The sequence below is a fragment of the Schistocerca cancellata genome, chromosome 8 (genome assembly GCF_023864275.1).
Source record: "Schistocerca cancellata isolate TAMUIC-IGC-003103 chromosome 8, iqSchCanc2.1, whole genome shotgun sequence".
Taxonomy (NCBI): Eukaryota; Metazoa; Arthropoda; class Insecta; order Orthoptera; family Acrididae; genus Schistocerca; species Schistocerca cancellata.
In genome coordinates this window covers 352004790-352581505 of record NC_064633.1, presented here as the reverse complement: position 1 = coordinate 352581505, position 576716 = coordinate 352004790, and the positions used below count along the sequence as shown (strand labels likewise).

Sequence of the window (576716 nt, the reverse complement as noted above, 5' to 3'; positions counted from 1 at the left end):
CTGTCTTTCCATGGTTTCCGGGGTCTCACCGTCTACGCCACCGACCGGTCGGCCAGTGTCTCCTGGTCGTGTCCGGTTCCGGTTACTATAAATGAAATAATATATATTTTAAGGCTGAGCTGTTGTCATTTTTTCAAGGCTAAAGTCCAGACGGGAACTCATCAAGTGAGACAGAAGTGAGGTCAGGGGTTTCCCAAGGAACTGTTGTAAGCGTTTGCTGTTCTTAATCCAAATAAACCATATATTAGTAAAACGAAGGCAGAGGTGAGGAGAAAGGAAAGAAAAGGGAAGGGAAGGAATTAGTGATGTCAGCTGCGTCGGGACATTACGCAGCATCATTTGCGGCGGGCAAAAATGTGTACGAAACCGGGATTCGAACCCGTGATCTCCTGTTTATAGGCAGGTGCGTTAACTACTGCGCCACTGAGTGCAAACAACTTTTAAACATAATTAGTTTCAGAATGAAAATCAATTTGAGCCTTGTAGAACTTCTTAAGACTGTTAAAACCGCCAGGTCCAGTGATTAGATTACGTCATATGGTTATCGACATTGATAATGACGTAAAGAAGTACTCCCGTACAAGACTGGTACAATAAAACAAATTTAAGTACGTCTCGTAATTTTGCTTCAACTTCGAATACTAACGTAGCAGTGGCTCCTTGCTAAAGGCCGTAAGAACGCGAACTCTTGGAGCTGTATACCGTCAACTAATATGTAACGCATTCTTCAATGATCTGACGTTTAACTTCTGGTAGTTTCGCCTCACCTTTCGTAAAACGTTTCATGGGCTGAACTGATCCAAATTCTTGACGAAGGCTTAATCACGTGTGGTATCAACCACTGAAGCTAACTATAAATCATTTTCTGGGCTACGCGTTTTGCACTCGGTGTTGACGGGTTTCTCTTAAGTGCCTTTGCTATGTAATCATTCAGTAGGTAGCTCTTAAATGTATGCAATAATCGTGCACACAGCCCAATAAAATACACTACTGCTCATTAAAATTGCTACACCAAGAAGAAATGCAAATGATAAACGGGTATTCATTGTAGAAATATATTATACTAGAACTGACATGTGATTACATTTTCACGCAATTTGGGTGTATAGATCCTGAGAAATCAGTACCCAGAACAACCACCTCTGGCCGTGATAGTGGCCTTAACACGCCTGGGCATTGAATCGAACAGAGCTTGGATGGCGTGTACAGTTGCAACTGCCCATGCAGCTTCAAAACGATACTGCCGTATTGCGACAAGCCAGTTGCTCGGCCACCATTGACCAGACGTTTTCAATTGGAGAGTGACGTGGAGAATGTGCTGGCCAGGGCAGCAGTCGAACATTTTCTGTATCCAGAAAGGCCCGTACAGGACCTGCAACATGCGTTCCTGCATTATCCTGCTGAAATGTAGGGTTTCGCAGGGATCGAATGAAGGGTAAAGCCATGGGTCGTAACACATCAGAAATGTAACGTCCACTGTTCAAAGCGCCGTCAATGCGAACAAGAGGTAACCGAGACGTGTAACCAATGGCACTTCATACCATCACACCGGGTGATACGCCAGTATGGCGATGACGAATACACGCTTCCAATGTGCGTTCACCGCGATGTCGCCAAACACGGATGCGACCATCATGATGCTGTAAACAGAACCTGGATTCATCCGAAAAAATAACGTTTTGCCATTCGTCCACCCAGGTTCGTCGTTGAGCAGCGTCAAGGGTAATCGCAACCATGGTCTCTGAGCTGATAGTTCATGCTGCTGCAAACGTCGTCGAACTGTTAGTGCAGATGATTGTTGTCTTGCAAACGTCCTCATCTGTTGACTCAGTGATCGAGACGTGGATGCACGATCCGCTACAACCATGCGCATAAGATGCCTGTCATCTCGACTGCTAGTGATACGAGGCCGTTGGGATCCAGCACGGCATTCCGTATTACCCTCCTGAACCCACCGATTCCATATTCTGCTAACAGTCATTGGATCTCGACCAACGAGAGCAGCAATGTCGCGATACGATAAACCGCAATCGTGATATGCTATAATCCGACCTTTATCAAAGTCGGAAACGTGATGGTACACATTTCTCCTCCTTACACGAGGCATGACAACGACGTTTCACCACGTAACGCCGATCAACTGCTGTTTGTGTATGAGATATCGGTTGGAAACTTTCCTCATATGAGCACGCTGTAGGTGTCGCCACCGGCGCCAACCTTGTTTGACTGCTCTGAAAAGCTAATAATTTGCATATCACAGCATCTTCTTCCTGTCGGTTAAATTTCGCGTCTGTAGCACGTCATCTTCGTGGTTTGGCAATTTTAATGGCCAGTAGTGTATGAAAGACCAGTTATTACATTTGCTATCACTGCATAGGAGGGTCAGTGTATATGGTAGCCTAGGAAGATAGTATAACGTTTATGTATTAATTACACCAATAACAGGTCAGTTATAAGAAATGTCAGCTGCAAACAATGCAAGCATATGAAATCACGGCTATTGTTTTTCAGTTTACGCTGGATGTAATTAAACTTTTATGCGAGTGCTGTAAAACAGTTTATCTGTTTATGTACTTAACTCAAGCTCTGATCCAAATATGTAAAACTTGCATAATTGTTTATATACTGAGACATGTCTGAGCACAGTACTGAAAGAAAAAACTGTTAGGAGTTCGTGGTCCTATGTGGAATTAGATTCTGTACTTTGTGTGCATGTGTGCGTGCGTGTGTGTGCGTGCGTGCGTGCGTGTGTGTGCGTGTGTGTGTGTGTGTGCGTGCGAGAGAGAGAGAGAGAGAGAGAGAGAGAGACGAGCTATGTTCGCTTAAAGTAGCAAATTTACAAGGAAAAATAAAATTTTATTCATTGGTTTGGCTCAATAACATACATGGTGAGTCACCTAACGTTACCGCTGGATATATTTCGTAAACCACATCAAATACTGACGAACCGATTCCACAGACCGAACTTGAGGAGAGGGGCTAGTGTAATTGTTTAATAAAAACTTTACAAAAATGCACGGAAGTATGTTTTTTAACACAAACCTACGTTTTTTTAAATGGAACCACGTTGGTTTTGTTAGCACATCTAAACATATAAACAAATACGTAATCAGTGCCGTTTGTTGCGTTGTTAAATGTTAATTATATCCGGAGATATTGTAACCTAAAGTTGACGCTTGAAACCTCCGACGTTCAGTTGCGTGTTGTTACAAACATAGGCCACGGTCGGCGAGCAGCGTCTGCAGGGACATCTTTACGATGAAGACCGTGTTTACGAGTGTGGCTGTAGTGCACTGTTGTGGTCTGGTCTAGCTGTCGCAGTGTCCGCATGTAGCGCTTGCTGCTATTGTTATTCTGCATTCGTCTCCCCACGCAGACCAACTGTAGTACACCGTGTTACCAGACGTCTGTGATAGCGTACCCACACATGAAAACACGGTACATTGCGAGAGCCGGTGGACTGAGTCAAAGTAGTGTCATGCTCATACTGCATCGTCACCGCTTTCACCCGTTTCATGTGTCGCTACATCAGCAATTACATGGTGATGACTTTAATCATCGAGTGCAATTCTGTCAATGGACATTAACAGAGAATGCGTTGCAGCTCTACCTGTTTACCGATGAAGCGGGTTTCACAAACCACGGGGCAGTGAATCTACGGAACGCATTACTGGTCCGTGGACAATCCTCGCTGGCTCAGACTGGTAGAGCGACAGCGACCGTGGACTGTGCGGAATCATTGGCGACCACCTCGTTGGTCCTCACTTCATTGCAGGGGCCCAAACAGCTGCAACATACATCGCGTTTCTACAGAATGATCTGCCAACGTTGCTCTAAAATGTCCCACTGGAAACGCGTTCACGTATGTGGTATCAGCATGATGGTGCACCTGCACATTCCGCAATTAATACTAGGCTAACCCTTGACAGGATGTTCGACGGGCGTTTCATAGGACGTGGAGGACGCATAAATTGGCCAGCCCGTTCTCCTGATCTTACACCTCTGGACTTCTTTCTGTGGGGTACGTTAAAGGAGAATGTGTACCGTGATGTGCCTACAACCCCAGAGGATATGAAACAACGTATTGTGGCAGCCTGCGGCAACATTACACCAGATGTACTGCGGCGTGTACGACATTCATTACGCCAGAGATTGCAATTGTGTGCAGCAAATGATGGCACCTCATTGAACATCTATTGGCCTGAAATGTCGGGACACACTATTCCACTCCGTAAATGAAAACGGAAACCACGTGTGTACGTGTACCTCACCCCTCATAGTAATGTACATGTGCGTCAGTGAAAAAGACCAATAAAAAGGTGTTAGCATGTGGACGTAATGTGCTGTTCCAGTCTCTTCTGTACCTAAGGTCCATCCCTACGTAATTCGGTGCTCTCCGATACACACGATCGAACAGCGGAGGAGTGGTATTCAAGCGTCAACTTTAGGTTACAATATCTCCGGATGTAATTAACATTTTACAATGCAACAAACGGCACTGATTACGTATTTGTTTATATGTTCAGATGTGCTAACAAAACTAACGGGGTTACATTTAAAAGAAACGTAGGTTTATGTTAAAAAACACACTTCCGTGCATTGTTGTATGGTTTGTATTAACCCATTACACTAGCCCCTCTCCTCACGTTCGGTCTGTGGAATCAATTCGTCAGTATTTGATGTGGTTTACGAAATATATCCAGCGGTAATGTTAGGTGACTCACCCTGTATAGTATCTACTGAAGACCCTCACTCTAGAAGTCAGAATTTAATCACAGCCATTAATTTGATTATTAATAGCTACTGCTGAATAGTTTCTTTTCTATTCCCTAACTTTTTTCTTTTATCGAGATTGTTTTTTTTCTTCATTTTTTTTCATTGATTCGACCATGCTATAGCTTGAAATGCTATGTTACGGGGCTGAACAAATATTCTGACTGTAAAATTAGTTGATGCGTTATTCAGCAAAGATACTGTAATAGTTTTGAACAGAAAAGATAGTGCAAGCCTTTATCGATTAGCAGTATTGTGTCGGACTCGTCTGTGTTGCCGTAAGCGCGTTATTTGAGTAACACTGATCATAGTACAAATTGTGCTACTAACTTTTAAAAAATTAGCAGGGACGGTTTTTATTTAAAATGGAGTAATTCCATTTTAAGCAGAACTGCGGAATTTTACGGTCATTACTAGCAACTAATTAATGTAATTTTGAACGCTTATGTACGTCTAAATTATGAGAACAAATGTTGAAATAATTAATTCGTTACTAATTGGAGTTGTCCATTGTAAGCAGGCAACCCTATCGATTTTTAAGAATTAGTTTTTTTTTTTTTTTCTGCACCGAGAGCACTCGTGTTTCAGACGCGTAGTGGTTTGCATTACATATCAAAATTTCCACCTACTTTTATTTAGAGAGGACTAGGAAAGGAGATACAGATGAACTTCGGTTATTATGTAATAGGAGTAAGGAGTACAGTGATTTCCCTAATACGAGTGATGTTCCCAACCGAGAGTCGCACGAATTACTTCAGAATATCCGCGTGAGGCTGTGTACCAAGTGCAGTTTCCAGAATGAAATTTTCACTCTACAGCGGAGTGTGCGCTGATATGAAACTTCCTGGCAGATTAAAACTGTGCGCCAGACCGTGACTCGAGCTCGGGACCTTTTCCTTTCGCGGGCAAGTGCTACCCAAGCACGATTCCCGCCCCGTCCTCACAACTTTAATTCCGCCAGTACCTCGCCTCCTATCTTCATTCTAGAAACATCCCCCAGGCTGTGGCTAAGCCATGTCTCCACAATATCCTTTCTTCCAGGAGTGCTAGTTGTGCAAGTTTCGCAGGAGAGCTTCTGTGAAGTTTAGGTAGGAGACGAGGTACTGGTGGAATTAAAACTGTGAGGACTTGGCGTGAGTTGTGCGTGGGTAGCTCAGTCGGTAGAGCACTTGACCGCGAAAGGCAAAGGTCCCGGGTTCGAGTCTCGGTCCGGCACACAGTTTTAATCTGCCAGGAAGTTTCACGTCTAGTTTGTCTCCAGGCATTGCATGAGTCACAACAGAGAAAAGCTGTTTTCGCAGTTTTAGTAAATTTTGCTGTTAAATAATACACAGATCAGCCAGAACATTATAACCACCTACCTAATAACCGGTGTGTCCACCTTTGGCATGGATAACAGCTGACATAAGTCACCTAATTTCCATAAATTCCGTGCGGGGGGGGGGGGGGGGCGGGGCGATGAGCTCTGACGCCACGTTCATTCACGTCTCAGTTGAGTTCGATCAGGTTCAGATCTGGCGAGTTGGGGGGCAGGACATCAAATGGAAACGCCAGTGTGTTTCTCGAACCACTTTGTGACACTCGTGGCCTTGTGGCATTATCTTGATGAAAAATACCACTGCCTTCTGGATACATTATCGAAATGAAAGTGTGTTAGTGGACGGCAACCAGTGTATAATCCTCCTTGGCTGTCTTTGGGCCTTGCACGAGCTCCACTGGACCCATGTATGTACCCGTGAATATTCCCCAGAGTATAATGGGCCGCCAGTTTGTCTCTGTCCCGAAGTACAGGTGCCAGGGTGCTGTCCACCTGGAAGACAATTGATTCGCGCCCGTCCATCGGCATGATGAAGAAGGAAGGTATTGGGATTCATCAAACCATGCAATGCTCTGATACTGCGCCAACGTCCAGTGTCGATGGTCACATGCCCATTTCAGTCGTAGTTGCCGACGTCGTGGTGGCACATGCATGGGTCGTCGCTTGCGGAGCCGCAACGTCAGGCGTGTTCGGCGCCCAGCATTAAAGTTGGTTGCGCCACAGTTCTGTCCTGTTTTACCAGTTTGCCCAGCCTACGACCTCGTACATCTGTAATGAAGGGTAGCCTCCCAACCCCACGACGTATGGGCGTGGTTTCACCCTGGTTTCGGCACGTGTTGAAGACACTCACCACAGCACTCCTCGAATACCCGACAAGTCGTGCAGTTTCCGAAACGCTCGTGCCGAGCCTCCAGGCCATCACAATCTGCCATCGGTCAAACTGGCCCATTTTGCACACAGACAAAGCTGACTGATAATACATGTACCGTGTATGTGTATGACGCAGTTATCCCTCGCCAGGTGATTCTTCTATCGCCTGGACAGGTTTATTTCGATAGTAGGTCGATGGTCATTATATTCTTGGTGCTCATTGTATACAGTAACTGTTTAAAATGTACTCCAACGATTAATTTATTGAGAAAAGGAGTAGTAGGTAGTTATGTATTGTTCGATTTTTGGCTATGGATATAGTTGGTTCTGTTGAAGTGCCTCGATACTCTTGATGGCATAACGGGCAACGTGGAATACTTGCTGTTCCTTAACTGAGCAGCAGCTGAGAACGAAGGTTATATTTGTGACGCTTCTAAATAGGTGAATGTAAAACGTATCATCTGCACTGCATGAACAAATAATTGATTCAGAACTTCGTTTTGAAGTTAACAAATCTGTTATCAAATCAAATTATTTCTTCTGTTACTGGTAAGTAGTTATTGTAATTCAAAGAATGGAAACTTCCATACTCAGTATACGAGCTTACGGGAGCGCTTGCATGGACCCTGCAGGGCCCCTCATGGCAAGGTCATGGTGGAGGTTTTTTTTTTGTTGTGGTTTTAGGGCGCAAAACTGCTATGGTCATTAGCGCCCGGTCTGTGACTTAGGAAGCAGTAAAAAACCGAAAACGGAAACCAGCAGCAATGGGAACGAAAGTCATAAAATTGGAGAAACTAAAAGCAGAAGGAAGGCTTAAAAATTCACTACAGAAGGGGGTAGGTTGTCCCAAAAAAAAAAAAACTTCAAATGACTGACTTCATTTCACTGGCACGAATGAACTCTAGAACGCGATCGGCCGATCGCGTGTCATCTGCTAAAATTGACGATATATCAGGCGACAGGTGTACACGGGCGCGTAACGGAGTAAAATAGGGGCACTCAATTAAAAGGTGTCTCACCGTCCACAACTGAGAGCAGTGGGGACAGAGTGGGGGAGGATCGCCGCTTAAAAGATGTCGATGGCTAAAAAGACAGTGCCCTATCCGAAGTCTAGTTAAAATTACCTCCTCCCGACGACGCGGTCGGGAGGAAGAGGTCCAAGCACAAGGAAGAGTTTTTACGTCCCGCAATTTATTGTGGGGAAGTGTCGACCAGTGCGTGCGCCATAAATGAACAACACGACGACATAAAACGCTCCGGAGATCGACGACGGGAATCGATGGAATAGCTGGCCGAAGAAGAGAGACTGCAGCCTTGGCTGCAATATCGGCCGCCTCATTTCCGCAGATACCAACGTGTCCCGGGAGCGAGAGGAACGCCACCGAGACGCCCCCCAGGTGGAGCAAGCGCAGACAGTCCTGAATCCGGTGGACCAGAGGGTGCACAGGGTAAAGAGCTTGGAGACTGAGGAGAGAGCTGAGAGAATCGGAGCAGATAACGTACTGTATCCGCTGATGGCGGCGGATGTGGTGGACAGCCTGGAGAACAGCGTAAAGCTCCGCAGTATAGACCGAACACTGGTCGGGAAGCCGAAAGTGATTTGGGGTGTCGCCAACGACATAGGCACTCCCTACACCTAACGATGTTTTCGAGCCATCGGAGTAAATAAATGTGGCTTCCATCATTTGTGCACATAAAGCAGCAAATTCCCGACGATAAACAAGTGAAGGGGTACCATCCTTGGGAAATCGACAAAGGTCACGGATCAGGCAGATCCGGGGACGGAGCCAAGGCGGTGCTGTACCCCAAGTTGTCAAGAAGGTTTTAGGAAAGCGGAAGGAAAGAGAATGGAGCAGTTGACGGAAGCAGACTCCCGGTAGTAGTAGGGAGGAGGGGCGGCCTGCATACCCTACATCAATGGAGGCGTCGATAAATATGTCATGGGCTGGATTAGCAGGCATGGAAGACAGATGGCTGGCATAACGACTCAGAAGGACTGCTCGCCGATTGGACAGCGGAGGTTCAGCAGTCTCAGCATAAAGGCTTTCCACAGGACTGGTGTAAAAAGCTCCACACACTAAACGTAATCCACGGTGGTGGATAGAGTCGGGACGCCGAAGAATAGACGGCCGAGCAGAGGAGTAGACTATGCTTCCATAGTCCAATTTCGAGCGCACTAAGGCGCGATAGAGGCGGAGAAGGACCACTCGGTCCGCTCCCCACGAGGTACCATTCAGGACACGGAGGGTGTTGAGGGATCGCAGACAGCGAGCCGAAAGATACGAAATGTGGGAGGACCAGCATTGTTTTCTGTCAAACATAAGACCCAAGAATTTAGCGACGTCTGAAAACAGAAGGTTGACAGGCCCTAGATGTAAGGAGGGTGGAAGAAACTCCTTACGTCGCCAAAAATTAACACAAACGGTCTTACTGGGAGAAAAACGGAAGCCGGTTTCGATGCTCCAAGAGTGGAGGCGATCGAGACATCCTTGAAGACGTCGTTCAAGAAGGCTGGTCCGTTGAGAGCTGTAGTAGATCGCAAAATCGTCCACAAAGAGGGAGCCCGAGACATCAGGAAGGAGACATTCCATAACTGGATTTATGGCAATGGCAAACAGTACAACGCTCAGCACGGAGCCCTGGGGTACTCCGTTTTCTTGGGAGAAAGTACGGGAGAGAGTAGTGTTCACCCGCACTCTAAATGTGCGCTCTGCCACAAATTTGCGAAGAAAAAGGGGCAGCCGACCTCGAAAGCCCCAAGAGAACAGTGTGTGGAGGATGCCTGTCCTCCAACAGGTATCGTATGCTCTCTCCAGATCAAAAAATATTGCTACTATTTGGTATTTCCGGAGAAAATTGTTCATGATATAAGTGGAGAGAGCAACAAGATGGTCAACTGCAGTACGATGCTTTCGGAATCCGCATTGGGCAGGTGTTAAAAGACTGCGGGATTCCAGCCACCAAGCTAAACGGTAATTCACCATACGCTCCAAAACCTTACAGACACTACTCGTGAGAGAAATGGGGCGATAGCTAGAGGGGAGATGTTTGTCCTTTCCAGGTTTCGGAATAGGAACGACGACAGCTTCCCGCCATCGTCGGGGAAAAGTACTGTCGGTCCAAATTCGATTATAAAGGCGAAGGAGGTAACGCAGACTATGGGTTGATAAATGCAGCAACATTTGGACGTGGATACCATCCGGTCCTGGGGCGGAGGAGCGAGAAGAAGAGAGTGCATGTTGGAGTTCCCGCATGGAGAAAACAGTATTGTAGCTTTCGCGATTTGGAGAGGAGAAAGCAAGAGGTCGCGCTTCCGCTGCACGTTTCTTCGGGAGAAACGCTGGAGGGTAATTGGAAGAGTTCGAAATCTCAGCAAAGTGCTGACCCAATGAGTTAGAAATTGCGACGGGGTCCACTAATGTATCATGCGCAATAGTGAGCCCAGAGACCGGGGAGAAACTAGGCGCGCCTGAGAACCGTCTAAGCCGACTCCAAACTTCCGAGGAGGGAGTGAAGGTGTTAAATGAGCTAATAAAGAATTTCCAACTAGCCTTCTTGCTATCGCGGATGACGCGACGGCATCGCGCACGGAGCTGCTTATAGCGGATACAGTTGGGCAAAGTAGGATGGTGACGGAAAATGCGAAGAGCACGTCGCCGCTCACGTATTGCGTCACGGCATGCCTCGTTCCACCAAGGAACTGGGGAGGCGCCGTGGCAATTCGGAGGTGCGTGGTAATGAACGTTCCGCAGCTGTAAGAATAACGTCGGTAATATGTGTGACCTCATCGTCGACGCTGGGAAAGCGACGGTCATCGAATGTCGCTAGAGACGAAAAAAGTGTCCAATCGGCTTGGGCAAACTTCCAGCGTCGCGGGCGCATATATGGCAGTTGAGGCTGCAGTCTAAGGACACATGGAGAGTGGTCACTCGAGTGTGTATCATCAAGGGCGAACCATTCGAAGCGCCGAGCTAGCGGAATAGTACCGACCGCAAGGTCCAAATGAGATAAATTTGTCGTGGAGGCAGACAAAAATGTGGGGACCCCAGTGTTGAGGCAAACTAGATCCGCATGGTGGAAGACGTCTAGCAATAGGGAGCCAAGTGGACAAGGATGTGGAGATCCCCAAAGCGGGTGGTGGGCATTGAAGTCACCAACCAGCAAATAGGGGGGTGGAAGCTGACCAAGAAGATGAAGGAGATCAGCTCGTGCCATTGGTGTGGACGATGGAATGTATACAGTACAAAGAGAGAACGTGTATCCAGAGAGGGAAAGGCGGACGGCGACAGCTTGGAAGGAACTGTTTAAGGGGATTGGGTGATAATGGAGAGTATCATGGAGAAGAATCATGAGTCCTCCATGGGCGGGAGTGCCTTCAACAGAGGGGAGGTCATATCGGACGGACTGAAAATGAGGGAGAACAAAGCGGTCATGGGGACGCAGTTTTGTTTCCTGAAGACAGAAGATGACTGGCGAGTAGGATCGTAAGAGGATCGACAATTCAGCCCGATTGGCTCGAATGCCGCGGATATTCCAGTGGATAATGGACATAAGGTGAACAGAAAATGAAGGAATGTGACCAAGGGTGTTGTCAACTCAACGACTGCACAGAGCTTGCGACCGACAGCATGGAGTGGCATTCAGCCGTAGGCAGAAGATCCTGATCCATTGGTTGGTCAGGAGCAGCTCCTGCCACCAGCGATTGGCCGGTTGACCGGCCACCAGCAGTGCGCCTCGGCGACACAGAAGACGGCCGAGGGCGAAGTCCGCCAGGTGGTGATGTAGATGGGACACGCCTTGGCGGAGAAGGAGAGGAACTGGGTTTCTTTGTAGCCTTCTTTGAAGTATGATGTTTAGATGAAGGAGGAACCGATGGTTGTGAAGTTGCGGTATGTAAAAACTCTTCACGAGTATGCTCTTTTTTCGAAGACTTGGTGTCTGACTTTTTTAACCGATCGGGGTGTGATTTTTTTTTTCACAGTGTTTGCGTCACTTCCGGTGTAAGACGTTTTTGAGGGGGAGGTGGAGAAAGAAGACTTCGGAAGTGGACCCGGTTGGCTCGCACCTCTTTTGTGCCCGGTTCATGTCCCACCTGGGGAATTCGCGCACTTCAAAGCGGCAGAAAGAAATAGGCCCGCCTGCGAGCAACCTAGCCGTAATCAAAGATTCATGCTGCGAGTCGCGCACTCAAAGGAATGTATAACAAAGTAACGCCGCCGGATTAGAGTCCCGGAGACGGCGTCCTGTGAATTATTGAAGAGGCCTCCCACGGGTCGGAAACACTTTGCGAGGAATGTACTCCGGCGCCTCGCGTGGCCCCTGACATAGTTGGCAGCACAGTGCAGTGCATTCTCTAGCGTCTTAGAAACACAAGGAAAGACGTCTCCCTCTTCGAGTGCTTAGAACTGCGTCTGACCCACTGTTTGCTTCATATAGTTACATGGCTGTCCAGTGAGCAAAGAGAGGCTTGCAGATTGTCTATTTCCGAGAAGGTACTCTGCCTGAACTAGAGTATTGTTCTGAAGCGTACTTATCTCGTGTCATGATTGCTGCGGTACTGTTAATGGGATCAGATGTCTATCGTTATTTACTTAGAGATGACTGCAGTAACGCACATAATATAAACGTTCCTAATCACATTAAGAAAACACAAAAAAATATGTACATTAAAGTCATGAGAGGAAGGGTGGACACGAAGGGTATCTTGCAACCTGAAGATTCAACTTTGCCCCAGAAATCCAGGAACTATAATGGTAAACTTAGTCAGTGGCTCATTAAATTACTGAAAGATCATTTACTAAGCACTCGTTTAGCGGCAACGTCTTTTACTAGTAATCTTAACATTCCGGGTTCCGGAAAAACTTCCGTACCAACTGAAATTCTGAACGAAAATCTTTAACAATGTTCAGAGCATCCTCTTGCCCTTCGGGTAGGAAGTTGCCCTATAGGATGATAAACGGCATGAGTATGGGAAAGGAAATAGACACCCTGTGTTAAAGACACACAATTTGTATGAGCAGGAAATGTGGTCCGTAATTGAAAATAATGTCATGATGATCTCTCCATTGGCTAAAGATTCCGGATTAGTCCCCCATTCGAATTTCCTACAGGGGGCTCCAAAAGGGGAGGTGACCATAACAAAAAGATTGAATAACCAACGGAAGGCTAGTATTGTTCGTGTTGGAGAGTGGAGTTTACAAATTTGAAGGTGGTAGGTATGGGTGAAAATATGAAGAGGGAAAGGGAAACGCTAAGCCCAGAAATAGTGAGAGTTAGTGAAACGAAATGGAAAAAAGACACAGATTTCTGGTCAAACGAATATAGGGTAATATCAATAGCAGCAGAAACAGTTATAAAGGGAGTAGTATTCATTATGAATATGAAGATGAGCTGCGGTGAATCGTTCGGTGATGTTGTCCTTATCAGAAACGGCCAACAACAGTAGTTTCGCTACACAAGGCGACGCCACAAGCAGAAGATGAAGAGGTGGGTACAGTATGTCATTGTATTCAACAGACAGATGTCTAAAGAGTGACGATAATCTAGTAATATAGAGGACTGGAACGTTGTACAAGAAGGAAGCAAAGGCGAAGGAGTTACAGGAGAACACGGTCTTGGTAGTATGAATGAGAGAGGAGGAAGACTGAATGAGCTTTGTAACAAGTTGCACGATATTGATAGTGAGTACACTACTAAAAATCGCAACTGGAGGAGGTATACATGGAGAAGGTCTCGAGACACCGGAAAATTCTGGCTGGGCTACATAATGGCATAATGGCGAGACAGAGATTCCTAAGTCAGGTATTGGCTTGTAAAGCATACTCAGGAGCTTGTATAGACACTTATCCCAGTTCAATAACAACGAAGAGTGTGCTGAAGTTCATGAGGGTGGTTTGAAATGTGGGAGAGCGTGGATACTGAATTACTGAACAAGGATGAGATGTATGAAATTCTCTGAGGTTGCAGAAGCTGTATTAATGAATACCGTTGTAGGTAATTCAGCTACAGATTAATGGTCATCTCCAAAAAGGGGAAGCATAGAAGCTGGAGAGACAAACATAGATGAAAGGAATGTAACGATGATGAAATCTTTGGCAACTAGAGAAATACTTCAGTTTACCTACGAAAGAAGGATGTACACCACTGTTCCGGGAAACCGAAGATGTCCTGTGTGGTTAGTTAGTTAACCGCCAATCCCTGAACCAAACTTCGATCCTCTGCATGTCTCCCAGCACTCCGCTACAATTCTGTAAAATTGTGACTTCTGTGTTTACAACAGGATCCACAAAAGCCTCATAGAAGTTCCGATGTTATCCACTAAGTCAAAAATACTGCAAAAAGTAAAGGTCCCATAACATTCCGTCGGTTATGCCCAAAGTTCCTTTTACGTCTGAGAATTTCTCTCCGTTGAGTATGAAGTACTGTGTTTTGTTTGCTAGGAACTCCCCTATTCAGTAACACTGCAGATGAGCACGGGACGGCAAACTGCAGACATCAAACTAGACTGAAGGTTGACTAGAAAAATATTTCACTTATGTAATAGCCTTCTCTATGTTGCCCTCGCGAATAACAGCTCCCGCTGCTGTAGCAATTTCCGCGAAGATTTATTGCGTAATTCACCATTTATGTAGTCCCCACAGTTGTTGAAAAAATGGCCTAGAGATACTTCCGTAAGTACTGACTGCGAGCTACCTATGACGCTTAACTGCACCCAGATTATTTAATATTCGGAATCTACTATAAACCTCACTCGACGTTAAAAGAGTTCCTGAAGGCATGGAATAGGTATCCGCCGTTTTTCCATCTATCCTATCCATGCGGTTTAAATTGATCAAAACAGTTATGCACGACCATCATGGCTTTCTTTGCTCTTGACTGTCGAACGTTAACTCTCTTTCTCAACACTCCTTTGTCTACAGGATATCGCTACATATTTTTCAAATGTGGTTACGGGACTGATTTCCTGAAAGTGTAGGCTTCCTGAATATATAGGAACTCAAGCGTAGTCCGCCTCAAAAGCAGGTGGGCAACAGTCGACATTCTGCTATAATAATACAGATCAGCTTTCGTCTCAGTCCACAACAAGAAAGATGTCGTATTACTCCTGAGGCACTGCGGTATTTTCTGTTTGAATTGAAATCACATATTGCAGTGAAGTTTATCATTAATTTCTCGCAACCTTTCCCATGCAAATTGAAAGCCATAGCTCGTTCCCGCGGGGCAGCGTACGTGTAGCTATTAACGAGAGCGCAAAGGACGCCTGCGTGGTTGTTTACCTGTTGGCGCCGAGGGCAACCCTCGGGGACCAAAAGCCACTCTGTGTCAACATTATCGGCAAACAGTCAGCAACGACGCTTTTGTTTGAGCTGCCAGTATTTCACCACACAGCCAGTGATTGCTAACTACATCGGCAACATGATACGCCAATAGAAAATTCATTGGTGTTTTAATATCTCTGCAGTTGAAAGCTGCCCAAAGTCAACGGGAGACGTAGTAAATGTTGTATAGTCAGATGTTTCTCACCAGAGGATGAGGTACAACGAGCAAGTCTGTCACGGATGAAAACTCACACGGTGTACAGCGACAGCGAATCAGACGAAAGTGCAGGCAAGGATGAAGCCGTATCTCAGGCCGTTCCCAAGAGTATCAGGACCTGCCGCTTTTCTTAGGAACCTATATCCTGGAACGCGTTGAGAAAAGAGTACATCTAGAAGTTCGTCGACTTTAATGAAGAAACAATACTGGTCGTAAAAAAATCAAGGATTTACAAGGATCATCGTCTGTGACTCCGAATAGAGAGCACAACATTACTCTAGCCTGATATCAATATATACTTCGGATACTTTATAATAGTAAACTACTTTTTCCTCGAATTGTTTGACGGCCAATTCTACGCTATTGTTGCACAATATTACTACATTTTTTCCTTCTCCTGAATTATATAAACTACTATTATATGTGAATTAAGTGTGGATATTTTTGAAGACAAAATAAAACATATAGTGAGAAGAGAAAAGAAATCGTAAAGACATGTTTCTACAGTTCTAAGTGGTAAACGTTTCATCAGTTTGTAACAAACTGGAATCTTCTTAACCTTCGCTCCTAATACAGACATACTGTGCCCCAGCAAGAACAGTGGCAAAACTCAAAAATGTAATTGTTGAGAAAAATTGACTAAGATAATTCCTTAAAATTTAGGCTGAAATAGTATTTTTGGCAATATGTTCCATTATTCCATGCAACAGTAATCTATATATGTAGTTCTATTCTCGTCGAGTGTGAGGTGTTATCAGGTGATTATTACTTTGTTCTATGAAGTGTAACTTTTCCTGCTTTTATAAAAGTATTTTTAGTTTTGTTACGACCAGTCATGTAATACATTTACCACTTTTCCACCGAAAATTATACATTTGCTTTACTCACTCTGATACAATACCACGTTGGAGAGTCCGTCAGCCAAAATTGGTACTTAATTTAGACTAAAAAACAAAAAACAAGTTGGAACATCTATCATAAACAATTTTTCGCGGAGAAAAAGGATTCAATATCAACTTTCTTTATAGCAGAAATTGCTATTTTTTCCGTGTACGCTCTAAATTTCGTAATATTTGTATCAGCAGTAATCGTCAAAACAATGACTGTTCCTCTAGACACGCACGAGTTCTGTTTTTCCGAAAATCAATTGGAACTGAAATATACAATTATGCATAAAGGGATGTAAGGGGAAAGGTTTGGGCCCAAGTACCATCTCGTATCATCTCGTGGTACTATGTTACTGACATAAATAGCTCTGAAACAGGTAAGCCTTTGGCAATCATAATTTTAGTTAATTGCAACACAGTTTGAAAAAAAATGTTTCAAATGGCTCTGAGCACTATGGGACTTAACAGCTGAGGTCATCAGTCCCCTAGAACTTAGAACTAATTAAACCTAACTAACCTAAGGACATCACACAAATCCATGCTCGAGGTAGGATTCGAACCTACGACCGCAGCAGTGGCGCGGTTCCAGACTGAAGCGCCTAGAACCGCTCGGCCACAATGGCCGGGAAACACTGAGTAAGATATCAGATCTTAATAGTAGGGCAATAGGAACAAGTAGGCCTTGACTAATAGGAGTTACGGCTAACCCAAACTATGAAGTAGCTCTTAATTTAACTGAAAAGGAACAGATGGTCCTTGACAGTTTCAGTTAAGCAAAATTACCAAATGAAAAACAGGCAGACGTTCGATAATAGCAGCTTAAATTAAATAAAATTACCAAATAGAAAACAGGCAGGCCTTCTTTAATAACAGCTTCAGTTAAGTAAGGCCACCACATAGGAAACTGGTAGGCCTCGTGAATAGCTGCTTCAGTTAAGTAACCACGAGCTTGAAATGCCTCCTCACAAGGGGTGCACCAGAAGGATTATACGCAAGGAGCGCAAGACTACACCAAATAAGAAGGCCGAGAAAGGTTACAACGAAAGGACCGGCCCTCCAAGGCCTTTCTCTTTGGGTACAGACCGGCAAAAGTAATATTAACACAGCAAGGTTAATTACGTGAAAGCAACAATAACTAGCCACACGGTACACTCGCGTCACTGCATTACAAGAGAAAGGTACTTAACTGCTGTTGGAAGACGTTTAGCAGGGAGGTCGGATAAAACCCAACCATCCAGGTACTGCGTCACGACGGGGCATCCTGCCACAAAATAGAAGAAACACGTTACCGCTTCACCTCAGGGAACACCATCGGCTCACACAGTTTAAGATATCCTGTTAACAAACAACCAAGGCCAGTATCGACTCAGGAAAAGCAAACAACAGCCACAATTCAAGGAACCAATTCGTGGTGAAATAGATCAGCTAAGAAATCTAATTGATCGCAACACACCTATAGGTACCAATAAGACCTATAGGTATCAATAAGACTTCAAAATCCCAAACTTAACTGAAGTTCACTGAAGCCTGTCGATTCCAAAGGGGGCCCAGAACTCAGTGTAGGCTAAACTGACATCGGCGTGCCACGTCCCACACATGGCTGGTCAGGCTTCGCACGAAGACGGCATTCGAAGTCAGTCATGGATTCGAATCGGCCCACAAATACGGCCAACAGTCGCTGGTCGGACCCCTCACACCGCACTCCTTTCTCGGTTACGGCTCCTCAACTCGCCACGTCACAGCACACCCCGTCCCCCATCAACAACCTCGAGCAAATGTCTTAGTGGTCTTCAACCGAAGGACGTCACACGACAGATCGAGTTAGTGGCAGCAGGAATTCGAAAGGCGACCCCAGCAACCCCGCCAGGGCTCAGACACAGCACCTCACTGCTGGCTGTTAACAAAGGAACGACCATATGGAATCGATTCCCAGATATGTGAGTGGCTTGAAGGCTTAAGTAATAGAACCCAATATGGGTTGCGCTCGGCGTTGTTCGTCAGAGAGTTGTTCATCAGAGACAAGGTGATCGTCAGGAGTGTCCCAGAGAAGTCTGACAGTGTAAGTAGCCTGTTCGTATGTTGGACGCGCTATGGACTGTGTTAATATCGCTGACAGCGCTTTGTAACCTCGACAAGAGATTGTGGTTGGACGGACTAGCAGTTAGCGAGTGGATAGAGTAGTGTATGGACATTTTTTTTCTAGTGGAGACTCTGTGTTGGTAGGACAAGCAATGTAAAGTCAGATGAAATTTCTTATAAGAAAAGATGCAAGGAAAAGAATGATAATGGATGTGTGGTTGATAGTGTTTGGGTAGTGGAATCATTGAAGACCCGCCAGGTTAGCCGAGGGCGCTAATGCGCTGCTTCCTGGACGGGTAGGCGCGCCGGCCCCGCATCGAATCCGCCTGGCGGATTGTCGACGAGGGCCGGTGTACAAGGCAGCTTGGATGTGGATTTTAGGCGGTTTTCCACATCCCAATAGGTGAATACTGGGCTGGTCCCCATGTTCCGCCTCAGTTACAGGACTCGCAGACATTTGAAAACGTTCGCACTATTCGATGGCTTACACTACATGCAGACAGCTGGGATACGCTAATTCCGTCCCAAGGGTACGGGGTGGCGACTGGAAGGTATCCGGCCACTCTCTGAAACTAACATCGGAAAATCCATAGTAACTCGGCCGACCCCGCGTTCACGTGGGACAAATGCCTGAAGGGAGTGGAGGGGAATTATTAACAACTATATAATTTTTGGAACTTTATGTCACACGAATAAGGTAAAATTTTGTAAATACATTGTCTGCTCTTCAACAAAATCTTTGTTTTGCCAACTATTTGCGTCCTCGTACTTAAGGTCAATAGTAGAATCCTTTTATTTAGCTGGCTATTGCTGCTACTTGCTGTAATTGCTGTATTTCGAGTTCTGAAGATTTTCTGTAAGGTAAGTGACTTATGAGAAAGAATGGTGTTTCCACTATCGAGGTTCATGATTGACGTGACTTTAGGCAATTAATAGAGTTGGAGGTAGTTTCATATTTCTTTAATTTTATATTTTTTGGACTTTTATTATTGTTAGGATTTCTTGCAATTCAAGACCATTCTTTAGTTTTAATTATTGGAAGTCATGTTGTCAATGTACAGCAGTCAGATTCCTTTAGTCTTGTAAATTGTGGGTAATAAATGAATAGGTTAAATTTGAGTTGTCTTTGTTAGGGAAAGTTCTGTTGGTCAGTGTTTGATAAAAAAGTAATTAAAGAGTTACTTTCAATAGGACCGTATTATTTTCTATATACAGAAATGATCTGGCGAACAGGGTGAGCAGCGGTCTGTCGTGTATGGGAATATGTCGAAGTTCAGTGACTGTAGGATGAAACAAGATGACTTCGTAAAAATTCCTAGTTTGTGTGATCAATGTCAGCTGGCTCTAAACGTAGAAAAAGTAAGTTAATGGGGGTGAGTAAGAAAAACAGGCTCGTAATGTTCGGATACAGCTTTAGTAGTGTCCTGATTGACACAGTCACATCGTTTAAATATCTGAGGGTAACGCTGCGAAGCGATATGAAAACCTGTTCTTGAGAAATGCTCGAGCACTTTGATCCCCACCAGGTCCAAACAAAGGAACACATCGAAGCAATCCAGAGGTGAGCTCCTAAATTTGTTACCAATAAGCTCGAACAATAAGCAAGTTTTACGGAGATGTTTCGGGAACGCAAATGGGAGATCCTTCAGAACTATTGACAAAATTTACAGAATAGGAATTTGAAGCTCAATTCAGAACATTCCTACTGGCTTCAACATACATTTAGCTCGAGAACCACGAAGACATGAGAAAATAGGGCTCTTATGGAGGCGTATAGAAAGTGGTTTCTTCCTCGCTCCATCTGTGAACGGAACAGGCAAGGAAACAACAAAATGGTTCAAATGGCTCTGAGCACTATGGGACTTGACTTCTGAGGTCATCAGTCCCCTAGAACTTAGAACTACTTAAACCTAACTAACCTAAGGACATCACACACATCCATGCTCGAGGCAGGATTCGAACCTGCGACCGTAGCGGTCGCGCGGTTCCCGACTGTAGCGTCTAGAACCGCTCGGTAACTCCGGCCGACAAGGAAACAACTGCAGCGGTACAGTTTACTCTCAGAGACGCACCGTTCGTTGGTTTACGGAGTATGTACGCGGTTGTTTTGTATATTCAAGGAGGTTTTAATGTAAGATACAGACCCTATTTGAACACTGATGCTGTAGTAATCAGTGAAATTAAAAATTATATTCAAAAATGGCTCAAATGGCTCTGAGCACTATGGGACTTAACAGCTGTGGTCATCAGTCCCCTAGAACTTAGAACTACTTAAACCTAACTAACCTAAGGACATCACACACATCTATGCCCGAGGCAGGATTCGAACCTGCGACCGTAGCAGTCGCGCGGTTCCGGACTGCGCGCCTAGAACCGCGAGACCACCGCGGCCCCAATTATATTCACAGGTGATAATTTTCCACTCTTCTTATATGTCTCATCCACACATGGCAGTAGCAACATTGAAGCGACAATGTACAAGCCGTGGTGAATCATAAAGTTGCCAGGACTGAAGTGACGCAACTACCCTGAATTGAACAAATGGCGAGAAGAGATATGACGCTTTTTGTGCACGCTGCGGCTCCTCACATGTATTTTTCAGCGTTATAAACTGAAAATTGCCAGTTTTTTTTTACTTGTGTCACTTTTTTTGCCGAAGTGTGATGTAGACAGGTGTCTGGCAGTCGAAACAAGCCATTGCCCTAATCCATGAACCGTGTGTTATAACTGGTTCTGTAGTCTTTTCAGATTTATCTTCAGATGAGGAACGCAGAAGTTTACATATTCATGTTTTTAGCATGAAGATGGTGGTAGTAAAGCAACCTTCAACACCCAGAGTAACCCGGATAACATGGTAATGTCGACTTGTACATATCTCATCTGCAGATAGGCGGCAAAGGCAAGGAAATTATATCATGCCATTAGATAAACATAGTACTTGGTAACATCAACAAAGGCAAACCGAGGATAATGAAATGTACACGAATTATATCAGGTGATACTGAAGGAATTAGATTAGGAAATGAGACGCTTAAAGTAGGAGACGAGTATTGCTATTCGGGAGCAAAATAGCTGGTGATGGTAGAAGTAGAATGTAGACTGGCGATGGCAAGTAAAGTGTTTCCGAAAAAAAGAAATTTTTTAGCTTCCAGTATAGATTTAAGAGTCAGGAAGTCTTTTCTCATAGTGTTTGTAAAGAGTGTAGCCATGTATGGAAGTGAACATAGACGATAAATAGTTTAGACAAAGATAGAACAGAAGCTTTCGAAATGTGGTACTAGAAATGCTTAAGATTAGATGGGTAGATCATGTAACTAATGAGGAGGTACAGAATAGAATTGGGGAGAGGATGAATTTGTGGCACAATACTTCTGAGGCATCAAGAGATCACCAATTTAGTATTGGAGGGCAGCGTGGAGGGTAAAAATCGTAGAGGGAGACCAAGAGATGAATACACTAAGTTGATTTAGAAGGATGTAGGGTGCAATAGTTACTTGGAAATGAAAAAGCTTGCACAGGGTAGAGTAGCATGGAGAGCTGCATCAAACCTTAGCAGTAGCCCAAACTCTTTTAAGTCTAAATTGAAGAGTTTCCTCATGGCTCACTCCTTCTATTCTGTTGAGGAGCTCCTGAAAGAACTAAAAAATTAAGCAAATTTCAGTGTTACATTGTTGATTGTCTTCATTTAAACTTACGACTTGTCACCTGAATATGTTTTTTTTTTATATTTCATTTTATCTGTTTCTAATATCATGTTATAATTTCATGTATTGACTCGTTCCATGACCATGGAGACTTCTCCTTAATTTGGTCCCACGGAACAATAAATAAATAAATAAATAAAATAAAACCAGTCTCTGGACTGAAGACCACAACAGCAAGTACCTGGAAGCAGTATTCAGTATATATAATTACACTGAGAAGTAAATTCCTTCTTTTTGTCTATTTTATCCAAAGTTACAGAAAATATTTACATAAATAGCGGTTTTGCCCGTATATTGACGGTCTTGAAAATAATTACATCATAGCAGCACATATCAAACAAGACCACCACGGTTATGGTACGTAATTTTAGCGAAAATATTCAGCGATTCTGTTTAGAAAACATATAAAAGTGCTTGTTATTTCCGTCTCTTTTCTTCGTGAATAGAATGTATGTTTTTTTCCAAAAAGTGACATTTTCTACTCAAAATGACATTTTGTACTCAAAAAGCTCTCACTATTTAGGTAACGCACAATTTCTACAGCCTCATTGACTGGAGTTACAGATTGTCATCACATGATATATTAAATATTAGGCTGCTGTATCATTTCAGTTTTCTTATTTATTTGTCTCAGAGGCACACGCACACGTTGTAAATGAAAAATAGAGTTTAATATAAAATAAAAGCTGTACAAAATGAATATACATGAAAAAAGAGGAAAAAATCAGAAGTCTACTCAGCTATATCACATTGTGGGTTCTCACTGCAAATTCAGTGTAGACCGCTACATCACTACTTGGAAACACCAACTGAATAACTACTTTCCGGAGAGTAACAGCTGTTCCTTTTGGTAAAGCTGCCTGTCGGACTCGATTGTAGTAAACTGCACAACAAAATCAAAGGATATTTTTTTCGATCCCATAACTGCCGCCCGTTGCGACGCAGAAGTTTGAAATTGGGCTCAAAACTGCCTACAGCCCACCTCCGTAACGGCGCAAAAGCGTAGGGACCGCGACGCCACTTTCGGGATCGACGACGGTTCAAACAGCAAGATTTCGACACCTGTGAAATAAAGGCCACAGCTCCGAAGTTTATGTGGCGTGTAGGGTCAGTTACTGATGACACATTGCCACTATTCGGCCAAACGCCACGGTGGGTGTGTTACCTTGTGGGACGATTTTCAAACATGCTCTTCCCCACATTTCACCCCTTCTTTTGGCGCATCTACAATGGAGGTCTCAACTGCGACACCCAGAGTGGCAATCACTCGATTTTCTTATGAGTTGCCGAAGAAAAAGACACACTGCCGCTCAGAATCGACACTGAAAGACCTCTGTAAAGATACATTTCTTAAAATTCAAAGTGCATTTGTGTGAGTGATACCCAGGGGTCTTAGAGAGACCCTTTGTCGTTGTACTCATGCATGATCACATCACAGGAGGGAATGAAGGACGGCGAATGAAAAACATAAGCACCCTATGATGCTTCAGATCACGTTCAGATCTAGACTAATTGTTTCCGATGGTCTCCAGTGGTTGCTGCTTGTACACAAGAGTAAAAATTGCCGCGGTGCACTCAAAATGGGTTGGATCCCGTTCAATGAGTATGTAGCCCACACTGGAGCCTTACAGGGCGGCTGAAATGTGCGGGCGTATCCGCAGCGTGTCCTGTTGCTCATCGCGTTGAGAACTGTCGTTTCCGACAGTGACAAAATCACAGATCCAACGAAAGAAGTGGTTTCATTGAGGCTCTCTGTTCAGCTCTCTGAGGCCTTCTCGTGTCAGTTCTGAGGTGCGGTGTGCTCAAAATCTTTTCCTCACCCGCCCGTTAGAAAACCACTTGGTTTCAACCCTCGGTATCCACCAGACGCGTCAAAAGAAGCGATGAAATGTGTCATTATGTGACACAACGACAGTCGCGTTGGGCAGAATTATAGTACCCACCTTACACATCACATGAACATCTGAGCTGTGCTTTTTTTTTTTTTTTTTTTTCACATGTCTTGACATCTCGCTGTCTGAAGCCAAGCCCGAGGCAGACGTGGCAAGGCACCTGTTTTCGCACCGTTACAGAGGAAAATTGTTGACATATTTTAGTCGAGCTTCAGAATTGAGAGTCACAATTGGTAGCAATTACGGGGTTTCGAAAGCCTGATCCTTCAATTGTGTTGGGTAGTGTAGTTTACCCGACGCGCGGGAAATAATTTTGGTCAGCAACGTAAGTTGGGTCGCGATTGACACTAACCGGGAGAAAACGGAGAGCGTTCGCGCAGTCTCATCCCTCCTCCACAAAGGCGTGCCTCCTTTCTTCACCTTCCTAATTCGCAGTAACTTCGATTCTGCCTAATGCCACTGGCAACCAAATAATCACAATGCAGTTTTAAGGATAGACTGTGGTAAACCAGTGTCACCCAAACCTTTTCTTCCAGCTTACGTTCACTAATGAAATTTTTCCTACTATGTATGCCCATCATAAATGGCTGGAGACCAGTCGGATGTCCGCATCATCAAGGACTCAGACTTATCTGGGCGCGGTGAAGTGACGCACTCCTTTCGGCGCCCGTCCCATTAAGGAGCACCCGACATGTTGAGTGGCCGTCAACGATGTCGGTTGCACACACGAAGGGAAAACTGTCTCTTCAGAAAGAGTATACGGCCATCTCCCGGGTGCTAATAAAACTCTTTCGTTATCTATAGTTTCTAATGACAAAACAAACCACTTAAAATGGTTCTACAAACAAGGATTTTTATACCGTTAAAATTAAACCGGGAAACCGTAAATATCGTATTTATACTTCTAAGGAATATAAAATATTCCCTCTGTTATTACTTTTATGTCCAATCACCTGCATTCATTGTTTTCAAGTACCTGCACTTGATTTCAAAGCGGAAAGGCTCGACTGAAAGTCAAATACTGTTTTCTATTACACAACCGGAAATGTAATACTTAACAGCAAGGCAGCCTTTACTCGTCATCGGGTGTAGCTGCACCGAAACTTCCATGTTCCAGTAAAATGGCGTTTCATTCAACGTAGAAATAGATTGCAATTACTTGGTTACTGAGTTGGAGATAAAAGCAAGAAGAAAAGTATACGTAGCTTTCACTCTCGGCTCTAAGAAAAGTAGCATTTCACGTCTCCTCTCTTACATTGTTACGGATATAACCACTTCATTTAAATTTATTCTATATTTATGGGTGCTGATACTTAGTATCGGCCTTTTACTCAATTCCATAAATAAAAGTATAAACGTGCATAGCATTTTTAGTATTATAGCTCCCTATTGTACCACCTGTCTAATTTCAAATCACTTGCACTTTCGTGCACAGTGATGGGTTCCCGAGCATATGCGATTTTTGTCTTAAGTGTGACATTTAATATTGTGATAAGTATTTGAGCTGACGGTGTCCTAGAAATTCTGTTGATTATGACCAGAGAGTGAAACCAATCTCGGCACATTGTTTACTCCATTCTAGTAACTTCTTACCGAATGAATCGTAGCGAGAGTGACCCATATACACCGAAGAGCCATAGAAACTGGTACAGCGGAAGTGTTTAAACTCAGAAGAGTATTCCTGAAGCAACTCTGCAGCAATTCTGGACGTGCGCGTTGTCGCATTGTCCTGCTGGAACTGCCAATGTCCGTTGGAATGCATGACGGACATGAAGGTATAGAGGTGACCAGACAGGATGCCTACGTACGTGTCACCTGTCAGAGTCGTATCTGGACGTATCGTAACACTCCAACTCCACACGCCCCACACCATTACAGAGCCTACTCCAGCTTGAACAGGCCCCTGCTGACATGCGGGGTCCTTGGACTCATGAGGTTGTCTCCATAACCGTACACGTCCTTCCGCTCGACGCAATTTGAAACGAGACTCGTCCGACCATGCAACATGTTTCCAGTCATCAGCAGTCCAGTGTCGGTGTTGACGGGTCTAGGTGGGGCGTAAAACTTTGTGTCGGCAGTCATTAAAGTTACACGAACGGGTCTTCGGCTACGAAAGCCCATATCGATGATGTTTCGTTGAATGGTTCGCATGCTGACAATTGTTGATGGCCCAGCACTGGAATCTGCAGCAATAAATGGTCATTCTGGAAAATCCCCACTTCATCGCTACCTCGGAGATGCTGTGTCCCATCGCTCGTGCGCCAACTATAGCACCACTTTCAAACTCACTTAAATCTTGATAACCTGCCATTGTAGCAGCAGTAACCGATCTAACAACTGCGCCAGACCCTTGTTGTCTTACATAGGCGTTGCCAACCTCAGTGCAGTATTCCGCATTTTTACATAACTCTGTATTTGAATACGTATGCCTATATCAGTTTCTTTGGCGCTTCAGTGTTTCTTTTCTCAACGAAACACAGCGGAAAGAATCTAGAGTTAACTGGTTTTCAGTAACTGTGCTTCAGAATCTCTGTTCATTTGTCGGCGGTAACTGAGGATTTATATTCATTTCAGCATCAGAACTGAAACCAGTTAGCTCCGGCTACAACGCCAACAAACTAGCTTCCTTCAGCTGCCTCACTACGGAGGCGCTTGTTTGTATTAATGCTTTCAGAACGTTTCATACGTACGTATTTTGATTTCTCAACAGTAAGAGTGTGAAAGGAATTCCGGTATTAAAAAGAAATGTAGATAGATGAAAAGAATGAAGACCTCTTCGAGGGGAGGAATTTTTTGATGACGTCTTATAAGAGGACTTGGAATCGATAAGAGTGACATAGCGGATGTATTACCCCAGTTATGGTGTGGCACAGCTTCGGAAAACTTATGATGAAATAAAACGGAAAAAATAGACTGCATTATTTCCGAATTTCTAAAATCAATAATGGAAGTGACGACCAAGAAGCTATTAAAGTTAATTTGCAAAATTTGTGAATCTGGCGAGATAGCAAAGATAGGGGTGAAGAATACACCAGAGAGACAGTTCTGACGTTGCCCTTGATAACGGAAACAAGACACAAGTAAATTCAAGACACGTACATAGACTAGGTCGAGTTAGAAATAGCGCTCGACAATATAAAATGATGCAAGCTGTTCGAAATTCTCAGTGAAATATGTAGGAAACGATAGTTATTATAGAATATGTGCATTAACCAAGATGGAAAAATAAATCGTTACATCCTGATGTTCAGTTTACATATCGAAGAAATAATGCTGGATGCAAACTTAAGTTTTAAAAATGGGCTTAAAATTCAAGGTTAAAATGCATCGAAGAAGAGATTCACATGTGACATTACCATCATCAGCGAATGCGAGAAAGAGCTGTGCAATGTCGAGTACAATGAACAGTCTAATGAACACATCCCGCAGGTGATTAGAGGGATATGTGGAAAACATTGGCAAGGAGAGGTACATGTAACAAGACATCAGAAATAACTTGCTTGGTTCCTGTGAGTTAGGAAGGGTAGAAGTTATACCTGACAATCAAAATAAATTAATAAGTGGTTCCTTTACCGACCGCTGACTCAGACGATACAGTTGATGAACTGTTCAAAGAAAACTCTAGTCTTATTTCAAATAGGTACGGCCTTCATTTAGTTGTAGCTGGTAGTTACTTCAGTATACTCTAGATATGTTGGCAAAAATACAAAGTACATGTTTAAGGCCGGAGGCAGGCAGAAAACGTCGTCCTAAATTGTACTTATTGCTTTCTCAGAAAATTATTTTGAACAATTAGTTCAGGAACCCACTCGAAGTATAAATAGTTGCGAAAGTGTACTTGACCTTTCAGGAACAAATAATCCTGAGCAAATAGGGTGCACCATGCGGATACAGGGATTAGTGATCACTAGGCTGTTGTAGCAATACCGTAATATCTAAACACACCAAAAATAAACGCTAAATACATCACCTGACTTCCTTCTAAGCCACACTCTCCATACTCTTCCGATGTAACTGTGTAAGAGTAGACCAAATGTGGTTTGAATTCAAATAAATAGTGTCGACAGTAGTTAAGATACATATTAAATAAATTAGTAAGAAATGGTACTGATACCCCCTGGTACACTGTTTAGGAAGCAACGAAAAAGGCATCCCAAGTTTTAAAGAATGTAATATCCCCAAGTTCGGCGAATATTTACAGAAGATCAAAATTTATCGGGAGCTCAAATGCAAGATACTTTAATAGTTTCTACAATGAAATTCTCTCTCTCGAAATCTATAAGAAACCCCCAAGACATGTGTAAAGTACATCTGAGGCTAGAACTAATCAATACGTTCACTGCACAATAGCAATTTTGATGCTTTTAATGACAGATCCACTACAGCAGAGTTACTAAACAGTGATTTCCGAAATTCCTTCACAAAAAAAGACGAAGTACAGATTTCGAATCAAGAACAATTGCCAACATGAGTAACTTAGCAGTAGACATCCATGTTGTAGCACATCAGGTTAAAACTCTTAAGAAAGGCAACACTTTTTTTATATCAATCAAGTTTCTTTCAGAGTAAGCTGATGCGAAAGGTCCGTACATACAACCACTAAATCGTAGAAAGCTTCGTACCTAAAGACTGGAAAGTTGCACAAGTCACACTAATACCCAAGAAAGGAAATAGTAGTAATACGCTGAATTGCGGAACCATATCACAAACGTCGATTTTCAGGGGAAAATATACTGTGTTCGAACAATATGATGTATCTCGAAGAAAGAGATTTATTGAAAAGTAGCCAAGTGGATCCAGAGAGTATCGTTCTCGTGAAACACAAGAAGTAATTAATGCTGTCGATAGATGACGTTAAATCGATTCAGTATTTTTAGATCCCCCCACGAACCATGGACCTTGCCGTTGGTGAGGAGGCTTGCGTGCCTCAGCGGAGGGGTATCTGTTGAGAGGCCTGACAAACTTGTGGTTTCTGAAAAGGGCCGCAGCCTTTTCAGTAATTTCAGGGGCAACAGTCTGGATGCTTGACTGATTTGGCCTTGCAACGATAACCAAAACTGCCCTGCTGCGCTGGTAGTGCGAACGGCTGAAGGCAAAGGGAAACTACAGCCGCAATATTTTCCGAGAGCTTGCAGCTTTACTGTATGGTTAATTGATGATGGCGTCTTCTTGGGTAAAATATTCCGGAGGTAAAATAGTCCCCCATTCGGATCTCCGGAAGGGAACTACTCAGGAGGACGTCGTTTTCAGGAGAAAGAAAACTGGCGTTCTGCGATTCGGAGCGTGGAATGTCAGATCCCTTAAACGAACAGGTAGATTAGAAAATTTAAAAAGAAAATGGATAGGTTAAAGTTAGATATAGTGGGAATTATTGAAGTTCGGTGGCAGGAGAACAAGACTTCTGATCAGGTGAATACAGGGTTACCAATACAAAATCAAATAGGGGTAATGCAGGAGTAGTTTTAGTAATGAGTAAAAAAATAGGAGCGCGGGTAAGCTACTACCAACAGCATAGTGAACGCATTGTTATAGTAGCCAAGATATACACGAAGCCCACGAATACCACAACAGTGCAGGTTTATATGCCAAGTAGCTCCGTAGACGACGAAGAGATTGAAGAAATTTATGATGAGGTATAAGACATTATTCATATAGTGAAGGGAGACGAAAATTTAATAGTGATGGGGGACTGGAATTCGATAGTAGGAAAAGGAAGACAAGGAAAAGAAGTAGATGAATATGGAATGGGGGTAAGGAATGAAAGAGGAAGCCGCGTGGTAGAATTCTACACAGAGCATAGCTTAACCACGACTAACACATGGTTTAAGAACTATGAAAGAAGGCTGTATACATGAAAGAGGTCCGGAGACACTGGAAGGTTTCAGAAAGACTATACAGGGTGTCCCAGCTATCTTGTCCACCCAAAATATCTCTGGAACAATAACAGCTATTGGAAAACGACTTTCGCTGGTATCAATGTAGGGCTGGGGCCCATGAATATGCATATTTGGAAACATTCTAAAACGAAAGCATATGTGTTTTTAACACGAACTTATGTTTTTTTTAAATGGACCTCCTATATTTTTTCTACAGCAATCCACAGCATGACAAAGCACATACACAATGGCGTTGATATCATCGCAATATTCCCATTACAGCCCGAGATATTAAGACGCGAAGTAGACGCTTGAAACGCCCGACATGCGCTGCTAGCGCAAGTCCTGAGGCTCAGGCGCGAACCCCATGCTGCCCGTAATCGCGATGTGATTGACATGCGTAATCACACTTCCATACTTATCAAGAGGTCCGAAACGAATAATACAGTCTGCTGCCATCCTGCATTAACGTCGTACATTCCAGCAGGTATTTATCCCATAAGCTAGGGGAGATGCGGTTCTGTAACATATCTGTGTACCGCAACGTTAGTCACAAAGTTAACTTCGCTTATTGTTAATGCGTTACTAAAAAGGTAATGCCCTTCAACGTTAAAACTTTACTTTACTGTAGATCTAGCGCAAGTGACAGTTAATCATTCACTCGTAATAGTAAAATTCGTGTTGATGGTTATAGTGAAACGAGCAAGTGGACTAAAAGTTTTACCGTTGTTTAGGTAAAAATGTTTTGATTTGGGAAGTTCAGGTAGGACATAGAAGATGAATCTAAACATGTTTAACCAATTAGTTTTATTATCACATAATTATCAATGTTATATTTATCTAGTGCGTTAAATGACAAATTGTTGCAAACAAATGTTTCTTAACATCACTGGGTAAAATGGCCCTTTGTAGAAACTTCCACTGTGATACCAGCACTACATACTAAACATAGCGTTCACATCTCATGCTCAAAGTGATGCCCATTGGCTTGCATACATAGGGTCACTCCGCGGATGAAGGATGCCCTACTTCGTGCTACTGTTTCCTCTTTGATGGCTGTACAAGCATCAATAATGCGTTGCTTCATGTCCTCTGGTGTTGTTGGTTCATGTTGGTAAACTGCATCCTTCCCTGCTCCCCAAAGAAAATAATCCAGCGGTGTAAGGTCCGGAGATTGGGCAGGCCACCTAATCGGGCCACCTCGTCCAATCCACCTACCAGGGAACTTACGGTTCAGAAGTCGTCGTGCTCGTAAGGCGTTATGTGCAGGGCATCCGTCATGCTGATACCACATGACCATTCTCCGGTTCAGAGGTACGGTGTCCAAGAGAACAGGAAGATTGTGTCGTATAAATCTGGAGTATTGTCTGCCATTTTGGATGCCATTTATAAAGGAAGGTCCCATAATGGTATCTCCAATAATCCCACACCAAACATTAACTTTCCACGGACGTTGACGCTCTACCTGACGAAGCCATTTTGGATTGTCTGCGGACCAATAATGCATATTCCTCATATTGACAATTCCTTTGTTGGAGAATGATGCCTCGTCGGTAAAGAGAACATCTGCAAAAAAATTTGGATTAGTCAGAAGTTTTTGCTGAGCCCTCCGACAAAATGTTACCCTATTGCGGAAGTTATTTCCATGAAGATCCTGGTGTAAATGAACATGGTAAGGATGCAATTTATGAAGTTTAAGAATACGCTGCGCACTTTATTTCGACACACCAACTTCACGTTCAATTTGACGTGTGCTGATTTGAGGATTCACAGCTATGGTAGCAAGCACAGCAACTTCAGCACGTTCATCTGTGCGTGTTCTAGGACGATGTCGAGGTCTTGGATTTAAGCTTCCCGTTTCACGTAGACGAGATGTGAGACGACCAAACATCCGGCGCGAAGGCGATGGCTTGTCAGGGAGTCGTCTTCTGTACAGTCGTTCTGCCTGAACAGCATTTCGTCCACCTACAACAGGGTACAGTACAGTTATGTAGAGTAGGGTAGAAAACAGACATATTACCTTAATAATCATAATGTTCGCTAACAGTACTATCAACAAACAAGCAATCTCATAACGTATTTCCCGTCAACGTACATTCTCCATAAATCAGCAGCATTTCTACCATATCTTCATGTGTGTACATTATACTGTACAGTATAAGTTCCACAACACAACGTTTATTCACAATGTGTACTACCTCCGTGCCGTCACTAGATTACTCTGATGCACGACTACACTGGCAAGTGGTGTACTGTACGCCAAAGCAACAACAAATGGGATGCTCGGAGGGTGGTGGAGTACAGGAGTTTGCATGGGTCGCAAACCATAAACAAGGCGAAGTGGTAACTGTGGCAGTAGTGGGAACTACGTTGGACACTTGACTAGGTAGAGCCAGGCCCTGCGCGACAGGCACAATGGGTCATATAACGCATTAGATAAACCTTATTTTGGGTGTGCAGGATAAATAAGACAACCTGACGGGTGTACACCGATCGGTACTGGTTCATATTGTGCACGTAGATACGTAAAAACGTGCAAGAGGGAAACCATTATGTGCTTATGAGAGTTGATGGCAGCAGACCGTATTATTCGTTTTAGACCTCTTGATAAGTATGGAGGTGTGATTACACATGTCAGTCACATCGCGATTACGGGCAGCATGGGGTTAACGCCTGAGCCTCAGAACGTGCGCTAGCAGCGCATGTAGGGTGTTTCAAGCGTCAACTTCGCGTCTTAATATCTCGGGCTGTAATGGGAATATTGCGATGCAATCAACGTCATTGTGTATGTGCGTTGTCATGCTATGGATTGCTGAAGAAAAAATATAGGAGGTCCATTTAAAAAAACACAAGTTTGTGTTAAAAAACACATATGCTTTCCAAAAACAGACATAATGTCTTATGGGATAACAGCAATCAGTGATTTTATAATGTTGCTTAAAATCCGTCTTGATTGCAAAATTTTTTTTTATTATTCATATGACCGGTTTCGGTTCATTCAGAACCATCTTCAGATCTGATATTTCAGTTACAGGAGTAACCAGTCCAAATCCAGCAACTTTCACATACTACGTCACATGTCTTATGTGACGTAGCATGTGAAAGTTGCTGGATTTGGACGGGTTACTCCTGTATTTGAAATATCAGTTCTGAAGATGGTTCTGAATGAACCGAAACCGGTCATATGAATAATAAAAAAAATTTTTGCAATCAAGACGGATTTTAAGCAACATATGCTTTCGTTTTAGAATGTTTCCAAATATGTACATTCATGGGCCCCAGCCCTACATTGATACCGGTGAAAGTCAATAGCTGTTATTGTTCCAGAGATATTTTGGGTGTACAAGATAGCTGGAACACCCTGTATAATGGTAAAGCAGAGATTTAGGAAGCAGGTTTTGAATTGTAACACATTTCCAGGGGCAGATGTGGATTCCAACCACATTCTGTTGGTTATGAACTGTAGATTAAAACTGAAGAAACTGCAAAAAAGTGGGAATTTAAGGAGATAGGACCTGGGTAAACTGAAAGAGCTAGAGATTGTAGAGAATTTCAGAGAGAGCATTAGGGAACGATTGACAAGAAAAGGGGAAATAAATACAGTAGAAGAAGAATGGGAAGATTTGAGAGATGAAATAGTGAAGTTAGCGGAGGATCCAATAGGTAAAAAGACGAGGGCTAGTAGAAATGCTTGGGTAACAGGATCGATATTAAATTTAATTGATGAAAGGAGAAAATATAAAAATGCAGTAAATGAAGCAGCCAAAGAGGAATAGAAACGTCTAAAAAATGAGATCGACAGAAAGTGCAAAATGGCTAAGCAGGGATGGCTAGAGGACAAATGTAAGGATATAGAGGCATATCCCACTACGGATAAGATAGATACTGCCTGCAGGATAATTAGAGGCCTTTGGAGAAAAGAGAACCACTTGAATGAACATCAAGACCTCAGATGAGAAACCAGTTTTAAGCAAAGAAGGGAAAGCAGAAAGGTGGAAGGAGTATATAGAGGATCTATACAAGGGCGATGTACTTGAGGGCAAATTATGGAAATGGAAGAGGACGTAGGTGGAGATGAAATGGGAGATATGATACTGCGTGAAGAATTTGACAGAGCACTGAGAGATACAAGTCAAAAAAAAGGCCCTGAGAGTAGACAACATTCCACTAGAAGTACTGATAGCCTTGGGAGAGCCAGCCCTGACAAAACTCTACCATATGGTGAGCAAGATGTGTAGGACAGGTGAAATACATTCAGACTTCAAGAAGAATATAATAATTCCAATCCCAAAGAAAGCAGGCGTTGACAGATGTGAAAATTACTGAACTATCAGTTTAATAAGTCACGGCAGCAAAATACTGACACGAATTCTTTACAGACGAATGGAAAAACTGGTAGAAGCCGATCTCGTGGAAGATCTGTTTGTATTCCGTAGAAATGTTGGAACACGTGAGGCAATACTGACACTACGACTTATCTTAGAAGATAGATTAAGGGAAGGCAGACCTACGTTTCTTCCATTTGTAGTCTTAGAGAAATCTTATGACAATATTGCCTGGAACACTCTCTTTAAAATTCTGAAGATGGTAGGGGTCAAATACGGGGAGTAGGTATTAAAATCCGTGGAGTAGAAATAAAAACTTTGAGGTTTGCCCATGACGCTGTAATTCTGTCAGAGACAGCAAGGGACCTGGAGCAGTTGAACGGAATGGGCAGTGTCTTGAAAGGAGGTTATAAGATGAACATCTACAAAATCAAAACGAGGATAATGGAATGTAATATAACTAAATCGAGTGATGCTAAGGGAATTAGATTAGGAAATGAGGACACTTAAGTAGTAGACGAGTTTTGGTATCTGGGTAGCAAAACTGCGATGTGCCGGGGTGGAGAAGAGTTTGTACCTCTTTAATTAAGACGAATTTTGCATGAGAACTGGACATGCACTCGACGCCCTCCTTACACACCACCTAATTGATTATGTGCGCAACGGTAACGGAAGAAAATGATGGTGGGCCCTGCTGGTTGGTAAAATAAGGAGTAAACAAAATAATTTAATAAAAATCGTAGTATACTCAGAAAAAAAGAGAACTTTATCATAATAAACAACAGGAAAAGGGATTCTGCATGTAGCTACGAAATGATATGCGGATTAAATATTACAATGAGATTTATTATACATCAGAACATAAATGTACATGATTATCGACACAAACAGTGGGTTAAAGGATAGGGTATACAGAAAGATTTTGAGAATAAGAGCTGGCTCGAGAACAAGGGGCTCCTACTCTCTGTGCTGCAATAGATTGACGATAATGACTGGAGGTCCTAATGAATCAAATATTAATGTCCCGACTAAATAGCAGTATCACAATTAGTAGTGAGAGCTCAAATGGGATCACATGGAGAAACAAGCAAGGTGGACTTGTAGCAAAGCGAGCACGCATGCTGCTGAGGGATTCAGTATAAGACTGATAACGTCCTACAAAGCCGCAGCCGCAAAATACTGAACCAGTACTGAAATCTGCAGCACGTCGTCGGCAGGCAGCGTCCTGATGATGTAGGCGCCGACCTCTGCCGTGCAGCAACTCTGTGTCAGCCCCTGGCCATGAAGGCTGTCCGAGAATTCTAAGTTCTTCCGAAAAAGAGCGACCAAGTCGCAAGACCGTCCGACTCTAACAAAGATCAGATCCCGAATCCCCCTGTGTGATGCGATGCAAGCAGCGAAGCCAGCATTGCTCAACTCCCTACTCTTCTCGAAAACCACGAATCAGCATTCAGTTCTGATTCCAAAATTCCCCCGCACTGTCTCAGAACATCATTCGCGCTAATAGCTACCGTTCCCTCCAATTTCGAGCAGGGCTTTATGATGTCAACTATCCACAGTTTAAGTTGACCAATCATGCCTCTGCAGTTCAGCTGAGGGCACTACACTTGCCATTTGACCGGCTACGAAAACAACCTGCCTAGACCACCGGCCATCCAGTGCCAGACAGTCACACCCAGCAGGGCACAGTCCACAAGTATTCTCAGAATCATAAGGATAATGCAGTCAGTCGGTGCCAGGAATCTTCGTTCCAGACGCGCCGGAACGGTAAAGACATAAACTGCGGCGACACTCAGAGGTCTCGCAGGTCGTTTCGCTCTGCATACAATAGGCGAAACTCGACCGACGTCAGTCGTTCCGCCAGGTGCTTAAGCCTAGTGTACGAACCCCTCAGAATTCAGGGAAGTGCACCCCCTACCGGAAACGCAGTGTGCCGCGTCCTGCGATGCTCGTCTCACCCAAGCCACCCACAGAAGTAAAACAACATGTTTAGGAATCAAGTGAAAAGTATTTTTTGAGCTCTCAGTACAAATACTCTCACTACAATAACCTTATTCACTATGTTACTACCGTACAGTGACATAGAACATTAATAAAATTGATAAAAATGAGAGGAGACATGTAAAAGAGGGCATGGAACCTCTCAAAATAACTGATGATGGCCGAAGTAAGAAGGATATAAAATGCAGACTGGTAATGGCAAGAAGAGCGTTTTTGAATAATAGAATTTTGTTAACATAGTTTTAAGTGACAGGAAGTCTTTTTTCAAAGTATTTGTATGGAGTGTAGCCATGTATGGATGTGAAACGTGGACAATAAATAGTTTAGACAAGAAGAGAATAGAAGCTTTCTAAATAGCTACAGAAGAATGTTGTAGATTAGATGGGTAGATCATGTAACTAATGAGGAGGTACAGAATAGAATTGAGGAAAAGATGAATTTGTGGCACGGTACTTCTGAGGCATCAAGAGATCACCAATTTAGTATAGGAGGGCAGCATGGAGGGTAAAAATCGTAGAGGGAGACCAAGAGATGAATACACTGAGCAGATTTAGAAGGATGTAGGGTGCAATAGTTACTTGGAAATGAAGGAGCTCGCACAGGATAGAGTAGCATAGAGAGCTGCATCAAACCAGTCTCTGAAGACCACAATATCAACATTTTTAGATTTCCAGAAGCCTTTTGCCACAGTCCCATATAAGCGATTTGTAATCACATTGCTTGCCTATGGACTGTCGCCTCAGTTGTTCGACTGGACTGGTGTGTTGCTGTCAGAAACGTAACAATTCGTAGTAAGTGACGGAAAGTAATCAAGTAAAACAGAAGTAATATGTGATGTTCCTCGAGGAAGTGGTATAAGACCTCTGGTATTCCTGATCTACATAAACGACAAAGGACACGATCTGAGGAGCCTCTTACCTTATTTACAGTCGGTGCTGTCATTTACCATCTTGTAAAGACATCTGATAATCAGAACCAATTGTAAAATGGTTTAAATAAGGTATCGTGCGAAAAATGGTAATTTATTCTAAATATGTAAAAATATTAAGTCATCCTTAGGAATACAAAAGAAATCCGCTAAGTTTCGGTTTTACGATAATTAGCACAAATGTAAATGGTGTAAATTCAATAAATACTTAGGGATTACAATTACGAATAACTTTAACTGAAATAATCACATACATAACGCTGTTTATTTGCGGAATATGTAGAAAGTGCAGCAAGTGTTGTGAATAGACTGCTTACACCTCGCTTGTCCTACCTCACCTAGAGTACTGCTTTGCGCTGTAGAACCCACAGCAGGCGGAGCTTACGGAGCACATGGGAAAAGTTCAACGACGGACAGCTCGATTTGTATAATCACGGAATAGGGGAGAGAGTGCCACGAACATGATACCTGAACTGCCTTGTCAGTCACTAAACCAAAGGCGTTTTTCGTTGGGGCAGGATCTTCTCGTGAAATGTTGATCACTAACTTCCTCCTGTGACTGCAAAAATATTTTATTAGCTCGCGCCTGCATTGGAAGAAATGATCATCATAATAAAATAAGAGAAATCAGAGCTCGAGCAGAATGATTTAAGTTCTCGGTTTTCTTGCGAGCAGCTCCATAGTGGAACGGTAGATGAACGGCTTAAAGGTTGTTCGATAAACCCTCTGCCAGGCACTTAATTGTGAATTACAGCGTAATCATGCAGCTGTAGACGGTATCTGATAGAGTTGTAAAGGGTAAACTCTCCAGGAGAAGACAGACTGGATAAATCACATATAATTCACTAGGTACGATGCAAGTGCTACACTCGGGTGAAGAGTTTGTCACAGAAGTGGAATTCGATGATGAAGGTGTGGGGGAAAGGTGAGTGGTTTGGGGCGGGGGGGGGGGGGCAACGGTGTGGGGGGGGGGGGGCAGGTGGAGACGCAGGATCGGGTGGAGAGGTGGGTGAAAGCAGCATGAAGACTGGTGACAAAAAAATATACCAGACGTCTTAGATTGTTGACTGAATAGCGCACGTAGTGGTGGCTCAACAAGAATCTCTCAAGAGTTGCAAAATTAATTCAGTAAGAAGAGCAACTATTTAAACTGTAATGGAGGATTAATTGGCAAGCAAAGTATTTTTACTCCCAGTGTAAACTTGAGAGGAACGGAGCTTAACTACAACAGTGTTTTTGAGGGAAAATGTTTGGTAACGAAGTTACGCTTCAACGAAACAGTGAGCAACAAGGCAATGATTAACAGACACTGTATCGCGTTTATGGGAGGAAATCCGCGTCGGTACACTCACGATTACGAAAGTAGATGAGAAAGTTTACATGGCGAGTTCATTAAATTTTAGCTTCATCTGAGATTAACTCAGAAAGTTTGAAGGAAGTAACTTCAGAAAACAATCTCTAATCCCCAGCGAATTTTCGCGTTAGTCTTCTCCATACAATCCTTTCATTTATGAACAAGGCCCGAACCAAGTCTTAATTAGCACACGTCAAAGTAATGGCTGAAAAGAATTTGAATATTTTATTCGAGAGATTTTACTTTCAAACTGTTTCCTATGATTTACTTGTGTCTATTTCGAAATGGCAGTACAGAAACTCTGATTTAAACAGCCGTAACGCTTGTTGTTCTCTTTCCGCTGTGAGAGGGTATATGGTAAGACGTAAAATGAAAGTGATTTTTAAATTAGTGTTCGTATGATATTTAGAACAACAAACCGATGTTTATTAAATTGACATCAAGGGTAAAGCAATTATATATCCGAATATTGTTTGGATCATCGTAATTTATATATTTTTTTCTTAATTATTTTGATGAAATGATGCAACAAATGATGTACCCTCACCCTCATGCAACAAGTAATCGATTCAACTAGCCAGCGGGAGAATTTACGTTTTAATGTAATTTGAACAGAGCTTTATAGACGTGGTGAAATATATGGCAAATAGAGTAAGGGCAGTTAGATACCCTTCAAGCAAGTGGGCATCATGCAAACTATTCCTTAAATTTGTGACTGATAACCAAATAAGTTCCAAGGCAACTATCTTTTACGGACACTCTAATGAAAAATGTTCTCAATTATAAATAGCTGCTAGATATTTGTTACGACATTTATCGCTGTGTGGGACATACTGATTCGTCTTTAGTTTTTCAGAAACACCTGCTGTTTAGTCATCCTAGGTATTACAAGATCGAAGTGACGCCTTTGAAGTATTAGAGCGATATGGTTATGCGTTCTGCATGATGCAGTCACATAGTGGACAAACGTATTAGACCCAAGTGTATCAGATAACAGTAGTAATGCTGATTCAAAGCGTGACGTCAAATGTTTTGTCCTCTGCCCGAATGATTTCCTCTGACGCTGTAACAGTACACTTGTCTCTGTCCAATAAATCACTGCGCTGTTATGTGCTAGTGTTTCTACACTCGTCACGGGCTGTTGACGATTTGCTTCTGCACGGAAGAGTGGCCGAGCGGTTCTAGGCGCTACAGTCTGGAACCGCGCGACCGCTACGGTCACAGGTTCGAATCCTGCCTCTGGCATGGATGTGTGTGATGTCCTTAGGTTAGTTAGGTTTAAGTAGTTCTACGTTCTAGGGGACTGATGACCTCAGAAGTTTAGTTCCATAGTGCTCAGAGCCATTCGAACCATTTTTTGCACGGAAGACTCCTCTGATCTATACCGTAAGTTAAGGTCGATTCACGATAAACGTCAACGAATCGTAACGGAATGGAAGTCAATGTTACCGTCGTATGGAGGGGATTCCACTGTGAATGGAACACGAATATAACGTTAATTCGCTTACCCCAGTACTTAATCATGATAGTGGGATAATGACTACTTGTGACACAAGAAGTCGGAATATGATGTCAGAATTACTAAGCTAGCATTGACATAGGTCTAATGCTCACTCGGAAACTTTCTTGGTCCTCTCACGTGTCTTGCCTGGTCACACGCTGTACACGGTCCTTCAGTGTCCTAAATGTCCTCAGCGTTACTTCCTGGGGAGCAGATCGGACCAACCTCCTCCGTTTTTACCGATCCCTTGTCCGACACTAGACTATGAGTGTACCGTTTAAACATCGGTATCTCTTACGCCGTCTCATACTATCCACGATCGTGGCATCCGTTTTGTCACTGGCGCCTTTTACACCAGCCCAGTTGAAGAATTGAGGGGCATCAAAGGGAAGCAGTGGTTGGGAAGGGAGTAAGACTAGGTTGTATCCTATCCCCGATGTTGTTCAATCTATACATTGAACAAGCAGTAAAGGAACCAAAAAAAATGGGAGTAGGAATTAAAATCCTTGGAGGAGAAATAAAAACTTTGAAGTTTGCCGATAACGTTGTAATTCAGTCTGAGACAGCAATAGACCTGGAAGAGAAGTTGAACGGAGGTTATAAGACGAACAACTACAAAATCAAAACGAGGATAATGGAATATAGAGTAACTAAATGAAGCGGTGGTGAGGGAATTAGATTAGGAAATGAAACACTTAAGTAGTAGTTGAGTTTTGCTACTTGGGGAACAAAATAAGCGATTATGGCCGAAGTAGGAAGGATATAAAATGTAGACTGGCAACGACAAGAAAAGCGTTTTTGAAGAAGAGAAATTTGTTAACATACATTTAAATGTCAGGAAGTCTTTTCTTAAAGTATTTCTATGGAGTGTAGCCATGTATGGATGTGAAACGTGGACAATAAATAGTTTAGACAAGAAGAGAATAGAAGCTTTCGAAATGTGGTGCTACACAGGATTGTTGAAGATTAGATGGGCAGATCAAGTAACTAATGAGGAGGTACTGAATAGAACTGGGGAGGAGAGGAATTTGTGGCGCAACTTGCCTAGAAAAAGGGATCGGTTGGTAGGACATGTCCTGAGGCATCAGAGGATCACCAATTTAGTATTGGAGGGCAGCGTGGAGGGTAAAAATCGTAGAGGGAGACCAAGACATGAATACACTAAGCAGATTCAGAAGGATGTAGTGTGCGGTAGTTTCTTGGAAATGTAGAAGCTCGCACAGGATAGAGTAGCATGGAGAGCTGCATCAAACCAGTCTCTGGACTGAAGACCACGACAACAACATTTTAGATTTCCAGAAGGCTTTTGACACTGCTCCGTATACGCGATTTGTAGTCACATTGCTTGCCTATGAACTGTCACCTCAGTCGTGCCACTGGATTCGTGTCTTGCTGTCAGAAATGTAACAATTCGTAGTAAGCGACGGAAAGTAACCCAGTAAAACAGAAGTAATATCTGGTGTTCCTCAAGGAAGTGGTATAGCGCCTCTGGTATTCCTGATCTACATAAACGACAAAGGACACGATCTGAGGAGCCTCTTACATTATAAATGTAAATTGTGTAAATTCAACTAAATACTTAGGGATTGCAATTACGAATAACTTTAACTGAAATAATCACATACATAACGCTGTTTATTTGCGGAACATTTAGAAAGTGCAGCAAGGGAACTGAATAGACTGCTTACACCTCGCTTGTCCTACCTCTTCTAGAGTACTGCTTTGCGCTGTTGGATCCGCATCAGGCCCAGTTGAGACTCTGTATGCAGAAGCTGGCGAACTACCCCTGTCATACTGCCATGACTTTCTCCTCGGCAGATACGTATGTCGTTTGTCTGCCTTGCCTGGCCATCCAACCTATGCCTCCTTCTTCGATCACTCCTTTGATCGCCAATGTGGGACCTGGAGATCGCTTTCGTCTCTTGCTCGAGCAGCTTATCTTCACGCTACCTGCCTCTTTTCCGATGGACGTGAACCCTTCATCACCCTTACTTGTGCAGCGGCCTTTATTTGCACCCTAGGGACAATACTCCAGCCTCGCTCTGTCACAGTAAGTTTCACGATCTTCGTACGGCACTTTGTGGTAGTACCTTTGTGTACTCTGAAGACTTTCAGACTGACTATGGCGTCGGGTGTGCCTTCGTCATTGGCACCGATGTTTTTCGGTACGGCTTCAGAAACACTCCTCCACTATTTACAGCAGAGCTCTTCGCCCTGTATCTGGCCACGTAGTACATCCGGAGACGATCTTTTCAATTCCATCATCTGCTCCGACTCTCTCAGTGACGTTCTTAGCCTCTGTGTGCTGTACAGCATCCATCACTTAGTGCATTTTTTCCAGGAAAGCTGTTACTTGTTCAGCCGGCCGGTGTGGTCGCGTGGTTCTAGGCGCTTCAGTCTGGAACAGTGTACCGCTACGATCGCAGGTTCGAATCCTGCCTCGGGCATGGATGTGTGTGATGTCCTTAGATTAGTTAGGTTTAATTAGTTCTAGGTGACTGATGACCTCAGAAGTTAAGTCGGATAGTGCTCAGAGTCATTTGAACCATTTGTTACTTGCTCACTCTTGATGGAGCCACTGTGATGTTTATGTGGGTTCCTGGTCACGTCAGTCTGACAGGAAACGAGGTCGCTGACGCTGTTGCCAAGGTTGCATACCGCTAGTTCTTCCATTCACCCCGATGATGTCCGTGTTGCCGCGTGTCAGCAGGTGGTGTCACTTTGGCATCACGACTGGTCCTCCCGTCATGTGAACAAGCTCCGGCTTATTAAGCCTCCCCCCTCACGGCCCTCTCGTCGTGAGAAGATTATTTTAGCTAGGTTGCGTATTGGGCACTGTCGTTTTTTATTCATCGCCATTTGTAAAATGGTGCCCCCCCCCCCCCCCCGCCACCATTTTGTGCTTATTGCCGTCAGACTGGGTCGGTTCGCCATTTCCTCACGGAACGACCTTTTTTTAACCATTTCCGTCCTCATTTATTTTTTCATTCTAAGTTATCGGTCGTTTTAACGACGAAGGACGCGCGGACTGTGTACCGCCTTTTACTTTTTATCCGTCGTAGCAAAACCTTCGAAAGACATTTAACCCAAGGTTCAGGACCTCCGTGTCTCTGTGGGGTATTTTATTTTCTCCCAGTTCCTGTTTTAGCTGCCTTTTCTTTGGTCGATTGGGCTTAACGTGTTGTCATTTTTAACCCCTTTCTCTGTCTTCGCGTTCCACGGTTCTGGCATGGGCGCTTATGACTAATTGTTCTTCCGCCCTGAAAGAAAAGAAAACAAAGGTACGGCCATTTATGTCGCATATGTTGCTGCTCGAAGACTCACTCGTAGATAAACTGTCTACACACATACTGTAATGTTGATGCATTAAGTTGTTCTGAAAGCGGTGCTGATATTCAAGATAATAAAAGCGGGTTAAAAGCTGTGAGCTATCTGGGGAAGTTATCCTTGCATTACAGAGCAACTGTTTCACCAGGTATCCAGTCTAGTTTACCAAATTGCCAACCAAACTAACATTAATTACAATCTTTTAATAGTCACCTTACGACAACCGGTGATATATATATAAAAATAGAATTTAAATAAAATGAAATAAATCAGTTTATATTTAGACATTTCTTTTAACATTGATCATTGTACCGTTAAAATTTCAGCACATTAAACTTGATTCAAAACTAAACTGTTGCCTTATTTGGGTTTGTGAAAACGTGAGTTTGTAATCTTATGGAACACATCAAATAAGGAGCCAAGATTGGGAGACTCCATAAGCACTGCATTCATAAAATAACACACAAAGAACGTTGAAACATATGCAAGAGGAAATTAACCACAACCAACCGATTCAATTTTCACCCAAAGAAGTTACTGTCGTAGCGCAATCCTGTCCATCATGAAATTACCACACACTGGTATACTAAATTCATACTAATTGTCTGTGAAATCTTCTCGAAAAGAATAGCTGAGGGCTACTTTGATGATTACACCACATGCTTCACGTAGTCAACTTGGTTTGCACAAAGAGTGTAACTCCACAATAATTGAGAATTAAAATAAATTACATCGAAAGGAAAAATCTCGAACTGGTTACAATCGTCATACTATTACCCTGATGGGTCAAACAATTATATAAGCACGTGGTACTGCTCTCACAAAGTACACTCCACGTGGGTTGAACATAAAGAGAAGTTGCTATATTGAAAAACATTGTCAGGATGAAACATTATAATCTCACGCAAATTCACAGTTAAGATTGATGATCTTAGTTAGAGTTACACATCATCAACACGTGGTTCCAATTCGCTTACAAAGTAGTGACTAAGCAACTACTGGTAGATATTCTGAACTTCACACTCGAATTACACTGCGTTGCAATTTAAGATAACATAAGATATTTTAGATCTAAACCTGAAACAAGGGTGATTAAATTTCCAATTAGGCTGAACTTAAGTAATCCATTGTCCTACCTCACAGGCACAAACGGAAGTGACCAGAGAGGCAGCTTCCTATACCAACATGACAAGGGATGGACAGGACCATACCAAGAGTAGAAACCTCTTTGCTTTTAGGAAGCGTAGCTACCTGTTCCGACGTTGGTCCTACTGTTCTCTAGCAGACCGGCTTGTCTGCTACCATCAAGCATGCAACTAGAAATACATTTGCTCATTCATCCTTTCACACAGAAGGGAAGGGGTATGACAGTATCTTATCATATACACTTTATAAACGAAAGCACATGTAGGTTCTATGTGAGACCGTGTGACATGAATTACATATAAACTGTGTTTTAAAGTGTAGTAGTGTGACATACTTGTTTATGTGTAAAAGTGACACGTTCCACTGCTCAGTCTCCTCCCAGATAGAGTCAGAAACACCACAGTAAATTTAGAATTGGAATTTATGCCGTAAATGACAACAGATTTAAGAAATTAACATGAAAGGAATCCAACAGAGACCTTTCAATACTTACATGGTGGGGCGGCGAGGGAGGGTGAGAAGAACAGAAAGTAAATGTGAAGTGTAGGCGTCAGTTACTGTCTGGTAGTGCTCCAGCTCTGAGAAAGCGTTGATACTCGAAACGTTAATCAGGGTATGAATGAGTTTGCAGCTTCGGAAGGAAATACATTATTGGCCTGTACGAGTATTTCACTTGTGTGATTTGAGCAGCGTAATTACAGGGACGTAAAGTTGCAGTAAGTGAAGCGGAGCGCCAGCAGACGCGGCGTAGCGCCGACGCCGGCGCCGGCGTAGCACCTGCTGCAGGCTGCTGGCGCTGCAGCCGCCCCCTCCTCAGACCCCCCCCCCCCCCCGGCCCACGAGAGCCAGCACTTTGTCGACCGGGCTGACCGCAGCATTTGTCCGGGCTGCCCCGGGGTCGGTCGTTTACGGCAGACAAATGCCCGCCCCGTGGAATGGATTCACCCGCACAGTTTTCCGGCCCATTTCCCTGTGAAGCACCAACTTAAGCCACGCATCCGATGCTTTCGCGAGAACTCTTTGAATCTCGCATTTACAAACGACTGTAGTCGTGAGAGCTTTAGCCAGAGTGCCCTACATTCGGCACACCGTTCCTCCATTTTACATCAGGTGCCAACGGGGCCAATTTTAGCTATTTTTAGAGTGGATTTAGAAGCTGTGTAATTAGTACTGAGCAGTACCATTTTTGAAACCTTTTGGTTAAGTGAAGGCAGGATTCGGTTACGATTGTGGTGGGGGCCGTAATCAGCTACTATTGGTTGCCTTTTATAGTTACACACATTTACTTTTAAAACAGTAATTTCAGATTGGTCTAAATGGCTCTGAGCACTAAGGGACTTAACATCTGAGGTCATCAGTCCCCTAGAACTTAGAACTACTTAAACCTAACTAAGCTAAGGACGTCGCACACATCCATGCCCGAGGCAGGATTCGAACCTGCGACCGTAGCAGCAGCACGGTTCCGGACTGAAGCGCCTAGAACCGCATGGCCACCGCGGCCGGCAGTAATTTCAAACTCAACAATAAATAAAAAAATACGACACATTATTAATCAAGGAATAAACGACTATGTAGACAGTAGTGTTGTCAGAAAATCACCATAAAATACAGATACAGATAACGTTAAAAAAAAAAGAACAAGCCACTGTGATCACGGCTGAAGGCCTTACACGCCAAAGATGGCAATAAAGTAAGAATGTTTGAGAACTCGCTTCTATTACAACTTACAGGTATCGAAATATTAAAAAGTGAATGGCCACAAACACAGCAAAAGGTATCAGACGCCAGGAATGGCAGTAAATATGATTTTAAGGCTTACTGCTTAAGTACAAATATCGAATTATTTTTTTCAAAGCCAATTACCACCATCACCGCTGAACGCCTTGCACGCCAGCAACGGCAATAATGCAAGAAATTTAGAAACCAGCTGTAAAACAGCAGATACAAGCAAAGGGCAATTAAAAGAAACAAGCAACTGACCACCAAACAGGTGAAATAAGATGATGGTAACCTTGTAAAAACTCTTACACTACTAGATTTATTTCAGAAGGCGACCAGAACTATTAACTAGACATACATAACCTTTAATGTAGGCATTACAAGGTATGGTAATAAACAATACAATAATAAAACACAAGAACCAGTCACAGACAGTGCTCCAGGAATCGACCTCTAAGAAGGTCTAGCAACAAACACTTTCGCGAGCGATGAGACGGGCAGCCAAGAGTTACAGTCACTTCACACTATGGTAACTCAGACTAGTGGCAGTCTAACGAATGACTGATGATAATCTTGCTGAAGCTCTCTGACGTCCGATAAAACAAATGCAAGAATGCAACAACACGCCAAAGCCGGAACCGGCGGACTACACTACGCCCCCCAGAATACTGTGCTTAGAGCGCCCGGAACGAGAAAGGAAATACTACCACCACAGTAGAAGAATCACCAACCACCTACAATCAAGAAATCTGTCAAAACTTCACGCCTTACCGGACAGCAGCGGCAAGGCGAGGAAACGTACACTGCCGTTACATACACTAACCACCAGCGCAGGTAACTAGGGTGTTAGCGGCCACCAGGCAGGAAAAATGCCGCTGGTTGAACTTAATAAACTGTAACAAGCTGAACACAGTACATACTGATAAGAAGTCGAGGAAAGCTACCCAGATCCGCTTTCACCAAGCACTCCACTCCCTGCTCTTCGCCTCGGCGACACTACGAGCAGCAACACGAACCCAAGTGACTGGAGAATCGCGAGATGTCACAATGGTGGAGGTTTCTCTACTTGAATTGAAATGCACTCATCTTAAAGCCTGCAGGATCTGGTTTACGACGAGGACGTGCACCCTCGTGACCATAGCCCTTCCATCCGGCAGTCCATGCGCGCCGCCATTGGTCCCGGCGTGTTCCCGCACTGCGCGGACCTGGCTCCTCCTGAGTCCCCAACCGAACTGCCACACTCACACGACACTGAAAAACAACGACGTCGCCACAAAGATGGGGCAACAGTTACTACATATCGATAACTGCCGCTGCTGCCTCTAGCGGACAGGCAACGCTTGCTAAACGAGTGGCGCCAGTCAAGACGAGAAGAAGACAAACAACCGCAACGATGCCAACTAAAGGATACGGTCTGGCCTCCTACAGAGGGTGGAAATCTACAAACAGCACCAGTGCGAGCCGCAGCACGTTTCAATTTTACCATCATTTCTTGAACAACAAATCCTTCAATGAATTTTACCCTTATGAACATTACCGTATTTATTTGAAGAAGTCCTTACAGCTGCAAGAGAGTTCAGACCGCTATCAATCGTTTTGATACGGTGGCGGCTGTTGCAGTAGAGTTGTAGGTGTTGATCATACGAGTTTGTCTAATGTATTACTATAAAAGAAACATAGTATCCAACCCATCTGCATTGCTCCATCAAAATAGCGTACTTGAATTCCTCTTCGAAATCTATTATACGTGCCTCAATAAGAAGATTAATTTTCCTTGTGACATCACAGTCGTAGACCACTCCAGTTCTCATCCAGGCTGTTACGTTCCAAAAAAACATAGACATCGCGTTGGGCTAGATATTTGTGTGTCACCACAACCTACGTGTAAAGTAATAATAATAATAATAGTAATGATAATAATAATCTGAATGTAAAATATAAACAGTTTCTGTATTCTGTTTCCGTATATGCACTTAAGAGTACCCACAACATGACAACAATATAAACAGTTTCTATATTCTGTTTCCGTATATACACTTATGAGAACCCACAACATGTCAACCAGGATCACAGCCGACGTCCGGTATGAGCTGGGTTAAGCATCCCCAGTCAAAAGTGTTATAAATCGAAGATAACGAGCTCCTAGAGAGCTGCACCCTTAATATCTTGTTGTTATAGTCTTCAGTCTGAAGACTGGTTTGATACCTTTCCCACCATTACCAGACTGAGGATTCTTTCACGCCTCAAGATGTGTTCTATGTAAATTTTTCACCCATTCGGTTCAGTGCCTCCTTATTAGTTATTCGATCTACTCATCTAATTTCCGACTTTCTTCTGTAGCAACATATTTCAGAAGCTTCTATCATTCTCTTGAATGAACCGCTAAACGTCAGTGTTTCACTTCAGTACAAGACTATACTCCATACAAACGCCTTCAGAAGTGGTTTCCCAACGCCAAAATTCATGTTCAGTGTTAACAAATTTCTCATTTCAAGAAACACTTTCCTTGCTGCTGCCTTTCTGCATTTTATATCCCCCTCTAATTCGGCCATAGCTAGTAGTTTTTATGCTCAGATAGAGAAAAAACTCATCTCATATTTGTAACCTAACTCCATTATTATCACCTAAATTTAATCCGACAACGTTCCAATATCCTTGGTTTACTATTGCTAATGTTAATCTTAAAATTCTTTTTATACGACACTATTCATTCCTTTCAAGGGCTCTTCCAATTCCTCAGTTGGTTCAGTTAGAATTCAAATGTCGAAAGCGTTATATAAACAATTAACATATAGGGTACACTTATTATGAACCATTCCCCTTTCGGCATACTCTTCGGGATTTGCTGCGTTGTAAATGATAGTTGCAACGTGTGTGACCTCAGGCGAAACACTTGGAACTTTTCTGTTGTTATAACGTTGAATAATTTCGCTATGTAATGAGGAAGTATTGAATAGGATTGGGGAGAAGAGAAGTTTGTGGCACAACTTGACCAGAAGAAGGGATCGGTTGGTAGGACATGTTCTGAGGCATCAAGGGATCACGAATTTAGTATTGGAGGGCAGCGTGGAGGGTAAAAATCGTAGGGGGAAACCAAGAGATGAATACACTAAGCAGATTCAGAAGGATGTAGGTTGCAGTTGGTACTGGGAGATGAAGAAGCTTGCACAGGATAGAGTAGCATGGAGAGCTGCATCAAACCAGTCTCAGGACTGAAGACCACAACAACAACAACAACAGCAACAAGGAATGATAAAGGCTACAGTATAATTACATATTAATACTAATACATAAACGCATGTAAGTGCGTAGTTTTACGCTGAATGACAAGTACAGATATTATTAGCGAGTTTTTGGGCATGGCCATCCTCTGCAGCAAGCATAGAAATATTTGTTTCGTAAGTAAAAAACGCCTGCTATTGCTCCACTTACATTCTCCCAGACGCATTTCGCCATTTTTCACTTTAAGGTGGTGGTGGTGGTTAGTGTTTAACGTCCCGTCGACAACGAGGTCATTAGAGACGGAGCGCAAGCTCGGGTTAGGGAAGGATTGGGAAGGAAATCGGCCTTGCCCATTCAAAGGAGCCATCCCGACATTTGCCTGAAACGATTTAGGGAAATCACGGAAAACCTAAAGCAGGATGGCTGGAGACGGGATTGAACCGTCGTCCTCCCGAATGCGAGTCCAGTGTGTCACTTTAAGGCACGTCAGTGATATCTATAAGGGTACAGTTATCACTTTTGTTTTTAAATGTTTTATTCGAAGATTATGAAACAGTTCCCTTCCCTAAAGCAAAATTCAAATAAAATCCTTGGATGAATTCTCTCTCTCTCTCTTTCTCTCTCTCTCGCTCACTTTCTAGCGCGCGCTGGCGCACGCACACACGCACTTGGAAACATAACAGAAATGAACAGATGTTATTCTCCAGCATATACTTCGTTACGTTGCCAATAAAACAAACCAAACAGGATAAGATACACAGTGAACTCAAAGTAGTTATGTCTACATTGCTGTTACGTCTATATTAGTGATAGAGGACTGATAATACAGTACAACAAGAAGGGCAAACAAAATGAGAACTGGAAAGAAAAATGTTTGAAACACAGAAACATCCTTATGTTTCACAAATAGAGCGGTAGTGCAAACTCCAAGTTCCCAGACAACAGGAAACGCAGATGCCAACTAAAAACGTGAAGAACTGTAAGTAATCACTTATTTACATAAACAGAGAGCAGTGAACTGTTTTCTTAGCTACAAATAACACACATAAAAACAAAAGTGTATCATAACTGTATCATTATAGAGCCCACTGAAAATGCATTAAAGTGAAAAAAAGGCGAAACACGTCTGGGATAATTAAATTCAGTGCAGCAAGAGAAGGCATTTTTTATTTACAATAGAAATGTAAATATTATTGCATAAAAATACTTAAGTGTGAATCAGAAATTGAAAATTTCGTATATACGGTACACTGATTTATTTACATCTGCACAACACGTTCTTAGATTAAGTCGTACTGAAATTAGTTGAATCGATAGAGGACTTGCGTATCAAACTGATTTAATTGTTAAAAACTTAACATTAACAAACTGATAAAAAGTTATAAAAATATCAATAATAACTCAGCGAATACGTAGCCTCGCCTGAACTCAGTCCAATGTTTTGGTGGTCTATGCTCTTTACAGAAATCTTCAGTCTAAGACATTGGCTCGTAACAACAAAGAAAGATAAGTTTCCGGAAGTCGTCAAAAAAATTAACAGTCGTCTTATAAACCTCAAATCCCATTCTTGAATGGATACTTGAGCTATATAAACGCATTGTTTGTAGTTGTAGTTGCTTCATGTAGATATTCTTCTATTCCTTCTGAACTTAGCCTGCAGCCGTTTGTAGAAGTACTCGTTCATCTGAAGTGGCGGAAACATTATTAGCATAATTTCATTTGTAAGTCACAACGTTTGTCGAATTTTAAAAAAAGGCTAAATTACTAATTAGTAGTTCTGTTTCGGTAGTGTGATAGTCGTATCTCTGTAGAATAAGACACCATCACACGACTATTCAGTAAGATGTACCGCAGCCACCAGTGGACGCACGAGAAGGCAACTTGCTGGTCACTTCAGCCCAGGCAGACCTCACTAAATTATTATATACATATAAAGTGGAAACTTCAAGCTTGTTTCGCCTGCGACAACAGACAATGGGTGAGCCTGAATAAGGTTTCTCGTAGTTGCCTTCCTTCTACCTATATTTATCTGTCCAAAATCTGTGACCTCTCGTTGTAGGAAGATCATTCCTGTTTTTTTCGAACTGACCATCAGGGTAATTATTATCACAATATATACATTTACTGAGAACTTCAAATGCACGTCATCATTCTCTAGTGTTTCAGTATCCCACATCTTTACACATCAGTTCTTCCTGGCAATTCTCTTAATCTTCAGGCTACTCCTCATCTAGGTCTATGTCTGCTCTTGTTTATGTCTTACAATCCAGTATCCGGTTTCGGAATCTCCAACCATGACGCAATACGGATGGTTCAAATGGCACTGAGCACAATGGGACTTAACATCTGAGTTCGTCAGTCCCCTAGACTTCTACACTTAGAACTACTTAAACCTAAGTAACCTAAGGACATCACACATATCCATGCCCGAGGCAGGATTCGAAGCTGCGACTGTAGCAGCAGCGCGGTTCCGGACTGAAGCGCCTAGAACATCACCGCTACAACGACTGTGTCGCCAGGCCTTTTCGATGTAAGCCTCCTCCTTCTGTGATTTCTGAACAGTATATTCATATCATCTTCATTATTGCTAGCTGAAACTTGTTACAGAACACAATTTGCCTTTCTCTTCCCTCACACTTTCTACCGAACCCATTCTATCGATTGCGCCTTGTCCCGCGGTAACGTAGGGTCGGCCCTGGTAACCGGATTTGGCATGTTAATTGTAAGGGGTGGCTGGATGCCCTTCCTACCGCTACCCCGTACCCCCCCACCCCCCTGGATGAAATTAGGTACCCCAGCTGTCTGCGTCTAGTGTAAATCGTGAAATAGTGTGAATGTGTTTCAAATGTCTGTGAGTCGTATAACTGAGGCGGGACGTGGGTACCAGCCCGGTATTCACCTAGAGGGATGTGGAAAACTGCCTAAAAACCACATCCAGGCTGACCAGCATACCGGTCGTTGTCATTAATCCGCCGGGTGGATTCGATCTGCGGCCGGGGCGCCTACCCGAGACCAGGAAGCAGCGCGTTAGCGCTCTCGGCTATCCTGGTGGGTCTACTTTCTACCGAACCCATATTCTCACGTAACTCTGTTTCCTTTGCCTTCGCCTACTATAGCGTCACAATTCCAAATGATTATTAGAGACTTATCTCCCTCAAACATGGCGGATTTAGCTGCATGTACGATACTAACTGCAGCGGACAGTGGAAAACTGTATCAATTTAACGTTCAACAATCTGCTAGAAACACTTCAGCCTTCAGCAGACGGAACGTGCTTGACAAAGATACACTCCTGGAAATTGAAATAAGAACACCGTGAATTCATTGTCCCAGGAAGGGGAAACTTTATTGACACATTCCTGGGGTCAGATACATCACATGATCACACTGACAGAACCACAGGCACATAGACACAGGCAACAGAGCATGCACAATGTCGACACTAGTACAGTGTATATCCACCTTTCGCAGCAATGCAGGCTGCTATTCTCCCATGGAGACGATCGTAGAGATGCTGGATGTAGTCCTGTGGAACGGCTTGCCATGCCATTTCCACCTGGCGCCTCAGTTGGACCAGCGTTCGTGCTGGACGTGCAGACCGCGTGAGACGACGCTTCATCCAGTCCCAAACATGCTCAATGGGGGACAGACCCGGAGAGCTTGCTGGCCAGGGTAGTTGACTTACACCTTCTAGAGCACGTTGGGTGGCACGGGATGCATGCGGACGTGCATTGTCCTGTTGGAACAGCAAGTTCCCTTGCCGGTCTAGGAATGGTAGAACGATGGGTTCGATGACGGTTTGGATGTACCGTGCACTATTCAGTGTCCCCTCGACGATCACCAGTGGTGTACGGCCAGTGTAGGAGGAGATCGCTCCCCACACCATGATGCCGGGTGTTGGCCCTGTGTGCCTCGGTCGTATGCAGTCCTGATTGTGGCGCTCACCTGCACGGCGCCAAACACGCATACGACCATCATTGGCACCAAGGCAGAAGCGACTCTCATCGCTGAAGACGACACGTCTCCATTCGTCCCTCCATTCACGCCTGTCGCGACACCACTGGAGGCGGGCTGCACGATGTTGGGGCGTGAGCGGAAGACGGCCTAACGGTGTGCGGGACCGTAGCCCAGCTTCATGGAGACGGTTGCGAATGGTCCTCGCTGATACCCCAGGAGCAACAGTGTCCCTAATTTGCTGGGAAGTGGCGGTGCGGTCCCCTACGGCACTGCGTAGGATCCTACGGTCTTGGCGTGCATCCGTGCGTCGCTGCGGTCCGGTCCCAGGTCGACGGGCACGTGCACCTTCCGCCGACCACTGGCGACAACATCGATGTACTGTGGAGACCTCACGCCCCACGTGTTGAGCAATTCGGCGGTACGTCCACCCGGCCTCCCGCATGCCCACTATACGCCCTCGCTCAAAGTCCGTCAACTGCACATACGGTTCACGTCCAGGCTGTCGCGGCATGCTACCAGTGTTAAAGAGTGCGATGGAGCTCCGTATGCCACGGCAAACTGGCTGACACTGACGGCGGCGGTACACAAATGCTGCGCAGCTAGCGCCATTCGACGGCCAACACCGCGGTTCCTGGTGTGTCCGCTGTGCCGTGCGTGTGATCATTGCTTGTACAGCCCTCTCGCAGTGTCCGGAGCAAGTATGGTGGGTCGGACACACCGGTGTCAATGTGTTCTTTTTTCCATTTCCAGGAGTGTATATTACTTATATACTTGAAGTAGGAAAATCTTCTGGTCGGGCCATGCATGCATTACTTTTGTTTTTCTCAGTGATGTTGGTCGTGGATATGACGTAGTATGACGTAGACTTCCGTTCCCGGAACTGACGCGCAAACGAAATGTGTGCGCGACCACTCGGTTACTTACAGTAGGAAAAAGAATACCTTTACCAAGCTCGTCAAGTTGACGGCACTTCGATCTACGGAGTAATTAGTTTCTTCTTTGCACACGTTTCATAAGGCATTCGGCTTACCTGTCGTTTGATAGGAGTGGTAAAACATCGAGTTTTCTGATAACACAAACTTACTATTGGTATAGACTTCCAGAAAATCGCTTCACGGCCACCACTTAATGCTATGTGGGGAAACCACTTGGTTTCCGCAAGCCTCATCATCCCTCCTACTTATATTACTATCAGTCAAGTATGATAGCACTATTTGGCCTATTACGGATTTGGAATTTCGGTTAGTATTTTTTTGGGTCAGCACTTGAACCGGAACCCGTATGACGGCCAGTTAATTCTCTCTCTTTCTTTCCCAGTTCTTTATTTATACCACCTACTTTCAATAGCTTTTCTCAGTACCTTTTGCAAATTATTTTTAATAAATAAGTTTGTTAGGTTTTTATCTTCAGTTACATGTTGTGACTCATTCTGTGTATTTACCTATTGGACAAACCTTCTTTGTCTAACATTTATAATTTTATTCTCCGTTGTTTTCCCTCTTTTTATCTCAATACACGCTCATGACACAATCTTACGATAAATCCTCGGGCTTTTTGTCCTACTGTCACAATCAGACTCCAAAATGTCTCATGTTAGAGGCTTATTTCAGTCCGTAGTTCACATCAATAATGAAATAAATTTTTTCGAGGAAAAAGCTTAGCGAGTTCAGATGCATTTATTTCAAGACAGGTTAAGATCTAAATTACAAATTACAAACTTTGGAATAATTTTTCAGAATCATTTTAGTGCACTTCATCGTTACAACCATTTCCATAAGCAATAGTACCATCAGTTATGCTCACTTTCAACCTTTGCACACTGTATTACCCTTTCAACGTCCTCATGACTTGGGCACGTATGCCTCACCTACTGTTGTTGGTAACAGTTTGCTCTCGAGTTCTGATGATGATAATCGTTGCAAAGAATAGTTTACACTTACTAACTCTGTGCCTTATCTATGTATTCATAACAAATCCTTCTTCCGATGCATTGTATCTGCTGCTGTTGATATTACCCTCCATTCGTCTGACCAGTAACCCTTACCCTCTTTCTATTTCACTGACCTGTACTACATCTAGAGTCAGTCTTTAGGTTTCTCATTTATAATTTTTTAGCTCCCCTATTACATTCAGATTTAAGACATTCAAAAGCCCAAATCGAACAATGTTACTCCTTCGTTGATTGCTGAAATTTTTTAACGGCTACTTACCCATTGACAGTCGCATCTAGGAAATCGGAATATTCTGTAAATGGAGTGGTAAGCAAAATTTGTGTAAAGTAGTCGACCCATAGAAAACGTTGTTCCCCTGACAATTAGCCATAGATAAGCGTGTGAGGTATACCTATATAAAATGATTGGTTTCTGTGACTATAAAAGAACTGGATTATTATTCAAACCCGGCTTTTGTAGGAGAACAGTGAGCTTCAGCGAAATTCTGCCAAATGGCCACTTTGCATAGTAGATATTTATTTAGCAATTGTATACAACCACTCATTCACAGGTAGATCCGTACCTAAAGACTGGAAAATAGCTCAAGTCACAGCAATACCCAAAGAGAAGTAGAAGTAATCCGATGAATTACAGGCGAATATCACTAACGTCGATTTGCAGTAGGGTTTTGGAACATGTACTGTGTTCGAACATTATGAAGTACTCGAAGAAAACGATTTATTGGCACATAATCAGCACGGATTCAGAAGATATCGTTTTGTGAAACACAACTAGCTCTTTATACTCATGAAGTAATGAGTGCTGTCAACAGGGGATGCCTTGATTCTATAGTTTTAGATTTCCTGAAGGATTTCGACACCGTTCCTCACAAGCGTCTTCTACGCAAACTGTGTGCCCATGGAATATCATGATACTAAAATGTAGACTTTCACGGCCGGAAATATTATGTCCATTATAATTATCCGGGCTGTTATGCCGAGGTCGGTTGATGAATTCTGTGGTGATTCCCAACGTTTCGTCTCCGACTGCGGGAGACATCTTCAAGGGGGTCCGTAGCTCGATGGAAGGTCCAACACACACACAGGCTCGTTACTGACTGCCGCTAAATTCCGTGTCCGCGCGCTCCCGCGCCGCGGCGTGACGTCACGTGTTTTGAAAACGTCAGTGCAATTGGCCGCTGTCCGTCGCCGTCGATCGCCGTTGCTATCACCCAGTATTGGACGGGTGTTACACATCTTCCTTAACACCGGCATCCATATACCGTTTAATTTGACGCCCTCCTCCTTTCGGTTGAAATTATTTGGGTGTTTAGCGATTTCGATTGCCTCCCTGTAGAGCCTTTCGTAATATCCGCTCGTGGCCGCTAGTACTTGTGTCTCCTCGAAACGAATATTGTGGTTCCCTGGCTGGAAAGCATGCTCCGCAACAGCTGATCGTTCCGTTTCTCCTCTTCTACAATTTCCCTTGTGCTCTTCCAAACGTTTAGAAACAGTTCTTTTAGTAGTACCCACATACACATCACCACAGCTGCATGGGATCCTATACACTCCAGATTTTTCCACTAGTTTGCGAGCGTCCTTGGCAGTTTAAGGTATTCCTGTGTCTTCCTGGTGGGCTTGTAAATTACGGTAATATTCCGCTTCGTCAAGATCCTCCCTATTCTTTCCGTTACATTTTTAACAAACGGCAGGAAAACCTTAGATTTTGCAGTAGCCTGTACGTCAGTATGATTTCTGCGTAGCTGCCTCAACGCACGTTTTATTTCGGCGGACGAATATCCGTTCTTCATTAGTGCATTGTGGAGATGTTCCATCTCAGCGTCGAGCAACTCAGGTTCACAAATATTTCTAGCTCTGTCCGCTAACGTCTTGATAACACCCCGCTTCTGTTGTGGGTGATGGTTCGAATCCCGGTGCAAATAACGGTCCGTGTGCGTGGGTTTGCGGTACACTGAGTGGCCCAAACTACCATTTTCGTTTCTTAAAACAAGCACATCGAGGAAATGTAATTTGCCGTCAACCTCCTCCTCCATTGTAAACTGAATTCTCAAGTTTGTACTGTTCAGATGTTCGTGGAACCGGCTTAGTTCCTCCCTACCATGTCTCCACATCACAAACGTGTCATCCACGTATCGGAACCATACATTTGGTTTCTTGCTGGCAGTACCTAAGGCCTGTTCTTCGAATTTCTCTATAAAGAAGTTTGCAATTACGGGACTTAGGGGGCTTCCCATAGCCACGCCATCCGTTTGCTCATAAAACTGTTCATTCCACTTGAAGTATGTGGTCGTCAAACAACACTTAAACAGTTCTAAAAAATCGGCAGGAAAAATTCGATCCAGCTGTTCCAATACATCATTAAGTGGAACCATGGTAAACAGCGATACCTCATCGAAGCTGACCAATATGTCCTCCGGCTGGACCACTATGCCATTCAATCTGCTGATGATATGTATCGAATTCTTTATATAAGAGTCCGAACGGCCTACATGTGGTTTTAACAGCGTAGTCAAAAACTTGGCTAACGAGTAGGTGGGCGAACCAATGGCACTTAGTATCGGTCTTAACGGCACATTTTCTTTATGAATTTTGGGCAATCCATAAAGCCTCGGTGGTTGCGCAACCGAATTGCAGAGACCTTTCTGTACACTCTCTTCAATGGAGGACTTTTTTATTAACCGCGACACAGTTCTGAGAACGTTGTTAGTGGGCTCCTTATACAGCTTCCTATATGCTTGCGGATCCAGTAGATCAGTAATTTTTCTCTGATAGTCGGCCACGTCCATAAGCACCGTTGCGCTTCCTTTGTCAGCTGGGAGAACCAAAATACTATCGTCGTCATTCAGGAGTTTTAAAGCTCTTCTCTCACCCACAGTTATATTACTTTTCGGCGGTTTCGCATTGGCTAATATTCTCACTGTTTCTATACGGATTTCTTCAGCTGTTACAGAATCCACATTGCGAATTCCTGCTTCTACACTGGCTATAATTTCTTCCGTGGGCGGACTAACAGCAAAATTTCCTCCCTTGGCAAGCACAGATGTCTCCTCGTCAAATAACGAATTAATTGAAAACCATAAAAAGGAAGCGATGCCTTGGACAACGAGACAGCCATAGCAATACAAGTAACATTTATCTGTTAATATAACGTTTCTGTCCTTATGAAATTGTGTAAGCGTTGACAACACTAGAATAGGTAGTTCAACAAAGGATATTTAATTTCTGCATATGTATAAACCTTTCGATAGTAAGGGATATGCAATATTATATCATGCAGTTACCAAATAAGTTGGTTTTTGATCCAAGTTGGTATTGTGGTCCATGTTGGCCATTTATTTGACATGTAAATGAACATTATTCGCAAGTTAAAAACTTCAAAACAGGACGACTGTTCTAGAATCGGTTACATGGTTTTTCTGAATTATTTTCAATTACACTGAAAATGTAACGATCGTTACCTCGAACATGTATTCGTCATCGCCATACTGGCGTATCACCCAGCGCGATGGTATGGGGTGCCATTGGTTACACGTCTCGGTCACCTCTTGTTCGCATTGACGGCACTTTGAAAAGTGGACGTTACATTTCAGATGTGTTACGACCCGTGGCTCTACCGTTCATTCGATCCCTGCGAAACCCTATATTTCAGCAGGATAATGCACGACCGCATATTGCAGGTCCTGTACGGGCCTTTCTGGATACAGAAAATGTTCGACTGCTGCCCTGGCCAGCATATTCTCCAGATCTGTCACCAATTGAAAAGTCTGGTCAATGGTGGACGAGCAACTGGCTCTTCACAATACACCAGTCACTACTCTTGATGGACTGTGGTATCGTATTGAAGCTGCATGGACAGCTGTACCTGTACACGCTATCCAAACTCTGTTTGACTCAAGCCCAGGCATATCAAGGCCTTATTACGGCCAGAGGAGATTGTTCTGGGTACTGATTTCTCAGGATCTATGCACCCAAATTGCGTAAAAATGTAATCACATGTCAGTTCTAGTATGATATATTTGTCAAATGAATACCCGTTTATCATCTGCATTTCTTCTCGGTGTAGCAATTGTAATGGCCAGTAGTGTACATACAATGTCAGCCTTCCTCAGCCCGCTTCGGCCTCTGCACACAGGCCACTAGGTGCTGTAACTACATCCTATTGGTTTTTCTCATTACGTCAGTGCTCTGTGCTCCCGTAATTACTTCACACTTGTATACAGTGCCTAATGAGCCATGCCTTCTCATCTTCGAGTGGTGTCACAAACCTGCCTCGCAGATTCGTTTTCTGAGTATCAACATTGCTCGCACCTACCATCCGATGTAACAATCGGTCACTTAACTACCACCTTCCAGCCATAGCTGCACGATATTTACTAGAATTCCCTAAACCCACACTTGTACCTCAGTCGTGACGCAGCATTGTTTTATGAAATACTCGTGTCGTATCATCAATTGCGTTGTCTTGAAATAAGCTAAGTACATTACAAAATATATGGTCAGGCAAAGAGGACATTTGGCCACTTTGTCCCATTAGGCGGTTGGCTATTATGTCCAAGAGCAAATCATTATGCCACATGTTGTTTGAATACAGAATTACAAAACCTAGGCAATTCGAAAAGCTAAAGTATAACGTTTTCCCAGAATTGTAAAAATTAGGTGTTACCACTTAACCTGAAAGGTCACCGTGGCCGTCATGACATTTTTTCAAAAGCAAGCCCATGTCCTGTGGATACACATAATGTATCTCCATCCTCCTCCCGTTGATCATTTCTGATTCTTCCACTCGATAAGAATAATTATCCGTCCTAAGAACAAGAAGATATTCCGAACCTCTGTCCGCTCTTTTACAAAACTGTTGGCCTTGGGAACGAGGGCGCCTTCTTAACCAGAGGCCTGGAGCAGCCACTGCTGATTATTTTTATTCAGATTTAAAAAGTAGCTGGGATCGAACCTAGGAATTAGGATGTCTCGATTCGTAGTCAGACAACACTCCTAAACGGCGGTAATTTCACAGAGGTGATAAGATACTGGTCGTTGCTCACGTTGAAGGAATATCTAACAGGTCTGAGACCAACAAGTTCTGCTATCAGTGAATGAAGGTAACGTGTGTAGCCCGTTGGAAGACAACAGGGGATTTTAATTCAGTTAATTGGTACGAATCACCTCTTAAACGTTTGAAAAATCAGTGGTCAGATTTTCATTGTTCTTCAGGAGCTGTGTGTTGTGTTTGTATGAAAGTGTTTTGGGACTAGGGAGAAGACAACTAGGCAGCCAGTGTGAAGTTGTATCGCCTGCAGGGTAAGCAATAATATACTGTGGTCAAGCTACTGATAAAATATGATAGTATGACTCACAGGATATAGAGATGTAGGCAAACTGAGGATGCGGGTGGTTTTTTATGGTTGGAAGCGGCCAGTGAGAAAGTGCAACTAGATCTCTTCGCAGAATACTTGATCGGTGGGATAAACAACACAGAGTAGCGAATCAAGTGCCGGTAGAAGTTTATCGAGGTTTCCAGGATGGCCTTTAAAAAAAAATTAAGAAGGAAGACTTTGCTGCTAGGCCAGATGTAAAGCGCTTGTACTTCTAATCGAAATTGGCCCAGATTTTTGTTCTGTTCGATAGCAGGGACTACAAATGAGTTATTTCTTTCTTTCCTTCAATTTTTTTTCTGTTTAGTTTTTCCGTTTCTCTTTGTGGTAAATCTGCAACACAGGGAAACGTTGCAGTGCCATCCACAAAATGAATATAATTTAGAGATGCGTGATCCCATAACACACTTATGTCTTCAGTTACCCAATGTCTGTAAATTCCCCTAGAACTTCTGAGAAAAATTTTGGTGGTATGTTATCCCCTTGGTTAACTCTTCTTTTTGTCCTGAATTTCTCAATTTCCTAATGAAGACCGACTGGGGCTGTGGGACTGACATTAACATCCTTCAGGATAGTACTGTATGTTGATATGTCTCTCAAGGGCTGTAAGTAGAAGTCTTGCTGAATCTGGATAAGAAGTTCTGCATTGTCAGAAACGATTCTTAGACACAGGGGTGATTCGTACTCACTGCAACTTACATAGATGTCTCGTGGACTTCGAAGGATCGATTTAGCTACATCGAGTTCAAACGTCAGCCCAGTTCTTGGCTTGAATAAAATCTGTTTTCTTTACATGCTGCTGGTGAAATTTTTGTGTAAGGAAATAAAATTTTCACTATTTAATGAAGCTTGCTTCTCAGAACATCCTTACTTCAATTGATGTGTTCGATTCGGTATAAATGTCAGCATGACTTGAGGTAATTTTTACACTTAAATTTTAGGCCTGACACACTGCATAATAGTTTCAGTTGTTGTAGAGATTGTTCAATGTAGCTATCGCAGTAATTTCTGAATAATGCTGATGATGTCAAAAACCAATAGTATTCAAGTGGCTCTTAGTGAAACAAAATACTTTGGGCCTGTTAATTGAAAACCATAAAAAGGAAGCGATGCCTTGGACAACGAGACAGCCATAGCAATACAAGTAACATTTATCTGTTAATATAAGGTTTCTGTCCTTATGAAACTGTATAAGCGTTGACAACACTAGAATAGGTAGTTCAACAAAGAATATTTAATATCTGTATACACTCCTGGAAATGGAAAAAAGAACACATTGACACCGGTGTGTCAGACCCACCATACTTGCTCCGGACACTGTGACAGGGCTGTACAAGCAATGATCACACGCACGGCACAGCGGACACACCAGGAACCGCGGTGTTGGCCGTCGAATGGCGCTAGCTGCGCAGCATTTGTGCACCGCCGCCGTCAGTGTCAGCCAGTTTGCCGTGGCATACGGAGCTCCATCGCAGTCTTTAACACTGGTAGCATGCCGCGACAGCGTGGACGTGAACCGTATGTGCAGTTGACGGACTTTGAGCGAGGGCGTATAGTGGGCATGCGGGAGGCCGGGTGGACGTACCGCCGAATTGCTCAACACGTGGGGCGTGAGGTCTCCACAGTACATCGATGTTGTCGCCAGTGGTCGGCGGAAGGTGCACGTGCCCGTCGACCTGGGACCGGACCGCAGCGACGCACGGATGCACGCCAAGACCGTAGGATACTACGCAGTGCAGTAGGGGACCGCACCGCCACTTCCCAGAAAACTAGGGACACTGTTGCTCCTGGAGTATCGGCGAGGACCATTCGCAACCGTCTCCATGAAGCTGGGCTACGGTCCCGCACACCGTTAGGCCGTCTTCCGCTCACGCCCCAACATCGTGCAGCCCGCCTCCAGTGGTGTCGCGACAGGCGTGAATGGAGGGACGAATGGAGACGTGTCGTCTTCAGCGATGAGAGTCGCTTCTGCCTTGGTGCCAATGATGGTCGTATGCGTGTTTGGCGCCGTGCAGGTGAGCGCCACAATCAGGACTGCATACGACCGAGGCACACAGGGCCAACACCCGGCATCATGGTGTGGGGAGCGATCTCCTCCTACACTGGCCGTACACCACTGGTGATCGTCGAGGGGACACTGAATAGTGCACGGTACATCCAAATCGTCATCGAACCCATCGTTCTACCATTCCTAGACCGGCAAGGGAACTTGCTGTTCCAACAGGACAATGCACGTCCGCATGTATCCCGTGCCACCCAACGTGCTCTAGAAGGTGTAAGTCAACTACCCTGGCCAGCAAGATCTCCGGATCTGTCCCCCATTGAGCATGTTTGGGACTGGATGAAGCGTCGTCTCACGCGGTCTGCACGTCCAGCACGAACGCTGGTCCTACTGAGGCGCCAGGTGAAAATGGCATGGCAAGCCGTTCCACAGGACTACATCCAGCATCTCTACGATCGTCTCCATGGGAGAATAGCAGCCTGCATTGCTGCGAAAGGTGGATATACACTGTACTAGTGCCGACATTGTGCATGCTCTGTTGCCTGTGTCTATGTACCTGTGGTTCTGTCAGTGTGATCATGTGATGTATCTGACCCCAGGAATGTGTCAATAAAGTTTCCCCTTTCTAGGACAATGAATTCACGGTGTTCTTATTTCAATTTCCAGGAGTGTATGTATAAACCTTTCGATAGTAAGGGATATGCAATATTATATCATGCGGTTACCAAATAAGTTGATTTTTGATCAAGTTCGAGGTAATGATTGTTACATTTTCAGTGTAATTGAAAATAATTCAGAAAAACCATTTAACTGATTGTAGAACAGTCGTCCTGTTTTGAAGTTTTTAACTTGTAAATAATGTTCATTTAAATGTCAGCAAAAGATGCACATTCATCTGAGGACAAGGACAAAGAGAAAATTCATGACATGTTGTATGGTTGTATAAAGAACATCTGGAGACTAAGAACTGTATAGAACACGACTCACTAATTTTGTCGAAAATGTTTGGGTAATACACACATAAAAAAATATTTTGCATCACCCCGGTTGCCAGAACTCCGTAAGATACACGGTGACTGTGGGTAGTGTATCACAGACACACTCCCTTTGACTGTTCAGAGATGTCACTAAAACCGCCAAAAGACGTAAACAACAATACATGTGCAGCGCCTAGTAGACGGAGGGGATCCGACAGCCGATCCGTTCCAGCCATTCCACCAGGAAGAAGGTACACAGCTCGTGCTGTCTGTAGTTCAACCATGCCTAAACGGTCAATAACGCTGTTCGATCGCGTCCGCATTGCTAATTTGTGCCACGAAGGGCTCTCAACAAGGGAAGTGTCCAGGCGTCTCTGACTGAAACAAAGCGATGTTGTTCGGGCATGGACGAGATACAGAGAGACAGGAACTGTCGATGACACGCCTCACTCCGGCTGCCCAAGGGCTACTACTGCAGTGCATGACCGCTACCTACGGATTATGGCTCGGAGGAATCCTGACAGTACCGCCACCATGTTGAATAATGCTTTTCGTACACAGCCGCAGGAAGTCGTATTACGGCTCAAACTGCGCGCTATAGGCTGCATGATGCACAACTTCTATCCCGACGTTCATGGCAAGGTCCATCTTTGTAACCACGACAGCATACAGCGGGGTACAGATGGGCCCAATATCAAGCCGATTTGACTGCTCAGGATTGGCATCACGTTCTCTTCACCAATGAGTGTCGCACATGCCTTCAACCAGACAATCGTCGAAGACGTGTTTGGAGGCAACCCGGTCAGGCTGAACGCATTAGACACACGGTCCAGCGAGTGCGAGTGCAGCAAGGCGGAGATTCCCTGATGTTTTGGGGTGGCATTATGTGGGGCCGACGTAGGCCGCTGGTGGTAATGGAAGGCACCATAACGACTGTACGATACGTGAATACCATCCTTCGACTGATAGTGCAACTATATCGGCAGCGTATTGGAGAGGCACTCGTCTTCATTGACAACAATTCTCGACCCCGTCGTGCGCATCTTGTGAATGACTTCCTTCAGGATAACGACATCGCTCGATTAGAGTGGCCAGCATGTTCTCCAGGCATGAACCCTATCGAACATGCCTGTGATAGATTGAAAAGGTCTGTTTATGGACGACGTGACCCACCAACCACTCTGAGGGATTTACGCCGAATCGAAGTTGAGGGCTGGGACAATCTAGACAAACAGTGCCCTGATGAACTTGTGGATAGTATATCACGACGAATACAGGCATGCATCAATGCAAGAGGACGTGCCACTGGGTATTAGAGGTACCGGTGTGTACAGCAATTTGGGCTATCACTTTTGAAGGTCTCCCTGTATGGGGGTACAACATGCAATGTGTGGTTTTCGTTAGCAATAAAAAGGGCGGAAACGATGTTTATGTTGATCTCTATTCCAAATTTCTGTACAGGTTCCGGAACTCTCGAAACCGATGTGATGCAAAACTTTTTTTGATGCGTGTAAGAAGATTTTATTGCTGGTATAATCGGGCGAGATTCAGTTCTTAAGAGTCATTAAAGCAATATCTGTGTTGTTGCAAATTGTTGTCAACTAGTGTATAGTGATGGAAATACGGTTCTGCCTTGAGAACACATAATTTTATTATTTAACATCCAAACAAGTTAATGTAAAGTTTTACCATCGTTAGAGGTTCATTTATTTTCTGTCAACACGCATTTTCGGTTGAAAACGTATACATTATTGAGATTACGGTGTTTATTTTTATAAAATTAACATAGAAGGTTTATTGTCATGACATAATGAAGTTGGTGTAGCTGTCTAACATCTTGCAGTAGAAGTGATATTTGGTTAAGTTTGTCATCTGCAGTTAATCAGTATATTTTTTAATTTTTATCTATGTATATTTACAAAATATTATGCCATAAACGAAATTATTTTTCCCCGTTTAGATAATGTTAGGTTGTAGTATTGTCACTACCTTATATTCTGCCGTCAACAATAATTTGTTATTTGTTCTTTAACTATAGTTGGTTACAAATTAATAACAGAAAGAAATTACAATATATAAAAATGATTTGGAGAAGGAAGGGAAGTAATGCATGAATACAGAGCACTTTGAGATGGAATGCTAAGGTCTTTAAAGAACTACCTGAAGATCCAAGTAAAGCACACACACACAAAGACCCCTTCACCACCCTCCACTACCCAAGAAAGACTGCTCTGATTGCAAAATTTGAAATTCGCACGAAGAAAGGAGCAGGTGAATGTCTGATAAACAATAACAATGTGTGTGTGTTAGAAATTATAATTTATATAGTCTATTGCCCCCCACCCCCACCCTCCCCCATGAAACATGGATCTTGCCGTTGGTGGAGAGGCTTGCGTGCCTCAGCGATACATATAGGCTGATATAGCCGTACCGTAGGTGCAACCACAACCGAGGGCGATCTGTTGAGAGGCCAGACAAACGTGTGGTTCCTAAAGAGGGGCAGCAGCCTTTTCAGTAGTTGCAGGGGCAACAGTCTCGATGATTGACTGATCTGGCCTTCTAACACTAACCCAAACGGCCTTGCTGTGCTGGTACTGCTAACTGCTGATAGCAAGGGGAAACTACGACCGTAATTTTTACCCAGGGCATGCAGTTTTATTGTATGGTTAAATGCTGATGGCGGCCTCTTGGGTAAAATATTCCGGAGGTAAAATAGTCACCCATTCGAATCTCCGGGAGGGGACTATTCAGGAGGACATTGTTATGAGGAGAAATAAAACTGTCGTTCTACGAATCGGACCGTGGAACGTCAGATCCCTTAACGGGCAGGTAGGTTAGAAAATTTAAAAAGGGGAATAGATAGGTTGAAGTCAGATATAGTGGGAATTAGTGAAGTTCGGTGGCAGGCGGAACAAGACTTCTGGTCAGGTGAATACAGGGTTATAAATACAAAATCAAATTGGGATAAAGCAGGAGTGGCCTTAATAATGAATAGGAAAATAGGAATGCGGGTAAGCTACTACAAACAGCATAGTGAACGCATTATTGTGGCCAAGATAGATATGAAGCCCACGACTCCCACACTAGTACAAGTTTATATGCCAACTAGCTCTGCAGATGGCGAAGAGATTGATGAAATGTATGATGAGATAAAAGAAATTATTCAGATAGTGAAGGGAGACGAAAATTTGATAGTCATGGGTGACTGGAACTCGATAGTAGGAAAAGGAAGAGAAGGAAACCTAGTAGGTGAATATGGAATGGGAGTAAGGAATGAAAGAGAAAGCCGCCTGGTGAATTTTGCACAGATCATAACTCAATCATAGCTAACGCTTGGTTCAAGAATCATAGAAGAAGGTTGTATACATGGAAGAAGCCTGGAGATACTGGAAGGTCTCACATTATATAATGGCAAGACAGAGATTCAGGAACCAGGTTTATATTGTAAGACATTTCCAGGGGCAGATGTGGACTCTGACCACAAACTATTGCTTATGAACTGTAGATTAAAACTGAAGTAACAGCAAAAACTTGGGAATTTGAGTAGATGGGACCTGGATAAACTGAAAGAACCAGAGGTTGTAGAGAGCTTCAGGAAAAGCATTAGGGAACGATTGAGAAGAATGGGGCAAAGAAATGCAGTAGAAAAAGAATGAGTTGCTTTGAGAGATGAAATAGTGAAGGTAGCAGAGAATCCATTAGGTAAAAAGACGAGGGCTAATAGAAATCCTTGAGTAACAGAAAAATTTAATTGATAAAAGGAGAAAATATAAAAATGCAGTAAATGAAGCAGGCAAAAAGGAATATAAACATCTCTAAAATGAGATCGACAGGAACTGCAAAAGGGCTAAGCAGGGATGACTAGAGGACAAATGTAAGGATGTAGAGGCTTATCTCTCTAGGGGTAATATAGATACTGCCTACAGGAAAATTAAAGAGAACTTTGGAGGAAAGAGAACCACTTGCGTGACTATCAAGAGCTCAGATGGAAACCCAGTTCTAAGCAAAGAAGGGAAAGCAGAATGGTGGAAGGAGTATGTAGAGGGTCTGTACAAGGGCGATGTACTTGAGGGCAAATTATGGAAATGGAAGAGAATAGAGATGAAGATGAAATAGGAGATATGATACTGCGTGAAGAGTTTGACAGAGCACTGAAGTACCTGAGTCGAAACAAGGCCCCAGCAGTAGACAACACTCCATTAGAACTACTGACAGCCTTGGGAAAACCAGGCCTAACAAAACTCTACCATCTAGTGAGCAAAATGTATGAGACAGGCGCAATACCCTCACACTTCGAGAAGAATATAATAATTCCAGTCCCAAAGGAAGCAGGTGTTGACAGATGTGAAAATTACCGAACCGTCAGTGTAATAAGCCACGGCTGCAAACTACTAACACGAGTTCTTTACACACGAATGGAAAAACTGGTAGAAGCCGACCTCGGGGAAGATCAGTTTGGATTCCGTGGAAATGTTGGAACACGCGAGGCAATACTGACCCTACGACTTATCTTAGAAAATAGATTATGAAAAGGCAAGCCTACGTTTCTAGCATTTGTAGACATAGAGAAAGATTTTGACAATGTTGACTGGAATACTCTCTTTCAAATTCTGAAGGTGCCAGGGATAAAATACAAGGAGCAAAAGGCTATTTACAATTTGTACAGAAACCAGATGGCACTTACAAGAGTCGAGGGGCATGAAAGGGAATCAGTGTTTGGGAAGGGAGTGAGACAGGATTTTAGCATATCCCCGAAGTTATTCAATCTGTATATTGAGCAAGCAGTAAAAGAAACAAACAAAAATTCGGAGAAGGAATTAAAATCCGTGGAGAAGGAATAAAAAGTTTCGCTGATGACATTGTAATTCTGTCAGAGACAGCAAAGGACCTGGAAGAGCAGCTGAACGGAATGGACAGTGTCTTAAAAGGAGGACACAAGATGAACATCAACAAAAGCAAAACGAGACTAATGGAATGTAGTCGAATTAAATCGGGGGATGCTGCGGGAATCAGATTAGGAAATGAGACGCTTAAAGTAATAAATGGTTTTTGCTATTCGGGGATAGTCGAAGTAGAGAGGGTATAAAATGTAGATGTGCAATGGCAAGGAAAGCGTTTCTGAAGAAGAGACATTTGTTAACATCGAGTATTTGTATGGATTGTAGCCATGTATGGAAGTGAAACGTGGACGATAAATAGTTTGGACAACAAGAGAATTGCTTTCGAAATGTGGTGCTTCAGAAGAATTCCGAAGATTAGATGGGTAGATCACATAAGTAATGAGGAGGTACTGAATGGAATTGGAGAGAAGAGGAATTTGTGGCACAACCTGACTAGAAGAAGGGATCCGTTGTTACGTGTTTCCTGAGGCATCAAGGGATCACCAATTTACTATTGGAGGGCCGCGTGGAGGGTAAAAATCATAGAGGGAGACCAAGAGATGAATACACTAAACAGATTCAGAAGGATGTAGGTTGCAGTAGGTACTGGGAGATGAAGAAGTTTGCATAGGATAAAGTACCATGGAGAGCTGCATCATACCAGTCTCTGGACGGAAGACCACAACAACAACAACATAGTCTTTTGGGACTTAAAAAAGCAGAGTAAACAAAAAATATGTGTACTAAATCTACATCCAATATCAAACAATAGTTAAAGGATAAAATGATTAATCAGTGCTGATAGACTAAGACACGGTAATGACAATATTGAATTCTAAAATTAACAAAGCTGGAAAAAAAATGTGGCCGACTCGCACATGATGAATATTATCGACCCAGACTTTTTTCTGCATTCCCACATTTGTTAACATCGTCTGTGAAAGTAAATGATACAGGGTGGTCCCAAAAACAAGATAGAAAGTATGTTAAGCCCTTGATTTCACATGTATTGATATAAGTGTAATTCTTCCATATTGTAATATCACGTATATTGACACTTCAGGTGGATGCCTGATTATCGGAAATAAAGAGGAAACAATTTGTAATCAGTGACCTTGTAAAAATGATTATACATCGTAAGAAAATATTATGAAGATAGCCGCAGTAAGACACTGTTCGACGGGCTTGTCTGTCCCTACAACATCCAAATGTGGCAGCGACAAGGCGGGAGAAAGATTTCGCAAACCTCATGATCGAGGAGTTATAAATGGTGCCATTACTGAACATAAGATCTGGTACAGTATTGAGAAGCATTTTCAGATGAATGGTTACGTGAACAAACAAAACTGTCGCCACTGGGGTACGGAAAATCCTCATCTCAGGGTCGTCTCGCCTCTGCAACCAGATAGTGTCACGTTGTGTTGTGCTGTATCGTCGAAGAGCGGGATCATTCGTTCGATATTCGTTTACAGTATGGTTACAGGAGTGAAGTACTGAGAGTTGCTGGAGCGGGTTCTCTCAATATGACCCTCTGGTACCCGTTCATGCAGGATGGGGCTGGTCCCAATGAACTGTTACCTCTTCACGGGGCTTGAAACGACGTTTGGTAAGCGTCTGATTTCATTGGCTGCAAAGAAATTTACGGGGTACAGGTTAGAGTCTTGATCTCAGTCCGTGTGACTTTTACATCTACATCTACATACATACTCCGCAATCCACCATACGGTGCGTGGCGGAGGGTACCTCGTACCACAACTAGCATCTTCTCTCCCTGTTCCACTCCCAAACAGAACGAGGGAAAAATGACTGCCTACATCTACATCTACATCTACATCCATACTCCGCAAGCCACCTGACGGTGTCTGGCGGAGGGTACCTTGAGTACCTCTATCGGTTCTCCCTTCTATTCCAGTCTCGTATGCCTCCGTACGAGCCCTAATCTGTCTTATCTGATTTTTGTGGTCTTTCCGCGAAATGTAAGTTGGCGGCACTAAAATTGTATTGCAGTCAGCCTCAAATGTTGGTTCTCTAAATTTCCTCAGTAGCGATTCACGAAAAGAACGCCTCCTTTCCTCTAGAGACTCCCACCCGAGTTCCTGAAGCATTTCTGTAACACTCGCGTGATGATCAAACCTACCAGTAACAATACTAGCAGCCCGCCTCTGAATTGCTTCCATGTCGTCCCTCAATCCGACCTGATATGGATCCCAAAAGCTCGAGCAGTACTCAAGAATAGGTTGTATTAGTGTTAAATAAGCGGTCTCCTTTACAGATGAACCACATCTTCCCAAAATTCTACCAATGAACTGAAGACGACTATCCGCCTTCCGCACAACTGCCATTACATGTTTGTCGCACTACATATCGCTCTGCAATGTTACGCCCAAATATTTAATCGATGTGACTGTGTCAAGCGCTACACTACTAATGGAGTATTCAAACATTACAGGATTCTTTTTCCTATTCATCTGCATTAATTTACATTTATCTATATTTAGAGTTAGCTGCCATTCTTTACACCAATCATAAATCCTGTCCAAGTCATATTGTATCCTCCTACAGTCAGTGAACGACGACACCTTCCCGTACACCACAGCATCATCAGCAAACAGCCGCACATTGCTATCCACCCTATCCAAAAGATCATTTATGTAGATAGAAAACAACAGCGGACTTACCACACTTCCCTGGGGCACTCCAGATGATACCCTCACCTTCTTATGGAGCTATCAAGGACAGAATCTATAGGACCTCCCCCCCGATCAAGTCACTGGAGGATCAGAAATCGGCCATCGGAAGTGAGACTGAAGCACTTGAGTCCGTCACGCTCCAGCGTGTCATAACAGAGTATACCACTCTAGCCGGGGACAGCAGATGTTTCCAGCATCTTGTACATTAAATATCATTCATATATGTATTTAGTACAGTAGTGTTCATGTTCTTGCATGTTGTCTTTTTTTTTCACAACGATCGCTTACTTTCTATCACCTTTCTTGGAACACACTATATGATAACTGGTGTTCTCGCGTCTCCGTCTCCAGTTCAACAACGCTCAGTTCCAGGAGATGGTTTAAACAGAAGTTTCCCCCGTGTTGCCCGCAGGTCCAAGCAGCGGGTGCGGCTGGGGGTCTGGGTCTGGGTCAGCACGCGGGGAATGCCGCCCGCTGGGCCACCCCGTGTCTCGGGATGCGCGGCAGCTGAGGAATCTCAGGTCCGGTCAGCCAGCGCAGACCCGGCACAGATTGCAGGGGGCGCCCCACACGCAGACGTTCCCACGAGGCGCGCCCACCGCCGTCCGCCTAACGGGGAGGTGAGGCACGCTTCACGCTATCTTAAGTCCAAACAGCAGCCGCCAACAAAAGTGCTCAGTTGACAGCGCTATTTTGTACCCAATGCCTACTGTGCTTTATTTGACGTTTTACATTAATTACTGAACGCTTCTCGTATGTATATATTTCTCTGTCGTTACGCAGTATTGTGTGGTGTGTGTACTGTAAGACCTTCAGTACACACACCATCAGATTATTTGACTTGTCGCCCTAGCAAAGTAGGCGAGTGTCAGTAATATGTCTCTTGGTCTTATCGTGGCGTGTTTATCTTCTGACGTTACGTCAGATGATAGAAATGCCACTTGCACGCTTAGAGTAGCAGATTGGCAGTGACTATCTTTAAACCGAACTTGATTAATTTTCACGCACATTTATTAAAATAATAACAAGCATACAAAATACTTAACTTGGTTCTGGAGGCTATTTACAATTGACAATCTGAAGTTCCTTTGGTATTGGTACGTTAATCTTACTCTCACATATATATCTGATACTTGACAAAAGTGTCTATACATTTATCTTCATAGCTATGTACAGGAATATGGTAGGTGCAGGCTGAAACTTGACTATAGACTGGTACAGACAAAGGTAGAACTCGTACAGACTGGTACAGACTAATGCAGACTGGTACAGACTGGTGCAGACAAATGCAGACTGGCTAATCGATGGTCTGTACACTTGTTATAATACCTCGCGCGTTCATGTATCACTGCGCGAGTGTGATCCGCGAGGAAAAAAGGTTCTACGTTAGCAGCAATCTCATTGGCTGCGTTACATATTAATACGCGGATCTGCGGAAGCAGAATTTGGTCCGTGTCTATGGCAGCGCCATCTCGTAGTGCGGAGACGGACGAGTGCTGCGCCTGCGCTGTTGTGCTTAGCGGGGCGCGCTCTAGTGGGAAAGTTGTGTACGCGCTGACTACGCGGAACTATGTACACAACATATTGCGTTGTTCTTCCTGTACGATACACCCTCCTCTATTTATGTAACACATTTAATTTAAAAGAAAATCATATTAAATGACTGTTATTATATTTTATTATGCTTTTCTAGAAACGGTGTGTTGCAGAGTACATGAGGCCCTCAGGCAGTTAACTTGCTCCATGCCCATGCTACACTCTGCTCGCTGTGTCAATAGATCTTACTGATTATTTACTTTAGTCTTTTGTTTTATCCTTTCTGCAGCTTTCTCTAACTATTCTATCAAATGTATAATACTTCTTTAGCTTCCTTTAGATGTTTTTTGTTTATGATACTATTTTTATTTAAAACGGAAGTTTTAAATTTAGCTCTATCCTTGTCTTTATCTATTACATTTTGTCACTGTAGTAACTTACACAGTTGGCGAGCCCATTCCAAACTTTACCTCTTCATTTATTGAATTCTGAACAGTTTTACAATTGACGAATATATGTAGACGTACAGTAGCGACATCTAATGACCTTGTGGCTACTGCGCTGCAATGTATTATAAACAGTAGCCCTATTAACAGTATGACTCCGCCGGTACCGTGGCCTAGTTTACACCATATTTTAGCTATGTGATACGATGCTAAGCTGACTTTGTACATTTTTGTGACGATGCCAGTATGGCTTTATTATATTAGGGCATTTCTATAATACAGATATGTCTCATCACATTTGAAGCGCATGTTTTCACATCTATTAAAGTAATAATTTTTCGTTATGTCATATATTATTGTTTTAAGATGTGATTTGTTCATTGGTTGTATCTCAAAAATGGTTCAAATGGCTCTGAGCACTATGCGTCTTAACTTCTGAGGTCATCAGGAGACAGGATTCGAACCTGCGACCGTAGTGGTAGCGCGGTTCCAGACTGAAGCGCCTAGAACCGCTCGGCCACGACGACCGGCGGTTGTATGTCACTTCGCATGTTTTGCTGCAGATCTGAAGACGGTATTTCCTGACCAAAACCGGTAGAGTAAGGACCAAAAGTTTTGTGATCATAGATGCAAATAGAGGAAAATTATTCCAAATGCCACCGTTCCCGCGAGAAAAAAGTAAAAAAAAAAAGATACAGGGGGTGTCTTTCTATACATGACTTATTTACCCAAAAATCTGAGAATTCCTTCTGATACCATAGAGTAATGCTACCCACCTCATCACTGCAAAAAGTAACAACACAAATTAAAAAATGATTTTATTAACAACGTTCTAAGTGCCATACAAACGTACTTACAGATTCTAAGTGCCAATAAGTTACGTTTCGTTCCAACTGCCATTAATACACGGACACTACTTTTTTTTATAATTCAGGCTAGTTATCATTAAACTCTGACTACTTGAGAGGGCTCCCAAGAGAAACGAGTAATCGTAAGACAACGGTATTTCGTGGAAACATTTTTCAGTATATGTGGGAAAGAAATATTGAAAAAACTACTGAAAGAATTTTTTTAATTTCACATGAGACGGTAACGTTTGTTAATTCCATATCATGAAACTTTCTGGTAGATTAAAACTGTGTGCCGGATCGACACTCTAACTCAGGACATTTACCTTTCGCGACGTTTGCCTTTCGCGAGCAAATGTTCTACCGACAGAGGTATCGAAGCACGACTCATGACCCATTCTCACAGCTTTACTTCGGCCAGTATCTCGCCAGCTGTGACGAAGGGTTATGAGTCGTGCTGGGGTAGCTCAGCGGGTAGAGCACTTCCCCGTGAAAGACAAAGGCCTCATGTTCGAGCGCCGGCACCAGCACACAGTTTCATATCAGGAGCCATTCCGCTGCAGAGTGAAAATTTCATTCACTGATTGCATACCATGTTTACGTTCTACCATGTTTACGTCGCGTTTGCAACGTCAGGCTGGAACGGCACTAGGAACTGCTCTACTGCTGCCCCAAACAATGATGGTCAGTGGAATATTCAGCTGTCGTGACACGTCTCGTGTATTGCTTGAAGATCACAAGTAGCGTCCAGCATTCTCAGCCATGAGAACAGTAACTTATTCACAGTGTCCGCCACTCGTGGTCTCGCGGTAGCGTTCTCGCTTCCCGAGCACGGGGTCCCGGGTTCGATTCCCGGCGGGGTCAGGGATTTTCACCTGTCTCGAGATGACTGGGTGTTTGTGTTGTCCTCATCATTTCATCATCATCCAGGAAAGTGGCGAAATTGGACTGAGCAAAGGTTGGGAAATTGTACGGGCGCTGATAACCACGCAGTTGAGCGCCCCACTAACCAAACATCATCATCATCATCACATTATTCACAGTGTTTGGCGCCATCGGCAGTCGGCCCCTCCCAGGGGTAATTCCCGAATCGTCAGTTCATTGGAACTTCTGAATCATGTTCTTAAAACCCGAATGCGCAGAGAGAACCGCTCCGTGTTCTTTTTACCCCTCGACAGTCGCGAAGAGCAGCACCAGCATTGCTGCTGTTTTGATAAAACACCTTCACGACAAAACCCCTGATCACCTTGACCATACCCGTGTAGACTGTCTGCAGCTATAATGCACACTGATGCTTGTGTTTCAGTCCTACGTCGTCATGTCAGTACCAGCTGTAACGGCAAGTGTTTGTATTGTCATCAAAAATGGTTCAAATGGCTCTGAGCACTATGGGACTCAACTGCTGTGGTCATCAGTCCCCTAGAACTTAGAACTACTTAAACCTAACTAACCTAAGGACATCACACACCCATGCCCGAGGCAGGATTCGAACCTGCGACCGTAGCAGCAGCGCGGCTCCGGACTCGAGTGCCTACAACCGCACGGCCACCGCGGCCGGCTGTATTGTCATCATTTCATCATGACCATCATCATCCGCTACAGTGGCTAGATTAGTCTGTGTACAAAAATTGGTCTGTGTAAAACTTTGGAATACGTACGGGCGCTGATGACAGCGTAGTTGAGCGCCCCACAAACCAAACATCATCATTATCATCATCATCTTCATATAACGGCAAGTAACGGCACTAACACTACCCCACAGATCACAGTCTGAACACCTTACGTCAAATAGTTTTCCGTCTACACCAGCTCAAAAACGAAAGTTCAGCTATGACCACCTTAAAGAGAACACTGCAATAATACGAGGTTTGGAACTTTAATGGTGGCAATTATTTATTTACAGCTCGTACAAAAGAGATAGGTGTTTCAAAGTTTTTCTGAACTTCAAAGTAGTCGCCAGCATTGTGTATAGCCCGTTGGCAGCGATGTGGAAGTCGTAGGATACTCTTAGCAAAAAATGTTCAAATGTGTTTGAAATCTTATGGTACTTCAGACTCTTAGCAGTGTCAGTTGTACTGACAGTTCGAGCGGCGCGGTCTATTGCCCGACACATTTGTAGCAGTTCTGAAGTGAATGCCGTGAAGTGTTTCCTTCTGTTTAGAAATCGAGTTGAAGTTACGAGGGCTTAAGAAAGGGAAGTGCAATAGGTGTTATAGCACCTGGCAACCGCATCAGTCAAACAAATCAGTAGCAGCTTGCGCTATACGTGCTTGAGCATTGTCCTGCAAAATTATGGTCAGGTGCTGCAGAGAGTGTCATTACTTCCGTCTTTAAGTTGGTCGTAGGTTATGTTCAAAAAATGAACAGCATAGAGACAGAAGTGATGACACTTTCTGCAGAACCTGACCATCAATTTGCAGGACAGTGCTCAAGCACGTACAGTGCAAGCTGTTACTGATTTGTTCGACTGATGGGGCTGCTAAGTGATATACCACCTACTGCACTTCCCTGACTTAAGCCCTCGTAGGCTCAACTCGATTTCTAAACTGAAGGAAACACTTCACGGCATTCGCTTCAGAACTGCTACAAATTCGTCGGGCAGAAGACCGGGCCGCTCGAACGGTCAACACAACTGGCACTGCTAAGAGTATCATACGACTTCCACATCGCTGACAACGGGTTATACACAATGCTGGTGACTACTTTGAAGATCAGTAAAACTTTGAAACACGTATGTATTTTGTACGAGCTGTAAATAAATAGATGCCACTATTAAGGTTCCAACCCTCGTATTTTACTAGTAGATCTGCGGTAAACAAAAACCTTTTCTCTTTCTTTTGCATTTTTCTTTATTTTCACAATATAAAAACAAAACACATTCATGAATAGGAAAACCTTCATTATTGACTTCTCAATCTTATACAACTAAATTATTAAGAACAGATATTGTAGAGTTCACTGTAAAAGTCCCAGTGCTCTTGAGACAAAAATGGTTACATCTTTTGCATGTCCTTCTGTTCCACAACTGATAAACATGCCTGAATTAAGACATGACACACACCAGCCACGGACTTTCTTATTTTGAGTACACGGACATTTGTCCATTCTTCTCTTTCAAGGTAACAATTTTTTCTACCAGTTGAGATGGTCGAGTATGAAGTTCTATCATAAAGCTGGTGGTGATCTTACACGCCTGCATTGACTACAATAGTTTACCAGCATCTTTAAAATCCATGAAGTAATCCGCAATGAAATTAGATGGAGTGAGTTCATAGTTCCAGCTGACCCAACGATCTTGAGTAAATATTAGGGAAAAAGGATGTTGACTCATGGCCCTTGGAACTAAGGGGAGCGCTGCTTTTTATAAAAACATTGCTACTTGTAGCAATGAAGCTATGAAATATTTTCTACGTGATTTGACACATGTAAGAAGTCTGGAAACAGTCAACAGAGCACCGAGAACATAGCAGCACTGGAAACGTTTTTTTCAACAAAATGGAACACGTCATCCATTTCCGCTCTGCATTCGACTTCAAATATAGTTTCCAGTTAGCCATTATACAGGGTGTTAATGATTACTCTGTCTACTCGATCCAGTGTAGACGGAAAACTCTTTGCTGTACGGATACCTAACCTTATACGAATGATGTTCCAGGATTTTCATTGTTAGTAGTGTTAATGTAGAGACTTGTTAGTTGTCGGTACTGGTATGGTGGCGTAGAATTGAAACACAAGCATCAGTGTGTATTACAGTTGGAGACAGTCAGTATTGGTCTGAAAAAGGTGAGCTAGGCCTTAAATGTAAAGGTGTTTTTTGAAAGAACACCAACAGTGCTGCTACTCTTCGCCACTACCGAAGCATTAAAGGAATGAAGAGAAGTCCTCTTTCCCCACAGTGTTTAAGAACATTATTCGGATCTTGGAATTTACTGGCTATTTGGGAATTGCTCCAGGGAGGGGCCGACTACCAATTGCACCACAATTTGTTTAAGAAGTTACTGTTCTCATCGCTGAAACTGCTGGACGCAATGTGCGATCTTCAAGCAATGTAAGGGGTGTGTCACGACAGCTTAACATTCCATGGTCCATCGTTGTTTTAGCCGGCCGAAGTGGCCGTGCGGTTAAAGGCGCTGCCGTCTGGAACCGCAAGACCGCTACGGTCGCAGGTTCGAATCCTGCCTCGGGCATGGATGTTTGTGATGTCCTTAGGTTAGTTAGGTTTAACTAGTTCTAAGTTCTAGGGGACTAATGACCTCAGAAGTTGAGTCCCATAGTGCTCAGAGCCATTTGAACCATCGTTGTTTTGGATAGCAGTAGAGGAATCACTAGTGCAGTTCCAGCCTATGGTAGATGCAGATGGTCGTCACGCTCAGAACGTTTGTAACCTGGAACATGAACGTACACAGCTAATAAATGCTGTCTCTCACGTGGAAATTAATGTGTTTCTTTGGGTTTGTCAATTATTTATCATCCGCATATCCTTACAAATGTTTCCACAAAGTTTTCTTGTGCTACGATTACGTCTGTTGTAAGTACCGTCTCAAGTAGCGAAAGTTTAGTTATAATGATCCCTTATTTATTTATGAAAGTTATCCTGTGTCTGTATCAAGGCTACCTTTTTGTGTTTGATTTTTCTTCTCCTAGACTTTTCAATCACTTTTACTGTGGCCTACCTTCTTCACTGTTCACACTTTTCATTAGTTATTTCTTTCCATGCTCAAGTTAATTACTCAGCTTTGTAAACAAGGTTTCCTGGAGATGTTGACAATGGCCTCTTCTGAAGTACACACAGGGCATTTCTGTGTTGCAGACAGATGCAATCGTGAAGGAAGGGGTTGAATGTTTCATTTACGACGATATGCGACGCCGTGCAAACTCATATTAGGCAAGGATGATGGAGGAATTCGGTCATTTACTGTCCCCCCCCCCCCCCTTTTTCCAGGAAACACAGGGAAAATAAAATTTAGACAGCCAGATGGGAATTTGAAACATCGTTCGCTCGAAGGCAAGTCTACAGTCATAATTACTGGATAGCCGCACTTCAAACGAACTTTCACGGATGATAGAGAAGCATGGATGAATCAGCTTGAGATGAGGACCAGTGGAAGAAAAAGAAAATGAAGTTTATGAAGTCGAACGGGTTGTGGAATACGTGGTTTTACGAATCGTTTGCAGTTTGAATCACTCAGCAGCAGACTGCACGCTGCTTTGCAACTCTGTGGCACGTTGAAACGATGTATCAGGAAGTTTCACACGAGCGCACACACTGCTAAACAGTGAAAGTTTCGTCCTAGATAAATTCCCTATCTTATACGTATCTTTGCTATATTTTTTTCAGTCGTTATTTCCAGCAAGGTCTATAGGCGAACTTCTGCAAACTTAGTAAGACGAGAGGTAGAGGCAAGACGGCTCGGAAGAAGGATCGTCAGTGATACGGGGATTGCTGTCGGGAAGATGTTTGCCCGCGAGAGGCAAACCCCTGTGTCCGACGCTGTGCGGCACACGATTTCAATCCGGCGGAAAGTTACAATACGTTGTCTGCCCCGCTAAGATATTGATTTACTAACTGACAAACCCAGTACTGGCCGGGTAATCATATTGCCAGTTTTCTATTAGAAATAAAAATCAAACTGAATTTGTAGCGCAATAATGAAAAAAAATCATTTCTATTAATTCTTGAAAACCCGTCTGAAATTATGAAATAGTCGTTGAAAAAAATACGCATACAGTACAAATGTTTTAGAACTGTACCCAGCTCACGAAACATAGTAAGAGAAACACCAATTCTCTGTAATGTTTATTTAACTTGGCACTTGACAGTAACAATATTTGTAGTTACATACCCAGAAGCTACGATGAATAAATTCTTGGGTGAGCACGCCTTGGAGTAAAACATGGAGAGGCCAACTCCACTCCCCAGTATTTAATACACTGCCCCACAACTCCTTAATTGTAATGACAAATGCGTCTTACTGGAAACTGCAGCGAATTGAAGTGAAAGGGTCACAGTTGCTTAGCATTTCCGTGAAGTTATTTTGTAAACTTTATTATGGCAAAGCCTCCTCATAGCTCTATAGACGGCTATAGTTTACCCTACAGCCGACTGCGCTTCGCAGTCGATAGCTGTCAAAAGCGCTGCCCTTTTTCAGAGACTTCCTTCAACTAAGTCGGCTGTGAGAGTGCCTTAGTAGTAAAGAATAAATGTATTAAATCTTTAAGCGTGGGGTGGCATTTTTTCACGTATCTCAGTGTTTATTATGTCGTATCTATTGATATGTGTGATGTAAAATGATATATTTGTGTAGTTATATTCAGCGACATATGTGGATACTGAAACTTCCTTGCCTTTGCCTTTGCAAAGGTCCCGAGTACAAGTCTCGCTCCGGCATACAGTTTTAATCTGCCAGGAAGTTTCACATCAGCGCACACTCCGCTGCAGAGTGAAAATCTCATTATATGGATACTGTTTGAGAAATATGTTGCAAATACAATTAGTAAGAGAGAAGTAGGAAATTTAAACGTAATGCCGGATGCGGGATTTTTTCAGACATGTCAGTGTTTATGGCGTCATATGTCCTGATCTTTGTGTCATGCAATGACATAATTTTGTAGATACATTCACCTTCACATGTGGATAGTGTCTGAAAAATGTGTTACGAATAGAGTTAGTAGAGAAGTAGTAATAAATTGAAACGTAATGCACAACGCGGCAGTTATTCACTATCTCAGTGTTCATGACGCCATATCTCCTGAACGATGTGTGGAACCATGATATAAATTTGTTGGTGTATTTAATCGTACATGTGTGTCTGTGAAATTTATTGCGAATAAAGTTAGTATGAGAGAAGTAATTAATTTAAACGCCATGCATGATGCGGCATCGTATTAAGCATGTCAATGTTTATGACGTCATATCTTAGGAACAATGAAAGGTAGGTGATTCTTACCCCATAGCGATGGTTCGTTGACAGTAAGGGATATATGTATCAAATTTGGTTAATATCGGTCCAGTGGTCTTGGAGGAGATGTGGAACATCCACACATATACACATATATACATCCATTTTAGATTCGCAACCCTTACACAAATAAGAAGTCACCAAACGAACAAACAGATTTACGACAGAAATAGTTCACCTTTCTCTGAAGTTAAATCAGCAGTTTTTGCTGTTTCACAGAAATCAGCCAAAAAAATATGAAAACTACAAAATAAGAAGGTTGCAACGTGAAAGCTGTGCCAGTGTCTCATAAGCGAAGTGACCGTCCGACTTGAGACAGAGAGATAGGGAGGGGGGGAGGGGGGGAAGGTTGGTAGGGGTGGGTATCACCTATAGGTTTAAATGACTGGGCTGTGAATATAAAGGTATGTGACACAGATGGCCGTATCTCCCAATTTTAGTGACTTAGAATCTTAAATATCTTACACCGCCGAGAAAAGTTGACCTCACTATTTCCCACAAATATCAGCTTTATACCAGTACCAGTTCCTGAGTAAAAGAGGTCGTAACAGACGGCTGTACCTTTGGACTTCATTGACGCACAAGCTTAAATTTTTTACACTGTCAGGGGACCGTAGACCTCAGTATGTGTCATAGATTTCAGCTTGATATCTCTACCCGTTCTTGAGAAAAGTGGGCTTAACTGACCGACAGACAGACAGTCAGACAGCAACAAAGTATTTTTTAGTTTATATTATTATAGATTACCAATTTTCGGATTTTTTCTATTACCTGTGCAGCGACCTTGACAAATTTCATGATTGTACGTCAGTGGGAAGTATCCTATAGGTTTTGATGAGTGAATCTGAAGGTACCGAATTATGTGACATAAAAAGCCGTACATATTGAATGCATTGATTTAGAAGCTTAAATTTTATACACCGTGAAGGAATCTTAAACCTTAGAATTTTATATAAATTTTAACTTGACACCTCTACCCGTTCACGAGAAAATGGCTCTCAACAGACGGATAAATAGTCGGACAACGAAGTGATCCAATAAGGGTTCCGTTTTTACCGAGGGAGGTATGGAATCCTGAGAATGAAAGAAAACACCCGCACGATAGTAAAACATCACCGAAGCCTCTACAAGATGTAGTTATCGATACTGACTATGATGTGCAGAAAGGAAAGTTACGTAGTAATTTTTTGATAAAATGGGATGTCATACGGCAATTAATTTTTTGCATTCGAAAGTCGCCACACTACACGTTCCGCGACTGCTCACATCTATTCACAAAACCTGCCGAACCGAGACAGAACGGGTGAAATTTTGGAACTGTCTCAGGCCAGTCCCACTTGACTTCCTTACCCACTGAAATGTTCAAATGTGTGTGAATTCCTAAGGGACCAAACTGCTGAGGTCATCGGTCCCTAGACTTACACACTACTTAAACTAACTTATGCTAAGAACAACACATACACCCATGGCCGAGGGAGGACTCGAACCTCCGGCGGGAGGGGCCGCACAATCCGTGACGTGGCGACTCAAACCACGCGGCCACTCCGTGCGGCTATCCTTACCCGTCAAATCACCATGGACAAGTGTTGGATGTATTGCAAGATGGCTTTATTTTGAAACTCCAAGGTAAGCATAACAAGTGTCACAATAATATCGGGATGCCCTCCAAAATAATGACTGGGGAAACCTATGACTACTTAATGAGAAACGAATCGCAGTTACTTTAATTTATTCTGATGAAATTATTGCAAAAAAAGACAAACTGTATCACGTTAACAGAAGGAGGTCTTGGAATATCTGTCATATTGGTCGGGATTCTAATGATCGCACAACTGAATTAATTGTAATCGCATAGTGCCCTGTAATAGTCCTGAATGGTCGTAGTTCAAAGCAGACTGTTCACTCAGGTTAAAATACAAGTCTCCGGAGTGAAGCTTGAAGTAGCCGAATTACTATGACTTTAGTGTTCCTACAAATCCTCTCAAGTTTGCAGCTCGATCTCATAGTACTGTACTGGAGGCTGGAGGCTAAAATGGCTATAGGGTCAGTGGCGGAACCAACGACTCTCACCAACGACTAAGTGCATATCAGCCCGAAATATACGTTCCCATTGCATCAGACCAGGCGGCACGGCACGTCAGCGGAGTCGACGTCGGCTCTCAGCCCGAAAGTCTAGCGGCTACCGAAGGCTACCGAGGCTACCGAAAATCGAATGATTTCTGATCGAATGTTGATTAAAAGAAACTAGTATTGCCGAGGTTTGCACATCTCACCAAATTCAGATTTGTTGGAATCCGGGTTTTCCGAAGGCCGACTAACACAAATGCTCCTTAGGAAACCCTATTCCGCTTTTTCTAGGTGGTTACCCAAAAACTTTCGTCCTATCACCTTCCACAGAAGAAAGTCGCTTCAGACTGTTTCCAGCTGTCGCTGTCGCCACTGAGGCGGTCTTTCTCTCCCTCACCTGTAATTTACCTACACTATGTAATCAAAAGCATCCGGACACCTAGCTGAAAATGACTTAAAAGTTCGTGGCGCCCTCCGTCGGTAATGCTGGAATTATGTATGGTGTTGGCCCATCCTTAGCCTTGATGACAGCTTCCACTCTCGCAGGCATATGTTCAGTCGGGTGCTGGAAAATTTCTTGGGGAGTGGTAGCCCATTTTTCACGGAGTGCTGCACTGAGGAGAGGTATCGATATTTGGCGGTGCGGTTTGGCACGTTCCAAAACATCCCAAGGGTGTTCTATAGGCTTCAGGTCAGGACTCTGTGCAGGCCAGTACATTACAGGGATGTTATTGTCGTGTAACCACCACACCATAGGCCGTGCATTATGAACAGGTGCTCGATCGTGTTGAAAGATGCAGTCCCCATCCCCGAATTGCTCTTCAACAAAGGGAATCAAGAAGGTGCTTAAATCTTCAACAAAGGGAAACAAGAAGGTGCTTAAAACATCAATGTAGGCCAGTGCTGTGATAGTGCCAAGCAAAACAACAATGGGTGCAAGACACCTTCATGAAAAATACGGCCGCACCATAACACCACCGCCTCCGAACTTTACTGTTGGCGCTACACAAGCTGGCGAATGATGTTCACCTGGCATTCGCCATACCCACACTCTGCCATCGAATAGCCACATTGTGTTCCGTGATACGTAACTCCACACAACGATTTTCCACTGTTGAATCGTCCAACGTTTACGCTTCTTGCACCAGGCGAGGCGTCGTTTGGCATTTACCGGCGTGATGTGTGGCTTACGAGCAGCCGCTCAACAATGAAATCCCAGTTTCTCACCTCCCACCTAACTCTCATAGTACTTGCAGTGGATCCTTATGCAGTGTGGAATTCCCTGTGTGATGGTCTGGATAGATGTCTGGTGTACATTTCCCTTCACGTTTACACTTCACTATCACATCATAAACAGTGGACATAGGGATGTTTATGAGTGTGGAAATCTCGCGTACAAACGTATGACATGAGTGACACCCAATCACCTGATGACGTTCAAAGTCCATCAGTTCCGCGGAGCGCCTCATTCTGCTCTCTCACGATGTCTAATGACTACCGAGGTCGCTGATATATAGGTGGCAGCACAATGTACCTAATATGAAAAAGGTAGTTTTTGAGGGTGTCTGGACACTTTTTATCACATAGTGTATGTCAACCAATGCTGGTGGTTCTTACATTGCGTAAACATTAGTGTTTTGCACAGTCAGTACTTTCAGCGGTGTCACGTTTTCAAAGGCCCCAAACTGTCGGCCCCTAACACGTCTTCTAGAAAACAGTCATCCGGTACTTTCTGGAGGAGTCAGATTTCTACTTTTGAGCACAACAGTGCATTCTGCTAAAAAGCGAATCTTCTCACTCCACTCTCAGGTTGTAAGATATTTTCGCAATGGACTTGTGCCTCGGGAGGTCGTATCTGTGTAGGTTCAGAAGAAAGCTTGACGTTTTGGCATAGCACTACAAAAGCATGACCGATGACTGGTGAATTAGTGACTACCGCCCCCCACCTCCCCCCTTGGCAGGCCTTCAGTAAGTTGGCGCTAGGGCAAGCGGCCGACTATGGCGACCTATATGCTTTTTCCACTGTTTAGAAGGCTTTTAATCTTTTATCATTTCTACAAGGCATGCAAATTCGAATCAAGAATAGAAGAAGTTCGCATCAATCACTTACTGACTGCCACTAGCGCTGGTGTTTACCATATTCCTCGGTGTCAGTTAAATATTCTTATTAAATGGGTACTTTTGGAAAAACAGTTACATAACATTATCGCTATGACTCCAAGACAAGAGAGCTAACTCAGCTGTGGAAACATGTGCATTCACCACCTTTTAAAAGAGCGAACCCCCAATCATCAACAAGCGAGGTGGTGTTGAATGTCGTTTGACTGGCACAGTAAGGTGCTAACAAATTATGCTCATATGTAAAGATCGTCACATTATCCTGGCGAAGCTACGGAATGCTGTCAACATGAGACACAAGAAAACTGTGTCCTGTTATATCTGCGCTCATACGAAAATTTGAGAAATATGTAGTCAGCAATCGTGGAAACTACATGTTCATTAAGTCGCTATCTACATGCATCCTGGGAGTCCTAGTCCACCGGAAGTTCTTCCAGAAAGTCAGAGTCATATTCTACCAGAACTCCGAATGTCCACGTTCATCGCAGTGGATAACCGCTTGAAGAATCACGTCGTTGATCAATGCTGTTTCTTCCGTCTTCTGAAGGATATATTCCTACCCCCAGGCCACGAGGCTGCTTAGAAATTCTGTCCGCTCCTCCACCCTCTTTGACAACACCGTTGGCAGAACGAGGATGAATCCTTATTACCGGGTGTTTTTGATAGGTGTTTTTGCTGATAACTTTTACTCAAGATTAAGCAGTGGCTGATTTTGAACCCAGGATGTAAGAGTTTATAATTGCTAGTCAGAAGTCGCTACCCTTAGATGAAGGATGAAATGATGCAAAGTAGACGTCACTGTCATTTCGAGCAGTTCGAAACAGAAATTAACGTACTGCCTAGAAATACTTGAAACCAAATATCTTAAGGTGTTTATTTCAGGCGAACATCACTGTAGGGGCTTCGGATGACGTTCTCTTCGGAGTACATAAGACTCTGAATCAGACCTACACGAGGGCACAAAAGGAAGAGAAATCGATTTTTAAAATATACTCCGATGGTATGATTTCCTTACTGAAATGCCAGAATAGCAACGAAGTGGACGTTATTTAACAGCCGAGCCCAATTATACTGCAATCAGAAAGAACCGGAATCACGGCAGCAATTCATCTTCCAGCAATGGTACTAAGTGTCAATGCGATAGCAGTTTAATGACAACGGTTTTGGATATAGTATCATACTTTTTAGAATAAAAACAGGTGGGAGGTTCTAATGGGAAATCCAGACCTTTTTTTATAGATACCATCTTCATACTGTAGCAATCAATTTTCTCAAATACTACTTTTCATGCAGACTTTGGAAGTTCAGAGAATGAAGTAAAAATGTATCCGATGGGCTTTGCACTCTTACCAAACAAAATGTGGTCGATGATATACCCAAATGAAATCCTAAACATATCAGTGTCGGTTTCGGATCAGCAGCCAACTTTCCGCTATAATTTGTGTTGCAACCAGTTTAATGCATGATTAGGAGAAAAGAACAAGATCTGGGACTGACTCTCGAAAACAGAGCAAATTAAGCAGTAAGCCTGCAATTTCTCATGTGTACTGCGCTCGCGTTCCTTCGACCAGAAAAATGTCTGTCACCTCGTAAGACTCCCCGACTCATATATAAAGAGAAATCTTCGTAGTTTGGATAAGGGAGTTATTGGATATTTCCCCGAACTTTTCGGGAATGTTTGGAGAGCTTACGTGACACTGTCATGACGAAGCCACGCAGGAACCTGGGCAAGTTGGTGTTTTTGCTCCACGATAGCGCCACAGCTGAACTAGGAGAAATAAACGCGTTTTGCCGATGACACTAAATTCTGCCAAAGACGGGCAAGGACCTGCAAAAGGAGTTGAATGGAATCGACAGTGTCTGGAAAAGAAGATATGATGAGCATCAACTAAAGCAAAACAAGTGTAACGGAAAGTAGTCGAATTAAAACGGGCGATGCTGGTGGAATTACATTAGGGAATTAGGCGCTAAAAGTCGGTGATGAGTTTCGCTGTATGGCCAGCAACATAACTAATGTTGGCCGAAGTAGAGAGGACATAAACTGGTGACAGCAATAAAACGCTGTATATAAGCTGAATTGAACATGGAACATAAATTAAGACTTCTGGAAGTCTTTTCTCACGATATTTGCTGAGAGAATAGCCTTCTACGGAAGTGAAGCGTGGACGTTTAGCAGTTCAGACACGAGGATAATAGAAGCTTCTGAAATTTGGTGCTTGAAGAGAACTTTGAAAATTAGATGGGTAGATCAAGTCACTAATGACAAGGTACTGACTCAAATTTGGAAAAAAATTGTGGCACAACTAGGAAGAGGTTGCTTGATAGGACACATGATGAGGCATCAAGGAGTCGGGAGTTTTGTAATGAAAGTTTTCGTAAAAATTGTGGAGGGAGACCAGGGCTTGCATTTACCAGGTTTAAGTGGATGTACAGTAATTACGCTGAGATGAAGAGCTTTGCACATGTCAGACATGTGTGGAGAGTTGCGTAACACCAGTCTGAGCTGAGTCACAACATTTAAAACACCGTGAATACCCCTCGTTTGTGTGAAAAACGAAAATTGTGTTTCCTCAAGGCAGAATCGTGTTTAAGTCGTGATTTGAAAACTGACACGCTTATAAAAAGAAAGCTCTAACAGGGAGAAAGTTGGACTGCACGTTTATACTGCACAGATTAAAACTATATGAGCCTGAAGATGATCTTATGTGTTTGCGACTGGCTGCAAGTGAGTGAGTTAGTTACATGTCCCATCAGTTGAACGATTCTTTCATTTTTACTTACGCAACTACACTTTTTTCCCTTTATACCAATGTTTAAGTAGAGATTCGTCAATGGAAAGAGGGAGACGTCCGGGAGAAATAATTTGAAATTAGATTTGAAACTTCCTTCGCTACCTGTCAGACATTTTAAGTTGCTGCATATTGAGCTCCTTCTGTGTCACTGACAGCTTTAATAATTCGTAAAAATGGCATTTCCCTCTCTAGTTTTGTAGGTGTGGACATAACTGTTCTTCCAAGACAGTGATGGATTATTTATGACGAATTTCATTGGCGAAAAGCTATATTGTGATGGCGCAGTTAAATCTCCTTGCTCTTGAAGAAGTACATTTATGACGCAGTGCATGAGCACGAAATATTATTCTTACTGCTCGCTTTTGTGTAATCAATACTTTATTTCTATGTGCTGAGTTCCCATAGGAAATTATTCCTTACGTGGAAGTAAGCAAAATATGTCAGGAGGTTGATACGTTTGTTTCTGAGATTAGCTATTATACGAAGAGTAAAAGTAGCTGAACTTAATTGTTTGAGAACTCGGTAATGTTCTTCTTCCAGTTCAAGATTTAATCAATACGTACAACCACAAATTTGCCGTTTCTACCTTATTTACTGGCTCCTTCTCACGTGCCACATCAATTCTTGGTATGACACTGTTTGTTGCACAGAACCTGAACGTATTGTGTTTCTTCAAAATTTAAAGAGAGTCCTTTTCAGAGTACTGAATAATTCAGTGAAAAATATCATTTACCAATTTGTCTGTTGCTTTGTTTCTAAATGGATTAATTGTAACTCTGGTATTGCCAGCAAAGAGAACCAATTTTGCTTGTTAAATACAAAGTGGGAGGTCTGTCACATATACCAGGAGTAGGAGTGGGCTAAAAATTGAACCTTGTGGGACTCCACTTGAGATTTTGTTTTTCAGTCACTAAAATTTTCCAGGCTGAATCATTCACCACGACCTTGAGATGTCTGACACCAGCTCCTGTTGTCACAATGACGTTCTGTAGGGACAGCGATACGAGTTTAGGGTGAATGTAATTGTCATGAATGACAGGGACGGCTCGGACGGCACGGATGACCTGAAACGCATTGCTGGCCCACGCAGAATGGGCCGCGGCCTGTACGGCGGCACATGTCTGTCACTGCCGACACGTGCGGGCCTTTCAGAGGACGAGGTCAAATTCAGAGAAGTTCAAGATCCCGGTGTCTTCCCGCTTCAAAGGAGTGCCCTCCGTCTGGGCACGTGTATGCTGGCTGCTACCTGCACTCACACACACACACACACACACACACACACACACACACAAACGCGAGGGATGGAGCCCCGGGCCACCAGCGCAGAGCCGGCGGCGCCGACTACTGGAAACATGAGAATGCCGCTCGCTAGCTCGCTGCTCGCGTAAAAAGAACCGCCCGTCTGAAATGCCGACAAATAATTTGTTAAAGGGAAGAGACCTGTGGCGCGACACGGAGGGTTTCTTTCACTGAAAGAGGGTGGAAGAACACTAGCTTCTCATTTCCACTTCCTCATACCGTTCCCTCCATCTGTGCAGCGTTTCGATAATTACTGCGGTGGACTACAGAATGAAGAAAGAGAGAAAGCGCCCAATAGTATTGTGGAATGCGGGAGCCCGCGAAATAGGTTCGGCCACTTAATGTGTGAAGGAATTTCTTTCTTCGCGCAAAATGAATCCTTTCCTTGCTGTGTGTGTGTGTGTGTGTGTGTGTGTGTGTGTGTGTGTGTGTGTTTTGATGTGTGTGTTGGTGTGTGTGTGTTAGCGGAGGGGGGGGGGTTTGAATGAGAGAGAGAGACAGAGAGAGAGAAAGAAAGAGAGAATGAGAGAGAGGAGGAGGGAGAAAGTGAGTGTGTAGCGTGTTTTGTGTATGCGTTGAGCGTAAGCAGTGGTGTAAGTAGCAGGAGGGTCGCGTTCCCTGAGCGCCATTTCCATGGAGATGAAATTCTGAGATGGAAATCGAAGGGGAAGAGGAACTGCCAAATAGGAGGGGGAATAAGAATATTTAGAGAGAGATTACAGTAAAGAGGAGGGATTTTGCGGCACTAAAAATAGGGAGTAGGTGGGCATGTATGAAAAGAAATAATGAGGATATTTGGACTGGTCTCTGCTGAGCAACAGTTCCGCGGGACCAACCCCTAACTGGTACAGAGACACATGTTTCTTTTTTTCGGCTGTTAGACGGATCTACTCATGTTAATAGCAAGTGAGCCAAGGCACCGAAAAGTTAAACAGCCTAATTTGTATTTTTTGTTTCCACAGCTTTGGACTGATCAAAAATAAAGCAGTGAAAATGTGATCACGGTATTGCTGCAAGTAATGCTACGTTGAATTGTACGTTGGTCCAGGTTACTGAGTGCAACGTTCAATTGATTGAACAGTCTTGTTGATCTCTGTAAAAGGATAAACTAGCTAAGCAGCGATCATAATTAAACAAAAAATGGAAGATATCAGCAAGGGAGGAACTGTCCAAAGTCGAGGCTTTCACTGGGTGCCAGTTACCCTGGCTGCAATAGTGATAGTAGGTGACTGTAGTGGATGTACGTATAGTATGTCTCTGTAGTACTGTTATTGAAACTCAGTTCTGCTCCTTTTTAACAGCACCAGGTGACCGCCGAGCGTAATGTTTAGAGTCTGACGGACGGATCATCATCTACTTGTCACCTGCGCTCACTGCATGAGACACAGCGAAGAGGTTTGCAGTTTACTTCAAGACATTGGGGCAAAGTAGAGTAACGAGGAAATTTACACCTCTGCCTCTACTCCTAGACAGCCGTCCGAAGAGGCTAACTTCTAATCGAACACTACATAAAATTCAACATCATTGCTGATTATTTGCAAAATATGGCATGAGAGAGTAGTTAGTAGCTTTGCGTAATGGGCATTTATGTTTACGACTGTAGAGTCTAGTTATATTGCCTGTTTCCATAACTGCTGACGAAAGAAGTGACGCAAAGAATTCGTTACTACTTTGATCTTTATTAGTAGTACGAGAAGCGCCACTAAACTTTACGTCTTCAATGAGTCAACATATCACCAAGGCATGGTCCGGTGTGCTTGCTCCTCAACTACGGTTTAGCCAATAACATTGCCATACAACTAAGTGCTCTAGATTTACTCGTCATCTCTTCCTGTGACCGAACGTTTACTGATTATTAATATTCAATTCTTCTTCGGTAATCGAACTGACTACCTCAAATTCGAGCGTAGCTACACTTGAGTGCGATAAACATCTTGGGTATAGATATGAATCAAGGAAATCAATTTGCAAAACTTGTATATAGACATCAACGATATCCGTTTAGTGAGAAGTTTGTTAAATGACACAGAGATTTGTCATGATTTCATTTAAGCCTTTTACAAAACAAATGTGCTTGATTTTCCAATCATAAATATTTGCATTCATTATAAGTAAGTGCTACTGCAGAAGCAACCTTCTGAGTAACACAAAACCTGAAAAAGTTCAGGAATGAGGTGGTACAATGTTTTTGTAACACAGGGAGACATGACAAAAACCGTGTAGACCAGAAAAACAAGAAACAAAAAAATGTCCAAGGGCTATTTTCCTACCACAAGATGTATAAAGTGATTCTACTGACCACTTGTCTTATTGGAATTCCATAAGAAATCGATCTGGTGGGTTTATATTCGTTACTTGCACCACGTGTGGTGCATAGCTTTGTTTCTAAAAAGGCAATTAATCAACATTTCAACAAAGACAAGGACTGCAATTAAGGTATTAATATATGAAGAATAAAAATGAAAGAGCTGATTTCTTTAAAGTCAGTACCACCATTAGACTGTTTTTTATTTGCAGTGTTACATTTATACGATCATGATTTCGACTTCAAAGTGCCATTAGCAAGTGCTTTAAGTGTTATACAGCGCCTATCTTGGAGATGGTATACTCACTGATAAAACAAAGCAGTCGAGTTTAGCAGAAGTATCGACACTTAGACAATGTGTCTAATAGTGTATTTTAAATACGACAGTATGCTGTGTTAGGCATTCTATAACACTTAAAACACTTGATAATGACACTTTGAAGCCGAAATCATGATCGTATAAATGTAACACTGCAAACAAGAAGCAGTCTAATGGTGGTACTGACTTTAAAGAAATATTATGACTGTGGCCCCGCATTATGAAAAATTATTGATAGAGCTGATGTTTTTCCTTATTGCTTCACAGAATACCTCGTTTATGATTCTTGTGACTCGGCTGGTCGTAATTGTATTGCTTACTGCTGAAAGGCAAATAATCAAAAATTTACAAATTTTAGTTTTTTGACGATTATAGTTGTGAGAGGACAGGGATCTAAATTGGAGCGTGTTGGTGGAAAGAGAAAAGATACTATAGCGTCTATGACGTTGTTGAACTCATAAACATTCGTCATAAAAGGTAACTGGTTTTCCACTCTTCAAATTAAGATGGATTCCTTTGTCAATAACAATTCTTGGTTGCCTATTTTCTATCAAAAACCTACCCTGCGATGATCCGTATGGTGAACTGGTTCCTAGACAATTGAAAAAGGGTCTGATTATTTCAAGATACCATCATATTACATTTTCAACTAGATGTCGGTATAGTGTTACGTCCAACATGAATATTGCTGGCTTGATGATGGTCACTTTTAGGATGAGAGAAGCGGTACATTCCTAGGAACGCCTTTCAAAGAAAGCCTACACATGCGTTCTGGCTACAAATAACAATAAAGTCCATGGCATCAAAAAAATTTGGTCTATATCCCTCAAGAAAGGATAGAGTTTTGGTATTCAGTCCCGTCATGGCTGACAACAACGGCATCTCGTGATGCAGATGAAGAAATCTAAGTATTGCTACCACGCAAATACCATTCAAGTAGCAAAATTCTTGTAGAACGTAAATACTTCACGATTAAAGGAGAGAGCAGAAGCGTTGAGTTGTCGATAGACAAACACAAATGGAAGAAAAGTTGCTAGTTTTCGGAGCTATCTGTTGACGAGATGGAGCAAAACACACACACACTCGCAAGCGCCCGCGCGCCCGCACACTTACACATATCTATGCTCATAAGCTAACAGTGCCAATGTTAAGCGTCAGTGCTTAAGCGCGGAAACGAGTACGCGCGTTTATGCATGCGCGCGCGCGCGCGCGCGCGCGTTCGTGTGTGTGTGTGTATTTCACTCGAGCTCGTCAAAGGATAACTCTGAAAGTTACCAAGTTTCAAATGTTCAAATGTGTGTGAAATCTTATGGGACTTAACTGTATGGGTCATCAGTCCCTAAGCTTACACACTACTAATTTCCTCTTGCATATGTTGCAAGAGGAAATTTTCCTCTTGCCTAAATTATCCTAAATACAAACACACACACACCCATGCCCGAGGGAGGACTCGAACCTCCGCCGGGACCAGCCGCACAGTCCATGACTGCAGCGCCTTAGACTGTAGCAAGTTTCCTTTCTTTCCTTTGTTTGTACTTATCGACAGCTCAACGCTTCAAATATTATTCCGATATGTGAAACAAACAAAGTTCATTAGAATAAAAAACGTTTATTTACACTACTCCACTTTAAAATAAGTTGTTTGACCCTGAAACTAATGTGAAAATGTAGTGTACTGGAAAAAGGGACATGTCCCCCACCAGCAATGTCCTTCCCTCTTTCCCCCTGCGCCACACTTGACTTCTAAATGTAGATAATAAGCAAGGACACCTACATCAAGAAACCAGAAATACATATCAGAAAATAAATTTCACTAAACCGATGTTATTCATTTTTTATCTCTATGGCAAAAATATAAATGTGGACACGTTGCCTTTCTGCACTAACCATTTCAGTTGCTTGTTAGATTGAATTATTTCTTCATTGAGTTGTGCTTCTGAGATCATCACTTTCGTTAAACTGAAGTCATTGATATTACACAGGTGCAGAGTTGTACAGGTAAATGACCTTGGTAGGTAGTATTCTTCGTATTTTGATATTTGTTTATGCTTTCAGGCGTTCGAATTGGGATACTCGCTTTGTAGGTGCCTAGCACGTGACGGTGGTCAGCCCGTCCCTCGTGTTAGCTTCCTCTGCACAGCTGTGAGACAGTTGCAGTCCTGAGTTGGGGGTGTGCTGCAGCCGGCCGACAGACGGATGGAGGCTCTCTGGTGCGGGCTCCTGCGCAGATGGCGTTGTCTGCAGGTAGAAGAAACCCTCAGGGGTCCCATTTTGTCAGAGATACGGAGATAATGGGAATTGCCTCCTTTCTGAAATATCTTTTCCGCTCGCTGGCACTCTAAAAGTCTTCAGCCGCGCTCGATAAGGCTTTACACGTCCTCTTTGACTCACGAAACCGCTAGAATTCCCGAGATCGCTCCGCAGATGGGCGTAAAAAGTTTATGCGCTCGAACAGCTGCCGCGACGTGACCGTATCCTGTTGCGTAATGACGGCGATTAAGTGTGCAGAAAACGGTCGCAACAACGCGTTTCAAAATCTTATGTAATATGGCGAATGAAAACACACACGACACTAGTGGAATATTCTACAATACTTATTATTTTACAGACGAATTTTCAGTCGTTTCGTCATCAGGTACAACGATAAATGTGTGACTGTGAAATTTAGTAGGATCAAAAATTTAAACAGATGCCTTACGGAGTATCTCAGCTGGTTTAAAAGGTGGTGGTTGTAAATGTTTGGCTTAAAAGTAAAGCGAGAGGAACTATTTTAGCGAAAATTTCATGAACAATTATTGAACTATGTAACAATTTACAATAATTGTTCTGAGAAGTAAGTAAACTGGAATGTAAAACGATTTTGTCAAATGAAGACATGGTTGGAAACCATCGCTGCTATATGTAATAAACTTTTGATGCTGTACAGCAATCAGCCACAAATTTATTTTAGGCTACTTTACTCACAGATTACCGTTACCGGTTTCGAATTTGTCATATTTTCTCATCAGACACTTTTCTCGTGCATACATCGAAACAAATGCTCCGTTGGTTTCCTGTGAGATGCTATAGGATAAATAATTCACAGTTACAATCGTGTGACAAAAATAATTGTGCTGCAGATTAGAATTACAATGAAACTTACTTGAAATTCCATCGGCATTTATTTTCAGAAATATTTGCATTTGCAGAATCACATACGTTCGTTTGCATTGTATAACCCTTTCGTTTGGTCGCAAAACGAATTTTCAATGTGTACCACATGTTTTGATTCACAACATGCGAAAACAAATGCAGGGTTTATATGCATATAAGTTCAGAGATTCTGCGATACAGTGACACAAAGACATGGTATTTTTGCAAAAGGAAGCGTAAATTACTGATGTGTTAAACTGAAAAAAAAATTTTTACGTTAGATCAAGGGCATCAAATGCAAACAGATAACGATAAATACATGGGATATTCTGAATTATAGTGTTACAGACTAATTTTATAAAACGATAGACAAACAAATGTGGACAAGTAAGTGTATGACATTATTATGTCCTATCTGTACATTGATGATGACAATACAGTAAACTGTATTAGTATTTAGTGCCATGAATAATATTGACTATTGTAGGTATATACAATATTATTAGTTACTTCATTTGAAGAAAGGTGTACGAACTTCTGATAGTGTCCTTAATGAGCCTTTCCTGAAAAACTTGCGGAAAGTACTTTCCATAATCCAATGCAAATAAATATTCGTACACTTTTCTGCAGACAAAAAGAAGAAAAAGAAATTGAAGATCTCTTAGATGACGATAAATTTAGCTTTAGGAAAGTTAAAGACACCAGAGAAGCGGTTGTTAATGGAAACAAGACTAAAGATAAATCGAGACACGTTCATTGGATCTGCTGTTGATGACGTAAGACGGAAGAAACATCGAGACACGTTCATTGAAGTTTTCGACCTGGAAAATACATTTCAAAATGTAAAATGGTCCAAGATATTCGACATTCTGAGAGAAATAGGCCTAAGCTACATGGAAAGAAGGCTGTTACACAATGTGTACATAAACCAAGACGGCGTAACAAGACTGGAAGAGCAACAACGGAGCGCTCAGATAAAAAAGGCTGTAAGGCAAGGATGTAGTCTTTCGCCCCTACTGACGAAGCAATGAGGAAAATAAAAGAAAAGTTCAACAGCTGGATTAAAATTCAGGGAAAAAGTGTTATCAGTAATAAGATTCGCTGATGACATTGCTACCCTCTGTAACATTAAAGAAGAATTACAGTATGAGGTGAATTAAATAAATGATCTAATGAGTGCAATATATGGATAGTAAATCGAAGAAAGACGACAGCAATGAAAAGTAGCAGAAATGAGAACAGCAAGAAACTTAAAATCAGAACCGGTGATACCGTGATACATGATGTTAAGAAAATCTTCCACCTAGGCGGCGAAATATCTCATGACGGACAGAGCAACGAGAACCTAAAAAGCTGACTAGCACTGGCGAAAAAGGGCATTCGTGGCCAAGAGAAGTGTACTAGTATCATACATAAATTTTAATTAGCGGGAGAAGTTTCTGACAATGTACGTTTAGAGCTCAGCATTGTATGATAATGATGATGATGTTTGGTTTGTGGGGCGCTCAACTGCGCGGTTATCAGCGCCCGTACAAATTCTCAATTGTTACCCAGTCCAATCTCGCCACTTTTATGAATGATGATGAAATAATGAGGACAACACGAACACCCAGTCCTCGGGCGGAGAAAATCCCCAAAAAGGCCGAGAATCGAACCCGGGACCCAGTGATCCAGCGGCAGGAACCCTAACCACTAGCATTGAATGGCAGTGAGACATGCACTGTGGAAAAACCGGAGCAGAGGAGAATCGAGGCCTTTGAGATGTGGTGTTACAGAAGAACGTTGAAAATTCGGTGGACTGCTAGGGAAAAAAGGGGAAGGACATTAGGACATTGTAAGGTTGTTGCATTAATTTGATCCGATTGGGGTGCTGATATTCAAGACCATAAAAGTGGGTTAAAAGCTGTGGGCTATCTGAGAAAGTTAACCTTGCATTACAGAGCAACTGTTTCACCAGGTATCCAGACTAGCTTACCAAATTCCCAACCAGACAAACATTAATTATAATCTTTTAGTACTCATCTTACGATAGCCACTGAAAAATATATAAAAAACGATTTAAAAAAAAAATTAATCGGTTTATATTTGGACATTTATTTTAACATTGATCATTGTTCCGTTAAAATTTCAGCATATCAAACTTGATTCATAACTAAACTGGTGCCTTATTTAGGATTGTGAAAATGTGAGTTTGTAATTTTACGGAACACATGAAATAGGGAGCCAAGATTGGGACACTACATACAACACTGCATTCATAAAATAACCCACGAAGAACGTTGAAACATATGCAAGAGGAAATTAACCACAACCAACCGATTCAATTTTCACCCAAAGAAGTTACGTTCTTGGCGCAATCCTTTCCGTCATGAAATTACCACACACTGGTATACTAAATTTATACTAACTCTCTGTGAAATCTTCCCAAAAAGAATAGCTGAGAGCTACTTTGATGCTTACACCACAAGCTTCACGTGGTCAGCTTGGTTTACACCAAGAGTGTAACTCCACAATAATTTTGATAATTAAAATAAATTACATCGAAACGCAATTTACAAAAGAAAAACCACGAACTGGTTACTATCATCTTGCTATTAACCTGAGGGTCAAACAATTGTATAAACACGTGGTACTGGTCTCACAAAGTACACCGCACATGGGTTGAACATAAAGAAAAGTTGCTATATTGGAAAATATTGTCAAGACGAGACGTTATAATCTCACACACATTCGCATTTAAGATTGATGATCTTAGTTAGAGTTACTGATCAACACGTGGTTCCACTTTACTCACAAAGTAGTGACAAAGCAACTACTGGAAGATATTCTGAACTTCAAACTCGAATTACACTGCGTTGCAATTTAAGATAACATTAGATATTTTAGAGCTAAACCTGAAATAAAGGTGATTAAATTTTCAGTTAGGCTTAACTTAAGAAATCCATTGTCCTACAGACTTAGCAGACACGTGCTTAGCCGGAGGTCTTACCACTTCAGACGCTCGCCGCAGACAGACTGACCTGGGCCCCTACGGAGTGTGCTTAACAGATACAAACGGAAGTGACCAGAGAGGCAGCTTCCTATAGCAATATGACAAGGTATGGACAGGACCATACTAAGAATAGAAACCTCTCTGCTTTTAGAAAGCCTAGCTACCTGTTCTGACGTTGGTCCTACTGTCCTACAGGCTTGTCTGCTACCATCAAGCATGCAACTAGAAATACATTTGCTCATTCATCCTTTCACACAGAAGGGAAGGGGGATGACAGTATCTTATCATATACAGTATATAAAAGAAAGCGGATGTAGGTTCTGTATGAGACTGTGTGACATGAATTACATATAAACTGTGTTTTAAAGTGTAGTAGTGTGACAGATCGTTCTTGTTTATGTGTAAAAGTAACACGTTTCACTGCTCAGTCTCCTCCCAGATAGTCAGAAACACCACAGTAAATTTAGAAGAGGTATTTATGCCGTAAATGAGAACAGATTTAAGAAATTAACATGAAAGGAATCCAACAGAGACCTTTCAACATCTGCTGAGACATCAGGGCATAACTTCCATGGTACTTGAGGGAGAGACAGAGGGTAAAACATGTGGAGGAAGACAGAAATTGGAATAATCCTACAAATAATTGAGGACGTATGTTGCAAGCGTTACGATGAAATGAAAAGGTAGGGACAAGAGAAGAATTCGTGGTCGGCCGCATCACAGTAGTGAGAAGACTGATGACAAAGAAAAAATAATTAGTAGATACAAAACGAATGTAATGTAGAAGACGACATGTGTGCTTTGTCTTTCATAGCAACCTCGAGGTGAGACAATATTGTCTCGATGTCAATTGTGCGCGCGTGGATAAGCACCAAAACGAAATAAAAAATACAGCTGTAAGGGGATTGACTTTCACTGCAATACATAAAGAATATCTGAAAATCCTACGGATATTCGGTATGAAGCTGACCTAAGAAAAAAGAGGAGAATTAGACAAAATGGAATAATGACGTCTAAGAAATGAGACTGACAGAAAGTCCATTCTTTCCAAAGCACAAATGGTTAAAAGAGATATAAAAAATTGAAGAATTCAACTTGATTGTTTGGAAGATTGGTAGAAAAATGGAAGAGACGTTTGGAGAAAAGAGAGACTAAAGTTAACAGATCAGATGGCAAGTAAGTACTAAAACCGAAATTGAAATTTGGAAGGTGGAAGCAATATATAGGATGACTATACAAAGGAAACGAAGGCAGTGGTGTTATACAGAAGGGGAACTAGATGAAGATGATATAGGTGAAGTGTGCGATGTATCACTGGAAGACTCATGTCAAAATAACACCTGGAGCAAACTATTCGTTCAGAATTATTGAGATCCTTAGGAGAACAAGCCATAACAACCATTCCGCCTCTTACACCACTTACTAGCATACACGCATCGGACATATATCGTAATATTAAGTTGGTGCATAAGTTTGTAGCATTTTTGTTTTGCATGTTGCTATTTCGTTTGATATTGATTTATTTGTCGATTGGTATTTTTTATTTGTTGTTCACTGTTGATATTTGACTTTACATATTGTCATTTTGTCATTTGTGGATAGGGAGCGGAGCCGAGAAGCTAGAAAATGGAGTATCCATTGAAGAATTGGAGACATAGTCTTCCGTTTCAGTTGAATATTGGGGTGACTGCGGCGGAGGCAGCCAGAAACATTTGCGCCTTGTTGAGAAGAATCGTTTGGACATTAGTGACTCTCCACGTACACGATGACCTTCGGGATTGGATGAAAATCGTTTAAACGCATTGATCCACCCTTATCCACGCCAGAGTACTCGAGAACTAGCAAATTTGATGAACTGTAATCATTCCACCATCGTGCAACATTTGCATGCAGTGGAGAACGTACCACATGCCAAAATCACAAAAATCATCAGGTAGCCACATGTGCTTCTCTACTTGCTCATCATCAAAAAATGGCTCTGAGCACTATGGGACTCAATTGCTGAGGTCATCAGTCCCCTAGAACTTGGAACTACTTAAATCTAACTAACCTAAGGACATCACACACAGCCATGCTCGAGGCAGGATTCGAACCTGCGACCGTAGCGGTCGCGTGGTTCTTGACTGTAGCGCCTAGAACCGCTCGGCCACTTCGGCCGGCTGCTCATCATCAATTGGCTCGTAAACAACACCGGCCATTCCTATCCCTTCGTTACTGGTGACGATAAATGGAGTCTTTATGTTAATAAAACAAAAGAAAGGAATTATTGAGCCCAAACTAAGCAGCAACTCCTCGTACAGATACCTGAGCGCATACACAAAAGATAAAGTTATGAATCTGGTGTAACAGCGACGGTGTGGTGTGCTACGAATTTCTTCACGAGGTGTAACTATCACTACTGGCATTTATTGCCACCAACTGAGACGTCATGCAGACTCCAACCAAGAAAAACGACCAGAAGACTGTGTGAAGTGATGCTACTCCACAATAACGCCTGCCCGCATTCTGCTGTATTGACAAAAAACACTACAAAGGAGCTGGGTTGGGAAGTGATAAGGAACTTCTTTTCTCGATGAAAATGCGCTGCAAAGATGGCTTGATGAGTTCTTAACCTCAAGTTTCTACAGACGAGGAATGGAAAAGCTACCCTAGCGCTGGTAGACTGTTGTAAATAGTGAAAGAGAATATATTATTGATAACTAACCTTTGTGTTATGTGTACCTGTTGTGTTTATGCAACTAACCAGTATTTACAATTCCACAGAAGACTCGTGCTGCCAGGTATGGATACTGCTGATATCTTAGTTTTAATGAGTAACGGTGGCAAAATACTGATAGGAATTATTTGCAGAAAATTAGGAAGTTTGGTTGACCCTAATGTTGGTGAAGATCAGGTTAGGTTCCGGAGAAACGTAAGAACACACAAGGCAATACCTAATATGTGACTTATCGTGTAAGGCAGGAGGAAGAAAAGGAAACCTATATTTATGAAATTTGTAGGTTTAGAGAAAACGTTTGCCAGAGCTGACAGGAAGACACTTTTTGAAGTTTTGAAGATGACATGAATAAAGAGCAGTAAGAAAATTTGTCTACAGCTTACACCAAAAACCAGCGTGTAATTACACCACTTGAAGCAGTGGTTGAAAAGTGAATTGCAGCCCCAATAAGTATTTATTGTACGTGGAGCATTCTGTTCATCAGTCACACAATGAAATGGCTGTACACCCACTGTGAAAGTCTATGTAAAAGCTTCCTTTGGCCTGAAGACGTTGGCGCAACCGTCGAAAGACGAGTGGTCTAAATAAAGTTTGACACAATGCGGAGAAAATAAAAGTGGTCGGAAAATAGAAAAGGTTAACGTTGAATTAACTCTCATTAATTAACATTACAGCTTTGGCACGAGGCATCAAAAAAAAACTCTGTTAGCCATGAATAGGAAACTGGTTTTTGCGTTAAAGCATCGTAGAGGCTAGACTTAAACGATTGGAAGTGAAAGCGCAAGGAGTTCCGCACTTGTTTACCCCGAATTGTGCTTCACATATCACACGCTAACAAACTAGCGCCTTTTTGTCACCTAAACCCCATTCTGTGTAGCTTCCACCTAACCACTAAACACGTCTGCTCCTTTCACTCTTTCAAACGTAACGATGTAGCAAAATACTCGCAACAAAGCATGTTACGGATAAGTTTGGGCTAACAAGTGACAGTAACGGATCACGGTTTCCGGCATTTTCTATGACGCGCAGTTCATCTGTTCGTCTGTTGCCATTGCCCATTGATGCCAAATTCTGCCGCACTGTCCTAACGGGTACATTCTTCGTATTTTCCACATTAATTTCTCTTGCTATTTCCGGCAACGTTGCTTGTCTGTTAGCAATGATAGCTGTACGCAAACGTCTCTGGTCTGGGTCGTTAAGTGAGGGACGTCGGCTACTGCATTGTCCGTGGTCAGAGGTAATGCCTGGAATTTGTTATTCTCGGCCCTCTCTTGACACTGTGGCGATCGGAATATTATATTCCCTAACGATTTCGGAAACAGAATGACCTATGCGTCTAGCTCCAACTACGAAAATACCGTTCCACGTTCAAAGTCTGAGGCCGTCGTGAGGCCATAATGATGACGGAAACCATTTCACATGAATCACCCGAGTACAAATGACAGTTCCGCCAATGCACTACTCTTTATACCTTGTCCATTCTATTTTTGTAAATCTTTTCCGGCCACTTGTATTTTGTCTGCATTACGTACACAATGGTGTGCTTACCTTACCCCAAGACCACGAGCTGCGGACGTACATAGAATGGACTGCCACAGTACAGTGTAGAAAGTAACTGAAAGAAATACACAATGAGACGAAGAGGTATGACATTTTCATTCCAATACAATAACTACACCGAAATTACCGTGATTTATGATTGTTCCCTGGACAGTAGACGGTCTGCAACTTGCTCCCATGCCGATCGCGGGGTTGGCAGTGAGTTCTTACGGTACGGTGTTCCATTCCTCGACCAGTGCGGTTGACAGCTGCTGGATGGTGTAATGGTCGCCTGGTCGTAGATATTGCTAATTGCTATAATCGCACTATTTCACTCCCATTTACGGAGCTTGTTAGCACTTGATGTTAGGTTGGCGCCATTAAAATGCATTGTGTTGCAGTAATCGCTGCTACTTGCTGGATCGCTGCTGTCTCTCGATGCTGATGCTGGCTCTACATCTGGTTGTCTAGGGTTAAAAACATGAGGTCCCGTGTTTTTATGTGCTTTTGATGATAAAGAACGAGCGAAACCAACAAATATGTAAACTTCAAATATTTATTATTCTGGTGGCCATCTTAATTCCACTGTCCACCAACGACCATGACTCAACACCAAGTAGTACTTCCGTTACATGTTCTTTGCATTGTTTATCCACCTCAAAAAATAACACACAAACACACTTTACCAAAGTGACATTCCGACTGCCTCCCGACCGTTCTTGCTGCTTGTATTTATAACATTGTCAAAGAACTACTAAAAAGAGATATAGTTTACAAGTCACATGTACATCTGTTATCATAAATTGTGCAGAAAAGTTATTAATTTGCATCGAGTGACATAATTTAACATGTTATTAAAATGACAGACAGATTTGTTGACTTGACAGAATAATTCTTTGTTACAAAAAGGCCGTTTTTTAGAAGTTTGTCAATTGACTTCTCTAATTTGCATAAATAAGTAAATAACATGAATTATTAAGAATTACATTGGTTTTCGTCTAAAATAGGATTGATTTCGTGAATACTGAGTGAAAACGCTCCTAGTGAACAAATGGGTTTCACTGGGTGATTTTTATTTAAGGAGATCCAAAATACCTAAGTTGGCCACTATTTGTCGTACTTCATATTAATTATTTAAGGTGAGCTTAGTGTTTTTACATGATGACATTTGCTGTATCAGTGATCAAGTGATGTAAACTTTTGTGTGGGTCAGTTATTCAGTATAATTTAATGGGCTGACTGTTTATGCAGACATGTTATGCAATCATTGTTATCATACACAATAACTTTTCTATAATCGTAAATACTCGTTAAACTGGTTGAATTTGGAAGGTATCGCATACTTCGGTAAAGTAAAGCCTTTAATATGTTCCGTTACAATGGTCAGTGATGTATATGGGGACGTGCTGCGGTACATCTTTCCAACGCATTACCGCATTGGTTCGAAGTGATTTACGTTGGAGGAACTGTCAGGCCAGGTCATTCTCTGAATATCCACTCGTTCCAACAGCTCCTCCGAATACGCTGTTCGATGCGCTGAAGCGTTGTCGTCCATATAAATGAAGTCACGGCCGCGTGCACCCCTGAAAAGGCGCACATGGAGAAGGAGTTCAGTGTACCGTGTTCAAAAATTTGGAGGTCAATGCACCCATGCAGCATTATGGCTCCCCACATCATAATACAAAACAATCATGTTCGACAATGTTCCTCGGTGCATTACGTTTTCTCTCCTCTCGCCATATGGGGGTACGCCCAGTATTGTCGAACATGATCGTTTTGGTGGTTATGTTTTATAGTGGGCAGGCAAAATGTCGCATGGGGGTACCGACCTTCAAATCTCTGGACGTGGCACTCTCACTAATCAATGTTATTGTGACTTTGTACTCCTTCTCCATGTGAGCATTTTAATGGATTTATAACGGAAGAGCACACATTCCCGGATTTTAACAGACAAGAATACTATAAACAGTTTATTACGAAAGATTTCATTAGTACAAATGGCATATGAGGCCATATATAAAATGTCTTTGAGGTTTCTTAGCATGTGACGTACACACTACGATGGCGAAAGTCATGCGATACTTTCTAATATCGTGTGAGACCTCATTTTGCCCGGGGCAGTGCAGCAAATCGAAGTAGCGTAGACTGAACAAATCGCTGGAAATCCCTGTAGAAATACTGAGCCATGCTTACCTCTATAGCTGTGAAAGTGCTGCCGGTGTCGGATTTTGTGCACGAACTGACGTCTTTGTTATGTCTCATAACTGTTCGATGAAGTTCATGTCGGGTGACCAGAGTGACAAAATCATTGTTGTCCAAAATGTTCCTCAATCCAGTCGCGAACAATTATGATTCTGTGACGTAGTGCATTTTCATCCCTAAAAATTCCATCGATGTTACGGTACATGGAGACCATGAATCGGCGCAAATGGTCTCCACGTAGCCGAACATAACCATTTCCATTCAACCAACGGTTCACTTGGACCCACACCATTAAGGAACCGTCACCAGCTTTCATAGTGCCTTGTTGACAACTTAGATCTATGGCCTCGTGGATTGTGCACCACACTAAAACTATTACCAGCTGAAATCGGGACTCATTTCACCAGGCCGGTTTTCCAGTAGTCTAGAGTCCGAGCGATACCATAATGAGACCAGGAAAGGCGCTGCAGACGGTGTCGTGTTGTTAACAAAGGCAATCGCGTCGACCGTCTGTTGCCATCGCCCATTGATGCCAAATTCTGCCGCACTGTCCTAACGGGTACATTCTTCGTATTTTCCACATTAATTTCTCTTGCTATTTCCGGCAACGTTGCTTGTCTGTTAGCAATGATAGCTGTACGCAAACGTCTCTGGTCTGGGTCGTTAAGTGAGGGACATCGGCTACTGCATTGTCCGTGGTCAGAGGTAATGCCTGGAATTTGTTATTCTCGGCCCACTCTTGACACTGTGGCGATCGGAATATTATATTCCCTAACGATTTCGGAAACAGAATGACCTATGCGTCTAGCTCCAACTACGAAAATACCGTTCCACGTTCAAAGTCTGAGGCCGTCGTGAGGCCATAATGATGACGGAAACCATTTCACATGAATCACCCGAGTACAAATGACAGTTCCGCCAATGCACTACTCTTTATACCTTGTGTACGTGACTGTGACCTTGGATCACAGATACAGTCCCTTTGACTGTTAAGAGATGTCACTAAACCCGCCCAAAGATGTAAACAACCATTCATGAGCAGCGCCTATTGGACGGAGGGAATCCGACAGTCTTTCCACCGGGAATTAGGTACATGGCTCGTGTTGTCTGTAGTTAAAGCATGACATCCACCGACTGATACTGGCGAGGAATTTGTCTTCATGGCGATTATTAGCGCCCCCATCGTACACATCTTGTGAATGACTTCCTTTAGGATAACGACATCGCTCGACTAGAGTCGCAAGTATGTTATCCAGACATGAACCGCATCGAACATGCCTGGGATAGATTGGAAAGGGCTGTTTTTGGACGACGTGATCAACCAAGCACTCTGAGGGATCGACACCGAATCGCCATTGAGGAGTGTCTGGACCAACTGTGCCTTGATGAACTTGTGGATAGTACGCCACGACGAATAAAGGCATGCATCAATGCAAGAGGGTGTGCTACTTGGTATTAGAGGTACCTGTGGGGGCCACCACCTCTGAAGGTCTCGCTGTTTGGTGGTGCAACATACAATGTGTGGTTTTCACGAACAATAAAAAGGGCGGAAATGAGGTTTATGTTGATCTCTAATCCCACTTTCTGTAGAGGTTCCGCAACCAAGGTGATGCAAAACTGTTTTTGATGTGTGTATATGAATTTTTAGTAGTTGCATATACGGATTTACTGAAACTGTGAGTAATTACTGCGGACGCGACGGGCACACGGAAGAGAAATTAGATGTTATACGATCGACAGCTTTCGATGGCTTCCTTGACGTCTCATCCTCAGAAGTAAATAAACATGATTTAACAATGTTCGTTGGCCATGTCCGCCTCCGCCCACTGTATGTGTCGATCATCAGGGAGTAAACCGGCGCGGCGCGGCGTGACCCCAGAGGGCGCGGTTCACCCGCCCGTGGCGCCCCGCGGCTAGGGGGCTCGTTTGCGGGGTCTGCGGGGGCGCCAATAACCAACAGCGCGACGCGCGCGGCAGGTGTCTTTTGTTCCCGGCAGGTAACAGCGGCGCCGGTGATTTATCGTCGCGCGGAGCAGATTAAGGCCGCCGGGCCACGCTGCGGTTTCGTGGAACTCGCAGAAGGTCACCAGTCGCCCTATCCTATTTAGTGGCCACAGAGAAACTCGCAGGGCTTTCCAACTTGCCAGTCAGAAGCTTCTCGAATGAAGGCATCAAACCGGTGGATGGGATTGGTATTCCCGCACAGAAAATATTAAATCATGTTAATGTGAAAGCTGATGGCTGGTTTTGCACAAATGGGCTAGCTTTAAACTTCGAAAAATCACTTTGAAAAATCACACCTCCATTCACCTTGTATACCAACAAGAAATGATTAACAGTGCAGAATGTTTTTAGATGTTACGTGCTAAATCTCAGGTGCGCAACGGAGCAACAGCAGGATAGTGATGGACAGAAATGGAGGAGAACAACACTACCACAGAGCAACCGAAGATGCTCTGCATCTCAACCTCGTCACCAGGATTTGAAGAGCATCGCAAGACCTGGCCTGAAATCAATATAATAAGGACAAATAATGGAAGATGTGCTGACTCAGTGTACAAAAGGGGATTAACAACATCGCCAAGCTGTGACCATGGTTCAGAACGAAAAAGTGTTCAGCACATCATACACCAGGTGATCAGAAAGTCAGTATAAATTTGAGAACTTAGTAAACCACGGAATTATGTAGATAGAGAGGTAAAAATTGGCACACATGCTTGGAATGACATAATGACCTGGGGTTTTATTAGAACCAAAAGAAAAACAAAGTTCACAAAATGTCCGACAGATGACGCTGGACAGCAAAACGTCAGTGACTGCACATGACAATCGTGTATAAAAGCAGCTGTAATGAGAGAGAGAATCAGATGCACCAGCAGTCGCAGCATGATGACGTTATCTGAACAAGATCTTTTAGTGAAGCTGTATTATCAGAATGGGGAATGTGCAAGTTCAGCGTTACGATCCTATCGCCATAGGAAGGGGATTCGAACGGGTAAAGGTCCGTTGACAAATGCAGCTGTGGCGAGAATTATTTCGAAATTCGAAGCCGCGAGTTCTTTACACAATAGACCCCGTAGTGGCCGACCGAGCACAAGGCGTAATGCTGCTGAGACAGTTCAGGACGAAATGGAGACTGTAGCGGGTTCCTCTACGCACGGGGCAGTCAGCGCTCGTGCAGTCGCACGTCGCACCGGCATTCCATACACTACTCTTTGGTTGGCACTTAGGCGTACCCTCTAATACTATCCGTACAAAATACATCGGCTTGGCGATTTAGTGAAGCGGAGGGCATTTCCGGTGTGGGCGTTTCAAAAGATGGCGGAAGATGACGATTGGTTGAGTAACGTGTTGTGGACCGACGAAGCTCATTTCACGCTCCGAGGGTCTGTCAACGCCCACAGCTGCAAAATTTGGGCTACCGAAAATGCTAGAACTATCGTGGAAACTCCATTGCACGACGAGAAAGTCACGGTATGGGTTGGATTTACCACATCTACCGTTATCGGGCCTTTTTTCTTCGAGGAAATGCTTCATTCTGGTTTTGAGGCTACCACCGTGACGGGTGAGAGGTACGCCAATATGTTACAGAATCGCATCATCCCCCGGCTGGCTGATAAACACCTGCTGGAACGTACGATGTTTATGCAGGATGGCGCTCCACCCCATATTGCTAGGCGCATGAAAGATCTCTTGCCGGCGTCGTTTGGTGATGATCGTGTGCTCAGCCGCCACTTTCGTCATGCTTGTCCTCCCAGGTCCCCAGACCTCAGTCCGTGTGATTATTTGCTTTGGGGTTACCTGAAGTCGCACGTGTATCGTGAACAACCGACATCTCTAGGAATGCTGAAACACAACATCCGACGCCATTGCCTCACCATAACTTTACAGTGCTGTTCACAACATTATTCCTCGACTACAGCTATTGTTGAGAAATGATGGTGGACATATTTAGCATTTCCTGTAAAGAACACCATCTCTGTTTGTCTTACTTTGATATGCTAATTATTGTTCTTCTGATCAGATGAAGGGCCATCTGTCGTACATGTTTTGAACTTTTGTATTTCTTTGGTTCTAATAAATCCCCATGTCATTCCAAGCATGTGTATCGATTTGTACCTCTCTATCTACATTATTCCGTGATTTATTCAGTTTTAAAATTTATACTGACTTTTTGATCATCCGGTACATGTGCCCAAATTGACCATTTCCTGGAAAACCGGAGGATCTCCTATTAGGAACTAAGGCATCAGTGTTGTATTTTCAACAGTCTATAAGCTTCTCTGCTTTGTAAATGTACACTACTGGCCATTAAAATTGCTACACCACGAAGATGACGTGCTACAGAAGCGAAATTTAACCGACAGGAAGAAGATGCTGTGATATGCCAATGATTAGCTTTTAAAAGCATTCACAAAAGGTTGGCGCCGGTGGCGACACCTACAACGTGCTGACATGAGGAAAGTTTCCAACCGATTTCTCATACACAAACAGCAGTTGACCGGCGTTGCCTGGTGAAACGTTGTTGTGATGCCTCGTGTAAGGAGGAGAAATGCGTACCATCACGTTTCCGATTTTGATAAAGGTCAGATTGTAGCCTATCGCGATTGCGGTTTATCGTATCGCGACATTGCTACTCGCGTTGGTCGAGATCCAATGACTGTTAGCAGAATATGGAATCGGTGGGTTCAGGAGGGTAATACGGAACGCCGTGCTGGGTCCCAACGGCCTCGTATCTCTAGCAGTCGAGATGATAGGCATCTTATCCGCATGGCTGTAAAGGATCGTGCAGCCACGTCTCGATCCCCGAGTCAACAGATGGGGACGTTTGAAAGACAACAGCCATCTGCACGAACAGTTCGACGACGTTTGCAGCAGCATGGACTGTCAGCTCGGAGACCATGGCTGCGGTTACCCTTGACGCTGCGTCACAGACAGGAGCGCCTGCGATGGTGGACACTACGACGAACCTGGCTGCACGAATGGCAAAACGTCATTTTTTCGGATGAATCCAGGTTCTATTTACAGCATCATGATGGTCGCATCCGTGTTTGGCGACATCGCCGTGAACGCACATTGGAAACGTGTATTCGTCATCGCCATACTGGCGTATCACCCGGCATGATGGTATGGGGTGCCATTGGTTACACGTCTCGGTCACTTCTTGTTCGCACTGACGGCACTTTGAACAGTGGACGTTACATTTCAGATGTGTTGCGACTCGTGGCTCTACGCTTCATTCGATCCCTGCGAAACCCTACATTTCAGCAGGATAATGCACGACCACATGTTGCAGGTCCTGTACAGGCCATTCTGGATACAGGAAATGTTCGACTGCTGCCCTGGCCAGCACATTCTTCAGATCTCTCACCAATTGGAAACGTCTGGTCAATGGTGGCCAAATAACTGGCTCGTCACAATACGCCAGTCACTACTCTTGATGAACTGTGGTATCGTGTTGAAGCTGCATGGGCAGCTGTACCTGTACACGCCATCCAATCTCTGTTTGACTCAATGCCCAGGCGTATCAAGGGCGTTATTACTGCCAGAGGTGGTTGATCTGGGTACTGATTTCTCAGGATCTACGCACCCAAATTGCGTGAAGATTTAATCACATGACAGTTCTAGTCTAATATATTTGTCCAATGAATACCCGTTTATCATCTGCATTTCTTCTTCGTGTAGCAATTTCAATGGCCAGTAGTGTAGTAAATTTAACCTCCTTACTATTATAACTTTCTTTTCTGTGTATAAAATATCTGTATACGTATTATTAAAGAAAAAATGTTTCCATGTGTGACGTGATGCTAGCCATACTCTATATAAATAATAATTGACTGAGACTCAAACTCGAGAAACCGTTTAGTACTGCTGATGAAACATTTTGCGTTCGGCCACTTTTGCAGAGAGATTAGCTGCCAACGTTGGGCAGTATATTTTCTTTCACTGCTCTTTTATGGGATAATATTTTTGGACAACTCCTCAACTGGACAAACAGTGTCTATGCACTTCATTTGTTAATTAGAGTTATGTGTGAGGTTCGCAGGAGGACGCGAACAACCAACAGTGTTGATGATTAACATCAATACATCTCTACATAATGGTAAAATTATGAGTGATGATAAGGTTGATACAGTGGTACTGATGATTTACTTCAATAGCCTATCCATCGTAAACCGTGTCTTTTTTGTGACACACCAAATAAAAAATTAGTAAAGGAATCACTGTTATATGATTATGACCGTTTTTTTTTATTTGCGGCGTTACAGGTCAACCAAGGACCAGGTCAAGACAACTATTCAGTTTTCTTCTACTTCCTTCCATTGATTTGCCCACTTCACAAAAGAGGGCACAAAATAGGTATCAATAATGACAGAGGAATTTTATTGCTGCCCTAAGCAAAAAAGTGAAGATGAAATAGTTAATATCAGGACTAAAAAAATGGAAAAAGCATACACGACAGTCGGAGATATGTACAATAAAAAAATGTTTTATAAAGTTGAGGTATTACAAAACAGTTGCAAAACCAAAAGTCGTCTATGGGTCGAAAACATTACTATCATCCGAATGCAAAAGGACATTACATGACTTGAAATAGACAGAAAGAAGACCCCTGCAAAAAATATTAGGTCAAATAAAGAGAAAAGATGGAAGTAATGTTTTGAAACCAAATGAGGAAATGTTCTCATTCTGCCCTAGAACAACAGTCGAGATTAGGAAGAGCTGTGGTACGCTCTGTGGACATAAGAGAGGACAAAGGAGAACAGATTAACCAGGAAGATTTACACTTTCTTCTAACAAGGGGAGGCCGCCAATTGCGAAATTCAGATTCGATTCATACTGTGCATAATAAAAGCTCATGGCCAGAGGTGTAATGTGGCAAAGCACCAAGGTGCACTTCTCAGCCGTTGTCGAGAAAATCGACAGTTAAAAGAAACCGTTGCAGGAAATACTCTCAACGATTAATAATTCACTACAGCGTCGTGGCGCAGCGGTAAGCGCTCTGGTTCGTAATCCGAAGGTCGCCGGATCGAATCTCGCGCTGTGCAACCTTTTTTTTTTAGTATTTGTTTTTTATAATTCAATATATATATCAATATATATAATTCAATATATATATATATATATATATATATATATATATATATATATATATATATATATATATATATATATAATTCCCGGCAATCAGTTGCAACAATTATGCATATAATAAGTTGTTGAAAGTCGTTTGTCGTGGAAAAACTGGCGACTTCGAACATCATTATGTTTTCCGCAAACAAAGTTGTATTTCACAAATGTTATTAATTGCCTTCATAATGTTAACCACGCATAGTTAACGGAAGACGTAGAAACGATATTCCGAAACGAATACGTACAGCGTAAGTCAAACGTTCGAATTAGAATAGAGACCCCACGAACACAAATTTGCTGTGGCGGGTATGAAATACAAACTCCGTTACTCGCTCGTCACACTTGAATGACAGATTTTGAATGGGCCGAAACGAGCCGCCGCATAACAGCGTAGTTGCCTGCTAACTTCGAAAGAAGGTAGATGCGGTCCCTAGCGCAACTTATAACATTGTCGAAAATCAGTGCGGACCGGAGAGCTTTGCTACACCCTCTTAAAAAAAACGGGAAAATGGAGGCGGTACAATTGGAGAGCGATCCGCCTTCACCAACATGCATAAGCAATTCATTAATACTTTATATATATATTTGAATTACAAAAAACTAATAATAAAAAAAAATTGCATGGCCCGAGATTCGATCCGGCGACCTTCGCATTACGATCCCGAGCGCTTACCGCTGCGCCACGACGCTGTAGAAGACAACTAATCGTCGAGAGTATTTCACCGCATCGGTTTCTTCTAACTGTCGATTTTCTCGGCAACGGCTGATAAGTGCATCTTGGTGCTTTGCCACATTACACCTCTGGCCGTGAGCTCTTATTATGCGCAGCATGAATCGAATCTGAATTTCACAATTGGCGGCCTCCCCTTGTAAAGCATAAAAACAGAAAAAATCGAGGCAATACAAAAATGACTCGAAGAAATGCGGATTGAACACGAGATCTTACTCAGCAGATAAATTCACACCAGGAGCCAAGAAATGGAAAGGTTCACAGGAAATTAAAACAAAAAGAAAAATTACTTATTTCTTTTCAGATACGTATTAATTATGAAGGAACAACATGAATCAGTAACACATATGCGTTTCCAAGTGTCAAATTTATCCCCCCTTTATAAAGAAAACTGATGATAAAGTACTCATACTTACAGTATCGTCGTACGAGGATATACTAAAGAGCAAAGCCTAGGAATTTTTCATGTGAAAGCTTTTAAATATTTTTAAATAAAAAAGTTATTGGCATTCTACGTCTTGATTTTCCATGTCTACGTATTTGTTTCTCGGCATAGCCACCCTGGCGACGAAAACATTTCTCCCAACGAGAGACCAATTTGTTGATTCGTTGATACTGTCACTGTAGACTGCATGGCTTTGTTGACGGAGCCACAACCTCAACTCTGCTTGTACCGCTTCGTCATTATCAACGCGAAGTCGTCACAAGTGTTCTTCAAGGTTTGGAGAAAGATCAAAATGTGGATGGGGCAAAGTCGGGACTATGTGAAGGATGATCGATGACAGTGAATCCAAGGCGTAGAACTGTTGCAGATGTCGAGATGCTTGTGTGTGGTCTGGCATTGTCATGCTGAAGAGAGTGTGCTGTACGTGTCGACGAACTCTTCAAATTCGAAATTCGACTACAGCACGCTGTTTAACACTGACTGAAATAGTTACGTTGCACACCGCCATACGTCACGCTACAATTGGGAGCACTTTGGCAGCAGAGGGCTACAATTGCGTAGACATGAAGAACAAAAATGTAGAATGCTAATAACGTTTTTTTATTTTAACCAACTTGAAGAGTTTTCACACACAAAAAATTTGAGGTATTCCCTTTCAGTACGCCTTCGTACATCCTGCATTTCTATCAACAATCTATCTGTGCTCGAGAGTAACACAGATACTGACAAGTACAACATTAGATGGACAAATGGTCTTCATTACTCTTTAATGAATCTAGCTTTGACGCAGAAAAGGAACAAATTTACAGCTATGAAAATATTTGACAGTCTACCCGCTGAAATAAAATGTCTGACATAGAATACACTTGATTTAAAATACAGATTAAAGACTTTCGTCTTAATAACTAAGTAGCAGCTCCTTTCATTCTGTTACGAAATTTATTATCAGAAGGATTTACGTTTAAACGTTTGTTATTGAGAAAAACATAAAAATGTAGGCTACTGGAAACTTCTCTCCCCAGTTGAAATATTTTTTGTGTATCACTGTGTTTTAAAAACTTTAAGAGTTCAAGATTGTCACTTACACGAAGATGATCAACTTTATTTACTGCGGAATTTTGGGGTTTACTTTATCTACATGAAAAGGTAATACGTAATACGTTGCATTTTTAAATACACTCTATTAATTTTAATTGTCAAGAAAGGACAATGAGCTGATATAACTGAAGAGCAGAAAACTTACACAAGTAGTGAAGAGGGATGACGAAACATGTAATTAATGAGTAGCACGTGAGAATCTGAAACTCTTAAGTAATTTATATAAGCTGGACATGTTACTGGCTGCGATCTGATCTTTAGTGACAAATAAGAGTTTATGCAGTCAAAATCGCTTGTTGAAACATTTTTATTCCCTTAGTGATCGCCCTCGACAGGTCTAGATGTTCGAAGATGACAGCTAGAGCTGTCGGCACCGCTCTATGGAGGAAATAAAAATATTTTAACACACGATCTTGTCTATAAAATTTCTTATTTAAAATGGTGTAAATGGCTCTGAGCAGTATGGGACTCAACTTCGATCAGTCCCCTAGAACTTAGAACTACTTAAACCTAACTGACCTAAGGACGTCACACATATCCATGCCCGAGGCAGGATTCGAACCTGCGAACGTAGTGGTCGCGCAGTTCCTGACTGTAGTGCCTAGAACCGCTTATTTATTTGTCACTTTAGGTATTTATGTAGTGGTCGAAGGTAATTCTTTTGTTGAGCTCTCTAATAGACGGCTATATGATCAGCTCACGAAGAAGAATAGGCCAGTAGAGGAAGCAGCCAGGCGAAAAATCCAATACTCTTGTAAAGAAGCGCCAACATTCCCGACGAGAACAAATGGCAAGCACAGCAGTATAAAAAAAAAAAAAACTAAACTCCTCCCGAACAGGCCATGAAGGCCCAACGGTACCGAGCGGCCGCCGTGTCATCTTCAACCCACAGGCATCACCGGATGCGGATGTGGAGGGGCATTTACTGAGCGCACCACTCTACCAGCCGCATGTCAGTTTACGAGACCGGAGCCACTCACTACTTGTCAATCAAGTAGCTCCTCAGTTTACCTCACAAGGGCTGAGTGCACCCCGCTTGCCAACAGCGTTCGGCAGACCGGATGGTCACCCATCCAAGTGATAGCCCAGCCCGGTAGCGCTTAACTTCGGTGATCTGACGGGAACCGGTGTTACCACTGCGGCAAGGTTGTTGGCAAACACAGCCGTAAAGCCCTCCCATATACAAATATCATTTCTCAGAATGGACGAACCGCTATTAGATATCACACTACTAAATTATTATTTCACACAAGCAACTAATAGCACCGCTGGTTTAAGCACGGCACTATAAACGACACGAATAACCTCATACGATAAGGATACGCAGAATATTATGTGAGCAATTATTCAACATTCCATGTAAGTAAGACTTGAAGAGATATATACAAGTGCCAGATGTGCCTTAACTTCTTCCATCTACCATAACTATTAAACTTGTGTTATAAATATATTTTATTGTTTCAATAACAGTACTAAAACAATATTGCACTGTCATTTAAAAATGATGCTTGTTTGGGTGGTTGATTTGGGGGAAGGGCACCAAACCGCGATATCATCTGTCCCATCTTATTGCGGAAGGATGGGGAAGGAAGTCGGTCGTGCCTTTTCAAAGGAACCATTACCTCATTTGCGTGAAGTGAATTAGGGAAATCACAGAAAACCTTAATCAGGGTGGCCAAACACGGATTTCAATCAGCATCCTCCTGTGGCGACTCCTGTGTGCTAACCATTACGCCATCTCTATCGGTTAAAGTGATGTTATTATTAGTCCTTTAGATCATCAGCTGAATTCTCAAGATATCCCACGTCTAGCGTTGACGCTAAATATCTTTCGCGTTAAATGAAACAAGTTTACTGTTGCCAGTCACTGTTTATCTATCTCCACGACGCGTTTCAAAGATTTAAACCTCCATAATCAGATGGACTCATATTTGTTAATATAACATGTGTCTATGTGTTGTGTTACATTTTTTCGGAGGAACTTGTGGCACTCTCTCCAGTGGTCACATGTTCCTTTCACTGCCTTAACACGTCACATATATACTGTCATATTTTGTAAACAAATGTGGCCATATTTGTTTACAAATCCGCTTTAATAAAAACGGGTAGCATCAGAAATGGCGCGATGAACTCATAAATGTGAATGATAATGTCACTGAAGATGTAGTACAATCTAGGAAGACAAGCAGAAGAAACTGTGAAGAATGGGACATGCATCTGCTCACAAACCACCTCTTTGAATAGTGTAAGAAAGAAAGTGACTCCTCTGTGCTCTTTAGTTGATCACTAATAATTTTGAGCAGATACAAGATTGTCAAGTAAATCTAAAAATCTCAATTAACGCACGTCTCGCAATGCGATCATTTCTTCAATATTTCCTGTGTATATTCTACTGCTGCCTCCACAATCAAGGTGTTATCACTGTGCATATGAAACTTTTCGGTTTATTATGGTTTTTACTTACACTATAGGGCAACGGCCTTGCCGCAGTGGATACACTGGTTCCCACGAGATCACCGACATTAACCACTGTCGGGCGTGGTCGGCACTTGGATGGGTGACCATCCAGGCCGCCATGCGCTGTTGCCATTTTTCAGGTTGCACTCAGCCTCGTGATGCCGATTGAGGAGCTACTCGACCGAATAGAAGCGGCTTCCGTCAAGAATACCATCATAACGACCGGGAGAGCGGTGTGCTGACCCCACGCCCGTCCTATCCGCAACCTTCACTGAGGACGACACGGCGGTCGGATGGTCCCGGTAGGCCACTCGTGGCCTGAAGACGGAGTGCTACTTACACTATAAGATCTTAAATGTTATTCTTCAAATATGAAATACTTCTGTTTTGTCGTGTATCTGCTTTGTAGAAACAATACCGATTTATGAGTCAGTGATAAGAATTGTTATTTGATTTATGTCTTTGAAGGAAATCGATTAACATAGGACTTAAAACTTAGAATTTTTATTTACCCTGAATTATATGTAACCAATATGATTTCTATTGAAGTTCAGAACACTTTTTTATTTCTATTTCCATTTCGTCGTTCAAAATGTTATTCGGATTTTTTGACGATGGGTGCCGAATTCTATTTCTTCTAAGACTTTTATGCAGCATCCATCTTCAGCTCTATGAAGAATGGAAAGGTTGGAACTTGTGATTAGAGTCAATTTTTCAACTTCTACTGTTCTGTGATTATTTTTCTTCCGAGTCTATCATCTGTGAAAAAGCTAATTTTTACATTACTATTACGAAATGAGTTACTTACTTTTAAGAAATATTTCCCAGTTCTGAAGAAAAGTCAGTAATACAGTATATTTCGAATATGATGGCAATCAGTCGATGCTCGTCAAAGATATAAATTTAACTACACATCTTATCTCTGACACATAAATCAATATCGTAACAACCAAGTAGAACTGCGACAAATACAATATAAAAAGACAGTTCTGGTGGATATTATTACAACAGTATATGCATTAGATCTTTTCTGTGTTTTGTCGTACAGAAAATTGTACTGAAAGACAAGAAAACTTTTATTTCATTCTTCTCACACTGATATCAGTTGCTATACAAATCCTTTAATATGGCATGATATGCAAACCTTAAAAATCAGTGACAAAAATGGTAACTGATGGCATGATTAGACTTTGCTTTCGTAACTAAAACACAATATTGTAAGTAAAATACCGATCAGTCAGTCGTTTTAGCTCAGACAGAAGTCAGTAGCTAATAACATAGTTTCGTTTTTTAAATCGGTGCGTGATAAAACAACTCGCAGGCAAACCATAAGATATCTTCTGATTTGTGATGTCTCGGTGAACTGTAACTACTATTGGATTTTTTTTCTAGGTTGTGGTTCTGCTATGTTAAAATTGGAATTAGATTTGAGCTATCCATGATGGGCAAGTGTATGTAAAAATGTCATGAATTGTTATGGTGAAGAATGCTCTATTTTTATGTATATATGTACATATAATTTTTGTTTTTCTTTAGTAGCGTTTAGTGGAGATCCAACACATTTCGTCTGCCTCATGAGCCTCCTCTCTGTTGAATTATTGTGTTTCTCCTACATTTCCTGCGAAATTTATTCATGCAGACACATGTCCCCTTCGCAATAGCTCATAAATGTCATTCTTTTTCTATCTGTATTCGTTGACGACACCATAAAATACTGAGCCGTTAGCTGTCGGATCGGATAAATCGCTATTTTTGCATGCATTTCGATTTAGACTCATTCTTTCGAGCTTTCTTTCCGCCGTTATAGTTTTATGACAGTCTAACGATCACTGCGGGCTTCGTTCGCAAGCCATTTGGAGAGTAATAGCAAGTTGGCGCCAAAACAGTCATCTGCAACCCATTTGCGTCCGAAACTGCCCGATATTATGAGCACAACAGGACGCCCGATTTTCCTTCTCTCTTCTTTAGTACCACAGACCAACTCGTTTCTTATTGCTATGTTAATGCATAGGGCGCTGGAGCATTGAGAATCTCTCACTATAGAAGCTGTAAAAATGCTCCGTCTGCTCTGCCACAATAATGTCCCTGGCATGGAAACTTCCTCTGAGGACTGTGATACCCAACCATCAGATTTATTTTCCTACTGGCAGAGTGAAGTTGAAATGTTCCCTCCCTTAAGTGTGCTACTTAATCGGGTCAACTGGTCTCGGCAACTTTTAATATCAACCGTTCCAATACCGATAACCTTGATTATTTTGGGTTGTCAACCTCACTATTGAAAGTTCACCCAGTGAGATAAGGGAGTTATTCTGAACAGAAATCAGTGGTCCCTTAGACAGTCGCGAAACACAGCGTCCGTTCATAAGGACCCTCAAGCCGTACGGAAACCAATACCGATATCCATACACTACATACATGCCTAGCCTATCATTACAGAAATGTAGCCCAGACAAGGAATGACAGCACCTGAATAGGAGAGGGAAAGATGGGTTGGCTGAGCTTCATGCAGATAATATACAGGGGGGGGGGAGGGGGTTGACCCCCACACCATCACACATAACAAGATCCCTGTGGTTACTGGTCTCAGAGGGGCACCTTTTTAATGTTAGGATCAGGGTTCAGGCGCCCTGTTTTAAAACATGTGAAAATAACAGAAGGCACCACAAACGGTTTAATAATGCACAGAAAAGTAAGATTAGCTTATTTAATGAAAAGACAAGAGCTTCTTGTCTGCCTGGAAAATTTAGAGAGCTCTTAAAAGATAGACATCTTGTGCCGTCTGAACGCCACATGGTTCGGCAAGTTGTGTACAGATTACACTGTTGTACGTTACTCAAGCAGAAATAAGATGGGGAAAGGATGAGTTGCTACGTACATTGAGACAGAATTCAAAAACGTTGAGACAATTAGATTCTATAGCGATCAGCACACAGAAGTATGTGCTTGTTAATTAATGTTGAAAAATAATTCACTTTTAATTGTAACTGTGTACAGATTCCCAATCGGAAATTTTTAACTATTTATGAGGAATCTGGATTCCTTACTGTGCTATCTGTCAGAGAGCAGCAAGCAGTTAATAGTCCGACTTCAATGTAAATTTCCTAAGGGATTCTGAGAGGATAAGTGATTTGGAAACAAGCCGTCCGTGGGGTCGAGTGGTTCTAGGCTCTTCAGTCCGGAACCGCGCGACTGTTACTGTCGCAGGTTCGAATCCTGCCTCGGGCATGGATGTGTGTGATGTCCTTAGGTTAGTTAGGTGTAAGTAATCCAAAGTGTAGTGGACCGATGACCTCAGATGTTAAATCCTATAGTGCTTAGAGCCATTTTTTATTTGGAAACATTATTTGTATCCCGCAATTGTATCTCAGTAATTAACTTTCCAAAACAGTAGGTCCACAAATTATAATGTTTACTTCGATGAAACTCAGACCAATAAAATAGCTGTTCATCCAGTAACAAATGCTCTCTCTGATCATGATGCACAATTAGCTAGGCTAATTAACGTGGTTTCTTACAGTATGGATACTCCTCAGTATAAACCACTTAGAATAATTAACGACTCCAGGACTAATGTTCTCAAGAATAGTTTACAGGAAATGACATGGGATGTGATTTATAGTGAACCAAATCTAACATAAAATTTAATCTATTCCATAGTTAATTCGTATCATTATTTGAAAATAGCTTTCCAATCAGCTAATCGGAAAGAAAACTAGGCAGCATGTAAAAAACTGTATTTCTGTAGGGTTTAAAGTATCTCGTGAAAAGAAAGTGGAAATGCATCTTGTGGCCAGAACAAAAACTACTCAGAATTACCAAGAAACGTTATTCACGTCCGAAATCTGTATTTCTGTCAGCAAACTTGAGGCTGTGTGGAATGTAGTGAAACGAGAGACAGGGTAACCAGTGACGGAACAAGACCACGTCTCTACTGAACTGAATGGAGGGGTTATTAAATACATTTAATAATCATTTCTTAAATGTAGGAGAAAGCATAGGGACAAACAGTTCAAGAGAAAAATCACAGCTGAAAATGTCACTTTCACAAAATTCAATCATACAAATGTATCACCAGCTTCTCCTTCTGATATTAAGAAAATTATGCATTCTCTCAAAAATAGCTCATCTGGTTTTGATGGTGTTTCCAACAGAGTACTCAAATTAGTTCCCACATCATAAGTCCAATGTTATCTGAAATACGTACTGCATCACTAACTCGAGGCATTTTTCCAGAGAGAATGAAGTATGATATTGTTAAACCCCTATTTAAGAAAGGTGGTAAAAGAGATATCAATAATTACCGACTTGTTTCACTGCTGACATCATTCTCCAAAATTTTGAGAAGGTGATGTACTCCATAATAGTACCTCAACTTAGCAACAATAGCATTCGTAGCAATTTATAATTTGTGTTTCAGAGAGATTGCTGTACTGTTCACTCATCCGACTATAAAAGCATTAAATAATAAAACAGCACCAGTTGCTATTTTCTGCGACCTCTCCAGGCATTTGGCTGTGTGAATCACAGAATTATCCTAGATAAATTGAAGTTTTATGGATCTGATGGTCAATCCGCCCAATAGATAATGTCATATCTAAGAAAAAGAATGCAGAATGTAGTACTTAGTAATTCAAGCAATATAGTTCGGAGACCTAATTCTGACTGGGAAGTAGTTCAGAGACCTAATTCTGACTGGGGATTAACAAAAGTATGGGGTTCCCCAAGGTTCAGTCTTAGGTACGCTACTGTTCACGATAGACGCAAACGACCGCCCGTCCAGTACATAACAAGCTGAATTAATTCATTTTGCAGATGACACTAGTATTGTAATCAGTTCAACGGTACCTACAGAAACAGAAGGAATGGTAAACAAAGTTCTTAAAAGTACAGTTGACTGGTTTTCTGCAAATGGTATCACCCTCAATTTTAAAAAGATACAACACATTCAGTTTGGCACATCTAGAGGTACTACACCTGTGGTAAATGTAACCCATAGTTAAGAAATAATAAATAAGGTGAGAACTTCCACATTGTTAGGGACGCATACTGATGAGAATTTGAAATGGAAAAAAAAAGAATGAAATTTTCACTTTACAGTGGAGTGTACATTCTAACTTTCCTAGCTGATTAAAACTGTATTCTGGACCGAGAGTCGAACTCAGGACCTTCGCCTTTCACCTGAGCTAGGCAAGTACGACTCACGCCCCGTCCTCACAGCTCCAATTCCGCCAGTACGTTTTGGAACTCCTAAAACAACTTAGTTGAGCCACCTTTGTGTTTAGAGCCATTGCAAATCTTCGGGAAAGACAAATCAGTAAATTTATATATTTCGCATATTTTCATTAAATAATGCTTTGTGGAAAAACGTTCTGTGCTAATTCATATTTAAGAAAGAAAGTGTTTCACTGGACTAAAAAGCACTGTAAGATTAATGTGTAGTCGCTCCTACGATCATCTTGTAGACATGTATTAAAGAACTTCGGCGTTCTGACTACTGCTTTACAGTATGTTTATTCCTTCGTGAAGTTTGTTGTAAACAATCCATTGCGTTTCAAAATAAACAATGAGGTATATAATTACAATGCCAGTAGGAAAAATTACATTCAGTATTCCACATCAAGATTCTCTTTAGCACAAAAAGGAGCCACAATACTGCTACAAAAGTTTTTTGATCACTTACCCAGTGATATAAAATGTCTGACAGGCAGGAAAGTAAAATTAGAAAACGAGCTGAGAAAGTTTCTCCTTGGCAACTTGTTCTGTTCAGGAGAAGAATTTCTCATACTGTAATATTGTAATGCTTAAAAGGCGGTGCATAGAAATTAGTAACTCACATTGTAAGATGTCGTGGTCTCCTGACCTTCATTGCTTACATATTCCGTCCTCACAGTCATATTCCGCACATCAAGACGCTTCATTCGAACCCAAACTCGATAAGATAAAGTCAGTGTTGTATGAATTCATGTAAATGATATGCAGTATGCATCGTGGTTGAAATACTCGAGGCTGGCATACAAACATACATTCCAGACACGACGGTCACAGAAGCTTTTAGTTTGTGAGAGAAACTGCACAACAGGACGCTGGTCCCTTCAGAGGACGACCTAGCCTATGTCGGCCATTGACCGCCGGTGTAGCGGACAGTGCGTGCCGAGTGAAAGGGGCGAACGACCCCATGTTCGGCTTAAAAGCAAATTCCGCTACATTGTGTGGGAGCGGCCAACCTACACATTCTTTACACATAGCACGCAGTTTCAGATATTTTCACAGGGAGACAGGAAACGCCAAACGCCAATGCTACAGGTTTCCGGATTAGTCGCCTTAAACAAAACGTCATTCTCCCATTTTAGAAGAGCAATGCTGATTGGCAGACGGTATTTCTGAAGCCTTGAGCTGAAGGAATAATGGAAGAGACTGAAAGATATACCCCTTCACATCTGGTGTGGAGAGGTGCCGTTCCATTGTCGCTCTTGGAGCGAGGAACAAGTCTCTCCTCAGTACTTCACTGGGAGAGCACCTGTGTCGAGAGCGAATCGAAGTGCTACTCTATATTGAGCACTTGCGATTAAGTGTTGTTCACTGTGTTGGCCGACACACTTATTGTGCGGTGTGAACAGACAGAGTTATAGTTAAACGCCAGCGAACGAATTTTGAGTGGCATCGTGGTGGACTGGTTATCTGACAGGTGTACCACGCCAATAGTTAGACTAGGGGCGAATAGGAATCCTTGACTTCATCAAGGCATAGGGAGAGTTTGATTGGCGAAGGTCAATCCAGATAGAACGAGAGTTATCTTATTTGTCAGCAGCGAGCGGCGCAGACAGCAGTCATCACAGCTTACGGTATTGTGCGCTACAGCTATTGCAAGCCCCATATTCCCTCCACAACAGTACACTTCACTGCATTTCACACACGGCAGCCTCGACCGTACCTAGCAACATTCTAAAGGATAATTATTCAAGTTGAGTAGGTGCGCCTCTCAGCCATTCTGCCAAGTCAACAACCATCTTAAACTTTGTATAGAAATTTCATTAGCGAATCCTATCCTTGAGAGGTAACTTCACATTCCGAAAAGAACCAGGGTATAACTTGTTCAGTTCATAACTAAAAGTGCCATTGTGATATCTCAGAGTTTTTGCAAAGTAAATAATAACTTTCGTTAGTTTTATGTTTTTCTTACACTAACTAGCACTACTCCAGTACCCAAGTTTCCCACTAGTTATGTAAGAAATTTTGTGACTTTTTGTGTCATTTCCTTACAGCGGACGACTCCAGAAGATGTTTACCGCTGAAAGCTTTTCAGGAATTTCTCTTTAGAACGTTAGGAGCGTCTGTCTGACTTCTGTAGTAGTGTGGGGGTGGAAATTGCATCTTGCAGGAGCCACAGTGTAAGGGGTACATCTCATATTAATCCGTTGCGCAGAATAACAGAATAACAGATCAACCCCACACCTCAGAACATCGGTATACTTTTTTTTTCTTTTCGTAAAATAAAGAAAAAACGCTTCGTAATCTTCAGAATGTAACCGTATGTACAAATTAATTTGCGATGTGAATGTAAATTTACTCGTTCCACATCATCATCAATTATGGTTCAAAATCATCTATAGATCACGTAACTAACTAATTAACTTACTAGGACATTTTGCTAAAGGATCGCCTTGCCCTGTCCAAGGGCATTGGTTTGATTTACTAGTGACAGAGGGAACGATACCGCACAATAAACTTTGTTTCGATGCCGCCAGCAGCGGTTTGACCAATGTTGTTTTTGCTTCCCTGATAAAATCAAATCAAATCAACTAGCACATTTAACGCTTACGAGTGGAAAGACTAACTGTTAAAGGCATATGACATTATAAATATAAAACGAAAAAGGTTTCTGCTCACATCCTTTCATATCCTTTTTCAATCTTTTACAATTTGATATGTAAGGCCTCCTGTAGACTTGATATTTATATGGTCCAACAAATACTACTTCTATACAATATGACAAATAAGGTTTAAACTTGCCTCTATTACACGCTTAGACACTTCCAGTCCTTTCTGACACTTCCTAAAATCCACGAACTACGAGTCCTCCAGTCTCCGACAGATCCGAATTATCTGCTTCCACCCTTAAATGAAACTACATAAAGTTATACTACGGTGCCTTACCTTTGACAGGGAGTGGTGCTCCCTTCTCCACTGGTCATTTCTGAACTCCCGTCTCGTCCTCTGAATGGCCTCTAATTCCTTATATTGCTGTCACCATTTCACAATTACACTACCAGCCCCGAATCCGGACCAACAGTCACTGCCTCCACTACTCTTTCCACTCCCGTACCTCGCTACACCACTCTTGGCCTTTGCCATATTATGATTGGCTCTCATAAACAGCCTCATCGACGAGTTCACTCTGTTCCCAGCAATTTGCTCCACCCCACACCCCACACCCTCCCACCCTGCTGCCTGTCTTGCTCCTCCCAGATGAATTTCTCGGTATATCGGTGCCCTGGGAACCACAGCTATTACTGTCCAAGGGAATGCAACACTTTCCATCCAACGACACCCTTTCATTTCAAATCTGCGAAACAGCCTCGGAGTTCCCAGAGGGGGCACGGTTGCATAGCAAACTCCAGGCGTCACAAGGCATCTTGACAAATATTTCCGAGAACGGGACAAATCTCTGCATCGAGCGTTCCTAGGGCTCTCGACAGCGAGCGAGCGGCCAGTCGCCCTTTCTGTTGCTGGTAACCACCATTCCGCCAGCCAGTCTCCTCGCAGCCAAAGCAGCAGGGTTCCCACCCGCTCTCCCTTTAATTAGGGCATAACAGATGTCGAACTTAAGGTTAACTCCAGGACGTAGTTCCACTAAATGATCTGTCACAAAGTTGTGATCAGCTATTCCACTCGATCGCAGCTGACATGATTAGCCACGCATACAAAACTGTAGTACGGTGGACCCACATATAGACAAAAGAGAATAGTACTCTGAGAAATATTTTTAATGCTTCCTTCCCATCACATAACTTTTGCGAAGAACCAGAACTAAACGAACAACTACTAAATCCAGTTTTGGTGCACTTTTGGAAATTTTGAAAGCAATAGAACTGCGATGCTGTGTGCCATGTATTCGACAAGTCCTTAGAAAATTTGTGGAGATATCTGTCACCAGCAGTGTATGAACAGGTGAAACAATTCACGTAAATCATGGGCTGGTAGTTTCTGGGCGCTTTCTACGAGTCCAGTACAGTTCCAGATGTGTCCCATAGGGTTCAGTTCACGCCAAGAAGTCGTCATCAGTTAACTATAATGCTCCTCAAAACATTACAGCACCATTTTCGTCTTGCAAGATGAAGGTTTGTCCTGCTGTAAGAAACCATCATCATCGGGTGTCAGCTGTGTTGGTGCCTTCGATTTCTGCTACAAGTACCACGGAAGTCTAATTGAACGTGCTCCTCAGCAAAATAATACCCGTACTGCATTGTGTCTTTGGTGCAGTGCAGGTTTGGAGAGGTCAGAAAAATAGGATACATAGCTTCTGAACCCTCTAGAGTCTGCCTGGAGCACAGGACACAAGCCTCCAGCACTCAAAGAAACAGGATCCATGCCTCCCAGACCCTTAAGAGTCAACCTGGGGCACTGTATCCAAACCTTCCGTGGTGATGGAAGAAACCCAGTCTCCCATTCAAAGCAAGTACCAAGTAATGTCTAAAAAAATTCTGATTATCCTGCTATAGCTCAAGTATGAATTAATAGTTTCCATACCTGTTTGCTTAGCGTTCACGAATCTGAAATTTGGACATTACCATCTTTTTGTTTTCTCAGGAACTGACTGCACTTTTGAGGTGGAGTTTAATCTGCTTCCGTACCTCATGGAGTATGTATATATCTGATCTGAACGAATAGATGATGATAATGATGATGATGATATTTGCATTGTGCGGCGCTCAATTACGAGGTTATCAGCGTTCATAGAATTTCCCAACCTTGGCTCAGTACAATGTCGCCAGTTGCATGAATGATGATGAAATGATGAGGACAACACAAACATCCAGTCATCTCGAGGCAGGTGAAAATCCCTGACCCCGCCTGGAATCCAACCCGCGACTCCGTGCTCGGGAAGCGAGAAGGCGACAGCAAGACCACGAGCTGCGGACTGGACGAATAGAGCTGATTATTGTACCTGCTGTGGATACTTGAACAAACATTGATAGTTTCGATCTCTTGAGACTCAGTTCGGTTTAATTGGGAGGAAAAATGGCGCATGTATTAACTTTTCACTGTTTGTTGAATTTTATACATTCTGTTGTCTCTAGTAGTTTTATTTTCGTTCGTTGGTAATTCAGCAAAATCCAATGTGTCTGGCTAGGCAAGCAATTAATTAATTTTCCACAACTGGAATTCACCGTCGTGTGAAATTTCTTGAAAGATATCATGTTTATGCCAGTGTCTGTTAAACTTTTTATTTCCACTATTGCAATTTCGGCTTTTATGTCTATCTCCATATCTACTAAGCAGTCGCACAACGTATATCTTTTGTCACACATACGCATCGCTAACATTAAATTCTCAACAAAATAGTTCCCAAACATCTCATAATCCTGCATTGGCAAGTCAAGTACAAAAACTTCTTGATTTCATTTCTGGAGCAGTAGTCGTGAGAAAATCCCAATGTTTGCATCTTTAGCTACCATCTCTGTGTTAGATGAAATTTACAATGTCGGGTTCTTACATTAATTCACACTTCGCATCCAGCTTTCATTACGCTTTCTTCAAAGTCTGAAAACATTGTTGACAGAGATAATTTCAGGCACAGATTATCGCATTCGTCAACAACTCTTCATTCAGCAAACAATAAGGCACTGAAATACAACGTCCATTAACACGCCCGTGGATCGTAAATAGTCACAAAAGACTTTGTGCAATACTTGAAAGGTCCAGCAACACATAATGTGTCACACGGAGTACTTTCAGGTTTCCAGCTTCCAAGAATATCAGTATTACGACGCTCCTGTCTGCATCATTATATAACAACAAATCCGCCCCATCTGTAATTTTCACACCTAATGTACTCAGAACAACATGTACCTCCTGAATACGTGTGGGTGCTTCGGGTAGAATTTTCCGCCTAGCTTCTTAAGGGGAGCCAGAGGTGGTCAAATCCAAAAAATTACGATTTTTTTTTGCAACCGAAAATTAATTGGAACATTCCTCTTTAATGTAAACTTTGAATTATTGTTCTACTCGCCCTAGAAGTGGAGTTATTACCATTTTCCCCCACGCCTGCAGAGGAAATGGGCGGCCACTGAATGCGTCTAACACCCTCTCGTGACTTCCTGGCAAACTGCTTGGGATTCTCGGCCTGTTACGCTTACAGCGCCTTATGTTACGCATACAGCGAGTGTGCAAAGGTTGGCTACATTGTTTTCTGTGACAAATGAAGCGCTAAGAGGGATTTGGTAGTGGCATTAGATGGTTCCTGGCAAAAGAGGGGTCATAAATCCCTGAATGGGGTTGTAACTGCTACTTGTGGTGATAGTGCAAAAGTGATAGATGTTGCAATATTATCAAAACATTGTAGGTGCAAAAATAAAATCAAAGGAGAGCACAGTGGAACCTGTGAGGCAAATTTTAGTGGATCAAGTGGGGCAATGGAAGTGGATGGAGTGAAACAAATTTTTGAACGTTCAGTTCCCAGATACAACGTTAGGTACATATACTACCTTGGGGATGGTGACTCCAAAGGTTTCAAGACTACAGAGGAACTGAAACCACATGGAAATGAATTTGTAGTTGAAAAGTTGGAATGCACTGGGCATGTGCAAAAGCGTATGGGTGCACAGCTTCGAAGGCTCAAACAAGCTTTGGGTTCAAGTAAGCTCAGTGATGGAAAGACAATAGGAGGGAGAGGCAGGCTTACTGACGAGGTGATTGAACGTCTACAGAGATACTATGGGTATGCTATAAGGCAAAATACTAGTAATGTTAGTGACATGCGAAAAGCAGTGTGGGCATTGTTCCTTCATACTGCCTCTTCCAATGTATACCCTCAACACAGCCTGTGCCCAAAAGATTCCTGGTGCAAATATAATGTAAAAAAGGACTATGATCACAAACATGGTTTGCCAGCAGCTGTGATAAATGCAATAAAACCAATTTTTCATGACTTAGCACAACCAGAATTGTTACACAAACGTCTACACGGAAAGACGCAGAATCCTAATGAAAGCGTAAACAATTTGATTTGGAAAGTGATTCCTAAAAGGGTGTTTGTAAGCATAAAGACACTGCACTTTGGCATTTATGATGCAATAGCAACCTACAACCAAGGGAACAGTGTGAAGTGTGACGTTCTGAAGTCATTAGGATTTACAGCTGGGGTGAACACTGCACGAGCACTAAGAAATATTGACAGAGAAAGGATAAGAGGAGCAGAAAGAAGAGAAAGGCATATGAAGTATGATGGAACAACAGGCCAGAAAAGATGGCAGAAAAGGAAGCTTTTGGAGGATGAAGAAAAAGACCCTGATAATCCATCCTATAGTGCAGGAATGTATTGAGAAACTTTGATAGCCATTTCCCGTAAATTAGAATTTTTCGAATATAAGGAACATTTTCTCAAAATCCACTCAAGCTAGAGAGATGAAATTTTTATACAGCACTCCTAGTGGTCAAACTTACATTGTAACACAGCCATTTTGGCAATATGTTCAGTAGTTTATAAAGCAATTATTTGTAAAAAAATTTGGGTCATTAATAAAAAAAATAATTGGAAGGAAACTAGCAAAGATACTCCAAAATCCCTCTGTCATAACTGCAATACTAAACCACTCTATATGTAAAAAAAATTCAAATTTTTCTATTTGGTAGTTTATTCATAAATGTTCCTCAAACTTAGTGATTTTAACATGGGCAGCATAGGCACCTCCGGCTCCCCTTAAATGGATTTACGGGAGGTGTCTACGTCTTTGACGGTTATCTCTGCTATGCGTTCTCCTTTCAGTTGATTATATATAAGTTTCGATGGTGTCTAGTATTCTGTATCTATCCTCTTCACGAACTATTTTCTGCCTCTGAATTTTATCATCTGCTCTGCGTGATTGTTGTCGTCTTGATTCGCGAGTACTTCTGTGTCTTCAATGGAGGTAGTTTTAATAAGACTTTAGTAACTCTTAATGTTGGACATCCTTCACGCTACATTGTATTTTAACCATTTCTGGGATCCGAAGCTCGATGTTTCTGGAGTAGTTTTTTCTTTCCCATTCTACTGAAGTAACTGCTACAGAATCGGACGACGTGTTCTCTGTGAAGCAATCTGCTATAGACAGAAACCTGAGCACACAAACTACTCCCTGAGGAGCACGGAGGACTCAGGGCTATTACCTGTGGTACTTACACTTTTTTGGGAGGCTTGAGGCCTGTGCCCGATTTGAGAAGCCATTTAGTTAGACGATTCCACATCCAGAAAGGAATATCGACCTGATGTAACAAGAAACGTGATTCATCAGACCAGGTTTCAGATGCCCATTAATTCACAACGCAGTCTCCATAATCACGTGTCCACAGTGATGTGGGTGCATATTATGGTACTAAAGATCACAATATCTGCACTTATACCTCTAACTCACTGCATATATCTATATACAGGGTGAATCAGGATTCCACCAACAAACTTTCAGAGGTGGTATATAGACCAAAACAAGAAACAAATGTCTGGTAAACGAGTCTCTGAAACGTATAGCTTAAGAGCTATGAGTACTTGTTGAGCTACTCTGCTGTGAAATACATCTCTTTTGCTGGTCTCCATGTCACTAGTGTCAAACAGAGAATTCTGCCCTAAGTTTAAGATGGTGGGAAATACAAGAATCATGGGTTTTTCCCACTCCTGTGATATCACAATTCACTTGTGTTGAGAGTCCAAATGCCTTAAAATTAAAGCTATGTAATTACCTTAATTCTAGTTTCTGGTGAAAGAATCACACAAGTGTCTGTCTGTGTGTGTGTTTTCATGCATGTATGTATGTGTGTGTGCTGCCTTTTAAATTCAAATTCCTGTTTTGGAGTCTTAAATTATTGCCCTTCAGCCGATTGTAAATTAAAGTTGTTTTGCCCTTAAAGCGTGAGATTGTGTGGGCCTTCTGCTAATTTAGAGAAATGCTTTAGGATAAGGTCTTCTGCCTTTTAAAACTCAAATTCTTGTTGAGTCTTAAGTGATTGGCCTTCAGCCGGTTTTAAATTAGTTTTGCCCTTAAGGCGTGAGATTGAATGGGGCATTTAGCCGTGAATTAAGTTCTAAATTTGATGTTTGGCTTGCTCTCTTTTTAATGTTTTCTTTACTCATATAATGTTTGTCAAATGAATAAAATACACTCCTGGAAATGGAAAAAAGAACACATTGACACCGGTGTGTCAGACCCACCACACTTGCTCCGGACACTGCGAGAGGGCTGTACAAGCAATGATCACACGCACGGCACAGCGGACACACCAGGAACCGCGGTGTTGGCCGTCGAATGGCGCTAGCTGCGCAGCATTTGTGCACCGCCGCCGTCAGTGTCAGCCAGTTTGCCGTGGCATACGGAGCTCCATCGCAGTCTTTAAACACTGGTAGCATGCCGCGACAGCGTGGACGTGAACCGTATGTGCAGTTGACGGACTTTGAGCGAGGGCGTATAGTGGGCATGCGGGAGGCCGGGTGGACGTACCACCGAATTGCTCAACACGTGGGGCGTGAGGTCTCCACAGTACATCGATGTTGTCGCCAGTGGTCGGCGGAAGGTGCACGTGCCCGTCGACCTGGGACCGGACCGCAGCGACGCACGGATGCACGCCAAGACCGTAGGATCCTACGCAGTGCCGTAGGGGACCGCACCGCCACTTCCCAGCAAATTAGGGACACTGTTGCTCCTGGGGTATCGGCGAGGACCATTCGCAACCGTCTCCATGAAGCTGGGCTACGGTCCCGCACACCGTTAGGCCGTCTTCCGCTCACGCCCCAACATCGTGCAGCCCGCCTCCAGTGGTGTCGCGACAGGCGTGAATGGAGGGACGAATGGAGACGTGTCGTCTTCAGCGATGAGAGTCGCTTCTGCCTTGGTGCCAATGATGGTCGTATGCGTGTTTGGCGCCGTGCAGGTGAGCGCCACAATCAGGACTGCATACGACCGAGGCACACAGGGCCAACACCCGGCATCATGGTGTGGGGAGCGATCTCCTACACTGGCCGTACATCACTGTTGATCGTCGAGGGGACACCGAATAGTGCACGGTACATCCAAACCGTCATCGAACCCATCGTTCTACCATTCCTAGACCGGCAAGGAAACTTGCTGTTCCAACAGGACAATGCACGTCCGCATGTATCCCGTGCCACCGAACGTGCTCTAGAAGATGTAAGTCAACTACCCTGGCCAGCAAGATCTCCGGATCTGTCCCCCATTGAGCATGTTTGGGACTGGATGAAGCGTCGTCTCACGCGGTCTGCACGTCCAGCACGAACGCTGGTCCAACTGAGGCGCCAGGTGGAAATGGCATGGCAAGCCGTTCCACAGGACTACATCCAGCATCTCTACGATCGTCTCCATGGGAGAATAGCAGCCTGCATTGCTGCGAAAGGTGGATATACACTGTACTAGTGCCGACATTGTGCATGCTCTGTTGGCTGTGTCTATGTGCCTGTGGTTCTGTCAGTGTGATCATGTGATGTATCTGACCCCAGGAATGTGTCAATAAAGTTTCCCCTTCCTGGGACAATGAATTCACGGTGTTCTTATTTCAATTTCCAGGAGTGTAGTATGTTTGAATGCAACTGACAGCCACTCATTTTCGCCCCATTCCACAAATTAAACTATCTGTCCTGTCCTGCAAGTATATTAAGGGATTACCAATAACTTATATCAGGGTGACAGTGTATGTATTATTAAATCTACGGGGACCTCTCGTCACATAAACGTAGAGAGCGCGGAATACGTATCCGTGGCAACGCTGTTAATTTTATGTTGATTACTAACAATTTTGAATTGCAACAAAGACTAAAATGTCACTTCGAAATAATTAAGTTACATAATCAATTTATTGTTTGAATAATAGATGACATACTTACATGAGAGAAGCGGCAATTTGTATACCAATGGAAGCAATTCCATCGCAAATCGTAAACCCACATTCTCGACGGTGTGTTATTCTGTTGCTATTGAATTCTGAAAAGTATTGGTAGACTTTTTTATTCTTACACGACGCATAGTACGCTCTTCTCTCTTCCAGTCATTATTCCGTTGCTATTTCCTAAGTAGGTTGCTTAACCTTTCCTTCCGAACACAAAATACACTGCATTACTCCGACTTGCTTCGTGCGATTGCGCTGGAATGCTCCTCATTTGGCAATACAAGCATCTGCTAAATTTCGTCGCAGTTTCAAGACTGTTGCATACTGCCTTCATTGTGGCGTAGTTTTAATCTCCAGAAATGTAGGAAGTACTCGTCTGTAACACAGCTACAGTGCATATTACAATGAGGCGACGAAAGTAATGGAATAAGGACGTGCACATACGCAGACGGCGTTAGTATCACTTATATAAAAGAGCACTGTGTTGGCGGAGCTGTCATTTCTTCTCTGGAAATTTATGTGAAAAGGTTCCCGTCATGCTTATGGCCGCACGACGGGAATTAAAAGACTTTGAAGGTGGAGTGATTGCTGGAGCCTGACGCATAGGACATTCCATTTCGGAAATTGCAAGGGAATTCAATGTACCGAGATCCACAGTGCTAAGAGTGTTCCGAGAATACCAAATTCTGGTCATTACCTCTCACCACGGTCAGAGCAATGACCGACGGCCTACAAGTAACGACCGAGAGCAGGGTAGAGCAGTCAGTGCTAACATACGAGCAACGTTGGGTTAAATAACAGCAGAAATGAATGTGAGGCGTGCGACGGACGTATTCTTCAGGGAGATTGGAAAAGCGATGCATCGGTCGTGGTGAAGATCATGATCAGCAATTCATGTCATGGCCTCCACGCTCTCCCGACTTAACCCCATGCGATTTCTTTCTGTGGGGTTATGTGAAAGATACAGTGTTTAAACCTACTCTACCAAGAAACGTGCCAGAACTGCGAGCTTGCATCAACGATGCTTTCGAACTCATTGATGGGGACATGCTGCGCCGAGTGTGGGAGGAACTTGATTATCGGCTTGATGTCTGCCGAATCACTAAAGGGGCACATATCGAACATTTGTGAATGCCTAAAAAAACTTTTTGAGTTTTTGTATGTGTGTGCAAAGCATTTTGAAAATATCTCAAATAATAAAGTTATTGTAGAGCTGTGAAATCGCTTCAATCATTTGTAATAACCCTGTATATACAGTTTACATTCGTAGATGATAAGTACTGCTTCAATTAGACATTATGATAGAGACAGATTTTAGATAGGAGTGCTAGCAGCAGGGGATATGAGGGAGACTGATGGTGAACAGAGGAGAATAGGGACGTGATGAAACATAATTAATTAAATATAAAGTAAAAGAAGATTGCGCGGCTAATAGAGACAGATGAAGAGGAAGAAGAGAAAGGAGCAAATAGGAGACACTAGCTTTGCCATTTGACTGAGGGGAAGATTAGCCTTGTGCATTAATTTTGTGGAAAACGTTCTAGGGATGACAACAGGAAATGCTTCAGCTTCTTCTTTTAAGCAAGAGGGGATTGAGTTTTGCGCTAACTAAGGGGCACTTTGTTCCAGAGGCGGACAGCGGCAACTGAGAAGGAGTGAGTGATGATGATGATGATGTTTGGTTTGTGGGGCGCTCAACTGCGTGGTTATCAGCGCCCGTACAATTACCCAATCTTTGCTCAGTCCAATTTCGCCACTTTCCTGGATGATGATGAAATGATGAGGACAACACAAACACCCAGTCATCTCGAGGCAGGTGAAAATCTCTGACCCCGCCGGGAATCGAACCCGGGACCCCGTGCTCGGGAAGCGAGAACGCTACCGCGAGACCACGAGCGGCGGACAAGAAGGAGTGAGTGGGCACAGTTAGTATGCCAAATAACAGTGACCTTGTGTTTGGATTATGATGGCATGAAACGCGTTTAATCTTTGAAGCAAGGTACTGGGGCGCTTACGCGACGAGGAGCCGGTGAAGCTGACATATAGTGTGGTAGTCACGCAATTTGTGCGGCAGTAGCCACCCATGCTGGGTGTATGAAGCACTAACATGATCGCATGGGAGAATGTTGCAGTTGTAACGCACACAGGCATTCATGGTTAGGTATGCCTTGTTGAATTACATCACCGTAGTAGAGGTTCGGCAGAATGAGTGCTTGCACGAGCTGGCGTTTCACGTTTTTGAGAGCATAGAGACAAGCGGACGTCTTCCGGCACACTGCGACTTTACTCTGCGCAGTTGAGATGTACATCCAAAGTTACACCCAAGCTCTTAACTGTTTTCTGGTATGGTATTGGAATACCATCGAGCAGAATAGAAGGCAGCCGTTCGGGGAAATCTGAACTTATTAATTTCTAATGAGCTATTAAGATTAGTTGTGTCTTTTTTGCATTTAGTTTAATCCCCAGGTTTTTCGCCCGTGTCACCACTGAAGACAGATCATCGTTCATCTGAGCGATTGCAGGGTTTATATCTTCAGATCTTACGCTGAGGTAGAGCGGGAGGTCGTCGGCATAGAAATGATATTTACAGGAGGACAGAACCGACGAAATATCAATGACATATAAGGAAAGCAAAAGTGCTCCTTAGACTGATCCGTGTGGCACTCCTGAGGAGACATGTTTCCAGGAAGATTTTTCATTTTCACAGACAACACACTGCTGTCTGTCTTTTAAGTAGCTTTCAAACCATTTCATTGCACTATCTGATAAATGAAGCTGTTGCATTTTTCTGAGCAATATGTCAAAGTTAACAGTGTCAAAAGCTTTGCTGAAGTCTAGTAGCGTCAATATTGTTGCCTTTCGGCTGTCTATGTCATATTTTAGGTCATCAGTTTAATTAGAGCAGTGTTTGTGCTTTTGTGTTTACGGAAACCGGATTGAAATTTGTCATATATGTTGAATTCATGCAGGTGTTCAGTGATTTGATCATGAACAATATATTCAAGCGCTTTGGGACAGCAGGCAGTATGCTAATTGGTCGGTAATCACGAGGCAGTTGCTGGTTTTCGATCTGCGATGTTTACTGCTTACATGGAATGGACTGAATCCTCTCGCCCATCTGAACCAATCCCTGGTTGGAAGTGCTTATGTTCGGCTACTTGGAGATCAATTGCTTCCCATTCATGGACTTCATGTTCCCAAATAACGATACCATGTCAATGGACTACAATTGTTCGCGATTTGTTTGATGAACATTCCATACAGTTAGAGCAAATAATTTGGCCTACTCAGATTACCCGACATGAATCCCATCGTATATTTACGAGACATTATCGAGAGGTCAGTTCGTGCACAAACTCCTGCACCGGCAACACTTTCGCTATTATAGACGACTATAGAGGCAACACGGCTCAGTATTTCTGAGGGGGACTTCTAAAGACTTTTTCAGTCTAGTTGCTGTACTACTCTGGGTAAAAGAAGAGCCGACACCATATTAGGAGGTGTCCCATGACTTTTGTCTCCTCAGTGTATAATTCAGAGCACTGGGAAAACCGAAAGTTCATATAACATAAATCTCGTTTGCTTAAATGTAATTGTGATGTAAACGTTGGTGACACTCCAAACTGTGTGAAAAGGATTATAGCCAATCCACTGCCATTCATCGTCTCTCACGGAAGTGGCCACAACTCTGAATACATGGGATTTTAAGTCCTTTTGCTATCCGTGCCATGGACGTTATTTTACATCTACATTTCTCTCTAATTCCACTATTCCACTTTGCACAATTTTTTCGCCAATTCGACCTGATAGCCGCTCGCGTTAGCACCCCGCTTCCACTACTCAGTGAGGCGCGCTGGCCTCTGATCGAATCCGCCCTGCAGGTAATCAACAAGTACCGGTATGTTGGCCAGCTCGAAAGTGGTTTTTTGGCTCTTACCCACATCCGATGAGGTGAACGCCGCACTGCTACCAGCTCTTCATTTACACGATTTGAAAACATTTGTAGAACGTTCGCACACTTTCACATGGGACAACACTATACGTAGACAGCTGAGAGGAAGGAAGGGGGGGGGGGGGGGTAGAGGGAGAGATGGACGTCCGGCCCCCATCTACCACAAACATTGCCTAATCCGAAAAATTAGCACGTCGATCCCGTGAAGAAGGCGGGACAGAGACAAGGGAAAAGAAAATTACTGTTTCGTACTAGCGAGGGTATTGAGACGCTGTACATTGAATTTCACTCTGTCATAGCTCTGTCGTTCTCATCTTTCGAAATGATGATCACAAGGCACTATGCAGCAGTGTTATGCTTCTTAACATCTGGAATTTTCATGTTTTGTACAGTTTTCGAGAATCCATAAAATTTAAAAATAGAAACAGACGATTCCCACTCTTGGGCTGTATTTCAGTGATGCTTTTAGACTATAAAAATGGCAGTCAGAAAGCGGTTAACATTTTTAAGAGGTCCATAGATATATTTAATTCCTAGAGTTCTACATGGACTTGGCTATTTGCGGATACATACGTAGATATCGGGAGTAATTATGACTTAGTGGATGAAATCCTACACTGATGAGGGTACCTGCTGTTATAATAGCTAATAATAGTAATATGATTTTTTCTTGTTAAAAATTAAAGGACAATGCCAATATTACCATTTTAATCTATTTTATAATTGCAAACGATTAATGATATTGATTACTATTGTTTAAGTCATTGCTATTATCCATTTAGTATGGAGTGCCGCCGTATTGATTGAATGCTTAGTATCCTAAGTAGGTATATGCACAGTTGACAATGACTAGTGACGTCAACATGACGATCTTCCTTGTTTTCTGTACAATTACACATGAATTCTATTTCCATCGTACCATAAGCTGCCTTACGTTTGGGTCATTCTTGTTTCCCATGCATTGACAGAGGCCGCTTACGTCATTACCGAAAGCTACCAAAAAACGCCATGAAAGCTAATCTGGGAGCCTCCGTTCATTGATATCTTCTCTTCTTTCGTCTGACTGGTTTGTGGATCGTATATGACGTAAATAATTTGCGTTAGGAAAACAATGAATCTCTCGTGATTTCACATGCAATGTTTATTGCACTGACATGCGTGGCATGTTAACATGATGTAACATTATAGTGAGTTAACATACATTTGACCAGTGATCTATATCTTTAACATTTAACAATATCATGACGTAGCGACAACGTGCAGAACCGCGTCGCTTGAGTTCCAAATTCTCCGGAAGAATTCTGCAGAACATTTCACAAAATCCATTTCAGTAAATTTCAGTAATACCACGGAAAAGTTGTAGCTTAGGGAACATATCAAGAATATGACAGGCCACTCTGAATTAAAGTATGGACTCTGTGTTCCACGTCAGTCGAGAATCGATTTCAATAGATAAAATTTCGGATCAGGCCCAAGGCTGCCCTAAGGTCTTCACTCTTACGAACATATTAAAGTGGCTTACAGGATTTTAACATCAGCGCATTCAGATGCGAATGAAAGGCTTGTGGATGTAGATAGTGCATTTGCTAATGCAGACGTTATTTTTCTCTTCCACTCAAAAGTCTCTTACGAACCTTAAAAGAAATAAAACAGTTATTAAATTTACGACACAAATATCTTGCACAGCATTTCTCTTTTAAATATTCACACAATAACAATATCCTAGTTCTTCAACCATCATTTGCTCAGATGGTACGTCCTTGTTTTAAGAATGTATCAGAATGATAGCTATGTTAGCAGTTCCAAATTTTCATCAACAGCGTATGTGTGTCAGGGTTATGTGTGAAAATGGATGATAGTGTGATTTTAAATACTCAAAGCTTCTGTTTCACGCTGTTTTTAATCTTCTGGATGTTTTACCACATTCACCTGTAGCGGCTTTTGGTATGACGCTAACACCCTTAAACCATACACATACACGCTTGACTTGCACAACGATCGACGACAACACGACTATGTATGGGTAGATATTCTTCAGTTGAAATGTTAAAACTTTTATATTCCGTTCTGTGTAGAAGCGAGGGCAAACAAGGTGTACTGAGCCGCACAGAGCATGAAAAACAAGTGAAGAAACAGAATGTGGAGCTGGAGGAACGAACTTCGAGTACGAAGGGAAAAAACTAATCTCTGGACTCCGGGGAAGTGAACGGAAGGGATATGAATAATGCATAAGAGTAAGGAAAAATTGTCTGCGACAACATATTGGCTGCGAGAAATTTCTCCAGAAGTTGGTAGCCACCCAGTCTGAAACTCCAGCTTCCTAACTCTCTTTTGGAAGGGAATCTTGTATATTAGGCAGAATTATTGATGATTTCCTGTTATACACCTTGCAGTTACACTTAAATGAATACTATGATTTAATGTAGTTAATCTCTTGAAGTTTGATTAAGCTGAATATTTCCTTAGCAAACTGCTATCTGCATGTATCAGTGACTTTTCGGCTCTGATTTAATTAATTTTTTCCAGAGAAACTCTAGCTTCAGCGGTACTGTTTTCGAATAGATACCAGAAACGTATATTGATTCAACTTCGATTGTTTTGTGCAGCAAGGCGTTAATTTGTCGTTCTCTTTTATGATACTCGTATATTTTATGATTTAGCGTTGTTAGCCGCACAATGCGGAGGTCGTGCACTGCTGATTCTCCCCACTTTTCGAAATTTTAGCCATATAAGCCGACGCTGGATTTTTCATCTTTGACTCATTGGTGTAGAAAGTATCACAAATTCACTGAAGTATAAAATCCGTGGAAATATTTATTTAAATATTTAAGCCGACTTTCGAATATTCCTTGATGTGAGACCATTTTCATATAATGTCACATAATATTTCGTTGACTGTATCATCACTTGTGAGATATATTATGAAATTTAGAACATCTGCAAGTACCGAGAAACACTTGTACTATATTGTCAATTCTAAACTTAATTCGTGGTTTTTTGGAACATTTTGGCAACAGTATCCTCGTGAAACACAGTCGTTGCCTAATTCAATTTCCTATTTACATGAAAAAACATATATTACTGAGAGTTTTCGATCGCTTGCTAGCGTCCATGTTTTACAGAATTTTTTCAGTGTTATTGTCGCTAATAAGACAAAAAATTAAAAATAGACCAAACACCAATGCACATATAACTGAGTAAATGTATAGTTTTGATAATTTCCGTAAATTAAGAGTGTTAAGCACAACTTGTATGGTGGAAAATCTGCGTTTGTGATTTATCGTTGCTGTAAATAACTTTTATCGTGTCACTTTACCTCCATATTTTAACAGAAATGTTTGTGGTTTGAATTTGTGATACATTAACGCTGTTGTCAGATTTATTAGTGGCAATAACCTCAAAATCTTTAAGAGAAACAGTAAGTATTGTACCAAGTTATTCCGCTGTTATAGTTCATATCTCGTTCTGGCTGTTAATCATTTCAGCTTCTAAAGGCGACAGGTACTTGCTAGACCCATAAATTAAAAGACAATCGACATGCTTAGAGTAAGGTTATATGTTTACTGTTCTGTAAAATATCGTACCAGCCACAATACCAGCAGCTGAGTATACTGGTCTCTGGCACGTGATGAATTACTTGTAGTTAAGGTTGCAAAGCAGTTGGAAATCACCATGACTACTGTCAAGAAATTTGGAGCTGCTGCGAATGGATGTGTTGAGAGCGATACTGAGAGTAATGTACCAGACATAGCAATTGTACCTCAATACTATCTTCTGGTGCAGGGGCTCCCAAACGCTTCCTCTAGTGGAACACTTTGAGAATCCTAATACTTTCATGGAACACCACGTTTATTTTGAAGGTTAATGACATTTTAAAAAAAGAATTTTTTTCAGTAACTAGTAACACAGAAATCATAGTAAAATTCTTAAGAAATAATTAGGATCGTCAAAATGCCACAAAAACGCTGTGTTATTAATAGTTTCTCACAGAGCACTTATCAGTTTCCAATCGGACACCAGTGTTCTGCTGAAAACAGTCTGGGAAATGCTTGCATCTTCTGTTGAAGTAGGGTAGTTCATACTGAACGCATCCAGTAGTACTGGTTTGCTATTTTATCTTTCTACCGCATGATCGCTGAGATGTCTGGCTTCCCATGTGACCATGTTCGACTAGTCCAGTCCGTAAAGGTGTGCCGTTGGGTGTGAACTTTCTGGATCTATACATAAGCCTTACCATTTTGTACTGCGTTTATCTGATGGTCTCATTCTCTTTGTTTTGAAGAACACGGGCGTTCGTATGTGCCTGTGATTGTCCACACTCTGAAGGATACCCGTTCTCATCACAATTACTTCACAACCACGTATTCATATCCAGTACTGCCCTTCTTAAAATAACACCTGCTTACTTTATTGGTAAGATTTAAATTTATTGTTGCTGTATCTAAATAATGCTTATGATACAGACGTTATCTTATGACGAATGGATCTGTCAATTTTCATTCCAAACTTACTTTGTTTACCACATGAGGTAAGTATTCAAGATTCTACGGAAATAAAACGCGATTTATTTCTTGTCAGCTCTTAATCCCCCCATATGGGACTTGTGGGTGCAAGAGTCTGTACTCTTTTAGCTTCCATACTAATAAAATTTAAAGTGAACGTATAGTTATAAGACATACCTGGGTTTCAAGGTTATATGAAATTCTTTATAAACATCTGGAGAGCTATATATGGTTAAAAAAACCTTTGATGTTTACATATAAAGCACATTATTTCAGTTTACATGATTTACCAAGTAACCTATAGTGCACGTATGTATTTTTACAAGGATCAATGCTGACTTTGCCCTTTTTAATAATTGTGCACTGTAATATCATATTTTCTGTGAGTTTGTCCAACGTCATGCCTGCGACCACGTGGGTATACCAAGGGACCTCATCCGATTTCTACCACAAAGAAAACGGAGTAAATAATTTATAAAATGTGCCGTGAGGTGGCTAAAATTGATTTGATTTAGTTTATTTGCTAGCACAAATCGCCCAGTATCATCTGCACTCGCTTTATCAGGAATACAGTGCACACGTGGAGCTCAGGAAATAAGTCCCATGTACCGCAAAGAAACACCTATTAAAATTCGAATTTTTTATCCGGAAATATAGCCATTCGCTAATATTTAACATTTCACACCAGCTTGTGTGGAAATATGATATAGAAATAGGTACAGATATTTTAAAACCTATGAACTCCTTACCACATGGCACGAAACAAAGACAAGCACTTTTACTACATTTTAACTGAATTTCTGGCTAATAAATTGAAAAATGACCCAGTTCCTGCAATAGATTTACTTACTCAACCTAATGCTGCGAAGAAAAATGGATTAGATGACAAATAATACATTTTTATACCTTTTTTCAGCAAACTCGAGACAGACGCACTGAAGGCACGCCCGCTCACGGTCCCTTTGTAAGTAGGCTATTTATATTTTCTTAATGGCAACGTTACGTAGCGCTCTGTATATATTTTCTTATTGGCAACGTTACGTAGCGCTCTGTATGAAAATCACTGTCTGTGCTGTGTGCAGTCTGTGGCTAGTTTGCATTGTTGTCTGCCATTGTAGTGTTGGGCAGCTGGATGTGAGCAGCGCATAGCGTTGCGCAGTTGGAGGTGAGCAGCCAGCAGTGGTGGTTTTATGATCCACATTCTTCGAAAAAGGAGCTCTTGGAATGGAAAGAACAATAAGAAGGGAGTGATAACAACAACTGCTTATATAATTTTCTTTTCAAGTACTTGGTAATTTCTTTTGTAGAATAATTTGTGGTGCACCACTTTAATTACATAGACATTAAGATGTAAATATACATTTCCCTTATCTGCATTGTTGTCTTTAGTCAAATGTTTTTTTCTGCTTGAGCTATGTCATGTTTAGATGTAAGTTATTTCCTTTGCTGCGGCTGTTTGCCAGGCATAGTGTTACTGAATTTGACTTTGTGTTACTCTGCTAAGCCAGTTTATTACTGATTTATTTTTCTTGTTTGCTGCTCATTGCCTTATATTGGTTGTAATATTGTTGCTTACTTTGCCAATTTGAATTTTTTTGTCATTGCTGTTCGTGTTAATTGTTTTGTGCTGCTGCATTGCCTCGTCCCTTAGTTTAGCATCTGAGCTTGGTAGATTTAAGTTAGCTTAAGAGTGGGTAGCCTATAAGAGAATGAGTTGCAACGAATTTGAAGAAATGCACTGAGAAGTTATACGAACAAAGTACAGGTATAGGTAGGATTTTCTTGGAAATAAATAATGAGGCAAGAAATATGTGAAATAAATACAGAAAGCATGTTTGGATAGGATTTTTTTGGTGGAAGCAAAGGTTGAAATACGACGAACGATCTATGGAATGAAGTTTTGGGTTGGACTGCAGTACCAAATGTTACACTGAAAACGAACCCTGTCCTTTCCTTTTGTGTTATCCCACTATGTGTTTGTGTACCCTTGTGTATTTGTTTTCTTCCTGTCTCTGTGTAGTTTCATAGAATTTTTTTCTTCTTTTAATATTAAGCTACATTCACTATGATGAGGAATACTGTTCTCCTCAAATATAATTGGCATTAATAATATGTTATTAACCTTGTAAATATGCATAGACATTATTTATTCTGTTTTGTTTAAATGTTCATGTGTAAGGTTGATGTTTCAAAAGTTATTATGATCTTTTATGTATGTACTCGTGTCATAATTCCTGTAACACTGATGTATATCTTATTTCGATTCTTTTGTAAAGCCTGTATTACTACAAATGTTATCTGTATTGTTATGTTTTTAATGATGTATTTTGTACCTTTGTAATTGTATTCTTATGTTATAAAATTGTAATTGACACCAGTTCATCATATTATTAACTTCTAAGTTACATTTCACTGCACACGTTTCTGTGGTCATAGTATATGGACAATATGTGAGAAGTAGGGACTGTTAGTGTTTGCACGTGTGTTAATAATTCAGCAAGGGACTGGATAACAGCATTGCTGGTTCTAAGGACAATTCCAAAAAGTTTGTGAGTGCACAAGTGGTGATTGTGCACCTGTACAGTCACAACAGATGGCTGCTGGCCATCTCTACAAGGACTACAGTGGGTCTGCAATGACCCAACAATACCATTATTTCTTCAAGGACTACAGTGGGTCTGCATCTTTGATGACCCACCAGTACCATTATTTCGACAAGGACTGCAGTGGGTCGGCACCTCTGGTGGCCCACCAATACCATACTCTCTACAAGGACTACAGTGGGTCTGCTCTGTGATGACCTACCTACCAATATTCTTCAAAACTTCGAATGACTCTGCTGTGGGTTTGCTCTGTTGTGGCCCATTACCTGTCTGCATGTCAAGAGTCAGCACTGTCTTTCCGTTGGAAGGATAACACTACTTCTTCAAGACTGCATGGAAATCCACTACTTCCGTGTGCAATTTCTTTTACTAATGAGACTTTGTGAAAAAAAACTGTAATTACTATTATGATGAATGATCAGGACTATCTTTATGGACTGTGAGAAAATTTTAGCTTTTGACCAACATTATATCAATAAGTGTGTGCATTTGATATCTTTGTTATTGTAATTATGAAAAATTTTATCAAATCATTACTGGCCACTGCCCAAAACAATTTGTAAACTTTTTGTGGGGAGCAAGGGGGCTATGTAAGTAGGCTATTTATATTTTCTTATTGGCAACGTTACGTAGCGCTCTGTATATATTTTCTTATTGGCAACGTTACGTCGCGCTCTGTATAAAAATCACTGGCTGTGCTGTGTGCAGTCTGTGGCTAGTTTGCATTGTTGTCTGCCATTGTAGTGCTGGGCAGCTGGATGTTAACAGCGCATAGCGTTGCGCAGTTGGAGGTGAGCCGCCAGCAGTGGTGGATGTGGGGAGAGAGATGGCGGAGTTTTGAAATTTGTAAGACTGGATGTCAATTATGAATATTAAGGTAAATTCATTGTTTGTTCTCTATTAAAATCTTTCATTTGCTAACTATGCCTACTAGTAGTTAGTGCCTTCCGTAGTTTGAATCTTTTATTTAGCTGGCAGTAGTGGCGCTCGCTGTATTGCAGTAGTTCGAGTAACGAAGATTTTTGTGAGGTAAGGTATAGGTTAATGTTAGTCAGGGCCATTCTTTTGTAGGGATTTTTGAAAGTCAGATTGCGTTGCGCTAAAAATATTGTGTGTCAATTTAAGCACAGTCTTGTATAAATTTTTCAAAGGGGACGTTTCACCTTCTTCTTTTGCTATCTTTGGTCACGAACTACCCGTGTTCATCTCTGCCACTACTCCAGAGAAGTGAAGATGGCACTACTACAGACGATCCACGAACAACATTCGTCTGCTATGTTTCAGCTACAGATGACCCGTTTCAGGAACAGGTGGGAAGAGGGTGTGGGATACATTTCAGGTATGCAGAAACACGCAGACGCCACACAAAAAATAAAAATGATATAAAACATACACTGTTACTCTATAAAATGCATCATGGGTAGGGCTGCGTTGTAAGAGAAATCGGCGGAAGAGCTACCTGATTAACTATTTCCCGATAACGAAATTGAACGAGATGAGAATTTTACTGCATATTATTATGGAACGGATACAATAGTGCCGTTACAAGTGTACACCTTCATTCCTCGTACTGACAAGTGCCATTACATCCAGAATCACAAAAATATACAGTATTAAGTTATTCAGCATACAGTTATCATTTTACTGTGTTACCTGTAGCCTGATTTTGAGTTTTGGTGTCTTTATCTCAGCTCTTGATAGCGTTTTAGCTCCTAGTATAAGTAGGCTGTTTAGGTTTTTGTGTTGGTAACGCCACGTAGCGCTCTGTATGAAAATCACTGACTGTGCTGTGTGAATTCTGTGGCTGGTTTGCATTGTTGGAATATTTGAAATTGTAGTGTTGGACAGTTGGATGTGAACAGCGCGTAGCGTTGCGCAGTTGGAGGTGAGCCGCCAGCAGTGGTGGATGTGGGGAGTGAGATGGCAGAATTTTAAGAGCAGACGATCTGGACGTATGTCCGTCAGAAAGAGTAAATTTTTAAGACTGTATGTCGTGAACTGATATATATATATATATATATATATATATATATATATATATATATACTCCTGGAAATGGAAAAAAGAACACATTGACACCGATGTGTCAGACCCACCATACTTGCTCCGGACACTGCGAGAGGGCTGTACAAGCAATGATCACACGCACGGCACAGCGGACACACCAGGAACCGCGGTGTTGGCCGTCGAATGGCGCTAGCTGCGCAGCATTTGTGCACCGCCGCCGTCAGTGTCAGCCAGTTTGCCGTGGCATACGGAGCTCCATCGCAGTCTTTAACACTGGAAGCATGCCGCGACAGCGTGGACGTGAACCGTATGTGCAGTTGACGGACTTTGAGCGAGGGCGTATAGTGGGCATGCGGGAGGCCGGGTGGACGTACCGCCGAATTGCTCAACACGTGGGGCGTGAGGTCTCCACAGTACATCGATGTTGTCGCCAGTGGTCGGCGGAAGGTGCACGTGCCCGTCGACCTGGGACCGGACCGCAGCGACGCACGGATGCACGCCAAGACCGTAGGATCCTACGCAGTGCCGTAGGGGACCGCACCGCCACTTCCCAGCAAATTAGGGACACTGTTGCTCCTGGGGTATCGGCGAGGACCATTCGCAACCGTCTCCATGAAGCTGGGCTACGGTCCCGCACACCGTTAGGCCGTCTTCCGCTCGCGCCCCAACATCGTGCAGCCCGCCTCCAGTAGTGTCGCGACAGGCGTGAATTGAGGGACGAATGGAGACGTGTCGTCTTCAGCGAAGAGAGTCGCTTCTGCCTTGGTGCCAATGGTGGTCGTATGCGTGTTTGGCGCCGTGCAGGTGAGCGCCACAATCAGGACTGCATACGACTGAGGCACACAGGGCCAACACCAGGCATCATGGTGTGGGGAGCGATCTCCTACACTGGCCGTACACCACTGGTGATCGTCGAGGGGACACTGAATAGTGCACGGTACATCCAAACCGTCATCGAACCCATCGTTCTACCATTCCTAGACCGGCAAGGGAACTTGCTGTTCCAACAGGACAATGCACGTCCGCATGTATCCCGTGCCACCCAACGTGCTCTAGAAGGTGTAAGTCAACTACCCTGGCCAGCAAGATCTCCGGATCTGTCCCCCATTGAGCATGTTTGGGACTGGATGAAGCGTCGTCTCACGCGGTCTGCACGTCCAGCACGAACGCTGGTCCAACTGAGGCGCCAGGTGGAAATGGCATGGCAAGCCGTTCCACAGGACTACATCCAGCATCTCTACGATCGTCTCCATGGGAGAATAGCAGCCTGCATTGCTGTGAAAGGTGGATATACACTGTACTAGTGCCGACATTGTGCATGCTCTGTTGCCTGTGTCTATGTGCCTGTGGTTCTGTCAGTGTGATCATGTGATGTATCTGACCCCAGGAATGTGTCAATAAAGTTTCCCCTTCCTGGGACAATGAATTCACGGTGTTCTTATTTCAATTTCCAGGAGTATATATATATATATATATATATATATATATATATATATATATATATATATATATATATATATATACTTACTTACTTACTTATCGCGAATGGACCCAGAAGGATCACGCAAAGCTTTCTGACGTCGTTTCCATATATATATATATATATATATTCAAAAGTCATTATATATATATATATATATAATGACTTTTGGACACTATTAAGGTAAATACATTGTTTGTTCTCTATCAAAATCATTCATTTCTTAAGTATGCCTATCAGTAGTTAGTGCCTTTTCAGTAGTTAGAATCTTTTATTTAACTGGCTGCATTGGCGCTCACTCTATTGCAGTAGTTCGAGTAACGAAGATTTTTGTGAGGTAAGTGATTCATGAAAGGTATAGGTTATTGTTAGTCAGGGCCATTCTTTTGCAGATTAGTGTCATTCAACAATAGTTTTATTCCAGATCACACTAAGAACGCAGCGCCATTTTTAAGCTTGTTAGAGAAGAATGTTTCCTGGCAATGGACTCCAGAATGTTAACATTCTTGTGTCGGATTAAAAGAGCTTTGGTCAATGCACCACTGTTACTTCACCCCTTTATAAATACAGAATTTAGCTTGGTGACTGATGTATCTTCTTATGGATTACGGTCCTGTCTATTTCAAATTCAGAAAGTAAATGAGATTCCCAAATTCCGAGAGGCAGCATTCAATAGCCGAATCTTGACAGATTGTAGTTGTGCATACATGACAATAGAATTATAAGCCATGGCCGTAATTCTGGTCTTTGCGATTATCAGGTACTCAGTTATCTCAAAATTTGTAAGCTTTCACATTCACAGTTAGCAAGTAGGACATTAATCCTACGACAATACATTTCTGAAATAATGTATGTAGAATGTCAAATTTGACGTTATTCCTTAACTTCTGGAGGTATTGGTGAATATAGAGGAGGACGTAGAACACAGATTATCGTAAATACTATTTAGAAATCTCCGACTTACAGAAGGTACACAATCTTTGGAACCGTGTGACTGTACAGCTTCAAACTCGAGATTATCGGAATATTACTATTTTGCACAAAATTTAGCAAGAAGTGTTGTTCCATAGGAGACATCAGCAGTCCCAGCAGTGTTCTGTATGTATTCCATCTAATTACGAAGAAAAACTAATTTCGCACTCACATGGCGCTTGGGGACGCTGTGGCATTATTTAATGTTCAGAGAAAATCCGACAATATTGCCACGAACCGAATTTACTTGCTACAAAAATGTCGTCTTTGTCACTAGGTACGCTACCGAACCAGTGTTTGGAAGATTTTCTGCCGTCGATCACTACGGAGAAAGAAATTTTTGAAAACATTACTGGAAAAACCAGCGATCTCACTAGACAATTTGAAATAGTAATCAGTCTTGGTCGCAGATATTTTACTAAGATGTTAAGAAAAACACGTCAATGGCAACCGGCCTCGATCTTGCCTAGATCGGAGCACTGACAAGTGTAAGAAGACACCTCCGGCAACTTCGTTCTGCTCTCACACCTCCTAAAATCAAAATGTACTTGAAATCAGATTGTAAAAGAGATATGTTTCTTCATAAGTACTTGGCTCTCCTGAGACCAGTTTCTGATAACCACCTACTGAATCGGCGTTTCCTCACTTGTGTACTTCTGGACGAAACAACCTGAAACCCAAGTTCCAACGCCTATTCATTTTTCACTCGAGCATCCTCGCAGGTCGCCAGATGGTACGGAAACGAGGTCACGATAAATTTTTAAACGCGGCAGCTGTATTTCACGCTGGGCCTCCACTTCTGTGTCCCATTAATAACTCATGCACACCTGTCAGCAGTCCTGCGCGTCCGTCGAGCAGCGGCCAATTAGCGAAGAGCGTCGCGCCAGCCTGCGACTGGCGGAATCAACAAGTGTTAAGCGGCCGGCGGCGTCTACCACGTACTCCCTGACGGAATCACCAGCCGGAAATGCTGCAACTCTCGGTGTGACTAGTGCGTCTGTTCCACCATAAAATCGAATGGCGCAAGAATTTCATGAGTGAAACTATCCCGCATAGATGTGGTGCAGTGTGAACTAGAGCTCTCTTTCAACATAACATTTTTCAAAAAATAGGTACAGGTTAGTAGGTAGATTTTGTCGTCATAAATATTCGACAGGCTTCAGCGATGTACCACACCGTCTGCTACTAACCAAAATACGATCTTACGGAGCATTTTAAAAAAAGTGTGATAGGCTTGAGGAATTTTTGACTAACAGAGCTCGGCAAACGATACACATAAACGAAAGTCACATCGGATGGGTCGCCAGGAAGCGTAGTAGGACCTCTGATGTTTTCATACCCTTGAACGATTTCTCAGTAGCCCTAGAGGACTGTTCGCTGACTATGTGGTTGTGTCGTCGTTGGACAATGGTAAAGAATCGCAGAAAAGCTTCGACAAATTTACGCTCTGCGTAATGAATGTTTTTTTCTTTTTTTTCTTTTTTTTTTTTTTGGGTCATCAGTCTTCTGACTGTTGATGCGGCCCGCCGCGAATTCCTCTTCTCTTGTGCCAACCTCTTCATCTCAGAGTAGCACTTGCAACCTACGTCCTCTGTTATTTGCTGGATATATTCCAATCTCTGTCTTCCTCCAAAGTTTTTACCTTCTACAGCTCCCTCTAGTACCATGGAAGTCATTCCATGATGTCCTAACATATGTCCTATCATCCTGTCCCATCTCCTTATCAGTGTTTTTCACATATTCCTTTCCTCTCCGATTCTGCGTAGGACCTCCTCATTCTTACCTTATCAGTCCACCTAATTTTCAACATTCGTCTGTGGCACCACATTTCAAATGCTACTATTCTCTTCAGTTCCGATTTTACCACAGTCCACGTTTTACTACCATACAATGCTGTATTCCAGATATACATTCTCAGCAATTTCTTCGTCAAATTAGGGCCGATATTTGATATTAGTAGAGTTCTCTTGGCAAGGAATACCCTTTTTCTCATTGCTAGTCTGCCTTTGAAGTCTTCCTTGCTCCGTCCGTCACACGTTATTTTACTGCCTTACCAGAATTCTTTAACTTCCTCTACTTTGTGACCATCGATCCTGGTGTTAAGTTCTCATTTCTACTACTTCTCATTACCTTCGTCTTTCTTCGATTTACTCTCGAACCATACTCTATACTCATTAGTCTGCTCATTCCATTCAGCAGATCATGTAATTATTCTTCTCTTTCACTCAGGATAGCAATGTCATCAGCGAATATTATCATTGATATCGTTTCACCTTGAATTTTAATTCCACTCCTAATCATTTCTTTTGTTGATTGGCGACTCCATGTTGTCTTGTGCACTACGACCAGGTAACAGGTATACTTGAAAAAAGAGACAGCATTGGTCGTATATTTTTCTATTGCAAAATCGATTTTCTGTCACTGAGTGACCATCTTCAGTGCTATATTGTATAACAAATTGGGATGCACTGTTGTTACTAACGGCAATCACATAGACTATGTGATTGCCGTTAGTAACAACAGTGCATCCCAATTTGTTATACAATATAGCACTGAAGAAGGTCACTCAGTGACAGAAAATCGATTTTGCAATAGAAAAATATACGACCAATGCTGTCTCTTTTTTCAAGTATTTCTTTTGTTTCCATCATTGCTTCCTCGATGTACAAATTAAACAGTAGGTGTGAAATACTACATCCTTGTCTTACACCCTTTTTAATAAGAGCACTTCCTTCTTGGTCGTGCACTCTTATTATTCCCTCCCGGCTGTTGTACATATTGAACATGTCCCCTATTTTTCTCAGAATTTCGAACATCTTGCTCCATTTTACATTGTCGAACGCTTTTTCCAGGTCGACTAATCCTATGAACGTGTCTTGTTTTTCTTTGTCTTGCTTCCATTACTAACCGCAACGTCAGAATTGCCTCTCTCGTGCCTTTACCGTCCCTAAGGGCAAACTGATCGTCATCTAGAACATCCTTAATTTTCTTTTCCATTCTTCTGTATATTATTCTTGTCAGCAACTTGGATCATGAGCTGTCAAGCTGACAGTGCGATAATTCTCGCACTTGTCAGCTCTTGCCATTTTCGGAGTTGTGTGGATAATGTTTTTCCGAAGGTCAGATGGGATGTCGCCACTCATACATTCTTCACACCAAGGTGAATAGTCGTTTTGTTGCCACTTCCCCCAACGACTTTAGAAACTCTGATGGAATGTTATCCATCCCTTCTGCCTTATTTGATCTTAAGTCTTCCAAAGCAGTTTTAAATTCTGAGTCTAATACCGGGTTCCCTATGTCTTCAAAATCAACTCCTGTTTCTATCACATCCGACAAATCTTCCCCCTCATAGAGGCTCTCAATGTATTCTTTCCACCTATCCGCTCTCTCGTCTGCATTTAACAGTGGAATTCCCGTAGTCCTCTTAATGTTATCACCCTAGCTTTTAATTTCGCCGAAGGTTGTTCTGACTTTCCTGTATGATGAGTCAGTCCTACCGACAATCATTTCATTCTCGATTTCTTGACATTTTTCATACAGCCATTTCGTCTTAGCTTCCCTGCACGTCCTATTTAGTTCATTCCTAAGCACTGGTATAGCTGCATTTCCGAGTCTCCCGGAACATTTTTGTATTTCGTCCTTTCATCAGTCAATTGAAGTATATTTTCTGTTACCCATGGTTTCTTCCCAGTTACCTTCTTTGTACCTATGTTTTCCTTCCCACCTTCTGTTATCGCCCTTTCTAGGGATGTCCATTCTTCGTCAACTGTACAGCCTACTGAGCTATTCCTTATTGCTGTATCTACAGCGTTAGAGAACTTCAAGCGTAACTCGTAATTTCTTATTACTTCCGTATCCCACTTTTTTACTTATTGATTCTTCCTGACTAACACCTTAAACTTCAGCGTACTCTTCATTACTACTATGTTCTGTTCTGAGCCTATATCTGCTCCTGGGTACGCCTTAGAATCCGGTATCTAATTTCGGAATCCCCGTCTGACCATGATGTTATCTAACTGAAATCTTCCCGTATCACCCGGCCTTTTCCAAGTATACTTCCTCTTCTTCTGATTCCTGGACAGGGTATTCGCTATTGCTAGCCGAAGTTTATTACAGAACTAAAACTTTCTCCTCTCTTATTCCTTGTCTCAAGCCCATATTCTCCTGTAACCTTTTCGTCTACTCCTTCCCCCACAACTGCATTCCAGTCCTCATGACTATTAGATTTTCATCTCCCTTTACATACTGTACTACTTTTTCAATATCCTCATGCACTTTCTCTATATCTTTATCTTCAGCTTGAGACATCGGCGTGTGTACATGAACTATCGTTGTCGTTGTTGGTTTGCTGTCCGTTTTGATAAGAATAACCCTGTCACTGAACTTTTCACAGTAAAACACTCTCTGCCCTACCTTCCTATTCATAAAGAATCCTACTCCCATTATACAATTTTCTGCTGCGGTTGATATTAACCCATACTTATCTGACCAGAAGTCATTGTCTTCATTCCACTTCACTTCACTGACCGGTATTACATCAATATTGAGCCTTTGCATTTCCATTTTCAGATTTTATAGTTTCCTTACCACGTTCAAGCTTCTGGCATCCCACGCCCCAACTCGTAGAATGTTGTTATTTCGTTGAGTATTCAATCATTTTCTCATGGTAACCTTTCCCTTGGCACTCCCCTCCCGGAGATCCAAATAGAGGACTATTCCGGAATATTTAGCTAAAGGAGGGATCTTCATGAGACGTTTTCAATTACAGGCCACATATACTGTGGATACACGTTACGAGTCTCTAAAGCAGTAGCTTCCATTGACTTCTGCATCCTCATACCGTTGATATTTGTTGATTCTTGCGCCTTCAGGGGCAGTTTCCCACCCCTAGAACAAGAGAGTGCCCTGAACCTCTGTCCCTTCCTCCGTCCTCTTTGACAAGCCTGTTGGTAGTATGAGGGTGACTTCTTATGCCGGAAGTCTCTTTAAATGTAGATAAATGTAAGATGATAGTAGAAAGATAATGATAATAATCACTACGTAGTATGTCAACAGTTAGTAGGTAACAGTACGAAACCTAGAGAGAGAGAGAGAGAGAGACAGAGAGAGAGAGAGAGAGGGAGAGAGAGACAGAGAGAGAGGAATAAAAAAGAAATAATACATTAGGCGGGTCCAGTGCTTTCTTATATCGAACTAAAAATAAAATTAAACTACCTCCTTAAAAAAAAGGAAAGAGAAACTATGTACAGTCGTTTCAGTATGGGATTCTGAATGGCAAATTTGGAAATTTGTGGTAAGGTCTTATGGGACCAAACTGCTGAGGTCATCGGTCCCTAAGCCTACACACTACTTACTCTAATTTACACTAACTTACGCTATGGGCGACAAACCCATACCCATCCCCAAGGGAGGACTCGAACCTCTAACGGGTGGAGAGCCGCACGGACCGTGACAATGAGCCGTCGATCGGCCATCCTGATTTAGGTTTTCCGTGATTTCCCTAGATCGCTTCAGGCAAATGCCGGGATGGTTCCTTTGAAAGGGCACGGCCGATTTCCTTCCCCATCCTTCCCTCACCCGAGCTTGCGCTCCGTCTCTAATGACCTCGTTGGGACGTTAAACACTAATCTCCTCCTCCTCCTCCGAGCCGTCGATTTTGAATACCTGGGCTGATGTAGTGCCTCCTTATGTCTTTATTGCCCCATTGCTTAGCTAAATAATTAATTAGGATGAGATATGGAGTGCTCCTGCCTTGAGGCATCACTACCTCAGACAAGCCTTTCTTCTCTGCCGGTCACAGATTCTCTCAAGTATACGTTCAACTGTGAACGATGGAATGGCAAGTGGAAAAGTGTCAATGCTACTAACGCTGCTTCGATAAAAGTCTCCAAATGAAAGGATGAGAGCTGATTTTTACTAACAGTAAAGAAAATAGAGTCTTTAGAGCCATATTAACACTAATGCCTCAGTTACACGTGAAATGTAGCGGTTCCTATCATTCATTACATAATACGTTTTCTCCACCGTAATTTTCACTTGTCGAGCACCAATTCCAGCTCACAAAAACAACCTCACGACTGTATTGAAGAGACGAGGCCGCACACATGTGAAATAACACATAAAGATTTTCCGTGGCCCAATAATGATTTCAGTTCCGTTGAAGAACACAAAATAACCACTCACTGTAAATACAGTCCGTCCGCCTGAATATTGTTCGAAGACCGTTTGTATAGCTAGGCGTCAGGGTCTCGCGCCCGCCTGCACAGGGAGCGTTTCTGAATGGTAGCTGTAGCCGGCCAACGACTGACAACGTTACATAAAATGACAATTAAAATATGAGCACGCTTTTGGAGGTCCTGAAATCATATTTAGGTAACTGTCGGAGTGGATAATGTCGAAAGTCTAGTTGGAGTCGTATATAAACGTTTAAACAGTTAATACAAATGCACAAAATTATACGCTTGCCGCCATCAACGCAGTCCCGGTGGGCTCCCGTACGACGCGGCTCCTCCGCACACCTTCGATCCCATGCTTCGTGACTGTCTGTCGCTTTGGTGGATAGAGCGTGCTACCAATTATAACTGCTTGCTTCCTTAGAGCAGTTTGAACTTTACCACAATGCATGATGGAAACTAATATAAATGTGAGCTGACATAGAGCTTAAATGCCACATCATTTCATGATATGCATTTAATTTTCATTACAGCTATAATTATACATCCACCCGTTCGTTGCGTGACCATTTGTGTGATTCCTGACTTACGTATCACCACTGCTTGCAAACGAATCCTTAATTTTTATCACAGTTTTCGAGTTAATTGTCCATGTTACACTACCTCAAGTAAAAAGTGGTAATTCACATGGGTTGTATACTTTCAGCTGTAATAACTTTGATAACTTGATTTTGAAAGACTATTTAGTTAACTAAAATTACTCTGACTGCCTGAATTTTTTGTTTTTATTTATTTTACTGTCCACTTCCAACTCCATCGCTGATTCTACAAATTCAGTACTTAACAGCACACTCTTATTACGTTGCTTACATATTTTTAGTAAAAGTATAACTGAAACTTCCTGGCAGATTAAAACTGTGTGCCGGACTGAGACTCGAACTCGGGACCTCACCTTACGCGAAAGGCGACGTCCCGAGTTCGAGTCTCGGTCCGGTACACAGTTTTAATCTGCCAGGAAGTTTCATATCATCGCACACTCCACTGCAGAGTGAAAAATCTGATTCTGAAAAATTGTAACTGTTTGTCTGGCATATTTTCAAACTTGCTGGAGTAAGATCCCCCGTTAGTACTACAAAGTATTTATCTGTGCAAGTGGAGAACAGCGCCGTGACAACAGAAAAACTTGTGAGTCTCATTAACTGACAATTCATTCAGTTCTTAATCTCACGCTGTCTTCTTGGTGTCTTGCGATCTTACGGAATCTATGAACGCGATGAATGACGTGTTTTTCAAAGATTTTTAGTAATAATCTCTTAAAATCGCATGAAAGCTATCGCAAATGTGATGAATCCCTGACGAAGCGGTCATTCACACTCATACCGTTCTATGTTTTTGTTCGCACCTCGTCATTGGTTTAAAAAATGGTTCAAATGGCTCTGAGCACTATGGGACTCAACTGCTGTGGTCATAAGTCCCCTAGAACTTAGAACTACTTAAACCTAACTAACCTAAGGACATCACACACATCCATGCCCGAGGCAGGATTCGAACCTGCGACCGTAGCCGTCGTGCGGTTCCAGACTGTAGCGCCTTTAACCGCTCGGCCACTCCGGCCGGCGTCATTGGTTTACATTGCTCCACCCGCTCCTAAGGTAAGCTTGTTTCTTTGCATGATTGTATTTAATTTTTTTTTCTGCAGTTGGCAATGACTATCACGTATATCTCCTAAATCGTACACGCTGTCTATCTCGTTTTTGCTGATGTAGAGCAGTTACAGCGTTGCTACAGCTTTGGAAATTTGTCTTGTCCTGTGACTTTCAAATACCTGTGTATGTTCGTTCTGCATTTCTTTCTTCTTCTTCTAATCATTTATATCATATACACAAGTGCTGCGTCTTCGTGTACTACAAATGTTCATTCCTCTCCTAAACGGATTTCCTCGAACGAAAATCTCTACTCACTGTGAGTCCTCCACTGACTGACCAAGGCTCCACATGCTCCTTGGCGTTATTCGTACATTCTTCAACGCCCGGATTTTTGCGTGTAAGTACGTTCATGCTTATGTGTGTGTTTTAGTGTGTGTGTGTGTGTGTGTGTGTTGTTTTGTGTGTGTGTTTGTGTGTGTGTGTGTGTGTTGTTTTGTGTGTGTGTGTGTGTGTGTGTGTGTGTGTGTGTGTTTGTGTGTGTGTGAAACCTATTACGAAAGCTTCGAACAAAAAATGACTTTAAATTCAATCGAAATACATGAAATCGAGCAATTGAGTCTAACAATTAGGAACGTTAAACAAGAAAACTTTTTTGTAAATCATATTATAGAATTGTTGCGACCAGTAGTTTTGGTGATATCTAAAACGTAGGTAACAGACAACAAGTAGACTTTTAAATGAAGCTACTGAAACAAATACTGTAATATGAAACAGTTACCACAAATTAACGAAAACTTTTTAGAAGATATACTATTTATTACAGTCATACTTTGTAAGTAGGCTGTTTAGATTTTTATATGGGTAATGCCACGTAGCGCTCTATATGAAAATCACTGGCTGTGCTGTGTTCAGTCTGTGGCTAGTTTGCATTGTTGTCTGCCATTGTTGTCATGAACTGCTATAGCTGGATGCGAACAGCGCGTAGCGCTGGGCAGTTGGAGGTGAGCCGCCAGCAGTGGTGGATGTGGGGAGAGAGATGGCGGAGTTTTGAAAAATGTCATGAACTGCTGTATATATTATGAATCTTGAGGTAAATACATTGTTTGTTCTCTATTAGAATCTTTCATCTGCTAACTATCCCTATCAGTATTTAGTGCCTTCTGTAGTTTGAATCTTTTATTTAGCTGGCAGTAGTGGCGCTCGCTGTATTGCAGTAGTTCCAGTAATGAAAATTTTTGTGAGGTAAGTTATTTGTGAAAGGTATAGTGTAATGTTACTCAGGGCCATTCTTTTGCAGGGAGTTTTGATAGTCAGATTGCGTTGCGCTAAAATTATTGTGTGTCAGGTTAAGCACAGTCGTGTACAATTGTTCTAAATGGACGTTTCACATGCAAAATTATTCTAAGGGGACGTTTCATATGTCGACCCTTAGCCTAGGATACCTCACTGGAATCTTCTGATTTTTTCTTGTAGTTTGTGTATTTAGTGTAGCTTTTGTTTATTGCTAGCGCGTAATTGTAGAGAGAATCTCCTTTGTAGTTGCAGTCTTTCATTGTTGCACAGTAAAACAGTTGTGGCATGCATGTAGATTTGCACCAAGTATTTCGCAGCTGCAATTAACTAGATATTATTTTCAGTGCTATGTTAATGTGTTCTCTTATTTTTGCTATTCAAATTGTGCTTTTCTGTGTTATCGTGTGAAATATTGTCACAATAATGGCGTGTGAAAAACGTAACACTCGACTCCAAAGTAAACTGAGAAATGACAGTGAAGACGAAAGCAGTGTGTTGGCCCCACCATGTAATGAATTAACTAATGTTCAAAGTAGTAATTTGGTAACTGTGCATAGGGAAATGGAGCGGGCGTCAAACAATGGCGTAGGCAGTGAAACAGGTAGTGAACAGGGAAGCATTATCGATCGATCGGTCGGCAACAGCTCGCCTCAGGAATCCGAAATGATAGGACACAATTTTGCAAATACTGTAGATTCAGGTTTTGCGTCCTCACCGTTTTCTCAAGTAAGTCAAGACACATTTTCAGCTTGTCAAAATGTGAATGTTGCCGGTGCAAATTCACTGTCGAAAAGCACTGAGGAAAGTGTTTCAGACACCAATGCATTGTTATTACAATTAATGCAACAAATGGGAGAAAAGCTTCAGAAGTTAGACACAATGGAACAACACCAGAGACAAACACAGCAACAGTTAGACGCAGTGGAACAAAATCTTAAAAAGTTAGACACAGTGGAACAAAATCTTAAAAAGTTAGACACAATGGAACAAAATCTTCAAAAGTTAGACTCATTGGAACAAACTCTCGAACAAACACGTGAAGATTTAACTGCTGAGTTACATAACATTGAATCGAAATGTCAAAAAGTCTGTAATGATGTAAAAACACAAATTTGTGAGCATTTTCAACCTATTTTTTCGCGGCATGAAAATGCATTACAGAATCACGAAGCAGCCATAAAAGAGCTGCAAACCATTGTTCATGAAAATCATGAGACCTTGTGGGCTAAAATTGACTCAGTTGCATCTACCGATTCGGTTACGCAACTGGCAAAAACTCAGGAAAACTTAAAGAACACAGTAGATTCGATTTCAACACAAATGGACACTCTGAAACTTGGTTCAGAAAAACACACTGAGGAAATGTGTTCACTATCGGAGAAAGTAGCTGAACTTTCGGATCAGGTCACTAACTTATCTACAAAGGTAGATGATGATCTGAATGACACAAGACCCGTAGCCTTCACTGACACAGAAGAGTATGAACAAATTAGAAAATTCAGACAAAATCAAAATCAAATCAATACACAGTACAAAAGAGAAATCCGGGAAGTACAAGATCAGTTGACACAGGTGATACAAGAATTACATATTTCAGAGGACACTCGCGCTCCAACACGGGAAGAGGAACTTAGAAATACGGAAAAGCCACAAAATAATAACACAGGGCAGTTCGGTAATTATGAAAGAAATTGGCAAGGTACACCGAATTTTGAGATGGAACCGCCGGCACGACGTAGCAATGACCGATATGCTACTCGCCGACACGATGACTTTGACTATAAGCTGTTCATTACTACACGTAAATTCAAAACATTCAAGAATTCTGCCAACGACATTCATCCACAAGCGTGGCTCCATCAATTCTCTCATTGTTTTCCTCCCAACTGGTCATTAGAACACAGATTAGAATTTATGTGTGGCTACTTGGAGAATGAACCAGCTGTAAGAATGCGATCGGTCATTCACGATTGTCACAGTGAAGGAGAATTTTACCATGCGTTCCTCTCAGCATATTGGTCACAAGCTACACAAGATCGCGTAAAACATAGCATCATGATGATGAAACACTTTGAACAATCTGAATTTTCCAGTCTTGTCAAATATTTTGAAGACATGTTGCACAAGAATCAGTACCTATCAAACCCATACAGCCCCTCAGAACTCATCCGCATTTGCTTAATCAAACTGCCTGAACATTTACGACATATTATTTTGGCAGGACGTTGCAAAGACGACATTGAAGCTTTTCAGGGATTGTTACAAGAACTGGAAATTGACACAGACAGTCGCGGGATGCGAAAACAGGAAAACAATCACTACAGGTCACATCCGTCACAATTCCGTGACGACAGAAACAATAAATGGCCACGACAAACCTATTCTTATAACGTAAATCGTGACCAAAACAGACACCACCCATATGATAACCACTGGCAGAGTAATAGTTACAGGGAAAGATCACCTTTCCGCGGTAATGACTATCACAGAGACAATCAGAGAAACAGACAATATGGGAACCAAAATAACTATTATCAAGGGAGACAGAATAACTTTAGACGCAATGGTCCAGCGCGTAGTTACGATTCTGGGAGAAATTCTCCACCACATGACAGACAAGAAAGAAACTATGTAAACTACCGACATGACGACAGACGATATGATCGTAACGACAGACCTGAACTGCATCAGAACTGGCGAGTTTTAAACAGAGCTGGGCCCTCTCGGCAAGGCGAATTTATGGAAGTTAGGCCTCCTAATCCCAGTAACGGCGCGCGCCAACAAAGAAACAGACAATGACTCGCACCGCAGGCAGCTGCGTGCGCCGGCTGGCTCCAAGAAAAATAACATTGACGCTAACCTTGAGCAAAATTCCCGTATTCTTTACGGACGAATACCGCATGATACTTGCATTCAAGTTGAAACTCTGCGTACTGAGAAGAGCAAAGAGTAAAGGTTTACACCACATTTCTCATGTAAAACCATTTATTGACAGATAATCTGCTTTTTAACTTAGTCTTTGCAATTTTCACTTCACACCACTTGTACAATTTGTCACACTGAGAAACTGTTAACATGCAACTATGTTTAAAGCTAACTAACCATCCAGTCAAGAACATAGGTAACTTAGACAAGTAATTGCGAATGCATTGTTATTGCGAACAGACGACACAGTGTTGTTATTTATACATTCCTCCTTGTTAGTTGCACGATTACATAACGAATATACGGCTTACATACTTAGACCATATACCAGCACTGCTAATGAAATTTTCATGCAACATTTTGGTTTGCTTACGAGTGGATTCTGGATTTGAAGTTCTTTTTGTGAGATACTAGATGACACAGTGGTTAGTTTATGTGACAGCTACACGATTTTATCACGACGCTGCTAATGCGTGACAATTTACAATGTTGCTTTTGCGGTGTATTTGTTTTATATCTGCACAGTTTTTTCTGAATTCTTCTATAAAGTGAGACATGTTTTAGTGGTGAATTTTGTGCTATTGCTACAAGGAGACAGCCTTTTCCGTAGGACAACAATACGTTACAGCACAGTACTTTCCTCATCACGGCAATAAGCGTAATAACTAAGTTATCTATACGCAAAGCATTTCACTTTGTTTATCATGAGGTAAGTACATTGACTTCTGCAGAACTTAGCTTTCGGAGGACAATAACTACGACACTTCCCAGAGATTATCTTACAGCAAGACGCACATTTAGCGCTACAGGACACGTATTTGAGTGATTAATTTTGTACTTAAAACATTTATTTTTAAAGATTTTTGAATTACAAAGAAAGTTTTTCGTGATACATTTCATTCCATTGCTGTAATCTGTAACACCTGAGGGTATAATTACAATAAACCTCAGGGGGGTACACGCCTACTTTGTGTACCATGTGTTTGGCAAGCACAAGGAGCCCTAGCTAATATGGTATTTGCTTATACAACTTTACACATCGGTACCATATTTCTCTAACACATAAATTACACAGCTATCTGATCATTTAACAGAGAAACAAACATCTTTTTACTACGTCAGTGACACATGTTTACGCAATTACAGAGTTGGATTACTTCACACTTAAGAAATTGTACTTTGTCTGCACTTTGTGAACTGTTCATAATTTTTTTGGAACCATTGTGATACTATGAGAACTTTGAATGATGTATTTGGTAAGGGAGCATGATTTTAAAGTACGTTTGAGGCAGATGACACTTTTGACATGAGCAGAGAATTTTGTTAGGTTTTGAAATTATTGGAGGAAGCTACGACGATTTTGAGATTTGACTGAGGTGTTATGATGTTATTATTACTATGACGATGTGTATTATGCTGCTGAGGTATGTTTATGATTAATAGGCTGATGCTATATGAGTTATTTGATTATGCTACTTATCTGTTATGATGCAATATTGAAGAAGTGTCGACGAATAAGGTAAGGAGTAATGAATAGTGGTTAGGCACGCTGGTTTGTGAAAAAGGTTGTTGGAAACCAAGAATCGTACTTTAAGAGTTATGAAATGTGTGTAAATGCGTGAATGTATCACAATGCCGGCGAAAATTTTTTTGGACAATGTTATGTTCATAGGATTTTGTTTCTACACATTTGCAACGCAAATTCTCGACCAGTGAAATTTTCATATGAGACTGTCACTGTAGCAGAAACTGCTGTCGTAAATATTTCCGTAAGAAAGTTAAGTGACCACCTGCACGTGCATCGTCGGGACACAGCTGTGTCAAACACCTGGAGAACAAGCCATTAGGGTGTGCCTTTCATCGCTAATGCGACACCCTCGTTACTTGAAAACATATGATTTTTGTAATGCGTTGTGGGCACACAGCTGTGTCAAACACCTGGAGAACAAGCCATTAGGGTGTGCCTTTCATCGCTAATGCGACACCCTCGTTACTTAAAAACATATGATTACTCGCACTTTGTGCTAATTATTGAAATGCTTATGAATTGATGGGAAATATTCGTACATCCGCACACCTGATTATGACAAGTGTCTTTCTCCGAGAGTTGAGTGCTACTGACTTACGAAATGCCACATGACTATTGAATGATATTTTTATGCTTTGCTTTTCATAGTTGCTTATTTCATTTAATATCTGGTTTCCAGCTGTGTTGCAGCATTAGTTTTATAAAATAAACTTCGATGCATTTGCTAATGTGAACTCTTTCTGTCAACAGATCTATTAAATAATTATTTTATGATCCACATTCTTTAAAAAAGGAGCACTTGGAAAGAAAAGAACAATAAGAAGGACCTGTAACAGTAACAGGACACATAATTTTCTTTTCAAGTACATGGTAATATTTTTTTTACAATAAGTTGTTGTGGTGCACCACTTTAATTACATAGATATTAAGATGTGAATAGACATTTCCCTTTTCTGCATTGTTCTCTTTACTGTAATATTTTTTCTGCTTGCGCTATGTCATGTTTAGGTATAAGTGGCTGCTGTTTGCCAGGCATAGTGTTATTGAATTTGACTTTTGCTAATTTCTTAATGCTGCTTGCTTCGCAAATCTGCGTTTTTTTTTTCATTGCTGTTTATATTAACTGTGTTATGTGATGCTGCATTGCCTCGTCCCTTGGTATATATATCTGAGCTCAGTAGATTTAAGTTAGCTTAAGAGGGGGTAGACTATATAAGAAACTAACTATGATGAATTGGACGAAATGCATTAAGAAGCTATAAGAAAATGGTTTGGCCAAAAAAAAAAAAAAAGGATACTGTACAGTGGAGAAAAACTATTTTTGACAGAGGAGGTGAACAGAATACAGAAAGCAGGCTTAGATAGGACTTTTGGGAATAATGATGAACGAAGGGAGATCTCCATGCAAAATACTGCAGTAAAACAAACCCTGTCCTTTCCTTTGGTGTTATCCCACTATGTGTTTGTGTACCCTTGTGTATTTGTTTTCTTCCTGTCTCTGTGTAGTTTCATAGAATTTTTTCTTCTGTTAATATTAAGCTATATTCACTATGATGAGGAATACTGTTATCCTCAAATATACTTTGCATTAATAATATGGTATTTTCTTTGTAAAGATGCTTCGACATTATGTATTCTGTTTTGTTTTAATGCTCATGTGTAAAGTTGACATTTTAAAAGTGATTCTGATCTTTTATTTTTGTACTCATGTCATCATTCCTGTAATACTGATGTATATGTTTATTTCTATTCTGTTGTAAAGCCTGTACTACAAATGTTATCTGTATTGTTATGTTTTTAATGATGTATTTTGTACCTTTGTAATCGTATTCTTATGTTATAAAATTGTAATTGACAGCAGTTCATCAAGTAACTTGTAAGTTCCATTTCACTGCACACGTTTCTGTTGGTCATAGTATATGGACAATATGTGAGAAGTAGGGACTGTTAGTGTTTGCATGTGTGTTAATAATTCAGCAAGGGACTGGATAACAGCATTGCTGGTTCTAAGGACAATTCCAAAAACTTTGTGAGTGCACAAGTGGTGGTTATGGACTTGCTCTATTATCCGCAAGACTCTTCAATGGTGATTGTGCACCTGCACAGTCGCAACAGATGGCTGCTGGCCATCTCTACAAGGACTACAGTGGGTCTGCACCTCTGTTGGCCCACCAATACCATACTCTCTACCAGGACTACAGTGGGCCTGTCCACAATTTCTACAAGGACAACAGTGGGTCTGCACCTCTGGTGGTCCACCAATACCACAATCTCTACCAGGACTACAGTGGGTCTACTCTGTGATGACCTACCTACCAATATTCTTCGAAACGTCGACTGACTCTGCTGTGGGTTTGCTCTGTTGTGGCCCATTACCTGTCAGCATGTCAAGAGTCAGCACTGTCTTACTGTTGGAAGGACAATACTACTTCTTCAAGACTGCATGGAAATCCACTACTTCCGTGTGCATTGTATTTTACTGCTCAGACTTTGAGCAAACAAACTGCAGGTTTACTCTTATGATGAATGATCAGGACTGTCTTTATTGACTGTGAAAAAATTTTAGCTGTTGACCAACATTGTATCAATAAGTGTGTGCATTTGATATCTTTGTTATTGTAATTATGAAAAATTTTATCAAATCTTTATTGGCCACTGCCCAAAAATATTTTGTAAAATTTTTTGTGGGGAGCATGGGGGCTATGTAAGTAGGCTGTTTAGATTTTTATATGGGTAATGCCACGTAGCGCTCTATATGAAAATCACTGGCTGTGCTGTGTTCAGTCTGTGGCTGGTTTGCATTGTTGTCTGCCATTGTTGTCATGAACTGCTATAGCTGGATGCGAACAGCGCGTAGCGCTGGGCAGTTGGAGGTGAGCCGCCAGCAGTGGTGGATGTGGGGAGAGAGATGGCGGAGTTTTGAAAAATGTCATGAACTGCTGTATATATTATGAATCTTGAGGTAAATACATTGTTTGTTCTCTATTAGAATCTTTCATCTGCTAACTATCCCTATCAGTATTTAGTGCCTTCTGTAGTTTGAATCTTTTATTTAGCTGGCAGTAGTGGCGCTCGCTGTATTGCAGTAGTTCCAGTAATGAAAATTTTTGTGAGGTAAGTTATTTGTGAAAGGTATAGTGTAATGTTACTCAGGGCCATTCTTTTGCAGGGAGTTTTGATAGTCAGATTGCGTTGCGCTAAAATTATTGTGTGTCAGGTTAAGCACAGTCGTGTACAATTGTTCTAAATGGACGTTTCACATGCAAAATTATTCTAAGGGGACGTTTCAACTTCTATGAACCAAACTCTCAAGATAACGTTTTCATTTCACTGTAATAACTGCTTTCGGTGTATTTGTGCCATCTTCACATCGAAAACTGGCATACAGAATGACGAGTGCTAGCACTGACTTCAGCTGGTGCGCGTCATAATTCTGTCTACGTAACCGACCGAAATTTAGGTAACCGTCAAAGCTGATAAAAGATGGTGGGATCAACGGCGTCCTAGATAAAGAAGCTGAGATACTGAATTCAACAAAATTTCGAAAAATTCAATTTCGTCCACAATAATGGGGCATTCAGTGCGACAGAGGACCTGGACGTGAGTCATCCTGATTGATTTCCTTACTCCTTGCTAATCATGCTTTCCGCTACCTGCTCGGATAATACACATGCGAAGATGTGGAGGAGTGCGTTAATTACGGAGTGCAACAGGGCACAGGGCGATTAATCACTGTCTACCGAGACCGTACGGAGATAAAAGCGAATCCGCACAGAGGAGGGAGAAACGACCGGCGCGTCGGAGGAGGCGGTGATCAAGCGGCGTCGCTGCCAGGGGATTCCCCCAGGACGGCCGGCGCTCGCACCGCTATCTGGCGGCGGCGTCGACAATTTTGTGCCGCCGCCTCGCCATCTTGAGCGTAACTTAATTACCTGCGCTTCCTCGCGGAAGCTGCTAATTGCGACAGGCCGCGAGATAAATGGTGCGCCGAGCCGCGCCGCTGGCTGGTGGCTGGTACAGCCGCCCCACCTGTCCCCCGTTCTTTACGGAGCGCGCAGTCGCCCCGCGCCTGGGGCCTCGCGGGTTCATTAATCTCGTTAGCTGCTCCCCTTGTACTTGTCGAAGGGTAACGACATGCAGCTCATCCGAAGTTTATACGGTGGTGATGTACAGCCGCGAACAAACAGGCTACTGTGCTCGCTGGAAGGGCCACAAGGCTCATTGTCACCCAAGCACCAAATCATGTATTTAACAAGAACTTTATACACTCATGCTCATAAATTAAGGATAATTGCAGAATGTGGTGCCACACAAGGTGGCACTACACAAAACTGGTGCTAATAGCATATGCACATAGGGAACACAAGTCCACGGTATTGGCGATAAGTTGAGAAAACCGTCACGAAACACTTGTACTGCAAAACGCCACTGTTTCCTGCGCATGTAGCCCGACAGCAATATGGTATATAATCACCATGCTCACGTACACAGGCCGCACAACGGGTTGGCATACTCTGGATCAGGTGGTCGTGTTGGAGTATAGCCTCCGATTCTTGCACCAGTGCCTGTCGGAGCTCCTGAAGTGTCCTAGGGGTTTGAAGACGTGCAGCGATACGTCGGCCAAGCGCATACCAGACGTGCTCGGTGGGGTTTAGGTCTGGAGAACAGGCAGGCCGCTCCATTCGTCTGATGTCTTCTGTTTCAAGGTACTCCTCCACGATGGCAGCTCGGTGGGGCCGTGCGTTATTATCCATCAGGAGGAAGGTGGGACCCACTGCACCCCTGAAAAGCCGGACATACTGGTGCGAAATGACGTACCGATACACCTGACCTGTTACATTTCCTCTGTCAAAGACATGCAGGGCTGTACGTGCACCAATCATAATCCCACCCCACACCATCAAACCACGACCTCCATACAGGTTCATTTCAAGGACATTAATGGTTTGGTAACTGGTTCCTGGTTCACACCAGATGAGATTCCCGGCGGGAATCCCTGTTCAGTGTATACCTGGTCTCGTCCGTGAACATAACCTGGGATCAGTGTTCCAATGATCATGTACTGTGTTCTTGACACCAGGCTTTACTGGCTCCCCTGTGACCAAGGGTCAGTGGAATGCACCTTGCAGGTCTCTGGGCGAATAAACCATATCTGTTCACTCATCTGTAGACTGTGTGTCTGGAGACAACTGTTCCAGTGGCTGCGGTAAAGCCCCGAGCAAGGCTACCTGCAGTATTCCGTGGCTGTCTTCATGCATTGATGTTGAGGTGTCGGTATTCTTGTGGTGTTGTACACTGTGGACGTCCCGTACTGTAGCGCGTGGACACGTTTCCAGTCTGCTGGAATCGTTGCCATAATCCTGAGATCACACTTCGTGGCACACAAAGGGCCCGTGCTACGTCCTGCTGTGTTTGACTGGCCTCCAGTCGCCCTAGTATTCTACCGCTCACAACGTCATCAATATGTGTTCTCTGAGCCATTTCCAACGCACAGTTACCATCAGCACGTCTGAAAACGTCTGCACACTTACTCGCTGCACCGTACTCTGACATTCACCAACACACCATGTTGGCCGCAGGTCAAATACACCGCATGGTCACACCCCGAGGTGATTTAAACCCGCAAACAGCCCACCAGAGCGTTGTTTCACCATGTATCAGCATTACCCTTCATTTATGGGCGTGAATGTGGAATTATGAGCCGAAGTAAATGAGTGGACTTGCCCGTAAAACGGGGATTCGAGTCCGAAACGAATTTCCGTGACAGAGTTGGTGGTCACCCTGGGTCGGTGTAAATGGTGGAGAATTCGTATCAGGGGATGTGACCTTCAGTAGTGACACAAGTCATGGCACTGAGCTGGCGTGAATGTACCAGGCGGTTGCATGGAATCAGCGTAGTACAATGTGGAGATGTGACAGAAAGGATCTATTGTGCCCATGACCGCACCGAGAATGAAGTTGTCCGTTTAGTTGGTGTATCGAATGAAGTGTCTGTGACGCAAGGTGAATCACTCACTTCCATGTAATGTGGCGTAAGGAATAGTGGTCGTAACACGATCCCGTGAAAGAGATCTGCACGCAGTGCCCATTTCGAGACAGGTGTAAATAAGCAGGCCATTGCTCATAGCTGCACTTAAAGCTGCGTGACCATGACAGACGAAGTAACGCAGTAACCGGAGTGTATATTGAATATGTCGTGTTGTCCGACGAGTCGCGGTTTTGCCCTTGCTCAAGTGATGCAAGATGGTGAGTGCACCAGCGAATCTATGAAGTGCTTAACCAGCCGTGTGTTGTCACCTTTGGTGCTTATAGGAGGTATTCGTTTTTTCTTTATTTTTTTCTTGTAGTGATATTGGCCTAGAGCTACCGCGAATAGGGGTTAGGATATTTATACCAACATTTGTAAGCTAGGCTGTTTATGTTTCTTATTGGCAACGTTACGTAGCGCTCTGTATGAAAATCACTGGCTATGCTGTATGCAGTCTGTGGCTAGTTTGCATTGTTGTCTGCCATTGTAGAGGGGCAGCTGGATGTTAACAGCGCGTAGCGTTGGGCAGTTGGAGGTGAGCCGCCAGCAGTGGTGGATGTGGGGAGAGAGATGGCGGAAGTTTTGAAATTGAACTGCTATGTATATTATGATTATTAAGGTAAATACAGTGTTTGTTCTCTATTAAAATCTTTCATTTGCTAACTATCCCTATCAGTAGTTAGTGCCTTCAGTAGTTTGAATCTTTTATTTAGCTGGCAGTAGTGGCGCTCGCCGTATTGCAGTAGTTCGAGTAACGGAGATTTTTGTGAGGTAAGTGATTTGTGAAAGGTATAGCTTAATGTTACTCAGGGCCATTCTTTTGCAGGGATCTTTGATAGTCAGATTGCGTTGCGCTAAATAATATTGTGTGTCAGGTTAAGCACAGTCGTGTATAATTTGTTCAAAGGGGACGTTTCATATGTCGACCCTTAGCCTAGGATACCTCACTGGAATCTTCTGATTTTTTTCTTGTAATTGTGTAATTAGTGTAGATTTTGTTTACTGCTATTGCGTAATTGTAGAGAGAATCTCCTTTGTAGTTGCAGTTTTTCATTGTTGCACAGTAAAACAGTTGTGGCATGCATGTAGATTTGCACCAAGTATTTCACAGCTGCAATTAACTAGATATTATTTTCAGTGCTATGTTAATGTGTTCTCTTATTTTTGCTCTTCAGATTGTGTTTTTCTGTGTTATCGTGTGAAATATTGTCACATTAATGGCGTGTGAAAAACGTAACACTAGGCTCTAAAGTAAACTGAGAAATAATAGTGACGACGAGCGTAGCTTATCAGCACCACTGTGTAGAGAATTAACAAACATTCCAAGTAGTAATTTGGTAACTGTGCATAGGGAAATGGAGCGGGCGTCAAATAATGGTGTAGACAGTGAAACAGGTAGTAAACAGTGAAGCATTATCGATCGATCGGTCGGCAACAGCTCGCCTCAGGAATCCGAAATGACAGAACACAATACTGCAAATACTGTAGACTTCGGTTTTGGGTCCTCACCGTTTTCTCAAATGAGTCAAGACACATTTTCTGCTTGTCAAAATGTGAATGTTGCCGGTGAAAATGCACTGCCAAAAAGCATAGAGAAACAGATTCCAGACACTAATACATTACTATTGCAATTAATGCAACAAATGGAACAAAATCAGAGACAGATGGGACAAAATCTTCAAAAGTTAGACACAATGGAACAAAATCTTAAAAAGTTAGACACAGTGGAACAAAATCTTAAAAAGTTAGACACAATGGAACAAAATCTTCAAAAGTTAGACACCACACTTGAACAAACACGTGAAGATTTAACTACTGAATTACATAACATTGAATCGAAATGTCAAAAGGTCTGTAATGACGTAAAAACACAAATTTGTGAGCATTTTCAACCTATTTTTTCGCGGCATGAAAATGCATTACAGAATCACGAAGCAGCCATAAAAGAACTGCAAACCATTGTTCATGAAAATCATGAGACCTTGTGGGCTAAAATTGACTCAGTTGCATCTACCAATTCGGTTACGCGACTTGCAAAAACTCAGGAAAACTTAAAGGACACAGTAGATACAATTTCAACACAAATGGACACTCTGAAACTTGGTTCAAAAAAACACACTGAGGAAATAAGTACACTATCGGAGAAAGTAGCCGAACTTTCGGATCAGTTCACTAACTTATCTGCAAAGGTAGATGATGATCTGAATGACACAAGACCCGTAGCCTTTACTGACACAGAAGAGTATAAACAAATAAGAAAATTCAAACAAAATCAAAATCAAGTCAATACACAGTACAAAAGAGAAATCCGGGAAGTACAAGATCAGTTGACACAGGTGATACAAGAATTACATATTTCAGAGGACACTCGCGCTCCAACACGGGAACAGGAACTTAGAAATACGGAAAAGCCACAAAATAATAACACAGGGCATTTCGGTAATTATGAAAGGAATTGGCAAGGTGGACCGAATTTTGAGATGGAACCACCGACACGACGTAACAATGACCGATATGCTACTCGCCGACATGATGACTTTGACTATAAGCTGTTCATTACTACACGTAAATTCAAAACATTTAACAATTCTGCCAACGACATTCATCCACAAGCGTGGCTCCATCAATTCTCTCATTGTTTTCCTCCCAACTGATCATTGGAGCACAGATTAGAATTTATGTGTGGCTACTTGGAGAATGAACCAGCTGTAAGAATGCGATCGGTCATTCACGATTGTCACAGTGAAGGAGAATTTTACCATGCGTTCCTCTCAGCATATTGGTCACAAGCTACACAAGACCGAGTAAAACATAGCATCATGATGATGAAGCACTTTGAACAATCTGAATTTTCCAGTCTTCTCAAATATTTTGAAGACATGTTGCACAAGAATCAGTACCTGTCAAACCCATACAGCCCCTCAGAACTCATCCGCATTTCTTTAAACAAATTACCTGAACATTTACGGCATATTATTTTGGCAGGACGTTGCAAAGACGACATAGAAGCTTTTCAGGGACTCTTACAAGAATTAGAAATTGACACAGACAGTCGCGGGATGCGAAAACAGGAAAACAATCATTGCAGGTCACATCCGTCACAATTCCGTGACGACAGAAATAATAACTGGACATGACAAGCCTATTCTTACAAAGTAAATCGTGACCAAAACAGACACCACCCGTATGACAACCACTGGCAGAGTAATAGTTACAGGGAAAGATCACCTTTCCGCGGTAATGACTATCACAGAGACAATCAGAGAAACAGACAATATGGGAACCAAAACAATTATTATCACGGGAGACAGAATAACTTCAGACGCAACGGTCCAGCGCGCAGTTACGATTCAGGGAGAAATTCTCCACCACATGACCGACACGAAAGAAACTGTCTAAACTACCGACAAAACGACAGACCTGAATTCCATCAGAACTGGCGAGCTTTAAACAGAGCTGGGCCCTCTCGGCAAGGCGAATTTGTGGAAGTTAGGCCTCCTAATCCCAGTAATGACGTGCGCCAACAAAGAAACAGACAATGACTCACACCGCTGGCAGCCACAAGACGTACTTATGAAACTGACGACGCAGCTGACGTAGCTAGTAATTACGTAAATATGGAAGACATTAGGGACATCTTACTCCAGGAACACGACGTAAAACATATCAACATTGCATATCCTGTGATTCACATTACTGTAAATGACGTAAAATTTACGGCAGTACTTGACTCTGGCAGTCCCATTTCAGTAATTAGTGAAACAGCTTTTAGCAAATGCAACAAATCGAACGATTGCCCCACACTTCCGTTACGTAAGATTAAATTACAAGGTGCAATCTTTGGAAAAAGTGTAGATGTATGCCAACAAACCAACTTAGAATTCTTTTGTCAAAGCCACAGCTTCTCTATGAACTTTCTTATTGTTCCATTATTGTCGACGGAAATTATACTGGGAGTAGACTTTTTGAATGAATACAAAGCAATCTTAAATTTTCACGATGCTGAAATAAATTTAGAGAAAGAAGGTAAGTCAATAGCTTTGAAATTTGAAGACTGGCTCTCAAACCTTGTTGAGGAAATTAATCGGCTTTACCTTCTGTTAGACAACAGTTCGGAATTTTCTACGGAACTAGACACTAACAATCACTCTGCAAGTACTGACAGGGATGACATCGACGGCATATTTGAAATTAATGAGTTAATTCAGAATAAAATTCAAACAATTGAGAATTGTTATGACACTGATAGGCAGGATCTTTTTGAGATTTTACAAGCACATTCCACAGTTTTTACTCACAAAACAGGAACAATCAAGGGATTTCAATACCAATTTCGTGTTCGTGAGCATACTAAATTTTGTGTTAGACCATACGTAATTCCAGCACATTATAGGGACCGTGTTAGAACAGAAATACAATCTATGCTTGTCGAGGGCATTATTGAGCCTGCAGTAAGCTCATACAACAACCCATTACATGTTGTTGAGAAGAAGAATGGATCGATCAGGCTTGTTTTAGATTCGAGACAAATCAATACTATCATCATTCCTGAAACAGACAGGCCGCAGACGATGGAAGAACTTCTTCAAAATTTTAATGGTGTAAAAGTATTGTCTTCCATTGATCTCAGATCCAGCTTTTATCAGACCGAACTTCATCCAGAATGTAGAAAATACACAGCTTTCCTTTGTTTCGGCGTTTGTTATCAGTTTCGGAAACTTCCTTTTGGTTTGAACATTTCTTCAGCAGCATTCATTCGCGGGCTAAATTCCATATTACCTGAGTTCTTAAAACGTCACATCACCTTATATGTGGACGATATTCTGATAGCAGAAGCTTCATGGGAACAACACAATCGAATCCTCAACAGTTTGTTACGTATTTTTGCAGAATCTGGAATTACAGTTAACTTGGAAAAGTCTGAATTCGGTAGGACAAAGGTGAAGTTTTTGGGACATATTATTTCTTCTGAAGGCATTCAGCCGGATCCTGAAAAGTTAGAAGCAATTAGAGCCATTCCAGTTCCATCCACAAAGAAACAAGTCCGCAGTTTTCTAGGTCTCGTAAATTTTTACCGTCGTTTTCTGAATATGCAAATTCTAGTTACACCAAAACTTTGTTCTCTCACTGGAAAAAATACTATTTGGAACTGGGACGAACAAGCACAGTTGGAATTCAATTCTTTGAAAGAAGCGTTACTTCACGCGCCAATACTAGCTCATCCAGACCTGTCACAAGATTTCTACCTTAGCACTGATTCTTCCAAAGTTGGTCTTGGTGCCCATTTATTTCAAGAAGCCATAGAAGATGACATTACTGTTCAGAAAACCATTGCTTTTGCTAGCCGAGTGCTAACAAAATCTGAAAAAAATTATTCCGTTACTGAATTAGAAGCTTTAGCTATCGTTTGGGCATTTAACAAATTCCGTTTCTTTCTTTCTGGTAAGCACGTAAAAGTATACAGTGATCATCGTGCATTACAATTTCTTATGTCTTCAAAATTAAATCATGATAGGTTAAAACGTTGGGCATTGTTTCTGCAAGAATTCCGCTTCACAATAGTCTACATTCCCGGCAAGGAGAACATTGTTGCGGACGCGCTGTCACGCGCACTGGCTGGGCTTGAGAAAAGTAACACAGAAGGCAACCTTGAGAAAAATTTCAGTATTCTTTACATTCAGAAAGTCGCCTTTGGAAACTTCATCACCACATCTTTAAAGGACATTGCTCATGAACAAGATAAAGATCCGATTTGGAAAGACATCAAAAGTAAATGGCATGAAAAGACACACACTCAGATTCAGCATTATTACCTGGTTAGAAACAACATACTCTTCAAACGCTGCACTGTTGATGACAAGCTATGGGTACTTTGCATTCCAGACGATTTTGTTAATAAGCTCATTTGGTACATTCATCTCAGCTACGCACATTTTGGTCCACGAAAATGTTATCATATTCTTCGAACGACTTGTTATTTTAGCAATATGGAAAAGCGAATTGGAAGAGTCTTGTCTATTTGTAAACTTTGTCAAAAGGCGAAACCATCTACTATCTCACATCGTGCTCCGTTGGTTCCTATTATTCCTTCTAAATTAAAAGAATTTGCTGCTGTTGATCTCTTGGGACCCCTTGTCAGAACATCGAATGGATTTTCGTACGTTCTAGTCGCTGTTGAACTTACTTCAAAATTTGTTTCTTTCACTCCGTTACATAAAGCCACTGGACGGTCTGTATCCAACGACTTTGTTAAAAATTTCTTACGTGAAGTTGGACACGTTAGTAAAGTTATTTCAGATGACGGACCGCAATTCAGATCTGCTGTTTGGTCCCGCATGCTTCGGAATCATAAAATCAAACCTGTTTTTATTTCATTGTATTCAGCACATTGTAACCCCTCCGAACGGATTATGAAAGAAATCAATAAACTTTGCAGACTTTATTGTCACAGAAAGCATCAGCATTGGGACAGATATTTACACTTATTTCAAAATGTGCTGAATGAAATGCCTCATGATTCCACTGCTTTACCACCTACTCTTGTACTGAAGAATGAAGAACCACCGAACAGAATCAGAGAGCTTGTACCTTTCCCGAATACACGTAAACTTCGACACAAAGACATAATTGATTTGGCTCTTAAAAATATAAAATTTGCAGCAGACAAAAGGACAAAACTACACGGTAAAGCAAATGCAAAGAAATTATATATTGGTCAGAAAGTTCTCATTAAAGCTCATTCATTGTCACATAAGAAGAAACACTTGAGTCACAAATTCTTTCTAGTTTACAATGGACCTTACAGAAACCGACGTATACTACATGATAATTGCGTTGAAGTTGAAACTCTGCGTACTAGGAACAGTAAAGGTTTACACCACATTTCACATGTAAAACCGTTTATTGAAAGATAATCTGCCTTTTTAACTTTGTCTTTGCCATATAACTTTTCACTTTACATTACTAGTATGCTTTGTCAGACTTAGAATCTGTTTGCGGTGTTTCTGTTTCATATCTGCACAGTTTTTCTGTATTATTCTGGGAAGTAAAACATGTTTTAGTAGTAACTTTTGTGGTATAGCTACAATGAGACAGCCTCTTTCATAGCACAACAATACGTTACAGCACAGTACGTTCTTCACCACGACAATAAGCGTAATAACTAAGATATCTATACGCAAAGCATTTTACTTTTGTTTATCATGAGGTAAGTACATTGTCTTCTGCAGAACTTAGCTTTCAGAGGACGATAACTACGACACTTCCACAGAGATTATCTTACAGCAAGACGCATATTTAGCGCTACAGGACATGTATTTGAGTGATTAATTTTGTACTTAAAACATTTCTTTTTTAAGATTTTTGAATTACAAAGAAAGTTTTCTGTGATACATTTCATTCCATTGCTGTAATCTGTAATACCTGAGGGTACAATTACATTAAACCTCAGGGGGGTACACGCCTGCTTTCTGTACCATGTGTTTGGCAAGCACAAGGAGCCCTAGCTAATATGGTATTTGCTTATACAACTTTACACATCAGTACCATATTTCTCTAATACATAAATTACACAGCTATCTGATCATTTAACTGAGGGAGACAAACTTTTTTACTACATCAGTGACACATGTTTACGTGATTACACTGTTGGATAACTTCACACTTAAGAAATTGTATTTTGTCTGTACTGTGTGAACTCTTCATATTTTTTCGGAACCATTGTGATACTATGAGAGCTTTGAATGATGTATTTGGTATGAGATCATGATTTTTAAAGTACGTTTGAGGCAGATGACACTATTAAAATGAGCAGAGAATATTTTTTATGGTTTGAAATTATTGCAGAAAGCTACGACTTCTTTGAGATTTGACTGAGGTGTTATGATGTTATTTTTACGACGACGATGTGTATTATGCTGTTGAGGTATGTTTATGTCAATAAGATGATGCTACCATATATGAGGAATGTGATTACGTGTTTATATGTATATGAATAATGAATAGAAGTTAGCGACTCTTGACTTGTGAAAAAGGATGTTGGAAACCAAGAATCGTACTTTAAGAGTTATGAAATGTGTGTAAATGCGTAAATGTATCACAATGGCGGCGAAAATTTTTTGGACACTGTTATATTCATAGGATTTTGTTTCTACACATTTGCAACGCAAATTCTTGACCTGTGAAATATTTTTATATGAGACTGTCACTGTAGCGGAAACTGCTGTCGTAAATATTTCCGTAAGAAAGTTAAGTGACCACCTGCACATAATGCGTCGTGGGCACCCAGGTGTGTCAGACGCCTGGAGAACAAGCCATTAGTGTGAGTGCCTCGTCAGAAGCACAGGTAGAAAAAAAGAAAGGGGAGGCCATTGTCCGCGCTACTGACATTTCCTTGTTGAAAGCATACTGTGGAGCTCGTAATTTATGATATTTACTGAAATGCCTAATGAAATGATGAGAAACATTTCACTGCTATTGTCTTGCTAGTTGAGAATAATGCCATATGGCTTGCTTTATGTATTTATTTACACATTTTGTTTAATATCAAGTTTCTAGCTGCACTGCAGCATTGGTTAAAATAAAATTTAATATATGTACTAATATAGTTATTTTATGCCTACAGATCCAGTCAATAAGAAATTTATGATTTACTTCCAAGAAAACGAGGGCACATAAATAGACATTTCCCTTCACAGGAATTGCATAAATAATTTCTTTACGATTTGGTAACTTATCTGCTAGTGTAAGTTCTCGTGATGCATCACTCTAGTGTTAAGATGTGACATAGGTATTAGACATGGCCATTTTAGTGTAATATTTTTTCTGCTTGAGCTTTGTCATGTATAGATATAAGTTTTATATTTTTTATATTTTTTATATTTGCTGCTGCTGTTTGCCAGGCATAGTGTTACTGAATTTGACTTTGTGTTACTCTTCTAAGCTAGTTTTTCTTGTTTCCTGAACAGTGCCTTATATTAGTTGTAATTTATGCTGCTTGCTTTGCCATTTCTATTTTTTGTCATTGATGTTTGTATTAATTGTTTTATGTGATGCTGCATTGCCTCGTCCCTTAGTTTAGCATCTGAGCTCAGTAGATTTAAGTTAGCTTAAGAGGGGGTAGACTATATAAGAAACTAACTATGATGAATTGGACGAAATGCATTAAGAAACTATAAGATAATGGTTTGGCAAAAAAAAAGTAGTGTACAGTGTAGAAAAACTATTTTGAAATAGGATGTGAACAGAATACAGAAAGCAGGCTTAGATAGTACTTTTGGGAATAATGACGAACAAAGGGAGATCTCCATGCAAAATACTGCAGTAAAACAAACCCTGTCCTTTCCTTTTGTGTCATCCCTCTATATGTTGTGTACCCTGTTGTATTTGTGTTTTTCCTGTCTTTATGTGTTTAGCTGATGAGAGCTATGTTGTAGACATTTTCTAATACTCTGTTATTTACTTTGTAAAGATGTTTAGACATTATTTATACTGTTTGGTTGCTCACATGTGAAGGTGATGTTTCAAACGTTCTTCTGATCTTTTATGTATTTACTCATGTCATAATTCCTGTAACACTGATGTATATGTTATTTCGATTCTTTTGTAAAACCTGTACTACAAATGTTATCTGTATTGTTATGTTCTTTAATGATTATTTTGTACCGTTGTTATTGTATTTTTATGTTATAAAATTGTAATGGACAGCAGTTCATCAAATTAAGTAACTTGTAAGTTACATTTCACTGCACACGTTTCTGTTGGTCATAGTAATGCACAATATGTGAGAAGTAGGGACTGATAGTGTTTGCACGTGTGTTAATAATTCAGGAAGGGACTGGATAACAGCATTGCTGGTTCTAAGGACAATTCCAAAAACTTTGTGAATGCACAAGTGGTGGTTATGGACTTGCTCTATTATCCGCAAGACTCTTCAATGGTGATTGTGCACCTGCACAATTGCAACAGATGGCTGCTGGCCGTCTCTACAAGGACTACAGTGGGTCTGCACCTCTGGTGACCCACCAACACCAATACCACAATCTCTACCAGGACTACAGTGGGTCTGCTCTGTGATGACCTACCTACCAATCCTCTTCAAAACGTCGAATGACTCTGCTGTGGGTTTGCTCTGTTGTGGCCCATTACCTGTCAGCATGTCAAGAGTCAGCACTGTCTTTCCGTTGGAAGGACACCACTACTTCTTCAAGACTGCATGGAAATCCACTACTTCTGTGTGCAATTTTTTTACTAATGAGTCTTTGTGAAAAAAAACTGTAATTACTATTATGATGAATGATCAGGACTGTCTGTATGGACTGTGAGAAAATTTTAGCTTTCGACCAACATTGTATCAATAAGTGTGTGCATTGGATATCTTTGTTAGTGTAATTATAAAAAATTTTATCAAATCATTATTGGCCACTGGCCAAAAAACTTTGTAAAATTTTTTGTGGGGAGCATGGGGGCTATGTAAGCTAGGCTGTTTATGTTTCTTATTGGCAACGTTACGTAGCGCTCTGTATGAAAATCACTGGCTGTGCTGTGTGCAGTCTGTGGCTAGTTTGCATTGTTGTCAGCCATTGTAGAGGGGCAGCTGGATGTTAACAGCGCGTAGCGTTGGGCAGTTGGAGGTGAGCCGCCAGCAGTGGTGGATGTGGGGAGAGAAATGGCGGAAGTTTTGAAATTGAACTGCTGTATATATTATGATTTTTAAGGTAAATACAGTGTTTGTTCTCTATTAAAATCTTTCATTTGCTAACTATCCCTATCAGTAGTTAGTGCCTTCAGTAGTTTGAATCTTTTATTTAGCTGGCAGTAGTGGCGCTCGCCGTATTGCAGTAGTTCGAGTAACGGAGATTTTTGTGAGGTAAGTGATTTGTGAAAGGTATAGTTTAATGTTACTCAGGGCCATTCTTTTGCAGGGATCTTTGATAGTCAGAGTGCGTTGCGCTAAATAATATTGTGTGTTAGGTTAAGCACAGTCGTGTATAATTTGTTCAAAGGGGACGTTTCACATTGTCAGTGACCATGTGTTACCCTTCCCTCTACATCTTCATGACGAGTATCCTCCACTCCCGTCTAGCAAGATGGTACTGCATACAATCCTGACATGACAAATCCTTAGGCACTCCATCGCACTTTGACTGGCCCTTCTAAATCACGCGTATTTCGCCCAAAAAAAACATGTTCTTTGAAAATTTTTTCTCGGGATGTGTTATAGATATCAATGTCAAATTTGGTCTAAATGTTTATTGATATTTCCTCTACAAACTGGAATTTTTTCGACCGGAAATGTCGAAGAGCATAGGCGGAAGTGCCGTCGGAACGAAACATAATTTCGATGTAGACCTCCACGCGCGGTATGTCACAGGTCAGCCGGCTCGTCTGAAATCAAAATTGAGTTGACGTTAGCGAAGTATATAAGATTCATTAGGAGTTGTACAGCGCTTAAGTTATTGGGATCATAGGAAACAAAATGGCGGTCATTTGAAAAAATAGGGTTTTTAAATCGATTTTTCGACTTCGGCGGCCAAGTAAAAATAATTATAGTTGACGGATAGGAATAAAAGTGGTACAACGCATAGACAATTTAGTTAGCTTCGTCGGAAATAAAGTATCATGCCAATCGGTTCAGTAGATTTGACGTTACCATACCGCGCGATAAAAGGAACGTCATTTCGAGAAAAACGCGTTTGAAATTTTGATTACATATAAGTGTAATATTATGCAACGTACTTTCAATATGCTATTCCGGGTCCATAAACTAATCCTTCCTCTTCCTCACAGAGGGCGTTCTGCTCGATCTGGGCCATCCTGTGCTGCTCCAGAGCCGCTCGTACGGCCGGTGACAAGCGGTTTCCGGCCGCTTGAATCCGATACCACTGGCAGGAAAGTCGCAATCTCTACAGTCTTGAAACCAGAATGCAGATTCTTGGGGGCTAACTTCCAAACACAAGCGTTCACACTTTCATTAGAATTTTGTGTGTTTCCTGCCAAGCATCGGTATAATAACTCGTCCTCCGAAGGAAAAAAAACTGGTCAGTGAATAACACCGATTTCACGCAGGTGCATGGGTCATAAATGCATTTTTTTAAAAAAATCAAATTTTTGAACCAAAAGATAGTAAACCTTCCCTTAATCCCACAGAAAATTTGTGGGATGATCTGAATAATTGGGTGGAACACAGTAATAAATATCCAAGTATGTTGATAACTCTACTCGCTCTAATTTCAATGAGTGGCTTCAGATATATATGGAGTCTCTTCTTCGTTGAATTCAGGCCATTTTCAGGACTAACAGCGTGGTATCTCCTGACCGTAACTAATTTTTTGTTCACTATGCTAATGTCATTACGAGCATTCTTTTGGTACATATACGGATTGTCTTCTCCAGGAGATCCGTTATTGTTTGACTACATGATAATCAGTGAAAATAACCAGATGTGTTAGACACCTAGGAGTATATGTTGGAGGCATAAAAAATTACCTTAATTAAAGGAAAAACTATTCGGGACGCGTATTCAAACCAAGGAGAATGTAGTTTACGGAACTCTCGAGAAACCGACATCTCACTATTGATTGTCTGGGGCGCTTACCAAGTGGGATTGTAACAGAAACAAATGAGATCAACAGAAAGTAGTATTTTCATACGTTCGATTAGTAGTCAATAAAGCATCTCGAACATCAAACGCAACAAGTAAGGTATTAGGCATCACTGTGTGTTATGGTGTTGTTATTATGGAAGCTGACTGTACAAGACGTGTGTACCAATACGTTAGTTCCTCGTACAGCTGAAGGAGGTGTCATTATTCTGTGTACAAATTCATACAGTGAAGTAGCGGATGAAGTAGCCAAGGGTGTCTGCATGGAAAATGTACTTTCAAGAATTATTGCCCCTGTGCGTGCTGTTGCCTCTCTGTCGAGGTATAGGATCATGCGTATGTTGGAAGAGGAGAGGTTAGGCTTGGGAAACAACTAACTCATGTCGGTCAAGCCAACCACACGGCCTTGGCGTTCGTGCTTCCATTCGCTGTGGCAGGAGGAAGTAGTCTTAAGGCGCCTCTGGATATGGAGGGCACTGTACACTGATGCACTGGTTCCTCCTCTGGTGAGATGGTCCTCCAGTTCTTATGGTGCACAGATACCTGCACTAAACATTTTAACGGAATACGTTCTGTATCAGCCGACTTAGGTTACAGAAGACCTGTCCTCTACTTTACGAGACAATAAATCGAAGATGATTCGTGCTTTAAGCGAATAGTGTGCTGTCTGTCCTTCTATGTGGTCTGTAGGTAGGAGGATGGGTACTTCATCTATTTTTTCCATTCAAGAACCGGACACGGTTATCAGTTACATTTCTTTAGCTGATGTGTATTTGTAGTCTGTGTATTTCAACAATAAATTATCTTGACTCTTATGTACTTCGGTCTTCTGTGTGAACGTGTGAGTGCGCGGGAGAAAGAGTGTTATTAATAAAATATTTCACTTCTGTATCGGGTCCTGAAGGATTCACATTGCATGTGTGTGAAGACTGTATGCTGGTGTAAAGTTACTCCACATCTTTGTGAAGCTGCTTACGCAAATAAATACTGAATAGCATCGTAATCAGTGGAAATTTCGGCAAAAAATCAGCCTGGCTGTTACTCAGCGCCTGACGGTTAGGAAAAGCCTTTGACACCCCTTTAGTGCGGTTTGTTTACCTACAGATGTTAGAGCTGACGCCAGTCTGAGCTGTTGTTGAAGATTGTAATAGATACTTTTGAAACACGCTCAACAAAGTTGCGTGGGTGGCACCGACGGCGTTGACTACCTGGGAGGGGTGGAGGAGGGGGTTTAGGGAGTCCATTTGCCGTTTTATTAACGCTTATGTTAATGTTGCACTCTTGCGAGATCACGCCACAGGAGAGCGGAAAACAGCAGGGTTGAAGAAGTATGGGTACTCTTTGACGCTCCGGACCATGGTCAAATTTCGAACGGTCCCTAGTGTCCCAGCCTGCAATCGAGAGTGAAAACTGCGGTCTCACAGCACTAAAAGGGGTGCGATACCGTTAAGTGGGGACGGATCCCACAATGTCCTTAGTGAAGAGCTAAAACGTCCAAGGGTGACAGCAGGGTCAAAGTTGCGAATTGTCGTTTTCGTCACCGAAACGTATAGGAATCAACGTTCCAGCGAAAGGAGTGGTTTCATTGATGCCCTCTGTGCTACCGTCTAAGGCTTTTCCGTGTCGATTCCGTCACTCTGTCTGAAATGCTTTCCTCGGTCACCCAAACGAAAACGGCTTGATTTCAGTACTGGACGTGGCGGTTCAGACCTCCATCACAGAAACATCAAAATAAGGAGTGAAATGTTGGTAAGGGAGGGGGCGGGGGTGTGTGACGAGCATGTCATCGTGTGGCACACCCACGGCGGCGTTGGGCATAATTGTGGAGAAATTTGATGCCACTCTGACGTCGTTAACCGACATTGCAGCTCACATGAACTTCCGAGCTTTGCCTTTTTTCGCATGCGTTGACACCTTGCTGAAACATCGCCGAGCCCAAATAAGATGTTGCAGGGTGCCATGCTTTTGCTCCGTTACAGAGGATGATTGTAGGCACCTTTGAGCCAAATTTTAAACTTACGCATCACAATGGGAGACAATTAAGGGGTTTCGAAAAAAATGATCCTTTAATTTTGTTGCGCAGTGTAATTACGATTCACAGTCATATCCCACACGGAAAATACTAGGCAGAAACACCATCTATTCAAGTCCGTAGGCAACCGTAGGTCGGTGATACGTGGAATCTTTTTCACAAGTCTTCGATTAGTTTAATGTGGCTATTCAAGAATTCCGCTCATGCGATAACGTTTTGACAGGATGTTTGCAGTGGCCCTGCTTCCTCCTGTTTCCACTATCAGCGACTTTTCTTTAAAAGGTATATATTTTCAACTTGTTTACAAAACAACCTTATCCCCTTTAAAATACACTCCATTCTAACTAATACATATGTCCCATCGGTGCTTCCACTGTTCGAAACATTTTTTGTAGCCATCTTTAGAAATGGATGACAGTTCCTCCCTCGCTTTTTTCTTGACTTCTTCATTGTTGTGAAATCGGTGTTCATTCATACCCCTTTTCATTCGCGGAAATAAGAAAAGTTTCACAGTCAGATCAGGCGAATAAGATGCGGCACCACGCCATTTTTAGCCAAAAACTAACAGAGCTGGCTGTGTGTCCAGGTGCGTTGTCATGGTGGAAGAACCAGTCTAGACGGGCAGAAAATGTGGATCCGTTTCAAGTTGTTTCAAAGCACGACATGTTTCAACTCGAGGTTCCTTTAGACTTTCGGACAGAACCCGAGAAACAAACTTGGCAGCAACCTTTTTTATTCCCAAAGCTTACGTTAAAATTCACTGAACCGAGCTCCAAGGCGACATACTAATCTCTGAGAGCCGATCAATTCGAGAATGAGATTTTCACTCTGCAGTGGAGTGTGCGCTGATATGAAACTTCCTGGCCGAACTCGGAACCTTTGCCTTTCGTGGGCAACTGCTCTACCAACTGAGCTACCCATGCACGACTCACAACGAGCTACTGGCAGAATTGAAGCTGTGGGAACGGGTCGTGTGGTACTGTCAGAACTGAAGCTTTGAGGACGAGTCGTGATGATATACCACTGCTGAAGGAAGTTTTGGATGCTTTTTGTCGTCTTACGGGAGCGCAGGTTAATGACCAGAAATGTCGCTTACTCAGTTTGCAAGGATTTGACGCTCTTGAAATTCCATGGACTATGAAGGTCACCCGATATCGATCGTTAGGTGTTATAACCGCTAGTTGTCCGCTACAGGTGGCTACGATAAACTGGCAGCCTGTCACGGATAAGATTCAGGGAGCGATCACTGAACACGAACGTCGCTCTCTCTCACTTCTTCACAAGGTCCGGGCCATGGAAACGTATGTGCTAAGTAAGGCTTATTTTATAGCACAAATTTTTCCACTACCTGCGATGACGTACCGAAAGTTGCGATGTTTAACTGGCGGGTTTATCTGGCGTCACTCTAAATTTCACGGCGCGCCCCCGTCTGCTGGAAGGTTTTGGTCCTCCCTGACATTCGAGTTAAGGCTTCTGCCTTATTCATCCGTCGCACCGTTTTAACATGTCTACGCGCTCCCCCGTCACTACAGCTCGCCTTCATGACTGTATCCGACCGGCGGCTTATTAACACATAAAGCAGATATTAGTAGGATTAGTTATAAACTAAGGCACGTTAAGGAATTTTTTCTTGAAGTCAGTTATTTAGGAGCAAATATCCTTTCCCAAGCGAATCTCTCCCTAAAAATACTGTTATGCCGCTGGCCAATTCCTCATAGCATTCCCTCTGTGGAAGCCCTGTCGCCAGAAACGAACTGGAAGACTGTTTGGTCTAACGTTAGCTTCCCGATTTTCCCGACGGAAGTGGCGTCCTCGTGGTACCTAGTTGTTCATGTACCTACCAACGTGCGGCTTTTTCTTATTGGCCTCAGTGTGGCGGATCGCTACAATCGTTGCCACGAAACTGATACATTATCAGTTGATCTCCTGCGGTCATGGCCATTGGAGATGGCTTCGCCGACAACTGTTTTTTCTTCTCAGGACGTCGGAGGCTGCTATCACGGGGGAGATCCTCGTGCGTCCCGATTCAACCATCCACTACGTGATGGCGAGTGAATATGACGCAGATCCGAGTGCCTTTTCCCAATATATGTCCACAGCTCATTGGACGTGGCTCAGGATGCCTCGTTATCGTGACATTTTTTCTAATATGCTGTATCTTGTTTTTCATCGACAAGGAGTTCGATGAGTTGACATATCCCCTTATTTTTGTGGACACTCTTGTTTGGATTTAAATGTTACACGATGTAGAAGTGACGGAGGAAAAAAGGTGTGGGCACGTTAAGATTAAAACCCTATTCCTTAATATACGTTTTTTTGATTTATCTCTTTTGATTTTGTCGAAATGGCTTCTTTTGTTCATTTTTAATTGTTTGCCTTAAATAAGTGCTTTGGAGGGAGAAAAAAAGAAAAGTTTGAGTCTCAATCCGCACTGTTTTAATCTGCCAGGAAGTTTCAGTGTATCAATTTCTGTTGCCGGTCTGTGGGCAGAATCTCCGGAATTTTTTCAATATCTCCGTCGATTCGGGGAGGTTTGCCATCAATCGACATGTCATCATTCTTAAATCAAGCAAACCACTCGTACGCTTGAGTTTTTATCATAGCCTCATCTTGGTAAGTTGTTGTAAACGTTAAATCAGTTTCAGCAGCATTTTTACCAAGTATAAAACAAAATTTCATAGCAGCACGTTGTTCGCTTAAACTTTACATAATAAAAAACGAAACAAGAACAAAACAGCGCTAGCAAAAACAGTCACTGCAGATGAACAGAGCAAGCTAGGTCAACAACAAAGGCACCCTTGAACAGGCAAAGAGTTGCTCTATACACGCCTAGCGGCAGAAATGCGTACTACACGAGCTCCAGCCACGGCAATGTTATTCCTTTGTTTTTATTTTTTTTTTTTTTGGGCGGGGTTACCCTCTCATATCCCTATAATTTGCATTTTAAATTTTGCGGGAATGGAAACTGCTGTTGTGCGGTTTTCACGGTCTGGATTGATACTCAGGGGCTCGTCTTGTTGCCCAACCAACAAATAATAACGATAGCGAGGAAATGTTTTTTAAGTGGAACGGTAATTCCTGACACCAAACTGAAAGTAGGGTAAACAAGAATGTCAGTGGTGTTTGTTGCAGGGTTCTAGTACGAGTCTTTTACGGTACATAGTATCATAAAAAATTTCCACAAATACGCTTGCACAATACGTGTGGTAGCACACACTAAAGAACAACACAAGTGCATACGGTAGTTATGTAGATACTGACCAGTAACGAGACAATTAACCTTCATAAGTTGTGCTAAAAATGACCACTGCCAGCGGCGGTACACGCTTCCAGTCTGGTATGGGACGACTGCTGTATACTAGCATTTCAGCGGATATGTCCGAGCAGGCAGCCGTAATATGTCATTACATATCATCGGATATAGTTGGTATGTCCTTGTAGGTAGCATCTTTGAGTTTTCCCCACAGAAAAAAAAGTCTACAGGCGTCAAATTCGGGGAACGGGCCGGAGAAAGGTACAGATCTTCTGCGTCAAATGCAACGAATGAAATGTTCATGAAGACACGCTGCAATACTTCGTGCACTTTGATCTGGACAGGCATCATGTTGATTCCACAAGTTCCTCCTAATCTGTAGAGGAACGTCTTCTAGCATCCGCGCAAGATTGTCTATTAGGAGGCTGTGATTATTGTGGAGATTCAGTGTTCCGTCTATGAAACACGAGCCTGTGAGCTGATGGTTCACTATCCCACATGACATGTTTACAGTTCATGGTCGCTGTCACTCCACCTGGCGAAGCCAAAGTGGATTGTCATCAGACCAGTAGTGCATCTATCCGTGGTTTGTCTGGCCATGATTGGTAAATGTGGCTTCATCGCTAGATTCATCTGGAGTATCCTGTATTAATGCCCGTGTAGAGAATTTAACACGAGTCTCCATTTCTTAATGGAGAGAGATGAGATAGGTTGGGAACCAATGTGATGCAGTTTGCACAGAACACTTGCCTGACTCATGCTACTTCTTAGTGTTATAGTGCGAGAACTAACGTGCGGATAAACTGCATCAGCAGCGAGAACATTAATTTCCCCCTCTTTTGTCGCCACTTCTTTTCTTCTGTTACGTTGTCTCGGTGTTAAACTACAAATTCCACGTAATTATTTGCTGAGATGGTTCACGTCTATTGAGATACCTTGTCGCATACGACAACGAACTGCATTCTTCCTACCCTATCCATACACAATACTGATAAGCATGTCAGCTTTTTCTGTGTTGGTAAATCCGATCGTCCACTCACGACCTACTGTTTGGACAGTCACACACTAACTGGCTAGCAAGTCACGGTGCACTCGAGGAACCTACAAGCACACTGTAAGCAAACATAGCAACATCGTACCTAAATATTATGGAGGTGGAACGGTAAAACAAGTGTCGACGTGGAAACTTTTCAACATATGATACCTCGTAAACGCACTAGAACCCAGCAACGAACACCACTGACGTTCTAATTTGATCTAATTTTAGTCTGTTAGTGTCAATAGACAGTGTTCCGTATAAAAAAAGTGCATGTTTACACAAAAAATACACTTTATTTGCTGTGTAAGTTTTAGGTGATTCACCCTGTATGTGTGTGTTTGTGTGTGTGTGTGTGTGTGTGTGTGTGTGTGTGTGTCGTATCTGTTCTTTCGGACATGTGATCCAGCGGGTATTGAAATACAGTTCAGCGATTTAAATGATATTAACAGCATTTGGGCTATGAAAGAATCAATGACAACGGCTGAAAATTTGTGCCACACCGACAGTCGAATACGGGTCTCCCTCCTATCGTGAGCGGTTGAGGGGAAAGTTCCGATGGCAGCTGTTTGGCCCCTTAGGAATTCACACACACACACACACACACACCGATGGCTGAGGCAGTTACAGCGACCGCTTGCCGGGTTCAAGTCTCGGTGTGGCACAAATTTTAAGCTCTTGTCGTTGATTCTTTCAAATGCGGATAATATCATTAAAATCCATTGAAATACATTTCAATGGCCACTGTATCGCATATGGTGTCTGTTTTTTTTTGCATATGTCGGAAAGAATAGACACTACATTTATCGTGAGATGACAGAAGATCTAGTCTTTCAGTGGGTGCGGATGCACACTAAAGTTACGTTGTGCAAGACGCGACAGTTGGCTGCGACTGCGACGCTGCCCCCTCCTCTTTTCCCACCCTGGCAGACGGCGACACGGCCGCAACACGACTGGAGTCGTCGCCGTTTCCCAAGCTCCGGTCGGCGGCGGCGGGTTCAAATACATAAGAAAAATAAGAATTCCGATTTTCTTGCTGTAAAAAATACTGTATGTTAATGCAACAAAGTTACATCGGCTCCCAGAGTTAGTTTTTCGATACAGGTTCTCCTTTTACTTTAAAAAATTGAAAAGTATCTCTTCCGGTTTAGCGTGTTTTTTTCGCTGTATATTACTTCTCTATCAATTGTGAGGAAAGTAAAAGGCACAAAAAATTGATGTTTGCGAATCTTACAGTTTCACATCACAGCTTGATAATGAGGTGTCTATTTTTCCGATATTCGTCACAGTTATTCCGATACTTAATTTACAAGTAACCTACTGCATAAAATTTGAATTGTGTACAGTGAAAAATGTGGTCGCTGGCTACTTTACGTATGGTTCACGTTAGGTCATACATCGTTGCCGATGAAAAGAAGCTAACATATCGAAATTATTTGTAAAGTTGAGGTCAGAATGATATCGATCTCCGTTTCCGAGATTTGGGCCTCAACGGGTGCGGGGCAAAGTCAGGACATGCGGGGACCAAGCAGCAATCGGTATTGTAATTGTAAACTGTCGAAGCTGCGTTGGTAAAGTACCGGAACTTCAAGCGCTGATAGAAAGCACCGAAGCTGAAATCGTTATAGGTACAGAAAGCTGGCTGAAGCCAGAGATAAATTCTGCCGAAATTTTTACAAAGGCACAGACGGTGTTTAGAAAGGATAGATTGCATGCAACCGGTGGTGGAGTGTTCGTCGCTGTTAGTAGTAGTTTATCCTGTAGTGAAGTAGAAGTGGATAGTTCCTGTGAATTATTATGGGTGGAGGTTACACTCAACAACCGAGCTAGGTTAATAATTGGCTCCTTTTACCGACCCCCCGACTCAGCAGCATTAGTGGCAGAACAACTGAGAGAAAATTTGGAATACATTTCACATAAATTTTCTCAGCATGTTATGGTCTTAGGTGGAGATTTCAATTTACCAGATATAGACTGGGACACTCAGATGTTTAAGACGGGTGGTAGGGACAGGGCATCGAGTGACATTATACTGAGTGCACTATCCGAAAATTACCTCGAGCAATTAAACAGAGAACCGACTCGTGGAGATAACATCTTGGACCTACTGATAACAAACAGACCCGAACTTTTCGACTCTGTAAGAGCAGAACAGGGAATCAGTGATCATAAGGCCGTTGCAGCATCCCTGAATATGGAAGTTAATAGGAATATAAAAAAAGGGAGGAAGGTTTATCTGTTTAGCAAGAGTAATAGAAGGCAGATTTCAGACTACCTAACAGATCAAAACGAAAATTTCTGTTCAGACACTGACAATGTTGAGTGTTTATGGAAAAAGTTCAAGGCAATCGTAAAATGCGTTTTAGACAGGTACGTGCCGAGCAAAACTGTGAGGGACGGGAAAAACCCTCCGTGGTACAACAACAAAGTTAGGAAACTACTGCGAAAGCAAAGAGAGCTTCACTCTAAGTTTAAACGCAGCCAAAACCTCTCAGACAAACAGAAGCTAAACGATGTCAAAGTTAGCGTAAGGAGGGCTATGCGTGAAGCGTTCAGTAAATTCGAAAGTAAAATACTAGGTACCGACTTGACAGAAAATCCTAGGAAGTTCTGGTCTTACGTTAAATCAGTAAGTGGCTCTAAACATCATGTCCAGACACTCCGGGATGATGATGGCATTGAAACAGAGGATGACAAGCGTAAAGCTGAAATACTAAACACCTTTTTCCAAAGCTGTTTTACAGAGGAAGACCGCACTGCAGTTCCTTCTCTAAATCCTCGCACCAACGAAAAAATGGCTGACATTGAAATAAGTGTCCAAGGAATAGAAAAGCAACTGGAATCACTCAACAGAGGAAAGTCCACTGGACCTGACGGGATACCAATTCGATTCTACACAGAGTACGCGAAAGAACTTGCCCCCCTTCTAACAGCCGTGTACCGCAAGTCTCTAGAGGAACGGAAGGTTCCAAATGATTGGAAAAGAGCACAGGTAGTCCCAGTCTTCAAGAAGGGTCGTCGAGCAGATGCGCAAAACTATAGACCTCTGACGTCGATCTGTTGTAGAATTTTAGAACATGTCTTTTGCTCGAGTATCATGTCGTTTTTGGAAACTCAGAATCTACTATGTAGGAATCAACATGGATTCCGGAAACAGCGATCGTGTGAAACCCAACTCGCTTTATTTGTTCATGAGACCCAGAAAATATTAGATACAGGCTCCCAGGTAGATGCCATTTTCCTTGACTTCCGGAAGGCGTTCGATACAGTTCCGCACTGTCGCCTGATAAACAAAGTAAGAGCCTACGGAATATCAGACCAGCTGTGTGGCTGGATTGAAGAGTTTTTAGCAAACAGAACACAGCATGTTGTTCTCAATGGAGAGACATCTACAGACGTTAAAGTAACCTCTGGCGTGCCACAGGGGAATGTTATGGGACCATTGCTTTTCACAATATATATAAATGACCTAGTAGATAGTGTCGGAAGTTCCATGCGGCTTTTCGCAGATGATGCTGTAGTATACAGAGAAGTTGCAGCATTAGAAAATTGTAGCGAAATGCAGGAAGATCTGCAGCGGATAGGCACTTGGTGCAGGGAGTGGCAACTGACCCTTAACATAGACAAATGTAATGTATTGCGAATACATAGAAAGAAGGATCCTTTATTGTATGATTATATGATAGCGGAACAAACACTGGTAGCAGTTACTTCTGTAAAATATCTGGGAGTATGCGTGCGGAACGATTTGAAGTGGAATGATCATATAAAATTAATTGTTGGTAAGGCGGGTACCAGGTTGAGATTCATTGGGAGAGTCCTTAGAAAATGTAGTCCATCAACAAAGGAGGTGGCTTACAAAACACTCGTTCGACCTATACTTGAGTATTGCTCATCAGTGTGGGATCCGTACCAGATCGGGTTGACGGAGGAGATAGAGAAGATCCAAAGAAGAGCGGCGCGTTTCGTCACAGGGTTATTTGGTAACCGTGATAGCGTTACGGAGATGTTTAACAAACTCAAGTGGCAGACTCTGCAAGAGAGGCGCTCTGCATCGCGGTGTAGCTTGCTCGCCAGGTTTCGAGAGGGTGCGTTTCTGGATGAGGTATCGAATATATTGCTTCCCCCTACTTATACCTCCCGAGGAGATCACGAATGTAAAATTAGAGAGATTAGAGCGCGCACAGAGGCTTTCAGACAGTCGTTCTTCCCGCGAACCATACGCGACTGGAACAGGAAAGGGAGATAATGACAGTGGCACGTAAAGTGCCCTCCGCCACACACCGTTGGGTGGCTTGCGGAGTATAAATGTAAATGTAAATGTAAATGTACATCTCCGGGAGCGTCGCGACTAGCCGCCAGTTCTGCGACGCGCAACGAGAATCGTGTGGTCATCACACGATAGAGAATGCATTTGTTTTGTTTCGCTGACACATTTGGACCCAATGAAACCATTTTATGTCATATATTTCTCCGGTATGAGTTACTAATATTTCTCCATATGCTCTTGAGAATTTCATTTAAAATGCCACGAAATGTAGGTTTGTTAAAGCCAAGTGATCAAGCAGAACCCATTTTCTTGGTTTTGCTGAGGCATCTGAACCTGTTCCAAGCTTTCTTTCTCGTTTATTTCTCTGATACTAGTCCCGAATATTCCTCCATCTGTTTTTTCACATTTCACCTAAAATTCCAATTAAAGATAAGTTTATTAACAATAAGCGCACGCTAGCGTCATTGCATTGTTTCAAGTTCTTGACGACAAGATAGGGTTACACCTTAAACATCTCTAGAATTTTCATTCTGAACGTCTACGGTATACACTGGCAGAAATGTGGAAGAAATAATGTCCGTGCTTGTTCACAAAATTTCTCCAAATTATACTTGTTAGTTTCTCCCATGCGGAAACTTTTGGAACAAGCTAAGGCAACTTTCATAGCCGACTGACTCTTTATTCCCATCCAAACGAACTTCCATATTCTTATATTCTGACAGCATACATCGTTATGGATGACATGAACATTTAATCTTGCCAAGCTGCACTCAGAAGATGACTCCAGGATTTACAAAAGACGAATTTCAATTGTGAACTGTGTCAGACCAGAAGGGCCTTGTAAAATAGTAGTGCACTTTTGGAACAAGTTTTTTGAGCACCATCTTCTACCAATGAATTGAAGTGAATGTGACAAATTACTTATTGCAGCATACTGTTTGCGCAATCTGTTGAGAAACGCCTTCCTCAAAAACGAACATCTATTGATTACAGAAAGCTGTACAACAATCTGGAGGTGGTTTTTCACAACTAGAAGGTATCATCAAGACACCAATCTACCGTTTACTTTCAAAGTGAAGGTATTGTAACATGTAACTTTCTCGTTGTACTTTAGATTGTTCATTTTATAATGTACTTGCCGTTTTCAATTTTTATCGTCACAAAAAAGAGTAATGCGAAAATTGACCTTCAACTTCATTTTCATCATTCTAATTCTACATCTGCATGGATTACACTGATTTTCATAACAGGCCTGAAAAATTTGGATTATTGGAAAAATATTATATATTTCACTCACCTGCCAGTTTCAACTGTGCACCAATTTCTTCCCAAATTCTGTCTCTGAACATAGTGTCTCTATATTTAGGGTTCTTCAAATCTTAAAGGCCAGGATGTTGCGAGACCAGCTCACAGACCATCACATCCTGTGGGTGGCTCATTTCAGTTTTCCTTGACTGGCTCTACATCTTTCTGGCAGCCGCATGTCTTTGTGTCGTCCGACTTCCGTCGCAACACTGCTCACTGGTGCAGTGCTGCGGCAGCTGCCGCGACAGTCGCGCGTCGCATCCCAAACTCGAACTGCGCATGCGCCAGCAGGCAACTTCTGACGTCACGTAGCAACCCATCGCAGTCGCTAGTGTGCGTCGCGTCTTGGACAACGTACCTTAAGCCCGACCTCTTGAGGGAATCCAAAATGGAGAGTGCGGGGTTGATACTGGGCAACAGGCCAGTCGGACTGAAAGGGAACCTGGGTGGCTGTGATGGATGAGGTGCCCGCTCGCGTTAAACTGAACATCCGGGTTCGAGCCCTGGTCCACCACAGACTTTCAGCTGTTGCCATTGATTCGTTTCAATGCGCAAATGCGGCCAAAGTGGGAGAAAACCTCTGAATTGCATACAGATTGGCACTGAAGTCTCGAGATAGTATAATGTAATTGCAAAGCCGCGAGTCGACTAATGTGGTGACACAGGATGGCAGGATTCGAATAATTTCGTGTTCAGGAATCACTCTGACACACACTGCCTATGCTGTTAAGGTTCTGATCAACACAACTGGCGATAATTTGTGCAATAAAAGCCAACTTCTCCCAGAGCCGGGCGTCGTATCTACTGGATCATCAGACTGGGACCAGCTGGGCGAATATATTATAAGATCGTCTCCTCTCATACTGACACCAGAGTTGGCCACAATGCGGCCTGGTGCTGATACGACACACACGTGGTATGTCTCACTGCGTTGCATGGAGAGCCCCCTCTCGTAGAAGGCCGGCCGGAGTGGCCGAGCAGTTCTAGGCACTTCAGTCTGGAACCGCGCGACCGCTCCGGTCGCAGGTTCGAAACATGCCTCGGGAATGGATGTGTGTGATGTCCTTAGGTTAGTTAGGTTTAAGTAGTTCTAAGTTCTAGGGGACTCATGACATCAGATGTTAAGTCCCATAGTGCTCAGAGCCATTGGGCCATCTCGTAGACAGCCGAGACGCTTTAGAAACACATGGCAGTGAGACTACATTATGTGAATTCGGACTTGCCAGTACCAGCCAGTTGAAGTGGAAAAACTGTAGACGATGAAAACAACTAGGCTTATTTCTGAAGCAAAGTATACAAGAAATCATAAAAACCAGTCAGCGTGTACGTAAATTGATTGATTGTTTGCTGTCACTAGATGAGCTAGTAGTAGATACTGAATTATAGGTTTCTTTAAATTTGTTTATGCCTGAAAGGGACGTTACAGCATTATATGACTTTCACGAGCTGACAAATACTTGAGATTAATTTGTATTTTCACTATATTGAATAGAGGTGTTGAAACGTCCCCTTAGAAAAATTATACATGACTGTGCTTAAACTGACACACAATATTTTTTAGCGCAACGCAATCTGACATTCAGAAATCCCTACAAAGGAATGGCCCTGACTAACATTAACCTGTACCTTTCACAAATCACTTACCTCACAAAAATCTTCGTTACTCAAGCTACTGCAATACAGCGAGCCCCACTACTGCCAGCTAAATAAAAGATTCAAACTACAGATGGCACTAACTACTGATAGGCATAGTTAGCAATTGAAAGATGTTAATAGAGAACAAACAATGTATTTACCTTAACAGTCATAATATATATAGTAGTTCATGACATTCAGTGTTACAAATTTCAAAACTCTGCCATCTCTCTCCCCACATCCACCACTGCTGGCGGCTCACCTCCAACTGCGCAACGCTATGCGCTGTTCACATTCAGCTGCCGCTGCCCAACACTACAATGGCAGACAACAATGCTAACTAGCCACAGACTGCACACAGCACAGCCAGTGATTTTCAACAGAGCGCTACGTAACGTTGCCAATAAGAAAATATAAACAGCCTACTTACATAGCCCCCATGCTCCCCACAAAAAATTTTACAAATTATTTTGGGCAGTGGCCAATAATGATTTAATAAAATTTTTCATAATTACAATAACAAAGATATCAAATGCACACACTTATTGATACAATTTTGGTCAAAAGTTAAAATTTTCTCACAGTCCATAAAGACAGTCTTGATCATTCATCACAGTAACATTGCAGTGTTTTTCTCAAAGTCTGAGCAGTAAAAGAAAATGCACACGGAAGTAGTGGATTTCCATGCAATCTTGAATAAGTAGTGTTGTCCTTCCAACGGAAAGACAGTGCTGACTCTTAACATGCAGACAGGCAATGGGCCACAACAGAGCAAACCCACAGCAGAGTCATTCGACGTTTTGAAGAATATTGGTAGGTAGGTCATCACAGAGCAGACCCAGTGTAGTCCTGGTTGAGATTATGGTACTGGTGGGCCACCAGAGCTGCAGACCCACTGCAGTCCTTGTAATGGTAATGGTGGGCCATCAAAGATGCAGACCCACTATAGTCCTTGTAGATACGGCCAGCATCCATCTGTTGCAACTATGCAGGTGCACAATCACCATCGAAGAGTCTTGCGGACAATATAGCATGTCCATAAACCACCACTTGTGCACACAGAAAGTTTTTGAAATTGTCCTTAGAACCAGCAATGCTGTTATCCAGTCCCTTGCTGAATTATTAACACACGTGCAAACACTAACAGTCCCTACTTCTCACATATTGTCTATATACTATGACTAACAGAAACGTGTGCAGTGAAATGTAACTTACAAGTTACTTAATTTGATGAACTGGTGTCAATTACAATTTTATAACATAAGAATACAATAACAAAGGTACAAAATACATCATTAAAAACATAATAATACAGATAACATTTGTAGTAATACAGGCTTTACAAAATAATAGAAATAAACATGTACATCAGTATTACAGGAATTATGACATAAGTAAATATACAAAATAATGAGAATAGTTTTCGAAACATTAATTTCACACTTGAGCATTGAAACAGAACGGAATTAATAATGTCTAAACATCTTTACAAAGAAAATAACATAGTATTTGAAAAATTCTACAACATAGCTCTCATCAGCTAAACACATAAAGACAGGAAAAACACAAATACACAAGGGTACACAAACACATAGAGGGATGACACAAAAGGAAATGACAGGGTTTGTTTTACTGCAGTATTTTGCATGGAGATCTCCCTTCGTTCATCATTATTCCCAAAACTCCTATCCAAGCCTGCTTTCTGTATTCTGTTCACATCCTCTTTCAAAAATAGTTTTTCTCTACCGTACACTACTTTTTTTTTTGGCCAAACCATTTTCGTATAGCTTCTCAATGCATTTCTTCCAATTCATCATAGTTAGTTTCTCATATAGTCTACCCCCTCTTAAGCTAACTTAAATCTACTGATCTCAGATATATATACCAAGGGACAAGGCAATGCAGCAGCACATAACAAATTAACACAAACAGCAATGACAAAAAAATGGAAAATTGCAAAGCAAGCTACAGTAAATCTAAATCACCAAGCAATGCAACATTACAACTAATATTAGCCAATGTGCAGCAACAAGAAAAATAAATCAGTAGATGCAATAACTTATATCTCAACATCACAAAGCTCAAGCAGAAAAAATATTACAGTAAAAGTGGCCAATTTTAATACCTATGTCACATCGTAACACTAGAGTGATGCATCTCTTTAACTTACACTACTAAATAAGTTACCCAGTCATTGACAAAAATTATGTATGCAAATCCTGTGAAGAGAAATGTCTTTTTGTGCTCTCTCGTTTTTTTGAAGTAGATTATAAAATGGTTATTTACTGCATCTCAATAGTGTCCAAAAGTTATAATGTATATAGCAGTTCATGACATCCAGTGTTACAAATTTCAAAACTCCGCTATCTCTCTCCCCACATCCACCACTGCTGGCGGCTCACCTCCAACTGCGCAACGCTATGCGCTGTTCACATCCAGCTGCCGCTGCCCAACACTACAATGGCAGACAACAATGCTAACTAGCCACAGACTGCACACAGCACAGCCAGTGATTTTCATACAGAGCGCTACGTAACGTTGCCAATAAGAAAATATAAACAGCCTACTTACAGTGTCAACCCCTTAGGTTACCTGGGTCACAATAGAAGAAGGCAAGTACTTTTGGACCTCACATTATATACCAAACGCCAAGCAAAAAAAAGTAATTCGCGATTTTTTTTAAGAAGCAAGCTGGAATTAACTGCCATTCTATATATAAATTAACGATATTTTTTTTCAGTCGTGTGACAGATGCTCACTTCTTGGGCCACACTGAGACTAGCTTTGGGCCGCATGCGTCCCACGGTCCGCGTGTTGGACATTTCCAAGGGTTGGACACTCCCTATTTATAGTATTTATCAACAACATTGTCTATTTTAATGCATTACAGATTCATTGCAGAGAAATATCACTCGGGGAAATTTGAAGTGAAAATTTTAAGAATGCTCCAGAAAGTTAACCTCGACAGTGACACAATATTTGACACGTGCCTACACATAGCCATAAAGTTTTCTATCATATGTATTCCCTTTAACGCACCTAATGTGAAAGCAGCTGGTGACGCACAAGATATGCAAATGGAATTCCATCTTACGCCACACATTTTGAAGAATTTGAACACTTTCAACAGTTCAAATGATACGTTCGTGAAATGCGCGCGGCCGGCCGGAGTGACCGAGCGGTTCTAGGTGCTACAATCTGGAACCGCATCTACGGTTGCAGATTCGAATCCCGCCTCCGGCATGGATGTGTGTGATGTCCTTAGGTTAGTTAGGTTTAAGTAGTTCTAAGTTCTAGGGGACTGATGATCTCAGAAGTTAAGTCCCATAGTGCTCAGAGCCATTTGAACCATTTGATATTGAAATGCGCGCGTGTCGGCACTTGGTCTTAAGAAATCGCCATAGAAAAAAAATCAAATAGGGTAGTGTATGTAGATATTGATGAGCATGTGATTGGGCCATCCCTTCCACTCCACCAATAAGGATGTTCTTCATCCAAAGGCTCTTTACCCATTTTGCCCAATATGCTGATACATTACTTGGAGCTGCACCACCATAAAATTCTGTTCTCTTCGGTACACCGTGACAGTTCATTAGCAAACTCTTGTCGATGTCCATTTCGACCTGCTTTGTTCTTTCAAAATCTGGATTTTGTAACTGTATACTTACAACATTTTGCCTAAAACTGTACAACGGTACCTGGAGCAGATGATACGCTTACTCCACTGGTTTGATGGTGATCGTGTAAACATTGTCCGCATGTTTTCGACAGTCTCTGCATGTGTTGAAGGCCTCCTACTGCTTTTCTTCATTTCAGCTGTACCTACATACAAAAAAATGCTTCCATGCCTTAATAAACTTAACAGCTGTTTCAGTCTTTTGTAAGCTGGTCTTAGCTTTCGTTGCATCGCGACAGGGATATCGTCTCTGACAGTCATACAACAGAATGTGCTTTTTCCAGCACTGATGCAGCCATTTTACGCTTTAATCGATAGTGCAGCTTCCAGCGGCAGTCTCAGGAACTGGAACACTCATAGAAACTTAATGAGAAACTTAATGAGTTTGTCAGCACACCGAAAACGGTATCACACAGAAATATGGCATGAGTAAATAATTTCTGTTTAGAATTAGAGGAAACATTCTGGGATAACCCTATTTCAGTTCGCATTGGTGTCTGTTCTTTGACAATAAATGTAACATTCAAAACCGAGAGAGTCTCTTTTAAAGTGCGTTACCTCAAATTAATAATCCCAATTCTTCCAATCATGGATATGTACAGTATAAAATTACTGCTTGCGTGAATCAGTACATACTATACTGAATGTAACCACATCCAGTCATTTATTCTCATCGCTGTAGAAAATCGAGTAATTAAGAATAACGAACACAAAACTGCCATACTACGTTTTAAAAGCCGAAAACCGCGTAGCAATAAAATTCGTATTGCGTAGCATTCACAGACTGCGTCTTATCTTGGCCCTTTGACATGACATTATTCAATCAAGGTGTGACGAAATTTGTAAATTTTTTGTTTGAGATATCGATTTTTTTCGCTCGTTTCCCGATTCAGATTTTTATAACAACGCAAATAGCGCCTAACGATACTTCACACAACCATGGCCCATGGCTCTGCAGTACTATACATACGAAACTTCATTTGAGCCTACTCATAATCAGAGAACTGAAAGTGCCTCATCTCATTGTTTGTGAAGGGAATATAACCGACAACTCCGAGAAAACGATGCCTAGTGACATTTACGTCACCGTGACAAAACTTCAAACGTGTCACAGTTAGGTTTACAATGGCATTATATTACGGGCGGATTGTTGTCGAGCAGTGAGTCACTGAAAAAGTATTTTCTACTGCACACCTCTTTCAGCGTCTCGTGGTATTTGTTAGTATGCTTTACGTCCCACTGTGATGAACAATCTCTGTGTACCAGTCAGTACTGTCAAACGCCGGACTGGGGAAAAATATCCGCACCTAGATTTCCAATGATTCAGAACTCAGGAAGAAATGGACTCCCTCTATACACTCCATCAGAACATTTCGTGGCAAGCTCTATCAATTCACATTAATAGCACGAAAGGAAAGTTAATCTCATTGTATATGTGTGGCAATCACAAACGCTTCATTATCAAATCGCAGTTTCATTTAATGTTGTGGCTCATCATAAGTGTTTGAATGCATGTTAACGCCATATAGCATAAATCAGATAAAGCTGAATGTAATGACGTGACCTGCTTATCTAATTTTAGTTATTTAATTAAAATTGGAAATCTAGCATCTAAAAGATTCAGGTCCAAAAAACATTTTAACTTTTGATGTTTGGCCTTTTCTGAATTATGACTAACAGAACTATTTTAAGCTAGGGAAAGTACTGATCTAGCTTAGCTTTCATTGTATATTAAAGTCGTGTGGCATGCTTTTGGAAATAGATGATGTGTAAATGAAAGTATAAGATTTCAAATATTTTCTGGAACAATTTTATTCTCGTTTCTTTCCCATGGTTGTTGAGAACACTAATAAGAGTGATCTCAGTTGCAAAAAGAGTGCAACTGACTGGAAAACGGGAAGAATACTATTACTGTGTTTGGGGAAACCCAGATTTAAAGAAGAAGTAGTGCACCAGTGCGCCTGTTACTTGAGCCCAATACAAGATCAAGTTCAATGGGAAGCCCGAAGCCTAAGGAGGAAGACGCTGGAAGCAGATGATATGAGAACAGCTACATCTGGAAGCAAGAAACAGTTTCTACACACAAAGGGAAAGACTCAGTTTTCAATGTTAAGATGTTTTTGTTATAAAAGCTGGAAATGTTACAGTGAATTAACAGTGTGGTAAAAAAGTTGTGTAAGAAGATTACGTACTCTTTCACATTAACAAACTTTCCAGTATGTTCTGTTTGTAATATTTTGGAGAAACCTCAGTATTAAATTGTACAAGAGAGATCCTTTCGAACTCACTTCCAAAGACACTGTGTAACTAAAGCTGAAATGTTTCTGAAGGTATGAACAGATTCACTTAGTGGCTGGGACACTAATTTACGTATGCCTGCTACTCACTCCCCTTGCCATTTAAAGAAGGTGAGTGGAAGGCTGTTTCAGTCTGTAAGGCACATTCTACTTCGGCTCTTCAGCTCAAGACTCTCACAAGTTTGATGTGGGGTTTTTGGTTCATTCTTCTATACAACACACTATTTCTCCAGGTGCTTACAAGTTTTTGAGAACATCTGGTATTGAAGTTCTCTAGCATTCAGATTCATTACGAAAATTACCTGCAATATGAGCATGAGCCCAATCAATCCTAATTTCATAAGCAATTTTATGGATAGAGTTTGTCTGGAACCACATGAGCGGTTTCTGAGCTTTACAGCAGATGGAATACATAGCTAACTTCCTATTATAACAGAAGAAATATTGCTGGATACAGATATTATAGCAACCAATACACATGTGCATCCTATCTAGTATCTTATTTCTCCTTTCGAAAAGGCTATACATATGGTATATTACCTGTGTAACAATTAAATGCAGAAAATTTGTTTAATATATTAAGGACATCGGTAATACCGTAAGCGTGGGCAACTTTGTGACTTTGCATTACTTTATGAAAACAACACGTTGTAGTTTTTAATTCTTAAATATTGTAACTGGAATCAACATTGAACATAGAGCTCTCCTACAGTTGTCTATGCATATTATTGCTATTAGGAATGGAAGCTACCAATATACACAATACGCATGAGGTGATCACAAATCCACTTTGTTCGCGTGTGGAAATGCCTGTCTGCAGATTTCTCGCAAACTTCCTGCTACCTGCATGTATGATCAAATAAACAAATTACACGGAAGCGCCATAGAAACTGGTATAGGCACGCGTATTCAAATACAGAGATATGTGAGCAGGCAGAATACGGCGCTGCGGTCGGCAACGCCCTTATAAGACAACAAGTGTCTGCCACACGTGTTACATCGTTTACTGCTCCTGCAATGGTAGGTTATCAAGATTTAAGCGAGTTTCAACGTGGTGTTATAGGCGGTGCATGAGTGGTGGGACACAGCATCTCCGAGGTAGCGATGAAGTGGGGATTTTTCCGTAGGGCCATTTCAGGAGTGTACCGTGAATATCAGGAATCCGGTAAAACATCAAATCTCCGACACTTGTAACGCCGGAAATGCATATCCTCGTATTTCCATCTATTGTACTATAATTTTTTTCCATGCTTTGTTACCTCAAGATATGACATTTCTGTCTTTGTATATTGTAATTGTTTTACTATTTGTATATATATGCATTTATGTCGATGTATAATTGGTTTGTTTTGTGAATATTATTTGTATTTATACGCTGGGTCTGGCCTAGGGAAAACTATACTATCGAACGAATACATCGATAGATCGTGTGGAGAACGAAAGTGTTTAGGATCTTTGGTAGTGTTAACTCGGTCGCGTGGAGCGCGGGCATTGGGGGAGTCTGGCTGGAGGGGTGCAGTGGAGCAGGTGTGTTGTGTGAAGCTCCCACGAGAGGCCGCGCTTTCGGGGTTTGGCAGCATGTAATTGCGCTCGACTTGCGACGATAGTTTCTGACATGGTGTCGCGGACGGGAAGCATTATCTGGCGCACATCAAGGGCCCGTTCCGTCTGGTGACCGTGTCGAGAAGAAGGCGCGCCAACATCCAGCTTCTGCAACAGCGACGGCCGACAATGAGTGGCTGTCGCCACCTCCTCGATCGACGGCTTCAAACCTTCAATCAACCAACAAGGAAGACTGGAAGCACGTAAAGTTGTAGAACTGTATGGCAGACCTCAGCTTTTCAAACTTTTAAAATTGTTGCATCACAAAATTACAGCAACTTAGCACGAATCTTTGTTGTTCATTGTCCCAATTGCATTGCCAAGCAGGGTCCCTTCCTTTTCCGAAATGAACCCGAGTGTCGTTGAAATTCAAACGCCAGCATTAAAGAAATATAATTCGATTTCACTGCTTTAATTTCAAAGTTCAGTTAAGGCATTCATAGCTGGCTACAATATTTAGATTACACAAGCACAAATTAAGAGTGCGAGTTTTGTTACCGTATTTTAGCTTACCTGTGACTGCAGCTCTGCTTGGTACGTACTAAATTTTACTATTGTTAACTGTTCAGAATCATTTAATTCAAGTTCAAAGTTAAATCTCTTATTTCTAAATTGCGTAGATTCAAGTAGCTTTTGAAATGATTGTTGAGGTAGTCCAAGACTAACCGTATTTTACTGAATTTCGATGTGCTTCAGAAAGAAAGCTCACTATTAACTTCAGCCACTAAATTAACTTTCGATATTCCGGTTTTATTAATTCTTTTGCTAAATTAAGTCAGAGTGTAGCGAAATTTATTACTTCTGACAAACTTTCAGTTTTCACACTACACGTGTCAACCTTCAGTTGCCACGCTTCTAGTGCTAATTATATGTGTAATAACCTTTCTTTTTCAGTTACTATAGTAATTGTCCTTAGGACTGGCGACCGTAATTTTCCCCAAATCTAAAATATCTAATTACAGCTAGTTAATTGTTAACGTAACGGCCGCACATTTACTTTCTTTATTAACTTTACCCCTTTTCAAAATTAATTTCCACCAGTTTCATTAGCATTTTTCCTTTCATTTAGATGTAACCCTTTCCTCCCTCTTTACCGACAAATTAACTTCGGTGACGATTGCGTTTCCCAAATTTCCATTAGGTACACACCATTACACACCATTAGGTAATTTTTCACTGTCATTAAGGTCGATAAGTGAGGGGGAGGTTACACACTGTTGCGGCTGGAAAAAGATCCTGCAAGAACGGGACCAATGACGACTGAAGAGAATCGTTCAACGTGGCAGAAGTGCAACCCTTCAGCAAATTGCTGCAGATTTCAATGCTGGGCCATCAACAAATGTCAGCGTGCGAACATCATCGACATGGACTTACGGAGCCGAAGGCTCACTCATGTACCCTTGATGTCTGCACGACACAAAGCCTCACGCGTCGCCTGGACCCGTCAACGCCGACATGGAACTGTTGATGACTGGAAACATGTTGCCTGGTCGGAAGAGTCTCGTTTCAAATTGGATCGAGCGGATGGACCTTTACGGGTATGGACACAACCTCAAGAATCTATAGAGCCTGCATGGCAGCAGTGGGCTGTTCAAGGTGGTGGAGGCTCTTTAATGGTGATGGGCGTGTGCAGTTGGAGTGATGTCGAACCCCTGGTACTACTACTGTACATTCCGACTGACTTGGGCAATTCCAACAGGACAGTGCAACACCTCACACGTCTCCAGAAACTCTCCTCTGAGTTTAAACACTTCCGCTGGCCACCAACCTCCCCAGACATGAACATTATTGAGCATATCTGGGATGCTTTGCAACGTGCTGTTCAGAAGACATCTCCATCCCCTCCTACTCTTATGGATTTACGGACAGCCCTGCAGAATTCATGTCAATTTCCTCCAGCACTACTTCAGGCATTATTCGAGTCCCTGCCACGTCTTATTGCGCCACTTCTGTGTGCTCGCGGGGCTCCTACACGATATTAGGCAAGTTTATCAGTTTCATTGACTCTTCAGTGTATATGTGCAGACCATTCTTTACAAGCATTAACTATTACAAAACATTTCTTAACCGATAAGAAAGCGGCGAACGTTATTTCTGTAGATTATAGGGGTAACTTAGTTACAGCTCACGTATCTGCAGAAACAAGTATGACACCTGAGATTGTGAGAAACAAATCTCATTAATGAAATTAGAGACATTTTTGAATGGTTTAGTAAACAAAATGAAACTTTTATTGCGCATTATAAACTTGTTTCTAAATATAACATACAATTGTTTAGAATATTGTATTCAAAGTGTCACAACTTTGTTGTTTGTCGCTTAAATGGTAAGTAAGTGCCTAACAGTTTGATCTAACGACCTGTCTTAGAGGCATCTGTTTTAAATGAAGGTGCTATGACCTGTTCTTTTCCTTACACTGTTCGCCCAAACAGAGTTATAAAAAAGTGTGAAAAATATTTGTTAAATTACCTGGCTTCATTTGCATTATTTTAATGTCATTCATTCTTATTTTGTTTCAGTGAGGATAGGACTATAATTACCTGAATTTCACGAAAATTAGAAAAATTGACCTCACTAAATTAGCAAACATTGTGTCAAATGTTTTTCTGTGTATTGACAAAAAATGCCAAAATACTGTGCAAATTTATAACATTATTATAACTGTCTGTGTGTCACACAGAAACATTAGATCAGCCCACGTTTTGACGAACTTAATTCCGTTTTCTTTATCTCAGACTTTGGGTTGCAATGTTGTCCTGAGCTGTTGGATGGAGGGATAGCTTTTTGATAATTAATATTCCAAATTCTGAGTATTTCCTCTACATAAAAAAATTATTCCATGAAAAGTAAAGGATAAATTTTGTTAAGTTTCTTACATTTGTAGAAGTTATGTTACTAGCGGTACTAAATGTGGCAGAAATTGGCCCACTTTTACGGTAGTTACAGAAGCAGTTGGCTCTCGGATTGTTTCAGCTGTTGCAAATAATACTGCCATCAACAGAAGTTTGCACTGTTATAGTGTCAATCATTACAGATGTTACGAGGAGTTTTAATAATAGTAGGAAAAAATTTTTGGTTAGTATTAGTGGTAGGAAATAAATCGCAGAACAGGTAAACATCACATTTTCAACTCTGAGTACGCAGATTTGTAGCACAACTGGATATAACTAAGAAGCAGTGGGTAACACATCTTATTTGTGCGAGTCAAGCAAGGATGAGTGATATGGAAAAGGCCTACCGTGGTTCAATAGCCACCTTAGAAAGGTGATGCAAAAGCAAAGAGGTCATCATCTATGGTTTAAGCCAAATCAAAGGTAGTAGATTAACAAAAGCTGAAAGAAGTCAAAACGAACGAGAACAGTGCGAGAAGCATTGAATGACCTTGAAAGTAAACTTTTGCCAAAAGTTTTTACCAAAAATGATAAGATATTTATGTAAAGTCAGCAAGTGGAACTAAATTGTCTCTTCAGTAAGTCAGTGACCATACTGTGAGATAAGCGATCGTTTAGTAGAAAAGCAACTGAAGCTGCTGAACAGCGAAAGACTGCTGCACCGGGAGAGGTGCCTGTGAAGTTCTTCAGTCATAATGCAATAGAACTAGCTCCCTTTCTAGTAGAAATTTATCGTAAGTCGTTGTAAGTCGTTAGAGCAACGAAGGATACCTAGCGACTGGAAAAAAGCGTAAGTCTTCTTGCTTTCCATATAGGTCACCGGACATATGGTCACTCTTGCAGGCCTGTATCAAGGACGTCTGCACAGCATCTTCAATAGTTTTCTTACTAACATACAAAATTGCATATCTACAAGCGAAACCTCTGGTATCATTTTTAATAACTAATCATCGTGGAACAGAAGGTGCGCAATGAACGATAATATGTACTTCATTGTTAATAAAGAATAAAGGCGCAGTTAGTAGTGTCCGAGGGACGAGCATCAGCAAGACTCGCTGTATGCCACTTTACGAGGGATTCTGTGACTGACATCACAAAATTATTATCAAGAATTGTTTTCTCGACGATTTCGGCATTAGAGGAGAGACGGATAGCAACGGAAATGTCAGCTTCTCGAAATGATAATATTTCCTGAGAGTTGTGATGGAACGTTCTTCACACTGCACAACACTCCCACACGTTACATATAATTATTAGACTCAAGTTCATAATACTCTTTTCCACTCTCTGCATTTCGGTAGTTGTTTCCTGACTGTTGTTTCGGACGTGAAACTGTAATGTGTACAGTTGTCATTCTAGTTCCCGAACTGTGTTAAGTGGGTTGTAAAAGGTTACGAACATTCATTTGTCCATCTACTCACCTAGGTTATGAAAGATTCTATCAACTTGTTCCTTGCTGAAAACTGCTGCTTGTTCAAACTCGTGCATTCAGCAGGCTTCAGCCTCAAGTCTCCATGTCCTTTCATGAAATAATTGTGGAACTCCTTACTACCTTCAGGTTTGTTGTATAGAAAAGATTTTTATTTCCAGTAGCTCTATATATTTCTGTACTAGCTTTAAGAATTCATTTTTACTCAAAGTCATAAGCTGGCTGTCTGAATTTTTAAAGTGCTCCTCACTTAACGTCCTCGGAAAAACTTATTCTATCTTAAAACTGGTTTCAGGACCACATCTTTGTTTTCCCGTTATTCCTTTTAAGTCTGTCATCTAACGTACGCACTATTTCACACTCGCTTCCCTGACTGTCATTTCGAAAGGTCTGAGTTTTACTACCATCTTCTTCATGTTATTTTCGTCCCATTGTAAGTAGGCTGTTTATGTTTTCTTTATGTAAGTTTGCTGTTTATGTTTTTTATTGGCAACGTTACGTAGCACTCTGTATGAAAATCACTGGCTGTGCTGTGTGCAGTATGTGGCTAGTTTGCATTGTTGTCTGCCATTGTTGTCATGAACTGCTATAGCTGGATGCGAACAGCGCGTAGCGCTGGGCAGTTGGAGGTGAGCCGCCAGCAGTGGTGGATGTGGGGAGAGAGATGGCGGAGTTTTGAAAAATGTCATGAACTGCTGTATATATTATGAATCTTGAGGTAAATACATTGTTTGTTCTCTATTAGAATCTTTCATTTGCTAAGACTATCAGTAGTTAGTGCCTTCCGTAGTTTGTATCTCTTATTTAGCTGGCAGTAGTGGCACTCGCTGTATTGCAGTAGTTCGAGCAGCGAAGATTTTTGTGAGGTAAGTGATTTGTAAAAGGTATAGGTTAAAGTTAGTCGGGCCATTGTTTTGTAGGGGTTATTGAAAGTCAGATTGCGTTGCGCTAAAAATATTGTGTGTCAGGTTAAGCACAGGCTTGTATAATTGTTCTAAGTGGACGTTTCACATGTAAAATTGTTCTAAGGGGACGTTTCACCATTTACGTCCTGATTTCTCCATCTCTGCCTGTTAAAGAAAAGACTCGATAAAAATTAAGTGCTTATACTATCTATTTTTCCTGTACAACGCGAAATTGTTTTGTCCGATATAATTCAAACGTACCGATGCGGTAGGTTGAAATTCGCATTGTTATTACTAAGGATATACACTGTCACATTCCAAAATACAGAATATAATATCGGTTCTATCTGAAGGTAGAGTAAAAATGTTGCATTGCATTTTAGTAATCAAAACACAATGCTCCAAAGTTAAGTTCTTGCAACGGAAACTCACTAAGAACAGGTATGTTGCCATTCCGAAATGCAGTGTTGTGTTGATTCAGAACAGGGAGAGTGATCGTGTTCCCCTATGTTTCACACTGCAGTGACGTGACAGGTACGTTCACTAGCGCTAGACATTAGAAAAAGCTCTTGCTCGATATAAGTAGCTGTTCAGTACCACCAGACCTTCTCGTATCATAATGAGACCATAAAGTATCAGTTAGCATGTCACCTGCTATATTTCTCTCTTTTACATGATATTCCATATCCTTTGCCTATCTTCTTCATCCACAGATTTCACACGTAGATGTCGAAGATACCCATTTGAGACAGTCAACTACTAAACAAATCTCTGTATGACAGTATTTTACATGGTTTCGAAATTACCAGATATCAGTGGAGTTTGAATTAATTAAAGAATAATGTCTGGCGAAATCTATGATACTGTTAATAATTTGAAGTCAGAAGTATAGGACTGAATCTGTTATAAGGGAAACTAGATTGAAGGACACCTTAATGTTGTGTCCTTCAGTTCGAAAAGGATTGTGGCCTACTTAAGAAAGCGTCGCAATAAGCTCGTGAGCTAATTTACCGACAAATCAAATAGTGCCTTAATAAAAATATATGTGCAAAACAATTACGTAATCCTATTTCACTAGGAACTGCATGAGGATCAAAAAACACACTGTACGCCATTTTCTATTGCACACAAGTCAGGATACAGTAAACGCATCGTTTAGTCACGCTCCGTATATGTTCCTGAACAATCAAGAAATGCATTATTGGGGCGAAGTCGAAATGATATTTTAAGGTTTATCTGGGCGGTGAGAAAGGGTGCTCAGCTTGAAGTGGGTCACGGTGCCGATCCATTACGTCATCTGCCGGAAAGCTAGCCACAGCACGATCCGGCGTTCGATTTGCCAGCGCAATCTGCTGGAAAGTTAATTTCCGGTCCAGAGCGCATCCCGTTAACGTGGGAGTGCCGAGTTTACGACTAACGCGTTGATCTTTCGCTATAGGAAGTCGTGTGGTCGCTGCAGACCTGAAATCAATGAAGCCGATTGCCTTTGAACTGCTCCAACTCTCACTGGTGTTAGGAGCCGGAAAGCCGACGAGAATATCCGAAAGATGGCGCACGTATTTCTTACATTTGAGGGACGCGTATTATCTCGCATTCATCATCTCTTACAACGACCCGAGAACCAAGGAATATTTTCCTTTATACCTAAAAGCATGTTGTAGATTACAATGGTCTCTCATGAACTATGTACAGAAGAAATGCATAGTACAAATCCATATAACGAGATAAGCAGAATTTAGCGGCTTCGCTGAAATATCTAGTGAAATACATCACTGAACACAATGAACTACTGCAGTCACTAGTTCACAAAACTGTTAAATAATGTTCAACATTTCAATATTTTTTTGAGCGAAACTACATCTGTGATGACAGAAATTATTTATAAATCCACTGCCGGTAAAAAAACTGGTAAACCTGTTAAAGCCGGCCGGTGCGGCCGAGCGGTTCTAGCGTTTCAGTCTGGAACCGCGCGACCGCTACGGTCGCAGGTTCGAATCGCACCTCGGGCGTGGATGTGTGTGATGTCCTTAGGTTGGTTAGGTCTAAGTAATTCTAAGTTCTAGTGGACTGATGACCTCACGTGTCAAGTCCCATAATGCTCAGAGCCATTTGAAACCTATTAAAAAGGAGTCGATTTAGAATCGACGACGGCGTATGCTACCTGCGGTTAGTGGACTTACTGATATTGGTTTCAATGTATTCCGCCAAGAGATATCGTAGTAGCATAGCTACTAGAATGCCATTTGTGTCGTCATGTTAATACGTGAAGCCAGATGACTCAGTGTGGTGCAAACAGGTGGAAAACTGCAGACGTGGTTATAATCAAAAAAGGACCTGAAAAAGACCCGGCAGAAGTTAAATCATACAGGCCGATTTGCCTATTGGACCTGTTTACGAAACTACTAGAAAAACTGTTAGCTGACAGATTGACAGCACACCGGGTGCTGTGCGGGATTAGCAACAGGCCGGGGCGGTCGGCATCTGATGCTATCGCTCTGGCGGCTGAGGTCTGTGGCTCAACCCAGCACAAGTACGTAGTTGGCATCATGGTGGATATCAGTGGCGCCTTCGACAACCTGTGGTGGACTTCGCTCTTGTCCTATCTGCGGGAGAAAGAGTGTCCAGGGCCCCTATATGGGTGTCTGAGGATCTATTGTAAGGATCGGGAGGTCTGGCTATCATCCCCTAGCGGGGTAGTTGGGAAAGCAATCACAAAAGGATGTCCCCTAGGCTCCGTTTTGCGACCTCTTTTCTGAGACATCCATATGGAACCGTTATTAGACAGTTTACAGCGAAGTGAAGAAGTGCTAGAGGTCATAACCTACGCGGATGACCTCCTCCTGTTGGTCGGCGGTCGTAGCCGAGAAGATATAGAACCAAAAATTGAAAGGGCCATTGAGAAACGGCACCAATGGTGCCACAATACCAAAATGACAATATCTCCCAGTAAATCTACATACCTGCTATTAAAAGGACAATTAATCAGAAATCCTACTGTTAGAATCGATGGCTCACCAGTTCTTCGGGGATGGGAGACACGCTACTTGGGAGTCATCATTGAAGAGAGATGGAACTTCGGAAAACACATTGACACCGTAACCCAGAGAGCTCTGCAACTATTAAATAATCTCATCTCCATAGGACATAATAGATTTCATCTTCCTCCTCATCTCATAAAACTCTACCATAATAGTATTCTGACTTCAGTAGTGAGTTATGGCTCGGGAGTCTGGGCGCACAGGCTTACGAGGATCGTGCCCGCCATGAGAGTGAGAAGGGTCCAGAGAAGCATGATTCTGAGATCTGTGGGGGCTTACAGAACATCTCTGGGGGGAGCCCTGTTAGTCACAATGGAGCTTTGCCCGTTAGACATCAAGATACGAAAACAAGCGGCGTGGTATTGGGCCAAAAAGAGGAATATGGAGAAAATGATAGAAATTATGGGTGTGAGGATCGATTATAAGACGGAAATAAGAAATAGAGGAGAGGAACTTTGGCAGAGGTCTTGGGAGGATGAAGAAACTGGGAGAAGGACCTTCCAGTTTTTACAAGATGTAAAAGAGCGTGGGGGCCTGAAATACTTTGAAACAACAGGAGGACTCATTCACTTTGGACCCTATACGACATACTTATGTCGGTTGGGAAGAGAGCAACCCCCGCGTGTGACTGTGACGTGGCAGGTGGTACTCCCGACCATGTGGTTTTACGAGTGCCCCGTCTTCAATGATGTCGCGACAACACTTCGGGACAGACTTCCAAATCACGACACATACCACCTATTCAGACAAGAAGACACTTTTCACATTCTGAATGCATTGGCAGATGGGGTATCACGAAAAGTGTTAGTAGAATATCTGAGGAACCTAGATTAGGTATCAACTTGTAGACCAAACCAATTGAGACCAGAGCCCATTCCCATACCACCTGTGCGTGGGCTGGCCGACTTCCATCATAGTTGGAATCCGCCTCGCACAGGACTAGGGGGAGTGAGGTCAACACTACCGATCAAGACGAGCACCGGATATGACGAAGGTTAAGTTAGTTTTGTAGGACTTAGATTAGGACACTAGTTTAGGGAACTGCAGCGATTACTTACCTAGGCCAGCCCAGTGCCAGAGGCCTACTCTTCGGGTTTAGCTTGTTGAGCCTAGCTATCCCAAGTAGGTTTATATACAACTGGCACACCTGTGACGCTGCAGATAATAAGAAATAGTCATAGTAGATAAGTTAAGTAATAAGTAGTTAGATCAAACTGCCCATTCTTGTAGTAAACTGTAACTAACACATTGTAGTAGTTAAACTGTAGCTCACTAACACAATTGTAAAAGCTGCATTGTAGTCTTATCTATGTATAATTATTATGACCCACTAATCATCTTAGGAGGTGGGTTAATATTGTATAATTATTATTGATTATGGAATAAAGAATTTTCTTTAAAAAAAAACAAGCGTGTGAAGCAAGCAGGGAACAATACCACGGAGACACACTCTTACTTCCTATAGCTAACTGAGAGAGTTTGAAAGGCGTCAAATTATTTCCTTCTGACTGGCGGGACAATCCTTTAGGAGAATTACCAAACAAGCTGAACGAGCTGCGTCAGTTGTGCAACGATGCTGGTATGAGTGGTCACGTGAACATTCTCATGCCCGTAGACGAGGTCCTGGACGTCCGCGCAGCACAGACGCCCGCCAGGAGCATCGTATTGCAAGGGCAGCAGTGGCAGATAGTACAGTTACCATGTAAGGTGTCAGGCAAAACCAACACCTTCCATGAAAACACTGACATGATAAGCAAATCCAGTAGTATGTCACATAGCTCAGAATAAATCGTGACATTAAATTAACCAAAGTAATACGAGTAAAGAGTGAGCAAATGGAATACCACAGACTAACACAAGAATGCCTAAAAGCATGTCATACCTTCCCACCGTGAGACAGACGCAGTTCCGAGGGGAGAAACGAGAACAGAAGCTGAGAGCAGAACCGTGTTAAGCTAGAAGGCCCTACTATAAGGGACGGACACCCACGTCGCCAGCTAACCACCAGGACCACCCCCAGCCCATGTTAAAAGCTAGAGCCCTCCAGAAGAACAGTATAGATCTTACGATAACACTAAAAGGGCCACACCAGCTGCAAGTTTTAGTGTGAGACTTTTTCGCGTCTCTGTTACGTTGCAAACTTTAAAAACATTGCCCCACCATGGAAAGTATAACGTTTCTCATTGGATTGACAGAATTTTTGTAGGCAGAGCTTAAGGTTAACATTGAGACCCTGATTGGTCAGATGAAAACACAGCCATATAGTTTTTTTTTTTTTTTGAAACCAACTTTGGTAAATTGTAGTAAGGAGAAATTAGAAAAGAGTTGCTTCCGAGACGGCGAGCTGTATGGAGCTGCGCCAGCCACCGCCCCCTGACGAACACCGACAAGGTAATGAACGCATGTGATGCCACATTTTTGAGCGCATAAGGCTTCACTCAGAACTGCACAAGTCTCATCTGTTACATCCCATTTTTGTGAAATACTAGTGTCGATCGTCAAAAGTGAAAGACACACTAACAACAGCACCGATTTAGTACATCCTGATCTAACACAAAATTTTTGTATGGCCACTGATAGCGCGAAACCAGGTTTAGGAATACGAACAGGCAGGGCTAAGATCATATAGAACAATTGCGTTTGCCAGTCAGGTACTCACAAAAAGCGAGAAAAACTATTCAGCCACGGAGCTGGAAGCATTGACCATTGTATGGGGCTTCTAACGTTTTCCATACTTCCTGTTCGGAAGAAAAAAAAAAGTATACACTGACCACAAAGCATTAGAATTTCTATTATCCGCCAAACTAACTCATGGGAGGTTAACCAGATGGATGTTAATACTACAAGAATTTGACTTCACTATTACACACATACCAGGACCAGCGAATGTATTAGCAGATGCTTTATCACGATGTCCACAGGGTGCATCCAATAACATAGGTTTGGAAGCAGCAGAAGACCAGTTTACAATGTACTATATGAAACGAGTATCTTTCGAAAACTACATTACGACAGCATTGAAAAACATAGGCAAACAACAGGACAAGAATCCCGAAATACTAGGAATCAAACGGAAGTGGAGAAGTAAGGATATTCCAGACATTCGACACCACTATCTCGTAAAAAACAATGTTTTATTTTTTAGACGAAATGTTGCAACGAATGAATGGTAAATTTATATCCCCGATGAACTAATTAATAAGTACATGTGGTATACACATTTAAGTAATGGCCACTTTGGACCAAACAAATGGTTTTTAAAAATAAAACAAACAAGCCATTTTCCTAATATGGAAAGACGAATTAGAACAGTATTAGTCAAATGCAAAAAATATATGAGGGCTAAACACGTCACTTTCCAAACCAAACCACCTGTCTCCAATAATCCCTAAAAAATGAAAACAAATAGCTGTGACAGATTTGATGGGGGCCCTCCCACGCACAAAAAAGGATATATTTTCATATTCGTCATTATGGAACTTACTTCTAAATATATTACCTTGACACCATTAAAACGGGCAACAGGTCTTACTATAAGTAAAGCACTTAGACAAGATTTTCTCAGACAAGTAGGTCGAGTGGAACGAATAATTTTGGATAATGGCCCACAATACAAATCAGTGCACGTTAAAACGACACAAAATAAAACCCATCTACATATCTAAGTTCAAACCTAGCGTAAATCCAGCAGAACGATCTATGAAGGACATAGGCACTTTATGCCTATTACACGCAGGCAAAAGAGACAACATTTGGGATATATACCTTAAAGATCTTCAAGAAGTAATAAATGAAATGCCACATAGCACTACACTACTACCTCCAGTTACTGTACTTAAAAATATTGAATCCCCAAACATAACCAGAGAAAATGGTAGATTTCCTGTTGTACCACATAGACAGCACAAACAAGTCATAGCAACAGCACTCTCCAACATCAGAAAGGCAACCATTAAAAGAAAAGAAAGAGGAGATAGAACAGCAATTAAAAGAACATTCTCAGTAGGCCAGAAAGTATTTGCCAAAACTCACCATCTCTCCAGCAAACAGAAACACAAAATACATAAGTTTTACACTGCATACAAAGGACCTGTCATAATTAGCCGAATTGCTCATGATAATGCTGTGGAACTAATGAACCCAAAAACAGGCAAAACCATAGGACTTCACCATGTGAGCCATATCAAAAAGTTTCAAGATTAATTTTATTACTGGTAAATAATCAGCACAATATTTCAAGATTACATTGCAGATAAGATCGTCAGGAGAAAGAAAAATGAAGAGAGAGGAAGGTGGGAAAAAGAAAGTAGTTTCAATAAAAACAAAAAACAAAAATAACACCAATAGTACTATAGATTAAGGTGAAGGGATAAAGTGTAGATAGTCTAACAGCATGAAATACTAAAATGCTATACACCATTACACTACATAAAAATAAAAAAAACGAATTTGAGGATTCTTGTAGAAGTTAAGACTCAAAATATCTTAGAATTGTAACATGAAAAGGGCACCGAAATTTCTAAAGCTTTTTAAGAAGGTGTAAAACAATGTAGGTACTAGACATATATTAGATGATTATAAGTAAAACTTTTTTGTGAGAACCATTGTAAAAACTCCAGCAAAGACCAGATGCAACGACCCACACGTTGCAACGCGAGAAGTATCAAGAAAGAAAAGGACGTAATCAGCAAGACACGATTCCTACAAGGCAGAAGTGTCAAGAGAAGGGAAAGGACAGCGAGACCAACAGAAGGTCCTTGTAGCAAAGTGGGCAGTAAATCTGCTGAACCACAGGGTGGCGGAACCCTGCTGGGACAGAACACAGAGCCACAGAGTGGCGGAACATGGAACGCCAAGAGGGTCTTGGAATACCCCGACTCAGCGGAGCAAGCAAAAAGCAGCCTGATGAGAACACTGCTTAGGCAAGCCACCACTGGCAAAAAAAAAAAAAAAAAAAAAAAAAAAAAAAAAAAAAAATGCGTAAAACTCACACTATTTCTATTAAACAGCATGCTGATGCACAAAACTGAAGAAAACTTCCACAAAGTAAAAATGACACGCTCAAACAATTTATCAAACTGTTACTAAGAGGAGAACTTCAAAGCGACTAGTTATCAATAAATATTTCCATATCCTGCCCAGAGAAGAACCAAGAATCAAGTAAGAAGCAGAGAAAAAGCAGGAAGAACAGAAGTTGAAGATTCGCAAGATTGAGACCAAGGAAGAAGATGGGTGAAGAATAGACGACATACCTTCCCAAATCCCTATCCTATTGTAAACAAGTCGTCTGAGAAGTATTACAACGAAAAACGACCGCTTGCAGCAACACATAACGATGACTTTCATGCATACAATGCCAGTAAAGCACGAGATTCTGCACTCACAGCTCCATTCCATTATGGGACCTCCACAGCAGCAATACACACTGGCAAAGCCAACAAGGAACGACAAACGAAGCTGTACATCAAATACTTGCCCACATCCATCACCTTCATGCAAAAACATTCGCCAACCTCATGCTTAAACATTCATAGGATTGTGTGAATATGTGAAATCAAATTATGTGATGTAGGAATTGTGCAAAAGAAATGTGTGAAAAACTAAATAATTTAAGCACACCAGACAGCTAATAAACTACAAAATAACAGTCATTTTTTTAAGTAAAAAATACACTATCGATAAAAATAAGTCATTAGTTCTGAAATGGACAGTATATAAAGAACAAAAGTAAGGCATAATAAACACTCAAACTATATGACACATAATTTCTCCTCATAAAAATAAAAGAATAACGATATTTTACTTATTTTCTCCCTATAAAAACAGAGAATAAAAAGTTATCTTGTTGGATGTTTTCCCTTTTTTTAACATTTGTACCATTTGTTAGGATAATATCTCAATACTTGTGTATGTATATTTATTTGTCAAAGCATTTCTTGGAAATAATTCTTATTTGTTAGTGTAACAATGTTGAAATGAGTGTCTAGAAACAAAAACATTTTACTTGTACATGATATTTAGAAAATGTGTTAGGAATAGGTTTTACTTAATTACTACATTTATAAAAAAAAATATTTCTCAGAAAATCGATGTGAAAGACTCCTCACTTTCGGTAACAATCTTCTTAAAAAACAAACTTCACACTTAAATAAAGAAAGAAAATAATTAAAAATTAATAATAATAATAATAGCATAAAAATATTCTTCTCTTGTCAATATAAACAATTTTTGAGAACAATGTGGAAGAGTATAAAAATATAAATTAGTAATACAAACTAGCATAGAACTAGAATAATGTGGCTGAAGAGTAGGCAACAAAATTTAGATAAAGGAATAATTTTTGACTGACTTAGACACCGATTCAATCATTGCCTAACTTCAGTGCAAAAATTAAGTTCGAAGGGTGGTGATATGTAAGGTGTCAGGCATATCCAACACCTACCATGAAAACCCTGATATGATAAGCAAATCCAGTAGCGTGTCACATAGCTCAGAATAAATCGTGACATTAAATTAACCAAAGTAATACGAGTAATGAGTGAGCAAATGGAATACCACAACTAACACAAGAATGCCTCAATGCATGTCATACCTTCCCACCGTGAGACAGACGCAGTTCCGAGGGAAGAAACGAGAACAGAAGCCGAGAGCAGCACCGTGTTAAGCTAGAAGGCCCTACGATAAGGGACAGACACCCACGTCGCCAGCTAACCACCAGGACCACCCCCCCCAGCCCATGTTAAAAGATAGAGCCCTCCAGAAGAACAGTATAGATCTTACGATAACACCAGAAGGGCCACACCAGCTGCAAGTTTTAGTGTGAGACTTTTTCGTGTCTCTGTTACATTGCAAACTTTAAAAACATTGCCCCACCATGGAAAGTATAACGTTTCTCATTGGATTGACAGAATTTTTGTAGGCGGAGCTTAAGGTCAACATTGAGACCCTGATTGGTCAGATGAAAACACAGCCAGATAGTTTTTTTTTAAACCAACTTCGGTAAATTGTAGTAAGGATAAATTAGAAAAGAGTTGCTTCCGAGACGGCGAGCTGTATGGAGCTGCGCCAGCCACCGCCCCCTGACGAACACCGACACGTGATGCCGCATTTTTGAGCGCATAAGGCTTCACTCAGAACTGCAGAAGTCTCATCTGTTACATCCCATTTTTGCGAAATACTAGTGTCGATCGTCAATTAAAGCTCATGGAATTCACATTTGCTACGTAAGTTAAAATCTGAAACACCGTGATTTTTCTGTTATATAATTATTGAGAAGCCACATCAGCCACTGTAATTTGCGACAAGTTAGATAAGTAATTAAAGATAATTGAGGGTCATTGTAGACCATTTTGATAGTTTTCTCTTTTGTGAAACTTAATTTAAACCTAAATTATAGATGTCATCCTTCGATCCATTGTAGAACTTGGAAACCCATTCAGGGAATATTCGTTCACATTTTTGTTGAACGCAGTTGGTTTTTATCATCCTGTATTAAAACATTCCCCTTTATCAATAGTGCAATTTATAAACAATGTTTTGTGAGTAGAATAAAATTTCTAATGGTAAACTTAACTGCTTTTTCGACGTTATTTTACCAGCTAACTAAAAATAGGAAAGCCTTGAACCTCTTCCACTAAATTTAGTTAGTATTAAGATTCTTTTACAGGGAGTGCAGTGGAGCTGGCGCTGAAATCATTAAGTATTTGGTTATATCATCGCTAGTCTCACTGAACTCTTCTGAACTCTACATGCCATGTGTGGTCTGGCGTCTCCTTACCAGCAACTGGTCCCAGGTTCAAACTAGTGAATTCCCTAAAAAACACGCTCAGAGCGTCGTTGCGCGAAAGTGGTAGGGAGACACGACATAGAACAACAGACGCCACGCAGAATGTCAGAACGAGCACAGGTAAGAGGGCTTGTGAGCTTGTAAGTAGGCTGTTTAGGTTTTTATGTTGGTAACGCCACGTAGCGCTCTGTATGAAAATCACTGGCTGTACTGTGTGCAGTCTATGGCTGGTTGGAATTGTTGGATTACTCGCTATTGTAGTGTTGGACAGTTGGATGTGAACAGCGCGTCGCGCTGCGCAGTTGGAGGTGCGCCGCCAGCAGTCGTGGATGTGGGGAGAGAGATGGCAGAATTTTAAGAGCGAACGATGTGGACGTGTGTCCGCCAGAAAGAGTAAATTTGTAATACTGGATATCATGAAGTGATATATATATAATGACTTTTGAACATTATTAAGGTAAATACATTGTTTGATCTCTATCAAAATCTTCCATTTGCTAACTACGCCTATCAGTAGTTAGTACTTTCAGTAGTTAGAATCTTTTATTTAGCTGGCAGTATTGGCGCTCACTGTATTGCAGTATTTCGAGTAACGAAGATTTTTGTGAGGTAAGTGATTCATGAAAGGTACAGGTATTGTTAGTCAGGGCCATTCTTTGGTAGGGATTATCAAAAGTCAGATTTCGTTGCCCTAAAAAAATTATTGTGTGTCAGTTTAGTGTTGATCACAATAAGTAAAGAGAGTAATGTCCGAGTACGTTCAGTTTTGCTCAGCTGTCTGAAAATCAAATAACGTAAGAGGTTTACCAGAACAGTAATTCATAAATTTTTCTAAGGGGACGTTTCAATCTCAATACGAACTGAGGCGAACCGGTTATTAGCAGTGGGACTACGGGTACGCACACCTCTAGCCCGTCTTCCACTCACGTCCCAGCATCGACGTGTACAGCCCGACTGGTGGGGGAAGCCATCATTTGGAACATAGAGAGGCGCGCCCTGGTCTTCGGCGATGAAAGCAGCTTCTGCCTGCACACAAGTCATGATCGTTTGCACATATTGCGTAAGCCTGGTGAGCGCTGTCTGGTGTAGTGCATTCGTCCAAAATACGCTGGCACCGTCCCAGGTTTGGGGTGCCATTAGCACAAATAGCGTTTCCTAACGGGACAATAATCAGCACTCGGTAGGTGCAGAATTCTGTCAGACCTGTTCTTTCGTCGTTCTTGCAACAGGAGGGTGGTATGTTTTTACAACAGGATAATGCTCGCCAACACCCTTCCCGAAAATTCAACGTGCTTTGCAAGATGTCCAGCATGATCTCCAGATTTGTCTCCAGCCGAGCAAGTGTGAGATATGATGGGACGTAACTACGTGAACAGGTCGAGCAGGCGTGGTGTGACTTATTCCAGCACAGTATTCCCGTCTCTGCCATCGACTGGATGCTAGAGTCAGCGACTGCATTGCCCCCCGTGAAGGCTGGACCACGTACTAATACGCGTGCTTCAGTATGGGTCTAACCCTGGTTCCTTAGAACCGCTTGTGCTGTTGTGCTGTAAATGTAATTACTTCATGTACTTCACACGCATTATTGCAACAAAACATCTTTAGTGAACTAGAAACCTCTAGACGGTTGTACTAATTTTTCTTCCTGCAGTGTAGGAGAAGAATATTCTACATCAACAAACGCAAAAGGTGTATTTTTTCGACTTCTGCATCTACATCTACGTGATTACTCTGCTACTCACAATAAAATGCCTGGCACAGGGTTCAATGAACCACCTCCAAGCTGTCTCTCTACCGTTGCACTCTCGAATCGCGCGAGAAGAAAGAGCACTTAAATTTTTTCTGTTCTAGCCCTGATTTTTCTTATTTTATCGTGATGATCATTTTTGCCTATGTAGGTGGGTGCCAACAGAACTTTTCCACAATCGGAGGAGAAAACTGGTGATTGAAATTTCATGAGAAGATCACGTCGCAACGAAAAACGCCTTTGTTTTAATGATTGCCACTCCAAATAACGTACCATGCCTGTGGCACTATCTCCCCTATTTCGCGATAGTACAAAGCGAGCTGCCCTTCTCTGAACTTTTTCGATGTCATCCGTCAGTCCCACCTGATGCGGATCCCACACCGTACAGCAATATTCCAGAATAGGGCGGATAAGCGTGGTGTAAGCAGTCTCTTTAGTACATCTGTTGCACCTTCTAAGTGATATGCCAGTGAATTGGAGTCTACGGTTTGCTCTACTCACAACATTATCTATGTGATCGTTCCAATTTAGGTTATTTGTAATTGTAATCCCTAAGTAATTAGTTGAATTAACACCCTTCAAATTTTTGTGACTTATCACGTAATAGAAATTTAGCGGATTTCTTTTAGTATTCATGGAAATAACTTCACACTTCTCTTTATTCAGGGTCAACCCCACTTTTCGCACTGTACAGATATCGTATCTAAACCGTTTTGCAATTTGTTTTTGTCATCTGGTGACTTTACAAGACGGTAAATCACAGCATAATCCGCAAACAATCTAAGACAGCTACCCAGATTGTCTCCTACGTCGTCAATATGGATCAGGAACAATAGAGAGCATATAACACTTCCTTGAGGAACGCCGGATATTACTTCTGTTTTACTCGATGACTTTCCGTCAATTATAGGAACTGTGACTTTTCTGACAGAAAATCGCGAATCCAGTAGTACAACTGAAGCGATTTTCCATAGGCACGCATTTTGGTTAGAAGATGAAACTTCCTGGCAGATTGAAACTGTGTGCCGGACCAAGACTCGAATTGGGGCCTTTGCCTTTCGCGGGCAAGTGCTCTACCTGTGAGGACGGGGCGTGAGTCGTGCTTGGGTAGCTCAGATGGTAGAGCACTTGTCCGAGAGAGGCAAAGTTCCCGAGTTCGAGTCTCGGTTCGGTACACAGTTTTAATCTGTCAGAAAGTTTCATGTCAGAACACACTCCGCTGCAGACTGAAAAACTCATTCAGGGAAACATCCCTCAGGCTGTGGCTAATCCATGTCTCCGCAATATCCTTTCTTTCGAGAGTGCTAGTTCTGCAAGTTTCGCAGGAGAGCTTCTGTTAAGTTTGGAAGGTAGGAGACGAGGTACTGGCAGAAGTGAAGCTGTGAGGACGGAGCGTGAGTCGTGCTTCGGTAGCTCAGTTGGTAAGTTCGGCGCTAGCGGCCGTGCGAAGCGTAGGTCCGCTACTTCCGCCTGTGCGGCGTGTGCGAGTGTTTGTTTACTTGTGGACTTAGTCTGCGCGCGGGCTAGTAACAACGATCATGGCGAACAAGTACAGGAAAACTACATTACGATTCAATTTCTGCAAAGACTACGAACGACCAAAGGCTTTAGCAATGGAACGATTCATTCGAGAGGACGTCAAGATACCGCCAAACGATATTGTCGGAATTCATCTGTCCATCGTTAGTCCCACGGTGTATGTTAAGATGGTAAATGACGCGGCGTGTGAGAGAAATCTACAGGCGACAAAAGCAGGTCTCCGTTTTTGCCATAGTGACGGGAATGTCGGCACGGTAACTGTAGAACATGCTGGTCTGGGTGTACGGACAATACGTGTTTTTGAGCTGCCATTTGAGCTCCCGGCTGACGAAGTTATCGAGGCTTTTAAGCCATACGGCACGGTACATGGTCACACAGCAGAACGCTGGACACAATTCGCCACGTACCCAGTTCTTAACGGAGTGCGACAGATCACTATTGATCTTCAGAAGCATGTACCGTCCTATCTGACAATTGGTGGTTGTCGGGCGGTGGTGATTTACGATGGTCAACCACGTACATGTTCTGGCTGTGGCCAGGAGGGACACCTCAGGTCGAACTGTATGCAACGGTGGATTACGCAACTGCCTTCAGATGTGCGGGATCCGTCGCCGGCGATGACAGTACTACCGATCACCTATTCCAAAGCCCTCACTGCGTCCGCTGATGACCGAAAAGACACAGCCCTGGTGGAAGATCAAGATGGCACTCTGCGAAACCTTGTAGCAGACGTCGGGATGACAGAGGATGCTGCTCCATCGAGCATACAATCTACGGCCACAACATCAGATGAGACTGAGCTCCCACCAAGCACAACGATAGTACACGAAGCAGTTCCAGCCACTACGGATGCTGTTCCGTCTGGAACGCACTCTGTGACGACAACATCAGTTTCGACCGAACTCCCGCCAAGTACAACGATGGGACTCGAAACACTTCCTGTTCCTACGGATGATTTTCTGTCGGGCAGCCGAGATTCCCTACAATCTGAGGACACGGAAGGAAGATCACGCAAACAACGTTCCCCGAAAAGGAGGAAACGGCGGCGTCGCACGACATCTCCTAGGGATGACTCCCCTTGCCCCGACGATGATGTGCCTGTGGACCAAGACGACACAACAGCCTCTACGAAACAGGATGAGGCAATGGACACTGTTCGATCAGACCCGCAGCGGTCTGTCACATTGACGGTACCGGGACGTGGTGATGCTGAAGAGGAATCACAACCAGTTCGCTCTCCAGACGCAGAAGCTGTAGCAATGGACACGAATATATCACTGCCTGCAAAGATGTGGTATGACGATATTGAGGAGGCGCCGGACGTCATACAGAGGCAGCCGGCACTCACGAAGACGGCCTAATAATTGCTGAAGGTGAAGGGAGAGGGGCGAGAGAACGTCTTCTAACTCAGCCCCCAGCGCCAATGCAGGGAGATGGTGTTGCGCATCGACAGAGTGGGATTCAACGCCATGCGAACCGTATTGCGACATTAAATATAAATGACGTGCGTTCACCGGCCAAAATACACCTACTGAAGGAAACGATTTGGGCATCTGATGTGGATATTGCTTTGCTGCAGGAAGTCCACATAGCTGCACTCCCATACATCGCAGGTTACCAATCCTATTCGTCACATGGAGATCACAATGGGAGTGGGGTGGCAGTTTACGTGCGAGATGGCTTCCCAGTGGAAAACGTGTGTTACCTTCCGTCGGCCAGGGGAATGGCTTTCACGACGTTTGGGACACGCATCATCAATCTTTATGCACCGTCGGGAAACAATCGGCGGCAGGAAAGGGCGCGATTTTATGCAGAAGACATTGCCCCATTTTTCCATGGACGTTATGAATGTGTAATAATTGGTGGAGATTTCAACTGTGTTCTCAGCCAGAAAGACCGATGGCCGCAAGCAAACATCAGCCAAGAGTTGCGAATCGTTGTCAACGACCTTGTACTTAGTGACACGTGGGAATTACGACATTCGGCGAGCAGGTTAGATCGCATTTATATCTCACGCGCTCATGCAAATGATGTCCAGGACGCGGAACGCTGGCCATTGGCATTTTCCGATCACAGTGCTTACATCTGTACGGTGCTTCTTCCCCGTAGAGAGGTGTGGAACAGTAAGGCCCCGTGGAAATTAAACATTCAACATCTACATGATCCTGAATGCCGTCACCGGATCCTTGAGACATGGACGATGTGCGAGCGAAGGGTTGGAAGGTATGCGACGAAGCTTGATTGGTGGCTGACTTGTGCTAAACCGGCGCTTCGCCGTACGTTCATCTCATATAGCAGGGAGATGGCAGAATGGCGCCGCCGTACGACCGACTTTTATTTTGCAGCGCTGCGCGACCTGGACGATGGTCCGCCAGGACAGGACGTCTGGATCGAACGCAAAAGGATACAAGCTAAACTAGTGGCTTTAGCTCGGAAACATCTCCAGGGAACCATGGTGCGCGCCAGATGTCACGATACCATACTGCACGAGATTCCTTCCATGCACCACGTCGTGAATGAACGAAAGCACCGACGACGCGTTTTGGTACGGGAATTAATTACCCGCGAAGACCGAAGAGTGACGCGTCAAGCGGACATTGTCTCTGCATTCGTCGACCATTACCAACACATCTATCGGGAAGAAGCAGCCCCTGTCGATGACCTCGAACGTATAGCCACGTACGTCTCCCGTACACTGACGGTGGAAGCCGCGGGAACCTTACTGGAAGCCATTAGCTGTGAGGAAGTACATGATGCGATCGCAAAGGGTGCGTTGAATCGGTCCCCAGGCATTAATGGACTTCCTGCTGAATTTTATCGAGAATTTCGCAACGAAATGGCACCGCGATGGACGGAAATGTACAACGAGATGTTAAATTCCGATGCGCCTATTCCACCGGCTTTTATGGAAGGCCTCTTGGTGCCACTACATAAACCGAAGCCAGGAATTACGGTCACACATTATCGCCCCATCACCCTGCTTAATGCCGACTATAAGGTCTTTGCACGGTTGCTAGCGTCCCGATGTCGTATGTTAATTCGTAGCGTTCTCTCTCCAGAACAGACGACACCGGGTGGATCGGTGAATGTGCAAACAGCTACTGGCGAATGCCGTGATGTGATAGCGCTGGCGGAGGAGTGCCGGTTGATTTTGACAGTGCTTTTGATAAGGTGGGCCATAACTATCTGTACGCTGTACTGGCACAAATGGGATTTCCAGGCCGTTTTACTGGTCTCATTAGAAGGATTTATGGGGGCGCACAATCCTTGGTACAGGTTAATGGGCGTATAGCAGGGCCCATTCAAATTCGACGATCCATTCGCCAGGACTGCCCTCTTTCGATGCTGCTGTTCGCGATAGCGTTGGAACCATTAATTGGGAGGCTCACAAATTCTCTTTCTGGGATGGAACTGCGGGGCTACACCTTCAAATGTCGTGCCTATGCGGACGACCTCCTGCTGCTCGTTCGTTCTGAAGAAGAGGTGAAAACGGTCCTTGAACTGTTGTTGGACCACAGTGTGACGGCGGGTAGTGCAGTGAACATGAACAAATCGGCAGCAATGCCTGTTGGAAGGGGCCTTACGCCGGTAGAAATCAGTCCGTTTCCTTATGTGCAACGATTCCGCTATCTCGGCATAGACTTTACCTCATCTGTAAAACATACTGCGGCAGTTAACTACCGACGTATTTTACAGACAACACGTACCATGGTCCGACAACATCTTCTACGGCGCCTTGATCCTTTGCAGCGAGTCGAATATCTAAACACTTATGTGGTTTCTCGAATGGTGCATATTTCGCAGATCCTGCCCCTACCACTCACGCTCGGACGTCGACTTCAATCAGCACTAGGCTATTTTGTGATGATTGGATCGCCCCTCAAGGTGCGATATACAACGCTCACGCTCCCTACGGCCAAGGGGGGACTCGGACTTACGAATGTTCACTGCCGAGCGACGGCGCTCCTTCTAGCCACGATGTACAAGCAATGGCGTAGCGGGCGTGATTCCCTTACATCCCGCCTACTGGATCTCCTAGTTCCAGCGTCCCTCACACCTCCGGTAGCGGTGGGCAACATTACGCCACATTTTGCGCATGTAGCAACATTTATCGTGGAACTTAGTTATATCAGAGACGAGCTTCCGCGCACGAGACCACCATGCGCGAAGGATTTTTATGTTTGGCTGCAACGACGGATAAGTCGTAATGTCATTGAACTCAAACACCCCAAGTTGCATTGGCCGAAGATTTGGAGACATGTGCACCAAAAGTTTCTTCCTATCTTCGTTCGGGCACTGTGGTTCTCTGTCACCTGTGGCAAGTTCAACACCAACCAACGACTCTATGCAATTGGACTAGTGGACTCTCCGCAATGCCCGAAATGTCGCCAAGTGGATGACGACCATCACCGCTTAACTTGTATCGCGGTGGAGGACGTATGGCTCCTAGGAAGACAGATGGTGGCTTGCTACCTCCGTGTGGCCCCTCAACATATTACACCTGCTTCCTTCTTACATCCGGAGAGTGACTACTTTCCGGCGACTAAATCACACTCGATCATCTGGGTCAAAGGTTGGACGATCGCGTACCTCTATGGGGACGCTGCCAAGTCGCGACTCGACTTTTGGTATTTCTTGCAGCAAGCCCACAATGAGGTTCACAGATGGTCACACTATCGGAAAACCTTTGCCAGCTATCTTCAGGCAGTCTTCCTCGACCCCCCACGCAGTTGGGATGTGCCGGGTGCAGTCGGTGTGCACATTTGACAGCTGATAATGAACCTCACGCTTCTCTCACCGCTCCATATACAATGCTCATACCATACCATGAAATGATCTACATGTTCCAATTAACAGAGTGATCTTTATGAAAAATAAATAAATAAATAAATAAAAACGATATCCCTGTATCCCTGTTCCTTTACATTTGTGAGTTGTTTTACAATGATTTTTTTGTTTTTGCAGAGGATGCATTTAAAAAAAAAAAAGTTGGTAGAGCACTTGCCCGCGAAAGGCAAAGGTCCCGGGTTCGAATCTCGGTCCAGCACACAGTTTTAATCTGCCAGGAAGTTTCATACCAGCGCACACTCCGCTGCAGAGTGAAAATCTCATTCTGGTTAGAAGATGCTTGTGAGGAACGGTGTCGAAAGCCTTCTAGAAATCTAAAAATGTGGAATCAATTTGACATCCCCTGTCGATAGCACACATTATTTCATGAGTATAAAGAGCTAGTTGTGTTTCACAAGAACGATATTTTATGAATTTGTGTGTCAATAACTCGTTTTCTTTGAGGTACTTCATAATGTTCGAAGATGGTATATGTTCCGAAACCTTACTGTAAATCGACGTTAGTGATATAGGTCTGTAATTCAGCAGATACTCCTACTTCCCTTTTCAGGTATTGGTGTGAGTTGAGCAATTTTCCAGTCTTTAGGTACGGATCTTTCTGCGAGGCAGCGGTTGTATTCAATTGCTAAATATGGAGCTATTGTATCAGCATACTCCGAAAGAATGCAATCTGGACCGGAGACCTTAAGCGATTTAATCTGCTTTGCTACACCGAGGATATCTACTTCTATGTTTCTCATCTTGGCAGTTGTTCTTAATTGGAATACAGGAACATTTACTTCATCTTCTTTGGTGAAGGAGTTTCGGAAAACAGCGTTTAATAACTCTGCTTTTTGGGATTCTTCTGTTTTACAGTGCCATAAAACGTGTAATTCACTTCTGTCTAGAGGATTCTTATTCTCCAGCTTTCTCATGACTGCTGTTATGAAGGAGTGTCCAACTTGGACGTTTATATAATTGTTATTTAGCTGAAAAAATCGTCTGTCAACGTATTTCAAATTATTTCTGATACGCAATGCAGCCTTCAACGAAGCATGCCATCTAGTGGTGATGAGGGAAGAGGATACGTCTTGTAATTTCTATGTATTTCTGTATTCTGGCAATATAGAAATTCACCCATGCACAAGAATCGGTCTTTTGCATTCCCAGAGACTCGACGAATAGCGTGTACGATGCAGCTCATGAGTTTTTGATTTACGGAACAGAGGCTTGAGGTTGAAAAATGTTAGTAATTAATCTGCAAGGACTAGCCACAGTCGATCTTACTCTATAGGCCACAACATATAACATTCATTGCTTGAACTAGGTTTCCTCAAAAAGGAATGTCTGCTTTAAAAAAATTAAAGAATTAAAAAACCATTGAAATCACGCTCTGGGGTCCAAGTAAAACATTAATGAAAGTCTGTCAATGAAATGCCGCTGATATATATTGGCAGTTCATTAGTGGTTATGAAAATATTTATTTTCGATAGGATAAGACTATTTTTCACCGTAGCTCCTCCAAGTAACAGCCCACCTTGGATCCAGTGGGACTCTTCCGGTCGCTGAAGTGCACGCCACCCGGACATTTACGCAACTGCTTCAGGAAACAAGTGTCGCCAAGTTAGCCTGCAAAGTCATATTTCTGCGTTAGAATTTACGAAGACTTAAATAATGATTACATCGGTGGAATGTCCTTCAGCTGGTATGGAGATGATACAATTAACTCCCTTTATCTCTAACAACGTTCTGTGAATGGTGAGATATCCCCGAAAACATTCTGAGGCGAAACAAGTGCTGTATCACTGTAGGAAGTACAGGAGCGAGCGAGTGTGCCGGGGCTTACCCCAGTCCACTACCAGCAGCACCACGTCGTCATAACGCGCCTGTACTCAACGTCACAAGGGATTGCCCGCCCACAGTAGCTGAGTGGTCAGTGGGACAGAATGTCAATCCTGAGGGACCGTGTTCGATTTATAGGTGGGTCGGAGATTTTTCTCCGCTCAAGGACTGGGTGTTGTGCTGTCCTATTCCTCATCATCTTATCCCCATCGACGCGAAAGTCGCAGAAGTGGCGTCAAATCGAAAGACTTGCACCTGGCGAACGGTCTACCCGACGGGAGGCCCTAGTTACACGACATTTACACTTACATTACAAGGGATTACACCACAATTTATAAGTGCAATTAAAAATTAAAATAACTCTTAAAAACTTCGTCAGTGTATGCATAAGTATATTAATGTTAACACTAAGGTGCGTGAATGATCAAATGAATGTGTTATGCACTAAACGATCTTCAGAACAGAAAGTGGCACTGAATAATGAGATTAAAAACTTACAAATCTTTAACATATTGCAGCGTGTCAGCAACTGTGAAATGTACAGCAGATAAACAATGTTTTCAGCCTTCAGTTGCAAGGTAATTTTATTCGTTTACCTAGTTTTCGATTCCAGTAATGGAATCTTCTTCAGAACCTATAAATTAAACCACATATGGACATATATTACTCACTAAAATGCATTATCAGTCTAATGATTGAATAATGAAGAAATTGTGCTACTTACAACAATGAAATTATTTTGTGAGCCAAACACTGGCCATGTCACAGATTAAAAATTAAAACATTAAAGACGCATAATCATAAGATTATGTCAGTCAAAATTAAAACCATTAGGGCGAACGTAGACGGAGCTGCGCCGGCCATAAATCAGGACCACACGTAAGCGGCTCGAAAACTAGGCGTCGTGAGCCGTTACGCGGCGAGGCTCGGCCGCGGCCAAGCGCATGCGCAAGCGCAAGCGCGAGAGACAAACTGTCTCAAAATTACTTACAGCAAATATACATATAAACAAAATGTAACTGAAAGCTGTCTTACAATTGGACATACCTATCTATTGGTATAGCAACATTAAACAATTTACCTGAGAACAAACTACAAAGCCAAGGTATAAATTTTTTTTTTTTAAATATTATAGTAAGAGGGGGTAGCCCCGCTACAGTAACTAACAATTAGTGTCAAAACCATGCGTGCTGAGCATAAAATGTCTTTAACATAAAAAGGCCTTAGCAACTATGTGTCATTACCAAGCATATAAGGAAATACAAAGACACACATGTACAATCACATTATAATAAAGGGACAAAGCAGATAGGGAAACAGCATCGGCCATTCGAGGCAGACTGTGGGTCAACTTCACTGAAGTAAAGGTTGAAATCCTTCGAAATAACTTCTATTCTTTAATTGCAGCTGATCATTAAGAAAGTTGTCCCTATCAATACTAAGATGTTTAAAAATTTGCAATTCTTCGAGGGTGTCTAGCCTGCATCCCTTTACTTCATTATGCAAAAGCTCTGCGTCTTTTAGAGGCTTAGGAGCATGCGCCTTTTGGACCAGATGTTCAGCAAATGTAGATCCTCGAGTTCCATCACCGCTTTTTGTCGGCAGGTGCTCTTTAAACCTAACAGACAGGGCCCTTCCTGTCTGGCCGATGTAATAAGAAGGACATTCAGCACACGTGATCTTATATACACCTGACAGCGATGATTTATCATTACCTTTATCCAGAGAATGAACTAGGTTCTTTTTGAGGTTGTTAGTGGTAGAGTATGAAACTTTACACCCTAGGTTTTTTAATAAACGACCTACCTTATAGGATATGTTACCTATAAAGGGAACTGATATGTATTTCGTTGCCTGGTGTTGATTGTGAGTATCTGAACTGGAAAGGATGGTAGTCTTCTTTCGTGTTTTTTTATTGAACAACTGTCTCACTATACTGGGATTATATCCATTATTCTGAGCGATGTTTTCGAGGACTTTTAATTCGTTTTGTAAGTTGATTGGCGAAAGCGGAATGGAAAGAGCTCGATGGATACTCGAGTGAAAAAAGGCCATTTTTTGGGCCTGAGGATGGGTGGAATCAGCTGGGATGATGATGTCGGAATAGGTTGCTTTCCGAAAAATTTTGAAATCTATTTTGTTGCCAATAATGGATAGCGTCAGATCGAGATAGTCTAAGGTCCTATCAGCTGTCTGATTTTCTTGTGTGAAACTGATTTTTTCATGTAGGTTATTGAAAGTGGTAAATAACAGTTCTAGCTCTTCATGGGAACCTTCAAACACAAACAGCAAGTCATCTACATATCTCGCATAGAATATTATATTATTTGCCAAATCTGGATAATTCCGAAAAAACATCTGCTCTATTGAGTTTATAAAAATATCTGACATGATACCAGCTAACGGGCTGCCCATAGCTAGACCACAGGGTTGCGAATATATTTTATTATTGAAAGAGAAATAATTGTACTTGAGGGTGGTGCGTAACAGAACCATTAGTTCATCGATCTCAGGGGCCGATAATTTTTTATGGTATCGCAAATTGGTTTCTATAATGTCCATCGTCTGTTCAACAGGCACATTGGTGTATAAATTTTTAATATCAAATGATACGAGTTTTGTGATGTCAGAACAGGCTAAAGTTTTAAGTTTGTTGGCCACGTCTACCCAATTTACGGTGCAGGAACCTAGCTAGTTTGTGGTATGCACTTTTGGTACTGTCAACGATCGGCCGGATGGGATGGGAAATTTTATGAACCTTAAACTGGCTTCTCAAAATAGGTGGTTTCGGATTCATGTTTATAAGGCATTTTTTATAAAACTCGCCGATTAACTTTTTTGTACCGCTAAGAGCCGACCTTATCTCTTTTTGGATCACGGGTGTGGGGTCCACCTTGATTGGCACGATGCCATTTTCCTCAAAAAACATTTCCGTTTTACGGATGTATTCGCTTTTGTGGGCGATAATTAGGGAATTGCCTTTATCGGCCTTAGTTATCAGTGCTTCATTATTTTTAAGCTTAAGATTAATGCTCTTCAACGTTTGATGTACAGTAGAAACAGGATTTTGAACAGAGTAATCTTTTTGGACAATTTTACAGGCGTCATAAGCTATTCTTGTTTGCGCATTTTTTGCTATTTTAGAACAATCAAGCCCAACTTTGAGGTCGACAATTAAATTTTCTACACTTTGAGAAGTACATTTAGGTTGTACATTAAACTTGAAACCTTTACATAAAAGCTCGTTCTCAGCTTTGGAGAAACAAATATTAGTCTTATTCACTACGCGTTCGTAACATTGGGTTAGGGCGGCCGCCCCTTTACATGTGTTATGAACGCCAGAAACCTCAACACATTTTAATAATTTGGCTAGCTTTCTTTCATGTCTAACACTAATTTCGGTTTTTTGGTTTGCTAACCATAAACTAATATGCATCCAAAACGAATCAATTTGAAAATTATAGGTAGTCTTAAAAATTTTTGAAAGTTCAAGATATAGTTCATAAGCTTCTTCATTCAGGCTGTCTTTCTTGGAGTACAAGTCAGCACTTCTTTCATTTAAAATCTGGTGTACGAGTTTCCTTTTAAGACCAGGGGACTTATTACAAACTTTGTTATTAATATAGCCTTTTACAAAATCAGGTACTACATTTGACAGCTTGCATTGCTTAATGAAAGATATTGCCATACCTGTTTTCAGTATTTTATACACTATGTCCATATATCTGTTAGCTGCTTTACTTGCCTCGGCAGGTACAAATTTACAAATCTTTAACATATTGCAGCGTGTCAGCAACTGTGAAATGTACAGCAAATAAACAATGTTTTCAGCCTTCAGTTGCAAGGTAATTTTATTCGTTTACCTAGGTTTCGATTCCAGTAATGGAATCTTCTTCAGAACCTATAAATTAAACCACATATGGACATATATTACTCACTAAAATGCATTATCAGTCTAATGATTGAATAATGAAGAAATTGTGCTACTTACAACAATGAAATTATTTTGTGAGCCAAACACTGGCCATGTCACAGATTAAAAATTAAAACATTAAAGAAGCATAATCATAAGATTATGTCAGTCAAAATTAAAACCATTAGGGCGAACGTAGACGGAGCTGCGCCGGCCATAAATCAGGACCACACGTAAGCGGCTCGAAAACTAGGCGTCGTGAGCCGTTACGCGGCGAGGCTCGGCCGCGGCCAAGCGCATGCACAAGCGCAAGCGCGAGAGACAAACTGTCTCAAAATTACTTACAGCAAATATACATATAAACAAAATGTAACTGAAAGCTGTCTTACAATTGGACATACCTATCTATTGGTATAGCAACATTAAACAATTTACCTGAGAACAAACTACAAAGCCAAGGTATAAATTTTTTTTTTTTTTAAATATTATAGTAAGAGGGGCTAGCCCCGCTACAGTAACTAACAATTAGTGTCAAAACCATGCGTGCTGAGCATAAAATGTCTTTAACATAAAAAGGCCTTAGCAACTATGTGTCATTACCAAGCATATAAGGAAATACAAAGACACACATGTACAATCACATTATAATAAAGGGACAAAGCAGATAGGGAAACAGCATCGGCCATTCGAGGCAGACTGTGGGTCAACTTCACTGAAGTAAAGGTTGAAATCCTTCGAAATAACTTCTATTCTTTAATTGCAGCTGATCATTAAGTAAGTTGTCCCTATCAATACTAAGATGTTTAAAAATTTGCAATTCTTCGAGGGTGTCTAGCCTGCATCCCTTTACTTCATTATGCAAAAGCTCTGCGTCTTTTAGAGGCTTAGGAGCATGCGCCTTTTGGACCAGATGTTCAGCAAATGTAGATCCTCGAGTTCCATCACCGCTTTTTGTCGGCAGGTGCTCTTTAAACCTAACAGACAGGGCCCTTCCTGTCTGGCCGATGTAATAAGAAGGACATTCAGCACACGTGATCTTATATACACCTGACAGCGATGATTTATCATTACCTTTATCCAGAGAATGAACTAGGTTCTTTTTGAGGTTGTTAGTGGTAGAGTATGAAACTTTACACCCTAGGTTTTTTAATAAACGACCTACCTTATAGGATATGTTACCTATAAAGGGAACTGATATGTATTTCGTTGCCTGGTGTTGATTGTGAGTATCTGAACTGGAAAGGGTGGTAGTCTTCTTTCGTGTTTTTTTATTGAACAACTGTCTCACTATACTGGGATTATATCCATTATTCTGAGCGATGTTTTCGAGGAGGTAAACGAATAAAATTACCTTGCAACTGAAGGCTGAAAACATTGTTAATTTGCTGTAGATTAAAAACTGTTCAGAATATGCCAATGTATGTCACAATTAAAAGTTACACGTCTCAATTTAATCAGAGCAATATTTTGGATAAAATCGGCTATTTTACGAAAAATTAAATCCACTGAATATTAGACGTAGAATGCTGAAAAATTCGAGTGCAGCCTCAGTTTCACGTAAAAACGTTAAATTTGTGACAAAATAAGCTGCCTCTATCAGGTTTCAAATTATTTATTAAAAATCAAATTTGGAACGAAAATGTCCTTATCCATCGTACATTAAGTATCATTTGTATTTGTAATAGAAAGTGCTAATGACAGCACTCGATTACATCCATGAAATAATTCAGATGTACCAAGATCGAGAATGTACGGTAAATAATAATGGTTACAAGGAAACTTAAAGAGGCCGTTCATGTTCTACTGTCAGTTCCGTCCTAAATAATCTGTCAGGCAAAGTTTAAATGAAGTCGAGCTAAAACTTTCTCAGTAGCTGAGGGAAACTTAGCTCTATTTCTATAAATATTAAGAAGATTGTAAACTGTTAAGCAACGGAGCTGTTAATTAATATGTTTGCGAGAAAGGAGCCCTTACGAGACGACTACCTGTGTCTAGCGTGACTGATACCAGTTGTTTCGTGTGTCTGTCGGCTGCGCCCATATATCAGTACAGACAGAGAGGCAGTGGTAGGACACACTTCGCACCGAGATATCAATTGAATGCGCTTCCGGTAAAAGTAGGAACTGAACTCGCTATGATTGTACACCATCCTGGATCGCTTAGATTTCACGGAACTATCCGTTTTTATGGTGCCTGTAACGTTAACTAAACCGCGTGGCAGGTGTCTAGATTATTTTCCACTTTTAAGGCGGGCAATTAATTTTTCGCGATTATAAGTCAAGGAGATTGTACTGAAATGCAGGAGGATCTGCAGCGAATTGACGCATGGTGCAGGGAATGGCAATTGAATCTCAATGTAGACAAGTGTAATGTGCTGCGAATACACAGAAAGATAGATCCTTCATCATTTAGCTACAAAATAGCAGGTCAGCAACTGGAATCAGTTAATACCATAAATTATCTGGGAGTACGCATTAGGAGTGATTTAAAATGGAATGATCATATAATGTTGATCGTCGGTAAAGCAGATGCCAGACAGATTCATTGGAAGAATCCTAAGGAAATGCAATCCGAAAACAAAGGAAGTAGGTTACAGTACGCTTGTTCGCCCACTGCTTGAATACTGCTCAGTAGTGTGGGATCCGTACCAGATAGGGTTGATAGAAGATATAGAGAAGATCCAACGGAGAGCAGCGCGCTTCGTTACAGGATCATTTAGTAATCGCGAAAGCGTTACGGAGATGATAGATAAACTCCAGTCGAAGACTCTGCAGTAGAGACGCTCAGTAGCTCGGTACGGGCTTTTGTCAAAGTTTCGAGAACATACCTTCACCGAAGAGTCAAGCAGTATATGGCTCCATCCTACGTATATCTCGCGAAGAGACCATGAGGATAAAATCATAGAGATTAGAGCCCACAGAGGCATACCGACAATCCTTTCCACGAACAATACGAGACTGGAATAGAAGGGAGAACCGATAGAGGTACTCAAGGTACCCTCCGCCACACACCGTCAAGTGGCTTGCGGAGTATGGATGTAGATGTAGCTGTAGAGATAGACCATTTTACTTGGAACTTACCATAGAGATCTCCTCTGAACAGTTAATAGTGCTGTTTCCGGTAGGAATATTATTGTTATCTTTAGCGATAATTTTATATTTTGTGAGTGTGAACTTATACACACGTTATCAACCAGTTAAAACTCAAAACTTCTGTTTACAGTCACAGTTCCTGATCACGCTGAGTAAGTAGCAAGTAGAAACATTTTCATTCAGTGAGCGCAAAGAGCAATGTGGACTTGCAGACTCCAAATTGTGGTTCAAATGGCTCTGAGCATTATGCGACTTAACTTCTGAGGTCATCAGTCGCCTAGAACTTAGAACTAATTAAACCTAACTAACCTAATTAAACCTAACTAACCTAAGGACCCCCCATGAACCATGGACCCTGCCGTTGGTGGGGAGGCTTGCGTGCCTCAGCGATACAGATGACCGTACGGTAGATGCAACCACAATCGAGGGGTATCTGTTGAGAGGCCTGACAAACGTGTGGTTCCTGAAGAGGGGCAGCAGCCTTTCCAGTAGTTGCAGGGGCAACAGTATGAATGATTGACTGATCTGGCCTTGTAACATTAACCAAAACGGCCTTGCTGTGCTGGTACTGCGAACGGCTGAAAGCAAGGGGAAAGTACAGCCGTAATTTTTCGCGAGGGCATGCAGCTTTACTGTATGATTAAATGATGGTGTCCTCTTGGGTTAAATATTCCGGAGGTAAAATAGTGCCCCATTCGGATCTCCGGGCGGAGACTACTCAAGAGGACGTCGTTATCAGGAGAAAGAAAACTGACGTTCTACCGATCAGAGCGTGGAATGTCAGATCCCTTAATCGGGCAGGTAGGTTAGAAAATTTAAAAAGGGAAATGGATAGGTTAAAGTTGGATATAGTGGGAATTAGTGAAGTTCGGTGGCACGAGGTACAAGACTTGTGGTCAGGTGAATACAGGATTTTAAATACAAAATCAAATAGGGATAATGCAGGAGTAGGTTTAATAATGAATAAAAAAATAGGAGTGTGGGTAAGATACTATAAACAGCGTAGTGAACGCATTATTGTGGCCAAGATAGACACAAAGCCCATGCCTACTACAGTAGTACAAGTTTATATCCAAACTAGCTTTGCAGATGATGAAGAAATTGATGAAATGTATGATGAGATAAAAGAAATTATTCAGGTAGTGAAGGGAGACGAAAATTTAATAGTCATGGGTGACTGGAATTCGAGAGTAGGAAAAGGGAGAGAAGGAAACATAGCAGATGAATATGGATTGGGGGAAGAAATGAAAGAGGAAGCCGTCTGGTAGAATTTTGCACAGAGCATAACTTAATCATAGCTAACACTTGGTTCAAGAATCATAAAAGAAGGTTGTATACATGGAAGAATCCTGGAGATACTAAAAGGTATCAGATAGATTATATAATAGTAAGACAGAGATTTAGGAACCAGTTTTTAAATTGTAAGACATTTCCAGGGGCAGATGTGGACTCTGACCACAATCTATTGGTTATGAGCTGTAGATTAAGGCTGAAGAAACTACAAAAAGGTGCTAATTTAAGGAGTTGGGACCTGGATAAACTGACTAAACCAGAGGTTGTAGAGAGTTTCAGGAAGAGCATAAGGGAACATTTGACAGCAATGGGGGAAAGAAATATAATACTCGTAGAAGAAGAATGGGTAGCTTTGAGGGATGAAGTAGTGAAGGTAGCAGACGATCAAGTAGGTAAAAAGACGAGGGCTAATAGAAATCCTTGGGTAACAGAAGAAATATTGAATTTAATTGATGAAAGGAGAAAATATAAAAATGCAGTAAATGAAACAGGCAAAAAGGAATACAAACGTCTCAAAAATGAGATCGACAGGAAGTGCAAAATGGCTAAGCAGGGATGGCTAGAGGACAAATGTAAGGATGTAGAGGCTTATCTCACTAGGGGTAAGATAGATACTGCCTACAGGAAAATTAAAGAGACCTTTGGAGAGAAGAGAACCACTTGTATGAATATCAAGAGCTCAGATGGAAACCCAGTTCTAAGCAAAGAAGGGAAGGCAGAAAGGTGGAAGGAGTATATAGAGGGTCTATACAAGGGCGATGTACTTGAGGACAATATTATGCAAATGGAAGAGGATGTAGATGAAGACGAAATGGGAGATCAGATACTGCGTGAAGAGTTTGACAGAGCACTGAAAGACCTGAGTCGAAACAAGGCCCCGGGAGTAGACAACATTCCATTAGAACTACTGACGGCATTGGGAGAGCCAGTCATGACAAAAATCTACCATCTGGTGAGCAAGATGTATGAGACAGGCGAAATACCCTCAGACTTCAAGAAGAATATAATAATTCCAATCCCAAAGAAAGCAGGTGTTGACAGATGTGAAAATTACCGAACTATCAGTTTAATAAGTCACAGCTGAAAAATACTAACGCGAATTCTTTGCAGACGAATGGAAAAACTGGTAGAAGCTGACCTCGGGGAAGATCAGTTTGGATTAAGTAGAAATGTTGTAACACCTGTGGCAATACTGCCCCTACGACTTATCTTGGAAGAAAGATTAAGGAAAGGCAAACCTACGTTTCTAGCATTTGTAGACTTAAGAAAGATTTTGACAATGTTAACTGGAATACTCTCTTTTCAAATTCTGAAGGTGGCAGGGGTAAAATACAGAGAGCGAAAGGCTATTTACAATTTGTACAGAATCCAGATGGCAGTTATAAGAGTCGAGGGGCATGAAAGCGAAGCAGTGGTTGGGAAGGTAGTGAGACAGGACTGTAGCCTCTCCCCGATGTTATTCAATCTGTATATTGAGCAAGCAGTAAAGGGAACAAAAGAAAAATTTGGAGTAGGTATTAAAATTCATGGAGAAGAAATAAAAACTTTGAGGTTCGCCGATGACATTGTAATTCTGTCTGAGACAGCAAAGGACTTGGAAGAGCAGTTGAACGGAATGGACAGTGTCTTGAAAGGAGGATATAAGATGAACATTGCATGGGGGCTTAATAAAATGAAATGCAAATACTTTTTAGTTTTCTGTCGCTGTATGTCCGATTACGCAAGTCTCGTAAACGGCTGGCCCTGACTAGTATTATTACGCAATCTGACTGCGTGAAACAACAACAAAGAATGAAAAGAAAATTTCAGTTAATACAATTAATTAATTAAGTCCCCAGCAACTATAAAACCTACGAAACCAACAAAGCACAAGTGTAGCTGTTCTGTATGTGGTGGTATGACTCAACGCACATCTGGCACGGTTCTTCTTCAACAAGACAAGAAATTTTAAATACCATTTATACTGACGTGATAAAAGAAAATTAGAAATACTATAATTGTGCAAGAAACCCAGAATTACACTCTAATACAAGAACACAAGCCAGATGCTTTGTTGACTGAACCTGTATTGACACATTATTTAGGACACACAAATGATAAGAAAATAAAGAACAGTAGTTAGTTACCTTAATTTATATTGACGAAAAGCACTCAGATCATTACAATATCTCCATTGGAACAACATCTGCTATCTCTCCCATGAAATAGCTGCGTAACATGGAACAACACTCACTACTACCTCATCTCATTCCAACTTCAGATACAAGCAGTGTCCACCACAACTTCTCGGCAAGAACTGCCTGCCACTACCTCTCAATGAGCACTGCCAGTGGAGGCGGCGGAACAATACTCTCTCTGGCGCGATTTTTGGCGCTATGTCTCAGTGTAGCCACCTTTCATATGCCCTTCCTTCACGGGCTAGAATTTGATGGTATTTTTGCCAGCATTGGTGGTGAAAATACCACCAAATTCGTCCAAAAAAAAAATACAGACAAAAATAAAAGATAATATTAATACGTAAATATCCTATAACTAGATAAAATTTTGGCTTTGCACTGACCTTTCAATAGCCTAATATATAAAATACACTAAGCAATACAAATTCTTTCATACATGTGACTTTACATAATAGTTTACAGAAATATCATGTGGTTAAACAATTCAATCGATAACGTCAGCAATGACGAATATGAGCAGTTAAGAGTCTTATAACTTTTCACAAACAGTAATACACAAAAAATCAGTTAATACAAATATTCACAACAAGTAGTTCACAGTTCCAGCAGTAGCACCCAGCACTGTTGAATAGGTGCTGACAGCAATAAGTGACATCATCTCAGTAGAAGCAGTCCATCAGTGGCACCCAGCATTGTGGAACAGGTGCAGACTCCAACAGGTGACATCATTTCAGTAGAAGCAGTTCATCAGTGGCACCCAGCATTGTGGAGTAGGTTCAGACTCCAACAGGTGACATCATTTCAGTAGAAGCAGTCCATCAGTGGCACCCAGCATTGTGGAACAGGTGCAGACTCCAACAGGTGACATTATTTCAATAGATGCAGTCCATCAGTGGCACCCAGCAATGTGGAACAGGTGCAAACAGCAACAGGTGACATCATCTCAGTAGAATCAGTCCATCAGTGGCACCCAGCATTGTGGAACAGGTGCAGACTCCAACAGGTGACATTATTTCAATAGATGCAGTCCATCAGTGGCACCCAGCATTGTGGAACAGGTGCAAACAGCAACAGGTGACATCATTTCAGTAGAAGCAGTTCATCAGTGGCACCCAGCATTGTGGAACAGGTGCAGACTCCAACGGGTGACATCATTTCAGTAGAAGCAGTTCATCAGTGGCACCCAGCATTGTGGAACAGGTGCAGACTCCAACAGGTGACATTATTTCAATAGATGCAGTCCATCAGTGGCACCCAGCATTGTGGAGTAGGTTCAGACTCCAGCAGGTGACATCATTTCAGTAGAAGCAGTCCATCAGTGGCATCCAGCAATGTTGAACAGGTGCTACAGCAACAAGTGACACCATTTCAGTAGAAGCAGTCCATCAGTGCCACCCAACATTGTGGAACAGGTGCAGACTCCAACAGGTGACATCATTTCAGTAGAAGCAGTCCATCAGTGGCACCCAGCAATGTTGAGTAGGTGCAGACAGCAAGAAGTAACATCATTTCAGTAGAAGCCGTCCATCAATGGCACCCAGCAATGTTGAGTAGGTGCAGACACCGACAAATGACATTAAACAACTATCACTGATCACACTGTTCCTCATCACAAAAACATGTCCTAGTGGCACCAATCATGTAGAAAAAGTACAAGTAACAGTCCATAATCAGTCACTATTTAGACAGTTCAAGCATGAACAATAGTTTGAATGCACATACAAATGCTTTTACAATGCTCTTACACTAAACATACAAATCATAACAAACACACAAATGATATCAGATAATTGTCATATTACTATTACAAGTACACAAACATCAGTAAACCTATAATATTTATGGGTGTCAGTGCAAGCCACTACAAACAAATAAAATAATATTTAGAAGATAGGTGGGTAGGATTAGGAAAGGAAAACACACAAAACACACTCACTCATCTTTCATCCACATTAAGTATTACTGTGTAATTGTATAGTGTTAACTGTCTGAATCCACTTCTGTCAAATTTCATGTTCATCATGTGTATCAAGTAGTAGTGACAGCAATGTATAACAGTCAATAATTGTTAAGTCAACGTCATAGTCATCATGTCAAGACCAATGTTTGCCAAGTCAGATCAAAATGTATGGTTGTTGAACAACTGTCAGTGTGCCAAGATATGCAATGCTTCCTCTCTCCAAAAAAAAGATACATACTGCTTAGTGATTTAACAAAGTGTGTGTAGACAATCTTCCTTCCATTTTAGTGTTCTAGTCTGCTATCTTCATCCTCCTTGTTCCATATAGACCAACAACAAAAAAAAATATGCACCTCACTTACTTTACCTCTTATCCACCAAAGCTCCAATCAACTTCATATAATCTCAATACCTCAATAATACCTCTTCAATACGTCGACATATAAACCTTAGCACCAATATCATTTCACTTCCATAACAACTCTTTCCTCAAGTCAGTTTCGTCGAACAAGTACAGATAAAATCCTAATGCAAACCTCCTCATCCCATACAATCCGAAGACACACTGTCAACACACAACCTCTGTGTAATCCATTTGACCAAAATCTACTCATTATGAATTATAAACAAAGAATGCATACATGACCTCTAACAGACTTAGTTCGAATAACTCTCAGTAAGTAAGTACGATTACGGAGTGTGAATGATCATAATATTTCACAGTGTGTACACCACTTTAAGAATTATGGCAAACAGAAGCAAACATGTGGAGTATTTCTTGTGTCAAGTGTCACTTTCTATTTCAATTGCTCACGAAAAATGCAGTGTAATAACTGTGTTGGTATGTCATGTCGTTAGCTTTCTTCCTATTGGCATGCATTTATACAGATTCCATAAAACCTCCAGCTCATGTGACTTCTATGACGTTTCTTGTACTAAAGTCGTTCGTCGAATTATTGCAGTTCATTTTCTTATGTTAAAATATAAAGCACTGAGCGTAAGCAAAACAAGCAATAGCTAGTAAATATACCAGTAGAGAACAGAATGTCAACAAGTGGATGCAGCACAAATCTTACAACGAGGCTCTGCCAAGCGAACAATCTGTAACTAGTACCATAGTGTAACCTAAACTCTATGTTCATACACAGTATAATAGCATTTCTATATACAAAATTGAAGTATAGTTATGACAACAAGCAGAAATGTGTAAATGTGCAATCCATACGCATAGCAGTAAACATATCTTACGTACTAAACAGGTCATTAGCATCGTATCTTAATAAGTAAACATGAAGGCGCAAGCAGATAAATCACAAAGTATAACTTACATACCTAACCACATCAGCACAATTAATCAGGTGACAATTATAATTTAAATAAATAGGCACAGCAGGCACATAATAAAAAATATGACGTCAGTGAAAAAGCAGTGCAGCCAAGCGATGCATAATATACACAAGTTACAACTCAATTCATGGATAATCATTGTCAAAATCAGTTAACGTACACAAGCACGTCGCTTCACAAGCAAATTCATAGAACATGTAATTAGCACAAAGTATGAATCACGTAATCGCGAGCAGCAAATTACGTCTGAAGTACGTACCTAAGTGGAAATATGTTACCTGAAAGATAAACTCAATTAATAATTACCTTTTTAGTTTATTACTTTCTTCTTCGAAATGACATTTTTCCTGAAATTTTCTCAATAGCAAGTCGTCTTAACGTCGGACACGCACAGAATTTACCTGAAGTTCTTAAATACCTTATAGAACCGTATCCTGAAAAATACTGAATGTTAATAACAGAATTTATCAAGTCACTATAGCTTTATACTGATTTTATTCGGAGAAATTAGACTGTGTATTTATTTACGGCTGTCAGTGCATTCGCACTGAGCGCTCGATCAGCTGTAGGCGCGTGACGTAGGAAGTGATTGTTTGCGGTCAACGACTGCCCTGTGCGGCGCGCAGACTTGACTGTTGCTTTGAGTATACGCCGCCGCCAAAACACAGCGCGGTGTCCTTGTACTCTCCGCATGTTTACACTTAGCTGTTAGTTTCTCACCCCGCATGTTTACATGTAGCTGTTAGTTTCTCAAAAGTATGTCATTCTACAAAAAATTTTTCAAAAGTATATCATTCCACAAAAATTTTAACGTTAGATATATGACGTATTCCTTTAGAGCGTCGTGATTTAAGAGGTTCTACTTCGACAGTGTTATCATGAATAATTTTGCGAATTCTACATGGGCCGTTATAAAGCAGAAAAAATTTGCGACACAAGCCTTTTCCTTTGTGAGACAAACGATGAGCCTTAATTAACACCTTCTGACCAACTGACAAGATTTTTAAACGACCAGGACGCTTAGCTGATTTCTCTCTTCTAGCAGCCGCAGATGCAATATTTTGCAGAGCCAGGTTCACAACTTCAGAATGCCGCAGTTTCCGTGAAGGCGGAAAAGGAACGATTTCAGAAATGCGATTTGTCGGTGCTTTGTTTTTTAATATCAGTATAGGCGGTAAAGAAGTTGAATCATTAGGGAGTTCATTCAGAATGTTTTGAAAAATATGAAGATACTGATCCCAAGTTCTGTGATTCTGATGACAATAAAGACGACACAATTTATTGATTTCCTTCATCCATCTCTCTGAAGCGTTAGATTGGGGGTGAAAAAGTGAAATGAAAATTGGTTTAATTTTACGACGCTGTAGAGTACGAAGCCAAATTTTAGAACGAAACTGTGATCCATTATCTGATATAACCTTATCAACATGACCAACTTCTTTAAGAAAATGTTTGATGAAAGCGTTAGATACTGAACGTGCTGTTGCTTTGCGTAACTGTGTAAAACACACATATTTTGATGTCAACTCCACTGCTACGAAAATGTACGCAAAACCATTAGTAGATCGAACCACTGGACCGAACAAATCAACTGCAGCCATGTCCTTTAATTTTGCTGGAATGATAGGAAACAACGGTGCTCTGTGAGAAACTGTCGGCGGTTTAGCCTTTTGACATAATTTGCATTTGGCAAGAACAAATCGAATACGTTTTTCCATATTATTGAAGTAGCAATTTTCTCGTAATTTATGAAAGCATTTTCTGGGACCAAAGTGTGCATAACTGAAATGCGTATACCAAATCAGCTTATTAACCCACTCATCAGGAATACAAACTAACCAAACAGAGTTGTCGACCGATTTTCGTTTGAAAATAATGTCATTGCGAACTAAATAATGCTGTCTAATCGCTACGCTTTCCTTTCTCCTCCACTTCTCCTTAATGTCCTTCCAGATTGGATCCTTATTTTGCTCCTTAGCGATGTCCTGGAGCGAAGACGAAATAAAGTTCTCAAACGCAACACCTTGAATATACATCAAACAATAATTGTTTTCCTTGCAGTCCTCTTCAGCACTTTGTTTCAAACCCATAGGTGCACGTGATAAAGCATCGGCAACAATATTTGAAGAACCCTGTATGTAAACAATACTAAAATCAAACTCCTGTAGGTACAACGCCCATCGTGACAATCTGCCGTGAGTTAATTTTGTTGACATAAGAAATTCCAGAGCTCGATGATCGGTGTAAACCTTAGTATGTCTGCCAAACAAGAATGTCCGAAATTTTGTAAAAGCCCAAACAACAGCCAAAGCTTCAAGTTCCGTAATCGAATAATTCTTTTCTGATTTCGAGAGAACACGACTTCCAAATGCAATAGTCTTTTGTACTACAGCGCCGTTTTCTTCTATCTCTTGAAATAAATGTGCACCTAGGCCTTTGTATGATGAGTCCGTCGCCAAACAAAAATCTTTAGATAAATCCGGGTGTGAAAGAAGTGGAGCACCAACTAAAGCATCACGAAGTTGTTCAAATTCTGACTGAGCTTCCTCATCCCAACACCAATTAGATTTCTTTCCAGATAGTTCACATAAACGAGGTGTGGCCAAATCGTCCAATTTAACAAAGCGTCGAAGAAAATTACAGACACCAAGGAAACTACGAACATCACGTTTTGTGGTAGGAACAGCATAATTACGAATAGCGTCTAGTTTTTCTGGATCAGGAAGAATACCTTCTGTAGAAATAATGTGACCGAGAAATTTCACCTGAGAACGACCAAATTCAGATTTTTCTAAGTTCACCGTAATGCCAACTCTTGCAAAGATACGTAACAATTAATCCAAAATTTTGTTGTGTTCACTCCAAGAATGTTTAGCAATAAGAATATCGTCAACATATGAAGTAATATTGTCACGAAGATAAACAGGTAAAATTTCATTTAAGCTACGAATGAATGCTGCCGAAGATACAGTAAGTCCAAACGGTAATTTCCGAAATTGGTAACAGTTACCAAAGGCTAAAAAGGCAGTATATTTTCTACAATCAGGGTGGAGTTCTATTTGCCAAAAACTTGCGCGCATATCAATCGTGGATAAAACTTTAATTCCATGAAAATGTTGAAGTTCATCTAAATTTTCTGCACGGTTAGTTTCAGGAATGATGATATTATTTATCTGTCTGGAATCCAGAACCAAACGAATCGACCCATCTTTTTTAAGAACAACGTGTAATGGGCTGGTATAAGGACTGACTGCAGGCTCAATAATGCCCTGATCTAACATGTACTGAAGTTCATTCTTAACCTTGTCTCTGTAAGCCAAAGGAATAGCGTACGTTTTCCCGCGAAATGGTGTGTGTTCTTTTACTTTAAATAAATATTGTAAGCCTTGTATAGTTCCCGTGTGATGACTAAACACTGTAGCATGTGAAGTCAAAATTTGGTGCAGCTCTTCTCTTGTAACGTCATCTGGCACTTCAGCTTTCTTAACCTTTTTATTAATTAGTTCTTCGCTATTAATTATGTCATCCATCGCGTCTCTGTATCTATTGTCATTGTCATGATTAAACACATTGTCGTCATAATGCTCAACGAAAACATCAGAAGTAAGAAACCTTAAACATTTTGTATCTGTCCCAGATCTTGTTAAACACTCGAAAAATTTCAAACATTTCGGCATTCCGGCAACAGTCAAATTCACACTTCCTTCTTTAAAGTTCAAAATTGCCTTATGTGCGTTAAGAAACTCCATACCTAATATAATTTGTGTACTGAGTAATGGAACAATAATAAAATTAGCAGAAAATTCGTATCCTTGACAATTGAAATTTAGGTTGGTCTGTTGTTTAACTTCTACACCCTTTCCAGAAATCGCTCCTCGAATTGTAGTTTTAGAAATAGGTAACACAGGACAGGCAATAGTTCTTTCACATATACGAAAAACTGATTCACTAATGACATTCAATGGGCTCCCAGAATCTAAAACTGCAGTGAACTTATTCTTACCCACACATACTTCAATAACAGGATGTAAAAATGCGTCTACATTATTTTCCTTTTCGTCTAACAAAATGTCTCTCATGTCTTCCAGGCGTACGTAGTGTAAAGCCGTAGTGTCATTACTTTCTGAACCGTCTATATTGCTGCCAGAAGCCGAAGCTGCAAGTCATTGTCGATTGTTTGCGTCACGTCTTTGAGTATTCGCGTCATTTCGCGGATCCATTTCTACAATTTGCACTTGTCTCTCTGAAGTTCTCTCACGTGGAGGATGCCAATTAGGTCCCTCCTGTCTGTTAGATACAAATTCTTGGTTGTGTCTGTTATTAAAATTTCTGTTTTCCTGTCTGTCTGCATGGCTACTTCTTGTGTAGTTTCGACTGTCACTTCTGAAATTGTTGTATCTACTACCCTGATTATTTCTGTAGTAAGAATTTCTATTACTGTTTGAATAATTTCTGTCTTGATAATGCCGATTACTGTTTCCGTATGATTGATTATTCCGGTACGAATTACCGTTATTATAATTGTCTGTGTAATTTCTGTTAGAACGTCTGTTATTGTCATAGGGCTGGTATCTATTGTCCTGTCTGTTACGTCTGTCATTCTCAAAGTTACCCATATAACGCCCGTTCCGATCACTATCCCTTTTCTCTGAAAATCTACTGTAATTACTGTTACTGAAAAAATTACAGGAAGTCCCATCGTCGTTGTCATACTCAAGTTCTTGCAACAAAGTCTTAAAAGTCTCAATGTCGTCTTTACATCTTCCGGCTAAAGCAATTTGTCTTATGGATTGCGGCAGCTTAGTTAAACAAATACGAATTAATTCAGTCGGGCTGTAAGGGTTGGAAAGGAACTGATTCTTTCGAATCATGTCTTCAAAATATTCTGCCGGCGTGCGGAACTCAGACTGTTTAAAATTACGCTGCATAATCAGACTATGTTTGACTCTGTCTTGTGTGTTTTCGGACCAGTATGCCGATAAAAATGCATGATAAAAATCATTCAGATTATTACAATCTCTAATGAGTGCGCGCATCCGCGTCGCCGGTTCGTTTTCTAAATATCCACACATAAATTCCAGTTTGTGACTTAGTGGCCAATTTGGTGGAAGTGCGTACATAAATTGATCTAACCATGCACATGGATGTATGTCATTCTTAGAATTGCGGAAGATCTTAAATTTCCGAACAGTCAAAAAGTGTTTATAGTCAAAGTTTTCGCCTCGTGGCGACAAAGACCTACCGCGTCTGTCCCAGTCCCAAGGTCGATTATTGTCAAGTTCGCGCGCCTGGCGATCTCTTGTTGCATCCCGTAAATGAAACAAATTATTTTCTTCAAACCCCTCTGCTATCTGTGATTCTAAATTTCTTTTACGGTCTTTACCTACAATTTCGCCTTCAATTTGTTTCACTTGCTTTCGTAATGCCTCAACTTCCCTTTTAACGTGTTCATTAAATTTTCCCTGATTTTCAACATGCTTATTTATGTTCTGGTACTCTTCGGTTTCTGAAAATGGCAATGGAGCTGTGTCATCTGAATCTCTGTCCCCATTTAAACTAAGATTTGTCAATTTATCTGAAATCTCCTCCACTCTTTCCGATATGTCACCAATTTGTTCTTTCTGTTTATTTACGTCTTCCGTAAGTGTCGCGACTCGCGTTTCAGTATTAACGCATTTAGTAGTTAACTGTTCATACTGTTGTGTTAGGTTATTTAATCTGTCATTTGGTACGGAATCCTCGATTCTCTCAAATATTTCTTCCTTATCTTTTGCACGTTGTAAATTTAACTCTGAAAATTTCTGTACTATCACGCGATCTCTTTGTTCCTGTTCTCTATCCTGTTCCCTTTGTCTAATCTCTACTGCAATTAATCTATTATTGTGAGAATTCAAAATCGGTTGTACTTCTTCTGATTTCTTTCTTTAATTCATCTTTCATATCTTTGATACATGTCCCTATTCGTGAATCTAAACGTGTTTCCATTGTTCCCATCTCAGTTCTAATTGTTCCTATCTCTGTTTTAATTGATCCTATCTGTGATCCCACTGAGTCTAACCGTGTTTCCATTGTTCCCATACCAGTTGTAATTGTTCCTATCTCTGTTTTTAATTCAGATCTAAACCGTGTTTCCATTGTTCCCATTTGTGATCCCAGTGAGTCTAACCGTGATCCCAAATTTAATATTGCACTCATCAACTGCTCCGTGTTAAGTTGTTCGAAATTCTTTTCGCCCCTAACATTTCCCACAAAACTAACTTCCTTCTGCATAGCTGTAAGGCTATCTCTGTTCGATACTATTTCAGAATCCTCTATCGTTAATCTCGTATTCTGTGAATTTTCTGATTGAGAAAAATTTTGAAATGGTTCCGGACTATTTTCCCGACTTATTACATTGTTTTCCACTTCATTATCCATCATACTGTTTTCCTCTGTTGGCGAGTTCGCCATGTTAACAATTTCTTCATTCTCACTATTCATCATTTTTGCCTTTTTCATCGATCGCGTAATCATTTACAAAACATACAAAACTCGTCACTATATGAAAATTACACACAATGACACTTTATCACCAACAATATCAATCACACGAAATGCTTCCTTCAAACACGATTAACGAACAATAGAAGAATGACAATCACCAAATCTACACATGCAATATAGACTACAATTACTAAACTAGAAATTACTACAACAATACTGCTGTCTACTATTTTTACAATCAGAAGATTCCAAGGGACGATCCGAAGCAGCGGTCGCCACGTGCATGGGGGCTTAATAAAATGAAATGCAAATACTTTTTAGTTTTCTGTCGCTGTATGTCCGATTACGCAAGTCTCGTAAACGGCTGGCCCTGACTAGTATTATTACGCAATCTGACTGCGTGAAACAACAACAAAGAATGAAAAGAAAATTTCAGTTAATACAATTAATTAATTAAGTCCCCAGCAACTATAAAACCTACGAAACCAACAAAGCACAAGTGTAGCTGTTCTGTATGTGGTGGTATGACTCAACGCACATCTGGCACGGTTCTTCTTCAACAAGACAAGAAATTTTAAATACCATTTATACTGACGTGATAAAAGAAAATTAGAAATACTATAATTGTGCAAGAAACCCAGAATTACACTCTAATACAAGAACACAAGCCAGATGCTTTGTTGACTGAACCTGTAATGACACATTTAGGACACACAAATGATAAGAAAATAAAGAACAGTAGTTAGTTACCTTAATTTATATTGACGAAAAGCACTCAGATCATTACAATATCTCCATTGGAACAACATCTGCTATCTCTCCCATCAAATAGCTGCATAACATGGAACAACACTCACTACTACCTCATCTCATTCCAACTTCAGATACAAGCAGTGTCCACCACAACTTCTCGGCAAGAACTGCCTGCCACTACCTCTCAATGAGCACTGCCAGTGGAGGCGGCGGAACAATACTCTCTCTGGCGCGATTTTTGGCGCTGTGTCTCAGTGTAGCCACCTTTCAACATCAACAAAAGCAAAACGAGGATAATGGAATGTAGTCAAATTAAATCGAGTGATGCTGAGGGAATTAGATTAGGAAACGAGACACCTAAAGTAGTAAAGGAGTTTTGCTATTTAGGGAGTAAAAAGACTGATGATGGTCGAAGTAGAGAGGATATAAAATGTAGACTGGCAATGGCAAGGAAAGCGTTTCTGAAGTACAGAAATTTGTTAACATCGAGTATAGATTTAAGTGTCAGGAAGTCGTTTCTGAAAGTATTTGTATGGAGTATTTGTATGGAAGTGAAACATGGACGATAAATAGTTTGGACAACAAGAGAATAGAAGCTTTCGAAATGTGGTGCTACAGAACAATGCTGAAGATTAGATGGGTAGATCACATAACTAATGAGGCAGTATAGAATAGAATTGGGGAGAAGAGGAGTTTGTGGCACAACTTGACAAAGAAGGGCCCGGTTGGTAGGACATGTTTTGAGGCATCAAGGGATCACAAATTTAGCATTGGAAGGCAGCGTGGATGGTAAAAATCGTAGAGGGAGACCAAGAGACGAATACACTAGCAGATTCAGATGGATGTAGGCTGCAGTAAGTACTGGGAGATGAAGAACCTTGCACAGGATAGAGTAGCATGGAGAGCTGCATCAAACCAGTCTCAGGACTGAAGACCACAACAACAAAACAACCTAAGGACATCAGACACATCCATGCCCGAGGCAGGATTCGAACCTGCGACCGTAGCGGTTGTTGTGTCTAAACAAGACAGTCTAGACACAGGGTCAGTTTACCGATAGGCACGCGTACACACACGCCGGCTGGCGTGAATTCTGGAACAGGATACCTAATTAATGCTATAAGAAAAGTATGCAGCTCCTTGAATACTTAACTTTAATTCATCCTTGTGGTACATCGCTATTGACGATACAAATGAGTCTATCTCCAGATACGGTTAATTACAATCACTGTAAGGCTAATGGCGCCTTGCTAGGTCGTAGGCATGGACTTAGCTGTAGGCTATTCTAACTGTCTCTCGGCAAATGAGAGCAAGGCTTCATCAGTGTAGTCGCTAGCAAAGTCGTCGTACAACTGGGGCGAGTGCTAGTCCGTCTTTCTAGACCTGCCATGTGGTGGCGCTAGGTCTGCAAGTACTGACAGTGGCGACACGCGGGTCCGACACGTACTAATGGACCGCGGCCGATTTAAGCTACCACCTAGCAAGTGTGGTGTCTGGCGGTGACACCACAGCGGTCGCTCGGTTCCAGACTGTAGCGCCTAGAACCGCACGGCCACCTCGGTCGTCTCGAAATTATGGTCAGTATGTGCCCCATCGCTCTCTGGCCGACTGAAAAAAAAATGCACTAGTGTCCATAATTAAAGCAAGAAACGGAAATTTTACAAGGTTACATTAGTTTTGCCACGAAACAGTACAAGCATGAGATAGCAAAGTAGAAATAACGTAAATAATAGAGAACGTATAAAAATTGCAATGTACATACCAGTTGATGGAAATGTTCTTCGTTCTTTCCAACTTAACGGATTTTCACACACATTGCCACATCTGGTTAACGTGCTCACCATGGAGTGTGACCACCTGTGGCCTCTGGCAACAATACAGGCCTGCCAACAACGGAGCATGCTATGAATAACATCTTCAATGTCGTGTTGAGGGAATAATGCCCATTCGTCCTGTGAAGCTGCTCGAAAGTCCTATAAATTCTACTCATAGAAATTTCTTGTAAGACAGCCTTGGATTTCACTCGTTTATGATTCCTACTGTGTCACTGCAGCTCTATACTTGTGTGTGTATGTGGAATAGACTAGTAATTAATTTTCTGAATAGCAGTACGGTATAAAATAAACTACTTCTCACTGACATTGTGTTATGTTAAGAGAGTTAAAAAAAATTTCGGGACAGTTATGTAACGTAGTGATGACTCAAGAAATTTGCTGGCACTATTAATATGTGACCAGATTGGACTGGAGCAAAAATGTTTCCCGCACGCGCCGGCCGCGGTGGTCTAGCGGTTCTAGGCGCTCAGTCCGGAACCGCGCGACTGCTACGGTCGCAGGTTCGAATCCTGCGTCGGGCATGGATGTGTGTGATGTCCTTAGGTTAGTTAGGTTTCAGTAGTTCTAAGTTCTAGGGGACTGGTGACCACAGATGTTAAGTCCCATAGTGCTCAGAGCCATTTTTTTTTTTCCTGCACGCAGTTTTCAGAGCTGGACGTTGACAAACAACCTGCCGGTACTCTGCTAAGTTAATGTTGGCGTTGTGGGATTCGGCGTCATACTTTTGATTAACAAATGACGCGTTGAAGGCAGCCTATCTGGCTGATAGTGAACAAAGCAAGCTATTGAAGATAATCCCAGAAGTGCCAGAGCAATGTTTAGGTGTTTTCTGTAACTCCGGATATTTGTCATTCATACCTGGTGAACTGCTCGAGTTCAGATTGTTTAGTGCTGAATGAGCCTTTGACCGCATTCCCGGCTCGCCTGTTTATTCTACATCTACCATCTCTTCCTCCTCCTCCGCCTCCTCCTCCTCCTCCTTCTGCTCCTCTTCTACATTTCGCGATGGTTCCGCTCCATTATACCGACGTTCACTCTACTCCTGCAGCCTGTCTGCCCTTCCATCAGCATTTAATAGAGTTTTTTCTCCAGCTGCAGTACGCAGGTTAACACATTTTAATTCGTTTAGTGATAGCCAAAATCATATTAAGCTAATTTCTATGCTGAATTTATTCAGAGAAGGAAGGAGGAATGATTAAGTTTAGCATCTCGTGTCTAACAGTCATTAGAAAAGGAGCACATGGCCTGAAGTAAATCGGCTGTGCCATATCAAAGAAACTTTCCGGCAAATTTGCCGCAAACGGTTTTGGGAAGTCACAGAAAACCTAAATCTCGTCCTTTGGTTGCTTCCATAACGGTGCACATTGGGCATTTCAATTGTGATTTTTTTATGGGCCACACAGGTTATTTTTTAGTAACTTTCCACTGAAATGCATTTGTTGCTGATTTTGTTTCCAGACGATTACAGACTCTTTCACCGCTTCGTCTTCAGTTACCGAAACGGTATTTCACCCGCACCTTATGGCGAAAACATTAACCATATTAGAGGACATTTGGGTGCAGCAACACGAAATGCAGGGCCCAAATAAAGAAGCAGCATTTCCCAGCAAAGAGAAAATGTCACGTCGTTTTCAACAGAGAGAAATCGTAAGGCGTAAAAGTAAATTTGTGAGTTCCCCGAGAGAGTTTTATAAGACCAACACTTTTCGCAACATACAGAAATGATATAGCGTGTAACGTCTGCTTTTCCATGAGAATTTTATTGCACGATGTTGTTATATACACAGAACTCGGATGGATACAAAGTTGTAGGGAAATGCAGAAAGAACTTGTAACACCACAAATTGAAATAAAATACATTCTGCCCTGTTCAAATTTTTTTGCCGTTTAATATCCGTTGATCACTTGTATTCTGATTCTGAATATGTAAGCTTTACTACAGAAACAATATGTAATAAGTATACGATGTAATAATGTATTTATTTCTGACTGTATAAAATTGATGGTAGTATTGTAAATTGCTGGGTAATAGCCGAAGGAACTTTATTTAAATGTGTCGATAGTAACGACGAAATTACAGTAGCTGAGCCGTTGTTTATCTTTGCGTGTGGAGAGTCTCTGTCGCGTTGAGAGCAGAGAGGAGGCAGAGCAGCTTGAGTCACGAAAGAGGGCAGAAGTTTTTGTTGGGCGCTCCCGCCGACGCTGTGTGCAGCTATGCTCACGCCTGCATAGACGCCCCTGATTCGTTGACCCGTGAGTATTGAGGGCACGCTAGGAAAATGTTCAGATGTGTGTGAATTCCTAAGGGACCAAACTGCTCAGGTCATCGGTCCCTAGACTTACACAGTACTTGAACTAACTTATGCTAAGAACAACACACACACCCATGCCCCTAGGGAGGACTAGAAACTCCGGCGGGAGAGCCGCTCAGTCAGTGACGTGGTGCCTCTTAAGGCCGGTTCCCACTAGAGCGCGGCGGCGCGGCGTGCGGCAACGGCAGCGGCAAGCGTTTTCCGCGTTGACGCGGCGGCTCGCGGAATTGGCGTTCCCATCTGGAAGCGGCAGACGTTAGCGGTAGCCAATGACGGACAGCCACTGAGGTACGGGGCAGGACCCACTGAAACGCGCGGTGCGTTTGATTAACTATATCTTACACCTACATTAATGAAATGCGAAGTTGGGTGAAGACATACCAATTTTTCATTTTCTGTACAATGTACTCTTTCACATATTTCATTATTCATGTTTTCTCATTTCACCATGAACAGATTTCATGACTACCGTTCACGATTGTTCACTATCTCCTAACACATTGAAACAATGTACGACAAAAGAAATTATTCAGATAGTTAAGCGAGACAAAAATTAAAAATGTGATACGGTAGCAGGTACACGAAACAGTAAGAACACAAAGGCTAGGTGGAAGGGATGAAAGTGGAAGCCACCTGATAGAATTTCCAACAGAGCATAATGTAATCATCGCCAGCACCTTGCTTAAGAATCACGAAAGAATGATATATATTTCGAACAGTTTTCGAAACCAGATTTTAAATTGTAAGGCATTTCCTGGTGCAGACGCAAACCTGACTGAAGACTGTCAATAGCAAGAAAAGCGTTCTGAAAAAGAAAATTTGTTCACGCCGAATATAAATTCTAATGGTTGGATACTATTTTACAAAGGTATTTGTGTGGAGTGCAGCCTTGTACGTAAGTGAAACGTGGACGATGAACAGATCTGTCAAAAAGACAATAGACGCTTTCAAAACGTGGTGATTCATAAGAATGCTGAACATTAGATACGAGGATCGTGTGACTAAAGAAGAGGTACGGAATTAAATAGAGGAGGAAGAGGAAATTACGGCACAACTTTGATAACAATAGGGGTTAGTTGACAGGACGTATTATGGGGCGTCAAAGAGTGAGGACAAAGGGGTTGGGTGATACTATTCTGATAATAATCATCTGTTGAAATACTATTCTACTATTTTATCTATTAATGTAAGCAGTGAATTTACTCTTCCATGCACTCCTCCACAAAACATTTAAACCAAAACTGAAATCAGCTGAACACGAAATCTTTCAACCACTGTCTGACAACTACTGGATTCACTTTCAACTTTCTATAACTATCACCGGCTAGCCACACACACATACAGATATAAGGAGAACGAAAATAAACAAACATTAGTTTTCAGCATATAATTCTGCAGTTTGGCAACATGTACATAAACAAACCAGACAGGAAGGGACATGAGGTGAACACACTGTAGTTACGACGTCAAATCAGAGTTTTCGGTAAAACGTCTACTGCTAGTGACAGAAGAAAAAAGAGCGAACATGAAAATGGGCTTATGTTCCATAATCTAAGTTTTAGTTCAACCTCCAGCATGTGACCAGGTGAGGGGAAACGTATACGTCCGCCAAAAACTCGATTCACTGTAAGTAATCAGTCATTCACGTAAAAAAAGATGTTAACTGTTTTATAATCTGCAAGTATCACATATCAAAACAAAACTGAATCATTCTAGATTCCACCGAAGATGCCTTAAAGTAAAAGGCGAAACGCGTCTTGAATCAGTAAAGTACACTGGATAAAGAAAAAAGAAAGGAAATAATCAATAGCTCTACACATTTAGTAAATTACATCTTATGACATACCAGCAAATTAGTTTCGGTTTAACTTCTCATTCGACATGCTATTAATGCCGTTTAAAAAAATTCATCTATCCCTTCTGAAAAACTGTAGTTACTTTCATATCTCGGTAGATAAACAGATTTAGGATATTTATCATGCGACGAAATACATGACTTTTCACAAGTTATCGTTTGCAAAAAAAACACGTTTCGATTTCTTGAAACGTTTACGAAATTTGCGGTTGATACAACCACGTGGTTTACGACGAGCAGGACGAAGTATCGCCCGCGTCGCGAGCGAGCCTAGCGCGGTCACGGCAAGCCCGTCCGCCGACATATCAGTCAATATCTCGAGAACGGTGATAGCTATCGATCTGCTCTCAGCTTTAAAAACAATTTCGATATGTTGACTAAATTTCATACGCAATAATGTATAACCTAAAATGAACTGTACGCAAAGTCCACGCAATGCGTTTTCACCTCTGCACACTCATTAAAATTTCGTGTAAAGGTTTACGTAAATGCGATACAGCAAGTAACTACGACGAATAACTAAAATAAATTCGGTGCTTTATCGAGAGAAGATATCAGGCTATAACATGCCCAAGAATCAAATTTTTCTACCGAATAGTTTCCTTGGAATCGGATGATATGTTTTTCATAGCTGCCGCCGCGTCCGCGCCAGCGCTTCGGCGGAAGTTCGTGTGGCCCGGGGTGCCGTACCTGACGTCACGCTCAGCGCGTTCTGTGATTGGTGGCGCGCACCTGGAGCGCGTCACGCGGCAGCGGAAGCGGTTCGACATGGGCAAACCGCGACGCAGAGCCCGCCGCGCCTTGCCGCTGACGCCGTTTCCATGGCAACCACGCCGCTGACGCGCGGTTTTGACGCGCGGCAGCCCTAGTGGGAACCGGCCTTTACCGCGCAGCCACTACGCGTGGCGACTGTAGGAGTGAACAGGAGGAGGAAGCTGCAATTCCAACAATTGTCTGTCCCATAGGTATCCGTGGCTCTGAAGACGACTCGGGGTTCCCATTCAGCAGCGGTAACAGTAGCAGCACCAGTGGCCACGTAGCATTGTCATCGGCTATATTCTTCGTCGTACTCACAATTGCCACATCGTAAGACTTTAAAGTGAAAAATTATAAACTTACGTATGCATTACACAGCAACATTCATTTCACAAAGTATGGCTAACCTGAATAATAACCTGCAGTAGTTAAAACTTGTAGGTCACCTGTGTTGTAATTGTCCTCAGACGCTGTTACCAAGCAGGGTCGATTTCCTTTCCATGCGACCACCGAGTATCGTAAGAATATGAAAATAAATTGAACTATTTACTGCCAGTTTTGTGTGTTTGTTAATGACCAGTTTCAGGCTATAGGCCTCAGTAACTGTTCATTCTTGTATTGCATGAAAGAGGCTACTTAAACTAAAGTAAAATTTCACTGGTAAAACTAATAACTAAAGATACGGCACAAATAAAGACCTCGCAGTTTCATTTATTCTGAATTTAGCTTAGCGAGTGATTTCTGCTGCATTGGTATGTGTTTTATTGTTGTTATTTTAAAAGTAAAATCAGTTGCTTATTTACTTAAAGTAAATTCAGTTCAATTTAACAATAATCAAAAGTAAATTTCAAGCCGTTTTCTAATTTTGCATTACATTAGGCTGACAGTACTGAAGGTTATTGTTTCACATAACAAACTTTAAATTACGTCACTCACTTATTTAACCACTAATATCATTTAACGTTACTTTCTAAATTTAGTATTTCTGAATAAATAATTGCAAACTCAGAGCTTTCTGATTCAGTTTTTTTCTTTCTTTTTTTTTTTCTCGTGAACAGTTGTGTTGTGGAAACGTGTGACAACCTTTTGTTGTCTCACCATTGATTATTGCTTAAATTTCTTTGACACTACCTTCCTTAAGATTCTGCAGACTCATTACCCTAGTGGGCTGGCGACCGTTTAATTATCCTTTTTTTATCAGTGAATTTTGTAATAAATATAACGTAGTACCCTTTTTCCCACAGTGCGGTTCGTGAGCGATTGTACTATATTCCACCCATTTAAAAATCATCACAATATTTAGCTTAAATTTAGAATAGATTCTTCATCCAGAAGAGTCTGTTGTACACTTTCCTCCAACTAACAAGTGTTATTTTCCTTCGGTACCCACAGCCTTACTCACTGTAATATTTCATTAGGCATATGCGATCACGGTCTGTTATATCGCAATCCACTAAGCCGATTAGGTAGTGGGAGGCTACAAACTGCAGTGCATCAACGCTTGTGAAGGGTTTGGCAGTTGACCCTTAACATAAATGACGTAAATTCACTCACTCCATGGCACTACGGTCCTCTGAGTACCTTGGACTCCTCAGTCACAGACTTCCAGTCGTCTCGGTCTTCAGCACGCCCTCACCACCTTCTCACTGCCACTGCTCTCAGGTCGGCTTCCACATATTCCAGCCGTCTCACACGCGGTCGTTCTCTCCTTCTTCTACCAACAGGATGTCCCACCATCATCTTCTTCGGGAGCCTTTCTTCTGTCATAGACTGGAAATTTACTAACCATCTTAGCCTTCCCATTTTGATTGAGGTTACCAAATCGGGTTCTTCGTACAGAGCCCTTATTTATTCATTAGTCCTAATTCTCCTAGTCTCACCTTCTTCTGCAGGGCCAAAAATCTTCCTCAGCAATTTCCTTTCCCATATATTTAGCTTCTCCTCCAAAGCCTCCGTCAGTACCCATGCCTCACTCCCGTACACTAGAACTCGTTTGATCACTGTTTTGTGGAGTGCCAGCTTTAGTTTCCTACCTAGATTCTCATTTTTGAGCATAGTATATAGTGGTCTATATGATCTGTCGGCAGCCTTAATTTGGTTTGTTACATCAGCCTCCACTTCTGTTTTCTGATGTTATTACTGAGCCAAGATAAACAAAGCTATCTATTCTTTCGAAGTTGTACCCTTCTAACTGTAAATCATCTGGGTTTCTTCTGACTCTCACTGTTACCATGTACTTAGATTTTGTCTCACTAATTTATAGACCAAGATTCTTGACAGCAACTTCAAACTCTTTGAAGGCTGATGTGTTCGCCTCCGCACTTGTAGCACTTACTACTACATCACCTGCATAGGCTAAGATTTTTAGATGTCTATTGTAAATGCTGACTTCTGGGTTTGTGTTTATTGATCTTAATGCATCCTCTAATACCAGGTAATAGTACTGGGGATAATGGGTCTCTTTTAGGCCTTCTTCCGTTATGAACGATCTCGACAGGCATCCCTGACCTTTAACCTGGCTTTTGCTGTTTTCCAGGGTCATCTTAGTTAATTTTATTGGCTTCTTAGGAAATTTGAATGTCTGCATTGTTTCCCACAGTGCTGGTCTTTTAACTCTGTCGTAGGCCTGTTTAACGTATATAAAGGGATCTTCTAATCTTACATTATATTCGTAAGTTTTCTCCACCATCAAATGTACTGTAAAGATATGTTCAGCGGTCGACCTCCTAGATCTAAAACCTTTATGGTACTCGCCTAGAATCTTCTCTGCTCTTCTACTCACTCTCCTTGTTATAGCCGTTGAAAGGATTTTCTAGACGATGCTAAGCAGAGATATTCCTCGGTAGCTTTTACACTGCAAGTGTGAATCTTTCTTATGTATAGGGCAGACACATTAATAGACATAAAGATCTATTGTTGTATGATTACATCATTGCACAACAATCATTAGAAGCAGTCACATGATTTAATATCCAGGAGCACGCACACGGAGCGCTTTTCGAGTGGGACGATCACACAAAACTAATAGTAGGTAAGGCAGAAGCCAGACTGAGATTAATTGCAAGAACCTTCAGGGAACGACGTCGACCGACGAAGGAGGTAGCTTACAAGGCCCTCGTTCGACCAATGCTTGTATATTCATCATCAGTCTGGCATCCTTATCAGGTGCACTCCTATCTCTGATGCTTTCAAAGAGTCTGGGTCATTTCCGAAATCATACTTCTTACGTGGTCTCGCCGAGATATTCCTTAAGATCTTCTGAAATACTACATTTGTGCACTCTCATATTTTAAAATTTTTTCCAGGAATCTTGCGGCACTCGTATCCATAAGTCATTATAGGTTCAACAATTCTTCTGTAGAGCATTTTGTTTATTGTGTACCTCATCTTATTCATAACAGACGATTTACCTACTGGCTGATGTTTACCCATGGGTTAATCATTGGTGTGTTTTCCAATTATTAATTCCTCTTCTTGTTTGAACCTACTGACGATTCGAAATTTTTTACTTGTTGATGTGCTGCCCATCTACTGTTATCCTTCTTGAATTTTCTCCACTGCATAAGTATTCAGTCTTTTGAAAATTTTCTCTGAAGCCCCATTTATCACGTTCTTTTAATAATTTTCTTATCTCTTACAATCAAATTTTCCCAGAGACATTTAAGTCTTACCTTTATGTACGATAATGTTGGGAGCTAAAGATATGAATTGAAATCTGTGCGGCGGTCTGGACTCGAAGCAGGGCCTTCTTGCTTAATAGGCAGAAATGTTGACCATTACACTGAGCCGCAGCACAAATTTTGATTGATATCTTCAGCTTCGAACAGCATCATAAATTTTCTTAGCATAAAGCATATATCATTCTCTTTACTAGCCACCACTACCTGACCATCTGCGAAGAACAAGTTGTACATACATTGATCCTTTTTATCTGAATACACATTCCTGCACATTTCCAGGTCCACAGGTCCAAGGTTTTCTGAATGTATATTTTAAACAATGTAGAGGGCAACAATGTAGAGGCTGTGACGAAATTTTGTTCCCCACTTTCACTACACACTGCACCCTGGTATGCGCTGATTAGCCAGAACATTATAGCCACCTATCTAACAGCCGCTATGTCCACCTTTAGCACGAATAGCAGCGGCAACGCGTCATGGCATGGAAGCAGTGAGACCTTGATAGATCGCGGGAGGGAGTTGGCACTACATCAGCACACACAAATCACTTTATTTCAGTAAGTTCCGAGGAAAAGGAGGGAGGGGGGGGGGGTGGCGATGAGCTCTGATGCTGCATTCAATCACATCACAGATGTGTCCGATCGGGTTCAGTTGGCTAGTGTGGAGGCTACCACATCAATTAGAACACGGCACTGTATTTCTCGAAACACTCCATCACATTCATGCTCTTGTGATATGGCGCATTATCTTGTTGAAATACTCCACTGCCGTCCGGAAACACGACTGTCATGAAGGAGTGTGCGTGGCTGCCACCAGTGTGTGATACTCCCTGGCCGTCATGGTGCCTTGCACCAGCTCCACTGGGGCCATGGATGCCCAAATGAACATTCACATAGCATAATGGACCCGCGGGTGGCTTGTTTCTCACCCGCCGCACCGGTGTTCAGGAGCTGTTCTCCTGGAAGACGATGGATTCTCGCCATCCCATTGACATGATGAAGAACGTATCAGGATTCATCAGACAAAGCAACGCTCTGCTGCTGCGCCAACGTTCAGTGCCGAAGGTCCCGTGCCCATTTTAGTTGTAGTTGTTGGTTCAAATGGTTCAAATGGCTCTGAGCACTATGGGACTTAACATCTGAGGACATCAGTCCCCTAGAACTTGGAACTACTTAAACCTAATTAACCTAAGGACATTACACACATCCATGCCCGAGGCAGGATTCGAACCTGCGACCGTAGCGGTCGCGCGGTTCCAGACTGAAGCGCCTAGAACCACTCGGCCACACAGGCCGGCTGCAGCATGTTAGCGAATATATGTGTGCAATAGTCAATTTTAAGTACTGATATTTGAGTAGCATTGTAGTTCGAGTCTTATCCTCTAACTAGCCTAACACATTAAAAGTTAACTATCTAATCTATAGAGTTATGTTTGGACTCCTGGCTGTGACAGTTATTAACTTCAGTCTTATAACATAAGTTTCGCTAGACACTAGACATTTAGCTGTCCGTCGACCACTCGAAAATAGCGCCTTGCCATTATGGTGGCAGCGGATGATCAGCGTTCTCTGAACTGTAAACTGGAACTGTAGCACGGGAGGACTGATCAGCATCAACTGGATCTGCAACTGTAGCAGCTGGCTGAGTATGGTTGACCATTTGTGCCAAAACGGTCTCGTTTCTTTGGTGTGTGCTACAATTGCAGCTGCAATATTAGAAAAGCCTATTTCGTTTTATCTAGCAGACAGTGACAAAATAGACGTAATATAATCGAGAAACCACACCAGTTTTGAGTACTATCCGTATTAAGAGCGCTTTCAGTACTAGATGAGATTTTGATTTTTGATATAGCAAAACTTTTGGTGAACTTTGATGAGGAATAGATTCTTTTGCAGAATGGAAAGCACGCCGTGTAAAGCTGTAGCAAGAGTAGAAAGAAACAAATTCTGGTACCTAAGGATTGAGGAAATGTGAACTGTCTTGCTCGGCTCTTGTCTTTACTGTTTTTATGTTTCCCGTATTTAATTTCACGTCAAACAAAAAAGAAAGTTGTTAGCTGACAGGCAAGAAAGAGTGCTAATTTTCTGAAGAGGTCTCATTCTCCTAGTCACGAATAATCAAACCCACTATTAATTGTTAGCTTTTTTTAAGCGGATAGGATGTCAAACTGACTGACCGGGAGCAGGAGGAGCACCAAAGGACATTTTAATTTCCACCGTCCTGAATATAGGTTTCATGGCTTCCATTACAAAACATACACGCTTGAATCCCACAGAGCGAAATACGGTCACATGCGGTAGAAGAATATTGTGTGAAGAGGCTTGGCACTGCACTTTGGCACGCTTAAAAACTAATAACATGTCTCGCGTTTCCTCGAACATACATGTTTTGTATACCATAGTCTTCAAAAGGATGCGCGATATTAAATGAACATATCTTTAAAAAATCGAATTTCTAAAAATTTTTACATCAAATTTCAAACACTCGATGGGGGCAGGAGGGGGTAGGTGTAGCAGGACAGTGTGGCCGAGCGGTTCTAGGCGCTTCAGTCTGGAACCGCGCAACCGCTACGGTCGCAGGTTCGAATCCTGCCTCGGGAATGGGTGTGTGTGATGTCCTTAGGTTATTTAGGTTTAAGTAGTTCTAAGTTCTAGGGGACTAATGACCTCAGATGTTAATTCCCATAGTGCTCAGAGCCATATGAACCATTTGAACCCTCTCAGGGCTTCAACTTCTTCAGCGGCGATGTGTCGCATGATTTCTCAACATTTATCAACTCCAAACACACAATCAAACAACCTACCAATAGAGTTTGTAACACTGACTCCACGATAATATCCACATACGTCTCTACTATCTTTCTTATATATTGGTCTTAGATAGGTGAAATTCAATTTCTTGGAGTGCGCGTTGTTTCTTTCTTTCTGCCCAGTATTTCTTCATTCTTTTTAACCTTCTTCCTTCCTCTTCAGAGATATGGGTTTCGACTTTATTTCAAATTTGTTTTGGAAGCTTATGTTTTTAACTTTAGTGCTTATCTGAGCTGCTCTATAGACTAATGGTTCCTCTGTAATTTTGTATCCTCTTATGTCTTCTTCAGTTTCCGTAAACAGATTAGGTTCCATTATTCAGTTATGGAAGAAATCAAATATTTGTTTAGTTAGTCTAGTAGAGTTTATTCTGAGAATTTTAGCTTCTTTTTGGTGTAATATCTGAGAGTGCTCCAACATTTTTTTTACTTTTTTTTTAAGTGTTTCGTTCTTGAAGTACAGTATGTTATTATTCTGCTAGTTTGTTCACACGATTTTTCTTAAAATTTTTCTTTCCTCTAGTTCTGTTCTATCTTGCCTATTAGGTTCGTGGTTATGGTTTCCTTGTCATATTATGCTTCTGGTTATTGTTTTGTTATGCTTAATTTTGGACCCGCATAAAAGGGATTTCTTGCTTCATGTCTTTCTTGTCAGTAGATTGCGATTCAAGTTCGTTTTTCCTGGAGTCTATTGTCTTTCGTTCTGCTGCATTCCAACTAATCCATTTCCCCAGATATCTGGAATCGTTTACTATATCTTTTTCTGGTTCTTGGACTTGTACGTATTTATGATTTTAATTTATTCAATGCAAATTTTATGAACTATTTTAGCTGCTTGTTTCTCCAGTTGAGGGATTTGTTCCTTTGCTTTCTCCAGGGCCATATCGCCTGCTGAGGCAATGCAGTGGATTTTGAGATTCTTTTTTTTCAATGCTGTTTTATTCCATTCTTCTATATTTTTTGACCACTCTCTCATAATTTCCTCAAGTGCACAATTAAACCGTGACGAGGAAAGCCCATTTCCTTGTGTTACTGAAGTTTTCATATCAAATGGATATAATACTTCTCCCATGAATTACATTTTGGAAACGTATTTCTAATAGTGGGTTTTATTTTGTTAATTGTTTTCTTATGCGAACGAAGTTCTCCTATTACTGCTGTTAGGAAGTCTCTATAAATGAACCGCATGTCTTTTTGAAATAAATGAAGGAAATTATGTATGATTTCGTCCTAGATTTTAAGTATGCCATACTATTTTCGAGGTTCATAATTTGTTCAGAGCATGATCTATCTTTTCTGAACCCTCTTGGTGCTACCCTAGTCGAGGGTCTAATTACGGCTCTGCTCTGTTTAAAAGAACTTTTTCAAAGAGTTTTACAAGTTACATACAGCAATGGTATTCCTTCCTAATTGTTTGTTGAGTGGATGAGAGATATTTTACACTCTACTGAGATCTCTTTATCGCCCAAATTTTTATTGAAGGCACATTGAAGAAATTGAATGACTCCTTTTCATAACCCAGCCACTATTTAATTTTTACCCAGTGCTTTCCCAATGCCTTGCCGCCCTGGTGACATCGGTTCCAGTCAGATCTCCGAAGTTAAGCTCTGTCGAGCTGGGCTAGGCTTGGATGGGTGATCATCCAATCTGCCGAGGTATGTTGACAAGGTGGGTGCACTCAGCCCTTGTAGGGCAAACTGAGAAGCTACTTGGATGAGAGGTAACTGACATACCGCATGGAGAGCGGTGTGCTGACCACATGCCCATCCATATCCGCCTCCAGTGACACCTGTAGGTTGAGGATGAAGCGGCGGTCGGTCGGTACCGTTGGACTTTCATGGCTTATTCGGGGGAAGTTTAGTTTAGTTTTAGTATTTCTTGACTGTGAAATGATTTTTTTTGTAATTCTTCAATTATTGATGGTTCTGAAACTGGACTATTATCATTATATAAATTCAAACCTTTTAAGAAGGATTCATAGTTCAAGAGATTCTCGAAGTATTCTGCTGATAACCTGCATTTTTGTTGTTGTTGTTGTGAGCAATGTTACAATTAGATTCTCGAAACTGAAAGTCTGGTGCTTCGAGTTCTGAAAGTTTTTGCTTTATACACTCCTGGAAATTGAAATAAAAACACCGTGAATTCATTGTCCCAGGAAGGGGAAACTTTATTGACACATTCCTGGGGTCAGATACATCACATGATCAGACTGACAGAACCACAGGCACATAGACACAGGCAACAGAGCATGCACAATGTCGGCACTAGTACAGTGTATATCCACCTTTCGCAGCAATGCAGGCTGCTATTCTCCCATGGAGACGATCGTAGAGATGCTGGATGTAGTCCTGTGGAACGGCTTGCCATGCCATTTCCACCTGGCGCCTCAGTTGGACCAGCGTTCGTGCTGGACGTGCAGACCGCGTGAGACGACGCTTCATCCAGTCCCAAACATGCTCAATGGGGGACAGATCCGGAGATCTTGCTGCTCAGGGTAGTTGACTTACACCTTCTAGAGCACGTTGGGTGGCACGGGATACATGCGGACGTGCATTGTCCTGTTGGAACAGCAAGTTCCCTTGCCGGTCTAGGAATGGTAGAACGATGGGTTCGATGACGGTTTGGATGTACCGTGCACTATTCAGTGTCCCCTCGGCGATCACCAGTGGTGTACGGCCAGTGTAGGAGATCGCTCCCCACACCATGCTGCCGGGTGTTGGCCCTGTGTGCCTCGGTCGTATGCAGTCCTGATTGTGGCGCTCACCTGGACGGCGCCTAACACGCATACGACCATCATTGGCACCAAGGCAGAAGCGACTCTCATCGCTGAAGACGACACGTCTCCATTCGTCCCTCCATTCACGCCTGTCGCGACACCACTGGAGGCGGGCTGCACGATGTTGGGGCGTGAGCGGAAGACGGCCTAACGGTGTGCGGGACCGTAGCCCAGCTTCATGGAGACGGTTGCGAATGGTCCTCGCCGATACCCCAGGAGCAACAGTGTCCCTAATTTGCTGGGAAGTGGCGGTGCGGTCCCCTACGGCACTGCGTAGGATCCTACGGTCTTGGCGTGCATCCGTGCGTCGCTGCGGTCCGGTCCCAGGTCGACGGGCACGTGCACCTTCCGCCGACCACTGGCGACAACATCGATGTACTGTGGAGACCTCACGCCCCACGTGTTGAGCAATTCGGCGGTACGTCCACCCGGCCTCCCGCATGCCCACTATACGCCCTCGCTCAAAGTCCGTCAACTGCACATACGGTTCACGTCCACGCTGTCGTGGCATGCTACCAGTGTTAAAGACTGCGATGGGGCTCCGTATGCCGCGGCAAACTGGCTGACACTGACGGCGGCGGTGCACAAATGCTGCGCAGCTAGCGCCATTCGATGGCCAACACCGTGGTTCCTGGTGTGTCCGCTGTGCCGTGCGTGTGATCATTGCTTGTACAGCCCTCTCGCAGTGTCCGGAGCAAGTATGGTGGGTCTGACACACCGGTGTCAATGTGTTCTTTTTTTCATTTCCAGGAGTGTAGTTCTGCAGACGCTTCTTGTGTTGTTTTCAATAAACTCTCATCGATTTGGAGGGAATTTTTGTTTTCGTGTGCATTCTTGAACTTCGTAACATTTTTATCTACCTTTTTTCGAAATTCTAACGAATTTAATCCGCATGAATGCATGGTCTGGAGGGCAATAAGAATTAATAATCTCTTATATGGACATCCCTAAAAAGGGCGATATCAGAAGTTGGGAAGCAAAACATAGGTACAAAGAAGGTAACTGCGATGAAACCACGGATAGCGGAGGAAATATTTCAACTGATCGATGGAAGGGGGAAGTATAAAAATGTTCCGGGAGTCTCAGGAATACAGAAATACAAGTCGCTGAGAAATGAAATAAATAGTCAGTGCAGGAAACCTAGGACGAAATGAATGCAGGAAAAAGGTGAAGAAATTGAAAGAGAAATGGTTGTCGGTAGGGCTGACTCAGCATCCCGGAGTCAAAACAACCTCAGAAGACATTAAAGGCAAGGGTGATAACATTAAGCGTACAACGGGAGCTCCACTGTTATATGCAGAGGAGAGAGTGGATAGATGGAAAGAATGTACTGAAAGGCTCTATGAGGGGGAATATTTGTCTGATGTGATAGAAGAAGAAATAGGAGTCCACGTAGAAGAGATATGAGACCCGGTATTAGAATCAGAATTTAAAAGAGCTTTGGAGGACTTAAGATCAAATAAGGCAGAAGGCATAGATAACAATCCATCAGAATTTCTAAAATCGTTTGGGGAAGTGGAAACAAAATTCTATTCACGTTGGCTTGTAGAATGTGTGAGTTTTGCGACATACCATCTGACTTTCGGAAAAAAGTCATTCACACAATTCCGAAAACGACAAGAGCTGACAAGTGCGAGAATTATCGCACTGTCAGCTTAAGAGCTCATGCAGCCAAGTTGCTGACAAGAACAATAAAAAGAAGAATGGAAAAGAAAATTAAGGATGCGATAGATGACGATCAGTTTGGCTCTAGAAAAGGTAAAAGCACGAGAGAGGCAATTCTGACGTTGCGGTTAGTAATGGAAGCAAGACTTAAGAAAAATCAAGACACTTTCATACGATTTGTCGACCTGGAAAAAGCTTTCGACATGTAAAATGCTGCAAGATGCTGAAAAATGTAGGGGTAAGCTATAGGGAGGGACGGATCATAATACAATATGTACAACAGCCAATAGGGAATAATAAGAGCGGACGACCAAGAACGAAGTGCTCGTATTAAAAAGGGTGTAAGACAAGGATGTAGACTTTCGTCCCTGCTGTTCAATCTGTACATCGAGGAAGCAATGATGGAAATAAAAGAAATGTTCAGGAATGGAATTAAAATTCAACGTGAAAAGATATCAATGATACGATTCGCTGATGGCGTTGCTATCCTGAGTGAAAGTGAAGAAGAATTACATGATCTGCTGAATGGAATGAAAAGTATAATGAGTACAGAGTATGGATCGAGAGTAAAACGAAGAAAGACGAAGGTAATGAGAAGTAGTAGAAATGAGAACAACGAGAAACTTAACATTAGGATCGACGGTCACGAAGTAGATGAAGTTAAGAAATTCTGCTACCTAGGCAGCAAAATAACGAGTGACCGACGGAGCAAGGAAGACGTCTAAAGCAGATTAGCAATGGCAAAACGGGCATTCCTGGCCAAGAGAAGTCTACTAAATTCAAATACTGGCCTTAATTTGATGAAGAAATTTCTGAGAATGTACGTCTGGGGTACAGCATTGTATGGTGCTGAAACGTGGACTGTGGGAAAACCGGAACAAGAGAATCGAATCATTAGAGATGTGGTGTTACAGACGAATGTTGAAATATAGGTCGACTGATAAGGTAAGGGATGAGGAGGTTCTACGCAGAATCGGAGAGGAAAGGAATATGTGGAAAACACTGGTAAGGAGAAGAGGCAGGATGATAGGACATCTGTTAAGACATGAGTGAATGACTTCCACGGTACTAGGGGGAGGTGTAGAAGGCAAGAACAGTCGAGGAAGATAGAGATTGGAATACTGAAACGTCGCCTTAGAAAAATTAGGAATGACTGTGCTGGTAAACCTCTTACGTTATCTGATTTTCAAACAACTGAGCAAAACTGAACGTACTCAGACATTTCTCTCTTTACTAATTCTCATCATCACTAAACTGATACAATATATTTTTAGCGCAACGCAATCTGACTTTCAATAATCCCCACAAAAGAATGGCCCTGACTAACAATAACCTATACCTTTCATGAATCACTTACCTCACAAAAATGTTCGTTACTCGAACTACTACAATACAGTGAGCGCCAATACTGCCAGCTAAATAAAAGATTCTAACCACTGAAGGCACTAACTACTGATAGGCATAGATAGCAAATGAAATATTTTGATAGAGAACAAATAATGTATTTACCTTAATAATTTTCGAACGTCATCATATATATATCTATAAATTCATGACATCCATCTGTACAAATTTCCTTTTTCTGGCGGACACACGTCCAGATCGTCCGTTCTCAAAACTCTGGCATCTCTCTGTCCACATCCACAGCTGCTGGCGGCTCACCTCCAACTGCGCAACGCTACGCGCTGTTCCCATCCAACTGCCCAACACTACAATATCGAATATTCCAACAATGCCAACCAGCCACAGACTGCACACTGCACTGTCAGTGATTTTAATACAGAGCACTACGTGGCGTCACCAACATAAAAACCTAAACACTCTACTTACAATACATCCAGCAAATGACAGGCGACATAGGCTGAAGTGCTACTCTGAGAAGAAGGGGATAGCACAGGAGAGGAATTCGTGGCGGGCAGCGTCAAATCAGTCAGAAGACCGATGACGCAAAAAAAGGACCTGCCTATTTCAGATGGTTAAAATCCCATGTTCTTTCGACAGAGCTCTCCTCGATCATTGTCAAATGGTAAATGAGTGCTGCTAGGTCTGACGTCCCTGGGGCGCTTTTCCTCGACATATAAGGTAAAATAGCCACATTTGGCGAGGAAGAGAAATCAGTGAGACCATAGCCAGCAGCAAAGCTATGTAATGGCCACGGCGACGCGGCAGTCATTTACTTCCTGACCACGACCGAGTTGAGCTCGGTCGAAAGCTCGTGAGATTGTGATCATCTGACGCAGCTGGAAGTTGAAAAATTTAGAAATTTCATCTGTTTTTCCCCCCATGAACCATGGACCTTGCCGTTGGTGGGGAGGCTCGCATGCGTCAGCGATACAAATGGCCGTACCGTAGGTGCAACCACAACGGAGGGGTATCTGTTGAGAGGCCAGGCAAACGTGTGGTTCCTGAAGAGGGGCAGCAACCTGGATGATTGACTGATCTGGCCTTGGAACACTAACCAAAACGGCCTTGCTGTGCTGGTACTGCGAACGGCTGAAAGCAAGGGGAAACTACAGCCGTAATTTTTCCCGAGGGCATGCAGCTTTACTGTAGATGTAGGTTGCAGTAAGTACTAGGAGATGAAGAAGCTTGCACAGAATGGAGTAGCATGGAGAGCTGCATCAAACCAGTCCCAGGACTGACGACCACAACAACAACAACAATCTGTTTCTCTCCGTTTATATCTGACTGCCAATGTTGCCAAGCCTGCGCTATACAGCTTACTGAAACAACTGTCAAGCATTCGTTAACAGCTTACTTACTCAAACGTTCCCGTAACACACACGACCCCTACGTCTCTTTATCTCTTTGCATGTTCCCTGACTTGAGTTTCGTGGCGCCAGTACGAGGTGGCTTCTGAGCGCCGTGGCCGGAGCGTGACAGCGGAAAAATGTCAAAAGCGCGTGAGAGAGCCCGCCAGGAACTGCAGGCGATGAGCAGCCGCGAGGCTCCCACGGGCCGCTGCCGGAGCCGCGCGAGAGCTGGCCAATCGGCGGGCGTCCTTTGTGGGCGCGCCTGGTGGCCCGCGCATCCGCGGCTCTTGTTTGTAGTGTAATCGGCTGCTCAATAGGCCGCTGCGGCCCGTCCGGCCACACTGAAGGGGCCTTAATTGCATCGTGTTCGTCCGGGAGGAAGGGGTATTTGTTTGGCGGCCGGTATTCAAGGCGGGCCGCGGATCGTCTTGCACAGTCGGAGCACAATGGCGGCGACCTCTGATGCCCGCCGCCTAATTCCCCCTGAGCGCTCTCCGCCCGTCCACTCCACTTGAAGGGCTGGCCAGCCCTCGAGTGAGCTAATCGAGAGGTGTGGAGAGCGAGCGGCGTCCGCGGTCCCCCGCCCAGTCGGACTGCTTCCTGTTCAGCGCCCGTTGTTCCGCCTTGTGCTCCTCGCCTCTCGGAAAGCCCTGTTTGCGGATGTTATCACAGTGTGAGAGGACACTATATCCTCCGACGATCGTACTTACCGCGCAGTACTTGCAGAATCTTTCGACTACGTGACTACATGACAGTTGTACAAATGACACGTGGCAGAGGATTTATCGGACCGCTTTCGGACTATTTCTCTTCCGTTCCACTATCTAACGGCACTTGGTAAAAACAGACATCTAACAAGGGAACCTCCCCATCGCACCCTCTTCAGATTTAGTTATAAGTTGGCACAGTGGATAGGCCTTGAAAAACTGAACACAGGTCAATCGAGAAAACAGCGCTCGGAAGAGAGTATTCCTGCTAACGAGGCTCCCTGGCAGGCAGTTGACTGTTCGCTACTTTGGACGAGAATGCATTAAATACGTGAGATGTATTACGTGGGCAATATGAATCCAGTAAATATAGCAGACGGACGGACAGATAGTAAATGTCTGAAAACAAAAAATCAAACTTTTCATTCGAAGGAAGACTTGGAACAAGGACTTCTCGCTCCGCAGCTGCTCACGCTAACCACGGGACCACGGCGTCCTGAACTCAGATCATCCTCGATGTTGCCTATCTTGCACATGGACTACTCAGTTTGTATATTTTGCTTATTTTTTTCATAGTTCCACACAACTTCTTCCTGTTTTCTTGATTGATCTGTGTTCAGTTTTTCAAGGCCTATCCACTGTGCCAACTTATAACTAAATCTGAGGGGGGTGCGATGGGGAGGTTCCCTTGTAAGTCTTACCGTGTGGGCTCTGATTACTGTTACTTCATTATGATGGTCATTTCCCCATATTTAGGAGGCAGTCAGGAAAATATTTTCGCATTCGAAGGACAATGTAATAATAAGGGTGGAAGACCTAGAATGAAGTGCTCGCATTAAAAAGGGTGTAAAACACCAAATACTGAGATAAGTTCAAGGTAAAATATCAATGATAAGTTTCGCCGATGAATTACTGTCCTGATGACCAAAAGCGAGGAAGAAGCGCAGGAACGAACAGTCCAACGAGCACACAATATGGTTTGATAGTAAATCGATGAAAGGCAGAAGTAATACGGAAGGGCAGAAATGAGATTAGCGATAAATTTTGACATCGAATTTTGGAGCCACAAAGTTGACAAAGAAAAAAATTCTACTGAACGGATGAAGCGAGGAAGAAAGTAGGAGCAGACAAGCATAGACAAAGTGGGCGTTCCACGCGAAAGAGGTCTATTACTACTAAACATCGACTTTAATTTGAGAAATAAATTTCTGAGAATGTTCGTTTGAAACACAGCACAGTAAGGAAGTGAATCATGGCCTAAGGGAAAACCGAAGAAGAAGAGAATAGAAGCATTTGAAATGTGGTGTTATAGAAGGATGTAGATAATTTGGTGGACTTATAATATGAGAAATAAGGTCTTCACAGAATCGAAAAGGAGATGAATTTCTGGAAAACGTCGACAAGAAGAAATGGCAGGGTGATAGGACTTGTATTAAAACTTCGAGTAATAATATACATGGTTCTTGAGGAAGCTGTAGAGCGTAAAAATTGCAGGGGAAGACAGAGCTTCGAATACGTCCAACAAATAGCTGAGGACGTCGGTTGCAAGTGCTGCCGTGTGATGCAAAGGTCGGCACAGGAGAGGAATTTCTGGCGGGCCTCACCAAACCAGACAGACGACTGACGAAAAACAAATGTTGCATCAGGGGACCTCTATCCAGCAATAGATGTCAAAGGGCTGAAGGAGGTGGTCATGGTGCTGGTCGTGATGATGCTGTCGACGTTGACGATTCGAGCCAATACATAAACGTATATTACTGTGTAATAACAATGTGGATGTACTGTAAAAGTAATGCTTGTAAATACCGAAGGTGACGATTATTATTATTCATGGATTGAGTCTTAGACCTGTTACGTTCAAACTCGCCACAATGAAATACGGCTTTGTTTTAATGATTTCCCCTCCCCCCTTTCCGGACCACCCCAAATTGCGTATTGTATCCAATATTAAATCCGTGACAGTCTTTCGCCCATTTCACGAAAATACGAGGGGCGTTCATTAGTTAATACAATACATTTTCACTGACGGCCAGTTCCGGTTGAAAACATGCGGAATTTGTTGTGCGACATCGTACAATATTCCCGCTTCAACCCCTACAGTTTCATGAACTTCCGATTTGTGGCAGCGCTGTACGTAGCCTTCACATTCGATTCTGTAACAGCGGTGCGTTCCAAGCAGAGAACTATTTTTCACTTTCTTTTGGCTGGAAACCAGAACATCTCTGATATCCATAGGCGCTTGCAGAATGTCTACGAAGACCTGGCAGTAAACAAAAGCACGATGAGTCGTTGGGCGAGGTGTTTTTTTTTAATTCTTTGTTAACACAATACAATCAATACAATATGAAGATACAAAACAACCCACCACCTTAATAATTAGTGGGTCTACCTATTATACTAAACTTTTACAGCATTGTTACATTTCATTTTTGTACAACTGGCTTATCTATGAGCTAGGTTAATCTATTTCTTAAGTTATCCTTATTCTACTGATCTATTCTGCAGCGATTAGAGGGGTGCCAGTTGATGTATAAACGTACTGTTTTAAGGCCTGCTCACTGAGCTAAACCCATGTGAGCGTGCCCCTGGCACTGGGCTGGCCAAGTCTGTTTTGTCGCTGCAGTCCCTACTTGTTAGTGTTGGTTAGTGTTCTAATCTACTACTACTACTAACTATCAGGTTCTATTTCTTAAGTAAGAGCGCAGTTGTCATTGCCTGGTAGGTGATGCACCCGCTGGCCTGGTCCAGTAGTGCGGCGGATTCCAGTCATGAAACGACTGCCCAGTTCCGCACTCGGCGTTATGGCGGGTACATCTCAGTCTATTCCGGATCTGTTGTTATCCATCTTGGTTCCTTAGAAAGTCTCTCACGATCTTCTGTGATACCTCATTTGCCAGAAACTTAAGGATACTAAAAGTATCGGCACGACGTATTAGGGCATAGGTGTCGTTGTTGGGTAATTGTTCAAAATGGTTCAAATGGCTCTGAGCACTATGGGACTTAACTTCTTAGATCATCAGTCCCCTAGAACTTAGAACTACTTAAACCTAACTAACCTAGGGACATCACACACATCCATTCCCGAGGCAGGATTCGAACCTGCGACCATAGCGGTCGAGCGGTTCCATACTGTAGCGCCTAGAACCGCTCGGCCATTCGGGCCGGCTGGGTAATTGTGCTCTTAGGTCATGCGCCACATCATCGTATAACAAACAGTCATAGATGATGTGCTCAGGTGTACCGTCTTGAGCGCCACAGTCACACGCTGGTGTAGCTCTTTTCCCAAACCGACATAGGTATGTCGGGTATGGCCCATGTCCCGTGAGAAAGTGCAGTAATCCTCTACTTGGCTCGAAGTAGGTCATCTCAAGTGTCTCTTTGATGTTAAGTAGCTGTTGAAAGACCCTTCCACCGGTTTCTTCGTTTTCCCATGATATTTGCCACAACTCCTCCCCCTTCTTTTGACAGCAAGATTGTCTCCCACCTGATCCCCCAAGATGTCCTGGTCTTGTTTACCTTTCCTTTCGAAACCCAATACCACGCTGCCTGTTCTCTTATTTTTATGTCTAGTGGACATAATCCCATCAGCACCAATAGAGCCCCCCGGGAGTTGTTCTGTACGCCCCTACAGATCGCATTGTCATGTTTCTCTGCACCCTTCTCACGGCCATGGCTGGCATCTCCCTCGTGAGTCTGTGTGCCCAGACCCCATACGCATAACCTATTACTGATGATAGGATGCTGTTATGATAGAGTTTGATCAGTGCAGGTGGCAGATGAAATCTTTTATGACCTATGTTAATGAGATTGTTCAGAGTTTCTAGGGCTCGTAGTGTTATCGTTTCAATGTGAGATGTGTAGCTCCATTTTTCATCAATCATTTCTCCTAGGAATCTTGCTTCACGACGCCGGAGAACTGGTGTTCCGTCTATTCTGACTGTGGGGTTTCTGATCAGACTACCTTTTAGAAGAACGTATGTTGACCCGTGCGGTGCGACCTTCATTTTTGCTTGTTGGTACCACTAAGTTAGTATTGTTATTGCTCTTTCTACTTTTGGATCTAGTTCTTCTCGGCTAAGGCCACCGACCAACAGGAGGAGGTCGTCAGCGTCGGCTATCACGTCTAGCACATCCCCACTGAGTTGTAGTTTCTCCAACAGCGGCTCTACATTCACGTCCCAAAAGAGTGGCTCCAGTACGGAGCCCTAGGGACACCCCTTCGTGATGGTTTTGCTTATTTTGTCGCTAGGCGATGATAACCAAACCTCCCTGTCCATGCCATAGACAAGCCCTGGACACTCCTTCTCACGCCAGCGGGAAAAGAGCGAGGGCTTCCACAGGTTGTCAAAGGCGCCACTGATGTCCACCATGATGCCGATCACGTATTTGTGTTGGGCTGAGCTGCAGACCTCAGCCGCCAAGGCGATTGCGTCAGACGCCTATCGCCCCGGCCGGAAGCCGAACTGTCTGTCGCTCATCCCGCACAAAATACTGTGTGCAGTCAGTCTATCAGCCAATAGCTTCTCTAGCAATTTTCCCACGATGTCTAGGAGACATATTGGTCTATAAGGCTTTGGCTCCATGGCATCTTTGTCCATGCCTTTTTTTATGATGACCATGTCTGCTCTTTTCCAGATCTTCGGGAATTTACCGATCCTGAGACATTCGTTAAATAACCCTGTGAGAGGTGCTATTAGCTGTGGGGCGAGGATCTGCGCCACCTCCGCTACTATACCGTCTGGCCCTGGTGCTTTTCCCCGTTTTAATGACTTGATTTGTGCAGCAACTTCTTCTTCGGAGGTTGGGTACACTCTGGTGTCATTGGTGTACTCCTGCTGATCTGCCCTGCGACTTTGCTGTTGGGTCTCTGTTCCTCCATTTTCCTCATAGTCTGGTAGCAGAGTCCGTGGGAGGACCTCGGCGGTCTCTCGTCAGGACTCTGTTGTTCTGCCATCCTCTCTGACTGTGGATAGGTCGGCTGGAGACCTTATCTTTTCCCTGACCAACTTGTAGGGAACTCCCCACGAGTCAAGTGTCAAGTTGCACAGTACTTAGCCCTCCCAGCTCTTAATCCTTACCTCTTTCAGTTGTTTTTGGGCTGTGGCCTTCGCTTCTCTGTATGGCTGCAGCCAGTATTGTTTTTCTGGACAGACGGCACTTGGCTGGTAGTACTTCCTCGCCTGTCGGACAGACTGGCGCAAACGTTCGAGGTCAGCGGTCCGTGGTGATGGGGAGGCCGCTACGGCCCTCTTCCTAGTTAGCGCAGCAGCTTTTACCGCCCTAATTACCGACCCCACCAGTTCTTCGGCGTACCTATCCACGTCCAGGTCAACCTCGGGCAATGGCGCTCCCAATTTGTTTTATTGAAGTTGTATTGGATTTCCCACCCTAGGTCCCAGCGGCACTCTTCGTGACTGAGGTGAAAGATAATCAGGTTGTGGTCGCTTGAAGTAACTTGATCTTTAACTACCCAGCTTCGGATGTTGCCACTTATGTTAGGTGTGGCCTGTATAGGTGGGGGGATTTCCTGGTTTTTTGGCCTCAACAAGCTGATGGGCCATGATCAGCTCTTCAGCCTTTTCGCCGTTTGCGTCTCTGGTGCCGCTGTACCATAGGGGGTATTTCCGCTTTCATATCTGCTGTGATGATGACCCTCTTCCCCTGCAACGCCGTGGTGGTTCCTGCAAGATGGTCTAGATGATCTTCAAAATTCCAACCATACTGAAAGTACGTGTTTACGATATGTACCAAGCCGAGAGGCGTCTGTAACTCCACGACGTTACAGTGGCTGTTTGATGACTGCGTTATTGTTGTTGCCCTTAGCCCCTTATTTGGTATGATCGGGACTGCCTGAGGTTCTTCCCCGGTGGAGATTACTTGCCAGGTGGCGGGCATGAAGGGGATTCGCCCAGCTCGAGAATATGGTTCCTGCAGACAGATTATGTCCAGTCTCAGCTCCTCCACTATCCTTCGCAGCTCCTGCGTGACAAGTCGGCTGTTATGAGTGTTGATTTGTCCTATTGTGATGCTAGGTGTCATTATGGAAAGTATGTGTGGAAGTTGCATTCAGGCCAGGGTTGGTTCCAGTCTGACACAATTCGCCCAGTGGCCAGGACAGACTGTGCGTTTATTTCCTCCATTTCAAATCTTCCCCTCTCCTTTCAAACACTTTCTTAAGCAAGTCACGCAGGGCTCCGAGTTGGGTGGGGAGGTTCATTGACCTTAACTGTATCCTGTCTACGGCCTCCATTGTGGAGAAGATGACCCTTCTTCCGTATTTTTGCCCTTCACGTACGACGTGCCTGAGTGCTGTAGTAATGACAGTCGGTTGCTCCAGGCGGGAGAACACCATTGCAAATTCTAGGTTGGGATAAATTCATATTGGGCCCACTCCTGCGGGTCTGGATCCTGCCTCCAATTGCGTTGAGCTCGTGACAGAACTATCCTGTAGGATTAATTTCGAAGGGCCTTCTTGTGTGGGGATTGTGGTGTTTGTGTTTGGAGTCTTCGAATCGTTGTCTGACGTGTGGCCGTTTTGTGTTGTGGTAGGTTGGCTCGTGGCTGATGATCGCGCAACAAAATTTGCTGCTTCAGGATTGAGTGTGGAGGAGACAACTGGAGAAGCATGAGCCACAGGTTCAGCCTGTATAGATATATCCACTTTTGATATTTTTTGTTCATCTGACTCTTCTACTGGTTCTGTTTGTATACTTATATCTGTCATAATTATTTCTTGTTGTTTAGAGTTCTGTATTTCATTTAGGAATTCTCTAAATTTGCGCACCCTTTCAGCGTCTCTCCTTTGTTTGCTAGGGGATTTTCTTTTCTTGACTGTTAGGATTTGGTTTGCAGCGTCAGCCATAATCTGTTCTAGCTATCAAGCGTTGTTCCAACATCTTATAAGTTGGGCAGTTCCTGCCAGATGTTCCGCAGGACTTTTTACCTCTGCATGTGCATGGCACGCTAACGCTTGTTTTTCTGCAGTTTTTCCTAAGGTGGTCTTCTGAACCGCACAAAATCCCCACAAAAGAAGGCCCTTCGACATTAATCCTACAGGATAGTTCTGTCACGAGCACAACGCAACGGGAGGCAGCATCCAGACCTACAGGAGTGGACCCAAGATGAATTTAACCCACCCTAGAATTTGCAATGCAGCTCTCCCGCCTGGAGCAACCGCTGTCCTTACTACAGCACTCAGGCACGTCGTGCGTGTAGGGCACAAATTCGGAAGAAAGGTCATCCCCTCCACAATGGAAGCTGTAGACAGGATACAGTTAAGGTCAATGAACCTCCCCACCGAATTCGGAGCCCTGCGTGACTTGCTTAAGAAAGTGTTTGAAAGGAGTGGGGAAAGATTTGAAATGGAGGAAATATACGCACAGTCTGTCCTGGCCAATGGGTGAATTGCGTCAGACTGGAACAAACCCTGGCCTGAAAGCAACTTCCACACATACTTTCCACAATGACACCTAGTACAGTATTTGTCTATGTGATCAATGTCCGCGGAATTGTGTCAACGAGGTACCACCAAATCTTTGACAATTATCGCATGAAAGCCTATGTATACCTTGGCCATTGTCGTTAGCCTCTTCCAAAGGGCCCCTGAGACCTCTGCCACATGGTGGACTACGTCTCGGTCCCTTGGTCCTGTTCTGAATCTTAGCTTGAAGTCTTTCACAACGCTTTCTACGTCCATGTCGTCTAGATTTTGTTGGTACAGAGTGTCACAGAGGTCTTCATTTGTTAGTGATACTGGTACGTCGTACAGAATAACTAATGGATTTCTTTTACGTGGGGGCTCACACCGAACTGACTTACAAAGTTTTTGATTAGCAAGTAACTTGTTCTTGTCTTCTTCTGCGGCAACGTGAACGATGACAACGTTCTTTGTTGCCTTGACCCTGTTGATTTTGATTTTGTCTCTGGATGGGTTTACCGAGGTTGCAAAAACCTCTTGAACTTTTTTAATGTCCTGTCCTGGGAGTGGTCTTAGAAAGACCGCTGTATCCGGTCGTTTCGACACTTTTACAATTGTTTCCCTTGTTGTTTGGGCCTTTGTTGCTGCTTGTGCAACCACGCCAGCCAATGTCTTCGTCGGTTGTTCCCTTAGTCTGTCGTTTTCTTTTTATAACTTTTCAATTCTGCCCTTTAGCTTGGCGTTGGCGATTGACCATGCCACCAGTTCATTCTCAAGTGTTTGAACGGCTGCCTGACTAATCTTCCCGTTCTTAACATTCTGGTCAATGAACTGGCTTAACCTCATGAATCTTTCCATAGTGCTCTCCCCCGACGCTTCAGTCAAGTCATCTTGTGGCGAGAGATCAGCTAGCATAGAAGCCCTAGTGGGCGCACTCGAGTCGCCTGTCTCATCAGTAGCCATCATTTCGTGTTTGACAAGCGAAAAATTGGGAGCCACGTCTCTTACCCCGGACTGGCTCCTCTGGCATGTGGGGGGGGGGAGGGGGGGGGGGAAACTAAAGTGCAACTCGCACGCCGGCCTCGCACCTAGACCAAGGACCCCTCAGAGCTGCCGGGTTCAGCGCGCCGTTTCCAGATCACTGGTCCCCTCCGGTACCTAGTCACCTCCGATTTCACCCATCCCGCATCGGCAAGTACACGCCGCACTCCAGGGAGACGGATGCACCTCCCGCCCTTCGCCCCCTACTAGCCCGAGCTACCACCTGACGGCCAAGGACCCACTCCTACTCAGGTGGTGGGCCGGTCACCAAGTCGTTCGGGGGTCTGGTGGACCCATCTAACCTGACCCAGGCTGTGTTACCACCTCCTGGGCTTGACGGAACACGCCTCGGAAGGCCAAGAAGCGCGGCGAAGCACACCTGCCGGCTTGGGACAGGATCCCACGACGGTAAACCAAGCCACCGGCACAGGGACACAGTTGGTGGCGTGCCCCTGAGTTCTGGGGAGTAGCAGCGCCGGACGGGCGCAACATGTCGCAGGTGTATTTATCGCAACGAGACAATGCTAACCCGTCCGGTCTCCCGAGTGCCCGCTTGACGAATGCAGCCGTGACTACTGTGGTGTTGGAACGAGCGGACACACTCATGCCATGTGATCGACGGATCACAATCAAACACTTCACAGCTAACTGGATGTTCCGCTGGTAGTACTGACACATTCGTCCACCAGCTAGGGTATTCAGTGACCGCTGGTTTCCTTGCCGCCTAACCGAAGACCATAAACGACAATGAAGGAAAATTTGCATTAAATTACTTGCGCATTACGAAACTGATGGTAGAGGTTACTGAAGCAGCAAGACGTAAGCTCCATTGTCGACCAGTAGAGTGGTACCATTCTGGCACACAAGTACATGCCGTCCAAATAAGGTGGAGTAAGGCCGTGGCATGGACCTAAGATTATGCTGAAAAATACGGTACTGTAGCCAAAAGAGTGGGGAATGATATAATGTACTGGAATCCTGAATAAAACCAAACTGCTTTAAAAAATGTTTTGCATTACTTATTGAACGCCCCTTGTGCAAAACGAGTTGCCGTTCTCTGATCCTTTTGGACGTGCTCCACCAGTCTTTAGAAGTAAGGATCCCATATTGCGCACTAATACTCCTGAAAAGGATGGACACCTGTAGTGTAGCCAGTCTGGTAGATTTGTTACATATTTCAAGTGTTCTGCTAATAAAAAGCGGTCTTCCCTACAACATTTTCTTTCCGAAGGTTCCAATTTATGTTTTTCGTAGTTCTAATCCCTGGGCCAAATTTGTTCAACGTATTGTGTTACCAAAATTCAGCGGATTACTTTAGTGCTCATCTGGAGACACTCATGTCTTTTTTTGTTTAGTGTCAGCTCCCACATTTCGCTCTGTACAGAAGTCATTCTGCTATTGGTTCCTATCTTCTGGTAACTGAAGTAAACGGTATGCGACAGCATCATCTGAAACCTAAACCGTCTGCATTAGATAGGAAGAGCAGACAACCGTAACATTTCCTTGTGCAATCCCCTGTGTCACTTCCGTTTCACTCGATAATGTTCCGTCAGTTACTACAAACCGTGACTTATCTGTCAGGCAGTCACGGATGCAAGCGCACAACGTCCACGATACACCTCAGGCACACAATTTGTTTACAAGCTGCTTGTAACAGCGTCAAGAACTTTCTGAAAATCTAGGCTCAGGCCTCAAGGAATGGACTATACTCATAAAGGGTACAGACATCAATGCGCTAGATAAATCGACTCTTGCCGACCGAGGAGCCGAGCCGTTCTAGGCGGTACAGTCTGGAACCGCGCGACCACTACAGTCAGAGGTTCGAATCCTGCCTCGGGCATGGATGTGTGTGATGTCCTTAGGTTAGTTAGGTTTAAGTGGTTCTAAGTTCTAGGGGACTGATGAGCTCAGATGTTAAGTCCCATAGTGCTTAGAGCCATTTGAACCATTTGGTAAGTAGGCTCTTTAGGTTTTCTTATTGGTAACGCCACGTAGCGCTCTGTATGAAAATCATTGGCTGTGCTGTGTGCAGTCTGTGGCTGGTTGGCATTGTTGTCTGCCATTGTAGTGTTGGGCAGTTGGCTGTTAACAGCGCGTAGCGTTGCGCAGTTGGAGGTGAGCCGCCAGCAGTTGTGGATGTGGGGAGAGAGATGGCGGAACTTTGAGAGCGGATGATCTGGACAGAGACAGTAAATTTGTAAGACTGGATGTCATGAACTGATATATATATATATATATATATATATATATATATATATATATATATATATACTCCTGGAAATTGAAATAAGAACACCGTGAATTCATTGCCCCAGGAAGGGGAAACTTTATTGACACATTCCTGGGGTCAGATACATCACATGATCACACTGACAGAACCACAGGCACATAGACACAGGCAACAGAGCATGCACAATGTCGGCACTAGTACAGTGTATATCCACCTTTCGCAGCAATGCAGGCTGCTATTCTCCCATGGAGACGATCGTAGAGATGCTGGATGTAGTCCTGTGGAACGGCTTGCCATGCCATTTCCACCTGGCGCCTCAGTTGGACCAGCGTTCGTGCTGGACGTGCAGACCGCGTGAGACGACGCTTCATCCAGTCCCAAACATGCTCAATGGGGGACAGATCCGGAGATCTTGCTGGCCAGGGTAGTTGACTTACACCTTCTAGAGCACGTTGGGTGGCACGGGATACATGCGGACGTGCATTGTCCTGTTGGAACAGCAAGTTCCCTTGCCGGTCTAGGAATGGTAGAACGATGGGTTCGATGACGGTTTGGATGTACCGTGCACTATTCAGTGTCCCCTCGACGATCACCAGTGGTGTACGGCCAGTGTAGGAGATCGCTGCCCACACTATGATGCCGGGTGTTGGCCCTGTGTGCCTCGGTCGTATGCAGTCCTGATTGTGGCGCTCACCTGCACGGCGCCAAACACGCATACGACCATCATTGGCACCAAGGCAGAAGCGACTCTCATCGCTGAACACGACACGTCTCCATTCGTCCCTCCATTCACGCCTGTCGCGTCACCACTGGAGGCGGGCTGCACGATGTTGGGGCGTGAGCGGAAGACGGCCTAACGGTGTGCGGGACCGTAGCCCAGCTTCATGGAGACGGTTGCGAATGGTCCTCGCCGATACCCCAGGAGCAACAGTGTCCCTAATTTGCTGGGAAGTGGCGGTGCGGTCCCCTACGGCACTGCGTAGGATCTTACGGTCTTGGCGTGCATCCGTGCGTTGCTGCGGTCCGGTCCCAGGTCGACGGGCACGTGCACCTTCCGCCGACCACTGGCGACAACATCGATGTACTGTGGAGACCTCACGCCCCACGTGTTGAGCAATTCGGCGGTACGTCCACCCGGCCTCCCGCATGCCCACTATACGCCCTCGCTCAAAGTCCGTCAACTGCACATACGGTTCACGTCCACGCTGTCGCGGCATGCTACCAGTGTTAAAGACTGCGATGGAGCTCCGTATGCCACGGCAAACTGGCTGACACTGACGGCGGCGGTGCACAAATGCTGCGCAGCTAGCGCCATTCGACGGCCAACACCGCGGTTCCTGGTGTGTCCGCTGTGCCGTGCGTGTGATCATTGTTTGTACAGCCCTCTCGCAGTGTCCGGAGCAAGTATGGTGGGTCTGACACACCGGTGTCAATGTGTTCTTTTTTCCATTTCCAGGAGTGTATATATAATGACCTTTGAACACTTTTAAGGTAAATACATTGTTTGTTCTCTATCAAAATCTTTCATTTGCTAACTATGCCTATCAGTAGTTAGTGCCTTCAATAGTTTGAATCTTTTATTTAGCTGGCAGTAGTGGCGCTCGCTGTATTGCAGCAGTTCGAGTAACGAAGATTTTTGTGAGGTAAGTAATTTGTGAAAGGTATAGGTTAATGTTAGTCAGGGCCATTCTTTTAAAAATATTGTGTGTCAGTTTAAGCACAGTCATGTATAATTTTTCTAAGGGCACGTTTCAATTTGAAGGCACGTAAGTAGTTAGTCAGGAGGGTTTGTACATGGCGTGCGGGGAAACTTTGACGCGAGTGAAGGTGAGGGTGAGGAGTACTTACTCTATGACTGGTACTGTGCAGTATAGAACGGTATATGTTTCTTTACAGCGACCGAGGGGAATCGAGAAGGACTTTGGCTGACACAAAGTAAATACATTTTCCAGTCACATTAATGAGATAACCTCCGAAAAACCTGAATAAACACCTTTTGCAGCGCGGACCTGTGCGAGACGTGTAGAAAGAGAGTCAATAAGTTTGCAGAAGGTACCAACAGTGTTCTGGAGCCATGGAGACTCGAGTGCTGTAACCGGTGCCTTTAGTTTCTCAACTGAGGTTCCATGGCGCTAACGGCCCGATGCAGGTGGTCTCACTGATTCTCAATTGTGTTTAAATCCAGAGTCCAAATTGATCTTCTCCGAGTTCGGCTTCTACCAGCTTTTCTTATGCTTCTGTAACGGATCTTGTTGGTATTTTGCAAAGGTGACTTATTAAACTGATAGTTCGGTAATTTGCACACCTGTCAGCACGTGTTTTCTTTGAAATTGGAATTACTACATTACATTCTTCTTGAAGTCTGCAGGTATTTCACCTGTTTCTTACATCTTGCTCACCAGACTGAAGGATCTGGCATGGCTGGCTCCCCCACGGCTATTTGTGGCTATAACGGAATGTTGTTTATTCCCGGGGCCTTATTTGGACTTAAATCTTTCAGTTCTTTGTTAAATTCTTCACGCAGTATCCTATGTCCCTTCTTATTTTCATCTACATCGTCTTCAGTTTCCATAATGTTGCCCTGAAGTACATCTCCGTGGTATAGACGCTCTGTATATTCCTTCCACCTTCCTGCTTTCCCTTCTTCGCTTGGGACTGGTTTTCATTCTGAGCTCTTCACATTCATGCAGGTGGCTCTCTTTCCTCCGAAGTCTCTTTAATTTTCGTTTATGCAACATCCAACTTACCACTAGTGATACATGCATCTACATCTTTACATTTGTTCTCTAGACATTCCTGCTTAACCTTTTTGCATTTTCTACTTTTTAGACATTTGTATTCCCTTCCACCTACCTCATTTATTGCATTTTTATATTTTCTCCTTTCTGTTACCCAAGGGTTTCTACTAGCCTTGTTGTTTTTACCTATTTGGTCCTAACCTGCCTTCACTATTTAGTCTCCAAAAGCTACCCATTCTTCTTCTACTGTATTTCTTTCCCCTGTTTTTGTCAGTCGTTCCCTAATGCTCCTTCTGAAACTTTGTACAACCTCTGGTTCTTTCAATTTATCCAGGTCCAGTCTCCTTAAATTCCTGCCATTTCGCAGTTTCTTCAGTTGTAATCTGCAGTTTATAACCAATAAATTGTGGTCAGAGTTCTCATCTGTCCCTCGAAATGTTTTAGTGTTATATAATCAACATGAAACCTTTCGGCTTTTCCAGGTCTCTTCCATGTACACAACCTTGTTTTATGATTCTTAAAGCAAGTGTTAGCTATGTTTAAATTATGCTTTGTACAACATTTGTACCAGACAGCTTTCTCATTAGGTCCTTTCCGCCAGTCCATATTCACCCATCAATTTTCCCTCTCTTCCTTTTCCTACTATCGAGTTCCAGTCCTCCATGACTGTTAAACTTTCGTCTCCCTTAGCTATCTGAATAATTTCTATTATCTCATCATACATCTCCTCAATCACTTCCTCATTTGCGAAGCTATTTTGCATATAAACGTGTACTACTGTGGTATAATATAGTCATCATCAGTGGGTTCTTTAAATGTAAAGTATGTAGAAAATAGCGTAATTAAACAAACACTGTAATACATTTTTACATTCTTGCTGTCCGTTTTTTGATCTATAGTTGTCTGTGGATACTTTCGTACTACCTTATTTATTACAAGCTATGGCATGTATTTTTTTTTTATTAAGAATTACTATTGCAGTCTGTGGCATATTTTCTGTGCTTTATCTGTGGCCGTTTTTGTCAGCGTACATCATCTCATCTGCAACTGTGTGAGCGCATGTTAGTAAACAAATACTAACAGGTGACTTGCGTATGTCAGCGTTATACACTTGAGGTTGCGGTAGTGTTGTGGATACAGTTTTGTGTAATGGTCTGTTACTCAGTTTTTCGTGTACTCACTTTCGTTGGACGACATGTAGCTAATTCTGTACACAGAAAAAACAAAACTTTCATACCTTGTTTATGATCCAAAGTATTACGCCGTCTTGCTGTTCGCGTGTGTCACGAGAGATGTATCGCAAGTTGCGAGAAGGCTATGAAAAATTGTAATGGGAGTTATGGCCACTTCTGTTCCTTATTTATGTCTGTGTCTGATGGGATAGTGTTCCTTTTGTGTGTGTGTGCTTTCTGTTCAGTGTCCCGGGTCATTTGTGTCAGAGCGATAAAGAGTGTGTTGTTGCATGTTGTGTTTTCGTTTATTACTTTTTTCCCTTCCACTATAGTGTTTTGTATGTAGAAATTTTTTTTATTGTTAGTTGTCGTTATAGACTGTTGCTGAAACTTCCTGGCAGATTAAAACTGTGTGCCGGACCGAGACTCGAACTCGGGACCTTTTCCTTTCGTGGGCAAGTGCTCTACCATCTTTCTTTCTCTTTTTTTTCGTGTCTGATCGGTGTATTTGGTCGTTGCGGACGTCACATGACATCCGTTGAAGTTCGTAGATGATCCTTTCACTCAGTTTTTTTTATTACAGAGGCCAACCAGCTCTCTAAGCAAACACGCTGATTTACCATGTCGTCACCATCTGAGCTACCCAAGCACGACTCACGCCCCGTCCTCAAAGCTTTACTTCCGCCAGTATCTCGTCTCCTATGTTCCAAACTTCACAGAAGTCTCCTGGTTCGCAGTCCCACTAATATCGAAAGTGATTACACCCCAAGTGTATAACGCTGACCTAGGTAAGTTCACCTTTTAGTATTTGTTTAGGAACGTCGCTCACACAGTTGCAGATGACATGATGTACGCAGAGAAACGGCAACAGAAAAAGCGCAGAAAATATGGCGCAAACAGCGACAACACTCTTAAAAACAAGCCATAACGTACAATAAATAGGGTAGTATGAAAGTGTCCACAGACAACTCTACTTCAAAAAACCAACAGTAAAAATGTAATAACGTGTTACAGTGTTTGTATACCTACGCTACTCTCTGCATGTTTTAAAGAACCCACTGATGATGGCTATATTTGTGGCTGAAACTAGTTTGAAAAAAAAAACAAATAACAAGGTGTTTTGCGTCAAGGCGGACTCACAATTGCCATGTTAATGTTTTGCTAAGAAAACGGACCAAATGGAAGAGTTCCAAGATAAAGTTATCATTAACGGACAAAGTTTTCTTTCGATAAATGTACAGAATGGTGAGAAACTATCTGAAAAATGGTTCAAATGGCTCCGAGCACTATGGGACTTAACATCTAAAGCATTAGTCCTCTAGAACTTAGAACTACGTAAACCTAACTAACCTAAGGACATCACACACATCCATGCCCGAAGCAGGATTCGAACCTGCGACAGTAGCAGTCGCGCGGTTCCGGACTGAAGCGCCTAGAACCGCTCATCCACCGCGGCCGGCTAGTCTGAAAAGCTTGTTAGCGTGTTGCAAAAGCAATTGTGCTGAGAAATGATTGTTAAGACAACAATTGAATACGTTGCGCCGTTTCCGACGTATATAGTTCTGAAATTAACCAATCGGTTTGTGTCACGCGCAAACTCGTACACCCTGCCGGAGACAGTGTCGCCGAACTTGTTCTTCGTTTGGTTTTCTCAGACCGAACAAACGTAGCTTTTGCTCTCCTACCCTAAACTTACCACTTCCGAAAAAGGCACATTTTAACTGGTAATAAGCATTTAAACAAGCGGTAACTCACAGACCCACAGATGTCTGTGCATTACTGCATTTTAGCACGAGCAAGTACTTGAATTTGCGCACCCAAGGACCTGATTATTGAAGTCCAGTGCTGAATAACTCGTAAATGGTGCAACATGTCGAATTTTTTCCGCAACAATTGTTTCTCAGTACAACCATCTGGCAACACCCTCACAGGCTTTTCAGAGTCTTCGTGACAACCTTGTAAAGAGGCTGTGGACCCGTACGTAAACAATGTTGTCTTCAAGTTTTTATTTTTTTCCCTTGAACTCTAATTCCCTTCCTAGGTTTTCTGTACTGCTTACTCAATCTGTATCGAATAACATCCGTGATAGATTACAACTCGTCTCACTCTTTCTCCACTACTGATTTCCCTTTTCACGTCATCGACTCTGACACGTGCACTCTGGTTTCTGCTTAAGCGGTGAATAACGTATTGTTCCCATTTTTTTATACCTGCTACATCCAGAATTTCAAAGAGATTAGCAATAAAAGAATGGATATAAAGAATGGAAGTATGTAATGAAAAAGCTGCTATTCGCTTTGTTTGCTACGTTGGATGTGTCCTTTATAGCTTTGTAGGTAGCTCCGCTACAGCTAACAGAACTCTCAGCTTCCTGTGGTACGTGTCCCACGTGGATGTCATTACTCAGATGTTTCCGTGCTTTTGATGTGCCAAATTTTTTGATACCATCAAACTGCCACTCATGTGGGAATGTCACTTTAATACAGGGTGTTTCAAAAATGACCGGTATATTTGAAACGGCAATAAAAACTAAACGAGCAGCGATAGAAATACACCGTTTGTTGCAATATGCTTGGGACAACAGTACATTTTCAGGCGGACAAACTTTCGAAATTACAGTAGTTACAATTTTAAACAACAGATGGCGTTGCAAGTGATGTGAAAGATATAGAAGACAACGCAGTCTGTGGCTGCGCCATTCTGTACGTCGTCTTTCTGCTGTAAGCGTGTGCTGTTCACAACGTGCAAGTGTGCTGTGGACAACATGGTTTATTCCTTAGAACAGAGGATTTTTCTGGTGTTGGAATTCCACCGCCTAGAACACAGTGTTGTTGCAACAAGACGAAGTTTTCAACGGAGGTTTAATTTAACCAAAGGACCGAAAAGCGATACAATAAAGGATCTGTTTGAAGAATTTCAACGGACTGGGAACGTGACGGATGAATGTGCTGGAAAGGTAGGGCGACCGCGTACGGCAACCACAGAGGGCAACGTGCAGCTAGTGCAGCAGGTGATCCAACAGCGGCCTCGGGTTTCCGTTCGCCGTGTTGCAGCTGCGGTCCAAATGACGCCAACGTCCACGTATCGTCTCATGCGCCAGAGTTTACACCTCTATCCATACAAAATTCAAACGCGGCAACCCCTCAGCGCCGCTACCATTGCTGCACGAGAGACATTCGCTAACGATATAGTGCACAGGATTGATGACGGCGATATGCATGTGGGCAGCATTTGGTTTACTGACGAAGCTTATTTTTACCTGGACGGCTTCGTCAATAAACAGAAGTGTGGCATATGGGGAACCGAAAAGCCCCATGTTGCAGTCCCCTTGTCCCTGCATCCTCAAAAAGTACTGGTCTGGGCCGCCATTTCTTCCAAAGGAATCATTGGCCCATTTTTCAGATCCGAAACGATTACTGCATCACGCTATCTGGACATTCTTCGTGAATTTGTGGCGGTACAAACTGCCTTAGATGACACTGCGAACACCTCGTGGTTTATGCAAGATGGTGCCCGGCCACATCGCACGGGCGACGTCTTTAATTTCCTGAATGAATATTTCGATGATCGTGTGATTGCTTTGGGCTATCCGAAACATACAGGAGGCGGCATGGATTGGCCTCCCTATTCGCCAGACATGAACCCTTGTGACTTCTTTCTGTGGGGACACTTGAAAGACCAGGTGTACCGCCAGAATCCAGAAACAATTGAACAGCTGAAGCAGTACATCTCATCTGCATGTGAAGCCATTCCGCCAGACACGTTGTCAAAGGTTTCGGGTAATTTCATTCAGAGACTACGCCATATTATTGCTACGCATGGTGGATATGTGGAAAATATCGTACTATAGAGTTTCCCAGACCGCAGCGCCATCTGTTGTTGACAATTGTAACTACTGTAATTTCGAAAGTTTGTCTGCCTGAAAATGTACTGTTGTCCCAAGCATATTGCAACAAACGGTGTATTTCTATCGCTGCTCGTTTAGTTTGTATTGCCGTTTCAAATATACCGGTCATTTTTGAAACACCCTGTACATTTATCGTAATCGAACGTGGTCCTGATTTCGCCCTGGACTCAGAATGGCTGTGAACGAATGCACGCGCGGAGCGGAAGCCTTTGAGATTCTCTCGTCAGAGGCGGCGCGGCAGCCCCGGCCGACATGGGATTTACGAGTCGCGAGCGGCGAGCCGTCTTTAGGAGGCAGCCCCGGCGGCGATGGTGGCGGTGATAGCGGACCCCCGCGGCGCTGCCTCGCGACCCTGATGTCTCCCCAGATAGTAGTGGCAGACGCCTTAAAACCTGAGGCTTCGGACGAGGGGAATGCGTCCCTCCCACGCGCACCGCCATCTGTCAACCCGGGCCAGGGGAGCAGGGAACGCGGCAGCGCCACACCGACCTGAAGGCGCCCCCGCGGTGAGCGACTCGCATCAATGGTGCGTTTCACTGTTCCGTGTTTATACAGTGCTGTTCGTGTGGGATTTAATCGGTAGACTCATTAGATAGAGCTTTCCGCACTTGTCTGGCTTGTACAAGGATTTTCATCTCTGCATAATTGCTATAAAACACATCCATCTGAATCTGCCTACTGTACTCGTGCCTCAGTTTCTTGCTACAATTTGTCCCCCCTCTACATCTACATCTACATCCATACTCCGCAAGCCACCTGACGGTGTGTGGCGCAGGGTATCTTGAGTACCTCTATCGGTTCTCCCTTCTATTCCAGTCTCGTATTGTTCGTGGAAAGAATGATTGTCGGTATGCCTCTGTGTGGGCTCTAATCTCTCTGATTTTATCCTCATGGTCTCTTCTCCAGATATACGTAAAAGGGAGAAATATACTGCTTGACTCCTCGGTGAAGGTATGTTCTCGAAACTTCAGCAAAAGCCCGTACCGAGATACTGAGCGTCTCTCCTGCAGAGTCTTCCACTGGAGTTTATCTATCACCTCCGTAACGCTTCCGCGATTACTGAATGATCCTGTAACGAAGCGCGCTGCTCTCCGTTGGATCTTCTCTGTCTCTTCTATAACCCTGTCTGGTACGGATCCCACACTACTGAGCAGTATTCAAGCAGTGGGCGAACAAGCGTACTGTAACCTACTTCCCTTGTTTTCGGATTGCATTTCCTTAGGATTCTTCCAATGAATCTCAGTCTGGCATCTGCTTTACCGACGATCAACATTATATGATCATTCCATTTTAAATCACTCCTAATCCGTACTCCCAGATAATTTATGTAATTAACTGCTTCCAGTTGCTGACCTGCTTATTGTAGCTAAATGATAAGGGATCTTTCCTTCTATGTATTCGCAGCACATTACACTTGTCTACACTGAGATTCAATTGCAATTCCCTTCACCATGTGTCAATTCTCTGCAGATCCTCCTGCATTTCAGTACAATTTTCCATTGTTACAACCTCTCGATATACCACAGCATCATCCGCAAAAAGCCTCAGTGAACTTCCGATGCCATCCACAAGGTCATTTATGTATATTGTGAATAGCAACGGTCCCACGACACTCCCCTGCGGCACACCTGAAATCACTCTTACTTCGGAAGACTTCTCTCCATTGAGAATGACATGCTGCGTTCTGTTATCTAGGAACTCTTCAATCCAATCACACAATTGGTCTGATAGTCCATATGCTCTTACTTTGTTCGTTTTCCACAGACTCACTAAATGTCCTAACAATCAGTACCTTCTTCTAGTGAAATTGTGTCATAAAGTTCTTTTATTCCTTTTCTCATCTACCCATTTCGGCTACAGCATTCTCCTATAGAACCAAATTTGAACTTTCATAGGAGACTCCCCAGAACGAGGCTACCCTCCTGACAGATATCCTCAGAAAACACTGTTTTTGCTGGTTTGATTGGCCCATAACGATTTCCTCTCCTGTCACAATCTCTTCATCTCAGAGTAGCACTTGCAACATACGTCCTCAATTATTTACTAGATGTACTCCAGTTTCTGTCTTCCTCTACCATGTTTACACTCTACAGCTCCCTCTAGTACATTGACGTTATTCCCTGACGTCTTAACACGTGTCCTATCACCCATTCCCTTCTTCTTACCAGTATTAGTTTCCCAAACATTCCTTTCCTCGCCGATTCTGCGGAAAATCTGCTCAGTCCTTACCTTACCAATCCACCTTATTTTCAACATTCTCATGTAGACCCACATCCCAAACGTTTGGAGTCTCTTCTGTTCCACCTTCCCCACAGTTCTTGTCTCTCTACCATACAATGCTGTGCTCCAAATGAACATTCTCAGAAAATTCTTACTCAAATTTAGACTTATGTTTGATATTAGCAGACATCTCTTTCACAGGAATCCCCTTTTCGCCAGTGTTACTCTGATGTCCTCCTTACCCCGTCCATCATAGTTCATTTTGCTGTCTAGACTGCAGAAATCCTTAACTTCGTCTGCTTCATGATCCCCAATGCCGATGTTAAGTTTCTCGCTGTTCTCATTTCTGCTACTTCTCATCACTTTCACCTTTCTTCGATTTTCTCATAACCCGTATTCTGTACTCATTAAATTATTCATTCCATTCAATATATTTTTTAATGGTTCTTCACTTTTGTTGAGTATAGTATCGTCATCAGCTAATCTTATCGTGGATTTTTTTCACCTTGAATTTTAGTTCCACTCTTGAACCTTTATTTCGGTCATTGATTGGCCAATAGGGGCTAAAGACTACATGCCTGTCTAATCCATTTCTTAATTCGAGCACTTCGTTCTTAGTGTTCAGCTCTTATCGTTCCCTCTTGGCTCTTGTACATACTGTATATTACCCGTCCTTCCCTGCAGTTTACTACCCCATTCTTCTCAGGTTTTCGAACATCTTGCACCATTCGATACTGTCGAACGCTTTTTCCAGGTGTACTAATCTTATGAACGTATCTTGACTTTTCTTTAGTCTTGATTCCATAATCAAACGCAACGTCATGGCTGCCCCTCTGTTGCCATTACTCTTCCTATAGCCAAACTGACCATCATCTAACACATCCTCAATTTTCTTTTCGATTCTTCAGTACATTCTTCTTGTCAGCAACTTGAGTGCGTGAGCGATAACTCTCGCACTTGTCAGCTCTTGCTATCTTCGGAATTCTACGCACCAGTGTGTATAGTCCCTTTGTTGTCGCTTCCTCCAGACGGTTTTAGAAATTCTGTTTGAATGTTATCCATCCCTTACGTGATCGTAAGTATTACAGAGCTCTTTATAATTCTAATACTGGATCGTCTCTCTCTTTTATATCGACTCCTGTTTCTTCTTCCTCTATAACGTCATCGGCAAGTCTTCCCCCTCATAGAGCGGTTCATCGTGTTCTTTCCGTATACCCGCTCTATCGTCTGCATTTAACAGTAGAATTCTGGCTGGACTCTTAAAGTTATCACTCGTGCTTTTAATTTCACTGAAAGTCGTTTTGACTTTCAAGACTTCTTAATACTCCAGTTCATAAAGCTTAGAAACTGTATCACGCTATATATACCTGCACTTTTTTTTAAATTTGACAATCGACTTCGAACACTCTCTGACCATTCTCAGTCCATAAAAGTCATATTTAGCTCTATGGTCTGCAACTGCACTAACTAACTCTCGAGCTGTAGCTGTTGAGAAGGCGCTAGGGTTGTTCCAAGTTTGTTGGTAGTTCTGGATGACATTATTACATGACTGTGATATGGTAGATTGTACCATTTCAAGGATGTGATCAGTTAGTGCAGTTGTAGAATGCACAGATAAATAATTCTTTTATGGCTCGAGAATGATCAAACTGTGACCGAAATTAACTCCGAAAATAAAATAAGCGCAGGTGCGTATTGCATAATGGAGTTCATAAGCTTCAGAAAAGCATTTCAACTCCACCCACACAAAATATTGCTTAATCTGGTTTTCAATAATAATAACTTTCTGTTTTTCAGAGACACTTTTCTTGCTTTTGTCAATATTTCATGTCCTTTCGGCTTTGACCATATAAATTATATTGCTACTAGAATGATAAAACACATCTACCACTATTATTGTGTCATTTCCTAATCTAATTCTCGGAGTATCATCTGATGAACTTGCTGAAGGCACTGCTAATCTGTATAAACATGCAGTTCAGCGCACGCCTTCTGCTATTTGAAGTTCTCACCTGCCTGCTTAAAGAAACGGTAAAACTGCTTAGTGGCGGACACTAATGGAGCAACAAAACCAATCTGCTCGGTTTCGGAACTTTCATCTAGTTAGTTATTTATGTGTTGTAATTTTGTTCATGCATCACTTCAAAAGCAGTGAACACATTTTGATAGCTTTTCATTGGTTTTATCACTAAAAATTCGCCTAAAAAAGTGTGCTGTCCTTCATAATAACAGGTCTACTACAGGAGGAACTGCAGTTTACCTGAAACCTATTTGAAGCCTGAGTGCTGGACTGCTTTCCATAACAACGTTTGTGCTGTAGGTATTTCCTGGACGTTAGTGACTTCACATATTTAACCTCACAAAGTGTAGTATGCGCTTAGGTAACGACGAAAACATAACGAGTGGAACAGATACGGCTATAGGCGAACTAGCGCTAATGAAGAATCAAGCACAAACTACAGAATTTAAGTTTTAATGATGTCCCTTTCTTTGGAGAAGTATGGGATTATAGGGATTATGATTGCCTTTGGTAGATGGTGCCTCAGAAATTGTAGTCATATTCATGCAGTCTCATCTCTAATTCAGATTACTTATAGTATTTACTGAGTCGAGCTGTTGTGAACTTGTTTGTTAATATGTATCAACAACAGCCATCCAGACGGTCAATAAGACATGCGAAGTTGTACCGCTAAGTATACGATACCTCAGTAATACAGGTCATAGTTATGACTGCTTTGTTATCATACCAGATTACCGTAAGGATCTCATTTCTACAGCTTGTATTAGGAATATGGTCCCATGGTGAATACGAGCTGCATGTCTTTCTCGTATTCCTCAACAGCATCAAACCAAAAATTCTATTTATGGTAGAGAAATAGAACAGTGACTCGCCTGGTTAGCCGAGAGCGCTACTGCGCTGCTTCCTGGACTCGAGTAGGCGCGCCGGCCCCGATTGAATCCGCCCAGCGGATTAACGACGAGGGCTGGTGTGCCGGCCAGCGTGGATGTGGTTTTTAGGCGGTTTTCCACATCCCCCTAGGTGACTGCCGGGCTGGTTCCCACGTCCCGCCTCAGTTGCACGACTCGCAGACATTTGAAACATGTTCGCACTATTTCATGATCTACACCCCTTCAAATGAACCATGCCATATCCGTTGTAACCATGCCAATCCTGCGAAAACTGTGGGAAAAGGCACACGCGAAAGAAGATGAAATAAAACAGTGAGCGACTGAATTTTCTGAATCCATCAGTAATCAGTACCTCGTGCCATAACATTTACAGGAAACTAATATACCCATATAGATACCTCCACAAGGACTCTAATCGTCATCCAAAATAAAGAATTCTGTTTAAAACCTTGGTGAAGAATAAGGGGGCTGATTTATTTTCGAGAATGTTGCTTGTAGTCGACATTTATGAAGAATGGTTAGGCTTATCAGGAGGTAAAACGCGCACTAAATCCAAAATGACGGCATGCCAGGATCAATGAAAAGCAGTGGCCTCCGAAACGGAAAGTTTTCCTCCCTTTTATTAACGAGGTTACTGAGCGAGTTTAACCGACGAGTATGTGGTTTGAGCCCACCGGGGGATATAAAAGAATACCTCATAGTAGTAAAAGATGAATATTTCATCTATACAGGACAATATCATGTGGGCTCTAAGCGATGATAACATAAATGAAACAGTTTACATGCGTCAGTCGCTTATTTATTTTTCCACGAAGCGTTTCGATGGCTCACACGTCTTCACCTGAAGGTGATGGTGTGAAACATCGAAATGCTTGGCAAAAAAGTAAATAACTGACCACGTAAGTTGTTTTATTTTTTCATCTTCATGAGGAGGTGTGAACCATCGAGATGCAAGTGGAAAAATAAATAAGAGACCGACATAGTAAACTTTTTTATTTGCAGTAAAATATCCACTGGCGACAGCTGATGTGTATGAAATTCCACATAGTTGTACGCGGGTACTTTGGCACCACGAAAAGAAGTATCAGTACCCGCAAAGTCGGCCGTCGGGGAGCACGCTTTTCTGAATGGAGACCCCAGAATAAAATTCAGTGAAACTAGCGTTTTATCAATCGCGGTTGTATAGGGAGACAACAGAAATTTATAAACACCATGATAATTTTAACAGAATAAAAAGAGGGCTGACTAGGTGTCAAGGTTTTTTTAAATCGAGGACGCTATCGCCAGGCAGAAATAATCACACATTCGGCATCACGTGACGGATTGTGGTGTGGGATACAGGGACAACAAGGACATTGTTCAGCTGTACCGGTCTAGAATCGCTCAAACGGAGATCTGTCGGAGATGATTCTAAGCCGCTCACATCTCGTTCGATGATGCGCAAAATCACTTCAATAGGGTTGAGTTCAGCTAATCTATCGGAATTCATGTGCCCTGTAGTTCGGATTCCACATGAACATTCTAAGTAAGCTGGCTTCATAACTGTTTCCTTCCACTTTTTTCTTCTTCTTCTGTTACTACTGCAACTACTTCTTCTTCTTCTTCTACTACTACTACTACTACTAGTAGTAGTAGTTCCACTACTAGTTTCCTCAAGTTCTCGGCATTTTCCTGTTACTTTCTATTTTTCAGCGCTTCTGTTGTGTCTATTTAGTTTCTATTTAATTTCTCCACTTCTTCCTTGATATAGCCATTTCTGTTGATCTACTCCTTATTGGTCGATAATTTATTATTGTTTTAGGCATTCGGTTTTAATTTAGTCTTGTGGCGTGATGTTTTTGTTTATTACAATACTTAATGAAATGTTCATTTATGCTTTTAAGTCATAGTTATTGTCTGTTTTATTTATTTTTATATCAGATTACCTTAAATACCTAGAGATTACCTAAAGGACCTCATTTCCACAGCTTTTATTCTTCGTTTATTTCCAGCTCTTACTGCCATGAAGTATAGCTGGCTTTCCTCAGATTAAATCAGAAATGTAGTCTTTTTAACTGCAAAAATGTAAAGATAGGTAGTTTTTATACTGTATCTCAGAATAGCATTACGACTTGTGATACGGCAAGTTAACTCTCTCACTGTAGCTTATGCCTTTCAAAATGTGATACTATTATGTGTGGTTCTTTTCTTTTTCTTTGGTAGTCATCGATTTCTTGACTTGTTTAATGTGGTCCACCATGACGTCCCCTCCCTCGCCGACACCTTATCTCAGAGCAGCACCTATAGCCACCGTTCTCAATTATTTATTGGATACATTTCTGTCTCTGTCTTCACTGCAATTTATACCATCAACAGTCGTCAATTACCATTTGAAGTTATCCTTGATGCCTTACCACACGTCCAGTCATTCTGTTCAATTGTCAATGTTATTCACATGTTTGTCTTGTGACCTGTTCTGTGGAGAGCTTCCTCATTTCTGACATACTGTAGAACAGATCATTTAATAAAACTCTACGTAAGCCACATAAAAGTTTTGTCTAACGTAACTAGCCCAGTATACCACTGTAATGTTACCTGGTTTCGATAAGAAATTATTTTGAGTGATTTTAACAAGCGTCTTCTGTCTTCGGCCATAACAAGTACTGGCTGAAGTAAATCAAACTAATATGTTGTCCAAATTCGGAACTGGTTGGCTGCGTTTAAGGGTATAATTCCGCAAAATATCGAAGCCGCTTCCACCTCAGAAGGTAATGTCAAACAACATTTTTTTCGACCCAGTATGCATCAAACAAATTGGTGTACTATCAGTTCTGATAGTATATAGAAACAGTAATTGTACCCATTGGCTGTATTTATCTAAAGTACTAAACGATACAGCACTCAGTTACAAATGATGTTCCTTTAATATGTAGATTTCAGCATTGTGTGGCCACCTACGATGCTAAAAAACATGTGAAGAAACAGTTACAGTAAGGTAACGTGCATGTCTTATTAAATGTACAGTTGCGTAAGCTTTAAATGTTAATCAGTCATAAAGTACATACCACTAAACGTAAGTTAAAACATTAAAGGATTTGCATATCACATAGTCTCAACTAGAGTGTTCAGTTAGGTTCACAATTACAACACAGCCGAGTTCTTCAGTGCACATCACAATAATCTACAGCGCCTACAACTCTGTTTACAATCCGTTTGTTTTATGATTTTATTTATCATTTTATATTTCTTAAAAAGTTACGTAAATGAAAGGAAGACGGTGGTTCTAACTAAACGTAGTGACTAATGCTTCACAGTTATACATGGCGGTAACTGTGTGAACTAGCCAGTGACGTCAGCCTCTACTGCATGTCTTACAACTGAAGACAGTTTAAAAAGTACAAAACATCTTGTTCAAATGCTAAGTTAACAATTTTTTGTTCAAACCATGTTTCATACTAAATACAGCTAAAGGGGTTAGAACAGACGAGAGTGGTGCCCAAGTCGTCGTACCATCAGCACTATCTAGAAAGGCCAGAAATCTTTCTGCTTTAAGATGTTCTCGCTTAAGAGTTTCGTAAAAATACCCATTATAATTTAGAGAGTTTGCTGTTAAAATCAATAAAGTGTCAACTACTGTTTTTAATGTTTTATCTTACATTTACTGGTATGTATTTTTCGACCGACTTACTTTTCAAGCATATACTTTCAATAAGGCATGCATGCTACCTTTTTCATATGTTCTTTGGCGCTGAAGATGGCCACACTGTCACCGAAATCTAGATACGCAATAAATATCATTTGCGTCTGTACCACTCCTACTTAGAACCTCGTGCACTTTTTCACTATCACGCACCGGTCCAGTCGGCTTAGATACGTCCATTTCTTTAATTGTAGTTTATTATGCTTGAGAGTGTCACGGTGGAGCAGGTAAATGTTTCAAACGTTTATGACGTATTTCGGTACAGGAAAGTCTAAGTTCCGAAACATCTCGGCAGTTTAGACGAACGCAGAAGACATATTTACGGGATTTATCTCTTACTACCAAGAACAATGAAGGTAGCTGCTCTCTTGAGGATAATTGCATGATGTGGACTCATGTAAATCAATTAGCTGAGAAGATAAACACACGGCAATTCGAGAGACTCGCGAAATTTGTTTGATAGCAAGAACAAGAGTGACGGCACTACTTGTCCAAACAGCTGTGCGGGAATTCAGATTTTAGATGTCCAAAGCAATTACACGAGTAGTGCAACACGGATAAACGCTGCCTCCCCCCTAAGAGTTATGAATGGCGTCGTAAGAGCCTGTTATTACCATAGCTGCAGGTCTACTTGTAAATAACCGTGAACGTACGTCAGGTGGAGCGTAATCCCGGCAATTACGCCCCGGTATCGGCATCCGCCATATTGTAGCGCTAAGGGACGGCGGGCGTCGAGCTGCGACGTGGGCGGCACAACCGGATTTGCGGCTCTGAGGGCGTGGCCGGCTGCCTCGCCGAAACGCCGGCCCGATGCTTCAGCCCGCCCGCCACCCACTGTCAGGGGCGCCGCGGCCCGCGGGAACACGGCCGGCCGCCGCGGCCGCGCGAAATGAGGGCCTGCCACGTCGCGTTGGTCACGACACAACAAGTACATCTATTCCCGGCACAAAACAAACAGAGCTTTACGTACACAAACAGCAACGCAAGTTCTCACACCATAGTATTTTACAACATTTTAGATACACTACTGGCCATTAAAATTGCTACACCAAGAACAAATGCAGATGATAAACGGGTATTCATTGGACAAACATATTATACTAGAACTGACATGTGATTACATTTTCACGCACTTTGGGTGCATAGATCCTGAGAAACCAGTACCCAGAACAACCACCTCTGGCCGTAATAACGGCCTTGATACGCCTGGCCATTGAGTCAAACAGGGCTTGGATGGCGTGTACAGGTACAGCTGCCTATACAGCTTCAACACGATACCACAGTTCATCGAGAGTAGTGACTGGCGTATTGTGACGAACCAGTTGCTCGGCCACTATTGACGAGACGTTTTCAATTGATGAGAGATCTGGAGAATGTGCTGGCCAGGGCAGCAGTCGAACATTTTCTGTATCCAGAAATGCCTGTATAGGATCTGCAACTTGCGGTCGTGCATTATCCTGATGAAATGTAGGGTTTCGCAGGGATCGAATGAAGGGTAGAGCCACGGATCGTATCACATCGGAAATGTAACGTACACTGCTCAAAGTGCCGTCAGTGCGAACAAGAGGTGACAGAGACGTGTAGGCAATGGCACCCCATAGTATCACGCCGGGTGATACGCCAGTATGGCGATGACGAATACGCGCTTCCAATGTTCACCGCGATGTTGGCAAACACGGATGCGACCATCATGATGCTATACAGAACCTGGATTCACCCGAAAAAATGACGTTTTGCCATTCGTCCACCCAGTTTCGTCGTTCAGTACACCATCGCAGGCGCTCCTGTCTGTGATTCAGCGTCAAGGGTAACCGCAACCATGGTCTCCGAGCTGATAGTCCATGCTGCTGAAACGTCGTCGAACTGTTCGCGCAGATGGTTGTTGTCTTGCAAACGTCCCCATCTGTTGACTCAGGGATCAAGACTTGGCTCCACGATCTGCATGCGGATAAGATGCCTGTCATCTCGACTGCTAGTGATACGAGGCCGTTGGGATCCACCACGGCGTTCCGTAACACTGTCCTGAACCCACCGATTCCATATTCTGCTAACAGTCATTAGATCTCGACCAACGCGAGCAGCAGTGTCGCGATACGATAAACCGCAATCGCGATAGGCTACAATCCGACCTTTATCAAATTCGGAAACGTGATGGTACGCATTTCTTCTCCTTACACGAGGCATCACAACAACGTTTCACCAGGAAACGCCGGTCAACTGCTGTTTGTGTATGAGAAATCGGTTGGAAACTTTCCTCATGACAGCACGTTGTAGGTGTCGCCACCGGCGCCGACCTTGTGTGAATGCTCTGAAATACTAATCATTTGCATATCACAGTGTCTGTACCACGTCATCTTTGTGGTGTAGCAATTTTAATGGCCATCGGAAGCATCGGAAAGATCGCGGCGTGTGTTAATTAAAATTGTTACGTCTTATCCAGATCTTTTTCCTGCACCAACACCTCCAAAGACGCCCCCCCCCCCCCCTCACCCATGGTTACAATACAGTAAACCCATCGTGTTAGCCATATCCAAAATAGATCCAGGAAGCCTTTTCGTTTTATTAGGGGCTTCAGCGTTGCTGCTGTGGTCTTCAATCCAAAGACAGGTTCGATGCAGCTCTCCACGCTACTCGATCCTGTGCAACACTCTTCATCTCCGAATTACTACTGCATTTCAATCCTCCTGTACCTGCTATTCATCTCTTGTCTCCATCTACGATTTTTACTGTCCACACTTCCCTCGAATACTGCAGGATGACAGTTATTGAACTGTATGAAATAACTATGAACAATGGACAGGGCCGCTGGTGGGGAGGGTGCCTCAGAGATACAGATAGCCGTATCTAGGTGCAACCACAACGGAGGGGTATCTGTTAAGGGGCCAAACAAACGTGTGGTTCCTGAAGAGGGGCAGCAGCCTTTTCAGTAGCTGCTGGGGCAACAGTCTGGATGATTGATTGATCTGGCCTTGTAACATTAACCAAAACGGCCTTGCTGTGCTGGTACTGCGAACGGCTGAAAGCAAGGGGAAACTACAGGCGTAATTCTTCCCGAGGGCATGCAGCTTTACTGTATAGTTAAAGGATAATGGCGTCCTCTTGGGTAAAATATTCCGGAGGTAAAATAGTCCCCCATTCGGATCTCCTATCGCGGAATACAAGAGGACGTCGTTATCAGGAGTAAGAAAACTGGCATTTTACAGATCGGAGCATGGAATGTCAGATCCCTTAATCAGGTAGGCAGGTTAGAAATTTTAAAAAAGGAAATGGATAGGTTAAGGCTTGATACTTGTAAAGTGGGAATTAGTGAAGTTCTGTGGCAGGAGGAACAAAACCTCTGGTAAGGTGAATACAGGATTATAAATGTTGTTGTTGTTGTTGTTGGTTGTTGTTGTTGTGGCCTTCAGTCCAAAAAATTGGTTCAAATGGCTCAGAGCACTATAGGACTTAACTTCTGAGGTCATCAGTCCCCTATAAATGAGAACTACTTAAACCTAACCAACCTAAGGACATCACACACATCCATGCCTGAGGCAGGATTCGAACCTGCGACCGTAGCGGTCGCGCGGCTCCAGACTGTAGCGAATAGAACCGCTCGGCCACCCCGGCCTGCTCTTCAGTCCAGAGACTGCTTTGATGCAGCTCTCCATGCTGCTCTATCTTGAGCAAGCTTCTTCATCTCCCAGTACCTATTGCAACCTACATCTTTCCGAATCTGCTTAGTGTATTCATCTCTTGGTCTCCCTGTAAGATTTTTACCCTCCACATTCTCTCCAGCCGCGGTGGCCGACCGGTTCTAGGCGCTTCAGTCCGGAACCGCGTGACTGCTACGATCGCAAGTTCGAATCCTGCCTCTGGCATGGATGTGTGTGATGTCCTTATCTTAGTTAGGTTTAAGTAGTTCTAAGTTATTGGGGACTGATGATCCCAGATGTTAAGTCCTATAGTGCTCAGAGCCATTTGAATCATTTTCTGCCTTCCAATACTAAACTGGTGATCCCTTGATGCCTCAGAACATGTCCTATCAACCGAGCCCTTCTTCTAGTCAATTTTTGCCACAAATTTCTCTTCTCCCCAATTCTATTCAATACCTCCTCGTTAGTTATATGACCTACCCGTCCAATCTTCAGCATTCTTCTGTAGCCCCACATTTCGAAAGCTTCTATTCTCTTCTTGTCTAAACTGGTTATCGTCCATGTTTCACTTCCATACATGGCGACACTCTATAGAAATGCTCTGAGAAAAGAGTTCGTAACACTAAAATATATATTCGATGTGAACAAATTTCTCTTCTTCAGAATTTCTTTTCTTGCCAATACCAGTTCACATTTTATATCCTCTATACTTCGGCCTCCATCAGTTATTTTGCTGCACAAACAGAAAAAAATCATCTACTGCTTTAAGTGCCTTGTTTCTTAATCCAATTCCCTCACCATCAACAGATCTTGTTTGACTGCATTTCATTCCCACGTTTTGATTTTGTTTATTTTCCTCCTATTAACTCCTTTCAAGACACTGTCCACTCCATTCAACTGCTCTGCCGAGTCCTTTGCTGCCTGTGACAGAATTACAATACCATCAAGAAACCTAAATGTTTATAATTCTTCTCCCTGAACTTTGTTTCCTTGTCGAAATATGTCTTTAGTTCTTTTACTGTTTGTTCAATGCACAGATTTAATAACATCGGTTATGGGCTACAACCCAGTCTCACTTCCTTCTCGACCACTGCTTCCAGTCCAAGACCCTCGACTCTTATAACTGCCGCCTGGTTTCTGTGCAAGTTGTAAATAGCATTTCGCTCCCTGCGTTTTAACGCTGATATGCTCAAAATTTGAAAGAGAATATTCCAGTCAACATCGTCGAAAGCTTTCTCTGAGTTTACGAATGTTATAAACGTAGGTTTGTCTTTCCTTAACGTGTCTTCTATGACAAGACCTCGTAGTGTCATTACTGCATCGCGTGTGCCAATATTTCTATGGAATACAAACTTGATGTTCCCCGAGGTCGGCTTCTACTAATTTCCCCATTTTTTGTATAGAATTCGCGTTCGTATTTTGCTACCATGACTTATTAAACTGATAGTTCTGTAATATTCTCATCAATTAGCACTTGCTTTCTTTGGATCTGGAATTACTACATTCTTTCTGAAGTCTGAGGGTATTTCGCTTGTCTCATATATTTTGCACACCAGATGGAAGAGATGGCTGGCTCCCCTAATGCTGTAAATAGATCGGACGGAATGTCGTCATCCTCCGGGGGCTTGTTTCGACTTAAGCCTTTCAGTGCTGTGTCACTTCTCCTCGAAATGTCATGTCTTTCATCTCCTCTTCAACTACTTACTCTTCCATTTCCATTATGTTGCCCGCAAGTTCAGTTCCCTTGTATAGATTCACTATATACTCCTTCCATCTTTCAGCCTTCTCTTGTTTCCTTAGGACTGGTTTTCCTCCAGAGATGTTGATAGCCATAGTGTTGCTCGTCTTTTCTCCAAAAGCATCTTTAATTTTCCTCTAGGTGGTATCTATCTTTCCCCTAGTGATATATGTCTTCTTTACACTCTTCGATTCTGCTTCAGTCTCTTGTAAAGTATCAAATGATCAGCGTTTCAATTTTATTATCATCTTTGGGAGGAGGAAGAAGACACGGGGCTTACACCAGTGAATATGGCATGTAGGGAAATAACTCCTGAACTGAATGTATGCTTCGGTGGATATGTGGTAGGCATTTTCTGTGGTGTCACCGCCAGACTCCACACTTGCTAGGTGGTAGCCTTTTAATCGGCCGCGGTCCGCTAGTATACGTCGGGGCCGCGTGTCGCCACTGTCAGTGATTGCAGACAGAGCGCCGCCACACGGCAGGTCTAGAGAGACGTCCTAGCACTCCCCCCAGTTGTACAGCCGACTTTGCTAGCGAAGCTACACTAACAAATACGCTCTCATTTGCCGAGACGATGGTTAGCATAGCCTTCAGCTACGTCATTTGCTACGACCTAGCAAGGCGCCATTACCAGTTTATATTGAGATTATAAATCATGTATCAACAAGAGCGATGTTCACCAATTATGGAATAAAGTTAAGTATTACTTCAACTACGTACTTTATTTGCTATATTAATTACATTGTAATGTTCCAGTTCTCACGCCAGTCTGCGTGAGCTTAACGCGTGCCTTTCGGCATCCTCGCATAGTGACTTGGCTGTCTTGCAAGTCACAACATTTTCAATATATTATTTCTAAGAATTCCGCCGAAACGATATGGATTGAGGCTATTTACATTGTGTAGGTAATTTTTCTTCTGTGGCAACATGCTACCTGTTTACAGATTGGCAGCTACCACTAGTGACTACAATGCACTGTTAGGAATTCAGAAGTTATCAGGGATTAATTATACGTAGCAAAATGTTGTCAACAACTAGTACAGAACACAGAATTCAATCCTAGTGCTCGATGTGAAATGCTGGCCAGTAATTAAGTACCGAATAAGATAGAGTTCTTGTCGAACCCTCAGCCCTGTGCAACGAGCAAGGAGCAAAGGAAACTAAGAAAAAATTGGAAAATATAAAGTGCAGGGAGACAAAATAAAAACGTTAAGAGGTCTGCCGATGGTAATTATCATAAAGACTAAAAGAGTTGGTATGTCATTTGAAGAGAATGAACCGCGTCTCGGCAAGAGTATTTAACATAAACGCAAGTAAAATATTGGCACTTCCCGCGTTAAAGTTTTGAACTTGGCTGCATAGTCAGTGAACGTTTACAAAATAAAATTAAAGCAATAGCAGCCCTCGGTCACAAAAAAGGGGATTTTGACCTAGGTCGCGGCACTGCTATGAGTGCCTTCATCAGAAGTAAAACTCTCAAATTGGTATCTAACGTATAAACCTAAATATCATGCGATAAAGCTTTAGTCACAAATTTTTTAAAACAGAGTACATAAAGGGTCACTATGAGCTAGTCACACGCGTCGAGAAACCGTAGCTCAACGAGTGTGAGGAGATCATAGTGGCTTGCCCTTTATGTAATCGGTTTTAAATATTAGTTCCTACAGAGAAGATTTTCGGTCCCCAGTAATGTCATAAAACGCGAGCATAAACCACGTTCCGAATTTCAACAACCGACAGACCTCAGAGAAATAGGCCTTTAGGTTCATGTGTCTGTTTGGCGACCCTCTTTGAAAGTTTAAATGACCTTTGTCTTCCTGCAACCATCAGCAACACTTCGTTCCTTCAGATATGTACAGTACACTGCTGTTAAAAGGGGGCCAAGTTCTTTCCCATACTCTATGTTGACTGGCACTAGCATCCCATCAAGTCCAGTTGCTTTTCCTGTGCTCAGTGACTTTAGTTGGTTTTATATCGTATAGCCACTGTAACATTACGAGTGTGTAGCTGAGTTAACAGGCCCCCTAGAGTTGGTGCGAGGTAAGACGAAACTGCCTGCAAAGCAGTGCAGCCCGGCGAGATGTCGCGACCTCTCCGGGCGAGCCAGGTGCGTCAGCAAATGACCGGATGTGGGTTGATGCCATTACGGTGAATATTGCTGACGGCTATAAGAGTCGAGGGGCATGAAAGGGAAGCAGTGGTTGGGAAGGGAGTGAGACAGGGTTTTAGCTTATCCCCGATGTTATTCAATCTGTATACTGAGCAATCAGTAAAGGAAAAACAAAAGAAAAACTCGGAGTAGGAATTAAAATCCATGGAGAAGAAATAAAAACTTTGAGGTTCGTCGATGACATTGTAATTCTGTCAGCGACAGCAAAGGACCTGGAACAGCAGCTGAACGGAATAGACAGTGTCTTGAAGGGAGGATATAAGATGAACTTCAACAAAAGCGAAACGAGAATAATGGAATGTAGTCGAATTAAATCCGGTGATGCTGCGGGAATTAGATTAGGAAATGAGACACTTAAAGTAGTAAAGGAGTTTTGCTAGTTGGGGAGCAAAATAACTGATGATGGTCGAAGTAGAGAGGATGTAAAATATAGACTGACAATGGCAAGGGAAATTTCTGAAGAAGAGAAATTTGTTAACATCGAGTATAGATTTAAGTGTCAGGACCTCGTTCCTGAAAGTATTTGTATGGAGTGTAGCCAATTACGGAAGTGAAACGTGGACGATAAATAGTTTAGACAAGAAGAGAATAGAAGGTTTCGAAATGTGGTGCTACAGAAGATTGCTGAAGATTAGATGGGTAGATCACATGACTGATGAGGAGGTATTGAGTAGAATTGGAGAGAAGAGAAATTTGTGGCACAACTTGACTGAAAGAAGGGATCGGTTGGTAGGGCATATCCTGATGCATCAAGGGATCACCAGTTTAGTATTAGAGGGCAGCGTGGAGGGTAAAAACCGTAGAGGGAGACCAATAGATGAATACACTAAACAGATTCAGAAGGATGTAGGTTGCAGTAGGTACTGAGAGATGAAGAACCTTGCGCAGGATAGAATAGCATGTAGAGCTGCATCAAACCAATCTCTGGACTGAAGACCTCAACGCCGAGCGGTTCTAGGCGCTACAGTCTGGAATCGCGCGACCGCTACGGTCGCTGGTTCGAATCCTGCCTCGGGCATGGATGTGTGTGATGTCCTTAGGTTAGTTAGGTTTAAGTAGTTCTAGGTTTTTGGGGACTGATGACCTCAGAAGTTAAGTCCCATAATGCTCAGAGCCATTAGAACCATTTTGAAGACCACAACAACAACAACAACAACAACATTGGTGACGGAGGCTCGCTTAGGAAATGAAGGAGCGTCAGACAATTTTAAAGATAGCTAAATTACAGCTGTCTGAAATTCGACAATAACTCACAGTTGCTTATTAGTGTAAATGTGTATAATCGGCGATCTGAGATAAATGAGCCGCATGCAGTGACAAAACAGTATTTCAGTGTCTTTTCGCAGTGAATAAACATTCACATACTGATATTCTGAATTAACAACTTTTAATCGCTTCATGCGATTTCAACAAACGGTGCCTCAGATGGTAGCATGGCACACTATAGCTATCATCCCTGAAAACTATGTATCTATATCTATTTCATTTATTAAATTACGAAATCTTTTATACCTGTTTTATTAGACAAATGTTTGTCAGAACATCTTATTGCCCACATTTACGCAGATAATGAATACAGTACGATACTGTCATACTTGTATAGCTTTTTAATAAAATTTAACTACTTAGCCGGTAACTTTATTTAAATGTAGTTTGCAAGTGCTTTTAGAAAACTGTGCTACTTTGAAGACGGTCAGTTGCATGTGTTAGCAGACGTGACAAATGAAAAGAGAACCCATAGACGCTTCTGTCAAGATGGCATAAATAACAGTTTAAACAAAATTTAACGACAGTTCTTTATCATTTAACGTGAGTGCACTTGAGCAAGAATACTTACGTATTTATTTCTTAAAAGCCTTTATTTCCAGTCGCTGTACACGGTCTGAGAATGACCAAATGCTTATAACATTGCTTTTATTTAAATATTATTGTAATATGTTGGTTTAGTGTGAAAATGATGGGCCTACTCAGAGCTTAAGAGAGATATATTTTTGGTGGGAAAAAGTAGACAGTAGCAGATCACTACGGGAGTCAATTGGAGACTGGGCCTCCTCGAGTGAAGATATCAGTGGAGCAATCCCGGACTTTATGTTGAATGCTGGAAGAAGGCAGATCTGCCTATTCCAAAGTGCTTGATGCAGTCGTTTAGGTGACTGATTCTGGGCGATGAACGTCTGCTATATTACTCACTTTATACTTCGACACGTCTGAATGTGCTCCTGTTAACAAACTGAAGATTAAGAGTGTATGAGCTACTCTTCTTTGTATCACTTGTTTCAATTACTGATTCATCATGATCAACTCCGAACTGTTTTGAGCTGATGAATATTTCATGTATTGTGATCACGAAATGGACTTAGCTTTTGCATATCTTTTATTACTATTTACTTTGTGGATTGTGCTACCATTCTCGTAACACTTTCAATGTAACTTTACTGCATTTTAACGTCATTTTGTCTCTGTAAATTTGGAAATTTGTGATAAGGTCTTATGGGACCAAACTGCTGAGATCATCGGTCAATAAGCTTCCACACTACTTATTGTAACTTAAACTAACTAATGCTAAGGAACTCCGACAGGGAAGCCGCGCGGACCGTGACAAGACGCCTCAGACTGCGCGGCTTTCTCTCGGTATTTTAAACGAATATCATAGGATCACTTCCCATATATGTAATATGTTCTTTCTTGAGTAAACATTATGTAAGATAATTCACTGCCGCCTACATCAATTACAGACCATAGCATGGAACCCTTGTTATTAAATGATTCATGTAACCTTTTATTTTGTATTTCTGTGTATTTTATTAGCTCGAAATGCTAGCCAATGCATATACTATGTTACTGGAGGATCAGAGCTACAGGTTATTATTTGCAGCGAATTACCTTTGGGGTGTGAAACCAGATGTGCACAACTCGACCCCATGACCCATTTCTTTTAAACAGAGCCGTGCATAGCCCAAGTACCTACAGTACAAGTAACCACAGGTAAGGACGCAACTGATTTATTGGTATGAGATTCTGTTAGAAAGAGCATCTCGGCAACATTAACCGTGAGGTATCGTCTCATCACATATTTCGATATCAGCCATTTTGTCGTTCGTGTGACGATTGAAAGCAGTCACTACAGTGAGATCTTCTTCTGTGAAACACATATAGACAAGTATTTCGGCCATTTCTTTGTCATCCGATATGCATCATCATTAATATCGACAACGACAACAAATAGCGACTTCACTTCCTTGAATTTCGTAGACGCGAAGACGTTATGCCTTGTCATTAATCATGTTGCAAGTGAAAGACAAAGTTAATTACTGTACTACATTTATACATTTTGCCTTTCAGGGCGAGTGATGTAACATTTCTTATGACTGCATATTTAACTGTTTCTATAGCGCTAGCATCTTTTACAATGTGTGTGCAAGATATTTTTCTCTTTTTGTAACTGGTACACGAGAAAGCATGAGAGAATTAGATACAAAAAGTATGACGCCAACACAATGGCTGCACAGCACATACACCTCATCAGAATATGAATATATTTATTGTATTTTCCAGAGCAAATGTAAGTTCTAGTTTCGACAACATCCCATGCAGTCGCCTCGGTATCCCGTATTACTTCTGCTTATAGGTATCCACGTGGTACGCGTAAATAACAAGAAGAGAATAGAAGCTTTCGAAATGTGGTGCTACAAAAGAATGCAGAAGATTGGATGGGTAGATCACATAACGAATGAGGAGGTATTGAATAGATTTGGGGAGAAGAGAAATTTGTGGCACAACTTGACTAGAACAAGGAATCGGTTGGTGAAACACGTTCGGAGGTATCACGGGAGATCAGCGTGGAGGGTAAAAATTGTAGAGGGAGACCAAGAGATAAATACACTAAGCAGATTCAGAAGGATGGAGGTTGCAGTACGTACTGGGAGATGAAGAGGCTTGCACAAGATAGACTAGCATGGAGATCTGCATCAAACCAGTCTCTCGACAGAAGACCACAACAACAACAACATTTACAACCCTGTATTCACCTGACCAAAGGTCTTGTTCCTCCGCCGGCCGCGGTGGTCTAGCGGTTCTGGCGCTGCAGTCCGGAACCGTGGGACTGCTACGGTCGCAGGTTCGAATCCTGCCTCGGGCATGGGTGTGTGTGATGTCGTTAGGTTAGTTAGGTTTAAGTAGTTCTAAGTTCTAGGGGACTTACGACCTAAGATGTTGAGTCCCTAGTGCTCAGAGCCATTTGAACCATTTTTGTCTTGTTCCTCCTGCCACAGAAAATGGTTCAAATGGCTCTGAGCATTATGGGACTTAACATCTGAGGTCATCAGTTCCCTATAACTTAGAACTACTTAAACCTAACTAACCTAAGGACGTCACACACATCCATGCCCGAGGCAGGATTCGAACCTGCGACCGTAGCGGTCGCGCGGTTCCACACTGAAGCGCCTAGAACCGCTCGACGATACTGGCCGGCCCTGCCGCAGAAATTGTGAAATTCCCACTATACAAGGATCTAGCTTTAACCTATCCGTTTCCTTTTTTTAACTTTCTAACCTACCTAGCCGATTAAGAGATCTGAAATTCCATGCTCCGATCGGTAAAATGCCAGTTTTCTTTCTCCTGATGTCCTCCTGAGTAGGACGCCACACTCTTCACGCCGTGACGCCACGCTGAGTCCCCACCTGTCGTCGGAAAGATGGCGCTCATAATGTGGAACCAGTTTCTGCTTTCACTACGAGTCGCTAAAAGCACTAACTCTGTCTGTTACAACAGGGGGTGCTGTAACCCAGGACTGCTTCTTGGCTTTCACCAACGAGATTTCAGCTGCGCGATCATTCCCCTGGTCGCTGATGATTAATGCAAACGACCAACCATACTCAGCCAGCTGCTACAGTTGCAGATCCAGTTGATGCTGATCAGTCCTCCCGTGCTACAGTTCCAGTTTACAGTTCCAGAGAACGCTGATCATCCGCTGCCACCATAATGGCAAGGCGCTATTTTCGAGTGGTCGACGGACAGCTAAATGTCTAGTGTCTAGCGAAACTTAGGACTGAAGTTAATAACTGTCACGGCCAGGAGTTTAAACATTACTCTATAGATTAGATAGTTAACTTTTAATGTGTTAGGTTAGTTAGATGATAAGACTCGAACTACAATGCTACTCAAATATCAGTACTTAAAATTGACTATTGTACACATATATTCGCTAACACGCTGCATGTTATGTTGCCCATAGTAATTGTTTGAGAGAGAACGCACTGTATTCAAATACGTTAAAAGTCGTGCAAGCCAGCTACCTTTTACAGAAACAAATTTTCTGTGGTAGAAGGTTCGGTTCCTACTACCTTGGAAGTTTGGCACTAGACTTCCTTTAGCGAGCACAATAACTTTTTATTGGGACCCTTAAACAATTGTTTCCTGTCACAAATTTTACAACATAGATGACTTATATCATGCAGATGAGAACATTAAGCAGCCATCTGACAAATGAATTGTGGAATAGCAGTTGGACTCTTTCAGATCATTGATTTCGTAAACAACGGGCTATAATAATACAGTATTTATATCTGTTGTAACACCCTTAATCTTTTCCGCTACTTGATTCATGATACAGTAAGTAGTGTTAAGTATTAAAAGCATTATTCACGAATTTTCCTATTAATATGTAGGACTACAAATGTTTGTTTTTGACTGAAGGTTATCGTACAAACCTAGGGAATCGGAGGGAAAAACCCTTGTGTCGAGCGGATGCCAATGATCACTATTCGACACCCGTTGGTCTCAGAAATAAGCTCAATTCAGTAATACAGTTCCTATGATGACTATGAAGCCGAGTGAAGAAATGTTGAAGAAATAAAATGACGAATGCTGGAATTGTCCTGTGTGTAGTTCTAGTCATGTCGCGAAAGCTTTCACAATAAACTCATATAACGTGAAGTTCTTCATTAAGTGGCTGTCATAAGTGTGCTGCGAACTGCACTAAGATTTGAAGAACTGAACATAATTGATTATATTTTTATTTTGGCGAATTTGTTGAAGATACATGAAACAAATTACTATATTTTAAGTGGATTCTAAACCAAATACTATTATTAATATTGGATTAACATGAAATACAAGAATTACGAATGCTGATTATATTAGCAGCATCTCTGGCGGACTAACAGAACGCCGAAACTGATTTAATCTCGTTTCTCGAGACTAAAGTAATAATTCCTGTATTATTTGAAAATGAAGATAAAGACAGTTATTTACTAGTCTTTGGAATAGTGACCAGAAGTACTTAAAGAACAGAAGATACTTGAATATTTTAGGGTACATTACTTACAGTCAAAGACATAAGGCCTTTTTCTGTACATCGAAAAGTAGCGTCTCCAGATTGCTGTAACGACGGATCAACACATATCTTTAAACGATCAGAAAGTCAAGTTTCTTCGCTGCTAATAAAACAATAACTATTAAACTTTGAAAGACCCACAAGTGAACAGAACCTGGAGCCTCAATATGGGTTTGCCGCCGGAGTGGCCGTGCGGTTCTAGGCGCTACAGTCTGGAACCGAGCGACCGCTACGGTCGCAGGTGCGAATCGTGCCTCGGGCATGGATGTGTGTGATGTCATTAGGTTAGTTAGGTTTAATTAGTTCTAAGTTCTAGGCGACTGATGACCTCAGAAGTTAAGTTGCATAGTGCTCAGAGCCATTTGAACCATTTGAACCCAATATGAGTTTATACTTTCGACGATCGTAGCGGTACTCTCTTAGCATGCACGTTCGTAATTAACAAAGTAGTCGAAGCACGAAACTACACCAGTGTAGAGTAAACTCTACAAGGCACGTGTTTCAGGTGTTGTATACTGAAGTTTTGGTGTCATGAAAATTAGTTTGGTGTTTCTTTAGTGTGGTTACAAGTTACAAAATTATCAGTACAAGATTTCCACCAATGCAATCGAGGTTCTTTCTAATGGACCACCTTGCACCTCGTGGTGCATCAATAAACAGGGCTAAACTTCAACATATAGCCCATATTTCTCTGCGAAGTGGGAACGCTACAAAGAAAAGAAGCTTGCGGCGGGATATAGTGCTACACGTTGACTTAACGGACAGTCCGGCAGTTTTGCGCTTGACAAGGGTAACAACTTAAAACAGGATCTTACGAATGCTTCAGCTGTAGCCAGTGGCGGTAGCTTTTAAATCTGCCAGAGGTATAACGTATATTTAGTACAGGCTATAATTCGTTAATTATAGTGTAATTTCCATTTATTCTCTCTAAACATTTTCTTACAGCAAACATTCCCAGAGGGGCTGTTAATTTAAGCTGTCACGGCAGACGAAGCAGCATGAATTCTCGAGTGTAAATTACGAGAACCTGTAGAAAATGATTCACAGACTTGCTAACCTTTTCTTTCCTCAAATCCACAAGCTGCGGGATGTCTCAATTTCTTGTAGTTCTTTTGTCCGTCTGCCTGGCGAGATACTATCGGAGACCTTGAAATAATACTAATGTTTCATAAAATCCTGACATCACGCAGCCATGTGTCAAGTCCGAGAGGTAGCCAGAAGTCGGCAGTTCACTTGCTTTCGTTTTGGGAATAATCCGACTCGTAATGTCTTTCCGGTTACCAGTAATGGATTGCGAGTGCCAACTGCGTGTCCTCCCCTACATAGCTAGTCTCCAGGGAGCAACCACACAAATATCTCGCGCTTGCCACCAGACAAATTGCGTTCTTGACTTGGGGCTCCGTATAATGTCTCGTGAATCTGGTCTCACAGCTCGCAAACAGGCTATGCAAATAAACCTACGTGAAATTTCTTTCAGTGGAATTCTGCAGGTAAAAAACAGAAGTGCCGCTTTACACCTGCCATTAAAAGAGTCGCGAAAGCCTTGTTACTAAAATTCGAGACATTTCTGTACGCGAACTCTCAGCGCGAACTACTGCAGGGCTGTAGAAATTTGAATTCCAGAAAACCGTTAAATACGTTATGCTATTTATACGTACCATTTATAAGTGGAGTTACTAACTAACAGAGTGGATATTCTTTGGCTTTAAAAGCGACCTGGTAAAGAAATGTCTAGCCTTGTCTAAAAAATAAGAAATAACAAGGTTCAACGTCCAGTCGAAATCTTGTTCATCGGCGTACAAGCTCGGAATATGTCAAAAATCGTGAAGGAAGTCGGCCATTTCGAAAGAATCATCCCGGCGTTGGCGTGGAACGATTGAGAGAAATGACACCCTAAATCTGGATGGCCACATGCACATTTGAACCACCATCTTTCTGAACTGTGTCCAGCGTGCCGACCACTGCCCCACTTCCTTCGGAGTAGCACTTGCAAGCTACGTCCTCAATTATTTGCTGGATGTATTCCAATCTTTGTTTTTCTGTCTTCCTCTTCAGTTTTTACCATCTACAGCTCCCTCTAGGACCACTAAAGGTTGTAACCTCCCAACAAAAAATGGTTCAAATGGCTCTGAGACTATGGGACTTAACATCTGTGGTCATCAGTCCCCTAGAACTTCGAACTTAAACCTAACTAACCTAAGGACATCACACACATCCATGCCCGAGGCAGGATTCTAACCTGCGACCGTAGTAGTCACGCGGTTCCAGACTGAAGCGCCTAGAACCGCACGGCCGCAAACCTCCCAACAGAGAAAATAATTATAGCAACAGTTTATACAACAGTTTATTTACAGTAACTTCGCAATAATAACGTGACTAACCTCCCAATAAAAATGTGACTCATATATAACGTTTCAATAATTAACTGGTAAATTTGGACGTCAGCAGTGCTGCGTCATGGCCCTGAAAGATCATTCTGAATAAATGGAAAATTCTTACCTCAATGAAGTCGGCGGATAACACGTATATATCTGCTCTTATAAGAAATTTTTCCGGCGCAGCCCAGTCCAATGCTGGCCACTAGATTTGTCTTGTATAAAAAGAAACAACAGATTTTTTTATGACAATAGGGATGACCATTGATAGGAAAAATTAGTAAAATCTTTAAATTCAGTTGAATGATTGTCAAAAGTTAATTTTACCAGAAAGATTATTATTAAAAGATTTTTAAAAACATTTACATGGGACTTGATATAACAATAGTACAGAATTATTTGTAACAAACTACATATGCGTGCGGCTGCTTTTACCTTATACTACATCGCTCAGGCACCGCCATCGCTCCCCACGACTGCCCCCACCAACGCCATACACCCGACTGCTAGCTACTACTTACTCCTACCTACACTGCTCTTACTGCAGCCAACACTGCTCTCTGGTCTGACATTCTCTTATAGCTTACATATCGCAGTCAGCGCGTGAGCAGTCCATCGAAATCACATCTGCTCGAGTGCGCTAGCAATAAAATCCTTAGCCATGGACGTCTTAAAAGGTATCCTCGAAGTCTTAACAGACGTGCTATCATCCTGTGTCTTCTTCTGGCTAGTTCTCCATATTTTCCTTTCCTCTCCGATTACGCGCAGAACCTCTTCATGCTTACCTTTAAAGTCTACCTAACTATTAGACTTCTCTTGGCCAGGAATGCCCCTTTTAGCAATTGCTAGTCTGTTTTTCTTGTCGTTCTTGCTCCGTCCGTCATGGATCATTTTGCTGCTTAGGTAGCAGAAATCCTTCACTTCATGTACTAATTTATCATCAGTCCTGGAGTTTAACTTCTCGTAGTTCTTATTTCTGCTACTTCTCATTACTTTCGTCTTTCTTCAGTTTTCTCCCAGTCCATATTCCATATTTTGCAGTCAGTGGACTGTTCATTCCATACAGAAGACCATGTAAGTCTTCTTCACTTCCACTGAGGATAGCAACATCATCACCGTACCTTATCACTGAAATTCTTTCATCTCGAATTTTAATTCGACTCTTTAACCTCCCTATTGCTCCCATCAATGCCTCTTCGACGTACAGATTGAACAGTAGCGGTGGGAGACTACATGCCTGTCTTACACCATTTTCAATCCGAGTAACTTGGTCTCAGTCTTCTACTCGTATTACTCCCTCTTGGCTCTTGTACAATTTGTATATGACCGGTTTCTGCTTTAGCTTACCCCTACTTTCTTCAGATTTTCGAACATCTTGCCCCAACTGACAATGCTGAACGCTTTTTCCAGGTAAAACCATACTATGAACGAGACTTGATTTTTCTTTAGTCCTGCTTCCATCATGAACCATAACGTCAGAACTGCTTCTCTGGTTACTTTATCTTTCCTAAAGCCAAACTGATGGTCACCTACACATCCTCAATGTTCTTTTCTTTCGTTTTCCATTCCTCTGTATATTGTCTATTCCTACTGACTTCCTTGATCTTATGTCTTCCAAAGCTCTTTTAAATTCTGCTTCTAATACTGTATCCCATATTTCTTCTATATCGACTCCCGTTTCTTCTTCTATCAGATGAGACAAGTCGTCCCCCTATTGGTGATTTCATTACACTGTTTGGCTCTGAGGACTATGGGAGTTAACTTCTTAGAACTACTTAAACCTAACTAACCTAAGGACATCACACACATCCATGCCCGAGGCAGAATTCGAACCTGCGACCGTAGCGGTCGCGCGGTTCCAGACTGTAGTGCCTAGAACCGCATGGCCACTCCGGTCGGCTCATTACACTGCTTCCACATATTCGCTCTCTCCTCTTTAATTAACGGCAGATGCGATGGGTTCCTCATCTGCCTGGACGAAGGCTGTGTCTGCAAAGGGCACTCAAGATTCCTGCGTTCATTGAACTTAAAACTGTTAGACTTAGAAGAAGCGGTTCATATATTGGCTAATGTCTAATATTGGGCTAGCTACGTATTTGGTACTGGCTAGTTATGCAGCCCAACGGAAACTACGTAAAACAGCGCTTCAGGTCACGTAAGTTTTTTTGTAAAACACCCATGATAGTTCATTGTTTGGTTGATATCTTTGCCATTTGACTACACGAACTTCCTTACTTTATATTAGTGTCTTTATTTCGGCCTTTTATGCTATTATCAGGTACAAAATTGTTATGGTATAATTAGACTCTGTCAAGTGACGTTATCGTCGAAACCTCTTGAACTGAGTTTCCCAACGCGTATGTAAGTACAGAAACACCGAAATGAGTGGCAGATAGGAAGCAAACATGTTTTCCAGCCTTCGAACAACTGAGCCACAGAATGAACATCAGTATAAACGTTACTTGTGCAGTTGTTCTATGGCTGCAAAACATATTTTGCTACCTGTTTGCCATACATTTCGGTAGTCTGTACTTACCTACTCACTGGAACACTCAGTTCAATAGAGTTTGACGATGACTTCGCTTAACAGGGTCTAATTATACCCAAACATTGTTGTACTTGATAATAACTTAAGGCAGAAACCATGACACTAATATAAAATAAGGAAGTGTGTACAATCATACTGTTGAAATATCACTCGAACAGTATCACACGACTATGGACCGAAAACATGGAAAATTTATCATGGTAATTCATTGACGCATGCGATTATAGTCAACATAAACTCAATTTCGACCATTTTCAAATTCCGCAGGTACGTATTTATCATTTTTTCGTACAGTTTATGTTTTTACAAATAGTCTTCTCTACAGTATGCTATGTTAAGAGTAATCTTAGATTTTAGCAGAAATATCCCTCAGACAAGATAAATAAATGGAGCGAAACTGGTACGACCAAGGCTATTCGGGCAGTCAAAGATAAAACTCTGGGGGCAAAATTCTCATGATCTACCATCCACTATAGATAAAAGTGGCGTGTCAGCCCCTTTAGCTCATTAATCACAGCCAAGCTGATCTACCTCATCGGTTGTTGTTGGTCCTTACGGCATTGCTCCTCTTCCTACGACAAACAAAGTAAAATGCAACAATGGAGGAAAAGCCGTAGGATTTGTCGTGATAACTGGCGCTCCTCAAAAGCAACATTACAAATCCTCCTAAAGTAAATATGTCTAATAATCCACTCAAAATAACGATGCGAAAAACATGGTATAGTTTCAAATAGTGTGTGAAATCTCTTCTAAAAAAGTGAAGACGGAGAAAAGTAAAAAATTAAAATGGAAATGGACGAACAGGGCATGGATAGATGAACAGGCCACGCCCGTTGATGACTAGCGATTTAGACTTCCTGCTAGAAAACACATGGCAAACGCTGATAACGCAGAACGTATTTTTTCTGAAGAAACGCTTCCTGATAAAGTGCATGAAGAGTAGTGTGTTATGTGCGTCATTTGTAATATGTGGGCATACAAAAATCGTGCAAAAGCTGCTAAAAGCATTTGTATTTGTGACTTTCGTCAACAGAATACAATGTTTCCCGTTATGTGATCACAATTTGTTTTATAAATCATGTAGATTTAAAATTACGAATATACAATATTATTTTCCTAGTACCTTATAAAATGTTTCAGTGTTATTTCAATATTTTTAAGGCTATCCCAAATTTAACCAACGCGTCTAAGTTGTGTCAGCTTGCTGATATTTTCTTAGATCCAAAATAAGAAAGAACATTGACAGTCCCTTCATTTCACAATAACGGTTTAACGTTTCAAAGTATTGTTTGCTGCATCATTCTTTAATTTCTTTTCCACAGAAGGCGAGTTATGTCTTAAAGAGTAAATGACGATTCAAATTTAGATCAGTTCCTCTTTCTGTTGTATGGCATTAATGATGAATTTCAAAGCCATGAAAAAAAAGGAATAAAAATTTTTGTAAGTAAAATCTCTTAGGCAAACCGAACCAAATGATGCACACCATACTTTTGGGAATCTACTAGAAACTGGAAGAAGCATAGGTCTTGAATTACAGTTGAGAAAATAAAAGTTAGTGCCACCGAAGAAAAATCCTAAGCCCTATAATCTAGATCGTCTTAAGTTTAATCTTCAGCTAAATGTGTACAGTCTGTGTATAGGATGCCCCAAACGAAACCAGGACGTCTCACGTACCGGTTAATCATCCCTAGTCGAATTGTTTGGGAAGTGGCAACACTGTCTCCAAAGTTGGCTACACATTTTAACAGAAGTTGAGTGCATCACTTGTTGTGGGAAGCTCATATTGTTGAGATGTTACAGAAATGGAGCAGTTTACTTTAGGACAGCTAATTCATATTGCTGAGTGTTACATGAACACAGACTCCAGCAAGGAATGTAAAGAGATGTTCCAGGCAAAGTATCCTGGTAGACAACTCCCCATGACCGGCACTATTCAATATCTGTACAAGAAATAGAGGGCTGTAGGATCCGTTCAGAATGTGTAGAGGAACAGGCGACCGACAGCGAGGACCTGAGGTTTCTCACGGACATTACAGGTCCCCGCAATCAGTAACGAGGTTATCACAGCAGGTTGGTGCATCTCGTACATCGTGTCATCGTGTACTAAAAGATACGTATTTCCCACCACGCGAGTGCGGTGCGTGAGTCGAAATATAAGGATCAGGAAAAAAGAGTTCATTATTATAACTTGCTGCCACCATCGGCTGCTAACTGTTATTTAAACCGCTTGCTTTATTTCAAGTCACACATGGCCTGGTTTCGTTTGTCAGGTTATGCATACTCCCAAACCTGCAGCTACGGGTCGCAGGACAACCTACATATTTTGCATGAAGAATCTCTCCATTCAGTGAAAATAGACTGTTTGTGTACATTGTCCGGCATGCGCATTAATATCCCATATTTTTCAATTACTCCTTAAACGGTGTCACATATCTAGAGATCTTTGGCTCTTTCTATGCACAGGTAAAGATGTTGAGGAACCGTGTGCAGTATTCCAACAAGATGGAACAACCGCTCAGACATCCAATGAAAGTATGGATCACATCACCAACGTGTTTCCTGAAACAGACTTTTCAGTAGAGGCCTCTGGTCAAAAGGTTCCTGGACTTAACATCATGTGACTTTTATTTATGGGCACACTAAAAAGCAAAGTTTACACTGACAATCCTCACACAACAGAGATCTTAAATGGAAAATTACTAGAGAAATTAACAGCATCACACATACAGAATTACAGCGTGGTGCTGGTAATGTCATCACACGAAGTCAGCGATGTTCGGATGCCCATGGCCACCACTTCCAGCACCTCTTGTACACAGGTAAATACATATTTTTTAGTTAGTTAATTGTTGCCACTGTAACTTGGATATTCCAAAACAGAAGTATAAAAAAGAAAAAGTTATTTTTATCGGTTATGGAGTCTGTAGAACTCTGTCTGTTCCTTGAAAGAGTAATGTTGAAGAAAATCAGATACTAGTCACAAGTCATGAGTTGTACCAGTTTTTTTTGTTGGACACCCCGAACATGAATTATATTCCCAGGAAGGTGCGATGGGGGTATAGCGCCAGCAGCGCTAGACTCTGGCTCTGGAGGTAACGGGTTCAATTTTAGGTACAAGCGGGGAGTTATCCTAGCTCAACTTCCTCCAGAATGGCCTAGATCCACTCATCCTGCTCTCAAACTGGGTAGCGGTGATCTCTCCCGGAGGTAAAAAGCGACCAGGGCGATAGTCTAGCCATCCTCCTTCTCGTCCTAGTGTCGTGGCGAACGAAACGCTGCACCCTATACAAGCAGCCAGACTACAAGCTCGCCCACAGGTTGAGCGCCAAGGACTTCACCTGCACTGTCCTGTCAGGTTGATGTGACCACCTGCCAAAAGCAGCAATAGCCATCTTTTTGAGCGCAGACCGCTGCGAGACATACAGGAAGAGAGTCAATGAGGTTCAAGAAGGTACCGACAAGGATGTGAAGCCATGCCAACTTCAATTGCCATGGCAGTTGCACTAGGTTTCTCGGTTCAGCATCCATGGCGCGAACAACCAGATCGAGGTGGTCCCACAGATTCACGATTGGGTTTAAATCCGGAAAGGTTTGTGCTCAGTGGAATCCTGATGCCCTTCGAACTACGTTCATACACTTCGAAATGTGAGATGGGTTGCAGAGTCTTGCCGCTAGATGCCATAGTGCCAAGGAAAAACAGATTGCATGTGGGTGTGGACGTGGTCCCCAAAAATGTGTGTATAATTGTCTTGGTCAACTGTGGCTCCCAGAACGACGTCATCACCCAATTAATGCTATGAAATCATTGCCCAGACCACAAAACTCTCTCCTCCGGCCTGAATATTTCCAGCGATTCTTTCAGGATGTTCGATTTCTGTTCTTTGGAGCATAAAACGAGATTCATCTGAAAAGGCAACCTGCTGCCACTCAGTGGACGTCCATTTGCGGTGTTAATGTGCAAATTCCAACCTTCCTTGCCAATGAAAGGCAGTAGACATTGTTGCATGAACCAGACCCTGCTGCAGAGGCCCATACGCAACAACGTTCGCTGAATGGTGGTTTACGAGACACCGTTGACAGCCCTTCGTTTCATTAGGGTGGTCAATTACTCAACAGTTGCACATTTATTCGCTCATATGCATACCTGCAGGCATCGTTCACACCTGTCATCTATGACCCTCAGTGCTCCACACTTGCCTCAACACGTCTTTTGGATAGCACCATTTTGCGATGCATAAAGGTAAGCAAATGGTTTGCAAACTTAGTTGTTATGGAAAGGCTTCCATGCTTCTCCTGAAAGCATATGATCATGAACCTTTGGCTATCAGACGAATTGCTCCATTTCAGCATTATGACACTGCTTTCCGAGTCCCGATGACAAGCTTTATATACCTTCCACTGGTAGAGCTGCCAACTGCCACCTGTGAGTGGTTATTTAACGCTGATGTCGAGCATAAGCGGCAATCACATTAATGTAACTGAACAGCTTATTTTCTGTTGAGAATGTATTACCTGTTTGCTCTACATATTCCTAGATATTTAGTTGCTTAACAGTATTTTGGAAAATGGATGCTAGATAGATCGAGCACAGTAGTGGGACAACACCAACGTCGCCCCCAACTGCATTGTTGCCAGATTTATTCAGGATGGCAAAATGAAGATGGCAGCGATAGATGTGGCAATGTGGCTATGACATCATTGCAGGAAGGTCAAAATATTGGCGGGAAAATAGGTCACTCGGGCTACTTCCACTAACCTAACCCCCTCTCCCACCTCCACCCTCCCCCTCCCCCCCTCGTCCCCCCCCCCCAGAAAATTGAGGGACGTACAAATTTTGATGAAAACAATTGGGCCACCTCCACTAACCTAAGAAAAAGGCGGGAAAACAGGTCACTTGCGTTAAGTCCACTACCTTAAGTCATCCAACAACTGCCACTTCTCCTGGTCTCGGGGTAGCGCCTTTGATTCATAATCGAAACGATCCCCACCACTGCCTAAATTTTGATAAATAATCAGCATTGGCGGCCGAAAACGTCCGGCATAAGAAGTCAGCCTCATTCTGCCAACGGCCTTGTCAAAGAGGGCGGAGGAGCGGATAGAGGTTCAGGGCACCCTCTTGTCCTACGGGTGGGAAATTGCCCCTAAAGGTGGAAGAATCAGCAATGATCAACGACATGAGGATGCAGAAGGCAATGGAAACCACTGCATTAAAGAAACGTAACGTGTATCCACAGGACATGTGCCCTTTATTTGAAGAAGTGTCATGATGATCTCTCCATTGGCAAAAGATTCTGGAATAGTCCCCCATTCGAATCTCCGGGAGGGGACTGCCAAGGGGGAGGTTACCGTGAGAAAAAGATTGAATAATAAACGAAAGCATAAAGTTCTACGAGTTGGGGCGTGGAATGTCAGAAGCTTGAACGTGGTAGGGAAACTAGAAAATCTGAAAAGGGAAATGCAAAGGCTCAATCTAGATATAGTAGGGGTCAGTGAAGTGAAGTGGAAGGAAGACAAGGATTTCTGGTCAGATGAGTACCGGGTAATATCAACAGCAGCAGAAAATGGTATAACAGGTGTAGGATTCGTTATGAATAGGAAGGTAGGGCAGAGGGTGTGTTACTGTGAACATTTCAGTGACCGGGTTGTTCTAATCAGAATCGACAGCAGACCAACACCGACAACGATAGTTCAGGAATACATGCCGACGTCGCAAGCTGAAGATAAACAGATAGAGAAAGTGTATGAGGATATTGAAAGGGTAATGCAGTAAGTAAAGGGGGACGAAAATCTAATAGTCATGGGCGACTGGAATGCAGTTGTAGGGGAAGGAGTAGAAGAAAAGGTTACAGGAGAATATGGGCTTGGGACAAGGAATGAAAGAGGAGAAAGACTAATTGAGTTCTGTAACAAGTTACAGCTAGTAATAGCGAATACTCAGTTCAAGAATTACAAGAGGAGGAAGTATACTTGGAAAAGGCCGGGAGATACGGGAAGATTTCAATTACATTACATCATGGTCAGACAGAGATTCCGAAATCAGATACTGGATTGTAAGGCGTATCCAGGAGCAGATATAGACTCAGATCACAATATAGTAGTGATGAAGAGTAGGCTGAAGTTCAAGACATTAGTCAGGAAGAATCAATACACAAAGAAGTGGGATACGGAAGTACTAAGGAATTACGAGATACGTTTGAAGTTCTCTAAGGCTATAGATACAGCAATAAGGAATAGCGCAGTAGGCAGTACAGTTGAAGAGGAACGGACATCTCTAAAAAGCGCCATAACAGAAGTTGGGAAGGAAAACATAGGTACAAAGAAGGTAGCTGCGAAGAATCCATGGGTAACAGAAGAAATACTTCAGTTGATTGATGAAAGGAGGAAGTACAAACATGTTCCGGGAAAATCAGGAATACAGAAATACAAGTCGCTGAGGAATGAAATAAATAGGAAGTGCAGAGAAGCTAAGACGAAATGGCTGCAGGAAAAATGTGAAGACATCGGAAAAGATATGATTGTCGGAAGGACAGACTCAGCATACAGGAAAGTCAAAACAACCTTTGGTGACATTAAAAGCAACGGTGGTAACATTAAGAGTGCAACGGGAATTCCACTGTTAAATGCAGAGGATAGAGCTGATAGGTGGAAAGAATACATTGAAGGCCTCTATGAGGGTGAAGATTTCTCTGATGTGGTAGAAGAAGAAACAGAAGTCGATTTAGAAGAGATAGGGGATCCAATATTAGAATTGGAATTTAAAAGAGCTTTGGAGGACTTACTGTCAAATAAGGCAGAAGGGATAGATAACATTCCATCAGGATTTCTAAAATCATTGGGGGAAGTGACAAGAAAACGACTATTCACGTTGGTGTGTAGAATATATGAGTCTGGCGATATACCATCTGACTTTCAGAAAAGCATCATCCACACAATTCCGAAGACGGCAAGAGCTGACAAGTGCGAGAACTATCGCACGATCAGCTTAACAGTTCATGCATCGAAGCTGCTTACAAGAATAATATACAGAAGAATGGAAAAGAAAATTGAGAATGCGCTAGGTGACGATCAGTTTGGCTTTAGAAAAAGTAAAGGGACGAGAGAGGCAATTCTGACGTTACGGCTAATAATGGAAGCGAAGCTAAAGAATAATCAAGACACTTTCATAGGATTTGTCGACCTGGAAAAAGCGTTCGACAATATAAAATGGTGCAAGCTGTTCGAGATTCTGAAAAAAGTAGGGCTAAGCTGTAGGGAGAGACGGGTCATATACAATATGTACAACAACCAAGAGGGAATAATAAGAGTGGACGATCAGGAACGAAGTGCTCGTATTAAGAAGGGTGTAAGACAAGTCTGTAGCCTTTCGCCCCTACTCTTCAATCTGTACATCGAGGAAGCAGTGATGGAAATAAAAGAAAGGTTCAGGAGTGGAATTAAAATACAAGGTGAAAGGATATCAATGATACGATTCGCTATCCTGAGTGAAAGTGAAGACGAATTAAATGATCTGCTGAACGGAATGAACAGTCTAATGAGTACACAGTATTGTTTGAGAGTAAATCGGAGAAAGACGAAGGTAATGAGAAGTACTATGAATGAGAACAGCGAGAAACTTAACATTAGGATTGATGGTCACGAAGTCAACGAAGTTAAGGAATTCTGCTACCTAGGCAGTAAAATAACCAATGACGGACGGAGCAAGGAGGACATCAAAAGCAGACTCGCTATGGCAAAAAAGGTATTTCTGGCCAAGAGAAGTCTACTAATATCAAATACCGGCCTTAATTTGAGGAAGAAATTTCTGAGGTTATACGTCTGGAGTACAGCATTGTATGGTAGTGAAACAAGGACTGTGGGAAAACCGGGACAGAAGAAAATAGAAGCATTTGAGATGTGGTGCTATAGACGAATGTTGAAAATTAGGTGGACTGATAAGGTAAGGAATGAGGAGGTTCTACGCAGAATCGGAGAGGAAAGGATATGTGGAAAACACTGATAAGGAGAAGGGACAGGATGATAGGACATCTGCTAAGACATGAGGGAATGACTTCCATGGTACTAGAGGGAGCTGTAGAGGGCAAAAACTGTAGAGGAAGACAGAGATTGGAATACGTCAAGCAAACAATTGAGGATGTAGGTTGCAAGTGCTACTCTGAGATGAAGAGGTTAGCACAGGAAAGGAATTCGTGGCGGGCCGCATCATACCAGTCAGTAGACTGATGACAAAAAAAAAAACCTTCTCCCACCTCCACCCTCCCCCTCCCCCTCCCCCCTCGTCTCCCCCAGAAAATTGAGGGAAGTACACATTTTGATGAAAAGAATTGGGTCACCTCCACTAACCTAAGAAAATGGCGGGAAAACAGGTCACTTGGGCTAAGTCCACTACCTTTAGTCATCCAACCACTACCTCTTCCTCGGAATTGGTGGGAAAGCATTCAGTCTGTGCTGGGCTGCTGGATAGGATGGACGTAAGTCTTTATTTTGCATGCAGTGTTTATTCAAACAATTTGAGTTGTCATAGGCAGTAGCTCCATCCAGTGTGTTCACCAAGAGGCTCACAGTCCAACTGATCAAGTACACAGTACTGACACCAGAGTGCGATTCGTGCCATGGCAGTCTGGGGAAAAATGGCGCGAAACAGACTCAGCCTGTGTCCAGCTGCTGAAGATAGGAAGGAGTGTACTTTGAGACAATTTATTTAGGGATGGAGTCCATGTAGTTCTTTTTTTACACTGCTACAGAACATTCACAATACGTAGCCTACAGACTGAAAACTACTCGTAAATCACCGAAATAATGCAGTACACTGATGTGCAGACACAATAACAACTCATAAATTGTCAAAGTAATGCTTGCAAAACGCTATGCAAACATGCTCACTAGCTGTAAACTTAAGAAGAGATGGAGACGTCAGTTGCATTCCATATGGAACTGAAGCAAGTGACGATGACTAAACCAAAACTGGATATGATGATGATGATGATGACGATGATGATGATGATGATGATGATGACGACGACGACGACGACGACGACGAAACAGATTTAATGTGACTGAAAGTATCTGCCTCAACTCTGGTTGACTGCATACTGGAAGTGTAGGTACTATAGAACAACTGCTTATTTAAATATTGAAATTCATTCACAAACTCATATACTAAAACAACATGAAATTCAACTTGAAAACTGTAACAACTCTGTTTATCGATTTTCAGGTGGAAGATTAGGTGGATAACCGTATTGATCCTGCAGCGTTGACTTTACTGCTTGCCCACCTGAGAAATAGCTCTTGAATGAAGTACAACGATAATTGAAATTATATAAGCTCGCACCGAGCGAGGTGGCGCAGTGGTTAGACACTGGACTCGCATTCGGGAGGACGACGGTTCAATCCCGCGTCGTGATTTAGGTTTTCCATGATTTCCCTAAATCACTCCAGGCAAATGCCGGGATGGTTCCTCTGAAAGGGCATGGCCGACTTCCTTCCCTAATCCGATGAGACCGATGACCTCACTGTCTGGTCTCCTTCCCCAAAAACAACAACAACAACAACAACATATAAGATCGCAAATTGTCCACCAAAGCAGTGACTGGAAGTCGGTGACGATACTATGAAGTTCACACATTCAGTACAAGTTCGATGAACCTGAGACAGACGATCGTCCCGGATTCCAAATGTGTGGAATCAAATTGAGCTACTCTGCGAATGGGCTGCCGAGCTTCTTAATTTTGCAATTGTGAATTTGCACTGCTTGTTGGAAAGGAATTAACAGGACCAAGTGAACACCAGAAGAAAGGCAGTTGCTACGAATTACGCTCACTGTAAATATGACTGTGGTGCAACGTGCTGTACGCACCAGATATATAGGACCCTTCGTGAGGACAATGTCGTTCTTTCATTGTCGCAGCTCGAGGATGTTGTGGCTCAACTGTGATGCACTGCCACGTAAAACTGTCTATTGCAAACGTAGCCGGATGCGACGGTGACACGTCTGCAATCAAAACGCAAGTCAATGCGGGCGTCTCCCTTTCCTGAACGGAAGTGAATGCAGATACCTCTTCGATATAACCTCAACTGCCTTTCTTCTGGTGTTCACTTGGTCGTGTTAATTCCTTTCCAACAAGCAGTGCAAATTCCCAATTGCAAAATTAAGAAGCTCGGCAGCCCATTCGCAAATCTCGACAAAGTAGCACACCCCCTTCAGATGCCAACCACAACATGAAAATTTCCCCTACTACCAAAACAAAACATTAACTTCAGCGCTATGCTCTTCACATCACACACAATTACGCCAATCGCAGACTTACCTGCCTATGACGTTAGCTTTGTAACTGAGGGTTCAAGTAACAAAGGAAGAGCCACTACGAGGCTGGACTGTTTCCTGTAGTACACGCTTTCTACAGCCAGTAGACGATTATGCACTCTTTTTTTTTTCTTTTTTGAGTCATCCGACTTCTGACAAGTTTGATGCGGTCCGCCACGAATTCCTTTCCTGTGCCAAGCTTTTCACCTCATAATAGCACTTTCAACGTACGTCGTCAGCTATTTCCTCGATGTATTCCAATCCCCGTCTTCTTCCGCAACTTTTACCCTCTACAGCTCCCTCTAGTATCATTGAAGTTATTCCCTGATGTCTTAATATATGCTCTATAATCCTGCCCCTTATTCTTATCAGTGCTTGTTTTCCATATAGTCCTTTCTAGTCGATTCTGCGGAAGAACTGCTCATTTCTTACTTATCAGTCCACCTTATTTATAACATTCTTATGTAACACCACGTCTTAAAGTCCTCGATTCTGTTCCAGTTTTTATACAGTCCATGTTTCATTACCATACAATCATGTGCTCTAGACGGTACAATCTTAGAAATTTCTTTCTCAGATTGAGGCCTAGACTTCTCTTGGCCAGGAATGTCCTTTTTTCCAGTGTTAGTCTGATTGTTATGTCATCGCTGGTCCGACTGTCATTGGCTATTTTGCTGCCTAGGTATCAGAATTTCCTAGCTTCATCTATTTCATGACCATCAAGGCTGTTGTTAAGTTTCTCGCTGTTCTCATTTCTGATATTCCTCATTAAGGTCGTATTTCATCGATTTGTTCTCAGTCCACATTCTGTACTCATTAGACTGTTCATTCAATTCAGCAGATTCTGTAATTCGTCTTCCCTTTCATTGAGGGTAGCAACATCATCAGCTAATCTTATCATTGATATCATTTCACCTCGAATTTTTGTTCCATTCGTGAACCCATCTTTTATATCCGTCATTGCTTCTTCTACATACAGACTGAACAGCAGGGGCGAAACGCTACAGCCCTGTCTGACAGTCACTTAATCGAAGCACTTCGTTCTTGGCCTTCCACTCTTATCATTCTGTCTTGGTTCTTGTATATTACCCGTCTGTCCCTATAACATTCTTTTTCTCAGGATTCGGATACCTTGCACCATTTCAGATCGTCGAACTCTTTTTCCAGGTCAGCAAATAAAATGAAAGTGTCTTGATTTTACTTTGATCTTTCTTCCAATGTCAACAACAACGTCAGAATTGCCTGTCTGGGGCCCTTAACCTTTTCTGGAGCCAAACTGATGATCATCGAACACATCCTCAATTTTATTTTCCACTCCTATGCATTTTATTCTCATCAGCAACTTGGATGCGTGCTCTGTTAAGCTGAACGTTCCATAATTCTCACACTTTACAGCTATTGCAGTCCTCAGAATTGTGCGGCTGATACTTTTTCCGAAAGTCAGATGATATATCGCTAGTCTCAAACATTCTACACACCTAAGTGAATAGTCATTTTGTCACCCCTTCCCCCAATTATTTTAGAAATTCCGACGGAATGTTATCTGCCCCTTCCGCCTTATTCGATCTTAAAGTCTTCCAAATCTCTTAATTCTTATTTTAATAACTGTTCTGTATCAACGACTGTTTCTTCTTCTATCACGTCATCAGAGGAAGTCTTCTCTCTCACAGGGGCCTTCAATGTACTATTTCCACTTATCCGCTGTGTCCTCTGCATGTATCAGTGGAATTTCCATTGTACTCTTAGCGTTACAACGTTTGCCTTTAATTTCACCGAAAGTTGTTTCCACTTTTCTATATGTTGAGTCACTCCTTCCGGCAATCATTTCTTTTTCCATCGCTTCACATTTTTCATGCAGCCAGTTCGTCTTAACTTCCCTGTACTTCCTATTTATTTCACTCCTCAGCGACTTGTATTTCTGTAGTTCCGTATCACCATGAACAGTTTTGTTCATCGCTCCGCTGAAGTATTTGTACTGCTACCCATGGTTTCTTCGCAGCTACCTTCTCTGTTGCTACGCCTTTTTTTTTTCAAACTTCTGTATAACTGGACAAAAACTCGTCACTCCTTGGAGCCGGCGGGCCGGCCTCAGTTCTAAGAATGCACCGCCCAAATCGCCGCTCTTTACTCCTCGCCAGTACCGTTTGGCAGTAGCATTCCCCACTCGCTTGTCTGAAATGCAACACTCTGTATATTCTCACATGCATCAAAAACATTTAGAAACCGGATGGCCCATCACCGTATTAATTAAGGAAAGAAATGAAAATTACATACAGCACCAAACTGCCAGTTACCGTGATTCCATATCGTCAATAAACGGTCTCATTCCGATTTGTCCTGTTGTCAGTTTCTGAAACCACACTCTAATTTTGATTAAAACAGATGCAGAATTGCATGCTGTGCTTCACTATTACTAACTTCGCTACCGTTACCTGTTGCATGCACCGCATGACTCTATCGTTAAATTGTACAAGTATTTTCACAGCTATTAAAATTTCACACTCACATATTCTCAGGACTATCTCTACGGGGATACGAATCTGTAAGCGGGTAAGGGAAATAATTTTGTACTTTTTGCTCTGAATTAAAAATTCTTTATCAGTCCCAGTTCTAAATGAGCAAAAACAATTTATTGGAAAAGTACTTATAGAACTAACTCTTTTTAGGATCATACCGCAGAGAAGCTTGCCGTTGAAAGCATAACTAATAAAAAACTGGAAAGTAGCCACACGTTTATTTGAACAATTATAGGAAGATGTGGTAGAGCATTTGCTGGTGAAAGGTGAAGAAGCAAAGATGGCACAGCGGTAAAGCTCCGGGCTCCCAGCAAAAAGGTGTGCGTCAGAGTTCATGCAGAGAGGATTTAACTCTCGGTAATGATCACTGTATCGTTTATATGATGTTCAGTTTTCATAAACAAAAGATTTCTACATGAAAAAAGTCTTTGAAGAAAATTGTTTTTTGTAATACCGATAATCAGAGAATCATACTTTAATGACAATGATCTCTAAAAGAATTATAACTGAATTTGAACTATGAATTTCATCATTTACAGTAACCCAATTTTTTGCGTTGGTTTCAGTTACGTAACGTGCTGTAATCCTTACAGTTATGGGTAGTAGACTAATTTTGATTATTGAGCTGTTTATTGCAAAATAGAGAATTTACATAATTCTGCAGGGTAGGTAACAGGACTTCACAGTAGTTGGAAAACTTGGCAGAATGATATGGGATGACTAGATTCTTCTTTGAGTCTGTGATGAACGGCTGGACAGGCCATCTTATTTCTATAGCAGTTGAAAATGCGCGTTCGAACCCGAAGTTGACAATTAGATAAAAACACGAAAATTCATTGCAGTTATGATAGTATGATGTGGATAAACGCTACTCTCTTATTATCACATTTTGTGATTTAGAATAATTCTGGAGAGTGTATGGGTATATTTAATAACAGATGAGGAGCTACTGAATCTAAGTGAGGAAAAAAGAAATTGATGACGCAGCTTGATGATTGATAGGACACTTCCTAACGTATCAAGAAATTGTCAATATAGTAATGGAAGGAATCGTGGAGAGTAAAATTTGCAGAGGGAGTCCAAGGCTTGAATACAGTAAGAAGCTGGGCTTGGTTGGAGTTTGGGGTAGTTGCGAAGAAATGAAGAGACTTGCATGGAATAGACTAACACTGAGTGCTCGCAACAGACCAGTTTTCGGATTGAAGACCGCAACAACAACAACAACAAATTTGGTGAATGGTCTCACAAAATAAAGGAAACAAATGTTACAAACAAAATATCTTTACTGTCCTTCTAAGTAGTCACCTTTAGCCACAACGCACTCGTCCAGCCGGTTGTAAAGTTGTTGGAAACTGTCAACAACCGCTTTTTCGCTCAAAGCACCGTTGTCACACGCAACGTACGCGAAGTGTAATTTAGTGCGGGGATATAAATGAAGGTGTGCCGGCACCAAATTTGGAGACTAAGAAAAATCCTGAATAACACTCATCTTACGCTTAGCGAGAAAGTTGAGCACAGAAATGTCGCTGATGTCCAGCAAAGGCTGACCACTGTGCTTCGAGTGATTTCACAAAAAGACTTTGCTGCCAGTTTCCAACAACTTTACAAGATATGTCACAAGTGTATTGCAGCTAATGGCGATTAGTTTGAAGGCTAACAGAGATATTTAGTTTGTAGTTCTTATTTCCTTTATTTTCTAAAAACATTCACCTATCTGTCCAGACACACATTGTAGTTGAAACCTTTAACCGTTTGGTCACAAGGCGATTTAGTTTCAGTTTCTTTACGGTGTCAGCCTGCCGTAGTGACCGAGCGGTTCTAGGCGCTTCAGTCAGGAACCACACGGCTGCTACGGTCGCAGGTTCGAATCCTGCCTCGGGCATGGATGTGTGTGATGTCCTTAGCTTAGTTAGGTTTAAGTAGTTCTAAGTTTAGGGGACTGATGACCTCAGATGTTGAGGCTCATAGTGCTCAGAGCCATTTGAACCATTTTTTACGGTGTCCCAAAATTCTTGTCGGCAGCGTAGTCACAAATTATGTTTCCTAAGGGTTCTGAACAAAGTCAGTCTCATATGTTACCTACTTCATTATTACAGTGAAACAAACAGGATCTACCTTACGTAACGGCATACGATTGTATTTCTGGGTAATGCTCAATGTCCATCGTAACCAAAAGCAGAGATACTACGGTCAGTAGCTGATGGTGTATTTCTTTGACTTTCAGGTAATAAGAAAAATAAATTTTATTTACTTGTAGGAAATCTTCAGCTATGGATAAACAAGCAGTGTTGTCGGAGAAGCCGTAAACGAGAAAATACGTGCTGGAACTGTTTGCTAATACCTTAGGAAATAAATTGCGACGGAGGTAATGTTCGTGAGTGTGAAACAGTCTGCTTTTAAAAGAAAGATTTCGAAAAAGACACGAGCGGTAATTTGTTAGAAGGAACGTAAAGTCAAGAAAGTCTATAGGCGTAAGCTGCAATTTACAGCCGCCGCCCGTCGCCTGTTCTTCGACAGGTACTTTGGTAGAACATAACGTATTAACTCACTAGCAGTGTCGTTTTATACTTCAAGGGAATACGGCACAGTGTCATCTTAACTGCATTGCTTTTTAGTATTTCCTCTTTTTATTGGGTGTATTTTCCGATGCTGCATTCATATTTCATGCAAGCAGCGTCGCTAACGCCCCAGACCTGGCTCACCACATCCTACTCAGATTTCCTTCCAGTACCGGTTAGCCTATACTGCGAGACCTGCTCGTACGCTCTGAGACTGGCGTTTTAAAGTATATCTAAAGTGCAATATATTTACTGTCACTAAAATACCTTTAGCTCAGTTTTTATATAGCATAATATTTCTTTGGCGTTAAGTTTGTGAATCATCTGACTCACAGAAGCTAGTCTCACACTGTTATTAATTTATGCAAAGAGATTCTTGGTAGGCACACCGGACGTAACATTCTTTCTGCCAGGAGGCTCATGCTAATAATGTTTAAATCATCCTCTTGCTTTGATTTCTCGTGTCATCAGCCCTCTGACTTGTCTGATGTGGGGTGCCACGAACTCATCTCTTTCCCTTGGTAATTCCCTCATTTCGCCAAGGAGCTGAGCCCACAAATTTCTTGAGGTATTTTGTATCGAGCTAAAACAACCACTAAAAAAATTTGTGTGAAATCTTATGGGACTTAACTGCTAAGGGTATCAGTCCCTAAGCTTACACACTACTTCACCTAAATTATCCTAAGAAGAAACACACACCCAGGCCCGAGGGAGGACTCGAACCACTAAATCGTGTAGAGCTATCAAACAGCGGGAATGTTCATTGCTGCGTTTCAATCGCTGTTCCAAACAGATCCAAACACTATGGGGTGAAGACTGGGTGATTTACGTGGCTAGTTATCGTGAGCCTGGGTTCCTGTGTGTTTTCAAACCCGGAACGTATGCGTGCAAACCAGGCAACGCTGCTGCTGTCGCCCTGGAAGTACCCATAGCACAACCATGAACAAGATGTCATAGAAAAGCAATATTTGATCATCAAGAACTGTGAAATGAACATCCTTGTTCGTATTCTCGGGAACATCAGAGAATGGGCCCTACACATGGTACGAGAAACACCCCGTAAACTTCACAGAAGGGCCTAATCGCGACTAGGAAAATGCTAAGCGCCGTCATTCAGCTCCTGAGTTTTCTGTGTTGTTTGGGCCGTCCTCGACGTGCAGTATAAGTACCGCTATTAGCAATGGTATTCTGCGGGTTTCACTGTGGTATGGTATATCACCGAACTCTTCCCCAATTTCAGCTAAATATGTGTGAAACAGTCAATGTGTAAGCCCGTGGGATCTCAAATAATTAACTGCCCGAATAACCACTTGCATGACGTCCCCCAGTTTTGCTGCTTTGCACAGAGTACTTCTTGGTGCAAAATGCAGTGGATGCTGTACAGTGATTCTTCTGTACGCTGTAGCTTTTTTCTTAGTAATCCAATAAATCCCATTTGTTCCCTTCTCATTGCAGATGCTCCGTCTGTTGTCAATTGATCGTCGAACAATTGTTGGCCGAATATACCTAAACAGAAGCCAACAGGCTGTTTGTTAGTTGTGGGCATCATTAACGTGATTTGTATTCCTCTCTGAAACCACGGAAACCTACACTAAAAACTTATCACTATAATCTACAAACTTAATCAACGAAGGCTGTCCAGAACGTAGTCAACATCAACGCGCCAGTTCGTCCTCAAACGTGGTATCTGCCACCATTTATCTGCCACTTACGTTTCTGTGTGGTAACTGGCTGGCTCGCATCAATAAATGAGGTTTCAAATACTATCGATTGTATGAAAATCTAGAAACAATTTCTTTGGTAAATGATGAAACATAGATACATTGAATCACTAAGCATCTAGTCTAAAATTAGGTGTTCGATTGTTAATAGGTTTCTTAGCTTATAAGGAAAGTGCTGGTTTTCATTCCTTTCTGTATTACTAGAGTGAGAAAAGAATGGAAAAGTGTTTCATTGTGTTCAAAACAAGTAATGAAAACAATACCTAAACAATAATTCTATAAAGATGTTCAAAGCACAAATTTTGACACCTCGATACTGTACAGGAGATCGTCTGCATCAAAATGATTACTGGAAATTGTCGGTGAATTTGGTTACAACGCAATACGACAACTGAAATTTTCCGAGTTAATGAACAAATACACTTGTATTTACCAACCATCAAAAGTTTCCAATTTTTTTAAAATGAAGTGCTACTTCCACTTTTAAATTTTAAGTGATAAGCCAATGTTTTCAGTAGGCGGAAGTAGTACCTGGATTTGCAAGCATGAGTTTGGACCCAGTAACATTCTGCCGCAGTTGGTGGTGTAAGTAGGCTGTTTAGGTTCTTATATTGGTAACGCCGCCGCCACGTAGCGCTCTGTATGAAAATCACTGGCTGTGCTGTGTGCAGTCTGTGGCTGGTTGGCATTGTTGTAATACTCGCCATTGTAGCGTTGGGCAGTTGGCTGTTAACAGCGCGTAGCGTTGCGCAGTTGGAGGTGAGCCGCCAGCAGTGGTGGATGTGGGAAGAGAAATGGCGGAGTTTTGAAATTTGTAAGACTGGATGGCATGAACTGCTATATATATTATGACTTTTGAACACTATTAAGCTAAATACATTGTTTGTTCTCTATCAAAATCTTTCATTTGCTAACTATGCCTATCAGTAGTTAGTGCCTTCAGTAGTTTGAATCTTTTATTTAGCTGGCAGTATTGGCGCTCACTGTATTGCAGTAGTTCGAGTAACGAAGATTTTTGTGAGGTAAGTGATTTGTGAAGGCTATAGTTTAATGTTAGTCAGAGCCATTCTCTTGTATGAATTATTGAAAGTCAGATACCGTTGCGCTAAAAATATTGTGTGTCAGTTTAAGCACAGTCATGTATAATTGTTCAAAGGGGACATTTCATATGTCGACCCTTAGGCGAGGATACCTCACTGGAATCTTTTGATTTTTTCTTGTAGTTTGTGTAGTTAGTGTAGCTTTTGTTTATTGCTAGCGCATAATTGTAGAGAGAATCTCCCTTTGTAGTTGTAGTCTTTCATTGTTGTACAGTAAAACAGTTGTGGCATGCATGTAGATTTGCACCAAGTATTTCGCAGCTGCACTTGCAATTAACTAGATATTACTTTCAGTGCTATGCTAATGTTTTTTCTTATTTTGCTCTTCAAATTGTGCTTTTCTGTGTTGTCATGAGAAATATTGTGACAATAATGGCGTGTGAAAAACGTAATACTAGGCTCCAAAGTAAACTGCGATATGGCAGTGAAGATGAAAGCAGTGTGTTAGCGCCACCGTGTAATGAATTAACTAATGTTCAAAGTAGTAATTTGGTAGTTGTGCATAGGGAAATGGAGCGGGCTGCAAATAATGGTGTAGGCAGTGAAGCAATTAGTGAACAGGGAAGCATTATCGATCGATCGGTCGGCAACAGCTCGCCTCAGGAATCGGAAATGACAGGACACAATCTTGCAAATACTGCAGATTCAGGTTTTGTGTCCTCACCGTTTTCTCAAATAAGTCAAGACGCATTTTCTGCTTGTCAAAATGTGAATGTTGCTGGTGCAACTTCACTGCCGAAAAGCACTGAGGAACATGTTTCAGACACCAGTGCATTGTTATTACAGCTAATGCAACAAATGCGACAAAGGCTACAAAAGTTAGACACAATGGAACAAAATCTTCAAAAGTTAGACACAATGGAACAACACCAGAGACAAACACAGCAACAGTTAGACGCAATGGAACAAAATCTTCACACTACGCTTGAACAAACACGAGAAGATTTAACTACCGAGTTAGATAAAATCGAATCTAAATGCCAAATGTCTGTAATGACGTAAAAACACAAATTTGTGAGAATTTAAACAAATTTTTTCGCGGCACGAAAATACATTACAGAATCACGAAGCAGCCATAAAAGAACTGCAAACTATTGTTCATGAAAATCATGAGACCTTGCAAGCTAAAATTGACTCAGTTGCATCTACCAATTCGGTTACGCAACTTGCAAAAACTCAGGAAAACTTAAAGGACACAGTAGATACGATTTCTACACAAATGGACACTCTGAAACTTGGTTCAGAAAAACACTCTGAGGAAATAAGTTCACTATCGGAGAAAGTAGCCGAACTTTCGGATCAGGTCACTAACTTATCTACAAAGATAGATGATGATCTGAATGACACAAGACCTGTAGCCATCACTGACACAGAACAGTATGAACAAATTAAAAAATTCAAACAAAATCAGAATCAAATTAATATGCAACACAAAAGAGAAATCCGGGAAGTACAAGATCAGTTGGCACAACTAATACAAAAACTACAAATTTCAGAGGACACTCGTGCTCCAACATGGGAAAAGGGACTTATAAACACGGAAAAGCCGCAAAATAATAACACAGGGCATTTCGGAAGCTATGAAAGAAATCGGCAATTTGCACCGAATTTTGAGATGGAACCGCCGACACGACGTAACAATGACCGATATGCCACTCGCCGACACGATGATGTTGACTATAAGCTGTTCTTTACTACACGTAAATTCAAAACATTATGAATTCTGGCAACGACATTCATCCACAAGCGTGGCTCCATCAATTCTCTCATTGTTTTCCTCCCAACTGGTCATTAGAGCACAGATTAGAGTTTATGTATGGCTACTTAGAGAATGAACCAGCTGAAAGAATGCGATCGATCATTCACGATTGTCACAGTGAAGGAGAATTTTATCATGCCTTCCTCTCAGCATATTGGTCTCAAGCTACACAAGACCGAGTAAAACATAGCATCATAACGATGAAACATTTTGAACAATCTGAATTTTCCAGTCTTGTGAAATATTTTGAAGGCATGTTGCACAAGAATCAGTACTTGACAAACCCATACAGCCCCTCAGAACTCATCCGCATTTGCTTAATCAAATTACCTGAACATTTACGACATATTATTTTGGCAGGACGTTGCAAAGACGACATTGAAGCTTTTCAGGGACTCTTACAAGAACTGGAAATTGACACTGACAATCGCGGAATGCGAAAACAGGAACACAACAATTACAGGTCACATCTGTCACAATTCCGTGATGAAAGAAATAATAACTGGACACGACAAGGCTATTATTACAACGCAAATCGTGAACGAAACAGACACCACCCATATTACAACCACTGGCAGAGTAATAGTTACAGAGAAAATTCGCATTTCCGTAGTAATGAATATGAGTGAAACAGTCACAGAAACAGACAATATTGCAACCATAAATATTATTATCAAGGAAGACAGAATAACTTCAGACACAACAGTCCTCCGCGCAGTTACGACTCAGGGAGAAGTTCTCTACCACATGACCGACAAGAAATTAATTACAGAAATTACCGACATGACGACAGACGATATAATCGTAACGACAGACCTGAATTGCATCAGAACTAGCGGGATTCAAACAGGGCAGGGCCGTCTCGACAAGGTGAATTTGTAGAAGTTAGGTCTCCTAATCCCAATAACGACGCGCCAACAAAGAGACAGGCAATGACTCGCACCGCAGGCAGACACGCGCGCCAGCTGGCTCCAGGAAAAATAACATAGATGCTAATCCTGAGAAAAATTTTAGCATTCTTTACCGATATACACCGCATGACAATTTGCGTTCAAGTTGATTTGCTGCGTACTGAAGGAAGAGTAAAGGTTTACACCGTATTTTACATTTAAAACCGTTTATTGAAAGATAATCTGCTTTTTAACTTAGTCTTTGCTATAAAATTTTTCACTTCACATTACTAGTATGCTTTGTCAGACTTAGAATCTGTTAACATGCAACAATGTTTGAAGTTAAATATCCAGTCAAGAACCAAGAGAACTTATTTAAACAGAAATTACGAATGCATTGTTATAATGAACAGACGACACAGAGTTGTTATTTGTACATTCTTGCTTGTTAGTTGCACGATTACGTAACGACTATCAGGCTTACATACTTAGAACAAATGAGATTTTAATGCAACATTTTGGTTTACTTGAAAAGATACTCTTTATTTGAAGTATGTTCAGTGAGATTAAAGATGACTTAGCATTTGGTTTCTTTGACAGCTGCACAATTATATCACGATGCTACTAATGAGTGACAACTTACATTGTCGCTTTTGCGGTGTATCTGTTTTATATCTGCACAGTTTTTCTGTATTATTCTGGAAAGTAAAACATGTTTTAGTAGTAACTTTTGTGGTATAGCTACAATGAGACAGCCTTATCTGTAGCACAACAATATGTTGCAGCACAGTACTTTCTTCATCACGGCAATAAGCTTAATAAGTAAGATATCTATACCCAAAGCATTTCACTTTTGTTTATCATGAGGTAAGTACATTGAATTCTGCAGAACTTAGCTTTCGGAGGACAATAACTACGACACCTCCACAGAGATTATCTTACAAGACTCACAGTTTAGCACTACAGTACTCGTATTTGAGTGATTAATTTTGTACTTAAAACATTTATTTTTAAATATTTTTGAGTTACAATGATACAAAGGTTTTCCGTGATACATTTCATTCCATTGCTGTAATCTGTAACACCTGAGGGTATAATTATATTAATCCTCACGGGGGTGCACGCTTACTTTGTGTACTGTGTGTTTGGCAAGCACAAGGAGCCCTAGCTAATATGGTATTTGGTTATACAACTTTACACATTGGTACCATATTTCTCTAACACTGAATTACACAGCTATCTGATTATTTGACAGGGAGACAAACATTTTTTTTCTACATCAGTGACACATGTTTACGCAATTACACAGTTGGATAATTTCACACTTATGAAACTGTAGTGTGTGAACTGTTAAAAGTTTTTCAGGACCATTGTGATACTATGAGAGCTTTAAATGACATATTTGGTATGGTATCATGATTTTTAAAGTACGTTTGAGATAGATAACACTTTTGAAATGAGAAGAGAATTTTTTTTAGGTTTTAAAATATTCAGAAATCTACAACGATTTTGAGATGTGATTAATCTGTTATGATGTTATTATTATGACAGCGATGTGCATTATGCTTTTGAGATATGTTTATGATCAATGAGATGATGCTAAATGAGGAATCTGATTATGCTATGTATTTATTATGATGAAATATTGAAGACATGTTGATGAATATGTATATGTGTAATAAGGTAAGGAATAAGGAGTAGTGGTTAGGGACTCTGACTTGTGAAAAATGATGATGGAAACCAAGAATCGTACTTTAAAGAGTTATGAAATTTGTGTAAATGCGTGAATGTATCACTATGCTGGCGAAAATTTTTTTGGACACTGTTATATTTACAGGATTTTGTTTCTACAGATTTGCAACGCAAATTCTATTCTCGACCTGTGAAATTTTTATATGAGACTGTCACTGTAGTGCAAACTGGTGTCGTAAATATTTCGATAAGAAAGTTAAGTGACCACCTTCACGTAATGCGTCGTGGGCACCCAGCTGCACGACAGTCACGTGGAAAAAAGCCAGTAGTGTGTGCCTTTCAGAGGCACAGGTGGAAAAAAAAGAGGCCATAATCTTCGCTATTGACATTTCTTTGTAGAAAGCATCGCAAATACGACACGCTCAAACTTGAAAACATGATTGCACTGTAGAGTTCTTAATTTATGATATTTGCTGAAATGAAATGATGAGAAACTTTTCACATCTATTGTCTTGCTAGTTAAAAGATTGTTTACTGCATTATGAAATGCCATATGGCTAGTAAGTGATGTTTCATGCCTTGCTTTGCCAGTTTGTTTAACATGTAGTTTCTAGCTGCACTGCATCATTGGTTAAAATAAAATTTTATAGATGTACTAATATAAATATTTTCTGTCTACAGATCCAGCAAATAATAATTTTGTGATATACTACCAAAAAAATGAGGGAGCACAAAAAGACATTTCCCTTCACAGGAACTGCATACATAATTTTCTTTTCAAGTACTTGGTAATTTATTTCATAGAATAAGTTTTTGTGGTGCACCACTTTAATTATATAGACATTAAGATGTGAATAGACATCTCCCTTATCTGCATTGTTGTCTTTAGTATACTATTTTTTTCTGCTTGAGCTTTGTCATGTTTAGATATTAGTTATTGCATTTGCTGCTGCTGTTTGCCAGGCATAGTGCTACTAAATTTCACTTTGTATTACTCTGTGAAGCCAGTTTTACTACTGATTTATTTTTCTTTTTGCTGCATATTGGCTCATATTAGTGATAACGTTGCATTTGCTCTCCAAATTTAGATTTACTGCTGCTTGCTTTGCCAATTTGCATTTTTTGTCATTGCTGTTTGCGATAATTGTTTTGTGCTGCTGAATTGCCTCGTCTCTTAGTTTAGCATCTGAGCTCAAGCGATTTAAGTTAGCTTAAGAGGGGTAGACTATATAAGAGAATGAGTTGCGATGAATTGGAAGAAATGCATTGAGAAGTTTTACGAAAAAAGTACAGAAAGCAGGTATAGATAGAACTTTTGGAAATAATGAAGAATGTAGGGAGATCTCCGAGAAGTAAAGAAAGTTTTGTTTGCAAAATACTGCTGTAAAACAAACCCTCTCCTTTTCTTTTGTCATCCCACTGTGTGTTTGTGTACTCTTGTGTATTTGTGTTTTTCCTGTCTTTATGTGTTTACCTGATGAGAGTTATGTTGTAGAATTTTTCTAATACTATGTTATTTACTTTAGACATTATTTATTCTGTTTTGTTTTAATGCTCATGTGTGAAGTTGATGTTTCAAAAGTTATTCTTATCTTTCATGTATGTACTAATGTCATAATTCCTGTAACACTGATGTATATGTATATTTCTATTCTTTTGTAAAGCCTATATTACTACAAACGTTATCTGTATTGTTATGTTCTTTAATGATGTATTTTGTACCTTTGTTATTGTATTCTTATGTTATAAAATTGTATAGACACCAGTTCTTCAAATTAAGTTACATTTCACTGCACACGTTTCTGTTGGTCATAGTAATGCACAATATGTGAGAAGTTGGGACTGTTAGTGTTTGCACATGTGTTAATAATTCAGCAAGGGACTGGATAACAGCATTGCTGGTTCTAAGGACATTTCAAAAATAAATTTTGTGAGTGCAGAAGTGGTGGTTCATGGACTTGCTATATCCTCTGCAAGACTCTTCAGTGGTGATTGTGCACCTGCACAGTCACAGCAGATGGCTGCTAGCCATCTCTACAAGGACTGCAGTGGGTCTGCACCTCTTGTGGCCCACCAATACCATACTCTCTACCCAGACTACAGTGGGTTTGCTCTGTGATGACCTGCCTACCAATATTCTTCAAAACTTCGAGTGACTCCACTGTGGGTTTGCTCTGTTGTGGACCATTACCTGTCTGCATGTCGAGAGTCAGCACTGTTTTTCCTTTGGAAGGACAACACTACTTCTTCAAAACTGCATGGAAATCCACTACTTCCGTGTGCATTTTCTTTTACTGCTCAGACTTTGAAAAAAACACTGCTATTTTACTGTGATGAACGATCAGGACTGTCTTTATGGGACTGTGAGAAAATTTTAGCTTTTGACCAACATTGTATCAATATGTGTGTTCATTTGATATCTTTGTTATTGTAATTATGAAAATTTTTATCAAATCATTATAGGCCACTGCCCAAAATTATTTGTAAAATTTTTTATGGGGAGCATGGGGGCTATGTAAGTAGGCTGTTCAGGTTCTTATATTGGTAACGCCGCCGCCACGTAGCACTCTGTATGAAAATCACTGGCTGTGCTGTGTGCAGTCTGTGGCTGGTTGGCATTGTTGTAATACTCGCCATTGTAGCGTTGGGTAGTTGGCTGTTAACAGCACGTAGCGTTGCGCAGTTGGAGGAGAGCCGCCAGCAGTGATGGATGTTGTAACGGAACATATTAAAGGCTTTACTGTACCGAAGTATGCGGTACCCTCCAAATTCAACCAGTTTAACGAGTATTTATGATTATAGAAAAGTTATTGTGTATGTTAACAATGATTGCATAACATGTCTCCATAAACAGTCAACCCATTAAATTATACTGAATAACTGACCCACACAAAAGTTGATATCACTTGATCACTGATACAGCAAATGTCATCATGTAAAAACACTAAGTTCATCTTAAATAATTAATATGAAGTACGAAAAATAGTTGCCAACTTAGGTATTTTGGATCTCCTTAAATAAAAATCACCCAGTGAAACTTATTTGTTCACTAGGAGCGGTTTCACTCAGTAATCACGAAATCAATCCAATTTTAGACGAAAACCAATGTAATTCTTAATAATTCATGTTATTTACTTATTTATGCTAATTAGAGAAGTCAATTGACAAACTTCTAAAAAACGGCCTTTTTGTAACAAAGAATTATTCTGTCAAGTCAACAAATCTGTCTGTCATTTTAATAACATATTAAATTATGTCACTCGATGCAAATTAATAACTTTTCTGCACAAATTATGATAACAGATGTACATGTGACTTATAAACTATATCTCTTTTTAGTAGTTCTTTGACAATGTTATAAATACAAGCAGCAAGAAGGGTCGGGAGGAAGTCGGAATGTCACTTTGGTAAAGTGTGTTTGTGTGTTATTGTTTGAGGTGGATAAACAATGCGAAGAACATGTAAAGGAAGTACTACTTTGTGTTGTGTCATGGTCTTTGGTGGACAGTGAAATTAAGATGGCCACCAGAGTAATAAATAATTGAGGTTTACATATTTGTTGGTTTCGCTCGTTCTTTATCATCAAAAGCACATAAAAAACACGGGACCTCATGTTTTTAACCCTAGACAACCAGATTTAGAGCCAGCATCAGCATCGAGACACAGCAGCGATCCAGCAAGTAGCAGCGATTACCACAACACAATGCATTTTAATGGCGCCAACCTAACATCAAGTGCTAACAAGCTCCATAAATGTTAGTGAAATAGTGCGATTATAGCAATCAGCAATATCTACGACCAGGCGACCATTACAATGTGGGGAGAGGAATGGCGGAGTTTTGAAATTTGTAAGACTGGATGTCATGAACTGCTATATATATTATGACTTTTGAACACTATTAAGGTAAATACATTGTTTGTTCTCTATCAAAATCTTTCATTTGCTGACTATGCCTATCAGTAGTTAGTGCCTTCAGTAGTTTGAATCTTTTATTTAGCTGGCAGTAGTGGCGCTCGCTGTATTGCAGTAGTTCGAGTAACGAAGATTTTTGTGAGGTAAGTGATTTGTCAAAGCTATAGTTTAATGTTAGTCAGGGCCATTCGTTTGTAGGAATTATTGAAATTCAGATTCCGTTGCGCTAAAAATATTGTGTGTCAGTTTAAGCACAGTCGTGTAAAATTTTTCTAAGGGGACGTTTCAGTGGTGCAACATACACAGAGACTAGCACTTTGACGATGTGATGCATCAAGCTGCTGACGGTCTTATCATAGTTAACTTGAATGATAACTTTTCTATACATGACGATGAATCTGTTCTGAATAGAGTATTTAATGAAGTCCTCAGTTTAGTCATACACCTGTTCTGTACAGCATACCCTGTGTCATTGAATTTAGCGAGCTGTCATTTACTCAGAAATAACGCCTGAAAGTTGAGATGTTATATTTATATTACAACTAGCACTAGGAAGTTAACAGCTCTCCATAACGTGTAGTTAATATGCAAGCAGAAAAAGTGGTACGCTTTTAATGCTCAGGGTGCGGGAGAAAGGCTACTGTAAGGCTGTGTTCCCGAGAACTGTCTTTTCTATGTGCCCTGCAGAGGACACAGGCTGAAATCCACCGGGTGGCTGTTTCTGCTCTCGGCTGTGGCCAATAATACGGAGGTATGGGCCACTGCCGATCCATTTTCCGAGAGCCCCTTTCCACCCAGTCTGGCCCATAGTCCTCGGCCACGCCCCCCGGTCTTTTGATCGAGAGTCCTTGGAGAGACTCCTCCATCGTATCATAACGTCGCGCTCCTTTTATTTTTGCTCCTCGTACTTCTCCCCCCGCAGATGCACGGGACGGCCGTTCGCCGACGCAGCAGTGGAGGGTGGGTGAGGGCGTATTGTCTGCTGCTATGGAAGCAGTAATATCCACAACGACTCAGCACGCGAGGTGGAACAGCGCCACTTGTCGTCCATGAATGTAGTCCCGAGGAGGGCAGTAAAAGGCTCGTACGAGAGCATAAACGGGCGCTGCAGACAGAGCGTGCCACACGCACAGACCAACTGGCGGAAAAAACAAGTGAGTAAGAGAGCCTAAGCTCACTTGTCCTGGGGGTATCTTTGTGTGTAGGCAGCTGCCCCGCCTGTAGATGGCAGTGGCGCACGGGCGCGTGGGATTTGTTCTGTTAAATGTCGAATGTGGTGTTCATGATAGAGCGTCTGGCGTGAGGAACGTCTACATCTACCACTATATAAATTATTAAGAATCCAGGTATAGCGGTTGGTGGAGAGACCCTCGTTATTTACCCCTATTAGTCCTGTTTCACTAACGAACGGCGAGTAGAAAATCCGTAGGCATGCTCCTACAAGCTGTTTCATTCATCGCCCTTTTCGTGAGGGCCTTCTGCGATATATAGGATGGAGGCAGCAGAATCACTGTATAGTCACCGATACTGCCTCTTTAAACGATTTATTAACGAACAGCGAACACGGATTCAGAAAATATCGCTATTGTGGAATGTAGCAGGCATACCATTCTCACGATGTAGTGAATGCTAATGATAGCGGATGTCACATTTATTCCTTATTTTTAGATTTCCAGAGGGTTTTTGACACTGTACCTCGTAACAAAATTGCCTGCCTATGGAGTAACGTCCCAGCTGTGCGGCTAGATTCGTGAGTCCTTATCAGAAAGTTCTCAGTTCGTAGTAGCTGATGGAAAGTCGCCGAGTAAAAACAAAAGAAACAGCTGGCGTTCCCCAAGGATGTATTATAGCCCCGAGGCTGTTCCTGATCTACGAAACGATTTAGGAGAAAATCTGAGTAGCCCTCTTAGATTGTTTGTAGATAAAGCTGTTATTTAATCAGCATATGATAAAACAAATCACAAATTGATTTAGAGAAGATATGTTTATGATGCGAAAAGTGGAAATTGACTCTAAATAATGGAAAGTGAGACGTCATTAACACAAGTAGACCCTACTAAGAGATACCCGCTAAATTTCGCTTACACAATATTTCACACAAACCTAAAAGTTGTAAATTCGAGTGCAACTCTACAGAGGGCTTATTGTAAATATCTTAAACAAACTGTGCCAGCGTGGCCAACATCAAACGAAGTGACACTGCAACCATCGAAAGTGACATACGAATGTAAAATACACTAGCTTTTAAACGAATGTGTTAACACATATACTGTCAAGAAGATACAAGTTCAGGAGAAAAAATTGGCTCCTCCAAAGGACCCTGAAAGCTACACTAATCTGTAACGTGTCTGGATGACAGTGCGCTTAGTGCGACAGATTCTAGTCTAATAAAGACACGAGTAATGGAAAAACAGTCACCGAGCCTAGCTAATAGTTTTTGGCTTTCAGTTTTTGTGTTTTTCACTGTAATACTGACTGCTTAGTGACTGTTACCGCTGATAGTGTTACTCTCTGGCTAATGATTAATTATGAAAATACCACTTAAATTTTTGTTGTCAGTGCTTTGCTTTCAATACAAAAAACTGAAAAAATAATATGCACGTTAAACTTCGATATCAATATTATATACAGCAGGAAATAATTTGAAAATAAGTTCATACAAAATTAATACCAACACCGAAGTCAGCAAGCGCAGTTTTATTTCCACCAGGAAAGCAGATCGATCTCTTATTTGAACTGACGGCTTTGATTTTGACACAGTTTCACAACTGTCATAACGAACTGTGCCAGGTATTTCTGGACTTCTCCAAAATTTACTTTCCTTCACCATAGTCAAAACAAATAATTTCTCATTACCGCTTTTCATTACCTTTCAAGTTATAACCAGGCATTGCTGCTCGCTACCACTAAGACGTTCTCTTGACACTGCTCCAAACTATCTCCCCAAACTGCGTGTGTTCTCATTTTATTTTGGCCTTAGCGTGCTGTACATTGTCTTTGCCTAACATTAAACCGAGGCTAATCCCGAAATCGGCTTAGCCTATGAAACCCGTTATACCATCTTCGGATTCTCTCAATTCAGAATCATTTCCTTATGATCCTATTTTTATCCCTTCTTCTTTTATTTTTAGTTTCAACGTTTATAGCCTTCAAGCCTAAAGCAGCACTTTATGTCATTCAGGTCTTTCTTTTACCAGAGTGTTTTCAATAGGAGTGTCTGTCAAAATAGCGTTGTGCCTCCTTTTCCAGCAACGGTTAGACTTTTAGAGAAAACGACAGGACAATATGACACAATGAGAACAGCTGTTGGTATTACATCTTTGCACAGAAGTTATTAGTAGCAAGGATGGTAACATTTTTACTTTCCGCTATAAGCTTCTATCTTGCTATTATTAGAAATTAATCACATCCACCGACAAACTTTCAGAGGTAGTTCACGGATACCATCTGTGTATTTTGGTACGGTGGAACGACGGTCTTCGGTGACTCGTTACATAGTATTAATCCATTTATGATTTTTTTTGGTTTTATTACGAGATATATCTTTGTTTCTGTGTAAATAAGCGATGACCAAAACGTAGTGACACGTAAGGATCCAGTTATTCATGGACTCCTATGTACAGATGGAAAACAACTGTGATGGGGTTGCGTTCAGGCCGGGGCAGTTGACCACAGCATTGTCATCCCGTTTTTCCATTGCAGTCAGAGAACCCATACACGAGGTGCTTGACGAACATCTTCCCATCCGTTGTTTCCATACCACTGTGTTAAAGTGCAAATAACACTGCTAGAAAAACTAAATCGGGAGAGGACAAGGCAGTACCCAACGTTACGTTTGAGAACCAAGTGTAACGTAGGTCTCACTTTCGTCAGCAGCGAGTACCAGGAGTGAAACAAAGAAGTCTGTTTCCAAACGAGATACACAGCACATGCCGTCGACATTTGTTGCGTTATGCTAGTATTTTCAATGTAGCACCAATACAAAGGATAAGAAATCAAATGAAATTTAATTAACGAGGCACTGGAGACAATGGGTTCCCTATTCTGTATTAAAGTACTTGAAAAATAAGGCTGGGCAGCCTCAGAAATTTTGTAGGTCGAGTTCTGGTTACTCTGTATGTGACCTTACAGTCTTCATGAAAATGCTTGCGCTGGTCCACAGAGCTCCATCACTGAAAGTAGTTTTTAGCGTACACTTAACGTACCATCTCACAGAGCAAATAGTAGCAAAGAATAAATCAGCTTCCATTTGTTTCCGACGAAGTTGTCCTGCCATGAACTTACATTGTTTGCCTGTTCATTAATGCACTTAAATTTAACTGGATGTTGCTCTCCGTAATATTCGCTAGGTATTACTGACTTAATCAGTTGTATTCCGGAAGGTGTTGAAAGTGGAATGTGAGCGATGCGGAAATATTAAAGTGCGATTTTTTTTCGTGAATGGTCTTTGAACGTTTTAAATTGGAAATAATTTTTTTTTTTTTTTTTTTTTTTTTGGCGCTGGTCTCCGTACAACACCAAATTGGTGTGTTTTCAGTATTAAGTCTTACGTTGCAGTAACACGTAACCTTTACAGTTATTTCAAACCCAGTAACGTTACCCATTTTGGAGGACTTTAGTTGACCGTGGACGTGCATCCATCCAATGGACTGAGCACTGTGAATATGAATTTCTTTTTCTAAGCTTTGGTTTAAGAGGAATGAACTCAAGCAATAGCTGGTCACTGCTCAGTCTTCTTCAGACTACAGTAACTGTATGTGGCAATATAAACAAAAACGGTCGTCAGCTCAAATCAAGCAAATTTTAATAATTTAAGCACTTTTAGAAAGAAAAGAAAGCTTTAAATTCTCTCTACTGTCAAAGGGGAAACAAAAATACGTGGGAAAACTGAAAAGAAATGCCTCTGATTTTTTTATGAAAACTTATACAGGTTTTTGTATAAAATAAACGTTATTCACAGTATACCTCTGTATTTTTCATATATACATAGACCGCCTCCGGTAGCTGAATGGTCAGCGTGAAGGATTGTCAATCCTCTGGGCCCGCGTTCAATTCCCGGCTGGGTCGGGGAATTTTCTCCGCCCAGGGACTGAGTGTTGTGCTGTCCTCATCATCATTCTTTCATCCTCATCGACTGCAGGTCGCCGACGTGGCGTCAAATTGAAAGACCGGCACCCGGCGAACGGTCTTACCGACAGGGGGCCCTAGCCATACGATAAAATAAAAAGAAAATCTACGTATTTGAGGACTCTGCCGCTAGAGGGCTCTGAATTCCAGCATCTAATATGGCGGAGTGTGACATAACTACGTCGGTGCATGAGAAACACCGTGCTGTTTCGAATTCGACAAGTTCTTCCACCAGCCTCTCCTTTAGCGTGACAATGAGAGGCCACACAGGAGCGCTGAGACATCTGCAACGATCCGACACCTTGGGTTCATTGCCATTCGTTCATCCTCCATACACTCCCGAATTGGTTCCATTCACTTTTCACGTGTTTCCAGAACTCAAAGAAAATCTTCGACGGCGGGGTCAGGGATTTTCTCTGCCTCGTGATGACTGGGTGTTGTGTGATGTCCTTAGGTTAATTAGGTTTAAGTAGTTCTAAAATCTGGGGCACTGATGACCATAGATGTTAAGTCCCATAGTGCTCAGAGCCATTTTAACATCTTCGAGGACTTCACTTTGATAGTGATGAAGCCCCGTATAAACAGATGCTAGGTTGTGGCTCCGTGACGGTATCAACAAACAGGTCTATCGTTGAGAGAAACGTATTCGTCGCCATGGTGACTGCGTTGAGAAATAAATATGTAGACATGATAAATAAAATTGTGGGATGTTAAGAACTTTTGTATTATTTAAAAAGCTTTAAGAGCTCTCTCGTAAAAAAATTCGGAGGAATTACTTTCAGCATGCACTCGTAGATTTAGCCGAGAACACTATTTTTCTTTTTTTGTCGACAGTCTTCTGACTGGTTTGACTGCGGTCCGCCACGGACACTCTAGCGAGCTGAATCGTTTGTTATCACCTTGAGTTGACCCATTGATAATCATAAATAAAGGAGTGAACTGGTTCATACCAACGTGTACTAGGTGATAAATTATGTAGCACTTTTCTTCTTTAGTTAGCATCAGTTGACTAATGACAAGTACAGTTTTTCCATATGGGGTATCAGCACCCATTATGGTGTACCACTGCACTTTTGACCAAACTTTTAACATATAAAAACACATAGAGTAACCTTGGTATTACTATGTGGAAGTTAACTATCATTAAGTTCAAAAATGGCTCTGAGCACTATGGGACTTAACTTCTGAGGTCATCAGTGCCCTAGAACTCAGAACTACTTAAACCTAACTAACCTAAGGACATCACACACATCCATGCCCGAGGCAGGATTCGAACCTGTGACCGTAGCGGTCGCGCGGTTCCAGACTGTAGCGCCTAGAACTACTCTGCCACTCTGGCCGGCTATCATTAGGTCATACAGCTATTAATACATGAAGGTCTCAACCTGTTATGATACACTAATGCACTTCAAGTCAACTCTTCACCATGTATGAGCACACAAAGATTGATCAGGATGTTCTTTAATGTAATTTGATTGGTTAATAATATACATGCAGTCTACAGTGGACCCTTAGAGTGTTATAACTTACTACACATTCTGCAGTATATACACCGATTATTTTGTAATACAGTTCGCTGTTTACAAACCTGAGTAATACTAGTATAATACATGAATGAGGCCCTTAAACTGGTATGGATCAGAACTTACATTAGAAAACACTTTGCAGGTCAAAATTTGTCTATTGAATAAAATATACCCAGTATTAAATCTCAAGGCAAAATTAAACAAATATAATTTGGTGTTAAATGAACTTAATCACATTGATGGACACTAGAAACAATTTGTGGATTATGATTGGGGTCTTAACATAGGTGAAATGTTAGAAGTAAAACATGTTACCATGACACTTGTGATTTCAATAAGTAGTTATACTGAGACAGTGTCCTGAAAATCAATTTCTAGCACAATATTACAATTCTAATGCACTACAATTCCTGGATGCGGTCGAATAGCTGCTGTGGCGGTGGCGCTGGCCAGAATTATGCAACCGTGGCTCTTCATATAACTTGCGCTGCGAAACCTCTTCTGGGCGACGGATTTATAAATCAGAGCGTACCACTATTTGCCACGTTGCTATAAAGAAATTTCAAGCTCCATATGAGTCTCATTCATACAGTTCAACTACAGTTTTATCTTCCTCTTCTCTCTGTCTGCCTCAATATCAATCGCTGGTCCCACAGACTGTCACTTTATTCTAATAAGGCTGCACTAGCTATGTGCTCTCCCACCTTTACAATTCAAGGGGTATCTCGCAGGCATAGAGAGACTTACCTCCACCTTTTCCTGTCATTTACATTTCTAAAGGCCCTAAGCATGAACCAGCTATATTACATAGTAAATCCATACACATAATGAACAAAAGAACACAGACTTCATAATACTCAGTAAACAGATTTTACAAGGAAGATGTATTTGCATAGCAAGGGTGACAGGATACAATTGCGGAGTGTATGACAAGTCAGTATTAAGTACTCAGTGGTGAGGACAAAGATGTGTAGGACAAATGGAAAAAATTCAAAAGCATCATTCAGTATGCCTTAGATAGGTATATTCAGAGCAAGGTTTTAAGGGAAGGGAAAGAGCTACCATTGTATAATAGTCGCGTAAGAAACTGCTTCATAAACAATAAGAACTTCGTCTCAGACGCAAGACAGGTCAAAACCTCGAAGAGAAACGCGAAAATGAGTGTAACGAGAGAAATGAGAGAAGCGTTCAGTGACTTCGAAGGCTGAAAATGGCTCTGAGCATCTGAGGTCATCAGTCCCCTAGAACTTAAAACTACTTAAACCTAATTAACCTAAGGACATCACACACATCCAGGCCCGAGGCAGGATTCGAACCTGCCACCGTAGTAGTCGCGCGGTTCTGGACTGAAGCGCCTAGAACCACTCGGCCACAGCGGCCGGCTGACTTCGATGGAAAACTTTTATCAGCCTCTCTGCGTAAAAACTCTGATGATGGTTTGTTCTTACGTAAAATCAGTAAGCGCTTCGAAATTATCTGTTGATCCACTCAGACACAATACAGTTACCTAAACAGAAGATGATGGAGTGGAGGCTGAAATAATTAATTCGGTCTTCCGAAATTGTACCGCGAAAGGTTGTAGTACGGTCCCTCCTTTCAGTCGCCACACTAACGTCGAAATGGCAGATCTTGAAATAACCGATCACAGAACAGAAAATGAATTACATTCGCTTCGTAGTAGAAACGCATCAGGGCCAGGTGAGATTCCTACAGTATTCTATAAGGATTATGCGACAGAATTTGCTCGCCTTCTAGCCTTATTCTAGATTGATGGAGCAATGAATGGATTGGAAAAAGCGCAGGTTATTCCTATTTTGATGAAGGGCACCAGGACAGATAGGCATAATTATAGACCCATGCCGTTAACGTTAATCTGTTGTCGAGTTATTGAACATGTTTTATCCTCAAGAATTTTGACGTTTTTCGAGGATGAAAATCTCGTCTTAAAAAACCCAAATGGATCACGCTAACTGAGGTCTTAGGGAAATCAGGTTGTTCCGTTCTAAGAGGGCCATAGTTCTGAAGAAAACAGGGCTCTGGATAACATGTTGATGTCCTGTCATGACTTCAGAAAGGCTTTTGACACAGTCCCTCTTTGCCATTTACTTTTTAAAAAAGTTACGAGTTGGACAACATTTGCGCCTAGATTAAAGACTTCCTTGCAGATACATCTCAACACGTAGTTGTTAATGGAACAAAATCGACAGGTGCAAAGGTAATTTTCGGATAATCCCAAGGCAGAGTGATAAGACCGTTATTATTTACAATGTATATAAATGTTCTAGTAGATAGCATCGGATGCTCTTTAACACTGTTCGTAGATGATGCAGTTGTCTATAACAAAGTAGCAAAGCCGGAGGGCAGTATCGATTTGCAGAATGACCTGTAGGAGGTTAATGAATGGTGCAGGCTCTGGCAGTTGACCCTGAACGTAAATAAATGCAAAATATTGCGCATACATAGGAGAAAAAAGCCATATCTACACAACTACAGAATTAATGAGAATCTGACGACAAGACTATCTGTATTAAACTATGTGGGAGTAACTATCCACAGTGACCTTAAATGGAATGGCCACTTAAATGCCAGAATGACAACATATCAAAATTCTTAATGAAATATAACTCAGCCACCAAGGAAGTGGCTTATTAGGCACTTTTTCAACCGACTCTTGAGTTTTTTTTCATCGATATTGGATCGCTACCAGGTAGGATTGATAGAAGAGAGAGAGAGAAAGAATATCTAACGAAGAGCGGCGCGTTCCGTCACGGGATCGTTTAGTCGGCTCGAGAGCGTTACGGATATGCCCAGCAAACTCCATCAGCAGACGTTACAAGAGAGGCATTGAGCATCACGAGAGGTTTACTATTGAAATTTTGAGAGACCACTTTCCAGGATGAGCAGACAAATTTTACTTCCTCCCACATACATCTCGCATAATGACCACCATGAGAATATTAGAGGAATTGCAGAGACTGTTACGTCAAAATGAACAGCCGAGATAGCAATAATATATCTTTGTTGACCGGTTTCGGCTTATATACAAGCCATCTTCAGACGTTTTTGGCCCCCTATGGCTGATAGTGACGGTTTCTCGTGGTACCACGAGAAATCAGAGGAGCCGTCAGCACCAGCCATAGTGGACCAAAAAATTCTAAAGGTGGCTTGTATATAAGCTGAAACCGGTCAATAAAGATATATTACTGCATATCGACTATTCATTTTAACGGGTAGGGGGAACAGTTAGTGGTACTAGAAGTAAACTTCGCCACACACCGTGTAAGTGGCTTGCGGAGTACGATGTACATGTAGAAAATTACGTAAATCTCAGAACATAAAAAATTACGAAAAGAATTTTGTGTGTGTGTATGTATGTGTGTGTGTGTGTGTGTGTGTGAGAGAGAGAGAGAGAGAGAGAGAGAGAGAGAGAGATTTAAAGTGTTCCCAGTGTTACGTCACAAACATGAAGTTTCACAGCCTGTAGTAGCAAGCGTGCTACAATATTTGTTACACAACAGCGCGTTGTGGTCACGCCAAGTTGGCATCTGCCAGCTTGAAGCACTAAAGGACAATTGCCGAAGGACGCCAGCGGTTGCCATAGCGACAAGCCGTTGCCGGCCATCCAATTCGCTAAATGGATTGGGGTGCCCGTCCCCACCCCTCCTCCCTGCCATTCCAGTAATCCGCTCTGATCCGCTGAGTAATTTTTAGTCACCGCTGGGGAATATGGACGGACGACTCGGCTGGGCCGTAGTCCGGCGGAATTCCTCGATCGCTGCGGCCGCCGCCACAGCTGCCGCTTTACATAACACAGGCGCTGCGAGTCACGGGGATGGGGTGCAATTTCAGCCCGCGCCTATGCCAGGAAAATCGTGGCTGCGTTTCAGTTTCTTTATGTGCCGCGGACAACCGTAAGCTAGTACTAAGGTTTTATTTAATGAATTACAATCGAAAATGCACACTCTGTTTGGAAGTTGGCCAAGTCGCCTGCGTGCACGGAAATAGAAATTCATCACTCCAGTTTTTAGCACGTTACTCGAGTCACGCCAGCGCAGACGAAATACAATGGTGAAAGAAAAAAAAAATCGCTGCACCAAGCTGTGCGACATAAACGAAGCCGTGCTGGGTAGCCGAACGGTTTGGGGGCGCCTTGCCACGGTTCGCGCGGCTCCCCCCGTCGGAGGTTCGAGTCCTCCCTCGAGCATGGGTGTGTGTGTTGTCCTTAACGTAAGTTAGTTTAACTTTGATTAAGTAGTGTGTAAACCTAGGGACCGATGACCTTAGCAGTTTGGTCCCATAGGAACTTACAACAAATTTCCAAATTTCCATAGACGAAAATTGTTAGGCGGGTTACCGCATCTGGAAGATGATGTTTGTTCAATTTTTGCTCGAGCCGCATAGAGTGGCACTAGTGGCGCCACTATGAGGATGCAAATAAAGTTTGCTTTAAATAGCAGCTACAATGAACGTGAGTGTTACGTAGTTACCTTTGAGACTGAACGTGGCAAGTTGATATTAGTCAAGAATGCTTTGTAGGCTACAAAGACGCATTAGCAACACCTCAGTAAGTTTCAGTGGGGTCGTCTAACAGAGCTACGAGAAGCTAGATGTTCCTTCAGCGACACTGCAAAAAGACTTGGTGGGATGTAACCGCTGTATGTGATTCCGGGCAGCGGTGTTCACGAGAATGTGCGGTCCCATGATGACCGGGCTCTGAACGGCCGCCACCGAGAGGGATGACCATCCTGTTCGCCACTCTGGCGCAACGTACCGCATCTTCAGCAGCAATCTGAGCAGTAGTTGGCACCACAGCCATACAACGAACTGTTACAAACTGGTTACTTCAAGGAAAGTTCCGAGCCAGACACCCTGTACCGTGCATTCCACTGACCCTAAACCAACGCCTTTGCGAATTTAATAGTGTCACATGATATCTCATAGGAGGGCAGGGTGGAGGTCTGTTGACTTTTTTAATGGCAGCTGCTTCTGTCTCGGTGCCGTGACGCCCTGTGTTAGTTACAATGAGGCCGGTTGAGAGCTTGCAACCAACCTGTTTGCGTGCTAGACACACTGGAGCTATGGCGGTGCTATACGCAGCCTTCAAGATGGCGTCTGAGGTGCGTTCCAAGCAGAGCTGTCAGTGAGTTTCTACTGGCGAAGAACCAGAACATCACTGAAACTCATAGGCGATAGCTGAATGTCTAGGGAGACCTAGTAGTGAACATTAGCACGGTGATCATTGGACGAGGCGGCTGTCATCATCGCAACAAGGTGTCCTTATCCATTGGCCCAATGAAGGATGCATTCCGCGGGAAACCGTACATGGATGAAGGGAAGTTACTAATGCAGCAAGTCGTTGGTTCTGACGTCGACCAGTAGAATAGTATCACGCGCGCCCTCCGAGTAAGCTGGCGCAAGGACGTCGCACCGAAATGTCGAAAAATGGGGTTCTGTAGCCAATAGAGTGGGGAGAAACATGGTGTATTGGAATAAAAAAAACTGGCTTCCAGAAAAAAAATGTGTTACATTACTTATTGAACGCCGCTTGTATGTTCTTGCACCTCGTATTCTTTCTTTGTAGTCTCTTATGCTTTTTCTCTGTGTGAGATTTTCAGGGCTCATTCTGTCTGTAAATCATGTGATTATCAATTACTCGCACCAGCTAAGGTGACGATTCCCGTAAGAGTTAGGGCAAAGTGTGCGCATTCGCACAGAAGAAGGTCAATGGCCGCGTAGCCTTTAACTGTATGAAGATAGTAACTGTTTTCGAAAGAACAAATACCGATGATTACTGTGCAGCTTCTCTAGAATGAAATGAAATTAATCGAAACCCTCAGCTGCCGACAGGTGTTGTTGAAATAATGGAGACAGCTGAAAATGTGTGCTCCGACCGTGAGTCAAATCCGGGATATCCTGATACATGGCAGATGCTCTATCAATCTGAGCCAACGAGGGCACAGAGGACAGCGCGACTGCAGGGACTTATTATTGTGGATAGAGCGTCTGCCATGTATCAGGAGATTCCGGGTTCGAGTCACGGTCGGAGCACACATTTTCAGCTGTTCCCATTCAGGTATTTCAATAACACCTGTCGGCAGCTGAGGGTTTCGATTAATTTCATTTCGTTTTGAATGAATGTGTTCAATGCGTCAAACTAGGACCTAAGTTATGAACTTTTAATTGATTTTTCTGTGAGAATCAGACTATCTTCAGTAGAATTCAGAAAAGTAAGGTACAGGTATTATACGAGATAAAAGTTCAGCAAGTTACTTTGAGAGGTGGCATGAGCCCTCTCTCATATTTCTATCTTACGATTCTCCTCTCTAATTGCATGCGGTGGAAAGTAGCTATTCCTTCACACGCGGACTTCCCACGCAGCGTCTCTCGTCAGCCGGGTGGTCCGCTGACAGGCGGGCTCTGCTGATCTGAAAAGCTTTAAGCCGACGGGTGTGAGGAAGTCGAGTGAATGCTTTGCAGACACCGACATTGTCAAGAGGCACGCCCGCAGAGCCTGAAGTAGCGGCTGGGCTAGAGGTTCCGTTACTTCGCAGAAACTTAGCGAAAACACTTTCTGGCGGGCTACCAGCGAGGCGTGGGAATGACTTGTGTACCCAGGCAGCTGTGGCGGGAAAGTTCCCGCACTTTCTGCAAAATAGTAACTGTGATTGGCTTGCTCAGGGCATAGCTCCGTGACGTAGCAAGATCGGCGCAGAAATTGGCGCCAAGAATCTCCATTGGTGGAATGGTAGCGTTCCGGCAATGGAGTGGAATTTTCCGCCGGTTTTCGAGTTGCTGATTGGAACGTTTAACCACGGCCACTGTCGTGGGGGCGGGAATGTTCTGTGTTCGGTTTTTGTACAGGTGCTCTTGTGGGTAGTTGGCTCTCGCCTTTCGGTCGAGGACGTCGAAGCAACCAGCCAACGGCTCCGGTACGGCAGATCGTGTCCTGGGAGTCAAGAAGTCGGTTTGGTAATGTATGCCCGCAGCACCGGCAGATAGGGATTTTCCTAGGTGACAATCAGAGCTCAGCAGAGCGCGCCTGTTCGTCTTTTTTCTAACTTTGTTCTGTCTTGGGTAGCAGCAATTAATGTTGGGTTGGCTATGTGTTTTCTCTAAGAATTGAGTTGCTAGGAATTGGCTGCACATATCACTTCATCATAATCCTCACAATCTAGTTTAGGGACAACTTCACATTCACAGCGTTTGTTTAAGTATCCAATTAGAGCCAATTTGATGTATTGTTAATGTTTCATGTGTTGTTGTTTATTATTTTGTGTTTAGTCTTAATAAATCATATTGTTATTTTGGACAGAACTTTCATTCTGTTAATAGGTAGAGCAACCCCATCATTCCTCACTATGTTAATGAAACCTTCGTTTAATTAACTTATTTATCAAATTAAATTATTGCAGGTGCCAAACTCTCTTCTACTCCACTGGCAGGGTTGATTAGAGTCAGTTCGCGTATTTTTTTTATCCTTGTGCAACAGCAAAAGTTGGAGTTAGAATAGGGGGGCTTAGAGCATCATGTACATATGTAGATTCTAGAAGAATTGAGTGTTAAATACACTGCTAGCCCCGGCACCTCGCAACTTACATTTGTTTAAGTTTAAGATTAAAATACGAACTACGCTCAGTACAAATCAGATGCATAAAGTAAAAATTATCACTACTTTCATATTACCAACGCGCCCCCCTCCCCCCGCCAGACGCCTTGTATTATACGGAATTTATGTGCGCCTAAACTAATCTTTATTTATAATCGGATGATGTCAGATATGGAAGATCTGAAAATTGAAAGAAGCTGGCAGAGTTCGTTTACTTTCATTCGTAATATCATAAGCGATCATCTTTTGCGGTTACCCATGGGGACAAGCTCAAGAGTTTCGAGTCCAAAAGCGTGTAATACGAATTATTGGCGATGTGAACTCAACAGCGTCCAGCAGAAGCCTCATTAATGAACTGCGGAATACTAACTGCAGGTTTCTAGTATACTCACTCGTTAATGAAAAACTGGAAATGATGGTGTGGCAATGATACTTTTTATAAACAGCATAGCTGTCTTTTAAAACAAAAGCGTATTTCATGGAAACAACGCTAAAAAAATTAATTTACATGAATACTTAAAAATTACTTACACTAGCCCTGAAAGACGCCCATTATTCACGAAAACAGATTTTTAAATAACTTGACAGCAGCCATAAAAGGTTCAGCTACAAATGAAGTACAAATTAAGACTAGGCTAAAGGATTTATTACTGTCCATCACCTTCCATTTCATTAAAGAATTTAGTAATCAGTTTTCTGTACGTTCTATTAGTAATATTAAGTGATATGAACGGAGCATGAAGTCTGACTTTTGCACAAGTTCCCTTCGGTAATGCAGTATGTGTAACTAAAAGTTCCTCTTTTATATAACCTAAGAATTATCGTATGCATTTCAGCATTTCCAAGTTAGCTACTACTTTTTAATTGGATATACGTTTCATGTTTCTTACTTATTCCACAACCTTTGGAATATTTAATTCAAGCTCTGAGGATGATCTATTGACGTTTATTTTGTAATTATTTATGACGTGTTTTTCTTTTTGTGATAAGTTCTGCAGGACTGAGGCTCTCCTCGTTATTGATCTATGCAACTAATTATATAATAAGGTCCGAAAAAATTAACGGAGTATGTGTGTCTTTGGAGGGGGGTGGGGGTTAGCGAGGGGTGCTTTACATCTACGAGGAACAGTCGAAAATAACTGTTTCCTCTTTTATTATTATTAGTATTTGTCAGGAATTCCAAATGCAACTAAATAGCTTGAAAACCATATCTGTGACGATTAATTTATAACTTTACTGTATAGTCACCATTCATTTCCACTATTTTGGTCTATTTTTTAACATGGGCATGTATTCCAGTGTGGTAAAACGCACGGTCCTACTTCTGAAGCCACTGACGCATGTACGTTCTCATCACCTCCTCATCTTCAAAGTGAATGAGCGTCCTTTAGCGGCCCGAACAGTTGGAAATCTGCTGGTGCCAGCTGAGACCGGTACAGGGGATGAGACTAGAGTTCCTGTCCAGTTTTCACAGCCTCTTCAGTGGTGTGAGAACTGGCGTGTGGTCTTACACTGTCATGCAAAAGAAGAACATTCGCCGTAACTTTTGCTGCGCAAACTCCCTAAAAACGTTGAGGATTATGACGTATTGGAGAGAATTTATTTTGTATCCCCGCTTCAAAAAATTAATCATAATTGTGCTCTCTGCATACCAGAACATCGTAACCGTAAACTTCCCTACCGACCGCACGGTTTTGACTTCTTCTTTCTCTGTGAGTTTTTATGCTGTTATTCACTTGGTTCCGTCCTCGATTCTGGTTCTAAAAATGGACCCATGTTTCGTCTCCGGTCACAATTTTTTTTTTCCAGAAACATCTCTCCTTCTAGACGTAAGTGCTGTGAGAGTTGAAAGGCAATCGTTTTTCTCGTCCCTTTATTCTGGTCAGTTGCACTTCTTGGTAGCCAAGTGCCACACACCTTTCAGTTTCGTAACTGCTGACTGACTCAACATGCATAAAAGTAAAAATAAAAAATCCGAGCAATTGAAAGCAAGGGCGGTAACTTTAAGCATGCAATCGAAATTCCACTGTTAAATGCAGAGGAAAGAGAGGGTAGATGGAAACGGTACATTGAAGGCCTCTATGCTTGCGAGAACTTCTCTGATGCGGTGACGAAAGAAGCAACAGGAATAGACAGGTAAGAGTTAGGAGATACAGAATTAGAATCAGAATTTTAAATGGTTTGGACTACTTCAAAACCACTGTTCACGTTGGTCTGTACAATGCATGATACTGGCGAATACCATCAGACTCGCGGTAAACGTAATCTATTGCAAACATGGCAAGAGCCGACGAGTGCGAGAATTACAGCACAGTCAGATTAACAGCTCATGCGAGCAAGTTGCTGAGTTGCTGACAAGAATAACACATAGAAGAATGTAAAGGAAAATTGAGGACGTAATAGACGACGATCAGTCTGGCTTTCGAAAAGGTAAAGACAGCAGAGAGGTCATTCTGACATTGCGGCTGATAATGGAAGAAAGACTGAAGAAAAATCAAGACACATTCGTAGGATTCGTCGGCCTGAAAACAGCGTTCGACAGTGTCAAATGGTGCAAGATATTCAAAATCCTTACGACAAAGGGGTAGGTTATAGGTAAAGACAGGTAATATGCAATATTTATAAAAAAAAAAAAAACAAGAGGAAACAATAAGAATGGAAGACCAAGAACGAACCGCTCGAATTAAAAAGGATGTTAGACATGGATGTAGTGTTGCGCCTCTACTGTCTCTAATGACGAAAATGAATGTTCCAGATTGTGATTAAAATTCAGGACGAAAGGATTTCGATGATGAGACCCGCTGATGACATTGCTACCGTCAGTGAAAGTGAAGAAGAAATACAGGCTCTGCTGACTGTAATGAACCGTCTACAGAATACGGATTGAAAGTAGACGAATTTAAAGAATTCTGCTACCTTGGCAGCAACACAACTCATGGCGAACGAAGCAGGAGGGCATAAAATCAGATTAGCAAAGGCAAAGAGGGTATTCCTGTTCAAGAGAAGTCTACTGGTATTAAACATAAGCCTTGATTTGAGCAAGAAATTTCTCAGGAAGTGCATAGACTGTGGGGAAAACGGATCACAAGGGAATCGAAGCTTTTAAGAGGATTGGGTTGATTCGGGGGAGGAGACCAAACGGCGAGGTCATCGGTCTCATCGGATTAGGGAAGGAGGTCGGCCGTGCCCTTTCAAAGGAACAATACCGACATTTTCCTGAAGGGATTTAGGGAAACCACTGGAAACCTAAATGAGGATGGCCGGACGCGGGATTTACCCGTTGCCCTCCATAATGCGAGCCCAGTGTGCTAACCACTGTGCCACCTCGCTCGCTCGAAGCATGCGGTACTACAGCGAATAATAAAATTTAGTTGGACGGATAAGATAAAGATTGAGGAAACTCTCCGCAAAATCGACGAGGAAAGGACTATACTGACAAGAAGGGACAAGACGATAACACATCTGTTAAGACATCGGGGAGTAACTTCTATTTCACTAGAGGGAATTTAAGACCGTAAGAAATTTAGAGGGAAACAGAGATTGGAAAACATCCAGCAAATAATTGAGTAGAAAGGTTGCTGTTGCTACTGTGTGATGAAAAGTTTGGCACAGTAGAGGAAATGTTGATGAACCGTATCGAATCAGATAGATGACTCATGACTCAAAAAGGAAAGGAAAGGAAAGTTGTTGAATAACCATAATCATTGGGTCTTTACTGAGGGAGGTTATGCGACACATATCATCTGAAGTGTCCCGGCGGTCACCACGAATGACGTCATCGACTCGCTGAAAGGTGTGTGGAACCACTGCAGTCACCAGCCTGCCGCTCCCAGATTCGACTGCCGACGGTGTTTACCCTTCAGCTGTGTTACAGCAACAAACCCAACGTCTAGCAGTGCTGACATCAACTGCTGCAGTACCGTGCACATTTTTCAGTCTTTCATGAATGCGAGTCGACATCGATGTCGGCCATTTTGCAAATGACTTCATTACTTGCATCTCGTGTCGCATGAAGTTACTACCTCGGTAGACTGGAGAAGGAGCTTCGTGGAATAGCGTGAATTTTTCCACTAACAAAATTTATTTAAGGAGAAAAAAAGGATCCATCACATTTTGACTGACCCTCGTAAAATACATTTTGACAACGAAAGATTCTTTAACGATTTGCGATATTTTCGCAGCCACATTTCTCAGTGATCCATGACAGCATTCATTTAGGGTGTGAGAAACAGTCTGATAAGCTTGCACGGATGTTGCAGGGCAGGCTGTGCTGAGAAACAAGTGTTAAGAAAAATATCAATACATTACACAGTTTCCTAGTTAGTTTTTATTGAAGTCAGCCAATAAGATCGTAAAGCTCGCAAAATTCAAGTTTCCCGCCAGAGAAGTTTGACGCCAAACTTATTCTTCGTTTGATTTTCTAAAACCGGACAAGAGAGCGATAAAAAAATTGAGACAATAGTAAGAATCGAACCAGCTGTGCAACCTCGTGCGCTATCAACTACGGTATGTGAACAACTGACAATAAATCTATCCGGTGATCTCCCTGAATGCGCATACGCAACTGCCTAATTGGCTAACTTCAATGCTTATTAACTCGGAAACGGGTCAACGTATCGAATTTTTTCCTTAACAATTATTTCTCAGGACTGTTTAGCCTACAACGCCACTGCAATCTTTTCACACTGTTTCTGATAATCCTGTTTATTTATTTCAGATACGAACTAGGTAATAAATTTAGATGTGTGATTACCATCTTCGGATCTGAGTAGAAAAAGATTTTCAGTGAGATAGAGCCAACATGTGTAAATATGGTAGTCGATAAGATAAGCCAAACAAGTTCCGGCGTCCTTCTGTTATTACTTTGACTGTACTGTAGTTATGTAGCTATGTTAGTACGATGTTATCGGAAAAATGTGATGCATGTTTACACAAAAAGACGTGTCTTATTAAGCTTGTTTATTATTTTGACTTATTAGTTCCTCGTCATCTGAAGACTGATTTAATGTAGCTCTCCACGCAACTCTTTCCTGTGCAAGTGTCTACACCTCTACATCACTACTGCATCTTAGATCCATTTGAACGTGCATGCTTTTGTCAAGACTTGTTCTGCATCCTCCTCATTGCTGTGAGCTCCACTGTTAGTCTGATCACAAAACCCCTCACGGAAATAGCTGTGTCATCGTTGCCAGGGTCTAGCCTGGTACATCCAATGGGTTCTTTCCGAAACTACTGAAAGCAACGCGTGGAGACGACTGCTAATCGTGATCCGTGGCCTAGATTCAGACGGTAGCTTCGGTTCCTCTCGCTGGGTTGCTGAACTGCAGAGAACCACTACCGTCGCTCGCGGGTTAAAGCTGCAGGTCACAATATTGAGCACTGTCAGGAAGTCCGACTGTTTCAAGATTCTAGAGGACTTTCTGAACTCAAACATTATGACGTACAAGCTTCTCTCAGAGAATCAGTACGGATTCAAAAAACTACTCCTTGAAAAGAATGATGTATCGGCAAATTCCGTAACCCTACATTTTCGTAAGATTTGCGAAACTCTAACATATCGTCGAGCACGAACCAAAGCACGGTCATAAGAAGCACCTTCAAACATACGGAGTTACTTCAATGATTATCTTACTGACTGTAGCCACTACGTTGTAGTGGAAGAGTAATGATCCACAGAAATATTAGCGTGGATCCTGATGCAGTTTGGAATTCCTGTGTGATGGTCTGGTTAGATGTCTGCCTATTAGACATTACGACCCTCTTCAACTGTCGGCAGTCTCTGGCAGTCAAAGACGAGATCGGCTTGTACGCTTTTGTGCTGTACGTGCCCCTCCCCGTTTCCACTTCAGTATGACATCGTAAACAGTGGACCTAGGGATGTTTAGCAGTGTGGAAATCTCGCATACAGACGTATGACACAAGTGACACTCAATCACCTGACCACGTTCGAAGTTCTGCGTAGCACGCCATTCTGCCCTCTCACGATGTCCCATGCCTACTGAGGTCTCTGATATGGAGTACCTGGCAGTAAGTGACGGCACAATGCACCTAATATGAAAAACGTATGTTTCTGGGGTTGTCCATATACTTTTGACCACATCCATGGGAAGTTCTGAGAGTAACGTGATTTCTTTGTTCACGTGTTCAAAGACAAGTTGAAGCTGCCCATCTATCTCTGGCATGATGCTGTCCCTCATCTGCCATTGTGTCGTTAGCACATATATAGACCAGCAGCTGTAGGACACCCAAAATTCCAGCCATTTTTCTCTTCTGCAGGACAGTGCTTCGAAATCTGCTTGTGTAATTGATCTAATTTTCCCGTCATTTCTTAGACAGTGCTCTCTTTCCCAACAACAAGAATGCTTTTATGATTAACAGGGTTTTTGGAAGCATGCACAAAGATTATGAAGGCTTTTAGCGGTGAGAACAAGAGCGAACGATTACCGTTTCTGATACATATATCGAAAGCAAGACGTAACACGTGACGGATGAGCTGTCCCATTAGGATTGCTAGGAAGAATGCATCCTGTGTTATTCTGGGATGTTTTCATAAGCAATTTCCGAAAGCAATGCAACAGGTTTATATAGCGCGTCCAGAGGGAGAAAAATGGCTCTGAGCACTATGGGACTCAACATCTTAGGTCGTAACTCCCCTAGAACTTAGAACTACTTACACCTAACTAACCTAAGGACACCACACACACCCATGCCCGAGGCAGGATTCGAACCTGCGACCGTAGCATTCCCGCGGTTACGGAATGCAGCGCCAGAACCGCTAGACCACCGCGGCCGGCCCAGAGGGAGACTTGGCTGTTATTTACATAGACATATGACATCAGGTTAACATTGACAACCTTTTAGCTGCGCCTGTGAGGGTGAGCCGCTATGCCAACATCTCGCTGGGCCATTTATATAAATTGTTTAAACAATATTCCATACACTGCAATCGAATTCCGACGAAATGACCGAGCAACTGAGTCTTTTTCCCGCCTATATCCGGGATGGTGTGGGGAAGGGGAAGGACTGGGATGTTTCCCAGAGGGAAATTTTATTAATTGATCGATTTAATTAATTAAGTCAATTAAGTTGATTTCAGAAGTGTGCTTATACCAATGAGGGATAGGACAGGAGTGTTGGAGGTTTCCTTAGGAGTTGGGGGGGGGGGGGAGTGTTGCAGGGGAATAATAGATTAAGAACCTGTTAACCAAAAGGAAGGATCTTAACAGAACAATAGGTTAATGACCTGTCAGTCAAAAGGAAGAGTAATAGCAGAACAACAGGTTAATGACCTGTCAATCAGAGGATAACAACAGGTTTTATTTACCCTGAGTGTATAATTGACCCTGATGTTGGCAACCCACAATATGGGGTGATACCCCTGTTGCCCCACTACTAACAGCATCAGTCTCGTACGTTACTTGCAGACTAATAATTATAGCCATTACAAGTTATTTGTTTTTACTGAAATTAAAATCTTATGGAATATTAGGCCATGTCATATTTCTTCTAAAATGATCGACGTTTCGACCCCTCTGCTGGTATCTTCCTCAGGATCGTCTGGTGTCCACTACTGCTAGAACACTGTTTGTTTTTAGGTTGGTTAGTACCTCCAAGTACATGTGGCAAATGAAGGGATTCTTGCTTATTGTCTCCTGGGCAGCAGATCAGGTGTTGGAGTATGGAAGTGAAACAGTTAGTCTGTACCGACAGGAGCATTTCACTTACAATTACTGATGCAATACGACCGTGATGATGATGATGAAATGATGAGGACAACACAAACACCTAGTCTCCAGGCAGATAAAATCTCCAACCCGGCTCGGGTTGGAACCTGGGACCCCGTGATCCAGAGGCAGCAACGCTAGACCCTAGACCACGAGCTGCGGACAGTATGATCGTGCAGAAAATATCAGATCGTAAAGTTCGTGACGTGTTTGTGGGATGATTGTTCGATAAAAATAAAAAAACAACAAAACCATTGATGTGTGTACATATTAAACTACCACACTTAAAATTATCTGCCATCATAGCCTTTATGATTCATATACAGGGTGCCCCATTTATCTTGACCACCCTAAATAACTGTTCGTCCAGAAGCATATTGCAAAATGTTTCAAGCAAATGTTCTTTACCCGTCAGGTTCCTACTGCAGTCAACACTGCTCTCTGGTCTGAGATTCTCTTATACCTTACATATCGCAGGCAGCGCGTGAGCAATACAGCATCAAATAGCATGATTGCCTTCATTGTAGATTTGCTTCTTACAAAGATGTGAACAGCGGTATGACCTTTTTAAATGGCACTCCGTATTTTTTATTCGGTAATTCATCTCCTCTCCTAAAGAGCTATTCAAAAACGTATCACAGTGTACCATTCACTGAAACACAACGTTGTTAATTACATAACACAACACTGACGTTGACGCTCTCAGCGCTTAGTGCAGGTACTCGGGGTAATGGAACACATCCACGTGCTGACGTTGACAGAGGGCAAATGTAAACATAAGTAGAATGCACTCCCGTCATTCCGTCAACCATCGTCAGTGGAAGAATTGTGTGAGTAGAATGTATACCAACGAAGAGAAGGTAGAAATGCTACTCACCTATGGGGAATGTAAGTTAGCAGAACAGTAATTGCTATATTGTTTTCCTATGTACAGGTTCATTTAGTACAGTAGTTTAGTACTTTTAAATACTGTTGTGTAGAGTAGGCACACAGTAAAGGCTGACCCTCCTACAAACTGCATCGACATAACTTTTCTGTTATTCTTGTTGTTGAAGGTACGCAAAATGCTACGCAGGCAGCGGAACCGTACAGAGAGCGATATCCTGAAGAGAACCCACCTTCCATACGGACGTTTTCTCGTCTTGTTGCGACGCTTCGGGAAACGGAATGTTTAAACTCACGACAACGTAGTCGTCGTAGCACTCGCACAGACGAAGCTGCCGAAGTTACTGTTCTGCTTCCGTTGCTATGAATCCACATGTGGGCACACGACAGCTTGAACACGAGAGTGTACATCGTATTCTTACACGTCACCGGTTCCATCCTTACCATGTACACCTACATCAAGAATTGCATGGGAATGACTCCCAGAATCGTGTACAGTTCTGTCAGTGGGCACAGCAGCAAATCCTCGCCAACCCAAACTTCTTCTCCAATGTTCTCGTATTTACCGAATAATGTTCCTTCTCAAGCAAAGGACAGGTAAATACAAGGAACATGCATTATTGTTCCAGAGTCAACCCGCGATGGCTTAGACAGTGTCAATGGAGAGTTAACGTCTGGTGTGGGATGCTTGGTACTACAATTATAGGCCCTTATTTCATCAATGGTAGTCTAAACGGTACAGCGTATGCCAGCTTCCTCAGACGAATTCTTCCACCTCTTCTGGATGTAGTGCCGCTAAGAACCAGAATGCTTATGTGGTATCAACACGATGGATGTCCAGCACATAGTGCCTTGCGTGCACGTCGTGTTCTGAATCGAAGGTATCCTGCCAGACAGGTCGGTCGAGGAGGAACAGTTACTTGCCTGCTAGTCTCCTGATTTAAATCCTCTGGACTTTTTTCTTTGGGGATGCATTGAAGACGTTGTCTATTGCGATATTCTAAGATCTCCAAAGGACACGCAGGAATGAATCGTGCTTGCTTGTAATTCTCTTCAGCAGGCAACACAGGAAGCAGTGAATAATTCTTTCATTCAATGAGTGCACCAATCTATCGGTGCCCAGGGACACCATTTTGAGCACCTTTGAATGTTCTACTCCTGGGCATTGGTACAGGATAGCCAAAGTCAATTTTATGTTATGTTTCTACTTGGTGTTCATTTGTTTTCTGACAACTCCAGCAAGTGGACGAGTCCGTGATCCTAGGCTCAAAGTCAATGTTGTGTTATGTAATTAATAAGGTTGTGTTTCATTGAATGGTACACTGTGATATATTTTTGAATAGGTCTTTAGGAGAGGAAATGAATTACCGAATAAAAAATACAGGGTGCCACTTAAAAAAGTCATACCTCTGTTCATATCTTTGTAAAAAAACAAAGCTACAACGAAGGCAATCATGCTGATCGATGTCCCCCTGACGTCTAAAGAACATTTGCTTGAAAAATTTTGTAACTTTCATCTGGACAAACAGTTATTTAGGGCGGTCAAGGTAATTGAGACACCATGTATGTGAGCGCAGTAAAACAACGAACCATGTACGAGTAATGATATAAAGGAAATTTAAACCTATCGTTAATTAGCTGTAGAGGTGTAAGATCCCAGAATTAATATTACTCATTAACGATAACAGCAGAAATATTATATTTGGAATAGGATGATTGTTTAAAGTTAAGTCCCATAGTGCTTAGAGCCATTTTGTGGTTTAAACTAAAATTAAAGACCAGTTACTCATTAAACTTGGGAAGTATTGTACATGGAGAAAACAGATAGGACATCAACAGTATTGCAGTGAAGAACTTGATAACGTATAATAAGATAAACAAAAACAGTGAATGCTAGATTGTGAGGCTAAAGGTAAATTCAAATAGCGAGACTAAAACAGTAATCAGCTGTTACCACAGAAGACACACAACAAATGTAGAAGTTTATAATCTTTTCTATTCTGTCACAGAATATTTTTGCATATGCATACCTGTTTTTTTTCTTGAGTCATCAGTCGTCTGACTAGCTTGGCGTGGCCTGCCACGAATTTCTCTCCTGTGCCAATATTTTCATCTCAAAGTAGCTTACAACCTACATCCTCATTTATTTGCTGGATGTATTCCAATCTCTGTCTTCCTCTACAGTTTTTAGCCTCTACAGCATGGAAATCATTCCCTGATGTCGTAACAAATGTTCTGTCAACCAATCCTTTCTTCTTGTCAATATTTTCAATATACTGCTTTCCTCGCCGATGGTGGACTGGTAAGTAAGGAATGAGGAAGTTCTCCACTTCCTCATTCCTTGCCTTACAAGTCTATCGAATTTTCATTATTCTTCCGTAGCACATCTCAAACGCTTTGGTTCTCTTCTGCTCCAGTTTTCCCACAGTGCATGTTTCACTGCCATACAATGCTGTGGTGCGAACATATACTCTCAGAAATTTCTTCTTGAAAATAAGGCCTACGGTTGATATAGGTACATTTTCTTTAGGCAGGAATTCCCTTTCTGCTTGTGCTGATCTGTTTCTTATGTTCTCGTTGCTCCGTCTGTCCGTCTGATAATAAACTGACGGAAATGAAAAGTATTATACCATAAACACCTTGATCGAGAGCTACCAGACATACTCCAACACATTCACGTCTAAGGGAAATGTTGATAAAAATTTCCTTCTTACTTGAGCTTATTTTCAGTACAGAAAAAGCCATTCCCACGGTTGAAGAATGCAGTGAGTCCAATATCGCTTTCGGATGTGTCTAAAGTAAGTCAAATTTTTAAAATTTTCTATTCTGAGAACAACTCAGTCATTGGTGTCAGGGACATGGGAGCAGACGGTTCACATGAATACCTGCAGTAGAAAGAAATCAGAACACGTAACGACGAGACTGACTGAAGAGAGCAGTGTGGCGAGAAGAGCAGACACAGGTGCTTCCAGAAGGACTGCACCACGATAAGATCGTAGGATTGTTCTACTGGCTCTAACGAATAGACGGACGACCACAGAAACCCGGGCAGAAGCTTCATGCAGAGTGCTACAACAAATAGTCGGGGACAGATTACTGGAATCTAGGCTGTGAATTCGAGTTGCGAAGTAGTGTTTACCAATTACACCATACCACAGACAACATGGACGTGCTTTGCGCAGAGCTATAGTCAACTGGGCCATTGAGTCGCATTCTGTGGCTTGCTTCTGCTTGTGGTGTTTATACAGGAGACAGTGTGTTTTTAGATGAGTTGGTAATGGCGGAAGACGGGAGATTCTTGAAGTGCATACCCCTGTAATGCCTTGAATGATGGGGCAGAGAGTGACTTGTTAATTGTTTAAAGGAGACTGCTCGGTCGTCAGTATGTGTCATATCTTCCACGACGTGGGCGTATCCCTGTGAGTTAACGCAAGATCCCACACTGAAATTCACACCAAAAGTGCCTTGAGGTATACACTGATCCTTGGCTGACCTGGAAAGGCCTCTAATTTGTCAGCCATATAACCTGTCTGGCATGCATCATGGGTCTCGTGCATGGCAGTAAATACCTTAATAAGAGATGCGGAAGCTGTTTGAATCCAGGTCTCAACGTATACGTGAATCTATTCGTGCACACTGAGCTCACAACTTACTCTGATATTGATGGCAGACAGCAGTTTCAAATTCAATGAAAGTTTAATCTATTTTCAGAAGATGGTGACCCATAAGTTGTAAATATTTTGAGAATATAATAGTAATATCAGTTACGTAAATAGCTCCTCCACACGTCCCCCCCCCCCAAAAAAAAAGAACCTTGATCCTTGCTGATGTGGAGTGGCTAGCCTTTCTCAGCGACAGAGCTAGCCATACTGCAGGCGCAACCACAAAGAAACGGTATCTGTGGAGACCCCAGACTAACCAACAGATCGTGAAGAAGGGCAGCCGCCTTTCCAATTGTTACAGGATAACAATCTGGATGACTGACTTGACCTCCTAACTGTAGCCTACGTGTCCTAACTGCGCTGATACTACCAACGGCTAAAAACAAGGGGAAACTAAAGCTGTTTGTTTTCGTGGGGACATGCAGCTCTACTCTATGGCTCAACGATCATGGCACCATTCTGAGTGAAGCATTTTGGAGGTAAAATAGGATCCACTTAGGATGTCGGGGGTGACGTCTGAGGAGGATTTCATCAGGAAAAACAAAACGGGCCGTCTACGGAGTGGCGCATGTAATGACAGAGCCTATATTCGGGTAAGTGGATTAGAAAATTTAAAAAGGTAGATGGGTAGGTTGAAGTTAAATATAATCTGAAACAGCGCAGTGTGGTTCCAGGAAGACCAGAACAGGTCGGTACAGGTTTATCAACACAAAATCAAATACGGGTAACGCAGGAATAGATCTTATAATGTATAAGGAAAAAGGATAGAGGCTAAACTACTAAGAACAACGTAGCAAACGCATTATCCTACCCACGATTGACACGAAACCAACGCGCACCAAAATAGTACAAGTTTATACGCAGACTAGTTGCGCAAATGGTGAAAGGAAATATGATCAAATAAAACAAATTTTTCAGATAGTTGAAGGAAAGGAAAATTTAATTCTGCTAGGGACTGAAATTTGATAGTAGGAGAAGAAAGAGAAGGAAAAATATTAGGAGGTCTGGAGGGGAGGGGGTGAGAAAGGGGAATGAAAGAGGAAGCTGCCTGGCATAGTTTTGCGCAGAACACGATATATTCGACTCTGGCACGTGGTTTAAGAGTCACATAAGAAGACTAAACATCTAAGAGACATGGAGGCGCTAGAAGATTTGAGACTCGTTACGTAGTGGTAAGACAGACACTTCTAAACCAGATTTCGAACTGTAATACGTTTCCAGGGGCAGTTGTCTTCAAACTGTAATATGTTTCCAGAGGCAGATGTGGACTTTGAGCACAATTTATTGGATGTGAACTGCAGCTTAAAACTTAAGAAATTAAAATTGAGGGAAATTAAGAAGGTGTAGCTTCGATAAACTGAAAGGATCATAGGTTTTTGAGGGCTTCAGAGGGAGAGCTAAACAACAACTGACGGAAAAAGATCAACTAGGTAACAGTTCAAGACCTAGTAGAAATCCTTGGATATCACAAGAAATGTCGAACGGAAGGGGAACACATGAAAATGCTGGAAATGAAACAGACGAAGAGATCAACTAAAACCACAAAACTGCCAAACACGGGCGGCTGCACTGTACATGAAAGGCTATAGAAACTTCCATAACTAGGGAAGAGATCGGTGCCACACTTTCGAAAGTTAAAGTGACCTTAACAGAAAAGAGAATAGCTATGTGAATATGAAGAGGTCAGATGCAAAGCTAGTACCAAGCAAATAAAAGAAATACGGAAGCTTATAGAAATACACATTGAGATGAAACCAAAGGTAACGTTACAGAAAGGGGAGGGAAAGTAGATGAAGATGAGATAGGAGATACGATATTGCGAGAAGAATTTGACAGAGCGCTAAAAGATCTAAGATGAAACAAGGCATTTGGGGTAGATAAGATTTCTTCAGAATTATTGAGATCCTTGTGACAGTCAGCCATGACAATAATTCTCCACCCGTATGCAAAATACGTGAGACAGGCGATATACCCCCAGACTTCAAGAAGAAATTGGTAATTCCGGTTCCAAAGGAGAAAGGTGGTGATATATGTGCTTACTACCATACTATTAGTTTAATAAATCGTGATTGCAAAATACTGACAGCAATTATAAACACAAGAATGGAAAAACTTGTAGAACTGGACTTGGGGAAGAACAGTTTGGTTTTCGGATAAGTGCAAGAATACGCGACCCGTTACTATTCTCGAAGATAGGTTAAAGAAATTCAGACACACATTTATAGGATTTGTTGATTTAGAGCAAGCATTTGACTTGAATGCACTCTTTCAAAATTTGAATGTATAAGGGATAAAGTAAAGGTTATTTACAACTTGTACGGAAACCAGGCTGCAGTAGCAAGAGTCGAAGGGCGTGAAAGGGAACAATAGTTGAGAAAGGAATGAGACAGTGTTGTAACATAAACCGGCGTCGTTCAGTCTGTAAATTGAGCGGGCTGTGAAGGAAACCAAGGAGAAATTTGCAAAGTGAATTATAGTTCATGGAGAAAAATAAGAACTTAAAGCTGATGGTAAGTCTTCCAGGTTCTGTGGTGGTGTTCCTTCACAGATTTCCGTTCCAAACGTTTCGTCCAGAATAGCTCTGTACTTCTCTGCACAACGTCAGACGTGCTCCTTGCTCTGATGAGTTGGCGAAGCTCAGCGGAACTGGCAGCATCTCATTGAGTGCAGCTCTGAACAAAAAGCTAGGAACGGAAAACTGTCATGGGCCAAGACTATACAACCCAGAAGTCTTACAAGCGGCTAAGACATCCAGTAGTGAAAGCCTTCTTTCTTCGAAAACTTTGAAGTTTGCAGAGGACACAGCATTTAGCCAGAGACAGCAACAGAGTCGAAGAGCAGAGCAAAAGAGATTATAAGGTGAACACCAATAAAAGTAAAACAATTGAAATTGATTTTAACTGAATTAAATTGGAACATGCTGACGTAATTAGATTAGGAGACGAGATACTAAAAGAAGTAGAAGAGTTTTGTCACTTAGGCATTAATATAACTGATGACGGTCAAAATAGAGAGATTATAAAAGGCAGATGGCCTACAGCAAGAAAAGCATTTCTGAAAATAAGGAATTTATTAACATATAACAAATACGTAATTAGGTTGGCTTTTCTGAGTGAGTGTATTTATCTGTAGTAGAGTTGCACACAGAAGCGAAATGTGATTCGTAAACAGTTTAGACAAAAAGAGAATAGAAGAAGCTTTTGAAATATGGTGTTAAAAAAAAGAATGCTGAAGATTAGATATGTAGATCAAATAACTGACGAGGCGTGCTGTGTCGTATTGAGAAAAAAAGAAATTCGTAGCACAATTCGGGTGACAGAACATATTCTAAGGTATAAGGGAATTGTCAGTTTGGTAATGGAGGGAAGAGGCAGGGTTGGGACCGCAGAGGGAGCTCAAGGGATGAGTATAGTAACTAGATTCAAACGGATGCAGTTTGATACATTTTTGCTTCCACAAGGTAGACTAGCATGGAGAGCTGCGTGAAACAACTCTCCCAACTGAAGACCGCAAAGACAATATGTGATAAAGATAGCTTCCAATGTTTTTAAGTTTCGGATGTATGCTTTATTTTACGAGGGGTATTTAGTGAGTAATGCAACACATTTGTTTCTGAAACCAGGCTGGTCTTATTCAGGACTTCGATACATCACATTTTTTCCCACCCTTTTGGCTACAAAGCCCTATTTTTCAATATAGTCACCGTTTCAATGCGACGGCCTTGCGCCGCCTTACTTTTGCAGAGCGCAGCGCTGCGAGGCGTCCGGGAAGCGAGGCAATCTGGCTCTAACTGAAAGCAAGAACAGTGTTGAGTCATGCTGACTGCTGTGCCATAGGCAGCTGCTCTCGGTTTCTCGATTGAGGACCCATGAGGGGAATAGCCCGATCGAGGTGGTCCCAAAGATTCTCGACTGGGTTTAAATCCCGGGAGTTTGGTGCCCAGAGGAGTACAGTAAAAGCATCCTGGTGCTAGGCACCATACGGCACGTTGCATTGTCCTGTTGGTGGATGATGTAGTGCCGACGAAACACTAACTACATATAGGGGTAGACAAGGTCCCCAAGGATAGATGCATATTTGTGTTGATTTATTGTGCCTTCCATAATGACGAGATCATCGAGGAAGGCCACTATAACATTTCCCAGACCACATCGCTCCCCCTTCGGCCTGGACTTATAACCACCTAGTACACTTCCAACTAATTAAGTTTTAAATGGACCAAGCATTTAAAGCTCCCTGTTCCGCGGTAAAGACATCTATCTACTTCAAAGAATTAATGAAATCCGTGAAATGTAGGTGCGATTATAACAGATTCAAATATTCGCCAAGACAATACATACTTTAGCACTACTGCAATACAGCCATTTCTCAATACAAGGGTCGCAGCGCGATTTGCCTCTACTGTCTATCTCTCTTTCTCTCTCTCTCTCTCTCTCTCTCTCTCTCTCTCTCTCTGTCTCTCTACCTCTCAACACTCTCATACGTTTTGCTCTCACTGAACTCAAGTGCTGGTGCTCTTGCGCACCCAGCTATAATGCAACTGCCAGCTGATTATTTTTTCTGACAATATCGCCTCGTCCTGGCTAAACCAACATGTGTACTTACAACTACCTTTATTTAACTTTGCAATAAAAAACATTCCCTTCCATCATACAAATATTAAGACACTTGTTTACAACCTTTGATTCACATAAAAAAATAATTTGGAAATTAAAATTGCAAGAAAAATATTTGATAGCCTACAGAGTTGTGCTACAGAATCTTCCGGTGACTGTAGCAGGTGTTTGAATTCAGAAGTTTGACATCGTACTCGCCTACGGCTATCTATTAGATGTAGCATAAAACGTAATTCATCTGAAAAGACCACCTGTCGCCATTCAGTGGACCTCCAGTTGGCGTACAAATTCCAGTCTTTGTTGCCGAATAACAATCCTCAACATTGGAACACGAACTACGTGCCATCTGCGGATGCCACTACCCAGCAACATTTGCTAAAAGGTCGTTGAGGAAACACTGTTGATAGCCCGTTGGTTCATCAAGGCGGTCAGCTACACATTAGTTGTAATTTTGTTCACCTATACCTATCTCTATACCTCTTGTTAACCCTTTTAACCGTGGGCCGTGGTGCAGCGTAGTTACCTCGGCACCGCTTTTGCATAACACCATTTTACTATGCACAGTTTACAGACTTACCGGTTTCGGAAATTCTTCTACTCTGTGCCTGAAAGCCAATGATCATGCTATTGTGGACGTCAAACAAATCGCTTCGCTTTTGCATTACAACCAATTGACGAGCTACTCGATCGAATAGTAGCGGCTACGGTAAAAAAAAAAAAAAAAAAAAAAAAACATCGTAACGACCGGGAGAGCGGTGTGCTGACCACACGCCACTCCTATCCGCATCCTCAGCTGAGGATGACACGGCGGTCGGATGGTCCCGATGGGCCACTTGTGGCCAGAAGGCGGAGTGCTTTTTTTGCTTTACAACGACTGTACTGTTATCCGCGTCTCTTCCCCTCCCCACCTCCCCCTACCTCCCCCCTCCCACCTCTGCCCCCGGCGTAAAGTCTAATGTACCCTCGACTGCTAATAGTGCCACATACAGTCTGCGAATGGTAATTGTTCATTGATGTCGAACACAGGTGGTGCTCAGATTAATGTGACTGGACCGTATACATAACACCGTCCCTAGCATTAATATTGGCTTCATCTCACTAGAAAGTGAGTCCTCATTTTTCTTTCAGGTAAACCGTATCAAGCTGGAGCCACGCTTTAAAGATAACACTCCGATGAGCTATCAGATTATGAGGATGTTACCTGGTGCGTTTCAACTGTTGTTCTAAAGAGTTCCACACATTTTCCATTGCTTTAAGATTGCTGATGCAACAGGCTCCTTTACATGCGATAATATGATGAACCTTTGTCAGATCACAAAGAAAATACCAGCTCCCATCCAAGTTATAGCCAAGCCCGACAGCGCTTGACTTCGATGACCCCATGGAACCGGTGTTACCAGTGCGGCAAGGCCGTTAGCATCAGTTAGGTAAAATATTAATAAATCCGACTCGACGCCAGTAACAGTATCTGGTGAATTAGTGGGGTCCTCATATACCGAAATAGTGATCAAAGCACCGCCTAACATAGTCGTCTACGGATTAATGTGAAATATGAGCATCTAACGGTCCCTCATGTGCCCAAAGGTCACTCATGTGCCTAAAATTGGTTGAAAAACATTCTGGTAAAGACGCAGTTATTCAGTCTTCCCAAAATCCAGTATAAAACTATTTTAAAGTTTTGAAGAAACTGACATAAAGGGAAACAGAGTGAATATCTTATCGTACCTAAACAACTAAATTGGCAGAAAGCAATGTACTGCGAACCCGGATGGCAACAGACTGAACTTACTCATAGCAAGGCCGCGCACTAGATTGTGTACCAACAGGCGGCGTGTCAAGACCTACGGTAACTGCGGACATGAGGAGAGTGGCAAATTCGTAAAATTTTTTATTAGTACCACTGTTGTCCATTGGAAAGCAGCACATGATGGTTGTAAAGTGTATTTAACATAGCAAATTAAAAGATATAAACTAGGATATGCAACGATGATTTACAAAAATAATTAATAAAAGGATCTAGACTAATTTGATGCGTTTTTCAGAAATCGTTCTTGATTTAAAATTCAGTAAGTAGGATGAAAAATTAAAGATATAAGGTTATTTAAGTTTCTTAAAAAAATGGCACCCGAACAAAATTGGAATTAACTGCTTACTGTACACGAATTGATCGAATCGAGGCTGAGATGATGATGATGATGTTTGGTTTGTGGGGCGCTCAACTGCGTGGTTATCAGCGCCCGTATAATTACCCAATCTTTGCTCAGTCCAATTTCGCCACTTTCCTGGATGATGATGAAATGATGAGGACAACACAAACACCCAGTCGAATCGAAGCTGTAGAGAGGTTTGGATGCAAGTACGTGAGTAGAGTTTTCCAAGATGATACAAGGTAGTAAAACATATTATAAAACGAGAGGTAGCAAGGCGCAAAGCTCCATAGGCATAAACAATCATTAAACGATGATGCAGTCGAAATTGACAGATAAACCATAATGTCTGAATTCACCTTTCCATCGAAGGTACAGTCAACAAACTTTTTCAGGGAACGTATAATCTCTACTTCCTCAAGAATATTTAAAGGGTTGCACTTATTTTCCTTGCGTTAAACCAGAGAGTCTCTAGACAGGCTAGATGACTGGGTTGTGTCAGGTGTGACCATAAGGCCGATTTCGAAGCTCCCATGTTAAGGTGCTCTTCGAATATTACAGTCAGTTCCACAAGAAAGTGTACGACATTATCTACTATAAATATATGTTTACCACATTATCTACTATAAATATATGTTTACATGAAAATACATGTTATTGCTAATTCCACAATTACCTAATAGTTAATCCAATCGCCGTCACTATAGTTTGGCACCAATTTGGTATTCTTTTCACGAGATTTTCTGCATGTTATCTGGGTAACGATCTCCATATCGTCGTGGTTTGACATGACAGCTGCTTCCAAGTAAATCTGGGCTTTCCTTTCAGCTTCATTTTAATAAACGACGAAAGGTTTAGATCGGATTAGTAATCGGAGACATTTCAGGCCAATCCATCGTGGACACCCTATGACTTGTTCCCACATTGTACGGAGACGGCTGAGACGTTTCGGATCATTTCCTCTTGAAGCACCCAGTTTGCCTCGTTCGAACCAAATAGCTTCTTAACGGACCGCAGAAGTCATTTTTGATAAATATAAATATATTTATTCAGATATTTGGAACTCATTTTAAAGTGCAGGCGACAAAACAAAACTTCCAACTCTCATACTGTTTACACAGTGCAAAAACGCATTTATTACAGATTAGAGACCTCTACCAGGGATGTCGCTGCGGACGTTACATCTAAAATTATGGCGTACACTTTCTTGTAGCACTGACTGTACATCAAAACTTCTACCCGTCTGGTCATTAGTTCTCACTAGGCAGTCATCGTACCGTATGATTTATGATTTTAGGGAGAGGGTCGTCCAGCATCCTATTCAAAAGTGATGTGAAGGTCGCCTTTTATTGGATAGTAGGTGGTTCGAGGAACGATGGACGTCATCCGCAGGCGTGGGCCTCCGGTAAATGTTACTCAATCTAAGCTGATTCCATACAACAGACTGGCAAACACATGCCTCTTCGCTACCATGAGTCACGCTAGCAGTAATGGTCACGTGGCTGTCTGTTTTTATTTCTACATCATCTATAGTGCTCCAAACCGATCCGTGTGCTCTTGTAAGGGGTTACCTAATAATTTGTCCACTGTGGTTAAACACAGTGGTGTGTCTCGCCTACGGTTTCAGTGCGTATACTGGCCCGCTCATCCGAAGTGTAGGCCAGGCAGCCTACATTCACGAAGTAAGGGCTGCATGTCCCCCAGGTTACAATAATGGACGTACGGAGCTCTACGTTATTCGCTGTTTATTTTTATCTGACTTGACATTTCAGTGTTTTCGTATCAGTACTTTCAACCGTCTAGCTCTGTACTCAGGAAAGTGTTACGCATTCGCGGTTGATTGGCAACTGTAATGGCGCCCCATTTTTTCGGCAAGCGTATCCTCGTGCCTAGAACAGATTAAAAACAAGTTCTAACCATGTGTTACTCTGAAAGTTTTAAAATAATGTCGATTCAATATGTACAGTACTGCCACTTCCAGCATTTTTTCCCGTACAGAGTAAATTCGACGCTGTTACATATTAAAACCAGATACCAGCTATCTCTCTAGGATAGTATCTTCGCTATGAATAGCCAGCCGTTTTGACCGAGCGGTTGTAGGTGCTTCAGTTTGGAACCACGAGACCGCTACGGTCGCAGGTTCGAATCCTGCCTCGGGCATGGATGTGTGTGATGTCCTTAGGTTAGTTAGGTTTAAGTAGTTCTAAGTTCTAGGGGACTGATGACCTCAGATGTTAAGTCCCATAGTGCTCAGAGCCATTTGAACCACTATGAATATAGAAAGCACCCCGACGCTCGAGAAACTCTTGTCACGGAGTGTCACCGGATACAGAAATTACCACTACGCAGGAACGCTGCACGCTGGAAGCAGGGTAAAAAAATTCGCCTGTGACAAGCAAGCATGTAAACCAGCAGTTTCGGCTCCCCAGATAGCAGGAAATCTGAAATTTACTATCAACAAAATTGAGCTATGAATTGCTAGACAAAAAGTGAAAAGAAAAGAACACAACATATGTGTCAAAGGGAAATACATACCATCGCTACGAAGCAGAAGCTGAGGCAATTACATCAACGTTAAACTAGGAAGTAGCAGAATTAAACGAATCCATGACGAAACGTGCTGACCCTATTTGCATCATCTTTTATCTCTCTGTCAGGCTTTGAGTAACGAGCAAAAGCAAAATTTCGGTCGAACGAGTGTTTCGCAAGCTACCCCCTTTTTGGGTCAACACATGATTCTATCGAAAAATCTCATACACATAGAACTCGTCATACCTTTTCCATCAAGCCGCAGATACCCGGTTACATCCATACAGAATCTCCATATAAGTTAAAATGCTCATTTAAACATTTATTGTAATATAGATTAAGGGAATAAATGACTGAAACACATCTAAAACTGTTCACTTCTCATTATGGATACTCCCTACTGACTCAGTACGCATTTCCAATATTTTTATTTATTCCTGTCTTCTATTACTCCATTTCATTCTACTTTCTTTCTCTGCTCATCTCCTCCTCCCCCTCTTTCACCCATAGTATTTGTTTCCACATAGTAAGTAAATGTGGCTGAAATCGATTCTGGGGCTTAGGAAGAGGTGCATTCTGACATATATAGCACATATGTATATATACTTGACTCGCTGAGGTTTAACACTATACGAGGTCAGAGAGGATGTTAAACTTACGAGGCTTCAACTAAAATGTGGAAACACCGTGAGAAATTCATACTTAAAGACGAATGCAGATGCTAGAGGAGCCTGCATAGGGCAGTGTTTTATTTGACCAATGGCACATGTGTAATGCCCTCAATACAGTGCAATCGACAATCATGGTGAAACAGTGTTCTGTTAGACTTGGATCATTATATCCCACAGTTTGTGGGACTGTGAAACCTAACACTGGAATAGACCGATCGAGACTCCCCTTAGAACCATGTTCAGAGTAATTTCCGCTACGGAGTTACTATCTTGAAATGTCCTAACACAGGATCATAAGGTGAGAAATTGCAATATCCTACTACATAACTATCCGTTCAATCAACAGAATAAATCAGTGAATTGAAGGTAAATACCTGATTCTTCAAATAAAAGTATGAATGAAACAGAAACCTGTTGTTTATTACATTAAACAGTTACTAAGTGTTGACATCAACATTCTATGAATGTAAAGTTAATTGCTAACGACAACTAAAAAGTCAGGCAAGAGGAGCGATGGTTACTATACCTTTGCTGTACATTGAACCATTAATCCAATCCAGCTCAACGATTAATTTAGAACTTCCAGTGGTCGATTTAATATCACATCAAATGAAACTAAGGCATGAATCGTGTTTAGTGGCGCTGTGGTATGTGTACGCTTGCTCTCTAAACACTGATCCCCGTCTAGGGAACCGTGCTGCTGCATACTCTGACCAGTCTGCTGTGGCGGTAAGTCAGAAGACCGTGGTCATAGCGAAGATTCAGAATCTCGCTCGTCAGGACTCGGACACCTCCAGGCCCCGCTATGTCTCGAATCGACGACCTGTCTAAATCCACAAACAATCCAAGAATGTCTCTTTTTCTTCCACCAGCTCGAGACTTGGCAGTTTGCGCCGATCTGGCCACAAATGCCAATCAGGAAAAAAGTTACTCTTTTGGGCTAATTGTGTGTCAGTGCCATGTTTACCGAATTCCGGCTGCAGAATGTCGTCAGTCACGCGACAATCAGAGCACATCTTCCTCGTTAGCTTGTCCTAGAAATTCTCGCTTGGCGTCAGCTGGCGATGGGAGAATCAGAGCGTGTAACACTTCTGTATTCCCTGTGGCCAATCCACATTCCAAGACTGGTACTTTTCCTCCATAGATTGTGGTGACCCAGCAAACTCTTGCCTTCGTCCATCCCAATCTGAGTCGTGCTCAGGCCGCAAAAATCAACTTAGTGAAAAGGACGGGTAGGTTCCGTGAGCTTCCGTCGATGGCCACTTGACTCACGCAACCCAGCACAAAGCTCTGGTTGCCCACGACACACTTCCCGCTTTCAGAGCAGTGTCCGCGCTTTGCATTTCTCACGTATTCACAGAATGGAACTATTAGCTTCCTTACCGACGATCGCCGAAATTCTATAAATATTTTTGTTTCTGCCTTTGGAAATGAAAACAGCCTTTTCTTGCTGCACTATTTTTTATTTCGCTTTTTTCACTTTAAGGCATCATCATTGGGATCTAGAATAATACCACTGATGATGCCTTAAAGTGAAAAGGGCGAAATGCATTTGGGAAAAATAAAATACAGTGCAGCAAGGAAAGGTGGTTTTTATTTACAAAACAAATATTTCTGTGCTTGCTGTGGAGGGTGGCTATGCAATAAATCAAAGTAACGAGACTCTTACTACGAGGATAAGTCAATTATTATCCGCAATTTAGTTATATGTTTGTTTATTTTGGTAGTACTGCCGTGTTACGTTGACGCATGCTTTGTTTATTTGTTGTTATATCTTTGCTATTTTCAAGCTGCAAGGTTAGTTTCATTATCGCTGCCGTGCTGTTAATCATGGCTACTCCGCTGTCTATTTGTACCAAAGAAGAGCAACGTTCAGTGATCCGTTTTTGTGGTCGGAAGGCGTATCAGGGGCCGAAATTAATCGAAGACTTTCGGTACAGTATGAGAACAGTGTTTCGCCACAACGGAGTGTCTACGAATGAATTGAAAAATTCCGAAATGGCCGCACAGGTGTTACGCACGTTGAAGGAGCCGGACGACCGTTTACCTCCACAAATGAAACTATTGAGCGTTAACGTGAAATGATTCTCTTAGACAGACGATTAACTATTGACGAAGTGGCACTTCGTCTGCAAATTAGTCACGGTTCTGCCTACGAAATCATCCTCAACAGACTTGGGTTTCACAAAGTTTGTGCAAGATGGGGCCCAAAACAACTCACCCAGTTGCATAAACAAACGCGCTTGGACATCTGCGAAAAACATTTGGATCGCTATGGTAACGAAGGGGACAAGTTCTCAGACAGGATCGTTACTGGTGACGAAACATGGATCCATCATTACGAGCCGAAGAGTAAACGGCAGAGCGTGGAATGGAAACATCCAAATTCGCCGTGCAAGAAAAGGTTCAAGACCCAACCGTCCGAAGGGAAACTGATGCTTACGGTATTTTGGGACGCACAAGGTCCAGTACTGGAACACTGTGGGGAAAGGGTCACAACTATAGACAGTGTACGTTACAGTAAAATGCTTACTGCCCGGCTAAAGCCTGCAATTCGAAACAAACGCCGGGGATTGCTGTCAAAAGGTGTTGTGTTGTTGCACGACAATACCCGTCCACATACTGCTGCTCACACTGCTGAAACATACATACATTAGACCTTGTTCCATAGATCATGAATACGACCTTTCGTAATGATGTGGAACGTGTCATTTTAATACAAGTTTTCTTTACACAAAATAATTTTTCTTTTTTTTTACAGTTACTACTTCATATCTAAAATTCATCTATTGAGTAGATGGAGTTGTCATTCAGAAATTCTTTTAATTTGCTTTTAAATATTTGATGGCTGTATGACAGACTTTTAATGCTATTTGGCAAATGGCCAAAGATGTTTGTGGCAGCATTATTCACTCCTTTCTGTGCCAAAGTGAGATTTAATCCAGAATAGTGGACATCATCCTTTCTTCTAGTGTTGTAGCTATGCACTTCGCTGTAATTTTTGAATTGGGATGGGTTATTAATGACAAATTTCGTAAGTGAATATATGTATTGCGAAGGTACTGTGAATATCCCGAGTACCTTAAATAAATGTCTGCAACGTGATCTTGGGTGGGCTCCAGCTATTATTCTGATTACACGCTTTTGTGCAATGAATACTTTCTCTCTTAATGACGAATTGCCCCAAAATATGATGCCATACGAAAGTAGTGAATGAAAACAGGCATAGTAGGCTAATTTACTGATATGTTTATCACAAAAATTTGCAATAACCCTAATAGCATAAGTAGCTGAACCTAACCGTTTCAGCAGATCATCGATGTGTTTCTTCCAATTAAATTTCTCATCAATGCACACACCCAGAAATTTTGAGTATTCTACCTTAACAACAGACTTCCGTTCGTAGTCTATATTTATCAATGGTGTTATGCCATTTATTGTACAGAATTTTATAAATTGTGTTTTCTCAAAATTTAGTAAGAGTCCATTTGCAGAAAGCCACTTAATACTCCTCTGAAAGACATTATTTGCAATTTCCTCAGCTGATTCTTGCTTCTTGGGTGCGATTACTATACTTGTATTATCAGTAAAAAGAACTAACTTTGCTTCTTTATGATATAGAGTGGCAAGTCGTTAATATACAGGGTGAGTCACCTAACGTTACCGCTGGATATATTTCGTAAACCACATCAAATACTGACAAATCGATTCCACAGACCGAACGTGAGGAGAGGGGCTAGTGTAACTGGTTAATACAAACCACAAAAAAATGCACGGAAGTATGTTTTTTAACATAAACCTAGGTTTTTTTAAATGGAACCCCGTTAGTTTTGTTAGCACATCTGAACATATAAACAAATACGTAATCAGTGCCGTTTATTGCATTGTAAAATTTTAATTACATCCGGAGATATTGTAACCTTAAGTTGACGCTTGAGTACCACTCCTCCGCTGTTCGATCGTGTGTATCAGAGAGCACCGAATTACGTAGGGATCCAAAGGGAACGGTGATGGATCTTAGGTACAGAAAATACTGGAACAGCACATTACGTCCACATGCTAACACATTTTTATTGGTCTTTCCCACTGACGCACATGTACATTACCATGAGGGGTGAGGTAAACGTACACACATGGTTTCCGTTTTCAATTACGAAGTGGAATAGAGTGTGTCCCACTGGAAACGCGTCGACGTATGTGGTATCAGCATGATGGTGCACCTGCACATTCCGCAATTAACACTAGGCTGACCCTTGACAGAATGTTCGACGGGCGTTTCATAGGACGTGGAGGACGCATAAATTGGCCAGCCCGTTCTCCTGATCTTACACCTCTGGACTTCTTTATGTGGGGTACGTTGAAGGAGAATGTGTACCGTGATGTGCCTACAACCCCGGAGGATATGGAAGAACGTATTGTGGCAGCCTGCGGCGACATTACACCAGGTGTACTGGGGTGTGTACGACATTCATTACGCCAGAGATTGCAATTGTGTGCAGCAAATGATGGCCACCACATTGAACATCTATTGGCCTGGCATGTCGGGACACACTCTATTCCACTCCGTAATTGAAAACGGAAACCACGTGTGTACGTATACCTCACCCCTCATGGTAATGTACATGTGCGTCAGTGAAAAAGACCAATAAAAAGGTGTTAGCATGTGGACGTAATGTGCTGTTCCAGTCTCTTTTGTACCTAAGGTCCATCATCGTTCCCTTTGGATCCCTACGTAATTCGGTGCTCTCCGATACACATGATCGAACAGCGGAGGAGTGGTACTCAAGCGTTAACTTTAGGTTACAATATCTCCGGATGTAATTAACATCTTACAATGCAACAAACGGCACTGATTACGTATTTGTTTATATGTTCAGATATGCTAACAAAACTAACGGGGTTCCATTTACAAAAAACGTAGGTTTATTTTAAAAAACATACTTCTGTGAATTTTTTTATGGTTTGTATTAACTAATTACACTAGCCCCTCTCCTCACGTTCGGTCTGTGGAATCGATTTGTCAGTATTTGATGTGGTTTACGAAATATATCCAGCGGTAATGTTAGGTGACTCACCCTGTATACGCTCCAGTATATCTAATTTGAACTGTTGGATCGTACTCCACGTAGTCCCGATCTTGCCCCTTCTTACTATCACTTGTCTGGCCCACTTAAGCAGGCATTAAGGGGACGTCGATTTGCCTCGGACGAAGCAGTGATAGAAGTGGTGCATTCCTGGCTCGCAGCTCAACCGAGAACCTTCTTTTATGAGGGCATCAGGAAGCTTGTACAACGATGGACCAAGTGCGTTGAAACGCAAGGAGACTATGTCGAAAAATGAAGTTTCCTATTTGATTACAATAAAATTTTATAACTACTTTGCGGATAATAATTGACTTACCCTCGTAGATGCTAAAGTGTCCTGCCTATCGCTAGTCGTGACAGGGAACAGATAAATTCAGTATAAACGGAAGAAGGCAAGCCATACGGCTTGTAACCATCCAAGTGAAATCGACAGAGTCAAATTGTTGGTGCTCGTATTGTGGGTGTATCACCAACTAACGTAGCTTAAGAGATTGGCTTTCTAAGAGTCACTGTATCGAAGATTTCTGTCACATACCGGGAAAACGGAGAAAGATCATCTGCTAAGTAACAACATAGACGAAAATGTGTGTTGAGTGATCGTGACAGGAGGTCATAAAATAGGATTGTGATGAAAAATGAGACGACTAAAGCTGAAAACTTTGCAGTAGAATTGTAATTCGCTGTCTCTGACCATGTCAGCACAAAAACAAAACGAAGGAGTACCATAAGCTGGGAACAGCAGTTCAAGCTGATATCACAAAACCACACATGAGTAATGCAAATGCCCGTTACGGGAAATGTGATACCGAAGCAATAAAGCCCTGACTGTGAAGCAATGGTCGTATGAGTCTTGTTTTACACCTTTTCTTATTTCAGGCAGAGTTTACCTCAGGTATAAGCAGTTCCAAGTCTGCGACGCAGACTGTTTGCAACCAGGAGTAAAATATGACGGGGGTTTGGGGCACCTGTGTTTTGGTATTCCATGGGACCCGTGATTACTGTGGAACGTCGCATTACTACCAAAGATTGTATGACCGTTTTGGCTAATCACGTCAATACCATGGTATAACGTTTGTTCCCCAATGGCGAAATGCCCTCTTCACAAAACTGGCGTCGTCCAGAAACGGTTTTGTTAGCACGACGATTAGTCGGCCACCGCAGTTACCAGATTTCAGTGTTATTGAGCTTTTAAAGGTTCGTAATCGCTATCCACCATCATCGTTACCTGAACTTTCCGCTATTTTCCAGGAATAATGGCATAAGATTCCCTTGCAAACCGTGCACGACCTGTATTTACATATTTCGGGACGATCGCCAGCTCTTTTGAACGCCAATCATTTCCCTACATCGTATGAAACATGATAATGTGTTGTTATTTTGGTGTTTCGGTATTTTTGTCTGTCCTCCTGTCTCTGTGGTATTCAAGCGTGTGGCATGATTTTAGGTCCCGCAACACGTTGACAAAATTACTGAATCGCTGCTATGCTCATTTTTGCGATCTGATTGATATACTGAGACTGCATTTCATGGTTTAAGAAGTATTCCAGATCAACTGAACAAAGTAAATAAATACCAATAGAACGTTTTCAACTTTTTAGTCACATCTGCTCATCCGTAACACGACCCTTAGTGTTAGTGAGGAATCTTACTCCCACACTATTTTTATACAAATATGAGGGGCAGTCAAATGAAAACGAGGAAGAACATCTGTGAGAAAAACAATGAAGACTTTCTCCTTTTCATATTGGTGTTATATAGAGTGTGGTATTCAAATAATAGTGCGATAATATCCCTCGCTGGGCGCTGTCACTTCAAAGAACTAAACGCCGCTCCCATATCTTGCAGCTGACGGCAGTTTCCATGAAAACAGCAATTACATTTTGTGATAGTAGTCGGGGCTGACATACCGTCACAAGTTTATTAACGCAGTTCATAACTTCCATTTTCCACTGCAATTACGAAAGGCTTCTCGGAAACGTCATCAGTGATTTACGACGCGGTGTACTAGGTAGTAGCTCCTACAGGTAGATGTGGTGGTGTGTTTCGTGGGAAATGTCAGCTCTATCTACCCTTGCGGAGCCTCAGACACATTCAGCTGAGTGTCGTACGTCTTGGCTGTACTTTGTGGTGTGGACATAAGCGCAGATAGATTAGTTCATTTCCTCAGTACACAGCAACAAACAGATAACTGTATTCGAGATGTCACCGTACCGATGACGGATGTACTTGAAGACCCTCTATCGTTTCCTCACATTATTGTTTCAATCGCGGTTGATGTGCCGGAAGAATTGCCGTCCGTAAGCCGTGCAGCTGGAATTCCCTGATTTTATCGACATATTCGTTTTACCAGATATTTATGAAAGGAAGTAAGGTGACCTTTCTTTTTGGAATTCTATAAAGAAATCTCTCAGCGACTCCTAACGTTTCTTGGACTGCCTGTCAAAAGAATTTGATTCTAAGGATATTAACTACACTGAAAAGCCAAAGAAACTGATATAGGCATGGGTATTCAAATACAGAGATATGTAAACAGGCAGAATACGTCACTGCCTCTGTAAGACAATAAGTTTCTCGCGCAGTTGTTAGAGCGGTTACTGCTGCTAAAATGGCTGGTTATCTAGAATTAAGTGTGTTTGAACGTGGTGTTATAGCCGGCGCACGAGCGATAGGACACAGCATCTCCGAGGTAGCGATGAAGTGGGGATTTTCCCTTACGACCATTTCACGAATGTACCGGTATATCAGGAATCCGGTAAAACATCAAATCTCGACATCACTGCGGCCAGAAAAAGATCCTGCAAGAACGGGACCAACGACAACTGAAGAGACTCGTTCATAGTGACAGAAGTGCAACCCTTCCGCAAATTGCTGCTGATTTCAGTGTTGGGCCATCAGCAAGTGTCAGCGTGCTAACCACTCGTGTACCCTTGATGAGTGCACGACACAGTGCTTTAACCCCCACCTGGCCCTGTCAACACCGACATTGGACTATTGATGACTGGAAACTTGTTGCCTGGTCGGACGAGTCTCGTCCCAAATCGAGAAGATGGATGTGTACGGGGACAACCTCATGAGTCCATGGACTCTACACGTTAGCAGGGGACTGATGAATGTAATGGTGTGGGGCGTGTGCATTTGGAGTGATATGGAACACCTGATATGTCTAGATACGACTCTGACAGGTGACACGTACGAAAGCATACTGTCTGATCATCTGCATCCGTTCATGTTCTTTGTGCATTCCGACGGACTTCGGCAGTTGCATAGGACAACGCGACGCCCCAAACGTCCAGAATTGCTACAGAGTGGCTTCAGAAATACTCTTCTGAGTTTAAACACTTCCACTTGTTATCAAACTCCCTAGACATGAACATTATTGAGCACATCTGCAATGCCTTGCAAACGTGCTGTTCCGAAGAGATCTGCACCTTCTCGTACTCTTACGTATTTATGGACAGCACTGCAGGACTCATGGCGTCATTTTCCTACAGCTCTACTTCAGACATTAGTCGAGTCCATGCCACGTCTTGTTGCGGCACTTCTGCGTGCTCGCGGGTGCCCTATACGATATTAGGCAGATATGCCAGTTGCTTTGGCTCTTCAATATATATACCCAATTAATAAAACCTGTTTAGATTTCTAGACTGTTCAACACTACTCAAAAACGGTAAGTCACTTCCTTCGTGTACGAAGTACTTTTCTCTGAGGTGCTTTCAAAAGATTTTGTGCCGATTGCATTTTACTCAGTTGTTTTTCAGACTTCACTGTTAGAAAGAAATGTGGGTAAAGCCACCGCTTTATACAGTTTCATTCTCGTTTCAGTATTAAAGTTTTTTTTGAAAGTCCTTTAAACTGTTCTACATACTGCCTAAAATTTACTAACTATTCCCTTAATGTCCTTGATATTCCTTGCCAAAATTTTCGATGCGTTAGTTTTCCCGGGAAAGAAGCAGAGTAACGTTTTTCCTTCGGAGCGGCGTTTTAACAAGTTTCTTTAGCTAGAACGCAACGAGTAAGAAACTGGTGAAAAACTGGCTCCAAAACGAAGATAATACTATTCATTCGTTGCTCTGCTTGTCGACAGCTGACAGCGTCAAACGCATTTTTTAAGTCTGTAAGACATTAATATCTTACAGGTCACTGCACAGTACGATTTGTTCTAGCAGCCAATGTTTCCATTGAGCTTCCATTACATTTCCCACCATCTAATATACCGGGTAATTTAGCTGAACATACCACTTGATTTTATGCAGTCCGAAAAGCTGTTGTCAACATTAAGAGCTTCTTCACTGACAACCGCTAGGCTAAGGAAGGTTCCTGTCCTCCCTTCATCCCTACTGTACATCCGCGTTGGTCATCTGAGAGGTGTCCGCCCCCGGCAGCTCTGAGTGGTCGGCGCGACAGAATGTCAATCCTAAGGGCTCAGGTTCGATTCCCAGCTGGGTCGGAGATTTTTCTCCGCTCAGAGGCTAGGTGTTGTATTGTCCCAATCATCATCATTTCATCCCAGTCGTCGCTCGACAGACTTACACCTGGCGAAAGGTCTACCCGACGGGAGGCCCTAGTCATACGACATTACATTACATCTGAGAGGTTGAGAGGTGGCATGAGCCCCCTCTCATATTTCTATATTACGATTTTCCTCTCTAATTGCATGCAGTGAAAAGTCGCTATTCCTTCACACGCGGACTTCCCACGCGGCGTCTCTCGTCACCCGGGTGGTCCGGTGACAGGCGGGCTCTGCTGATCTGGAAAGCGTTAAGCCGACGGGTGTGAGGAAGTCGAGTGAATGCTTTGCAGACGCCGACATTGTCAAAAGACACGCCCGGAGGGGTCTGAAGTAGCGGCTGGGCTAGAGGTTCCGTTACATCGCAGAAACTTAGCGAAAACACTTTCTGGCGGGCTACCAGCGAGGCGTGGGAATGACTTGTGTACCCAGGCAGTTGTGGCGGGAAAATTCCCGCGCTTTCTGCAAAATTGTAACTGTGATTGGCTTGCTCAGGGCATAGCTCCGTGACGTAGCAAAATCAGCGCAGAAATTGGCGCCAAGAATCTCCATTGGTGGAATGGTAGTGCTCCGGCAATAGAGTGGAATTTTCCGCCGGTTTTCGAGTTGCTGATTGGAACGTTTAACCACGGCCACTGTCGTGGGGGCGTGAATGTTGTGTGTTCAGCCTGTACGGGTGCTCTAGGTAGTCGGCTCTCGCCTTTTGGTCGAGGACGTCGAAGCAACCAGCCATCGCCTCCGGTACGCCAGATCGTGTTCTGGCAGTTAAGAAGACAGTTTGGTAATGTATGTCCGCAGCACCGGCAGATAGGGATTTTCCTAGGTGATAATCAGAGCTCAGCAGAGCGCGCCTGTTCGTCTTTTTCTAACTTTGTTCTGTCTTGAGTAGCAGCAATTAATGTTGGGTTAGCTGTGTGTCTCTCTTAAGATTTTAGTGGCAAGGAATTGGCTCCACATACCACTTCGTCTTAAACCTCACAATCTAGTTTAGGGACAACTTCATCTTCATAGCGTTTGTTTGAGTATCCAATTTGAGCCAATTTGATGTATTATAAATGTTTCATGTGTTTTTGTTTATTATTTTGTGTTTAGTCTTAATAAATCATATTATTATTTTGGACAGAACTTTCATTCTGTTAATCGGTAGAGCAACCCATCATTTCTCACTACGTTAATGAAACCTTCCTTTATTTAACTTATTTATCAAATTAAATTATTGCAGGTGCCAAACTCTTTTCTACTCCACTTGCAGGGTTGATTACAGTCAGTTTGCGTATATTTTTTAATCCATGTGCAACAGCAAAAGTCGGAGTTAGAATAGGGGGGGCTTAGAGTATCATTTACATATGGAGATTCTAGAAGAATTTAGTGTTAAATACACTGCTAGCCCCGGCACCTAGCAAGGTTTTGCTCACCATGATACGGTTAATGACCAGTTAATAACTGCTTTTCAGGACAGAAGAATTCAGCACAACAGACAGTGTAGCAAAGGCTCCAGTAGTCTCTCTCTCTCTCTCTCTCTCACACACACACACACACCCACATACACACACAAACACAGTCTGGAACCACGCGGCCGCAACGGTCGCAGGTTCGAATCCTGCCTCGGGCATGGATGTGTGTGATGGCCTTAGGTTAGTTAGGTTTAAGTAGTTCTAAGTTCTAGGGGACTGATGACCTCAGAAGTTAAGTCCCATAGTGCTCAGAGCCATTTTTTTGAACACACAAACACAAAGAGTGAGAGAGAGAGAGAGAGAAAGGGAGAAAGAGACGCACGCACTTACACACAGGGAGGGACAGAGATAGAGAACAACTGAACTTTTCCAGCCCCCCATGAAATGAGTTAGGAACGCATGAGGCCACGTCCCACGCCGAACACACCGTGTGCGGGTCAGAGCGGCTAGACAGCTGGTGCGCACTGCTGTAAACACGCTGTCCTTGCGTCGGCAGACGACCTGGCCGGTGCCCGGCGCATGGCTGGCTGCTTAATTCTCAACCGCCGGCCGGGCCGCGACGCGAACATCCAATTAGGCGGCGCAGCGCTGATTTAGTGCGTGGTCTGTCGGCGCGCTGCGACCGGCCCGCGTAGGCGGAGGCGGTTTTATGACGCATGGCCGCACGCGCCGCCTCCCCGCCTCGCTGCCTCCCTGGAACCGGCCGGCCTCTGAGGCCTGCGGCTGGTCTCATACGCATGGCGCTGAGCCACGCTCTCTGCATCCATTCCAGTGTGCGATTTGTGCTTTTACCAGTGGGGGGGATGTCTTACGGGGTTAGTATAATTACATATGTTACTAGCTTGCACTACGGCGTTACCCATGGTTAAACAATTGCTTATAAATAGATATTAATGCCGAAACTCACTATTCACGCGTATGCACTATCAGAAAGGCCACCCCTTCTCATCATTCGCGTCACCTCGAGTCGTGTGCTCCAGCACAGTATTAAGAATGTGTGCTGAGCACGAGAGCCTCTTGTATTGGCGAAGTGCTGCCACAATATTTGGACCTCTATCCGTAACGAACACGATGTTATTCACAACACTGAATAAATCGAACGACCGTAGTGTCTTAATTAATTCAAGTTTAATGTTTTCTCCTGTTTTTTTAATCACACTCTCAAAATTTCTGGTAAAGCTGGTAAAGCTTATTTACAAAATCATCTACATACAGGTATGTATTCAAAAAGTAAAGGCACATTTGTGAAAAGCTGTACTTATTCTCATGATAGAAAACTGAAACATGCGTTATTTTTCTACGTAACCTCCCTGGACTTCAATGCAGTTTTCACGAGGTTTTACGACTTCTTGTTTCTTTTATTTCATCAGAAAATACGTTTTTCGGTTGCATCTGTAACTAATTTTGCACCGCAGCAATGATGTCTTCATCACTTTCAAATCTTCTTCCCTGTAGTGCTTCCTTTAAGGGTCCAAACATGTGAAAATCACTTGGAGCCAGGTCTGTACTGTGTGGTGGATGTTCCAGCACCTGGAATCTCAACTCCTTCATTGCGTCGGCTGTCCGTTTGGCAGAACGTGGGCGAGCGTTATCTTGCTGCAGGATGACACATCTTCCACGACGTTTGGATCTGATTGCAGGTTTTAGTTTCGTACGCAACACATCACATCCACCATACAATACAGACCTGGCTCTAAAGCCTCATTTATGCTGGGGCGACGTCTTGCAACATTGTGGCATGCTACGGAAATGTGGCGTACGTTGCTTGCGGCAGGTTAATTTATACCAAAGCAACAGAATTTGTGCCACACGTGTGTCGGGCTTGCAGTATAAAGGATGATAAAGTATCGCAGCGGCGGCCTACTTGGTAGTTGCACATGCAGCTAACAACGGAAATGAAAACCAAAGGAAAAGAAAACGATGGTGGAACATAAGAGTATTTGAAGAAGGTCCACGAAATAGTATCCTAGGAACTAGAAGCAGACGATGGTGCGTTATTTAGTAATGTGTGCTTTCGTCCCAGGCGCGTTAGTCCGCGCCATACCGTTGCCAAAAGGTGGCCTAACGGTAAATGTTCGCACAGGTACCGGGCCGGTCACCACCCTGTGTCAGGGCCCGGGGTGCGAACTTCAGCCCCCAGCTCACCCAACTCTGCGGTACGACTGCTGCGGTATGACTGCCACACTAATTCCCTCGCAAGCTCGCAAGTAAACGGATGACGCACCTTGACGAAAGCAACAATGACAATATGAGAATGACGATCTAGTTCTAAATGTTTTGAAATGCTTAACTACTACATAACACTTTTTCAAAATTAATAAGCAAACATATTAATAGTATTAAAAGTAAGACTGTATTAAAAACTTTCACTATTCGCCTCCACAAATTTAATTTATATGTATAGTTTTACGCCAGTGCGTGGGAAATAAACATCCCAGGTTTGGATGCATAAACTAAAGCCAGAGGAGGGGATGGTCTTATGCAGAGGGGGGAGGGGGGGAAATCCCTCCATCCCCCCCTGCAAATCGCACACTGATCCATTCCACTAGAAATACCGTACAATGGGGTGAAGAGAGCTACCTGTTCACTCGAGAGATATGTGTGAAGGGGTTACCTCAGTGTTCAGTGCAAGTATCATCATTTTAGGACACAAAATTTCTACCATCACCTTAAAAAAAAAAAAAAAGGAAGCAGAGGAACTCTGCCACTTATGGCTGCTATGTTATTAATTCGGGGTACTATTAAATATTACCACTTCCATGCTGAGAGTATTAATGGAAAAACTGTCAGCAAGCCATCTATGATGATTTGAGCATGTGCTGTATACAACCTGATTCATCTGCCGCTACCACTGGACATTATGCAATCTGAAACACCGTCAAATACCATGTGCAAGATTTTCTTATACTCTCACTTGCTAGACACAAATCGCTAAGCCTACAGAGAGAGCGAACAGGACTTTTTTGGTAGGAAATTTAATGCAGCTGAATTTTGTACTGGTATGCGTTTTCGATAGAGGCCGCAGTTTTCGAATTATTGAAGAAAAACTTTCAAAAGCGATCTCCAATCGCGTTTTGTTTAGTAACTCGAGATCTGTGGCCTCCAGCGAAAACGTATCCCAATATAAAATTTACTTATATTAAATTTCCGAGAGAAAGGTCCCGTTCATTTTTTTTTATAGGGATAATAATTTTCGCATTGCAAGCGAGAGAATAAGAAAATCTAGCGAGTGGTATTTGAAGACGTTGCAGGTTGCATTAATCCAACTGGAAGGAGCAGCTGAATCAATGGAGCTCAATGGCAACATTGTCTCCTAGAATAAATCGTACTGTGCAATGACCTATAAGATATCAGTTATTACAATGAGTTGTAACAAGAACGTTGCTGCTGCAGTAATTTTTTAATTCTGAAGGCTGATTTGACGCAGCACTTCACGCTAGTCTGCCCAGTGCAAGCCTCTTCATTTCTGCATAACTACTACAACCCACATACATCTGAACTGGTTTACTGTAGTAAAGCCTTGATTTCCCACCACAATTTTTACCACCGACACTTCACTCCATTATCAAATTGACTGTTTCCTGAAGTCTCAGGATGTGCCCTGTCTATTGTTCGCTTCTTTTTCTCGAGATGGCTATGAATTTCTTTTCTCCCCATTACGATTACCCATTAAATAGCAGCATTTTTCTGTAACAGGGTATTTCAAAAGCATTTCATCTTTTACCGTCTAAAAAGTTATCCACGTCCGAAATTTGTATTCGAAGTTCACAAACTACTCATTTGCGGAATAGCTATCCATGGTTTTGCACTCTGCGTTTTATATACGTTTCTAGTTATCTCTCCGACCAAATAGCAAATACGCTTTTTTATGCCTTGTTGGATCAGGTTAAATGGCGGAAATAGACTCAAGCGTCTTGGGTTTGATTCCTAATCAGTCCAAAGATTTTTAACTTCTACTACTTCTTTCACCTCTGCAGATATTTGTCGTTCTAATAAACTTCGTATTCCACAGCGGTTGGAAGACTACGCTTAACTGCAGATCACCCTATCACTGGCTAGGGAAGACAGTTGAAAGGCTGGAGAAATCTAACACAGCACTTCCAATAGGACGTTGCTTAGGTGCTGAAATCATTCTTTTGGTTGGAGACAGCTTTATATTCATTGTTCATCTTATGAAATATTTCCAAAAGAATATCCATTCCGCTCAACTTATTTTCCAAGTCCTTCAACGTTTCTGACTCAATTGCAATGTCATAAACCAATTTCAATTTTTTTTATTAATTTTCCTTTAACTTCAATTTTATTATCAAATGTCCCCATTGGTTTCCTTTAGAGCTTGCTCAATGTGTAACGTTAATGACGTCGTGTATGGACCGTCTCAAATACACGAACCTATCTTCAAAACCTACCATGCCATGTGTTCCGATAGATGTTATGAAAAATGTAGAGGGGTAATGACTTACATCGCTCTACAAACATTGCTGAAATTTGGCACACATGCAAAGGAGAATTTATGAGAGTCTTATTAGAAACTAAAATCCGTAACAACAACATGAGATTCCATGGAAAGGAGAGTAAAATAGTCAGTTCGACATCTTGCCGTCGATAACTACTTGGATATGAAACCCGACCAGCTCTGGCGTTACTTGGTGTGCGCCGAGAAGGCTGAAGGAATTATTCATAACATCTCGAAAATAAGTGACCAAACTGGTTAGTGCATTGCAAAATAAATAAATAAATAAATAAAAATTCTTACCTGTGGCCATGTTGGATAATTTACTCCGCAATGCCTTTCCAGTCTCAGTAATTTCTATGATACTAGCAACCAGGCGCACAAGCTTTGTTCAGTCGACCTTCTATGTAAGCATTGTACAAAAGAATACAATATCAACAACAGCGTTTAGTACTGACGCTCTCTGTCATCTTAATATTTACCCAACAGACCTGACAGCAAGATAACGAGCTGTAAAATGTTAACTGGCCAAGGGAAAGTCATATTTGAAGGTACGAGTATGTTGTAACCGACCACATTTCAAGTCAACCAGGTATTTAAAAAGCCATAAAATAAATACTAAGATCGATTCCTAAAATCCCCGAGTAATAATTTAGCATAGATTGTCGATTGTGGAACTCGTCACAGTCTGAGTGCATGATATCCGAATTCTCATTACAGTATGAGAAGCGACCTCAGTGCGAATCCTCACCAACCTAACTGAAGCCTCGTATGCTTCCTACACCCGTTTTACCTGTTAAGATGTTAGGCGAACTTCAGGTTAGCTCTTTAAGTAGTGGATAGGGAGCAGCATAAAATACAGAAGGATTACTTTATAATAAATGGCGTTAGTTTGTATGTAAATGAGGTTCATCATGCTGTAGATCCCTCTAGTGTCCCTAAGTATGTCAAACAAACACGTATCCTTAATTTTAATTGATTTTGGAGTTATTTATTTTTTTAATGAGATCTTCCTGTTCGAGAAGCAGTTTTAAATTTATAATGCCGTAACACGAAAGCTACTGATATCACTGGAATGCTTTGTTTTCAACATTTACCAAAATATCTCGGTCGACAACGGATGTTTCCAAAGCGTCATACGGTGCTACCTTTGCATGTATAGCCGTCGGAAAACAGCGATTTTTTTTCTTTTTTTCTATATTTTCGTCAGTGTTTATTCAATAAGAAATCTAAGTTTATTTCTATGTCCTTCAAAAATCTCGTAAAAATTCTGTAATTCCTACATCCTGTACATCTATACTGTCTCTAAGCACACAAAACATCAGTTCTTAATTTTAACTAAGGCAGAGACTTTTTTCTTGGAATAAGTGTAATTTTAGCACCCGTAAAAATTTTCTTCTTGGGAACTAGCACGTACAATGCGTTACGCGGCTGAAGCTGCAATACAGTGAGTGCTGTCAGTTCCACACTCCATTCGTGTTTCGCTGACGACGAGAACCTGCCGACTGCCCGTCAGGTCCAACTGATTTCATTAGGAGTACCATCTCGCTGTAACATCGTACGATATCAGCATGTGGTTTTTGTGCAAATGGGCCAAAGCAGAGGAACTGCAAAAGTGTGTGGTTTCTAGACCAACGAATAACTGTCTTAATGTGATGAAAGAAGTGGAAAAAGGGACTGCATGCTTAGTTGGAAAAGAATATTTTCACTGAGGCATGCGTGAATGAAATTCTTAATTTCGTTGTATTAAACAGGCGGCTGAGGCGGCTGCCCTCTAGCCAGTGTTATGCGCATATTAACAGTTTAGATTTTCCACTCTGGACAACCGTTCTCGAGGTCACGATTGAAAAGGCCGTTTCAGCTGAAGGGTAATTTTTATTCATTTTTATGGCCGTATTGCCCATAGTTGCTTTGCAAGTCGTGGGGTTTTGGTTCTTTCGTTACAACACAAGAAAATGTGTGTTTTTCTCACCAGAAGCGTTTCGCTTTATTGAAATGAGCCTCAGCAGTGGTCTATAATTAAATATATTTACAATTTGAGTTGTTTTTAAGACCCACAAACAGTTCGTTAACAATTTGTGGGTTTTACTTACAGTATTTTCTACTTGGTTTTTCGATAACACACGCAAGTGCAGTCTGCTAGCACTTTTTTTTTTTTCGTTAGGTACTGATATTTGCAGCTCAGTTGTAGTGATTGTTAAAAACTATACATTGGAGTAACTGGCAGAACATTTAACACAAGATCTAAAGTACACATTAGAGCGTTGAAATACGGTACAAAACATTCAACATTTACAGATCACGTGAAACAGGAAAACCACAGACCAAGCACTATTGAAAAAGTTATGAACATAATAAGGATAATTAAAGACAGACACCTTCTTCCTTTCAAAGAAAATTTCCGCATATACGACGTATTTACACAAAATTAACTGTCGCTCAATGACCAAATAAATACTGAAAGCTAGGCGCAATTTAAAATTGAGCTGGTGCGTTTCTGGCGCCAGTTTCCATCGATCGTCATTTTGATCTTTGAGTCGACTGCGATGCTTATTTGTCTTCTGTTCATCTTTGTCAACGCGGATTTAACGGCAGCGCATGCGCTCTGCTGGGGAGGTGTGTCGGAATCGGCGGTGAGCGAGAGTCACGTGGGACTGTGTACGTAGGCAGGACGGCAAGAGGACGAGTCGGACAACGAAGGAGCGGGGCCAGCAGCTACGGATGATGAGTCGTGAGGGCAGATCCACCGCCCATGGTGATTCGGTTTTCCTAGAGGTCAGAAGGACAAGCTCCTTCGAGTCTGTTATAAGCTACGCCGGCCGATTGAATTGTTGTCGCCGAGTTGCTTCGGTGGGTTGCGTGCGGCTTAATGGAATATGTTAGTGTACTAAAAATCCTTTGAAATTGTTTTAGTTGTTTATCACTTACCTCGGTTTCGTGACTAACTATCTTGACAGCAGTTGAGGAAGTATGGCTACGCCCAACCAACCGACATGAAGCGTGTTTAAAGACGTATCTAGAAGTGCAACGCGTAATGAGTAATTCCGGCTCTGGCGTTTCAATACAAGCCAAGATACGTCCTCTATTCTACCTTTCAGTACATTTGGTAGTTTGGCGTGTCAATGTGCGCCGAGATAATTCTTGTCATCTTAACTTTAGGGCATGATTTTTAGCGAAATTATTAATCAAAGTTCAAGGGCTGGCGCTGGCCAAGTAACTCACGGAGGCTAATTTGTTCCTGTTCAGTGGTATTGATCACCTGTTCTCTAGATAAGATTGTGTAACTTATGTCTCAGAATATTATCTGCCGTTGATGTGTGCTGTGTTACAGATAACTGACAGCTGTCGACGCAAGCATACTGGGAGCAGAGTACCAAGGGGGCAGAGAGATATTTAAGGCCCTGTCCTCTCCTTTACATCTTGGGTTAAGTTGTCACTGTTGCGTAATTCCATCTTTCCGGTGGAGAATTGTGGCATCTGAAGTTCATTTGCAGTGCAAAGTTGAGTACATTTCTATGTCCTTTCCTGTCTCGTGGATCTCTCATATTGATTTGAATCCTTGGTCTGCTCGCGTCTATCGCTAATTCACACGCAATATTGAAGTAACCTCATTTTAGGGGTAATGTCGTGTGGTCATGATCTAGTTGTAATAATTCTAAGAATGTTGTTGATTAATCAACTGAGTAAGTAAATCTGAAGATTGGTTTGGTCAAAGTTAAAGCACCTCCTTAATTGTTTTAGTCATTTGTATATAGTTTTGTTTAGGAAAGTTGGCTAGCCAAACCTTTAAAGATGTGTGTTTTGTACTATTTAATTAAAGAGTTATCTGAGTATATTTACCTAGTCATATTCAAATTTCAAGTTTTATGGGTCTTGTTCCGGTTAAAGAAATTTATTTGTTATTTGTCCAAGCGATCTGGCCTTGTAAGGCTGTCTCCTGTATTATTGTGATTGTTATTTTTATAATGCTTTTGATTGTAATAAAATATGTAGCAACTACAATGGATTACTATTGTGATTTTGGTGTGTCACTACCATTACACATTACAAAAAAATTGAAGAAATCACATGAAAAAGAAAAGGACGTCTACCATCCAGCACCCACTCACAGTCAACACCCACTAGCCCCGACCTCAATTGCATTTTCCTTCTTGCTCTTTACCTTTTCGTCAAACTCACTCTCCGTCACACTACTATGCATTTATGCACAGTCGTCTTTGTTTCTCTCTCCCCCACCTACTCACAACAAGATAAACCTCCAACAGTATTCCGTCATTACTCTTGCACAGTATGTAAATACACAGCAAGATAATGAAATAGAACAACACAGATATAATTAATTACAGAGAAAAAGAAAAAAAAAGTATAGGTCAAAGCAAACTACTGGCAAAGTTGGCAACACTATAATATACACACTTACAAGTATGCTAATAAGCGGCTAACGGTGATTCGCGAAAAAGTGTGCTGCGTGAAACTTCAAAGTACACAGTTCTGCAAAGCAGCGAAAAATTAGACTACAAGTGTCAATCTCTAATGAAGAAAGAAACCAAAGAAGTGCTACAACATGGCATTTCCTAGTGTATGCAAAGAACCAAGCACAAATTACAGTAAATAGAAACCAATAGATTATTAACGAACTGTTTTTCGATCTTAAAAACAAATGAAATGAAATTGTATTATCTTTAATTACATCCCACTGTTGATGATTTACTTCAGTAAAGCGAAACGCATCTGGTGAGAAAAACAAAACGGAACAAAAGTACCCTCCGAAATTTATTTATGATCCAACAAGTTTCATTCCGTTAAAGCCACATCTTGAGGGATAATATTTATTTCATAATTTCGTTGAAGTAGTAACCAGTAGACGACTCGACATTCTCCGTTCAATTTTAATAAAAATGTCCAGCCGTCCAAGATGTCGGTAGTGAAGCTGAACATTTTTATTACAATTGGACAGAGAATGTTGGGTCGTCAACTGGTTATAGTTTGAACTAAGTTATGAAATAAATATGTATCCCTGGAGATGTGGCTGTAACGCTATGGAATTGATTGGGTCGTAAATAAATTATTACCATACAGCTGAAGCCGTCTTTTTCATTATACGTTTCTGTAGCTGGGGGTGCCCACAGTACAAAAATTTCGGCATCCTCGAGATGTCATTGTGAGGTGATGAGACTCTGAAACTCTCAAAATAACCTGAATCTAAATCCACACTTCACAAGCCACCTGATGGTGTGCGTTGGATGGTACTTTGTTACCAGTATTACTCTCTCTCCTGCTGCAGTCACGAATGGTGCGCTGGTAGAACGGTTGTTGTAATGCTTCCATCTAAGCTCGAACCTCTCTGATTTTGCCTACACTGTATTTCATGAAATGTACAGGGGTGGAAGCAATATATTTTTTGTCACTTCTAGGTATTTACGCTCTCGAAATTTCAACAGTAAGTCACACTATGTTGCACAACGCCTGTCATGTAGCGTCTGATATTGAGTTCGGTGAGTGTGGTCGTGATGTTTTCGCAGCTACTAATCCTACTGCTGACGAAACGCAATGCTCTTCTTTGAATCCTCCGTATTTCGTCAGCCCTGTCTGATGATGGACCCAGACTGACGAGTAATAGTTCAACACCTCTAGAACGAGTGTTTGGTAAGCTGCATTCTTAGTGGGAGGACTACTCTTGCTGAAGATGCTTCCAGTGCATCTTAGTCTGGAATATGCCTTGCATATAATTAATTGCATGACATTCATCTTCAAAATATTCCATACGCATATACTTAGATATTTGATGGATGTGATTGCTTCTAGTCACCAGCTTTGACTCCATACTCCCCGGAAACAGTTGTGCCCGGCGACTGTATTCTAAAAGGCATAGTAAACAGTACCGATGGTATTTATTTCATATTTAGATTTCGGGCGCTGTGTGCCAATGTTAGTGGGGAAATGTTAGTACCAACTGGACTATCCATGTCATGAACATGAACAGTCCAGTTGTCCCCCACGTACATATATAACTGTTTTTAATGTTTTGATTCACATTTCTGCACTGGAGATGGCTATATAGGGACCGAAATCTAGAAATGAAGTAAATCTCATTGGAACGGTTTGCTGTACCCTTTACTACTTGGTTTCTAGTCACATTTCGGCAATTGGATAGTCGTACAGTAACAGAGATTTCATCTTGTTTATGCACAGTGCGTTACATTTGTTTATGTAGAGGGTGAACTGACAAATTACTGTACCAAACGACGATTCTTGGCCCACATTCCTGCATTTTGCAGCAGTTTTATTGCATTGCGACTACTCTGTTAACAGCCGCATCATCAACGAACGGTATCATAGATCTCCCAGAGTTGTCTACTAAGTCATTTTATATCGTTTGAACAGTCATGTTCCTACAACACTCTCCTGGGGTATGCCCGAAGTTGCTGCTACGACTTATGATCTCTTTCCGTCAAGAATAACATGCTGTGTCTATTTCCTAGGAACCCTTCAATCGAATCACGAGGTTCGTCTGATACTCCGTATTTTGTTCACTAGGAGACGGTATGAAAGTGTACTAAATGACATCCGGTATTCAAGTAATGCGGTATCAACCTGGGCGTCACTATCGACTGTCTAGGGGGCCCCGTGAACAAAGAGATTAAACTAAATTTCACACGATCTTTGTTTCCGGGATCAATGTTGATCCTTATAGAGAAGGCTTTTGGTCTACATAAAGAATGTACGCGACGATAAACTGTGTTCCAAAGTTATACAGAAGGCTGCGATATAGGCGATATAGCAGTTTACGTCTGTTTGACTATCCTTCTTCAGTAGTGGAATGACTCGTGCATTTTTCTAATTACTTCTCAAGTTTCGTTTCTTCAGCGATCCTTATTGCTGCTTTCGATATTGACTCTCGGCACATGTTAGTAAAGACCGAGCTGTTCGCATCTGAACACACAGTTACAGTGCCAGTTGGGAACAGACTACCTGTGGCTGGGGTTATCACTCTTCGGCCGGACCCGCCTCCCGCCCCCGCCCCCCGTCACCGCGCCCACCGCCCCCGCGCTAGGCCTACCTCTGGGCTCTGACAGCTGGCCGGGTCGTTCCCAGGCCGTAGCGCGGACCAGAAAACGAACCGGGTCGCGTCAGCCCAGCGGTTATTAAGCCCCACCGGCATTTCCGCGCCGTAAGCAGCTGCTCGGGAAACTCATTTCGCTACATTCCTTCCGGAACTGACGAAGCTCTAAACTTGCACTACTAGCCTTAAGCTCCGCCTCCTACAAATGAGAGTCCTAAGTGGCTACATTGCTGTAATTTCCGGCCGGCTGAATTTCTTGTGAACGGCTCAGTTTTCCTGATCGGATGTTTGTTTTTTCGGATTGTAAAAGATTCCGTGACTTAGATACTATTTCTCTCTATCTGTCTCTCACTCTCTCTCAGACACACACACACACACACACACACACACACACACACACACAGTAAACACCGAAGGAGTTATGTTATGTGTCGGCATACTCCTCAATCCACAACACGGTGTATGGCGGAAGCTATGTTGTACCACTGTAGTCATTCTGATTCCTGACCCGCTTACAGGTGGAGAGAGGGAAAAACAACTGTTTATATGCTGATTTCTCTTGTCTTGTCTTAGGTGAAATTTATGATGGTGGGATTAGGATCGTTCTGCAGTCTGTCGCAAATGAGGTTTTATAACCTTTCTCATTAGTGCTTGGCGAACCCAGCTTCTACTCTCCAGTGATTCCAGTTTCAGTTCACGGAACGTTTCTGTATTATCACAGTCTTCGACAGTCAATCAGGAAACTCTATAGGCCAAAGAAATGCAACCTTTTTGAGTCACGCAACTACACCCCAGCCACTTGGAGCACTAGCGTCGCTTCAGCTGTCGAAAGTTTTGACAGCTGAAGCGATGCTAGCTGTCTAAATAGCTGCTGTCTAGTAACGGAAGAGTGGAATGCTAGAAACGGAGAACTTGCTACTTTTAACTATGTTACTTTTTCACAGTCACTATACGTGGCGGTGACTTTTGCAATACGTAAACGGAAATGTAATTAAAGCGATATTCCGTGTTCTGTCAATGACAACATATAGTAATGATGTCTCATTTCAGTGCAATATATAAGGTTCACAATAATAAAGCAGTAATCATATCATCGAAACTCCTTTCAGACAGGACATGAGCTTTGTCCTGATGTATTACAGTTCAAAAGGAACTGATTACCATTATATCCATGGGCTTTGCTCGCACTTTCGTTCGTTTCACCAGGCTCTTTGCGGATTTCAAACCAATTTTAATATACTGAGAACTAGACACGACTTGGAGATATCTGACTTTACTGCTGTAATTTACAGTGGCATAATTTGCTCTAAAATACGACGTTATTTGGATTTTTAACGTGTTTTTATATTTCATACACGCAATGTACAAACATTTCGAGGTGTACTTGTAGGCAACACGCCAGCCGCATGGCAGTGGTGCAGTAGTGGTTACAAAAAACAAAATTAGCATTTCGCGACTCATTATATTGGCTCTGGTAATACTGGCATGTTGGTCAAACGTACCATTAAGAGATCCAGGAGCACTTCTCTCAATTTCTTCGATGTTTTACCTCAATCCGACCATATGTTGATGTGAAAACCTCAAACCGCAATCAAGACTGATGAAAGGTCTCTGTTGGATTCCTTTCATGTTAATTTCTTAAATCTGTTGTCATTTACGGCATAAATTCCTCTTCTAAATTTACTGTGGCGTTTCTGACTATCTGGGAGGAGACTGAGTAGTGGAACGTGTTACTTTTACACATAAACAACAACGATCTGTCACACTACTACACTTTAAAACACAGTTTATATGTAATTCATGTCACACAGTCTCATACGGAACCTACATCCGCTTTCTTTTATATACTGTATATGATAAGATACTGTCAACCCCCTTCCCTTCTGTGTGAGAGGATGAATGAGCAAATGTATTTCTAGTTGCATGCCTCAGGGTAGCAGACAAGCCTGTCTGCTAGAGAACAGTAGGACCAACGTCGGAACAGGTCGCTACGCTTTCTAAAAGCAAAGAGGTTTCTATCCCTAGTATGGTCCTGTCCGTCTCTTGTCATGTTGGTATAGGAAGCTGCCCCTCTGGCCACTTCCGTTTGTATTTGTGAGCCACCCTCAGAAAGGGACCAGGTCAATCTGTCCGTGGCGAGCGTCTGAAGTGGTAAGATCTCCGGCTAAGCGCGTGTCTGCTAAGTCCGTAGGACAATGGATTTCCTAAGTTCAGCCTAACTGAAAATTTAATCACCTTTATTTCAGGTTTAGCTCTAAAATATCTAATGTTATCTTAAATTGCAGCGCAGTGTAATTCTCGTGTGAAGTTCAGAATATATTCCGGTAGTTGCTTTGTCACTACTTTGTGAGTAAAGTGGAACCACGTGTTGATCAGTAACTCTAATTAAGTTCATCAATCTTAAATGCGAATGCGCGTGAGATTATAACGTCTCGTCTTGACAATAATTTTCAATATAGCAACTTTTCTTTATGTTCAACCCACGTGGGGTGTACTTTGTGAAACCAGTACCACGTGCTTATACAATTGTTTGACCCATCAGGTTAATAGTAAGACGATAGTAACCAGTTCGAGGTCTTTCGTTTGTAAATTGCTTTTCGATCTAATTTATTTTAATTATCAAAATTATTGTGGAGTTACACTCTTTGTGTAAACCAAGTTGACCACGTGAAGCATGTGGTGTAATCATCAAAGTAGCCCTCAGCTATTCTTTTCGGGAAGATTTCACAAAGAGTTAATATGAATTTAGTATACCAGTGTGTGGTAATTACATAACGGACAGGATTGTGCTACGAACATAACTTCTTTGGGTGAAAATTGAATCGGTTGGTAGTGGTTAATTTTCTCTTGCATATGTTTCAACGTTCTTTGTGTGTTGTTTTATGAATGCAGTGTTGTATGCAGTCTCCCAATCTTGGCTCCATATTTGATGTGTTCCGTAAGATTACAAACTCACATTTTCACAGTCCTAAATAAGGCACCAGCATAGTTATGACTCACGTTTAATATGCTCAAATTTCAATGATCAATGTTAAAAGAAATTTCCAAAATATAAACTGATTTACTTCCTTTTATTTAATTTATATATATACCACCTGTTGTCGTATGACTATTAAAAGATTATAATTAATGTTCGTCTGGTTGGGAATTTGGTAAGATAGACAGGATACCTGGTGAAACAGTTGCTCAGTAATGCAAGATTAACTTCCCCAGACAGCTCACAGCTTTTAACCCGCTGTTATTATCTTGAATAGCAGCACCGCTTACACCACAAAATAAAGCAACAACGTTACACATGGCGACCCTGTTCTGTGATTCCGCTAGACTCTGGAATCTCTGAAACATTAGATTGCGAGCGTGTTATAATCTTAATTTTTTTTCCCTACAGCGCTCAAACAACTTCTGCGTTGTTTCTGAGCAGACTTTCAAAAGATTCACGGCGTTGTTGAGCGGCTTTGTGTTGTTTGTCTTGTTTTGTTTTCTATATTTGTTTGTTTTATATGTATGTGGTTTTTTTTCTCGCTTGTAAATTGCACTGACTTCGATCTAAGATATAAATTTGTTTTGCGTGTGAAAAAGTGCGTACTAGGTTCGGTACCTTTCGTGTGACTGTCGTAATTTTTGGGGGATACATTTATTGTGATTAGTGTGTCGCGTACCAGGTATAAATTGAACTAATGCAGACACGTAACCAAGCTAAAAGTAAGCGGTCCGACAACTTAAGCAACATGGACCAAGGGGATAATTTGATTTCGAATATTAACGCGTCGGACGGTTCCGAAAATGCAATGGGAAATACTTCAGACGAAATGCAAAACAGGACGAAGGGGCTCACAGCAGAGCCAGAAATTAATTTGCCCCCTACTAACCAAATTGATTTGGCAGAACTCATGAAAGCCTTATTGCAACAAAATAAAGAAAACGCAGAGAAATCAGAAAAATCGTTCCGAGAACAAAAAGAATCATCCGAAAAATCGATCCGAGAGCTAGGCGAATAAATGACGCAGAAATCTGAAAAATCGATCCGCGAGCTAGGCGAGCAAATGACGCAGAAATCTGAAAAATCGATCCGTGAGCTTGGCGAACAAATGACGCAGAAAACTGAAAAATCGATCCGCGAGCTAGGCGAACAAGTAGACGAAAAACTAATCCAGCAGACAAATAAAGTCGACAAGTTGATGCAGAGAGTGTCCGATGATATCTCACAAAGAATAAACAATCTGGCAAGTGAACTAAAAAGTGATATTAACAAAGAATTAGGACGTACATTTGAACAAATCGATGATCGTCTGCAAGCCTTAGAAAAGGGCAAGCGGAGTCGCGATGCGGAATCGAAAGAGAGCGAAGAAGAGCTACGTAGGAATTTCCAAGCGCTGAGAGAAGAATGCAAAGAGAACACCAGCAGGTACTCTCGAGGGTCCAGGAGGCGGAAACGCATTGTCCAGCGTCCATTAGCAACACAGTAGCGGACAACAGTCAAGCGATTCACGCTCTCGAACAGCAAGTAGAACAGTTGAAGCAGACTGGGGCGGAGGACAACAGACACATACATGATAAGATTGCGGCATTAGCGGACGTCGTAGGCACGATGAAGGTGACGGAAAGCGAGAACAATACTACACCGGTAGCGGTCGCAGAGACCGAAGAAGTGCGTTCGCTTCTTAGATTTCAGAAAGGACAGTTCGAAGTGAACAGGCGGCACAAAGCTGTAACAGGCGAATTACAAGAACGCGTGGCGCATCTGGAAAACCGCATGGCGTGTGATTACGAACTCGCCAATAGCACTAAAAATAGCTGTACGGACAGTGCAGAGAGGGACTCCAGCCACGAGGGAGATTTTGACGACAGGGAAGAATGTATTTTGAGGGGCAGACATGAGAAAAATAGAAACATTCAAGGGCCTCGCCGGGGGAAATGCGGGGATTTGATTTCAAACATTTCCTTATGGTGAGAAAGTTTGAGATATTTCGAAATTCGCAAAAAGGAATACATCCACGAGCATGGCTCGAGCAATTTGAGTTTAGTCTTCCCCCCCGACTGGGCAAGTTCACATAAGATAGAATATATGTGTGGCTATTTGGAAGGCGAACCGGCGATTCGCATGAGGTCAGCAGCGCGTCACTGCAACTCCACTCGGGAGTTTCGACAAGCCTTTCTGTCCGCCTATCGGTCGGAAGCGGCACAAGATAGGGTCAAACATGGCATAATTATGCTGCCAAATTTGAACCAGTCTGGTTTCGGCAGCCCTGCACGCCTATTCGACCACATGCTGCAGGCAAATCAATTTTTATACGACCCATACGGGCCTGCGGAACTAATTAGGATATGCATCACCAAATTGCCGATGCACTTGCGCCACGTCATTCTTGCGGGACGATGCAAAGAGGACGTGGAAACGTTTAAGACACTTCTCCAAGAGTTGGAATACAATACAGGAGAATGCCCCCCTAATCAGGCACAAAGTTATTACGGGGCACAGCAGCGCGATCGCAGTCGTGGCCGTAGTACTAATCAATGGTGGGTCTGGTCGTCGCGACGCGAACGGAACAATAATCGGGACCGGCCGTATAGAAACTGGGGTAACAGTCGCGAACACAGGTGGAACAACGGAAATGATCGAGGACGTGGACAGAATCGTGAACGCAACAGTTACGGCAACCAGAATCGATACTACGGTGAACACGGTGGGAATAGGACTATAGGCGGAGCACCTCATGTTGTTGAAACTCGGCCGGCTAACCCTAGACATAATCCAGCAAATGGAAATGAACGAAACCGGCAATGACAAACGATCAGCGCAGAAGGCGCCCAATCGGAACAAGTGAGCGACATGGCAAATGAGTAGAAAGGACAGTGAGAAGTAGAGAGGACGGTGAGGAGAAAGAATTGATTAGTTTAAATTTGTGACGTATGCATTTTGAATAATATGTTGGTAAAAATAGTGATAAAGATGTTTCTATGTGATTGATTGAAGTGATGTTTGTAGTTTTTTTTCTTTCCTTGTGCAATTAGGATTTAGGTTGGTTCAAATGAGAACATAAAAGGTTTCTTTGTGAACGAGTGAAATGCTGTTTATGTTTTTTTTTTGGTGTAAATTGAAACGAGTCGGTCCTGAGGGAAGCAAGATCTGTGTTGAAATAATGCAAAACTCAGGGGAATATCCGATCTGTGGGTATTATGGGTCTGGCAAGCCCAGGTCCCCAGCTGTTAGTAGCCTTGTTTCCGATTTTCTGCTTTCAGTGCTACTATCTATCTATTACTATTCTATATCTGTCAGTATAAATGAGGATCTCTTACTATAGTATGCGTGCTGTATGAATATTTTAAGATAGGAGAACTCTGAGAAAGGAATGAGTAAGTTTGGAATCTTGAAAACAGGATGCGATAATACGATTGTTTAACAAATGGCTTCCCAATATACGCTAATATGTTAATATTGATGATATATGTCTTTTTTGTTCTTTATATCTGAGTACGTAAAGTGCTGTCTGTGGATTTCGTAAGTAGATTGATTCCCTTCAAGGTGAAAGAAGAGTTGTGGTTTGTGTAATTTACGTGGCCTGAAACAGTATTATGGCAGTCAAATGACGAGCAGTTTTCAAGCAAATGAAGAATGGAACGGAAATATGGATCCTTTTTGTAGTCTTTATTGATATTGAGTCAAAGCCTGAAAAATTATTCTGCGTTAATACTTGTCCTAGAAAAGCGACGTTTATGTGTTTTGCTGATGCTGTGAGCATTACAGCTTACTGTTTTCGCTGGTGCGGGATGCACTGCAGCCTATATGATTTGTACTGAGGAAATTTCCCTCTTGAAGGTAGAGGATGATTAAATAATTTTGATTATGGGAACGAAGGAAAGCTTGGTTTAAGGTAATAAGGATAAAGCAAAACATTTGTCATTTAAACTACAGGAGGATTCGGATCTTTTGTGTCTGTTGTAAGTTCAATATGTTAAGATGATACTGTTTTACAGAATAAAGGTGACCACAATTTTGCCATTCATGAGAAATGAATCCAGAATAACCACCACAGGCGAAATAACTGATTTGGAAGCGAAAGGTAACGTAAAGAAGGAACGAAAGCGCAGCAAAATGGGTAAGAAAATGTAATATAACCTGTATAATGCAAATATTTTTAACCTTCTCAGAGTCATCTGCGTGATTAATTGTTGTGATAACGTAATTTTAGGTGAAATTTTCTTACTGTTTTATGTGTGAATATATGAGTATGATAAATGTATAATTGCGAGTCTCTTTTCAGGTGTGCGAACTGGTATAAATGTTTTGGCGTGTAAATAACCATTGTTCTTTTTAATGTGTATGTTTAAGGAAAGTTCTCCATATTTATCATGTGACAAGACGTATGCCGCGAGCGTCAAGAAGAGGACGAATTAGAACAATGTTGTAGTGGTATATACACGGTGTTGAAGTAGCATTGAAGTAGCTTGTTGGCTTAACTAGTAGTGGATTGAAGTAGAATTTTGAGTAATACATGTTTATGGGTAGTTAGTTTGTAGTATAGACAACAGGTGTGCATGTATGCGTGTGTAAATAACATGTTAACCCTATGCTGTCCTGACCTATACTTCCACAAGTCATAATCCTTTTCATTTTAGTGAATTAATAAGTAGCATTTGATTTTTTAAAACTCAAGTGAACCACATTAGTGATGTGGATTTAGATATTATATTGTCAGTTCATTTAAATTTAATGTTTATACTGTCAAGTCATTTCACTTTTATTTTTTTAATATTGTCAAGTCATTTAACTTTTATTTTTTATATTGTCGATTCATGTAATTTTTTTATTTAAAAAAAAGAATAAGTCTCACTTTTGTTCTTAAAAATTGTGAAAGACAATACTAAGCGGTTTTATGTATGACATTTTGTAATGACATAAGTATGGTGAACAATTTCTGTGACTGCAGTTGAGAACGTGAAAGCGAAAGGAGGGCTAGTTGTAAACTAGCGGGTTTCCCAGCAGGACACACTGTCAACCGGGCCACTTCGGGAGCGCGGTCGGCAACAAAAGAAGGGCACACCACAAACACTTTCCCTTGCACCTGGAGCTAATGGGCGGCCGCCCCGTGCGACCCTTCCTGGAGGCGATTACCTGAGATGGGCGAGCGGTCCACCGCGCGGCAATCCATCTGCTGGCAACGCACCACACGCACGCGACCGCGGCGAGACGGGCGCGGTGAAACGACCAAAGACAGGGGATAAAGGGGCGTGGAGCCTTTTGACACGTACTGTCCACAGAAATTGGCAGACTTCAACGACGCCTATCAACATTTCCTGACGGATTCCCACTCTCAAGCGACAGTAAATCATGGTTCGATGTTCTCTGGTCGCTGAGGGTGGCACAGAGAAGAGCCATTAAATGTCATCCTTGCCCAGGAATATCAAACCGGCGAGCCATTTGAGGATAACTCAAGAATGTAACGACACAAGGGGCGTGCAGCCTTTTGACACACACTGTCCAGAGAAATTGACAGACTTCAACGACGCCTATCAACATTTCCTGACGGATGCCCACTGTCAAGCGACAGTAAACCATGGCTCGATGTTCTCTGGTCGCTAAGGGTGGCTCAAAGAAGAGCCATTAAGTGTCATCCTTGCCCAGGAATATCAAACCGGCGAGCCATTTGAGGATAACTCAAGAATGTAACGACACAAGGGGCGTGGAGCCTTTTGACACGCACTGTCCAGAGAAACTGGCAGACTTCAACGACCCCTATCAACATTTCCTGGCAGATGCCTACTGTCAAGTGACAGTAAATCATAGTTCGATGTTCTCTGGTAGCTAATGGTGGCACAAAGAAGAGCCATTAAGTGTCATCCTTGCCCAGGAATATCAACCTGGCGTGTCAATCACACGAATTTGACAACACAAACATGGAACCAAATCGAGATGTACGTGACACGGGCCATCAAGAGAAACTTCATGAGAGGGCAGAGACGGAGGGATTGCACGCAACAGATGGACAAAAATCCCTACTGACAGCTGCGGCGACGAACCCCCCCCCCCCTTCCCCTTATATTGTGCCACGGAACAGTGGAACTACTGAATGTGTCAGTGAACAGTGATTATACAGTTCTTAGTTCAATGAATATATGTGTGTTTCTGTCAGAGAAACTTTGACTCGTGTGTTTTGCAGGGGTTCGATTTATTGGTGTTTATTAGACTGACTCTTGTATTTTGCAGGTGTTCTATTTATTGTTTTTTTTTACACTTTGACGCTTGTATTTTGCAGGTGTTTTATTTATTGGTATTTTTTTTAGAAGTTGACTATTGTATTTTTTATTGATCAATGTTTGTTCTTGTGTGATGTATTAGATTTGTGATATTTTGTTTCATAAATTCATTCAAGTGGCATTGCTTCGTTTATCAGTCAGATAGCTATTCATTCTCATTGGACTGTGATCGATTAGCCTTTGCATGGGGCATATTTATTGTGAGGAACCCCTTAAGGGTAACAATCACATAATTAATTGTGGTTTCAGTATAATGACACAGTGATCATTGTTTGCTAATTAACTGAAATATAGTAGAGTGATTAAATTAGTGCCACAAAGTTATTTTAATTCTACAAATTATTAGTTTTGTAAGATATAGAAGTTTTTTGTGATAACCATTTTGTGAAACATGTTTTTTTTTTCTCTTATCACTTTTTTTGCTTTTGCGGATTGTGCATGGTAATGTTCTGCTTTATAATACTGATGTTATTTTCGTGTTCTTTTTTAATTGCTGTGGCACCTTTGCTATTTTCATAAATTTTATTTGTTAATAAACAGTCATAAATTTTCCTGTGATCAGTTGGCTCTTGCAATGAGCAAATACTGGTGAACTCCATAAGGGTAACAACCAGAAATTGTTTTCAGATTAATGACACAGGAACCATTCTTTTTACTTGCTGACCGAATTAGGTCTACAATATCTTTTAAATAGGTGTCACATATTGTTTTTTTTTTCTCCTTGAAATTGGTAGATTCTAAAGATGTGTTGAAATTATTGTGTTTTAGCAAGTAGCTGGTGACCTTTTGCCTATTCTTTACATTTTTGGTTTAAGTTGGGTGTGAGAAGCCTGCTTGGGAATGTCCTAGCATGGCCAGAAAATTCCCTGCACAGTCTTTTCCCGGAGCGTTGGGGTTATGAAAGTTCTCTGTTGGATTCCTTTCATGTTAATTTCTTAAATCTGTAGACATTTACGGCATAAATTCCTATTCTAAATTTACTGTGGCGTTTCTGACTATCTGGGAGGAGACTGAGTAGTGGAACGTATTACTTTTACATATAAACAACAACGATTTGTCACACTACTACACTTTAAAACACAGTTTATATGTAATTCATGTCACACAGTCTCATATGGAACCTACATCCGCTTCCTTTTATATACTGTATATGATAAGATACTGTCAACCCCCTTCCCTTCTGTGTGAGAGGATGAATGAGCAAATGTATTTCTAGTTGCATGCCTCAGGGTAGCAGACAAGCCTGTCTGCTAGAGAACAGTAGGACCAACGTCGGAACAGGTAGCTACGCTTTCTAAGAGCAAAGAGGTTTCTATCCTTAGTATGGTCCTGTCCGTCTCTTGTTATGTTGGTATAGCAAGCTGCCCCTCTGGCCACTTCCTATTGTATTTGAGAGCCACCCTCAGAAAGGGACCAGGTCAGTCTGTCCGTGGCGAGCGTCTGATGAGGTAAGATCTCCGGCTAAGCGCGTGTCTGCTAAGTCCGTAGGACAATGGATTTCCTAAGTTCAGCCTAACTGAAAATTTGATCACCTTTATTTCAGGTTTAGCTCTAAAATATCTAATGTTATCTTAAATTGCAGCGCAGTGTAATTCTCGTGTGAAGTTCAGAATATACTCCGGTAGTTGCTTTGTCACTACTTTGTGAGTAAAGTGGAACCACGTGTTGATCAGTAACTCTAACTAAGTTCATCAATCTTAAATGCGAATGTGCGTGAGATTATAACGTCTCGTCTTGACAATAATTTTCAATAAAGCAACTTTTCTTTATGTTCAACCCACGTGGGGTGTACTTTGTGAAACCAGTACCACGTGCTTATACAATTGTTTGACCCATCAGGTTAATAGTAAGACGATAGTAACCAGTTCGAGGTCTTTCGTTTGTGAATTGCTTTTCGATCTAATTTATTTTAATTATCAAAATTATTGTGGAGTTACACTCTTTGTGTAAACCAAGTTGACCGCGTGAAGCATGTGGTGTAATCATCAAAGTAGCCCTCAGCTATTCTTTTCGGGAAGATTTCACAAAGAGTTAATATGAATTTAGTATACCAGTGTGTGGTAATTACATGACGGACAGGATTGTGCTACGAACGTAACTTCTTTGGGTGAAAATTGAATCGGTTGGTAGTGGTTAATTTTCTCTTGCATATGTTTCAACGTTCTTTGTGTGTTGTTTTATGAATGCAGTGTTGTATGCAGTCTCCCAATCTTGGCTCCATATTTGATGTGTTCCGTAAGATTACAAACTCACATTTTCACAGTCCTAAATAAGGCACCAGCATAGTTATGACTCACGTTTAATATGCTCAAATTTCAATGATCAATGTTAAAAGAAATTTCCAAAATATAAACTGATTTACTTCCTTTTATTTAATTTATATATATACCACCTGTTGTCGTATGACTATTAAAAGATTATAATTAATGTTCGTCTGGTTGGGAATTTGGTAAGATAGACAGGATACCTGGTGAAACAGTTGCTCAGTAATGCAAGATTAACTTCCCCAGACAGCTCACAGCTTTTAACCCGCTGTTATTATCTTGAATAGCAGCACCGCTTACACCACAAAATAAAGCAACAACGTTACACTGGGTCCCATAAGTGTTCTGCATGCTGTCTCATTTACAGATGAGCTACACTTTTCCTAGATTTCTCCCAGTAAACCGAAATAGACCACTCACCTTCCCTGCAGCTGATCGTGCATACTCGTTCCATTTCATGTTGCTTTCTTCATTGTTATGAAATATAGACGTGAAAACATCTAACAGGCACGGTCGCTAAATACAACTATATTTTGATGACCGGTCGCCGAAACAAAGTTTTATATATCGATATTGGCTGTTTGAAGTTTTTTTTTCTACTTCGTATTATTCTAGATATCCTCCCCATACTTGGACAATATCACGCATACACAGGTCTTCATTTTAGTTGCCGGTAATAGAGATGAAAGGGAGGGGAAGTTGAGAGACAGTGAGAAACAGAGCGGAAAAAGGAAAAGAAAACAATTGTTAAGAACAAGGGAATACTTCAAAATGTACAAGCAGACAACATTTCCTTATACGAGAGACAATCTGACGTAAAATACAGCAATAAAAGTAATGCAAATAGAATCACAACACACTATTTCTTGCAACGAATTGTTATTAGATCTAGGGAGCAAATATGTTAGACACCAAACCGCGGAGAATAGAACACCTTCAACGACTAGCAATAGGTCGTTTATCAGGACATATAAATTAGTATGTTCTGCAGAAGTGTTTAGAATTTCAGTAACCTCGAGCAACTGTCCTATTGCTAGTGGGCACTGAGTCGGCCATGGGCTCTGATAACTTGTTCCATGCATGATGGCATTGACACGTGTAGCCACCCTTGCTGCAGTCACCTGGTTCCAAAGTTCATCTATAGTGGTTGGCATTGGGTCACAGCATTGTGCCCTCCGTTTCAACATATGCCACACACTTTCGATCGACGGAAAGTCTGGTGATCAGGCGGTTAGGGCTAAAGGCTGACATCCTGCGCCACCAAGAAGACGTGTTCGTGTAGCAACATTTGGTCATGCATTGTCTTGCTGAAAAATTTCATCTGGAATGTTATGCAGAAAGAGTATGGCTATGGGTCGCAGGATCTCATTCACATAGGTCACAGTGGTCACAGTGCCTTGGACCGCACCAACTGAGATTTGTTGTTTCATCCAATAGCACGCCACATCATAATGCCTTGAGGTGGCGTTGTATTTGTTACGTGAATGCAGTCAGTGTGATGCCGTCTGCCTGTCTGCAACGGAAAAATGCGGCCATCATTTTGAAACAAACAAGGCACGGAATATTTCGAAAACCCTAGCTGATGCCATTCCTGTCCCAAGTGACGTCTTTCCATACCCCATTTCCGTCTAACATGTTTTTGTACATTCATGAAAGGTAGGCGGAGAAGTGAACGACGCAGTAAACGGCGACGGACTGTCATCCTTGGTAGTGTACGATATATTACACTGTTACACTATTGCTCCAGAGCCGAGGAGGATGCAGGTCTGTCCTGCAATGTCTGTCGGATGAGATGTTTGTCTTCTCGAGGAATCGTCTGGGTGGTCTGACCCGATCCATCTGGACTTGTTCTACTGCCTTCCGTGACCCATTCTGCACACATCACTTGCACTGCCAAAACATTTCATTCCACACGAGCAGCAGTTCCCCAGATGGATGCTTCAAATTATCTGATGCTAATAATGCGCCCACTGATTTGGCGGTACGATTCGCGCAGGGTATCCTGCACTTCTGCTCAAATCACTGATGCATTACGTTCGGTTTACAGCGACAACGCGAGCCGCAGGCTCATTTTGTCGATAGGTGGTGTTGCGCCGCGATATCGATCTTGATCTTGAATCCGCTGCCGACATCAAATGCTAATCATTTCTACAGAACATACTAATGTACATATTCTGTGAGTGAGAACGTCCTATCTGTAGTCGTTCAAGGTGCTTTGTTTTTCCTGAATATGAGTGTAAATGAGCCGTGGTGCCTTTTAGTTAGTAGACTGTTTTTTCTGGCGCAACTGGCTCAAGGGTAGTATCGACTATTGGTCTTGCGGCCTCATTCCCAATATCTATGAGGAAGAGTTGGTATCTGGGGGTCGTGCCCTTAGAAGGTCTTAGCTTGCCGATGTATGTGCGGGGTTCGCTGGTATGAGAGACTCACCTCGGTGTTCAGCCAGCTTTTGGAATCCATCCTTACCCGGCGCATCCATTACCACCTCCACCGACACCTCCTCCTTCCCAACACCCAATGAGGCTTTCGACCTTTCTTCTCTGCCAATGACCAACTCCTGCGCCTCACTCACCTCTCTTCCTCCAACCTAACACCCGTAGCTCGGCCATTTTTGTCTCCTTAGGCCTCGAAAAGGCCTACGACCGTGTATGGCATCCCAGTCTCCTGTTTAAAGTCCAGGCCAATGCCCTTCCTCTCAACTATGTCCGTCTGATTGCCTCCTTTCTCTTCCTCCGTCCCACCTACGTTACCATCCTCAACGCCGATTCCTGCACCTTCTACCCCTCCGTAGGTGCTCCCCAGGGCTCTGTCCTCTCCACTCTCTTGTACCTCCTGTACATAGCAGATATGCCCCAATCCCCCCCCCCCTCCCAACTCTGGTCCACCTGCTGCAGTATGCCTATCACACCGCCTTCCTTCCACTAGCTCCTACCCTTCAACGGTCCCAACGCCTTCTCCACAATCACCTTGACCTTTTTGCTGCATGGTGTAACCAGTGGCTCCTTAAAATCAATCCTTCCAAGACCCAGGCAAACATTGTAGGTCGTATCACTCGCTCCCTCCGGCTCCTTACCATCTGCACCCATCCTGTCCGCCTCCCCCCACACTCACCTACATTGGACTCACCATTGACCGTCACCTCCCCTTGATCCCTCCTCTTTGCTCTATTCAATCCAAAGCCCACAATTTCCTCAAACTCCTAAAGCTCCTCTCTGGCCGGACCTGGAGGTTGAATTCCTCTACCATCCTCCACATCTACAAATCCTTAATCCATCCCATCCTCTGTTATGCCAGTCCCACCTGGATATCCCCCCCCCCCCCCCCCATTCTATAAGTACCTCCAGATCCTCGAGCGCCATGCATTCTGTCTCGCTTTCCATATATGCCTCCTGTCTCCCATGCCGATCCTTTATGACCTGATTTCTTTCCCCCATCTGCTCCTTTTCCTCGCACATATCCGTGTCCTTTACACCTCCTGCTGAATTGGTCCCCCTCATTCCCTGGTTGGTCCTCTCCTCTCCAACCCCCGCCATCTGCCACACCTTCACTGTTGTGTCCCACCTACCCTCCATCTCTACACCCTTCATCTCCTTTCCCAAGATGGCTTCCATCAACGCCCCCTCATGGATGATGCCCTCCATTTGTCCCTCCTATCAACTGTGATCCTCACCTTCCCTTCCCTCCCTCAGTCCTTTGCCCAGGCTCCCTCCCCCTCCCCTTCCATCCTGTTTTTTCCCCACCTGCCCTCTCTCTGACTCTGTTCTCTCCCCTGAGTCCTTTAGTTCGCCTCCACTACCTTCCCCACTCATTCTTGCGTCCACCCTGCCCTCCTTTTTTCTATGTCCTCTCCCTCCATCAGCTTCCCCCTTTTCCTGTTTTCCTTACCTCCCCCTTTTTTCCCCCTCACCGGACTGGATTCTCACCCCGCCGCATCTGCCGCTGTCTCGCCTCTACAGTGCTGTTCAAAGTGAATGTTCAGTGTTCCGAACAGCCACCATACTGTCGCTAGTTGTGCTTTTTATCTCGTGTGAACAGAAACCAGACTGTCCCCGCGTTTTTCTTTTCTTTTTTTTTTTTTAATTTTGCCTGTCTACTCGCTGTGTGTATTCATCCGCATCGTCAACGCCGTATTTTTATATTTTAACTTCCGCAACTTTCCGCCATTTTACAGTTTTCTACAACGTCACCGTTTTATCACGTGTTTTCCTTGTTCGTTTATATTCTTATTGTGTTTTTAACTTTTCTGTAGGCTGTAGAGCGGCCTTTTACGCTGCTGAAAGCCCACCTCCCCTCTCGGGGAAGCAATCGAAATGGAATAAAGGGGGAAAAAAGTCAGAGAGACAGAGGAGGTACGAAGTTTTTTGATTGGCGGTAGCGTTGCGACGAGTGGTGGTCACGAGGTCCGAGCGGCCGAAGCCACGAGCTGCGCAAGAAGGGCATGCGCAGAGCGAAGACACCGGAGTACTTCACTGGGGTCAGCGTCGACTACAAACAGCAGGCCGACATCCCGTCGGTTGGTTGGCAACATTCGTGCCGGACGACCGCTCGCTGCCTGGCTGCCCTCTTCTACCTGGCTTCCATTGTCACCACTCAGTAAGAGATGCGACACACCGTGGATCCACGGAACGCTTGCTGATAAAGGGAAGTAATATTCTGTAATCGTTGTGGTGATTTGTGTCATTGTATAACTTGACCTCCTTATTATTTTCTGGTTTGTACCCGACCCTCAGAGTTTTACTCGCTCCCCTCTTTGGTCGTAAATATAGGCCGGGGTATTGTACTAAGACACTAGTTTTCGTATGAAAATTTGTCCTTTTTTATATTGCCTTTCCTTTCTGGTTTATACCCGATCATTAATGTTCTAATAAATCAGCTCCTGGTCGTAAATACAGCCGGAACAATTGTAGCAAGGCACAGGTTGCCGTTAAACGAAACAGCGGTCTTGTGGTTAGATTTAGGTGTTAACCGGTTCAATATTTTGATTGTAATTGTATTTCTCAGTCATTAGTTATAATCTGAACAACCTGTTGCACTTGGTCTTGCGTTGCTGTGTTTGAAAGACCGGGTCATTATTGGTGTATTTTAGCTGGACCTTGTGGTTCCGCCGAGTGAGTTCTGTTGTAACAAGTGTTCACAGGTAATGTTTTAAGACGTTCCTTCAGACTGGTCTTAATATTAACTGTCACCAGGGCTTTAGTCAAAATAAGATTGTCATAAGGGATGGGTTGAGATCCAATCGCACCTTGGTTGCCGATTGAAATTAAGAGGCTGCTTGCTTTGGAGTAAGCCTTATCATTGTCATATCGTTTCCTACTCTGTTTAACTTTTAGGCACAAGTGCGCATCTTAACCCCGAACCTTTTCACATACAGCTTTCAAATTAAAAGTTACGTCATCTCTTTCGAGTAATCGAATCACTCTTGTCACCAGTGGCGCTTATATAGTTTTCATGTGTTGCACAAACCCATTTAATAAGAGAGACTGTGTCCAGGGCGGTAGTAAACACCGCTGATTCACCCGATAACGGGCGAGCTGCAGGTCCGGCCGTCTTGTAATCATTGTCATATTGTTTGCTGTTTTTGTTTCTTTTGCAAAAGTTCATTCTTCTTACCGTTTAAGGTCAAAAGAATTTTGCAAATTTGTTCATTTTGTAAAAAAAAAGAAAAGAACAAAAAATTTATGGCTATACATTGTTAAATATACAGGATGTGTAAAAAGAAAATTATATTCGTGGATCCTCCCTTCCATGTGTCCCTTAATTCCAGTAAGTACCCGCGTCTCATTAAATACAACGAAACTTGTTTGGTGACAAAAATAAGTACTTTCTTGTAATAGATGGAGTACAGTTCAGGAGACGTCAGCGCGCTGTGTCGTTTGTTACGTTCTGATTGTGTTTGATATCTTTTAGTGCTGCTCGTTTGATCCCGTGATCTGGAACTTAGAAAGGTGCAATAGTATTTCAAATCCAGCCTCTTTCTCCTGACCTCTATTCCTTATTTTCACGAGGACGGCACGTTATTTATTGGATTTGGAGACGTTAATGTTAGAGGGTGGACGGACGCCCCTCCTGTCCGATTTCCCCCCCCCTCCCCTTTTACCCTCCAAAGGCGGAATTTGTGTACCCCGGCTGCCTGTGACTAGATTGAAACTGTGTGAACGTTTTCTAAATGTTTGCGGCCCGTGTAACTGAGCCAGGACCTGGGTACCAGCCTGATATTCATGTATTTGGATGTGAGAAACCGCCTAAAAACCACATTTAGAATTAAATCCGGGGCCAGTGTGCCTCCACGAATACTGGAAGCACTGTATTCGAATAAATTCTGCTTTGATCACACCATGTACAAAGGCATCTGCGAAGTGTTTACAAGCATGTATATGCAAATGTGCCTCTTGAATGAAGTGATATGTACGAACAAGATAAAGTATTCCGTCTTCAGGCCACGACTGGCCCATCGGGACCATCCGACCGCCGTGTCATCCTCAGTTGAGAATGCAGATAGGAGGGGCGTGTGGTCAGCACACCGTTCTCCCGGTCGTTATGATGGTATTCTTGACCGAAGGCACTATTATTCGGTCGAGTAGCTCCTCAATTGGCATCACGAGGCTGAGTGCACCCCGAAAAATGGCGGCTTGGATGGCCAACCATCCAAGTGCCGACCACGCCCGACAGCGCTTAACTTCGGTGATCGCACGGGAACCGGTGTATCCACTGCGGCAAGGCCGTTGCCATGTACGAGCAAGATGGATAAAGAATGTATGATGGTGCTAAAATGTTAAAAATACTTTTCTTGGATTATGTGTTAAGTTTACACTGTTCATATTTTCCACTATTTCGCACATATTTTTCGCGCTTTCATGACAAGAATATGCATTTCACTTCATTCAAGAAACAAAAATAAAGTATTTATTAAGACAAAGCACACCTGATGATGGACTCTTGGGTCCGAAATGCGTCGTGTACTTAATAAAACAGGAAATTTTCTGACTTAAGGCGTTTTTTAATTCATAATCCCAGTTTATTGAATACAGTCGCGTTTGAAGCTGCAAAATTTGGATAAAATTAAAATAAAAAAGAAATCGTTTGAACCCATTACACTTTATTAATAATTTTAGAGACCTATTTCATTTAACGAAAACAGAATTGGGGATGCCCTATTTTCTGATTTTTCTAATGTAGAAATCAGCGATCTTGGTAACCCGAAGCAGTCGCAACTAACCAATTAGTCCAAAGATGGAGGACGAAGAAGAAGAGAAGAAGGGAAAAAAAATGGTTCAAATCGCTCTGAGCACTATGGGACTTAACATCGGAGGTCATCAGTCCCCTAGAACTTAGAACTACTTAAACCTAACTAACCTAAGGACATCACACACATCTATGCCCGAGGCGGGTTTCGAACCTGCGACCGTAGCGGTCGCGTGATTCCAGACTAAAGCACCTAGAACCGCTCGTCCACACCGGCCGGCGAGAAGAAGAAAAGCAGGTATTTAGTAACTCTTGATTTTGTGGTATGGTTTCCTTTGCCATGCTTAAACAGCGTCCTAAATATTTCATCTGAAATCTCTACAGATCTCTGGAATGAGACGCACGGCAGCCTGAAGATGCTAAATGGCGCAATAATGTTCTCGCACCTTTTTGCAAGATCGCTCCCAATTGGCCTAGTTCAGCTAAAAGCTGGAGAAGCCCCAAGATGAAGTGTTTGCGGCGATCGGGGACTGAGAACTGGGATCATGGAGTTAGCGCAACACGGGACACAGGTTTAGCACCGAATGTGGGACGCACTGAACACCGCAATCGATTAGCTAAACTAGGAGGAACTACGAATTCATCACGGGTGACACGGAACAGGAACCGCGCTACGGTGATAAGGATCGAGGTCTGTCGGAAGCAATAAAGTGTGGCCGTAAACTGAACCGCAAGTACGCCACCGACCACGACCCCTGCCAGCACGCGGAGGTCTGAGTCACACACAGCCGCCGTCCCCGCTCCATCGGTCACGCACTCGCCGACCAGCTCGTGAGTCACCCTGGATGTCACTTGCTCATCTTCCCTCTCACAGACTGCGGAATCCTCATTCCTTAATCGTGCATAATCTCTTTGAGTACGGTACGCCTAATCCCAAATTAAAAAATTCTTGCCACTCCTCGGGTTCGATTTCATGTTCTTGTCTCCAAGCCTTCTTCGATTCAAATCTCTTTGAGTGGCTCAGTAAGTCTTTCGACTGCATACACTTTGATGACTTGTGTGCCCCTTATCCATCCTGGTTAGACAACCGGGGAAAGGGAACATATAGTTTCACGTGGGACCCAAACCACGTGTAATCCCTGTGACTCCTCACTTCGTAGACAGCTAACAGCCAAATTAAACGCTGATTAAAAGTTTCCTTAGCCCGTTCGTGATTAGATCCCACAACCTCGTGGAATCTAGGCAAGCGCTTTACCTTCAGCCCACCACACCCAAGAGCGATTCGAGTAGAAACTTGATTTAATACCCCTTCAAACCGAGCGAGGTGGCGCAGTGGTTAAATAATGGACTCGAAATCGGGAGGACGACGGTTCAATACCGCGTGCGGCCATCCTGATTTATGTTTTCCGTGATTTCCCTAAATCGCTCCAGGCAAATGCCGGGATGGTTCCTTTCAAAGGGCACGGACGACTTCCTTCCCCGTCCTTCCCTAATCCGATGAGACAGATGATCTCGCTGTCTGGTTTCCTTCCCCAAACAACCAAACCAAACCAACGCCCTTCAAAATTCGTAGAAGTAACAAGCAACGTTACTGACTATTGGACGTTGCGATTTGAGAGATGAAGAGAACATACTGGCCATAACAAGAGTTACGTGAAATGTGTTCGCAGTTGCGAATATGCATACGGAAAACCATCACCTGTACAATGGAATGACGACAGTGAAAATTTTGTGCCGGATCGGGACTAGAAACCGGATTTCTGGCTTTACGCGTGCGGTAGCCATAACTTTATTGGCTACCCGTGCACGGCTCACGACGAGACCCAAACTTTCATTTGTCGTCGTTTAAGCATCATAACCTGCACTCGTACACGTTACGTATTTTCCGAACAAGAGAGGACATTTTAAATGGGAGCCGCTTTCTGGTATCAGCGGATGAAAACGATATTTTGCCGTAGTTCTTAACAACACAGGCACTGAAATACCGTACAAAGGAAGAGTCAGACACTCCACGTGAATAGGTAAGTGAGGACAGCACGCGCTGTATGCGGTCTGACGTTATCTTGTTGAAAGATGAAGCCGCGAAGTAGACGAAGACAGTTCAGTGCCACGACCGGTAACACACTGGAATAGTAATTTTGCTGTCCTGATTATCGGCTCTGAAAAATACAGGTGACCGTGTCGTGCACCCAGTAGCACCCCATTCCATCACACCGGATACTGAGCCCATATGACGATGACATAAGCTAATTATTTGCATACCCAAAGATGTAGTGCACATCATGCCAGTCTGCCGTTTATTACACGCCGCCTCCTGGTGGCAGCTACAGTTTTAATGGCCAGTAGTACAGTATCATCTGTGAGGGCTTAGACCTGAGTCACAATAACACGAAATATCTGTGAGCTAAAACCGATGTCGTCCTCTCTTACAACAGTCACTCCGAGGAAATAGCAACACCTTGACTAGAACACCGAGAAAGGTTATCTGTGTATAATTGCCATGAATATTACTGCAGGAACGTGACTCACTTGCTTGACAAGCATCAGCCAACACGAATATCGTAAATTTCTCAGTCATTGAAACTGCATGAATTCTGTCTGGCTGTTTTCAACCTGTCTCATTATGTAAGCTCTACCACCCGCCTAACATTGCTCCTCCAGATATAAGAAAACCTGAAAGACTACGCGCCTACGTGTAGCTGCTGTAATTTAAATCTGATGATCTCCGGAAAGCCGAAACCGGTTATCAACATTATTAAAGTGGCCTATAATGAGAACACTGAAATTTATAATCCAATATTTTCTTTATTTTTTAGGGTATTTGACCGTCTGTCTGTCTGCCCGACAGTTAAAAGCCCTTTTTTGTCTGGAACGGGTAGACGTATCAAGTTGAAATTTATATCACACGTTAGGGTCTACACCTACATGGTGGTGTAAAAACTTGAGGCTTCTACGTCTATGCAGTCAAAAGATACGGTCCTTTATGTCACATTTAGGTACTCGCACACCAACCCATCACTTCCCGTTGGTCTAGAAGAATGAAATTTAGCAAGAAGCAAGGTTTTACAGTACAACCGAAGTAAAAAATCCTAAAATTCCTATTTTGTAATTCTAACACACGAAAACAATTTTTTTTGGAATTTGTCAGCGGACTGTATGTCTGCCCGTCCGTCTGTTACGTTCCCTTTTCTTCAGGAACAGGTAGATGCATCAAACTGCAATCTATGTCACGTACTATGCTATATAGTCACTTGGCGGTGTCATAAATATACGCTAGGTGAAAGGAACCAAAACACAAGGCCATTTAGAACACATGTTTTGATACTCGAAAACTCTCTCGCCTAAACATATGGGGTACTTCCTTTTGACATAGAACCATGAAATTTGGCACTGAGCAACGATCCACGGTGTAGGTAAAGAAAAGGTATCGGAGAATTGTTTATTTGTTATCACAACACAAGAAAAAATATTTCTTTTGTCATTGGCTATTTGATGTCAAACTTGAAATCAAAACATTCTATGAAGTCTTTGAATCCCTGGGGCCGGCGTGTTGCCAGCATCAACGACGATAACATGCAAAAATCGCTCAGATTCTCGATTCATCGAATAGGTGAACTGTTTATATAAATGGTTAAGTTTGTACGCGAGCCCTATTTGCATCTGACCATTTTTTAATAAGTACATACAAACCATTAATATTCTTATCAGTGATTACCTAAGAAATGCTGACTAGTAATCATCTTTTATTTCAATCTGATCTGAAATGAAAAGAGAATTTAACGGTATTTCCATTATGGACCCATGTGAGATCCAACAATAAGGAACTGAATCCAGTTCACTCATTTGAAGTCTGTATATTCTAAAATAGAAACAAAAACATTAAGAATCCATGAAGGTATTTTCAATTGGTGAAGAATTTTTAGTTCAGTGCAGGGTAGTAATTTATAAAAAATTAATTTCTGTTACAGCATCTCTCTGCTCGTTATATATTCTAACAGCAGAATCACTTTCTTTTGCGCATAATTATCAGGCTCCATAATATGTCAGATGTGTTTTCCTCAGGCCGAATGTTCACTGGGCGTTCACTATTGAAAAGCTGTTATGACGTACAGAGGAGTATAATCGGAAGAGGATTTCTGGTGTAGTATTTTAATAACAATAGCGGAGTGAACTGGAATATTGTGGCCGCTCGCTGGTGTAAGTGACGAGGGTATAATTTCATGATACGTCGACGACTAAAAGGAGAGCTAACCAGCTGTCTTCAATAATAACCAGCACTTAGGTCACATGATTTTTTTATTTCTGTAAAGTATCAAAGAAATATTTAGTACGGTAGCAGTTTTTGGCTATTGATCAACACTTACAATGCTTTTAACGCACTAAAAAAATAAAACTGTAAAGAATGACCTCAGCAGTGATCATCACAGGTACAACAGCGTCATGATCGCCAACCCGCGTCTGCTGGGTCCCACGTTAATGCTGCGCCCTCGGGTTGCCGTTCACTAGTCGTACACTCGCCACTGCCCATCCTGCCACAGCCAGCCACCCATCGCCCTGCCGGTGTAGCAGGTTGCAGAAGGCGCGGCAGAGGTGCGGGCATTATTAGCAGCGGTAATTGCCTGCGGCCGCCACCCCCAACCGCCTGTCACCGCGAAATGCCGCAGCCGACACGTCGATACACCGCCAGGTGACGGATCGCTCGCCTGGCGATAATCGGCGCTAACAGCTGACAAGACAACTACGGCTGGAGGTCTGCGCGGCTGCTGATATCCGTCGATGACCCGAAGCAACATTGGTTTGAATGGATAAAAGCCTGCACCGAGGTGGATATCAGTGGTATCAAGCTATCATCAAGCCGAATGTTGGTTTGATAAGTGTTTTATTAGTCATGTAGTATACTTGCACCCTCCTCCCTGCTTTGCATACACTTATCAGAAAGTTATAAATGGGCCTACAGTTTACCGATGACACCGTGCGATTACGCAGCTCGACATTTTTCACATTAGCACATACTGCCAGAGGTGAAAGAAGTGACAACTCACCGGTAAAAATCCTAGTACTGAATATCCGCAGTAATAATTACTTTGACACACGGCCTATTGGCTTCTGTCTCGAAGTCTTCGGCCGACGTTCGTCTGATGATTTTACCGAGGTTTTACCGGCGCGAAAGGCAGGTATTGTCAAAGCTTCATCCTCCATTGCCGGTGGTGAACTGGACCCCAGCTCGCGGCCGCAGACTATATGTACCTGGTGTGCCAACGTCCGAGGGCTTCTCCGTGGTCATTTCCGGTGCCGTGCTCCTCTTGCTATCTGCGACGGTCGTTCACTGCAGCACGGGAAGCCAGGATCCGTCTACCTTAAGGCTTTCCTCTTTCTTGTTGAAGCTATTCGCGTGTTTTAGTATTTGCACAGCTTCTCTGAACACGCGGGTGTGATAGTGCTTCTCTACAGCCAGAAATTCTGTGTCGGCGAATTTTATTACGTGATCGGTCCCACTCAGTACGTGCTCTGCCACGGCCGATTTCTCCACCTGCCCCAACATGAAATGTCGCTTATGTTCTTTGATCCTGATGTTAATTGACCGTCCAGTCATTCCGACATCAACTTTTCCGCCTGTGCATGGTATGCGGTATATTCCTGACGTTGCAAGTGGGTCCCTTTCCTCCTTTGCCGATCTAAGACACTCTTTGATCTTCCTTCTCGGTTTGCGCAATATGTAATTAAAATATAGGACTTTTTCATTGTTAGGTTTTTCGTCAATTTTTGTCATATAGGTGAACGATAGTAACGATAATTATTCTGTACATCTTTATCATTCTTCTGGAGTCAGTGTCATTTCAGTGGCTTCAGCGCCCATAGCCTCTATAGGGTATAAGCACTGTTGACATCTTCGACAGCTGAAGATGGCATCATGGCGATGTCCCTGATTTTGTGTCGAATTACCAGTACAGTATGCTTCCATCGTACAAACGCTTATTTCATTACCGAAAGATGTCATAAGGCGACGTGAAATCTACCCACTGGAATCTTTGCTTCATGATCTCACACTTTCTTATGTGCCATACACGTCGTAGATAGTGTTCTGCACAAACTCACCTCTTCTATCAACGTTTCTGTTAAACAGATTTACAGTTATACAGGTCATCCCAGCAATGTTGAGACAAACTTTGAAGAATTGTAGAAGGTGTTTTCAGGAACAAATCGAGGATAGGAGCCCATGATCGGAAACATTCAACAACGGCACAAAGCGTCCAAGTTATAGGCACCGGCGCCTACAACTAGGCCACCCCTTCGGCAGAGAACGTGACTTTTTAAGCTGGCGGACTGCAGGAGGAACGTTTCCCATAGTTGTTTGTTATTCTGTGATGACGATTAATTGCCACGATCGACAGGAAGGAGGTGGTGTTAGCTGCTGCGTAGAAAGACCTCGTCTCCTGTGTATGCGCCGCTCTGTTGCCTTTGTAGATGAAGGTTTTCCCTTATATACCGAGAAACACTGGAGACTTTAGAGGGTCCCAGCAAAAAAATAAACTACAGATGGAAACTCGTGTCTGACTGTCCGACTGCTGCCTACAAGACAGTATGAGTAGCGATTTACAGTCACGATATATGTGATGATCGTGTCTCCAATTCCTGCAGCAGTTTCTGCGAGCAGATTGGTCCTGAAGGTGTCGCTGATTCTATATTCAGGCAGTTCCTCATTTGACCTCATGAGGATGCGTGGATCCCTACAACAAAACAACGTCATTAGGTCGTGAGTACATACTAGATATTTCAAGAAATAACAGTAAAATTGTAATGTTTGATCTCATGGCCATCTTCAACAGCAGGTGTTAAAATTAGTTACTCGTTCGTCTTAAGCTTACTGCTATAATTTAAAGATAATTTTACACTATATGCGTTTCACTTTTGTTTAGGAACCATCCTTTGTGTTCATACTGCAAATGTTTGTACATTTTTGTTTGTTTTATATTAAAAACAGAATTTATTTATAAAGCTGGTGTGCTATTTACTTACACTGTATCTTCTTCTTGTTTATATATTTTTCAAACCACTAATTCTCTCTCTCTTAGCAGAGGTTCATGTCGAAAGGAACTTCGTTATGAATGTATACCTGACAGTTTTTGTCTTTTTGCTCTTTTTCTTACACTGCATTTGCGTTATTTACACTTCTTCTTTCTTTTGGAAATAGAACTGAAGTTATGTGTGTTCTCACTCAGCACAGAGTGAGAATTTGTGAAATGTCTTATACGTTCGGCAGGGATGTGAAGAGAGCGGGTGGGGGGGGGGGGGGGCGGTGGGTACTTGTTGTGGTTCAATTTTTTTTTGTTTTTGTTTTTATAAGGGAGTAAGTGAAGGTAACTATACGAAAGAAGCTGAGAGGAGAAGCTAGTGGTAAATGGAACCTGTGGTTATATGTGTCATTTAGTGTTATATTAAGAGATCAGTAGGTTTAAGGAGTGTGTGGGTTGCCAGGTTGGTCTGATCATTTATAAGTTTCTTTCTCTTCTATTACGGTTTCCGGAACGTGGTAGTTTTGTTGTAAGGTGAGGAGGTGTTTTTTGTTGTGGTTTATCCTGACGATTTCCATGCCTGTGTCTCTGGCGGTAATTTTATATTGGTAAGTATTCGCCAAAAGTTTAATGATTTTTCCTATACTTCCATACTCGCACATGTTCTTAGAATCTGGTGTCAAATGTGCTCCTGGTTTAACCTTTGTACCTTCCATCACATTTCAGTTCATGTTGTCCGGATTGCTGATATAAGGTCCCTTTTTTCTACTGTTTTTGGAAAGTATTCTTAAATTGGTCAGCTATTTTTGCTTTTTTGTAAGTACTGGATATTTCTGTGTGTATTTGTGGTTATATGCCGTTGTGTGCCATCTTTTGTTTTCTGTTCTTCTCTAACTGCCAAATGTGTATGTGTAACTAAGTTTCTTTCGACATCAAACTCTGACAAGAAAGGTGGAACAAGCAATGATTTGGAGAATATGTAGACAAGAGACAGAAGCACCGTAAGTAAACTGCGCACTAACTTTATAAACAAAATGCTGTTTTTAATCTAAAACAACCAATATTTACAAACACATGTATCCAATTTGCTGAATGAGCAGGGAAGATGCTTTGTAAATAAAAGCGAAACGCAAATGGTGTAAAATTCTGTTTAAATTATTGCACCAAGCTTAAGACGAAGAGAACAATAATAATTGTTTCGAACAATAAAATTATCTTTCACACAACTTGCTACAGAAATGTAATGTGAAAAATTGTCCATTGTGCTAGCTAGGTAATTGACCATCTACCAAGCCTTTCATCCATATCTGCGGATGTTAAAACAGTAAACCACTATAACCTGTTGGTTCACTGGATCTCTGACGTCCTTACGACTGGTCTCAATTGTCTGCTGAAGTCGGAAATGCTTGTCTGCTGAAGTCGGACCTAATAAGGATGGAGATGGTGATGTTGACCACCTTTTAATACAATGTAACACAATATGGCAGACTACATTTTATTAAGACGTGGTCCTTAACCGTAGCTACATTCTTACCCTATTTTAAAACCCCATCTGAACAGTCCATGAAGGTCCTACAGTACCGACCGGCCGCCTTGTCATCCTCAGCCCGAAGGCGTCACTGGATGGAGATATCGATGGGCATGTAGTCATCACACAGCTCTCCCGGCCGAATGTCAGTTTATAAGACTGGAGCACCTACTTCTAAGTCAAGCAGCTCCTCAGTTTGCCTCAGAAAGGGTGAGTGCACCCTGTTTGCCAACAGCTCTCGGCCGACCGGATGGTCACCCATCCAAGTGTTAGCCCAGCCCGACAGCGCGTAACTTCGGTGATCTGACGTGAACCGGTGTTACCACTGTGGCAAGGCCCTGCATTCTTACCCTATGGAATGGAAATTACGAAGTCCGAACTCAGTAGATAATTCAGGCCAATCGCGAGCGTATCATCAGAGATCCATTGTAGACAATCCAATAAAGTAGTACATTTTTAACATCGACGAATGTAGATAAAATGTTCCCTTGGTGGCCAGTCACCCAGCTAACCAACTGGATCGTTTTACATTACATTTTTGTAACAATGCGACAGAAAGGTACGAGGGTTGTCCAGAAAGTAAGTTCCGATCGGTCGTGAAATGGAAACCACTGGGAAAATCCGGTAAAGCTTTGCACAGATGTGTTGGGCAGTGTCTCTAGTATGTCCGTCGATCGTGTCGCATCGCACTTTTCGGTTTTGAGTGAACAGCGAGCACGTAAAGATGCGTAGGGAATAGCATCTCCCGCCAAGTATGAGGGCCTGGTTAGAGATTTCGCCTGTGTCATGCAGCCCACGTAACACAGCTGTCGAGCAGTTCCTTCTTCATGCCGATTCTCGGCCGCACACTGAAGGGGCAATGAAGAAGCTCCTGAAGCGTTTCCGATGAGAAATGTTTGATCACCCACAATAGAGTCTGTAATTGGCCTCCCTGAGTCTCATCTGTGCTCACAAGAACCGCTGACTATGAAGACAACGTCCTGCAGAACAGGGCAGATTACTGGCCGAAAGCACAGGAGGCTGTTTTCTATGACGAGGATATAGGAAAGTTGATACAACACTACGACTAAAGTAGGAGCTGCGACTATGTAGAGAAGTAGGTGGAAGGCGTACCTAATTGTTGCAAATAAAACGTTTCGGGTTTTCCCTTTGGTTTCCATTTCGCGACCGATCGGAACTTACTTTCTGGACAACCCTCGTATTTCAATCGATGTTTGTTAGAATATCTAATACATAATTACAATCGTAAAAAATAAATAAAAATTTTAGAATAATATTAGATTGAGATATTGGAAGAATTTAACTAAAAACCATTTGATTATGACGTTAAAAATGACAATGATAGGACGGAATGTTTCCAGAATTAAATTTTCATTCTGCAGCGGAGTGTGCGCTGATATGAAACTTCCTGGCAGATTAAAACTGTGTGCCCGACCGAGACTCGAACTCGGGACCTTTGCCTTTCGCGGGCAAGTGCTCTACCAACTGAGCTACCGAAGCACGACTCACGTCCGGCACTCACAGCTCTACTTCTGCCAGTACCTCGTCTCCTACCTTCCAAACTTTACAGAAGCTCTCCTGCGAACCTTGCAGAACTAGCACTCCTGAAAGAAAGGATATTGCGGAGACATGGCTTAGCCACAGCCTGGGGGATGTTTCCAGAATGAAATTTTCACTCTGCAGCGGAGTGTGCGCTGATATGAAACTTCCTGGCAGATTAAAACTGGGTGCGCGACCGAGACTCGAACTCGGGACCTTTGCCTTTCGCGGGCAAGTGCTCTACCAACTGAGCTACCGAAGCACGACTCACGCCCGGTACTCACAGCTTTACTCCTGCCATGTCTCCGCAATATCCTTTCTTTCAAGAGTGCTAGTTCTGCAAGGTTCGCAGGAGAGCTTCTGTAAAGTTTGGAACGTAGGAGACGAGGTACTGGCAGAAGTAAAGCTGTGAGTGCCGGACGTGAGTCGTGCTTCGGTAGCTCAGTTGGTAGAGCACTTGCCCGCGAAAGGCAAAGGTCCCGAGTTCGAGTCTCGGTCGGGCACACAGTTTTAATCTGCCAGGAAGTTTCATAGGACGGAATGTGTTAGATCACCCCCACTTCCATTATAGAGGCAGGGTCTCTGGAGTACACATCGAGTCGCTAAATTCTGCATGGGATTTTGATTTAATATCTTAGTGATTATCCGTCAGGAAGCAGCTCCAAATTAATGTGGAGTGACTACTGTCTACTATGCTGTTGGATTCCAAATTTTTGTATTTGATACTAATGTAATCTAAATTCTTATTTTGTCCTACATGTGAATATAGCATATTTCATTTCTGTCTGTATCCGATTTAACACGCATATTGTAAGCGTTACCTGGGGCGGCCGTCACTACTTTATCCATGACCCGCTTGGCATAATTTTAAATGTGCTGATACTATTTGTGCAATACTACTAATGTGATTTTATTTCTTCCAGCGTGTCGCTCATTAACTATGAACTGCCATTGTCAAAGTATGTATTTTCGTTATGTTGTGTGCTGAATACTACCCATGGGTAAAGTTCACCTCAGAAGATTACCTGTCTGGTTCTTCCTATGAATTCATCGTAGATTGTGCATGTTGTAATGTCAGCGGCTCGGTTCAGGCCTTGACATTTGACTGAGTCCTTTATAGATGAATAAAAATTGTCATGAGGTACACTGGTTACGTTTCAACAAGTGTACCAATTGGAGATACAATCCTTTTTTCTCACAGTGCCCTGTACTAGCTGGGGCTCTACTCGAAGCATCTTCTATCAACGAGGCGAATGCCAAGTCATTAAGCGAAGAGAACTATATGGCTACCTCAGTAACTGAAGAGGTAACTCAGGAACTTAAGGCCTTTCTTTCTGTTCTATAGACTAACCGCACTGATTCAGCTATATCATGCCTTAACCTCACTAACGATCCTAGGCATTTAGTGTGTTGGCTCTGTGCATCTTTCTATTCTTAGTGATTTCAGAACGTTTTATTGCTAGTGTCCTACAGAGTGCATACACCAACAATGAGATAAGAGAGATATTCGATTTCTGTACTCGGAACAGACTGAGGGTGCGAAGATAATTCTTAGAATGTAACTGCATTGTAGTGATAGCAGTCTTAGTGTGTCGTGCATTCGTTAATATTGATACATATTATCAATGTTTACTTGATGTTCCACGTGGTAACGACTGAGGTACTTAAATGTGAGATCCTTAAATGTGACTAGTGTGTCCAGAACATTCGAAGAATTATCGATTCCCAATACCTTCATAATCGTGGGTTCGTCTTCCTTATTCTATTGCTTCAGTTTGTGGATGCTGAGCTGCCAGTATTTACTACAGTCAAGGGCCGATGTAGACAACAAACGGTGCGCACAAGTTTGTTATGTGTAACTGAAGTAGTGATTGTTATTCGCGAAAACACTTTTTCTTTCACCTGCTTATGGTAATTTATTTTCAGTTATCTCGTACAACGCTCTCTAACTTTCAATAGTGATTTTCACAATGATCTTAGTCCGAAGTGTGGATCAGCGTTCTAGGTTACAAGAACATGCCCGAATTATTCTTAGGCCCACTTGTAAAAGGCAGAACCCTGTGAAACTGAAACTCTTCTTTTCCTTGGTGCAATTATAACTGGGCATTAAGAATTTTTCGTTTTAAATTGTGTCTTAGTTTTTAAAGTCACAAATGTTCTCGAGATTGCTGGGCCGAAGTGCAAAAACTTACATCGTTCACCGTTAAAGACTGAAAGGGCTTTATATTTCAGCATGCGATTTGTAATGTACTTCTGTTGTTGTCACATAGTGCCTACATGGTTTTCGTTGTCTTGTGTGAGTTTTAAATTATCTATTTGAGCTGAATATATTGACCGAATGATGTCTGGGCTAAGCTCAACTAGATTATCTTGTGCCAGCACCTGTTTATTAACTATTTGTCTTGAGTTTTTGAATTGTGATTTCTATTGTTGTGAAACTTGTAAATTTATCTAAAATTAATTCGCTCGCTGATTATGAGATTTAATACTTCATATGAGCAAAATTTGAAAATATTAAATGTTTAAAAGAAGAACTTGAAGTTTCATTTCGATTGTGTGATTCTCATTCTTGTTTGAATACCACTGAGGTGAATAAATGTTGCGATTTTTTTTTCTTCTTCTAGTTACGTTGGGTTGAGCACTTACCATTCCTAGCTCAATATTGCCTGCCATTTCACTTGCTGAATGAAAATTGTTGGAGTGGATAAATCACTGTAGAAGTGGGCATGTATACAGGTGGAGTCAGTAACTATTGCCACCTAGAATATCTCCGAAAGTATGACTGGAGCTGAAATGTTCGTGGGAAAAATGTTGCATGGGACAACGGGGGCCATAATATGACGTTGGCTTTTTGTTGCTAGATGAGTTAGCGTCAGAGAGATGAAGGTCAGCTTTGTTTTTAATGGTATGCTATTGCTTGGTACATATTTTCCGATAGCGGCTATCGATACGAATCCAGTGATGTGTAAACGTAAGGTCTTTGAAGGTCAACGGAGGTCAAAATGGTGGCATGAACAGCCATTTACAGAAGGTGTTCGAAGTGATGACCATTGGTATCAATGCAGTGCTGCAATCTTCTTATCATGGACTGAGTGGTATTCCGTATCACATCGGCGCTTATTGAAGGACATACTCAGACTATTCTCTCTCACATATCGTGCAAATAGAAAAGTATTCGCCGAATATGGCGTATTCATCTAACGTACCATTGACATGTAAACACCATTCGACGGTTTCGCAATACAATACTAATAGGAACGGTAAGACTAGTATCGTCGAATAAGGGGAATGTGAATAATGTAGCCGGCCGCGATGGTCTCGCGGTTCTAGGCGCTGCAGTCCGGAACCGCGGGACTGCTACGGTCGCAGGTTCGAATCCTGCCTCGGGCATGGATGTGTGTCCTTAGGTTAGTTAGGTTTAATTAGTTCTAAGTTCTAGGCGACTGATGACCTCAGAAGTTAAGTCGCATAGCGCTCAGAGCCATTTGAACCATTTTTGAATAATGTATTCCTTGGAAGAATAAGTCGATATGCTTCTCATTTACGGAGAATCTCAAAGAAATTCAGTGAGAGCTAAAGACGTATACGCGGAATGATATCCTCAACGTATTCACCCTACACGTCGTACATTTACATATGTGTTTGATAAATTAAGAACAACTGGATCTTTAACGCATCGGAAACATATCCTGAAAAGGAAAGTTACTAACGAGGAAACGGAAATTGGTACTCTTGCCACTGTGGTTCGAGATCCTTGTGTTGGTGAGCTTCAAATGGCAAGGGAGTCTGGCATGAGCCAGGGTAGTGTTGTTCGTGTTCTGCATCGCCATAAATATCATCCTTACCATATCAGTCTCCACCAAGAATTCACTGGTACGGATTATATGCGTCGCATTCAATTCTCCCAAGGGGTAAACATCAGATTCAGAGGGATGAGACGTTTATTAATTTGATTTTATTTACTGACGAGGCTACATTGACGAACCTTGGAAATGTTAATTTACATAACAAGCATTATTGGGCAACTGGAAATCCATGTTGGCTGCAGCAAGTTGCACACCAAAAACTGTGGTATGTGAATGTATGGCGTCGGATTCTGGAGGACAGAATTATTGGCCCCTATTTCATCGAAGGAAATCGTAATGGTTGGAAGTACTCGTACACCACATTCCTGCAAGAAATATTAGGCCTGTTTTCGGAAGAAATACCTTTAGATATAAGGTATAGAATGTGGTATTAACACGTTGGGTGTCCGGCACATTTTTCACTGGTGGCTAGAAATGAGCTGCAGAGACAATTCCCAAATCGTTGGATTGGACGCAGAGGAAATCGTTGGATTGGACGCAGAGGAGATGTGTCGTCGCCGGCTCGTTCGCGAGATTTGACACCTCTGGATTTTTTTTCTTTTTTTTGTGTGGGTATTCGTAAAGGACATTGTCTATAAAGACGTTCCAACTACACCTGAAGATGTGCGAGAGAAAATTGTCAGAGCATGTGTTTCGATAAGTGCTGATGTGATAAGTAATACCACTCAATCCGTGATACGAAGATTGCACCACTGCATTGATACCAACGGTCATCATTTTGAATACCTTCTGTAAACGGACGTTCATGCCATCTTTGTGACCTTCGTTGACCTTCAATGGATTCGTCTTGATAGGCTCTATCCGAAAATAAGAACCAAACTATAGCATCCCAATTAAAGAAACAAAGTTGACCTTCATATCTCTGAAGCTACCTCACCTAGCAGCAGAAAACCGTCATATTATGGCCCCCGTTGTCCCATGCATTTTGTCCCACAAACTTTTCAGCTCCTACCATACTTTCGGAGTCATTCTTGGTGGCAATAGTTGGTGACTCACCCTGTATGTATACAAGGAAGAGCGTTCGGGTAGATCAATCACTACGATGTGGCCTGGAGCACTGAGATAGCGGAGTGAGTGGTCCACGATAATCTTTGTACGTACGATAGCTTATGATACTGAGCATGAGATGAACACTAGCCGTGGTTCAGCGTCTGCAGTCGTCCATGGATCTCTAAGCTACACCGATGTTTGCGCTAGTAAGGAATCGCGTCAGCTTACAGACTTAATTAGAAATACGATTTACAAGGGTTAAATACCATCTTTTACGACTGTAGTAAGGTCTAATTATCACCAAACACAATTCGCTTTATTTTAAACCGTCTTCAGTAGTCGCTGCAACAAATAAAGATTTTCTTACTCTTTTGGTTTGCTAGAATCATGAATAATTCTGATCCTTTAACTTACTGCAGAGAATAGTATTAATTACTGTAGTTACTGGATTTTTCTCTTACTTTATTGCTGATGTCCTCCTACTCGTACGTGGTAGATTTTAGCACACAGAACATTTACTAACACTAAACAAATTCATTTTGATTTGACGTGCGGATCGAGTTCGTCTTTTGTTTGGTTTCGGTGGTAGCGAGAGTGGCTGCTATTGCTGTGTGTGTGGGGGGGGGGGGGGCGGGGGGGGTTATATTTTCCGGATTGTGTGTGTGTGGGGTGCGGGGGGGGGGGGGGGTGATACCACTGTTGCCAAACACCAAAGCATTTTCCGCGCTTAAATTGTGTTGCAATTTTTCCCAAACATTGTAGTGTGTGCACACCTTGTGACCGCTCAGTGTCATTCAATACGATCACGACGACACCCCTCGATCGACGTTAGCACTCGTGGAGTCATTCGCCTTCATACATGGCAGTGGACGTTCGAAAATTCGTGACACCAGCTCAATGGTCGTCAATTGATTTAAATGTTATTCCCGGCTGATTCTTAATTCAATTACTGCCACGGGGGTGAGGAGAAAGAACACATCCTGGTGATACCAGCATTATGCATATTTAGATGTTCGATTAATCTGAATGGTTTGCAATGTTGCAGCGATTCTATTCGAACTCTATGCTGATGTACCGACAAGGACCATTTTCGCAGATAAACGTGCAAGTACGTAATGGATGTTCAGTTTCTCAATATAGTTCGTCGCACTCACACATTATACATCCGCTGTAAGAACAATTTCATGCATTTACATTTTTGGTGTCCCACAATATTGGTTGGCTAAATATTATGACGATATGTTTTATACAACTTCCACAAGATATTGTTTATCATGTACGAGGTGCATTCAAGTTCTAAGGCCTCCGATTTTTTTCGCCGGACTAGAAAGAGATAGAAACTTGCGCATTGTTTTAAAATGAGGCCGCATTCATTGTCAATACGTCTCAGATATGGCAGCACCTTACGGCAGATGGAATTTTACCGCCAGCAGCGAGAATGAGACTTGTTTTAAATACTTAAAATGGCGACGTTTTCCTTACTTGAACAGCGTGCAATCATTCGTTTTCTGAATATGCGTGGTGTGAAACCAATTGAAATTCATCGACAGTTGAAGGAGACATGTGGTGATGGAGTTATGGATGTGTCGAGACTGCGTTCGTGGGTGCGACAGTTTAATGAAGGCAGAACATCGTGTGACAACAAACCGAAACAACCTCGGGCTCGCGCAAGCCGGTCTGACGACATGATCGAGAAAGTGGAGAGAATTGTTTTGGGGGATCGCCGAATGACTGTTGAACAGATCGCCTCCAGAGTTGGCATTTCTGTGGGTTCTGTGCACACAATCCTGCATGACGACCTGAAAATGCGAAAAGTGTCATCCAGGTGGGTGCCACGAATGCTGACGAACGACCACATGGCTGCCAGTGTGGCATGTTGCCAAGCAATGTTGGCGCGCAACAACAGCATGAATGAGACTTTCTTTTCGTCGGTTGTGACAATGGATGAGACGTGGATGCCATTTTTCAATCCAGAAACAAAGCGCCAGTCAGGTCAATGGAAGCACACAGATTCATCGCCACCAAAAAAATTTCGGGTAACCGCCAGTGCTGAAAAAATGATAATGTCCATGTTCTGGGACAGCGAGGGCGTAATCCTTACCCATTGCGTTCCAAAGGGCACTACGGTAACAGGTGCATCCTACGAAAATGTTTTGAAGAACAAATTCCTTCCTGCACTACAACAAAAACGTCCGGAAAGGGCTGCGCGTGTGCTGTTTCACCAAGACAACGCACCCGCACATCGAGCTAACGTTACGCAACAGTTTCTTCGTGATAACAACTTTGAAGTGATTCCTCATGCTCCCTACTCACCTGACCTGGCTCCTAGTGACCTTTGGCTTTATCCAACAATGAAAGACACTCTCCGTGGTGTAACGTTCCCTGGCAAACTCACACTATTAATAAACTAAAATTTAATTGTACCATTTACGCCGCTATGAAGCAATTTGTATATACTGTAATTATTTAACAAAAAATATTATTGAATTTTGTGTAAAGGACATTCGTTATTATTGTAATATTTTCTGTAGTAATAGTCTCGATGTATTTATGATTGTAATATTTCTATAATCATAATGTAATTGCGAAATGTGTCAATATCTGCGATAACAAAAATGTAAAATTCAGGCACAGAGGAAAATAATGTTATAAGATTACAAAGACATGTTAATGGTCAGCAATAATATAAATAACACTGAATGGTGTGCGTTCTTTGTCATCTCCCTGTAGAGCTGAAAGTGAGAGGAACCTGTGACGTAGCATTTTATGAATGGGTAGACTTCTTTTGTCTGTATCTAGATTTAGCCGCCATTAGAGGAGAAATTACAAACTAATGTAAGTTGAATTATTGTTGTGGTCTAAATACATTATAATTTATCAAAAGTGTGTATTATTAATGTAAATTAGCTTGCCCATGTCATCTATAGTATTTCTTTAAAGAACTTTCAGCATTTTTAGCGGTGTTGCTGGGCTGTGCCGCGACCGAACGATTTGCAGCGGCGGCACATTTAAAAAATTGTTCCGCTAAGAAAAATTAACCAAACCCGTAAATCGGGAACAGATAAAAATTAGCAGTGAATTAAGAAAATGTTCTTCTTTTACAGCGATCCTGAGACTGACGGAATTTATTACTAGTTTCACATTTGTGCATTCATAGGCGGATAGTTAACGTTGAAATTTAACGATTTTGGTTCTTTCAAATAACTTAAATGTATAGTGAAGTGTGTTTTATCAATGATAATTAAACGTCGGCTTGGCAATATTTAACCATTTTCTGCTAATAGAGACAGTCTTGTGTTCCATAGCTAACGCCGGGAAAGAATTCAGTAAATATTTAAAAAAAAAACCACTGCATTTAGAAAATGTGTGCCAAGGCCGAATTATGTAAAGGATTTAATTCTCAACTAAATATTCTTAATCAGTTAATATGAATTCACGTAATTTTAAATGTACTTAATTCTGTGTAAATGAATTTTTATTACCACACGTAAATAAGAGGTTCTACAACAAAGTTCGTACGTACAGAAGGAAAGAAAGGAAAATTAACTAAAAACAAATTTAAAAAAGAAAAGGTAACTGTTGTAACTGATTATGATTATTTTTTTTCTTTAAATGAAATTTCATTAAATTGGCGCCCAACGTGGGGCACGAATATGCAGTGGCCACAAAATACCCATGAGATAACTAGGGAATTATTGTACTCGAACTTTGTGGGAGAACAATTAATAATTTTTTCATGTATTGTATGTATTGCCTAACCAATATTGCGTGGTAATACCTGTATATGATTTTTTGCATGAGAACACTATATACCCAGAGACAAGCTGAAGAAGAGAGCTCATTATATCGAAAAATTAATTACCTACCACAATACCAGGGGGCAGCTGCACCCAAGATAGATCACCATAAGATAAAGCTACAGTGTAGTTGTCCTGTGGGTAGTAAAGTAGCCTCAGTGCAGTGTTCTCGGATCATTAGTGGTGTGCTTGTTGTTAGTGTTCTTTTTTAAAAATAACAGGACATTTGAGTAGTTAGTCATTGTAGTATATAATAAGTGTGTTTCAACAAATGACCATTTCTTGTGTGATTATGTCAGTGAAACCTGAGTGTTAGGATATTTAGTTCAGATTTTGTTTCTTTTGTTGACTATGGTTAGATTGCGTAGTCAGAAAGATATAAACATGGATAATGAACAACAGTTAGCAAGTAGTGATACCGAGTTAGAAAGTGAGGCACAAAGTAATGTTAGTGGCGTAATTCAGGAAGTACAATGTGAGAATCTGGGGGCAGAAGGGCAAGAAATGTTGCCACTGCCAGCCAGTGATTCAGTTGATAGTAGAAATACTGTACCACCCACAAGCACTAGACACGGACCAGAGAGTGGTGAGGTGTCAGAAGTGCAGTCATTAAGGGCTATGTACGAGCGCATGCTCAATTTCCAAGCTGAATTTGCACGTATGCAAGCAGAACGCGATAGAGAACGTGAGCTAAACAAGCAGAGCGTGATCGACGCCTGCAGAAGAGAGACTTGCAGTTAATGCAATCTTTGGAAGCTATGCAAAGTGAGATTGTTAGTTTGAGACGAAACTATGAAACCATACCCAAAGCGGTGCAAGAACTGAGCGAAAGAGTAGATAGTATCCAAGTGGCTAACGCCAGTATCGTAGATGAAATTAGTGTACTGGCTAACAGGATGGAACAATTAGAAATTGACACAAGTCAAGTAATTGATCAGAAAATGTCCGAACAAGTGCACAAAATTGAAAACGAATTTATAAAAAAAAATAGACGAGAAGGTGCACGCCGCGATTGAAGCCAAAGACGTGGGCTCTAATGCGGAAATGCAGGACCTAAAAAAGGCGGTGCACACTGACATTCCGCTGTGGCAGCGGAATGTCAACCGTCGTCTTGCGGAGCTGGAAAACAGCTTGCTGCACGGCGACGCACAGGCGTGTGTCACGCCAGCCAGGTCCAACAATGATAGGCATGTAAGTACAGCAGTGAAAAATTGCGACTGCGAGACAGAACAGGCAACCAATGTTAGCGAAACAAACAAATGTCACTCCAAAATAGTGATTGAAGAAAGCCTGATTAGAAACCGACAGTTTCAGATCTTTACAACGGAGAAGAAATCTGTTCACCCTGTAGTATTTATCAAGGGATTTAGAAACATTTTGCCTAGCGTTTGGAGTCATACACAAAAAATACAGTTCTTTATGTCTTATATACAAGGAGATGCTGCATTATGGGCAACCGAAGCAGCTGACAGTTGCGACACATATGAGCAATTTGAAAAGGCATTCTTGGCCAAATATTGGTCAACATGTATTCAGGAGAGATTACGGAAAGAGGTATATAATCCAGAGCCGTATTCTCCACGATTAGGCAATTTGCGAAAATATTTTGAGAAGTACATTAATAAGACCCGTTACTGGGACGAGCAGATTTCATCCCGGGATTTGATCAGACTTTTGAAATCACACTTGCCAATAAACGTAAAAGAAAAACTTATACACATACCGGAGAACGACATGGAACATTTCTTGTCTGTTCTGGACTCAATTGACCTGATTCAGGAGGATGCTAAGGCAGCCTCTGAACAGGCTAGAAGTAACGGAAACGGTTACAGAAATGGTCGAAATAACACGCCTCCACCAAATAACGGAAACGGCGGAGGTAACAATAGGAGACAAGATTATGTACAAAACGGGAATAGAGGTAGAGACCGGAAAGGCAATAGTGAACAATGACCGGAAAAGGAGGTTCGATGACGGATATGAAACAGGCCCACCAAGCAATAGTAGATCGAAAAATGCCAGGGGGCCGTGGAACGCTAATACCTATAACGATGCAAACCGAACTTGGCCACAGAACCAGAGGCCCAGTCCGGACCGGCAAAACAGTGAAAGATGACAATAACCGACCGCCACCACAAAATGCGCCAATTGCGCAACCGTGGCGGCCGACGCAACACAACTTACACATAGTGGAGGTCAGCGACACAGAGCAGCCACACCCATCCACCAGTAATAATCCAACAAACTAGATTCAGCCGAGATACGCTCTCCATCGTCGGCTGAGGTTTGGAGTGAGAGCAGCCCGACACACAACAAAACATCGAGAATCTGTATCCTCAGGTATAATGACGGGATACAGATGGGACATGAATTAATAACTGAACCACCCACGTGCATAAAGGAGCACAAAGACAAAGTACAAGCGATAACAGAGATCAAAATTAACGATATTGATGTGCAAGCAATCGGAGATACAGGTGCTACTGTCAGTGTCATGAGTATGGACTTATTCAGAGTACTGAGAAAAGAAAAGCGTATGCTGACTTTTCCTGTGAACAATTGCAAAGTCACTGGAGCCATCAGTGCACAGCGACAAATAATTAAACTCCAAGTGCGGGTAGGGATGTATATAGGGGGAGGAGCCATAGCGTGCTCATTCCTGGTAGTAAAGGGTTTAAAGGTAGCCTGCATTTTGGGGGTAGATTTTTTGAGAGAAAGGGACGCAGTAATCGACCTTTCTCGGGGAAAATTAAGTTTGATGAACGCGGGTAGGTGGATAGAATTGTTCATGCTCAGATCTGAAGAGGTACCTGTGCCTAATTGTAATGCTATTAACATACAATGTAGGAATCAGTGGATACTACATTTAGACAATCATTCTCTAGGACAAAATCTCTATTATCCAGACGTACAAAGTGATCAATTAAAAGCAAATGTGGGCGCACTTGTGAACAAAGTATCACAGTCCGAAAATTTGAACTCAATGCAACAGCAGGATTTGGTACAGTTATTATCTAACTATGCAGATGTATTTTCAGAACGACCAGGAATTGTTAAGGGGTATCAATACAATATCGAGGTGAAGCCTCACAAAACCTACTGTCGAGCCTCATACTCCATTCCTTAGTCCAAGAAGGAAATAGTAGCTATCTCTTAGCAGATCCCCATTCAGGGAGAGTACGGGGACTGTATCCGCGTAAGGATGTGAAAATATTCCTACAGTAAATGACTAGTAGTCCTATGTGTTATGTGTGAAAAAAAAGGGACACCATTCTTTTGAAAATGAATGAACATTAATGATGTGTGATCTGTAGTGATAATGTACTAGTGTAGAACTACTTAGTTATTAGAATATGATTGACTTTCTCTTTTGTTTATGAATATTTGTGTTATGTCTTTTTTTAATTAGTGTTAGCTTAAACATGCTCTAAATGTCTGCACAGATAACCTGATTAGTGCAATTATTTATAGTGTTAAATTGTGACAGAGATCAGTCAGGAGGAACATTTTAGTAATGATTAGTTTGTGTACTGCATAATATTCTATATGTGTGTCAAACTTCAAATATTTCTTAGTACAATCTTGTCTATTATATATATATATATATATATATATATATATATATATATATATATATATATATATGTGTGTGTGTGTGTGTGTGTGTGTGTGTGTGTAGCTATCGGCTTGACAGATTCGAACCCAGAATAATATCAGTAATATGAGACCCTGAGAACTTTATTATCAAACCAGTGTTATCAAAGAGAATAATGCACCCAGTAGTGACCCGAGGGCACCATGGGAGGCAAACTTATTGCAAATTTAAGTAGCGCAAGGTTACGCACAAAGAAGCTTCAATTGAAGCATGTGCAGATCCAATCAGTAAAAAGGAGCTAACCTGATACAGTCCAAGTCAATTCGAACCCAGAATAATATCAGTAATATGAGACCCTGAGAACTTTATTATCAAACCAGTGTTATCAAAGAGAATAATGCACCCAGTAGTGACCCGAGGGCACCATGGGAGGCAAACTTATTGCAAATTTAAGTAGCGCAAGGTTACGCACAAAGAAGCTTCAATTGAAGCATGTGCAGATCCAATCAGTAAAAAGGAGCTAACCTGATACAGTCCAAGTCAATTTTAGCCTACAGAGACTACACTGTAGTTACGTAGGACCTTGCAAGTAAAGTGAGACATAATTCAAAGGAGTTATTGAACAATATGCCTGAATCCGGCTGGAATGCACAAATAAAATCTACTCGAACATAAATATAGATGATTTTTGGGCAAACTAATACGAAATTTTAATATTTGTTACCATGTACGCAAATATCACACACCTTGGTAAAGAGCGAACAAAGAAGTTACGAATGTGCTGTTACAAAAATTGCACAACGGACATTGTAAATGAAAAAACTTGAACAAAAGTGCAGTATTGTGTGGCAGAGACAGACAGTGACTGTTAAACCTGCAGCAATACGTCACGAGGTTGTTTTGAACAAGCAATAAGAAACTGTATCATCGCCGTGTGTGCAAGTGGACAAGGAACTAGCACGACACGAACAGTGAGCCGACAACAGACGGTGGACCAAGTTAGTGTCAAATCATAACTCTTTGTGTGTCAAGGGACGCTAGGAAAGCGCATTGACTACAGAGATACATTTTGTCCTAAGGTGAAAACTTGCGTGTGACTAATGAAAAGTCATGACATGGTGGAGAAATATTGTGTGCCCATAAAACGTGTTACTGTGACAACGAAACATTGTGCAAACCAGACTAGTGAAGGCCTACTGAATAATAACTGCCAATAACTGTGCGTTTTTTCCAACAGCAGGAAAAATGCCCATAAGGATAGTACACTGTTTGTGAACTTGTTGCATGTTTGCTGGAGCACTGCAAGATGTCACACGGGAAAGCTGATATACAACGCGCATCCGGCTACCTCAGCCATGCAGCGGCCGCAGCAGCCCGTAGCAGACCAGACAGCCACACGCCTCCCCGCGCCGTAGCTGTCAACACCGGGGGCGGTGACCTATACGGAGCCGACGCGCCGCGCCGAGCGCCGCTCAACAATCACTCCGCACCGCTCACCAACTACAGCATTATTGACATATTCCAAAATATTTACACAAACTGCATAACATGTCAATGAACTCGATTTTTGATAAACATTGAACATATATTATGTAACCGTTGATGACAAACTGCTAAATCAATTCAAAAGAATGACTGTTAAAGAGACAAGATTAATCATGAACCAACTGGGATGCCTGGGCTCCGGCACAGTTTTGCCCAGGTTTCCTGTCTGCCTTCGCCCAAATGGGGGAGCCATGAACATATATAACCCTGGGACTAATTAAAAGAGCCATTCCATAAAAAAAATACAGAATTGTAAAGAACGTTACTGGCACCATTGTGTCAAAGTATAGAAACTCTTTGTCAAATGCTGCCAGGGGGCAATGTAACGTTCCCTGGCAAACTAACACTATTAATAAACTAAAATTTAATTGTACAATATACGCCGCTATGAAGCAATTTGTATATACTGTAATTATTTAACAAAAAATATTACTGAATTTTGTGTAAAGGACATTCGTTATTATTGTAATATTTTCTGTAGTAATATTCTCGATGTATTTATGATTGTAATATTTCTATAATCATAATGTAATTGCGAAATGTGTCAATATCTGCGATAACAAAAATGTAAAATTCAGCCACAGAGGAAAATAATGTTGTAAGATTACAAAGACATGTTAATGGTCAGCAATAATATAAATAACACTGAATGGTGTGCGTTCTTTGTCATCTCCCTGTAGAGCTGAAAGTGAGAGGAACCTGTGACGTAGCATTTTATGAATGGGTAGACTTCTTTTGTCTTTATCTATAGCCGCCATTAGAAGAGAAATTACAGACTAATGTAAGTTGAATTATTGTTGTGGTCTAAATACATTATAATTTATCAAAAGTGTGTATTATTAATGTAAATTAGCTTGCCCATGTCATCTATAATATTTCTTTAAAGAATTTTCAGAATTTTTAGCGGTGTTGCTGGGCTGTGCCGCGACCGAACGATTTGCAGCGGCGGCACATTTAAAAAATTGTTCCGCTAAGAAAAATTAACCAAACCCGTAAATCGGGAACAGATAAAAATTCGCAGTGAATTAAGAAAATGTTCTTCTTTTACAGCGATCCTGAGACTGACGGAATTTATTATTAGTTTCACATTTGTGCATTCATAGGCGGATAGTTAACGTTGAAATTTAACAATTTTGGTTCTTTCAAACAACTTAAATGTATTCCATAAAAAAATACAGAATTGTAAAGAACGTTACTGTGTTTTATCAATGATAATTAAACGTCGGCTTGGCAATATTTAACCATTTTCTGCTAATAGAGACAGTCTTGTGTTCCATAGCTAACGCCGGGAAAGAATTCAGTGAATATTTAAAAAAAAAAAAAACCACTGCATTTAGAAAATGTGTGCCAAGGCCGAATTATGTAAAGGATTTAATTCTCAACTAAATATTCTTATTCAGTTAATATGAATTCACGTAATTTTAGATGTACTTAATTCTATGTAAATGAATTTTTATTACCACACGTAAATAAGAGGTTATACAACAAAGCTCGTACGTACAGAAGGAAAGAAAGGAAAATTAACTAAAAACAAATTTAAAAAAGAAAAGTTAACGGTTGTAACTGGTTATGATTATTTTTTTCTTTAAATGAAATTTCATTAAAGTGGCCGCACATTCACCAGCCGTTCTGGTATTGCCTCAGCGATTTTCCAGTGGTCAAAACAGACTCCTAAAGAAGCATTCACCGCTGCCATGGAATCATGACGTCAGCGTTGTGAAAAATGTGTACGTCTGCAGGGCGATTACGTCGAGAAGTAACGCCAGTTTCATCGATTTCGGGTGAGTAGTTAATTAGAAAAAAATCGGAGGCCTTAGAACTTGAATGCACCTCGTAATCAAAACTACGTAATGAAGCCAAAATCGTGGATAAAACTGAAATGTAGTTTGTTTATTAACACTTTTCTTTTCACTAACTAAATATGAAATATGAATCGGGACTGGAGGTGATGATCCTATCCTTCTTTTCAGTATTAGAATGGTCGATATCGTGTACTGAATAACGCGTGTCATATAATGTCCAAATATCGACACGACTCTCAATTCGGCATTTAAATGTCTATTCTTCGCTCTCGAAATGTTCGATGTGATTGTGTTTCACACGCAGGGCTCAATTTAACGGTGTATGCACTGTTTTTAGTATTTTAAGTCCCCGTTAATTAATATCTGGTAGTTAATAAACGAACTATTTTTATGCTGGCGCGTTGTTTGTATCAGTTACCCCCGCAACCGTTCAAGGAAAAGATTCTCTTAATGTTCCGCGCACACGAGTTTCACAATTTCATAAAATGCAGAATTACGTAAATTAGAATTTCTGTCCCGCTTGGTCTTTGCTACTTTGCTTTTTATTACTTTTCTTTATATTGCTTCTTAGTAACACTGTGCAGTTATGAAAGTTTCCTATTACTTTCCCCTTTTTAATTCTTCCAAATAAAGTCTTTTTATACCTGATTTTAATTAATATGATGCTAATTGACACGCCTGCCCACAAAGTACCGTTATAACGTCAACAATCTTCATTTCTAAGCTGCTGACTAATAAATGCTAAGTAAGCGACTTGATATCAACCATCATGAGATTCAAATGCAATAATCAACGATCCTGTGCCAATGAAAGTTGTGAGGAATGGTAATCTTTTTCTGTGTTGTAAAGTTGTTCAAACGTAAAGAAAGCTTCATCATAGATTCTTTAAACATAGGCAAGTTCACAAGTTAAACCTGAACGAAGCCTAAGTAAGCGCAAGAACAACGGCAGGTACCAGAAGCGTTCAGTTAATTCGAAAGTATAATTTCGCCATACGATCAGACTAAAATTTCTAAGAAGCTTTTGTCTTAATTAAGGTCAGTAAGCGATTCGGGGACAGCATAAGGGAACCATTGACAGGAATGGGGGAAAGAAATACAGTAGAAGACGAATGGGTAGCTCTGAGGGATGAAGTAGTGAAGGCAGCAGAGGATCAAGTTAGTAAAAAGACGAGGGCTAGTAGAAATCCTTGGGTAACAGAAGAAATATTGAATTTAATTGATGAAACGAGAAAATATAAAAATGCAGTAAATGAAGCAGGCAAAAAGGAATAGAAACGTCTCAAAAATGAGATCAACAGGAAGTGCAAAATGGCTAAGCAGGCATGGCTAGAGGACAAATGTAAGGATGTAGAGGCTTATCTCTCTAGGGGTAATATAGATACAGCCTACAGGAAAATTAAAGATACCTTTGGGGAAAAGAGAGCCACTTGTATAAATATCAAGAGCTCAGATGGAAACCCAGATCTAAGCAAAGAGTGGAAAGCAGAAAGGTGGAAGGAGTATATAGAGGGTCTATACAAGGGCGATGTACTTGAGGGCAATATTATGGAAATGGAAGAGGATGTAGATGAAGATGAAATGGGAGATACGATACTGCGGGAAGAGTTTAACAGAGCACTGAAAGACCTGAGTCGAAACAAGGCCCCGGGAGTAGACAACATTCCATTAGAACTACTGACGGCCTTGGGAGAGCCAGTCCTGACAAAACTCTACCATTTGGTGAGCAAGATGTACGAGACAGGCGAAATACCCTCTGCCTTCAAGAAGAATATAATAATTCCAATCCCAAAGAAAGCAGGTGTTGACAGATGTGAAAATTACAGAACTATCAGTTTAATAAGTCACAGCTGTAAAATACTAACGCGAATTCTTTACAGACGAATGGAAAAACTGGTAGAAGATCAGCTTGAATTCCGTAGAAATGTTGGAACACGTGAGGCAATACTGACCTTACGACTTATCTTAGAAGAAAGATTAACGAAAGGCAAACCTACGTTTCTAGCATTTGTAGACTTAGAGAAAGCTTTTGACAATGTTGACTGGAATACTCTCTTTAAAATTCTGAAGGTGGCAGGGGTAAAATACAGGGAGCGAAAGGCTATTTACAATCTGTACAGAAACCAGATGGCAGTTATAAGAGTCGAGGGGCATTAAAGGGAAGCAGTGGTTGGGAAGGGAGGGAGACAGGGTTGTAGCCTCTCCCCAATGTTGTTCAATCTGCATATTGAGCAAGCAGTAAGGGAAACAAAAGAAAAATTCGGAGTAGGTATTAAAATCCAGGGAGAAGAAATAAAAACTTTCAGGTTCGCCGATGACATTGTAATTATGTCAGAGACAGCAAAGGACTTGGAAGAGCAGTTGAACAGAATGGACAGTGTATTGAAAGGAGGATATAGGATGAACATCAACAAAAGCAAAACGAGGATAATGGAATGTAGTCGAATTAAGTCGGGTGATGCTGAGGGAATTAGATTTGGAAATGGGACACTTAAAGTAGTGAAGGAGTTTTGCTATTTGGGGAGCAAAATAACTGATGATGGTCGAAGTAGAGAGGATATAAAATGTAGACTGGCAATGCCAAGGAAAGCGTATCTGAAGAAGAGAAATTTGTTAACATCGAGTATAGATTTAAGTGTCAGGAAGTCGTTTCTGAAATTATTTGTACGGAGTGTAACCATGTATGGAAGTGAAACATGGACAATAAATAGTTTGGCCAAGAAGAGAATAGAAGCTTTCGAAATTTTGTGCTACAGAAGAATGTTGCAGATTAGGTGGGTAGATCATGTAACTACTGAAGAGGTCTTGAATAGGACTGGGGAGAAGAGAAGTTTGTGGCACAACTTGACAAGAAGAAGGGATCGATTGGTAGGACGTGTCCTGAGGCACCAAGGGATCACAAATTTAGCATTGGAGGGCAGCGTGGAGAGTAAAAATCGTAGAGGGAGACCAAGAGATGTTGTAGTAGGTATTGGGAGGTGAAGGAGCTTGCACAGGATAGATTAGCATGGAGAGCTGCATCAAACCAGTCTCAGGACTGAAGACCACAACAACAAGCGATTCGGAATCATATACTCCGTCTAACATTGATCGAAATGGAACTGAAACAGAACATGCAGAGACAAAACTGAATTACTTGGTTAAGGCTTAGTATAGAATGCTTCAGACTGACATATTTTTGTCCTCAGATTTGAATATTTGATAATTATTACTCATATACTTTGCAACTTGTTTCCTACCGTACTTGGTAAGTAATAATATCTTCCTATCTCATTTAACATTCCGTGTTACACTTGTAGCCAGTAAATTTATAACAGCCTTTTTCCCAAATCAGTCTCGTAAATTTTTTCTGTTACTTATAGATCCTTTCATTAATCTGCTAATGTAAGAACTGAAGAGTTACAGTACAGTTCGGAGTCTGTTTTTATACCGTAGACCGGACAATTCATGGCAGGACAAGTCAGTTTAAGGTCGAAGGAAGGGAAAGTATACTGCGTCCAACAAGATCATGCCTGCTAAATCGCTGCTGTGCTCAAACAAGGCTTCCAATTAAAGCTTTCTTGAAATTACTGCAACCAGTCGCCTTTTGTTTTGGTCTTAAGTTTTTATTGTTCCAATATCGTTTTCGAACCGCCTAGCTATTCATCATCAAATAGAACATATTTATTGAATGTTTGCAACAGTGCGGGGCTTCTAAAGCTATGGCAAGATGTGTAAACGAAACATGGAAGCACACATCTTGCAACAATACACACTGCTGCAAACAATCAATAAGTATGTACCATCTGATGATGAATTGCTAGGCTGTTCAGAACCGTAATGGGAAAATAAAAATTTAAGAATAAAATAAAACGTGACTGGTTGCAGTAATTTCAAGGAACTTTTATTCATGACAGTCGCAGTGATCCTCATCCATAATGGGTAAAAGCTTTTGTAATGTTCTAATTGACCACACTATTTCCTTTTTAGTTGTGTACCTAAAATATCCATTCACAGTTCCCAAACTTTCACAGTAATTATTAGTTGTATCCCACATATTTTTGTTTTTGTGTTACTTCTACACTATTATCTGATGCCTTTATTGCCTGGTCTTGTTTCTTCTTTGTGCCGGATATCTCACGAGCACAGGACAGTCGTTAAAGCCAGGTAACCTGATACGAACATCAATATTCAGACAAGTTACCGGTAATACCCCACCGACTACTGAACTGCAATTCGGATGTCTGTGCTGTGTCGCTTTCTTCGGGATTTATAGCCCATAAACACGAACAGTGCGCATATCGCTTCTCACACGAGACCATACAATATTCATGGGGACACAGCCGATGCGTAAACAAACGCGCTGCTGATGTCAGGGGGTAAATGCTCAGTGGCGGTTAGCAACCTCCTGCTGGACACCCCTGTGTGAGTTATTATGATGCACAGTAGTCTAGCAGTAGGGGGCCGAGCTACGCCCACTGGTCTTGGGCAGGGCCAACATACAGCTGAGGGGGTTATTCTTCTCAGACCGAAAATAGAAGCCTTTGATACTGTATTACGAGGATGTGCTGAAAGCAATACCTCCGAAGTATTATATGAAAACTCTTGAAGTTTTTTTAATATAACCGTTATTAACATTCTGTACCTCAACTCTTCATGTCTACATATCTGCAGCCCTGTGTCACTAGGGAGCTAAGAATTTCAGCATACAACATGACTATGTGTAACGTAAAAGTGTCGATGCGTGAGAAACAGCCTGCTGTAATGAAGTTTCGAATTAGAAGAGTTCATCCACACATGGAACACCCTTTTCTTGAATATGGCAACGCCAGACTACACACGAGCGCTGTGATATCTGCAGTCTTAGGATCACTGCTCCATACAGCTCCGACTTGGCCCCATCCGATATTCAGCTGTTTTGAAAACTTAAGGAACATCTTCGCCGACTTACTTCGATATTGATGAAGAGGTCCGAGCAGAGATGAAGCTCTTGCTCCGTCAACAAATTTAAATAATCTACTGCGACAGTATCAACAAAATGGTTTCTTCTTGGGTGAAATGTACTCGTCACCAGGATAACTATACTGAGAAATAAATATGTAGGTATGAAGAATAAAGATGAGGTACGTTAATAACGCTCGTTTCATTTAAAAAGTTTTCACACAAACAATTTGAAGGCATTACTCTTCACTACGCCCACATAGTTAATGGCACATGCACTCACAGTATAGTCCCATTCCTAGGCCCACTTGTAACGGTAATAATGCTCACATATTACTAAGAAGAGGAAGCTAGGTGAAGCAATACACGAGTAGCATCGAATCCTTAAATTCATACATGATAATACACTAGCACGCAAATTATTAGCCCCTGCCAATTAACATAGCTCGTGGAAACGTCTACCATACGTAGAATGAATTGCTTCAGTTGTTGTTGCTGTTGTTGTTGTGGTCTTCAGTCCAGAGATTGGTTTGATGCAGCTCTCCGTGCTACTCTATCCTGTGCAAGCTTCTTCATCTCCCAGTACCTACTGAAACCTACATCCTTCTGAATGTGCTTAGTGTATTCATCTCTTGGTCTCCCTCTTCGCTTTTTACCCTCCACAATGCCCTCCAATACTAAATTGGTGATCCCTTGATGGCTCAGAACATGTCCTACCAACCGATCCCTCCTTCTGGTCAAGTTGTGCCACAAATTTCTCTTCTCACCAATTCTATTCAATACCTCATCATTAGTTATATGATCTACCCATCTAATCTTCAGCATTCTTCTGTAGCACCACATTTCGAAATCTTCTATTCTCATGACTTCCAGACACTTAAATCTATACTCGACATTAACCAATTTCTTTTCTTCGTACATGCTTTACTTGTCATTTTATACCCTTCCTACTTCTACCATCATCAGATATTTAGCTCCCCAAATAGCAAAACTCATCTACTACTTTAAGTGTCTCATTTCCTAATCTAATTCCCTCATCATCACCCGATTTCGATTTAATTCGACTACATTCCACTATCCTCGTTTTGCTTTTGTTGATGAGCATCTTATATCCTCCTTTCAAGACACTGTACATTCCATTCAACTGCTCTTCCAAGTCCTTTGCTGTCTCTGATAGAATTACAATGTCATCGGCGAACCTCAAAGTTATTATTTCTTCTCCCTGGATTTTAATACCTACTCCGAATCTTTCTTTTGTTTCTCTTACTGCTTGCTCAATATACAGAGTGAGCAACATTGGGGAGAGGCTACAACCCTGTCTCACTCCCTTCCCAACCACTGCTTCCCTTTCATGCCCCTCGACTCTTATAACTGCCATCTGGTTTCTGTACAGAAGATTGTAAATAGCCTTTCGCTCCCTGTATTTTACCCCTGCCACCTTCAGGATTTGAAAGAGAGTATTCCAGTCAACATTGTCAACAGCTTTCTCTAAGTCTACAAATGTTAGAAACGTAGGTTTGCCTTTCCTTAATCTATCTTCTAAGATAAGTCGTAGGGTCAGTATTGCCTCACGTGTTCCAACATTTCTACGGAATCCAAAATGATCTTTCCCGAGGTCAGCTTCTACCAGTTTTTCCATTAGTCTGTAAAGAATTCATGTTAGTATTTTGCAGCCATGACTTATTGAACTGATCGTTCAGTAATTTTCATATCTGTCAACGTCTGCTTTCTTCGAGATTGGAATTATTATATTCTTCTTGAAGTCTGAGGGTATTTCGCCTGTCTCATACATCTTGCTCACCAGATGGTAGAGTTTTGCCAGGGCTGGCTTTCCCAACGCTGTCAGTAGTTACTAATGGAATGTTGTCTACTCCCGGGGCCTTGTTTCGAGTTAGGTCTTTCAGTGCTCTGTCAAACTCTTCAAGCAGCATCATATCTCCCATTTCATCTTCAACTAAGTCCTCTTCAATTTCCGTAATATTGTCCTCAAGTACAGCACCCTTGTATAGACCCTCTACATACCTCTTCCTCCATTCTGCTTTCCCTTCTTTGCTAAGAACTGGGTTTCCATCTGAGCTCTTGATATTCATGCAAGTGGATCTCTTTTCTCCAAAGGTCTCTTTAATTTTCCTGTAAGCAGTAGTATCTATCTTACCCCTAGTGATGTAACTATGGTGCAGAAAATAACGAAGAAACGCGCATAGAAACGAGCAGAAATAACTCTTTTATTCAAACACGCTAACGAAATCATCGCGTTTCATGATAGTCCCCTGGACATTACAGAAGGCGGGACATGGTAATTAGTAGGGTGTGCCATCACCATGGAAAGTAATACGTGCTCTGCAATGTGCTCCCTCGCTGGTATTAGGGTTGACAATGAGTTCCCGTGGTACGGCGTTCCATTCTCGCACGAGTGCGGTTGACAACTGCTGGATGGTCCGTTTATGCGTGTGGACTTATTGCAGTAGGTCGTCCCAACGCATCCCACATGTGTTCGATGGGATTCAAGTCAGGGTAATGGGCAAGCCAGTACATCTGCCGAAAATCCTTTCCTTCCAAGAACCTCTCCACTTTTTCTGTTCGATGCGGTCGTTCATGGTCATCTATGAATATGAAGTCAGAGCCCAACGCAATCATGAAAAGACGTACAGGGCAAGAGGTTATCACTATAACGTTGACCATTGAATGTACTGTGTTCAAAGATATGGAGACCAGTAGTCCTTACAGCATTATGCCTCCCCACACCCTAACACCTGGACCACCAAACCGACCGTGTTCGACAATGTGACTGGGCGTATTACATGTAGCCACCTCTCGCCATATGACTATACCTAGAAAAATTCTCGAACATGATCGTTTTGTTGGTTCACTTGTTATGGTGTGTCCCACTACAACGTTTCGTGGTTGTACGGGACTGAAAGAAGGCCCAGGTCATCATCTATAAAAACGGTAGAAAATTGGATGCACATAATTACCGGACAATTTCACCGACATCGATTTGTTGTAGAATCATGGAACATATTTTGTGTTCAGACATAATGACCTTTCTAGACTTTGAGATGCTCATCTGCAGAAACCAGCACGGTTTTAGGAAACAGCGGTCATGCGAGACACAGCTGGTCCTCTTCGTTGCATGATATACAACAGGCTCTAGATATCGGCTCCCAGGATGATGCCATATTCCTCTAATTTCGCAAGGCGTTCGACTCAGTTCCGCACTGTCGCTTGCTCCAAAAAATTGCGCGCTTACGGTTTATCCGATGACATATGCTATTGGATAGAAAGTTTTTCTAACCGACAGAGAGTAGTATGTCGTCTTGAATGGGGAGACTTCAACAGAAATCAGCGTAACGTCGGGTTTGCCCCAGGGCAGCGTTATAGGTCCGCTGCTTTTTACGATTTACAAAACGATCTGGTTGGTGGTATTGACAGCGAAATTAGACTGTTTGCCGATGATGCTGTAGTCTACAGGAAAGTAGTATCACTCGATAGTAGTGAACAGATCAATGAGGATTTGCAGAAAATAAATCAGTGGTGTAATGATTGGCAGTTATCTCTCAATATTAGTAAGTGTAACCTATTGCGTATAACAAAGCGAAAATCTCCATTAATGTACGAGTACAAAATAAATGCCCAGTCTTTGGAAGCGGTAACAACCCTCAAGTATCAGGATGTGGCTGTTCGAAATGACCTCAATTGGAATGATCAGATTATAGAAGTAACGGGTAAGGGAACTCTAGAATGCGGTTTATTGGTAGAATCCTGAAGCGATGCAGTCCTCCAACAAAGGAAATGGCTTACAATACATTATTTTAAACATAGCTGCGTAACAGCAACGGTTCCACGTAATTAGATTAAAAACAGCCGACCAGTTGTAAAGGTAAATACTTTAGTTCGCTCAGTCGTAGAGTATTGTTCGTCTGTATAGGACCCTACCCAGTAAGGTATGATTCAAGAGATTGTGAAGGTCCAAAGAGGAGCGTAAGATTCGTGACTGGTACATTTAGCCATCGCGAGAGCGTTACAAATCTCATTGAAAGTTTGAAGTGGGACAAACTTGCAGATAGATGACGCGGTAAACGGAAGGGGTGCTCACTAAATTCCAAAATTCGATCTCCGCCGAGGATGTAGAGCGTATATTATTCCCGCAAACTTTCAAATCGCACAACTATCACCATTCAAAGATAAGGGGAATTAGGGCTCGTACTGAGGCGTTCAGACAGTCGTTTTTTCCCTCGCACGTTCCGCGAGTGGAACAGAGGTGGGGAAATAGACTTTACCACGATTAGCGCCCTCTGCCTCACACCCCTTGGTGGTTAGCGGAGTATATTTGTAGATGTAGATGTACTGACCACCAAGTTTATGAGTATCGTACGTTCCCTGATCAAAGTTATTGTGGCACTGTACTCCCCACGTACGTATTTCAGCTGTGTATTGATCCTGCCTTCATTTTAATGGATGAGAACACATGACAGAATCGAGCTGCGCCGGAGAAGGTTCCCTTTTAACGAGAGGATATTTTGCGAAGGGCTGACCTGTCCATTCGCGTGGCTTAAACCCAATCTTGCACGTGTGGTATCCGTAGGGTAACGTATTGCAGCACGTCCATTGCTCCAACGGGAGCTGTCGCCTGCGTTGGTGGTGGAATCGGACGCCTTACCACAAGAGCTCCTTACCAAAATTGTGGCGTGGGATAAAGTTACAGAGCATTAGTTAGTGTCAATGACGATCACACACTCTACACCCTATTACGAGTATGTCCCGCCTTTTGTGATGTCTAGGGGACCATCATACATCCTGGTGACGTCAGTGTAATTATTCTCTTTGAATAGAACTCTTATTTTTGTTGGTCTCAAAGGGCGCTCCTTTCAGTTACCTTCTGCACTGTGACGTAGCAGTTCCTTCTGTGTGTGGTACAAGTTTCTTCGGATTTACTTCATAGTAACATTTCATGCGAAAGTAGTGGTAGGAGGAGTTTCGAGATTGAAAGCTATAGAACTGTAGATGTAGGTAATCAGAAATTTCCCAGAGACAAGGTTTGGTGTGGTGTTCTAAATTTGTTTTCTGACAATTACCTGAGCATTTAGTTAGAGAACGAACTCGTGAGGGTAATATTTTAGATCTCCTTGTAACTAGCAGAAGCTAATTTTTCGATTCATCTACCGAAGAGAAGAAAATCAGTGACCAAAAGGCTGATATAACATCAGTAACTACAGGTGTGAAATGGAGTAGTGATAATTGTGCTTAACAAATAGAATAAGAAACATTCTGAAGATCAAAATGTTGAGTATCAATATAATAGCGGAAATTACTGCTGTCGGAGCACAAAAAGGACGAATGTGCTCCTCTTTAAAAGGTTTTACCTTCCTGAGCAGCTTCAAAAATTTTCCCGAACGTTTTGGCATGCGAATACATTTGCGCTTTTTTAACACGCAACTCACTTCCCACTCTCACAAGCGCTCCTAACAGTAACTCGCTCTCACCCACTTATCCACTCTCACTCACTCACTCAACTCAACTAATTGCCATTATCTCTTTGTGGTTCCCTGTCTTCCGTCGCACAGCAACACTCTCCTTCGTTCTGTCCCACTGCTGTTATTTCCTCTCAGCGTCACTGTCTTACTCTCCCTCACTGCTACTATCTCATTCGTTCCTTCCCACTGTTGGTGTCTCTTCACACTGTCATTATCTCTTCCTTCCTCGTTGTCATTGCCCTACACAGTCTCTCATCACTGGCTCCCACCCACCTCCACTTGCTCTTCTCTTTATTCTTCTCTCACCAGTACTGTCTCCTTCACACTTTTCCTAACAACGTTCCATCACTGTCAACTGTGTTCTACCGCCACTGTGTCCCTTTATTTCTCTCATACTGCCATTGTCCCCTTCGTTCTTTCTATGTCAAGACCACTGTCAACTATCTTCCAATATTAACTTCTTTTCCTTCTCTTTCCCATTGCCCCTGTCACATTCTCTCTCAGCATACAAAAGCACGAATATATCCGCATGCCGAAATATTTGGGAAAATTTTTTAACATGATGAGGACTGTAGAATGAGGCAGCGCGTACCTCACATCTCAGTCAGAGTCTTTTAAACAGGAGCGTACTAGCCTTTCGTGTTCCGATTGCAGCAATTTGCCGCTAGTTCCCTTTTTTCCCATGCTACAGCAGGACGTGTCACTGTAACGAAAAGATATCTTTTGGTCAGTAAAACTTTGATAGTTGACCTGAATGAAACTCAAATAACGCAAAACTAATTTTACACCCGAGACCGAATTTTACGTGAACAAATATTTCGCATGTACTTCAGGCGACAACATGAGGGTCGCATAATCCTTCTAAAGATAACGGAGACACTTTACAGATATGTCTGCGTGCTACGTCACTTCACGAACTATGTTTTCACCTCAAACCGGATTTTACGTGCATATTATAAATAAACGTGTGGAACTAGCGTTATTTTTGAACCTCTGCTTATCGGAAACAGATAAAGATAGTGAAAGAAATGTTAAGATTCTGCCTTTTGCTGTGCATAGCCGTCTCGGAATACGCGACTCGGTTTTGATGCCCAAAACTAATGCTTTTTTTATGTTTCTGGATAACAGATACATTATTTACCGCTTAGTGAATACACCTCTGAAATTTCAGAAGTTTGCTGCTGTTAGTTATGTAGATATCCGCTGCTGACGGCGACAAAATGGCGAAAAACGCTTCTTTCGAGTTTTCTCAGGAACTGTCCATGGGCTACGTGGTGAAACCATAAGCCCTTATGGCGCAGTATAGACCACATCTAAGATAGTACCGATCGATTTGATCTATTTGTATAAGGAGGAGGAAGTGTGTAATATTCAAATTTTTCACTGTACTGAGTGATAATCGGTAAGATGATCCTTCCATTGGATATAAAATGGTCCCTATCCAAAAGATTTGTTCCTACATTTCTATCATCAATAGAACCCGAGGTATGAGTCCCGAAAATGTCACGTATTTACGCACAGGATTTTCTAAAATACTGGTAGTGCATGCTGCCTCGCATACGTACCGATAACATTAAAAGAGTATATTGTACAATAAGCTTTCGACATTTATGAAGTAAAATTGTGAAAAACTGGACAAACTACCTGTGCTTCAAAGTTCGTTTTCGAAAATTTCTGCCAATCTGAAGAAAGGTTCAACGTGAATTCAAACGAAGTTAAAGCCTGAAGCTAACAATGACGGCAGTAAAACTGGGCATGAAGAGCGAAGTTGGAGACGAGTTCCCTGAGTTCTAAGGTAAAACTATGAATACCGGTCTGACGAAAAATCGTATGAGACATGTTGGTGTCACATTTGGTCGGTAAATGAAGCATTCGATATAGTCTCAAATCGACGACTGATACAGAGAAGCCTGAAATAGTGAATCCAAAAATTGTTTCACTGTGAAAGATCGTAATATTTTCCTTTCAATTCATCAAACGAACGACGAAAAGACAGATATAGAAATAAATGATGGCAGAATCGAAAACTGACAAAACTCAGCAGACAAAGATTGAAGGATCTGCTCCATTTCTATGCAACAAAAGTTTGTTGTAGGACCGATGGAGCAACAGAAGGTCGCAAGAAATTTGAAAATTTCGAGCGAAAGGAATGGTTTACAGAATGTTTCATCAACTTTGTGACTGTATTATAGGCTTTTAGGGTCTGTTAGAAAACAATACATAATTCCTAATGGGGTGAAATCGGCTATGCAATATAAGAAATACAGCGCAATATATAGGTTGTAAAAAAATTACGTATACAAAATTTTTGAATGTTTAGATGAGATAAAATGAAACATTTTCTTTTATGCGCCTAAAATGTCACAGGTGCACCGTTTCGACACTAAGGATCCGTCAAGGTTTTGAAGCAAGTGGTTTTCAGAAACGGTGTTCAAACTGCGGTCTGATGAATGTTGTTCCGTAAACGTTGTTGACCGACGGATTTTCATTTCAGAAGAGCTGGTTGCGCGTTTGGTGGAAGCTACAGCTATCAGTCGTGAAACGTCCGGTTGTTTTAAGCGTATTAGACCACCTTTAGCCCGCATATGCCAGCTGTGCGTTAATGTAAACGGACGACATTTTCAGCAACATCCCTGCAGAAATATTCGTATGTGGTCGCTATGCATATATGCGTTCAGACTCTTCGACTGGCGGATCGTCTTTCAGGGCACCATTCGCGGAGTTGTAATGGAATCCAAAGGTAGGGGTACCCTGTGTATCATCCGGTACACGTCTCACAGTGGGTGGTTTGTTCTGTTGTTACGAATATGTACAAAAAAAATTGACGAAAGAGTAGGATTTACCTGTTGTTGTTGTGTCTTTCAGTTCGAAGCTTGAAGAAGCTCTCGATCCTACGCTACGCTGTGCAAGCCTATTAAGCTCTGCATCCCACATTCCGCTAAACCTACCTACTTCAGTGAAACCTCTGTCTACAAATTTTACTCCCTACACTTACCTCCACTACCAAATTAACTATCTATTAATGCTTCAGAAAGTGTCCTGTCAACCGGTTCCTTCTTTCAGTCAAGATTTCCTCATCATTTTGATTCAGTATTGCTTCATTTGCTTTTAGACGTGAAACCAATTCTTCAGCAACCTTCTGCAACGCCGCATGTCAAAAGTTATTCTCTTACTGTCTGAACTGTTTATCGTACATGTTTCACCTTCTTGCAAGACACACTCTAGAAAATACTTTCAGAAAAGACGTCTTAACACGTAGATTTGTTTTTGCACATTGATATTGATGGTTATTACCTGTTATCAAGTCTCAGTGTCTCAGTTATCCTATGACATATTCTCTTTGCAAATATAGTGTGACAATTTTTATTTTTACTTCCTAATCTACCACTGAATGGCATCCACGTCTTAAAGCGTCCATATGAATTACCCTGTGATTTCTTATAGCAGTCTAGTACTTACCCGTATTTCTTTGATGACACGAAGAACTATGGGGATCCAACTCAGGCCGAAATAGATATAAACCTCTTCCAGATTCCCTAGTCTACTGATGACATGAGCTATCGAATGAAATGTTAATTACGACACCCTTAGTCTCCCTATGAGATGGAAGATTTTAGAAATCATCTGAAGGGGTGCTTTCTATAAATTCTGAATGCGCGTGGAAGAGAATCATGTTGCCAACACGACGACCGAAAGAGTCGAGCATACGTCCAAATGGGTTTATATATTCCGCAGATTTTGGAATCAAGAAAATACAGTACTGTTCCAGTAAGCTTACATACTTAGACGTGATAAGACGTTTCAGCTTGTCGACAGATCCCGTCCTCCACAGCAAGACACTCATATATGAGAACACACGGCCTTCGTCGACATAATCTTAATCGAAATTAAGATATCTTCAGACTCTTACAGAACGTCACTTACCTATTTCACAGACCATAACGCTGTCCTCGTCGCCCCGTGTTTCTTCAGTAATCGTTCCACTACATTTGGTTCTCTGACATTTCCCAGAGGGCATACCAAGATCTTTCAGTCCTATGAAAACGAGACAGTTCTGAGAGAGAGCTATCCACCGCGAACCAAAAGCAGTTCAAGTTCAACATCGTTCATAAAACTTACGTTTGTCTTTGTCGTCTATGCACCACCTTTAGCATGGTCTCGGGCACAGTTATTTACCACTTTTATGCCTACCAGGATTGCTGAACTGCTGCGCTAGACAAAGATCTAGTTGTTTTGAGTGTGGTCTTACTTCAACGGCGATCTGTTCCGCTGTAGCAGGTCTAGTGGTATTCACTCCGCAGTGTACTAGACGAACATTTCTGACATCATGCGCCATTTCAATAAGGGTTATCCTCAACGGACCCTTATTAAGGTGAAGAAAAATCTTCTTGCTAGTTTCGCTTTGACGTTGACTGCATTTGTATTTACAAAAAGAAAATGGTTCAAATGGGTCTGAGCACTATGGGGCTTAACATCTATGGTCATCAGTCCCCTAGAACTTAGAACTACCTAAACCTAACTAACGTAAGGACATCACACAACACCCAGTCATCACTTGCATTTACAGAATAGTTTCTTGTTACTTGGAATCGTTACATAGCTTACTCTATCTCTACATTATCGGTAGCGCTTGAGCTTTTGTTTCTGTTTACATCATTTACTTGTTGAGTCGATATTCGTTCTTCCATCCCATTCACATACTTTAGATATATCTTCTGGAGAGTTAAAATAAACTACGTATCGTTTGTCCTCTGTTAGCTCACAATGGTATGAGTTCTCTGCTTACTGTCTGTTCATCGTTGCCATGCGTTGTCCGTAATGAAAATCTCAGCTGAGGCAGAATGCCGCTCGTGCCGTCGACAGAGCGACAGCAACAAAGAACTGACACAGGACGCGAGGCAGAGTAATACGAAACGTGCGCTTATGTCCCCGCTGCATCTGAGGGCCTAGAAGCTTTTCCGTGCGCCTGTGGCGTATCTTACAGATAGCAGCCAAACTACTGTGTCATTCGATCAGCATTTGACAGTGGCCGAATAAGTATCTCGCACAAGACGGAATGAAAAATTGCGGGGAGGTTGAAGACTTTATCTTCAAATGGACGAATCGCTCAAACAAACTGTATAACCGTAATACAAATGTCCCCTTCACAATCTCCGATGCTGGGAGAAAGGACTGAAGAGACGGAATGAAGCGCCACATACACACACACAAACGCACACACGCACACACAGAGTGAGAGAAAGAGACAGAGTGTTGTGTTGGCAGAAGAGCCAGCACCGTGTTATACTAGAGGAGGCCGAAATGCACGCGTTTTAGCTCACGCAGGCTGGCGTGAGGAGGGAAGAACTATACTGACGTGAGGTCTGGAACATGACAAGGAGTTAGAATTCAGAAAGCGGCCGTAATTATTTTGATACTTAACTTTAATCCACTAATGGTGAACGTCGCTCTTGATGGTACATGATTCACAATATTATCAGTTCAGAATACATTCTGGAAGTAACTGAATATGGTGCCTTGCTAGGTCGTAGCAAATGACGTAGCTGAAGGCTATGCTAAACTGTCGTCTCGGCAAATGAGAGCGTAAGTAGTCAGTGAACCATCGCTAGCAAAGTCGGCTGCACACCTGTGCGAGTGCTATGGAGTCTCTCTAGACCTGCCGTGTGGCAGCGCTCGGTTTGCAATCACTGATAGTGGCGACACGCGGGTCCGACGTATACTAACGGAACGCGGCCGATTTAAAGGCTACCACCTAGCTAGTGTGGTGTCTGGCGGTGACACCACAGAGAGAGTTTGAAGTACGCAAGACGTTCGAAAAGAAAAATCAGGAAAGTTAAAGTGCATATTGTGACATCTTCCGTTTACCTCAGAAAAATTGCAGGCTGCAGCGGTATTCCACAATATCTACCGTATAAAATTATGCAGTATCCGTTAAAAGGTAAAAATAATATCACAGTACAATCATTGAATCATCCTTTCCTGAATGTTACGACGTATAAGTTAGTCTAGAAACGTTTATTTATAAAAAAAACTCAACAAAAATATAACAGTCAAATCAGTGATAAGTTTTGGAATTAAACTACATTTCAGTTTTCTTAATGCAGTTATACGATACCTCCTACATATTCCAGTCTCTGTCTTCTCATACAAACATAAAACAAAAATTACAAAATTAATTGCCTTCAGCAATTGATAAAGTTCTGCTATAATAGATAAACTAATCCTTACATCAAAATGAAAGCAGACAATTACTGAATAACGACCCAAAAACAAGAAAACCAAGTTTGTAAGCCTACCATTTACTAGGAAGACCTCCTATCAAATTACGAGTACAAACCATGTTAGGACATAAGAATAAGCTTCTTCACAAAAAATAAAGTACAATCACCCACCGTACCAAAACTACTATGCAGTAGTATCAAAAGTCAGGCGCGTAGAAAGTCATTTGCAACTCATGGCTATGGTTCCACATTAGAAAAACTGATGCAAGTTTAACGTCAAGATTCAATGAACATATGGATGTACGCCATCTTAACAACTTTAACCAATCTCGCTTTGCGTCACATCTCACCCATTACAGTCTGCAAACAGCGCACAGCGGAACATTCAGGTATCTCATCTTCCTAATACAGGCATACAAGTTAACCTTGAAGAAACTGAAATGTTTATCAACGTAGCTCTTGGAAACCTTCTCACTGACCGGATTGAACCGATAAACAAATTTTTGCTTCAGAACTTGGAAGACTTAGTAGCACGATTGAAACAGCTAATCAGTCGACCACCCCCTCTCCATGGGCTCCTTACCCATTCCCTGTAAACACGTGCCAATAGCCTATCAGAAAATAGCTCATGTACTATGTAGCTACACAACTAAGCGTCCGACTATTAAAATAATTTAATCTTCATGTGCATATAATCACATCAGCTGAAACATACGAATTTTGTATCTACTATAAGCCAAATATTCCATACCACAGTAACTCGAAAACAGGAATAAGGCAGCAGTTAAATTTAAAGAAATTTTTCGATTTTTTGGTAAGTTCCTATAGTGCCAAACCGCTGAGGTCATCAGTCCCTAGGCTTACACACTACCTAATCCAACTTAAACTAACTTACGCTAAGGACAACACACACACACCTATGGCCGAGGGAGAACTCGAACATCCGACGGGGGAAAGCCACGCGAACCGTGCCAAGGCGCCTCAAACAAGGCGGCCATCTTTCGCGACTCAGTTTAAAGTTTTATGTGTAGGGTGTTCCTCCTAATAGTAGTCAGACGCGATTTCTTTGATATTTTCGCAGATAATGGCAATCGTTTTTGTAATTTGTCGCTAAACTTAGTCCAAACATGTACGGTTCATCACGTCTTCCAAGCGACGCCCCGCGACAATGGTAAACGTCGGTTTATTTCTCGTTACAAATCAAATGACTGTTAAGCGAAATTAGTCTACTGCGTTGTTCGTTTTATCGATGTACATGATGTCCTGAATTGAGGTACAGAAAAAAATTTTTTTTTCCTTGCATTTGCTACGTATTAAGATTTATAACTTTCCTTGTCCAACATTTTACACAGGAGCTTAAACATTTTTATGCACGCTGGTACAGTTTAGTGTTGGCACCGTTTGTAGCTCGACAGATATCGAAACGGTACTGCGTTACTTGCCACGTGTACATAAACATGACAGGCGTTGTGGCCTCTATTGCGAAGTAGATCCGTTGTCTCAAATCTCCCAGATCTAGAAGACTACTTTTGTAAACAATGTCCTTGATAAATCCCTAAGCACTGAAATCCACTTGATTCAGATAGGGAGACCGAGGAGGCCAGACAATGAGACATCGCAGGGAACGTCTCATGAGAAAGTTTCACGGAGAAATGTGGTAGTATTCCCATTATAGTGGGAGGGAGTGGGCCGGGGCGAGGAAACCATCCTGCTGGAAAATAACATCAAATATCTGTGAAACTGCATAATTCGGCAACATGTCGATATAGATGTTTCCTGTCATTGGCACGCATTCGCCCTGAAAATCAGTGTTGTTTGATGTATAGTGAGGATCACATCTTGGAGAGTGTCTCTGTCGATTGGGTATTTACCCAACAATATAAAATGTCGAGTTCTTTCTTTATTAGGCTTCGTTTGTTTATACACCTAGCCCAGACACGAACATTAATACGCGATGCACTTCTCAGTAGCTGCTGGAATACTGGTTACTCATCGTGTTTAATGTTCATGTTAATACATGAATATAAGACGAATATCGCTTTAGATAAATTTAGAGGCCACTCTATCGGATAGGCACATAATATTTCGCTTTAAAAATTATCTTGTCTGGGAAACAAACCAAAGCTTTCCACCAACGTTGGACGCTGCATGGAAGACGTGATGAGAAGTGTCTGTTTTGGCTCACACAAGATACACACTGTAAAATCGAAATTACAAATATATACCGAAAGGCCAGAGAAAATGAAAATGCATCTGACGACTCTTAGCAGGGACGCCTGGTATATATTTCAGCGTTCACGTTAACACCAGTACATACTAAAGTATTTGGCCACATTGTGAGCGTAGTATAAGCATACAAGAAGAGATAATTGTCTCTGACTGAAGTACATCGTATGTTTGAGTGAAGATCTTCGTGTCATGTAGCAACTGTACAGAACACGCTGGATGGTGGCAGATTTGTTGCAATTAGCGCACATGTATCTTTGTAGTGAAAAGTCAGTTATCTGTGACCCATTGGCAACCACAATGGAAGCTGAGAAGTGTATGCCATTTACAGAGCTGCCCGTAATGTCACTATAGGTAATGTAACTCATTTTTCGATACAAGTCACCTTATAAGCATTGCTCATCGCGATATATTAGCCGTTTCATTTATCTTCCTGTCACAGAGCCTGTACTCATCATCATGCCACGGAAAAAAAGGATGTTTGCGTCTGCTGAGGTTAAGCCTGAATAGGTTCGAAAACTAAGTAGTTGATGGAAAAAACGAATATTTCGAAAAAGTGATGGTGCATATTTTTGTATTTTTTATATTTATATTAGTCCACTCAAGTAAAGATTTATGTAGCTAACCTTTTTGGAACCACCAACTGTGCATACACAGGTTTATTCTGAACTTGTTTCAATTTTAGCAAACATCATCAGGGAGAAATACAACACAAAGAAAGGGAAACATATGTAGTATACACAAACAAACTCTTAAAATAACGAAACAAATGTGCGTCGATCACTCATCTGTAAAGGACTTACAGAGCTGTATATCAATGAATCAAAAAGGATACAACTTCATTTCCAGTACAGCTTTGCCCTTTAATAACATACAGAAGCTCAGTAACTGTTAAGACAGTATTTACCACAGAAGTACCATAGTGTATACTAGATGACTCACAGCTGTTAACAACTACTAAGTTCAGGGTTACAGGCGCACATATTACAGACTATCAAAGGCAATACTATCGAAGATTACAAGAAGATATGAAGACCTACAGCCAAAGAATGTAGGATCTATGCTTTGGTCAAGGTTGTCAATACTCGTCAATATTGTCAACAAATAGTGCCGAGAATAGCCACACAGGGTGTTACAAAAAGGTATGGCCAAACTTTCAGGAAATATTCCTCACACACAAAGAAAGAAAATATGTTATGTGGACATGTGTCCGGAAACGCTTACTTTCCATGTTAGAGCTCATTTTATTACTTCTCTTCAAATCACATTAATCATGGAATGGAAACACACAGCAACAGAACGTACCAGCGTGACTTCAAACTCTTTGTTACAGGAAATGTTCAAAATGTCCTCCTTCGCATGGAATCCGTGATGCGTTGATGCAGCCCTGGAGAATGGCGTATTGTATCACAGCCGTCCACAATACGAGCACGAAGAGTCTCTACATTTGGTACCGGGGTTGCGTAGACAAGAGCTTTCAAATGCCCCCATAAATGAAAATCAAGAGGGTTGAGGTCAGGAGAGCGTGGAGGCCATGGAAATGGTCCGCTTCTACCAATCCATCGGTCACCGAATCTGTTGTTGGAAGCGTATGAACTCTTCGACTGAAATGTGCAGGAGCGCCATCGTGCATGAACGACATGTTGTGTCGTACTTGTAAATGCACATGTTCTAGCAGCACAGGTAGAGTATCCCGTACAAGATACGGAAGGTGGAAAAACATACAGACGAAACTAAAATGAGCTATAACATGGAAATTACGCGTTTCCGGACACATGTCCACATAACATCTTTTCTTTATTTGTGTGTGAGGAATGTTTCCTGAAAGTTTGGCCGTACCTTTTTGTAACACCCTGTATATTACAGAAGTCTATAGTGAGATTTTCTGTGATCATAAGGAAGCATATCATGCAATACTATCGAATTGTTGCATGATAAACCATATCATGTAAGAGTATCGAAATGTGATTAACAGAATAATCTGTGAATCAAATGGTATGTTGAACAGGGGTTAAATCATGAAGACACTATATGGCTGGTAAATACAGTGTGATTCAAAATTAACTGTACACGCTACATGGGTGTAATGTATGGATCAAAATAACAGTAAAATGTCAAATAAAGTTTAATCTAAAACTCCTTTATTTCCGATTTATGATGCATAATGTCATCGTGGTAGGCATTGCATCATAGACCAGGTTTTTCGCGTGTCATGGTCGCTTTCATATCGACTGATGTTGCTTTGTCAACGGTGGCCTTGTGCATTTCAGTCGAGAGGCAAGATAGTATCTCAAAGTTGCTGATCCAAACGAGTGGACAGGTCGTGCAGGACCAGTTGCTTGGCCCGCCAGATCCCCAGATCTTAACCCCTGGACTTTTACCTCTGGGGTCATCTCAAGGATTTGGTGCATAGTATGCAAACGAGAATGAACCACAACTACAGCAGCGAACAGAAAACAGCTGTACAACTGTGCAGAATGAGATGAAAGGGGCTTGAAACGTTCGGAGAGCGGTAAGAAGTCGAACACGTCACTGTCTTCGTCTACTTGGACACAATTTTTAACATGTCCTGGGGTAAGCATACAATACGTAGTTGAGTTGAGTTTCTAGTCCCTTTGTTTCGTTGCTTTCCGAGAAGAATTAAGTTTGTGTTGCACTTGTGATCTCTACACAACTGCATAAAGCAGTTTCAAATAGAACATGATTTGACGTTTTATTCTTGTTTTGATCCATACGTCACATCCACGAAATGTGTCAGTTATTTTTGAATCACCCTGTATAATAACATTATTGAGATAATGAAGTACAATATTAGTCCTGTTTTTCTGTTGGACAGATCCATTGATACAATCTTGTTATGTACTTTGCCGGTGAATGTTCGTCACACATGAGTTACCTTATTTTAAGAGATTCTCTGTGTACGCAACGTATGTTTGTTTCTTTATTTTATAGTCTCCCGTGACGACGGTTGCTAAAATTGAAACCGGTTTATAAAAAAATTGTATATCTACGGCTAGTAGATTAAAATGCTTTAACCTAATGTCGTCCGTGTTGAGACAGTTTATGACAATAAAAGTACAAACAATACAATTATCTGCGGCAGTCAGTCTTATTATTTCATCTCTCGACGCGTTTCGAGAATTTGCACTCTCATCTTCAGACGGAACAACGATATCCCGGTATATACTTGCCAGCTGGCTGCATCTAGATACCAAATATGTAACACAATATCATTGTTCCACCTGAAAACGAAAGTATAAACTCTCGAAACGCGTCGTGGGATGAAATAAAAAGGGTGACTGCTGCAGATAATTGTTTTGTTCGTACTTTTATTGTCAAAATGCTTTTCTTCAGCTAGGTATCGATCCCCTACCCATTCGCATAAATCTTCAGTCTGAGAGTCAGCTCGCCCTTCCGGCCGGGCAGTTCCAGAATCACTGACCTGTCTTGCCAACAAGGCGCGATTAGTTCCAGCTGTCTGACGCTCTCGAGGTAAACAGGCCTGCCTGCCACGCTCTGGTCCACAGACACTGGCGGCCGTCGCCCCTTTGTTGGCGTCACCTGCTGCGACGAGTGTGCTGGGAAGAGAACGGTTCGCAGGCGACAGAGACTGCAACAACGAGGCGGGGTGCCGGACGACGCACCCTTTCTGTGCAGCACGCGTGCGTGACCGAAGGGCTGCACCAGCCCGGAATTTGGCACGCCGAGGCTGCGTCGCCCGCTGCGACCGCCCCTGGAGACCTCCCTCGCCGACTGCTGGGATCCGTTGTGAGTACCCCCCCCCTCCCCCCCAGCGGTCCTTGAGAAGGGTGTCGGCTCTCTGTCAGCCCCGGTACCGTTGCTCTGCAGGTTCAACGTCCTGCCGTCACCAGGCCGGCGACCTGCATCCCATTCAGTCACAGGTCGTGTACAGCGGGGTTTTCACACGCGTGAATTTCTTTCAGCTTCCCTCCCCCCCCCCACCCCCCCCACACACACACACCACCCCAACCGCACCGTAAACCGATCTTCAAAATCGTGGCATGTTGTTCATGGAGCTATGTTTCATCATTGCAGTTCAATGAAAGGCAGTTTGTTTCTGTCACACGCGTTTTGCTTCTTTTAGTTATGATTTATCTTCAGTAATATACACATATTCAGTACTGTGCGCTAATATGTTGCCTTTCCTACTGCACTCTCTTGCTTCTCGTATTACAAATAACTTTTGTAGCAGATTGGCGTATTTACGATTTCTGATGTTGTCATTACCCGACGACGATGTTACTGTAGTTGGCATTCCGTGACCGTGATGGGAAAACCAGTCGAGACGTTATAGTAAACAAGTAAACTGGTGACTAAGGAAAACCATTGCATTGTGAATGATTGCACGACAGTTGTGCATATACCACCAAGCGCTTCAGGGTGTCCTCGTGAAATATCACAATAAAAACTCACAATAATCCGAACGAAGAGCCGTCACTCCCATATGCAATAATATTGTGGTTGATTGATAGTTTATGTGTGACATTTTGAAAACGAATAGCAATCCTGAAGAGGAATTGCAAGCCTAGAGAGGTGTTTACTCGGTCTCTATGCTTCAGATGGCCAGTTCTCGACGTTTCTTCGCCTAAATTTATTACAACACTTCACTTCTACTTTTCACTGTGTGTTGAACGTTTGTGTGTTTCCAGTGTGTAGTGTTACCAACTATCGCTGTGTTTTTGTCTTTCGTCTTTTGCTTCTGTTAAGTATGAGTGGTTTGATATTTGTTCATTAATTGTGTGCATGTGTGTGTGTGTGTGTGTGTGTGTGTGTGTGTGTGAGCGTGTGTATGTCCTTTGTTTTTTGCGAGTACGTTTTCTTTGCGTGAGTGCTTTTGTGTGCGTATGTGTGTGTTTTTGAGTTTGTGTGTGTGTGTGTGTGTGTGTGTGTGTGTGTGTGTGTGTGTGTGTGAGTGAGAGAGAGAGAGAGAGAGAGGGAAAGAGAGAAAGAGAGACAGAGAGAGACAGAGATGGGGCGGGAGGGAATTAATTAATTATTCACATTTCTGTGTGTCATTGTTTTAGTGGCAAACATAGTCAGTGCGATGAGCTACTGCTTATGTTAATATGGTTTTTTTTATTGTTCAATCTAATAATTTTGATGTCCTCTTCCATGTTGGATTGTTCACGTACATATTCTATCAGGTATTCAGCAAAGATAAAATGACTATTTGGATTCTTCCAGATACCTATATTTTCTTCACGCCTAGTTTTGAAATTCTTGCCTGATTCACATTCTTGGTATTCCAATTGGTGTATCTCAGCTCCTTGGTATTTATCTTGTTTGTCTATTGCATGTAAATGCAACTGGAGAGTGTATGATATTTTTCTGTTAGTCATGTAGCAAATATTATCACTCACGCCTAGTTTTGAAATTCTTGCCTGATTCACATTCTTGGTATTCCAATTGGTGTATCTCAGCTCCTTGGTATTTATCTTGTTTGTCTATTGCATGTAAATGCAACTGGCGAGTGTATGATATTTTTCTGTTAGTCATGTAGCAAATATTATCACTTTGTGTTTCTGTGTGTGCTGTAATATCTGCGTTGTTTGTGGAATTCGCACAAGAGCTTATAGTAATGTCGCCGAAGAAAAAACCACAAATGTTGGGGACGAAAATGGGTATCTTCTAGGAATCGTTCCTGAATGCCCAAATCACTAATAAGGGAGTTATCTGCCGAGGACGAGGTTTCGTTCTAAAATCATTTTAGAATGAATAAAATCAATTAGGAAACATTTTTGAGACGTATTTGTGTCTTCGTGTATGAGATACGATGCCAGCCTGCATTAAATTACAAGTAACATTGAAATATCTGACAACTATGGTCACTGCAATATACGTACTGCATTCTTTAGAGAGCTTTTCCTGAACTTTAATGTTATCTACAATACGCTGAAAGTACATAGAAATGCATGCTTTTTGTCACAACCGTTCATTTACGTTTTTATTTTCAGGAAAAGTCGAGATTCTGACACGACAGAGGTGCTGTAAATATACGTATATTTTACGGCATGGTACTCGTTTTAGTTACTAATTTTTGTGCTAATGTGGAGGTCATTACTTAATGATAGTGCAATACGAGCACTGTTATATTTACAAACGTTTAGTGTAGGTCAAAAGTAGTTTTAAATCTCTACGGCCACAAATTTCTGTTTCACCTTACTGTTTACACACAATGACTAAAGCAAAAATTTATTAGCAGTATCCTGAAATAAAAAGTACCTTAACGCTACTGATTCTTTTGCTGTAATCTGAATACCACCAATTTCCCACTCTCATTTACAACACTTTCCATCCATTTTGTTTCTTCAAGCGATGGTGTAGTAAGTGATTATAAGAAGTTGCTTAATACTAGAATGAGATTCCTGTCGCACTGTTTTGCCACTTTAGGAAGTATTTATTAACTTAATTGAAGATGAATGTGTATGTGAAATCTTATGGGACTTAACTGCTAAGGTCATCAGTCCCTAACCTTACACAATACTTAACCTAAATTATCCTAAGGACAAACACACACATCCATGCCCGAGGGAGGACTCGAACCTCCGCCGGGACCAGCCACACAGTCCATAACTGCAGCGCCTGAGACCGCTCGGCTAATCCCGCGCAGCATTGAAGATGAAGCCCAGTATTTTGGTATGACGCTAAATTTTCAAGTACATAGAAAAACCATTTTACATCTGTGCTATCTAACGAACCAGAGCAGAATGGAAGCAGCCCCATCTATCGACAATTGCTGAAGCTCGTAGGCGTTGATGGCGGAAGCGACATCGTGCAAGAAAGTTAAACACCTCTCAGCTTTCGTAACTAAGGAGTAAGTTGGCATGACAGTATTCAAATAGGCTGTTTCCACACGTGAGGTGACTCAGGAGAGTGGTGGTGCAAATACATCATGCCTGTGGAAACCTGGTTTACGGAACCGTCAAGTGATGATGTGTTTTTACTAGCGCCGGCCGGAGTGGCCGTTAGGTTCTAGGCGCTACAGTCTGGAACCGCGAGACCGCTACGGTCGCAGGTTCGAATCCTGCCTCGGGCATGGATGTGTGTGATGTCCTTAGGTTAGTTAGGTTTAAGTAGTTCTAAGTTCTAGGGGCCTGATGACCAAAGTAGTTAAGTCCCATAGTGCTCAGAGCCATTTGAACCATTCTTTTTACTAGCAGCAACTCTAACTCAGCGCCATTTCGCTTATAGCCCTGGACCGAACAATGAAAGCGAGGTTATGACGCACCACCCATGATACAAAAAATTGTAATAAAGTATCAGAATTAAGGAACTGCCAACGATAAAATCGGTGCGGGCTAGTTGCGGAATAAACACGAAAATATATCCTATTTGTGTACCGTGCTGTTTACCAGATACCCAAGTTCCGTACCCCCTTGGATACTGCGATATCCAGGTTGTAGCTCTCAATCAGAAGACGTGTTTCATGCAGTCGACTTCCTCCTTTATCTGTGGACACCACTTTATCTTAGAATCACTACTGCGACCTACATCTCTTAGTAGCTGCCTACTGTATTCTTTTCTTAGTCTCCCTTTACAGTCTTTATGTCTTACGCTTCCCCCAAAAACTAATTTGGTGATCCATTTATGTCTCCCGAATGTGTCCTACCAACTGATCCCTTCTTTTAATCAAGTCACACCACAAATTTCTTTCCTCCCCAATTTTATACAGTACTTCCTCATTGGTTACATGCTATATGCATCTGACCCCTAGCATTCTGCTGTGCAGTACATTTCAGAAGCTTCGATGATGATGATGATTATTAGTGTTTTAGGGCGCACAGCAGCGAGGTTATCAACAGAAGCTTCGATTCCATGTCTGAACTGTGTATCTTACAAGTTTCACTCTCATGCTAGGCTACAATCAAGGCAGATATCGTCCACCCATTCCAACATTGTCGGGAATATACCGCATAAAATGCGCATTTGGAAAAGTTTATGTTGGAATGACTGGGGGCTCAATCAACACCAGGATAACAGAACATAAGTGATATTGCAGGTTGAGGCAGATGTAAAAATCAGCTTTGGTAGATCATGCGCCGTGTGAAACGGACCACATAGTAAAATTCGCTGACACGGAAATTCTGGCTATATAGCATACCAGCTTGTTCTGATTTGTTGCACCTCTTCATATTTCTTATGTACGACCGAGGCTTCGACCCCTCTGCTGAGATTCTCTGCATTATCTTGTATTATCCACGGTTGATACCATAGAAGAAGTATGAAGCTGCCTAGAAATCTAAAAGTTTTTACCTTCAGCGACGGCCAGGGATGCCTGCAGACTTACATAGGAGTGCGAGGGGCGTTTAATAAATAATGCCACTCATTATTTTTGTATGCCCATTTCGGTTTAAGAAATACGGAATTTATTGTATGACATCGTGTTAAAATTCTTCAGTCTCTATAGTTTCGTGAAGTTCCGATAGCTGACGACGCTGTACAAAGCCTTCAGATTGACGTCTGTAACCGAGGGACGTTTCAAGCAGAGAGCTGTCATTGAGTATCTTTTTTTCTTTTGGGGGAAAACCAGAGCACCGCAGAAATTCATAGGCACTTGCAGAATGATTACGGAGTTCTTGTAGCGAACAAAAGCACGGTAACTCGTTGGGAGAGGCGCCTCTAATCGTCGCAACACGATCGCGCAAACCTGTCGGATCTCTCTCGTGCCGGTCGGGCACACACAGTTGACTCCTGCAATGTAGCAACGTATGGACACTCTCATTCCAAACAGACCACAATGTAACACGTCGCTGGACAACTGCACCTCTCTGTTGGTAGTGCCGGCACACTCGCCCACAAATTCGGACTTTTAAATGTGTGTGTCCGCTGGGTTCTTCACCGCCTAACAGAAAACCACAAAAAGCAACGAAGGTCTACCTGTGCGGAACTGCTTGAAAATTACGAGGCTGATTGTGGCAATTACTGTCGAACACCGTCACAGGTGATGGAACACGGGTTCACCACTTTGAATCAGAAAGAAAACTGTAATCCACTGAGTGGCGTCACACCACCTCTTCTCCAAAAAAAAATGTTCAAAGCCGCACCCTCACCGGGTAAAGTCATGTCGACGGTCTTTCGGGATTATTCTGTTTGATTTTCTCCCTCAAGATTTAACGATTAACTCCAATGTGTACTGTGATACCGTCAGGAAATCGTGGAAACAACTTCAGCAGGTTCGTTGCCACAAAAATACAAATGAACTTCTCCTTCTCCTTGTAACGTACGGCCTAACACAAGTTAACGCACCCGAGAGGAGCTCACAAAACTTCATAGGACCGTTCAGCCTCATCCACCCTACAGCCCGGATCTCGCTCCTTCCGACTTTAATCGGTTTAGCCCAGTGATGATGGGGAGGTTATTGATGCTGGAACATTTTGTCTCTGAAGTCGAGCATCAGAGCAGTATCATGCGGGCATACCTGCCCTTCCAGTAAGGTGGGGTAAGGCAATCGCACTGAACGGAGATTATGCTGAAAAACAGGGTTTCATAGCCAAAACATTAGGGAATAATAGGACGTGTTGGAATCTTGAATAAAACCAACTTGATTTCAGAAAAAACTATTGCATTTCTTATTGAATGCCCCTCGTAGTATCGTCCAAACAATTCACAACATCTACATTTATTTACCAGCGAAACTACATGCATAGGCCTACAAAGACGTCGCACAATGAAGGTAACATATAGGGTCTGTCTATCTTATTTTCTCCCAGTTACGAACTAAAATCAAATACAATTCTGTTTCTCTCCCTCAATAGAACTGACTTTCTCAAATTTAAACGAAAAGATATTTAATTAAAAGTGCTTCATAAATCTGTATTCTTACTTTGGTTGTATGTTACACATTGTTGCATCAGATCAAGTAACTTTCATTGAATGCTGCAGCACACTTCATAGTGACACAGATCCAGTGCAGTCAAGTCTCTGTGAACGACAGTACCAGTCATACAATTCGTAACATACAAATCCGCTACTTGCTGTTGTTGCCATTCGAGAACCGCTGCTGAACCTTCGCCGAATTATCTGCGGTTGCTGCGAATCACTTCTTCGATTGCTTGGACGTTGACGTCTGCGGTCGACTCTGATAGACTTTGTTCCCGATTAGCATCTCTACGCCCTTGATGAAATTGTTGACAACGTTTCACTTAGGCAACGCGACATTGCATTTCGCTCATACGTCACGTGTAACGTATTTTTTGAAATTCCATTGTCAAAAATATTTCCCTTTCAGATATCTATCCTCTCTTGTGGAAGAACTCTCAATATAAGAAATACCCAAGTCCTCACTGGACATTTCTATCGCGGATCATCTCCATCATATCACGAAAATAAACCAAACCAATAAAAAAAGTAAAAAATCATAAAATCACTTAATACGTTACTACAAAATCAACGAAAACAGCGAAAATAGCTAATTTACGATGTTAGTGGATAATGTTAGTGGATGATAACACCATTCACCCCCACTTCCGAAACCCCCAAAAACTTTCTTCCCGAGGAAGACAGCCTGTATGGACGCCTTGTGCAATGTTTTGACGTTCCGTTCTGTCCCATTTCGTTCGACCTTTTCCCGATTGATTTCTTCAACAGTTTAAAGGCTGATATTGGCAGGTAAAACTTGTTTTGGACTGATAATTTCCTAACTACACTAACTACTCTTACTAACGGAACTGAGTTTTGATACATTCGTCTTCAATATAAATATACGCATCTTCAAGTGGTTAAGCTTGTTTCAGTGATGTATGACAATCGGCAGCAGCATGTTATCTGCTGCTGTTCTACACTGGTTTACATGCTGCGTGACTGGCTTGTGTAATACGGAAAAATGTGCTTATACACATGCAGTTGAGTACATACAAAGTGACTGAGCTATGTAGCATCTGCTTCTGTTCTGTTGTACGATGTTTTCTCTCTTGGGACCGATCGCATATCTGGAGAGAAGAATACAGTGCACAAATATTAACCCCTCTCAAGTATTGCCGAATTCACCCCACGGGTGAAGGGAAACTGAACGAGAGTAATGAGAGGCAGAATACGGTGCGAGAGACAGAGAAGAGAACACGTTTTTGTCCTTAATGAACCTGGGTCTGTGGTGAACGAAGAGTTAACTCGTTCTGTAACATTGCTGTCCAGTTCTTGCAGGTAACTCCTGATGTCCGTATAGCCGCCGCAGATTGCTGCAACCGGCTCCTTCAACATTCACCTGTCAGGGGCCACCATCACGTCAACACGTCAATATATCACCATTCGGGGACTAGCTTTGTTACCAAAACGGGTATACGTGACACCTGGGACATATATACGACGTCACGCCTTATCGGGGCTACGATTGGCTGCTAGAGCATTGAAGCCGCTTGACGGTACCACTTGAGCAGCGCTCGCTACCTTGTTCGCTTGGAGCGTCTTTGCGGAAGCACGCATCCGGCTGTTTCCTCAGTCAGTATCACGCCGGGAACACCTACTGTGAGTCCCTGCCGAGCGGCTAAGGAAAGGCACACTCCATACAGCTTTGTCCAAATGTAATGGCGCGAACAAATCTGGAAACTGGTGGAATGCATTTAGAACAATATTTTCTTTATCTGTCGATTTTCCAAGTTTCAAATGAAGAAAGTTTATACCATTACCACACCTAATGAGTATGATCATGTATAACGAAAATTAAAGTGATGATCTAATACTTGACTGTTACTGACAAGGGAACCTCCCCATCGCACCCCCCTCAGATTTAGTTATAAGTTGGTACAGTGGATGGGCTTTGAAAAACTGAACACAGATCAATCGAGAAAACAGGAAGAAGTTGTGTGGAACTAAGAAAAAAATAAGCAAAATATACAAACTGAGGAGTCCATGGGCAAGATAGGCAACATCAAGGATAGCATGAGGTTAGGAGCGCCGTAGTCCCGTGGTTAGCGTGAGCAGCTGCGGAACGAGAGGCCCTTGGTTCAAGTCTTCTCTCAAGTGAGAAGTTTACTTTCTTTATTTTCGCAAAGTTATGATCTGTCCGTTTGTTCATTGACGTCTCTGTTCACTATAATAAGTTTAGTGTCTGTGTTTTGCGACCCCACCGCAAAACCGTGCGATTAGTAGACGAAAGGACGTGCCTCTCCAATGGGAACCGAAAACATTTGATCGCAAGGTCATAGGTCAACAGATTCCTCCACAGGAAAACACGTCTGATATATTCTATGCGACACTGGTGACGGCACGTGCGTCACATGACAGGAATATGTCTTCGACCCACCTAACTTGTACACTTGGCGAATGCGTAAAAAGATTCTTCTATCTTGCCCGATTTAGGTTTTCTTGTGGATGTGATAATCACTCCCAAAAAAGTGATGAAAATATAAGAGTTTGTCACATAAACTGAAAATAAAAAATTAAACTTTTCACTCAATGGAAGATTTGAACTAATGACCTCTCGTTCCGCAGCTGCTCACGTTACCACGGGACCACGGCGCTCTTGAGCTCATAGTGTACTAAGATGTTGCCTATCTTGGCCATGGACTACTCAGTTTGTATATTTTGCTTATTTTTTCACAGTTCCACACAACTTCTTTCTGTTTTCTCAATTGATCTGTGTTCAGTTTTTCAAGGCCTATCCACTGTGCCAACTTATAACTAAATCTGAGGGGAGTGCGATGGGGAGGTTCCCTTCTAAGTATGATGCCCGTTTGTGTAGCGTATACACCGAAAGAGATCGCAGTAGACTTCAACCTCTTCGAACAATTACAGATGATATGAAACGGCGTATTACTGCTGCTTGCGCAGCTATTTCCCCTGAAGTGCTAGAACGTATGCAGCAATTGTTGCATGGCAGACTGCAAGCTGTTACTGACGCTGGTGGTGGCCATTTTGAGCAGAGACTTTGAGGTTACACTTGTTCTTCGCGTGTCAGACCCCACATTTATACTGCATTAATTTTTTTTATCTTTCATTTATCCTAGGCAATGACCCATTCAACAGTAAGATACCACCGGAGACCTATTAACATCTGCGTAGGGCTGCACATACGCTCGTACGTGAAATTCACATTCGTTTGTCCCGCAACATGGAACAAATGCTCAAACTACGGTATCTCGTAAACTACTTGGACTAGACTCTTGCAGGAAACATGATAGACGTTCTAATTAGTCTACTTTGTTTGTGGTACAGTCAATAGGCATTGTTCCTTTGTAAATAAAACACATTTGAAACTCACAACAGACACCCAGCGTATTGGCTACGAAGGTGTGCCCCTGGCTACCATTCCAATCTGTGAAATCCTCATATCAAACATGTTGTTACTGAATGTGCTGTTTTTTCTGCAAAATACAAGTAAAAAAATTCTGAAGAATGCTCTTATACAAAACTGTTGCTCTATAAGCGGGCAGAAAATTAATTCTCATGTGCGGGACGTGTGAAATCGTAATCAATGAAATACGCGCGTGAAAGCTAAATAACCCCACGTAAGCGTAATTTTAAATCAAAATTAGATCTTTCACAGCACAGTGTCAGTGGTAGTCAAAAACCGTTAGTGAATTTAATGAGAGCTGTCAAGCCAGAGAGTACGTGCGCCATTAGTTGGAGAGCTGGGAACAAATTAATACTTTTTCGCAGTTGTCACAAATGTCTTGCAATCCCATATTAAAAATGAAAAGGCTGAATGAATTTGTGTTCAGACTGTGAGAATTACAGAGATAAATATGCTGATATAGTGAGTTACGTAAAATTGCGATTTTTCTTGCTAAACTGTACATTTTAATCCCATATCTAGACGTAACTTAAAATTGTAGCTGTGATCCTAGGTCGCATATCTTCGTCACTATGTAATTTGTAATTTATAGTTCTGTTAGCACGTGACTTAACTGATAAAATGCCTCATTTTGTAGTTTTCTCATTCTACAAGACGGAGTTTACAGATATTGTTCTCATAGTATACGTTGGATGGTTTAACAACACACCACTCTTACGGTGTATTGCTACAGTAAGCACGTCCTTGTCAGTTTTAAATGATACAGTGGCACTGATAAAGTTATTTCTTTTACTTTCTCCCTCCCTCTCTCTCTCTCTCTCTCTCTCTCTCTCTCTTTATCTGCAACAAATGATGATGCCCAAGTAAGTGTTTCAGCTGCTGTCGCGGCTAATCCGCACATCAGTAGCGGACAAATTGCGCGAGAACTGGGAATCTCAAAAAAGTCGGTGTTGAGAATGCTACATCAACATCGATTGCACCCGTACCATATTTCAACGCACCAGGAATTGCATGGCGACAACTTTGACGGTCGTGTACAGTTCTGCCACTGGGCACAAGACAAAATTATGGGACGATGACAGATTTTTTGCACGCGTTCTATTTAGCAACGAAGCGTCATTCACCAACAGCGGTAACGTAAAGCGGTATAATATGCACTGTTGTGCAACGGAAAATCCACGATGGCTGCGACAAGTGGAACATCAGCGACTTCGGCGAGTTAGTGTATGGTGCGGCATTATGGGAGGAAGAATAATTGGCCCCCACTTTATCGATGGCAATCTAAATGGTGCAATGTATGCTGATTTCCTGCGTAATGTTCTAACGATGCTACTACAAGATGTTTCACTGCATGACAGAATGGCGATGTACTTCCAACATGATGGATGTCCGGCACATAGCTGGCATGCGGCTGAAGCGGTACTGAATAGCATATTTCATGAAAGGTGGATTGGTCGTCGAAGCACCATACCATGGCCCGCACGTTCACCGGATCTGACGTCTCCGGATTCCTTTCTGTGGGGAAAGTTGAAGGATATTTACTATTGTGATCCACCGACGACGCCTGACAACACGCGTCAGCGTATTGTCAATGCTTGTGCGAACATTGCGGAAGGCGAACTACTCGCAGTTGAAAGGAATGTCGTTGCACGTATTTTTAAATGCACTGAGATTGACGGACATCATTTTGAGCATTTATTGCAATAATGTGATATTTACAAGTAATCACGCTGTAATAGCATGCGTTCTCAGAAATGATAAGTTCTCAAAGGTGCATGTTTCACACTGCAACAACCGAAATAAAATGTTCAAACATACCTAATTTCTGTATTTTTAATTTAGAAAACCTACCTGTTACCAATTGTTCGTCTAAAATTTAAAATTTAGAGCCATATGTTGGTGTCTATTACAGTGCCATCTATCACAAAGCGAAAAAAGTGGTCCAACTGAAACATTCATATTCCTTTACGTACTACACGAATATGTAATAAAAAAATGTGGGTCCCTATTTAAAAAACGCCGTTTATATCCGTTTGACCTATGGCAGCGCCATCTAGAGGGCCAGCCATAGCGCCATCTGGTTTCCCCCTTCAAGCTAGACAAGTTTCGTTCTTTGTAGGTTTTTCGTTTGACGCTTATTTCCTGAGATATTTGGCCCGGTCACGATCAATGGACCGCCCTGTATTGTTGTTGTTGTGGTCTTCAGTTCTGAGACTGGTTTGATGCAGCTCTCCACGCTACTCTATCCTGTGCAAGCTTCTTCATCTCCCAGTACCTACTGCAACCTACATCCTTCTCAATCTGCTTGGTGTATTCATCTCTTGGTCTCCCTCTACGATTTTTACCCTCCACGCTGCCCTCCAGTACTAAATTGGTGATCCCTCGATGCCTCAGAACATGTCCTACCAACCGATCCCTTCTTCTAGTTAAGTTGTACCACAAACATCTCTTCTCCCCAATCCTATTCAATACTTTCTCATTAGTTATGTGATCTACCCATCTAATCTTCAGCATTCTTCTGTAGCACCACATTTCGAAAGCTTCTATTCTCTTCTTGTCCAAACTATTTACCGTCCATGTTTCACTTCCATACATGGCTACACTCCATACAAATACTTTCAGAAATGACTTCCTGACACTTAAATCTATAATCGATATTAACAAATTTCTCTTCTTCAGAAACGCTTTCCTTGCCATTGCCAGTCTACATTTTATATCCTCTCTACTTCGACCATCATCAGTTATTTTGCTCCCCAAATAGCAAAACTCCTTTACTACTTTAAGTGTCTCATTTCCTAATCTAATTCCCTCAGCATCACCCGACTTAATTCGACTACATTCCATTATCCTCGTTTTGCTTTTGTTGATGTTCATCTTATATCCTCCTTTCAAGACACTGTCCATTCCGTTCAACTGCTCTTCCAGGTCCTTTGCTGTCTCTGACAGAATTACAATGTCATCGGCAAACCTCAAGGTTTTTATTTCTTCTCCATGGATTTTAATACCTACTCCGAATTTTTCTTTTGTTTCCTTTACTGCTTGCTCAATATACAGATTGAATAAAACTCTGTACAACCTCTGGTTTAGTCAGTTTATCCAGGTCCCATCTCCTTAAATTCCCACCTTTTTGCAGTTTCTTCAGTTTTAATCTACAGGTCATAACCAATAGATTGTGGTCAGAGTCCACATCTGCCCCTGGAAATGTCTTACAATTTAAAACCTGGTTCCTAAATCTCTGTCTTACCATTATATAATCTATCTGATACCTTTTAGTATCTCCAGGGTTCTTCCATGTATACAACCTTCTATCATGATTCTTAAACCAAGTGTTAGCTATAATTAAGTTGTGCTCTGTGCAAAATTCTACCAGGCGGCTTCCTCTTTCATTTCTTAGCCCCAATCCATATTCACCTACTACGTTTCCTTCTCTCCCTTTTCCTACACTCGAATTCCACTCACCCATGACTATTAAATTTTCGTCTCCCTTCACTATCTGAATAATTTCTGTTATATCATCATACATTTCTTCAATTTCTTTGTCATCTGCAGAGCTAGTTGGCATATAAACTTGTACTACTGTAGTAGGCGTGGGCTTCGTGTCTATCTTGGCCACAATAATGCGTTCACTATCTGTTTGTAGTAGCTTACCAGCATTCCTATTTTCCTATTCATTATTAAACCTACTCCTGCATTACCCCTATTTGACTTTGTGTTTATAACCCTGTAGTCACCTGACCAGAAGTCTTGTTCCTCCTGCCACCGAACTTCACTATTTCCCACTATATCTAACTTTAACCTATACATTTCCCTTTTTAAATTTTCTAACCTACCTGCCCGATTAAGGGATCTGACATTCCACGCTCCGATCCGTAGGACCCCAGTTTCCTTTCTTCTGATAACGACATCCTCTTGAGTAGTCCCCGCCCGGAGATCCGAATGTGGGACTATTTTACCTCCGGAATATTTTACCCAAGAGGACGCCATCATCATTTAATCATACAGTAAAGCTGCATGCCCTCGGGAAAAATTACGGCCGTAGTTTCCCGTTGCTTTCAGCTGTTCGCAGTACCAGCACAGCAATGCCGTTTTGGTTATTGTTACAAGGCCAGATCAGTCAAACATCCAGACTGTTGCCTTTGCAACTACTGAAAAGGCTGCTGCCCCTCTTCAGGAACCACACGTTTGTCTGGCCTCTCAACAGATACGCCTCCGTTGTGGTTGTACCTACGGTACGGCCATCTGTATCGCTGAGGCACGCAAGCCTCCCCACCAACGGCAAGGTCCATGGTTCATCCGTTTGACCTATGGCAGCGCCATCTAGAGGGCCAGCCATAGCGCCATCTGGTTTCCCCCTTCAAGCTAGACAAGTTTCATTCTTTGTAGGTTTTTCGTTTGGCGCTTATTTCGTGAGATATTTGGCCCGGTCACGATCAATGGACCGCCCTGTATAGGTGCTAGAAATACCGAAAAACCTCTAACAAGAAGAGCGCAGGGAGACAGTTGGGAAAAATTCGTGCCTGATGTGGATCATGATGTATATGAGAAACAAGACTTCTCCTGTAAATTACCAAGAAATTTAAGTAAACCAGAAAGAGATCACACACAAGTAGATGTGATGACACACGATGCGTGAACTGAATATAATAAAAGCCCTAGGAAGACATTTCTACTAACCCTGAAGATAGAGCCGGAGATATAGTAAAAAATATTGACTTGCTTACTGTAGGAGAGTTAGAGGCAATAAAAAGGAATGAAAAGTCAGCAGTACCAGAGGTCATAAATGTAGAAGTCATAAAGAACGGAGGATTTTCTCTCAGTCTCCGTCTCCTTCATCTACTGAACACCTACTGGCCTACAATGAGGATCCCTGATACATTGTTCACAACCACTGTCTCTCCTGTATTTCAGAAACGGGAAAGAAATAAATCCAGAAACTGGAGAGGTGTAAGTATATTAAATTCAGCCTACAAAGTATAGCCTGGTACATTAAATAAATGATTAAACCCAATAGTACAGTCACTCTTGCAAGAATAACAGAATAGTTTTAGACAAGGAAGGGCTTATATTGACAATGTATTCACTATGAAATAGATAACAGATAAAAGAAGGGAATACAATTTTCCAACCCATATGGCAATTGTAAATCTAGAGTTTGCCTTCGGTAAGGTAGACAGGCTCAAATTAAGGAATGTAATAGCTAAACGAGGCTACCCTGAACACGTAATGAGATGTATAAAAACTCTATGTAGTGGCACTTGGTTTAGACTCAATTTACGCAGTTACAGTGGGGAAAATATTAATTAGGGAGTAAGACAAGAGTGTGGATTTCAGCCATATTTTCTACATGGACAAAATCCTACATAGATTGAAGGAACAGGCACCACATGGGATTATGTTGGAAAGGACGACTGTAAGTGTACAAACCTATGCTGATGATTTAGTGATTGTACTAGATGTTGAAGATAACCTTCAACGAACTATTTACTGCACAACATTTGTAAAGAATATAAAATTAAAACTTCTGTTCAACGTCAGTAGGCATCGCATTCCAGGGCAGACATCCAATAAGAACAAAGATTATTTGGACAACAAAACCTTAGAAAAGGTAGAAGATTTTAATTATTTGGGTTGTGATATCTCGTATGCTTACGATATAAATATAATTAATAAATTAAAAAGAATGCGCGGAGAATTCTAATACTGAAAGCAGCACAGATTCAAACACAGAAAGTTACAGAAGAATAGGTTAACTGAATGCGGGATATAAAATCTGTGGAAAAATTATTAATCTAAGGCTACACACTTTCGCTGATTCAGTAATCACAGAAGAACAATCTGGGTTCAGTAAGGATCATTCGTGCAATGATAATGTATTTATTGTAAGACACATTATTGAAAAATGTCGGGAAAACGGATTAGAAATGCACTTAGTATTTACTGAGTTTTGAGAAGGCCTTTGGTAAGCTAAAAAGTTCTCTTTTGCGGAAAATATTGGAAATAAAAGGTTTTTCTAAATATTTTATTAACATCATACAGAATATGTATGAAAATACAAAGAGTATTTAGAAGTTCAGGTTCGAAAATACATGAAATTTAAGTAAATGAAGGTGTTCGACAAAGGGTGCAGTCTATCACACACTTTATTTAATTTAGAATTTATATATTGACGACCTAATTATGAAGTGGAAAGATGAAATACGCTTAGGAATTAAAACAGTATCTAAGGCAACACTAAATACAGGTACCCTGTTATATTCTGATGACCAGATAATTATACAGGAAACAGAAGATACTTTGGCAGAGCTGTATACAGATTGAGAGAAAATTCGATGTATAACAACTTAACTATATCTGCAAGTAAGACAAAGAAAATTGCCGTCAAAGGAAGGAATCCAGTTAGATCGAAAATAATAATAAATGAGAAAATTTTAGAGGAAGTATCCCACTTCAGTTATCTAGGATGTGATATTACTTTTAACTATGACGAGGAAATTGAGAAGACGGCTAATAAATATCAAGCCGTCTACGGAACAATTGGAAGACTTTGGGAAGAAAATCAAGAAAAGAAACACAAACGAAATTCTATTAAGTCATGGTCGTACCTACCCTTGTACATGATTCCGAATCATGTATAGTAACAAAATAAAAAAATCATATATACAAGCAGCAGATATGAAGTTCATGATGTATGCAAGAGACTGTAACAAAGAGGATAAAATAAGAAATTAAACGATAAGATCAGATTTTAAATCTTTTCAGTTAATAACTAGATAGAAGAGACTAAAATGAAGCGGAAGTATCGGGTTGATAGAATGACAGGATACAGATGGACAAAAGAGATAATGAATAATTATCGACCGAATCGAAAGAGAGAACCACAGTAGATCTCGTAAGGTGACTACAACACGCCATCCTTGGAAGGAGTTGAAGACGATGACTGAAATACGGTGTAAACCATTCAAAATTATGACAGTGCCAGTTATACCATATCACAGTAAAACGTGGTTGTTAAGACAGAAACACCAAAGCTGTTTACAAAATTAGGAAATGAAATTCCTTAGGGCACCACTGGGACACACATGCCTTCATAAAACGAGAAACCAGGATATAAACAATCGCTTACAAATATTTGCAATACGCAATCAAATAGACGAAGACAGTAGGTTGGTGCATAAGTCTTAGCGTTTTTGTTTTGCATGTTGGTATTCCGGTTGCTATGGGTTTATTTACCGATTATTAATTTTTATGTGTAGTTCACTCCAGCCATTTGAGTTTACATATTCTCATTTTGTCATTCGGAGAGAGTGAGTGCAGCTGTAGGCGCTAGAAAATAGGGTGTCAGTGGAGAAATTGGAACATTTCCACATATTCTTCAGTTTGAGTTCATTAGAGGGGTGACAGCAGCGGAGGCAGCCAGATGCATTTGTGCCGTGTCCAGGGATAATCCCACTGGACAGATCACTGCAGGAAAATGGTTTTATCGTCTTAAGGAGAGTTACGTTGACATTAGTGACTCTCCACGTTCAGGCAGACCTTCGTGCTTTGATGAAGATCGTTTAAAAACATTAATTCACAATGATCCACGTCATTTTACTAGGGAGCTGGTAAATGTGACGAACTGTTATCATTCCACCATCGTACGACATTCGCATGCAGCGAGGAAGGTTCGAAAATCGGATGTATGAGTACGGCATGCTCCAAGCGAAAAGTACAAAAATCCGTAGGTGGTCGTATGAGCATCTCTGCTAGCTCGTCATCAGCTGGCTTGTCAACAATACCAACCAGCCCTGTCCTGTATTGTTACTGGTGACGAGAAGTGGTGTTTTATGCTCGCGTAAGGAAAACAAATGAATAGCCGAGCACAAACAAAGCGGAAACTCTCCATACAAAAACCTAGGCGTATCCACAAAAGATAGCGTTATGCACCTGATGGAAGAGCAAGAGCGACTTTATGGTGTACTTCGAATGGTTTCTCCGATGTGAGACCATCACTGGTGATATTTATTGTCAACAACTGAGATATCTTGCAGACGTAATCTCAGAACAACGACGAGGAAGACTGGGTGAATTGATGCTACTCTATGATAATTCACGCCGCTTTCTGCTAGACTGGCGAAAAACACTACACACGAGCTGCTTTGGAACGTCATTCCTCACCCACCCTATTCACTGGTGCAAATGGTTCAAATGGCTCTGAGCACTATGGGACTTGACATCTGAGGTCATCGGTCCCCTAGAACTTAGAACTACTTAAACCTAACTAACCTAAGGACATCACACACATCCATGCCCGAGGCAGGATTCGAACCTGCGACCGTAGCGGTCGCGCGGTTCCAGACTGAAGCGCCTAGAACCGCTCGGCCACTCCGGCCGGCTATTCACTGATCTGATCACATTTTTCCTTTTCCCGTTCTCTGTCAAATAGCCTTCAAGGAACTTCCTTTCCAGATGAAACTGCTGTAAACATAACTCGACGAGTCCTTCGCCCCAACACCACTTGATTTCTATTGTAGCAGAATCGAAAAGTTATCCAAGCGTCAGTCTACTGGCCTGGTGAGACAAAGATGAGGATTTCTCCGTTAAAGCCCTGTGAAAAACTTGTCCTCTTTCCTAAAGCCAATGAATTGGAGTAATTTCTTCGTATGTATTTAAGTACTACATACTTTCGTGAACGAATACTCTCTGACAACCTAATTTTTGTATGTGAAATTGTGTTCGTTAAACATGAACTACATCACAACAAAACAATATACTATGTAAGGGCGAACTGTAATAGTTCACAACAGAAACAATACAAGAGTTTCTCGATGAGCAGCGAAATGTGCGATTTTCAGAATTTCGGCACTGGGTATAGCTTTCGAGTCATAATAATATAATCATAGGAACACAACAGATTTGTATGAAAATTATTCTATTTTCTTCTGTACATTAAGCATGCCACCTGAAAAAAACCTTACATTCAAAGTCAGGGAACGCCTTTCTTGGTCTGTCTCGCACGTAATGCTTTTGTAAGAACGTTTAGACCATTTTACACACTGTGAACTTCGTCTGACAATTTTGCGCACTGAAAAATACATACACAACCTGAGAAAGAAGAGAAGTACTAAGAAATGAAGAGAAAAGCGAAGTGAAACCACATGTTTCAAGGCTATGTGTTGTTTCAGTGATTACAAAGTCAAGTTGAATCTACAAGGAACTTGACAGTATAAGCCAACTTGTCAGTACGACGTTGCACCTATACTGCTCTGTCACTGATTCGGTTGGAAATGGTGACATAAAGCTGCAGTATACTGTCCTGAGAAGATCTAGCCACAACTGTTGCAACAGGTCTTTGATATCTTGGATGCTGGCAATGGAATGGAACTGACGTTCGTACTGGTCTGACACTAGCTCTATCGCGGACAGATCAGGAGATGTCGCTCGCTAATGGGATACCTCAGCATCACGCAGACTATTCACAGAGACATCTGGCATGCGTGCACGAGCATTGACCTGCTGAAAAATGGCACCACGGTACTGGCGCATGAGAGGTGAGAACGTAAGACGCCCGTGACGTATCGTTCTGTTTCCAGCACTTAACTACTAGCTGTGATTTGAAGCCACACCCGATGGCTCCGCAAACCATGACACCACTGTGCCTTTCCAAAACAATGGAAGATTGGGACCTTTGCCCAGGTCGTCACCACACTCGTCGACGACGGTCATCCAGGTAGCGCATAACGGCGAAAAGTCTCTGAACTCAAAGTGACGCACTTCATAAGCAGTCCATGCTTCGCGATCTCAGCACTACTCCAAACGCAGCCGTTTGTGCTGTGGTGTTAACGGCAGCTTGCGCATCTGGCGGTAAGTCCCTTAGTCTGGATGCCTGTGATCTCCGCCAATAGTGCAGATTGTCCCAGAAGGTTGCAAGAAGTCCATCGTTTGTTCTTGGACGGCAGGTGCAGGATGTCAACGGGTTGCGTTGAGCGTGGGGGTTTTACATGTAGTGGTCTCCCTCTACGATTTTTACCCTCCACGCTGCCCTCCAGTACTAAATTGGTGATCCCTTGATGCCTCAGAACATGTCCTACCAACCGATCCCTTCTTCTAGTTAAGTTGTACCACAAACATCTCTTCTCCCCAATCCTATTCAATACTTCCTCATTAGTTATGTGATCTACCCATCTAATCTTCAGCATTCTTCTGTAGCAGCACATTTCGAAGCTTCTATTCTCTTCTTGTCCAAACTATTTATCGTCCATGTTTCACTTCCATACATGGCTACACTCCATACAAATACTTTCAGAAATGACTTCCTGACACTTAAACCTATACTCGATGTTAACAAATTTCTCTTCTTCAGAAGCGCTTTCCTTGCCATTGCCAGTCTACATTTTATATCCTCTCTACTTCGACCATCATCAGTTATTTTGCTCCCCAAATAGCAAAACTCCTTTACTACTTTAAGTGTCTCATTTCCTAATCTAATTCCCTCAGTATCACCCGACTTAATTCGGCTACATTCAACTATCCTCGTTTTGCTTTTGTTGATGTTCATCTTGTATCATCCTTTCAAGACACTGTCCGTTCAACTGCTCTTCCAAGACTTTTGCTGTCTCTGACAGAATTACAATGTCGTCGGCGAACCTTAACGTTTTTATTTCTTCTCCATGGACTTTAATACCTACTCTGAATTTTTCTTTTGTTTCCTTTACTGCTTGCTCAATATACAGATTGAATAACATCGGGGACGGGCTACAACACTGTCTCACTCCCTTCCCAACCGCTGCTTCCCTTTCATGCCCCTCGACTCTTATAACTGCCATCTGGTTTCTGTACAAATTGTAAATAGCCTTTCGCTCTCTGTATTTTACCCCTGCCACCTTTAGAATTTGAAAGAGAGTATTCCAGTCAGCATTGTCAAAAGCTTTCTGTAAGTCCACAAATGCTAGAAATGTAGGTTTGCCTTTCCTTAATCTATTTCCTAAGATAAGTCGTAGGATCAGTATTGCCTAGCGTGTTCCACCATTTCTGCGGAATCCAAACTGATCTTCGCCGAGGTCGGCTTCTACCAGTTTTTCCATTCGCCTGTAAAGAATTTTGCAGCTGTGACTTATTAAACTGATAGTTCGGTAATTTTCACATCTGTCAACACCTGCTTTCTTTGGGATTGGAATTATTATGTTCTACTTGAAGTCCGAGGGTATTTCGCCTGTCTCGTACATCTTGCTCACCAGATGGTAGAGTTTTATTAGGCCTGGCTCTCCCAAGGCCGTCAGTAGTTCCAATGGAATGTTGTCTACTCCCGGGGCCTTGTTTCGACTCAGGTCTTTCAGCGCTCTGTCAAACTCTTCACGCAGTATTGTATCTCCAATTTCATCTTCATCTACATCCTCTTTCATTTCCATAATATTGTCCTCAACTACATCGCCCTTGTATAGATAGACCCTCTACATACTCCTTACACCTTTCTGCTTTCCCTTCTTTGCTCCATCTGAGCTCTTGATATTCATACAAGTGGCTCTCTTTTCTCCAAAGGTCTCTTTAATTTTCCTGTGGGCAGTAGCTATCTTACCCCTAGTGAGATAAGCCTCTACATCCTTACATTTGTCCTCTAGCCATTCCTGCTTAGCCATTTTGCACTTCCTGTCGATCTCATTTTTGAGACGTTTGTATTCCCTTTTGCCTGCTTCATTTACTGCGTTTTTATATTTTCTCCTTTCATCAATTAAATTCAATATTTCTTCTGGTACCCAAGAATCTCTACTAGCCCTCGTCTTTTTACCTACTTGATCCTCTGCTGCCTTCACTACTTCATCCCTCAGAGCGACCCATTCTTCTTCTAATGTATTTCTTTCCCCCATTCCTGTCAATTGTTCCCTTATGCTCTGCCTGAGAATCTGTACAGCCTCTGGCTTAGTCAGTTTATCCATGTCCCATCTCCTTAAATTTCCACCTTTTTGCAGTTTCTTCAGTTTTAATCTACAGTTCATAACCAATAGATTGTGGTCAGAGTCCACATCTGCCCCTGGAAATGTCTTACAATTTAAAACCTGGTTCCTAAATCTCTGTCTTACCACTATATAGTCTATCTGATACCTTCTAGTATCTCCAGGATTCTTCCATGTACACAACCTTCTTTTATGATTCTTGAACCAAGTGTTAGCTATGATTAAGTTATGCTCTGTGCAAAATTCTACCAGACGGCTTCCTCTTTCATATCTCTCCCCCAATCCATATTTACCCACTATGTTTCCTTCTCTCCCTTTTCCTACTCTCGAATTCCAGTCACCCATGACTAAAAAAATTTTCGTCTCCCTTCACTACCTGAATAATTTATTTTATCTCATCATACATTTCATCAATTTCTTCATCATCTGCAGATCTAGTTGGCATATAAACTTGTACTACTGTAGTAGGCGTGGGCTTCGTGTCTTTCTTGGCCACAATAATGCGTTCACTATGCTGTTTGTAGTAGCTTACCCGCACTCCTATTTTTTTATTCATTATTAAACCTACTCCTGCATTACCCCTATTTGATTTTGTATTTATAACACTGTATTCACCTGACCAAAAGTCTTGTTCCTCCTGCCACCGAACTTCACTAATTCCCACTATATCTAACTTCAACCTATCCATTTCCCTTTTTCAATTTTCTAACCTACCTGCCCGATTAAGGGATCTGACATTCCACGCTCCGATGCGTAGAACGCCAGTTTTCTTTCTCCTGATAATGACGTCCTCCTGAGCAGTCCCTGCCCGGAGATCCGAATGGGGGACTATTTTACCTCCGGAATATTTTACCCAAGAGGACGCCATGATCATTTAACCGTACAGTAAAGCTGCATGCCCTCGGGAAAAATTACGGCTGTAGTTTCCCCTTGCTTTCAGCCGTTCGCAGTACCAGCACAGCAAGGCCAGATCAGTCAATCATTCAGACTGTTGCCCCTGCAACTACTGAAAAGGCAGCTGCCCCTCTTCAGGAACCGCGCGTTTGTCTGGCCTATCAACAGATACCCCTCCGTTGTGGTTGCTCCTACGGTACGGCCATCTGTATCGCTGAGGCACGCAAGCCTCCCCACCAAGAGCAAGGTCCATGGTTCATGGGTGTAGGACTGATGAATGTACCTCGTCCATAATCTAGTTCAGTGGCCTTCAAAGATAATTAGTGAGTCGTGCAGACCCCGCATTATGTGTTGCTTTAAAACTTGGCTGTTACTCGTCGTTTGGTTTCCCGCAGTTATTGCGGCTTCGCCGTGGTTCTTCCTCTTTCTATGTGTGGCAGCAGTGGTGTGTATCGGTATTAGCGCCGTATACCATTTTTGGTGGTGCTTATAGTTCCGGCTTGGAGTTGTGCAGCCAGTCGGTCGGTTGCAGCGGATCAGCAAGCAAGTCTCCGCGCGGTGCAGTCGGCTGGGTCCGCTGGCGGTCTCTATGCAGTGTCGGAGTGTGTGGGGGCTCACCGACCTAGGACATGAAAGTTGAGTGGTGATATAATTACCGAAGCCACGTTTGTTCATGGTGTTACCTTGGTTGGTGGTTCACTGTTGGCGGTATTCCTGGCAGCAACAGCGAGTGTTCGAGTTGGTGAACATTTAGCAGCCGTGTGGTGGAATTAATTATGTTTGCCGGTTTGAAATTCAAGTACACCAGCGGATGTTTCTGCCATGTGGGCGTTAGTGTTAAGGTTACCTGCCCTGGTCGCTGACGTATATTCAGGCAGTGTCCTTTGCTCACCTGTTGTCGCTGTCCAGCATGGTGTGTAGTTTTTGACAGCTTAATGTATTTTCGGTTGTGGACGGCTATGTCTGTAATATTTTGGCTTTGGAATTCTTGTATACTGGTCGGTGGTTAGCAAGTCGTCTTGTCGGTGTGTCCCTGACTGTCTCTTGGTTGTGTTTCCGGTGGATCGAGTATAGTTGGGCCGACTTCTTGTCTCACCTAAGCGAACGTTAAGATTTCAAGGGCAGGCTGCTGAGACCCCTGGAAATTTCTTAACGCCGTTCCCTATACTGCCTTTCATGTTGGCGTTTAATTATGTATTTTTGATGGCTCATAGAGGATGGTTGGAATTGTATACTTGTAATTGTGTTTTTAAAATCAAAGGCCTTCTGCCGTTTTAAAGGTAAGTTTTTCTAAATTGGGGAAGCCTTACATTGTCTGACGATAAAGCTTAGGCCTTCTGCCTGTTGAAAATTTATTGTATTGTTTTAAAGCATCGGCCTTTAGCCGCTTTAATTTTTAAGGATCTTACTTTCAACTATTACATTCTTTCAGGATAAAACTTTGGCCATCTGCCTGTTGAAGATTTATTGTAGTTGTATTGTTTTTTTAAAAGCATGGGCCTTCAGCAGCATTAAGTTTTAAGGTTCTTACTTATCAAGTATTACATTATTTCAGGATAAAACTGTGGGCCTTCTGCCTGTTGAAAATTTATCGTAGTTGTATTGTTCTTAAAACGATGGGCCTTCAGCCACTTTAATATTTTGGATTCTTATTTATCAAGTCTTACATCACTTTGGCTTAAATACTATTTAAGCTTAAAAGCTTTGGGCCTTCTGCCTTCAAAACTGGTTGCAGTTTTTTTAAACAAAGGCCTTCAGCCATTTAGGAGTAAGATTTCTTATTGGTTATAAAGCGTGGGCCCTCTGCCTATGAAAGGTTATTGTAGTTATGTTGTTTTAACTTTATTGGCCTTCAGCCGCTTTTAAAAAAATTAATCTATCTGACTAGTCAAGACTTACATCGCTTGGTCTTAAATACTATTTAAAGTTAAGGCCTACAGCCTTTTGTTTCAAAAAAAATATTTATAGCAGCTGTATTTAATTCATGGGCCTTCAGCCGTTTTAGAATTAAAGACTTTTCTGTCGATAGTCAGGCTCGAAGGTGCACTGTAATGTCTGGACAAATAAATGAAGTGTTCTGTTTGGAGTGTAACTGACAGCCGCTCATTCTGACATCCTACCACAATTCCTACTACTTGTCCTGTCCTGTATGTTTAGCAGGGTGTCTCAATTAGGCTTGTGTATTTGTATATAGTGTTGTTTCTGTGAGCCAAGATATTCAGCATTCTCAGTAAAAGAATCACACTAGGCTTTGATGAAAACTGATCATCAAGTGACAGGTGGCATCTCATGTAAGTACTCAGTTCAGCAAAAGAAATCTTCTTTTTACACAAACTTATGTCTTCACTACCCCGAAATCAAAGGCGAACCTACAAAAGGTTTTCTGTAGACACGCATACTTCGCCACCTGTTAAACCAGGTTCCCCGTCCACACTTCCATACCGTTTGCTACAACGCATTGTACTAACGATGCTTTCTGCTATGTAACCCTATTTATGAATTTTATGCGTAAGTTGTAACATTTCTTATAGTGAGGACCGACAACCAATCCATGCAGCAGCAGTCACTCCTCAGCAGGTGTTCCTGCATTTTGCTATAATTCTCCAGCGTTGCGACCTCTCTTTATGCAACAGCTTCGCCGACAAACAGGTTCATGGAGCTTTCGACATTATCAAGTAGGGCATTTATTTTGACTGCCGATAGTCCTGTAATACTCCCTTTTTGTAGGCGCGAAGTTACTTCTGAAAACATTCCTCAGTTCAGAATGATATTGAAACCAATGTAAAACCTGGTATGATATTTTATTCATTAGTGAACAGTGCGAAACATTATCGATCGCCTCCCTAAATTCGGGGAACATGACGTCAGTGCGGTCCCCGGTATCTACTGCCTACTTGTGAGTGACTTCATCGTCTGTCGAAATCTGAGGCTCACCCGCATCCCTGAGAAGGCGGCACATTAGTCCGACGGTAGACTGGGTGATGACCATCCCCCACCCTGGAGACAATATATCCGGTGTAGTAGCTGTGTTGCGTTGACCAGGCGTGTCCCGATGGGAGGCCTATACAAGCCAGGTTCCCTCGGCTGGGGGCGGGTCGATAAGTCGCCCTGGAAGCGCCCCGCCGCCTCCCTGTGGAGCACAAGGCGCCGCCCCTTCCCACCCCCGCCCTTATCGCTACGGACCACTATCCCACCACCCTCGGACGGGCCGGGTATTGCCTCGGCGAGGATCGGAGCGGCGAACCAACCGACGCGTTAATTCTGAAGCGACTTCCAAATTAAAACAGCGCACTGGACCGAGAAACTAACCTCTTCAAAACAGCATTCAGAGGCGCCAACATATATGCAATTCCAATCTTCTCTTACATGTTTTTAATACACAACCATTCAAATACAAATTACAATACTCTCCTCTTGAACAGGAGGACAAAGGCTCGTATTACATCAAGGCACTCACAAATACTTTTCATCGTCCCCAGTCCCAACGTGTCCACCACCACCTTCAAATCGCTTTGCTTTTCAGCCTTTTAAAGTTCCTCATCAGATAGGTGAAATACCCTCACATTACAAGAATAAGATAATAATTCGACTTTCAAAGAAGGCGGATGTTAACAGGAATTAATATTATCGAACCCCCTGTTTCATAAGCGTAGGCCGCAAAATATTTACACGAATTGTGAAGCGTATTCCGAAAGTAAGGTCCGATCGGTCGCGAAATGGAAACCACAGTGAAAATCAAAAGTGTTTTTCTTGCAATAGTTGGCCACCCCTTCCAGCAACGTCTCTACATAGTCAACGCTATGTCTGAGACATCTGTCGTAGCGTTGTACCAACTTTCCAATACCCTCTTCATAGAAGGCAGCCGCCTGCACTTCTCACCGATCCTCTACGCTGATTTGCAGTCCGTTGTCTGTGTCAAAACGTTGACTTCATAGCCAGTGGTTCATGTCAGCAGAGATGAAACTCACAGGGAACAATGTCCGGGCTGTATGGAGGACGATCAAACACTTCCCATAGAAAACGCTGCCGAGTGCGGCTAAGAACTGACATGAAGAAGGAAATGCATGACAGGGCTGCATAAAATCAGGCGAAATCTCTCACAGGCACTCATACTTAACGGTAGAACTGTTTCCTAGGTATCTTTAGGTGCTCACTCTGCACTCAGAACTGAAAAGACAGACGTGACGCGCCGGCCGCTGTGGCCGAGCGGTTCTAGGCGCTTCAGTCCGGAACCTCGCTGTTGCTACGATCGCAGTTTCAAATCCTGCCTCAGGCATGGATGTGTGTTTTGTCCTTAAGTTAGTTAGGTTTAAGTAGTTCTAAGTCCAGGGTCTGATGACCTCAGATGTTAGGTTCCAAAGTGCTTACTGTCATTTGAACAGACGTGACACGGTCAACGGGCATACTAGAGATACTGTCCAACACACCTATGCAAAGCTTTATCGCCTTTTCACTGTGGTTTCCATTTCGCAACCGATCGGGCCTTATTTACGGAATACTGCTCGTAGTTACACAAGAATGGAAAAAGTGGTAGAAGGTGACATCGGGAAAGATTAGTTTTGGTTTCAAAAAAATCCAGAAGCTCTTGAGGCGGGAATGACTGCCGTCTTGTCTTACAAGACAGGCTGAAGAAAACAAATCCAACGTTTATAGCATTTGTAGGTTTAAAAAAAGCTTTCGATTATGTTGACTGGAACACACTGAAATTCTGAAGGTAGCAGGGACAAAACATTTTGTATCACCATTTATTATTGTAGCTATAGCTACGATCCATTTACTCTTTCAGTGGAAGCGAAAGGTTGTCTTCAACGTATACAGAAAATACAACGCAGTTACGTGATCCAAAGGACACGAAGGAGCAGCCATGGTTTTGGCAGCGAAATAACTAATGATGGCAGAAGTAAATAGGATATGAAGTGCTGACCGGCAATAGCAAGAAAAGAATTTCTGAGAAAGAGTAATTTGTTAAAATAGTACATAATTCGTTAGAAAGTCTTAACTTGAGGTGTTTGTTCAGGGAGGTAAGACAGTCCCGGGGCAAATACCTGAAGAAGAGTCAGTACCCTATCCACCACGACTACCCCTTCACCCTTTTCCTACTAATTAAAATGTCGTTGAAGTTCGTGTCTCATAGCCTACAGCCCCCGAATTACCTCTTCGATTTTTTTAGTGTATGAACAGCCTTCCCGACAATCTGGGTTTGACAAGTGGGGACCGTTTCGTCCCTCTTCTTCAACACTGAGATCGCTAGTAATAATAAAGTTAATTGGAAGACTCTGAGTAAGTAATACTTTATTAATTACAACAAAACTTATCTTTCCTCACGAGGCTGGGCTATAGCTACGAAACTGCTCACGTGGACTTGGGATTCAGAACACATCAAATGATCCACGATTACTGAGTGGCTAGTTGATACAAGTTCAGAATGGTCTTACTGTGGCTTCACTACAGTCACTACAAAACACATGTCCGTAGACGTTTGTTGACACAGTTCTGATAGCGTTGGCGCGCAGGGGCGTTCTCAGGAGACGGAAGTCTTCTCACTCCCAGGTGTTGCACACGGATTGTGACATGGACAGTAGGCAGCACAACAACGTCATTCCGACAGGATCTCCCTGGAAGTGGGCAGGATACGACCTCGGCCATAACTACCTCTTGACATCTGGCGATGCTATTTTGGGACAGAGGCGCGGCGGTGAAGCCTCGGAACTATGGGAGGCACAGCTTCTTCCAAGCATCTCATTGGTCCCTTGTGATACCGCTTTGCTGTTCACCATATCTTAATATTATTGAACCTGTTTTGTCTACGTTGGAGAGAAGCGTGCGTGATCTCTATCCACCTCCATCATAGTTACTGAACTTGCTTATATTTTCCTGGAAAGGACAGACTTCCGTCTGTTTGATATGGCCGATACTTCTTGCCCTGCTCCCGATACTCGACAACACCGCAGCGATGGTAAATCGCGCATTGTTGTCTACCACAGTACTAGAATTCATTTTTATTATACATAATTCTCAGGGGGCACGGAACATGACGAAGGGCAGCTCACCTATCAGGAAGGACACATATCGTAACTAGTACCACACCATTAACCGTCTTCAGTTGCAAGTCTAAGCAACTGACTGCTACGAAAGTAGATAAAGACACTCTGCCAGTTGGAGGATTCCCTTGAGTTAAATTTTCCTTCGAAGAACTGCCGTACTTGTTTTCTCCTTGATTTAGTTTGCTGGTGAAATTCGACGCTCGTTGTATACGACACATTACCACACCTAGTACGGTGTAGGAAATCTTTTAGATACAGAACAGCTTACAGTCATTTCGAAATGGATAAATACAGTTCCTTCGTAGTTTTCAACGGAATGTTATTCCATTTTTCCAGGAAAATATAATCAAGTTCAGTAACTATGATGGAGGTGGATAGAGATCACGCACGCTTCTCTCCAACATAGACAAAACAGGTTCAATAATATTAAGATATGGTGACCGCGGTGGACAGGGGAGATACGCCAGTTCACCTTCGTGTTCACAAAACCAGCCCTGGTAGACGCGAGCCATATGGACAGGTATTCTGTTGTGTTAGAACATAGTATCAACATGGGGAAAAAACAGTGTAACATTGCGCGGACCTGATGATCCATAATATATATTTCTTGGCAGTAATATGAGCTCGCAGTGGAACCACAGGGCCCATAGAATACCACGATGTGGTTGCCCAAATGATCATCAAACCCCCTCCATGTTTAGGATGTGAACTCGCTCAAAAGTAGCAAAAAGTATTAAACAAGACCCATCCTACCAAATGACATTCTTTAGATGCTCCATAGTCCGGGTATGGCGGGTTCGGCACCATAGATTCGTCTCACGAAAATTTGCGTCAATTATGAATGTTTTTGGAATGCTGACTCGCCCTGTAATTTCCTGTTTATGAAGCTCTCTTCCTGTTGTTTTGATGCTGAGAGGGTTCGCAAGTGTAACATTCAGTTCTTCCGTGACTTTTGCAGCTTTAGTTCTCTTAATTTTAGTGACAATCTTCAACGACCGTCTGTCCCGCTCACTGAACACATACTTTCGATCGCGTTGTGACTTAGCGGATGATGTTCTTCCGTTTTCTTTCCGTATGCCGTATACATTTTCAGCAAGGTGACTCTTGAAATACCAAAAATTTCGTATATCTCAGTTACTGAAGCATCTCTCATAAGAGCAACAACAATCCTTCCAAGTTCGAGGTCTGTGAGCTGCTACACAACGAAACAGAACCACACAGGACAAAGTTCTGACCACTACTGACACTTGCAACGTGCTGGGGACATTTCGCAGGTGCTATTTGTGGCCAAATACGACCGCAACCTGCAAGCTCGGCTTGGTCTGCATATATGGTCAAGTAAGTATTTTCGCGGTATTTCCATATTTTTGTCCCGTTACTGTATCTTTGAGTTAGTGGTACAGGCTGAATGGTTCGAAGTGCATTTAGCTCACATTCAAAGGATTAGTTATGAACTTCTGTTGAAATCAGTGCATGTATTTTTGCTACTTTTTCTTTTATTTTGAATTTTTCCTAATTTCTGTCTTCTGGGTCTAGGTGGTTCCAAGTTTTAGGGTCCCCAGAGCTGCAGCCTTGTTACGCCCCTGTGATTGTCAGGCGTTGTCCTTCGTAACGAAACGGAACGCGGACGAGAAATGATACAGACAAGAAGAGAATACTAGCTTTTCAGACGTGGTCCTACAGAAAACTGAAATGATTGTGTGGCATTATTGACCGGGAGAAGCCATCTGGTTCAAATGGTTCAAACGGCTCTGAGCACTATGGGACTTAACATCTGAGGTCATCGGTCCCCTAGAACTTAGAACTACTTAAACCTAACTAACCTAAGGACATCACACACATCCATGCCCAGGCAGGATTCGAACCTGCGACCGTAGCGGTCGCGCAGTTCCAGACTGAAGCGCCTAGAACCACTCGGCTACAACGGCCGGCGACCCATCTGGGTTAAGTTGGTTATTATGAGTCTTTTTTATTTTACGCCACTTTGGTGAGTTGCCCCTCAGTGATGATGAAATGATGAGAAGGTTAACAAATCATCCAGACCCGAGCAGAAAAAATCTCCGTCCCGGCTTGGAATCGAAATACCCCCATGTGGCAGTAACAACTAATTTCATAGTACTGAACATAACTGGGCAGGAATCAAATTTATATTACAACTTGAATAAAAGAAGGAATTATTTAATGGGAGACATCCTGAGGAATCAAGATATTGTCCATTTGGTAATGGAGGTGAGTGGGGGGAGTCAAAAATTGTTCAGGTAGACCAACCATTGACTAGTGGAAGCAGCTTCAAATAGATGTTCGCTGCAGCAGTTATGCAGAGAGGTGAAGAGGCTTGCACAGCAGCTCCAAACCAGTCTTCGGACTGAACACCACAACAACGTAACATGTGTGAAAGTCACCTACAGTATCGACGCGCTGTGAGGCGCTTGGAAGCGGAGTGAGCGCGTTACGATGCAGCGCGCCGTGGGAAACTCGCGCCGAGGGCTTCGCCCCTCAGATTTATGCCCGGGCGTGGCGGCGTACCCTCCCACCCACAGACCTCAGCCCTTGGGCCCTAGCGGTACTCCTCGTGACCCGCGCCCAAGGTCAGCCGGGCGGGTGACGCCCCGTCCTCCGACAACATGCTTACGCTGGAGCCGAGGACGTCGCCTGGTCCTGTAGCCGTGTAGCTCGCTGGTCAGCCCGTGGCTTCAGCAGACGACGGCACTGCGCCCGGCTCGGAGGAGACAGACGTGCATCTCAGACGTGCAGTGATCTGTTCGTTATACACTGAATTCTCTAATCGCTGCTGTAGTGAAGCAGTCCTCAGCTTAAATGTTCGCTTGAACACAGCCGTACTTTATTAGCCGTCATCGTATTTGAGGTGCTACATACTTGCTTTCCTGCAACCTGTGAACTGCCTTCTCAGGCTAGTAAGAAAGTCACAGTTGAATACTTTTTTTGTTTGGTCTTTACCATAGGTGCACTATTTAGATAACAACAGGTACGATAACTAGCCTCCAGGGATTACACTATTTAGCCAATAATTCAAAAATTTCAATACTTTTTAACATTTAAGTGATTATGTTAATTTAAAGTGATTAAACATCACTTTTTCACTACGTAAGAGAATATTTCGGTATCGAAATAACATATTGCTATTACGTTTCTACAGAAGTCGTCCATCACATGAGTGTTAATGTTCAGAGCTCTAAAATACACGCCCGCATCTCGTGGTCGTGAGGTAGCGTTCACGCTTCCCACGCCCAGGTTCCCGGGTTCGATTCCCGGCAGGGTCAGGGATTTTCTCTGCCTCGTGATGGCTGGGTGTTGTGTGCTGTCCTTAGGTTAGTTAGGTTTAAGTAGTTCTAAGTTCTAGGGGACTGATGACCATAGCTGTTAAGTCCCATAGTGCTCAGAGCCATTTGAACCATCTAAAATACACGGCGCGCGGGATTAGCCGAGCGGTCTTAGGGGCTGCAGTCAGGGACTGTGCGGCTGGTCCCGGTGGAGGTTCGAGTCCTCCCTCGGGCATGGGTGTGTGTGTTTGTCCTTAGGATAATTTAGGTTAAGTAGTGTGTAAGCTTAGGGACTGATGGCCTTAGCAGTTAAGTCCCATAAGATTTCACACACTTTTTTTCTCTAAAATACGCGTATCAGACCGCATCAAAGATATGAAGTAGATCAGGGTATCAAAATGTTGTAGAACTCTCAGAAAAAGTGGCAAAAATTAGAATAAAAAGCTGTGATGTCTTCACTCCATATTTAAATGTGGAAAAGATCAGTCTCCATCGGATGGAAGGTCGTAAATCTGTAGCGATCAAGAAAAATGCAAGACAGAACTTCTATAGAAATTTGAAATGGCACAGTAGCTGAAACTGACCAGTACTGTAAAATATACAATAATTACATTCGAAAGCAGGACAAGTGGTACTTTGGAAACGGTAACTTTTGTTTGTTTCGTAGTGTTAAGATTGACGTATAGGTTTCCGTTTGCTAGCAAGTCCTGAATCCACTAAGAAATCTTGCTCGATACTCGCTTAGCTCACAGCGCGGATCTACATCGAATGTCTCACTTAAGGAACACTGCATCAACTCGGACGCTTTTGTCTTTGCTGCATCGTAAGATAGCATACAGTGAGATGACAAAAGTCATGGGGTAGAGATATATACGTATAAAGATGGCGGTAGTATAGGGTACATGAGGTATAAAAGGGCAGTGAATTGGCGGACCTGTCATATTTATGCCAGTGATTCACGTGAAAAGGTTTCCGACGTGACTATGGACACACGACGGGAATGGATAGAATTTGAACGCGGAATGGTAACTGAGCTACACGCACGGGGCATAACATTACGGAAATCGTTAGGGAATCCTGTACTTCGAGATCTACAGAGTCAAAATCGTGCTGAGAACATCAGATTACATGTATTACCTCTCACAACGGGCAAAGCAGTGGCTGACGGCCCTCACTTAACGTCGGAGAGCAGCACAATTTGCGTAGATTTATTACTGCTAACAGACACCCAACACTGTGTGAAATAACAGTAAAATTCAATGTGGGACAGATGACGAACGTATCCATTAGGACAGTACGGCGAAATATGGCGTTAATGGGTGATGGCAGCAGAAGTCGACGCGAGTACCTTTGCTAACAGTACGACATCGCCTGCAGCTCCTCTCCTGGGCTCGTGACCACATAGGTTGGACCGTAGATGACTGGAAAACCGTGGCCTCGTCAGAAGGGTCCCGATTTCAGCTGGTATGAGCTGATGTTACGGTTCGAGTGAAGCGCACACCCCACAAGGGCATTGGCCCAAGTTGTCAACGAGGCACTGTGCAAGCTGGTGGTGGTTCCATAATCGAGTGGAGTGTGTAACTAATGGATTGGGTCCTCATATCCAACTGAACCATTAACTGATTGGAAATGGTTAAGATAATTTGCCTGTAGACATAGTTCTCAAGTGTTTTCTCTAACAGTTAATTATCTAATTATTCATTGCAGGTGTCTGAATATGCCAGAATCTGCCGTACTAATGTTTGGTTTAAACCTCCTATTGCTCCAATAATAATTCTTCGAAGACCCTTTACAGCCATCTATTGACTTCATGTTCCAAAAAACTATGGAATTTTTACGGATGGCGAATCACCTGGTCACCGAGCCACAATTCCTCGCTATTACTTTGAAGACCATTCTGGACAATTTAAGAGAATAATTTGGCCACCCCAGTCACCCGAATGAATTCTGTCAAACGTTTATGGAACATAAAAATCCACAAAATCCTGCACCGGCAACACTTTCGCAGTTATGGATGGGTATAGAGGCAGCATGGATCAGTATTTCTGCAGGGGACTTCTAACCAGTTTGAATCAGTGTCACGTCCAGTTGCTGCATTACGCCGGGCAAAAGGATGTTCAAATTGGTTCAAATGGCTCTAAGCACTATGGGACTTAACATCTGACGTCATCAGTCTCCTAACTAAACTAAGGATATCACAAACATCCATGACCGAGGCAGGATTCGAACCTGCGATCGTAGCAGCAGCGCGGTTCCAGATTGAAGTGCCTAGAACCGCTCGGCCACAGCGGCCGGCGCAAAAGAACGTGCGACACGATATTAGGAGGTATCCTATGACCTTTGTCACCTCATTGTATACTTGTAGATGTAGACCCTGGTATGCGTTAACACGAAACATTGGTCCGTTTACACGAAATGTGGATATGCTATCCTACAACCTCGCTGCTAGCATATCACTGTTCGCACATCGCTCCTCGCTGCTGATAAATCGCTGCTAAAACATCGCTTCCGCCAGGAACCCTCACCGTTCAGCTGTCCTCATAGCTAGCTGAGTGCATATTTGCATTGGCGTGAAGCGATAACAATATTCCCTGGATCGTCTGACGAGAGTAATAGTAGTTTTTTCGCGATTGGTAAGACTACTCCTTCTGAGATAATATTTCGTCAGTTTTTAATGCTCTCCATGTATCACATCTGCCGCAGATATGACGCCTTGTGTCCTGATATTTTGCCGAATACAGTGTGTTTCACACTTATCGTTACAGGGCTATAGAGGTGGAAGAGGGGACTTACTAGATAAAGTTTTGATGAGGGACCCATACCTGAAAATGTATCGTTTGGATACAAAATAAATTTGAAGATGGGATGGCTCTGAAATCTCGCATTTCGCGGGACGCACACAGACTGAGAAGAGGGCACCGTTATCAGAGACTTCTGTAATTATTATAAAACTCATCATTGTCGTCCGAGGAAAACAATGGCTGTCAAAAACGTCCCAAGTTCGCAACCTAGCCAGTGGGCTAAGTTGCAGAGCACTCTCGACTTTGAAGGTGACTTACTTCGTCACGTAGTAGAGAACCCGACGACGAGCACTCGAAACATTGGCCTCACCATGGGCTCCTGCAGAACAGACCAGTCGGAACTCGTTATATCCTCTGTGTGCATACCATGAAGTTTGAAATATTTTTGAAAGTAGATTAGAGAAGATAAATTTCTTTGTCAAGATCGCTAATAATAAACTTTAATCTTGACAATTGGTTTCGGTAATCAGTGGTACCATCTGAATAGGGTAACATTCGTTACAGAAACCGGTCATCGAAAATTAACATTATTATTAGCTCAAATGGAGTAAAGAAAAAGAAATTGAACATGATTCTATCGTAGGACCTATTTTACGTCCAAACGGTATATTTTCGGAGATTGTAAGAAAATAAAACGCCTACAGCCGTCCTTCATGATTTTATTTATTTTGTAGCAGCCAGTTTCGGCGCTTCAATGCGCTTTCTTCAGGCTGTATTTGATGCTGAATGGGTTGAAACGATCTCTCTCTCTCTCTCTCTCTCTCTCTCTATATATATATATATATATATATATATATATATATATATATATATATATATATATCGCATCATTTTAATTGGATACGCAGATAATCTGAAAACTTAGGTGTCAGCACTCTAACCATCAACTGCTGACACCTAAATTTTCAGATTATCTGCGTATCCAATTATGCTGGCCACTGATACGTTGTATATAGAGGGATCGTACAACCCGTTCCGCATAAACTACAGCCTGAAGATGGTGCATTGAAGCGCCGAAACTGGCTCCGACGAAATAAATAAAATCATACGGACGGCTGTAGGCGTTTTATTTTCTCACAATAGTAAACGGCCGTCGATCAAAAGCATGGACATACAAAAAATTTTCGGAGATGGTCTTTCACCTGACCTTTATCTACTAACAAATTCCCCTCTATAACCACTCGTGAAACACCCTTATAACCGATAAGTTTACTGAAAGAGAAGAACTAATTTCTAAAAATTATTACACTTACTTTTATTGCGTAATAAGTGGTTGTGATGATCTGTATGTTTCCGGTCCCAGACAGCGGTGACTTCAAAAACCGCTGAAATTAGTGCCAATTTAAAATTGTCATTAGACTCTTGACATTACGTTCTATCTTCTAAACAAACACTATGCGTATGTTGATATTATTTGTAGGGCAATGCCATAATGTAGTCATCCTAAAAATGAGCTTGCTTCCTAAGCCCTTATATGACCCTTTCTTGAATACTGAACTGTCAAGCGCTAGTAGATGCCAGCTATTCCATACCGTAAGCTTACTTACAAAATTTCAGCAACTAATACCGAGGAATCTAAGAGTAGCCAAGGCTTTCTACACATCTTCCGTAGGGATGGCGTAGACAAAGCTAGACAAACTATAGCGTGGCCAGAGCTTTAAAGCAGTCATTTTTCTCGCCTTCCATACGCGAATGGAAAGGGAACAAAGTGATAACATGTGATAAAATAGAAAATACCCTCTGCCATGCACTTCACAGTGGTTTTCAGAGTGGATGTATGATGGAGAAACGGCAAGAACGAGAGGTCTGTGTTCACTAGCAAGTGACATTTTGCAAATCGCTTTCAGAAGCCTCGTAAGCAAATTCTTGAATGTGGAAACACCCCCAGCAAGTCATCTTCCGAAAGTTATGTCAACTGACAGAAGTAGCTTCAGCAGGTTACTGGAAACAATTGCTTACCTCTTGCGTCTAACACTTGCCAGGTTGCTGTAAGTTTTTCTCAAACTCCAGTACCAGTTGTGTGTTCAATAAGTGTCAGCGTTGAAAAGGAGACTAGCACAAAGACATATGCCTAACCAAATGTACCACTGGAATCCCTAAAGATATATAACTGACCACCGTAAACTAAGAAAATGAGAAATGAATATACCTATTGTGTTTCGTCAAAGGATAGGTAAGTGGCGGTGTAGACGTACTTAAGTTTTAAATGATTTTTAATGTTACTGTATATCTAAATAAATTACATTTGTAATAAAAGTAATAAATAATATTTGAAAGAACAGAAGCGTAATATCTTGGTGATACAGCTTTCCTCATTTCTGTATCCAATTTTCGAATATTTGGGTGCACAATAAATATGTTCCAACCCTCATTTCCAGTACAGACCAAGTCCTTCGGTTGTAGTTAGTTAAGAAATGTTTCTTGATAATTTAAATAAGTACGCCTAAGTATCCACTTCCTCACCAAAATATTTCTTTTTTTTCTTAACGTCTTGTCCTGCGTCACGATTTTTCCGCAGTCATAAAAATGTATAAACAATGGTGCCTGCTCTGTGTTTTAAGCATGACACTGTGAACTTTGTGTGAAATTCCAGTTGCCTACCTGACAACACGGTTCTAGTGGAACCACTTCTGCGAGTACTTGCAGCAAGTTCCTGCATGCCTTCTCTGCAAATCACGCTTAAGTGCCTGGCGGAGGACTCTTCGAACCATCTTCAAACTATTTCTCCACCGTCCCACTCTCTAACAGGGGCGAGAGACAAATGAACACTGAAATCTTTCCGTACTAACTCTGATTCCTCTTACTTTATTAGAATGAAGATTCCTCTCTATGTAGGTTGGCAGCAACAATATATTTTCCAGTTCAGACAAGAAAGTTGCTGACTGAAATTTCATAAAAAATTCTCGTCGCAACAAAAATGATTGTCACCGTAAGTCGCTTATCATGTCCGTGATACCAATCCCCCTATTTCTCAACAGTACAAAACGAGCTGCCCTTCTTAGGACTTTTTCTGTGTCCTCCACCAATACTATCTCGTAAGGATCCTATACCGCACAGCAACGCACTAGAAGAGGACGGCATACGTGATGTGGGCAATCTCTTTAGCAGGAGTGATACATACTCGTAAATGTTCTGCCAATGAAAGCTAATCTTTGGTTTGCCTTTCTCACAAAATCTGTTTGATCTTTCCAATGTAAGGTGTTCGTAATTGTAATTCCTGGGTATTTAGTTGAACAGACAGCCTTTAGGTTGGCGTGATTCATCCTGTAAACGAAATTTAACGGCCACTTTTCTCAACCTGAGATATCGTGTCTAATTCAGTTTGATCCTCTGATGACTTGACTACACCGTAAATGGCAACATAATGTGCAAACGACCTAGGAGTGCTGCTCAGATTGTTTCCTAACTCTTATATGCAGAGTATGAACAGCTGAGGATCTATAAATCTTCTTTAGCTAACGACATATATCACTTTTCTTTTTCTCAACGCCTTTTCGTCACCCAAACGATTGCAAACGGACACACTCGTCTTAACGATGGCAAGGACCGGAAGCGGCCAATCGCAAATGACGTTTCAGCATGGCCGGCCATGATTGTAGCTTGAAACAAAACAAAGTTAGATGATGTTTTCGACTGCCGACGGATGGAGTAAGCAGCACTCTTTTTTTTTTTTCTTTCTTGTTATCAGTCTTCTGATAGGTTGATGCGGCCCGCCACGAATTCCTTTCCTGTGCTAACCTCTTCATCTCAGAGTAGCACTTGCAACCTACGTCCTCAATTATTTACTGGATTTACTTCAATTTCTGTCTTCCTCTACAGTTTTTGCCCTCTACAGCTCCCTCTAGTACCATGGAAGTCATTCCCTGATGTCTTAACAGATGCCCTATCATCCTGTCCCTTTTCCTTATCAGTGTTTTCCACATATTGCTTTCCTCTCCTATTCTTCGTAGAACCTCCTCATTCTTCACCTTATCAGTCCACTTAATTTTCGACATTCGTCTGAAGCACCACATCTCAAATGCTTCGATTCTCTTCTGTTCCGTTTTCCCACAGTCCATGTTTCACTACCATACAATGCTGTGCGTACATTCTCAGAAATTTCTTCCTCAAATTTAGGCCGATATTTGATATTAGTAGACTTTTCTTGACCAGGAATGCCCTTTTTGCCATTGATAGTCTGCTTTTGATGTCCTCCTTCCTCCGTCCGTCATTGGTTATTTTACTGCCTAGGTAGCGGAATTCCGTAACTTCATTGACTTCGTGACCATCAATCCTGATGTTAAGATTATCGCTGTTCTCAATTCTACTACTTCCCATTACCTTCATCTATCTTCGATTTGCTCGCAGTCCATACTCTGTACTCATTAGACTGTTCATTCCGTTCAGCAGATCATGTAATTCTTCTTCACTTTCACTCAGGATAGCAATGTCATCAGCGAATCGAATCAATGATACCCTTTCACCTTGTATTTTAATTCCACTCCTGAACCTTTCTTTTATTTCCATCATTGCTTCCTCGATGCACAGATTGAACAGCGAAAGGCTACATCCTTGTCTTACAGCCTTTTTAGTACGAGCACTTTGTTCTTGATCGTCCACTCTTATTATTCCCTCTTGGCTGTTGTACATATTGTATACGATCCGTCTCTCCCTATAGCTTACCCCTACTTGTTTCAGAATTTCCAACAACTTGAACCATTTTATATTGTCGAATGCTATTTCCAGGTCGGCAAATCCTATGAAAGTGTCTTCATTTTTCTTTAGTTTTGTTTCGATTATCAACCGCAACATCAGAATTGCCACTCTTGTCCCTTTACTTTTCCTAAAGCCAAAGTGATCGTCATCTAGCGCACCCCTGCAACTTGGATGCATGAGCTGTTAAGATGATTACGCGAAAATTCTCAAACTTGTCAGCTCTTGCCGTCTTCGGAATTGTGTGGATGATGTTTTTCCAGAAGTCAAATGGGCAAAAGTCAGATGGTATGTCGCCAGACTCATATATTCTACACGCCAACGCAAATAGTCGTTTTGTTACCGCATCCCCCAATGATTTTAAAAATTCTGATGGAATGTTATCTATCCCTTCTGCCTTATTTGACCTTTAAGTCCTCCAAAGGTCTTTTAAATTCTTATTCCAATGCTGGATCCCCTGTCTCTTCTAAATCGACTGCAGTTTCTTCTTCTACCACATCAGACAAATCTTCGCCCTCATAGAGGTTTTCAATGTATTCTTTCCTCCTATCCGCTCTCTCGTCTGCATTTAACAGTGGAATTCCCGTTGCTCTCTTAATGTTACCACCCTTGCTTTCAATGTCACCGAAGGCTGTTTTAACTTTCCTGTATGCTGAGTCTGTCCTCCCGACATCATTTCTTTTTCTATGTCTTCACATTTTTCCTGGAGCCATTTCGTCTTAGCTTCCCTGCAATACCTACTTCTTTCATTCCTCAGAGACTTGTATTTCTGTATTCCTGCGTTTCTGGGCCATTATTGCACTTCCTCCGTTCATCAATCAACTGAAGTATTTCTTCTGTTATAAACGGTTTCTTCGCAGTTACGCTCTTTGACCCTATGAAATGGCCCTTTTCAGAGATGTATATCCCTCTTCAACTGTACTGCCTGTTGAGCTATTTCTTATTGCTGTATCTATAGCCTTAGAAAACTTCAAGCGTATCTCGTCATTCCTTAGTACTTCCGTATTCCACTTCTTTGCCTATTGGTTATTCGTGACTAGTATCTTAAACTTTAGCCTACTCTTTATCACTACTACATTGTGATCTGAGTCCATATCTTCTCCTGAGTACGCCTTACAATCCAGTATCTGATTTCGGAATCTCTGTCTGACCACGAAGTTATCTAACTAAAATCTTCCCGTATCCACTGCCTTTTCCAAGTATACCTCCTTCTTTTGTGTTTCTTGAACAGGGTATTCGCTCCTACTAACTGAAACTTGTTACAGAACTCAATCAGTCTATCTCCTCTCTCATTCCTTGATCCAAGCCCATATTATCTTGTAACCTTTTCTTCTACTCCTTCACCTACAACTGCATTCCAGTCTCCCATAACTATTAGATTTTCATCTCCCTTTACGTACTGTATTCCACTCGCAATATCCTCATATACATTCTCTATCTCTTCATCTCCAGTTGCGACGTCGGCATATATACCTGAACTATCGTTGTCGGTGTTGGTTTGCTGTTGATTCTAATAAGAACAACCCTGTCACTGAACTATTCATGGTAACACACTCTCTGCCCTACCTTCGTATTCATAACGAATCCTACTCCTGTTATTCCATTTTCTGCTGCTGTTGATATTATCCTACACTCATCTGACTAGAAATCCTTGTCTTCTTTCCACGTCACTTCACTCAGTCCACCTATATCTAGATTGAGACTTTCTAGTTACCCTACCACGTTCAAACTTCTGACATCCCACGCCCCGACTCTTAGAACGTTATCCTTCCGTTGATTATTCAATCTTTATCTCATGGTAACCTCTGCCTTGGCAGTCCCTTCCTGGAGATCCGAATAGGAAGCTATTTCGGTATGTTTTGCCAATAGAGAAATCATCATGACACTTCTTCAATTAGAGGCCACATGTCCTGTGGGTACACATTACGTGTCTTTAATGCAGTAGTTTTCATGGCCTTCTGCATCCTCATGCCGTTGATCATTGCTGATTCTTCCGCCTTTAGGGGCATTTTCCCATCCAATGGACAAGAGAGTGCAGCGAGCCTCTGTCCGCTCCTCCTCCCTCTTTGACAAGGCCGTTGTCAGAAGGAGGGTGACTTCTTATGCCGAAAGCCTTCAGGCGGCAATGGTGATTATTTATCAAAATTTCAGCAGCGTTGGGATTCGAACCCGGGACCGAAGACAGATTATGAATCAAAGACGCTACCCCTAAACCCCTGAAAGTTAATTGCGCCGGTAAGAGTTAGCTTGTTTCATAATGGCCGCACAAAGTCTGCGAGGAGCGAGCTGTGTGATTGTAGCATAGACGCATCCTTAGTGTCGGAATTCGGTGGCAGTGAAAGCTTCCACAGAAAACTAATGGCTAGCACTAAACAGTTCTGAGAACCTAGCATATCCGTGAAACGTGGTCGGTGGTCCACGTCGATAGGCGTGGGAGGCGGTCCGTCACAAAGCTGGGGGCGCTTCCAGCCTCCCGTCGCCTAGTGGTACTGGACAGGGAGGGGGTTCCCCCACAGGGCGTCCCGTGAAAGCAGCAGCTCTCCTCTCGTCTCCTCTCCAAAGGGCCGGCCGCGGCGCGAGAAATCCATTTGGCCGCACAGAGCGCCCCCACAATGCCGTCCTTTCCCGGCAATTCGCGGCGGCTGTCCAGGAGGCGTGTGCGCGCTGGAGGCGACCGCAATTTGTCCAGCAGACGTGGAGGACGACTCTGCTGCCTGCCGCGCAAAGGAGGCGCTCGCCCTTTGAATTATCTGCGATTGTCCCGCGTCACAAGCTCGTCGTTCATTACCCCTCTTCTCTGACGTGACGCGTCGGACTTTCTAAACACGAACTTACGGTTATTTTTCATTCGCTAACACGCTTTTGCCACTTTGAGTAATGCCGCTGAGGAAACACGGTGTTTCCTGAGCTTTCGTCTCTACCTGCGGTCATGTCTTCATAGTCCTCCAGCATCCTTACAAAATACCTGAGCCTAGGTGTCGATGGCGATATCCCTGAGGAGCTTAACAACATGATGAATCTCTAAATGTGAACGCAGGCATATGGTCACAAGCAGAGAGGGGACAAAGTGACGGAGGCATATGATTATGATTCCGCCAGACAGCATAGAACTTGTAAGAGGAGGTGACTGGAAAGAATAGCGTTTTGAAAAGAGGTTATAAGACAAACAATAAGAAAGGTTAAAAAAATGTAATGGAAAGTAGCCGAATTAAGCCAGCTGATGCGGAAAAAGTAACATAAGGAAATATGACACTAAAAGTCGTAGATGGGTTTTGCTATTGGAGCAGCAAAATATGTAGTGTGAAGCATGGGAATTGAAATTTTCTAAGAGCCAAATTTCACATTTGTTGGGAGAATGAAAAAATCATGGATATGTATTTATGCATAAGTGATTTGCATCCAAAAAATTGAGTAGGTATTCTGATACCACATTATTATTCTGCTCACTGCAACACTGCAGAAAATACCGAAACAAATTATACAATAAATAAATCACCTTATCAAGAAAGTTTAAAGACCATATCAAGAAACCGACTATTTCTTAACGTTAAAAAGAAAGGTTTTAGAAGCTGAATCTTGGGTGTAAGAAAACAGCAGCCAGTCACTGTTTATAATGATCTTTATTTACTCAAATGGCAGCGGTTTCGAATCGAAAGATTCTTTTTGAGACCGCCATTTACGTTTATCTTCGTCTTCTTCTGCTTTTACGGCCTCATTGGACCACTTCAGTCAATCATTTCTGGTCCTCTTCTTTGGTATTTTCCCCTTCCGAGTGGCCCAGTATCTCTTCATTCGTTCCGATGCTTTTCGTCGTTCCTCATCTGTAAATACCCTTTTCATTGTATGTCGTTTGTCAATTTTTGGTTTAAATCTTATTTCTGTGTCCCTCAACTTCTTTAAATTTGGCGTTTTGTTCTGCAAATCATCTAGAGTTATTTCCAGTTCTTCCATATCCTCTCTTATTTCCTTAAGCCATCCTCCTTGTTGTTTCAAATTCCAGAGTTTCTCAATAATTTTCCTTGATAATCTGGTTTCTGGTGTCCTCAGAATGTGACCACAAAAAGAGATCCTTTTCTTTCGTATAGTATCGGTGATGGGCTCCAGTTCTCTGTATACCACTTCATTTGGAACTATCCGCCATTGCCCAGCTTTTTGATATTTCTTATTTATGCATGTTCTAGCAATTCTTCTCTCTACTTTTAAAATTTTGTCAATTCTGTTTTTCTGGGTGACTTTAAAAAGAGTTGCACTTCCGTATGTAACCTCTGGTTGAACCACCGTCTTGTAATGTTTTAATTTTGTTTTAATTGATAGACATTTTTTATTGTACGTAGACCATGTTAGTTTTTGAGCTTTTATCATTTTATTAGTTCTTGCTCGCCATGCAGGTTTCTCGTCCAATTTATGTGTTATAATTTCACCCAGGTATTTAAATTGTTTCACTATTTTAATTTCCCTATTTTCACTGTGATGTGATCTATTACAAGTCGATCCGTTACCATTATTTCAGTCTTTTCAAATGATATCTGGAGTCCTAATTTTTGTGCTATATTTTGTAAGCTTGTTATTTGTTTCGTGGCTTCCTGAATATTATTAGCTAGTAATGCTAGGTTATCAGCAAATCCCAAGCAATTTAGGTTTATTTTATCTTTCTTAGTTCCAATTTTAATATTCATAGGATTTTCCTTGTACCATTCTCTCATTACATATTCAAGAGCACAATTGAATAGCAATCTCCCTGTCTCAACCCTGTTTTAATCGTAAATTGTTCAGATATTTCTCCTCTAAATTTTACTTTGGATTTGGTGTTTGTTAAGGTTAACTGTATCATTTTTATTAATTTAGGATGAAGTCCAAAATTCCTTAATATTTTAATCATTGAAGATCTATGGATGCAATCATACGCCTTTTTGAAATCTACAAAGGTTATGACTAGTTGTTTTTGCCTTCTTTTGTAGATATCCATTGCTGTACCCAGGAAAGCTTTACTGGAAAGGGGACATTTGTTCGTCTGTAGTGCGGCCTTATACGGAATTGATACACGGAACTGATGCATGGACAGTAAGGCTTTCGTACAAGAAGAGCGTACAAGCACACGAAACGTGGCGCTACAGATAATGGAGTTTGGATGTGTAGATCGGGTAACTAAAGAGGTGGTACTTAACCGAATTCGAAAAAGGACAATTAATCAACTATTTGGTTAAAAGAAGGAATCGGTACATAGGACACAACTTAGGCATGAAAAAATTGTCAATGTGGTATTCTAGCGATGAGCGAGGGGTATATATTGTAGAGGGAGACGAAGTAATTAGGTTAAAATGTATGTCGGAAGTTAAGAAACTTAACGTGTAGATCTGCATAAACCAGTCAACAGTAACAGGCATATGAAACTTCTGTTTCGTTGTAATCACATTACAAGAAATTTTAAGTAGCAATTACAGCACTGGAAACCATAACGCCTGAAGTGGATTCGTAATGATCCAGAAGTTTCCAATTAAACACTTCTTTTCGTTGCTTTGCTACTCTAAGATAGGGTGTGCCGTTTAATATCTAACTTTTTGCAGTGCTCATTTCTTTTCACGCAAACCCTAGTGATCAGGAATTGAGTCACCTTTGAATTACAACGAAATGAAATGTCATTTGGTTGAGGTCAGTTATTGTTTCTGTACGTGTTTGAGAGTGCCATAAAATTGAGGACTTTTCGATAAATCTTGCACTGTACCATAACTAAATACTTTTTCTTGTATAGGATGACTCCGAACCGTGCCGAGAAGCCTTGGAGGTTGTTCAGGGATATATGCTGAGTGCTTTGATACACGGAACCATTACAGATTGACAATATTATCATGATTTATGGGTTTTATTATCTCATACCTCAGTTATCTTTGTTTCCGTGAAAACGCCTTCGTAATAGTGGAAAAAGCCTGAAATATGAAATCACCAAAACATATAACACAAAACATGGAGTAATGTAACAATGCTCAGATGCCACAGTGCTGTGATGTGTTTGCCGTCGCTGCGGGAACAGCTCAGTGTAGAATGAAATTTTCACTCTACAGCGGAGTGTGCGCTCATATGAGACTTCCTGGCAGATTAAAACTGTGTGCTGGATCGAGACTCGAACTCGGGACCTTTGCCTTTCGCGGACAAGTACTCTACCAACTGAGCTACCCAAGCACTACTCACGCCCCGTCCACACACCTTTAGTTCCGCCAGCACCTCGTCTCCAACCTTCCAAACTTCACAGAAGCTCTCCTCAGTGTAGCTTCGTTGTGTCGACTTCCTGTTGCATTAGTGAGCTCATATTTTAGATGCGTATCAGTCCATCCTTCACTGCGTAGGTGTTGCGGCTTCCCTCGGTTCTCTTTTAACAGAACAAAAGGCTCGAAAGGGACGGTAGAAATTAGAATGGTTGCGTTGCTTCCGATTCCCAATTAAACAGGTACATTTGACTTTGCCCGCTAGTTTTTTGCTCTCCTGACCGTGGATATGCAAAACATTGCATTGCTGAAGGTATACAAACGAAATTATCGCGTCTGCGTTGCCTTTAACAGTACTAATTGGAGTTGTAAGATCCTTGGCTGCTACTGAGAACAGTAAGTAAGCACAAACACATATCAATAGCTAGAACTTCTGCGTTATTGAGCTCCACGGACATAGTCCAATTAACAACTGCAAGGAAGTGAGTACGATAAGACGTCTCTCTTCAGTTGTGTCAGGTAAGCGTGCGCCGGCAGAAAGAGGAGTCCGTAGCGAACCCCAGAATGACAGTTAAGTTTTGTTTTGCTCTGCAAGACCTGGTCCTACAGTTGCGCCACGAAGATTCTGTGCTCTGGATTTCAAATAAGAGTTCGAATAGACTTGACTTTGTATCTGTTCACCGTATTGCAAATTACTAGGAATATTCAAATCAAGGCTCGGAAAATTATTCCACCTGCACGAGACAACAGTCCTCTAGGTCCTCTAGTTAGGCAAGTCTACAGTGTTATCTGACTGCCATGGAAAACTAGTTTTTTCCTATTTCTTTTTCTTTTTTTCTTTTTTTCTTTTTTTTTTGTTATGTTTCGTGGCGGTAAATTCCTACTCTGTCTAATTTAAACTAACTTACGCTAACGGCAATATACACACCCATACCCGAGGGAGGTCTCCGACGGGAGGAGCCGCACGAAGCATGGCAAGGCGCCTCAGACAGCGCGGCTACCCCACGCGGCAAAATTAGTTTTACACGGTTTAATTGACGATTAATTTCAAATGGTTCAAATGGCTCTTAACTTCTGACGTCATCAGACCCCTAGAATTTAGAACTACATAAACCTAACTAACCTAAGAACATCACACACATCCATACTCGAGGCAGGATTCGAACCTGCGACACCAGCAGTCTCGCGGTTCCGGACTGAAGTGATTAGAACCGCTCGGCCACAACGGCCAGCTCCCGTTTATAACGAATCCTACTCCCGTCATAACATTTTCAGTTGCTGTTGATATTACTCTATACTCATCTGACCAGAAATTCTTGTATTCTTTCCATTTCACTTCACTGACCCCTACCATATCTAGATTGAGCCTTTTCATTTTCCTTTTCAGATTTTGTAGCTTCATTACCATGTTCAAGGTTCTGGCATTCCACACCTCGACTTGTAGAACGTTATCATTTCATTGGTGATTCAGTCTTTTTTTCACACTCACCTCCCTTTTGCAGACCCCTTCCGGAGATGCAAATGGGGGACTTTTCGGGAATGTTTTGCCAATGGAGAGACCGTCATCGCACTTTTTCAATTACTGGCCATATGTCCTGTGGATACACGTTACGTTCCTTTAATGCAATGCATTCCATTAACTTCTCATCCTGATGCCGCTGATCATTGCTGACTCTTCCGCTTTTAGGAGCAGTTTCCCACCCCAAGCACAAGAGAGTGTCCTGCACCTCAGTATGCTCCTCAGCCCTCTTTGACAAGGCCGTTGGCAGAATGAGGGTGACTTCTTACGCCGGAAGTCTTCGGCCGCCATTTTTTTGTTATTAATCAAAATTTAAGCAGTGGCGGGTTTCGAACCCGTTGGCTGAGTACGTTTTAATTACTAATTAAAGACGGCACCCCCTAGACGATGGGTCCAAATTATCTCACAATAATTTTATATATTCATGACAAAATGTGTGTCAGAAGCATCTATAAGCTTTCACAGTGATCATATATTATTTTCGGTCGAAATATGTTAGTGGTTCTGTGGTCTTCGGGGGGTTGAAGTACAGAAATAAAAGTCCGAATGGGGGTCTAAATGGAAATATTTTGCCAGTGGAGATACCGTCATTGCACTTTTTCTATGACAGGTCACACGTCCTGTAACGTTAGTTTTTATTTATTTATTTGTTTTTTCATAGCAGCTGTCAGGAAATTTCTTTTGGAAAGGAGTCCATGATCTTCTAGACTGAAAATAGCGATGTCTAATAATTTTTCCGGAATTTTTACTACCTTTTAAACTCATAAGTAATAGGCAATACTGTAGGACAGTGAAATGACCCTGAGGTGCTTATTTTCGTGACTGACACTATAGTTAACGCTTAGGCAGTTAGACTTTAACGCCCATCCACTAATATCCATGCCGTCGTTCGAAACATTTCATCCTGATCATCGTGTGGTCGGCCGCTTCATTCGAAGGATCTCCAGATAGCTACAGTAGGAAAGTTTCACATAGTCTGCTTTTTGAGGATATCTGACTAGGGAATCATTTCAAAGTGTGAGAAGGCCGCCTCTGCTATGAGAGGCATCCCTGTCAGACGACACCTGCCAATCCCGGCTGTACCCGCCTGCTCTGTCGTGGTTTGGGAACTGAAGAATAGTTTACGGTTTAACGTGCAGTCAACGACCAAGTCCTTAGAAACTGACACAGATTAGTGGCATTCCTCCGCATTCCACTGTGTCGCCGTTAAGTCACGGTGGACCAGCAGTCTGACCTTTCATTGTCCATGAAATACTTGAAGGTACCATCAGAAAAAGACACTGAACGCCAGGGCACAATAAGTATCCTCAACTAAGGAAAGAAAGGAAACAATGTTACAAGGTCCAGCAGTAAACAATCACTGGTTTTTGTCTTTTTTGTCATCACGATACGCTAGCCAAGAGGAGACAAGTTTAAGTACCCCGGAGACTGAAGTACCCCGGAGATCAGACGAGAAGACAGTATGTCGCATAGAGAATGCCCGTAATGCTTTCATAAAATTCAAGAAAATTCTCACAAATACAGACCTAGACCTAAAGCTTGCTGTTGTATTTGTAAGATGCTACATCTCACCTGCACCCTTCTACTCGGTTCTGATGGATGGGCATTAAATTCGTCAACAGCAAAGAAGATCGAGACCTTTCAAAAGTGGGTTTACTGAAGAATGCTTAAAATACCGTGCTCAAAAACACTTACACCGAAGGATTGCTACGAGTAAGAAAACAACGAGAGATGTTAACAATGTTTGAAAGAAGAAAAACTGTAGACCTAGGACACATCTTACGGAACAGCAAGTAATACCGCTACACTTTTGTCAAGAGAAGCGAAGATGGAGTGTAAAAGAAGAAAATGATCAGATAACATAAAACACTGGCAGGATTACCAAGTATAGATCAAATGCCACGTACTGCGTTGCGTAAAATAGAGGTGAAACATGTGGTCACCAACATCCTTTCATGGATAAGCAAGAAAAGGAAATTCCTTACCTCTTTTCATGACCTTGCCCAATAAAACCTCGTGTTTTTCTAATATTTTTGCCGTCGACGGACGTTAAACCCTAACCTTCCTTCGCTCATTTTTCCTTTCTGGAATATGAACTGCTCTACGTTTACATCTCTTTCAGCTGCTGACGCTATAATCTGTGATCTAAACAGCGAGCAGCTCTGCTATTGTGGTGCGGAAAATGGCCGCACCCGAAAGAACGCTACGTCATCCATACAGGAGGACTAAGTATCATTTTTCTGTTTAGTTTTCAGCGTAGTGTGCTGTGATTTGTTTAAAATTTTGTCTGCAGCCATACTGATAGTTATGAAAAAGAAAAGATATGAAAAGAGTCTTCTGAGACCACTACCAGTCACAAAATTTGTTAGCTTCGTTAAATTATTTCGTGGAGCGAAATATTTCGAGCCATAAATCTCATCTTCAGTCTACAACAGCAAGACAAAAACATTTGACAAAAGAACGCAGAGGTGTTAAAGTTGTTCTGTACAGTCTGGGCATGTGCTGCAGTCACCTTTGTTCTTATGAAATGGCTGCCTTCTTATCTTGTGTTCAGGTAACACCATTGCAATAGTTCCCTATGTCTTTATTGACTGTGGTCATGCTGGCTAAGTTTAGGAACCACGACTTTGTGGAATAATTATTTGTATTTTTGTGCCATCAGTCACATTTATTACTTTTATTTTTATTTTAACACAATGCAACGTTTTCTGACACGATATAATCAGGCGTTTATGTAACCGCATGTTATTCAAAGATAAAATATCTTAGTCCTAATTAAACTAGATCTGTTTAGTTCGGAGTTCTGCAGCTGAAGTTTTTGGGGGTATTTGGGAGAGATATGGACAATGGTTGGGCAGAAACCGATGTTCATTGTTGTCTTCTGCTGGCGTGGAGCAGAATGTTACACATGTCAGATAGGCAGAAATTTCAGAACTCTATATAACGAACATACAGTGAGTCACTAATTAAAAAAAATGTTATAGATCGCCAGTAGCAATACAATTAATGACACTGGCCACCCATCGAAAATCGAAGAACTTGAAACTTTGCATAAAATCGAAAAAGGTGTATTAATGGATGAGGGAATAAATGCAAATTTTCATTCATAAAACAAAGAATGGAGATAATATTTTTAATTGTGAACTCTAAAACATTGAATTCTTCAGTAGCTTTAAACAGCACTAATTCAATAGCTTTAAGATTTGCTAGTGTAAAGCAGATGGTTACCAGACTCAATATCACCATCATTGTTGGCAAGAAACGATAGTCGACAGGGATCCACATGCGGCAAGGCCGCCATATCAACCAGCGCAATAGTGTAACGTTTAACAAAGCTCAGCCAGTATACCAGCGATGCAGATGAACTTTGCGATGTCAAAATCAACCGACATATAAAAATTATATCAGACGATTATCACGCCATAACAACTGATGCAAACCAACTGCATCCTGCACAGGCTGTGGTATTAATGACAAAAAAGAGGCACAGCTCACGTTAGCACAAAACAGTAGACATCAATTTCTGGACTCGCACTGCCAGCCATTCCCTCCCCCCCCCCATTCCCCCCCCCCCCCCTCCCAAATACCTCGAAGCACTCGAGCAGCAGACTAGTGAACAGAACAGTTCTAGTTTAACAAGTGCAGTAGCAGCTGTATATAAATTGTAGTAGTTAAAAAAACAGAAAGATAAGCAAGTCCTGCATTTAGCACATTAAGTTTTTGTCTTTAACTTACGCAGCCAGACACGCTTCGTCTTAGTTACAAACCATCTTCAGTGAGTGTCCTGAAATGTTAAACGATTTTTTCGATTGCACAAGTAGGTTATAGTCTGCAAATACAGATTATAGATTTAAAACAATTAATTGAAGTTGTTACAATAAAATAGAAAAGTACTTACAATCAGCGTCTAATTCATTATTTGTATGCCGTATAGCTTTCTTGCACTTGGTAAACTGCAAACTTTGAACCAATTTGCCACGTGAGAGAAAGATGTTTGGCTTACAAATTATGAATTAAACATTGCCTTTTTTCATTTTATTATAAAACTTCAATGAACTGTTTTAAATCAATAATTTGTATCAATAACCGGTATGAGCAAACACAAAAGTCGTGTCATATTTCAGGATGCTCACTGAAGATGCCTTGTAACTAAGGCTAAACGCGTCTGGCTCCATAAGTTAAATGAAAATAACTTAATGTGCAGCACGCAAAAGGTGTTTTTCATTTGAACTATTTCAAATCTCACGCTTAATTTATACTAACACGTATAATCTTTGAGTAACGTCTCTGTGCATAAACGTGTGGCGTGCGAGACATGTCTGAAACTCATTGTAATGCGTTACATTAAAAAAAAAAGTAAACTAAATTAATGTGACTAGTAGCAAGGAAATGCAAATAATTAACTCTTATATCTTGATGACCACTGTTCATAAACTTGCGAAGGATACTTGAAACACTACAGCACAATCAGCTTATTACTTATTCTCCAGTCTGCAAACAGAACTTAGTAGAGAACTGTTATCTACAGGGTGTATACTTAAGAGCGTGTAAAAATTTAGCAGGACATACAGGATGCTCCATTGAACAATCTGAGATAGGGAACATGGGATGGAGAAACCAGCGTAACGAGGTTATAGGAATAAAATCACATTGACGTGTGCTTTTTTATTTACATTAGTTAAAGTTAACTGCAAAAAGCATCACTGACACAACGAACGTACAATTAATACTCAATGTTACAAAATGTGCTGAAACTCAGTGCAAGAGTAACATCAGCGAGCAAGATTCTGACGCTCCCTGACTAATATCCCCGGTGTGTAGCTACAACTCTGACAACCAATTCCACCTCCGTGTCCTCTGGGCTCTCATACAAGTGTCTTTAGATATTCCCATAGGAAATAAGCAAGGGGATTCAGGTCAGGTGACCTCGCATGCCATGGAATAGAAGCTCCTCTTCCAATCCAGCGACCGAGAAATACGGCACTGAGATGGTTGCGGACATCACTCTGAAGTGAGGCGGTACACTGTCATGTTGTATCCACATCCACTCACGAAAAAAGTGGAAATGAGATTACGGCATCGTTGGCCGAGAGACCCTATCCGGGGAAGTTCGGCAGCCTAGCGGAAGTGTTATTTCAGTCGACGCCACATTCGGCGTCTTACGCGCCGTTGATTAGGATGAAATGATGTTGAGGACAACACAACACCCAGCCCCCAAGCGGAGAGAAAATCTCGAACCCCGCCGGGAATCGAATCTGAGCCCGTTTGCATGGGAAGAGAACACGTTACCACCGAGCTAAGCAGGCGGACTATACCGTCACGAACAGCCAAGGTTATGTTCTCCAACAACACAGAGAGAACAGGGCCACCCTTGTCCAAGTAAAGTAAACAAAACAAAACCTGCACTATGACCTCCTCCTAATCACGCCCGTCCTCCTCGTTTCCTTGCAGGAAATAAAGAATGTACATGTAAACAAACAGCAAAGTACATGTAAACATGTACACAAGTTAGTTGTAAATAATCTGATAAACAGTAATGCTAGACAAAGCAGTAGACGAGTTTACTTCCATATCTCCTTAAGCCGGCTTCTCCGATTCCAGGTTCCGTACCTCAAATTGTGCAGTGAAGCATTCTTTATGTACTGTTACTTTTTTGCACGCCCTTACGGAAACACCCTGTTTATTTTGCCAGCATGAGATCTCAGGCTGTGTCCAGATATCCAACGGTCGATCAGAATGGTTTGAAACCAAGGGAAGTGTCCAGCAAGGATGTGGCATATCACCGCTCCTGTTTGTAATAGTAATGGACAAGATCAAAAACCTATCAAGAAAATAGACACCGAACCAAATGCCCCGATTTTTGCTGACGATTTAATAATATGGGAAGAGACAGGAGCTGAAACACAGAAGAAACTTAATGATTGGACTTATGGATTCTAAAATTTCGGAGGTTCGAGTCCTCCCTCGGGCAAAGGTGTGTGTGTTTGTCTTAGGATAATTTAGGTTAAGTAGTGTGTACGCTTAGGGACTGATGACCTTAGCAGTTAAGTCCCATAGGATTTCAAAAAAAAAAAAAAAAAAAAAAAAGAAAAAAAAATTCTGACTAAAGTAATGAAAAATAGTAATAAGAAGAAATGACCGTCATCCGGTAAGGAACAACCTGAAATATATTTCTAGAAGGAGTCTGTTTTACATTTCATGTACCTAGGAAGCAGGTTCTAGAAAGACAACACCATTAAGCAGGAAATACTGAGCAGCACACAGAAAGCATTCAGTTTTTACAGTCAAATCAGAAATCTTCTGGAACGATAAAATGCCACCAAAAAGCAAAAGCGACCGTGTACCGTACCTAGTTTGTACCATTCCAAACATATGGTTTGGAAACATGTACCCTACTAAACAAAGACCTCATCAGAATTCGGGCAACAGAAATGAGATTCATTAGAACGATGAATCAGACAACTGGAAAGGGCAAAATCAGGAATTGCGTGAACAGAAAAGTAGATGGTATTGAGGTTCTTGTTGCTAGTGTGAAACATTCCTTTAGAAAAAAATTTATAAATGACAGTGCTGGAAAACCTCTACGTTATTTGATTTCCAAACAGCTGGGCAAAACTGAACGTACTTCGACATTTCTCTCTTTACTTATTCTAATCAACACTAAAGTGACGCACAATATTTTTAGCGCAATGCAATCTGACTTTCAATAATCCCTACAAAAGAATGGCCCTGCCTGACAATAACTTATACCTTTCATGAATCACTTACCTCGCAAAAATCTTCGTTACTGGAACTGCTGCAACACAGCGAGCGCCAATACTGACAGCTAAATAAAAGATTCTAACTACTGAAGGCACTAACTACTGATAGGCATATAGTTAGCAATTGAAAGATTTTGATAGCGAACAAACAATGTATTTACGTTAATAGTGTTCAGAAGTCATAATATATGTATAATTTGTGACACCCAGTTCGGCAAATTTCCTTTTTCTGACGGACACACGTCCAGCTAGTCCGATCATGTTAAAATCTCAAAACTCTGCCTCCTCTCCCCCCACATCCACTACTGCTGGCGGCTCACCTCCGACTGCGCAACGTTACGCGCTGTTCACATCCAACTGCCCAACACTACAATAGAGAATATTCCAGCAATGCAGACCAGCCACAGACTGCACACAGCACAGTCAGTGATTTCCATACAAAGCGCTACGTGGCGTTACCAACATAAAAACCTAAACAGCCTACTTACATAGCCCCCATGCTCCCCACAAAAAATTTTACAAATTGTTTTTGGCAGTGCCCAATACAGATTTTTAAAAAATTTTCTTAATTACAACAACTAAAATATCTAATGCACACACTTACAGATACACTGTTGGTCAAAAGGAAAAATTTTATCAGAGTCCATAAAGGCAGTCCTGATCATTCATCACAGTAGTAATTACACTACACAAAGTCTGATCTGTAAAAGAAAATGCACACGGAAGTAGTGTATTTCCATGCAGTCTTGAAGAAGTAGTGTTGTCCTTCCAACGGAAAGACAGTGCTAACTCTTGACATGGCCACAGACTCCACACAGCACAGTCAGTGATTTTCATACAGAGCGCTACGTGGCGTCACCAACATAAAAATCTAAACAGCCTACTTACAAGTGTCATACAGGAAGGCAGGCTTCAGTGGTATGGGCACATGATGAGAATGAACAGCAAAAAGCTTGCCAAAAGGTATTTCAGCCTGAGCCTCGTAGGAAGAAGACCAAGGGGAAGACCAAGAAAATACTGAATAGAGACTGTACGGTCAGATGCGGAGGAGAAAGGACACAAATGGGAAGTTGTCCTGGAATAGGAGATGTATAAAGACAGAAGGAAAATGGAAGTGTTTGGCCGGCCTGTGTGGCCGTGCGGTTCTAGGCGCTTCAGTCTGGAACCGCGTGACCGATGCTGTCGCAGATTCGAATCCTGCCTCGGGCGTGGATGTGTGAGATGTCCTTAGGTTAGTTAGCTTTAAGTAGTTCTAAGTTCTAGGGGACTGATGACCTCTGAAGTTAAGTCCCATAGTGCTCAGAGCCATTTTAAACTTTTTTTTTTTTTAGAGCATTTGAACACCACACTCAGGCAACTGGAGTTGGAAAGTGATGATGAGATATCAGACTCAGAAGTCTGCTATCACAGCTGTTTTCAATACAACTCTAGACGCTATTTTGTCGAAAGTCGACATGTTAAGAAACGTGGCTGTTGTACTTAAGGTTTATAATTTATATGAAAAAAACAGCTACCAGCCACATGTATGGTTTAAAAAAGGTTTATTATCTTCAGACCATGACCGGTTTCGGATTTATCCTTACAAATCCATCTTCAGATGGCAGATTACAAGCGTTCTTAGTTGGACCTAGTTTTGTTTATGTTATTCATTTGCTGCACTGGGAAAGAAAAGAAATACTTTTGTTGTCATATCGGTAATGGTATTTTTACGAAAGACTTACTTCTTTTACAAGATCTAATTGCTCAGAGATGGTTTTTATAAACATTAGTAAACTTAACATTAGTAAACTTAACTTAGTAAACTTAACGTAGTAAACTTAACTTACTAATGTTTATAAAAACCATCTCTGAGCAATTAGATCTTGTAAAAGAAGTAAATCTTTCGTAAAAATACCATTACCGATATGACAACAAAAATATTTCTTTTCTTTCCCAGTGCAGCAAATGAATAACATAAAAAACCTAGGTCCAACTAAGAACGCTTGTAATCTGCCATCTGAAGATGGATTTGTAAAGATAAATCCGATACCGGTCATGGTCTGAAGATAATAAACCTTTTTTAAACCACACATGTGGCTGGTAGCTGTTTTTTATATAAATTATAAACAACTCTAGACTTTTCAGCATCCTCATTAATTAAAAAATGTCTCTGAGCACTATGAGACTTAACATCTGAGGTCATCAATTCCCTAGAACTTAGAACTACTTAAAGCTAACTAACCTAAGGACATCACACACATCCATGCCCGAGGCAGGATTCGAACCTGCGACCGTAATAGTCGCGCGGTTCCGGACTGAAGCGCCTAGAACCGCTCGGCCATCGCGGCCGGCCATTAATTCAAAAAAGAAGTCTTCCCTGCGGTAAGAGGAGCGGAAGTTTTATGCTAGCTCTTCCCAGCACTCATCCATCCCACTCCCCCGCCGACGCTCACTTGGTAAACAAAAGGGAAAAATTTAGTTTACGACTTTTAATTATTGTTTTATAGTGACTAATAGCGGCGCGGTTGGCTGTTCCTGTGGAATACCCCCTGTTATTGTGGGCGGCTGAGAAGTTTGTCGTGGGATCCGGCGGCGACCGCTCTTCGGGACAGATATAAACATCCGGCCGGGCCGGGCCGGGCCGAATGGGCCGGGACCTCCGGACCTCCCCCTGTGGGGGCGGCCAGGAAGCGCGGCGGCGCTGAGCTCAGCTGCCACGAGAGCGCGGCCGGGAACCACCGAGGGCCGGGAACCGCCGCGGCACGCCAGCTGCGCGCCGCGGCCTCAGCTGGGCGCGCCCCGGCCGGCGCCGCCCACCGCATTCGGATAATTAACAACCGCCCGCCGCCGAGATTAAAGGACGCACCCCAGTCCTCCATCAGCAGCGCATAATAGCCGCCCTGGCCCACCTTGTCCTTTGTTCTTCCCAAAGACGACGCGATGCGACGCGGCGCGGCGAGGGCCTCGCTCGAGTTCAGATAAGCCCGCGCGCTCAAACACACGGCCGTGTTTCATCCAGTAGCGGGCCTGTTGTGCCCCACACACACACACGCGCGGGGGCTCTGATTAGAGCAGAGTGGTCTTATTAGACGGCCCATTTCCTCGACGGCTTAGTGGCCCGGGCGCCGGCGTATCGGCGGAGCACCAGCAGCGCCTTCTGCCCTCAGTAATGGACTGCTCGTGTCTCGACGCACCCAAACTCCATCCCCGGCAATCGTAACACAGTGGCGCACGACCACGGAGCAGCGTCTCGGAGCAATCACTGCCGGGGTATTCCTTGATTGCTCCTCTTTAGCCGTGATAGAATCCTGAGAGACTCTGTCGTAAATCATATGCAGCCACCTCCGTACGACATCACTCTTTACCGGCCGAGGCCCACGAGGAAGACGGGCCGTGGCAAGTACGTCACAGCACGTGACAATGCAGGTCTTACTAGTGCCTCCAGCCGTATCCGACGCGAAGCGAGTTACTTCTCATAGTTCATACTTGGAACGCCTGAACATGTTGTGCTAAGGTGTAATCTACTCGACCATGAACGACCTGAAATAAGAGATGGTGAGGTAAGTGCGGTCCTTCGGGACCCAGATAAATGGAACACCTTAAATAGTCTGGCTGACTCAGTGTCAATGACACTGCTTGACATATACAAAAATCAACATCCTACTGCCAGAACAAGAATACAGACAGTGACAGAACCTCAACACATTACTTGGGAAGATACAAGCTCTGACAGTGACACAGACAATAGAACAGACAGTGATTAATTCTGACGGAAGGTGTAGAAGGGCTGCGAAATAGATATTGATCAATACTATATGGATGTAGATGGGCCTAACTCACAATGACTGTGTCACACATACTGTTGATGTACTTCCTTTAACATACACTGTAGGTTCCCAGTTTTGTCTCATAGAGCATCAGAGATCTTATTGGACATTCATGCAGATTCCCCTTCCTGGCTCGCAACCTTGTCACTTGTCTTGCTACATATACTGGATTTACTGTATTAATTTAAGTAATTTTACATTTAAATTTTCAAAATTTAAACTTCCATGCAACTTATTTTTGATTTGTCTATATAGTCTTCTAGCTTTTATGATATATTAATATTGTTTTTCTGTTTTTGTAATCTCATTTCTAATGTCGCATAGAGGAATCTAGTTATGGTCAGTCTACAGGCACATACATAGCCTTCACATTCAGGAATTGCATGTGAGAGAATCAGACACTTATTTTCTTTACTCTAAGTATAATCATATTCTTTTTATTAATTATATTAACTTTGATATTCACTTATTTCTAAAAATTTATAACTTGTATGTTATCTCATACTTTAATTTAATTTTTCCTGTATCTAAGATTGTCTATGCAAGTTATTTTAATATTCATTATGCTACTATGTTTCATGTAAAATTCTAATATCACTTATAATCTTACATAGATAAATCTAGCCCACTTCAAATTTTGGGCATATGTTTAAATTGTACTCTAAAATTGTAGCAGCGAGAACTCGGTTCTCTGTAGACAACTTATAGTTTAGAATTCTTTTTTTTTGTTTTCTTTCGTGTATATTTCTTTTTTATATCTTATTTGTTTCATTTTATATTTAAATAATTATATTATTTTTTATCAATTAGTTTGCAGATAAACGTCACTCACTGTAATAATTAGCGTACTAACACACAGAGCAACAGCCAGGGCAGAAACATTAGAAAAGGTCCGCCTCCACGTGGCAGGGACGGTAACGGAATGGGGACTTGTCAAGCCGACATAACTTGCAAGCAGCCATTTCGGCTAAGAGACCAAACACTGCCTGGCTTGTTACTTGTTTTAAGTAGGACACGGCCCACCTTAGTAACCCAGGTGGTGGGCTACTCTGTAGTGTTTAAATGAAAAAAAAAAGTTCATACTTCATAGTTCACACTTCAAATTATGCCCCTCACACCAGCATCACCAAAATATATGTATTACTGTAACAAGATAGCATTAATCACTATAGATGTTGAATATGGATACTGTTGTGTACATAGTTCTGCGTAGTCAGCGCGTACACTACTTTCCCACTAGAGCGCGCCCCGCTGAGCACAACAGTGCAGGCGCAGCGCTCGTCTGTCTCCGCACTACTAGATGGCGCTGCCTTAGAGACGGACCAAATTCTGCTTCCGCCGATCCGCATATTAATATGTAACGCAGCCAATGAGATTGCTGCTAACGTAGAACCTGTTCTCCTCGCGGATCACACTCGTGCAGTGATACCTGAATGCGCCAGGTATTATAACAAGTGTACAGACCTTCGATTAGTCAATCTGCATTTATCTGCACCTGTATGTACCAGTCTCCATTAGTCTGTCCCAGACTATAGTCAAGTTTCAGTCTGCGCCTAATAAGATTATCATATTCCTGTACATAGCCATGAAGAGAAATGTATAGACACTTTGTCAAGTATCAGAGATATGTGAGAATAAGATTAACGTACCAAGACCAAGGGAACTTCAGATTGTCAATTGTAAACAGCATCCAGAATCAAGTTAAGTAATTTTATGTTTTTTATTATTTTAATAAATGTGTGTGAAAATTAATCAAGTTCTGTTTAAAGTTGGTCACCGTCAATCTGCTACTCTAAGCGTGCAAGTGGCATTTCTATTGTCTGACCTAACGGCAGAAGATAAACACGCCACGATAAGACCACAAGACATATTGCTGACACTCGCCTACTTCATTAGAGCGACTCATCAAATAATCTGATGGTGTGTGTACCGAAGGTCTTACAGTACACACACCACAGATACGCAATATGAGAACTAGTATTTAGCATGAGGCCAAGAGTGGTAAGGCTCGAGGAATGTTCCGAGATTTTCTTCTCATGGCCTTGTTGGTGAAGGGATACTTAGTAAATATCATTTATTTTTTGTATTTTTGAGTTGGTATACTTCAAATTATAATAATTAAAGATTCTTTTTGTATTATTAATATCTAAAATTACAAGTATGTATTTTCTTTTTCTTTGCTAATTATTAAATGCTGCTCAGTAGTTGACTAAAACTGCCTGAACTGTACTTGGTCCGCCTCCACAGGGCGGGACACGGGCAACGGCACATCAGTAACTTAAGTTCGTATATGTATTAGATCAGTATGTGTAGCTTTGATGGGTCTATATTCATTACTGTGTGGATTTTCCGTTGTTCTTGATCTTGAGTTACTGATGTGACGGCTAAGTGACCAACTGCAGTATCACAGCCCGCTTTTTTACACAGGCAGCGGGCCTATTTGGCAAGCAGCAAGTGAAAAAAGTTCAGACGAGTTTTATAATGTTTATAGACTGAAATTTTCACTCTGCAGCGGAGTGCGCGCTGATGTGCAACTTCCTGGCAGATTAAAGCTGTGTACCGGTCCGAGACTCGAACGCAGGACCCTTCCCTTTCGAGCGCAGGTACTCTACAATCTTAGCTACCCAAGTACGACTCACGACCGGTCCTCACAGCTTTAATTCTGCCAGTACATTGTCTCCTACCTTCCAAACTTCGCTGAAACTCTCCTGCATGCCGGAAACATCCCCCAGGCTGTGGCTAAGCCACGTCTCCGCAATATCCTTTCTTCCAGAAGACCTAGTTCTGCAAGGTCTGCAGGAGAGCTTCTGCGAAGTTTGGAAGATAGGAGACGAGTACTGGCGGAATTAGAGCTGTGGTCCGGCACACAGTTTTAATCTGCCATACAGTTACTAGCAAGGGCATTAGATCATGACTCTATTGAATTATGATAAATATGAGGCACTCTCGAGCAGTATTCCCTGCATGTCTGCACGATTGAGCCACTAACTTAAAGCCTTGGTGAAAAGCGTCGGAGGTTGAGAGTTGTGGAATATAAAATCTGCAGATGGCCGTAGCTCGCCGGGCCGCCGTGGGCGGCAGGTAGCGGTCACCGGAGACGGGGGACAATACGGCGCTTTTGGGGATAGCCCGGCATCCGGAGCCACCTGTGCTGGGCAACACGTGGCAAAGACGGGAATTTTGTTTGTCTAGGGGCGATATGACCTACTCGATCATTGCCTAGATCTCAGAAATGCCGTTGGAGGGATTTCGGCGATGATAGAGCGTTCGACATTGGCCGAAACGGGGTATTCTTCCGCCGCGTTTTCGTACGCGTGTGAGGCGGGAGAATTGTGGAGAGAGATGACTTCGCCTTCAGCCATGGAGTGGTACGGACTTGCAGACGGCGTCTTGGATATCATCTTCGAAGGGAGATATACGGTCTGTATTACAGCACTGCACCAACGCGTGTTCCGTGCAGAGTTTGCGGTTACAGCTCTTTGTGTGCTCAGAAACGAGATTTCTACCAACGCTTAACCACTTCCAACAACTTATCTAATATTCTTGATCTAGTACTTATCCTTGGGAGGTGCCGAGTATTCATCAATAGGGGCGGTAATAGGGGCGCGTAATTGCATATTGTTAATGTGTCATTCTCAGGAGTGTGTGGGTGGACAAAGAAATTTTTTTTTTTTTTTTTTTGTAAATTTTGTCAGTTGTGGGGGATATCAAATTATAATGCCAGTATACCCGTGTGGGGTTGTTAGTACCCCCATCGGGCGCCTCCCCAGGTGGCGGATAGGGGAATGCCTCCTAGATATAGGTGGTATTGGGGAAATCAAATACCCAGGGCGGACCAAAAACTAACGAAATGTAGCGTCTGAACTCCTAGAGGAGCGGCTACAAACAGCGTCTGTTCTTCATGTTAGGAGCGGCTGAACACACACTCTGGAACTTACAATCCCAGTTTTAACCTCGGAATGGCCCAAAAAGCCATCTCCCCCCTGAATTTCAAACAACTATGCGTGATGTCAATTTCTCTAGGTAGAACCACTCCAGGAGGTAACCAATCCTCCGCCACTAACAGCAGCGCAATCAGGCCTAAGGATTCTGGAGAGCCTGAAGCACCATGTCGTTCAAGAAATTCAAAATCCTCTAAACTGAAGAAAAACAACGTACATTTCTTTGGAACCCTAAATATTAACTCGCTCTTGAAGCCGGGAAAACTGAAGCAGCTCACCAAAGTCTTGAAGGTATATAAAATCCAAATATGTGCGCTGCAGGAAACCAGATTTACAGATGAAGATTTAATGGATTATGAAGGGTACAGGATATTTAAAGGAAAGAAAGGCTGGAACCCATGTGGAAGAGGCCTTCCCCACCTTGGAACAGGCTTCATCGTGAAATCTAACTGGGTAAACTCAATAACCGACTTCCAGTCACCTAATGAACGCTTGTCTTTTCTCACACTCCGCGCCCTAAATAAAACCTATACACTTATTAATTGCCACGCACCCATCAACAATGACAATAAGAAAAACCCTCAGAAAGTAGATACATATTGGGAATCTCTAGACCACGAACTTTCTAAAATCCCAACATCAAATGTGAAAATACTGTTTGGGGACTTCAATGCACAAATAGGCCAAGAAAAAAAAATACAAAAAAACAGTAGGCAACTACCCGGCTCACAAAAGGACAAACAGAAATGGAGAAAGATTAATAGAACTATGCAAGGGTCATAACTTAAAATTAATGTCTACAAATTTCAAAAAACCTCCTAAGAAACAGAAAACATGGAAATCACCAAACACAAGTATTGGAGAGTTCCAGATAGATCACATAGCCATCACACACTATAATCAAAAAGAAATAATGAATGTGAGAGTTCGGAAAGGGGCAAACATTGTAACTGACCACTACTTATCGACAATCAAATTAAATTTCATACCACTAAGAAAGAAACAAATACAAAACAGGAAAACTCAAAAGATAGACGCCAACATCTTGAAAGAGAAAAGAGAAGAATTCTGTCAAAACATAGTTATATGTTCGGATAAATGGGAAGATATAAAAGAAGGAATGATAAGATCTGCTCAAGAAGTCGCAAAAATGAAAAAGAGAAAGAAAAACGAATGGTGGGATGAGATATGTGATGAAGCAATGGAACAAAGGATGAAGGCATGGAAGAAATGGCACTCAACCAAAAGTGATAAGAACTACCTGGAGCTCAAACAGCAAAGATCTTCTACAGCAAAACTCATTAGATCAGTAAAAAGACTATTTGAAAAGAACCAACTTATACAAATGGATAAAGATTTTAAGAGAAACAATAACAGATCCTTTTACAGCACATTCAGACAGAAACTACAAAAATATGTAGCACCAAATCTGTGTTTTAAAGATGCCAGTGGAAAACTGGCAATGAATAATGAAGAAAATTGTGAAATATTAGCAAAATATTTTGAACAACTCCTCAACTGTCAGGAGCCTATTGACAAATTACCAGCCAACACCCCAAACACAGTAAACAATAATTCTGAACCCCTATGCCTCATAGAAATCAGAGAAATCATTAAAAACCTTAAGAACAATAAAGCACCAGGGGAAGACATGATAATTGCAGAAATGTGGAAAAGTGTGGATAATACAACTCAAGAAAAACTACTGGGAATAATCAATGAGATTTGGAGAACGGAACGTATACCGGAAGAATGGAAAACTGCATTAATCCACCCCATCTTCAAGAAAGGGGATAAAACCGATGCAAATAACTACAGAGGGATATCTTTACTTCCGGTAATGTATAAAATTCTATCTAAGGCCCTACAAAACAGATTGGAGAAACAACTTGATCAAGAAATTGGTGAATACCAAGTAGGCTTTAGGAAGGGAAGATCTTGTGTGGAGCAAATTTTAAACTTGAAGTTAATTATTAAATATAGACGATTAAGAGGAAAAGACATCTTTACCACGTTTGTTGACTTCAAGAAGGCGTACGACTCCGTTGACAGAACAACCTTGGTTAACATCCTTAGGGAGTTTGGAGCAGACAAGAAAACAGTCGCAATCGTCAAAGAAACACTTACGGATACATATGCAAAAGTAAAGTTCCGTGGTGAGGCATCCAGACCATTCAAAATCAGAACAGGATTAAGACAAGGAGATGGGTTGTCACCTACCTTATTTAACTGTGTGTTAGAAAATGTTATTAGAGAGTGGAGGGAGAAAACGACTGAAGAAGGAATACAAAAAATCAGATTAGGAAGAATGAAAAATGGATTAGAAGTAGATTGCCTCGCTTTTGCTGATGACTTAGCGATTCTGGCAGGAAGTTTGGAAGAAGCAGTCAAACAGATCAATATTCTGAATGAAACAGCAGATAAAGCAGGACTGAAAATCTCCTTTGAAAAGACAAAGTTCCTAACCAATGTAAAAGAGGCACCGAACAATATGATTACAAAGTATGGCCAGATAAAGAAGGTTTCTAATTTCAAATATTTAGGGGAAATCATCCAGCCCAATGCTTCAGATAAAGAAGGAAATAAAACAAGAACAAGAGAAATGGAAATGGCATTCCAGCTAACAAAGAATGTGTACAACAAGAAGTCAGTATCAATTAACGCAAAAATAAGGCACTACAACACTGTGATTAAGCCAGAGTGTCTGTATGCATCTGAATGTTTAGCAATGAACACTAACAAGGAAATGGAAGCTATAGCAAAAAAGGAGCGAAAAATCATTAGAAGAGTACTTGGGCCGAGGTTTGAGAATGGGACTTGGAAGCTTAGAAGTAATAGAGAAGTGTATGACAAAATTGAGAAAGTGGGAGATACTATGAGCAAGAGAAGAGTAAGCTTTTACGCCCATTTGAAAAGAATGAATGATGAAAGGCTGACAAAGAAAATATTCATGTTTTTTGACAAGAACCCCAGAACCCAAATTACCTGGTTCAAAGAAGTCAAAGCAGACTTAGAGGAGATGGATATAGGAGAAGATGATATAACCAACAGAGACTTAATGAGAGACAAAATTCAACATTTTGAAGGAAGAGGGCGTGTAATGCGACACGTGCGGTTCAATCCCTAGACGAGTCTGAGCCAAGGCATTTCGACGAAGAGGAACTGCATGTGAGCCCGAATACTTTGGGATGTTAGCTCGAGCTCAGAAACGAAAAGACCGACGTGATGCGATCAACAAGCATACCAGAGATACCTCCCAGTACATCTGGGCAAATATTCATCGGATTTACACTGTTGTTTCCATTTCACGACCTCCACATAGCCCTCGTAAAACTACCGTAGCCTACCGTAGACCGTCGTAAGCAAAGGCCCACTACAGTGATTTTTCTATTTGCCTTGGTCAGCTAAGGTCGAACTTAGCGGTATCTGTACTTTAAGTGTGTTGTATACCTGCTGGGCCTTACCTTATATGGATTGCTTTGTTTACATTTTCCACCAGTCCCTCACTCTATTCCAGTGAAACCGAAGTGGTAAACCGTGTATACAGCAAGTAAGGTCTGCATAACCTACTGAGAATTTTTCTTCTACGTAGTTATCCTCCTGTATGTTACTTAAAAATAAACAATGTCTATAGAAAGTTTCAAACTGTAAATGTTTAATTCGTTTTTTAATCGAAAATTACTGTATCAGAAAAGTGTTCCGTCCTTGAATATAACAGCATTAGTTTAGAACTGACTTTTACAAGAAATCTGCGTTTTTGTAGAAATTATAACATACCATCTATTACTTTTGTCTGTTTATAGTAGGTCATCTAATGATGGGTTAAATATGAACGTGACATTATAGTTTATAAACAAATTCAGAGAAAAGCAACGACTGTTTTGAAGCAACCATATAGCCTTTTTAAATTCTTTCAGATGTTTGCATTGAGAATAGACGCGTTTGAAATATGATACTGCTGAAGATTGCTGAGTAAAATCGAGTAACTAATGAGGTGGTAACCAGTTGAATTGGGAAAAAAATAAATTTATCGCACATTTTGGCAAAATGAAGGCATTTGTCGATGGGACACATTTCGAAGCGTCAAGAAATTATCAGTTTGGAAATGCAGGTGAGTGTTGTGGATAAAAACTGAAGACGAAAACCAATGCTTGAATACAGTAATTAAGTTGAAACTGCTATAGGCTGCAGCAGATATACGGAGATGAAGTCGCTTGAACTAAATAGACTAGCATAGACAGCTTCTGCAACGTAGTCTTCGAACTTAACGATCACAACAACAAGGTGTCATGCAATTAATGGTGAAAACTTACACTACTGAAATTACACGTATAATAACAAAAAACAAAAACGTCCCAGTAAATATGAATTCGAAAACCAGCCTATTGCGACATACAGAGCACCTACATGCCGTTGCTGGCTTCTTTATGAAATATTGTAATAATTAGTACAAATGTATTTCAAAGGTAAACATTTAGATTAAGTTCCCATCTAATTAGGCTCCAATTTCATTTATGGCCTACCTTAAGAAGAAATACAGTACTGCTTTAGAATTTCGCTCGTACAATTTGCTGCACACACGTATATGTTAGAGAAGATGTCCGACGTGATGTACTCGGAAGCAACACTGCTCTCATGTTCGCAGCGAGTCATGAATTCTTTCTAAAACATCTGAATCCTCTCGTGAATCTTGACAATCTGTACGATTTGTACCTTCCAATTCTTCAACATTATCATCTATACTTTCCTTTGAGATTACACAAGATAGAAAAATTCAGAGAACTGAGCTGAGGTGATCTTGGAGGCGAAGCTGCAGGCCGCTTTCGACATAACCATCTTTAACTATTTCTGTGCGTTAGACGCCGTACATCTACTATATTTCCTAACAATTGATCGTGGGTTACGTCGGAACCCACTTAGATGGAGACATGAGCGAAATAATTATATTTCCGTTACGTTTGTAATATCTAGGAGAATACATCGTAACGAAGCCAGTGACTTCTGTGGGATTCCGGACTCCGTTTTTTGGCTTCAATGTTAATTAAGCCTGGCAGTTGTTTGACATTTTCAGCACGAGAAGGAAAATTGTTTAGAGACGATGCAGGGAACGCGGCAGGGCAGGAAAAACTCCTTACATCTGCCGTCAGAGCTCGCCTTCAACAGAACTGCAAAGTTATCACAGAGAATATGCACACATTTTTAAAAAATCCATAACTTCCCTGACTGTGACAGTTTTCTTCTTATTCCGTAAAAGCAGCCACATTCACTCTTCTCCCAAAGGACTCATCTCGACTAGTTTCAATCTGCGTTACAAATTAGAGCAAGTCTACGATCACCCTCGGTAGCCTGAAAACAAATTAGCTTAAGTAACTGATACAGCAATATACTGCAACCAGAACTGGGGAACAAGCAAGTATTTATTACAGGTCTCTCGCACAGAGCATGTACAGTGTTCCAAAAAAACACTAACAAACTATAGGAACAGATTCCTTACACTAAAAACAAGAAAAAAGTGTCTACTAAACAAGGGCTCCAAAGCGCATACCTTAAGAGACGTGAGCATTTTTTCGTCTTCGATTCTATTAAATACATCTCTTCTGCTGGAAGCTCTTTGCTTTTCATATTTTGTGGGAGATAGTACGCAACAAAATAAGAAAGAAATATCTGCTAAACGTGGACCCTAAAACAGATATCTTAAAAGCTATGAGCAGTTGTTCAGTTGAAGAGATGTGTTTCCCGTTAGCGAAGATGCACGAGTGCTCATACCTCTTAAAGTATCAATTTAAGACCCCATGTTTACCACTTTTTTTTTCTTTTTGGGCCAGAGCCCATGTTTACTAGACATTATTTTATCGTTTTCGTGCAAGGAACCTGTCCCCACAGTTTGTTGTTGTTTTTTTTTTTGGGACAATCTGCACATCGAATAAAAGTACGACAAACATTAGCTCAGTCGTTTATCTCTTGGCAAAATCGAAGTTTTTATAACAATTAATAAAGTTTCCATGTACAATACCTTGTGTAAGTTCAATGGACAACGCGGGCACGGGATAACACTAGTTTCACAATAATCTCTGCAAACGTAACGTCATTTTGACGTCACAAGCAATATCGACAACGTTTCACTCGCAACGCTGTCCCCCTAAGTTCTTATCTAACCTCACGCTCGGAAGTCGCTACGTATCCAGAAATAAACAGCGAAATATTTGTGACAAGGAGGAATATAGACGTTATTGCTACTCGTTTCGCTCTCAGAAAATTCAGTTGTTGTCTTAGGTTCCTGAAATCTCCAAATACAAGTATTTCATCCTTCGTTCTCTTATCACTCGGAAATAAGATTGAATATGGCAGAACATACTTGTATTACATTCATAACAAAGTCCCAGAATGAAAAACGTTCATGTAGCAGGATGTAAATCGACTATACATCACGCCATTATCTATGTCGCTAGCACTTCGTCAGGTGACATAGCCTCCTGTTTTGGTTATCATAGTATGTCTTGAAGGATTATTATCTGATTTTGTATTACGAGGTGCATTGAAGTTCTAAGGCCTCCGATTTTTTTTCTCCAGACTGGAAAGAGATAGAAACATGCGCATTGTTTTAAAATGAGGCCGCGTTCATTGTCAATACGTCCCAGAGATGGCAGCACCGTATGGCAGATGGAATTTTACTGCCAGTGGCGAGAATGAGAACTGTTTTAAATACTTAAAATGGCGACGTTTTCCTTACTTGAACAGCGTGCAATCATTCGTTTTTTGAATTTTCGTGGTGTGAAACCAATTGAAATTCATCGACAGTTGAAGGAGACATGTGGTGATGGAGTTATGGATGTGTCGAAACTGCATTCGTGGGTGCGACAGTTTAATGAAGGCAGAACATCGTGTGACAACAAACCGAAACAACCTCAGGTTCGCACAAGCCGGTCTGACGACATGATCGAGAAAGTGGAGAGAATTGTTTTGGGGGATCGCCGAATGACTGTTGAACAGATCGCCTCCAGAGTTGGCATTTCTGTGGGTTCTGTGCACACAATCCTGCATGACGACCTGAAAATGCGAAAAGTGTCATCCTGGTGGGTGCCACGAATGCTGACGGACGACCACACGGCTGCCCGTGTGGCATGTTGCCAAGCGATGTTGACGCGCAACGGCAGCATGAATGGGACTTTCTTTTCGTCGGTTGTGACAATGGATGAGACGTGGATGCCATTTTTCAATCCAGAAACAAAGCGCTAGTCGGCTCAATGGAAGCACACAGATTCACCGCCACCAAAAAAATTTCGGGTAACCGCAAGTGCTGAAAAAATGATGGTGTCCGTGTTCTGGGACAGCGAGGGCGTAATCCTTACCCATAGCGTTCCAAAGGGCACTAAGGTAACAGGTGCATCCTACGAAAATGGTTTGAAGAACAAATTCCTTCCTGCACTGCAACAAAAACGTCCGGGAAGGGCTGCATGTGTGCTGTTTCACCAAGACAACGCACCTGCACATCGAGCTAACGTTACGCAACAGTTTCTTCGTGATAACCTGACCTGGCACCTAGTGACTTTTGGCTTTTTCCAACAATGAAAGACACTCTCCGTGGTCGCACATTCACCAGCCGTGCTGCTATTGCCTCAGCGATTTTCCAGTGGTCAAAACAGACTCCCAAAGAGGTGTCGGCCAACTTTTGCAGGATGAACTAGGATCAGAATACCAGGTCATAAATTTTTATAAACCTAGTGCTGGTCTGGAGCAGGTGACAGAGGATTTAGGATCACTTTGCAAAGATTTCACTAAGGAAGACACCGTGGTTATAGTGGGTGGGGCAGGTAACAGTATTGACAGAGATCCTGGGTACAGTATAGAGTGTGACCTGGCGAAGATTGCATCAGCATCGAAGCATACTAGTGTTGACTTTGTATCTGTTCTTGGGCGCCATGACCGACCTCATTTGAACTCTTCTGTCAAGAGAGTTAATTTGGAGCTGGAACGGCTGCTCATGTCGGGTGCGGGGTCACACATTGGTGTGGTTCATGTTGATTCTCTCAGTAGGTGGGATTATACTAGGCATGGCCTTCACCTCAACAGGAATGGGAAGGGTAAATTGGCTGGGGAAATAGCAGGAAAGTTAAAGGGGGGAGGCACTGTCATGAGTGGTAAAATACCAGTGGTTATAGGATTCAGAAAAGACCCTTTTTTAGGGTAGGGAGGACAGAAAGAAAGCAACTTTTAAGAGAGGTTAGAACTGAGACAAACCTTCAGTTTGAGAAAGAAATCAAAAAAACATAATTCCAGCTTATTACATCAGCATAAACAGCCATTGGTTAAGAATTTTCAACTGCCAGCAGATATTTTAACTCCACCCAATTTTAACTCAGTCAATGTGAAATGTCAGCTATCTTTATTGCATCAAAATATTCGAGGACTGAGAAATAAAATTAATGAATTAACTATCTGCATAGATGAATTAGAGTCTTCAAACCCAGCTGACATAATCTGCCTCTCTGAACGTCATGTGACCACTGGTATAGAACTTTTAAGTGTTACAGGGTTTAGGTTAGCATCTCACTTTTGTAGTTCAGAAATGGAGAAAGGAGGAGTTGCCACATTCATCAGGAACTGTCATAAATTTAAGAACATAGACATTCATAGATTTTGCCTAGAACAGCATATGGAAGCATGTGCAACAGACTTAGAAATTCACAAAAAATTTTTCATAATATTAAGTGTACATCGAGCACCTGCAGGTAACTTTAATCTGTTTGTAAACCACCTTGAAGCTGTACTGGCCCATTTAACAACCAAAAACAAAGAAATAGTGGTTGCTGGTGATTTCAATGTAGATTTCCTTAAAGACTCTCCCAATAAGAACTTATTTGAGTTAGTAACACTATCATTCAACTTAATTCCCACAGTAAAGTTCCCCACTAGGATAGCCACTTGCTCACAAACAGCCATTGATAATATCTTTATAGAAAAGTCAAATGAACAAAATTATATTACAAAACCAATAGTCAATGGCCTCTCAGACCATGACATGCAGTTCCTTCTGTTAAATGTTAATACTGAACAGGATATAAAATCTGTTAAATCTGAGCTCAAGAGGGTAATCAGTAAGCCAAAAATTGATTATTTTAGGACACTCCTCAGAGACATTCACTGGACTGATGTTTACAGTGCTCATGGCATGAATGAAAAATATAACATTTTTGCTAATAACGTGCTTACCTTATTCGAACACTGCTTTCCCCCAAAACTTACCAAGGTTAGAGCAAAGTCTACAAAGAAGCCATGGATTACTCGAAGAATAGGGGTATCTTGTAAAACAAAAAGAAGACTGTATCTGTCAATCCGAAACATTTCCAATGTTGATGCTATAGCACATTATAAGAAATACTGCAAAATATTAAAGACTGTAATACGGATGTCAAAGCAAATATATTACAAGGAAAAGATAGTCATATCAGATAACAAAATAAAGAAAATATGGGATATAGTGAAGGAGGAGACCGGTAGAACCAGACATGAAGAGGAGCAAATAGCATTAAGAGTAAATGATACATTGGTGACAGATGTGTATAGTGTTGCAGAACTTTTTAACAAACATTTTATAACTGTTTCTGAAAAGATGGGGTTGTCATGTTCGGTAGATGCTGCTATGGATTACCTTAGACCAGACATTTCAAGTAAATTCCATAATATGAATTTGACCCTCACTACCCCAACAGAAATAATGTCCATCATAAAATCTTTAAAATCAAAAACATCTAGTGCGTATGATGAAATATCAACAAAGTTAATTAAAGAATGTGATTCTGAGCTAAGTAACATATTAAGCTATCTGTGTAACCAGTCGTTTATCAGTGGAATATTTCCTGAATGGCAGAAATATGCTGAAGTTAAGCCACTGTTTAAGAAGGGAGATAAAGAAATAGCATCAAATTTCCGTCCAATTTCACTGTTGCCAGCATTCTCAAAAATTTTCGAAAAAGTAATGTACAGTCGTCTTTATAACCATCTTATCTCAAATAACATACTGTCAAAGTCACAGTTTGGATTTCTAAAAGGTTCTGATATTGAGAAGGCTATCTACACTTACAGTGAAAATGTACTTAATTCATTAGACAAAAAATTGCTGGCAACTGATATATTTTGTGATCTGTCAAAGGCATTTGACTGTGTAAATCACAATATCCTTTTAAGTAAACTAGAATATTATAGTGTAACAGGAAATGCTGCAAAATGGTTCAAATCTTATATCTCTGGCAGGAAACAAAGGGTGTTATTAGGAAAGAGACATGTATCAAGCTATCAGGCATCATCCAACTGGGAACTAATTACATGTGGGGTCCCACAAGGTTCCATTTTGGGGCCCTTACTTTTTCTTGTGTATATCAATGACCTTTCATCAGTAACATTACCAGATGCCAAGTTTGTTTTGTTTGCTGATGATACAAACATTGCAATAAATAGCAAATCAAGTGTAGTCTTAGAAAGATCAGCCAATAAAATATTTGTGGACATTAATCACTGGTTCCTAGCCAATTCTTTGTCACTAAACTTTGAAAAAACACACTACATGCAGTTCAGAACTTGTAAGGGGTATCCCAAGAGTATATGTCTAACATACGATGACAAGAAGATAGAAGAAGTGGACAGTGTTAAATTCTTGGGATTACAGCTTGATAATAAATTCAACTGGGAGGAGCACACCACAGAACTGCTGAAGCGTCTTAACAAATCTCTGTTTGCAATGCGAATTTTGTCAGACATAGGGGATATAAAAATGAAAAAGCTGGCATACTATACTTACTTTAATTCCATAATGTCATATGGGATTATTTTTTGGGGTAATTCATCAAGCCAAGCTAAAGTTTTCCGGGCACAAAAACATGCAGTAAGAATTATATGTGGTGTGAACTCAAGAACATCCTGCAGAAGCCTGTTTAGGGAACTAGGGATACTAACTACAGCTTCCCAATATATTTATTCCTTAATGAAATTTGTCATTAAAAATATATCACTTTTTCAAACCAACAGCTCAATTCATGGAATCAATACTAGAAATAAGAATAACCTTCACAAGGATTTAAAGTCACTTAGTCTTGTACAAAAAGGTGTGCATTATTCAGGAACACACATTTTCAATAACTTGCCAGCAGCCATAAAAAGCTTAACAACCAATGAAATTCAGTTTAAGAGAAGCCTAAAGGATTTATTGGTGGCCAACTCCTTCTACTCCATTGATGAATTTCTTAGTAAAACCAACTGATTTGTATATAAGTACAACATAACTTCTGCACAATTTCAGTGCAGTAATGTGTTCACTGAAAATTTGTGTGTGTGTGTGTGTGTGTGTGTGTGTGTGTGTGTGTGTAAGTGTGTATGTATAATCTAACTTCTGCACCATTTCAGTGTAGTAATGTGTTCATTGTAAATAAGTATTACAGTAGTTGTATCACATGTTTATTACCTTATAAATAAATAAAAAACTTTTTTATTTTAAATTCAGTTCATTAGTATTTGTAAAATGATTCTTAGTGTTCATTAAAAAATGACGATCATTCCACTTGGGACCTGTGGAATGGTACATTAGCTTATTTGTTTTAGTTGTAAATATTTGTCATGTATTGTTGTTTTTCTGACATGTTCCACATCCTGGAGGACCTCCTCACTACGGATCAATTGGAATGAAAGTAAATCTAATCTAATCTAAACCTTCGCCGCTGTCATGGAATCATGGCGTCAGCGTTGTGAAAAATGTGTACGTCTGCAGGGCGATTACGTCGAGAAGTAACGCCACTACCATCGATTTCGGGTGAGTACATCTACATCTACATCCATACTCCGCAAGCCACCTGACGGTGTGTGGCGGAGGGTACCTTCAGTACCTCTATCGGTTCTTCCTTCTATTCCAGTCTCGTATTGTTCGTGGAAAGAAGGATTGTCGGTATGCCTCTGTGTGAGCTCTAATCTCTCTGATTTTATCCTCATGGTCTCTTCGCGAGATATACGTAGGAGGGAGCAATATACTGCTTGACTCTTCGGTGAAGGTATGTTCTCGAAACTTTGACAAAAGCCCGTACCGAGCTACTGAGCGTCTCTCCTGCAGAGTCTTCCACTGGAGTTTATCTATCATCTCCGTAACGCTTTCGCGATTACTAAATGATCCTGTAACGAAGCGCGCTGCTCTCCGTTGGATCTTCTCTATGTCTTGTATCAACCCTATCTGGTACGGATCCCACACTGCTGAGCAGTATTCAAGCAGTGGGCGAACAAGCGTACTGTAACCTACTTCCTTTGTTTTCGGATTGCATTTCCTTAGGATTCTTCCAATGAATCTCAGTCTGGCATCTGCTTTACCGACAATCAACATTATATGATCATTCCATTTTAAATCACTCCTAATGCGTACTCCCAGATAATTTATGGTATTAACTGCTTCCAGTTGCTGACCTGCTATTTTGTAGCTAAATGATAAAGGATCTATCTTTCTGTGTATTCGCAGCACATTACACTTGTCTACATTGAGATTCAGTTGCCATTCCCTGCACCATGCGTCAATTCGCTGCAGATCCTCCTGCATTTCAGTACAATTTTCCATTGTTACAACCTCTCGATACACCACAGCATCATCTGCAAAAAGCCTCAGTGAACTTCCGATGTCATCCACCAGGTCATTTATGTATATTGTGAATAGCAACGGTCCTATGACACTCCCCTGCGGCACACCTGAAATTACTCTTACTTCGGAAGACTTCTCTCCATTGAGAATAACATGCTGCGTCCTGTTATCTAGGAACTCCTCAATCCAATCACACAATTGGTCTGATAGTCCATATGCTCTTACTTTGTTCAATAAACGACTGTGGGGAAGTAGTTAATTATAAAAAAAATCGGAGGCCTTAGAACTTGAATGCACCTCGTATTATCGACGGTAACAACTGGTTCGTGAGAGACCATACTTTAATGAAAACATTAACCGTCGATAAATCATTATGAGACGTTCGATTACTACAAAAATTATTCGTGCAATAAATTGTACAAATAATGGCGTTTTCTGTTTTCTTTCTTTCTCCTTTAAAAAAGAATTGCAATATGCTTGCATGAAGCCCAAACGACGTCACGTTTGCAGAAAGCCTTGTAAGACAAATACTACCCTCAATACGTCCCGGAGTCGCAATGGCCTTTCACTTGTCGTCAGCGGTGGCCAGATTTACGCGGCTCTGCTCGCTCCAGCGACGTGCTGCGGTTTGGCCCAATTATCCAATGACGTAAGGCCCACTGATAGAGAACTATCCACGACAATCAATCACAATAACAGACACAAAGCACATACAGCTTCTCCCATTAAAACCACCCGAGAAATTAAAAGATACATTAAGTCGGCTGCTAAAATAAACTGGTGTTCTAAAGTTTTCGGACACTGGACGTCTCGTAACCCCACTTTCGCAAATACCTTGTGAACTACTCATTTCTGAACCGGTTTCTGGAGCGTTTTCGCTTCTGTTTAAACTGTATAATTTTTAGCTACTGGTAGTGATAAAGCCTGTATAAATTCTGCCGGTTTCAAGAGTTTTGATTCAACGTTCAGAAAATTGTGACCGTATGTATCCCCTTACAACGAAGGCGTAAGACAGAATGTCTATGGTAGTCTATACACGGTTTTAACAAGTTGTTACCTTTCCTCCCTCTTCCTTCGCTCGCAACTTCTCTGAGGCGTACAGAAGTCTTTTCTTACCGCTGCTTGAAAAGACCTATTTCAAAATCTCCCTTTTGGTTCTACCTCCGTAAATGACAATACGTCTGAAACGAAACTTTGTTTTATGTCTTTTCTTCATGCTTCGCGGAGAAAAATTCCTTACACCTAGCGATTACCAATGGAATAACGGTTTCGGAAAATGTAATGTAGCCATTCATTTTAACAACAAACTGAAGATTTTGCTCATAGTGAATGCTCGAGACAATAATTAATGCTCACCAGTAACGGTCAGAGTTGCTAGCTCAAAAGTCGAACTGGGATAAAAGGATTTCATCTTAAATTGACTTAGTCAGTCATGAATTGTTCCCCTCCTCACTCCAATGAACAAGTCCGTCGCTCGATAACAACTAAAAATCCTCAGTCGTTACGTGGAAAGTCCAATAACTTGCAAAGCAAGAAATACAAGACACTCAGGTGATGCAAAGACGATTAGTCGTCCCCAATACGAGCTCGCAGCGAAGTTCAGCCTCAGCACAGCACTTTAGCTGAAGCAAACTGACTCCGAACACGGATCTCACAGCACGCTATGCCGAACTGTTTTATAGAGATCTATATTTCACCGCTCAAGTAAAATTCATTGTTGATCGCAATTAATCCTAGAGAAACTGCATCAACTCATGATAACGAACCAGCGTCTGCTTGTAAATTACGTACTTTTTGCCACCGCAACGGCGAACCAAAGACATCTACGAATCCTCTAAAGCTGCGTATGTGTACTTCATTTGGTTACTGCCGAATTCTCATACTTAAAGAGTTTTTCTATGGGAAAACCCAATCATTCGCGATTCGATTGAAAATTGGAAATATTACTAAAAGAGTGTCAGTTTCACGTACGACATTCTGTTAACCACGGTAAAATCTTATATAAGGGTGAGTGCCTAGCTATTGCCACCAAGAATAGCTCGGAAAGTATGATGGGCACTGAAAAGTTTGTCGGACAAAAGATGCATGGGGCAACGGGAGCCATAATATGACTTTTTTTTTTTTTCTAGGTGGAGTCGCGTCAGAAATATGAAGGTCAACTTTGTTTTTTAAATGCGATGCTACAGTTTGGTACTTATTTTCTGATAGCGGCTGTCCAGAGGAATCTAATAATGTGTAATCGTAAGGTCTTTGAAGGTCAACGAAGGTCACAAAGGTAAAATGGTTCAAATGGCTCTGAGTACTATGGGACTTAACTTCTAAGGTCATCAGTCCCCTACAACGTAGAACTACTTAAACCTAACTAACCTAAGGGCATCACACACATCCATGCCCGAGGCAGGATTCGAACCTGCGACCGTAGCGGTTCCGCGGTTCCGGGCCGTAGCGCCTTTAACCGCTTTTTTCTCCGACCCAGCCGGGAATCGAACCCGGGCCCTTAGGATTGACATTCTGTCGCGCTGACCACTTCCCCCCCCCCCCCCTTAGGATTGACATTCCGTCGCGATGATCACATTTTTATTTTTTGTAACAATAACAAACATAAACTGCTTCTAGCATTTTTTTAAATATATAAGACGATGTCTTTTATAAAATAAAATTTTTCTGGGAAACGTAAATAAGTGGAATTTTTTTTACGTAATAGTGAAAAAAAATCCCGCTTCTGGCAGTACAAAACAATAACTATCTACTTTCCTCTTTTGGGCGCGTGCCTCGCTAATCCCGTTATACCTCTCGTTGGTGGCGGGTACGTCTTCACGTGTGGTTGTGGATCCTCTCCACTGTCCTGGTCCTTTCTTGTTCTGATACTTATAGACAATAATTACATTCTCCTACCCGGGACACCCCAACTGGGTGGGGGATCAAGCAAGGCACTCCCTAAAAAATTTGCGTAATATGTGCGATATCTCGGATGTCTCATAAGCTGTGAGTGATGTTCCTGTAGTAAGGCCCAAAAGTCGAGCACATTCTTACTGCCGTCTCGGAAAAGATAACGCACAGTCAAACCTCGAATCCAAGTCACTGCGTTTGTCTTTGTTCGGGGATAGTATGTCCTATCTGGGGGAAGTAGTATGCGCGGTTCTATTGTTTGCGGCCCCACCCGAAGGAGGAAGGCGATCATTTTTTTGACCAAACACCATACGTCCGCCGAAGGTCCGCATATCAGGCGATGCTCCTCTGTGTCTATAACATTGCACTGCGGACACAGTGGCTCGTCCACCATATGAATTGTATGCAACCTGGAACGAGTCACGTATTTCCCATTTACCACCTGATACCACAGTGCGCGCGTTCCCGTATCAAGGTGTGGATGGTGCACTGTACGCCATACCACTGACCGAGTAACTGTTGCTTGGCGGCGCTCTACGGCATTATTCAGCCGTCGTCGAGTCAAGATGTGATATATATCACGTGCTGTTGCCGTCCTGGTAGTCGGTAGTTCCATATGTACATAACTGTGTTCCACAAAAAGGGTTCGCATATGGGCAAGCGATGGTGAGATGTGAGACACCGCTACCGGGGCCGAACGAGAAGGTGGAGCGAGTTCGTCTATCAAGGTGCCCGTCAGACTTGTCTGGTGTCGTGTCCACATCTTTATCATTGTGGTTACATAAATAGCCACTGCTCGGTCGCGTACGTGGACTAGTCCAGGACCTCCACGACTACGAGGAAGGGTGAGGGTTTCGTATCCTACCTTAAAAAGCAGACCTGTGCTCACAAAATATCCTAGTGCCGCCAGGATTCGGCGGGCCAAAACCACCGGCATAGGGAGAACTTGTGCCAGGTGGGGGATGCGAGAAATTAGATAAGTGTTGGCAAAGGTGACCCGTTGTATCATACCCAGTGCCCTTAACCTGTAACTTCGGACACTCGCACGAATTGTTTGCAGAAGATGTCTGTAACTCAGTGCCGCCGTGCGTCGAATGTCTGTAGTGAAGATAATTCCTAGGCATTTCATCTTGTTGATCGGCTGTAATAGTGCTACACTTCCTGTCGGGAGTCCTCTCCCGATGTTCATCGCTCCCGACTTTGTCATGTTCAGGCGACTGCCCGTAGCCATACAATACAAATTAATCCAATGCAAGGCCGCTCTTGCCTCGTCGCCTGACCGTGCTAAAAACACTAGGTCATCTGCCCGGAGACGACATGTTGATGCCAGTGCGATAACATCGCGGTAGTCGCTGAGTGCCGTTTGTATATTGCTATCTCCTCCTAGCTGGGTTTGGTCGAGCGATATCACTTGGCGTATTACGCGTTTAAAGCGTGCTGCAAGTATCCTGGCGTAGATCTTGTAGTAGTAATTAAGAAGGGTCAGTGGCCGTTAGGCCTGTATCCCTGTGCCGCCAGATGGTTTGTGGATGGGGATGATCATTCCTTCCACGAAGGAGGGTGGAAGAGGCACGTTGGGAGACATCAATTCGCAGTACATGGCAGTCCATCGTGGAGTCATGAGATCTTTAAATGTACGATAAAACTCTAACGGAAACCCGTCGGGCCCCGGCGATTTGTGCGACGTTCCCTTATCAATCGCTTCCATTATGTCGTCAACTGTGACTTCACCTGTTAACTTCAGGTTGGCCGTCTCGTCGAGATACGCGGAGAGCGTTCGCCGGACCTCATGAAAGGCTGCCTGATCGTGTTCCGCTTCTTCATAGAGATGACCGTAGTGTGCCACAAAAGCGTTGGCAATGTCTTTTTGCGTTGTCATGCGGCGACCATCTGGCAGTACGACCGTCTGTATTAAGGTTCTGCGGCTACGTTGTTTTTCTCTGATAACGTGATACATCGACGGTGATTCTCCACGGACTCGTTCAAAGGCCCTTGCACGGTTTGCGACACCCTCCAGACGGCGGCGCGTTATGGAAATTATTTGGGCCTGTGCTCGTTTTATACCGGCACGACGCTCCTGTGAAGGTGCTTGTACAGAAAGTTCGCGGAGCATCGTGAAATAAAATTCCGTCGTGTGTCGCCTCCACATCATCTGCTCTCTTCCATACGCAATTAACGCTCTGCGCAATGCAGGCTTAACGCATTCCAGCCACCACCGCAACGTCGTCGGATATGTCGGGAGGCGTCGTTCACACAGGTGCCAAGTGTCTTCGATTAAGCGTCTGCACTCAGGTTCCCTGAGGTGTGCTGTATTCAGTTTCCAAACACTGCGACTCCTCCACACTTGTTGACGACCCAGGGAGACCGTGCATATATATGCTATGTGATCTGAAAAGGCGACAGGCCACAATTCCGCATCGAGGATTGCAGGTTCGAGACGACGAGTTGCGTAAATGCGATCGAGACGACTTGCAGAGTGACTCGTGACGTAGGTGTATCCACGTCTGTCGCCATGTATCGTCTCCCATGTATCAATGAGACTCATGTCCTGTATGAGTTGCCGCAGCTCCGGGCATGAATTATAACGTGGGTGTTGATCTTTTGGTGCGAGCGCGCAGTTGAAGTCGCCTCCAAATAAGACATGTTCATACCGACCTAAGAATAGTGTCGCAATCTAATCTGCGTAAAATCGGGATCGGTCGCGCCGTCTGTCGGACCCCGACGGTGCGTAAATGTTAACGACCCGTACTCCCAGCACTGTGAGCGCCAGTCCTCGCGCTGACGGCAGGTACACCACGTCCTCGGCTAATATGCCGCTACGTAGAAGTATCGCTGTTCCGCTGCCGCCGTTGGTAGCAGGTGTAATGTATGTATCGTACTCATGGAGGTCGGGGAAGCTCTCAACGCCGGCCGAAGTGGCCGTGCGGTTCTAGGCGCTACAGTCTGGAACCAAGCGACCGCTACGGTCGCAGGTTCGAATCATGCCTCGGGCATGGATGTGTGTGATGTCCTTAGATTATTTAGGTTTAATTAGTTCTACGTTCTAGGCGACTGATGACCTCAGAAGTTAAGTCGCATAGTGCTCAGAGCCATTTGAACCATTTTGAAGCTCTCAACACATACTTCCTGCAGCAGAACGATGTCGACGTCTGATGCATGCAACATGTCTCGTAATAATTGCAATTTGACAGGCGTTCTGATCGTATTAATATTAATAGAGGCTGTTCGATATGCCTGCCGCTGTTCCTCAGTGCGTAAAGCGCACATGAACGCTTATGTTAATTTGTGTGCCGCTGCTCGGCGACATGCTGTCTGTGCGTCAGTCTGCATCTTCTGCGTGGTTAACATCCGGTGGACGCGGCACTCGCCATTGCGGGTACGTCGTCGGTGTGTGGGTCAGTATCGGATTCGTCGGCCCAGTTCCTGTGCTGGAGGTCCACCTCCCCTCGTGTCTCTCCGGCCTGGCTGACCGAAGGCAGTGGCGTTGCTGCGGTGGGTGGAGGGACTCCTTCCGTGGGCTTTCCGTCCGGTGTGTCTGTATTCAACCCCTGTCCAGTATGATTCGCGTCGTACTGCTGTGTGGGAGGTAGAACCTCACGTTGCGCATCCGGATGCCCTGTATCGACGTTACACCCAAGTCCGTCTGACGTGGACTGCAGTAAGCAGGTATCCGACGGCGCTAGCCGTCGTTTCTTGTGCCGCTTCGGCGATCGTTGTTTGCGCGTGTGCGCCTCCGTATCCGAGTGCGGAAGTGACTCCCGGTGCTCAGGGACGAAAGCAGCTGTCGGCACAACAGCAGGATCAATTTCCATACCTCCTACCGATCGTTTCCGCTCGGTTAAGGGCGTCGTCGGCACCGGAGCGGCGGAAGTGTGCGTCGTTTCGTCACTGGAGGCGGTCTCGGTTGCAGTCTGTTGCCGTAAACTGTCAGGATTCTGTATCTGGTCATTCTTCGGGATGGGATCTGTTCGAAATGCTTCCGCATACGTTAGTGGTAGCGGCGTCAACGTGGACGTAGGCACGGGTTCGCCGTTTGGAACTTGCACTATCCTCCGCTGCATACATTCGGAACGGACGTGGCCCTCTTTCCCGCAGCCTGAGCATGTTTTGGGTTGTCCATCGTAGATGACTATAGCTCTACATCCGCCGATGAACAAGTACGAGGGTACATGTTGTGTCAGTTCTATTCTGATTTGATGCACCCCATTGAGAACGGGGTAAGTCGTGAAGTTGGACCATTTTTCCTCAACGTGGCTAAGCACTCTTCCATATGGGCGTAAGGCGTCAACGACAAAGTCAGACGGAACCTCGAAGGGAAGTTCGAAAATACGTATGTTTCGTATGCCCAGTCCTGCGTGATCAATGATTACTTGTCCAACATGTCCATCAGAGTGCGGAAATTTGAGTCCATGTTTAGTATCTCGGATGATTCTGTCACATACTGCATCGTTAATCAGCTTGACGTAAACGACACTGCTCACTATGGAGAGGTGGATTCCGACAAGTTCGTTGTAGTCAAGTTTAACTTCGTCTCGTAGGAACCTTTCTACTTCGTAGGCTTTGGGTCTCGCATATTCATTCGAAAAACTAATCTTGAGAGTCGACTTTCGGTATGCATGTGCCATTCTATATCGAGTCGTCTAAACGCGCGAGTACGCCGAAGAGGTAAACAACTGCGCGAGCGCGAACTTCTCCGGCAGGGACGTAAACAGACGTCCGTGCCGTAGCACCGCCGAAGGCAGGCTGTGGGGTCACAAAGGTAGCATGAACGTCCATTTACAGAAGGCGTTCGAAGTGATGACCATTATTATCAATGCAGTGCTGCAATCTTCTTATCATGGATCGAGTGGTATTCCTCATCACATCGGCACTTATCGAAGCACATTCTCTGACTGTTCTGTCTCGCATATCTTCAGATGTAGTTGAAACGTCTTTATAAACACTGTCTTTTATGAATCACCACAAGAAAAAACTCCAGAGACGTCAAGTCTGGCGAACGAGCTTACCACGACACATCTCCTCCGCGTCCAACCCAACGATTTGGGAATTGTCTCTGCAACTCATTTCTAGCAATGAGCGAAAAATGTGCCGGACACACATCGTGTTGATACCACATTCTGTTCCTTGTTCCTAAAGGTATTTCTTCATATAACAGACATAATGTTTCTTGCAGGAATGTGGTGTACCTCCTACCATTAAGATTACCTTCGATGAAATAGAGGCGTAATTTCTGTCCTCCAGAATCCCACACTATATATTCACCGACCACGGTTCCTGGTGTGCAACTTGCAGCAGCCAACATGGATTTTCAGTTGCCCAGTAATGCATGTTATGCAAATTAACTTTTCCATGGTTCATTAATTTAGCCTCGTCAGTAAATAAAATCAAATTATTAAATGTTTCATCCCTCTGAATCTGAAGTTGAGCCCATCAGCAGAACTCAATGCGATGCATACAATCCGTACCAGTTAATATTTGGTGGAGACTGATATAGTAAGCCGGCCGGAGTGGCCGAGCGGTTCTAGGCGCTACGATCTGGAACCGCGTGACCGCTACGGTCGCAGGTTCGAATCCTGCCTCGGGCATGGATGTGTGTGATGTCCTTAGGTTAGTTAGGTTTAAGTAGTTCTAAGTTCTAGGGGACTGATGACCTCAGAAGTTAAGTCCCATACTGCTCAGAGCCATTTGAACTGATATAGTAAGGATGATATTTATGGCGATGCAGAACTCGAACTACACTACTCTGACCCATGCCAGATTCCCTTGTGATTTGACGTGAACTAACACAAGGATCTCGAACCACAGTGGCAAGAGTACCAATTTATGTTTCCTCGTTAGTAACCTTCTTTTCCGGATATGTTTCCGGTGCGTTAAAGATCCAGTTTTTCTCAATTTATCATACACATATTTAAATGAACTATTTGTAAGGTGAGTACGTTGAGGATATCTTTCAGCGTATAAGTCTCTAGGTCTCAATGAATTTTGTTGGCATTCTCCGCAAATGAGAAGTTGTTCTTCGACATATTCTTCACATTCGCTTGATTAGACGATACTAGTCTTATCTTTCCTGTTAGTGTTGTATTGCGAAACCGTCGAATGGTGTTTACGTATCAACGGCACATTAGATGGATTCTCTATATTGGGCGAATATTTACTATTTGCACCATATACGAGAGAAAATTGTCAGAGCATGTGCTTCGATAAGTGCCGATGTGATAAGGAATACCACTCAATCCATGATAAGAAGATTGCAGCATTGCATTGATACCAATGGTCATTACTTCGAACACCTCCTGTAAATGGACGTTCATGCCACCTTAGTGCCCTTCGTTGACCTTCAAAGACCTTACTGTTACGCATCATTGGATAGCCGCTGTCTGAAAATAAGTACGAAACTATAACATCCCATTTAAAAAAGAAAACAAAGTTGACCTTCATAACTCTGACGCGACCCCACCTAGCAACAAAAAATTAACGCCATATTATGGCCCCCTTTGTCTGGTGCAACATTTGTCCCACAAACTTTTCAGCTACTATCATACTTTTGGAGTAATTCTAGTGACTCACCCCGTATATGGGGCCAGAATATTGCACAGCCTCAGTTAATGACATACATTATACAGCATTAACACATAAACCCTCCGCCTTTTATCTTTCTTGTGTTTAACCAACTAACATGTGAAGTTCGACAGTGGAAAACACAAAATACCATTATCTTAGAAAATCATGGAAACATTTAAAAAGAGAATTTACGACTTGCTTTTGTAATAAAAAAATACTAATAAAATTTCATTTGTAAGAATATTGATTACAACGCTCTTAAGCTCCGATAACTGTAGTTATGTATGATGACTATTCGGAAAGTTAGATTCGGTCGGTTGCTAATGGAAAACACAGTGAAAACCAAAATGTTTTATTTGCACCTGTTAACCACACCTTCCAGCTATTTTTCCACGCAGTCGCCGCTCCGACTAAGACATCTGTCGTAGCATTATGCCAACTTTCCAATATCCTCGTCATAGAAGGTATCCTTGTGACAGAAGGTAGCCGCTTGTATTCTTTGCCAATTTTCTACCTCGATCTGCAGGTTGTTGTCTGTGCTAAAGTTTTCTCTTCGTAGTCAGCAGCTCATGAGAGCAGAGATGAAAATCGGAACTAAGTCCGGGCTGTATGGCGGGTGCAAACACTTCCCATCGGGCACGCTGCTGTACCGTTCTCATTGTCCCTGCAGTGTGCGGCTGAAAACTGTCATAAGGAACGAATTGCAAGACAAGTTACGTTGGGTGGGCTGCATTAAATCAAGCGAAATCTCTCGCCGGCACTCATACTTGGGGGGAGGCACTATCTTTACGTGCAGGCAGCATCTTTACGTGCTCACTGTGAGCGCAGAACTGAATAGAGCGACGTGACAACAGGCATACTAGACGCACAACCCAACATCTGTGCAAAGCTTCATCTGATTTTAGCTTCGGTTTTCATCCCGCAATAGATCGGATCTTACTTTCCGAATAGTAATTAATCTAATTTCGATAAAATTCTTTGGTGTGTGGCATAGTCATATACAATAAAACTCCTAGGGTATGGCACTATTGTAAGCAGTCTTCATCAGGATCGCTGCTTCTGCTTTGTGATTACCGGTTTACGTAATGATGAGGCAAATAATGCCACCATAGCAGAGATGAAACCCATTCTAGCAAATATATGAACTGCAGATGTGTAAATACTCTGTCATAAGCGATTTCGGCAGAGGGTAACTGAAGAAAACTTCACAATCCAAGATCGCTAACAAAGTATTTTATCGGATGACTGGTTTTGACAGAACTTCACTATCATCATCGTATGTTATGCTTTAAAATTTTTACAGCATATTGTCCATCAGCGTTGCAAGTCGCTTCGCATTGCTTATGCATTTCCCACTACCATATGCAATATGAAGCCACTTACAACACTGATGGACAACATGCTGTAAACAATTTTAAATCATCTGATCACGACAGCATTTTTTTTTTTTGTCATCAGTCTACTGACTGGTTCGATGCGGCCCGCCACGAATTCCTTTCCTGTGCTAACCTCTTCATCTCAGAGTATCACTTGCAACCTACGTCCTCAATTATTTGCTTCACGTATTCCAATCTCTGTCTTCCTCTACAGTTTTTGCCCTCTACTGCTCCCTCTACTACCATGGAAGTCATTCCCTCATGTCTTAGCAGATGTCCTATCATCCTGTCTCTTCTCCTTATCAGTGTTTTCCACATATTCCTTTCCTCTCCGATTCTGCGTAGAACCTCCTCATTCCTTACCTTATCAGTCCCCTAATTTTCAACATTCGTCTATAGCACCACATCTCAAATGCTTCGATTCTCTTCTGTTCCGGTTTTCCCACAGCCATGTTTCACTACCATACAATGCTGTACTCCAGACGTACATCCTCAGAAATTTCTTCCTCAAATTAAGGCCGGTATTTGATATTAGTAGACTTCTCTTGGCCAGAAATGCCTTTTTTGCCAAAGCGAGTCTGCTTTTGATGTCCTTCTTGCTCCGTCCGTCATTGGTTATTTTACTGCCTAGGTAGCAAACTTCATTGACTTCGTGACCATCAATCCTGATGTTTTTCTCGCTGTTCTCATTTCTACTACTTCTCATTACCTTCGTCTTTCTTCGTTTTACTCTCGATCCATACTCTGTACTCATTATACTTTTAATTCCATTCAGCAGATCATTTAATTCTTCTTCACTTTCACTCAGGATAGCAATGTCATCAGCGAATCGTATCATTGATATCCTTTCACCTTGTATTTTAATTCCACTCCTGAACCTTTCTCTTATTTCCATCATTGCTTCCTCGATGTACAGATTGAAGAGTAGGGGTGAAAGGCTACAGCCTTGTCTTACACCCTTCTTAATACGAGCACTTCGTTCTTGATCGTCCACTCTTATTATTCCCTCTTGGTTGTTGTACATATTGTATATGACCCGTCTCTCCCTATAGCTTACCCCTACTTTTTTCAGAATCTCGAACAGCTTGCACCGTTTTATATTGTCGAACGCTTTTTCCAGGTCGACAAATCCTATGAAAGTGTCTTGATTTTTCTTTAGCCTTGTTTCCATTATTAGCCGTAACGTCAGAATTGCCTCTCTCGTCCCTTAACTTTTCCTAAAGCCAAACTGATCGTGACCTAGTGCATTCTCAATTTTCTTTTCCATTCTTCTGTATATTATTCTTGTAAGCAGCTTCGATGCATGAGCTGTTAAGCTGATTGTGCGATAATTCTCGCACTTGTCAGCTCTTGCCGTCTTAGGAATTGTGTGGATGATGCTTTTCTGAAACTCAGATGACATATCGCCAGACTCATATATTCTACACACCAACGTGAATAGTCGTTTTGTTGCCACTTCCCCCAATGATTTTAGACGGCATAGCTCCGTCGAAACCAGTCGTCCAGAGGACAATCCGTTGGACGTCCACTCCTCAAAAACAGAACTTGGTGCGCGAAGGCTTGCCCCGTCTGTAAAGCATGAAGTGGCAGACTTGACAACTGGTGCGGCCCAAGTGTTTCGAAGCACACCGCTCAGCGGACGCTGTCGGACACGTGGCTCCGCAGCATGGGGCCCCTACGCGTCACTATTTCGACCTACATCGTCAGTTGCGTTTGCAGTAGGTACGGGATTATCGGGACTGGACCGTGAATCAATGCAAGGCGCCGCTGACTGCGGTGAATCAAGTTTCGTGCTACAGCAGCTTGACAGTCGTGTCCGAATATGCTGTAATCCTGGCGAACGGGCTTCTGTGGCACCTGTGATAGTACTCTAAGGCGCCGTGGTACCTGTGGACTACATGAACATCATTGTGTAACACCCGCTCCCCTTCGAACTTGATGTCTTCCATGACGGTGATGGCATCTTCCAGCAGGGTAACTGTCCTTTTCGCATGGCCGGAGTAGTGCTAAATGGTTCAAATGGCTCTGAGCACTATGGGACTTAACATCTATGGTCATCAGTCCCCTAGAACTTAGAACTACTTAAACCTAACTAACCTAAGGACACCACACAACACCCAGCTATCACGAGGCAGAGAAAATCCCTGACCCCGCCGGGAATCGAACCCGGGAACCCGGGCGTGGGAAGCGAGAACGCTACCGCACGACCACGAGATGCGGGCGGAGTAGTGCTACAGTGATACGAAGAACATGACTCTCAACTCAAGTTGCCTTACCCCTAAAATCGTCGACTAAACACGTTTGAGGCGCTACGGAGCGTGAATTCCATTGAAAGACTCTTCGGTCGTTTCTTGGTAGAATATTTTACGTATTATGAATGAAACATAGACAACAATGTTGTAAAATTCTACGATATTTAGTATTTGTTACACGAACCGGTTTTCAGCTTTATGCCATCATCAGGTACAAAGATAAGTATGCGAAGCAGTCAAATTTTGTTGGATCAAACATTTTAAACTAGTGCGTGTATAATCTCTATTTACAAAGATGAAAATTTTAATATCAGAATTAGGAATAGAATAAGAGCGATTATTTCAGTGTAGACGTGATATAAGATTAATTAGCCAAGATAAATATGTGACAGATTAACTAATGGACTACAGACAAATTACCATAGTTCTACATAGAAAGAAACAATTGAACAATAAATTTTGGTGACATATTCCAAGGATGTGTCTGTAAAAAATAATCTTTCCTTTAATAGGTCCTAAATTAAAAATAGATAAGATGTAATAGTGACATTAAGCAGGTGAGTGAAACATCTTTGGATAAACAAAGTGAAATTTTTTAACACAGTGAGACAAATTATAGGAACTTGAATAAAGGAAATGGGGCATGTGAACAAGAGGAGTAATTTGCAACATGGTCTGGATGGGATTATGAGTAGAACCTCCAGTTATAAGTGGCGAGTAAGAGAATTAACTCTGGTCATTCAGTACTAAGCTTCGATTGAAGGACACGTGTTTCTCACTTTCCGTTATATCGAGATATTTCATCTTCCTTCCCCTATGGATGTGATGTGATGCTTCATGTTTCACCTTGTTACTATGGCCTTCTACAATCAGGTGATCTGCAAAGGAAGAGTCTCCTTTTCTAAGTTTCGAACTTCTGTGGTGTTCCTTTAAGGGGATACATATTGCTCTGCCTGTCTGACCTTTGGAATACGTCACCAAAATTTATTATTCAGTTGCTTTATTCTATGTACAACTATTATAATTTGTCTGTAGTCCACCAGTTAATATGTCACATAGTTATCTCAGTTAATTAGTCTTACATCGCATTTACACTGAAATAATCCCTCCTGTTTTATTCCTAATTCTAACATCAACACTTTCCTCTGTGGAAATGGAGATATTTGTGAATTCACTAGTTTAAATTCATTGATCCAACAAAATTTCACCTCACTATACACTTATGTTTGTACCTAATGATTGCGTAATAGTCGAAAACCGGTTCGTGTGACAAATAATAAATATTCTGGAACATTATACCAGTGTTGTGTGTGTTTCGAGAATTGCGCGCGCGTATGTGTGTGTGTGTGTGTGGGGGGGGGGTGCGTGTGTGTGTTCAGCATAGCTCTGGAACGCATGAAACACTATCAACCAGACATATGACTTAGTGGAAACAGACAGTTACCACTCGTATAAGACACAACTAGTACCTTGTGTCTAGAGGCGGAAAAATTATTTAAGCTAAATGATTGTAACACCTGTAACAATTTCAACAGGATATGGTATATATGTCACTTTCTATCTAGAAAAATATTCTGAAGGCCACAATTGGCTCTGAGCACTATGGGACTCAACTGCTGTGGTCATAAGTCCCCTAGAACTTAGAACTACTTAAACCTAACTAACCTAAGGACAGCACACAACACCCAGCCATCACGAGGCAGAGAAAATCCCTGACCCCGTCGGGAATCGAACCCGGGAACCCGGGCGTGGGAAGCGAGAAAGGCCACAATTAAAAATAATCCAAACCCAACGATATTACTATCGAATCTGTAATTTGCTTGGCAGATTGGTGCACATTTAAACAGGGAAAGAACGGGAGTGAATTCAGTTCACACTTTGTTGTGTCCCATACTTGATTGGAGTACTTCTTGCATCTTCAGCAACTGTATTTCTATTTGTTGAAATTATCAGCAGAGAGATCCGTAAAAGAAATTTTTTCGGGCACCTACTGCCGACTTCAGAAGGTTAAAGTTATCGCACTATTTGTGAGCGTCAAAAAGTGTACGTGGCATAGTTCTGTGGTCATGTAGATCATAGTGCTTGTACAAATATGCTATAAGGAAAGCAAACGACAAGTGCAGACATTATGACAGAACTAGGGCTAATTAGCTAATCATTAGCAGATTAAGTCCAGTTCAGGTAAGATGTCTGCACTTGGAAAAGCTCAGACTTTGTCGGCGAATCATTGTCATCTCGCTGAGATCGAATGTTCTGCCGGCCGACCGCTTGTTCCCAACACATTGCGACGCCGGTACTCGTCTTCGTCAGGTGTTCTTAGGGAGCACCTGATGAAGATGTAGCAGTATGGCGTCGAAGTATCATGTTGAGAATACGCGGACGACCGGAAGATCAGCCAATTTCAGTTAGATATTTGCACTTGTTGTTTGGTTTCTTGCAGTAATCTTATTTTTGATGCTCACAAATAATGTGATATTTATATCCTTCTGAAGAATGGTACTAGATGCCTGATACCGGTAAAGGAATGAAATTTCTTTTGTGCAACTGGGTCCCATACTTAATGGTTTTGACTCTGTATTTTAGTTTTCATCTTGTGTGTAGTTTCTTAACTGGACTGGACTTTTATAACCAGAAGATTAAACGACTCACAAAGGATTGCTTTTGTATCGCCGTACAAGACTACAAGTAAACAGTCCGCTCTCAACAGTGAGCATAGTCAGTAAGCTATTCCGCCAGTAGGAACATGACGCGGCATAACAACCTAGCTTACGCGTTCAATCTGTCCTTTGTCAGTGGATTTCCTCACTCATGGTCCGTATCGCCCCTGGAATGGTTCTATATTTTGTCTCTGCTTCGTTTGTATACTTTGGCAACTGGTGACATTCCTACTCAAGTATGCGGAATGTGCTTGCAATTTCCGTACAATATTCTGGAGAGAGTCAAGTCCGAGTTTAGGCCAATTAAGAAATTTTAAGAAACCTGTTTCGTCAGACTAGTGTTCTCAGAAATCGCAGATCTGCGGTCAACAACGATGTTGTGCGTGACTTCGTTAATTCGCGCAGAATACGATTCATCGTAGAGGAGCCTGCTGGCGACCACATTACAGTGCACAGTGGTGGGAGATTTCGTATTTGCATGCTCAGTAAATGAAAGCAGCAGGTCACAGTCAACGAGTTATCACATCATTAGTAATGGAGTGCCTTATGTGAGCGACGAGTGATTAATAGTGTGTAAATAAGAACAGTACTAAGCATCAGATACCCTTTACCAGGACCAATAAGCGTTTCAAACATCATGTCACGTCAGACACATGAGGGGACTTATTTGGTGTTTTACTATTGGAAAAGAATTTGTGAAGCTTTTGAGTAGTTCATTGTCGCTTCTCAAAAAACAATTACATTACAAAAACAGAACGATGTACAATTAATAAAACGGAAGTACTGATTGAAGGTAAAAAAAGAGAAAATGGAGTATGTCAAGCTATGTGAGCCTACAAGGAACGTTGTGAAAATTAAAACAAACAAAAATACCCAAACTGACATGTAAACAGGAAACAATGGCTTAGAATGTGCACCGTAGGCGAACGAGCCAAGAGGTGCGCCTTTAAGAAAAGAAAATGCAACTGTCATAATAACCATTGAAATGTGGGATGAGTTAAGAAATACTGGCTAAATATTTCAGGCGGTACTGAGTGTCGGTGTCAGAAATACGACGCTGCTCGCATGTTCTGCAGGAAGTTGGAAGACGACACTGACAAATACTGCGCATTATTTTAACAAGATGTAGAGTGAAAGTCGCATTTGCACGCCTGTGTTCGCATGTGAACGAACCTGATGTCCTTTCATGACTCTCGTAATGGAATGGTGGTGGAATGCTATAGAGTTGGTTATATTTCAAGTAACTTGCTTCTAAATTTATTTCATTTTATTTTTCATTTTAACTGGTTCTTAAGCGAGATTTCTTGTTTTTTTTTCTTCACATGTTTGAAACAGGTGAATAATTTGTGAATGTTGCAGTTTAATATTGTTAAGAAATTAAATATGGAACACTCTTTTCAAATTATAAATATAGCCGTATAGTAGTCTGCATTTGAATACAAATGATTCGCGAATTTATGTCCTGTTAACCGGACATGATTGTTCAGGGCGCAACTAGTCGCTTGGTTCGCCTATTGTGGCTCTGAGCACTAAGGGACTTAACATCTATGGTCATCAGTCCCCTAGAACTTAGAACTACTTAAACCTAACTAACCTAAGGACATCACACAACACCCAGCCATCACGAGGCAGAGAGAATCCCTGACCCCGCCGGGAATCGAACCCAGGAACCCGGGCGTGGGAAGCGAGAACGCTGCCGCACGACCACGAGATGCGGGCCGGCCTATTGTCTATGAACAGGATAGTGCAAACATAATTTTCTCCTTTCGTAAATATAGATGGTAAAATAACTTAAAATCTGCAGTTGATCGTTTTATAATTAGCTCTAACTCAGGCGCTGGTCACTTTTCAGTTTTAGAGCCCCGCTGGAAATACGTCAGATTTTGGTAATAGTTCCCGGGGACAACCGGAGCTAGAGTATCACTGTAAATCGCTACTAAATTACGGTGATATCCTACGGAATTATTTGCATGCAATCAACGTCATCTCTCGGGAAACGTAGGAGGTAAATTGCCTAATGAACTATCCCTCCTTCGGATTTCCTTTCGTGAATATTTGCAACGTGATCTGCCACATAATTTCCAGTTTTTATCCTCCGCTCATGTGGAATACTGCTTTCACGAGGCCATTTGCAAAGTTAGCCGGACGTAAGACGTACGTCTAATGGCCGAGATCGGTGATGCCGCAATCGAGTTCCCTGAATACCGACCGCGCGGCCGGCCGTGTGACAGCTAAAACACAGCGCGGGCATTCCGTCCGATTTCCATCAGCGGTCGCGTAATTACCGACTGGTGGCATTTCCTGCGGATTCGCCGTCCCGTCTCCACGCGGGTGTTCCTCTGGAACAAAGTAGCCGTCTACTTAGACCGCAGCGATGACGCAGCCACCGGCTGTTCTCCCGCTTTTCGCCCGCTGCTAGTCGTGAATCACCGTCTCCAGGGAAACCGCAGCTCCGCACCGCTGCGAGCATCCGGTTCCGACGTCAGAGACAATGACTGAAAATGGAGCGCGGAGGAGCGATGCAGGGGAGCTAGTATTTCCGGTCACTCAACAGACCACCTGCAATGGGAACTCAATTAGACTGACTGACGCTGCCCACCAGTCCCTGTGGCTTTGTATCGACTGCCCACGTCGACTACACTCTGTTCAAAATTACTTCAGCATCGACACTTCCGTTGGAGCACGTGAAGGCACGGAGCGAGGATGTCACGAAGAGATGCTACATCTCACAACGAACACAGGCATAAGGTTATATATTATTCACCTCGCCCTCGCTCAGAAACTATTCGTCGTGCAGAGATGGAACTGCCGTCAGTGTCTGTAGGAAAAGTTGCACTACGTTTTCCTCTTAGATTTACTTGCAGCAACAAATCTATCAGATGATACAAGAAAGCTTACGAAAATGGATATCCAGATGATGCTGCAGCATTTGCGATAAGCGAGAAATTTTTCTTTGTTGGAGATGCGTGGAAGTATCATTCAAGCACAGGCTTCAAAATAAATCATCTTTTGCAAACTTAAGGTGTGTCAGATATCTCATCACTCGTGCGTGTAAATCGAGGTTTCATTGCGAGAGCCGGCCGGTGTGGCCGAGCGGTTCTAGGCGCTTCAGCCTGGAACCGCGCGACCGCTACGGTCGCAGGCTCGGATCCTGCCTCAGGCATGGATGTGTGTGATGTCCGGAGGTTAGTTAGGTTTAAGTACTTCTAACTTCTAGGGGACTGATGACCTCAAAGGTTAAGCCCCATAGTGCTCAGAGCCATTTGAACCATTTTTTTCATTGCGAGAAACAAATCGCTAGGTACAAAATAAACCGGTTTTCTGAGTACCCACACATCTGTCTGTATCTATCAACAGCTTAGGGTCAGATATGATAGGGGCCGGACGGCGTGGCCGAGCGGTTCTAGGCGCTACAGTCTGGATTCGCGCGACCGCTACGGTCGCAGGTTCGAATCCTGCCTCAGGCATGGATGTGTGTGTCGTCCTTAGGTTAGTTAGGTTTAAGTAGTTCTAAGTTCTAGGGGACTGATGACCTCAGTGCTCAGAGCCATTTGAACTATTTGTGACGGTCTTGAAACAGACCTGGTTCTGTAAGAATGACCAATAATTTGCTGAATGTCGTATGTTTCTTTCTGCAATAAGTGAGGTTGCTGGCTTGCAAAGATCTTGGAGAAGAGTTACCTCGTCTGGTTGGAGTCAGCAGTTCAAAGATTGTGAAGATCGTCGTTCTGTTCCTCATCATACTGCGAACTGTCGTTTCCGACCACGTAAATGTGTTTGAAACAACGCCCTATGGGAAGGTTTGGTTTCATTGGAGCCTTTTATGCATCCTGTTGAGGCCTTTTCGTGTCGATTCCGAGTAGCGGTGTCTCTGAAATGTTTACCTCGGCCACACATAAGAGAACGTGTGATTTCAACGCTTACTTTCGTAGCTCTGACCGCTACTGCAGAAGAGTCAAAAGAAAGGATCAAATGTGGTTAAAAGGGTGGGAGTGTAACGACATTCACATTTCCTATAACCTGTCCTGTCTTCTCACCAGTGTTTTCCATAATGTTCCTTACTTCGACGACTGTGCGGAGATTCTCAAGCGACTGGAAAAAAGAACAGGTGACTCAAGCATATAAGAAAGGGAAAAGAAAGGACAGGCAAAGTTACAGACTTAACTTCTGATTGCTGCAGAATCCTAGAACATATTCTCAGTTCAAATATAACAGACTTTCCTGAGACTGAGAAGCTTATGTCCACGAATCAGCATGGTTTTACAAAGCCTGTCTCCCCTGAAACTCAGCTTATCCTTTTCTCAAGTGATATAGTGAGAACTGTAGACGAAGGGCAACATGTACTTTCCATATTTATAAATTTACGGCATGCATTTGAAATGGTGCCCCATTACAGGCTGTTAACGAAGATACGAGCATATGGAATAAGTACACAGATATGTGAGTGGCTGGAAGACATCTTAAGTAATATGTTGTCCTCGACGGCGAATGCTGATCAAAGACAAGGCTATCGTCAGAAGTCCCCCAGGGAAGTCTGATAGCCGGCCGGAGTGGCCGAGCAGTTCTAGGCGCTGCAGTCTGGAACAGAGCGACCGTACGGTCGCAGGTTCGAATCCCGCCCCGGGCGTGGCTGTGTGTGATGTCCTTAGGTTAGTTATGTTTAAGTACTTCTAAGTTCTAGGGAACTGATAACCTCAGAAGTTAAGTCCCATAGTGCTCAGAGCCATTTGAAGTCTGATAGCACCGCTGTTGTTCTCTATATACACTCCTGGAAATTGAAATAAGAACACCGTGAATTCATTGTCCCAGGAAGGGGAAACTTTATTGACACATTCCTGGGGTCAGATACATCACATGATCACACTGACAGAACCACAGGCACATAGACACAGGCAACAGAGCATGCACAATGTCGGCACTAGTACAGTGTATATCCACCTTTCGCAGCAATGCAGGCTGCTATTCTCCCATGGAGACGATCGTAGAGATGCTGGATGTAGTCCTGTGGAACGGCTTGCCATGCCATTTCCACCTGGCGCCTCAGTTGGACAGCGTTCGTGCTGGACGTGCAGACCGCGTGAAACGACGCTTCATCCATTCCCAAACATGCTCAATGGGGGACAGATCCGGAGATCTTGCTGGCCAGGGTAGTTGACTTACACCTTCTAGAGCACGTTGGGTGGCACGGGATACATGCGGACGTGCATTGTCCTGTTGGAACAGCTTGGAACAGCAAGTTCCCTTGCCGGTCTAGGAATGGTAGAACGATGGGTTCGATGACGGTTTGGATGTACCGTGCACTATTCAGTGTCCCCTCGACGATCACCAGTGGTGTACGGCCAGTGTAGGAGATCGCTCCCCACACCATGATGCCGGGTGTTGGCCCTGTGTGCCTCGGTCGTATGCAGTACTGATTGTGGCGCTCACCTGCACGGCGCCAAACACGCATACGACCATCATTGGCACCAAAGCAGAAGCGACTCTCATCGCTGAAGACGACACGTCTCCATTCGTCCCTCCATTCCCGCCTGTCGCGACACCACTGGAGGCGGGCTGCACGATGTTGGGGCGTGAGCGGAAGACGGCCTAACGGTGTGCGGGACCGTAGCCCAGCTTCATGGAGACGGTTGCGAATGGTCCTCGCCGATACCCCAGGAGCAACAGTGTCCCTAATTTGCTGGGAAGTGGCGGTGCGGTCCCCTACGGCACTGCGTAGGATCCTACGGTCTTGGCGTGCATCCGTGCGTCGCTGCGGTCCGGTCCCAGGTCGACGGGCACGTGCACCTTCCGCCGACCACTGGCGACAACATCGATGTACTGTAGAGACCTCACGCCCCACGTGTTGAGCAATTCGGCGGTACGTCCACCCGGCCTCCCGCATGCCCACTATACGCCCTCGCTCAAAGTCCGTCAACTGCACATACGGTTCACGTCCACGCTGTAGCGGCATGCTACCAGTGTTAAAGACTGCGATGGAGCTCCGTATGCCACGGCAAACTGGCTGACACTGACGGCGGCGGTGCACAAATGCTGCGCAGCTAGCGCCATTCGACGGCCAACACCGCGGTTCCTGGTGTGTCCGCTGTGCCGTGCGTGTGATCATTGCTTGTACAGCCCTCTCGCAGTGTCCGGAGCAAGTATGGTGGGTCTGACACACCGGTGTCAATGTGTTCTTTTTTCCATTTCCAGGAGTGTATATAAATGATTTGGGGGACAGAGTGGGCAGCAATCTGTGGCTGTTTGCTGATGATGCCATCGGGTATGGTGAGATGCCGAAGTTGACTTATTGTAGTAAGATACAAGACGACATATACAAAATTTCCGGTTGGTGTGATGAATGGCAGCTAGCCGTAAATGTGGATAAATGTAAGTTAATGCGGAAGAACAAAACTGTTATGTTAGGATACAGTGTTACTAGTGTCTTGCTTGACAGTCAAGTAGTTTAAATATCTGGGAGTAACGTTGCAAAGTGATATGAGGTGGAAAGAGCATGTGAGAACTGTGGTAGGAAGGGCGAATGGTCGACAGCAGTTTACTGGGAGAATTTTAGGAAAGAGTGGTTGACCTGTAAAGGAGGCCGCATGTAGGATGTTGGTGCCAGCTGTTCTTGAGTACTGCTCGAGTGCTTGGGAACCGAACCAGTCGGATTGAAGGAAGACATCGAAGCAAATCAGAGGTGGGCTGCTAGATTTGTTGCCGGTATGTTCGGACAACAAGTAAGTATTACGGAGATGCCTCAGGAACTCAAATGGGAATATGGATAGAAGTCGACGTTCAAGAAACTCTATTGAGAAAATTTAGAGGACCGGCATTTGAAGCTGACAGCCGAACGTCTCTGCTGCCGCCAGTATATATGTCGCCAATGTAAGGACCACGAATATAAGATACAAGAAATTTTGGTTCATACAGAGGCATACAGTCAGTCGTTTTTCCCTCACTCTATTTGGCAATGGAACAGGAAAGGAAATGACTAGTTTTGGAACACGGTACCCTCCACCATGCACCTTACACTGGGTGGCGGAGTATCTACGTATATTTAGATGTATTCCTTATGACTCATATGGTGTACCCACGGTCCATAATTATTGCTGTGAGCGAAACATACATTCACAGAAATGGCTTCCTTATACTAATGCCTGGTTTCATACTAGTAGTAGACTCCTTTCGACCAGAACTATTGCACAATAAGATAAAGTGGATTGCGACTGGTGTCTCTCTGCTGAAGTGTTGCGACACAGTTTCACTTTTTTTTTCCAACACACACGTCCACAAGTCTTAGGGAGCCCAAAAGCAATTGGGACACAACTTCCCCTAGAAACGATTGACGTGTGGCTAAGAACAGACTCGATGATTAATATGAGCCTTTGGTGACATGGAAATGTTAGCGCTGCTAAATAGCTTCAACATCTTATTTAAACTGGCCTGGGGAGCATAAATTGTTACGTAATTGAAGACAGTGACAAGGTATGTTTGAAAATGCAGGCAACGTTATTTCAATAAACCGTAAACGGACATGGCCACAAAGAATATGGCGCTCAAAGAAATTTCCACTGATCTGGAAGAAGAAGGATTAGGTTTTGATAAAGCGCACTTTATAGAGACACTGACGAAAAGGGTTCATTTAAGTTAGAAGAACTTCCTTTGAAACTGTTACTTTATTGCCGGCCGGAGTGACCGAGCGGTTCTATGCGCTACAGTCTGGAACTGCGAGACCGCTACGGTCGCAGGTTCGAATCCTGCCTCGGGCATGGATGTGTGTGCTGTCCTTTGGTTAGTTAGGTTTAAGTAGTTCTAAGTTGTAGGGGACTGATGACCTCAGAAGTTAAATCCCATAGTGCTCAGAGCCATTTGTTATTTTATTGTGTTGAATAAAGCTGTAATTTATTAATATTACTTAATACAGTGTTATAAACAATAAACGTAAGGACGACATTATATGCTACACATCACATTCAACTACACTTTCGGTCATCTATTACTCTGTGCTCTTCCAGGAAACCACATGATGACTTTGTATCAGTATGAATGTCTAATGGCAACTGATAATTAGTGACAGATTAGCCATCGAACCCAGATTTCCTGTCACCTTGACGTTTAGCATAACTGAGCTGGCTGGAATTTTATTGCCACTGTTTCCACCTATGATGTGAGAGCTCTATATAGACGGGCTCTCCCACGGGGAGACATATTTTTCAGTTGTCAATACACATTAATTATATTTTTTTCAGTTGTCAATACACATTAATTATATTACATTTCCAGCATATCTGAATTTCTCTCACAGTTAAACATTTAACGTCTCTGGATCTTCATTGAATTGTTCTCCGTCGAACCTTTTATTTCGTCTGAATGCATTTAACTCTTTTTCATTTATATCTGCGAAATGTATGTGAATGAAAGAATGCCTGTCACTAATAAAGCCGAACTATGCTCGAGCACGCCTCGGCTGAGTTCGAAAGATCTCGGATGTACTCGGTACAGCTTGACATCTCAATTAGCATTATGGTGCTGTATTCTTCAGTCGGCACGACTTTCTACTATTCGACAATATCGTGGTGTCAGAGCTGTTTATATGTTCGTGGTAAAAAAGAAGCTTGCACGTCCAGTGGCTGCTTCCACAAAAACGGGCAGCCTAGCGATCCATCGTCACAAGCCCTTAAAATGAGTGGGAATGATGGAAGAGAGAGATAAAAATTCTGTTACGCGATGTGAAGTCGCAGAATCGATGGCTACAGCAAATTTGCTATGGAAAGACATTGCAGCAGTTTGCAGAAAGAATTTACAGATTTAGTTGACGATCAAACAGCAAAAAATTACAATAATTTATAGATGGGACCCACTGTTCTGTACATCAAGGAGCACATGTGCTAAATTTGCAAGGCATGGAGCACGTGATGCAATAGGTTATACGAACAGTAAAGTTCCTGGAGTCGCGCACATTATTCCACTGTCAGTGGCAATAATTTTCTATGAACCTGAATGACGAGAATGGAAAACTTGTGTATTACTGAAAAGTAGATTTTTAAGTTAAAGTTTTTTCGATTTAAAACGCGCTATTATTGAATTCGTTAAAGACTTAGGATGTATACGCAGGAGTACTTATTCTCCAATACTAAAACTTTGCATCTGCAACCTTTTTCTATCATATACTTGTTTGTATAGTCTCGTCTTCTCTGTGAGATTAACCATTGCGTCTAACCTTTTCCTCCCATTGATGATTCACTCTCAGTAAGTTGGGGATCTTATTTACGCACCATTCTATTCTTGACGAAACATCAGTTCTGCTGGTGTGAAATTTGTGGTAGTACTTTGCAAATAGTTCATGATTTCTTCAAATTTCCCCAGGTAGTCAATCCATGCGGTTTGTGTGACATGGCAATAGGTATGCATAAATCTATTTAGCTCTCTAAAACTCAGTTCCACAGTATTTCGTTTGGAATGATACTTTGAGGTAAGAATTCGTTTAATACCAACTCTGGTTAATACATTTCTCCAAGCAAAACAGTAAATTTGGAAGCATTATCCGACAGTACTGCGTGTGACTCGCACACCTACAGCACGAAGTCGCCAAGTAATCGTTTTAGGTTGCTGTCTTTAACGGATACACCTCTACATATTTCGTGAAGACATTAGAGAAAGCAACTATATACTTAACAACCACTTCTAGTACTAGACATTGGCCCACCAACATCCACACAAATGCTGGCTAGGAGCTTATCTGGTACAATTGAAAGCAATGGACCCTTACCACCTTTATTGTCTGACTTCTTCTTTTGTCATAATTGACAGTAGTGAGTCTCTTTCAACACCTTACACCTGATGTCCTGGGAGTAACTATCTTATGACCAAAATGGCCTCAAACATGGGCCTCTTTTCATAGTCACTGGAAATGCAAACACATCAATTCTTTGCATTTTACACTCCTATGATATAGCGCTTGACCTACTATTTTGTAGAACTTGTGTAATCAGTGATCCTGTTGCAGCTGAAGTAACTACTGAACCTTTGGCTATCGATTATCTTGTTCTTATAAACAGCCATACTATGGAATAAGTCCTAGTGGTATCTCCGATTCAATAGATCTTACATTAGCAAAACAGTAAAATTTTCTGTTTGTTCTCGCACAGCTGTTTCCTGATTGAGCCCCTCTGGCAATCACGATAGTGAATCGACACTACATTCTCATTTCCACTAACATACACCAACTTAAAACTATACACCTGTAAAGTCAATGTTCAACTTGCAAGTCTTGAATGTAACAACTAACAAATTTGCAAAAAATATTGCAGCTTGGTGATCACCATGTACAGACGTAAGTGATCTGTAGAGATAATAGTGATTCTTGAACAGAGTATTCGCTGTTAGTAGCTGAAACTTATTAGAGAACTCAATTAGGCTTTCTCCCTCTCATTCCTTGTTCCAAGCCCATATTCTCCTGTAACCTTTTCTTCCACTTCTTCCCCTACAACTGAATTCCAGTGTCCCATGACTATTAAATTTTCGTCTCCCTTTACGTACTGTATTTCCCTCTCATTACCCTCATATACTTGCTTTACCTCTTCATCTTCAGCTTGCGACGTCCATATATACCTCAACGATTGTTGTCGGTGTTGGTTTGCTGTCGATTCTGATAAGAACAACCCTATCACTGAACTGTTCACAGTAACACGCTCTCTGCCCTACCTTCCTATTCATAACGAATCCCATTCCTGTTATACCATTTTTGCTGCTGTAGATATTACCCTATACTCATCTGACCAGAAATCCTTGTCTTCTTTCCATTTCACTTCACTGACCCCTACTATATCTACATTGAGCCTTTGCATTTCCCTTTTCAGATTTTCTAGTTTCCCTGCCGCGTTCAAGCTCCTGACATTCCACGCCCCGATTCGAAGAACGTTACCCTTTCGTTGATTATTCAATCTTTTTCTCATGGTCACCTCCCACTTGGCAGTACCATCCGGAGATCCGAATGGGGAACTATTCAGGGATCTTTTGCCAATGGAGAGATCATCACGACACTTTTCACTTACAGGCACATGTCCTGTGTATACTCGTTACGTGTCTTTAATGCAGTGGTTTCCATTGCCTTCTGCAGCCTCATGCCGTTGATCACTGCCGATTCTTCCGCCTTTTAGGGACAGTTTCCCTCCCCCAGGACAACAGAGTGCCCTGAACGTCTGTCCTCTCCTCCGCCCTCTCTGACATGGCCGTTGGCAGAATGAGGGTGATTTCTTATGCCGGAAGTCTTCGGCCGCCAATGCTGATTTTTAATCAGAATGCATACCGGAACAATATTCCATTTACGACCTGGGCTTCGAACACTAGGCGAACTTCGCCATCTTGTTTCAGGACCACCAGGAGTGGGCTGCAAGAGACTGCTTGAGAGTTTGATCAAATCCCAGGAAATCATGCGATTAATTTCCCCTTACACTGCTGATTTCTGCCCCCAGAGTATGGGTTAAAAGTTATGGCAGAAGGTTTGGTGTGGGAGGGCTTCGAGGTTTCAAGTGTGTCCTTTTACGAGAGCTGGCCTGTTCTCAAAGACCTTACAACAATTATTAATTAAATTTACTAACAGACTCTTCTGATCCTGTGTGAGATTCTCAGTCTCTCCTAATTTCTGACGGAGTGCCTATCTTTTCCTTGTGTTCTGGTCCCTGGGAACACTTTTTGTTATTGTCAATAATCACTTCTGCCCTATCACTCATTTTTACTCTCCTTTCCCAGCAGGTCTCGCTGAACATCGGCAACATCAAACTTAATAATAACTTTCCAGCAGAGAAGTCAATTCTTCTGTCCTTCTCTCACATACTTTTCCATCCTTCGACAAAATCGACCCTAATTTTATTAAATACTACGAATGGGAATTGAATCTCCGTATTTCCTAGTTTTAGCATAAGCATCGTTTGTACCTTCACTATCTGCAACTAGTTGCCAACAACTCGAGCTATTCTACAGTTATTTGCACGTAATGAAGACAACTCCATTCTTTGAGACAACCTTTCCAAGAGACTGCAGGAAATAGACTGGAACACCAGTGTCCAGTATAGCAGTAACAGGAAGTGCTTTAATATTTGCTTTTACCACTGAGATCGGCACTTGTGGATAATCCCTGACACATTTATTTGTATCAACACAGAGATACGTTTTTAGTTCTACATCATCACTATATCTGAAACAATTCACATTCAGTATAAAGCAACTGGATGGCTCTTCGTCCGCTCCTCTGGGGTGCGATATGGTTGAGCTTAGTGTAACGAGTGAGGCACTGGTTGGGGAGCACGTTCGTCAGTTCCTTCAGTAATGATCAGTGGCTACTTTCGGCACTACTGATTTGATTATTGCTGTTGCAGAACCGTGTGGTTTGTCTGATGCCACTGTTGGTTCTGATTTTTTCTTATATGGCTACTTAAAAAACTTAACCCCTCCCGAACAGACCATAAAGGCCCAACGCTACCGACCAGCTGGCGTGTAATCCTCAGCCCCCAGCGTCACTGGATGCGGATATGGACGGGCATGTGGTCAGCACACCGCTCTCCCGGCCACTACCAGTTTTATTGATCGGAGCCGCTACTTCTCAGTCATGTAGCACCTCAACTAACCTCACAAGGGCTGGGTGCAACCCGCTTGCCAACAGCGCTCGGCAGACCGGATGGTCACCCATCCAAGTGCTAGCCCAGCCCGATATCGCTTAACTTCGGTGATCTGACGGGAACCGGTGTTACCACTGCGGCAATGCCGTTGGCTTAGATAGTTACTATTCATAGGATTAAGTCTTCGATCCGATCTATATTGTTTGCTCCGGTTAGGTGTAAAACCTGAGTCATTGCCGTTCTTATCGTTATGACCATAATTTGCATTATTCCTATATAACAGATTATGTGTCTGATTCATACTGTTAGCCATGTGATCTGGCATATGGTTCTGATTGTATGTATCTGTATTATATTGTTTCTGATTTGGCATACACCCATTTCCTTGTTCCTGTCTGAACTGCATATCCTGTTGAATTAGTTAATTATTCAAAATGACAGTCACAATTGCATTATTTATTTTGCCGCCACCCGGTTTCAACCCGCGATGGGGTCATCTTCAGGGCAATTTACAGCATTTGGTCGCTCGCTGGAGTCGTCATCCTGCCTGTGCACGGTTGGTGACTATGGTTACCAGCCGTGCACAGGCAGCGTGACGATTCCAGCAGTGGTAGCACCCCACGTCGGTCTTCAACTGGGATCAGCTAATTACTTATGGTACCGACTCTTCCGGTACGGTTATCTGAAGTAATTGAAAAAAAATACATTCGCCATATCAGTGTTATTCGACGACTCCGCTGAAAGAGTAACTGCGCGTAGTAATCGATATACAACTGCTCAGAATTAATGGGCATTATTCCATGGTTCGGATAGCAATTTTTTGGCCTTGTATCGATTACACAGCTGCAAGATGAGCGGGGCTCGCCGAAAATACCTCTCATTTGAACTTATTACCCAAAAGAATTTACGTGTAAACAAAGCGCCCCTGCGTGTAATCTGTATGCATTCAGCGCACAAATTTATTTATGAAAACGCAAATATATCTTATGAAAATGGGTGAAAACGAGGGGAACAATTGCACCAGGGTTTTTCTACGCACGCGGAGTTCACTTGCTTAGTGCAGTGTGGGTTGTAGCTGCGGCTTTGACAATGTGAAACGGACGCAGCTTCACCAACACTTTCTTCTTGGAGGCGGCCTTCCGACAATTCTGTCGCCTAACATCGTCCATCTACAGGAGGTTTCATGCATCCCGAAAAACATGAAAACATTGGCTTCAGAGAAGCTGTAGCACATGTTCCTCCCTGGCTGTTAATTCAACTAGCGCTGTAAGCGAGGTCCTCCCAAAGAGACGATAAAATAATATATACATACATATACAGGGTGAAGAAAAATTAGCGCACTCGGGCGTCGCAGCACGATTCCTCACATACTAACAATACAAAAATATCTCTCACAATATTTCGTCCCACGCATATTTCCGGTAGTAGATGGACCTTAAAGATTGACAATTTGGCAACACTGTGATCACATGTATGTTAACTACCTCTGTCAGAATATAACGGTAGTGCTGTGCAATGGTGCAGTGGATAGCATTTTGAGTTAGCGTGCAGGAGGTCAAGGATTCGATTCTGAGTCGAAGCGTATTTGTTTTTATTTGCTAAATGTAGTCTGCGTGGTACGGTGTCTGATGTCTTAATCGTCACGCAGCGATTACAACGGGTCTTCTACAAAACATTTGCAGCCGCGCGGAGTAGCCGCTCGGTTTGAGGCGTCATGCCCCGGACTGTGTGGCCATTCCAGCCAGAGGTTCGAGTCCTCCTTCGGGCATGGGTGTTTGTGTTGTTCTTAGCGTAAGTGGGCTTAAGTAGTTTGTAAGTCTAGGAACCGATGGTCCCTTAAGAATTTACACACATTTGAAAATTTGCACTTACGAACTACGAACACAGAAACCGAAGTACAATCGTTTTCAGTGGTGAGCTTTTAAAGAAACATTTTTCACGTCGTGGACACGAATTGTTTCACTCCACTGCATCTACTAGACTCTGAACCTGTTTTCTGTTCACCCTCCCCCAACTGCCCAAAGATTAGTACCAGCTATTATTCTTGCCACGTTCACGTCCAATACATTTAGTTACGGCCTTATGTCACCAGTACGGTTAGCAACATTATTTGAAAGTAATTTCCAAACATTTACTACGTAAACGTCGGAAAACATGATGCTTAAGGAGCGGTTATACTAAAATATTAAACAGGAGACTAAAACTGGCAAATAAAAACAAATAAGCCTCGACCGAGAACCGAACCCTCGGCCTACTGTATGCTAACTCATAACGCTTTACGCTGCATCACCTGCACAGCACTGCTTCTATATGCTGACAGAGGTAGTTACCGAACATGTGATCACAGTGTTACCACATTGCCAGTCTTTAACGTCCATTTACTCCCGGAAATATGCCTGGGACGAAATTTCGTGAGACATTTTTGTATCACTAGTACCTAATTTACGAGTAATCGCCCTGCGAAGTACGAGTGCACAAAATTTTCCTTACCACACATATATATATATATATATATATATATATATATATATATATATATATATATATATATGAGAGAGAAGGGGGGGGGGGAACTGGTTTCTCAGGCCTAGTGTATATAACCCGCCTCCGTAACTGAGTGGTCAGTACTTGCGAGGAGCTCCTTGATTGAGAAGTAGCGGCTACAAGGTCTAAAAAGCCGGCAAAACGGCCGAGAGAGGCGGCGTGTTGGCCATATTTCCCTCCATACTGTAACCACACGACGCCGCGTGGCAGCGGAAGATACGGCGGCTGGTCGACAGCCCCTGGAACTTCACTGCCTGGACGAGGGGTTCACTCAATATCATAGTCTAGTTCTGTGCTGACGAACCTAAGTATTCATAACGAAGTGTAGATGTCACGCGAACCACGTTTGTCCACTTTCGCCATTCTCATGTCGTGAACGAACGATGTACCCTTCGCTAGTTGGCTTTGTATTTCATTCATTCAGAGGAAAGAAGATAAGGATCAGCACCTATCTGTGCACATTGTGCACACATCCTCATATCACTGTATAATTTGAACCTACAACTGGAAGCATTCGGTGACTCGCCTGTCCTGCAATCAGGACCTTTAGGTGGCCACACATTATTCTTTCAACTAAATCGTTAAAATTCGTTTCTGACTTGTTTGCAAAAGAATCTCACCCATGTCTAATACACAGGGCGTCCCATTTGCCTTGACCACCCTAAATAGCTGTTTGCCCAGATGCAAATTACAAAATGTTTCAAGCAGATGTTCATTAGCCGTCAGAGGAACATCAATCAGCATGATTGCCTTCGTTGTAACTTTGTTTTTTACAAAGATATGAACGGCAGTGTGACTTCTTAAAGTGACATCCAGTATTTTTCATTCGGTATTTCATTTCCTCTCGTAAAGACCTATTCAAAAATGTATCACAGTGTACCATTCACTGGAACACAGCTTTATTAATTACATAATACACTCCTGGAAATTGAAATAAGAACACCGTGAATTCATTGTCCCAGGAAGGGGAAACTTTATTGACACATTCCTGGGGTCAGATACATCACATGATCACACTGACAGGACCACAGGTACATAGACACAGGCAACAGAGCATGCACAATGTCGGCACTAGTACAGTGTATATCCACCTTTCGCAGCAATGCAGGCTGCTATTCTCCCATGGAGACGATCGTAGAGATGCTGGATGTAGTCCTGTGGAACGGCTTGCCATGCCATTTCCACCTGGCGCCTCAGTTGGACCAGCGTTCGTGCTGGACGTGCAGACCGCGTGAGACGACGCTTCATCCAGTCCCAAACATGCTCAATGGGGGACAGATCCGGAGATCTTGCTGGCCAGGGTAGTTGACTTACACCTTCTAGAGCACGTTGGGTGGCACGAGATACATGCGGACGTGCATTGTCCTGTTGGAACAGCAAGTTCCCTTGCCGGTCTAGGAATGGTAGAACGATGGGTTCGATGACGGTTTGGATGTACCGTGCACTATTCAGTGTCCCCTCGACGATCACCAGTGGTGTACGGCCAGTGTAGGAGATCGCTCCCCACACCATGATGCCGGGTGTTGGCCCTGTGTGCCTCGGTCGTATGCAGTCCTGATTGTGGCGCTCACCTGCACGGCGCCAAACACGCATACGACCATCATTGGCACCAAGGCAGAAGCGACTCTCATCGCTGAAGACGACACGTCTCCATTCGTCCCTCCATTCACGCCTGTCGCGACACCACTGGAGGCGGGCTGCACGATGTTGGGGCGTGAGCGGAAGACGGCCTAACGGTGTGCGGGACCGTAGCCCAGCTTCATGGAGACGGTTGCGAATGGTCCTCGCCGATACCCCAGGAGCAACAGTGTCCCTAATTTGCTGGGAAGTGGCGGTGCGGTCCCCTACGGCACTGCGTAGGATCCTACGGTCTTGGCGTGCATCCGTGCGTCGCTGCGGTCCGGTCCCAGGTCGACGGGCACGTGCACCTTCCGCCGACCACTGGCGACAACATCGATGTACTGTGGAGACCTCACGCCCCACGTGTTGAGCAATTCGGCGGTACGTCCACCCGGCCTCCCGCATGCCCACTATACGCCCTCGCTCAAAGTCCGTCAACTGCACATACGGTTCACGTCCACGCTGTCGCGGCATACTACCAGTGTTAAAGACTGCGATGGAGCTCCGTATGCCACGGCAAACTGGCTGACACTGACGGCGGCGGTGCACAAATGCTGCGCAGCTAGCGCCATTCGACGGCCAACACCGCGGTTCCTGGTGTGTCCGCTGTGCCGTGCGTGTGATCATTGCTTGTACAGCCCTCTCGCAGTGTCCGGAGCAAGTATGGTGGGTCTGACACACCGGTGTCAATGTGTTCTTTTTTCCATTTCCAGGAGTGTACAACACTGACGTTGACGCTCTCAGCGCTGGAACACATCCACGTGCTTACGATGACAGAGGTGAAATGTAAACATAAGTAGAATGCACACCCGTCATTCCGTCAACCAGCGTCAGTTGAAGAGCTGTGTGAGTAGAATGTACACAACGAAGGTAGAAATGCTACTCATCTATGGGATGCAAGTTAGCAGAACAGTAATTGCAATACTGTCTTCTTATGTACGGGTACATTTAGTACAGTAGATTAGTCCTTTAAAACACTGTTGTGTATAGAGCAGGCATACAATAAAGGCTGTCTTTCCTACAAACTGCATCGCCATGACGTTCTTTTTATTGTTGTTGAAGGTAGGCGAAATGCTACGCAGGCAGCGGAACTGTACAGAGAGCGATATCCTGACAAGAACCCACCTTCCCGACGGATGTTTTCTCGTCTTGTTGCGACGCTTCAGATAACGGGAAATTTCAACCCACGACAACGCAGTCGTCATAGCACTCGCACAGACGAAGCTGCTGAAATTGTTTGTTCTCGCTTCCGTTTCTATGAATCCACATGTGAGCACACGACAACTTGAACACGAGATTGGCATTCTTAAAACCAATGTACATCTTATTCTTACTCGTCACCGGTTCCATCCTTATTATGTACACTTACATCAAGAATTGCATGGGAATGATTTCCAGAATCGTGTACAGTTCTGTTAGAGGGCACAGCAGCAAATCCTCGTCACCCGGTACTTCTTTTCCAATGTTCTACTAACTGATGAATGTTCCTTCTCAAACAAAGGACAGGTAAATACAAGGACTTTGCATTATTGGCCCGGTGACAACCCACGATGGCTTAGACAGGTGGAACATCAGCGTCAATAGAGAGTTCACTTTTGGTGTGAGATGCTTGGTACTATAATTACGGGCCCTTATTTCATCAATTTTACTCTAAACGGCACAGCGTATACCCACTTCCTCAGACGAATTCTTCCTCCTCTTTTGGCTGAAGTGCCGCTAGGAACAAGAATGCTTTTGTGGTATCAACACGATGGATACCCAGCACATAATGCCTTGCATGCACGTCGGGTTCTGAACCTAAGGTATCTGGCCAGATGGATTGGTCAAGGAGGAACAGTTACTTGGCTGCTAGGTCTCCTGATTTAAATCCTCTGGACTTTTTCCTTGTGGGATGCATTAAAGACGTTGTCTATCGCGATATCCCAACAACTTCAGAGTACGTGCAGGAATGTATCATGCTTGCTTTTAATTCTTTTCAGCAGACAACCTGGAAACAGTAAATAATTCTTTCATTCAACCAGTGCACCATTGTATCGGAATCCAGCGTCACCACTTTGAGTACCTTTGACTCTCCTCTACCAGGAGTAGAATATTTAAAGTCAATTTTGTGTTATGTTTTTACTTGGTTTTCATTTGTTTTCTGACAACTCCAGCAAGTGAACGAG

General features: G+C 42.2%; 1 pseudogene; it reads right to left on the bottom strand.

The window, feature by feature from the left end:
- Window positions 1-570422: 570422 nt before the first annotated feature.
- Window positions 570423-570540, bottom strand: LOC126095979 (5S ribosomal RNA; annotated as a pseudogene).
- Between the last annotated feature and the right edge of the window lie 6176 nt (window positions 570541-576716).